Source organism: Leopardus geoffroyi, chromosome B2 (genome assembly GCF_018350155.1).
Source record: "Leopardus geoffroyi isolate Oge1 chromosome B2, O.geoffroyi_Oge1_pat1.0, whole genome shotgun sequence".
In the NCBI taxonomy this organism is placed as follows: domain Eukaryota; kingdom Metazoa; phylum Chordata; class Mammalia; order Carnivora; family Felidae; genus Leopardus; species Leopardus geoffroyi.
Window position 1 is genome coordinate 54,657,710 of NC_059332.1, and position 576,716 is coordinate 55,234,425.

At 37.8% G+C, this 576,716-nt stretch overlaps 2 protein-coding genes, 1 long non-coding RNA gene, 2 other non-coding genes and 3 pseudogenes across 7 annotated transcripts; 6 read left to right on the top strand and 2 right to left on the bottom strand.

The window, feature by feature from the left end:
* The first annotated feature begins 6,606 nt into the window (after positions 1-6,606).
* RAB23 (RAB23, member RAS oncogene family) lies at positions 6,607-45,433 on the top strand. The gene is made up of 7 exons (XM_045498643.1): positions 6,607-6,929; positions 16,438-16,653; positions 22,877-22,962; positions 34,226-34,382; positions 35,921-36,003; positions 38,424-38,516; positions 40,987-45,433. Exons 2-7 carry the CDS (start codon positions 16,499-16,501, stop codon positions 41,124-41,126), a joined length of 714 nt encoding a protein of 237 aa, XP_045354599.1. The 5' UTR covers positions 6,607-6,929; positions 16,438-16,498; the 3' UTR covers positions 41,127-45,433.
* TRNAR-CCU lies at positions 11,622-11,694 on the top strand. Its single transcript has one exon. It is a non-coding gene; the product is annotated as a tRNA-Arg (tRNA).
* A 26,658-nt stretch (positions 45,434-72,091) lies between the features above and the next one.
* Positions 72,092-105,885, top strand: LOC123608552. Of its 2 annotated transcripts, none has more exons than XR_006717292.1 (3): positions 72,092-72,201; positions 100,914-101,019; positions 104,536-105,885. It is a non-coding gene; the product is annotated as an uncharacterized LOC123608552 (long non-coding RNA). The 2 variants fall into 2 exon arrangements; XR_006717291.1 differs by lacking the exon at positions 104,536-105,885 and adding an exon at positions 104,038-104,488.
* Positions 105,886-129,021: 23,136 nt separating this feature from the next.
* On the top strand, positions 129,022-477,552 carry PRIM2 (DNA primase subunit 2). 2 transcript variants are annotated; one of them, XM_045498644.1, is made up of 14 exons: positions 129,022-129,117; positions 129,875-130,036; positions 132,751-132,854; positions 135,711-135,790; positions 137,607-137,727; positions 193,891-193,992; positions 196,094-196,231; positions 307,599-307,666; positions 332,683-332,755; positions 337,589-337,774; positions 402,459-402,585; positions 408,706-408,788; positions 466,503-466,571; positions 476,951-477,552. In XM_045498644.1, the coding sequence occupies exons 2-14, from the start codon at positions 129,883-129,885 to the stop codon at positions 477,173-477,175; spliced, it is 1,530 nt and encodes a 509-aa protein (XP_045354600.1). In that variant the 5' UTR covers positions 129,022-129,117; positions 129,875-129,882; the 3' UTR covers positions 477,176-477,552. The 2 variants fall into 2 exon arrangements, with proteins under 2 accessions (XP_045354600.1, XP_045354601.1); XM_045498645.1 differs by having other exon boundaries at positions 129,068-129,322.
* Positions 162,755-167,917, top strand: LOC123609361 (annotated as a pseudogene).
* Positions 356,130-356,236, bottom strand: LOC123609975. The gene has a single exon (XR_006718017.1). It is a non-coding gene; the product is annotated as a U6 spliceosomal RNA (small nuclear RNA).
* On the top strand, positions 446,700-447,301 carry LOC123609362 (annotated as a pseudogene).
* Positions 477,553-564,361: 86,809 nt separating the features above from the next.
* On the bottom strand, positions 564,362-564,825 carry LOC123609744 (annotated as a pseudogene).
* Positions 564,826-576,716: the final 11,891 nt, after the last annotated feature.

Consider the following 576,716-nt stretch of genomic DNA (forward strand, 5'->3'; position numbering starts at 1 on the left):
AAGTTTTTTCCAAATAAATAAATCTTAAATGTTTCTTTTTTAAAAATTATCTTTTAATGTTTATTTATTTTTGAGAGCGAGAGAGACAGAGCATGAGCAGGGGAATAGCAGAGAGAGAGAGAGAGAGACACAGAATCTGAATCAGGCTCCAGGCTCCTAGCTGACACACAAAGCCTGACCTGAAGTGGGGCTCAAACCATGAACTGTGAGATCCTGACCTGAGATGAAATCAAGAGATCCTGACCACGAAGTCAGACACTTGACCAACTGAGCCACCCAGGTGCCCCTAAATCAAATAAATTTTAAGAAATGAAATGAAGAGGAGCAGAGAGTATAAAAGAATCTAGGGACGTGTGGCCTGCTCAGTTGGAGGATCGTGCAACTGTTGATCTCAGGGTTGTGAGTTTGAGCCCCATGTTGTATAGGGAGATTACTTAAATAAAAATAAAACTTTAAAAAAAGGATCTAAAAGGTAATCCCAAGTCTCCCAATTGAGAAATAAAGAGTATTTCAGAGAGGACATCTCTCAGCACACTATTTCAACAAAATCAAATTTATGTAGGAGAAAGACCTGGGCAGTGAAGGAGAACAAATATATATTTTTTAATGTTTATTTATTTTGAGAGAGAGAGAGAGCGCACATGAGAGCAGGGGAGGTGCAGAGAAAAGGGGAGAGAATCCCAAAAGGCTCCATCCTGTCAGCACAGAGCCTGACACAGGGCTCAATTGTATGAACTGTGAGATCATGACCTGAAATCAAGAGTAAGAGGCTTAGGGGAGCCTGTGTGGCTCAGTTGGTTAAGCATCTGACTTTGGCTCAGGTCATGATCTCACAGTTTGTGAGTTCAAGACCCACATTGGGATTGCTGCTCTCAGTGCAGAGCCTGCCTTGGATCCTCTGCCCCCTCTCTCTCTGTCCCTCCCCCACTCAAGCTCTCTCTCTCAAAAATGAATACACATTAAGAAAAAGAGAGAGAGAAAAGAAAAGAGATGCTTAGCCAACTGAGTCACCCAGGCACTTCAACAAAGATTATTTTTTATGTTCTAACAGTTGGTGAGCACCCTAAATCCAGAAGTGTATGCGATGGTACAGACTAGCTAGACCATTGAGACAAGAACAATTGATGACAAACCAAAAAAGGAAATCTAGAGAGAACTGACTATTCCCTGACTCACACTGGCTAGGGATCATAATTAGTAGCATAGTGATCACTATCAGCAAGTTCATGTGATTTATAATAAGAAGTATATGCTTAGTCTTTGTCCCTCTTCCAGGCATAGGGCTCCTAAAACCCTTGGAATTTCCTAGGGTTGAGAGCAACAGAGGCCTCTTGTTATGTTAATAAGGTGAATTTTGCACACCACCTAAGGATAGGGGGATGGTTGCCAGGAGAACTAACCTTGTGATTAGAGAGTTGCCTCCCACCATCACCTCTGCAAGGGAAGGGGGCCTGGAGGTTGACTCAATTGCCAATGGCTAATGGTTTAATCAATCATGCTCATGTAATGAAGCCTCCATAAAAACCCATGAGGGCTGGGCCAGAGAGCTTTTGGATAGATGAACAGCGGAGATGTGGGGAGACTGGACATCTGCAGAGGGCATGAAGCTGCATGTTCTTTCCCCATTCTTCTCCCTATGCATCTCTACCATCTGGCTATTGCTGAGTTATATTCTTTTATAATACACTGGTAATCTAGAAAGTAAAACGTTTCTCTTGAGTTCTCTGAGCTGCTTTAGCAAATTAATCAAACCCACGGAAGAGATCATTGGAACCTCCCATCTATAATGAATTGGTCAGAAACACAGGTGATAACCTGGGCTTGTGACTGGTATCTGAAGTGTGTGTGTGGGGGGGGAGGGGGTGGTGGTGGAGAATGAACACAGTCTTGTAGGACTGAACCCTTAACTTGGGGAACCTGATGCTATCTCCAGACGGAAAATGTCAAAATTGAGTTGAATTGTAGGACACCCAGCTAGTGTCCTGGGGGGGTTGGGGTGGGGGTGGCTCCCACACATTGGAATTAGGTGCCAGAATCTCAGATGGTCATTCAAGAAACCTGTGAGTCATTCCTGATGTTACCTCTTTCCTGTTCCATAGCCAAGTCCTAGGCTTGGCCTAAGCCAAGACAGAGAAAGACAAAAATCATATGACTTCACTCATATGAGGACTTTAAGAGACAAAACAGATGAACATAGGAAAGGGAAACAAAAATAATATAGGCGGGAGGGGGACAAAACAGAAGAGACTCATAAATATGGAGAATAAACTGAGGGTTACTGGAGGGGTTATGGGAGGGGGAATGGGCTAAAGGGGTAAGGGGCACTAAGGAATCTACTCCTGAAATCATTGTTGCACTATATGCTAACTAATTTGGATGTAAATTTTAAAAAATAAAAAATAAAATAAAAAAAAAGAGTAAGTCATTTTTCTTTAATGTGTTTCTTTTCACCCATATACAATTCATGATCCCTGAAAACTATTTGGCACGTTAGTGTCAGACATGGTAAAACAACTAGCAAAGGACTTTTTGCTGGGTCAGTGAAGGTACTAGATTTGAAGAATCACTAAATTACTTAAAAATATAACTTTTCAGAGGCACCTGGATGGCTCAGTTAGTAGAACATGCCGCTCTTGATCTTGGTATTGTGAGTTCAAACCCCACATTGGGCATGGCAATCACTTAAAAATTAAAACAAAACAAAACAACAACAACAAAACACTTTTCATAATGTTTTCCCTAGGAGCGCCTGGGTGGCTCAGTTGGGTTGAGACTCTTGATTTTGGCTCAGGTCATGATCCCAAGGGCATGGGATCCAGCCCTGAGATAGACTCTCCACTGAGTTTGGAGCCTGCTTGGGATTCCCTCTCTCTGTCTCTCTCTCTCTCTCTCTCTCTCTTCCCCTTTGCCCCATTCCCCTCTTGAGTGCTGTCTCTCTCAAAAAAAGAATATTTTCCCTAAATAATTTTGCACAACTCATTTCTAGATAGAGCAGGCGAAATTTCTTTCAAAGGCCTTCAGACTAATTCTATTGCCATTTTTGCTACAGCACAACTGCAGGATTTAAAAGGCCAGATCTGGGGCGCCTGGGTGGCTCAATCTGTTAAGCATCAGACTTCAGCTCGGGTCATGATCTTGCAGGTCTAGGGTTCAAGACCTGCAACGGGCTCTGTGCTGACAGCTCAGGGCCTAGAGCCTGCTTTGGATTCTGGGTCTCCCTCTCTTTCTGCCCCTCCCCCACTGGCATGCACATGTGCACACTCTTTCTCTCTCTCTCAAAAATAAATAAATTTTTAAAAAATAAATAAAAGGCCAGGTTACCACTTCTTGGGTACAGTCTTGAATCAAATAAAAGGTAGACATAATTGCATTAGAATGTGCAAAAATCCCATGGAAATGGAAAAGGGCCTTCAAGAAGTTTTTCTCAAATTTGAATCCTCAGATTTATTTTTTGATACTCACTAGAATTTTCTCTTTTTTTTTTCTCCATTTAAAAAATTGTGGTGGGGTGCCTGGGTGGCTCAGTCAGTTAAGCATCTGACTTCGGCTCAGGTCATGATCTCACAGTTCGTGAGTTTGAGCCCTGTATCAGGCTCTGTGCTGACAGCTCAGAGCCTGGAGCTTGCTTTGGATTTTGTGTCTCCCTCTCTGTGCCCCTCCCTCCTCCCTGTCTCTCTCTCTCTCTCTCTCTCTCAAGAATAAACATTTAAAAAATTAAAAAATTGTGGTAAAATATACTTAACACAAAACTTACCATTTTGACCATTTAAAACAATTTTTTTAATGTTTATTTTTGAGAGAAAGAGACAGAGTGGGAGTGGGGGAGGGGCAGGGGGAGGGGGAGACACAGAATCTGAAGCAGGCTCCAGGCTCTGAGCTGTCAGCACAGAACCCGATGCAGAGCTTGAACTCACGAACCATGAGATCATGACCTGAGTCAAAGTCTGATGCTTGACTGACTGAGCCATGCAGGTGCCCCACCATTTTGACCATTTTCAAGGGTAGCGTTCAGGGGCATTAAGCACATTCATGTTGTCCAATCATTAATTACCACCATCCATCTCCAGAACATTTTTCATCTTGCAAAATGGAAACTGTACCCATTAAATACTAACTCCCCATTCTCCCCTCCACTCTCCCTCTGTCAACCATGATTCTACTGTGTGTATCTATGAATTTGACTACTTTAGATACCTTCTATAAGTGGAATCATACAGTATTTGTCCTATTGTGACTGGCTTCTTTTATTCAGCACGATGTCTTCAAGGTTCATCCATGGTATACCATGTATCAGAATTTCCTTCCTTTTTAAGGCTGAGTAATATAATAAATGTCATATTTATATGACACTTTGTTTATCAATTCATCTGTTGATACACATTTGGGCTGCTACCATTTTTTGGCTACTGTAAATAATGTTGATATGGACATGGTTGTACAAATATTGGTTTGATTCCTTGCTTTCAATTCTTTTGAGTATATACCCAGAAGTGGAATTCTATTTTTATTTTTGTGAGGGACTGCCATATTGTTTTCCATAATGGCTGTACCATTTTACATTCCTGCTGGCAGTGCACAGAGGTTGAAATTTCTCACGAACCTTGCCAACACTTGCTATTTTCTGTTTTGTTTTGTTTTATAATAGCCATTTATCTTTGATTTTTTTAATTAATTTTTTTTTTTTTAAAGAGAGAGCGGGGGAGAGGGGCAGAGAGAGAGAGAGAGAGAGAATCTTTTTTTTTTTTAATTTTTTTTTTTTAACATTTATTTATTTTTGAGACGGAGAGAGACAGAGCATGAATGGGGGAGGGTCAGAGAGAGGGAGACACAGAATCTGAAACAGGCTCCAGGCTCCGAGCTGTCAGCACAGAGCCCAACATGGGGCTCGAACTCACGGACCGCGAGATCGTGACCTGAGCTGAAGTCGGCTGCTTAACCGACTGAGCCACCCAGGCGCCCCGAGAGGGAGAGAATCTTAAGCAGGCTCTGTGCTCAGCACAGAGCCCAACTTTGGGCTTGATTCCAGGACCCCGGGATCATGACCTGAGTTGAAATCAAGAGTCAGACCCTCAATGGACTGAACCAGCTGGGCGCCCCTATAACAGTCATTCTAATGGGTGTGAAGTAGTATCTCATTGTGGTTTTGATTTGCATTTTACTAATGATAAGTGATATTGAGTCTGTTTTCATATACTTATTAGTCATTTGTACACCTTCTTTGAAGACATGTCTATTTAAGTCCTTTGCCCATTTCTTAATGAAGCTTTTCCTTTTCTTTTAAAGGGGGTGAGGGTGAGTACATTACTCAAGTTTAAGAGACTACTAACCAAATCCTAGAGATAAATCCATTGGCTACTTGGCATTAAATTTCCTATAAATAACCACTATGTTTACAAAACAATATTGCAATTATAGGTAAAACATTTGAAATTAAAAATTTTTAATTTTAAAAACTACTGCTTGTGAAATATAATTCACATACAGAAAACTGTGCATAGGATTACAGTTTGGTGAATTTTTACAAATAAACACATATGTGTAACTAGTGCCAAGATCAACAGAGAGAGCCTTACTAACACCTTGGAAATCCCTCACCCAGTCACTATCCCTTTCCTGCAACGGTAACCATTATCCTAAATTTTAGAGGTTTTTTTTTCCTGTTTTTGTGCTGAAAAAGTCTTACCCATTAAGTACTTTTTGTGCCTTACTTTTTGTTCAAATTTACATTTCTGCAGTTAAGCCATTTCATGTCGGTAGTTGTGGGTTATTCTTCTCATTGTTGCACAGTATTCCATTGCATGAACACTGTGTGAATTAGGTAATTTATTCTATAGTTTATGGTCTTTGGGGTTATTTCCATTTGGGGGCTATTAACACAAATGGAGTTGTGAACATTCTTTTGCCGTGTTGGTGCAAGGTAAGTACTCATTTCTCTTGGCTGGATTAGTAGAGGTGGAACTGCTGGGTCATAGGGTACGCTTCTTTAGGAAACAGTGGCCAATTGTTATTTAAAAGAGTTGTTCTAGTTTACTTTCCAGAAGCAGGGTAGATGCATTCAGTTACTCTACATCCTTGGAGTATTTTGCCAACAGTTGGTATTTTCCTTTATTCCCTCTATTCTATTGTATTTTGAAATATAAAAACAACTGAAGCAGTTTAGATTGCTTTCAGGGGGAACTTTTAATTTAATTCTCTCAACTGTTAACCATCTCAGACTTCTACTTTCTCCAGCTGCAACGGGTGGACTGTGAGTGCGTTTTCAGTTTTGCTCAACATTTTTTGCTCACTCTACCACTTGGATGTCATCCGGTGGAGAAAAAAAGGTGTGTGTCCAAGGCAGGGCAAGTCCTTTGAGTACTCTGGAAGTCTGATCACTTAGTAGGCGAAACCTATGCGGACCTTCCTCGGTCAGTGCTATACTAGGGTCCACGATCTAGGAGCTCCCGCCCGCCGCTGCGGTCCTCACTGCACACCGGGTTCCCCCAGACGCACCGGGAACGCAGAAGAGCCTCCGGGAACGCGGGAGAGCCGCCCTCCCCGAGAACCAGCCAGAACGCGGGTGGAGCAGGGCGGGGGGGACCGGTCCGCGCGGAGCATGCGCAGAACCAGCCCAGCGCATGCTCCGCAGAGCGGCGCGTCCACAGATGAGGGGAGTCGAGTCTCCCGCGCCCCACCATCCTTGCCGGAGTTGCTGCTGAGTCGCTCGTGCTGAGCCGCTCGTTCTGAGCCCTGGCTGGCAGTAAAGTTCGTTAAAAAAATCATAGTCATTTTTAAGAGAGTGAAAGAGGGAGCGAGCCAGCCGGGCGGCCCCGCCGGGGGGAGCTGGCGCGCTGGGAGGAGGAGGAGGAGGTGGCGGCGGCGGCAGCGGTTGCGCCGCGACCAGGAGGAGCCGGTCGCGCCGGGCGGCGGGTCCGTGGCCAGCGGGGACGGTGAGTAGCAGCCTGCACTCCGGGCAGCCGCGCGGCTCTCACTCGCCCTCTCCAGCGGTTCAGGACTCCCCCGGCTCTGCTGGGGAAGGACCAGCTTCTCCCCGGGGTCCCGGGATGTGCCGTACTCCGGGGACTGGAGAGGGGTGTCGGGGACAGGGGCCTCCAGGCCCGTGCTCCCATCCCCCGGCCCCTGAGCGCCCTCTCCCCCGCCTCGGAGCGCTGTGCCCAAGTTCCAGCTGGAGGAGGTGGGCGGCAGCTCCTGCCCGGCACCCGTTCTCCCCGCCCCGCGGCCGGGGCTCCCAGGGTGTGGGTCCCTGGAATTGCCCCTAGGGCGGGAAGGAGCGAGACGGCGCGGGGGAGAGGCGCTGGCCTCCAGCCTGGCTGAGCACCCAGCTTCTCGTCTTTCCCCAGCCCCCAGGTGGGGAAGGGGCGACCCCGGCCGGGAGACACAGCGGCAGGGGGCGTTAAGTGCCGGTTGAGGTGTGATGGGTAGGAGGGTCCCAGGCTCTACCCAGGCTTTTAGGCCCCCCTCCTCCTTGCGGAGGGGCCCCCTCCTTACCCGCGGCCCCACCCTTCCCTAGTTTCTCAGTGACTGCTAGAATATGAATGAGCCAGACTGCACTATTTCATTGACACTGGCTGCCGCAGAATTTCTTAACTCGGAGAACCGAGGAGCCTTCAGCAGCTCCCAGACGTAAGAACCTGAGGGTGTGTGAGAGTATTAACTTCACTATCAGGAGTGTCAGCAGAGTCTGAAAAGGGCCGGGTACTTCTTTAGGTTTTATATAACTCCTAACGTCTTCCGGGTAATTTCACTGAACCTAACAAGTTTTTTCAGTGTTATAAACATAATCGTACTGTACTTAAGTACAGGCTGAGATGAAAAAGACAACCCTTTTAATCAGTGACTTAGCTCATATTTTTCTTTTCTAGTTTATTAGATTGCATTTGGTTGGGTAAATCTTTAAAATTAAATTGGGGGAAAAGAGTATGTAAAGCATTCCTGTAAGCTTTTTAATTATCGTACCCAGATTTATGCTTATTTTCTAAGAACTTAATTGTTTTGATATAGTGCCTTAAGTCGAGACAGTAGTAGTAGCTGATAATCACAAGAGTCAGACTGCCTGCGTTAAAATCTGATTGCACTTTCCTTCTTTAAGTTAAAAAAAAAACATTATTTATTTTGAGACAGAGAGAATGAGCTGGGGAGAGGCAAAGAGAGAGAGGGAGAGATAATCCCAAGCAGGCTCCATGATGTCAGCTCAGAGCCTGATGCAGGGGCTGGATTCTACCAACCCTGAGATCATGACCTGAGCCAAACCAAGGTTGGAGGCTTAACTGACTGAGCCACCCAGGTGTCCCTTTAAATTTTGTTTTTAAAATTATATGATAAAGGGCACCTGGGTGACTCAGTTGCCTGAGCCTCTGACTCTTCGTTTCCACTCAGGTCATGATCCTAAGGTCGTGGGATCCAGCACGGCATTGGGCTCTGTGCTGTGCTTGGAGCCTGCTTGGGGTTCTCTCCTCTCTCTCCCTACCCGACTTCTGTGTTCGTGCTCACTCGCGCTCTCTCTCTCTCTCTCTCTCTCACAATAAATAAATAAACAAATATAAAATAAAATTAAATGGTAAAAGTGACTTTTTAGGGGATTTGTGGTTCTATGAATTTTAGATTAATGCAAACACCACTACAATCCGAATTATAGAACAGTTCTTACCACCGCCCCACCTCTGCCAAACTCATGCTGTCCTTTTATATCTTTTCCCTTACCCTAACCCCTGGTAATCACCAGTCCTTTGCAGATGTCATGTAAGTGGAATCATACAATATGTAACCTTTAATGCTGACTTCTTTTCACTCAGCTTAATGTCTTTGAGATTCCTCCAAATTGTTGTATGTATCAATAATTTTCTTTTTTTTTTTTTTTTTTTAATTTTTTTTTTTTTTAAATTTTTTTTTTTTTCAACGTTTATTTATTTTTGGGACAGAGAGAGACAGAGCATGAATGGGGGAGGTGCAGAGAGAGAGGGAGACACAGAATCGGAAACAGGCTCCAGGCTCTGAGCCATCAGCCCAGAGCCCGACGCGGGGCTCGAACTCACGGACCGCGAGATCGTGACCTGGCTGAAGTCGGACGCTTAACCGACTGCGCCACCCAGGCGCCCCAATAATTTTCTTTTTTTATTGCTAAGTAGTGTTCCATTAGGTAGATGTGCCATAGTTGTTTATACATCCACCCACTGAAGGACATTTGGAGTGTTTCCAGTTTTTCGTGATTATAAATGGAGCTGCTTATAAACATTCATGTACAGGTTTTTGTGTGAATATAAGTTTTCATTTTAGGGTATTGCTAAGAGTGGGTTGCAGGGTCATATAAAATATGTTTAACTTTATAAGAAACTGTCATGCTGATTTCCAGAGTGGTTGTATCATTTTGCATGCTTACCAGCAATGTGTGAGAGTACCAGTTGTTCTATATCCTCCTAAGCACTTGGTATTGTCAGTAATTTTAAATGTAAATGTAAAATGTAAAAGTAAATTTAAATTTTAAATTTAAATTAGCCATGCTAATAGACGTGTGGTATCACATGATTTTGATGTGTCTTTAACTAATGGTTAACGATGTTGAATATCTTTTCATGTGCTTATTTGGCATGTATAATCTTTGATGAGTATCTGGCCAAGGGTATTGCCCATTTTTCAAATGGGTTGTTTGCTTTCTTATGTTGAGCTTTGAGGGTTCTTGATATGTTCTGGAAACAAGTTATTTGGTAGATATGTGCTTTGCAAATACTTTCTTGTAGTTTGTAGCATGTCTTTTTGTTCTTTTGACAGCATCGTTTCCAGAGCAAATGTTTTTTGTTTTTATGAAGTCTAATTTATCGATTTTTCCTTTTAAGAACTCTGCCTAACCCCAGGTCAAGATTTACACCTTCTAAAATATTTCTTCCAAAAAATATGGTTTTATTTTTGTTTATTTTATTTTATTTCAGATTTTATTTTTAAGTAATCTCTACACCCAGCATGGGCCTCAAAATCACAACGCCAAGATCAAGAGTCACAGGTTCTACCAAACTGAGTCAGACAGGCACCCTTATAGTTTTATTTTATTTTTTAAAATGTTTTATTTATTTTTGAGAGAGAGAGAGTGAGAGTGCAGGGGAGTAGTAGGGAGAGAGGGTGACAGAGGATCTGAAGCAAGCAGGCTTGGCTCTGCACTGACAGCAGCTAGCCTGATTCAGGGCTGGAACTCACAAACTGTGAGATCATGACCTAAGCTGAAATCAAGAGTCTGATGCTCAACTGACTAAGTCACGCAGGTGCCCCTATATTTTTGTTTTTATTTTATTTGTTAAAAATGTTATTTTTGAGAGAGATAAGGAGAGAGAGCATGAGTGGGGGAAGGGCAGAGAGAAAGGGAGACACAGGATCTGAAGCAGGCTCTGAGCTGACAGCAGAGAGCCTGATGTGGGGCTTGAACTCATAAACCAGGAGATCATGACCTGAGCTGAAGTTGGATGCTTAACCTACTACCCAGGAGTCCCTTTTTTAAAAAAATTACTATTATTATTTTAATGTTTATTTATTATTATTATTTTTTTTTTTTTTTAATAATTTTTTTTTCAACATTTATTTATTTTTGGGACAAAGAGAGACAGAGTATGAACGGGGGAGGGGCAGAGAGAGAGGGAGACACAGAATCGGAAACAGGCTCCAGGCTCTGAGCCATCAGCCCAGAGCCTGACGCGGGGCTCGAACTCACGGACCGCGAGATCGTGACCTGGCTGAAGTCGGAGGCTTAACCGACTGCGCCACCCAGGTGCCCCTATTTATTATTTTTGAGAGAGCACCTTACTTTTACATCTTTGATCCATTTGAGGTTTAGGTAGATGTTTGCTTTTTTACATATGAATGTCCAATCATTCCATCACCATTTGCTAAAGACGTTGTCTATTTTCCATTGAATTGTTTTTGCGCCTTTGTTGAAAATCAATTGACTGAATTTGTATGGGTCTATTTTTGGGCTCTCTGTTCCATTGATTTATGTATCTTTGTCTTTGCCAGTATCATGCTGTCTTAATTAGTATAGCTCTTTCGTGTCTTAAAATTGGCTAGTATGATTTCCTCCAATTTTATTCTTTTTCAAAATTGTGTTACCTATTCTAGTTTATTTGCCTTTCCATATAATGTTTAGGATCAGCTTGTCTTGGAATACCTGGGTAGCTCAGTCTGTTAAGGGACCAACACTTTGCTCTCAGTTCAGGTCATGATTTCATGCTTTGTGAGTTTGAGCCTCGAATCAGGCTCTGCACCGTCAGTGTGGAACTTGCTTAGGATTCTCTCTCTCCCTCTTTCTCTGCCTCCCCTGCTTGTACTTTCTCCCTCAAAATAAAAAAAATAAAAATAAATGTAGAATCAGCTTGTCTCAAATACAGAAAAAATATCCTGCTGGTACTTTGGAATTGCATTCAACCATAGGTCAATTTGGGGAGAAGTGCTATTTTTACTTTGTTGAATCTTCCACTCTGTGAATATGGCATATCTTCTCATTTATTTAGGTGTTTATTTCATTAGTGTTTTATAGTTTTCAGCATATAAGTCCTGTACGTGTTTTGTTAGATTTATACCAAAGTATTTAATTTTTTTTGGAACTCTTGTAAATGCCACGTAAAAATTTTTGGTTTCAGGGTGCCTGGCTGGCTCAGTTGGAAGAGCATGTGACTCCTAATCTCAGGGTAGTGAGTTCAAGCCCCACGTTGGGTATAGAGATTACTTAAATAAATAAAACTTAAAAAAATATTGTTTCCTGCTTTCAAATTGTACATTGTTAGGGTATAGAAATACAATTCAGTGTTGTTTGTTGTTTTTGTATCTTGTGCCTTTGCTAACCTGATTTATTAGTTCCAGGATTTTTTTTTTTTTAATTCCTTTAAGTTTCTATAAAGACAGTCATGTAATTTGTGAGTAGGGTCACTTTTATTCATTTTTTTCCCTAATCTGTGTTTTATTTGTTTTTTTGTCACCTGTTTCTCTGGCTAGAACTTTGTGTATAATGTAGAACTTTGAGTGGTGAGAGTAGAGATCCTTTCCCTGTTCTTAGTCTAAGGGTTAAAGCAGTCACTTTCAGGTGTGTGGCTCAGTCAGTAGAGCTTGTGACTCTTGATTGCAGAGTCCTGAGTTTGAGCCCCATGTTGCGGGTAGAGTTTACTTAAAATAAAAAAACAACAGGTTTTTAGAGTTAAGTATATAATATTAGCTGGTTGGTTTTTTTTTTATATATGAAATTTATTGTCAAATTGGTTTCCATACAACACCCAGTGCTCATCCCAAAAGGCGCCCTCCTCAATACCCATCACCCACCGTCCCCTCCCTCCCACCCCCATCAACCCTCAGTTCTCAGTTTTTAAGAGTCTCTTATGCTTTGGCTCTCTCCCACTCTAACCTCTTTTTTTTTTTTTTTTCCTTCCCCTCCCCCATGGGTTTCTATTAAGTTTCTCAGGATCCACGTAAGAGTGAAACCATATGGTATCTGTCTTTCTCTGTATGGCTTATTTCACTTAGCATCACACTCTCCAGTTCCATCCACGTTGTTACGAAGGGCCATATTTCATTCTTTCTTATTGCCACATAGTACTCCATTGTGTATATAAACCACAGTTTCTTTATCCATTCATCAGTTGATGGACATTTAGGCTCTTTCCATAATTTGGCTATTGTTGAGAGTGCTGCTATAAACATTGGGGTACAAGTGCCCCTGTGCATCAGTACTCCTGTATCCCTTGGGTAAATTCCTAGCAGTGCTACTGCTGGGTCATAGGGTAGGTCTATTTTTAACTTTTTAGGAACCTCCACACTGTTTCCCAGAGCAGCTGCATAGCTGGATAGTTTTTTAATAGACACCATTAATCAGGTTAAAGGAGTCCTCTTGTGTTTCTATGCTGTTTTTCTGACAAATGGATGTTGAGTTTTATTATATATTTCCTGTGATATGTGTATCAGTTGATATGGTGATGAGGTTTTTCTTTGCTTTGTTAATATGGTTGATTACAGTGATTGGTTTTAGGTATTGAACCACCCTTGCATTCCCAGAACAAAGCCCACTTGGTCCTGGTGATTCTTTTTATATATTCCTGGATTTGACTTTCTAATACTTTGTTGAGGACTTTGGTGTGTCTGTGTTCATGAGGGGATATTTGTCCAGTTTTCTTTTTTGTACTGTCTTTGTGTGGTGTTGGTATCAAGGTAATGCTGGCTTTATAAAATAAGTTGGGAAGTGTTCCCCTCTTTTCAGTATTCTGGAAGAGATTGTGTATCGTTGGTGTCAATTCTTGAAAAGCTTGGTAGAATTCTCCCGTGAAATCACCTGAGCCTGGAGATTTTTCTTTGAGTTTTTAAGTTACAAATTCAATTTCCTTTATAGTTATAGGGCTATTCAAATTATCTATTTCATATTGAATGAGTTGTGGTAGTTAATCCTGTTTAAGGAATTGGTCCATTTCATCTATGTTGTCAAATTTATGTGTGTAGAGTTGTCTGTTGTATTATCCTTGGAGTCAGTCCACAGAGTCCATAGTGACATTCTTGATTTTATTCCTAATATTGGTAAATTGTGTATTCTCTTTTTTTTTTCTGTCAGTTATACTGATCTTTTTTTTTTTTTTTTAATTTTTTTTTTTTTTTCAACGTTTATTTTATTTTTGGGACAGAGAGAGACAGAGCATGAACGGGGGAGGGGCAGAGAGAGAGGGAGACACAGAATCGGAAACAGGCTCCAGGCTCTGAGCCATCAGCCCCAGAGCCCGACGCGGGGCTCGAACTCACGGACCGCGAGATCGTGACCTGGCTGAAGTCGGACGCTTAACCGACTGCGCCACCCAGGCGCCCCTCTCAGAGGTTATTTTAGAATATTCCCATATTCTACTTTACAATCCCTCTCAGTAATTTTTTTTATTTTTAAAAAAAAATTTTTTTTTTCAACGTTTATTTATTTTTGGGACAGAGAGAGACAGAGCATGAACGGGGGAGGGGCAGAGAGAGAGGGAGACACAGAATCGGAAACAGGCTCCAGGCTCTGAGCCATCAGCCCAGAGCCCGACGCGGGGCTCGAACTCACGGACCGCGAGATCGTGACCTGGCTGAAGTCGGACGCTTAACCGACTGCGCCACCCAGGCGCCCCTATACTGATCTTTAAAGGAACAGTTTTTTGTTTAATTTTCCCTGTTTTTCTGTTTCCAATTTCATTGATTTCTGTTCTTTATTATTTCCATCATTTGCTTTGGGTTTATTTTGCTCTTTTTCTAGTTTCTTGAGGTGGGAGTTTAAATGATTGAGACTTTTCTTCTTTTCTAAGGTAAGCATTTAGTGCTATAAATTTTCTCTTTCAGCACTACATTAGCTATGTCTCACAGATTTTCACATGTTGTATTTTCCTTTTCATTCAATTAATTATTTAAAAATGTAAAAATTATTTAAAAATTTAAAAATTAAAAAAAAATGTTTTTCTTGTGCACCTGGGTGGCTCAAGTCGGTTGAGCATCCAGACTCTTGATTTCGACTGAGGTCATGATCCCAGGGTTATGGGATCGAGCCCCATGTCAGGCTCCACACTGAACATGGAACCTGCTTAAGATATTCTCTCTCCCTCCCTCCCTGCCCCTCTTCCCACTCATGCTCGCTCTCTCTTAAAAAAAAAAAAATTATCTTCAGCTTCAGTCTTTGGCTCACACATTGTTTTTAGTTTGCAAGTGTTTGGAGATTTTCCTGTTATCTTTCTGTTTTCTGTTAATTATTTCTAGTTCGACTGCCTTGTGGTCCCATTATTTTAAGTTTGTTGAGGTTTTTTTTTTTAAATCACCTGGAATTTGTTTTATCTTGGTATATATTTAGTAGATAGATTTAATAGATACTTAAAAAGAAGTATATTCTGTTGTGTGGACAGTTCTATAAATGTCAGTTAGATTCTGATTGTTTTATTGTTATTAGACTTTAATTTTGTTTTAAGTATATCTCTTTGTAACTTCTTCAGTGGTTGCTCTGGATATTACACTATCTATCTATCTATCTATATATATATACACACACACACACTATGTACATACATATGTGTATGTATAAATATATGTACACACATATATGTATATATGTATACATACATATATATATGTATACATGTAATATACACATACATATGCACTTATATATATGCACACATATATATACACTTATATATATAATTTATCAGTCTTTTGGAGTCAACATTTTACCAGTTCAAGTGAAGCATAGAAACTTTACCTTCCTTTACATTCCTTTATCTTCTCCCATTTATAATTAGTTATCGTAAATATTTTCTCTATACATACTGAAAACCACACAATTGTGTTTGAGTCCAACATAATTTAGAACATTCAAGAGAAGTCTTGTATTTACCTGTATTTTTGCTCCTACCGTAGTCTTCTTTTCATTCTTATACTTTTTTTTTTTTTTTACATCATTTAATTATGTTTGAGGTGGAGACCTAGAACCTATACTTGAACAAATCCTTCTAGATGATTCTTATGATTGTGCAAATTTGCGAAGCGGTAGGGACAATTACTGAGGCTCCGTGGTGGGGGATGGGGGAAATGTTCTTCATGTTTCAGACTTGTTTTATGTAATGGTTGTATAGATGGATTTTCAGTTAAGGTAGTTGGAATATAATATTGTATAGTAGGAATTTAGTAATTTTAAGAAATAGAAGAAATTGACTTTCTGTTCTTTTCAATCTAAAATGCAGACAGTACACATTGTATTACTTTCATTATATGAGTAACTGTAACTAGTCTGAAACTAAAGAAAGAATGTGTGGTATAAGATTATTTATAAAGGATTCATTATAACCTGAACAGTGAAGCACTGTAAGAGTTCAGTGCTGACACACAGTTGTATATTATACAAAATCTTTCTTAGGGGTGCTTTTCTAGGGATAGTAATTATTACTTGTGAGGTTGAAAAAGCAGTTTTGTTAGATATTTTATTTGTTACCCATATGGTGGTGACTATGGAGGATTTATTATGTTGTATGAAACTACCATTTTTTGAGTGCTCGATTTTCATTATGCTTAGTGCTTTATATGTGCCATTGATCAACAATCTTGTGAGATAAATATCCTTAGTAAACTGAAGTTTAAAGAGGTCAAGCAGTAACTTCACTAAGAGCAACTTTAAATCAGACCTCAACTCTAACACTCACCATCTTAATCTTAGTCTCCGTGAAGGTAGAACTATGTAATCTAGGCCTTTATTAATACCTAGATATCATACATTTTGCTACTGATCAGGATTCAAAAATGAATGATATTATTGTTCCTCCTTTCAAATAATTTACATGATCTAAACAGGATGGTAAGGGGGCCTCCATCATGGAAACAAATTCTTGCAGTGCAATATAATTATTTCTCCATAAAACAATTACAGCTTATTTTGTACAATTTTTATGTTATGAAAAATAATTTCATTTTAAACCACAGATTTGAGAAGATCTGATCACCTGGAATTAAAGTTGGTTCAGAAACCTTTTCAACTGCAAAAATGTTGGAGGAAGATATGGAAGTGGCTATCAAGATGGTGGTTGTAGGGAATGGAGCAGTTGGAAAGTCAAGTATGATTCAGCGATATTGCAAAGGCATTTTTACAAAAGACTACAAGAAAACCATTGGAGTTGATTTTTTGGAGCGACAAATCCAGTATGTACTTGGCCATTTTATCCCCTGAGTTTTGATTTATGAAGTTTTGATTTGTGAACTATATCTAGGACTTTCACTGGAATAATACTAATTACAGTATAGTCCAAGGTTAGGAGTCTAGTGACTGTGGCTAATGAGACAGTCTGCGGTGGTTTTCAAATACTCATTACTGTGTGTATCTTTTTTTTTTCTTTTTAATATTTCAAGCTTTTATTTAGATTCCAGTTAGTTAACATATTCCTGTATATATCTTTATTCTTCTGCCTTTTTTCACCTTTCATCTGTTTTCCCTTTCTTATTTCCCCCCTTTTTTCATACTCCCCTCCCCACTTTCTGTATCTGATGTTATATTTATTGGTGGCACCTTGCGTACTTCTTCAAGTCAAACTGATGCTTGACTCTAATGAGATTTCTGTCCCTTATAGGCACAACTTGGAGATTTTGCAGGTTCTGTTCCAGACTACCACAATAAAGCAAGTCAAATGAATTTTTTGGTTGCACAGTGCATATAAAAGTTATGTTTATATTATACTGTAGTCTATTAAGTATGCAACAGCATTATGTCTAAAAAAATGTACATACCTTAATTTAAAAATACTGTATTGCTCAGGCACCTGGGTGGCTCAGTCGGTTTGGCATCCGACTTCGGCTCAGGTCATGATCTCGCGGTGTGTGAGTTCAAGTTCCGCGTCAGGCTCTGTGCTGACAGGTCAGAGCCTGGAGCCTGCTTCTGATTCTGTGTCTCCCACTCTCTCTGCCCCTCCCCCACTCCTGCTCTGTCTCTCTCACTCTCAGAAATGAATAAATGTTAAAAAAAATAAATATTAAAAGTTAAAAAAATACTGTATTGCTAAAAAATGCTAACCATCCTCTGATCTTTCACTGAGTCTTAATCTTTTTGCTGGTGAAGGTCTTGTCTTGATGTTGATGGCTGCTGACTGATCAGGGTGGTGGTTGAATGTTGGGGTGGCTGTGGTAGTTTCTTAATATAAGACAACAGTGAAGTTTGCTTCACTGATTTACTCTGCTTTTCAGGAATGATTTCCCTGTAGCATGTGATGCTGTTTGATGACATTTTACCCACAGTAGAACTCCATTCAAAATTGGAGTCAATTCTCTTAAACCCTATTGAATCACTATAGTGTACACCTGAAACTGATATAACGCTGTATGTTATACTATAATGGAGTTAAAATTAAAAACTTTAAAAAATTTTTCTCAAACTCTGCTGCTACCTTATCAGCTAAGTTTATTTAATATTCTAAATCCTTTCTTGTCATTTCAACAGTCTGCACAGCATCTTCACCAGGACTAGATTCCATACCAAGAAACCACTTTCTTTGCTCATTTATAATAAGCAACTCCTCATCTGCTCATGTTTTATCATGAGATTGCAGCAATTCAATCACATCTTCAGGCTCCATGTCCTGCTATTTCCACCACGTCTGCAGATACTTCCTCCATGGAAGTCGTTGAACCTTTCAGAGTCATCCGTGAGGGTTGGAATCAACTTCTTCCAAAGTCCTGTTGATGTTGATATTTGACCTCTTCCAGTGAATCACAGATGTTCTTATTGGCATCTACAGTGGTGAATCCTTTCTATAAAGTTTCAATTTACTTTGCCCAGATCTATCAGAGGAATTACTATCTGTAGCAGCCATAGCCTTACAGAATATATTTCTTAAACACTAAGACTTGAAAGTCAAATGGCCTGCAGAATGGATGTTGTGTTAGCAGTCATGACAACAACATTCTCTCATTGTACATCTCCATCAGACCTCTTGGGTGACCAGGTCCATTGTCAATGAGCAGTCATACTTTGAAGGAATTTTTTTCCTGAGCAGTAGGTCTCAACAGTGGGCTTAAAATATTTAGTAAACCATGATGTAAACAGATGTGCTGTCATCCAGGCCTTGTGGTTCCATTTATTAGAGCACAGGCAGGGTAGATTTAGTATAATTCTGAAGGGCCATAGAATTTTCAGAATAGTAAATAAGTATTGGCTTCAACTTAAAGTCACCAGCTGCATTAGCCCCTAACAAGGGAGTTAACTTGTCCTTTGAAGCTTTGAAGCCAGGTACTGACTTTCCTATAGTTATGAACGTCCTCCATAGAATCTCCTTTCAATAGAAGGCTGTTTCATCTACATTGAAAATTGGTGGCATAGTGTAGCCACCTTCATTAATTATCTCAGCTAGATCTTCTGGGTAACTTGCTGCAGCTTCTGCATCAGTACCTGCTGCTTCACCTTGCGCTTTGATGTCATAGAGGCAGCATCTTTCCTTAAACCTCATGAGCCAGTCTCTGCTAACTTCAGACTTTTCTTCTGCAGCTTCCTCACCTCTCTGCCTTCATAGAACTGAAGAGAGTTAGGGCCTTGCTCTGGATCATCGGGCTTTTGTTTGAGGGAATGTTGTGGCTGGTTATATCTTCTGTCCGGATCACAAAAGCTTTCTCCATATAAATAGTACAGCTGTTTCGCTTTCTTACGTTCTCTATGTGTTCACTGGAGTAGCTTGCTTGCTTATTTATTTATTTATTAGATAGTAAGTAAGTAAATATGTAAGTAATCTCTACACCCAGTGTGGGGCTTGAGATCAAGTTGTATGCTCTACTGACTGAGCCAGCCGGGCACCCCTGAGACAGCACTTTCATTTCCTTCAAGAATTTTTCCTTTCATTCATAGCTTGGCTTACTGGCACAAGAGGCCTAGCTTTCAGCCTCTCTCAGCTTTCAACATGCTTTCCTCACTGCTTAATCATTTCTAGCTTTTTAAAATTTTTTTAATGTTTATTTTTTAGAGAGAGCGCGCGCACATGTGTGTGCGAGTGGGGGAGGGGTAGAGAGAGAGGGAGACACAGAATCCGAAACAGGCTCCAGGCTCTAAGCTGTCAGCACAGAGCCCGACACGGGGCTCGAACCCAAAAACTGCAAGATCATGACCCAAACCAAAGTTGGACGTTTAACCGACTGAGCCACCTAGCTTTTGACTTAAAGTCAGAGATGTGTGGGTCTTCCTTTCACTTGAACACTTAGAGGCCCTTATAAGGTTATTAATTGGCCTAATTTCAGTATGGCTGTGTCTCGGAGTAGGCAGGCCCAAGGAGCGAGATGGGGGAATGACTGATGGTGGAACAGTGAGAACACACACAACATTGTTCCATTTAGTGTGATATCTTATATGGAAGTGGTTTGTGGCAGCCAAAACGATTATAGTAGTAATATTAAAGATCACTATTCACAGATCACCATAACAAATATGATAATAATGAAAAAATTTGGAATCTTCTAAGAATTATCACAATGTGGCACAGGGACTCAAAGTGAGCAGATGCTGTTGGAAAAATGGTGCTGATATGATTGCTAAATGCAGGGTTGCCAAAAACCTGCCATTTATAAAAAACACAGTATCTGTGAAGCCCAGTAAAGTGAAGTGCAATAAAATGAGGCATGCCTGCTTTATGTGGAAGGGAAAATACCTGTCTCTCAGTATAGTTTTCAACTCTTATATTATGGGATCCTAAGACTATCTAGAAGTTCGAGAATTAATCATTTGTTTTAAAGAAATAAGAGCAGATTTGGCAGGATTAAATACTCCTATGAAAAGGAAATCTTACTTTAGTAGATCCATTTGGATTCTAAAACATGTCAAGAGTGACACTTTTTGTCATTAGTCCTCAGAACTTTTAAGGAAATTTTATTTTAATTTTTTTTTATTTTGAGTATAGTCGACACATAATGTTACATTAGTTTTAAGTATACAACAAAATGATTCAACTCTCTGTAGGTTAAGCTATGTTCACCACAAGTGTAGCTACATCTGTTACCATACAATGCAATTACAATATTATTGACTACATTTTCTATGCTGTACCTTTTATTCCCATGACTTATTCATTCCATAACTAGGAGCCTATATCTCCCACTGCCCTTCATTCATTATGCCCATTCCCCCATACCCCAAGCATGCGTGTGTATATGTGTGTGTATATATGTATATGTGTATATATATATATATATGTATATATATATATATATTTTTTTTTTTTTTTAATTTTTAAAAATGTTTATTTATGTTTGAGAGACAGAGACAGAGTGTGAGCAGGGGACGGGCAGAGAGAGAGGGAGACACAGCATCCAAAGCAGGCTCCAGGCTCTGAGCTGTCAGCACAGAGCCCGACTTGGGGCTCAAACCCATGAACCACGAGATCATGACCTGAGCCGATGTCAGACGCTCAAATGACTGAGCCACCCAGGCGCCCATATCTATATGTATTTTTTAAGTATTTATTTTTGAGAGAGAGCCAGTTGGGGAGGGGCAGAGAGAGAGGGAGACAGAGGATCTGAAGCGGGCTGTGCACTGACAGCAGAGAACCCATTGCGGGCTCGAAGCCATGAACCGTGAGATAATGACCTAAGCCAAAATCAAGAGTCAGACGCTTAACTGACTGAGTTACCCAGGAGTCCCAGAAATAAGTAACATTAAACAAATCTGACTAGTGTAGACATTAGCATTAAAGATAATTGTGCTCATTGTTTTAAAGATTGTTCAATTTCTAATTTGCATTTTATTATCCTTATTTATTTATTTATTTATTTATTTATTTATTTATTTATTTATTTATTTATTTAAAGAGAGAGGGTGCAAGTGAGCTAAGGGGAGAGAGGGAGACGTGGAGCTCACCTGAAGCGGGACTCAAGCTCACCCTATGTGGGAATTGGCCTCATGAACTGAGATCATGACCTGAGCCAGAGTCAGATGTTTAACAACTGAGCCACCCAGGTGCCCCTATTTCCCTCTTTTAAAGATACTTCTGTGTTTACTTCCTTTCTCAGATATTTTAAGAGGATTCATTTTAAGTCTTAATAGTATTTATTTTTGTACTTGTTATCTGAACCAAATTAACATTTTAAGTATATAGTTGATCCTTGTTATTTGTAGAGTCCATATTTGTATTTTAAGTATACTGTTGATTCTTGTTATTTGTAATTCCATATTTGCAAATTCATCTACTTGCTAAAATTTATTTGTAATCCCAGAATCAGTATGCTCAGTGCTTTGGTGGTCATTCATTGATATGCACAGAGCAGCAAATATTTGGTACCTTACATGCACGTTCTCAGGTTAGACTGAACAAGGTGACTTCCTTTTTCATCTCTCATAAACAAGTGTTTTTGTGTGTGTCTGTTTTTGTCCCACATTTTTGTGCTTTTTGTTGAAGATGTTGCTGTTTAACATGGCCCCAAGCATAGTGCCATCTAGTTTCCCTAAGTACAAGAACGCTATGATGTGCCTTCTAGAGAAAATATGTATGTTAGGTATGCGTCATTCAGGCGTAAGTTACAGTGCTGTTGGCTTTGACTTCAGCGTTAATGAATAAACAATATGCATTAAATAAGCTATCTTTAAACAGAATCACGAAACACCAAGGTTATATATTTATTGGTTGGGGAGAATGTAACCAGGGCTTACAAGAACCTAACCCTGTATTTCCCTGGGAACAGTGTTTCAGTATTTGATAATGCCGCATTTGCAATAACTTTATAGAACAGGAATAAGACAATGGAGTGTATGACAAGTACATTTATAAGTTGAAGGGCAACCAAGCAGGTAAACTGCTTGCTTTTGCTCCTTCCTTCCTCTTGCTTCTTCCTTCCTCTTGCTTCTTCCTTCCTTTGTCACTCTTTTTTCTTTCTTTCTTTCTTTCTTTCTTTCTTTCTTTCTTTCTTTCTTTCTTTCTCTCTCTCTCTCTCTCTCTCTCTCTCTCTTTCTTTCTTTCTTTCTTTCTTTCTTTCTTTCTTTCTTTCACTTCTGTCTTTTGCTTCTTTCATTTCTTTCCTTCCTTATTCTTATGTATCACTTGTACACCAGAACCCATTAGAATTTTATAGCAAGAGGAGAGCAAGTATTAACCTAAGGGAATCCCCTTGCCAGTGCCAGTGTCTGAGAGCCACCACTGTCTGTGACTGGTGTTGAAGGAGAAAACAGGACAGGTAAGCTCAAATCATGTATAAAGTTATAGCTTTGAGGGACTGTCTTTCCCCCTTTAGTTTCACTATTGGTAATAGTATCAATATTTAAAAGCACTCAGATTTTTTCAGAGTGAACATCAATAATGTAGTTTTAAAACCTTCAAATCTTTGAAAAATAAAAATAGGTACAAAGTTATGTTGCTGAAGACATTTTCTTTTACATATGACATAAATTCATCTCTTGTTTCAGAGTTAATGATGAAGATGTCAGACTAATGTTATGGGATACAGCAGGTCAAGAGGAATTTGATGCAATAACAAAGGCCTACTATCGAGGTAAATTGTGGGGTATTTTGCAGGGGGCGTGTTCTTTTGGGTAAACAAAGAACTTCACTTTTTTTTATTCCACATAGAAGGGTTTCTTTTTAAGAATACTTAAATTAATTTCAAAGCATTTTTAAAAATCTCTTAGGTCACTATTCTCCTAATGATCTTGTTGAGTGGTAAACAATACTTTGTACTACAGATCATTTGTCTCTGCCTTGGAATTATATGACTCACATAGGCATTCCCAGTTCTAATCAGTTAGAAACTGTTAAATGCCTTTTTTTTTTTTTTTTTTAATGTTTATTTGTGAGAGAGAGACAGACAGAGCTTCTTGTGAGCACAGGAGGGGCAGAGAGAGGGAGACAGAGGATCTGAAGCAGGCTCTAGGCTGTAACCTGAGAGCAGCAAGCCCAAGGCAGGGCTGGAACCCATGAACTGCCAGATCATGACCTGAGCCGAAGTCAGACACTTAACTGACTAAGCCACCCAGGTGCCCCATAAATGCCTATTTCTGACCATATGGAGATGACTATATGGTCAGAGTGGGAACTAGCATGAAAGAAAGCAAAATCCCTGCAAATAAGATGACATTTTGTTATGACTCATGAAATTGCGTGGATAAAGCTGTCTCAGTGCTCTGAGTTCAGAAAGGTGTAAGATACATGTGAAAGGAAAGAACTACAACTATAGGATTTAAGAATAAAATGTGGGGTTAAATTCCTCAAGAAAAGCTGAAATTTCATTCATTCATTCGTTCATTTATAAATTTACACCCAAGTTAGTTAGCATACAGTGTAATAATGATTTCAGGAATAGGATCCAGTGATTCATCCCCTGTGTACAACACCCAGTGCTCATCCCAACAAATGTCCTCCTTAAGGCCCCTTGCCCATTTAGCCCATCCCCCCACCCATAACCACTCCAGCAACCCTCATAGTGTTCTCTATATTTCTTTTTTTTTTTTTTTTTTTTTTTTTCAACGTTTATTTATTTTTGGGACAGAGAGAGACAGAGCATGAACGGGGGAGGGGCAGAGAGAGGGAGACACAGAATCGGAAACAGGCTCCAGGCTCTGAGCCATCAGCCCAGAGCCCAACGCGGGGCTCGAACTCACGGACCGCGAGATCGTGACCTGGCTGAAGTCGGACGCTTAACCGACTGCGCCACCCAGGCGCCCCTAGTGTTCTGTATATTTCAGAGTCTCTTACGTTTTGTCCCTCTCCCTGTTTTTATTTTACTTTTGCTTCCCTTTTCTTATGTTCGTCTGTTTTGTATCTTGAATTCCACATATGAATGAAGTCATGATATTTGTCTTTCTCTAATACCGCTTTTAGCATAATACAATCTAGTTGTCGCAGATGGCAAGATTTCATTCTTTCTGATTGCTGAGTAATACTCCGTTATATACAATGGAGTATTCCACAGCTTCTTTATCCATTCATCTATTGATGGACATTTGGGCTCTTTTCATACTTGGCCCATTGTTGATAGTGCTGCTGTAAATACTGAAGTGCATGTGCCCCTTTGAAACAGCACACCTGTATCCTTTGAATAAATACCTACTAGTGCAATTGCTGGGTTGTAGGGGAAAAACTGAAATTTCTTTCTTTGTTTTTAATTTTTTTTTTTTTAACGTTTATTTATTTTTGAGACAGAGAGAGACAGAGCATGAGTGGGGATGGAGCAGAGAGAGAGAGAGACACAGAATCTGAAACAGGCTCCAGGCTCTGAGTGGTCAGCACAGAGCCCGACGCGGGGCTCGAACTCACGGACCATGAGATCATGACCTGAGCCAAAGTCGGACGCTTACCGACCAAGCCACCCAGGCGCCCCAAAAACTGAAATTTCTCAATGGAACTTAAAGTTTCCTATAAAATTTTGTCCTTTTGAAATTTATGACAAGCTTTTACAGTGTTTCTCCAACTGATTGCCAGTGGTAATTGCAATGAGAACAAAATAACTGGAGGTTTGATATAATACCATGTAGTCTTATAGTCTGTTGGCGCTTTTGAATGTATATCTTGTTTTTTCCCACTTTTGAAAATGTGGGATTCATAATAATAATGGCAGCTGAGGTATAATGAAAACACAATTGTGCTAAACATCTAAACCACCAAAGAAGTTGCTGTTCCAACTTGGGACCAGGGAAACTTGACTTCTACTGCCTAGTCTCAGAAGACATTTTGGTTCCTTGAGAAATTAAGAGAGGTACACCAGGTATTATTGTAATAATGTCACCACTACTTCTCACTCTATTTACTGTGTCCTTAAAAGCTTCCCACCTGCAGTAGTTTGGACTGTTGCTCTCCGATGTATGCCAGTTTGGATCTTGAGCACCTATAACACGGTATGAGGCAGGAATTGTGTCCTTAGTACCCAAAGCTCTTAGATTAGATGGGATTTTTATCAAATTATTAATTTCATAAGCACTGATGCTAAAGGTCCTAAAAATAAAGTTAATTCTTTTTTTTTTTTTTTTAATGTTTATTTTTGAGGTGGAGCAGAGAGCATGGGAGAGAGAGAAAATCCCAAGCAGGCTTCACGCTCTCAGCACAGAGCCCAACATGGGACTCGATCCCATGAACTGTGAGATCACATCCTGAGCCAAAACCAAGAGTCAGGTGCTTAAGCAACTGAGCCACCTAGATGCCCCAATTCTTTTTTTTTTTTTTTTTGACATTTTTAAGTTGTCTTATTTTATTTTATTTTATTTTATTTTATTTTATTTTATTTTATTTTATTTTATTTTATTTTTTTATTTATGAGAGAGAGAAAGTGTGTGTGCAGTGGAGAGGGGCACTGGGAGAAGGAGAGAGAATCTTAAGCAGGATTCACACTTAGTGCAGAGCCTGACATGGGGCTGGATCACGTGGGATCATGACCTGAGCCGAAATTGAGAGTTGAAAGCTCAACCGACTGAGCCACCCAGGGGCCCCAGTAAAGTTAATTCTTGAGTAAGATTATTTGTATTTTCTTAGGTTATTACCACCACATCCCCTCACCCCATTCACACAGGAAAAAACAAAACAAACAGCCTAGGTGTAAACTAGTAGGAGTATATGAGATTTTCATTGTTTTCATTTAGCTTTTTTCTCTAAATTCTCGGCATGAAACATATGTTCTTTTGTGAGGAAAAAAGATAGGTTGGGTTCTCTCATTTTAAGCTTTTGACAATTTTATATGGCAGTATTACTTTTTAACTGTTATGGATAATTGTGGAGAATGTATTTACCATATGTATCTCTAATTTATAAAGCAAAACTGTGTTAGTTTATAACTGACCCAAAATAAAGTTTAACTTGAAAAGAGGCAAAAATGATCAAATGTCAAAAATGATTTGATTTGCATATAAATAAAAAGGAGAAAATGTGGGAACTGTAGAGTTAAGTAGATCACTTGGGTCCCTGGTTTTAAAAAAAAAAAAGACCAGGTAGCTAAAAATATTTTTATATCCACTGTAGTTGAGGAATTAATGCTTTCTTCAGTTTTTCCCTTCAGACTGTGTTCAACATTATTATCTTTTAAATTTCAAAATTGTACTCGTCTGGCTTGTCATGTAATTCGTGTTTAGTGCTTTTTAGGTGTCCACAAATCAGTTTCTCTTTATTACCTCTACAAAAAAACACTCTTTGCCAGAAACTAAAAAGAGAACCCATAATTATTAGTATTTACATCTTAATTTACTGTGGGTGATGTTTAAATTTTTTTCCACTTGGTTTCATTTCGCCTAAAAGGCTTTAAACAGCTTTGATTTTCCTACATTTTACATTTTAACTTAAAGCGATCTTAAGCATATAAATAGACGTCTGTTAAAAGCTTTTCTTAAAATGTAAATTTTTAGTCAACCATGTTAAATGGCAAAGAGAGTGGGATACTGAGACAGGTCTTAAGTTTCAGCTTCTTTTTCTAAGTTGTAAGAATAAACATCCCATCCCAGTGGCAATTGTATGTGAATTTGAGAAATGGCATACTGAATATTTTCTATGCTTTTCTTTGGGGTTTCATCAGAATGCTTTTGGTTGCTGACAACAGAAAAGCAATTTCAAACTGACTTAAACTACAAAGAAAAGTGGAAGTATCATAGCTTTTAGTTATGGTTTGTTCTTACTGTAACCTCTCTGATTCTCCCGGCTCGCCTCTCTCCCTTTGTGGGGTTCCTTCTCATGCTGATTTTCCTCTTGGTTGCAAGATTGCTACCACCAACAATGGAAGCCACATTCTTTGTTCACATCCTTGGGAGAAAGGATCACTTCCCACAACAATGGATTATAAGTCCTGAGCTTTTATCTCAGATTAGATCACCCTTGACCAGATCACAGTAAGTAGTCAGAGGAATGTGATTACCCTAATTGGCTTGGTGCACTTAGGGCCTACTCCCTCAGAGCAGAGTGTAGGTTCAGCCTGCCTAAACCATGTGTCTACTATACAGTGAGGGAGAGGTGTTCTTGGGGAGGGAGGGGAATTGGATGCCAATTTTTGCCACTAACATAGATTCAAATAACGTAATTAAATAGAAGCAAAGACTAGGAAGAGAAGATAAAGGCTGGGAAGAATGCATTAAATAAGATAGTGATTTAGTGATAGTAACACCATGCCTCATAAAATTAGGACTTACTGATATATGTCCTAGAAATGTATCATCCAAAATATATAAAAATTTTAAAAGTTTATATTTAAAGAGGGAAAATGTTATTATAATTCATTTGAAAGACCTATGATATCAAAAACCTTTGCTTAAAGGATTAAGTATGTTCTTAGAATGCTGTGTTGATTGTATAGTGAGACATGTTGAAAAATAACCTTATAAAGAACAGAGCACAGATCATATTAGGACCATTTGGGATCCCAAATGATTCCTCTTAAAGTCTTAAGAAGTCCACCCTAGGCAGTAGAAATCATTCCTTGTATAGGAAGTTATATACAGTATAATACAGATTTTCATCATAGTTTTTACTATGATTTGGTTCTAAGAAATGTTCCTGACTAACAATATATAGAAAATGAGGTTACAGATTTGAGACCTATTATCTGAGATTATGTCCATAAATAGAAGGAAACTTTTTTAAAGTACCTTTTTTCACAAACCTACGTGAATATAAATTGTTGAAAATGAAATAGCTCTAGACAAGAAGCTATTTATGAATTTCAATTATTAATGCAAAAATTAAGGAACAACTGAATTAGACCATGCAAATCCTTTAGATTTGTTTCGAAATTGTATGAGCATGGAATCTGTAATAGATTGGTTCATTATGTAATCTGTGTGCTTTAGGGCACCTGGGTTACTCAGTGGCTGGAGTGTCAGACTTTGGCTTAGGTCATTATCTAGTGGTTCCTGTTGGGCTCTGTTATGACAGCTTGGAGCCTGGAACCTGCTTGGGATTCTGTGTCTCCCTGTCTCTTTGCCCCTCCCCTGCTCGTGCGCGCGCGCTCTCTCTCTCTCTCAAAAATAAATAAACAATTAAGAAAAATAAGAGAAATATTTGCTAATGGTGTTCTTATAATCGATACCACAACTTTATTCATATCTCTATGTTTCTGATGTGTGGATAAGTGGAGTAGTTTGTTAATTATCACAAGTGAATCTTTTGTGGGTGGCTTACTCTTAACTGTGATGACAGAGTAACTTCTAACCATGTGATTCTTAGGGTAGGTGGTATTGAAGTAAGATTGAATAGTGGGAAAATACAGATCTTTTAAAAATATATGGATAGAAAACAGTAGCTGCCTTTAAATATCAGGGGTGTAAGATATGTCCAGATGACTGCAACAGAGAAATTAAAACATTATTAACTTTTTTTTTAACATTATTTTCTTCTTCTTGTGTGTGTGTGTGTGTGTGTGTGTGTGTGTGGGAGTACACGCACATGTGGTAGGGGGAGGGGTAGAGGGAGAGAGAATCTGAAGCAGGCGTCACGCCCAGTGCGAAGCTCCATCTCACAACTATGAGATCATGTCCTGCACCAAAATCAGGAGTCCGAAGCTCAACCGACTGAGTGGGTGGCAGATGTTCAAAGATGATTCTTTCTCTAGGTGACTGTTCTGGATTCTTCCAAGGTTCCCAGTTTCAGGGATATTTCTTCTGAGCACTTGTACTTGATTCTTGCAGTTGCTTTGCTCCCTTGCTCCCCTTTGTGGGACTTACATTCCACCTCCACCTTCCTTATTTATTGTTGAGAGACAGAGTATGAGCAGGGAAGGGGCAGAGAGAGAGAGGAAGACACAGAATCTGAGGCAAGTTCCAGGCTCTGGGCTGTCAGCACAGAGCCCGATGTAGGGCTCAAACTCAGGAACTGTGAGATCATGACCTGAGCTGAAGTCAGTCACTTAACTGACTGAGCCACCTAGGCGCCCCCCACCTCCACCTTCCTTTATGCAAAGTTCCCATCACCTGATAAGCGGTACTGTTGGACATGAGTTAAAGATGACCCCTATGCTAGCTTGTCTCTTAGATGTGGTTCATCTCTATCCATATGAAATTTGTGTGCATTCTTTGTCTTGCCATTGGCAGGAGCGCAGTTACTCCCAAGTGTGGCTCTCTTCTTTCTGTCTGTTGGTCTTGCCCTTTTGCTCTCATTTCCAGCCTTGAATCGCAGCACCATCAATCCAGAGTGTCCTCCAGTTGCTGGGAACACGTATCATGCTACTTATGAGAGAGAAGGGTTGGAGTGGATAGCATTTTCTCTGAAAAAATCGTTTCCCCTTTGTCTCAATTCTTAAAAAAAATTTTCTTGAAGTGTTTGAGGGAGTTCCAAAGTTGTATAATGGATTTATGATCATTTCCTTTGTAAATTCTGCAAAGAATGGTCTTTCCACACATACTTGGAATCTGATATTTATCATCTGTTTTATTGGCACTTACGTAAAAATTTTCTATAAAGGGTCTTTAACTTTTTAAAGTATATACTGTAAAGGGCTTTTATGGTGAGGAGGTGTGCTGGTTTCCTAAGCAGAAAAGAACCATAATGCATCACAATTTCACAGAGTATTTATCTGTATGTATGGATGATAATGTTCAGTTAAGGGAAATTAAAATAAGTAGTTGTCTATCATTTGTCAGAATTATTGAATCTCCAGAAGTAATCCAGGTTGTCTGTCTTGTGTTTTTGGTTTTTCCTTTTGGTAATTGATTTAGGTTAAGTAAGCTAAGGTGGTGGCAGCGTCCAGTCTAAGGCTTCCTGTCAGTTGAACCATCCTGCTTCAGAGGAGCCATCTGAGATTGTAACTGCTCTTGTCATGACTTATTTCTGTCATCTTGGTTCAGGCTTTGTATTTTTTGTTTTGTTTGGGTTTTGTGTGTGTGTATTTTCTTTCCTCCGTCACTTTGGATACATCTTCTTTTGTCCTGTGGTTTAATAGTTATACTTTCCCTTTTTATTCTTCATTTAAAAAAATTTTAAAGTTTATTTATTTATTGTGTGTGAGAGAGAGAGTGGGGAAGGGGTAGAGAGAGAGGGAGACAGAGGATCCCATGCAGGCCCCCTGCTGTCAGCGCAGAGCCCCAATCCTTTTTATTCTTATGGTGATTGCCTTTAACTTAAGATTCTGTCTTAATTTGAATGCCACCCCCACAATCATGCGCCAAATAGTTCTTGGCACTACTAGCTGGGGCTGGTTTTTCTGGTAGGTGATCCCAGGAAGAAGTGAGAGACTGGGGAAGGAAGGGAAAAAAACCTATGCAGGTGCATTAATGAGCTAATTATTACTGTAGGCAATTGGGGACCAATCCCTGTGAGGAACCATGTAGACATGCCTCCAGATGGTCCCACCATAGTGAGGCTGAGGTTTTATCCTACCTCCCATGCATTCAAGTTTCTCCCCAGAGGTATCCGTTCCTTTAAAATAGGATAACCCAAGGGTCTTTCTGAAGTGTAGGAAAAAGCCATGAGGCAGAAAAGCCGAGTACCACCTGCAGCGCGTGCTTCAAGGTAGATACAACAGGCGGGACCTGTCCACAGCTGCAGTGAAACTCCCTTGATTGTTTTAACATACTCATATTACATGTTCCTCCTCTTTAGACTGGCACTTTAGCACTTTTCTTGTTCCTCTGTTGTCTCTTCACCAAGTTGCCCACTAAATAATTTTGGGTTGTTATGGACATACTTTTCTTTTATCTGTTGATCACTGATTTTTTTTTTTTTTTTAATTTTTAGAGAGCTTGCGAGCAGGGCAGAGGGGAGAGAGAATTTTTTTTTAATGTTTATTTTTGAGAGGGAGACAGAGCATGAGCAGGGGAGGGGCAGAGAGGGAGGGAGAAACAGAATCCAAAGCAGGCTCCAGGCTCTGTGCTGAAAGCTCAGCACAGAGCTTTAACTCATGAACCTGGCGCTTTAACTCTTGAACCAAGAGATCATGACCTGAGCCAGAGTCGTATGCCTAACCAACTGAGCCACCCAGGTCCCCTGGGAAAGAGAGAATCTTAAGCAGATTCCTCACTCAGCGCAGAGCCTGATGCAGGGCTCTATCCTATAACCCTTGGGATCAATGATCTGAGCCAAAATCAAGAGTCTGACACTCAACAAACCAAGCCACTCCGTTTCCCCAATCATTGATTTTTTTAAACAACGTTTTTCTTTTCTTAATTATTCTTACTACCCATATCTCTGGCACCATCTGCTTACTTTGTTGTGTTTTTTTTTTTTTTTTTACATTATTAAAATATATTTCTAAGAGTTTTTGTTTTTGTTTTTTTTTTTGAAACTGGACCATCCTTTTATTTAAACATTTTTAAGTTTTATTTATTTATTTTGAGAGAGGGGGGGGAGAGAGAATTGCAAGCAGGCTCTGAGCTATCAGTGCAAGTGCCCAACATGGGGCTCAAAATCAAAAACCATGAGATCATGACCTGAGCCGAAACCAAGAGTCAGATGCTTAACTTACTGAGCCACTCGTTGCCCCTTTGTTTTGTTTTTAAAGTGAGACTCTGTATCCCTGGAAATGCCCTTTTGTGCCCTCATTCAAATAACAATTGACTGGATATAAAATTCTAGGTTTAAAGCTAAATAGAGTTTTATAATAAACAGCAGTTCTTGGGGTGTCTGTCTGGCTCAGTCAGTAGAGCATGAGACTCTTAGTTTTTTCTTTTAGTGTAATTAGTATTTTTTGAGAGAGGCACGAGCGGGGCAGGGACAGAGGGGGAGAGAGAGAATCTCAATCAGGCTCCACACTCAGCATGGAGCCCAATGCAGGGCTTAATCCCACCATCCCAGAATCATGACCTTAGTTGAAATCAATAGTTGGATGCTCAGCTGACCGAGTCACCCAGGCACCCAGAGCATGAGAGTTTTTTTTTTTTTTTAAGTTTATTTTTGAGAGAGAGACAGAGTGTGAGTGGGGGAGAGGAAGAACGAGGGGGAGACACACAATCTGAAGGAGGCCAAAGCAGGAGACTCTTGATCTCAGGGTTGTGAGTTTGAGCGTCACGTTGGGTGTAGAGATAAGTTAAAAAATAAAATAAGTCTTAAAAAAAAGAATAGTTTCATAGTCGAAGTATAATTAAATGTTTTATTTATAGTTTAAGTAAATATTAAAGTTCGAGGAAATATAAATTTATTTACCAGTATCTAGTGTAATCTTATCAGTTTTATTTCTCCTTAAATTCCTGGAAGGTATCAGGGTACCTCTGTCTGTGTTGTACCCTGCCCCCTGCCCCAATTTTGTAGTAATTTGTACAGTTTTTGTAATTAATTTATTCTTTGATTTAAAACCTGTTTTAGAGTAGGGAAGATTTTCCCACGTGAAGCCTCTGCTTTTACAGTAGTAGTGAACTGTGGTTTTCTCTTTCATCCTCTTTTGCTTTGCTTTGGTGATTTGTAAACCCTTTTTTCCCTTCAGAGTGTCTTGGTAGCCCAGGTGTGTATGCTTTGAATCTTAGGAGATTTCTTATACCTGAGGAATCTGGAAGGAAAGAGTAACAGTAAGAAAACGTGCCTTGATTCCAGGAAATCCTTTTAACCCAAAGATGATTTTCTTTTGTTACTTATGTGTCTGCTTTTGTCACCATGCTGCCTGATTAATTCAACATCTAATCATTTATGAAAGAGCTTCTTTCAGGGGTGCCTGGCTGGCTCAGTCAGTAGAGAATATGACTCTTGATCTCAGGGTTGTGAGTTCAAGCCCCTAATTGGGTATAGAGCCTACTTAAAAATAAAATAAAATAAAAGGGCTTCTTTTAGAAAGTTGCTCCTTGTTTTCAATCTTAGATATTATCAACCTAATGTGATAATTGGAAGTTAAAATATTGTCAGTGAGAATGGGAATTATACAATTAAACAGGATAAAAAATGAAATTAAACCTTTTTCTCTATTTTATATATACATGTTATATATATATACACATATAATTTATATATACATGTTATATATATATATATATATATATACACCAGTGCCAAAGTTAAATATATATATATATATAATTTATATATACGTGTTATATATAATATATATATAACGTGTGTATATATATATATGTAACACGTATATATAAAATATATGTGTATATATATATATATTTAACTTTGGCACTGGTTTTTATTTTTTATTGTTTCAAAAAAATTTTTTAACGTTTACTTATTTTTGAGAGACACAGCATGAGCAGGGGAGGGACAGAGCAAGGGAGAGACACAGAATCTGAAGCAGGCTCCAGGCTCTGAGCTGTCAACACAGAACCTTTGCAGGGCTTGAACCCATGAACCGTGAGATCATGACCTGAGCCGGAGTCGGATGCTTAACTGACTGAACCACACCCAGGTGCCCCTTGGCGCTGGTCTTTAAATCGTGTTCCTTAACATCACTGGTATTCTACTGAAATAAAATAATACATATCTTTTAAAAAGTTAATACAATGAGAAAATTATGACTTTTTCCTCATAGATTTTTCTTAAATATGTGCTAAAAGAAATTAAGCAAATAATAGATATTAACAGGAAGAACTTGGCAACAGCCTATCATTCATACTTAGTTTACCATTCTCTCTAGAGAATTTTTTTTCTTCCAAGTTTTTATTTAAATTCCAGTTAACAAGAATAGTTTTGAGACTTGTACATAATTTTGAGAACCACTGGTTCTTTGAATTGGAAAATAGAGTTTAAATGTTAAAAATAAGCAGAACGCTACAAAGATGAGCTCAATATTTATTTACATAAAATTGTCTTGATACACCTAAAGCTAATATAACATTGTATCTTCATTATACTTCAATTAAAAAAATTGTTTAAATATAGGATTGTTTCATTAATGTAAATAATATTTTTATTTTGTGACCTTACAGGAGCCCAGGCTTGTGTGCTTGTATTTTCTACCACAGACAGGGAATCTTTTGAAGCAATTTCCAGTTGGAGAGAGAAAGTCGTAGCTGAAGTTGGAGATATACCAACTGTGCTTGTGCAAAACAAGATTGATCTTTTGGATGACTCTTGTATAAAGAAGTAAGGTGTCCACTTTTCAAGGGGAGGTGGTAATTCTGTACAGTTAAAACCTGTTCTAATTTATGCATACATTTAAAAAATTTAGGAGAGGTTTTATAGAGACCACCTAATACTTAAAATTTTCTGTGGGCTATTCTGCGTGATCAGTTTGGGTTTGTGCTAAGTCATAAGGAGAACAAATTAAAGGAATAAATTTTGAAGGCCCTTTTAGAATTCTAGTCTTATTCTTATACCACAATTCCAGCGCTTGATGTTAAGTCAAATCTAGATATAATAAGAATGTTAAGAAAAACATCCCTGTATATTTTAATATCTAAAGCATGGAGCTATCCTGTGTGGATGAATTTAAATGGGTAAGTAGTTCAGATTCACGTTGTTTTGTATATTCAGAAGTAGGCTCAAATTTGTGAACAAAGCATCTAGATAATTCTATGAGTATTTGTACATCACATTGTTAACTTTTTGCTAGCTTTGAAAATCTTTGCTTGGTTTTTACCTTATTTTTTTGTATGTTCTTATATTAGTTATCTGTTGCTGTGTAACAAATTAATCCAAAACTTATGGCTTAAAACAACAAAAATTTGTTATTTCACAGTTTCTTTGGGTCAGGAATTTGGGAGTGGCTTAACTAGGTGGTTTTGGTTCAGGTTTTTCATGAGGTTACAGTCAAGATGTTGCTGAGGACTGTAGTCATCTAAAGGCTTGACTGGGGCTTGGAGGACCTACTTCCATGTTGGCTCATCACTTGACCATTATCAGGAGGCCTTAGCTCTTTGCCATGTGGACCTCCCCAGGGCTGCTTGAGTGTTGTCACAACATAGCAATTGGCTTCCCCCAATCCCATGATTCAAGACAGAGCAAAGCAGAAGCCATCATGTCTCTTATGACCTAGTCTCAGAAGTCACCTGCTGTCACTTCTGTGTGTTATTGATCACACAGACACAGACCAACCTCGATTCCAGTGGGGGAGGAAACTATACAAGGATGTGAAGACCAGGAGGAGGGTGAGGCATGGGGTGGAATCCTTGAGAACCATTTTAGAGTAGAGCTACTACAGTCTTAATAAAACTAAGATCAGGAGTCATAATAAAACTACAGTTAGGAGTCCCCTCTTATAGACACAGTTGTTAATACAGTAACTTTGGCTTTGTCAGCAAAGTGGTTTCATAGTGAGCAAGAGTGAAGAAGGGAGTGCAGTGTAAGATTATCAGGGTGGAGTTAAATTCAAATGTTTTTAAAGACAAGGGAGAAAATTAAGTATTATATAAAAAAAAGTTATATTTAGCTATTTTAAGCCTAGAGTTTGAGACTATAGAAGTGACAGCATAATGGTATTTATTCTACAAGAGTACTGAAAACTAAAAATTCTGCTCAGGTACTGAGAACATAGCTTTGAACTGGTCTGGAAGGTCTCACACCGCCCCCCCCCCCCCGCCCCCCCAACCTCAAGCTGTATTCAGTAAATAAATATGATTTTTTAAAACAAGCTATCAGAAAGTACCTTTGTAAGCACTTTTTTTCTTTTAATTTATATATAGTGAGGAAGCTGAGGCACTGGCAAAAAAGTTAAAGCTAAGATTCTACAGAACATCAGTGAAAGAAGATCTAAATGTGACTGAAGGTAAACTGCCTTTTTAAAAAAATTTAATAACAGGAAGTTTGTTTTATTCTGCTTATGGTTTTTCGGTTGTATTGTTTGGAAGTCATTTTTAATGCGAACAGAATTTTCTTATCACCTATCATTAAGTAAAATTAAAAAAAAATTTTTTTTAATGTTATTTTTGAGACAGAGAGAGGCAGAGCATGAACGGGGGAGGGTTACAGAAAGGGAGACACAGAATCCGAAGCAGGCTCCAGGCTCCAGGCTCCGAGCTGTCAGCACAGAGCCGGATGCGAGGCTTAGAACTCATGGACTGTGAGATCATGACCTGAGTCGAAGTTGGATGCTTAACCGACTGAGCCACCCAGGCGCCCCTATCATTAAGTAAAATTTAAAGGCATGATGATGCTTCTTAGAATCCTTATTTACTAATGTCTTGGTTTTTTTTTTTAATTCTTTAAAGTTTGTTTATTTTGAGAGGGACAGAGACAGTGCAAGTGGGGGAGGGGCAGAGAGCGACAGAGACAGAGAATCCCAAGCAGACACTGCACTGTTAGTGTAGAGCTTGATGTGGGACTTGAGCTCATGAAACCATGAGATTGAAACCAAGAATTGAATGCTTAACTGACTGAGCCACCCAGGTGCCCCTTTACTGATGTCTTTGAATAGTTGTTGCTCTCTATAGCAAAACTCCATTGGGTTTTGTTTTGTTTTTTACCTTTAAAAATAGAACTGGGTGGTTCAGTTAAAAATATAACTGAGCCTGGGTGGCTCAGTCGGTTAAACATCAGGCTTTCCGTTTCAGCTCAGGTCATGATCCTCAGTTTCATGAGTTTCAGCCCCGTGCTGAGCTCTGCACCAACAGTGTGGAGGTTGCTTAGGATTCTCTCTCTCTCTCTCCCTCTCCCTCTCCCTCTCCCTCTCGCTCTCCCTCCCTCCCCCTCCCTCCCTCTCTCTCTCCCTCCCTCCCTCCCTCTCTCCCTGCCCCTCCCCTGCTCATGCTGTTTCTGTCTCTCTCAAAATAAATAAACTCTAAAAAAATTAAAAAAATAAATATGTAACTGCGTATATGTATGTATACATGTATGCGTTTTTCATGCATACCTCTTAAAGTTATTGAATTGAGAACTCCACAATAGTGCATATTCCATTAGGTAGTTGTAATGGCCTTAATTTGATGTGATGTTTTGTTTTTTAAGTAACCTCTACGCCCAGTGCGGGGCTCGAACTCATGACTCTAAGATCAAGAGTCTTGTGCTCTACCGACAGAGCCAGCCAGGCACCTCTGACCTTAATTTGTTTAATACTATTTCCCAGTTTAAGAAAGTGAGATTAGAGAAAGATGGCTGTTATTTTTCTCATTCCAGAATTGCTACTTACTTTATTAGATTGCAATTCGATTGTTGCATCGTTGATTATTGTTTTTTTCATCTAAAGAAAGGGGACATCTTTTCAAGACTGAGTTAGTGTAGTGCTGCTGAAGCTGATCCCTATTCAAGTACCAAAACTAATGACTACAAGTATTTCATTTCTTTACCAATAAAATGCCATATATATATTAGTATTACCATTTTCTTAGGTATTGTTCAAATAATTTTTTTTTTCAACGTTTATTTTTTTTGGGACAGAGAGAGACAGAGCATGAACGGGGGAGGGGCAGAGAGAGAGGGAGACACAGAATCGGAAAAAAGGCTCCAGGCTCTGAGCCATCAGCCCAGAGCCTGACGCAGGGCTCGAACTCACGGACCGCGAGATCGTGACCTGGCTGAAGTCGGACGCTTAACCGACTGCGCCACCCAGGCGCCCCGTTCAAATAATTTTTAAAAGTTGAAATTTTTGAACTAGATTGTATACTTTTTTTTAATGTTTATTTATTTATTTTGAGAGAGAGATAGCGTACCTGCAAGCAGGGGAGGGGCAAAGAGAGAGGAGAGAGAATCCCAACATGAGGCTTCATTCATCTCATGACCATGAAATCATGAACTGAGCTGAAATCAAGAGTTGGACGCTTGGGGCACCCGGGTGGCTGAGTGGGTTAAGCGTCTGATCCTTGATTTCGACTTGGGTCATGATCTTGGCAGTTGGTGAGTTTGGGCCCTGCATTGGGCTCTGTGCTGACAGCCTGGAGCCTGTTTGGGATTCTCTCTCTCTCCCTCTCTCAATGCCCCTCCCTCACTTGTTTTCTCTCCCCCTTTCTCTCTCAAAATAAGTAAAGCAAGAGTCGGTCGCTTAACCAACTGAGCCACCTGTGCCTCCCCCTAGATTGTATACTTTAATGTAATTTTAAATGTGTTTAGTAAGGATTAATAAAAGAATATAAATATTTCAAATATAAAATGTAGTATAGTATAAAGTATTATAGTGAGTGATATAAAATAATAGATTTTACATGCAGAAATTATATTGACCTGGTAAGATTATTGTTTTTGTTTTTATTTTAGTATTTAAATATTTGGCTGAAAAATATCTTCAGAAACTCAAACAGCAAATAGCTGAGGATCCAGAATTAATGCATTCAAGTAGTAACAAAATTGGTAAGTACTCAGAAAGTTTTAGTCCCATGTTTACCTGGTAAATTTATTTTCATTCGTTATCATATTTACTATTTTTTTAATTAAAAAAAATTTTTTTAGTGTTTATTTTTGAGAGAGAGAGACAGAGCGTGAGTGGGGGAGGGGCAGAGAGAGGGGGAGACAGAATCCAAAGCAGGCTCTAGGGTCTCTGAGCTGTCAGCACAGAGCTGGATACTGGGTTCGAACTCATGAGCTGAGAGATCATGACCTGAGCACAGCCCCAGTCAGACTCCTAACTGAGCCACCCAGGTGCCCCATATTTACTATTTTTTAATACAATATATTCCTTTCTTAAAAAAATGTGATTAGGAAGTATTAGATAAGCAATTAAAAAAAATTTTTTTAACGTTTATTTTTGAGAGAGAGAGAGAGATACAGATTGCAAGTGGGGGAGGGGCAGAGAGAGAAGGAGACAGAATCTGAAGCAGGCTCCAGGCTCCAAGCTGTCAGCACAGAGCCCAATGCGGGGCTCGAACTCACAAACTGCCAGATCATGACCTGAGCCGAAGTTAGTCACTTAACCAACTGAGCCACTCAGGTGCACCCCTCAGGTGCAATTTTTAAACTTAGTATCAGGTCTCATATTAAAAGGTATATTGAGTTAAAAGATTGTTTTTTAACTATTGAATTTTCTAAATTCATTTTATATTTTAGGAGAACAGATAAAGACTTTTTAAAATGGTCTGTTCTATAAGTAAAGAAGCTCTTAACACATGTTCTGTACTTGTACCGTCTCCATACACTTTACTGATTTTATTTTTAATGCTAAATGCCTGCAAAGTTTAGCATTTCCTGAAGAACAAGTGTATTGTCTTCTCTGTAACAATAACTGACTAACCATGTCTTCTTACTTGTTGCTTTGGCTTCCAAGAAGTTGAGAACCAAATTTTCTAAGGCCTTTTTTTTTTTTTTTTAATGTTTATTTAATTTGAGAGAGAGAGTGAGAGAGTGCACATGCATGTGAGTGTAAGCAGAGGAGGGGCTCTCAGCACAGAGCCCAACTTGGGGCTTGATCTCAAAAATTGCGAGACCATGACCTGAGCCCAAATCAAGAGTTGGACGCTTAACTGAATGAGTCACCCAAGCGCCCCTGTTTTGTTTTGTTTAAATTTTTTTCTTAATGTTTATTTATTCTTGAGACAGAGACAGAGTGTGAACAGGGAAGGGGCAGAGAGAGAGGGAGACACAGAATCTGAAATAGGTTCCAGGCTCTGAGCTGTCAGCACAGAGCCTGACGTGGGGCTTGAACCCATGAACTGTGAGATCATGACCTGAGCTGAAGTCGGACACTTAACCGATTGAGCCACCCAGGCGCCCTGTTTAGTTTTGTTTTTAATGTTTTATTTATTTTTGAGAGAGAGATCACAAGTTGGAGAGGGACAGAGAGCGCAGGGGACAGAAGATCTGAAGCAGGCTATGCACTGAGAGCAGCAAGCCTGATGAGGGGCTCGAACTCATGAACTGCAATATCATGACCTGACCTGAAGTCAGATGCTCTGCTGACTGAGCCATCTAGGTGCCCCAGGCGCCCTTGTTTCTTAAGTTTCTGTGTAGTCTCTTAAGGACTTCATATCTGTATTCTATCCAACCCCCCCCCCCCCCCCACTAAGTAGTTTAGAAATTGGAGATTACATTTTAAGACCAGCACAGTTCAAAATGGAAACTCTAATAGTTAAACATTTTCTTTTATTTCGTTCTTTTATCTACTCATCACTTTAATTATCTATAGACCATTTTGTTGTTGTTTTAGCCAAATAGGAAAATTTTACATTACTACCTGCTTTTATATATGCAGTGTTTTTATTAACATAAAATCTCACAAATACTGTTGTCACCTACAGATCTGGTATTCTTGAGGAAATTATACAATGTAAAAGATAATAAGTGAATTTATTAGAAGTATCATATTTACTGATTCCAAATTTCAGAAATGGATTGTTAGTGAAAAGATGCAGAGCAGTGTATATAGTTCATCACTATTTTGGTAGTCAAGGAAGGAAAGGAGAATATATATGTGCATTTTTGCTTACATATGCATAAAATATTTTTGGAAGGATACATAGGAAAAGTGATAAAACATGCATGCATTAGGGAAGGTAATCTGGTGATGTGAAAGGGAGACTTCATTGTAATCCTTTTTTTGTATCCTTTGAACTTTGAATGATGTATATTGGCTATTAAAAATAAATTGGATGGCTTAGTTGGTAGAGCAGATGACTCTTGATCTCAGGATTGTGAGTTCAAGCCCCATGTTTACTTAAAAAAAAGATCGTAGAGTTTAAAAAAATAATAAATGAAATGAAAACAAAAGCTTAAAATTATAAATACTGAACATATTACAGACTTACTAAGAAACTGGATGCACAGTTTACATTTGGTAACCCTGAGCTGCATCAGTGCCATTCTCTGTGCTTTCTCTCAATTTATACAGGTGTCTTTAATACATCTGGTGGAAGTCACTCAGGTCAAAATTCAAGTACCCTTAATGGTGGAGATGTCATCAATCTTAGACCCAACAAACAGAGGACCAAGAAAAACAGAAATCCTTTTAGCAGCTGTAGCATACCCTAAAATGTTTTAGGGAGGAAAAAAGTTGAATTGTATTGTGCAATTCCGTAAGAAACACATCCAGCTGTCGTGGTATGTTACAAGTTTTTTTTTTTAGCAGACTTTGCACCTAATGGCTCTCTGAAAGTTGACAGACTTAAATACTGTTCTGCAGTGCTTTTCAGATGGAGTGACATCTTTGGTGGAAAAATTACTGCCTTGTGGACTCGTTTTAATTTTTTTGCATCAGACGAAGCTTCTCCTGTTTTTGAAGGAATAGTCCATAAGAAGTGTCAAAAAACAGGTTTTGCTGAATTTGAATCGCTGGAAAACATAACTGAAATGCCTAAATGTGTTGGTACAGATTTTAATATTATGGATCAAGGAAAGATAGCAAGCGTTCTTTTTCTGAAGTTGGTCATATAGCTTTTTGGAAAGTAGTACTGAATCTGAATACTTACAAAAAAATAATATTGAAAGGTAAGCTCTAAATCTTGCCAGACTGCATTGGTGTGTATTTTGGCAATGTTACTTGTGCAATATCTGTATAATTTAGAATGTGGAGGTATGCATGCAGATATCTGGTACTGAAATATACTGACGGTATGTTCAGTATTTAAGGAAACATAGAATCTAATTCATTCATAAAATCATTTACACATTGTGTGTATGTTAAAAGTTTTTATTTTCAAATAAGAAATTCCAGACATATATTTTGCAAAATGAGCTCAGATTTTAAAAGTGCTTTGTGCCAAATATATCATACCTAATTTTTACAGTGCTTTACTATCAGAATTTATATTGTTTATAATGTCTTTTAAAAGCAGTTTCCCTCTCTGACAGAGTAGATACAAGTCGAGTATAAATGTTTTAATGCTAGAATATCTCCCAGGTGAGACCTGTTGCAAAATCTCTCTCCTACGTCCATCCATAAGTGCGGTGAGCTTGTGCTGGCCAGGTCACAGCGCACCTGCAGTTATCCCTTAGGTCCTGTGAAGTGCGGTGGTACTTCCAATACCTTTCGCTGCTGACTGAAACGCAATTTTGAACTTTTAAGATTGTGCTAATAATGTTTTTAAATGCAAAAGAAATGATCTTTGGTCTTAATCTGCATTATGGATTTTATAATGCTCTGCAACTCTAAAGCATCTTTTCGTTTACACATTTTGTATGGTATTTTAAGATTATCACTTAAAAATTTCTATAAACTTCAGTTTGTATAGCACTTTCTCAAGAGCTCTGTTAACACCAAATACAAAATAATTTCTTTTAAGAAACGATTTTCATACGTAATCATGTGACAGCATAAATTTTGTGACTTGGGACAGGAGCTTTCCAACTAAGATAACTGCATGAACTCTGTTAAACAGTGATTATCATTCATCAGTGACTTTGTTTTTAACCCTTGCTATCTACCTGGTTTTTACAGGATTTCAAGATATGTAAAAATAACTTTTTTTGGAAAATGTGTCAAAGTCATTTTTCATTATTTGTACTATATGCATAATGTTATATGTATTTCTTTTGTATGTTTTCTCTCTTTCTCTCTCCCTCTCTCTCTCTCTCTCTCTCTCTCTCTCTCTCTGTCTCTCTCTGTCTCAAAGTTTTCCATCCACACCGTCCTCCTCCCTCTGTCCAGATTACTATTAAGAAGATAATAGAAATTTCTGGGGCAAGTCCTTAGTAAGTGGTCAAGAGTGAATGTTTGCCTTTTCATAATACTGAAACAATCTGGCATTATCTATTTTAAAGTAATATAACAAGTTAATTTTTATGTCACCAGTTGTCTCCACACCCATTGCTGGCAGTGGGATAGGTGTTGGGGGAAACAAACTCAGTGCCTAACAATGGGTACCTGTTAATGATTCATCTTTCCTTTTATTCTCTCTTAAAATACAGTCTCTTTAATTTTTGCACAAAATATATTTTGTGGCGAATTGTTTTGTGGTCTTTAGTAGCCAAAGAAAATCATGTATGTAATATGTTCACATGTGTTCTATTTCAGATTAATTAAATGTGTGTGGGAAAGAGTTTGCTAGTTTTCTATATAATCTCTGATGATTGTTGAAGTTTCCTGATATTTGTAATATAATTTTACATACTTAGTTTTGTCCTTTTTTCTTTTCATAAGAACTGAAGAGAGATCTTTGTTACACATTTGAATTTTTATTTGCACTTGTGTATTTTAAACCTAACCATAATTTGTCATTTTAAATAACTAAGTATGTCTGAAAATCAGTCACAAATGATATGTTAAATACTTCCTCAGTTTAATTCTAAAGCCTTCAAAGTTGACATTAATTTTTTTCTTGAGACCCTTAATTCTCTTAAATAACCATTAATTTCTAACGAGCTATGGATGCTAAAGAAAAAACTGTGTAAGACTCCAGGATGTTGTTTGTGCATTTTTACATTATGGCTGGTTTTTAGTATACAGACACACAGCTGTGGGATAATTGCCATATTGCAGAGTTCCTCAAGTTTCCTTTTCTCTTTCAGTCAGTCTGCTGAATTAAATAGCACACAGAATAGCTCATGTAAGGCAATATACCATTGAACTTTGAACAACACCAGTTTGAGCTGTGTGGGTCCACTTACATGATTTTTTACAATACTGTAAAATACAACACTGTATTTTTCTTCCTTACGGTTTTCTTAATAACCTTTTCTTTTCTCTGGCTTGCTTATTGTAAGAATACAATATACAATATGTACAACATACAAAATATTTGTTAATAGTCTATTTTATTCGTAGGGCTTTCAGTCAATTGTAGGCTATTAACTTTTGGGGGCGTCATTATACTTGTATTTTCCACTGTGCAGGGGTCCGTGCCCCAATCCCTGTGTTGTTCAAGGATCAACTGTATTTCTGTTGTTATTAGTGCCATAAGATGATATTAGCTGCCATTAATTTAATACTTACTATCATGTAGGAACTATACAAAGTACCTTGCAAACAATAATCTTTGCAACTCTATGGAGGTATTATTATTCCCTCCCTGTTTTTGAGAAAAAGGAGAACGAAGATGTGAGAGAAGTTTGTCAGTCGCATACTAGTTAGCAGCAAAGCCATTTTCTATCCCATTTTATAACTATTAATTTTCATATAGTCCAGACATAAAAAGATGTGCTATCTTCTCATTATACTTTACTATCTAATATATATATATGTATATTTGTGGATTTGATACTGCTTTATATATGCAGTTATATTTTATGGAGGAATTACTGCTAAGAACATTTTCAGATTATAAATGTTCTAACATATTGATTTCTTATTTGATGCATTTATTTTAAAACGAAAACTAAAATAATAAAGAATAACTTTATTTTTCAATCAGAAGTCTAATTTCTCATCTGAAATTACGGGGAGGGAAGTATCTTAAAAGACTGATTTAATCATATTTTAGTGTATATTTATTTGATAGTTTTGTCTAAAAAAATTAAAGAATTAAAACATGACGAAAAGCTTTTGAATTGGGATTATGTACTTAGTAAGCAAAAAGAAATAAGTTAACCTTTTTCAAGTACATTATAAAAGGTTTATATAAAGGGAATTCTGACCAGCCATTTTTAATTAAAGTAGAAGATCATAGGTGAAGGATTAAGCTTGGTTATATTGATTATTAAATGCTGAAATCATTTAATGAAGTTAAGTAATCTTCATAAATGAAAATATTAAATAAAAAAAATAGAGGCACCTGCCTGGCTCAGTCAGTAGAGCAGAGTCAGTGACTCTTGATCTTGGGGTTATAAATTTGAGCCCCACATTGTGTAGAGATTACTTAAAAATAAAATCTTTAAAAAATATATTTTATCCATGCTGAATACCAATTTGGATGCAGAAGTTGTCATAAAAAGATTTTTATTTTCCCAATTGCTTATATCTCTTAGAATTCAGTTTTTCATATATTAAGTGACAGATTCACTTCAACATATTTCTATTATTTTTAATTGTTTAAGAGAAATCAAAGGCTAGATTTGCTTTCTCCTTGGTTGTTGTATTGTAGCATGTGTGATTCCTTTATATCTCTTATATTCTATCTTTGTGCTGTCATTAAATGTGTACATATTTCATCTCTTCTAATTCAAATGTTATTCAAATTTTTCTATTTTTAAAACTGTAATGAGGATAGTTTGCTCTCCTATTAGAGTATAAGAAAAAACACCATGTCATACCAATCTTGAAATTTCCTCATATGGCTTTACACAGATTTATAAGTTACACTAATCAGCAGATTATAAACAAACACCTAAGATTTAAATGTGTGATACTTATTGCTGAGAGAAATTAAAGGAGATTTAAATAAATGGATATATTATATACACGATTGGAATACTCAATATTGTTTTGTTGTCAGCTCTTTCTAAATTGATCTGTAGATTCAGTGCAGTCAAAATCCCAGTAGGCTTTTCACTAAAAATTTCAAGCTTATGTAAAAGCTATGTGATGAACCTACAATAGCTAAAACAGTTTTGGAAAAGAACAGAGTTGAGGGACTGAGTCTCTATGATTTTTAAGACCTTGGGTATGGATGGGTACTGTAAACAAGACACATAGATCATTGAAATACAAATACAGTCCAGAAAGACACCCACACAAATATGATCAAATGATTTTTTTTTTTATGTTTGGTTATTCTTGAGAGAGAGAGCGCGTGAGCATGAGTGGGGGAGGGGTAGAGAGCGAGGGAGAGAGAATCTGAAGCAGGCTCTGCGTTTGTCAGTGCAGAGCCTGACACAGGGCTCGAACCTGCAAACCGTGAGATCATGACCTGAGTTGAAGTCAGATGCTCAACCAACTGAGCCACCCAGGTGCCCCTATCAAGTGATTTTTTTAAAAATACTCCACAATAATTCCATGGGGAAAGGGAAAATGTGCTGGAATAACGATATTTTGAATCTCAGGCCTTATCTCATAGTACCCTTGAAAAGTAATTTGTAGTGTACTATTAACCTAAATGTAAATGAAAGCAAAAACTAAGGCTTTTAAAAGAGAACAGGAAATACCTTCATGACCTTGGGGTAAGCAAGTATTTCTTCGAACCCAGAAAACACTATAAAAGAAAATTGATAAGTTGTACATAATAAAAATTTTAAATTTCTCCTCATCAAGGGGCACCTGGGTGGCTCAGTCGGTTGAGTGTCTGACTTTGGTTTCTACTCAGGTCATGATCTCAGGGTTCTCAGGATCTAGCCCCATGTTGGGCTCCATGCTGACAGCCTGGAGCCTACTTGGGATTCTCTCCATTTCTGTCTCTCTCAAAATAAGTAAACTTTAAAAACAAAACAAAAAATTTCTCATCAAAAGACTTGGTTAAGAAAATGAATAGACAAGTATATTCGTAATGATCATGTCATTAGGGATTTAAATCCATAATATATTTTTGGGGAGCCTGGGTGGCTCAGTCGGTTAAGTGTCCGACTTCGGCTCAGGTCATGATCCCACGGTTCGTGGTTTTGAGCCCCGTGTCAGGCTCTGTGCTGACAGCTCAGAGCCTGGAGCCTGCTTCAGATTCTGTGTCTCCCTCTCTCTCTGCCCCTCCCCTGCCCTCTCTCTCCCTCTCAAAAATAAATATTTAAAAAAATAATAAAAAGCATAATATATTTTTTAAAAATCTTACAATTCATTTATAAAAGTAAAAATGAGCAAAATACGTTAACAGACACATTACAAGGAAAAGTATATGAATGGGCATTAAGTACATGGAAAAACGCTCAACATCATTAGTCATCGGATAAATGCAAGTTAATACAACAATACGATTATATCAGACACCTCTAAAATAGCTGAAATTAATGACTGACAAAATATTTGCATAGATGTGGAGAAACTGGAATTCTGGCTCAACCACTTCAGAAGCCTTGGCAGTTTCTACTAAAATTAAAGATATGTCATCTGTATGACCCAGAAATTTCATTTCTAGGTATTTACCCAAGAGAAATAAAATTTTAGGTATATGAAAATGAATGTTAATAGCAGTTTTAAAATAGCCCCAAACTGGAAACAACCTAAATATCCACCAACACATGAAGTTGTACAAATTGTAGTATATTCATTAAATGAAATGCTACTCATAATTAAAGAGAACAAATTATTAATATACAAAACAACATGAATCTCAAAAACTATGCCAAATGAAGTCTGAAACAAGAGTATGTGCATATAATTTTATTTATATGAAGTTCTAGAGTAGGCAAATTTAAGATTAAAAAAATAACAGTGGTTGCCTCTGGAAACATGCATTGACAAGAAAAAGGCACAGAATATTTTTGGGTGAGGGAGATATCTTGATATGGGTATGTGTTACACAGCTATGCACATGCGTATGTGTGTATGCATACACAGCTATATGCGTGTATCAAAACACATTGAATTCTACACTATGACCTGTATGTTTCACTAAATTATACCTAAAAAATTAGGAAAATAATGTGCTTCTTTTCTGGGAAATACTACCTTCATGATGAGTTATATTTAGATTAATAATTATTTGGGACTACTTCTAAGAAAGGTGGTGGCTTAAGCACTAGCCATTTGGATATCCTTTATGGAAACTGACCAAATGACCAATGGAATATAAAATAGAGGAACAACCTGAGTAGTAGATAGTCTCCAAAGATGTCCCCCAAATAATTCTGCCCCTTCTTGTACATACATGCCGCTACTTCCATCAGGAGGGAGAATTTATGTCTCCTCTTGAATCTGATGTGGGCTTGTAACTGCATTACCTAGTTGAATGCAGAGAAGAAACATTCTGGGATCTCTGAAACCAGGCATTAATAAGCCTTCTGCTTCCTTCCTCTGAAACCCAGTAGCCATGCTATGAGAAAACTTGAGTCAAGGGGAAAAGGATAAAGGGCTCCACCTAGTAGTACTAGCTGAGCTCACATATGATTGCCAGCACCAACCTGGAGCCATCTTGGAAATGGATCCCCTAGCCTGAGTCAAACCAACCTTACTAGTGCTATACAGAGCAGAGATGAGTGCCCCTTTGAGCCCTGCCCAAATTACAAAATCACAAGCAAAGAAATTGATTATTGCTTTAAGTTACTAAATTTTGGAGTTGTGTGTTACATAACAATTGGTAATGAAAACAACTTGCATTAATATGAGGATATGGAAAATAGCAACTACATGGCACAAATTTCAAGGAGTTTTTCCCAAGTGGTATATATGGAACCAGATCAAAGTAGGACATGTAGGGCTTGCTCATAATTCCTTTCCTGAGGAAGGAGTGCTGGGCTTCAGAGAGTATGTAGAGGAAATTCTGATGAAATGCTTAACACAAACCTTTTAGGATTCTGGTTGGGGTTGTATACATATTATAGATTAATTTGGGGTGAATTGTCATCTTCGTCGTGTTGAGTCTTCAGGAACATCATATTTATTTACTCATTTTACAACATTTATTTACTCAAGTCTATGTGTATGTGTGTATTTGCCAGTAAACTTTGAAATTTGTTAACTTTTCTGGTTGTTCATCCTAACAAAGTATCTATATTGGTCCAGTATTAGGATTTCAAATAAATTGTGTTGGAGATTATCTGGGTCCTTGGGCAAATCTTTTGGTTTCAAGAAGGGGTAAAAGTTGGGGTGCCTGGGTGGCTCAGTTGGTTGGGTGTCCGACTTTGGCTCAGGACATGATCTCATGGTTCATGGGTTTGAGCCCCACGTCGGGCTCTGTGCTGACAGCTCAGAGCCTGGAGCCTGCTTCAGATTCTGTGTACCCCTTCCCCACTTGTTCTCTCTCTCTCTCTCTCTCTCTCAAAAATAAATTTTTAAAAATTTTTTTTAAAAAGGGGTAAAAGTTTATATTTTCTTCAGTGATTTTGCAAGATTTATAGTATAAACAGTTTGTTTGAAGTAGGAAGGAAGCTATCTCAAACAATTTCTCTAAAAATTTTTTTTCACTGATGTGCTAATCTGTTGCCTCTCAAGGTTTGTTCTCAAGGTTTGTTCCTTGGCACTGCCCCCCCTTCCCACACTCACCCTGGCAACAGGCACTGATCCTCGTTTTAGAGGTTCACAGGCCTCTCTGTGCTCCACTTCACAAGGGCAGGCTTAAGGAGCTGCGGTTCTGGCAGGGCCTCCTGCTGACAGCCTGAAGCTCTACTGCCCTCTCTCTAGTATGGGGGTGTGGGTTCAGTCATGGACATCATCACTAATTACCCAAGCAGCCTCTTCCTTTTTCATTTATTGACTTGCAGATTGCTCATTTCCTCCTCGCCCCCACCTCCACCCTCTCTGGTTTTGTTTGCACTTTGTCTTATAGAAATTGCTCTGGCCTATACCATCTCTTTTTCCATCCCTGAAACAGAATTGTTCCTGTATTTATATTATACTGGCCATTTTTGAAAACATCCCTAAAATGGGAAGTTTCAGAATTATCTTTTTTTTCTTATATTTTTTCAAAAAATTTTTAAGTTTTATTTATTTATTTTGAGAGCGAGGCAGCATGAGTGAGGGAGGGGTAGAGAGAGAGGGAGAGAGAGAATCCCAAGCAGGCTCCACGCTACCCACACAGAGTCTGATGTGGGGCTCAAATTTACAAGTCAAATTAGGAGATCATGACCTGAGCCAAAATCAAGAGTTGGATGCTTAACGGACTGAGCCACCCAGCTGCTCCCCAGAATACCTTTCTTAAGCAGATAGCTGATTATAACCAAATTTTAATGGTTCTCTCTAAAATCCAAATATCTTAGCATTCAGGACTCCCCAAGGTTTTACTCCAGCTCACCTTCTTACTTTGCTTTTATGTATCTGATATTTTGACCATTACTGCTTTTAGAACATACCCTGAGTTTGCCATCTTGGGTCTTTTATTTTATTTCCTGACCCCAAATGTCCACTCATTTATCACATAGTTGTGGACTGCCTCATATACCAAACACTTTAAGTAGTAATGTTTTTTTTAAACCAATCATGCTTAAACTTCGGAAGAAAATGTTTTCTTTGATCAAAACTATATTTTGTGTGTCTAAATGTTTAAAAATATCGAGGTTTAAACTGTGACAATACACAGAGCCTATCTATTGACACGTGAGTTGTGTTATTGCCAGTGGTTCACATGTAAGGGAGTGAGTTAAACTGTCATCCTGAACCAGATCATGATGCAGTAGGATGTGAAGCCATGAGCAGTGTCAGCTAATGGTAAATTAAGAGGGGAATAACGCTGAAGGAGTCTGTAGGTTTGTGGTGAAGAATAATTCCATAAATAATAACAGAACAGACAGCATGGCGAAAGATATGGTGGATTCTATCTTTAATTATAGATGCCAGGTGCTATGACTGATTGTGTCCCCTCCCTGCTAACCCTCAAATTCATATGTTGAAATCCTCATCTCAAGTGTGATGGTATCAGGAGGTAAGGCCTTAGAGAGCAGGGCCTTCATGAATGAGATTAGTGCTCTTATAAATGGGACCCCATGGGGCTCATTTGCCCTTTCTGCCATGTGAAGACACTACAAAAGATGTCTACCCATGAACCAGGAAGTAGGTTCTTACTGGACACCAAATCTGCTGGTGCCTTGGTTTTGAACTTCCCAGCCTCCAGAACTGTAAGAATTAAATTTCTGTTGTTTATAAGCCATTCATTCTATGGATGCTGTGTATATATATATATATATATATATATATATATATATATACACACACACACACACATATATGTGTGTGTGTGTGTGTGTGTGTGTGTGTGTATGTATGTATATATTAATGTTTATTTTTGAGAGAGAGAGCAGGGAGGAACAGAGAGAAGGGGACAGAGGATCTGAACCAGGCTCTGTGCTGACAGCAGTGAACCCAATGTGGGGCTTGAACTCATGAATCGTGAGATCATGACCTGAGCCAAAGTCAGACACTCAACCAGCTGAGCCACCCAGATGCCCCTTGGATGCTATGGTTTTTTCTTTTTCTTTAAAAAAAAGTTTGTTTTTTTTTTTTTTACGTTTATTTATTTTTGAGAGACAGAGAGAGACAGAGCACAAGTAGGGGAGGGGCAGAGAATGAGACACAGAATCCGAAGCAGGCTCCAGGCTCTGAGCTGTCAGTACACAGCCTGATGCGGGACTTGAACTCATACACTGTGAGATCATGACCTTAGCCGAAGTTGGATGCCCAACCAACTGAGCCACCCAGGCGCCCCTATGGTGTTTTCTTAAAGCAGCCCAAAGGAACTAAGACAGAAAATGGGTACTGAGAAGTGGGGTGCTGCTATAATAAATACCTAAAAATGTGGAAGTAGCTTTGGAACTAAGTAATGGGCAGAGACTGGTAAAGTTTTGAGGTACATGCTAGAAAAACCCCATATGCCCGTGAATGGACTATTAAGTGTGATTCTTGTGAGAGCTCAGAAAGAAAAGAGGAGAGCTGTGGAGGAAGCTTCAGTCCTATTAGAGAATACTGAAGTAATTCGGAGCAGGATGTTGGAAGGAACATGAATGGTGAAGACCATTCTGGTGAGGTCTCAGACAGAAATGAAGAGCCTGTTAGGGAAACTGGAGGAAAGGCAATCTGTTATAAAGTGGCAAAGAACTTGGCTGAATTGTGTTCATGTTTTAGTGTTTTGTTCTACCTTCCACATTCCCAGTTGGTCTTGCTTCTACTTGCTACTTCTCATGCATCCTACACATTGCTGCCAGAATGATCTTAAGCAAAATTAATTTGTAAAATCTTTGGGGCACCTGGGTGGCTCAGTTGGTTAAGTGTCTAATTCTTGACTCAGCTCAGGTCTTCATCTCAGGGTTGTGAGGTCAGGCCCCGTGTTGGGCTCTGCACTGGGAATGAAGCCTACTTAAAAAAAAAATTAATAATAATAATAATAATAATAATAATAATAATAATAAATTGTAAGATATTCTGCTTCAGAGCCTTGAATCATATTCACTGCCATATTGTCAAATTCTTTAGTATGACCTTGCTCTTATATTGCTCTCTAGTCTTCACTCTAATCTGCTATAGTGAATACATTGTAGTTCACAGATTGCATCTGTTATTTAAAATTTCTGTGATGTTGATCAGTCTGTTTCTTCTCCTAGAATTTTCCTCTTCTCCTTCCTTGCCTTCCTAACTCCTGAATGTTCTTTAAGAATTCATGTCAGTACCTTCATCCCTCAGGAAGTCCTCCCTTATCATCGCGTGCTAAATTAAGTGTCTTCACTTAATTCTACTTCTTCTGGAATTCCCCTCTATGATTTCCCTCTATGATTATATTTATACCATACTACTTCTTAATCTGCTATTTAAATTTTGGTCTGCTTCAGAGCACCTACAATGTATCAGGCACCATACTAAATCTAAGAGGTAAAGTAATGATCAACAAAGACACAGTTCTTGCTCTTAGGGAGTTCAGAGACTAAAAAGAAGTCAGAAATTAAGCAAGGAATTGTAAATGCTCCAAAAGAAATATAAATTCTATGGTAAGTATAACAGAGAGACCTCAGGGATCAGGAATCTTTAGGCTGAGACATTTCTATCCCTCCATTAGACCATGAGCAACTTGAGATCGGTGAGAAATTATGTTGGTCTTAATGGGCACTTGATAGCTGTTCATGAGTGAATACCTATGTTCCATGATGGAAAGCTCTTTATTTCATGAGGCAGCAGATTAAATTTTTAGACTCCTCTAATATTTTTTCTTTAAAAAGTTTTAAAGTTTATTTATTCATTTTAATATTTACATTCAATTTAGTTAACATATAGTGTAATAAAGATTTCAGGAATAGAATTTAGTGATTCATCACTTACATATAACACCCAGTGCTCATCTCCAGTAAGTGTCCTCCTTAATGCCCTTTGCCCATTTAGTCCATCCCCCCACCCAAAACCCCTCCAGCAACCCTAGGTTTGTTCTCTGTTTAAGAGTCTCTTCTAGTTTATTCCTCTCCCTGTTTTTATATTATTTTTGCTCCCCTTCCTTTATGTTCATCTGTTTTGTATCATAAATTCCTCATATGAGTGAAGTCATATGATATTTGTCTTTCTCTGACTGACTTACTTCGCTTAGCATAGTACCTTCCAGTTCCATCCACATAGTTGCAAATGACAAGATTTCATTCTTTTTGACCTGGACCACTTTCTTACAACATACACAAAAATAAACTCAAAATGGATCAAAGACCTAAATGTAAGACAGGAAGCCATCAAAATCCTAAAGGAGAAAACAGACAACAACCTCTTTGACCTAGGCAAGGGGAACTTCTTACTTGACATGTCTCCGGAAGCAAGGGCAACAAAAGCAAAAATGAACTATTCGGACCTCATCAAGATAAAAATCTTCTGCACCACAAGGGAAACAATCAGCAAAACTGAAAGGCAACAGACAGAATGGGAGAAGATATTTGCAAATGAAGTATCAGATAAGGGGTTAGTATCCAAAATCTATAAAGAATTTATCAAACTCAACACCCCCAAAAAAATCCAGTGAAGGAATGGGCAAAAGACATGGGTAGACCCTTTTCCAAAGAAGACATCCAAATGGCTAACAGACATATGAAAAAATGCTCCACGTCACTCATCATCAGGGAAATACAAATCAAAACCACAATGAAATACCACCTTGCACTGTCAGAATGGCTAAAATGAGCAACTGAGGCAACAACAGATGTTGGTGAAGATGCAGAGAAAGGGGAACCCTTTTGCACTATTGGTAAGAATGCAAACTGGTGCAGCTGCTCTGGAAAACAATATGGAGCTTCCTCAAAAAATTAAAAATAGAACTACCCTACAACTCAGCAATTGAATTACTAGGTATTTATTCAAAGGATATAGGAGTGCTGTTTCGAAGGGGCACAGGCACCCAAATGTTTATAGGAGCACTATCAACAATAGCCGAAGTATGGAAAGAGCCCAAATGTCCATTGACTGATCAATGAATAAAGATGTAGTACATGTATATAATTAAGTTTATTTCTTTTGAGAGAGAGAGAGAGAGAACAAGCTGGGGAGGGTCAGAGAGAGAAGGAGAGACAGAATCCCAAGCAGGTTCATCAGTGCAGAACCTGTTGTGGGACTCAAACTCAGAACTGTAAGATCATGACTTGAGCTGAGATCAAGAGTCAGATGCTTAACCAACTCTCTCTCTAAAAGTTCTACTTATTGTTCTTAGTTATGGATTCTGGAGGAGCTCAGGGTAAGTTTACTCTTTCTTCTATATAGTAGCCCTTCGAATATTTTAAGATGGTTATATGGCCTTATTTGGAGCAGGAGTAGGGTAGGGTGGAGTACAATGGTTAAATATTCCCTTCTTTCAAAGTAAGAGGAAAAAGTATTTGTACTTATTTGTCACCACCTGTTAAAGATGGTAGACTGAATACGAGCATTCATCTTTGCCACCTCTCCAAATCCCATTAAAATGACCTTAAAGATGTTTAAAAAGCTATAAATATCTCATATTCAAAGAGAACAAGGGAGAGCAACAGCATACAATTTCGAAAGCTGGAGAGTGGATGGATTGGGGAGAAGTCCTTACCTGTCATAATCATATTATATCCAGGAAAGCAGAACCATAAACAGCGGTGGAGGAGCCCCAGAAGTGAGCCATCTTGCACCACAGTCCTCCCAGAGGCTCAAATTGGCAGGACTAAGTGTGTTAAATACACCTTTTTATTCTGATGTTTTGACCTCTGATGGTGGGGAGACTGAACCTCCCAGGGCTTCTCTCCCCACCTCTCCTATGAGGTTCTTCCATTCTGGGCTAGTATTCTGCTGCCCTAATCATCCTAGGCTGGGAGTCAACACCTAAGGACAACCCCTGTGTCCCAGAGCCTGCTGAGATTATTTAAACTAGCCAGTCCTTGGCCTGCTTACCCTGCCTCTCCCAGTCCTCTCAGGAAATTGCAGTAAAGCCTGTTTCTCCCTCACTCCCTGTTATTGAACCAACCCTGGGGCTTCCCCTGTGGTTCTTTGTGGGTTGGCATGCTTCCTTCCGGGAATGGTGAATAACAAAAGATTTTTTCAATGGCAAGTATCTCCTGACCTCAGTACTAATAAAACCTAAATGTTAAAAACCAGGAATCTCTGAAAAAGAAGGGTAAAATAGGATTGATTGATTTAAAAAAAAAATTTTTTTTTATGGCACAAAAACAGACACATAGACCAATGGAATAGAATAGAAACCCCAGAACTAGACCCACAAACGTATGGCCAACTAATCTTTGACAAAGCAGGAAAGAACATCCAATGGAAAAAAGACAGTCTCTTTAACAAATGGTGCTGGGAGAACTGGACAGCAACATGCAGAAGGTTGAAACTAGACCACTTTCTCACACCATTCACAAAAATAAACTCTAAATGGATAAAGGACCTGAATGTGAGACAGGAAACCATCAATACCCTAGAGGAGAAAGCAGGAAAAGACCTCTCTGACCTCAGCCGTAGCAATCTCTTACTCGACACATCCCCAAAGGCAAGGGAATTAAAAGCAAAAATGAATTACTGGGACCTTATGAAGATAAAAAGCTTCTGCACAGCAAAGGAAACAACCAACAAAACTAAAAGGCAACCAACGGAATGGGAAAAGATATTTGCAAATGACATAGCAGACAAAGGGCTAGTATCCAAAATCTATAAAGAGCTCACCAAACTCCACACCCGAAAAACAAATAACCCAGTGAAGAAATGGGCAGAAAACATGAATAGACACTTCTCTAAAGAAGACATCCGGATGGCCAACAGGCACATGAAAAGATGCTCAACGTTGCTCCTCATCAGGGAAATACAAATCAAAACCACACTCAGATATCACCTCACGCCAGTCAGAGTGGCCAAAATGAACAAATCAGGAGACTATAGATGCTGGAGATGATGTGGAGAAACGGGAACCCTCTTGCACTGTTGGTGGGGATGCAAACTGGTGCAGCCGCTCTGGAAAACAGTGTGGAGGTTCCTCAGAAAATTAGAAATAGACCTACCTTATGACCCAGCAGTAGCACTGCTAGGAATTTACCCAAGGGATACAGGAGTACTGATGCATAGGGGCACTTGAACCCCAATGTTCATAGCAGCACTCTCAACAATAGCCAAATTGTGGAAAGAGCCTAAATGTTGATCAACTGATGAATGGATAAAGAAATTGTGGTTTATATACACAATGGAGTACTACATGACAATGAGAAAGAACGAAATATAGCCCTTTGTAGCAACGTGGATGGAACTGGAGAGTGTGATGCTAAGTGAAATAAGCCATACAGAGAAAGACAGATACCATATGTTTTCACTCTTATGTGGATCCTGAAAAACTTAACAGAAACCCATGGGGAGGGGAAGGAAAAAAAAAAAAAAGAGGTTAGAGTGGGAGAGAGCCAAAGCATAAGAGACTCTTAAAAACTGAGAACAAACTGAGGGTTGATGGGGGGTGGGAGGGAGGGGAGGGTGGGTGATGGGTATTGAGGAGGGCACCTTTTAGGACGAGCACTGGGTGTTGTATGGAAACCAATTTGACAATAAATTTCATATACTGAAAAAAAAAATAAAAAAAATTAAAAATAAAAAAAATAAAAATAAATAAAAAATTTATGTTTATTTATTTTTGAGAGAGAAAGAGAGAGACAGAGCACAAATAGGGGAGGGGCAGAGAGACAGGGAGACACAGAATCCGAAACAGGTTCCAGGTTCCAAGCTGTCAGCACAGAGCCCAAGATGGGGCTTGAACTCATGAACCATGAGATCATGAGCTGAGCCAAAGTTGGACGCTCAACCGACTGAGCCACCCAGGCGCCCCTGAAAGCTTTTATAAGAAGCAGTTAGATACTCCAGATCTCCTTTGCTCTCTCCCTGCTACTCGCCTTGTCTACCACCATGTATAGCTTGTCAGTTGCCCTTCTCTCACTATAGCAGATTTTGTTTGCTTTCTGAATAAAAGTGAACCAGAGGGAGTACCAGGCCCAGCTGAAAGGAGAGTACCACACTGAAAACAAGAGTAGTAAGTGCAAGTCTACATGTTGAAGGGAGAAACTCTAAATCCACTCAGCTCCAGGATCAGTAGCAAGCAGGCTTAGAGCCTTCACATAGAACACTGGACATTTGGGGCACCTGGGTGGCTCAAGTCAGTTAAGCATTTGACTTTTTTTTTTTTTAATATAATTTTTTGTCAAATTGTCTTCCATACAACACCCAGTGCTCATCCCAAGTGCACTCCTCATTACCTATCACCCACTTTCCCCTCTCCTTCACCCCCCATCAACCCTCAGTTTGTTCTCAGTATGTAAGAGTCTTATGGTTTGCCTCCTTCCCTCTCTGTAACTTTTTTTTCCCTTCCCCTCCCCCATGGTCTTCTGTTATGTTTCTGAAGATCCACTTATGAGTGACAACATATGGTATCTGTCTTTCTCTGACTGACTTATTTCACTTAGCATAATACCCTCCAGCTCCATCCACGTTGCTGCAAATGGCAGGATTTCCTTCTTTCTCATTGCCAAGTAGTATTCCACTGTATATATATATACCAATTCTTCTTTATCCATTTATCAGTTGATGGAAATTTAGGCTCTTTCCATAATTTGGCTATTGTTGAAAGTGCTGCTATAAACATTGGGGTACATATGCCCCTATACATCAGCACTCCTGTATCCCTTGGATGAATCCCTAGCAGTGCTATTGCTGGGTCATAGGGTAGTTCTATTTTTAATTTTTTTGAGGAATCTCCACACTGTTTTCCAGAGCAGCTAAGCATCTGACTCTTGATTTTGGCTCAGGTCATGATCTCATGGTTTGTGGGTTCGAGCCCCATGTTGGGCTCCATGCTGACAGTGCAGAGCCTGCTTGGGATTCTCTCTCCCCTCTCTGCCCCTCTCCTGCTTGTGCTTTCTCTCTTTCAAAATACATTAAAAAAAAAAAACTTTAAAAAATAAAATAACATTAAAAAAATTTTTTTAAAGAACATTGGACATCTAAGAAAAGGCCTTTCTTTGGAAATCTAAGAGAAAGCCTAAAGATACTGATAATTGGGGATCTCCCCAGGAATCACCTCAATTAGCTCACTAGTTGACAAAGCCCTGCCCATGCACACACGGCTTCAATTCAGGTTTGAATGTTCCACTCTTAAATGTGAATGAATTGTCAAGGATCCCCATACATTTGAGCAAAGCCTCCAACCTCAAAGACAGAGACAAAATCCAAGGGTAAGCTAAAACTTAGAGAAAATAGAAACTAAGAGGGAGGAAAAAAAGCTAAAAAAAAATCCCAACACCACAGCTCATTAAAATCTACAGAGACATAATACAAAAATAACATATCCATGAAACAATAGATAACCTTCTCTCTGCCCCTCCCCCGTTCATGCTCTGTCTCTCTCTGTCTCAAAAATAAATAAACGTTAAAAAAAATTAATAAAAAAAAAGGGGCGCCTGGGTGGCGCAGTCGGTTAAGCGTCCGACTTCAGCTCAGATCACGATCTCGCGGTCCGTGAGTTCGAGCCCCGCGTCGGGCTCTGGGCTGATGGCTCAGAGCCTGGAGCCTGTTTCCGATTCTGTGTCTCCCTCTCTCTCTGCCCCTCCCCCGTTTATGCTCTGTCTCTCTCTGTCTCAAAAATAAATAAACGTTAAAAAAAAATTAAAAAAAAAACCAATAGATAACTAAAAGGAAAATTATAAGAGTAAAAAAATTATTGGAAACTTAAAATATGATAGTGGAAAATTAAAAGCAATTTTTTTGTGGAAAATTAAAATTTCAATGGAAGGATTGAAAGATAAAGCTGAGGAAATCTCCCATAAAGTAGAATAAAAATGGAAAGAGATAAAATGGGAGAGAACAGGTAAAAAAATTAAAGGACTGATCAAAGTTCAATCCAACATCTATAAAACAAGAATTCCAGGAAGGCTATAGAAAGAGACTAGAAGTGGGGCGCCTGGGTGGTGCAGTCGGTTAAGCGTCCGACTTCAGCCAGGTCACGATCTCGCGCTCCGTGAGTTCGAGCCCCACGTCGGGCTCTGGGCTGATGGCTCAGAGCCTGGAGCCTGTTTCCGATTCTGTGTCTCCCTCTCTCTCTGCCCCTTCCCCGTTCATCCTCTGTCTCTCTCTGTCCCAAAAATAAATAAACGTTGAAAAAAAAATTTAAAAAAAAAAAAAAGAAAGAGACTAGAAGTGAAAAAAATCAAAGAAATAACTCAAGAAAAATTTTCAGAATGGAAGGGCCTGATTCTATAGATTGAAAAGGTCCACCGTGTTCCCAGCACAGTGGAGGAGAAAAGACCCAAATCCAAGTACATCATTATGAAATTTCCAAACTCTTGGGACAGAGATGTTAAAGGCTTCTAGAAAGAAAAACAGTCACATACAAAGGATCAGGAGTGAGACCAGGGATCAGACTTCTCAGCAGAAACACAGAAAGGCTGATGACAGTGGAACAGGGGTTCAAAGTTCTGAGAGTGAATAATTCCTGACCCAGAATTCTTCGCCTACCCAAACTAACAAATGTGAAGGTATAATCAAAGCATTTTTAAATGTGAAAGGTTTAAAAAAACTTATGTTCTATATATACGTTTCAGGAAGTTACTTGACAAGATACGTTATTAAAACAAAAGAGTTAACAAGGAGAAATACACCTGATCCAGGAAATGGGAGGTCCACCACAGGTGAGGAGTAGGGGAGAGCGGGGACCAGCAGCTGTGAGAGATAGGGGAGAGCGGGGGCCAGCAGCTGTGAGAGATAGGGGAGCAGCAAGTCCTGGATGGTAGAAAAGGGAGAAGCTCCAGAATGGCTATCTCCAGGGGGGATAAAATTGATAGAATATATAAGGGTTTAAAAATGTTTTGAGAGAAGATTTACATTTCTAGGAAAGAGTTTGTGGTAAATTAATATAAGTTACATAGAAAACTAAGCAAATGAAAAAACAAGCACTAAGGAAAAGTACAAGAGAGGAAATATAATCACATTGTGCTACTTAGCTCAACAATGCAAATTATTTTATGGCCATAACAAAGTAAATACTGTTTGATCTAATCAAAATATGAGACAGTTATGTATTATGAGGAAGGAGAAGATTCGTAAGTGTGGATGTGTGGATGTGAGTGTGGGGGCAGTTAGTATGTGAGAGAATCATTTTCTCGTCTTCCATAATATAAAGTTGATGGATATAGAAGATTAAGACATGTTTAAAGTAACAAAACTAAGTATAGAAATATGGCTATAAATACTAAAAGAAACAGAAAAGGATTGAAAATTCGTCCTTTGGAAACAAAAATCAGAGGCATACGAAGCTATTGGATTACTGTTTTTCATAATAAATTTTGTGGAACTATTTAATTTTTTAAACTATGAATATGTAAACTGATAAAGATAAAATTATATTAAAATTTCTTTGTAAACTGTTAAGTGACAGATAAAGACTATCACTATTATTAATAATGATATTAACAATAATTGGTTCTTTACTTGGTTTGGTACAATGTTCAGCTAATTAAATGAGATCTGACATGTTAATGTCCAAAACACTGGTTGGCATATCATAAATGCTCAATAAATAATGATTTCTTTCTTCTAGTACCTCTAAATGAAAGTACCTCTAACTTCCTTCATGTCAAAATATAGTAAAAGCCTCTAATAAAGCATTAAAAATTCCCTGCCAATAAAATGTAATATGATATTGTGTTAACAGAAAAAGTGAAATGTTTTGATTTTTTTTTGTCTATCAATAAATATTCCTTAAGGGAATTATTATAATATAAATTAGATAACTTGTAATCACAACTTAATACTGAAAAGAATTATAGTCGTATAGCTACAACATGGAAATCAAGTAACTTACAACTGACTTAAATTGTTTCATGTTTTCCTAAACCAATATGACGGTTACCAAATCAAAAAGAAAAACCTGCTAGTTAATCATAGCATAAGCTTTTTTCCTAATATGGTATAAACAATTGTAAAGTTCTTACTGTATGACATCTTAGGGTGTGTATTTTCCTAACTCTCAGAGGAAGATTAGTAACATATGTGCTTGGTTTTTGGTTTGTGTGTGTGTGTGTGTGTGTGTGTGTGTAACCAAATTGCTGCCCAGACTTTATTTAGAGCCCTGAAAAGCCCAGGCTCCTTACATTATAATTAAGCAATGATGTAACCTGATCTGTATTTGTATCTGAACTGATTACAGGCAATCTCGCAGTGATGTTTGCCTTGAGTTTTTTTTTAGGAATGATTTCTTACGGAAAAGAGGAATTTTATAGAAATCCCCCCCTTTTTTTTTTTAATCAAGTAGGCTTTACACCCAACGTGGGACTTGAATTCATGACCCTGAGATCAAGAGTTATACACTCTACCAACTGAGCCAGGCAGGCAGCCCTCTAGAAATTGTTTTAAATACCTTTTATGAATTTTGTGGATATTCTCAAACAACATAGTATTATTTGTTCCAAAGACCATGTTTCCCAGTTTGGTACCAACGAAATACCATCTACCAAGGCCAGCCACCTATAAAATATAAGTTCTCAGAAGGTTCCTAGTGTTCAGTCAGCTCTCCTCTGCAGTCTGTAATTCATTGTTTCACCTTTTTACACTTTCCAGATGTCATTATTACATATACTCTGAAAATGCAAATGGTGAAAGAAATGCAAATGGTAATGGTCATTCACTACTGAATATTTCACCCTGATTAATTGCCTGAGAAGAGGGAAAGGAAGCTGTAGTGGGGAGACAACGAGGACAAGGTGTGGGTGTGTGACGGTGACGGTGGTGGCTGTGGAGAGCCTGAGTGTAGAATAGGCTGCTGTGTGCACGTGGGGACCAAGGGACAAAGGATGCAGAAAGGAATGGTGCTGGTCCCCTAAAATAAAGATTAAGAGGGGATGTCAATAGAATATTAGCACAGATAGGGATGCTTGGGTGGTTCATTCAGTTAAGTGTCCGACTGTTGATTTTGACTCAAGCTTTCTCTCAAAATAAATAAACATTTAAAGAAAAGACTATTAGCACAGATGAAGAGGTTAAATTCTATTTTATCTTATTTTTTAAAGTTTTAAAAATTTATTTATTTTGAGAGAGAGAGAGACTGAGCAGGGGAGGGGCAGAGAGAGAGAGAGAGAATCCCACGCAGGCTCTGCACTTACAGAGCCTGATGTGGGGCTCGAACTCATGAACCCATGAACCTTGACATCCCAATTTGAACTGAAGTTAAGAGTCAGACACTCAACCTATTGAGCCACCCAGGCACCCCAGTGAAATTCTATATTAAAACTGAGTGTTCAGAATGAGACACACAGTATTTGGCTTACTGTTCCTTCTATATCATTTGAATCTAGCTAATATAATGGGGAAACACAGATACTTCAATTGCCTGAGAAAACCTTTCCTGACTTCCCTGATCTCCCCAATTATATTCCTTTCTTCTAAGTATTTTTTGAGGTTGTATTTTACATGTATTTGTGTGATTCTTTTATTTTATTATTCTCACCCACTAGACTGTAAATGCCCTAAGGAGAAGCACTTTGTCTTTTGAGGTTCACCATTGTATCCCAGTATGGCAATGGGTCCAGCACATAGTAGGTTCTCCAAGAATATAGTTGACCCTTGAAAGCATGGAGGTTGGGGTACCAAGCCTCCATGCTGTTGAAAATCCACGTTTTGACTCCCCCAAAACTTAACTACTAATAGCCTACTGTTGACCAGAAGACTTAGCAATAACAAATAGTTAACACATATTTTGTATGCTGTATGTGTTATATACCGCATTCTTATAATAAAGTAAGCTGGAGAAAAGAAAATGTTATTAAAGGGGCACCTGGATGGCTCAGTTGGCTAAACATCCAACTCTTGATTTTGATTCAGGTCATGATCTCACAGTCCATGAGATCGAGCCCCGCATCAGGCTCTGTGCTGACAGCACAGACCTTGCTTGGGATTCTCTGTCTCCTCTCTCTCTGCCCCTTCCCCTTGTGTGCATGCACTCTCTCTCAAAATAAATAAATAAACATTAAAAAAAAAAAAAGCTGTGGAACCCCTTGTTCAAAGAGCGGGGAAAACGTGCCATTAAAGGAACTAAAATAGAGGCCCCTGGCTGGCTCAGCCTGAATAGCATGCCACTCTTGATCTAGGGGTCCTGAGTTTGAGGCCCACATTAGGTACTAGAAATTACTTAAATAAATCAATTTTAAAAAAAGGAACTAAAATTTAAAGGTTTTTCTTTTAAAAAATCCCTATGTTATTATTATTTTTAATGTTTTATTTTATTAAAAAAAACATTTTTTTTTCAACGTTTATTTATTTTTGGGACAGAGAGAGACAGAGCATGAACGGGGGAGGGGCAGAGAGAGAGGGAGACACAGAATCGGAAACAGGCTCCAGGCTCTGAGCCATCAGCCCAGAGCCTGACGCGGGGCTCGAACTCACGGACCGCGAGATCGTGACCTGGCTGAAGTCGGACGCTTAACCGACTGCGCCACCCAGGCGCCCCAATGTTTTATTTTATTTTTGAGACAGAGAGAGCATGAATGGGGGAGGGTCAGAGAGAGAAGGAGACATAGAATCTGAAACAGGCTCCGGGCTCTGAGCTGTCAGCACAGAGCCTGACACGGGGCTCTAACTCATGGAGTGTGAGATCATGACCTGAGCTGAAGTCAGATGCTCAACCAACTGAGCCACCCAGGCACCCCAAAAATCCCTATATTATTTATGAAAGGTAATTGGGAAAATATTGATAACTGAGTAACAACATAACTTACAGATTTTAAAATAATATTTCTGATATCATAATTTTGTGAATGCAATAAATAATAATACTTGATTAATGTGATATCTTGATTGATCATAAGACTTTTCTGGCTCATATTTCTGCAAATTTATTTATTATGTGATCAAAATTTACACTTTTAGCTTTATTTTCATTTGATATAATTGGAGTCTGCTGCGGGGCTTGATCCCAGGGCCTTGACCCTGGGGTCATGACCTGAGCTGAAGGCAAGATGCTCAATGGACTGAGCTGCCCAGGCACCCCACACACATATTTTTATAATTTAAAATTTGGGGATCGACTGATACAACTGTTCCTGAGCTCTTAAGAGTATTTGATAGGCTGTGACAACTTTGGGATACATTCAAAAAAATGTTTTTTAAGTTTTATTTTTATTTAAGTAATCTCTGCACCCAACTTGGGGCTTGAACTCACAACCATGTGATCAAGTGTCACATGCCTTCTGTCTGAGCCAGCCAGGTGCTCCTACATTAGGATAAATTTCTGATCAATTATTTTGAAATGTAAATTTTAGTACATCTAGACTTAATGATTCTCATGGCACAACTGTTCTAGAAAGATTTAACCCTTCATAAAAATCCATATGTGTATGTCTGAGTGTGAATTTAACTTTCCAGGAAAACTTATACATTGGCATTTTAATGTTTGTTCTGACATTTCCTGTAACTTGTGTACAACAGCCTGCCACTGCCTTCATCATTTGTATATAATTTGTATGTAATTCAATAGGCCCATTTATGCATTATAATGCTTTATCTTTTTAAAAAAATAATTAATTAATTAATTTTTAAATTTACATCCAAGTTAGTTAGCATATAGTGCAACAATGATTTCAGGAGTAGATTCCTTAATGCCCCTTACCCATTTAGCCCATCCCCCCCTACAACCCCTCCAGCAGCCCTCTGTTCTCTATATTTAAGAGTCTCTTATGTTTTGTCCCCCTCCTTGTTTTGTTTTTTTTTGAAAAATTTTTTTATGTTTATTTATTTTTTGAGAGGCATAGAGAGACAGAGCACAAGTTGGGGAGGGGCAGAGAGAGAAGGAGACACAGAATCCGAAACAGGCTCCAGGCTCCGAGCTGTCAGCACAGAGCCTGATGCGGGGATCAAACTCACAAACCGTGAGATCATGACCTGAGCCAAAGTCAGACGCTTAACCAACTGAACCACCCAGGCGCCCCTGTCCCCCTCCTTGTTTTAAAGTTATTTTTGCTTCCCTTCTCTTATGTTCATCTGTTTTTATCTTAAATTCCTCATATGAGTGAAGTCATATGATATTTGTCTTCCTCTGACTGACCAATTTCGCTTAGCATAATACCCTCCAGTTCCATCCATGTAGTTGCAAATGGCAAGATTTTATTCTTTTTGATTGCCAAGTAATACTCCATTTATTCTTTTTGATTTCCAAGTAATACTCCATTCTTTTTGATTGCCAAGTAATATATATATATATATATATATATATATATATATATACGCACACACATACCACATCTTCTGTATCCATTGAACCTTTGAAGGACATTTGGGCTCTTTCCATACTTTGGCTATTGTTGATAGCACTGCTATAAACATTGGGGTGTATATACCCCTTCAAAACAGCACACCTGTATCCCTTGGATTAATACCTAGTAGTGTAATTGCTGGGTCATGGGGTATTTCTATTTTTAATTTTTTTGGGAACCTCAATACTGTTCTCCAGAGTGGCTGCAACAGTTTGCATTCCCACCAGCAGTGCAAAAGAGATCCTCTTTCCCTGCATCCTTGCCAACATCTGTTGTTGCCTGAGTTGTTAATGTTTGCCATTCTGGCCAATGTGAGGTGGTATCTCATTGTGGTTTTAATTTGTATTTCCCTGATAATGAGCGATGTTGAGCATTTTTTCATGTGTCCCTTGGCCATCTGGATGTCTTCTTTGGAGAAGTGTCTATTCATATCTTTTGCCCATTTCTTCACTGGATTATTTGTTTTTTGGGTGTTGAGTTTGACAAGTTCTTTATAGATTTTGGATACTAACCCTTTAACTGATATTTCATTTGCAAATATCTTCTCTCATTCTGTCTGTTACCTTTTAGTTTTGCTGATTGTTTCCCTTGAGGTGCAGAAGATTTTTATCTTGATGAGGTCCCAATAGTTCATTTTTGCTTTTGTTTCCCTTGCCTCTGGAGATGTGTTGAGTAAGAAGTTGTTGCAACCAAGGTCAAAGAGGTTTTTGCCTGCTTTCTCCTCTAGGATTTTGATGGCTTCCTGTCTTACATTTAGGTCATTCATCCATTTTGAGTTTATTTTTGTGTATGGTGTAAGAAAATGGTCCAGGTTCATTTTTATGCATGTTGTTGTCCAGTTTTCCCAGCACCATTTGCTGAAGAGACTGTCTTTCTTCCATTGGATAGTCAATGATTAGTTGACCATACATTTATGGGTCCATTTCTGGGTTCTCCCTTCTGTTCCATTGATCTGAGTGTCTGTTGTTGTGGCAGTACCATACTGTCTTGATGATTACAGCTTTGTAATACATCTTGAAGTCTGGGATTGTGATGTCTCCAGCTTTGGTTTTCTTTTTCAAGATTGCTTTGGTTATCAAACAATTTTACAAACAGTTTTAGGATTGTTTGTTCTAGCTCTGTGAAGAATGCTGGTGTTATTTTGATAAGGATTGCACTTTATCTTTAATTACAAGGAAAAACTTTTTTTTTTAATTTGAGAGAGCGAGAGAGTTCGAGTATGGGAGAAGGGCAGAGAAAGAGAGAGCATCTCTTTCCATTTTTTTCCATTGAATATGACAATCTTGAAACTTAATTTCTAAGTCTGTGGATATTTGTTCTGCTACATTGCACGGTTTTCAAAAACAAAGACTCTAAACAAAAGAATTGCCGTAACTCCCTATGATGCCTTATTGCAATGTCTGTGTGTAACACTGTGATTTATAATAAGAAACAAATTTGGTCTTCCTCATTCCAGGCACAGAGCTACTAAAACCTTTGGCATTTCCTAACTGATGAGAGTAACAAAGTTGTTCCTTATTATATTAATGAGGTGAATTTTAAACCCCACTAAAAGGTGGGGGCTGAGTTGCCGGGGACACCAACCTGTGAATAGAGAGTTCGAACTTTTAGTTCCACCTCCTGACCTCTGGGCAGGGGAGGAGACTGGCGGTTCAATCAGTCAACAATGGTGAATGATTTAATCTGCTATGCCTGTGTGAAAAACCAAAACGGTGGGTTCCAAGAGCTTCCAGGTCGGTGAACACATGAAGGTGCTGGGAGAGTGGTACGCCTGGAGAGGGCATGGAAACTCTGTGCCCTAGTATGTCATCCTGTGTATCTCTTCCATATGGCGGTTCCTCGGTTATATCCTTTTTAATAAACCAGTGATCTAGTAAGTAAAATGTTTCTCTGGGTTCTGTGAGCCACTCTAGCAAATTAATCAAATCCAAGGTGGGGGTTGTAGGAACCTCTGATTTATAGCAAATTGGTCAGATATGCAGGTAACAACCTGGGCTCACTCTAGACGTCTCAAGTGTATATGTGTGTGTGCAGGGAGGCAATCTTGTGAGATCATACCCTGAACCTATGGAGGCTGATGCCATCTCCAAATGCATAGTGTCAGAATTGGGTTGAATTCTCAGGCGCCTGCTGCTCTCCAGAAATTGCTTGGTGGTATGTGGCAAGTACTACCTCCCACCCCGCGCAACATTGGAATTGTGTCCAGGACCCAGAAATTCTGTGTATATGCTTTTACTCTGTAATAATTACAGACAGGATTTGCTACCTGAGCACCAGCAGCGCCTGTTCCAGAGCTCAGGTGGGAGAGTTAATACTTGTGCAGACTCCCCAGGAAGAACTGGCTCAGGGGATGGACTGGCTGCTGCCCTCCCACCACAGGTGCCAGCACTGTTCCCTGGTGGGGCCAGTCCTCTGCTGCTTCTGCTACTACCTTTGCCACCGCCAATCTCTAATCACCTTGGAGCCCTGAGGCATGCAGGTGCTCACCAGATCCCCAGGACACCTGGTCTCTTGGCTTGACTTTTGTGCCACAGACCATGTTCATGGGCCCGAGTTTACTGTTGCCTACAGCCCGTATCTGCTCTGCTCACATGCATGCTCCATTACCCCATCACGCCTCATTGACAAAGTACAAGTGCAGGGGCACCTGCGTGGCTCAGTCAGTTAAGCCTCCAACCCATGATTTTGGCTCAGGTCATGATCTAGTGGTTCGTGAGATTGAGGCCCACGTAGGCTATGTGATTATCTCTCTCTCTATATATACCCCTCCCTCTCTCTCTCCCCAAATAAGTAAGTAAACATTCAAAGCACAAGCGTAAAGATTAAATTATTAATAATTTCAAGACATTGTCTTTCTGATAGCAGAACCCAGGTCACACACGCATGAAGCCCAGTTTGCCTACCTCTTAGGCTTTAAAGATGAATTATATCTGTCATCTTTGGAAGCAGGTACCAGTAAACTCACAGTGTTGACTTTGCCTTGGGCCTGGTAACCAAATAACCAAGGTTGCTCAAAGAATTGCATCAAGGCTCCATTTTTCACCTTCTTTGTCTTACTCTCTTCCCCCTCTGAGGTCTCAGTTTTGCAGATTTTGGTCTAGGTTAGTGACCACCTCACAGAGAACCGACTAATGCCGGGTTTTGGTTTAGCACAACTGCTGGGATCTCAGAGCTCAGAGGGTCAAAGAGTAGCTCAGCAAGAGAATAATTATGGGGTCCTGAGTCCTGAGTGCCCTGGCGTGGAGGTGGAGGGAATGGAGGCCCAGGCAGAGGACAGAGTGCCTGAAAAACTAGATTATAAATGGTAGGACACGAGTGTTCCTGTTTTATAGAATGTGGTGGAATAGATGATTGAATTTTTCATCCATAATTATAATTTTCAAATTGTTGAGAAAGACTAGACAATTATTTCTAGTGCCATGCCAGTCACTGAAACATAATAAATCTAGTCCTGGTTTTGTGTCAGAAGAGTTCTATTATTTTAGTGGTTGCTCACTTACAGCATCATATCTGTATATCATGTATCTCGATGCTGTAAAAAATTTAAAAGCTTAAAAAAATGTTCATTATTTTGAGAGAGAGAGAGAGGGAGGGAATGAGTGGGGGAGAGGCGGAGAGAGAGGGAGTCGCAGAATCTGAAGCAGGCTCCAGGCTGTGAGCTGTCAGCACAGATCCTGACGCAGGGCTTGAACTCACGAACCGTGAGATCATGGCCTGAGCCGAAGTCAGATGCTTAACTGACCGAGCCACCCAGGCGCCCCAATACTATAAAAACTTTTAATTTCTTTAGAAATAAATTTTTATTTTCTAAGATTCCCTCCCCCTGCCAGTAAACTCATTTAAATGTTAAATTGTGTTACAGAAACCTGTGTTATCTGTTCTACAGCCCATTTATGAGTGAAAGGGTGTTACAAGTGATCAAAAAAATGCCTAAAGAAGACAAATTATGTGATACAGACAAACTTTATTTAACACTTCATGGACAGTCTCCATTTGGAGAATTGCCAAATGGGGTAGAAGGCAAGAAGCTTTTATAGAATAAAGAATAGAGAACTAGTGGGGCACCTGGGTGGCTCAGTCGGTAAAGCGGCTGACTTCAGCTCAGGTCATGACCTTGCGGTCTGTGAGTTCGAGCCCCGCGTCGGGCTCTGTGCTGACAGCTCAGAGCCTGGAGCCTGTTTCAGATTCTGTGTCTCCCTCTCTCTCTGACCCTCCCCTGTTCATGCTTTGTCTCTCTCTGTCTCAAAAATAAATAAATGTTTAAAAAAAAAAAAGAATAGAGAACTAGAGAGAGACAAATAAAAATATCTGATTGGTTGGAGCCAATAGTCATCTTTGTTGGGGGTGAGAAGGCCCCAGAGTGGCTTTGGTTTGGGGACTGGCTGACTGGATATACTGTGTTTCTGGTCAAGAGGACCATTTACAGAGACATGAAAATTATTTAAGTTTTCTTTTACTGACTAGGCACCCTGGGCAGGAGTAGATCCATGTTGGACCTAGAAATTTATTTCAGTACAAGTTTTCTTGGTCTGTGTTTCAAAGGCATTAACTCTTTTTGTTCCTGTAACTTCTCACATCTTCAAGTAAAAAACTATAGGAGATCACTTGATTTCCTGTCTCCAGGAGGCCAATAGAAAATGGCTGCAATACTGGAGATGGTGCTATTCTACATTTGCCAGTTTCTAGGTTTCCTCAGATGTGAAGAAAAAGGAACTGGCTCAGTCCTTTTCTGGCTCAACTCTTACCTACAACTCCCCCCTTGCCAGTCTCCACTCACCCATCAATACTTTGTTCTGGCAATGGGGTAAAAGTAGGAGTTAAAGATAAGATGGTGTTATACCAGCTCAAAAACTAGGAGCACAGTTAACCCTAATGCACTAGCCCTATGATTTATTCAGTCTGTTTCAGAAATCCATACCTGTGCCCAGGTGGGTGGAGAATGGTGAGAACAGAGGAAGCCCTGGCCAGAACCATTAGGCTGGCACAGGGAGGGGCAACTCACCGGTGCAAGGAATGCTACCAAGGTAACCATTCCTGTTGATTCCCTTACCTGCTAGTTTCTGTACCTGCCTTTATAATCCTCATGTGCTGCTTCCTGTCTGGTTGACATCTCTGGACATGATTTCTTGACCACCTAGACCTAGGGTATTCATAATCTCTCCCATTTTGCTGGAAAAGTAGCTCTAGCCCCTTCAGGCCAGCCCTCTTTTACTGCCCTAACATCCAAGGGTGACATTGATTGAATTGTGTAAGAGTATCCATCACGTCTATGGCTTGGATAGATTATAATGAGTTTTAAGTCTCTGTTTCATACCACACATATTGTTAGGAATTTGAAAAGTGCTTAATTATCCATTAGTGAGTGGGCTTTGAAGGAAGGTAGAAAAGTATTATCAAATAAATGACAATATTAGAATTGAAGCTTATTCAGAACAAAATTATTTTTGGTATTTTTTGAGCATATAAATGTCAATGAAACTAATGAGAAATAGCAAGAACTGCTGAAATAGCATAAATTCACATTTTTAGCTACTGCAGATAAAATGAAAATGTTCTCTACGTGATTGGTCTATGTGAGAAAGTTTCACAGGACTATCAAAATTATATCTTAGGATGTCATTTTGGATACTAAAATCCAAAGTTGTAGATTTTAAGTTGTGATTTAAATAATCTTGGGGTTTTGTTTGGACATGGCCTACAAACCTTTGGCGAACTAATTTCTGTATGACTCAAAGGATTTTTCCTAGCAGTGGAAACATCTATTTTAGCTTTTTAAAATAAACTCTTGTCACTCTGGATGTATTTGTAGCCCTAGCCAGTGAGTGAGCATGAGATTATTTCTGAAATTTTTATAGAACAGGGAGATTAAAGAAAAATCAAGATACTGGGTGTAATAACACAAGTCAACATAGTATGTAATTCAAGTCATGCTTGGAGATTTTGAATTTAACCAAAAAATAATTGGATCCATCACAGGTGCCAATGGTCAGAACGAGACCAAGTGGAGAATTAAGGAATGTACTTAAAAATCTTGGACTATATAAATAATACATGTGAAGCGCCATATCCAAATCATGTATCATACCTAACATGGCATAAGCAAATGTATCCTAGTGTAGTTACACAGGACTTTGCATTGTAACTTCAGAGAGTTGGTCAGGAAAGAGTAGTACCCAAGGACTCTGCAAATCAACATTGGAAACAGATGGTAGGAGCAGTTTGAACTTGAGCCAAGCTCTTTGGGTTACAAAGCACTTTTCAAATTCATTTTGCTATCCATAGAGAGAGATAAATCACACCTATTAACTTACCTAATTGTCCTTGGCTTGCAATGTGAGGTTCAGTCTTGTACTCCTTTAACTTTCATTTCATAACCATTTGAGACAGAAGACAGTATTTCACAAGATGCCTTGCAGTGGGCTAGTGACTTCTGTTCAATATCCTTAAGTTATTACTTAGAAAATACCAGAATTCCCTTAATACCGTTTATGTCAATTTGCTCAGCACATTGTTCTTTGTAGAACTGATGGCTTCCACTCCCCCTCCCCTACTTTTTTGAAGCCACCGTTAATATACCGGGGAAACAGACTCCGTTTGAACAGTTATCAAAGGACAATTATGAAATGTAAATATGAAAGGCTGTAATATGATGCCACAAATTAAAAAAAAAATTGTCCTCCCAAAACACTTAGAGCTTGGGTGCGACATGCCTGTTTCAGGAAATATTTTATAGGAGTATTTTATAAGAAATATTCTTGGAAAATCTAAACTACCTTTTCCTTTCCTCTTCTGCTTTTCCAAAGAGAACATTTTCCTCATATTATTTGCTGAGCAACTCTCGATTACGAAAAAATGGATCACTTGTGGAAGAAAGAAGTCCTTTTCTAGTTGGACAACTTGTTTAGAAATTGAAGTAAGAATATCTTACTCTTTTTTTTTTTTTTTTAATTTTTTTTTTCAACGTTTATTTATTTTTGGGCCAGAGAGAGACAGAGCATGAACGGGGGAGGGGCAGAGAGAGAGGGAGACACAGAATCGGAAACAGGCTCCAGGCTCTGAGCCATCAGCCCAGAGACGCGGGGCTCGAACTCACGGACCGCGAGATCGTGACCTGGCTGAAGTCGGACGCTTAACCGACTGCGCCACCCAGGCGCCCCAAGAATATCTTACTCATAATTGAGAGCAAGAATAGCACAAGTGTGCGGCACCTGGGTGGCTCAGTTGGTTCAGCATCTGACTTGGGCTGGGGTCATGATCTCGTGGTCTATGACTTCAAGCCCTGCATCAGGCTCTGTGCTGACAGCTCCCAGCCTGGACCCTGCTTCGGATTCTGTGTCTCCCCTTCTCTCTGTCCTTCCCATGCTCATGCTCTGTCTTTCTCTCTCTCTCAATAATAAATAAACGTTAAAAAAAAAGAAAAAAAGAAAAAAAAAAGAATAGTACAAGTGTGTCCAGTACAGAGTAGGGTCATGTTTGCCAAGACAGGAGATAGGTTATCTAATGAGAGATAAGGACTACCCAGGTTAATGTGCTGGCCAAAGGCTTAGAACGAAAAGATTGGGCCAAGACAGGACCTGGCACACTAAGTTTGAGAACATAGGCCCGGGGGCTTTATAAATTTTTTTTAAGTTTTATTTATTTATTTTGAGAGAGAGAGAGAGAGAGCGCACAAGTTGGGGAGGGACAGAGAAAGAGGGAAAGAGAATCCTGAGCAGGCTCTGTACCATCGGCACAGAGCCTGATGCGAGGCCCGAACTCATGAACTGTGAGATCATGACCTGTGCCAAGATCAAGAGTTGGAAGCTTAACCAACTGCACCACCCAGGCACCCCTAGTCCAGGGGCTTTCAATGGAATATTGGTTACTGCCGAGGGGCACTGTTGCTCTAATATGGCCCTGATGCTCCTCAAGTAATGACATCCTGCCTGGACTAGTTCTTGGCCTTCCTGGTATTCAGAAGACCAGTATCTAAACGTCCATCTTTCTTGTTTCATTGCACGTTCCATTGTTGCAGACAGTTCATCTGGTGGTTTGGGGCATATGTCCTGAGAGTTGGAGGAATGGAACTCATATTTGTTGACTGACATACTCTGGAGTGCTGCACACTGCAGCAGACAGTTGATATTCCCTAAGTCGTTAGTTTTTTGATTGTACAAATATTGCCGTTTCTTCAATATGTGAATACTGACTCAGACAATGTGTAACATTTCTTCAGTGTTTCAGATTAGAAATCTGAGAATTACTTAATTAGCTCAGCAAATATTTTTTTGGCTATCTACTGTGTTGGGCATTGGGTATAAAAAAGTGAACTGAAAGAGATGGTCACTTTCTTCATGACACTTACAATCCAGGGAGACAGATTAACTTTAAATAAATAAACCCCTACAGATATATATAATTACAAATTAAATAGTAATTTATAGTAAATACTATTACAGAAAAAGTTTAGGGGAGTATGAAAGGCAATAAGAGTGAGAGGGACATAATTTATTGTTTATTTATTTTTAATTATTCATTTATTTATTAATTAATTTAGATTGAGGAGTGAAGGAAAGCCTCTCATGAAGGTGACTTTATTTATTTATTTATTTATTTATTTATTTATTTATTTATTGAAAATGTTTATTTATTTTTGAGACAATGCGAGAGACAGAGTGCAAGCAGCGGAGGGGCAGACAGAGGGAGACACAGAATCCGAAGGGGGCTCCAGGCCCTGAGCTGTCAGCCCAGAGCATGACGCGGGGCTCGAACTCACAAACTGTGAGATCATGACCTGAGCCTAGGTTGGATGCTTAACGGACTGAGCCACCCAGGCGCCCCAAAAGTGACATGATTTAGATTCTAAATTTCTGTGTTAGATTTATAACTAATCTCTTGCTTCCATTTTCTTTTGCCTTTGCTCCATCTTGCAGATCATCTATTTAGATTTTTTTTTTAATCTTACTTTAATTAAGGCATCTAAGAGTTTGAAGGGATATTTAGAGGTGATGTAGTATAAATTGCTGTTATTAGTCAAGGTGGATGAATCACTATTACAACCCCTAAATTTTAGTGGCCTAATACAATAAAGGCTTGTTTCTTGCAGGCTCACAGTGTAATGCAGTTTGGCAGGGGAGTGTCTCTATGTAGTCATTTAGTAGTTCAGGTCACTTCCATTTAGTGGGTCAGTTACCCCCTAGGTTTTCACCTCCTCCACTGGAACCATCTCAAATTTCCAAAAGGGAGAATTCGAATATCTAACTTGGATGAGATGCTTTCTTGGGTCCAAACAACTGAGCCATGAAGAGGGGCTGGTGAAGTACTTTAAACATGGGTACAGGGGTACCTGGGTGGCTCAGTCAGTTAAGCGTGTGACTTTGCTCAGGTCATGATCTTGCGGTTCATGAGTTCGAGCCCCAGCTTAGAGCTTGGAGCCTGCTTCAGATTCCGTGTCTTCCTCTCTGGCCCTCACCTGCTCACACTCTGTCTCTCTCTCTCTCTCAAAAGTAAACAAATATTTTAAAAAATGTGGCTGCAGTGGTCATTTTTTGAATTGGACCATTTACACAGAAGGGGAAATGAGCCGGGCAGATACCATCCAACCAGGTATTATTCATGCAGCCATTTTTACTTCATATGACAGATCTTCACATATTTGAAGAAAATAGCCAGTCATCTTCTTTCTCATGAGCTTCATTCTTTTCTTTTCAGGGTAAACATTGTCTGTTTTCTGCAGCTTGTGCAATTCAGGTTATTTAAACTAGCTCATCAACATCCCTCCTCACATTTCAATTGTGAACTTCCTTCAAATTTCCTCCAAGAAGACGTCCTTAATTAACTCCAGTCCTTAATAATTATTCTTTAGTTCTCTGGGACGCCTGGGTGGTTCAGTTGGTTAAGTGTCTGACTTTGATTTTAGCTCAGATTGTGATCTCATGGTCATGGGATCCAGCCCCAGGTGGGGCTCCATGCTGACAGCATGGAGCCTGCTTGGGATTCTCTCTCCCTCTCTCTCTGCTCCTCCCTTGGGTGCATGTGCATGCATGCATGCATGCATGGTCTCTCTAGCTCTTTCTCAAAGTAAACATTTAATAATTATTCCCTTGTGCTCAATTCCTACATGACTTGATCCACCCAACCAAGTGACCCTTAACCTTGCTTGTACTTTCGCATAGTGTTAACCTTTAGCTCTTAAAATTCTATGTCTTGCCTTGCACCCTTCACAAAAAATAACTCAAAATGAATAATAGGTCTAAATGTAAAATGCAAGAGTGCCTGGGTGGCTCATTTGGTTAAGCATCCAACATGTGATCTTAGCTCAGGTCTTGATCTCAGGGTCGTGAGTTCAAGACATGCCTAACTTAGAGCTCACTTAACGACAAAAACAAATAAAACAAAATATAAAATGCAAAATTATAAAACTCCTAGAAGATAACATAGGAGAATACCAAGCTGACTTTAGGTATAATGATGTTTTTAAAAATACAACACCAAAGGCATAAACCATGAAGTAAACAATTGAGAAAGTGGGTTGAATTAAAATTAAAAATTTCTCCTCTGTGAAAGACAATATCAAGAGAATTAGAAGACAAGCCACAGCCTGGGAGAAAATATTTGCAAAAGACACATCTGACACAAGACTGTTATCCAAAGTATACAAAGAACTCAATACTCAGCAGTGAAAAAGCAAACAACCCAAGTAAAAACATGGGTCAGTGGTTTTAATATACCCCTCACCACAGAAGATGTACAGATGGCAAATAAGCATATGGAAAGATGCTCCACATCATATGTCATTGGGGAAATGCAAATTAAAACAACAATGAGATATCACTACACACCTATGACAAGGCCCAAAATCCAGAACACTGATAACTCCAAATACTGGCAAAGATGTGGGGAGCAACAGGAAATCTCATACGTTGCTGATGGGAATGCAAAATGGCATAGCCAACACATTTTGGTGAATGTCTTGCGAAACTAAACATACTCTTATATAATACAGCAATTGTGCTCCTTGGTACTTACCCAGAGGAGTTGAAGACTTACGTCTGCACAAAAACCTGCACATGGATGTTTATAGAAGCTTTGTTTATAATTGCCAAAACTTGGAAGCAACCAAGATGTCCTTAAGTATGTGAATGGGTAAATAAACTATGGTACATCCACACAAGGGAAATGTTTAGTGCTAAGAAGAAATGAACTATCAAGCCATGAAAAAAACACGAAGAAAACTTAAATGCATATTACTAAGTGCAAGAAGCCACTGTGAAAAGGCTACATACTGTATAGTTCCAACTATAAGAAATTCCGAAAAAGGCAAAATATGGAGACAATAAAAAGATGAGTTGTTTCCAGGGGTAGGAGTAGGGAAACATGAATAGGCAGAGCACAGAAAATTTTTAGGACAGTGTAAATACTCTGTATGATATAATGATAGGTCATTATACTTGTGTCTCAATCCACAGGATGTAAAACACCAAGAGTGAAGTGTAAAGTAAACTATAGACGTTGAGTAATTATGATACACCAATGTAATTTCCCCCTTGGTAAAAAACATACCATTCTAGTGAGTGATATTGGTAATAGGCGAGGTTATGCAGTTGTAGAGACAGGAAGTATATTGGAAATCTCTATATCTACCTCTCAATTTTGTGTTTGTGTGAGAGAGAGAGCAGGGAAGGGGCAGAGAGAGCGGGAGAGAGAGAGAGATAGAGAGAGAGAGAGAGAGAGAGAGAATACCAACAGGTTCTGCACTGACAGTATGGAGCCCAACATGGGGCTGAAACTAATGGACTGCAAGATCATGACCTGAGTTAAAATCAGCGTCAGACACTTAACCGTTTGAACCATGCAGGCACCCTTCACTCTGAGTTATATTGATCAGAAAGGAAATCTGTTTTATTGAAGGGAAGAAATGTATTCACTTTAGTAGTTATTAGAAACAGAATATGTTAGATCAGTAAATTCAGGAGGGACATTGGAAGTAACAGACAAGATAAAGAGGATGAGGTTCTCTAATGTTTACATTACTGTGACTCCAGTGCAGAGAGCCAAGAACAAAGCTGAAGTTTAGCCAGGAGGAGAAGGTCCAACTGTAATTGAACTCTGCAGGTGCTGTTCCCAGTTTTTGAAATTTCAGGATCTCCTCCTCAATCTCCTAAAACAACAACAACATGCAAATGAAGTAAATAGTAATTAGGTGTGACATAACCTGTGTAATTAAGGCTGAAGCAACACGTGGTGTGGTTAGCTTCATTTGGAGAACCATCTCAGTGGTGATTTGGGAGGGGTATGTATCACAGCAAAGGAAGAAACCATGAGTATAAGTTTATACTAACTCCGTGAACTTAAGTGCTTTTTAGGTACTGTGGGCTTGTTAATATGCTACTGGACCTATTTGGTTAGTTTAAGGATAAACTGAAAAACATTAGTCCATGTGGCCATGTCTGTTCCATCTGAAAACTGTAAGTGTGGGAGTGAACATTTTCTCCACGTTCAGCCCTGGAACACCATGACACTTATCTTCTTGCTGGTTTTTATGAATGAAACAGGATTAATAGCTACCAATTATATGTAATTATTAATAGTATAATTATGGTTATTATAAAATATTGCTGTTACAGTTATTAATTCAGCTTGCCCTCTTGTATACTCCTGTCCCCAGTTTCTGTCAGGATGGCTGAGCCCATGCAAGGGCTTAGGATAGGAAGGAAGAGAGTCAACATTCAGGGCTGCCTCTGGAACCCTTCTTCCATTGCAAACAAACCCCTCTATTGCCCCGGCTTTTCTTCATAATGCTCCCTCTATTTTATGGCTTTAACTGAAATCTGAATCCCACAGATGACTAAAGAAAAGGCTGTGATGGTAAATGGGTGGATGCTGACCCGTTGTTCAGCTTTGTTTGTAGCTACTTCTAAACCGACGGTGGTCAAACCTTAGCAAGCCTCTGCACCACTTGGAGGGCTTCTTAAAACACAGATTTCTGAGCCCACTGCCAGCTTCTGATTCAGTAGATCTGGAGTGGAGGCTAGAGTTTGCATTTCTTTTTTTTTATTTAATATATTTTTTTTAACGTTTATTTATTTTTGAGACAGAGGCAGAGCATGAACGGGGGAGGGTCAGAGAGAGAGGGAGACACAGAATCGGAAGCAGGCTCCAGGCTCTGGGCCATCGTCAGCCCAGAGCCCGACGCGGGGCTCGAACTCAGACCGTGAGATCGTGACTTGAGCTGAAGTCGGACGCTTAACCGACTGAGCCACCCAGGTGCCCCTAGAGTTTGCATTTCTAACAAGTTCCTAGGTGGAGCTGGTGTAACTTATCTAGGAACTAGACTCTGAGAACCACCATTGGAAATCATTACTCCTTTATGCTGGTGAAAATGTTCCTCTTCCTTTGATACCTTTGACATAATGCCATGCACTCTCCAACTTGTAGTTGCTGTCTACTGACATTCCAGTCACCCCATACACACACTCTCAGAAGATCTTATGGCACTATGAAATAATAGAAAAAGTAAGGGTGCTTGGGTGTCTCAATCGGTTAAGTGTCTGACGCTTGATTTTGGCTCAGGTCATGATCTCATGGTTTGTGAGATTGAGCCCCGAGTCAGACTCCGTGCTGACAGCAAGGAGCCTGCTTGGGATTTTCTTTTTCTCTCTCTCTCTCTGCCTCTCTCCTGCTCTCTCTCTTTCTTTCAAAATAAATTTAAAAACTTTAAAAAAATGGAAAAAAATATATTGGTCTCTGCCCCTGGTTCCTGGCACAGGGCTCCTACAACCCTTGTGATTTCCTAAATGATAAGAACACAAGGAGCACCTCTTGCTCTAATATTTGTCTTTGACCTCCATCCCTGGCACAGGTCTCCTAAAACCCTTGTAAATTCCTAAAGAATAAGAGCACTGAGAACATTTTTTGTTCTATTGAGGTGACTCTGGGTGAGTTCCTGGATGGCTCCAAGATAGGCACTGGTCCCCAGAACAACCAATCCAAGATTAAAAGCTTAGAATTTTCAGGCCTACCCCACACTCTCCAGAGAGGGAAGAAGGGCTGGAAACAGTAAATAATTGATCATGCATACATGAGGAAGCATCCATAACATTCCAGTAGTGTTTGGGTTCAGGGAGCTTCTAGGTGGGGAACACATGAATACCAGGAGGATGACATACCTCAACTCCATGGGGACAGAGGCTTCTGCACCAGAAATGCTACCACACTTCACCCTATGTTTCTCTTCATCTGACTATTCATCTGTATCCTTTATCATATCCTTTAAGAAACTGACAAACCGAAGTGTTTCCCTGAGTTACGTGAGTTGCTCTAGCAAATGAACCAAACCCAAGTTGGGGGTCTTTGGAACCTCCAATCTATAGCCAGCTGGTCAGAAGTCCAGGTGATAACTTGGATTTACAACTTGCATTTGATGTGTGTTTTGCATCAGGGGAGGGGGGGGGGCAGTCTTGTGAGACTGAGGCCTTAACCGGTGGGATCTGACACTATATCTGGGTAGATAGTATCAGAACTGAGTTAAATTGTAAGATACCCAGCCTGTATCCCAGAGAATCGCTTGGTATGGGGAAAAGCCTCCACATAACTGGTAACCAGAAGTGACCAGAAGTGAAGTGTTCTGGGTAAAAGTAAAGCAGACTCCTAGGAAAGAAACACACAGGGAAGAACTGGATTTTCCCCACAGAAGGAGGAAAACGAGTTTTCCTGTTATAAATGCCCAGTTCACTGTCTTCCCTGCTACTCCAGCTCCCGAGGTTTTCTGAGGAGTTTCAGCATCCAGGGGACCTTTTAGCATCCTAGCTTTCAGAATGTATTTACCTCCTCAGGTCCATAGATTTTCCCTTCAACTCTTTTTTTTTTTTTTTTTTTTTTAAAGTAGGCTCCATACCCAGGGCAGAGCCCAATACGGGACTTGAACTCATGACCCTGAGATCAAGACTTGAGCTTAAGAGTCAGACACTTACGTAACTGAGCCACCCAGGCACCCCAATTTTCCCCTCAACTCCTTTTTTTAAGTTTATTTATTTTGAGAGAGAGAGTGAGAGAGCGCGAGACTGTGCGTGTGCAGGAGAGGGGCAGAGAGGGAGGGAGAAAGAATCCCAAGCAGGCTTTGCTCTGTCAGCTTGGAGCCCTACTGGAGCTTGATCTCACAAACTGTGAGATCATGACCTGGCCCAAAATCAAGAGTCGGACTCTTAACTGACTGAACCACCCAGGTGCCCCTTCCCCAACTCTTAAATCTCATTTCCATTACCCACTTGGAGAGTTACAGCTGAAGTTTATCATCACTCTGAGCTTCTCTACCACATACAATGTGAATTTTACTTTTTTTCTCTGTACCCCTAACATCTACTCTTAATTCTTGCATCTCTCTGCAACTCCACTGACTATTTGAGCACAAGGAGAGCTTGATCCCCTTGATCCCTCTATTTAATTCATCTTTTACTCCCTGCTTGGCTTCTCACCCTTCTCTATACAGCTTGGAAACCACAGTTGATCATTAGAATTGCTCTCAGTTTATTTGCAATCTTTCTACCACTCTTTCTAGTGACCAATGCTGTGTCATTGCCACAACCTGTCATTTCCATTTTTCAATGTGCTGGCAGAGGTGATAAGATATAAACACACATAGCTGCAATATGCAGCGGTATTCCATAACAATTATAAGCATAATACAGAAATCCATGACCTTGTAAAGGTGGGAAAGAGCACATCTAGTTAACAATGATCAGAAAAATCTTCAAGTCTATTATGGAAGATACAAATATGAGTAAAACACTACTAGAACCTAACACACTTTAAGCATAGGTATGGTAATTTATATTAATTTCAGTGATAGAACCTAGCAGTTCTTAGAAAGACAATTAATGAGTTGCATCTCCTCTAGTATGACTCTGTCCATTATGCAGTGCGGTGTGAAAAACCTTAAGGGTGCTCAAGTGAATAAATTTTAAAAAGCAATTTATCACCTCGTGTGTGGGTCAATACTCACATATATTTGTTGTATAAATATAGAAAAATCTGGGGAGGATAAATACTGTCTTGCTTTACCCCTCAGTATATTGTTTTCATTTGTGATTAGGTGAATGCTCCCCTTTACAATGTAAACTTTTCCAATAAAAACAAAAATATTATTTTGGAGAAGAAGGAAATTAACTTGCTTTTGGCAAAAAGTAGTAGAAATAATATGTCTTATATTTCCTGAGGACCTTCCATATGTCAGGCAAATGTTACTTTATTTATCTGTCACCGTCTCCCTGCAAGGCTGTAGTAGGTAGGTAATAGGGCGCCTGGGTGGCTGGCTCTTAGTTTTGGCTCAGGTCATGATCTCATGGTTCATGAGTTTGAGCCCTGCATTGGGCTCCGAGCTGGCAGTGCAGAGCCTGCTCGGGATTATTTCTCTCTCCCTCTCTCTGCCCCTCCCCTGCTTGCACTCCCTCTCAAAAATAAATAAATGAAACAAAACAAAAAGGGCTATAGTAGGTATTATCTTCATTTTTCAAATGGGACTGAAAGAAATTATTGTAGTTCATCAATTCTGAGATGACATTTTAAAAGAATACTTGAATGGGGGCACCTGGGTGGCTCAGTTGGTTGAGCATCTGACTCTTGATTTCTGCTCAGGTCATGATCCCAGGGTTGTGGGATGGAGCCCTGCTTCTGGCTCTGTCTGCAGTGTGCATGGAGCCTGCTTAGGATTCTCTCTCTCTTCCTCTGCCCCTCTCTTGCACTTGTGCTCTCTCTCTCTAAAATAAAAAAAAAATTAATTGCATTATTAATAATTAAATAATTATAATTATAATATTTAATATTATAAATAAATATTTATTTATTTATATAAATATAAATATATTTATATTTACTATAAAATAAATAATTAATAATTATAATTATTAATATTAAATAATTATTAATTAAAAATAAATTGCATTATTTCTTCTTTTTTTAAAGTTTTAATTTATTTTATTTAGTAATTTCTACCCCCAACATGGGCCTCAAACTCATGATCTTGAGATTAAGAGTTGCATGCTCTTCTGACGGAGCCAGCCAGGTGCCCAACCACATTCTTTTCTAATAAAAACAGACTTTTTGCTCCTTCTCCAAATTTTCTTTTTCTCTCCCTCTTATACACACACGCACACACATTCCTTCCCCCTTTCTCTCTCACATGTCCTTACATCTCAGTCCAAGCTAAAAATATCCTGCTCGTAAGATGCTCTGCCTTATGTCAAGCCTTACGCTTATTTTGAGTTTAGCCATGATGAACTTCATCTGTCTAACTGATGTGTTTGTCTCCTTTCTCCTGCTAAATTACTCAGTTAATCTGTTTGGTTCAATTCCATTTTACCCACAACCCTTTAGAATCAGGTGCCTTGGCAGTGGGGAAGAAGCTAATATCTCTTATAAATATGGTTAATTGGACAAATTAATTCTGGCTGATAAAATAAAGGTGTTTTTATTTTTCTTGGGCAAGGTAGCTGCCCTAGGCCAGTGCTTCTCAAACTGGGCACACCACCTTAAACACTTAGTCTACCATCTTGGAACATCAATTTTGGTTGAAGATTTGCTTGGAGGGGAAGTAGGACATTGAAAAATGTAAACCAAACTCTTTGAGGGCAGATTTTATCTTAAAGCAAATGTGAATTATCAAATAGAATGAAGTATCCATATGCATTTTTAAAATATATTTTTAAAATTTTTATTTAAATTCTAGTTACTAAACATATAGTGTAATATTTGTTTCAGGAGTAGAATTTTTTTTTTTTTTTTTTAGAGCCGTAAAGAGGGGTGGTTAAAAAAAAACACAACATTTGACATTAAAAATATCAGAAAAGTGGAGGGGTGAGGGGAGGAGGGAGGGAATACATAGGAACAAGGAAACTTTTGAGGGTGATGGCTATGTTCGCTGTCTTGATTGTGGAAGACAGGTTAAGATTTATTAAATTGCACATTGTGATTATGGATTTTATTTTATGTCAATTGTACCTCAACAAACACCTAGTGCTCATCACAACTAGTGCCCTCTTTAATACCTATCACCTATTTAGCCCATCTTCCCACCCATCTCCCCATCAAGCAACCCTCAGTTTGTTCTCTATAGTTAAGAGTCTCTTATGGTTTGCCTCTCTTTTTTTCCCCTTCCCCTATGTTTGTCTGTTTTGTTTCTTAAATTCCATGTATAATTGAAATCGTATGGTATTTGTCTTTTTCTGACTGACTTATTTCACTTAGCATGATACACTCTAGTTCCATCCACATTGTTGCAAATGGCAAGATTTAATTCTTTTTGATGGCTGACTAGTATTTCATTATATATATATATATATATATATATATATATATATATATATATATACAACATCTTCTTTAACCATTTGTCAGTCGATGAATATTTGGGCTCTGGCTATTGTTGATAATACTGCTATAAATATTGGGGGTGGATGTGCCCCTTTGAATCAGTATTTTTGTATCCTTTGGGTAGTGCAATTGCTGAGTCATAAGGTAATTCTATTTTTAACACGTTGAGGAAACTCCATACTGTTCTCCAGAGTGGCTACACCACTTTGCATTCCCACCAACAGTGTAAGAGGTTTCCCCTTTCTCTGCATCCTCACCAACATCTGTTTTTTCCTGAGTTGTTAATTATAGCCATTCTGACAGGTGTGAGGTGATATCTCATTGTGGTTTTGATTTGTATTTCCCTGATGATGAGTGATGTTGAGCATCTTTTCATATGTCTGTTAGCCATCTGGATGTCATCTTTGGAAAAATATCTGTTCATGTCTTCTGCCCATTTCTTCACTAGGTTATTTGTTTTTTGGGTGTTGAGTTTGTTAAGTTATTTACAGATTTTGGATGCTAACCCTTTATCAGATATGTCATTTGAAAATATCTTCTCCCATTTCATAGGGTGCCTTTTACTTTTGTTGATTGTTCTCTTCTCTGTGCAGTTTTTTTTTTTTTTTGTCTTGATGAAGTGCCAATAGTTCATTTTTGCTTTTGTTTTCCTTGTCTTTGGAGATGTATCTAGTAAGAAGTTGCTCTGGCCGAGGTCAAAGAGGTTGCTGCTTGTGTTCTTCTCTAGGATTTTGATGATTTCCTGTCTCACATTTAAGTCTTTCATACATTTTGAATTTATTTTAGTGTATGGTGTAAGAAAGTGGTCCAATTTCATTCTTCTGCCTGTCTCTGTCCAGGTTTCTCAATGCCATTTGTTGAAGAGAGTTTTTCCATTGAACATTCTTTCCTTCTTTGTCAAAGATTAGTTAGTCATATAGTTGTGAGTCCACAACGCACAACTTGTTGAAGAGAGTTGCAGAGAGTTTTTCCATTGGACATTCTTTCCTTCTTTGTCAGAGATTAGTTAGTCATACAGTTGTGAGTCCGTTTCTGAGTTTTCTATTCTGTTCCATTGATCTATATATGTGTTTTTGTGCCAGTGCCATACTGTCTTGATAATTACAGCTTTGTAATACAGCCTAAAGTCCAGAATTGTGATTCCTCTCACTTTGCTTTTCTTTTTCAAGATCGTTTTGGCTATCAGGGTCTTTTGTGGTTCCATAATGCTGGTGGTATTTTGATAGGGATTGCGTTAAATGTGTAGATTGCTTTGGGTAGCACAGACCCAAAGCATGGAGTGTGGAATTCCATGAGCATGGAATGCTTTTCCATTTCTTTGTGTCCTGTTCAATTTCTGTCATAAGTGTTTATAGTTTTCAGAGTACAGATCTTTTACCTCTTTGGTTAGGTTTAGTCTAGGTATCATGGTTTTGGTGCAATTGTAAATGAGGCTGATTCCTTGATTTCTCTTTCTACTGCTTCATTGTTGGTATACAGAAATGCAACAGATTGATGCACATTGATTTTATATCCTGCAACTGTACTGAATTTGTGTATCAGTTCTAGAAATTTTTTGGTGGAGTCTTTGAAGTTTTCTACAAAGAGTATAATGTCATCTGCGAATAGTGATAGTTTAACGTCTTCCTTGCTGATTTGGATGTCTTTTATTTCTTTGTGTTGTCTGATTGCTGAGGCTAGGACTTCCAGTACTATGTTAAATAAAAATGGTGAGAGTGGATATCCTTGTCTTATTCCTGACTGTAGAGGAAATGCTCTCAGTTTTTCCCCACTGAGGATAATATTTGCTGTAAATCTTTCATATATGACCTTTATGATATTGAGGAATGTTCCCTCTATCCCTACTTTGTTGAGGGTTTTTAATCAAGAATGGGGGCACCTGGATGACTCAGTCAGTTAAGTGTCTGACTTTGGCTCAGGTCATGATCTCACAGTTCATGGATTCCAGTCCCACATCGGGCTGTGTTGACATCTCAGAGCCTGGAGCCTGCTTTGGGTTCTGTCTCCCTCTCTCTCTGCCCCTCCCCTGCTCATGCTCTGTCTCTATCTTTGTTAAAAATAAATAAACATTAAAAAAAAACTTAAAAAAAAAAAAGAATGGATGCTGTATTTTGTCAAATGCTTTTTCTGCATCTGTTGAAAGGGTCCTATGGTTCTTATCCTTTCTTTTATTAATGTGGTGTATTACATTGATTGATTTGCGAATATTGAACCAAACCTGCAGCTCAGGAATAAATCCCACTTGATTGTGGTGAATGATTCTTTTAATGTACTATTGGATTTCATTTGCTAGTCTTAATGAGAATTTTTGCATCCGTATTCATCAGGGATATTGGCTGGTAATTCTCTTTTTTACTGTGATCTTTGTCTGGTTTTGGAATAGGTAATGCTGACCTTGTAGATGAGTTTGGGAGTATTCCTTCCATTTCTCTTTTTTGAAACAGTTTGAGAAAAATAGATATTAACTGTTATTTAAATGTCTGGTAGAATTCCCTGGGAAGCCTTCTGGTCCTGGACTTTTGTTTGTTGGGAGATTTTTGATTAAGGATTCAATTTCTTCACTGGTTATGGGTCTGCTCAAATTTTCTATTTCTTCCTGTTTCAGTTTTTGTAGTTTGTGAGTTTCTAGGAATTTATCCATTTCTTCCAGATTTCCCAGTTTGTTGGCATATAATTATTCATAATATTCTCTTATATTGCTGTATTTCTGTGGTGTTGTTTGTGATCTCTCCTCTTTCATTCATGATTTTATTTCTTTGGGTCCTTTCTTCTTTTTGATAAGTCTGGCTAGGGGGTTATCAACTTTATAAATTATTTCAAAGAAACAGCTCCTAGTTTCATTGACCTGTTCTCCTGTTTTTGTAATTTCTCTCTCTATATTTTTCCTGCTCTAATCTTTATTATTTCCCTTCTGCCGTTTTTTTTTTTTTTTTTTCTTTGCTGTTCCCTTTCTAGCTCCTTTTTAAGGTTAGTTTGTATATTTGAAATTTTTCTTGCTTTTTGATGTAGGCTTGTCTTGCTATGTACTTACCTCTTCTGACCACTTTTGCTGCATCCCAAGAGTTTTGGACTGTCACATTTTCATTTTCGTTTTTTTTTTTTTAATTGTTTATTTATTTTTGGGAGAGAGACAGAGCCCAAGTGGGGGAGGGGCAGAGAGGGGGACACAGAATCTGAAGCAGGCTCCAGGGTCCAAGCCATCAGCACCTGAGCCCCAACGTGGGGCTCAAACCCATGAATTGCAAGATCCATGACCTGAACCAAAGTCAGATGCTTAACACACTGAGCCACACAGGCCCCTCTCATTTTCATTTTCATTTGCTTCCATGTATTTTTTAATTTCTTCCTTAATTTCCTGGTTAACACATTCATTGCTTTGTAGCATGTTCTTTAACCTTCATGTATTTGTGGTCTTTCTAAATTTTTTCTTGTGATTGACTTCAAGTTTCATAGTGTTGTGGTGTGAAAATGTGAATGGTATGATTTCAATCTTTGTGTACTATTGAGGGCTGGCTTGTGACCCAGTATGTTATCTATTCTGGAGAATGTTCCATGTGCACTTGGGAAGAATGTGTATTCTACTGCTTTAGGATGGAATGTTCTGAATATAGCTGTTAAGTCCATCTCATCCAGTATGTCATTCAAAGCTATTGTTTCCTTGTTGATTTTCTGCTTAGATGATCTCATTTCTGTAAGTGGGGATTTTAAGTCCCCTACTTTTATTGTATTGTTATCAATAAGTTTCTTTATGTTTGTGATTAGTTGATTTATATATTTGGGTGTTTCACATTGGGGGCATAAATACAATTGTTAGATCTTTTTGGATAGACCCCTTTATTATGATATTATGCCCTTCTTCATCTCTTGTTACAGTCTTTAGTTTAAAATCTAGTTTTTCTGAGGATGCCTGGGTGGCTTAGTTGGTCGACCATCCATCCGACTTTTGATTTTGGCTTAGGTCATGATCCCATGGTTTGTGGATTGAGCTCCACATTGGGTTCTGTGCTGCCAATGGGTAGCCTGCTTGGGATTCTCTCTCTCCCACTCTGCCCCTCCCCTGCTCAAGTGCATGCTCTCTCTCTCTCTCTCTCTCTCTCTCTCTCAAAAATAAATATTTTAAAATAAAATCTAGATTGTCTGATATAAGTTTGGCTACTTTGGCTTTCTTTTGACATCCATTAACATGATAGATCCATCCCCTCACTTTTAGTCTGCTGGTGTCTTTAGGTCTAAAGTGAGTTTCTTGTAGGCAGCATATAGATGGATCTTGTTTTATTTTGTTTTTGTTTTTCTTAGGTTTATTTATTTATTTTGAGAAAGAGGGGGTGGGTAAGGGCAGAGAGACAGAGAGAGAGAGAGAGAAAGTATCTCAAGAAGGCTCCGCACTGTCAGCATGGAGCCCAATGTGGGGCTTAAATACACAAACCATGAGATAATGACCTGAGCTGAAGTCAAGAGTCAGACGCTTAACTGATTGAGTCACCCAGGCACCCTTGGATCCTGTTTTTTTAATCCATTCTTATACCCTATGTCATTTTATTCACATGCATTTTTAAGGTGAAACTTTAACGACACTTTGAGTGTTTAGTAGACTACTCATGGCAACGTGTGATTGAAACTACAGGCTTTAGAGCTGTAATTTAGCTTTTTATAGCTAAATTTGGCTATATTTAGCCTTTTTATTTATTTGTATTTAGCCTTTTTATAGCTGTGTATTTAGCTTGGACAAGTTGCTTAACCTCTTTGTGTCTCAGTTTTTCATTTTCCTTATCTATAAAGTGGGAATAATAATGTCATCTGCCATATAGAGTTATCATGAGAATAAATGACAAGCATATGTTAAATGTTAGAGCAGTGGCTGGTACACAGTGAACTCTCACTAACGTTAGCTATTTTCATTTTTGTGTATACTTCCATGTGCCCCTGGGCAATTTTTTTGTTCTCCTCTTTTGTTAAGGTGTCCTGGTGCAAAAGTTCAAGAAGCCCTTCCCCAGGAGTCTCTCCATGCTGCACTTGCTTCTCTTCTGTTGGTCTCTTGTAATATTTCAGGAATGTGCTGTTTTCTTTTCTCTCTCTCTCTCTCTCTCTCTTTTTTTTTTTTTTTTGTAGCACCATTAAAAACAAAGAGTAGCTGTTTTAGGAATTTGGGAAATGAAGGGGACTGAGTCTCAGTTTCACTCTATTTAAAATGAAATAACCTAATAGTTGGGAATAAGCAAGCCAAGATAAGATTTTGGAGATATAGATGGGAGGCGTTTCAGTCTCAACTCCCTTTGGAAACCATGGCTTGGACTTGCTGGTGATGAAACATGAAGTCTGTAATTAAAACTTTCTCTTGTAAGGCTTGGGATATGTTCAGTCTCATCTGGTTATGGCTCATTGGGGAATGAATTTTCTGACGCAAATGAGGTTTAAAAAAAATCAGTGTCTCTTTATTTGGTTAACAGTATTTCTGCACTTTATTTTTCCTTCTCAGCTTTAAAAGGAAGAGGAAAAAAATAAAGCACCGTGCCAAAACTTGGCAGTAGAATTTCAGCGGGCAAAAATTCTCCGCCTGCAGTACTGTTTGAAGTGGCTACACAGTGAGGGCTCCACAGACTATTCTTAATGCATCAGAACACCATGTTATGAATAGTTAAGAAAGCTCAAGAGCCTGGAAGCCACAAGAAAAGACCAGTGCAGGACTAGAAGGCACCTGTCCTCTGTTATTTCTTGCCCCTTCTAGCAAATATTATCTTTGGCTTAATAGTCCAGGAATTGAAGGGCAGATACACCAATTTACTGCTGACATTGCCGGACTCAGCTTTGCCACTTCTTCCATTGCCAGACCTAAACATTTGAAGGGTGGAGGGCAGGATAAGAGTAGCCAATGGGATTGGAGAGCAGTGGGAACTGACCCTTCCTTTGCTATCCCCCTTCACCCAGCAATATCTTCTAGGGTCATGATTTGACACCTAGAAATAAAAGCATACAAATATTGAGCATATCTTATAGTGATTAAGTGCTTCTAAGTTGCCATGTACCACGCTAAACTCACAACAACATTACAGAGCAGATACCGTTTCTATATCAAGGGTAAACTTGAGGCTTACAAGACAAGATTGGGCAAATTGTTCAAGATCACAAGTAGGTCACTGTATTGGTTAGGGTTTTCCAGAAAAACCTAACCAGTGGGAGATATGTATATCTTTCTTTCTCTGTCTTTTGATCTATTCAGGCCCTCCCTGGGTTGGGTGATGCCCACTCATATTGGGGAGGTCAATCTACTTTACAGAGTTTACCAGTTCAAATGCTAATCTCATCCAGAAATACCTGCATAGACACATCTAGAAATAATGTTTAATCTGTGTACCCTGTAGCCCGTTGACACATAAAGTTAATCATCAATGCCAGAAGTATTGGATTTTGAATCAGATTTGACCGTTGGGTCAGAGTCTGTTATATCGACTTGCTATTGATGCATAACAAATCACATCATACAAAAGCAAGCACTCAATTTCTATAGTGTCTACAGGTCATCTTGGGTGTTAGCTGATCTAAGCTGGGCTTGCCTGGGTGGGTGGCTGGCTGGGATGGTTCTGTTCTATGTGCCTCTAATCTTCCTCCTGAGACCAGCAGGTTAGCCTGGACGTGTATAAAAAGGAAATTGGAAATATGCAAGGTCTCTTAAGGCCTAAGCTTGAGACCAGTATACACACTTCTGCCTCATTCACTTAGTCAAGCTAAGTCACAAGGCTGAGCCCAATGTCAAGCAGCAAAGAGATACACTCTACCTCTATGGAATATAGCACATGCTGTGAAACAGCTGTTGATCCCCCTTCAGAATTATTCTCATTCCCTCAGCTGCTTTGAATATTTATTGCTGATGAAGACTCACAGATAGACCCCCCCAACCCTCCCGTCCTCCCACTACTACCCTTACCCCTGATCTCCCATCCCCACTGCCTGCCGGCAGCTGCTTTGCTCGAGGGTGCCCCCACAGGTCACCCACATGCAGTAACAGGTCAGGTGTGACAGTGCAAAGACCCAACCCCATGCCCCAATTCAAAACATTTCCGAAGGGCCATCCCAGTTCCAGAGCTTCCTGTGGGATTGGCTGAGACCTTGGGTGCAACAGACCAAGTCCTATTTTTTCTCCCTTGCCTAGTCTTGCTTCCCTTGCTCTGATGAAAGTGCTGTTCCCAAGAGCACTCCTCGATAATTGCCACATACAAATCTAATCTTCAACTGGGGAGGAATTCCGAAGACAATGGCAAAGGACATGGATGGAATATAGGAAAGTCAGGACCAACAATGCAATTTACCACACCTTTGCATTTAACAACTAGACTAAACTGCATCCAAGATTAGGACAAAAGTATGTATTGGAGAAACCATTGAGTCTCTGTCTGAAATATCCTAATGTATAGTTAAACCATTGGTATTAGAGCTTAAAATATGGTTGAGGTGGAACTGAATGTGCAAAATCTGGTGTTCTGGAGAAGTTGTGGGCAAATGGAAGCTTCATAAATTGAATTAAATTCCAAGTGTGTGGTGGCAGTTCAGTATTCCAAAGATAAAAATGCAGTGAACTGTTTTATAGATATAACTGACTTAATAATATTGATTCTTTTCCATGTCAGGATTTATATATCAGCAGTTTATTTCATTTTCTGAACAAACCCATTCTACTTTTTAAGAAATGTTTATTTATTTTGAGAGAGAGAGAGCAAGTGCAAGGAGGATGAGGGGCAGAGAGAGGGAGAGAGAGAAAATCCAAAGCCCCATGCTGGGCTCAATCTCACCATGAGATCATGACCTGGACTGAAATCAACAATCAGACACTCAACCAACTGAGCCCCCCAGTTGCCCCAACCTCTTCTGCTTTTAGGAAATCATTCCATGTATGAAATTATGGCATGTTGTCATAAATTTATTTTTGGTCTCTGATTTTTTTTTTAATGTTTATTTATTTTTGGGAGAGAGACAGAGTGTGAGCAGGGGAGGGGCAGAGAGAGAGAGAGAGAGAGACACACAGAATCTGAAGCAGTCTCCAGGCTCTGAGCTGTCAGCATAGAGCCCGATGCAAGGCTTGAACTCACGAACAGTGAGATCATGACCTGAGCCTAAGTCAAACACTTAGCTGACAGAGCTACCCAGGCACCCCGGTCTCTGATTCTTACTGGATTTCCTTTGCATCAATTTTAAACTGATGTGAAGCTTAGTGAATTCAAGAGACTCTGGGGGAAAGATATGTGTGCAGAATTGTTGGAAATGGACACTATGGATATAATGAACAGAGCACATGAACATCCTAGGAAAAGAAACACATAGTATTTCTCTGGCCACATAGTATTTCTCCAGAAAAAAAGCAGGAACTGTGAAAGTAGAGAATTTGTTCTACTCAGGGATGTGTCTTGATAAGATAGAAGGACCATTCGGCAAGGAAGCTAAGAGTTCTAACAGACTATTGCTTATGTGGCTATTTGTCATCTCCAGGGGTATGAAGGGCAAGAGGGGCCAGAGAGCATATCCGAACACTGGTGGCTAAGGGACAGGAGGCCCCAGTAAGACGGAGAAACAGGCTCACAACAGTGATAGATAAACAAAAATTTATTCAATACTTAGGATATACAAGTCATGTTTATATTAATTTTCCTCCTATTTTCTGTAGGAAGGTTGGGGGTTTGTTTGTTTGTTTTTGCTCTATTTATTTATTTTGCAGGGGGAGGGGCAGAAAGAGAGGGAGAGAGAGAATGCCCAGCAGGCCCCGTGCAGTCAGCACAGAGCCTGACATGAGGCTTGATCTCACAAACCATGAGATCATGACCTGACCTGAAATCAAGAGTCAGGCACTCAACCAACTGAGCCACCCAGGTGCCACAGGTTGAAGCTTTCTGGTGTGAGTTTCCTATATCAGCTAGGGTCTAGGAAATATTCTTGATATTTTAAAACAGAGAACTTAGTACAAAGAATTGGTCCCACTGGCACTGACAGAGCTGAGAAGCCTAAAGTGGGATCGTACAGCATCCCTGAGGTTAAGAGCAAGAAGCTACTATCACTGCCTAAGCTTAAGGGGCACCAAGCGGAAGCGGGCACCTCGGCAGGCCTTGCCACAAGAGCTGGGCTCACAGAAAAGACAGCCACTGCCACAGACAGTGCCTGAAGCAGAAGGAGAGGGGGAGAAATAGCCTGGATTCTCTGTTTCCTCCCCCTAGTCTTCCTTCAGAGCCTCCCACTGGCTGAATTGATGCAGAAACCAGAGGGCCAAGGAAGGTGGGGATGGAAATTCTCATGATACAGAATAGGACAGAGTAGGGCAGGGAATGGATCCAAGAGCAAAACAGGCCAGGATTAGCACATAGCCTCAATTCATCTTCTTTCCATGGAAATGTCTTCCTTCTCTTCCACTTGTGAGTCTCTGATCCCTGACACTGGCCTCATCCAGGCTTCCTTGGCAGCCAGTTTCCAGTTTGGCACCATCAGTAGGTGGTGCAGTCAGAAGGTTGGGAGTAAGAGGAAAGGTCAGATTATTCTCCAGCCCCCCACCTCCCTGTAGGTTTCCCTCCCTGGTTACCAATCCCTCTGGCAGCCTCTTCTGCATGGTTTCCAGTCTTACTAGGATTCACTAGGAGTGAATCCTCTGTTTCTGGTTTCTGGGTATCTTAACATCCCCTGTTGTTGATTCTCTTAATCCTGCCCATAGCGATGTCAACTATATCTTTTATTAGAGTCTCTTCAGGGGTGTCTGGGTGGCTCAGTTGGTTAAGTGTCTGACTCTCAGTCTCAGCTCAGGTCTTGATCTCAGGGTTGTGAGCTCTGTGCTGGGTGTGGAGCCTGTAAGTAAGTAAGTAAGTAAGTAAGTAAGTAAATAAATAAACAAATCTCTTCATTTAAACAACTCAGGTTGCATTCTGTTTCCTGCCAGAATTCTGGCTGATACCCTGACCTACTGTATTATTTTTTTTTTAAGTTTTATTTATTTATTTTTGAGAGAGACAGGGAGAGCATGAGTCAGGGAGGGAGAGACAGAGGGGAAGAGAGAGAGTCCCAAGCAGGGTCCATGCTGTCAGTGCAGTGCCTGATGTGGGACTTGAACTCATGAACTGTGAGACCATGACCTGAGCCAAAATCCAGAGTTGGACACGTAACTGACTGAGCCCCCCAAGTACCCCTGTATTCTTTTCCCAACTCTTTGCAAGTGTTCTTCTTTCCTCTGCCTAGATCCACAGTGTGTATAGTGGGAAACGCATTGGCCACTGACAGACATGGTTTTATTTTTGATCCAGAATTAAACTGTGTTACTGGCTGGGAAAGTTATTTAACTGAGTCTCAGTTTTTTTGCCTGTAGAGTGGGAATAATGATGGGGATTGGCTGGATTAAATAAAATCTGTGCCTGATTGGTATATTCCAGGCCTCATCAGCCTGCTGTCACAGAAAAAGTTCTCACATTCTTTTTTTTTTTTCAATATATGAAATTTATTGTCAAAATGGTTTCCATACAACACCCAGTGCTCATCCCAAAAGGTGCCCTCCCCAATACCCATCACCCACCCTCCCCTCCCTCCCACCCCCCATCAATCCTCAGTTCTCAGTTTTTAAGAGTCTCTCATGCTTTGGCTCTCTCCCACTCTAATCTCTCTCTCTCTTTTTTTTTTTTTCCTTCCCCTCCCTCATGGGTTTCTGTCAAGTTTCTCAGGATCCACATAAGAGTGAAAACATATGGCATCTGTCTTTCTCTGTATGGCTTGTTTCACTTAGCATCACACTCTCCAGTTTCATCCACGTTGCTACAAAGGGCCATATTTTGTTCTTTCTCATTGCCCTGTAGTACTCCATTGTCTCACATTCTTTTTATATTCCAATTTTTTTAAAGATTTATTTTCTTTTTTAGAGAGAGAGCACACAAGGAGGGGAGAGGGGCAGACTTCTAAGTAGGATCCAAGCTCAGAGCCCAATGTGGGACTTGATCCCATGGCCCTGGGATCATGACCTGAGCTGAAATCAAGAGTCAGATGGTCAATCGACTGAGCCACTCATGTGCCCTATATCCCAATTTTTATGGTGTGAATCCCCATCCTATTTGGCTGACGGAAGTTAATTCCCTTCAAAGTATCTCCAGTTATTTCTAGAAATTCTCAAAGAAACTCCCTTGCTAACCTTTCTTTTGCAGTTGCCATGGATTTCTGCCCTGTTAATTTTCTTCCATCCTAGCTCCCACATGTCCAGCATCTGCTTGCAAGGCCACTTGCTGAGGCTTTGCCAAGGCTGAAGCCTTTCCAGGGCCACTGTCCATCATAAGAACACTGCCTATGCCAAAGTTGTTGACTCTCCGTGCTCTCAGAGTCTAGTCCTTGGAATGCCTCCATGTGGAGAGGAGGGGAGAATGGCCTCCCCTTCCTCTGAGCCAGATTAGCCCCAAACATGCAGAGCCTCTTGAAGTTCCCTTGACTAGCTCCTCATCTAGTTTCACATGAAAACAAAAACAACTCACAGAGGTTCTGGACCTTGTTTCCACCCTCTCTTCTAGAAGGAGATCATGGCCAGGCTGGAAGGGGAACAGATGCTTTGCCATCTGCTCCCTGCTTCCTTCCCTCCCTTCCACATCTGTCCACAAACCCCAAGCCCTCCTTCCTTTTCCATTTATTAAACTGAAACTTCTTTCTTCCTTCCTTCCTTTCTTTCTTTCTTTTCTTTCTTTCGTTTTTGTTTTTTTTTGAGAGAGGGCGAAAGTGAGCGAGGGGCAGAGAGAGAGAGAATCCCATGAGGGGTGGAGAGAGAGAGAAGGAGAGAGGAAGAGAAAGAGAGAGAGAGAGAGAGAGAGAGAGAGAGAGAGAGAAGTGGGGCTCACTTAAAGCGGGGCTTGAGCTCTCCCCATATGGGACTTAAACTTATCAACTGAGATCATGACCTGAGCTGAAGTCAGATGCTTAATGACTGAGCCACCCAGGCACCCCTAAACGGAAACTTCTTTACATATCAGACATTGTGAAATGGAACAGCAAGCGTCGATTAGGGAGGTGAGGTCTGTATGCACTTCTTTATGAGCCAGAGACCACGCCAGTTACGTATGAATGATTCCTAGTACAATACCTGGTACAGAGTGGATTCTCAGTAAACGGTAGATGCTATTATCATATAAATAGGAAATCCCATTTCCCGCTCTTGGTATACTGCAACTTCTTCAAGGTTACATTCAGACGTCATTGCTTACAAGAAGACTTGCTGTAATCTGTTTAGTGTGAAGTAATCTTTCCCTCTGAATTAGTTTCCTAGGGCTGCGGTTGCAAAGTAACAAAAGCTGAAAGGTTTATAACAACAGAAATTTCTCTCTCATGGTTCTGAAATCCAGGCGTCAGCAGAGCCGCCCCGATTCTGCTGTCTCCAAGGAAGCATGCTTCCTAGGCCCTTTGCAGATTCTGGTGGTTCTCCCAGCTTCTAGTGGTTCTCGCAGCTTCTGGTGGATCTTGGCAATCCTTTGTCCTTGCAGCCTGTGTCTGCATCACTGCAGTCTGCTTCCACCGCCTCATTGTCACCTTCTTGGTTTGTCTCAGTTTTTATAAGCTCTTCTCCCTTCAAAGGACATCAGCCTAGTGGATCAGGGCCCACCCTTATGACCTCCTTTAACTTCATCATATTTGCAAAGACCCTATTTTCAAAAAAGGTTACATTCTGAAGTACTTGGAGGCTAGGATTTCAACACATCTTTTTGGGGAACACAATTCAATCCATAACACCCTCCAATAATCTAAATTCTAATAGCAACATTCATTTCTTTTCTTTTTTTTTAATGTCTATCACATTCTGGTTTGTTTTATAGTAATTGATCTTTTATCTCCCCTTACAACCCTGAACACTCCAAGGACAGAATGTATTTCTGGTTCACTTTTGTGTTCCTGATACTACCTGCCTGGCCATAACAGGTTTGATAGTTTAATAAATGACTGGGCTCTTTTCCTGACTCATGACCAATCTATGACACTCAAGCATGCTGCTGCCTGCTTGGTATATGTATTTCTGAGTTCCTTGTGTTTTTGGCCCTTTGGCTGATTTCTTTTCTTGGAAAATATAAATTGGGAGGATGGTTTTGGCTGGCTGAAAGCTAGTTACTGCCTGCTTCAGGTGGTGAAATATTTATGTTTTCTGGGGGTGAATAGTGGGCTTCACTCTGCCAGGGAAACAATCTTGTTTGTCCCCAGTTTATGCCTCTTTTTCTTCTTTTGCATTTTCAGCATCCTGATGATGTCCTTAGTTACAGTTGCTATGGAAATATTGTAGTGTTTCCTGCAGTGCTGGGTGGTGTGGTGCCTAGAGCCCTCTTTAATGCAGATTTATGATGATGCCCAAGCCGTGGGTTTCATTCGCTAGTTTTCTGACCTCGTAACTGGTTGTCAACAGGGGAGTGATGTGCCTTTATTTTTGTCCCCTGACTTGTTACATTGATTTGCTTTTTCATTGGTTCTGGAGTGCTCATCATCTTCTTAAATACTCAACCGATTATTTCACAGGATGTAATGACAGAGCCAGCCCGTCTTCTTATCATTGAATAAATCAGTAAACAGATGCAGTCTTTCTGATACTAATGCGGTGAGGGGGTGATCTAGGCTGGTTAAAACACTCAAAATCTTTTAAGGACGTAGATTTTAAGGATAGAGACTGAGTAATAGGTGGAGGAGAGAAAAATCCAAGTCTGGAGACTTGGACTCTGATGTCTTTTGTCATTGGGAAAGTAATAGTAATGCATGTCCCACCTACTTGATAGGATTGTTGTAAAGATAACTTGATTAATGTCTACAAAAGCAATTTGTAAGCTATACAATGTTGTAAATGCTCTCAAATGCCATTGTGAATAACATCAGCTGCAATCTTAATAGTCTTGGCTCTGTCTTTGACCTGGGTGACCATGGGAAGCAACTTAATCTCTGGTGAAGACCTGAGTTGGCCTCTTTACTAAGCCATCTGGGCAAATAAGTGTTTAGGCCACTTAGCAGCATTTTCAAGGTCATCAGCTTCTGTGTGTTAACCTCTTCTATTCTTTCATCATCTTTTACTTTGGGGAGGGAAGGGATACTATGATGTTAATTATCAGGCTATAAAGGAGCAAAAATCTTGATTTTTTTTGATGATCTTTCCCAAGTTCGTTAACATAATGCCTTCTGATGTATCTGTTGCTTGTTTGGTGTGTTGGCCTGTGCCATTATAATTTTGCTTCTCCAGAAAAATTTTTTGTAGGACTTTAGTTTAGGGTAGACACTCAGACACTTACTAGAACACATTTAGGCACGCAGACTTCGACAATTCCAGAGAACGTTTTGAATACATTTAGTGATTTATGTATTTCAGTTTTTGAAAATCTATTAATTTATTCTGGAGATGCTCCAAAAATTGATACAATTGTAATTAAACAGGATTCTTTATGAAGCATTTTGTGCCTGACCACTTCAGATATATATTCATCATGCAGCTTCTCTTGAAGCATTTTCAATTTGCTCATTTGGAGCAAATTTTGTGTGTTGAATGTAATTGGTTCCTAGACACTGACTCATTTTCCGAATACAAGTACACTTTTTTTTTTTTCCAATTGATTTTCTCCTGCCAGGATGTCGTCCAACTCTTCCTTAATGTCCTGTCAGAATATGGTCAGCTCATCATGAACAGGAAAGGGCTTCTTGCCCACTCTTACAAAAGTAGAATGAAGTCACGTATTTTGATTTTTAAATGATAATAAAAGGAGAATAAAAAAAGGAACAGTCAGAAACCTAACTAATTTTCAGGCTTAGGACTCTTATAAAGAGCTTAACCAGATGAGACACCCAAAAACAAAATCTGCAGTTTGCATGGTTTTGAGCAGAATGCATCAAAATTTCCATTTTGCTTTAAATATCAAATAGCTGTAATATGATTCAACATAAATAAACCAAGGAACCAAAATTTTCATGGAAGACAGTAGCAATTTCATGTGGGCAGACAAGCATCTCAACACAAAAACTTGGCCATATGCTCAGGACTATTCCTACGTATTTAGATTTTTGGTGCAAATTCCATCTTTGTCTCTAGAAAACAAACCCAGAAGGCCTACAGAGTCAATAATGAGGGACTCATTTCAGTAAAACGCCAATAATGTTGATCCTAAAAATATCAGAATTTTTAGTTCTACCTAATCTAATAATCACCTTGACAATTTTTGCAGTCATAGTTTCTGATGGGACTGAGCAAAGTGACCATTTGTTTAAGACGAAGTCCAGAGTTATTTAAGCATACAATAAATAGCAGAGATTTGATTCAACTTTATGGATAGTTCACCCAAAAAATGTTCCTCATGGGGCACCTGGCTGCCTCAGTCGGTGGAGCGTGCAACTCTTGATCTCGGGGTTGTAATTTTGAGCCCCACATTGGGTGTAGAGATTACTTAAAAATAAAATCTTAAAAAAAAATTCCTCATGAATTGCCAAGGAAAGGGATAATTTGTTGCTGTTGAGTTATTTGGTTATTTGCCCTGATCTTCCATTTCAGTTTGGGTGTATATGTAGCCTTTACTAAAATAATATTTTGTAGGATAAAAACAGTTTATTCTGCCATAGCTCCTCTTCATTGCTAGTTCAAAACTTTGTCTTTAGTTTTTTCTTTTCAAAATTTTATGTATTTATTTTGAGAGAAAGGGAGAGAAAGAGAGAATGCATGTGCATGTGTATGGGGGAGAGGCAGAGAGAGAGAATTTCCCTGATGTGGGGCTCGAACCTATGAACTATGAGGTCATGACCTGAGCCAAAACCGAGAGTCCAACACTTAACTGACTGAGCCACCCAGGTGCCCCACTTCTCTTTAATTTTTGATTGGTGCCAGTTTGGAGCCAATCTCTTTAATTTTTTTAATGTTTATTTTTATTTTTGAGAGAGAGACAGAGACAGAGACAGAGAGTGAGCAGCATAGGGGTGGAGAGAGAGAGAAACACAGAATCCAAAGCAGGCTGTAGCCTCTGAACTGTCAGCATAGGCCCCCATGTGGGGCTTGAACTCATGAGCCATAAGATCATGACCTGAGTTGAAGTCAGACTCTCAACTGACTGAGCCATCCAGGCACCCCTTGGAACCCATCTCTTTAAGCCTCAGTTTCTGCATTTGTGGAGTAGATATAATTAAAACCTCTAAAATAATATAAAGCTGTTGCAGTGATTAGTGAAATGGGGCAAAGTATTTAACACAGGGCCTCATATATAGTCAAAGCTCAAAAAATCTGAACTATTTTTTACTTTTACTGATAAAGATATGATCTTGGAAGTCATTAAACTTTTTGCGGTCTGGTTTCTTAGCTGTGAAAGAGGGTGTCTTGATATAAATCTGAAAATGCTGTTAGAATGAATATGGCGCTTTCACACACAAAGTGAATATAGAATTCAAGTAACCGGGATGCCTGGCTGTCTCAGTCAGTAGAGTGCGCAACTCTTGATCTCAGGGTCATGAGTTCAAGCCCCACGTTGGGTGTGGAGCCTACTTAAAAAGAAAAGAAAAAGAATTTAAGCAACTACCTTTATTAATTAAGACATGGTTTTACCTTATTGGTTGATGTATGCTTTGAAGGAGAACTTGATACACAAAGCTTTACTTTGCCTGGATATTATGGTTATTACCATTTTACCAGGGTTTTTTTTGGTGTTCATTATCTACTACAATGTGCTAAGAGTTTGGGTGCAAGTAGTTTATTTGGGATGTGACCCTAGCAAGCATGATTAGGGAGTGGGAAAGTAATATTGACAAGAAAGGAATGTTATTATGTGAAACTTGATAAACAGTTTGCTGTAGTGGTCAAGGGGGGCTCAATCCCACTGGTCCCCCTGAGAGACTTCAAAACCTGTTGGCTTTAACCAACCTCAGCCATTTAGCTCAACACTGTACATATCTTGTCACTTTCTATGAGTTTTACTACATGGAAGTTTGGGAAGCATTGCTACAAAGCTTGGTTGGTAGATATACAGAGACCAAGACTGGAGAAAGGAAAATTTAGTTAAGTAGTGGGGTTAGAAGATGTGAGGTCAGAAGTTGGAGGCTTATGGTCTTTGCATACCTGAAAACTGAAAGGGAGGTTATTTCATTTGATCCTTGTAAGAATCATGTGTATTGGGATCTTTAGTTTTTCCCACAGCCCCAACCAAACTATTTTACTGATGGGAAAAGGGAAGTTTCAGAGGTTTTGTTATTCACCACAAAGTAACTGCAAGTGCAAAGATTAGGACTTTGATGCATTTGGTGTTGGATCCCATTCCCTTTTCTCCACTTCACACTGAACTTGTTCTCTCTCCCCAGAAGTGTTCAAGCAGAGACTGGTTTACTACTTGCAAACTTTGGGAGGAATTCCTATACCATGGTATAAAACCAGATGACTTTCAAGGTTTCTGCCATTCATGAATCCGTAAGTGGTCATAATGTTAGTAACAGTTATAGTGTTAAAATAAAAAACAAGTGGAGACCAGTTTTGAAAATTCTCTGAGGAGACAAAACCAGTGTAGTCCTGTAGACAAAGCTTAATTTAGCTTATTTTGAAAGACTAACTTGACCTGAGTCATTTCTCGCTTACACCTCTGGAAATCACAAGCAAAACTTAAACTGTTTCCCCAAGTTGATATGAGGTATTCAGTGACCAATTCCCTGTCATTTAAGAAAATTCTCATATTATCACCAGTCACTGTAAAATATAAAGTCCCTCCTTTCTCACTGTATAAGCCGCTTTATAACAATACCCCTGAGCCTCATTCCGTGTTTGGTTTGAGTGCTCCTGATTTGCCAGCTGCCTTTTTGGTGCACGCACTATAAATTTTTACTAATTACTACTTTGGCAAATCACTGCTTTTACTTCTGTTATTTCTGAACTTTTAACGCATGCTAAGCCATCAATTCTTCCTATAATTTAAGAATTGTTTATTTCTTAAATTCAGAATTTAAGTTCTTGTTTATCTTAATGGACATTAACTGTTTTTGAATTACCTTTGACTTGATACTAATAAAAATGGCTTGTTAATTGTTCAAAGCACTGACCATTAGCTATTCTCTTTAATTAGACTGGAATGTGCTGTTTGAATCAAGAATAGCTTAGGCAACCAGAGGCGATTAAAATGATCAAGCGTGAGAAGGTTGTAAATTAAAGGCTAGAAATGGAAACGAAAATGAAGCCCAGATATTGAAAATGCAGAAGGGCAGATTATGTTGAACTGTATCACAGGAACGATCTAAGACTTCATGCAAAATGAAGGGGCTGTTGAGCTATATGAGGAGCATATGGAAGCAGGAGCAAAATCAGCTTTGTCTATGCAGTGTTGTCTGGGCTTTAAGAGAATAACAGCTCTTGTTTCTGGTTTTGCAATTTCAGTGAGATTTAGAATAGGCCTATGAACACTGTTAACATGTTGGGGGCAGAGAAAGATTCTATGAATTATGTAAATTGTCACTTCAGTCGAGAGGCCCCTGTTGGCTCACATTAACTCCTTGGTCTCAAAGAACTATTGGTTTCTTTCATATCAGGAATGTAGCCAGAATGCCCACTAGGTGGTGCTCAAATTACTGTATGGAATTACTTGACCTCTAGTGGGCTATAAGGACATTAAATGTTAGAACCAAAGAGCAGAACATATTCTATGCTTTGAGCCTCAGGACATGAGGTTTTCACATATTGAGAGATCATGGCTTTAAAAAATATATATAATGGGATATCAAAACATCTATGCACAAAAGGTGAAAAAAATGCTACCTCAGAGTCAAGGTTAACACTGTTGGTAGGAAAGTGGATTTTATTCAGTATTTTTTTTCTATTGAGCTGAGAATGATTGTAATACAGTAGGTTCTGGGAATTTATGAAGATTTCAATTTATGTTACCATGTCTTTTGCCTACCAACACTGTTAAGAACCCGTTTTTCCACATTTATACAGTTTTTCAATGTCATCTCCAAAATGGAAAGATGTGGATTGATAACTCTGAAAAGCAATGATTTGGGGGGAAGGCAGGGGTGGTGGTGGGGGGGGGAAGGCAAGCAGAATGAAATGCCAATTGCTGAGGTAAGGAAGCAAGGCTAGAGTTAATTTTTTTAATGCTCATTTATTTTTGACAGAGAGAAAGAGCACAATCAGGAGAGGGGCAGAGAGAGAGCGCTCCAGGCTCTGAGCTGTCAGCCCAGGGCACTATGTGGAGTTGAAACTCACAAACTGTGAGAGATCATGACCTGAGCCAGTTGAGCCACTCAGGTGCCTGGAAGCAAGGCTAGAGTTAAAAGTAGATGCTGTTACAATTGGATGGTTTCAGACTACCTAAGGCACAATTCTTTCTCTCTTCCTTCCTTCCTTCCTTCCTTCCTTCCTTCCTTCCTTCCTTCCTCCCTCCCTCCCTCCCTCCCTCCCTCCCCCCTCCCTCTTTCTTTCTTTCTTTCTTTCTTTCTTTCTTTCTTTCTTTCTTTCTTTCTTTCTTTCTTTCTTTCTTTCTATTTCTTTCATCTCTACCCCTAATGTGGGACTGGAACTCATGACCCTGAGATCAGGAGTCCCATGCTCTGCCAATGGAGCCACCCAGGTGCCCCACCCAGGCCACCTGGGTGGCTCAGTCAGTTAGGTGTCCAACTCTTGATCTCAACTCAGGTCTTGGTCTCAGGGTCATGAGTTCAAGTCCTGCGTTGGGCTCTATGCTGGGTGTGAAGCCTACTTAAAAAAAAAATAGTCCCCCCACCCCCACCCCCACCCCCATACCTTGTTCTGGATAAATCCAGATATTGTTTTCTGCAGTCTACTCTTGGGCTGCTGATAGCTAGAGGAATATCTTATAAGAGGACATCTTGGTGCTATTACAAAGTCAGATTTTGGACAGATGGTAATTTTAATTCACTGCCAACCCAACACAGCTCCTACTCCTGAGCTACTCAGTTCCTGGGTCTGAGGTGGCTACCTCTGCTGGAGTCCTCATGAAAAAGCAAATTGGACTTTGTCCCCAAAGGCCAAATGTACCCCCCCCCACTCTTGCCTAAAAGGTAACAAAAATGTCCAAAGAACAGTTGTCATAATAGCAAAAATTGAAAACCTCACATTAGTCGTAAAATGCATTAACCAACGGTGATGTATTTATACCATGGAATACTATATAACACAGCAGTGATAAAGAAGGAACTAGGGCTCCATGTTTCCAAGTGAAAACAAGCAAGTAGCAGTGGTGTACCTGAATATGGTATAATGAATAAAAAGTTAAAAACTGTCAAACCACACTGTATATATACATATATATAGACATATGTAGTAAAGCAAAGCATAGTAGTTACTTTTAAGAAGGGAAGAGCATGGGTGGGGACACATATATAGGGACTTCAATTTTAACTGTAATATCTTTTTGTGAGCTGAATGGCGGTAGAGGCACAATCATGATGACATTATACTTTTTTGCTTGTCTCAAATAAGAGAAGAACGGGAGGTGAAGAGGAGGATGAGGAGGAAGAGGGGAACCAAAAGAAAGGAAACAGGAGAGGAAGAGGAAGAAGGAGAAGACAACTCAAGGGATCAGGAATGGGAACTCGCAGGCCAGTGAGTTCCAGGAGGTATGTGATTTTAGTCAAGAGGTTATCACCACAGGGACACCTGGCTGGCTCAGTCAGAAGAGCATGTGACTCTTGAGCTCGAGGTTGTGAGTTCGAGCCCTATGTTGGGTGTAGAACTTAAAAAAACTTAAAACTTAAGTTTTAAGTAAAACTTAAAAAAGAAAAAAGAGGTCACCACCACAGAGACTTAGTGCAAAAAGAGGGAACACTGAGAGGATGAATCTGAGGTCAGTGTGTGTGACTACTAGGAAAATCAGATGATATAGAAAGGACAGAAAGGCACCCTTTCCAATGAAGCAGATCCATTAATTCATTTATTCAACATATATTTGTTAACTGTATGTGCTCTGCACTGTTCCAGGGCACAGCAGTAGACAAAACCGCAAAAAAATCTGTCTTCGTGGACCCAAGGTGTCTGGAAGGCAGATTCTTTCTGTGTCCAACCTGTTTGTGTGTGAATGTCCCAGCAAGGCACCCAGGGAAAGAGAGGGGTTTATTCATTCTACAAATATGTACTGAATGCTTCACAGATGGCAGACTCTGTGGGATGCTGGGGATACGGAATGAATCCTTGCCTTCAAGGAGCTCATGATCTCCTGGGGAGAGCTCTATATCCACTGAGACATTTGCAGCTCTGTGTGTGGGAGGAATACCCAAGCTACCTTGGCAACAAAGTAGTGGGGAGTGTTGGGAGTTTGCTTCTGCTTGGAAATAGATTTGGTGATCTTGGAGGACCGTGACGGGAATTCAAAGCCCGGTACAGGTCATTAGCATGAGTGAAAGATTCTGCCTGGGCAGTGGGTACCTAAGGTTCAGCTCTATGCTCTAGGACACTGGGAAGAGTCTGTTCTCCAAAACCTGTCCCCTTACCCTTTTGTCTGCTCTCTCAGCACCGGTATGTCATTGTTAGAAATTCATTTCATTGCCTCAATACACTTTTGTTATTTTGCATAGCAAGCTATTGTATGAAAAGATATTTTACAAATAAATTCTTTATCATTTAATTTGTAACTGTATAATGTTTTGGCAAGAACTACATCCCCCAAATGTCTTGTTGACAAAAACGTATAAATATCTGACATCCTGAGAGACATAATAGAATTCTACATATGGATGTAAGGTGTCTTTGTTATTGTTTTCTTCTTCATGCTTTTCCGAGTTGTGAAGAGGATTGTAGGGAAAAGAGCTGCGGATGAGGGAGCAGCTTCAGCTGGAAGGGACCCATGAAGGAGTTGGGAAAGGGTGTCCCGCAGGTGGGGAGGGGGCACCAAGATACAGATGAGGAGACCTCTTCCATCAACATTGCTCTGGAACTCTATGGAATATTTTCCTCCTTCTCGAGTGATCATTATATTGACACAATGAAGCAAATAAGAAACAAAAAACAAAAAACCAAAGACTCTGTATTCACTCAGTAATGGTGTTTTGTGCTTACTACTTGCCAGGCACTGTGCTGGGCACCAAGAGCATGGCCTGAAGCATCCATTAAAGACAGTAGGTTGTGACTGCTTAGAGTGTTTGTTCTACCCAGAGGGGTGAAATGGTGGTTTGTGAAACCTAAGCCCAACTCACTGAGGGCATGTTACTAGAGGTTTGGCTTCCAAGATGATTTAGAATCATGTTTCCAAGTCCTGTCTTAAGAGGCACTTGAGCTTGTAAAGATTTTAGATGGGGGAAGCCACACATTAAAGCTGGAAAATTTTACTGCTTACTTTACTGGTCTCTCTCTCTTTTTAAACTTCTGGAAACTGCATCCCCTAGGTCTGGGAGGAGAAGGAAATCCCTGGTTCACCCCTTTTCAATTCCCGCATGGGGTAGATTGCTTTTAAACTGTAGGGAAATAGTTTAAGAAGTTGCTGTCAGCATTTTGAACTCTTTTGGGTCAGTAACTGCAGTGCCCTGGGGGGAATTCAGGAATTCAGGGCTGCTGGATCAGTCCACGCCAGGCTGGTACAGCCACCCTCTTTGTGGAGAGCTGTATGACTAGATTGAGACAAGTTCCTCTTTGCGTATAGAGGTTTAGGGGAAGGTAGGTTGGGGTGGGCTAGAGGGAACATAAAGTAGTTCAGGATTAGTGTCATTCAAAACATGTTTGAGGCCCTACTCTGTGCCAGCACTGTGCTAGGCTCCGAAGTGGAACATAAGAGAGTTCTCACAGACAAGTGACTGAGAGGGATTAATGTATGGTACACGCTAAAAGTAGGCAAAATGTGATACTATGGCAGTATGGATTGAGTGGAGGCAAGCATGTCCTGAGCTGAATTCTGAGAGAGTAGCCCTTAAACAGGGGAAGATTTGGGGAAAGGGCCGTCCACATTGAGAACAGCCTACATGGACCAGGTAGGCTGGAGGCCTGTAAGTGGTTCAGAATGATTAGAAGGGAGGAGGGCAAGAGGTGAGGCTGCAGAGAAGGGCAGAGCCCAGATATCATGCCCCTCACCTACCATGCTGAGAAGTCTAGACAGCCCCCTCAACACTCCACAGAGACATTGAGGAATCTTAAGTAAGACGGTGAGTATTTGAAAGGGGGTTGGGGGGCACATGGGCAGCTCAGTCGGTTAAGCGTTCCATTTTGGCTCAGATCATGATCTCACAGTTTGTGAGTTCAAGCCCCACATTGGGCTCTCTGCTGTTGGCGTGGAGCCCACTTCAGATCCTCTCTCCACCTCTCTTTCTGCCCCTCCCCCACTTGTGTTTTTCTCTCTCTCTCAAAAAGATATAAACATTTCTTTATATTGTTTCTTTAATCTTTGTATTTTTTCTTATGAAATTGAAAAATTCTCTGGGGCGCCTGGGTGGCTCAGTCGGTTGGGCGTCTGACTTCGGCTCAGGTCATGATCTCGCGGTCCGTGAGTTTGAGCCCGGCGTCGGGCTCTGTGCTGACAGCTCAGAGCCTGGAGCCTGTTTCAGATTCTGTGTCTCCCTCTCTCTCTCTGACCTTCCCCTATTCATGCTCTGTCTCTCTCTGTCTCAAAAATGAATAAACGTTAAAAAAAGAAAAAAAAAGAAAAAAAAAAAGAAAAATTCTCACTGAAGAAAATTTGGAGGTTATAGAAGGGCATAAAGTGAAAACGTAAAATCAACCTTTAACTCCACCACACAGATAACCCTGGCCAATATATTGGTATATCTGGTATATAACTTTTTACATGTTTGTGACCATTTTATGTATAAGACTATATTTTGCTTCTTTCCACTAACATCACCTCCTAGACATTTCCCTACTCTATATTCTTTTTGTTAACAAATATTAAAATTTGCAATTATTTTAGATTTACAGAAGAGTTCCAAAGACACTGCAAGAAATAGTTCCTGGGTGTCTGCGACCTAGCTTTCCCTCATGTTAACAATTTACTTTCTCTGTCTCATCTCTGTCAGAATATACTTACTTCTATCCTATTTCCACTAACTAACCTGGAAAACTGACCCGTAGTGTTCTGAGTCAGTGGACATTCCCAGCCTGAAGCAGGGGCTACTGAGTTACAGTGCATTGACCTGGAGAAGTAGGAATTCTGGGTCAAAGAAAGCAGAGAATCTTGAGTCAGGATGTGCTCCTGGACAGATGGGACTCTCAGGACCTTACGGCTTAACTTACCTATGGCAGCAGCTTTGGGCACTACTTCCAGAGGAGTCCTCACTCCCTAAGATAGTTACAAGTGGTTGGCAGGTGCTTCTCCTTATGTTTTAAAAGAGTATTAAAGCTGAGTTTCTGCATGATCTAGACCAGTTTAAACCCCGAGTCTGATCCAATATTTACTGGCATTGCTCAAAGCCAATACTGAATGATTTGTGCTCGGTTCTAAAGTACTCAGTTAAGTCCCTTGGTCCTCATAGATCATCTGAGGGAAACATCAAGTACTGGCAAAAGCCACCACTAATGGTAGGAGAAACTACCCCAAGCCTCATTCCTAGACCCTCTGCTTGTTCCTTTTCATTATCGGAAGTGCTTTCTTCCTTTAAAAAGCACTCTTGAGGGGTGCCTGGGTGGCTCAGTCAGTTATGCGTCAGACTTCAGCTAAGGTTATGATCTCGTGGTGGGTGAGTTTGAGCCCCGTATTGGGCTCTCTGCTATCAGTGCAGAGCCTTGTTTGGATCCTCTGTCTCCCTCTCTGTCTCCCTCTTCCTCCTCAAAAATAAACATTAAAAAAATCACACTTGATACTTATTTGTCCTATCTTAGGACCATCTTCACGTTATGCCATTCGTGTGTGTGTGCGTGTGTGTATGTGTGCATGTGATCTGTGTGTTTCTCGTTTTCTGCACATTTTTGAGAGTAAGACAGCATCTTCTTCAGTTTTGCAGACTGCACAGTGCTCACCATGCTATCTTGCTATTACATGGTAAATACATTTTTTTCATTTAAACATTATTTCTATACTCTTTCCCTCAGAGAAGTCATAGAGTCTTTCAGTTTTGTCTGCTTTTAGTATGCACATTTTGGTGCTTATCTCCCAACTGTTTCCTACATAGTTCTACTCCAATAATCTAATTTCATTGCAAATTACAAAAGGCTAAAATTAAAATGCCCACTCCCCTCCGCACCCAGCCAGTCTCTTCCTGTGATGAGCTGAAATGTGTCCCTCCAAAATTCAAATATTGAAGTCCTAACTCCCATTGACTCAGAATGAGACTGTATTTGGAAATACGGTCTTTAAAGAAGTGATTAAGGTAAAATGAGGTCCAATGGGTGGGCCATAATCTCCTTTGCTCGTTGTCCTTATAAGAAGAGAAGATTGGGACGTGGACAGGGACAGAGGGAAGACTGTATGAAGACATAGGGAGAAGGTGGTCATCCACAAGCCAAGGAGAGGCCTCAGAAGAAACCAACACAGGCAACACCTTGATTTTGGACTATTTGCCTGCAGAACTGTGAGGATATAGATTTCTGTTGTTTATGCCCCCAGCCTGAGTCTGTGGTACTATGTTATGGCATCCCAAGTAACCTAATAGACTTTTTTTTTTTTTTTACTAATACATTTTCTTTATCTGAAGTATAAACTGGCTTTCCCAATGTTCCTCCATATTTCTGCACTTACCAGAATTCTCTCATGCATATATATTTGGAAGTCTCTTTTCTAATACTCTCAACCCATTTTATCATCACTAAATATTTGTTTTGCTTTCTTTCTTTCCCTCTACTGGCAGTGCTGTCATTCTAGTCCACTCATTGTTGATTCTTTTTGTTTTGTTCTATTTGGTTTTTAAGTAGGTTTTATGCCCAATGTGGGGCTTGAACTCATGACTCTGTGATTAAGAGTTGCATGCTCTTCTGAGTGGGCCAGCCAGGGGCCCCAAAGTTGATTCTTATTAAATAGTCTCAGCACATTTTTCTTTATATACAGATTTCAGTATCAGATTTTTCTTTTATGATATGCTCCTATATGTACTCTGAGTACCACTCATACTGAATGATTGACAATTTGACCATGTCTTTTTATTGTTACCTCTGTTGGAAATGCCCCTTCTCTTCTCCAAGGCCTAGTAATTTGTGGATCTAGACATAAAACTATATGCCTTCTTTTCTTTTTTTATTTTAAAGTTTATTTATTTTTTCTATTAGTCTCTACACCGAACATGGGGCTTGAACTCACAACCCTGAGATCAAGAGTCACATGCTCTACTGACTGAGCCATCCAGGCGTCCCCAGAAAACAAATCATGGGGTTGCCTTCCCCATGAATGGCCCTGCTTAAGAAGAACCATGGAATTTGTTTCATGAAGATAAGAGGGGCAAGGGGCAAACTTTCTCTGAAGGAAGATGTCTGAAGATGAAGAGAGTTGAATCCAAAAGTAAAAAGTTCTATTTAGGAGAATATTTCAGCTAATGGCCATTGAGAAGCCTGCGGGTAAATTTGTTTTCCTTAAATGTTCAGAGGTCAGATAAGATAAACCAGCTGCACTTCACTGCAAGCAATATTGCCAAGTTTAGTCTTCGACTTTAACTTTTGGCAGATATGTTTGGATGCTGTACAGCTCGAAAAGCTACTAATCAGATGGTTTAAGTGTGTGTTGTTAAAAGTCAAAGATGAGTCTATATTCTGATTTTAAATAGTTTTTGTCTGTTTTTCATTGCCCATGTAATATATGCACACAGTTTTGGTGTGCCTAGATGAAATGGTATCACATATAGAGAATAAAAATAAATCCCTCTGTCCATCACCACTCATCCACTCAATCTCCATCTTCCATAAGTAAACAGCACAAAACAAAGATTGAGTGCAAATAAGTTATCATTATTAAAACATTGCAGACTTGGGGTACTTGGGTGGCTCATTTGGTTGGGTGTTCAGACTCTTGATTTTGGCTCAGGTTATGATCCCAGTGTTGTGGAGTCGAGCCCCACGTCAGGATCTGCACTGAGTGTGGAGCCTGTTGGGATTCTCTCTCTTTCTCCCTCTGCCCCTCACCCTTGCTTGCACACTTTTTCTCTGTCTCTCTCCAAAAGAAAATTAAAAAAATTGCAAACTAGGGGTGCCTGAGAGGTTTAGTCGGTTAAGCATATCACTTCGGCTCAGGTCATGATCTCACGGTTCGTGAGTTCGAGCCTCACATCATTCTCTTGCTGGATAGCTCAGAACCTGGAGCCTGCTTCAGATTCTGTGTCTCCCTCTCTGTCTGCCCCTCCGCTGTTCAGGCTCTGTCTCCATCTCCCTCTCTCTCTTAAAAATAAGCATTAAAAAAAAAAGTTAAAAAAAATTGCAAACTCAAAAAGTTTATAGAGAATGATCACATTTATACATATATATATTTATATATAAGCATATATAAATGTATATAAACATGCATACACATAAAATAAACTTTAATTATTTATGTATATCCATTAAAAACACATGGAGGGGGGTGCCTGGCTTGTTCAGTTGGTAGAGCATGGAACTTTTGGTCTCAGGGTTGTAAATTTGAATCCCATGCTGGGTGTAGAGATTACTTGGAAAAAAAAAAAAAAGACAGTTAAAAATACATAGAGGGAAGGGCGCCTGGGTGGCTCAGTTTGGTTATCCGACTCTTGATCTCAACTCAGGTCATGATCTCGTGGTTTGTGAGATTGAGCCCCATGTTGGGCTCTGTGCTGTTGGCACAGAGCCTACTTGGGATTCTCTCTCTACCTCTCTCTTTGCCCCTCCCTGCCCTCAAAATAAATAAGTAAACTTAAAAAAAAATACATGGGGGGCGCCTGGGGGGCGCAGTCGGTTAAGCGTCCGACTTCAGCCAGGTCACGATCTCGCGGTCCGGGAGTTCGAGCCCCGCGTCAGGCTCTGGGCTGATGGCTCAGAGCCTGGAGCCTGTTTCCGATTCTGTGTCTCCCTCTCTCTGTGCCCCTCCCCCGCTCATGCTCTGTCTCTCTCTGTCCCAAAAATAAATAAACGTTGAAAAAAAAAATTAAAAAAAAAATACATGGAGGGAAATACAAAAAAATTAACAGTAATTATTTCTAAGTGGTAGAGTGTTAGAATTTTTTTTACTTTATTTGTCATATTTTATACTGATCTCCACAATAAAGATATATTTCATAATCAGAAAAAAGATATCTTCATTTTTTGTTTTAAAAAATTAGAATTCCAGTTTTACTTTACCCATAAGTCGTCTATTTAAGAGTTGTTTTTCTTCTCCGCCAGCTGGTGAGAGGAAATGCTGCCAACATTTTTGGTGCCAATAATTACTTCTACATATCAAATACATCTATATTCTGAAGCAAGATAATCTTTTATCAGCAAGAATTGGATTTTATAACAATAACAATTCAGATAGGGAATATCTGATCTGATGCCTAGAGGTTTAACCAGCACCAGACCACTATTTTATTTTGGAGTGAATTAGTCTGCACTAATTTTATTAAAAAAAAAAAAAAAGAATTCTAAATCTCTCTTCTGCCAAAGGAAATATTTGGCATGAGAAAAGGCCAGTTTTATACTTGATTGGTAGCATATTGTGATTTAATGAGTTAGAATTATAGTCTTTAGCTTTGTTCTTAACAAACTGACTGATTTTAGAGAAAGAAAAAGAAAGTGCAGGGAGGGGCTAGAAGAAAATACATTTCCAGGCACTGACAGAAGAACTGCTTAAAATATCTTCTGAGTGGCAAATCCTAATTGCCCAAGTCCTGATGTTTAGCTCCATGTGAACAGGTGCACAGGCACCTTAAGTCCTCATTTGCAAAACTGAGTGCATCATCTTCTCCCTACACATCTGTCCTCTATTCGTTGGTTCCCCGACATGAGAGTAAAACCTTCCTCCCCAAGACCAAGATTATGGAAACCAATTTGACAATAAATTTCATATAATAAAAAAAAAAAAATAATAATCTCTAAGTCTGGGTGGGAAGAATGGAGGAATGGGCACAACATCTTCCCCTGGAAAGACACACTCCTGCCAAAATTCCATAATTTGAATTTCATCATGAGGAAACATGGGCAGTCGACAGAATAACTGGCTAGCATTCTTCGACAGTATCAAGGACGTGAAGGACAAAGGAAGGCTCAGGAACTGTCCCATATAAAGGAGACTAAGGAAACATGGCAGCTAAATGTACTGTGGAATCCTGGATGACACAGAAAGGCATCAGTGGGACAATGTCTTTGGGGTCAGCTGATGAAGGGAAGGTCAATAGGTAATTTTTGGTGCTATTTTATACTGTTTTGTAAGCCAGTTATTTCAAAGTGAAAATTTTAAAAATTTAAACATCACAAAAAAAAAATACCAATTTGCAGAATGGTACCCCATGCTAACAGAATGACAACACTGAAGAAACGAGGAATGGACATGTACACCTGGTTTAGGAATGCTGGTTCATGCAGGGCACATGGGGAGTTGACCCTGGAAAGCGTGGCTAGAGTCAGATGTGAGAGGGGTTAAATGTCACCCCGGAGAGCAAAATTTTAACAGCTAGAAAATTGGGCTTTTGTGTAAAGGAGTGGATTCCCCTTCATTCTCTCCCTCCAGATTCTGAGAGGCATTTGATTTTTTTAAACAACAAAAATTGTGAATGCTATTGTTATTTTCAGTTGTGTAAGATGACAGTCAAGCCTAACATCACGTACAGAAAATGCATTTTGGAATAAAACATACGTGTAGTAAAAAAAAAAACAACACCAAAATCTGAATCATTTTGATTCTACATTCTCCTCCCTGCCTCCTCTCTCCTATTCTCCCATGCCCCATTTGTCACTTGCCAATTCTCTTTCTTTTTTTAAGTGTTTATTTAAATTCCAGTTAGTTAACATACAGTGTAGTATTAGTTTCAGGTGTAGAATTTAGTGATTCAACATTCTCAACACCCAGTGCTTATTACAACAAATGCATTCCTTAATCCCCATCACCTATTTAACCTATCCTGTCACCTACCTCCCCTCTGGGAACCATCAGTTCTCTGTAGTTAAGACTGTTTCTTGGTTTGCCTCTGTTTTTCCCCCCTTTATTCATTTGTTTTGTTTCTTAATTTCCATAAATGAGTAAAATCATATAGTATTTGTCTTTCTCTGACTTACTTCGCTTAGCATTATACTCTAAGCTCCGTCCATGTCATTGCAATTGACAAGATTTCATTCTTTTTGATGACTAAGTAATATTTCATTGTATATATTTACCACATCTTCTTTATCTATTAATCAGTCGATGGACATTTGGGCTCTTTCCATAATTTGGCTATTTGATAATGCCAGTATAAACATCGGGGTTCATGTATCCCTACGAATTAGTATTTTTGTGTCCTTTGGGTAAATACCTAGTAGTGCAATTGCTGGATTGTAGGGTAGTTCTATTTTTAACTTTTTGAGGAACCTCCATACTGTTTTCTACAGTGGCTGCATCAGTTTGCATTCCCATCAACAGTGTAAGAGGGTTCCCCTTTCTCTGCATCCTCGCTGACACTCATTGTTTCTTGTGTTGTTAATTTTAGCTATTCTGACTGAATGAGGTGATACCTCATTGAAGTTTTGGTTTGTACTTCCCTGATGATGAGTGATGTTGAGCATCTCTTCATGTGTCTGTTGGCCATCTGGATGTCTTCTTTAGAGAAGTGTCTATTCATGTCTTCTATATGTGAAATCTATATATGAAATCCTTTAGTGAAGGGTTAGGGTGATTTCAAAAGGACTGTAGAGGGGCACCTGGGTGGCTCAGTTAGTTAAATGTCCGACTCTTGATTTCAGCTCAGGTCACAATCTGACAAAGTGAAATTGAGCCTGGCAACGGGCTCTGGGCTGACAGTGCAGAACCTGCTTAGAATTCTCTGTGTGTCCCTCTCTCTCTCTCCATTTTCCCTGCTCATGCTCTCTCTCTACCTCTATGTCTCTCTCTCAAAATAAATATACATTTTTTGAAAAAGCACTTTACAGTAGAGGAGGGACAAGTGTTAAAGTTTTAGCCAACTTGCATTAGGAGGCAAGTCCTGCATATACTTCCTCCACTTTGGATGTGGCTTACATTTGCACCAGCACCCTGTGCTCCCCTTACTCCCACATGTACCTCAGGTATACTTCATGTATCTTGGTGCAGTAACCTCAGCTTCCCTGGGGAAATTTCAGTCCCTGTGCATAAGAGAAGATTTAGATCAGAATGACTCTCTGGGCTTCAGATCTAGGTGGATGAGGTGGGTGTGTTTAAACTGGCTGTACATTGCTGTTCTGTCATGTGTGTGTGTGTGTGTGTGTGTGTGTGTTGGGTCTGGTGACTGGGTAGTCCCTTGAGTGTGGGTTCATGTATATCTTCTACTTAAGAGTTCAATCTTCCCTCTGGTAAGACTAATGAGGTTGTTGGTTTCTTAATTGGTTGGCAATAAATGAGGACATTCCTCAAAGACATTAATTTTTCTGGATAAATCTTGATTTAAACATGTATTGCTATTTTCCCTACTAGCATAGTTCTGGTTCTGCCTTTAGACACAATAGTCCTATCATCATGCTGAGATGCAAAGTTTCTTTCTAAATTTGCTCTGGGGGAAACAGCTGCAACACAGATAAATTTTACTGGTTGATCTCTGCCTCAACTTGTGCAAGGTAGTAATATTTATTAAAGTATCTTGATTTAAAGGATGTCCCTCTTGGGGCACCTGGGTGGCTTGGTTGGTGAATTGTCTGACTCTTGGTTTCAACACAGGTCATGAGCCTGCTGTTCATGAGCTTGAGCCCTGTGTTGGACTCCATGCTGACAGCATGGAACCTGCTTGGGATTCTCTCTCTTCCTTTCTCTCTGTCCCTCCCCTGCTTGCTCTCTCTCTCAAAATAAATAAATAAATAAACTTAAAAAATAAAAAAAATAAATAAAGGATGTCCTTCTTATCAAAAGGTGAGGAGGAGGGTTACTGGTTATCTTTGCCATTTAACTATTAATGTTGGTGTGAGAGAAGCTGATTTCAGAAAAATAGGTAGTTTCAAACACCTGATATTTTAGGTCTTTTTTTGCAGAAAGGTCTTTGTAGCAAGGAAACAAAAGTAATATCTGACTACCCTAAGCACAGGATAGCCGTGGCTGCAGTTCCTGGTGTGGCTAAGATCCCTTTTCTAAGTTTTACTACCCTTCCTTCCTCTTCCATTAAAGGCTGCTGCCAGAAGTGAGATTCGTGTTGGCCCTGAATGCAGATTATTGTCAGGCATGGTAGTCTTAAGAATGGGAGAAGTAGCCCTAGAAACCTCATACCCGATGATGAAATGATTAATCTTAAGAATAAAGTGGAGAAAGCCTGCCAGTCAGAACCTGATTTTCTGCACATGGGCACTACCAAGAAGGAGTTCACAAAAAGATTTTGTGGATTGTTGATTATATGCGTGTTGAGGTCAGGAATGAGTTAAGACTGAATCCTGATGCAATTCTGGTTCTATTTTCCTTTGTCTTTTCCATTGTACCCACCTAAGTACAGATACTTCAGAACATAATCCCAGTTATGGCTAGAAGTTCAAAACTTAAGATAGGACTTTCAGTCCCAATCCTTAGGGGTCACAAGATTCTTGCTTCCAAATTTGAACTGATTTCATTTCCAAATTTGAAACATCAAATATGAAACATGGCCTTACCTGCACCTTTTATGATGAGAATACAAACTTCTTTAGGAAAAAAACTCACTTAAACATGAATATCTGCTAAACACTTTAGCTATTTAGTTTTTTTTTTTAAACAGAATTCCATTTGAATATATGTAAAAGTAGAATTTGTTTTTATTTAATATATTTTTATTTTATATAAATAATTTTCATTATTTTTTCTATATCTTATCTATCTATCTACCTATCTATCCATCTAGTTTCAATCCAGGTTATTTAACTCTTGAATCTTTAAGTGCTCCATTAAGTACATCATTGAATTGTAAGCAAATGTTTTTGGCTTTCAATTTTTTTTTCTAGCACTTTTCCATGTGTTTCATTGATTTTAAGGAAGCTGTTGAATTTTAAATAGTTCATTAAAAATTATGTGTCCAACAGAGATATGAAAATTGTTGCTTGGTTATGCACATACAACTAAGAGGTAAATATATAAAATATCTTAGCAATGAAAGTATTATCTTTATCTCTCAAAGACACAACTACTAAAACACATTTTTCTTCCTTAACAGTTTGTAACTCCCTTAGGGTTAATGGATGTTATAAATAACCATGAGGCATTTGGAAGAGTGCTTTTTAATAACAACACTGTTTATCTCCCACAAAATAAATACTCCAAAGGGCTAGTACTTCTATCCCTAAGCCAGTGCCTTCTGGAATTGATTCCATCATAAAAGTCCATTATTTTCAATTCAAATAAAATAATTATTGAGACAGAAAGTAATAATTGATTTTTTAAATTAAAAATTTTTTTAATTTAAATTGATTTTAAATTTCTAAATTTGTCAAAAACTGTTTTAAGTTACTGTGGGTAGCATTTATCCTGAGTAGCAGTATAAATCAAAAAGTTTACTGTTAATCTATTTCATGATTAGACTAGTATTTCTCAAATTTGAGTAATGTAAAGAAGCCTTTAAGGGGAAGAAAATTATCAAGGATTCCTAGAGTTGACACATATCATTTTGATGTCATTGTAATTGTCGTCATAATATTTATGTGTATGTAGCTAAGAAATCCACATGACACCTAAGTACATTTATATATTAAGCTCAGAATTGTAAAGCTGATACAATTCCTTTATTTTATTTTATTTTATTTTATTTTATTTTATTTTATTTTATTCTTGAGAGAGAGAGAGAGAGATTGTGAGTTGGGAAGGAGCAGAGAGAGGGAGATCGAGAACCTGAAGCAGACTCCAGGCTCTGAGCTGTCAGCACAGATCCTGATGCAGGGCTCAAACTTGTGAACCATGAGATCATGACCTGAGCCGAAGTCAGACGCTTAACTGACTGAGCCATGCAAGCTAATACAATTCCACTTGACAGTATTTAATTTGCTGGATGTTTGCTGAAATTAAAAAGCACATTTGAGGGTTAATAATGGAAAATTCAGTCACTGTTTTACTTGATATTTTTTATTTTGAACATAGTGACTCATCATCTGAATCACTGTCATTACCATAGTTGGTTATTTATTATTTTATTTTAAACAATGATTTTGTTTTTAACCACTACAATTGATTGGAGCAACAATCAAGTTAATTGTTCACTATAAAACACAAGAGAAAAAAAATTGAAAATGCCACTGACTGAACACCCTTAAATATATATTAACTTTTATATATAATGCTTGTACATTGTTGCAAGTTGGTACATTCAAAGGCAGAATCGGAGCAACATTTTTACTTGTAATACCAACTGAGCACTGGCTGAATGGGCTGAGCAGGCTCTTTGTAACCTCTAAATATCTTTTGAATTATAAACCCTCTGAAAATCCAGCTGTCCTACCGCAAATTCTATTCCAACTGCTGTGAAATCTTTGTTTAGTGAACAAAAGCATCATTTACCTTATTTGATTCCAATGAATCCTTTTCATGTTTAAGTTCACCTCTATTGTGTTTTCAATAGTACTTTATTTTCTACTCTGGTTTGTTTTCACAATATCAAATCAAACGTTGACTATTAAATATTTTAAGAAACCAAAGTCTTACTCTTGAGAATGTCTTGCAATTGAAAATTATGCAAATTATGACTGCAAGATAGAAGCTCCTTTTATCTGTATAACTGTTGAAAAAAATCTGAATTAAGAACAATGGCAATGCAGCATGATGATTGACATTTTGACTTTAGAACTTGTTAATCTAAAGGCAGATAGACATGTTTAGCAACGCACGGCAAATCAAACCATGTCATTTCAGACGATCGTATGACACCAGTGGGATTGGTGTCATATGCAGTGGCTGGCACTGAAGTCATATAGCACCATTTGGAAATAACATTGTCTTCCAGATGACACAGGATATGCTTTTTATTAAACTTTTCAAGCTTATCATAGAAGATTGAAGGAAAAAATGGAAATTATGTTGAATGAAGGAACCCCAGAGATTCAACCGGTTTGAGAAATCCTGGGTTAGATCATACAAATAAAAGTGCTTTGAAAACTATAATGTGTGGGGCACCTGCATGGCTCATTCAGTTGAGCGTCCGACTTCAGCTCAGGTCACGATCTCACAGCTCGTGAGTTTGAGCCCCGCATCAGGCTCTGTACCGACAGCTCAGAGCCTGGAGCCTGCTTCTGCTTCTGTGTCTCCCTCTCTCTCTGCCCCTAACCCACTCGCATTCTGTCTCTGTCTCTCTCAAAAATAAATAAACTTTAAAAAAATTAAAAAAAAATTAGAAAAAAAGGAAAATTATAATGTGCTCCACAAATGCCAATAGCATTATTATTAGGAAACAGATATAATTGGAAAAGTCTGGAGTTAATAATATTATGTTTTTATAATATAAAAATGCTTGGATTAACTCTACATAGCAAACTCTAAAAATGCTCACATTAACTCTACATAGAAAATTCCCACAATAAAGATCATTACACAGAGTTTCCAAGAAAACAGCTGTTCCTATCACTCCACTGGAAAAAGCACAAAACAACCTCATTCCTTCATAAATATACTCTGAGGAAGACTGACCTTGGTTCTAAGAGTTGCCTGTGTGGCGGGGTATTTGTGTGGGTTGGGGGGAGGGGGCGGTATTGAATTGGAAGGGAAGAAGACTGCCCTGTGAAAGAGACCGGACATTTGAGTTGGGAGCCCATTGCCTGGTGTCTCGTGGGGTAGAGGGGTCTGGACAGAGAGCAGCAGGTGTGAAGCCCACCTAGGGTGGAGTCCCAAGTGCATACTGCATTGCTTCTGGGCCACTGATCCTAAAATATTTAACTTCATAGGCAAAAAACATGTTCCTTCTAGACGGATGAGGTTTTTAACCACATGAGCCCTCGGCTGACAGATTATGTTTTACTATTCCAAGAGAAGAAAATGCAGATGATGGGATTCCACATGTGGTAGGAATGTCCTTTCTCTCCATGCTTTGGATAACCCTGAACATCGATGCTGGAGTGTTTAGATTAGTCAGAGTGGATTTATTTTTTTACTTTTTTATTTCCATTTTCTAGAATGTTAAAATCATTATCTAGCTGAGAATGTTAACTTTTGGATATGATGATCAGTCAGTTAGTCAAGTTGGAATGAAATCTTGGCATCATAATGGGATCGTATTTACACCTACTTCAGTTTCCAAAACTCAGCCAACTGAGAGAAAATATTTTCATCAGGAATTTTAGTGGGAAAGCCAAAATCTAGAGTGAAAACACATCTTCTGTGAAGGATTACATCATAAAGCGTAAGAGGACCCATCTGGAATTAAGGATAAATACAGAAGAGTTCAATTCAGTTCAGCAGACAGCTATGCCAGGAACTGTGGCAGAGGCAGGAGTGAATGAGATAGTTGGCTTGATCTACAGGAGCTCATGGTGTAAAGGAGCTCATACTGGTCTCATATTACAAATTCAAATATTTGGGGTGGTGTCACTGCAAAGAAAAACTGATGTTGCCAAGATCCAGTTAAATTCATGTGGACTCACTAATTTATTTTAGCAGGTTATATGGACAGTACATTATTGAAAAATGCCATCAATTAATTATAGAGCAAAAAGCAAATTTGTACTTGAAGATAGTTTTTTGATTACTTCAATTCTTATGTTCCCTTTCTCTAAATTCCTTTAAACACAAATAAGATGATTCTAAGTAGATGGGTCTAGTTCAGTGGATTCCAGTCAGCTGAAATTTAAATAGGGAAAGAACAATAAGGGACATTCTACTAAGTTGTTAGGGACCAAATGGGGTTGTGTGCTTACTTAAAATAGGTATTTCTTATACTCTTTGGATATCCTGAGCTGGCATAAATAATTAACACTGTAATAAAATAAATTCTGCCCCAAATGTAATCTGATGCAGAGTAATGAAATGCCTCAAGTTATTGTTAGGATAATTATCCAGAAATGGTAAGTAGTGCTTATAAATACTAGTATCTGAAATTATTTCCCCATGGCTAAACCAAGGTCAGACTTTTTCTGTATTCATTATTAGTCTTCTGTATTTATAAACAGCATTGAGTGGATAATTTACTGGATGTTTTCATGAAATTCATTTCACACCCTTCATTCATCCCTACACACGCTCACACACCATATGGATAAACTCAAAGCAGAGGTATTGGGTTAAACCCCACATAGTTCCTATCCCATGTCTCCTTCTTCAGCCCCAGTCTCAGATTCAGGATTCTGAGATGAGCTCCATACTGTGTTATCCCAAGTGAGAGGGCCAGCCTAGTGCATCCAACTTCCAGGTGTCTGGGCTGATGAAAAGCCCCAAGTGGGACAAACTTCATGGGAGGCTCAGGCGACTCCCTCCCTCTACCAGGTCATTACAGCAAGAGGTGAATGACACCGGCAAGTGGAGGTGAGAATTTAGGGGAAGGTGGTGACTCTCAAGAAAAAAGACATGGATCTTGACACCTGAGAGGTTCAGAGATGAGGAAGACAAGGAAGAGGACCTGTATCATAAGAATGAGCTCCTGGTCCCAGGAGAATGGATGGAAGTGGCTGGGGACTTCACACTGAGTCTCCATGAGTCCATGCTTGGAACTCTCCGTCCCTATTACAATGTCAGCTCTGTCTTGGGTCTAATAGGGAGAGAAAGGAGAAGGCATAAGAGTTTTGGAGGGATATGAAGTGGGGATGAGATGTGGGTTGGAGGGGGGAGGAAATAGGAGTAAAGAAGAATAATAAAAGGAACATTCATGTTCCCCTGATTGAGCATAATCACTAGAACAGGACCAGAACCTTCAAAGTCCATGTACCCACACAGTGCATCCTCCCCTTTCCCCCACTTAGTTAACCACTATCTTGAATTTTGTATGAATCACTCTCTTGGGTTTTTTCTTTTTTAGTTTTTAAAAAACTTATTTAAGTAATCTTTACATCTAAGGTGGGGCTCTGACTCATGACCCTGAGATCAAGAGTCTCATGCTCTTCCAACTGAACCAGCCAGGCGCCCCACTCTCTGCTTTCTTGATAATTTTCCACTTGCAGTATGTATCCCTGAACAATATATTATTCCATTTTTTTAGTTTTTATATAAAGGCTGAATTGTATTCAACAAGAGACAGATGGCACACTCAAAATAACCTAATTGAAAGACAGAATTTGCAGAGACTATTTACAAAGATGTGGGAGTAGGGAACCATAAGGGATAGCCTAACCAAGTAGGGCTTAATTGAAGTTGCTGTTTTAGTGTGTGTGGACCTGAAAAGTAGAGATGGGAGCTGTTCCAGACCCAGGGTGAGGGTCACCTTGAAAGAGCAAGGACAGGTTGAGAACACAGGCAGCTCTGCAGGGAAGCAGCTAGCAGAATCAATACTTTGATCTCACTTTCTTCTCTCCTTCCCATCTCCTGTTAGGGCTCCCAAAGTAACTTTTGAAGCTATGAAAGCAGGGGCACCTGGCTGGCTCAGTTGGTGAAGCATACAAGTCTTGATCTCAGAGTTCTGAGTTCGAGCCCCATGTTGGGCATAGAGATTACTTAAAGATAAATCTTAAAAAAAAAAAAAGTTCTGGAAGCAGAACGCAGAAGGCACAGGAAGATATATGGTCCATGCCAGTCAGGATCAGAGAGTATGGGAGAGGGCGGGAGTGTAGGGTGAAGGGTGGAATGGAAGAGATCTAGTACATAGATATATACTCCTTAGACTTGCTTTTTCTTCAACATATTTCTGAGATTCACCCATGTTGATGTATTTACTTTAATTGTAGTTCATTCATTTCTTTCAGTTGGTGTTAATGTTTCTTTCTTTAATTTTTAATTTTAATTCCAGTATATTTAGCATAAAGTGTTATATTAGTTTTAGGTATACAGTATAGTGATTCAACACTTCCATATATTACTCAGTACTCATCATGCTAAGTGTGCTCTTAATCTCCTTCACCTATTTCACCCATCCCCCAGCCTTCCCTCTGGGTAACCATCAGTTTGTTCTCCATAGTTAAGAGACTGTTTCTTGGTTTGCCTTTTTTTTTTTCTTCCTTTGTTTCGTTTCTTCAGTTTTGCATATGAGTGAAATCATGTGGTACTGTCTTTCTTTGACTGGCTTATTTCACTTAGCATTATACTCTCTAGCTCCATCCACGTTGTTGCAAACATGTAGTTCATTCATTTCTACTGTCTTTGTTTGTTTTATTCCATTCTGTGAATTGACTACAATTTATTCACCCGTTTTCCTGATGATGGATAGTTTTCAGTGTTTTAATATCTTAACGTTGTTATGAACATTCTTGTTAAGGGTTTTTGATGTCTATGCATGAAAATCTCTCTAGAGAATACACTTAGAGTAGAATTATTATATATACTGAGACAAAGGGTTAGATTTACCAGATGATGCCAAATTGTTTTTAAAAGTAGTTGCATTAGGGGCACCTGTGTGGCTTAGTCGGTTAAGCATCTGACTCTTGGTTTCACCTCAGGTCACGATCTCATGTTTGTGGGTTTGAGCCCTATGTCAGGCTCTGCCTTGGTGGTGCAGAGCCTGCATGGGATTCTCTCTCCCTCTTCCTCTCTCTCTCTCTGCCCCTCCCCCACTTGTGCTGTCTCTCAAATAATAAATAAATAAACTTAAAAAAAAATCTTAAAAAGGGGCCTCTGGGTGGCTCAGTTGGTTAAGCATCCGAATTTGGCTCAGGTCATGATCTCACCAATCCCAAGTTTGAGCCCCGTGTTGGGCTCTGTGCTGACAGCTCAGAGCCTGGAGTCTGTTTCAGATTCTGTGTGTCCATCTCTCTCTCTCTGCCCTTCCCCCACTTGCGCTCTCTCTCTCTCTCTCTCTCTCTCTCTCTCTCTCAAAAATAAATAAACATTAAAAAATTTTTTTTAAATCTTAAAGTAGTTGCACCAATTAATACTCCTACCTACAGTAGGAGTTCCTTGTTAATACTCGATATTTTCAGATTTAAAATGTTTTCCCATCTAGTGGATATAGATTATTACTTCACTGTGGTTTTAACTTGCACTTCCCCAATTGCTAATGTGGTTGAACATATTTTTGTATGTTTATTGATCATTTATGTTTCTTCTGTTGTGAAATACCTGTTCAGGGTTGTTCTTCCCCCTCTTTTCTATTGTGTTTTTATCTTTTTTCTATTGATTGTATTCTGATACTAATCCTGTGTTAATCATATCTAACAAGTTTCTTTTCCCAATTTGTGGGTGATTTAAAAAAATATATCTTTATGTGTTTCTTAAACCTAAGTTCTTAATTTTAATGTGGCTGAAATTACCAATATTCCCCTTTTAGGTTTGTGCTTTTTAGGAAAGTTGTGGTGCAAAACTTACCATTTTAACCAATTTTTAGTGTACAGTTCAGTGGCGTTAAGTTCATTCACATTGTTGTGCAACCATCACCGCTGTCCATCTCCAGAATGGCTTGTGCTTTTTCATAATATCTTATTTAAGAAATTCTTTGCCATATTAAGACCATCCATATATTTGCTCTAAATTCTTAAAGTTTTTCCTTTCACATGTAAGTCATTTAACCATCTGGAATTGATCTTTGTGTATAGCGAGAGGTAAGAAATATATTTCCCCCATATAGATAGCCAGTGGTCACAGGACCATTTAGAATCATCCATCTTTTCTCTGAGTCATAGAGTGGACGTGTCCTATACCAAGTTTCTTCATAAGTGTAGGTCCATTTCTGTTTTTTTTTTTTCTGTTGCTATTGTTGATTTATTACTGTCCCAATATCACATTGTCTTAAATACTATGGAATTATGATATGCCTTCCATCTGCCTGAAATGTTATTCTTCTAAAGATACACATAACTAAATCCATAATTTTCTTATGGTCATATCCTTAGCTAGTCTTTCCTGACTACCCTTTTCAAAATTTCAATGCCTCTTCCAAACGCTTTATATCCTCATACTCTGCTTTAATTTTTTTTCTGCTTAGCAGTTATTATTTAACATAGTAATGTGTATTCTTCTCTTCTTTGTTGTCTCTCTTTTCCACTAGAATATAAGGTTTGTGATGGCTGGGATTTTTGGCTGTGTCATCATTCTTGTATCCCTGACATAGAAAATATTGCCTGGCACTTAGTAGGTAATAAATTAGTATTTCTAAAACAAGTCACATAAGTTTGATACGTGGAAGGGTAATCTTTTCTCCCTGTACTTTCCTTTAAGAATATGCTTTTTCTTGGGGCACCTGGGTGGCTCAGTTGGTTAAGCGTCAGACTCTTGATCTTGGCTCAGGTAATGATCTTGAGGTTCGTGAGATTGAGCCCCATGTTGGGCTCTGTGCTGACAGCGTGGAGCCTGCTTGGGATTCTCTCTCTCTCTCTCTCTCTCTCTCTCTCTCTCTCTCTCCCCCCGCCCCTCCAGCGCTTGCACTTTTTCTCTCTCAAAATAAATAAACATTAAAAAAAAGGAATATGCTTTTTCTCTACTTCTCTTGCTACTTAATGCTCGACTAATAAAAGCAATCTGAAACAAAGGGATAAAAACAAAGTGCTCCTTCAGGTTTCTTTCTTTGCCATGTCCAGAGGTGGGCAGTGAAATGAAAAGGGTGGAGAGATCAGTATTGGCTAACTGTATTATTTTATGGGTCAGCTATCCTGCTGGAAATACCTCCTGTCTTTGCTTTCATTGGCAAGCAGAGCTGGCTGGACCTAGAGTTTATAGAGTCATCACTGGATAAAGAAATGTACCAGACCTTTGGTTTTTAGGGCAGCATACCCTGCATAGGGGAAGAATGAGCACTCATTTTGATTTGCTAAGCATGGTAACGAAAATCTTGGTTGTAAGTACGACACATTGCAGGACATAACTCTTGGAGCTGTGGAGTCATCTAAGAGTGAATGCCCCTCTGTGGGACAGTCTGCCTGTAGCTGGGTGATGTCCAGGGCAGGCACTGAATTTAGCAGTGATGATTATGGAATTTTCATCAGAGATGGTACTCTGTGCTTACTATAGGCTAAACTTGGGACCCAAGTTATTCTGGAAGGAATGTGTATGTAGTTTTCAGATGAGGACTTGAAGTTTTATATGTTGAGCCACCTTTGATTCAAACCATCTGTTGCATGGCAAGCTGAACCCATCAGTTTTTTCATGCATCTTTCATATTTTACATCAAATTCAAAATAATAGATATTTGTAGGGGTTACAAAGATGAATGATGCTCTGGTCCCTGTTTTTGAGATGCTTATGGTCTAATGGAAGTAAAAGTTATATGTTTATATGTGTTTTTCCTCCCATGGATTATGAGGTTAAGGTCTGTAATTTATGTGCATCTTGGTTGCCAGGGCTGAGCATTGTGTTAATTAATTTTTTTTGATGAAAATAAATACATGAAAGAGATTACAGTGATTTACCAAATATGGCTACTGAAATGTATGACACTGTTGTCCATTATTGGTGCTGTGATAGGTAGATGCATATTACAGTTGCCTCTGGATACAGAAAACACTCTTTACAGTGAGGTAGTGACCAAAGGAGTGTACTTTGAGGAGTGTGTTCATCAAATCATACAGTAGTTCACATTCTGAAAAGATTAAGAACTTCTGTGGTATAGGGATATAATATAAGAATTATACTGTATGGAATTTCAAAGAGCATGGTGGTTTACATGAGGAGCAACCCAGGTGGCAGAAGCAAAGGCTCAATAGGATGGAGGAGGGCAGCTTTTGATCCTTGAAGGAGAATTTTTTTTACATAGAATTTTTTAAAATTTTTTTACATTTATTCATTTTTGAGAGACAGAGAGAGACAGAGCACAAGTGGGGGAGGGGCATAGAGAGAGGGAGACACAGAATCTGAAACAGGTTCCAGGCTCCCAGCTATCAGCACAGAGCCCAACATGGGGCTCAAACTCACAAACCGGGAGATCATGACCTGAGCTGAAGTTGGATGCACAACCAACTGAGCCACCAAGGTGTCCCCAAGATGTGTTTGAATAATTAAAATAGAACTTTAAAAATACCAGAAAAATACTACTGCACTGCCAGTGGCTTAGTTGCTATCAATGTAAAGCATTTGTTATTTTTGCAGTAGACCAATTTTTTTAGACTGGACTGAAGATAAAGCTAAGAAAAGTTAAATAAAAACTATGTATAGCTCAGAGTGGCTGTCTTGCACCTAAAATTCTATTTGCGACGGATACCATCTGCCCGGATCGTAAGAGGAGGGGAGGTTGTGGATTGGTGTACATTTGGAGGGAGAAGGAGTTGCAGAGGGCAGCCTCCTTCTGGAAGTCAGAAGCATTGCAGAAAAATATACTGGTATGGTACCACTATCTTTTGTTCATTCTCACCAACCATGAAATTTTATTGCTTGAAACAAAATGTTAACAGTGCCTGTCCCTGGGTGATGGCATAAGTAGATAGCAACATCATAGGTGGGTTTTCTTTTTGACAGTTCCCAAAATTTCTACAGTTTTATTTACCAGGAAAAGTAACTTGAAAATGACTGTTGTCAGTTTTTTTTGTTTTGTTTTTTTTTTGTTTGTTTTTGCAAAATTGGGCTCATATGACATACGTGGTTTTATGTATTCTGCTGTGAGTAGTATCTTGAGCATTTTCCTGAGTCAATATTCTTCAAAAACATATATTTTGAATGGTTGTGTAATGTCCCATGACACAACTATATCATTGCTCATTTATTCTTTTTTCTGGGTTTTCACTCTTATAATGATGTAATGAAGTTACTTGGACACAGATTTTTGTGTCCATTTCTGCATAGATTCATATAATTGAAATTATTTGGTCAAACTGTATGAATTCTTTTAGGGCTCATAATACACATTACTATATTGTACTCCAGAATTTTAGCACCAAGATCAGTTCCTATGTGAGCTCATTGTACTGGACTTTGTTCAGCACTGGGTATTTCCATTGTAAAATCCTTGCCAATTTGGGGAAAATTTCTTTGTTCTCAATAACAAACATTTTTTCACATTTTATTGGCTATGAGTTATTTGCTGCTGTTCTTTTTCCAGTTTTCAATTTGTGTCAGGATTTTTTCTAATTAATTTACACAAGCTCTTTGCATCTTGATGGTATTAGTTACGGTAAACTTTCCCTCTAGTTTTGGTTTTTTTTAGATGCCCAATTTTACATTTTTACAGTGAAATCTTTAGATTTCTTTGTAATTTATTTACCTTGCTTTCCTATCCAGAGATCAGATGAACATTCAAATAAATGTTCTTATCGTCTGTGCTCCAGATTTTTTCAGGCAGCTCTCATGCTTTCAGATACCTTCTTTGTACCAGGTGATGTTAATTATGTTGTCTGATACAGACAGGAAAGCATTAAAGTGAGGCACTGTTGTCATAACACGTAATTAGTACAGTATGCTGGTTAGCACTGTGGTGTTTGGGGACATTCTCCCTCACTTTGAACGTGGCTCTGTCATCTTTGAGATAACTTCTTTCCCTGTTCTACGGTTTCCTTATCTGTAAAATGGGTTAATAATAAGCCTATGTCACAGGGTTATGAGAATAAAATGAATTGATATGGAAATCACTTAGAATGTGTCCTGATACAAAGTCAATGCTAGCCACATTTTAGTCCATGATAGGTATGTTCTTTGAAATCTGATACCGTTTCAATATATTTTGCATTTCTAGAAACTTGAACATTTCATTTCAAAGCGCTCTTCACCTGCAATAATTACCTTTACTAGATCTTTCCTCAGCTACTTTAGTGAGACACGCCTCCTACAGGCCACAGGTGAAGCTTATTTCCAGCTCTTGAAAACCATACAGACCTCAGTCGGAGAGCTGTTGTGGCTGACTCACCGCTTCTGTTCGACCCCTACTTCTTCCCTCTGAGTCGAATCTCTTCTAATTTCTGTAGGCTCGGAGCTATTTCTGCGTGTGTGCATTCATTCTAATTCCAGTTTTTTTCGGGGCGCTTACTATGCGCGAGGCGTGGAAGGGGAAGAAATGAAGGTACAATCTGTTTTTACTCGGCTTGACGTCCCATAGAAAAATCAAAATATGTACTATATATAGGCTAACTAAGGTTCATCTTTTAGCTTCTATTTTCTCATCTGTAAAATGGGGGTAATATCTCAAGGTCGCTGAAAGATTAAGGAAAAGAACAGAACCTCTAATACTGAGCAGTTCCGTAAACGCCCATTCCTCCCTTCCTCTGCTAGCTCCACAGTCCAGCCTGTGGATTAAAGCGCCACACTCTTGGGAGTCTGGAAATTCTGCCGATAGCCTTCCAGTTCCCCAATTGCAATCGTCAAAAAGCTACCGACTGCACATACAGGCCGTGCAGCTTTTAATTTGGAGACACAAACAGTCCTACTTAAAAAACTTTAAGCGGGCAACGTGGATTACACACCCCCAGGAACCGAGGGGCGCCACATTGAGCATGCGCAGGGCGCGCGCTAGGTGGGCGGGAGGTTTGAAGGGCGGGCTTTGTGGTCCAGTCACTTCCGTTTCCGGCCCTATATGAACTCTCCCGCCATCTGACAAAAGCGCTTATCGGCGTTTCTGCATATCGTGTTTGGTGTGGTTGCAGGTAAGAGGATCTCCTGTGGTTTTACCACGGACATTAGTTTTGGTGTTAAGGCTTGCAGGTCGAGAAAGAAGGGAGAGCACTTTGCGAGCTGTGGGAACAGAAGAATGACATCCTGGGGTGGGTGTATTGAGTATTGGTTGGTTGAGGCAGAGACGCAGGTGTCAGCGAGCTAAGGAGAGAACAGCTTCGTCGGAGGAGTCCTCAGGTAGGATTGAGGGGCTTAATTTTTATAGGAGTTTGAGGATGTTTTCTAAAAGGGGTTCGGAAGGACTGGATTAGAAAGACGTGTTCTATTTTCCGGGGTCATAATATAGGAAGTGATGAATTGGACCCGGACCATTAAGCCTCTTCTCTGGAAAGCCAGAATCTACCGCGCTTTCCTCCGAATTTACGATTGCAACGGGTTTAAAATCTCATCTTAACTCTTGGGACTGTAGAGATCTAAGGACGGTGGTACACAGACCTATAGTGAACTGGCAATATCGCTTGACTTTGACTTTGATGTTGCTGGAAGTTATGACCACCACCTGCGTTTCACCGTGCACACCCCCCCCCCCTTCCCTACAGAATTGTTACAGGTGTGTTGTAGAAAATCTGGAAAATCCAGAAAGACGTATTGCCTCGGGGTGACCACTTTAACCTTTTATGCATGCCCTTCAGTTTTTTGCTGTGTATGTGGAGTTGTTTTTTGCGCTTGTTGTTTGTTGTTTTCAACTCCATTTGCCATCCTTTTAACCCTTTTATGTTTCCTTCCAAGATGATGAGATGCAGTTTTCTGGAGGAAATCGGAGAAGACTGAGGTTGGGAGGTGACCAAAGGAATGCTTGCTATCCTCATAGCCTTCAGTTTTACTTGGAGCCACCTTCTGAAAACATATCTTTGATTGAGTTTGAAAGCTTGGCTATTGATAGAGTTAAATGTGAGTGATATTTGAATTAGAATTTATATATTCTTGAGAACTTCACTTACACTTTGTGGAAATGAATGAGGGTAATTTCCTTCATTCAGTTCATTCTCGAAATATTTATTGAGCGTTTGCTATTTACTGCTCAGTGTATGTTTATTGAGTGCCACTATATTCTGGGGTGGGGATTTCCAGATGAATAATGTAATTCTCATATTTGTTGAAGCTGTATTCTAGTACGCACATAAAGGCATCCAAAATAATAATCATAATTTAGTATTGTAAGTGCCTTACTAGAGGTAAATAGTAATGCTCTTATTTTTTTTTTTAAAGTTTTTTTTTATACATTTATTTATTTTTGATAGACACAGCACAAGTGGGGGAGGGGCAGAGAGAAGGAGACCCAGAAACCGAAGCAGGCTCCAGGCTCCGAGCTGTCAGCACAGAGCTGGATGAGGGGCTTGAACTCACAAACCATGAAATCATGACCTGAGCCAAAGGTGGATGCTTAACCGACTGAGCCACCTAGGTGCCCCAAATAGTAATGCTCTTAAAACAGAAGTAGGGGTGACTTAGTTTGATTAAGTAAGACTTCTTAGAGAAGTTGAAGTGTAATCTGGACCTTGAAGGAGGAGTAGAAATTTCTGAAAAGAGAAGTAGTTAAAGGTTTTTTTCAGTCCAAGATAACGAACTGTACTAAGGCTGGGAGGCAAAAGAGAGAATGTTATATCTGAGGCAACAGTGACAAGTTCAGAGCAAATGGAGAAGAATGGATAACCACGGGCATTTTTTTTTGCCAAGCTAACAGTGCAATATCAGGGTGTAGGCAGGATGTGGCCTACTTATCCTCTGTGTGCTAGTGGAAGAAAGAAATAAGCTAGGCATGAATTGAAACAGAAATAAAAGCAGTGTTTTCTGAGTTTATGTTCCAGAATATCCCTGTGGGAAAATCAGAAGGTAAGGTGAGAAACTGTTCATCATTTTTAGAAGAGCAGAGTGACAACTGCTAATACACAGAGGGGGCACTTAGTGTCTGTTGACAGAAAGAGTGAAGACAAGGGAGAAAAGGGTTTTAGGAACCTTAACAGTGTCAGATGCTTCATGGAGATTAAGAGGATGATTGAAGAGTGTCCCTTGGATTTGGCACTTAAGGGGTGAGCTAGTAAGTGCCTGAACTAAGGCAGTGACAAGTGGCAGTGTGTAGGCAGGGAGAGATTTAAGGGATACTGAGGAGGTATTCCTGACAGGATTTGGGAGTTGTTTGGATGTGAGGAGTGAGGGGGCCAGTGGGGGTGGCTGAAATTCCAGTCTGGATGGTCTGGTTAGAAACTGTGCTAGTGGAGGGGTGCCTGAGTGGCTCAGTTGGTTAAGCATCCAGCTTTGGCTCGGGTCATGATGTCATGGTTCATGAGTTCAAGCTCCACGTCAGGCTTTGTGCTGACAGCTCAGAGCCTGGAGCCTGCTTCAGATTCTGTGTCTCCCTCTCTCTCTGCCCCTTCCCTGCTTACGTTCTGTCTCTCCCTCTCTCAAAAATTAAAAACAAACAAACAAAAAAAAACTATGCTAGTTGAGATGGGGATAATAGGAAGAGGGGCAGGACTGAGGGGAAGATGATGAGTTTAGTTTGAGATACTGTAATAAGGAGGTACCTTGGGACATGGATTTATGTTCAGGATTCATTTTTAGTTTTTCATCCTTGAATTACAAAAATGCTTTTTATATCGATGGAAGTAGAATTAATCTGAGAAAGAATTGACAAGGAACCTTTGAACAATATGCATCTAATCAGGACAGTTCACTTGCATCATTGGAGGGCTATGCTTCTTCACTGTTGTGTCTTCTCCTCTACTTCATCAGGAAAGGAAGGGCTGTTTTTTCTGATGATTCTATGCTGAGTAAATGAAACAAACTAACAGTATCACAGAAGGGATGCAAACAAGGGTACTTAATTTTTTTTTTTCATACCAGCACACTTGCATTCCTCGACAATGGTGGCTCAGTACAACAATGATTATTCCCCACCCTTCACTCTCTGCGAATCCTGGTATTAACTTGTGTTATGGGACATGGATATTTTCTGCACATGGATGGACATTATCTTCTTATAAATTTATATAATTTATATAATGTACTTGCAGAAAATAAAACTATTACAACTTGTTATCTTTTATTTATTTTTTCAAGTTTGTTTACTTTGAGAGAGAGAGAACACAAGCAGGGGAGGAGCAGACAGAGAAGGAGAGAGAAAATCCCAAGCAAGCTTCTCCCTGTCAGTGCAGAGCCCTGATGCAGGGCTGGAGCTCCTGAACCGTGAGGTCATGACCTGAGCTGGAATTAAGAGTTGGATGCTTAACTGACTGAGCCACCCAGGTGCCCCTATAACTTATCTTTTAAAAACAAGTAATTATGGAATTGTTCATAGGCTTTGTCTTGGGATTTAGTTTTTAAAAACTATCTTGGGGCGCCTGGATAGCTCAGTCACTTGAGCACCCGACTCTTGATTTCACCTCAAGTCATGATCCCAGGATCGTGGGATTAAGCCCTGCGTTGGGCTCTGTGCTGAGCGCAGAGCCTGTTTAAGATTATCTCTCCCTGTCCCTCTCCTTGTCCCTCCCCCCTTCCCTTTCCCTCTCTGTCCCTCTTCTCCGCTTGTGTGCGTGCTGTCTTCTAAAAAAAAATTATCTTGCATTCATACCTTTTTCTTTCTTCTGTTTTTAAAAAATTTCTAGTGCTAAAAACAGTCGAAAATCTTGGTGTGAGCCATGTGAAAGGAACCGAGCAATACCAGAGTAAGTTGGAGGCTGAGATAAGAAGGCTCAAGTTTTCCTTCAGAGTAAGTAAAAGTGGGAAAGAAATGTTTTTCAGTTTGTATATATTTATATACTTGAGTCTTGGTTGTGGAAAATATTTTGTATTAAGCACAGGGCTTTTAAAAAGACTAAAATAGCATGGACTGTGCCTGAAGGTATATCTGCAGTCCACTAGGAATGATTGCCATATATAGTCAGACGATTATAATACAGCAGGGTTTCTCAGCCTCGGAACTACTGACATTTGGGCCTGATAATTTCTTGGTGTAGGGACTGTCCTGTGCATTGTAGGGTGCTCAGTAACATCTCTGGCTTCTACCTGGTATATATCTCCAGACATTGCCAGATGTACCCTGTGCACCACAGGATGAGTACTGTTACTAGATATGTGTTCCAGGAACTCCAAGAGCACATAGGATTACCCAGCCTAGCTTGGGGAGGTTTGGGAAGGTGTTAAAGTTCCAGGTAGTGCTGGAACTGAAACTCGATAGATGTGATCAGATCTTTATTTTGGGAAGATAGCAGATTGAGAGGGCCATGTCTGTGGGAGGAAAACCAAGTAGCTTGGACATAATGAGAGTGATTCGAATTGGAGAAAAGGATGAGAGTGATTTGAATTGGAGAAGAGGACTAGTATAATGATATTATGAAGGTAGAATCAAAAGGTTTTAGTGATATTACAGGGAGAAGGGAAAAGAGAGTTGTGAATGACACCTTAGGTTTCTGGTTAGGACAACTATGGATGGTAGTAGTATTTTGAGAGGTAATGTACAGGAAGAGAAGCAAGTCTTAGAAGGAACGTGTTGAGTTCTAGACAAGAATTTGAGGTTCTAGTGGAACTGTGTAGTAGATGATTGGATATGCATATAGCTTGGACTTAAGGCTGGAGTTGGGAGTATGGATTTAAGAAGAAAGTTGGAATCATCAGGAGGAGGGAAATATTTGAGTGAGAAGACGATGGAGGACAAGATGTGAAGAATACCAGTACTGAAGGTGAAGTAGCATTGAGGGAGTCTGGGAAGGAGATTGAGAAGGAGCTGCCTGAGAGGTGGGAGATCAGCAGGGATAATAGTGGCATGGTAGCCAAGGAAATTTGGAGTTTCCATAATGATGATTATGATGTAAATACTGATCCCATAGGAATAATAACAGCAAGCATTCATATTATGCTTAGTGTATCCCAGAGTTTGCCCTAAGCACATTACATATATTAATCCATGCAATATAGTTAATAGTCTTACGAAGCAGGTACAATTGTCATCCCTATTTTATAGATAAAGGTACAGAGTTATTGATAGGCTGAGTAACTGGCCCAGGCTTATGAGATGGTAAATGGTGGGACCAAGATTAGAACTGGACATTTTGTCTCCAGGTGATACTCTTAACCACATAATTTCAGAAGCTTAGGCTCATGTAAGATGAGTTGTACGGATAGATGAGTTGTAGATAGAGGCAGAAGCCAAAATGAGGACAGTGTTTGGAGGAGAGAGGTGGGTATAGAATATGTACTCTTTTAAGATGGCTAGCTGAAAAGACAGGGGAGAAATAGGTCTGAATATAGAAGAATTTGTAGGGAAAAAGAGAGGACACATAACAGGAGACACTTGAACATGCTTATAAGCTGAGTGAAAAAATCTAGAAGAGAAAGAAGAGGAGGGGAGCTTAAAGATACTTGGAGAGAGCATTTGATAAATCAAGATCCTTAGGAGCCAAGAGCAGATGGATTGCATGGTTCAGGTTTAGGGATGAGCTTATTCAGGAGGAGGGGGAGATCTTTTGTCCATAGAGATGGAAGGGAAAGTAATACAGTGGATGCACAAGCTTGGAGCTGAAGAAGTTGGCCTGGTGGCCTTTATTTTCTGTAAAGTAAGTGAAGTTCTCTGTTGAGAGAGAAGATGGTGTGGTAGGGAGCTTGGGTCAAGTAGTGAAGACTGAAGCAGCTTTTCTAACAGTGAGGAAGGAGATGATTATGTGTCAAATCTCTGTTCTATTGCTTAATAAGCTTTATGACTCGAAAAATTTCAGAACATCCCTGTGCCTCAGTTTCCTCCTTAAAAAATTTTTTTTTTTTATTAATTTTTATATATTTTTGAGAAAGAGACAGAGTGTGAGCAGGGGAGGGGCAGAAAGAGAGAGGGAGACACAGAATCCAAAGCAGGCTCCAGGCTCTGAGCTGTCAGAGCAGAGCCTGATGGGCGGCTAAAACTCATGAACCGTGAGATCATGATCTGAGCTGAAGTTGGATGCTTAACTGACTGAGCCACCTAGGCGGTTTCCTCATATTTAAAATAGGGATATAGTAGTGCTTGCCTCATGAGAGTTTTTTTTTAAAGATTAAATGAGTTGATAGATTAAACATGCTTACAACAGTGTTGTAAGTGTACCTCATAAGTGCTCAAGACATGTTTGCTCTTACTGTGTTGGACTTGAATAAGAATTTCTTGGTGCTTGTAAAAGTCCAGTTCAGGTTAGAGGTTGTGAATTTTTAATATTCCAAATTCTCAATAATTGTGTATTTTTTTCCCCCAGAGATTCTTAGTGTTTTGGGAATAGGAGTGCAGATATATTTAGAATCTAGGTTTGGCCAAATGGTTAAATGAAGGTGGTGGAAGAGGGGACAACCCTGGATATATGCTGGGTAAGAAAGAAAGTTAAGAGAGGAGTTGATAGGAAGAAAGTCCAAACCCAGGAGGTTTTGTTTGAGATCAGGTCAGATCTCAGTGTCACTTGTTTGCTAACGTAAGTAAAATGGTAATTACATATTATGAAATTTGTTTTTGAAACTTTTATTTTAGCATTGGCTTATATTGACTCCATTTTTCTTTATACCTCTTAACATTCTAATGTGTTTATGTTATTCATGTGTCATTATTTTTAAGGAAAATGTAGAAAATGAATATGAACGCCGAAGAAGAGATCATATTTCTCACTTTATTTTACGCCTTGCTTATTGCCAGTCGTGAGTATACATTTAGACTCTCATAGTTAAAGCTGCTATCTTGGGTTACAAATTGGTACGTGGGAAGCTGACATGTATTGTACTGCACATAGGAAAACTCAGAATAACATCAGAAGCTGGTGATTCATGGGTTGAACACTGTTGTTGCAAATTGTTTGAAGCCAGTTGTTTACTAAAAAAAATTGAAAAAAATTCTATTGTAAAACTTGCCTGTTGAAACACTTACTAGTTTTATGGGAGAGGCTCTTCATTTGGGATTTGCAATTGTGGGGGTGGGGGGATTTCGGTAAGAAAGGACTTTTTGATCCTGTTTTCTCAGAAAAAAAGTGGCACTATTTGTAAGAAATAATACCGGGGCGCCTGGGTGGCGCAGTCGGTTAAGCGTCCGACTTCAACCAGGTCACGATCTCGCGGTCCGTGAGTTCAAGCCCCGCGTCGGGCTCTGGGCTGATGGCTCAGAGCCTGGAGCCTGTTTCCGATTCTGTGTCTCCCTCTCTCTCTCTGCCCCTCCCCCGTTCATGCTCTGTCTCTCTCTGTCCCAAAAATAAATAAACGTTGAAAAAAAAAAAAAATTAAAAAAAAAAAAGAAATAATACCTCAAACATATACTTGAATTTAGTACAGGTGTAAGCTATTTTCCCTTTGCTAGTTGGTTTCTTGCAAGTCTACAGTGCCACCCAGAGGGAGAAGGAGTTAGTTGCCTTTTTCTTTTCTTTTTTTTTTAAACTGTTTTTTTTTTTTTTTCTGTACTAATTTTGGCTAAATAATATACTTATTGTAAGCTTCTTTTCTGTTTCTTTCTGTTAAGAGTCTTATCAAATGAGAATCTTGAATTGTTTACTATCCCACTTATCCCTGGACAGGTGATCCTATCCACGACCATCTTTGGTTCTGGAGGTTTTCTTTTGTAAAGATGAATGTGCAGTTTATGTAATTTATGCAGTCAATGAATTGCTGACAATCTGTGAAAGTCCCTTTGAGGGGGGAACTACATCATATTTTATCTATAGTAGTATAATTATTTTGTGACAATAGTAATAACCATTATGTATTTTATGAATTTATATTTGTGTGTTGCTTTTTCAAAAATCAAGATGTAGTTGTGCATATTAAATTTTGTGAAATTATTAACTATAAAGCTGTAAACAAAGTTTACTTTAAGAGTTTATCTGATCATAATCTATTCAGAGATAAAGTGACCTTTAAAAATTTTGGTGTTGGGGCGCCTGGGTGGCTCAGTCAGTTGAGCGTCTGACTTCGGCTCAGGTCATGATCTCCCTGTTTGTGAGTTCGAGCCCCGCGTCGGGCTCTGTGGTGACAGCTCAGAGCCTGGAGCCTGTTTCGGATTCTGTGTCTCCTTCTCTCTCTGACCCTCCACTGCTCATGCTCTGTCTCTCCCTCCCTGTCAAAAATAAATGTTAAAAAAAAAATTTTTGGTGTTGATTTGGCACTGATGAAACCACCTTAGACTGAAGGAATACCCCATTTTCTAATGTAAATGACCGTTTTGCAGTTAAATGCAATGAACTGTTTTCTTTTATATTGTTGGATAATCAGCTAGGCTCAAGGTATTCTGTATTTAATTCTATATTCATAATACCTCTCCCAGTGTTCACATCCTTGAAGATTGTGGTATGTGCTCTGTATAGTGTTTATCATAATAGACGACATGTGTGCTTTTAACTTCTGTCTGTTGGCATCTTGCTCATATTTGAGTTTTATTTCATAAAAATTTCTTGATTTAATAATCCATGGACTTTTAAAATAATCAGTGGACTTTTCATTTATACTTATCATTTCTCTGTTTTGATTTCAGTGAGGATCTTAGACGCTGGTTCATTCAACAAGAAATGGATCTCCTTCGATTTCGATTCAGTATTTTACCCAAAGACAAGATTCAAAGTTTCTTAAAGGATAGCCATTTGCATTTTGAGGCCGTGAGTATGGTTTTGTAGTCATTTTCAGTTGTTTTCACCATTCATCCCTTCCCATTCACCTTAAGTGCGAGTATTAATGTGAGGTGTTTTTCCTGTTTACGTTTTCTTAAGTACTTGCCTGAAAGAATAGCTATTGGTTTTGCACAGCAATGAAACTTTGCCTTTCCGTGACTAGAAGAAAAGGGATTCCTTAGTACCGAAGTTTCACATTTAGTTGCTTTATTAAATATGTGACTTGTGAAAGCACAAGAAGGTTTAATTTACAAGAGTTCATCTTTAATCTTCTAGGCTGAAAATTTAAAGCTAATAATATACATTAAAGAGAATAGAGAGGTGGTAGTATTTACTTCTAATGATGATGTTTAATTTAGACTTTATTTGAAAAGTTAGTTGTCAGTAGAATCTCTGAATAGTTATTCTGCAGATATATTTAATTTACATATCATAACTATATATTAAAGAAGAAATGTCTGGGATATATTTAGCAGGTATAAGTATTGTGGGTGGAAATAGGATTTATGTCTTTTAGGTGGATCTGTGTTGTAGTGGGAAGGCTGAAAAATTCTGTTCTGGAAGACTTAGACTCAGATGGTAGTAGCATTGGGTGAGTCTTGATTTTGATGTTAGAGTGAGTAACTTAAAGCCAAATAAAGTGGAAGTTGGAGTGAAATACATGGTCCTGTCTGAGAAGTGGAAAATGTACCTACTGTATACAGGAACACTGTTGGTTGTTGAAGTTGGTGGAAAGAAATAGCATGAAGGGAAGTAAACGTTTGATAGACGTTTAGTGTTTAGCATGTGCTAGGGAAGCACTTTCAAATTTCTCTCCCTTCTCATAAGAGGTCAGTGAGATTTCTAAATAACATCTATGTGGGCATAGAAGAGTGTCAAGCTCAGATCATCTGACCCAAGCCCCATGCTTTTTTCCCTTTGTTTTAACTTAAATCCTTAGTGAAGTCCATTATTGCTAATTCAATTACAGTTACTTTATCCTTTCATGATAAAAATAGTGTATATTTTCCTGTGGAAATGAATAGAAGAGTGTCTTTGAGAAGATCTATTTTTTATAGATGTGTCTACGGTGTCTCCATGTATTGTCACATGTAATTTTTTAAAGCAAAAACCATGGTTCTTTTAAAAAACTTTAAAATTTGGGGTGCTTGGCTGACTCAGGCAGTTGAGCATCCGACTCTTGGTTTTGGGTCAGGTCATGATTTCACAGTTCATGAGATTGAGCTCTGCATTGGGCTCTGTGCTGACAGTGTGGAGCCTGTTTGGGAAACTCACTCTCCCTTTCTCTCTGCGTCTCCTTTACACGTGTGCACGCGCGCGCTCTCTCTCTCTCCCCCTCTCTCAAAATATTTAAAAAAAAAAAAACAACTTTAAAATTTAAGTGTAACACACACAGAAAAGTGCACAGGTTGTAATTGTATAGCTCTGTGAAGTATCACAAAGTGAACATTATCAGAGTTAAGAAATAGAATGTTGCTCTCACCTGTGCACCTTATGCATCCTCCCATTCACTATCTCCTATCTTCCACCGAAAATTAGCCACTGTCTGACTCTTAATATCACAAGTTAATTCTGACTATTTTTTGGACTTTATATAAATGGTATTATATAGTATGTTTTTCTTTGCCAGCTTTATCGAGACCTAATTGACATATAACATTGTGTAAGTTTCAGGTGTCAGATGTGATGATTTGATACATGTATGCCTTGTGAAATGTTTTACCACAGTAAGGCTAGTTAACACATCCTTCACCTCACATAATTACCATTTTGTTGTGGTTATGGTGAGAACATGTAAAATTTACTCACATAGCAACTTTTCAGTTATATAATATAGTATTGTTAACTATATCCATCATTCTACTGGAAGTTTGCACTCTTTTTTTTTTTTTTTTTGATTTAACTTTATTTTTTATTTTTTAAAATTTACTTCCAAATTAGTATATAGTGAAGCAATGATTTCAGTAGATTCCTTAATGCCCCTTACCCATTTAGCCCATCCCCCCTCCCAGAACCCCTCTAGCAACCCTCAGTTCTCCATATTTATGAGTCTCTTCTGTTTTGTCTCCCTCCCTGTTTTTATATTATTTTTATTTCCCTTCCCTTATGTTCATCTGTTTTGTCTCTTAAAGTCCTCATATGAGTGAAGTAATATGATTTTTGTCTTTCTCTGACTAATTTCACTTAGCATAATACCCTCCAGTTCCATCCACGTAGTTGCAGTTGGCAAGATTTCATTCTTTTTGATTGCCGAGTAATACTCCACTGTATATATATACCACATCTTCTTTATCCATTCATCCATCGATGGACATTTGGGCTCTTTCCATACTTTGGCTATTGTTGATAGTGCTGCTATAAACATTGGGGTGCATGTGTCCCTTTCAAACAGCATACCTGTATCCCTTGGATAAATGCCTAGTAGTACAATTGCTGGGTTGTAGGGTAGTTCTATTTTTAGTTTTCTGAGGAACCTCCATACTGTTTTCCAGAGTGGCTGCACCAGCTTGCAATCCTACCAACAATGCAAAAGAGATCCTCTTTCTCCTCATCCTCACCAACATCTGTTGTTGCCTGAGTTGTTAATGTTAGCCATTCTGACAGGTGTAAGGTGATATCTTACTGTGGTTTTGATTTGTATTTCCCTGATGATGAGTGAGGTTGAGCATTTTTTCATGTGTCGGTTGACCATCTGGATGTCTTCTTTGGAGAAGTGTCTCTTCATGTCTTTTGCCCATTTCTTCACTGGATTATTTGTTTTTTGGGTGTTGAGTTTGATCAGTTCTTTATAGATGTTGGATAGTAACCCTTTATCTGATATGTCATTTGTAAATATCTTCTCCCATTCTCACGGTTGCCTTTTAGTTTTACTGATGGTTTCCTTTGCTGTGCAGAAGATTTTTATTTTGATGAGGTCCCAGTAAGTTCATTTTTGCTTTTGTTTCCCTTGCCTCCGGAGATGTGTTGAGTAAGAAGTTGCCGCGGCCAAGATCAAAGAGGTTTTGCCTGCTTTCTCCTCGAGGATTTTGATGGCTTCCTGTCTTACGTTGAGGTCTTTCATCCATTTTGAGTTTATTTTTATGTATGGTGTAAGAAAGTGGTCCAGGTTCATTCTTCTGCATGTTGCTGTCCAGTTTTCCCAGCACCATTTGCTGAAGAGACTGTCTTTATTCCATTGGATATTCTTTTCTGCTTTGTCAGAGATTAGTTGGCCATACGTTTGTGGGTCCATTTCTGGGTTCTCTGTTCCATTGATCTGAGTGTTCATATGCCAGTACCATGCTGTCTTGATGATTACAGCTTTGTAGTATAGCTTGAAGTCTGAGACTGTGATGCCTCCTGCTTTGGTTTTCTTTTTCGAGATTGTTTTTGCTATTCGGGGTCTTCTCTGGTTCCATACAAATTTTAGGATTATGTGTTCTAGCTCTCTTAAGAATGCTGGTAGGGATTGACTGGGATTGCATTGAATATGTAGATTGCCTTGGGTAGTATCGACATTTTAACAATATTTGTTCCTCCTATCCAGGAGCATGGAATCTTTTTCCATTTTTTTGTGTGTTCTTCAGTTTCTTTCATAAGCTTTCTATAGTTTTCAGCGTATCGGTTTTTCACCTCTTCAGTTAGATTTATTCCTAGGTATTTTATGGTTTTTTGTGTAACCGTAAATGGGATCGATTCCTTGATTTCTCTTTCTGTTGCTTCATTGTTGGTGTATAAGAATGCATTTTTTTTTTTTTTTAATGACTGAATACTTCATTGTATAATATACCACATCTTTTTATCTATTCATCTATGGGTGAACACTGGCATTGCTTTCATATCTTGGGTATTGTGAATAATGGTTTGTTTAGCACAATATTTTAAAGTTTCATCCGTGTTGTAGCCTATATCAGTATTTCATTCCTTTTTATTGTCAAATGATACTTCTCTGTTCAGCAGTTGATGGACATTTGGGTTTCTACATTTTGGCTAATAGGAATGATGCTGTAGTGAGTATTTGTGTACAAGTTTTTTTTTTTTTTTGTGGATGTCTTTTTTATTTTATGTATATATCTGGGAGTGGAATTACTAGGTTGTAGGGTGATTAATTCTGTGCTTAGGCTTTTGAGGAACTGACGAACTTTTTCAAAGTGGCTGCACTATTTTACATCTTAGCGGTATATGATGGTTTCACTTTCTCCACCATTGTCATCCACACTTGTTTTTGAATGTAGCCATCCTAGTGGATGTGAAATGATAACATAACACTGGTTTTGATTTGCATTTCTCTAATGACACATGATGTTGAGCATCTTTTCATGTGCTTATTGGTTATTTGTATATCCTTGGAATGTCTTTTCAAATCCTTTGTACATTTGTTTTTTTTCCTTTGTACATTTTTTAATTGAGTCCTCTTTTTATTGTTGAGTGTTAATTCTTTACATATTCTGGATACAAGTCCATTATAAGATCTATGATTTACAAATATTTTCTCCTATTCTTAGAATTGTCATTTCATTTTGATGGTTATCTTTTGCAACACAAAAGTTATTAATTTATGTGAAGTCTCGTCTGTTTTTTTCTTTTGTACTTTTGATGTCAGATCTAAGAAGTCTTTGTCTAAAGGAAGGTCATGAAGATTTACTCCTCTGGCTTTCTCTACGAGTTTTATAATTTTAGTTTTTATATTTGGGTCTGTGGTCCATTTTGAGTTAATTTTTGTATATGATATGAAGTAGGAGTCCCAACTTCATTTTTTTTGCATGTGGATATCCAGTTGTTCTAGCATCATTTGTTGAAACAGCTGTTGTTTCCTCACCAAATTATTACTCTTGACTATAAGTTGGTTTATTTCTGGACTCTTAATTTTATTTCTTGGAGCTGTATGCTTATCATTGTGGCCGTACTATTGTGGTCTTGAATGTTGACTACTGTAGCTTTGTAGTAAGATTTGAAATTGAGAAGTAGGAGAATAAAATGAATTTTATTCTTTTTTCAAGATTATTTTAGTTATTCTGGTTCCTTGTATTTTCTTAAGAATTTTAGGATTTACTTACCACTTTCTACAGATAAATCAGCTAGGATTCAGACTAGGATTGCAGAGAATATGTAGATCAATTTGGGGAGTATTGCCATCTTAATATTAAGTGTTATTCATGAACATGGGATGTTTTTTATTTTATTTTTAAATTATTTTTTAAAATTTTATTATAGAGAGATAGAGTGCAAGTGGGAGAGAGGGGCAGAAGGAGAGGGAGGGAGAATCCCAAGCAGGCACCATGCTCATCACGGAGCCTAATGTGGGGCTCGATTCCATGTCTCTGGGATCATGACCTGAGCTGAAATCAAGTTGGATGCTCAACTAACCGAACCCACCTAGGCACCCCCTGTCCTTTATTTCTTAAGGTTTTCTTTAATTTTTCTCAACAAGATTGAGTACTATATTTGTTAAATTTATACCTAAGTATTTTATTCTTTAATGTCATTGTAAGTGGAGTTATTTTCTTTATTTCATTTTTGGAATGTTTCTTGCTAGTGTATAGAAGTCCAGTTGACTTTTGCATGTTGATCTTATATCCTGCAACCTATGGAACTCTGTTAGTACTAATCGGTTTTAGTGGATTCCTTGGGAGGTTATGTCTCACAAATAGAGATAATCTTACTCCTTACTTTCCAGTCTGGAGGCTTTTTATTTCTCCATTTTTGATTAATTTCCCTAGCTAGAATCTCCAATGTAATGTTGAATAGAAGTGGCAGTAGTGGACACCCATCATGTTCCTCATTTTAGAGGGAAAGCATTCAGTCTTTTAGCATGACCTATGATATTAGATATATGATTTCTGTAGATCCCCTTTATCAGATTGAGAAAATTTCCTTCTAATTGTAATTGAGCATTCTCATCATGAAAGGGTATTGGATTTTGTCATGTGCTTTTTCTCCACCTGTTGAGATTATCTTAGGGATTTGTCCTTTATTAATATTGTGTGTTGCATTAATTGGTTTTTGGATGTTAAACCAATCTTGCTGGGATATTCGTGGGATAAATCCCCCTTGATTATCCTGTATGATTCTTTTTATATGTTGCTGGATTTGATTTGCTAGCATTTTGTGGAGGATTTTTGTGTTTATCGATAAAGGATGTGGGTTTGTAGTTTTCTTGTGATGTCATTGTCTTATTTTGGTATCACGGTAATATTGGTCTTATATAATGAGTTTGTAAAAGTATTTCCTGCTCTTGTGGTTTTTTTGGACGACGTTGTCAAGGATTGGTGTTAATTTTTCTTTAAACATTTGGTAGAATTTAACCAGTGAATCTTTCTGGCCTTATGCTTCTCTTTGTGGGGTGCTTTAAAATTACTAATTCACTCTTATTATAAATCTATTCAAATTTTCTGTTTCTTCTTGAGTCAGTTTTGGTAATTCGTGTTTTCTAGGAATTTGTCCATTTAAGTTATCTAACTGATGTGTACACTTGTTCATAGTATTTTCTTACAATCCTTTTTTAAAAAAAAAATAGAGATATAATTAACATCTGATGTTATATTAGTTTCAGGGATCCTTTTTATTTCTATACGGTTGGTAATGATCTCATTTTTTTATTTAAGTCGTTTTTTGTTTTTTTTTTTTTTGTCATTGAATTTGAGGTTTGTCAATTTTGTGGATCTTTTCAAATTACTATCTTTTGGTTTTGTTAATTTTTCTCTACTGTGTTTCTATTCTTGTGTGTTTAATTTTTGTTATTATAACTTATTAGTCTTTATTATTTCCTTCCTTCTGTTTGCTTTGGGTTTAGTTTGCTCTTCTAGTTTCATAAGGTCAAAGTTTAGGTTACTGATTTGAGTTTTTTTTTTCTTCTCATTTTTAATGTAGGCATTTATAGCTAAAACTTCCCTCTGAACACGGCCTTAGATGCATTCCGTGAGTTTTGGCTATGTCATGTTTTGTTTTCATTCATTTGAAAGTATTTCCTTGTTTGTTCTTTGACTTACTGGTTATTTTGAGTGTTAATTACTATGTATTTTTGAAGTTTCTAAACTTGCTGCTGTTACTGATTTTTAACTTAATTTCATTTTAGTCTGAGAACATATTTTGTATGACTTCAGTCCTTTTAAAATTATTGAGACTTTTTTTTTCTTTTGTTGTGGAGGTAATGGAAATAAATATGTTGTGTTTAGCCAGAGGCCTTAATGACCTCAATAATTATAGTTTTAAATTTAGGGAACAAAGTTGAAATCTTTGAATGTTTTATTAATAGTGGTCAATAGTCCAGACTCTGGTGTTGTATTTGTTTAGTTTGAGTTTTCTCTCTGGCACACATCAGTGTTGGGAAAACACCTCCAAGGGTCTCTTCTGATCCTACATATCTTGCTTGGTATGTCATGAAAACATGGTCATGATCACTCTTCACCAGGCCATTTCTCACAGCTGTGATTTTAGTAAGCAGCCTTGAGGGATGAAGAAATATCTTCCTGGTATATAGAGGAGGCTTGCTTACTGCCTGCTACAAAGTTGATTGTTTCTCCGTGTTCCCTCGTAGTGCAAACCTACTCTACTTGACCATTCATCTGGACTATGTCATGTTGCCCCCCAGGAACTTAAGGTTAAGGAGAATGACACATGTTGGCTCTCTTGCTGCTTCTTGTGATAGGAGTAATAAAGTTCTTTGTCTCTAATGCAGGAGTCTGTATCTTCTGTCAGCATCTATTAAACAGTAGTAGGCTAACTTTTGACTTACAGGTAGCATAAAATTCAATCCCAGACTTGACAATCAGCTATGTGATTTAGAGTAAATTTTCTTTTCTTTTTTTAAATGTTTTATATATTTTTGAGAGAGAGAGAGAGAGAGAGAGAGAGAGAGGGAGACAGAGCATGAGCAGGGGAGGGGCAGAGAGAGAGGAAGACACAGAAACTGAAGCAGGTTCCAGGCTCTGAGCTGTCAGCATGGAGCCTGACATGGGGCTCGAACCCATGAACCATGAGATCACGACCTCAGCTGAAGTCAGATGCTTAACCAACTGAGCCACCCAGGGGCCCCTTAGAGTAAATTTTCTAATCTGTATTTGTTTCCTCATTAAAAAAATTTTTTTTACGTTTGAGAGAGAGACAAAGCATGAGGGGGGAGGGACAGGGAGAGAGGAAGACACAGAATTTGAAGCAGTCTTCAGGCTCTGAGCTGTAAGCACAGAGTCCAACACAGGGCTTGAACTCATGAACCGCAAGATCATAACCTGAGCTGAAGTCAGACGCTTAACCGACTGAGCCACACAGGTGCCCAGAGTTTCCTCTTTTTTAAAATGAAGATAATCTGGAGCGCTTGGGTAGCTCAGTCATTTGAATGTTTGTTGATTACAGTTTAGGTCGTGATCCCAGGGTTCTGGGGTTGAGCCCCTCATGAGGCTCCATGCTGAATGTGGAGCCTACTTAAGATTCTCTCTCTCTTTCCCTCTCCCCCTCTCCCCTACTTTCTCAAAAATAAAAAATAAAATGAAGATAATCCTAATCCTCACCTCACAGATTTGTGAGTTTTAAATGGATTAGAATATGTAGAGTTCTTAGTACTGTGGCTGGCATATATGTTAACTAGTAATACTATGGCAGATACAGAGGCAGCAAATGCCTATATGTTGGAGAAGTTTGGGGTTAATTAGATTTAATATACTTTTGCTGCAATTTAAAACAAAATCTATTTTGGAGACTTGAAACCATAAAAATCCTAGCAGAGAACACAGGCAGTGAGTTCTTTGACTTTGATCATAGCAACTTTTTTCTAGATGTGTGTTCTGAGGCAAGGGAAACAAAAACTAAACTCCTGGGACTACATCAAAATAAAAAGCTAATGTACAGCAAAGAAGACAGTCAACAAAGCTAAAAGGCAACCTGCGGAATGGGAGAAGATATTGCAAATGACATGTCAGATAAAGGGTTAGTATCCAAAGTATATAAAGAACTTATAAAACTGAATACCCCCCAAAAATAATTCAGTTAAAAATGGGCAGAAGACATTGTTCTTCTCCAAAGAAGACCTACAAATGGCCAACAGATATACAAAAAGATGTTCTTCATCACTTATCAGGGAAATGCAAATCAAAACTACAATGAGATATCACCTCCCACCTGTCAGAATGGCTAAAATCAATAACAATAAGTGTTGGCGAGGATGTGGAGATAAAGGAATCCTTGTGCACTGTTGGTGGGAATGCAAATTGGTATAGCCACTGTGGAAAACAATATGGACGTTCTTCACAGAGTTGAAAATAGAACTACTGTATGATCCCGCAATCAAACTACTGGGTGTTTACCAAAAGAATACAAAAATACACTAATTCATGCATTCTTAGTTTATTACAGCGTTATTTACAACAGCCAAATTATAGAAGCAGTCCAGCTGTCCGTCAGTTGATGAATGGATAAAGAAGATGTGGTATTATTTACAATGGAATGTTACTCAGTTATAAAAAATGAAATCTTGGGGCGCCTGGGTGGCGCAGTCGGTTAAGCGGCCGACTTCAGCCAGGTCACGATCTCGCGGTCCGTGAGTTCGAGCTCCACGTCGGGCTCTGGGCTGATGGCTCAGAGCCTGGAGCCTGTTTCCGATTCTGTGTCTCCCTCTCTCTCTGCCCCTCCCCCGTTCATGCTCTGTCTCTCTCTGTCCCAAAAATAAATAAACGTTGAAAAAAAAAAAAAAATGAAATCTTGCCATTTGCAATGACGTGAATGGAGCTAGAGTACAATGCTAAGCAAAATGTCAGAGAAAGACAAATACCATATAATTTCACTCATCTGTGGAATTTAAGAAGCAAAACAAGTGAGCAAAGGGAAAAAAGACAAATCAATAAACAGACTCTTCACTATAGAGGACAAACTGATGGTTACCAGAAGGGAGGTGGGTCGGGGGATGGATTGAAAAAGGTGATTGGGATTAAGGAGTGCACTTGTGGTTATGAACAGTGGGTGATGTGTGGAATTTTGAAATCACTCTATTGTATCCCTGAAACTAATGTGTGTTGGTCATGATTGGTTTTTAATATTGTGGTTGCTTCCAGTGTGTTTGCTATAATCATATTTTATTTCATTCTGCAAGTCGTTTGAGGTGCATTATAATAAACATGCATTAAAGTAAGATGTAGAAATATGGATGATTGGGAAATTGATTGTAGGGAAAATTAATGTCTACATTTGTATGTCACAGGGGGTCCTGTGCAATTTCTAAAAGGAATAGTAACTTTTGGCTTACTAGTGTGACTTTTTTTAGTTCAGTGATTCTCACTTGGGGGATGGGATGTAGGTAGTCCTCCTGGGGGTTTATTAGAATGTTGGTTGAAGGTGTGTAGAGTGTGAAAAACACGTTTTTTGTTTCTGAAATAAACTGGAATGTAAAACTTGATCAAGTGTTTGTAGCTGGTGTTTGTAGCTCACCTTCATGGAAAAAGTGAGAAAGCATTGCAGGAGCTTGGCAGAAAACCCATTCCTGTGATACATTGTATCACTTTCCTGGCTGAGACTTTTTCCTTCTGGTATACTCTCATGGCAACTGGTACTGGTAATTAAGGCGCTTGAATTCAGGTGCTTTTGATTAGCTCACCCCTAGTTTCCTGTGGCTCTTCCCATTTACCAACTTTTACCATTTCGTTAATAGAAACATGCACAGTTTTCTTCACTTTGATTGGAATATTTGGTTTGCATTTGAAACTGTTGGGCTTAAACAGGTGCTTTTAGACTTAAGGCAAAGCAAGAGTTAGGGAAACGTTATTAGCATTTATTGCATAAGCTGGTCTCTGATGTATAATAGACCCTGCTGCCCAAGTTGAGTCAGAAGGAAACATCGGGGAGTGGAGAGCCACAAGGCTATCTTCGTTTCCATGCTACAGAAGCGGGGTTCCTGGCACACACATCTTAGAGTCTACCTGGACTCTGTTTGTATGTCTTTGTTTATCTTGACAGTTTCATTAAAGCTGCAATGACTTTTTTAAAAAAATATTTTATTTTTAAATTTTATTCATTCATTATTTTTTGAGAGAGAGAGAGGGTGCAAGTGAGGGAGGGGGAAGAGAGAGCAAGTGAGAGAGAGAGAGAGAGAGAGAGAGAGAGAGAGAATGCCATGAGAGGCAAGTAAAGAGAGAGAAGCGGGGCTCACCTGAAGTGGGGTTCATGCTTACCTGATACTGGGCTCGAACTAATGAACGATGAGATCATGACCTGGGCAGAAGTCTGATGCTTAACCTGCTGAGCCACCCAGTTGTCCCTAAGGCTGCAGTGACTTCTATGTGGATCTGTTTATGTAAAATAAATATATTTTTATGTTAGGAGATGCAGTGTTATAACTAAATTGCATTATGTTTGCATAATGGAGAAATACTTACAGAAAAAGGAAGAATTTTTTGCATAGTTTTTTTCTTAAATTTTTTTGTTCAGTTTGCCATAGCTGATGTAATTTTATTGGGTAAAAATTTGGGGGAGAGGAATGGGGCCAGTTATGAGATTCAGATTCTTGTGTTTCTCATTCTGGCTGTGTTTTGATAATTTGGCTTTTGTAGTCTGTGTTTGGGTTTCTAGTGCATAGTAGATTCTGATATATAACACAAAATGTTAATGTGAAGTATTCAGAAAGGAAAAACTTTTTTTTCATTCTTGGACTTACATGTAAATAATTTGGATTTTAAATCTGTAATTTCTAGGAAGGATTAGAAATGAGTAAATATTGTCTTTGGAGGCTATTTTGGGTCCCATTGCTGAGTTGATTGACTTAACCTTGTGTCACATTAAAGGTGAGTGGGTAAGGTCAAATATGCTCTTAGTGATTTTTCACTTGGCCAGTTAGGGAAAGGTCAGGTTTTGACACCTGTCAGCCTCGCAGACAAAGGTTCTCTGTGCTGTTGAAGTTCAGAGTCAGATACCTGTTTATAATTTGCCTTGATGTTTAAAAAAAAAAAAAAAAAAAAAAAAAACCTTCTTGGAACAGTCAGAAAATATTTTTTACCTGATTTGAAATACTAGTGGATTTAATGGTAGGAGGCATTTCATTTATATAGCCCAGAATGGCAGTGAAGATGAGCATCTTAAAAGATGGAGAGTATTCTGTGTGTCACAAATGAGAAGTCCACTGCATATTAAATAGAGTTAGTGTTATTCACTTGGCAAATCTTTTCAGGAAGTGAGGGTTTTTGAGTGAAGGCGATTGTGGATGGTAACATTATGCGTGGCTCACTGAAAACAAGTACATGTAAAACTTTGTATTGCTTATTTTTACCCATTTTAAAATAATTTTCCTTATCCTGAATCTGATATTTGAAATTTGTTTCTTATCCCTTATAGTTTGAAAACTTAATTTCTTCTGTCTTAGAAATTATTTCATGTCATTTTTGGCTGATAACTTTTCACTGCACATGAATTAATGTTTAATTTGTCACTTGTTATTGGAAATGTCAGTTGTGTGAATTTATTAGGAACTTGGGGATGCATTTCTCCAGTTAACATTGGAACATTGATTTTACATTTATTTGATAGTTTTATGTGTTGAGTTTTAAAATAGTTTTTGGTGTTCACTTGTGTATTATATTATTTCTTAGGTATTTGCAAGTTGGCCTTGAGGTAGTCAGGGTTTTCTGATCATTTTGGTCCTTATATTGTTTTCATTGTTAGTTGATCTAGTTTGGATTGTTGTAGCTCTTTCGGACTGTGCATTCATCATTGTGGTCAGCTCTTTCTGTTACATAAGGTAGGAAAATGCCATTCATCTGATGTATATGCCTCTGTTTGTAGCTACCCTCTGGGATGTGTTTACAAATTATAATAAGCCTCTTAGTAACTTGTGAACTGATTTTAATATGCCTGCAAAATGGAGAAACGTGTACCTTTAATTCCCTTTGATGCAGACTAAATTTCAGGCAACAACTAAATTTCAGAATCTGATGTTATATAGCTGAGACAGGACATGCAGATGTGAGAATGGAATGCACTAGACAACAAATGTGTTTGAGTATGGAAGCTTTTCATAGGGCTTCTGACAAGCCATTGACTATGATATGAGTGGAAAGGGGGCCTGGAGAAGAGTGAAATGGGGTGGTAAGACTCATGCTGTTAACTTTTGCTGGAAATTCCAGACTTAAAACGAACTAAGGGAAAAAGGATTAATAATCAGATGAAAGGTCAAGTTGATTTTTATAATGGAGAAGTAAGTTGTTTTATGTTTTATGCCTACTTCTAAGAATTGGAAGTAGGCAAGTTTTTTTTTTTTTTTTTTTAATTCTTTTAATCTTTATTTTTGAGAGAGAGAGAGAGAGAGACAGACAGACAGAGACAGAGTGCGAACGGAGGAGGAACAGAGAGAGAGGGAGACACAGAATTTGAAACAGGCTCCAGGCTCCGAGCTGTCAGCACAGAGCCTGACACAGGGCTTGAACTCATGAACCGTGAGATTATGACCTGAGCTGAAGTCAGACACTTAACCAACTGAGCCACCCAAGCGCCCCTGAAGTAGGCAAGTTTAAGTTGCACTGCTTAACGGATTCAAGCATGATGCTGAGTGTTGAGTAAATGAGTTAACTTCCAGAGAAAATATTAGTTCAATTTGTGTTTCATAAACTCGAGGTAATCTTTAAGATAAGTACAGTAACATGAGATACTTTTCGTTTCTCAGGGTTAAATATCAGGTGATATATGTTATAAATGAAATGACCTTTTTCTGTTGAACTGAATTTGAGGAATTATGCTGGTTAGCAGATTTCAATTTGTTTTGTATTCTGTACAGAACAATTTATGTTTTACACAGAGCCCTTTATGTGTTTCTGTTACAACTGCATACCCTTAACTTCTTTCCAAATGATTTAAGTGAAGGCATTACCAGGGCTTCCCCTCTGTAAGCACACTACACAAATACAATACTTATATCCTGACAGTGTTTTTTGTTTTTTTTTTGATGCCAGATAATTATGGAAGCTAACCTTGTATTAGTTTATATATATATTTTTGGCAGCTCTAGTATTATATTTGGAGAGTGAGGAAAAGATTCATTGAATTTTTTAGTTAATTGAGGCCTCACCATTTATGTATATGATTGTAAAAATACACCATAGCAGATGGTCTTTAGTGGCAATATTTTAGAAGTTCACAGAATTTGGATTTTCCTGATCAAGCTACAAAATTAGATTTTGCTCATTATAAGATAGTTTAAACCTAGAGATGCTATGACTAAATGTGAGACTTCAAGCTGAATTATCCTTGAAGGCTAAAATTAACATATGCAAAAATTTTCAAATTACTTATGAAAGTCATTTTTCTTTTTTAAAGTTTTTGTATAGGTTTTGAATACACAATTCATTGTGTTCTTATTGGTATTGACTTCATGCCTCTAACTTTGCCCTTGAAAAAGTATGACTGTGACCTAGCTGAAGTTTCTCACCTAATCGTTGTATAATGTTATATATATGTTACTATTTAGAACTCAAAAGAATGAAATTAATTTACTTAATAACATCTTTAGTGTTCTCATTCTCTGAGATGAAGCATATTTATTTATTTATTTATTTATTTATTTATTTATTTATTTGAGAGTGTGCTCATGCTTGTGAGTGTGTGCAGTAGAGGGGCAGAGGGAGAGGGAGAGGGAGAGGGAGAATAGCAAGCAGGCTCTAGGACTTGATCTCATGACTGTGAGTTCATGACCTGAGCTGAAGTCAAGAGTTGGATGCTTAACTGACTGAACCATCCAGGTGCCTCAGTGGTTAAACATTCACATTGTAAAGTGTTACTCATGTTTTCTGAAAGTGTTCCAAAAAAAGATACTGGATTTTTAAACATATACTTTATTTTTTCATTTTATAATCTTCCTCACTTTTTGTTGTTTCCTGTTCTCCCTCCACTCTATACCAACTCCCTGAAAATTTAATCCTTTTTTAGTTGAAGTTGTGTTATGGATTAGTTCTGAGCCTAGCTCAGAGTGCCTCTCCTAGATCTTTGGGATGAGAATAGGAACAAGGCTGATGGAGTTGCAGAAAAAAAATCATTTTGTGTTCTCAGTCATATTGAGTGGCTAAATCTCAGTTATAAAGGCAGGAGGAAGTAGTTGCATAACTACAGTTAGCCTAGGCTCAATCACTAGATCTATCCTGCTACTCCCCACCCTTCTGAAGGCATAGAGATAAAGCAGTTAAAATTCTTATTCTGTACTTCCTTTTCTCTGTTTACTTCCTAACAGATTGCTGTTTGATTGCCACTGATTGCTAATCTCCTTGGCTTTCAGATTCCTGGTGCCATATTCTCACTATTGATACCTGTCAGCTGTCTGGCTTTTTCACCTGTTCATATCTGGTTAAAGTGTTGTTCTCCCAAATCCAATGTCTCATGAAGGTTTTGGGCAAGAGAATCCTTCTGTTGACTATATTGGAGTCTAATAGCCAAATATATTTTAGTTTCTTTTAGTTGATCCAGGGAGTTGACACCCCTGTATGAATGCTGGAAAATGCAGAGGACTGTTTTGGAGCTTGTATGGAGTTCTTGTTCCCCAAGGAAGGAATACTTGTTGGTGAATAAATGAACAGTGGACTTATTAAGTTTTGGGTCTTTACAGTGATCTAAGGAGACAGAAGTTAGTCACTAAATAGCTAACATTTGTGATGTGCTTACTAACTGCCAGGCACTAAGCTAAATGCTTTCTATGGATTGTATAATTTACTCCTTATAGTAGTGCTTTGGGGAAAGCTTAGAGAGGTGAAGTAACCTCTCCAGAGTTAAATGATAGAACTGGAACTCAAAAGTCCAACCTCTAGATTTTTTGAAATGTGTAAATCACAAAGTATGTTACTAAAATTATGAGCACATTTCTTCCCAGCTAGTTCTTAACTAGCACTGAAATCAAGTGGAATAGATGCTGACATTTAAGGTGACAGTGCCCATCAAAAGGGATATGCAAACACAGGTGTGAGATTAGAGATTTACATTAATGTAGGAAATTAAAGCATTAACTGTAATTTTACTAAGGTGTTTTATTTTAGCTGACAGTTCTTGGCAGAAATGGAAACAAAGTATATTAAATATGCCATAAGTTTTCCCAGTGTACTATGTGTGCTACCTCTAGGGAAAACATAATATATTTTCACATCTTAGTTGTTGAAGGTCTCATTATCTAGCCCATGGCTTTTCTATACCCTATGTTGCTGTTCTTCTTTGGTGCCTTTTTTTTTTTTTTTTTTTTTGAAATTTTCTTTGGTCACATTGTATGTTTTAGTTCATGTTCAGCAATAGACTCGTGTAACAATAGACTCATGTAACATCATGGTCTCATTGGAGACCAAAATTCAAGAGATTTTATGCTTGAGATAAGAAGAACTTAACAGGCCAGTAATAAAAGGTTATAGGCTCAATTTGGTTTTGTTCTTGCCTTACAAGGAAGGAGGAGGACCTTTTTAGAGGGAGGTCCACTGGTTGTTACAGACTGGGCTTTCTATGGGTTCTGGACTCCAGGAGCTACTCCCCTACTGGATACTTTGGACATCTTTATGGTGTTTCTGGTGGCTGTTACAGTGACTGGTGGGTGCTACAAGCATTTCATAGAAGGGAGATGGGGATGCTGGAGTGTCTGCAAGGCACTGGATAATTCTCTACAGTGAATCTTCCCATGTCCTTGATTTTTTTTTTTTTTTTGAGAGAGAGAGAGCAGGGGAGAGGGGCAGAGGGAGGGAGGGAGAAAGAGAGAGAGAGAGAAAGAATCCCAAGCCAACTCCACGCTCAGTGTGGATCTCAACATGGGGCTTGATCTCACAACCCTGGGATCATGATCCAAGCTGAAATAGTCAGATGCTCAACCCACTGAGCTACCCAGGTGTTCCCCTTCTTGATTTTTAAGGTTCCTTTAAAAAACTTATGTGCAGGGGCACCTGGGTGGCTCAGTTGGTTAAGCGTCTGACTTCGGCTCATGTCATGATCTCCCAGTTCATGGGTTCGAGCCCTGCATTGGGCTCTGTGCTAACAGCTCAGAGCCTGGAGCCTGCTTCAGATTCTGTGTCTCTCTCTCTCTCTCTCTGCCCCTCCCCCTCTCACTCTTCTCTCTCTCTCTCTCTCTCTCTCAAAAAGAAACACTAAAAATAATTAAAAAAATAATAAACTTATGTGGAGTAAAAGAAAAAAACCTGTTTCTAATGATCTGAATCTAGAACCAAACACTATTCTATAAATATAAAATATTTCCCCTTGGTTTTTGTGTATCCTGATAATTCCTAGAATGCAACTACTGTGTGAATTGATGGGAGATTATACTTTGTTTTGTTCCATATGTTTCTGTAAGTTCACCTTCTTGGAAAAGCACTTCACTGATATGGCATTTGAGGCACCACACACTCACTGTACCAGTCTGCGTTGGTGGGTGTTGCATTCGCAGTGTTTCTAGGAGTGGGTACAGTACCTAACTACTTGATTATGGCATTTAATGCACTGTACATGATTATTTGTGTATGTCAAAATTATTTTATTCTGGATTGTTTTTATGTTTCTTTATATTTTAGTTATGGAGTTACCCCTATTTAAAAAACAGATTATGTCACTAACACTAAAGTAGCTGTCACCTCAGACACATTGTTTCCATAACTAAGGTTAGATCTGGATGTCTTCCGATTATTTGTGAAAAACTATCTTCTTGGGGTTCCTGGGTGGCTCAGTCAGTTGAGCATCTCATGGTTGTTTTTGGCTTAGGTCATGATCCAAGGGTCATGGGATCTAGCCCCGCAATGGGCTTTGCACTGAGCATGGAGCCTGCTTAAGATTCCTTCTCTTGGGCACCTGGGTGGCTCAGTGGGTTAAGCATCCGATTTCAGCTCAGGTCATGATCTCATGGTTTGTGAGTTCCAGTCCCACATGGGGTGAGCTTGAGCTGTGCTTCAGGTGAGCGTGAGTCCCACTTGGGGTGAGCTTGTGCCCCACGTAGGGTTAGCACGAGCCCTGCTTCGGGTCAACCCCGCTTTCTCTCTCTCTCTCTCTCTCTCTCTCTCTCCCTCCCTCCCTCCCTCCCTCTCCCCCTCCCCTTCTCTCTCTCTCTCTCTCTCTGTCACTGCCCCTCCTTGGATTCTCTCTCTCTCTGTCCCTTGCTCACTTGTGCCTGCTCTCTCGCACAAAAAAAAAAAAAAAAATCTTTCTCCCTCTGTCCCCTCCCGTGCTCATGCTCTCTCTAAAAACAAAACAAAACTTCTTAAACCCTCAGTATTGCCTACTTCTAGTATGCACAATAACCGTGAACATAGCAGATGAAGGAAACAGCCAAAAGTAGCATCAAAATAATACTTCTTTGTAGTCCCATTCATAAACAGTTCAAAAGTCTTCATGCATTGTGAATACAGAACTTCCCAGTATCCTAGTGGAATAGGGCAAGCAGACTTTAAAGATGGGGAGAATTAAGACTGGTTGTTTGGGGTGCCTGAGTGACTCAGTTGGTTAAGCCTCCGACTTCGGCTCAGGTCATGATCTTGCAATTCGTGAGTTAGAGCCCTGCATTGGGTTCTGTGCTGACAGCTCAGATTCTGTCTCCTTCTCTTTCTGCTCTTCCCCCACTCAAGCTTGCTCACTTGCTCTCTCTCTCTCTCAAAAATTAAATAAGCATTAAAAAATTAAAAAACAAAACAAAAAAAACTGGTTGTCTGCTCACAGATCACTTGGTGGGCCTGGGGTGGGACACTGAGTTCTTTCTGTTCTCCTTGGACATGTCTTTGTAGAACATAGAGTCAAGGTGCTTTTTTTCTTTAGATTGTGGTGTTCATATAGTGTGGTGTCTGGTCTTTGGGTCACTTTTGTATAGAAGTAATTCCTAAAAATTATATGTTTATGACAATGACTTAAAATAGTCTTGAGTATTAATCACAAAAACTCTAATTTTTAAAAAAATTATTTATATTTTAATGCATGATGATGATGTGTATAAACAATTGAGGAATTCAAAGCATCAAACCATTGAGATAACTTTGCCTTTGGACATAGGGACCTCTGAAATTTCTTTAACTTGTAACATGTAACAGCTTACAGGTCCTGAACATAAACTTGAGGGATGGAATTGGATGGGTTAAGGTGATCTCTTTCTTGTGCTTCTTTGTGGGGGCTTAGTGGCTGATGGAGCTCTGTTCTGAGGACTGGTTGGTGATAGAGGGCTTTGGACCCTTCTTTTCTCTTTTTCCTAGCAACAGCAGCCTGTTCTTCCTTAATGTAGTGTGTTACTCTTTCTTCTTTCCAGCTTGAACATGTATAGTTCCATAATCGTATTTTTCCTAACCACAGCATCATCCCTACTGTGAGATCTCCTAGATATCATATACTCTGTTCATTTAGTGTTATTTTAATGATTTCTTCCCCTTTTTTATTTCAAGGAAGTACATTCCTTGGTTTTGGTTGTACGTTAATCTTGGTTTTGGTTGTACATTTTTATGACACATTAATCTTGGTTTTGGTTGTACGTTTTTATGACAACGAAGTTTGTTGTTAGATTATGGGGGAGAGTGGAAGATGAGGCTAGTGAGATAGAATAAAGACAGGAGGGAATTGTTGAACCTTTTTGAGGAGTGGACTGACATGTTTGAATCTAGTATGATAAAAGATAATGGCAGTAGCTGAATGAATAAGGAAGTGCAGAGTTGAGGCCCAAATCGAGATTCAGGATTGTCAGGTAATATTAGACATCATTTCGTGTATCTTTTAGTGGACCTGTCTACTAGCTGAATGTGAGAATGCGTCTACTAAAGCCTCAATGAGATTAATTAGCCCTAAGAACCTCGGAGTAAAAATAATTCCTTTCAATTGTAGTTGTTGTGTCTGTCTACAGATGTGAGGAAATGGCATGGAACTGTCCACATGCACTGTACCAACATCATTCGTCCTGATTTAGATATTGTACTGTAGTTTTATGTAAGATGTAACCATGGAGGAACCCTTGGTGAAGGGTACACAGGAACTCTCTAGTATTTTTGCAGTGTAACTTCTTGTGAGTCTATAATTATTTTAAACTTAAAAGCTCAAAGAAAAAAGATCTCAAGTGAAAGAATGTTGAGACTTAGGGCAGATTTCTGTTAGGAATTTTCCAATTTCTGTTTTAACAAGGAGAAATTTGTTGAGTAAATGTCCAAATGAAGGACTGAATGAGGGTCTGAATTATAGCAATGGCTGTGGCAGTGGAAAGAAGGAGGCAGATATGGTCGACATGGAAGTAGCCTGAAGATTTGATGACTAATGGAATGTGAAATGAAGATGACTCCAAGCTATTTGGTATATAGGGTACAAAATAGTGTGTTAGTGATGGTAGGGAATATAAAAATAGGAGTATGGTTTTGGGATAAGATGGTACATTTGCTTGTGAACATCCTGCTTGTGAGTGCTGGTGGGCCAGTGGAGATAGGCAGTGGGTAATTCAGAGTATTAGGCTGTGTTCAAGAAGTTATGTTTGAAAATATGTAATAAAAATGCTATGTAACATTAGTGTTTGAAACTGTGGGATAGATCATTGCTAGGGAGAGTGTATGAGTGAGAACTGGGAAAATTAATCTCATAATGGATTATTTATGACCCTGGGTAAGTTACCTAACCTTTTGATGCCTCATTTTCTTCTACAATAAGATAGAGAACATCATAGTATATTCCTCATAGAATTATTGTGAAATTGAATGAAATTATCTATGTATATTGCATAGTACTTGGCATATTATAAACTTACAAAGGTTGGCTATTTTATTATTTAGTAATAAACACTTTGATAATGCATACGAAAACAACTGACTAACTCTAGAAGTTGTAATGTATGTTTAAAATTAAACAAGTGAACTTATTAGCAGTGGTATTTTTTTATTTTTCAAATCAGAACTTTTTGGTTTTTGAAAGTCTGGTCAGTTGTGATCTCGGAACTAATCTTTGTGGTTAATTACTTTAAGGAATTTTATAGAAAGCTGTCACTTTTCTTGACTATTAATACTTCAGTGATGCAAACTTTGGCACAGTACCTTTTCTCTTCTCTTCTCTTCTCTTCTCTTCTCTTCTCTTCTCTTCTCTTCTCTTCTCTTCTCTTCTCTTCTCTTCTCTTCTCTTCAGCAATCTCTACACCTAGCGTGGGGCTCTATCTCACAACCTGAGATCAGGAGTCTCAAGATTTTTCTGACTGAGCCAGCCAGGAGCCCTTGGTACAATACTTTGACTTTCACTTTTCTCCTCTTTTCTTAATTATATAATCCATTCTCCTTTTGGCACTTGGAGACAAACTCTTGATTGAATATATAATATTTTTCTTTGATTAGGTTGAGAGTGGAGTAAACCAGTGATGATATTAAAACTGAATTTAGTACTGGCCAGGTTTCTTCTGATGAAAATGATACAAGGAACCCAGCTGTATTTGGCTTGTTTCATTTCTCTGTGACAGGGTTATTATGCTCTAGACGTGTCATTTGGGGGAGCCAAAGCACTGTACTTAAACTTCCAATCGTCCATTCAGTGTGGAAGGGAAGAGTAGTGAAATGAATTGAAGTTCATGGTTTGCAGGTGTTTATATGTTTCTTCCTTCTGCTTTAATAGTAAATGGCTGCTGGGGTTTGTTAAATAGCAAATGAATAAGGCTAAAGGTTGGGCATTTGTATTCCTAAAGTTTAACTTTTCAGTTTTGCATGTTAGGTGTCCTGTTGATATTTCAGTGGTTAAGAGAAGTAAGTATTTTCAGCTGGATATGTGTCCTATCACTTCAGAGCTGTAGTTGTTCCAAATTAGGCTGCCGATTCTTCCTTTGAGACCTACTATGAAATACCAGAATACTGCGTTTGGAGTGTAGACTTGATTTTTCCAGTCATTGAACCGACTAATATTTTCTGAGTGCCTGTAGATGCAAAACACTGAATTATATTACAAATATTGCCACTTGATTAAGTCTTTAAAGAAAAAATTTGGTACTGTTGATTAGTGTCTATCAGAGCTATTGTTTGTTGATTAGTGTATATCAGAGGTATTGTTTGTGCTGTCTCTAGATCCAGGTTGTTCCGGGATGCAGTAGAATCTGCATACAGATAGATTGAAATTTGGATTTGGGAAAAGATAGCTTCTTGCTTATTCTGTGTCAGTTTTCATTTGGTTTGTTGTATATCCTTTCAAATGAATTAGAATTCATTTTAGTTCCCTTTTTATTTTTTAATAAAAAAATTTTTTTAATGTTTATTTATTTTTGAGAGAGAGTGAGTGAGCGTGCACACACACACACACAGGCCCGCACAAGTGGGGGAGGGGCAGAGAGAGAGGGAGATACAGAATCTGAAGCTCCCAGCTGTCAACACAGAGCCCACAAAGGGGCTCAAACTCACCAGCTGTGGTATCATGACCTGAGCCGAAGTTGGACACTTAATCGACTGAGCCACCCAGGAGCCCCTTAGTGTCCCTTTTTAACATAAGCTTAATATGATTATTTTTCTTATTATTTACCACTCCCTTTGACACACAGGCACATAGGCACATGCACACACCATGAAGAGTTACATTTTGGGTAGTATTTATAGAAGGATAAAGATAATTTGTTTGAAAGTTTTTAGTAGGTTGATGTCTGTAGTCATGAGAAAAGTCTACTTTTGAATTTCACGGCCTCTTTTTGGTAAGAGGATTAATTCTAAAACAGAGGGGCTATTTCCAAGACCACATCTTTATCAGAAGCTGGGGTTTAATATATGTTAGAAATGATATATGCTTCCCCTACCATCTCTTAAGCTTTTGTTATTTATTACTTGTTTATCAAATCCTGGAAATTGGTACTTTTGTTAGTTAATAGGGTGTTTTGGTCCTTTAAGAGAGGAGATAATTGAAAAAAAAAAAAACATCACTCTGTGTGTGAGAGAATGTAGTGCCTGTGGATAAAAGTAATGGCTTATCTTAGTTTCTTGTGATGAGCTTTGCTACTTTATATTGTCCTATGGTCTCTTGTCTAACAAAGAAAATTGACAGGTTACTTACCTTTTTATGAATGCATTTCTTTAAAACTGTATGATTGAATGCTTAGTGAAATTAGCCTTGGCTCCTGTGGTACTGAATGGCAGAAGTGGAGAGAAGCGTGCTCCTTCCTTCCTTTTTTCCTTAAAAAATGCTGTTTGAATCAAGTTTGAATAAAGTTGACCTCCTGGGTAGTTGATGGAGGATAATTGAAATGAAATATTTTTCTTTTCTTCTGAGTATTGTGTTACTTTGCTCCAAATGACATAATTAGCTTAAATGTTGTGAAGTGTTAGATTTTAGCAAACTGAGTTTAATTTGTGTTTCTTTATTTTTACTGTATATATGTAAAATTTGATAATTAATAAAGATTTAAAGGAATATCTAACTGATAAATTCACCCTGTTTCACCTTCTTAAACCTAAGAAGCATAATTTGGCTAAATTATGCAAAATGCTAATTAAAGGGTTTAATTTGCTAATCATCTCAGTTTGATTAGAGGCAGATGCTGATTATCTGCACAAGTCTAAATGGACCTTTCAGAGATGGCTTTCATTATTTAAAATCAACTTGTCAAACTAATTAAGATATAAATTTAAGGAATAACAAATACCAGTAGTTATCTATAGACTTTCAGTGTAATGCAAGGCGAGATAATTCACAAATGCTTTACACCAAAGGCTTGGTGTATGCAGTGTCATTATGAATTTCAGTACTCTCAAAGTTTAAGAGCTGAACTTGGGCTTTTTTACTGAGCTCATTAGATTGTCTAGTCATACCTTTGTTGGTCCTTTGTGTCTCTGACATTTTTTCTGCCTCTTTTTTCCCTTTCCTATAAAGGAAAACAACGTTGCGGGGGAGCCAAGACAATCCTGTGCGTGTACATTTAAACCATACATAGGTATATAGGCAGGTGTATCTCAAATAGGTATACTAAATTCCTCGGAGGAAAGACAGAAAACTGTTTACAGGTCAGTCAAGTGTCTGTGGCTGATTTAGGGTTAAGAGTAGAGAAACCAAGGCAGAGACTGCATAATTCCTAATCTGAGTTAGATACAAACAGCCCAGTAACAGAAAATGTTTGGGGTTTTTCATTGCAGACTTAGGGTGTTAGGATACAAGATTTGAGGTATATAAATATGGTCCTACTTTGATCTGCACCAAGGTCGAGGGTAGTAGGATGAGGCAGCATGATGTCTAAGTGGGGATAATCTGTATGTCATATGGCCTAGGGGTGGAGAGCACAGGTTCTGGTGCCTTACTACCCGGGGTTGAATACTGGAGCTGCCTCTTAATGGTGGTTATATTTTTTTCCCCAATTTGGTTTTCTCATCTGAAAAATAGAAAATATAATAATACTGTCTCATAAGGTTAGGAAGCTTTAATAAAGTTAATACATGTAAAGTACTTAGAGCAGTGTTTGGCAGATAGTAAGCACATAATAAAAGGTAACTATAACTTATTTGTTACTTTCTAGTTTCTTTGTGAGATTTGCAAAAGATGGTGTACATAGAGAACATTGGGTTCTTTCCCCAAATATCCCTTTGAGTGATTTAAAAATGATTGCTACAAATATGTGTATAATAACAAAAAAATACGTAAGAACTTGAGTTGTATGAGATAAGCTAATAGAATTTGGAATACTAGAATTTTATTACAATGAACAAGTGCAGATTTTAATTTTAGTCCAGTTCTTTTTATGTCAGTTTAGCAGTATGTATAGATAGTTGCTAGACTGACAACTGGATGGTTCCTGATCATGAGTAGTTTTTACATCTGGATTCAAAGGGTGGAATGGGAGGTGCTTTTGAAATTCAGTTATTTTCTAGCTCTCAGAAGACTAAAAGGTTACTATGTAATAGGATGAAGAGCATAAAGGGTAAAGAATGCCATGGTTTTGTAAATACTTAGACCAGTAGAATTTGGTGGAAGTGACACTGTACCAGTTTTTGAGTGCAGACCTTAAGAAACTGGCAGCTTCTACTTCCTGTATCTGGCATACTTTCTTTGGGAATCCTGAGATGTCATGTAAGAAGTCTAGCTAGACTTGCTCAGATCTGCTTGGTGGAGGGGTCTGTTCTGAAGCCTGGCATAAACTAGCAACTGCCATACTGGAGAGGCCATGTCTTGGCATTTCTCGACAGTCCCAGCGGAGCTCAGCCTTTTAGCCATCTCTGCCAAGGTGCCAGACGTGAGTGAAGCCATCTTGGGCTCTTCAGTCTATTTATTCATCATTTCAAGACCTCAGGTGACCTCATTTGATGCCATATGGAGCAGATGAATTGCTGACTGTATCCTTTCTGAATTTCTGACCAACAAAATTGGGAGAAAACAAAACTGTTGTTGCTTTAAGCTGCTAAGTTTTAGGGGTAATTTATTATGCGGTAACATGTAACTGGAATCCATAGGTAAGCTAGAGCTTCTGGCTTCTTAAATTTAAGCAGAAACCAAAGCAGTGTACCCTAGATACCCTCAACTCTACCATGATTTAGAAAGACTTTGAAACATAGTGAAAATTTTATAACTCAGAACTATAGTTAATAGTATGGAAAATGAAATTCTGGTAATTAGATGAGTAGAGAAGATAATCTGAGCTCCCTCAGATTACTCAGAAGGGACAGAAATAGGAACATTCTTGATGAATGCTTTCCACTTTTCACAAGTTTGATTGGTGAGGCTGCTTAAAAAGAGTTAGCTGAGAAGTTGATGCCTTTTTAATTTTGAAGAACAGAAGCTTGCTACATTTCTGAGATCTGCCAGGAGTTGGAAAATCTTTTGAGGTCTTCTTTATTTTCAGAGATACCTTTTTATGTTTCAGGACCTGAGGAAGAGAGGTAATAAGGTATAAGGTAGTTGATGTTTTCAGTGTTCTTACCCTCTCAGAGTTTGCCAAAATTTAGAGTAGACCAAAAATCAGCTAAGAGATGGTGAACTAAGAGATACGGTTAGGGCCTTATGTAGGTGCTGTGGGGGATTTAAAACACTTAAAAAAAAAAAACATTTTTTTTTAAACTTTATTTTAGAGAGAAAGAGACTGTGAGCTGGGGAGAGGGCAGAGTGAGAGAGAAAGAGAGAGAGAGGGGCTCTCAAGCAGTCTCCAAGCTCAGCATAGAGACTGACGCAGGGCTTGATCCCACGACTGCCAAGATCATGACCGGAACAGAAATCAAGAGTCAGACACTTAACCAAGTGAGCTACCCAGGCGCCCCCTAAAGCACTTTATTACATAGAAAGGTTATAAATAAGTGAGTAAAAGCACTCATAAGTTACTATAGACACCATTACCATATAGGCTCCTTGAGTTTTGTGTGCTGTTTTGAAATGGTTGTAGATTTTTCTTTTTAAATTAACATGTTTTTGTTTTATTCTTTTAAATATTTATTTTGAGAGAGTGAGAGGTACCTAAATTAACACACAGTTTATAAAAAGTGTGCTTGCTGGGGTGCCTGGGTGGCTCAGTTGGTTAAACATCTGACTTCTGCTCAGGTCATAATCTCATAGTTTGTGAGTTCGAACCCCACATCAGGCTGTATGATGTCAGCATAGAGCCTACTTTGGATCATCTGTCCCTTCTCACACTTCTCCTCTCCCATTTACATGTGTGTTCTCTTTCTCTCTCAAAAATAAATGAACATTAAAAAAATGAAACGTGTGCTTGCTGTTCTGATATATCTTTAAGTCCCTAACTGCCAAAATTCTCTGAAGCACATGCTACATAGAAAATCTCAAGCTACTGGGGTCCTTCATAGTACTTCATAGCTAATACTTAATAAATGCTGTATGTATATCCAGCATTATGTTTGGTGTTACAGAGGATTTATATTTTTTTAGTTTGAGAGAGTAGAGACTGTTTTCATGAAACAAAGTGCAAAATAATAACCTGCCAGAATGTTTGATACAGTCTCTAAGAGTTCTGAAAAAGTAAGGGGGATATTGCTACAGACTGGATTCATCTAGGAAGGCATCATTGAGCTGACAGTGTTCGAACTGAATTTCAAAAGATAACAGATAAAGGAGGTACAGGTATTCTGATGGGTGGGATATTGTGCCAACTGCACCCTCAAATATTTGAATAATTTTCTGAGGAACTAAAAATATTGAATTGGGTCAACAAAATGGGAAACCTTTGTCCAAGCCATAAAACTGCTTTCTAATATTTTCATTTGCAAATGTATTTGAGCATCTCTTGGAATAAGTACCTCCTTTCCCTTTACCCCAGACACAAAAAAATAGCTAGTGTTCTATCCGCTTGAATTTCAGATAATAATGATGAAAATGTAAATTTAATAATAAATAAGATTTGATTTCCCATGGCTTGTACGAAAAAATTGTAACAAGTCAATTTCTTTTTCGTACCTTATTTTTCCCTGCTTTTATTTCATTCTCCATGTGTTTGAATAAACATAGCTGCACCATTGGTCCATATTGACTCTTAAGTTTCAACCTTTCCTCCCCAGCTAAGTAAAGCCATATTTTGATAATCTGCTGTAGGCTCCTTAACTTCAAAAGCTTCAGTCCTTAATCATATCTTTCATGAATCAGTTTGGCTCCCCTTCTTCCATTCATCTTGAAAATGTCCACAGTGCTATATAGTTTAAAAACTTAGAACCAAGTAAAGTTGAACAATTTTCTACTGGGCTACATTGTAAAAATGGGAAAGGAAAATTACTTTTGTTTTGTTTTGTTTTTTATTTGGAGGACATTTGCCAGTTGGAACCTCAACAAAGATTGAGTTTGGGAGGCCTTTAATTGTGCACCAAAAGGTTATTGCAGAAGAAAACATAAGGGAGATGTCATAAAGAAGAAAATTTGAAGCTCAGTAATAGAAAGCTGTGTGAAGAAATAGGCATTCTGCCAATTAGCTGGGTGCTTGAAATAAATAGTTTGGAATTAAAGAAACAGATGCAAATTTCAAAGACTGGATTAACTTAGTTCATAAAGAAACTGGGGAGTGGAGAACAAACTTCAGGTTATGGGAGTTGTAAAGCATATTTACTATTCTTTATAGTTTTGCTCCAAAATACTTGGTTTTTATAATGTTAAATGTAAAATTAGAATTGTTAATTTAGTATTTTATGTTAAACCATTGAAATAAAATTCTAGGTATATTTAGGTGAAATGAATTATGATCATAGGAGTTCAGTCTTGAACTGTTGACTGTCCTAGCAGTCAGTAAATAATTCCCAAACTGGGCGTAGTGTGGTTATGAGTTTGTAGGAAGGCTATCCAACAAAGCATATAAATGGTGTCTAACCCTTGGTCTCCTTATCTGTTGAATAGTTGTGACACAAGTGTATAAATAACCAATTAATAAAAGAAAACATTTGTATGTATTAAGGAGATGTGCAGGAAAACATTAAATGTTCTTCTTTCCATAAATGTCTGGCTATTCTTATGTTGCATTAGTTTGAAGTGAAGTAGGGTTCTTTAAGGTTTATTACTATACTTCTTTTATCTTTTAGGCATTGTCACCCAAACCAAAAAAAGCAAGAAAGGAGATTGCATTCTTTATTGAAAGATATTTTTGCTGGATGTAGAATTTTAGGTTGGCAGGTACTTTTTTTTTTAAGATTTTATTTTTAAATAATCTCTACACCCAATATGGGGCTCAAACTTAAAACTCCAAAATCAAGAGTCTAATGTTCTACTGACAGCCAGCCAGGCCTCCCCTACGTTTTTTTTATTTATTTTATTTATTTTTAAAGAGATTTTTAGACAGGTACTTTCTTTTAACACATTTAAGATACATAATTCTCCTGTGTTTTGGCTCCCATTTTTGCTATTGAGAAGTCAACTGATAGTCTAACTGTAGCTCCTTTGAGGGTAAGATAGCCACTGTGCTATTGTGATGGCCCTCATGTCAGGATATAGATCGATATGGGGGTCGAGATTGCTATGAGGACTGAAGCAGTAGAGACTATGATAACAGGATAGGCAGTAGTAGGAGAGCATTTGGTAGTGGGTACTGTAGGGATGATGACTATAGAGGAGGCTGGGACTGCTATGAAGACAGGTATGACACGAGATGATGGGTCATGGAGCTCCAGAGATGTTTACTCTTGGGATAATCATAAGCATGATGGTAGAGTTTCCCTACCCCACCCCCAAGAGCCAAACTGAATCTAAATCCTCGCAGTACTCCTAACGAAGAAGATTCCTCTGCTAGCAGAGGTTCTGGTTCATTGAGCAGCCTCTGTCTTTGGAGGGTCAAAGCTTGTTAACACAGCGGCTAGAGACCAAGAAGTAGAATAGCAGCTATGGAAGGAATGGGAGAAACTGCGACACCAGCTGCATGAGCCAAAACTAGAACAACAGCCTCAGGAGAGACACGCAAGCTGGCGAAGCGAAGAAACTCAAGAACAGAACAGTCCAGGACAGGAATTGAGTCATCACAGACTGGGACCTCGGCCCCATCTGGCAGAAATGCACGAAGGAGAGTGAAAGTTTCTAGAAAGTGAAACACTCAATAAAGAGGAAGACTGTCACTCTCCAACTTCTAAGCCTCCCAAACCTGAACAGCTTTTAAAAGTAATGCCAGCCCCTCCACCAAAGGAGAATGCTCAAATGAAGCCAAGTTCTAACCCTCCTGCTCCATCTTAGACCTCAGATACAGAGCAGCAATCCCCTACCAGTGGGGGGAAAATAGTTCAGGCTTAACCATCTGGGGAAGGACCAGCAAGGAAAGATGAAAATAAAGTAAATGAGGTGAGTGTCCCAAAGGGCCAAAGTGGGAACTCCAGCCGTGGTCCGGAAGATGGAGGGAACAAAGACCACCTAAAGGAGACAGATAGGAAAGATGGCAAAAAGGATCAAGACTCCCGATATGCACCTGAGTCAAAGAAACCTAAAGAAAATCCAACTTCCAAGTTGGGTTCGGCAAGCAAGTATTCTGCATGCTCTGTTGGTGAAGATGGGAATGAGGGAGAAGATTATACTAAATGGACCTCTGCATCTTGTGCTTTCTTCTAGTCTCACTAGGAACATTCGAGAGCAAATCAAACCTCTATCCAGACAGGACTGTAAAACCCACCATCTCCTGGGGACCTTTCTTTAAAAACAGAAATAAAAACTTCTTTTGCATGCTGCTGCAGCCTTTACAGTATTGAATTAACTGGAGAATCACCAGTGTAGTCCGAGAAAGAGACGTACAACTTTGAAGGGAAAAGTTGTACAGTTTTACGACATATGCAGTTGGCCCGTGTGATTAGTGCCTGGGGGTCTCCACTTAGCAAAATGGCAAGTGATAGTGATGCTGTGTTTGGATCTGGTTGGGCAGTTGGGCAGGTATAAGGAAGAGTGTGAGATTTCTACCTTTTCATTCTTATCCTATTGTGGCATGTATGAATTCTCAAACATTATCTGAATAAATTTTCTGTCCTTGGAAAAGTAGGTTTAGTCTCTGAAGTTGTTTTAGTCTCTAGGAGGCTGCTAGCCCCTCCTCTTACTTAATTCTGAGTTACTGGGGCCAGCCTAAGGGGAATTTCTTCATTTTTATACCTCTTCACCTCCAGGGGAATAGTTAAGGAGTGAATCTATTGGTCACTAAAGAATGAGAATAGGATTGCCTGGTGACCAAAATAAGTGAGAAAATTGTGGTTTGAAAGGAAGCTGTGGCGAGGCAACGAATTACTTTGCACCATTAATAGGGGGAAATGGTATGACCTCCAGTAAACACTGGAGCAGGAAGCACTTAGGGGTTGTGGGAATTCCCAACTCTTTTATATATCCTGCTTTTTCTTTTTCTTAAACAGTGAGTGTCCTTTCTGAAAGTTCTGAAACCCTGAACTGTTGAAATCTTGAAGCTTTAAAAATTTAGGCTCTTGTCCTGGTCTTAGTTCCTCATGCTACTTTTTTTTTCTTTCATCTAAATTTTATTTTTTATTTTATTTTTAACGAAATTTATTGTCAAATTGGTTTCCATATAACACCCAGTGCTCATCCCAACAGGTGTCCTCCTCAGTGCCCATCACCCACTATCCCCTCCCCTCACCCCCCCATCAACCCTCAGTTTGTTCTCAGTATTTAAGAGTCTCTTATGGTTTGCCTCCTTCCCTGTCTGTAACATTTTTCCCCCAATTCCCCTCCCTGCCCCGGTCTTCTGTTGAATTTCTCAGGATCCACATATGAGTGAAAACATATGGTGTCTGTCTTTCTCTGCCCGACTTATTTCACTTAGCATAACACTCTCCAGTTCCATCCACGTTGCTACAAATGGCCAGATTTCATTCTTAACCATTGCCAAGTAGTATTCCATTGTTATAAACCACATCTTCTTTATCTGTTTGTCAGTTGATGGACATTTAGCCTCTTTCCATAATTTGGCTGTGTTGAAAGTGCTGCTATAAACATTGGGGTACAAGTGCCCCTATGCATCAGCACTCCTGTATCCCTTGAGGAAATTCCTAGCAGTGCTATTGCTGGGTCATAGGGTAGATATATTTTTAGTTTTTTGAGGAACTTCCACACTGTTTTCCAGAGTGGCTGTACCAGTTTGCATTCCCACCAACAGCGCAAGAGGGTTCCTGTTTCTCCATATCCTCGCCAGCATCTATAGTCTCCTCATTTGTTCATTTTAGCCACTCTGACTGCCATGAGGTGGTATCTCAGTGTGGTTTTGATTTGTATTTCCCTGATGAGGAGTGACGGTAAGCATCTTTTCATGTGCCTGTTGGCCACATGGATGTCTTCTTTAGAAAAGTGTCTATTCATGTCTTCTGCCCATTTTGTCACTGGATTATTTGTTTTTCGGGTGTGGAGTTTGGTGAGTTCTTTATGGATTTTGGGTACTAGCCCTTATCTGATAGGTCATTTGCAAATATCTTTTCCCATTCATTTGGTTGCCATTTAGTTTTGTTGATTGTTTCCTTTTTTATCTCTGAGGTCAGAGAGGTTTTTTCCTATTTTCTCCTCTAGAGTTTGATGGTTTCCTGTCTCACATTGAGGTCCTTCATCCATTTTGAGTTTATTTTTGTGAATGGTGTAAGAAAGTGGTCTAGTTTCGTTCTTCTGCGTGTTGCTGTCCAGTTCTCCCAGCACCATTTGTTAAAGAGACTGTCTTTTTTTAATTGGATATTCTTTCCTGCTTTGTCAAAGATTAGTTGGCCATACTTTTGTGGGTCCAATTCTGGAGTCTCTATTCCATTGGTCTATGTGTCTGTTTTTGTGCCAATACCATGCTGTCTTGATGATTACAGTTTTGTAGTAGAGGCTAAAGTCTGAGATTGTGATTCCTCCCGCTTTGGTTTTCTTCTTCACTATTACTTTGGCTATTCGTGGTCTTTTGTGGGCCCACACAAATTTTAGGATTGCTTATTCTAGCTTCGAGAAGAATGCTGGTGCAATTTTGATTGGGATTGCATTGAATGTGTAGATAGTTTCGGGTAGTATTGACATTTTAACAATATTTATTATTCTAATCCATGAGCACAGAATGTTTTTTTCCATTTCTTTGTATCTTCTTCAATTTCCTTCATAAGCTTTCTGTGGTTTTCAGCATATAGATCTTTTACATCTTTGGTTAGGTTTATTCCTAGGTATTTTATGCTTCTTGGTGCAATTGTGAATGGGATCAGTTTCTTTATTTGTGTTTCTGTTGCTTCATTATTAGTGTATAAGAATGCAACTGATTTCTGTACATTGATTTTGTATCCTGCAACTTTGCTGAATTCATGTATCAGTTCTAGCAGACTTGTGGTGGAGTCTGTCAGGTTTTCCATGTATAGTATCATGTCGTCTGCATAAAGTGAAAGCTTGAGTTCATCTTTGCCAATTTTGATGCCTTTGATTTCCTTTTGTTGTCTGATTGCTGATGCTAGCACTTCCAACACTATGTTAAACAACAGCGGTGAGAGTGGACATCCCTGTTGTATTCCTGATCTCAGGGGGAAGCTCTCAGTTTTTCCCCATTGAGGATGATATTAGCTGTGGGCTTTTCATAAATGGCTTTTATGATGTTTAAGTTTGTTCCTTCCATCCCGACTTTCTCAAGAGTTTTTATTAAGGATGCTGAATTTTGTCAAATGTTTTTTCTGCATCGACTGACAGGATCATATGGTTCTTATCTTTTCTTTTATTAATGTGATGTATCATGTTGATTGATTTGCGAATATTGAACCAGCCCTGCAGCCCAGGAATGAATCCCACTTGATCGTGCTGTTGATTGATTTGCTAGTTATCTTGTGGAGAATTTTTGCATCCATATTCATCAGGTATCTTGGCCTGTAGTTCTCTTTTTTTGTTGGGTCTCTGTCTGGTTTGGGAATCAAAGTAATTCTGGCTTCATAGAATGAGTCTGGAAGTTTTCCTTCCCTTTCTATTTTTTAGAACAGCTTGGGAAGGATAGGTATTATCTCTGCTTTAAATGTCTGGTAGAATTCCCCAGGGAAGCCATCTGGTCCTGGACTCTTCTTTGTTGGGAGATTTTTGATAACCGATTCAATTTTTTCACTAGTTATGGGTCGGTTCAAATTTTCTATTTCTTCCTGTTTGAGTTTTGGAAGTGTGTGGGTGCTTAGGAATTTGTCCATTTCTTCCTGGTTGTCCATTTTGTTGGCATATAATTTTTCACAGTATTCCCTGATAATTGCTTGTATTTCTGAGGGATTGGTTGTAATAATTTCATTTTCATTCATGATTTTATCTATTTGGGTCATCTCCCTTTTCTTTTTGAGAAGCCTGGCTAGAGGTTTGTCAATTTTGTTTATTTTTTCAAAAAACCAACTCTTGGTTTCATTGATCTGCTCTACTGTTTGTTTATATTCTATATTGTTTATTTCTGCTCTGATCTTTATTATTTCTCTTCTGCTGGGTTTGGGGTGTCTTTGCTGTTCTGCTTCTATTTCCTGTGCTGTTAGCTTTTGTATTTGGGATTTTTCTTGTTTCTTGAGATAGGCCTGGATTGCAATGTATTTTCCTCTCAGGACTGCCTTTGCTGCATCCCAAAGCATTTGGATTGTTGTATTTTCATTTTCGTTTGTTTCCATATATTTTTTAATTTTTTCTCTAATTGCCTGGTTGACCCATTCATTCTTTAGTAGGGTGTTCTTTAACCTCCATGCTTTTGGAGTGTTTCCAGACGTTTTCCTGTGGTTGATTTCAAGTTTCACAGCATTGTGGTCTGAAAGTGTGCATGGTATGATTTCAATTCTTGTATACTTATGAAGGGCTGTTTTGTGACCCAGTATGTGATCTATCTTGGAGAATGTTCCATGTGCACTCGAGAAGAAAGTATATTCTGTTGCTTTGGGATGCAGTGTTCTAAATATATCTGTCAGGTCCATCTGATCCAATGTATCATTCAGGGCCCTTGTTTCTTTATTGACCATGTGTCTAGATGATCTATCCATTGTTGTGAGTGGGGTGTTAAAGTCCCCTGCAGTTACCACATTCTTATCAATAAGGTTGCTTATATTTGTGATTAATTGTTTTATATATTTGGGGGCGTCTGTATTCGGTGCGTAGACATTTGTAATTGTTAGCTCTTCCTGATAGATAGACCCTGTAATCATTATATAACACCCTTCTTCATTTCTTGTTACAGCCTTTAATTTAAAGTCTAGTTTGTCTGATATTAGTATGGCTACTCCAGCTTTCTTTTGACTTCCAGTGGCATGATAGATAGTTCTCCATCCCCTCACTTTCAATCTGAAGATATCATCAGGTCTAAAATGAGTCTCTTGTAGACAGCAAATAGATGGGTCTTTTTTTTTTTTATCCATTCTGATACCCTGTGTCTTTGGGTTGGAGCATTTAGTCCATTTACATTCAGTATTATTATTGAGAGATATGGGTTCAGAGTCATTGTAATGTCTGTTACAGTTTCATGCTTGTAGTGGTGTCTCTGGTACTTTGTGGTCCTTGCAACATTTCACTCACAGAGTCCCCCTTAGGATCTGTTGTAGGGCTGGTTTAGTGGTGATGAATTCCTTCAGTTTTTGTTTGTTTGGGAAAACCTTTATCTCTTCTTCTATTCTGAATGACAGACTTGCTGGGTAAAGGATTCTTGGCTGCATATTTTTTCTGTTCATTACATTGAAGAGAAATGACAGGAGTGGGGTGGGGGGAGAAAAAGTAAACATTGATTAGGCAGAGAAACTAAAAGGCTTAATCCAGAGAGAGAGAGAGAGAAAGGAAAATAAAGAAGGAGGTGGGGAAAACGAAACGAAGATAATGTTACCCAGACAGAGAAACTATATGGCTTGATTATTCCAGAGAGAGAAAGGAGTGTAAAGACGGAGGTGTAGAACATGTATCAAGACAATGGATTCAATATGCCTGTTTAGACAGACCAATAACCAGAGTAACCAGCCTAGGGGAGGGAAGAGATAAGAAGGAGAAAAGGGGGGAGGGAGAATATATCTATTTATGCAGAATTGACCTAGAGTTAATCCAGGCAATGCTGCATCGCTTGTCTGCAGGAGCTGTCTGCCGGGTCTGTGCCACTCTGGTGGATATGCAGTTACCAAGTGCAAAAGTGTGTGGTTTGGCATTTTCTGGACCGTCCTCCACTATGGGCCCCAGGAGTGATCCCTGAGGCCCTGCCTTGGTGGTTGGGTGGTGGGGGTGCGGTGGGAATGGTGATTTCCCAGTCTCCTCTCCATGGAACTGGACCCAGTGGACTCAGTTGGAGTCGGCCTCACTGTGCCACGGGTGCAGACGGGGCGGACCCTTCTCTCTCCGCCAATTCCCCTGACCCTGCGCTTGGCTGGGATTCAAAGTCCCGCTCCGTGTGCTCTGGCACTGGGGAAGCGCCTCTCCATGCCACGGGATATGTGGTCCCGGCTGGCTTTGTGCTGCCGCATTTCAGGGAGGACAGCCTTCTACTGTGGACTGAGAGCTGCTGCCCTAGCCACCTCGAGCCCCCGGGGTGGCGGATGCAGGCAGGCTTTGTCTTTTCCCACAGTACTTCAGGGAAAGGGCAGGCTTTTCCTCTTGCAGACTGAGCCCTCAGCCCAGCCACTGTGCCGGGGGTGGCAGACGCAGGCAGGTTCCGTGCTATCGCGCAGCCCTCCAGGGAGGGAATCACTTTATCCAGCTGTGGAATGAGCCCCTGACCTACCACTGCACCCAAGGCTGGCTCCTCTCCTCCCCAAATGCGCGAACAGGGAGCCGGCTCCAGTCCGAAGAAAGCCCCACAGTTAGAGATCAGATCCCTCTCAGTCTCAGTCTGAGGTCTTTCTCCTGTCCAGCTATGGTCCTGCACTCCCCTAGCCTTTCTTTCTCTGCCCTTTGTCTCTCCGCAGAAAGGGTTTCCTCCCCTCCATGCCCGCGAGGCCTTTTTTTTTTTTTTTTTTTTTTAATCTCCCCCAGTTCGCAGTTACCCACTCATCTTTTTTCCAACTTTCCCATTTTCTTCGTAGTAGATTCAGTCTCTTTTCCTCCCAGGCTTTGGTGTTCAAAGTCCTTTGGCTTCTACAGTTAAGTAAGGATTCCCCCTACTTCTCAGCCATGTTGGCTGAAATATCTCCCTCATGCTACTCTTTACTGTTACCTACCACAAAGCAGCGTCTGTCTTTCTTTCTTTCTTTTTCTTCCTTCCTTCCTTCCTTCCTTCCTTCCTTCCTTCCTTTCTATCTATCTATCTATCTATCTATCTATCTATCTATCTATCTAGATATGAGAGAGCATGAGAGGGGAAGAGGCTGAGAGAGAGGGAAAGAGAGAATCCCAAGCAGGCTCCACACTGTCAGCACCGAGCCTGATGGGGGGCTTGATTTCACAAACTGTGAGATAATGACCTGAGCTGAAATGAAGAGTTGGACTCTTAACTGATTGAGCCATCCAGGCACCTTGAGGAGCTTCTATTTAAATCACATATCTGATCTGGGCATTCTCTATCAGCCCCAGGGAGCAGAAGCAAATGAGGAATCACTGTTTCTCTCAAGCAAATCTTGGTGTTTTTCATGTCTTTTGACTCTCATTCCTTCCCTCCGTTTTCGACCCCTTTTATACCTTGAAAACTCTAGAATTAATGGTCTTAGGTGGTGAGTGAGGGTGGATAAAGAGGGACAGTTACAATGCCAGCCATTCTTGGGATGCCTGGGTAGCTGAGTCGCTTGAGCGTCCTATTCCTGATTTCAGCTCAGGTCATGATCCCAGGGTCACGGGATTGGAACTGGCTCTGCACTGAGCATGGGAGCCTGTTTGAAATTCTCTGTCTCCCTCCCTCTGCCCCTCTCCCCTGCTTGTTCTCTCTCTCTCTGTCTCTCTCTCAAAATTAAAAAAAATAAGTAAATAAAAAATTTTGTGAGCCAATTTTACGACCACGATTGGGTCTTTTGTTTATGTTTTTACAAGATTTCTTCTTGCTACTGAAATCCTACACCAATGTTTGGATTTATAATGGGGCCTCAACCAGTGTGTGTGTGTGTGTGTTTTAGCTTTTTTTTAATTCTTATTTTAAGCTTTTTAAAGCTTTTTTTTTTTTTAACTTTAGAGAATAAATGATAATGGAGAGAGCAGTTTAACAAGGTGTTGGTTTCTCCTGCAACACAGTAGCTTAGGTTGCCTGCTTTTATGTGCACCTTTGTATTGTCAGCCCAGTAGATGTATCCTTATGGGTGATAGTGGTACCAGCAGAGAAGTGACACCTTGGTCTCTTATTTGCAAGCCCTTCTTTCATCAGTTCTAGGTTAGACCCTGTGTGGCCATGTAGACATGTTGGTTTATGAATGCTGCAGTGGTGGGAATAATGAATCGTGTACTAGTGAATTACCTTTAAATAATTGGCTTGGGTTGGCCAGTAGCCAGGAAGTGAGTTTTAGACAGAGATACCCAAGGCTGAAAGGGATTAAAACAGTTTTTTATTTCTTTATTTTTTAAAGTTAAAAAATGCTTTTTATTTATTTTTGAGAGAGAGAAAGGGACAGAAAGTGGGGAAGGGGCAGAGAGAGAGGGAGACAGAGGATCTGAAGCGGGCTCTGCACTGACAGCAACAATCCCTATTTGGGGCTTGAACTCATGAACCATGAGATTATAACCTAAGCCCAAGTAGACGCTCAACTGACTGAGCCATCCAGGTGCCTCTGAAAGGCTTTTTTTTTTTTTTTTTTCTCTTAAAAAAAACTTTTGCTGTAGATGATAAAAAGGTAGGGTCCTCTTTAGGTCTATTCCTTCCAAATAGTTACATCCAATAAAAGCTATTTTTTTTTCCTACTCCCCTCTCCTATTCCCCTGTTAAAACAGAAACAAGGATTATGTCCTTCCTGCTCCTTAATAGTTATAAAATCTATACTAATTATCTTTTATGAAAATGATTTATAATATGTAGATTTAATACATGAGAGATTGTCTTGAAATGTAAAATCCCATGCTTTGAGTTGTGGGTTTTTTTGGTTCATTTTCTCCAAATCCAATCTTTGAAGTTAAAAAAAAAAAAAAAAAAAAAAAAAAAAGCCATACTGCTAGTTGTCTCCTTTTAAAATACTTTGGTTCCCAGGGAGCCTGGATGGCTCAGTTGGTTAGGTGTCCGATTCTTGGTTTCTCCTCAGGTCATGATTTCACAGTTTCATGAGTTTGAGCCCCTCATTGGGCACTGTGCTGGTAACTTGGAGCCTGCTGTGGATTCTCTTTCCCTGTCTCTCTGCCCCTCCCCACTGACACGGTCTCTGTCTCTCCCAAAAATAAAAAGATACTTTGGATCACTTCTCTTTTATTTTTAATGTTTATTTTTGAGAGAGAGTAGGGGAGGGGCAGCGAGTAGGGGAGGGGACAGAGGATCTGAAGCGGACTCTGTGCCGACAGCAGAGACTCGCTAACTGTGAGATCATGACCTGAGCCAAAGTTGGATGCTTAGCCTACTGAGCCACCCAGTAGCCCCAGCTTCTGCTTGATCTAAACATTGTTTGTCTCGTAGTGGGATTATTTAAAAAAAATTTTTTTTAAGTTTATTTTGAGAGAGAGAGAAAGAGAGAGAGAGAGAGATTGAGAAGACGAACAAGCCGGGGAGGGGCAGAGAGAAGGAGAGACAGAATCCCAAGCAGGTTCCACACTATCAGCACAGAGCTGGATGCGAACTCACGAACTGTGAGGTGATGACCTGAGCTGAGATCAAGAGTCTGATGCTTAACTGCACCAGTTGGGCACCCCCCACACACAGTGGGATTCTTTTTATATGTTGTCTTGAGTTTCATGAGGCTTCTTGAATCTGTACATTGGTTGTCTTGTCCTAATTCTTTCTCCTCTCCTGGAATTCCAAATGTATCTTAGATCTTTTTAGTCCTTCACATCTTATTCTCAAATTTGTGTTTTCCTTTTTTATTCTTTATCTGTTGATTTATGGTTTGTTCCTCTTGAACCATTTCCCAGTTTTTTTTTTTTTCTGTCTTCTGTTTTGTCAGTTCTGCTACCATTGGGTTTTAAATTTTGTCTACTATAATTTCTAGAAGTTCTGTTTGGTTCTGTTAGAGATCTGCTATGTTATGGATTTTTGTTATTTGCACTCAATTTATCTACAGTTGTTTGAGCAAACAGTCTTGGAGGTGGGTTCTGAAATTAGGTTCCTGGGATGGATCATGTTGTCGCGTCTTTTCCACTTTAATGAGTGTGCTTGCTTTCACTCTGACCATTTCTAACTCCTGTAGTAAGCAAGGCTAAGTATCAGACCTTGTGGACATTCAGGCCCTTACAGACCTTTTGCTCTTCTTCCATTGCATCCTGGAAGCCAAGCTTTTTTCCTCTTGTGAGTGGCTTCTGCTTTCAGATTTAATTGTTAGCAGAGTCAACTTCTTTTATAAGGTCATGCTATGGTTAAATAATACAGTTAATATATAAGGTAGCATCTTTTATTTGTGTTATCTCTTGGCACTGTGCCTGGCTCACAGAAGAGGCTGAAGAAATGTTTGTGGGATAGGATAGAATGTGTATCTGATGCATCCTGGCAGGTTGTAAGGTTCTGGTCCTGTCATGCCCAGCTTAGAAATTACTGCTGTTTTGATTTACTTAGGAGACTTTTAAGAACTCTTGTATAAATTACCCAGTTTTTTGGAGGAAAAAAAAACAAAGATTTGTTTTCTTGTAGAAGAGAAGAAATGGGCTTAAGTATAAGTAATTAATCTTTTCTCTCTAGTATAAATTTTAGTATATTCAAATGTGCCTATGCCATCCAAAAAAAAAAAAAAAAAAACAGTAATAAAGTAACCAGACGATTGATTTTTCCATTGATCAGCTTGGCAGAATTACTGAGACATCAACATACTAATTCGAATCTCAGGATATTAAACTATTGTTTGTTTTCTAACTGAATGTTTTGAATGATTATAAATGGCAAAGAATTTGTAAGTGATATACTATGCTATCAATTTTAGTTAATTAACACAGCAGCACAGTGATAATTATTTCCTTTATTTGCTGTTTTTCCTCTTTCCTAAAAACTTACTAATTATTAGTGATTTATTTTTCATTTTTTCCTATTATATGGCTCTCTTTTGTACATTTAAATGTAGAAAATATATTTTAAGAATTGGATTATAGGGTCTCCTGGCTGGCTCAGTCGGAAGAGTGTGTGACTCTTGATTTTGGGGTCTTGAGTTCGAGCCTCACATTGGCTGTAGAGATTCCTAAAAAATAACGCATTAAAAAAAGAATTGGATTGTAAATAGAAAAAAAATGTTTTTAACTATTATTTTAGGTTGAAAATGTTCTGGTTATTTATTACTATGTAACAACTTAAGCCCAAATCTAAGTAACAATTCTAAAATCTGATATCAAAACTGAAAACTAAAACCAAATCTTAAAACTTAAACCATATCTCACAATTCTGATCGTTAGGGATTCATACTGGGCTCTCAACAGGGTGATTTTCCTGCTCCCCATGGTCTCGTTTGAGGTTACTCAGTTGGCAACTAGTCTGGTGTAGGATGTCCAAGATGGCTTCACTTACATGCTCTCACTGAGTTGAGGACTTCTAGTATGCTGAACTCTGCTGGGATCCTCTCCATGTGATCCTGAAAGCGAGGAGGTTAGACTGCTTTGGTGACCTAGGGCAGAAGCTCTGAGTCTTCTCAAGATCAGGCGTGAGAGACTGGCATCACTTGTGCCGTACTGTGTTGGTCAAAGCAGTCACAGTCCAGTCCAGATTAAAAGGAAGACAAATAGATCTCAGCTCTTAATGGGTGAAGTGTCAAAAAATTTGCAGCCATTAATCCCCACAGTAATATTAATTAATAGGTCACAGTGCATTTGAGAAACAAAGTGCCCTTTATAGATCACAATACTTAGTACCAATATAGAACTGCATTTATTAGAAACAGTGATAGCAGTATTAAAAATCAGGATATTTGCCTTTGGTATTTGTTTCATCCACAGATTTTTTATTTCCTTGTATAAGAAATGATTTGTAATTGTTTCATTAAGCATTGTATATATTTTTTTTTTTAATTTTTTTTTTTAATGTTTTATTCATTTTTGAGACAGAGACAGAGCATGAACGGGGGAGGGGCAGAGAGAGAGGGAGACACAGAATTGGAATCAGGCTCCAGGCTCTGAGCCATCAGCCCAGAGCCCGACGCGGGGCTCGAACTCACGGACCGCGAGATCGTGACCTGGCTGAAGTCGGACGCTTAACCGACTGCGCCACCCAGGCGCCCCAAGCATTGTATATTTTAAACCGTCTTTTCATTAATAATTGTAGTTTTTAATTTTAGATGTTTAAAAATTTTTTTAATGTTTTCTTTATTTTTGAGAGACAGAGTGCAAGCAAGGGAGGGGCAGAGAGACAGGGAGACACAGAATCGGAAGCAGGCTCCAGGCTCTGAGCTATCAGCATTAGATAGCTGATGTGGGGCTGAAGCTCATAAACTGTGAGATCATGACCTGAGCCGAAGTCGGACGCTTAACCAGCTGAACCACCCAGGCATCCTGAATTGTAGTTTTAATATTGGAATTTTTGACATGGCTTTTTACCTGCTAGTACAGGTATGTTTCATTTTAAGAAAAACTAATACTTTAAATCATTTATTTACATTTATTTATTTATTTATTTTTTCAACGTTTATTTATTTTTGGGACAGAGAGAGACAGAGCATGAACGGGGGAGGGGCAGCGAGAGAGGGAGACACAGAATCGGAAACAGGCTCCAGGCTCTGAGCCATCAGCCCAGAGCCCGACGCGGGGCTCGAACTCACGGACCGCGAGATCGTGACCTGGCTGAAGTCGGATGCTTAACCGACTGCGCCACCCAGGCGCCCCTTTTTTACATTTATTGATGTCCTGCTCCTTTCCACAAAGGATTTGAGGTGACCTGCAACAAGACACATATGACACATCTGTATTGGAGTAAAATATAAGTAAGTAACAGTGGATAATGAGGGTCAAGAAAAACCATCAGTAAATGGCATCACCGTCTGCCCAATGGCTAAAGCTCCAAACCTAGGAGGCTTTTTCTTCATCCCCTTCTCTTACAATCCATCCATCTGTGCTACTCCAAAATATATTCCAAATCTATTTGTTTTTTTCTACCTTTCTTCCAGTTCAATCCCTCTTACCTTACCTTCTCTTTTCAGCACAATAATGGCCTTTTCAAAACCACAGTGTAAACAATCAGATCTTAACTTTCCTCTCCCTAAAACCTCAGTTTAATATACCATTCATACTATAAAACTCTATCTCAACCAGGTCTGAGGGTTAGCTGTCTGCCTCTCAACACCCCTGCCTGCCACTGCTCTCCATCAGCCTCTTTCTCTTGCTTCAACCTGCTAGCCCTGTCCCCCCCTGAAAAAAAGGACCTTTTAGGACCTTTGCACCAGCTCTTTTCTTTGGTTGAGATGCTCTTGCCATAGGTTTTGCGTGACTGCTTTACATTCAGATTTCCCTTTAAATGTCACTTCTTTAGAGAGACCACACAACACAGAGTATAAATCCATTCATAGCACTTTTCTTTTGTTTTATTTTCATCCTAGATTGCTGCCTGATAGTTTGTTTATTATGTATTGTCTGTCTCATTAAAATATAAGCTTCATGAGTGCAGTTCTGTTTTGTTTTGCTGTTTACAGCTGGATCTCATCTTCTGTAAATAGTGCTTGGTACATAGTAGGTCGTTAATGTTTTTAGAAAGAATTATATGTAAAAAATCAAATTTAGAATTGATGGTGATATTTCCAGAATGTGATAAATTTATCACATTAGAAAAGAGGATTCTTGGGGCGCCTGGCTGGCTCAGTCTGTGGAGCATGTAATTCTTGATCTTGGGGTTGAAAATTTGATCCCCACATTGGTTGTAGAGATGACTTAAAAATAAAATCTTAGGGGCACCTGGGTGGCTCAGTCAGTTGAGCACCTGACTTTGGCTGGTGTCATGATCTCATGGCTTGTGAGTTTGAGTCCCGCTTTGGGCTCTGTGCTGACAGCTCAGAGTCTGGAGCCTCCTTTGGATTCCGTGTCTTCCTCTCTCTCTGACCCTTCCCCAGCTCACACTGTGTCTCTCAAAAATAAAAAAAAAAATAAAAAAGTAAAGTAAAATCTTAAAGAGAATTCTTTCTCTGGGATTTACTCTTTAGACTGGTGATATGTATCAAAATCACTAATGGACCTTTAAAAAAATATATACTTCTGTAGGTCTGGGAGCCACCAGGAATCTGTAATTTTGAAAAGCTCTGCCTCAGATCTAATATACAGCCTTATTTAAGGACCAGGGTCTGAGAGAGAGAAAGCTGTGTGGATTCAAGTAGAAGTCTTCTGACCAAAATTATTTATAAATCAGAATTGAATATTGTTGATGTGAAGTTTATAGATGAAATCTCTGGGAAGCCTTATTTATATCTTTACTTAAGAGGCCTTTGTAATAGACTAGTGATTCCAAAGTGATGTGCTAAAGTTGATCATTTGGGAGTGTGGGAAGGAAATAAATAATATGCCTTATATAGTTTGAATTTCCCTTTACAGTTTTGAGGGGATGGAGGCATGTTTTAAGTACATAATACATAGTAATACATGTATATAATTTGTAAAAATACATGTAGTGGAAGAAAGTGTGTGCTCAAGATATTTTGTTTGTGAAAATGTGGGATCCAAAGAGCATGGAGATCACTCTGCCAGTCTGGATAGGTTATGCAGTGTTAACAATTGAGCCCTAAATTTCAGTTGACTATCAAAAAGGTTTGTTTCTCATTCATGTTGTATATATTGTGTGGTCCATCTTTAGCCCTGCTCTGTGTCATACAGATGCTGGCACTCAAACTGGTTGAGCAGGCGTTATCTGAAATTTCACCAGTTGCTGTGGCAGAGGGAGGAGAGAATTGGGTAAACAATGTGCTTATGAAGTTTTTGCTGGAGTGTGACACATGTCACTTAGATTTCACTGGCCAAAGCAAGTCACATGGCATTGTAGGAGTCCAGCAGGTAGGGGACATACAACCCTCTCTTAGTGCGGGACTCTGCACAGGGTGAATAGCAATACAGTCTACACAGATAGCTTCTAACTTGTTACTCTGTGGAACGTTTGCCTCACCAGAGCTCACTTTTAATCTCTTTTTAGGAGAGCTGGCAGAGTGAAGCTGCTCTCCCAGTTCCTGGTTTGATGGAGAACATCAAAAAGAAAAAGAACATAAAGCCCAAGTACTTAATATTGTTAGTAAAGCAGCACGTAAAGCAATGTAATTGTAACAGTTTAATTATAAAATGTAGAAATACAGCTTTATCAAAACTGTTAAAGCCCAGTAATTTCTGTTTGACAAAAAGATTTATACCATTATACCATATGCCATTTGAAACATTGAGGTGCTATCTGGTGGGTGTGTCTGGATAACAGGGATTGAGATGTGGGGAATTGTGAGTCGTGGTGGAAACAAAAGAACTTCAGAGCTCTAATGTTTAGGGTCTATGCTAATTGAAAATTAATCAGAGTAAAGGTTGAGCATCTGTAGAATAGTAATGTCAGTTACTATGGAAATGTGATTTCATTTAGAGCAATTTGTTTATATACTTCTTTTCAGGAAGATGTTTATTTTGTGAAGTGTGATAGACCTTGATTGTAAGATGTTGCAGTGATCTTTATTAGTTATTTTGAGTACCCCCCAGAGATCAGTCCTATGTTTAATAAAATGACAAGTGTATAGAAACTAGGTTAGTTGCCCCAAACATTTCAATTTATGCCTGGAAAACAGAAACTAATCAAAATGTAATCTGTAAACATTAGTGATATTAATAATAAATATTTACCATGTATTAAGGTCATGCTATTGGCGATGCCTATTTGAGGCACTTTCCATACTTTATTTTACTTAAAAGCTATGTAAAATACGTATTACTTTCTTAATTTTACTGATGAAGAAACTGAGGTGCAAAGAGGTTAATTAACTTAAGATGCGAACTCAGGGTTCTGCATTTAAAAACTATATACTTCCACTCTGTTATTCTGCTTTTATAATTGTTCCACTGTGTCTGTTTTTATTTTGTTACGTGAGATTCTTTGTAGAAGCAGGAAGCCATTTAATCTTGTCTTGATGTTTTAGAGGGTATTTTCTAGGCATGTAGTAGGTAACTTCATTGAGGGAGTCTGAGAATATGAAATATGCTCATATTTACCTGTAGTTTTTACACAGAAAACAGAAGAGAATACTCAAAGTTATTTTAGATATTTGAAATAATCAAGTCTGTAGCAGTTTATACTAATTAATAAAGTTTTGTAAAAGCATCCTGTGTTTTCCGATGAGAATTTTCTTACTTTGGCCATTTATATTTTGGTTATAACTAAATTGATAAATGAAAATATAGAATGTGTGTGACAAATGGATGAACTTTTTAATTCACCAAGGAAAAATAGTATTTACCGAAAGGCTATAAACACAAGCAATGACATGAATTTTAGATAGAACGTGTTATTTAGAATGCACCTGGTTTCTTTGGGTGAATGATTTAGAAACATATTGAATTCCTTAGAATTTTTTCATTATTTCTAATCTAAGCAAGAGTAGGCATTTTTTCCCCTATCTTTTGGGGGAGGGTAACATTTCAATGAAAGAAAATCTTACTACATTCTTTTTTTTTTTTTTTTTTGATAAGCTTTATACCCAATGTGGGGCTTGAACTCATGACCCCAGGATCAAAAGTAGCATGTTCTACTGACAGAGTCAGCCAGGCGTCCCTTTAATTACATTCTTTAATACTCTAGTTTTGGGGCGCCTGGGTGGCACAGTCGGTTAAGCGTCCGACTTCAGCCAGGTCACCATCTCGCGGTCCGTGAGTTCGAGCCCCGCGTCAGGCTCTGGGCTGATGGCTCAGAGCCTGGAGCCTGTTTCCGATTCTGTGTCTCCCTCTCTCTCTGCCCCTCCCCTGTTCATGCTCTGTCTCTCTCTGTCCCAAAAATAAATAAACGTTGAAAAAAAAAATTTAAAAAAAAATACTCTAGTTTTTATTCAGAAATTTTTGAATTAAAAGAATAATTTAGTCTTGACTCTGTTTCTAAGGCAAAAGACTATAGGGGCACCTGGGTGGCTCAGTCAGTTAAGCATCCGACTTTAGCTCAGGTCATGATCTCACAGTCTGTGAGTTCGAGCCCTGCGTCGGGCTCTGTGCTGACAGCTCAGAGCCTGGAGCCTGCTTTAGATTCTGTGTCTCCCTCTCTCTCTGCCCCTCCCCTACTCATGCTCTGTCTCTCTCTGTCTCAAAAGTAAATAAAAACATTAAAAAAAATAAAAAAAAAGACTATTTGCACAAGTAAAGTCTTGTAACTTATTATGTTGCATAAGTGATGTGTGCTTTCACTGCTTCCCTGATATTTACTAGGTAAGCAATTAATTGCTTACAAACACCTGTGGTATTGTTAATGCAAATATTTGAGCTGAGTTTAGGGGAAAGGGAGATACTGTATTATCCTGGAGAAGTATTAGCATTATGTATTGCTGTCGGATTTGTTTCGTTAGAACCCAAAATATTAGGAGAAACATCTATACGTTCAAAGATACCTATTTCTTTGTAAGTGATCATAAAAGAGCCATTGTGGATTAACATACTTGAACTTCAGTTTTTTAGGCTGATTCATCACACTTTTTGGGGCAAAAAACAGTATACACAGTCAGTTATGATTATCTTCATCAATAGTGGGCAGAACAGACATGTATATTAGAATTTTATTTAAATTCAAGTAAGTGTTCATTGAGCAAATTCAAAATACATTTTTATTTTATCTTTTTATATTTCCAGTTGGAAATTCACTTAAAAATAATGAAAACTTTCATAAAGACATTAAGATTTCTTCTCCTTTCATTTTATCTCCCTAATCAGTTTCTTACTTTATTAGTTGCTGTGTGAGAATTACAGTTTGACTCTAAAATTGGCCTAAAATATACCTGCCTTTGTCCAAGTACTCTCTGTAGTTTGTATCTGGTAGCACATTTGAGTTTTGAAGGATTTCCTGTATGGAATGCAAAGGAAAGGTAAATAGTCCATTAAGTTGAGAAGATACTGTCAACAGAGACATAAATAAAACAAATGCTGAAGCAGAATAATTTGGGGTTAGCTCTTAGGAAAATACTTGCTATTGCTAAACCTCAACTTAAAACACTGTAGATGGAGCCTGTTTCCGATTCTGTGTCTTCCTCTCTCGCTGCCCCTCCCCCATTCATGCTCTGTCTCTCTCTGTCCCAAAAATAAATAAACGTTGAAAAAAAAAAATTAAAAAAAAAAAACACTGTAGAATGAGTACTGATTATATACAATTTGTGCTATTAACACCCTTTAAAATTTTTACCTGTAACACTTACCATGACATCTAGTTATATTACATTTTTAGTTTCTGTATTAAAAAAAATTTTTTTTAACGTTTGTTTATTTTTGAGAGAGCATGAATGGGGGAGAGGGAGAGGGAAACAGAGAATCTGAAGTGGGCTCCATGTTAACAGCAGAGAGCCCGATGCGGTGCTCGAACCCACGAACTGTGAAATCATGACCCGGTCTGAAGTCGGATGCTTAACCAATTTAACTTAACACTTAACTGAGCCACTCAGGCGCCCCTTGTGTTGGTATTTTTATCCTGTTCATTACCAAAAAGGAATTAAGGTGAAGATTTTAATCAATGACTTTTTCTTGATGTTACATGTTTGTTCAACTCTCTTGCAGAGGATCATCTTGTTTATTTGGAGACTGCATGCGTGGCCTTGTGAACTTCAGTGTCAAGTTTTAGTTGAAGATCCAATTTCATTTCTATTTCTATTAATTAAATTAAGATAATATCAACCTTGTAGGGTTGTTGATATGATTAAATGAAATAGTATAAATTAGTGTAACTAGCAGATGGTATGCATGGGCCTCACCCTCCATTGGCTTTTTAATAATCTATGGGTGGACACACCTAAACTGCCTCCTTTATTTCAGCTTTCATATAACAGCTGGTGAGTAAGCCATTACACGGTGGTGAGATAGTTGTCTACCAGCCAGTGATTCTGTTTCAGTTGTAGTGCCAGCATTCTCTTCATGGTATGGTTTGTGCTATTACTTAACTATTTTGTAGATCTTTTTCTGCCTGTGCTCTATAGAAATGGGCAACGGAAGGGCAGGAATGGAGTGATGGTGGGTTGAATGGGTATGGTTTGGGCCCAGCCTCACTTCAGCTAGAGTGTGTTCTTTTCCTAATTTCTGTAACATAACATTGTTCCAGGTTAAGATTTCCTTTTAAGGTAGCTTTCAGAATATGCTTGATTCTTACCTTTCAGGGAACACAGAGAAAGAAAAGCTTAACTAATATTAGTAGTTAAGCAACATTAGTCTTAGACTCAACAGATTTGGATAAATATGGAAATCATTAGCCATGGCAAAGTGGTGATTCTGTAGTGTCACTCTCATACTTCTAGGACTTAAGCTAGTCAACAATTTCTTCCAAAGTAAAAGGATATGTAAGAAAGCATTCAACATTTAGAAATTGAATTAAAAAACACCATTATAATAACATTCATGAAATGGGTAAGGAATAAATTTACTAAAATATGTGCAAGCTTAAGGAGGAAGATAAAAATAATATGTAATCCCTTTATCTAGAGTTAGACAGTTTTACTTTGGTCTAAACTTTCTCCCAACACATAAATTTAGGCACAAATACTGGCATGGAATCTCTTAAAGGTTTGTTTTAATTTGTCCTCACCTAACTGTATTAATTTACTTTCAGCTAACAGTATTTCATGGATATTTTTCTATAACAATAATCATAAGTTGTCATAATTTTAAGAAAAATTTTACCAAGTGTAGAATATTTCATTATGGTATAGTTCTGTTTTCCTTTTTAGTATTTTAAAGAGTAGGAAGTTTAACACATATCCAGAAAAATATATATAGAACAAAAAGATACAGTTCAGTAGAGTATTATGAAGTGAACACTAGTCTGTCATCCAGGTGAGGAATAAAGCGTTACTCTTACTCTTCATACTTATCCTTGTGTTCCTCCTGTGTTTTCCTTCAACTAGTTGTCTTCTCTCTCTTAGAGGAAACCACTGAAGTCTGACTTTATGGTAATCATTTCCTTACCTTTTTTTCTCTTGAGTTGACCACCTGAGTGTTCATCCCTAAACAGTATAATTTTTCTTACTAAAACAAAACTTTATGTAAATGGGGCAATGGGCTATGTTTTATATTGTATCTGGGTTATTTTGCTTAATATGTTTTTAAGATTTATGCATAGTGTGTGAAGTTTATTTTTGCTATTGCATAGTCTATACTACAAATATATTACATTTATTCTGCTTTTGATGCATTTTGGGGTTTAAATTTTTGGCTGTTGTGAATAATGTTGCTTTATGATTATATGATAAGTGCTTGTTCATGTTTCTTTCTATGTATGCTTCTCTAAAGGGCTGTGGTCTGAGAACTGGAACATTCTCATCACTTGGGAACTTGTTAGAGAATTTTTGGGACCTGCCCTAGAGATTATGAATCAAACTGTAGGAGCGGGGTGCAGCAGTTTCTATTTTAAGAAACCTTTTAGGTGTTTCTCATGAATAGTACTGCTTGAAATCCATTGCTCTAGGGTAGGGCTCAGCAAAATGTGGCCTGTGGGGCAAATCCTGTCTGCTGTTTCTGCGTGGCCTGTGAGTGAAGGTTGGTTTTTACATGTTTAATGAGTTGAAAAAGTAAAAGAGGATTTCTTATTAAAGAAAAATTATTATATGAAATATAAGTTTCAGAGTACATAAATACAGTGTTATTGTAACACAACTGTATCCATTTATTTATACATGGCTGTTTCCTTTCCATAAGGACAAACAGTGTACTTGTGAAAGAGACCTTGTGGCTTACAAAGCCTAAAATTTTAACTATTGGGCCTTTTCTAGAAAAAGTTTGCTTATCTCTGCTCTAGTATATATAGTTAGGAGAAAAATTGCTAGGTTATGGGATATGTTTACCTTCAACTTAGGAGATAATGCCAGATTTTCTAAAATGTTTATACAAATTTGTACTGCTGTCAGTGGGTTTTGAAGAATTTCATTGCTGTACACATTCATCTGTATTGTCCAACTTAATTTTAGTTCTGGTGAGTAGTAATACCTTCATTGTGTTATTTTGCCCCCCAAATTGTAATGTGAGAAGATTCAAAAATGCAGAAAAGTTGAAAGAATCTTATAGTGAATACCCATATGTACTCACCATCTAGATTCTACAATTTACATTTTACTGTACTTGTTTATCACTTATTTTCCATTCCTGTATCTATCCATTTCAGAGTAAGTCCATTTCTAAGTAAGTTACAGAAATGGTTACAATTCCCACCTGCATATCCTGAAATTCAGTGTTTGTTAACAGTTCTCTTTTTATTTAAGGCAAAGCTTACATACAATGAAATGCACAAATTTTAAGTGCACCATTCATGAGTTCTGACAGATGCATAAACGTGTGCAACTCAAACTTCCCAAGATAACAGAACATAACTGTCAGCCCTACAAGTTTCTGCATGCAGCCTCCCAGAAAATCCCTGTTCCTGCCCTCCAAAAGGCAAACCACTGTTCACATCTTTTTCTACCACATGAAGTTTTGCCTGTTCTAGGACTTTATATAAATGGGATTAAATAAGTCTTTTTGTGGTCATATGTTTTCACTTTTCCTGGGTAGATACCTGGGAGTCAGATTTTTGAGTCACAGTGGCAGCTGTCATTAGTTTTATAACCAAGTGGTGGATCTTTTTCCAAGGTGGCTGCACCATTTGTATTTCCATCAACAATCTATGAGAGTTCCGATTCCTCCATACCTTCACCAACATTTTTTTTTTTTTTTTTATGTTAACTATTCTAATGGTTGTATAGTGTTAGGTCATGGAGTTTTTCACTGTAGTTTTAATTTGTGCTTACCTGATGACCAAGGAGATCGGGCAACTTTTCATAGAACTATTGACCCTTTAAATTTTCTCATTTGTTAAATGCCTATTCATGTTTTTTGCTTATTTTTCCATTGGAGTGGTTATCTTTTTTCGTTTTTTCTGTCTTGGCTATTTTTGGGCCTTTGTGTGTCCATATACATTTCATAATTTTTTTTAATGTTTATTTATTTATTAGCGAAAGAGAGCATGGTGTACACATGTGCTGGGGAGGGACAGAGAGAGAGGGAGGGAGAGAGGGAATCCTAAACAGGCTTGACACTTAGCACGGAGCCCTGTGTGGGGTTTGATCTCACGACTGTGTGGTCATGACCTAAGCTGATACCAAGAGTTGGATGCTCAACTAGCTGAGTCACCCAGGGTGCCCCTCCATATACACTTTAGAACCAACTTGTAAATGTTCACACATAGAGATGCAGAAACTGTTCTAATTTTGAGAGTGTTTTGAATTTATAGGTCAATTTGAGGAGAAGTGGTACTTTTGCAATATTTGGTCTTCTGGCACAAATGGGATATCTCTCTGTTATTTTTAGTTTTCTCCAATTTCCCTAAGTAAGATCATAGTTTTTTTTTGTTTTTTTGTTTTTGTTTTTTTTGTGGGGGCCTTGTACGTCTTTGGTTAGATTTATTTCTAGGTACTTGATAGTTTTAATCCTTTTGTAAATAGTAACCTTAAAAAGTTCCATTATTGAATTTGGCTGCTGACATACAGAAATACAACTGGTTTTTCTGTATTTGACCTTGTCTCCAGAAATCTTGTTTAATTAGTTCAGTAGGTCTAATTATTTGTGGCTTTTTCTGCATTTTCTAAGGATACTAATCATACAATCTGTGAATAATGACTATTTTATTCTTTTTCAGTCCTTACCCTTTTTTGGTCTTACCTATCTGGTTCCTGTTCATGGAGCCTTACTTCCTTGTGTACTTTGTTATTTTTGTGTGCTAGAGACTATTTGGGAAGTTATTTGGAGGACCATATTTATTGAGTCCGAGGAGGATTGTCTTTCTTCCAAAGGATTTTCATTTGTTTCTTTCATGGGCTTGTAGGAAGTGCTAGTTCAGGATGATTTTAATTTAAATCCCAAATCTGAAGTCCCTGTCCCACTAGATAATTGGATACTTGGCTGTAACTCCATATGAAGGCTGATAAACTTCTGGTTCATACCCACTTAAGTCCTTCAGTGTGCTAGAGAGTAGGGCATAGTTACCACTTTTGGCAGGGTCTCCATGAAGCTGCTTTCCCAGAATTTAGCAAATATTAAAGCGGGCTTTACATGACTAGGCGTACCTGTTAGTCTGACATTTCCCAAGTAACCTGTGAGAACTTTGATGCAGATGGATTGGTCTGAATCACCTACCTAGTCCACAGTCACTACAACTTGAAGAGGTTTTTTTTATGATTCCACCGAATTTATATTTCTGTTCCTGAGTTTTTTTTCTGTTTGTAGAATCTCTCTTTTTTGCAAATCACTTTTTATAGTTACCCATTCATATAGCTATCATCATATTTGTCTTTTCTTTACACATATTAACATAGTTATTATCTATATACTTTGAGTCTTTTTCTCTTTGCTCATGAAGAGATGTTTTATTGTCAACCTTGTTATAAAAGACAGTATGATTGACATTGTATTTGAAGCTGTATTTGCAGGAATCGTTTCAGGCATGCTGGAAAGTATTTCCCTTCAGAGAGGATTTGAGTCTGTTTCTGCCAGGTGTCTGGAGTATTTGAACCAAGGACCACCTTAAAACCTATTCAAGGCTTGGGATTTCATTAATGGCATTTAAGTAGGGGGATCTTTTGTTAGATACTCCACTTTCATTTGAATCTGACTTTATATATGAATATTAATCTGTGCTTTAAAGAAGATGCTGTTAAAATTTTTATCAGTATTCTTTCTTTGATTTTTGTGAGAGATTGACCTGAATTATAAAGCCTGCTTTACTGAAACATCATGTTCTACCTCTTTAACCAAATACCTGTTGTTGAACACTGAGATTTTTTTCCTTACTTTATAAATAATACTGTGATGAAAAGAAATTATTCCTTTATTTGTATTTGTCCTGTTAATTTACTTCATACTAATTCTGGAAGTAAAATTGTTAGGGTCTGCTTGTTTTAAGGCTTTTTGATATGTATTGTCAAAGTGCGCTACACAAAGATTGTCCTGACATTGTGTTTCCTAAGTCTTTTGAATTTTTGCCTTTTTAATAGGTATAAATTAATATGGCATTATTATTTTAATTGACTCCCCTCCCCATTCTTCCCTGTCCTAAATAGGAATGTTTACCATGGTTTTTCTGTCCCTGTTCTAGTACTGTTTATTAAGTGTGTGTGTGTGTGTGTGTGTGTGTGTGTGTGCATGCACGTGCAGAGGATAGATACCTTATCTTTGAAATGAGAAGCTTTATCATTTTCTAATACAGAGACCACCGAGCATCATCCACAGATGCTGAACTTTGAGACTAATGCCATTACTGAATAGAACTTTTAGATTATTTCACTTGTGATAGGATTGAATGTGTTTTGTAGCATAAGTTGTGTGAACTGTAAATTAGTGACTGGACGAATGGATTGCAATAATCATTGGTGCTGTTCACCAGTAAATTTGGTTTCCTTCTTTCTGGGCAAGTAGTAGAATTATACTTCCTGCTCCTTTGGACATTGCACACCTGTAAGATTTGCTGTTGTCAATGAAATGTGAGTGGAGTTGACCTGTATAACTTTTAGAAAGAACCAGTTTGCCATTATGCAGGAGATTGGAGCATCCAAAAGCTATCTGATTGCGTGGTGAGAACCACTGGTAGTGAAGTGTTCCTGCTTCCCACTGCCACCTTCCCACCACCCCTTCACGAACATGCAGAAAAGCAGGAAATACCATTTTTTGTTAATCCATTAAAAATTTCAAATTCTTTAACTGTAGTATAACCTAACCAATCTTAACCAATGTAGATCACTGTAAAAGTGATCAGGAAAGGTACAAAGGCTGATCATCTGGACAATTATAAATGAATGGAATTTTAATTTACTTTTATTTTTGTCATTTATATGATTATTGTTTGTGTTTTGCTTTTAGATTACTGTACTTATGTCCTTACAACCTAGGGGTTTATTGAGAGTAACTTGGATGTTAAATGATATAAATATTCCCTTCAGTTTGTTGTTTATATTTTATCTTCATTTTCAGATCTTTTCTTTTTCTCGAAGTTTGAAATTCTTATCCAGTAAGATCAATGTTTTCCTTTTTGAAGACATAATGATCTGAGCTAGTAGATCTATAGTTGTTCCTAGGAAAGCTGGTAGTTTAAGTTTGAAGTTGTTGTGTATGGCTAGAAAATTGAGAAATAGGGGCACCTGGCTGACTCCGTCCGTAGAGCACATGGTTCTTTTTTTTTTTTTTTTTTTGAAGTTTATTTATTTTGAGAGAAAGAGTTAACGAGTAGGGGAGGGGCAGAGAGAGGGGGACAGAGGTTCTGAAGTGGGCTCTGTCCTGATAGCAGAGAGCCTGACATGGGGCTCCAACCTGTGAACGGTGATATCATGACCTGAGCCGAAGTTGGATGCTTAGCTGACTGAGCCACCCAGGCATCCTGAGCACATAATTCTTGATCTTGGGATTGTGAGTTTGAGCCCCATGTTGGGTGTGGAGATTACTTAAGAATAAAATCTTTTGGGGGTGCCTGGGTGGCTCAGTTGGGTAAGCATCCTCTTGATTTCAGCTCAGGTCATGAGATCCCCAGCATTGGGCTCTACAGTGTGGAGCCTGCTTGGGATTCTCTATCTCTGTCTTTACCACTCCGCTGCTTGCATGCATGCTCTGTCGCTCTCAAAATAAATAAACATTAAAAAAACTTAAATTGGTAAAAAAGAAAATTGAGAAATAGTTAAACTGGTGCACCTGGGTGTTTCAGTTGGTTAAGTGTCCAACTTTGGCTCAGGTCATGATCTCATGGTTTATGAGTTTGAGCCTCACATCAGGCTCTGTGTGCACAGCTCAGAGCCTGGAGCTTAGTTCAGATTCTTTGTCTCCCTCTCTCTCTGCCCTTCCTCCCTGGCACTGTCTGTCTGTCTGTCTGTCTCTCTCTCAAAAATAAACTAAAAAAAAAAAAAAAAGAAATAGTTAAACCACTCTTAAATGCAAATACGCATTTTTTTTAAATGTATGTTTATTTTGAGAGAGAGTATGTATGTGAACACGAACGGGGAAGCAGAGAGAGAGAGAGAGGAGAGAGAGAATCCCAAGCAGGTTCTGTGCTGTTAACACAGAGCCCTACCCAGGGCTCTATCTTCTCATGAACTGTGAGATCATGACCTGAGCCAGAATTAAGAATCTGATGCTTAATCAGCTGAGTGACCCAGGCGCCCCTGCAAATACATAGTTTAAGAAATTAATATAACTCTTGAATTAAGATTATGGTTCTTTTTGGTCTGTATTAGCCTGTGTTTTTATTATAATTTCTTTCCTAGTATATTACTTTTTCTTTTTGCTGTTGTTCCTTTGTGGTATATGTCCTCAGAAGTTGGCATATTAGAGGTGCCTGGGTGGCTCAGTTGATTAAGATCTGACTGTTGGTTTTGGCTCAGGTCATGATCTCACTGGTCATGGATTCAAGCCACATGTCAGGCTCCTCCCTGGCAGGGTGGCGCCTGCTTGGGATTCTTTTTCTCTGCCCCTCCCCCTCTCGCATGCACTCTTGGTCTCTCTTTCAAAATAGACTTAAAAAAAAAAAAAAGAAATTGGACAGTAGGAATTTGAAAGTATGTTGAATTTAAAATTTCTTTCATATTTTGACTTTCTTAATGGTTTAGTACTCATATTAGGAATTATTTGAGATATCAGGATTTTTAAAAAAAAATTTGTGAAAGTACAGTATCTTTACTAGAATAGGAAAGTGTTTTATTGAATGAAGGCTTAATTTCTTTTAAAAATTTTAATTTCTTAAACCACATAAAATGTATTTCCTTTTAGATAAGTGATGAAGAGAGGAGTCTCCGAGAACATGAGATTATTGCTTCATCAACCTCTTCGAGTGCGCCTAAGTTGGAGTTGGAGTTGGAGTCAGTTTATAAGGTATATAAACTTTTAAAATACTTCCTGGGTTTTGTTAAATATATCACATTGAGCTTTATATACGTATTTAATTAATACAGTTGTATAGTCTTTGGTCACTGTAGCTTCTCTCTCTCCTGTGCAGAATTCATTTTCACCCCACTGAGGGTGTGCCAACCTTCTGTGCTGGGCTGTCCTCCTGCATAGCCTACACACCCTGGTAACGTTGTTTGAACTCTGACCCTGCCAAGGCAGACCATTCTCTTCAAGAAATACTCTGCTCACAATGCTTAGGCTTTTACACTTCATGCTGAGCTGCACTGGCAGGAGTATTCTCCCCTCCTTGAAGTCTACTTGACTTCAACTCTTCATTCTGGATCACTGCTGTGTGATAGCCTTTTACATCACTCTTGGGCTCTGATGCCATGCTTGGACTGTCTTCCCCACCTGTACTCTTTCTTATTCTGTTTGGGCTATGATGCCATCTGCCTACTTGCTCTCTCATGGCAAGAACTTCTTTAACCTACTCAGGTTCTGACATCTTGAACCAGGCCACTTCTGCTGCCTTCTGTTCCTCAGCACAGGTAACTACTTTGCTTGAACCCATTGAACAGCTTTTGGACTGAATAATTCAGAAGGGGAAGGGGGAGAGCTGAAAGTGATTTTAAAATCTGACAGTTGTAACACTACAATTTCCTTTGAAAAGGATGTACTGATTATTGTTGGTGAGTGCCAGTAATTTAAAATCCTGCTTCCACATTAGCTCCCTATTCAGGCTTCTGTCTTCTACTCGTTAGGCCACCATTCAGTAAGCTTCCCAAACTTAGAGTATGGGAATCAACATTTATTCCTCCCATACCACACATTTCCCATAACTCTGCCTTCACATCATTTTCTGCTTCTCCTTGGGCATTTTTATTTCCACTGTGACTACCTTAATAAGCTAGAATCATGGAATATTGGAGCTAAAGAACCCCTAAGGGTCATTTATACCATCCCTTTCTCCCCTTCCCCCGTTTTGTAGATTTGGCCACCATGGTTTAGAAGCATTCATTAAATGTGTAGAAATCATAAGTCTGGTCAGTCACAGAACTTGGACTAGAGCTCATGTTTCCAAACTATCCCCATCTCTTCCCTGAATCATTGAAATAAACCCTCTAACCTCTTCCTCTAATATGCTCTGTGTAACTGTTGTTTGGTGCTGTGTCAGACACCTACCACCCTGTAGAGCTGTTTGACTTCCCATATGTGTCTGTCTTGTTTGCTCAACTATGTGATGAACTTTAGTAACAGATCTGTTAAAAAAAAAATACGTGATTTGCTTACTGGGTGGTGGTATTGGATATATGGAAGAATCTTAGGCATATTGATTTAATTCCTCTAAAACTTGGGTGACTAGGCAATTTGGGGATTATTTCTTTCACCTGATTTTTTAACCTCATTTTTAAAAAGAAAAACTATATTGGAGAGAGAGGATGATTTTCAGTTTACTAATACCATATTCTGCTCATATCATAAAATTTTAGGGTAGGTCTTAGAATTTTAAAAAATCCAAGTGGAGTGGTATGTTTTTTTTTTTAAATGGTATTTACTGGCAAATACTTCAGTAGCAGAACTGAACACTTACTATTTCCATTTCTTGGTATTGAGATTAGCTTTTCCAATATATTTTGCTGGAGAAAGAATGGAAACAGATGAAGATATTTGGAATTACTTTAGTAATTTTCAGCACTGAACATATTGTATATAGATAATAGATGCAGAATAAAGTTGTGGAAAATGTCATATGAGGGGAATGCAATGTGCTTAGAGGGCTTGAGTTGAGAGTTTAAAATTCTGAGGATTTTAATTTGTAAATTTATGAGTTAAGAGTAAAATAATGCATACTAAGTTATTATTTTTCAAATCATCTACTCTGAAATGAGCACATTTTTGACTGTCATCTCTTCCTAATGTTTATTGTTTAGCTTTAAAGAATATAAATAGATTTTTTTTTTTTTTAATCTGCTGGGACAAATGAATTTCTCGCAGGAAGTATTTTGTTTAGACTTAGTATGTATGAAGATTTAGGAGGATTTCATGACAGGTACCGACTTACTTTCCCTGTTTCACATGAATTCAGATCCCTTTTGCTGATGCTCTGGATTTGTTCCGAGGAAGGAAAGTCTATTTGGAAGATGGCTTTGCTTATGTACCACTTAAAGATATTGTGGCAATTGTCCTGAATGAATTTAGAGCCAAGCTGTCCAAGGCTTTGGCAGTAAGTATTTCACTTTATTTCTGTTTTTACTTTATGTCCACATACACATGTTTTAATTATATACCCTTGGTAGTTTTGTTCTACACTTCTTAAGAAATAAGTTAATTTTTATAACAACATTCAAATTACTTATGATGTACTGGTAATTCTGGAAGCACTAGGTTTTTATTTGTTACTGCCCATAATTAGTTTTCTTACTTATCTTTCTCATAGTAATACTAATAGTGAGCTGATGAATTTTGTGAGAAGCTTCTGTGGGTCATGTCTGCAAGGTCATGCCTTTTTCCCTTGGAGATGCATTTCATATAAGGCTCTTCACATTTGTTGTGGCCTGTGGTGTATATAACCCCTAGATTTCTGTCCTGAATTGGTATTTTGTGTCAGTAGAGGGTAATGTAGAAGAAAATCTTTATATTAAGTAATAAAAACAGCGATATGCTAGTGCTGCAGTAAACAACCTGCTGAATGCAATTGGTGGTAGCTGTTTGAGTAAATAACATGATCAGCGCTTTTCAATGGATTTGTTGCAAGTGTTACACTTAAGTGATAACATCTTAAAAAATATACATGTTTTGGTAGGGGCTCTGAACACCCCACTTAAATCACTGAGTTGCTCATCCAGACAGAAAATCAGTAAGAAACAGTGGCTTTGAATGACACATTGAACCAGATGGATATAACAGATTTGTTCAGAATATTCTATCCCCAAATAGCAGAATGCACATTCTTTTCAAGTGCACATGGAACAGTCTTCAGAATGGATCACATTAGGCCACAAAGCAAGTTTCAACAAATTCCAGAAGATTGAAATCATGTCATACATTTTTTGGAGTCACAGTAATATAGAACTAGAAATCATCACAGATAAACCTCGGAAAGAACACAAATACTTGGAGGTTACATACATGCTGCTAAATAATGAATGGGTCGACAAAGAAATAGGAAATCAAAAGATAACATGGAAACAAATGAAAATACAGTGCCCAAACTTAGGGGATGCAGCAAAAGCAGGTCTAAGAGGGAGGATAATAACAGTAGTGGTGAAGTCAAGAAGAACAAACAAAGCTGAAAGCCAGTAGAAGAAAGGAAATAATGAAGATTAGAGTGGAAATAAGTGAAATAGAGACTAAAGAAACAATAGAACAGAACCAGAGCTGGTTCTTTGAAAAGATCAACAAAATTGATAAACTTTTAGCAAGACTCAAGAAAAAAAGAGCAAGGACTCCTATAAAATCAGAAAGGAAAGAAGTAACAACCAACACCACAGAAATATAAAGGATTGTAAGAGAATATTATGAAAAATTATATGCCACCAAATTGGACAACCTAGAAGGAACAGAAGAATTCCTAGAAGCATTTAACTTTCCAAAACTGAAACATGAAGAAATAGAAAATTTGAGCAGACTCATTACTAGCAATTACATTGAGTTGGTAATCAAAAAACTCGCAAAAAACAAAAGTCCAGGGACAGATGGCTTCACAGGCAAATTCTACCAAACATTTAAAGAAGAGTTAATACGTATTCTTCTCAAACTATTTCAAAACATAGAGGAGGAAGGAAAGCTTCGTTCATTCTATGAGGTCAGCATTACCCTCATACCAAAAGATGCTACAAAAAAGTACTATAGGCCAATATCTCTGATGAACATAGATTCAAAAATCTTCAACAAAATATTAGCAAACTGAATCCAACAATCCATTAAAAAAATCATTCACCAGGATCAAGTTGGATTTCTTCCAGGTATGCAAGGGTGGTTTGATATTCACAAATCAATGTGATAAATCACATCAAAAAGAGGTAAAAACCATATGATTGTTTCAGTAGATGTCGAAAAAGCATTTGAGAAGTACAACATCTATTCATCATTAAAACTCAGTAATACAGGTTTAGAGGGAACTTACCTCAACATAATAAAAGCCATATAACAACATCATACTCCATGGTGAAAAACTGAGAACTTTTCCCTTAAGATCAGGAATGAGACCAGGATGTCCACTGTCCCTCTTGTATTCAGCGTAGTTTTGGAAGTCCTAGCCAGAGCAGTCAGACAAGAAAAAGAAATAAAAGATATCCAAAGTGGTAAGGAAGAAGTAAAAATTTTACTGTTTGCAGATGACGTGATACTGTATGTAGAAAATCGGAAAGATTCCACTAAAAAACTACTAGAGCTGATGAATGAAATCAGTAAGGTCATAGGATACACAACTCATATACAGAGATATTGGCTTTCTATACACTAATAATAAGTAGCTGAAAGAGAAATTAAGAAAACATTTTGTTTTAATTTTTTTTAACGTTTATTATTTTTTAACATTTTATTATTTTTAACGTTTTATTATTTTTTAACGTTTTACATTTTTGAGAGAGACAGAGCGTGAGTGGGGAAGGGGCAGAGAGAGAGGGAGACACAGAATCCGAAGTAGGCTCCAGGCTCTGAGCTGTCAGCACAGAGTCTGATGCAGGGCTCGAACTCATGAACTGCAAGATCCTGACCTAAGCTGAAGTTGGATGCTCAACCATCTGAGCCACCCAGGCGCCCCAAGGAAGCATTTCTGTTTATAATCACGCCCACATGCTGATATAGCTGTATTATATACATTTAGGTAATCTCAGTCAGTGACAAAAATGATTTATACCAGAAAATATACTTTTTTTTTTTTTTTTTAATTTTTTTTTTTCAACGTTTATTTATTTTTGGGACAGAGAGAGACAGAGCATGAACGGGGGAGGGGCAGAGAGAGAGGGAGACACAGAATCGGAAACAGGCTCCAGGCTCTGAGCCATCAGCCCAGAGCCCGACGCGGGGCTCGAACTCACGGACCGCGAGATCGTGACCTGGCTGAAGTCGGACGCTTAACCGACTGTGCCACCCAGGCGCCCCGAAAATATACTTTTTAACTCCAAAGGAAAGGTTGGCCTATACTTCTAAGTGTAATTAGTATAGCTTAAAAAGAGCCACATCACGTAACCTTGAAGTTCTGAATCAAGTACCAAAAAAGGTATTTGAAAAAACAAATCAGATAAAGTGCTTAGGAATAAACTGAACAACAGAAGTGAAAGACCTGTACTCTGAAAACTGTAAAACACTGATGAAAGAAACTGAGGATGACATCTGCAAAGGGAAAGATATTCCATGTTCATGGATTGGGAGAACTAATACTGTTTAAATGTCCATTCTACCCAAAGAAATCTACAGAACTAATGCAATCGCTATCAAAATGCCAATAGCATTTTCCGTAGAACTAGAACAAATAACCCTAAAATTTGTATGGAACTATAAAAGTCCCCGGATAGCCAATCTGAAGAAAGAGCAAAAAAAGAGGTGTCACAATCTCAGATTTCAAGGTAGACTACAAAGCTATAGTAAGCAAAACAGTAATATCCTGGCACAAAAATATAAATACTGATCAATGGAACAGAATAGAGAGTCAGAAATAAACTCATGCTTTGCTGATCAATTAATCTATGACAAAGGAGGCAAGAATATACAAGAGGAAAGTCTTTTCAGCAAATGTGAAAACTGGATAGCTACATGCAAAAGAATGAAACTGGACCACTTTCTTACATGATATATAAAAATCAATTCAAAATGGATGAAGGACCTAAATGTGAGACCTGAAACCATAAAAGTACTGGAAGAAAACGGGCAGTAATGTCTTGGACGTCAGCTGTAGGAACATTTCTCTAGGTAGTTTCCTTTGGCAAAGGAAAGAAAAGCAAAATTAAACTATTGGGACTACACCAAAATAAAAAGCTTTTGCAAAGCAAAGGAAACATTAACAAAACTAAAAGCCTTCCAAATGAGAGAGATTTGCAAATTATGTGTCTGATAAGGAGTTAATGTCCAGATGTATTAAGAACTTAATCCAACTCAACACCAAAAAAATCTGATAAAAAATGGGCAAAGAATCTCAATAGACACTTTTCCAAAGAAGACATATAGATGGCCAAGAGATACATGAAAAGATGCCCAGCATCACTCATTATCAGGAAAATGCAAATTAAAACCACAATGAGATATCACCTCATGCCTGAGAGAATGGCTAAAACCCAAAACACAAGAAACAAGTATTGGCAAGGATGCAGAATAAAAGGAACCCTTGTGCACTGTTGATAAGAATTCAAAGTTGTGCAGTCACTGTGGAAAACACTATAGTTTCCTCAAAAAATTAAAAATAGGATTACCATATGATCCAGCAATTCCACTACTGTTTGCCCAAAGAATATGAAAACACTAATTCAAAAAGATATATGCACCCTTACATTTTGCTACATTATTTATAATAGCCAAAACATGGAAGTAACCTAACTGTCCATTGATAGATGAATGGGTAAAGAAGATGTACACATACACGAATATTATTCAGCCATGAAGAATGGAATCTTGCCTTTTGCAACAACATGGATGGATATAAAGGGTATAATGCTAAGTGAAATAAGTCAGAGAAAGACAAATACCATATGATTCCACTTAATGTGGACTTTAAGAAATCAAACAAGGGAAAATAGAGACAAGAAGCAGGCTCTGAGACTATTAAAAACTGAGAACAAACTGAGGGTTGATGGGGGGTGGGAGGGAGGGGAGGGTGGGTGATGGGTATTGAGGAGGGCACCTTTTGGGATGAGCACTGGGTGTAGTATGGAAACCAATTTGACAATAAATTTCATATATTAAAAAAAAAAAAAAAAAGCAGGCTCTGAAATACAGAGAACTAATTGATGGTTACCAGAGGGAGGGTGGGTGGGGGTTATGTGAAATAGGCGAAGGGGATTAAGAGTATACACTAATGAAGATGAACATTGAGCAATATATAGAATTGTTATATCATTATATTGTACACCTGAAATAATATAACACTGTATGTTTATTATACTTGAATAAAAATACACATTTTGCAGTATTGTTGCCTTTTAATAGGAATCTAGTTTTTAAAAATACTATTTTTGGTACTTGGTGCAGAAGAGAACTTTAAAGTTGTGATGTTACTCTTTTTACCTATACACACAGTAGAATGATAGGCCATCCTTTTCTTTTGAATTAAAAATTGTTATATTTTCTGGCATAAATAATTTTTATTACTGACCGGGGTTATCTAAACATGTATAATTCAGCTATTTCAGCATTTGCAAAGACTAAAATATTACCTCTGGTTTGACTGATAAGGCAGTTAATGAAACCACCTAGTATGATAGGTGTTTACTAACTTAAATCTTCTTTCTCTCTCCCTAATTCTGTATTTTTCATATTTAAAAAATCCTCAGTATAGTTGATGTTTTTAAGTAGTTTCTTTGGTTGTCTGTGACTTATGTTGGACCATCATCTATTTACAGATGAAAATAGTGTCTTTCACTGCTATGAATCTCTGTGGCAAACACTGATGTTTGCCTCCTGGTTGCCCATTCCCCTTGTGTTATTATTACTGGTTTTGTTCACCCATTTTTCTCTCTGCTGACGTTTTGGACAGCACTTCTTTGTGTGAAACAGCTGTATACTTTTCAGGATGTTGGGCATCTCTAGCTCTAATTTACTAAATGCTAATAGTGGCCCTCCCCAGTTCCCATGACAACCAAAAATATCATCGTACATTTGCAGAAAGCTTCTAGAGTATTGGTAACATCCCTGTGTTGATTTTGAAAAGTTTTGAAAAGATTTTGAAAAGGAAAGTTTTCTTTTTTTTTCTTCCAAATTGTTAGTCTGTGTACATAGTATAATGTAATTTGGCTGAAAATTTGAATTGTTTGGGTGCTTCTGAAAGAAAGTTTTTCTTACTAATAAAAAATGGGCACATGCATATTTGCTATTCAGTTTTTTTCAGTTTATTTTTCTAATAATTTAATGTAGAAAGGATATGTGCAGGTTTTTGCAAAGTTTATTTTTTTGTTTTGTGCAGAGGATGCAACCTCTAAATATACTGAGGTTAAGGACAAACTTTTTTTTTTAAGTTTATTTATTTTGAGAGAGAGAGGGAGAGGGGCAGAGAGAGAGGGAGAAAGAAATCCTAAGCAGGCTCCACACTGACAGCACAGAGCCTGCTATGGGGGCTTTGAACCCAAGAACCATTAGATCGTGACCTGAGCCAAAACCAAGAGTGGGATGCTTAATTCACTTAGCCACCCATGTGTCCCAAGGGCAAACTCTTTAAGTTCTTAAGTTAGTAATATCTTTATTTTTTTCAGCAAATTGCATTTAAGTTTTGTATCTTGTTGGTAAAAAATACAGCATATGGGGGTACCTGTGTGGCTCAGTTGGTTAAGCTTCTGACTCTCGATCTCACGGTTCATGAGTTTGAGCCCTGCATCAGACTTTGCAATGACAGCTCAGACTCTCTCTGCTTGGGATTGTTTCTATCTCCCTGTCACTCTGCCCCTCCCTTGATTGCACTCTCTTTTTCTCGCTCTCAAAATAAATAAATACACATTAAAAGTATACATAACATATGAACTTTGAATTCCTTTCTGTTGCTTCCCTCCTGCTTATTCTTTTCTCCCCCCAGAATAACTTTTAAACAAAATTGATGATCTTTTACAATTTTGAAATTGCAATTCAAAAACAGTTGCAAGTAAAAAGCTAGCTTTTTGCCACAACCATTTGAGAATAAGTTCCCAACCTGATGTCTCATTACCCCCCAGTACTTTAGGGTGTAATTCTTATAAACAAAGATGTTCTCTTATATAACCACAGTTCACCTTGCAAAATAAGCACATTAGCACCAATACATGACTACCAGCTAATCCTCAGACCCCATTCAAGTTTCACAGTTGTCTCTATCATGTCCTTTATTTCAGAAGGATCCAATCTTCTATTACATGTATTATTTAGTTATGTCTTTTTAGTCTGTCTGGAACAGGTTCTTAGTTTCGACTTTTATGACTTTGTTGCTTTTGAAGAAAATAGGCTAGTTATTTTGTAGAATATTTCTGTTGGGATTTGTTTGATGTTTCTGCATGTGAAGATTCAAGTTATACATCTTGAGCAGGAATATTATAAAACTGGTGATATGCTGTTTTTATTGGATACTGTTAGGTAATCCACGATTTTGATTCATCTCAATTCTGATTGACTTAGTGTATTTTCTCATTCTGTTGTTGAGAGACATTTGGTTTTGTTTTCTTTTCGTTATTACTAATACTGCTGCTCTGAACATTCTAGGACATTTTTGGAAAACACATTTCTGTTGTTATATGCCTAGGATTGGAAATGTAGGGTAAATAGGGTATGTCCATGTTCCACTTTAGTGGATTCTGACTTAATTTTAATGAATTTGTCCTATAGATAGTTACTGTAGTCCCATCTTGTACCACCTTCTTGCTCATGACACTCCAGCCATACTGGTCTTTTTTATTCTGCAAAAGTGCCATGATTGTCTCCTGCCTAAAACACATTTTCCTCTGTATTTGTTCAGCTGGCTCCTTCATGTTAGATATAATATTGTTATTGTTTATTTCTTTGGTAATTGTCTACCTCCACTACAAAATAAGCTTTATAAAAAAAAATTTCATCTATCTATCTTGTTAAGTACTGTGTCCCTAGTACCCAAAACAATATGTGGGTAAACAGAAAGTTATTAAAAAAAAAAATAAACTATTAACTGAAAGAACTGGCCAAAGCTTCTAAAATTGTTATGTGAGGCAAAGAAATATATCTTTCCTTCATTCTTTTTCCCCTAACTAGTTATCAATTCATTGTATCTCAGCTCCTAATTCAACCTTTATGCCTCCTCTGTAACCGGACCCTAATATAATTTTTAATATTTGCTCAGTTTAAAAAAAATATAAATCCCTTGATAATACAACTGCTTAAAAAGATACAGTTAGGAACGCCTGGGTGGCTCAGTCAATTAAGCATCCAACTCTTGATTCAGCTCAGGTCATGATCTCATGGTTGTGAGATTGAGCCCCGTGTCAGGCTCCACACTAAGCTCTCTCCCTCTCTCTCTGCCCTTCTCCCCCACTTGTGCTCTCTCTCTAAAATTTAAAAAAAAAAAAATGGTATTAATTTATTAATATATACTGTTATTCAGCGTTATATAATGTCCAGCTTACAATTTTGTCCATTCAACAAGCATTTTTTAAACATACGTCAGGTTTACTATATAAGTGCCTTGGTAGTAAGGGAGATGGGGAATTCATGAGACAGGGCTTTCACTCTTAAGAACTATCTTATCTAGTAGGGAGAGCTAAAGTGTGTACATTAAAGACTCAGTGACTAGGTTGATAATGGGGATTGTCCTGATAGTTTTGTCACCTCAACTCAGGGAATTTTGAGAAAGGATGGAATTGACGTTGGCTTTAGGTGATTTGCTATAGGGAGATGAACAGTTTGCAGAGAGCAGTAAAGCTAAATGATTGGGTTGCTGAAATGTCTGGGCTGTGTTTGGGGACTGGTTAGTGGTTTGTTTGCTTAGATTTAATGCCTGTGATGAATAGTAGAAGATAAACTGTAGCAATGCATATCACTCGGCTAAGGAGTTTGAGTTTTAGTCTGTATGCTAACGGTTTCCAGACATTTTTGGTATACTCCCTGTTAAAATATCACACATCTTTAATGTACAGATGTAGATATTAGAAAAGGGTGCTTTTAAAAAAGAATTAGAAGAAAATAGGAATAGATATTTAATAATTTCTTTCCCTATCTCAGTAGGTCATCTTTCATTATCCATTTTGGAAACAATACTGATAAATTGCTGGTGTTACCATTGGAGATGTGTTTTAGCAATAGGAATATAAGAGCTGTTTGAGAGAGAAAATGATTTTCGTATTGGGCGTGTTGAATTTCTTGGACTAATAGGACATTCTAGTAAATCTGGGTTGAAACTTAGAAGAGTGCTTGGAGACGAAGACATTTATTTGGGAGTCACACATGGTTGTGAAGTTTTTGAACACAAAATAGTGGGTTCAATTTCTAAGGAGTAAAGAATAAAGAGAGAAGAGGATCAAATACCAAACGATTTCAAGGTTGGTGTGGGGATCAGTCAGGTGCTATGAGTTGGATACCACAAATGAACAAATCAGTCTTGGCTTTTTTCACCAATTGTATTTTACTTTACAAAATGAGACTTTTGGCACCATTCACAGAATAAGATTCAGTAAGAGTTATTTTCTTGTCTTAGTGAAATATTCTAGATTTTTGATAGAAAGGTTTTACTCATTGAGGAAAATCAGTAATGTATATGAAAGTGCTTTTTTTAAAAGTTGCAAAGTGCTGTATATTTTTTAGATACTCATTTGAAGGGTTTAGTTCTTGGGAAGAATAATATTTTAAGAGGTTTTGATTTTTCTTTTTATTTCCCCCAATAGTGCTTAGTGCAGTTTTGTATTTTGTGTTTATGGAAATTACTGGTGGCAAGAATTTTAATAAACCACTTATTTCACGTTTTCTTTGCTTTTTGCCAGGAAATGTTAGCGGTACATATACACAGATTTCTTTAGAGCAGGAAAGGATTTTAGAGCCGTGTGGTAATAATTTGTGCTTTCTTGCCCTGATTCTTGGTGACTAGAAGGCAAACTCCAAGTTTATAGATATCAGTGGGCATGCTTTCTTGTCCTATTATGTATGGTAGTACTTTAGTGCAATGCTTTCTTATTATGAGAGGCTCTCAGTAAATACCAGCAATGTCTCTTCATTTTGCCCGTGAAAGGTTAGCCTCACAAAGGTTGAATGGTTTATCAGAATTCATTCAGCTAATTAGTAAAGGACCCAGGTCTCCCCAAGCTCGTTAAGTCCAGTAGCCTTCCTTTTTGCTACACTTTTTTGCCTCTCCCCGGCCCAGTCAAATACCTCTGCCCTTCTGCTTTCTCTCATTTGCCCTCAATAAATATTTTCATTACATGTTTTAAATGTAGAATTCACCGGGGTAGAGATCGAGCCATACTCTACTTCTCCATTGTAGGCATTGTGCTGTCTTCAGCTTAATTATCTCTGAAGCCTGTCACAGTGCCTTGTGCAGAAAAGGTCCTCAGGATCTGATGAAGTACCTTGTGAGAACTGCCTGTTTATATTTTCTCTGGCTATATCGAGGAAGCTAAAGTTAAATGGAGGTTGCACTTTAGTGTACGGTTTATAAAAGAGTGAAATCTTGATAATGTGTTAAGTGCAACTGTTGATAACCTCAAAACACTTCTGAAGAACTCCTTCAGTTGGCTGCAGTAGTTAACTCTTTTGACAGTTTTCCTCTAGAGTAAGTAAGATAGGAATTTAATATTTTGTTTAGAAACTCTCATGATGCAGCATAAACCAGGCTTAAACTCTAGCCACCTTGAGAATAGCAGCTTCATTCTTCATAGTTGGACTAACTCTCTAGAGTAATTATTAGGTTACTATTTTTGTGGTCACCTCTTGTCCCCTGTGCACCCTACCTACCCCCAGTCACAGAAAAGATCCCTCCTACACTCTTTCATAAATACTCCTGTTTCTCAGGTCATTTATCATATTTAAGAATTATAGTTACCCATTTTAAGGCTGTAGCCTAGATTGGTTAGAAAATGCCATAAATTTATGCCATTATTTATGGTTTACTTATTATTTTTTTGCTCAGCTGCATTGCTTTAACTGATATCTGAGTATACTGAAATACAGATTTTTATCCCTATTACTTATTGTAATGAGAAAATATCAGCAGATTCAGTTGCTAGGAAACAGCTGAATACTGAAATAGGTTTTTTTTTGGGGGGGTACTTGTAAATTCAAATCTTTGACAGTTTTACTCTCTTAGAGCAAAAATTTATTCAGTCACTTGAAGGAAAGACGCATCACCTGTTTTCCAATTTTTAAAAATATGAAGTAGTTTTATATTTTATTTATTTTTTAATTTTAATTCCAGTTAGCTGACATACAGCATACAGTGTTATATTTAGTTTTCTAGTTTAAAAAATTTGCACAAGGGAGCTTGGAATATGAAAAATGTTTGAGGATTGATTAGATGGTTAGAGTGTAATTTGTAACAGTGACTGGGCATTGAAAAGTACTGATTAGACAATTTTGAATTTTAGTGTTTTTTTTTAAATGCTTGCTTTATTTATTTATTTATTTATTTATTTTTATTTTTGAGAGACGGAGAGAGATAGAGGACAAGCAGAGGAGGGGCAGAGAGAGGAGACACAGAATCTGACACAGGTTCCAGGCTCTGTGCTGACAGCCCCAATGTGGGGCTCGAACTCACGGACCGTGAGATTATCACCTGAGCCGAAGTCAGATGCTTAACCAACTGAGCCACCCAGGCGCCCCAATGTTTTATTTATTTTTGAGAGAGAGAGAGCATAAACAGGGGAGGTGCAGAGAGAGAGGAGAACAGAGGATCTGAAGCGGGCTCTGTGCTGACAGCAGAGAGCCTGATGTGGGGCTTGAACTCATGAACCATGAGATCATGACCTGAGCCGAAGTCGGATGCTCGATGGACTGAACCACCAAGTTGCTCCTGAATTTTAGTTTTCTTAAAGGTTTGAGTCATCATTAATGAAAGAATGAGAATGGGAGGGAGATATATATAAAACATACACAGGACACAGGATTTAACCAGAGTAAAATATTATATTAATTAAACCAACTTTGTCTGGTAGAAGTAGGATTGGCTGCATCCTGTATTTACTCTTTTACCTATAATACTTAACATATGTGCCAGAGAAAGTAAATATTAAAAAGAAGTATTTATTTATAATCAGGTTGGCTTTCTTTTATAACTAGGTGTCATTTAATTTTGTGATAGTTATGTAATGTTTACAAAAAGATTTTTATTCACATTCAGTACGTTTTCTTGAGTGTTCATCTTTGGCCAGGCAAAAACACAGGTATGATTAAGCTTTAGGGTGCTCAGAAAGTGTGAGAGGGAGCAGCAGTGGGAGAGGGATATAAATGGCCATGCTACACTGGTCAGTAAAAGCAAAAGTACAGAGGTTGCATAGAAAAGAGAGGGATGAATTAGTGTGGAGATCTCGGAGAGAGTTTCAAAGAAAATGTCAACTCTGGTCTGGATTTTGCAGAGCTCTTTCTTAGATATGAACAATTCCTTGACCTTGTCTTTTTTGGGGAGTAGAAGTAGGGGATGGTAAATGAGGCTGCTGTTATTTTTCTTCATTTTTTAAGTTCCCTCTTTGTCCATACCCATGGCTGACAACAAACCCTGGCATTTCTCATCCTGCCCACTCCATTCAGGCAGACGAGTACTGTCCATATACAGTTTCTAATTCTGTACCTTCAAATTTCACTGCTTGTCTATTTAGTTGCACACATATATTTGAGGAACTTGTCAGGGAGTGCAGAATCCATCTTCTGATTTACGTGAATTGTGAATCTTCTGCCTGAGAAATAAAAATCTTATTAAGGCTCTACATCTTTAGCTAAGTGACACAGAACCCTGTGAACTCAGGCAGCATATACACTAAAATTGGGGTGGTGTGGAGAATGTTATCTAGAATGTTCTAGGAAGCATTGTGTAAGTTCAGAGCACTTCAGATAAAACATCATTTTCATGTTTGATGTTCAAATAAAAACATCAAATGAAAATTGTTCTAGACTCGTTGATACTAGAAATAATCAAGGAATGATAGAATTGAGAATAACTAAATGCACAGGTTTGGTTTCCCCTACATTTTTAAGGAGGCATTAACGGTAGGAATAAATGTTTTATGAGCCTCTTGCTATTTGTATAAAATCCTTTTTGTTTTTATCATTTTATACTTTTAGGGTACATTTTAAACCATGATTATTAGGTGACTTTGTGTCTTTATACCTACATTTTAAATTATAAACTTAGCAGAATTATGAAACTGGAGTAGTATGGAAAGCATTGAAGCTGTGGTTTAAGAGCAGTTATGGCTCTTCTTTATGAAACTATGATTTTGTCCACATACAATATTTGTTGAGTTGCAAAACAGGTGAGCAGTGTCAGTGAGCTTACTAAATTGAGCTATGAATGAGGTAATGATCTAGAAAATACAGAACTGAAACTGGAAGAAGGTACAGAAGACGGATTTCTTTGTCATAAATCTGAAAACAGAAGAATAGCAAGCAAGATTGCTAACCAGAATGTTATCTTCTATAGCCATTCTATAAAAAATCTAACAGTTATCACATTGACTATGAAAGGCTAAAATAATGAAAGAAGATGAAATAGTATTCAATCTTTGAGGAAAAAAACAAACTAATACAGTTTTGGATTTTGGTAGGACAAAATCCCCTGTAATCCCAAAGAAAGAGAATAACAATTTGCATTTATAGTCTATTCTTCCAAGTAGCTTAAAGCTTTGTAAGTACATTTTCATTAGTCCTTCAGACTACTTTTGAGTTTTGTTTAAAATATTAAGAAGGAAATCATCTCTACTTCTTGAGGATGGCTCAAAAAATTGTGTACTGAAGGTCCTAGAAATTACTTCTTTATCTTGATAATTTCAGTGTTTTATGTGTTTCCAATTTGATTTCTTAACACTTTGACTAAGGGATTTATTCTTCAGCAAATATTTATCAATTGCACGCTGTGGGTTGGGCCTACGGCAGGGTACAATATTTTCAAACTGTATTTTCCCCTTGTATGATGTAGTGTGGAATCGTTTTTCTTTTCAGAGGTCAAGAGCCTCTGAACTTTACTTACTTCAGCTGGAGAACTGGCTTGGTGGGTTATGTGATTGTCATAGTGGTGATGGAGGCAGGTTTCTAAGTTTTTTAAGCACTTACTCTATACCAGACACTGTTTAATTTGTTATATGTACTACGATTTAATCCTGTCAGTAACATTATGAGGTGGTTATTAATAGCATGGTTTTTGCAGATGAGGAGACTGAGGCTTTAAAAGGTCGAATAACTTCTCCAGGACCCCAGTGCTGGTTAGTTGCTGAGCCAGAATTACAGGCCAGTGCACCTGAATCCATAATTTCTCTGCTCGTGATCTTTAATGATATCTTTCTCTGTGGGAAGTTACACTAGTAGGATTCTTTTTTTCCTTTTCCTTTTGGATGAGTTTAGATGAGCATAAAGGTGTCAGTCAGCCCATGACTACAGAGTAATGGCAGAGTTGGGAATTTACCGGTTAGAAATACCTTAAACCAGTAAATATCTTAAACTCCTCACGTAGGAGTTATTTTTCTTACTCACCTTGAGATAGGTGTTTGCTCACTACACTGCAATGGCTTAACAGTGTCAGGGTGTGCTTTTTAAATCCTCTTAATACTTTTCCTCACGATTATTGTCTTTCAGTTGCAGGATTCATGGCTGCTTAGCTTCGGTTTTCTTGTGCTAGGAAGATCGGCTACTTCTGCTCCTCTTCATCAGAGGAGCAAGAGGATCAAATGTTTTCTTAGAATTGTTATCCTTTGCTATTCTTCTCTAGCAAATTCTATTTATTTCTCTAGCCAGAACTCTGTTTCATGGCCTCTTTTGTTTTGGAGGGCACATGCTTTATTTCTTCAGCCCCTTTTGGTAGAAGCAGGCCAGGGAGTAAGGGATTGATTGAATTAGCCTGCCTACGTGTTTGCCACAAGATTGATCAGTTCTGCTGAATTTAGGTGAGATGAAACAAATTAATATTGGTAAAATGGCAAAATGATCATCACAATAAGTCTAGTTACTATATATAATTACAAGGTTTTTTTCTTTTAGGATGAGAACTTTAAGCTCTCTAGTCTCTTAGGGAAGAGGACCTCATAAATGTGTACCTGGTGGGCATGAACTGTATTCTGCACTGCATGGTGGGTAGTACCAGGAGTTGGTACTGTTGCTGATGAGTAACTGGAACATACCTTTAGGTTTGGGTGAAAGGGCTGGTCATCTTCAGCAAGTTGTGAAGAAAGGACAAGGCTTTGGAGGAAGAGGAACTTGGGCTTTATTTATTTTTTTTTTAATTTATTTATTTTTTTTTTTCTCAGCGTTTATTTATTTTTGGGACAGAGAGAGACAGAGCATGAACGGGGGAGGGGCAGAGAGAGAGGGAGACACAGAATCTGAAACAGGCTCCAGGCTCTGAGCCATCAGCCCAGAGCCCGACGCGGGGCTCGAACTCACGGACCGCGAGATCGTGACCTGGCTGAAGTTGGACGCTTAACCGACTGCGCCACCCAGGCGCCCCTATTTTTTTTTTTTTTAAAACCTCACCTGAACTGTTGTGAAGCTATTTTTTTTTTTTTTAATGTTTTATTTTTTATTTTTGACAGAGAGAGAGAGACACAGAGCATGAGCAGGGGAGGGGCAGAGAAAGAGGGAGACACAGAATCCGAAGCAGGCTCCAGGCTCCGAGCTGTCAGCACAGAGCCCGACGCGGGGCTCGAACTCACAGACTGCGAGATCATGACCTGAGCCGAAGTCGGACGCTCAACCAACAGAGCCACCCAGGTGCCCCTTACTTGGACTTTATTTTTGAGAAAAACTGGATTGAGAGAGAGAAACTAAAATCAAGAATGTGTTGAATTCTTGGGGCGCCTGGGTGGCTCTGTTGGTTAAGTGTTGGACTTCCGCTCATTTCATGATCTCACGGTTGGTGAGTTCAAGCCCCGCATCCGGCTCTGTGCTGACAGCTCAGACCCTGGAGCCTGCTTCAGATTCTGTGCCTCTCTCTCTGCCCCTCCCCCACTCATGTGCTGTCTCTCTCTCTCTCTCTCAAAAATAAATAAACATTAAAAAAATAATCTTTTTTAAAAAAAGAATGTGTTGAATTCTTGGGTAGCTTGTGTGTTTCTGGGGCTCACTAATAAATTACTAGCCAGTCCTTCCCCCCCTCCCCCCGTTTTTAGCAGGTGTTTTTGAAATGAACATGTAGGCCTTATTCTTATCGTTTGAATCACTAAATTCAGACTGATTAGTCTCTTGAGTGATGGAGTGAGGGTAAGTCACACTATCCATTTACTCTTGGGAATGGCTGTAGAAGGTGGACTGGGAAGGAAGAAAAGTGCCCTCTTCGCTCGCCAGTGCAAAGGGAAAGTCTGCGGACAGTGAAAGATGTTGCAGCAAATGCAAGATTATTGTCATTCACTTTGTTGGGTCTCGGTGCCTGGCAGGTGACAAGGTAGCCCTTACCTGTATAAATTTCCCCTCACTTTAAAAAATAAGTTCTTTTCTTTATGGTTCTTTTATGTTAGATTGTTCTGTTGAATGAGGTCCCTTAATTCATTGCTGTTTTAGATTTTAGAACAGGCATTTTGTAGTGTCTTTGTTGTGTGTCTGTGTGAGAGAGAAAGAGATGGAGGGAGGGGGAGAGGGGAAGGAGAAGGAGAGAGAAAATACGTATTTTTTATCAGCTTAATCTTGGATGCAAAAACTTAAGTAGATTTTCCTAATTGTTCAAACCTTCTATCTGAGTTACACTGAGATTCTGACTCCCACTTTCCCTACTCATCCTTTGGCGTATCCATCCCATGTCTTACATGCCCTATACTCATTTTTTTATTATCACTTACATACTCCATGAACTTTGAACCTGATATCTTGTGTCTCTCATTTATATTTTTCCTAGTTTTTTTAATTGTAAAATACACATGACATAAAATTTACTGTAAAATACACATGACATAATCTCATTTATATTTTTCCTAGTTTTTTTATTGTAAAATACACATTACATAAAATTTACTGTCTTAACCATTTTTAAGCATACAGTGTAGTGGTATTAAGTGCATACATGCTGTTGTACAGCCATCACCATGGTCCATCTCTAGAACTTTCTTTATCTTGCAAAACTGAAACTGTACCCATTAAACAGTAACTTCCTATTGCCCCTAGTTCCCAATGCCTGGCAACCACCATTCTACTTCCTTCCCCACCCCCCCCTCCCCCCCCGCCGCCCCCCGCCTTTTCTCCCCATCCTCAGCCTCTGGTAAGCATTATTCTACTCACTGTCACTTGAATTTTGCTTAATTTTTTTTTAAAAAAGGTTTCACATATAAGTGAGATTATTCAATATTTGCCTCTCTTTTCCTGGCTTATTCATTTAGCATAATGCCTCAGGAGTCATTCATGTTGTTACCAATGGCAGGATTCACTTCTTTCTTTAAGGCAGAAAAATATTCCATTTTGTGTGTGTGTGTGTGTGTGTGTGTGTGTGTGTGTGTGTGTACATATATACATACATACACAGAACATTTTCTCTTTCCATTCATCTGTTAACAGACATTTACATTGTTTCCATAATTTTGCTATTGTGAATAATGCTGCAGTGAACATGGGAGTGCAGATATATTTTCAAGATAGTGAGTTTATTTCCTTTTTTGATTTGAATGTGTTTTTTTTTTTGTTGTTTTTGTTTTTGTTTTACTTCCAAGTTATTTAAATTCCAGTTAGTTAAGATATAATGTAATATTGTTTTCAGGTATAGAGTTTAGTGATTCATTACTTACATATGACACTTGGAGCTTACCACAAGGGTCTTCCTTAATGCCCATCACCTATTTAACCCATCTGCCTGCTCCCCTCCCCTCCAAGTAACCATCAGTTTGTTCTCTGTAGTTAAGAGTCTGTGTGTTGGTTTGCCTCTCTTCTCCCCCTCCCACTCCTACGTTCATCTGTTTTGTTTTTTGAATTCCACATATGAATGAAATCATATGGTATTTGTCTTTCTCTGACTGACTCATTTTGCTTAGCTTAATACTCTCTAGCTCCATCCATGCCATTGCAAATGGCAAGATTTCAGTCTTCTTGTTGGCGGAGTAATATTCCATATCTGTACACACCATATCTTCTTTATCCATTCATTAGTTGACGGACATTTGAGTTCTAATTTGGATATTGTTGACTATGCTCCTGTAAACATTGGGGTGCATGTATCCCTTTGAATTAACATTTTTGTATCCTTTGGGTCAATACTTAGTGCAATTGCTGGATCATAGGGCAGTTCTGTTTTTTGAGGAACTTCTATACTGTTTTCCAGAATGGCTGCACCAATTTGCGTTCCAACCAACAGTGTAAGAGGGTTCCCCTTTCGGAATGTGTCTTTGACAGTAGACTACCTGTCATCTTTATAAGATTTTTTAAGAAAACTTATTCTTTTCCCATAATGTGAGTTTAATATATTCTTTGAAAATGCACTTTTCTTTTTTGGTCCCTCTTAACTCTTTAGTCATATTTCTAGTTGTGTGTTTCTTTCCTTTTTCTTGTATCTTAATTGTTTTACTTTCTCTCAGTGATAAATAAAGCAAGGCAAGGTAGAAAGTGAGGTGGGGAAGAATTTATTAGTAATAACACTTAGTCTTTAGTTGAGTAAAATGAAGTATTTATGTTAATATTATTTAAGGAAAATGTGAGAAATACAGGAAAAAGTTGTTTAGTGTATTTAGTTTAAGGAATTACTGTAGGGCTTTGTATCTACCATATTTTATTTTGGGATTCTGTTGCATTAATTTGTTTAAATGTTTCCCCTGTATCACACTTTTCCATACTTTATGTCCTTATTGTTTCCTAGTTAGTATTTGGTGTATAGGTTGTACTTGAAACATGTTGACCTGAATATTGTCAATGTTTTCCTCAACTGTTTCTTAAATTTGCCTTGAAAGAAATATTAATATTTATAATATATTATATATTAACTATCAGTAAGGGGTATATTAATATATAATATAATATAAATATATATAAATAAATATAATATAAATTATATAACAATTTATCTCAATAAATATATTGTTAATATTTCTTAAAAGAAATATCAGGGACACCTGGCTGGCCTGATCACTAGAGCATGCAACCCTTGATCTTGAGGTTGTGACTTTCAGCCCCAAGTTGGGTGTAGAGATTATTACTTAAAATCTAAAAAAAAAGAAATATCAATATAATAAGACCTGCACTGGCAGGAGGAAAGTTACCAGTATGGCACAGTAAAGTATGCTGTTCAGGTAAGATGGTAAATAAGATGCAACTTTGCAGACGAAATTGCATAATAAGTTATATGAGAGAATAAGGATATGGAGTCAGCTGAGAAGTAGATTTTATTGCACTTTGTAAAGTATAAAGGAAGAAGAAAGTCATAGTTTATAATCTACAATATATTTTAAATTATTGAAGCTGTAATTGACTTTTGAAGATACTGCAGTTTCATCATTGGGGAAATTGTACCTGGTTCTGATTTGTATGGCAGGTAAATGTCCAGTGAGGAAAGCACCTATGTACTGATCTTGCAACTGTGGAAACCCGTGTGGGTTCTTTTTCTGTTTCCAGTGGTGAACCGTAGTTGTGTTTCTTATTGCTTGGTCACAACTTTTCTTTTTTTATTGTGATTTTGTGGCCCAATATAATTTATGATTCTCCACTTCATGTTGTAATTCCTGCATGTACCATTGCTAAAAGTACATAATGCATGAGTGCTGTTTAAAAAAAAAAATGACAACCTATGAATCGTGCTTGTTATTGGACTAGCCAACAATTTGACATTTATTTTGGCGCCAGTACGTTCTCAGCTTCTGAGAATACCATATATTTGAACTCATCATTTTATTTAGAAAGAAGAAATCAGTATTAAATAGAATATTTTTAGTGTCTTTAAAAAAATATGATTATGGGACTTTTAAGGTTTCATATAGTGTCAGACGATTCAGCTACACTCTTGGCTGGTTGTTTATTATGTTATTAGAATACTTCAGCACATTTTAGATTTAATTCATAATTCAGTGTTGGACATTAATATATGGTTCAGTGTGTAAACACGCATGCATTTACATACACTCTCCAATTTTACTTTTTAAACTTTTTCACTCATGACTCTGCTATTATTGTCATAATATTATGGTAAGCAAGATTAACAACTTCTGGGAAAATTCAACCAAGAAGGCAGTAATAGGTAGTTTGCTTTAAAGTACCTTAGGTCTGTTGGGCAGAACACCTTCAGTTAAGATATAATAATGTCTTTTGGGGCATCTGGGTGACTCAGTAGGTTAAGTGTCCTACTTCGGCTCAGGTCATGATCTCGCAGTTTGTGGGTTTGAACCCTGCCTCAGCCTTTGTGCTGACAGCTCAGAGCCTGGAGCGTGCTTTGGATTCTGTCTCCCTTGCTCTCTGCTCCTCCGCCGTGCTCTCTCTCTCTCTCTCTCTCTCTGTCTCTTTCTCTCTCTCAAAAATAAATAAATAAATAAATAAAACATTAAAAAAGAGATAACGTCTATTATGTAAATATGTAATTCTTTATTAAAGAAACATCCAAATGTTGATTATATTTTACTTTTGGTAGAGAAGACTTAATTTAAGAATTAGGAGAAAATAGGGAAGCCTGGGTGACTCAGTGTTAAGTATTTGACCCTTGATTTAGGCTCAGGTCATGATCTCATGGTTTGTGGGTTTGGGCCCCGCTTCAGGCTCTGTGCTGCCAGTATGGGGCCTACTTGGGATTCTCTCTCTGTCTCTCTCTCTCTCTCTGCTCCTCACTTGCTCTCTTTCTCTTTCTCTCAAAATGGGTAAATGAACTTAAAAAAAAATTAGGAGAAAGTTAAGTGTCATAGTTTAAGTTCTACACCTTTTTTCCTTCTACTGTAAGCTTTGTTAATAGAAAAGTGTTCTGTCCTTTATATGTATTGCAGGCTATTTTCTCTTTCTGGGTCATCCTCTGGAAATTGTTAAAACTCCTATTCCCAGGTGTGTGTGTGTGTGTGTGTCCCTAAGGGGACAATGTCAGTTATCCTCTTTGCTCTTATTAGTCTGTTTGCTTTAACTGTGCTTAGTAGTTCTCTTTAAGGCCATCCTTGGCCTCTGAGGCATTGAAACTGACATTTTGTTAAGAAATGTCTCACAATGGGGCCTCCTTTTCAGCAGCTGGGCCCCAATTCACTTAAGAATCCCTCACTCTTGGTTTTGTAATCTTGTTCTTTAAGGATCAGATCTACTTTTCCCATGACTATCAAACAGAATAGAAGCTATTTGAAATAAGAGTATAGGTTTTTTGACTTGTTAAAGATTCGTAGTGTACTATAGCAAAGACTAGAATTACATATGACCACATTATACCTTAGGTTAGTAATATATGCAGGTTATTTTTTAAATGTTTATGACCCTATTTTTTCTTTTTTAATAATTGTTTCTCGTTTTCTTATTATGATTGGGACGGTGCTTTTTGTTTGTATTATGTTTGCATTTTTAAACCAACTTTATCGGGGTATACATTATATACATGAAATTTAACTTTAAGTGTACTGTTGGATGACATATTTATGTGGTTGTGTAACCATCATCACAATCAAGATATATAGCATTTTCATCACCCCCCTAAAATTCGTTATTCCCTTTAGCAGTGAATCCCCTTCTTGTACCACTGGCTCTGGGCAAACATTCATCTGTTTTCTATAATGATAATTTTGTCTGGTTAGAATTTCATATAAATTGAATCATACAGAATGTATATTTTTGTGTTTGGCTTTTGTTTGATCTTGATTATGTTTTTAATAATCATCTGTGTCATTTCATGTATTAGCAATTTATTTTTTTATTGTTGCATAATCCAATTTATGAATGCTCCACAGTTTATCTCATTCCCACTTGATGGACACTTAGATTATTTCTAGTTTTTGGTTATTATGAATAAAACTGCTGTGAACATTTGAATAAATACCTATGAGTGGTATTGCTGGGATGGATGGTAAGTTTAAGGTTTGTTCAATTTTATGAGAAACTTCTAAACTATTTCCAAAGTGCTTAGACTCTTTTTGCATTCCCACATGTAGTATATGAGTTCCAGTTACTTTAAAACCTTGCCAAAAGTTGGTATTGTAAGAGTTGTAAATTTCAAACATTCTAGAGGGTGCATGATGATATCTTACTGTTCTTTTAATTTATCTAATGATGAATGATGTTGAATATATTTTCAGTCCTTATTTGTGATTCATCAATTTCCTTTGGTAAAATGTCTTATTCGTATTTTTTCCCATTTTATTTATTTAGTTATATATATATATATATATATATTTTTTTTTTTTTTTTTTTTTTTTTGAGAGAGAGACAGAGAATGAGTGGGGGAAGGGCAGAGAGAGAGGGAGACAGAATTTGAAGCAGGCTCCAGGCTCTGAGCTGTCAGCACAGAGCCCGACACGGGGCTCGAACTCATGAAGTGTGAGATCATGACCTGAGCTGAAGTCAGATGCTCAACTGACTGAGCCACCCAGCCACCCCTGTTTTCCCATTTTAGAGATTGGGTTGTTTGTTTTGTTATTGGGTTTTTATGATTTCTTTATATATTCTTTAGATGTTATATGTATATGTGTGTATATATACAATTCTATGTATATAGAATTGTGTGTGTATACATAATTATATGTATATATACATACACATCTATGTATAAATGTATGCATATATATGTGTGTGTGTTTTGGAAATATTTCCTCCTTGTGTGGACTTACCTTTTTATTGCTTTAACAATATCTTCTGAAGAGCAAGTTACAAGTTCTGATAAAGTCCCATTTTTTCAGTTTTTTCTTTTATGGTTCATTTTCCATCCAAGAAATATTTGCCTAACCCAAGGGCACAGAATTTGTCCTATATTTTAGGACTTTTATAGTTTTAGCTTTTATTTAGCTCTTTGATGCATTTTGAGTTGATTTTAAAGTATGGTGTAAGGTAAAGGTTAGCATTCACCTTTTTCCATATTGATTTCCAGTTGTTTCAACAGCACTTGTAATCTTTTCTAGATTTAATTACCTAATCTGGTTAGATGACCTTGACACCTTGTTGAAAATCATTAGATCATATAAGCATGAGTGTATTTCTGTTCTTTATTCTACTCCATTGGTGCATATGTCTGTCTTTATAACAGTACCACTCTGTGTTGATTACCATATCTTTATAACAGTTTTGAAATCAGGTGGTACATTTCAACTTTGGTCTTTTTTTCAAAATTAATCTATGATGAAGGAGGCAAGAATATAGTGGGGAAAAGATAGTCTCTTCAATAAATTGTGTTGGGAAAACAGGACAGCTACATGCAAAGTAATGAAACTGGACCACTTTCTAACACCACACACAAAGATAAAATCAAAATGGATTAAAGACCTAAACTTGAGACTTTGAAACCACAAAAATTCCTAGAAGAGAACACAGGCGGTAATTTCTCTGACATCAACCATAGCAAACGTTTTGGTAGATATGTCTCCTGAGGCAAGGGAAACAAAATTACAAATAAACCATTGGGACTACACCAAAATAAAAAGCTTTTGCACAGCAAAGGAAGCTGTCAACAGAACAAAAAGGCAACTTACCGAATGGGAGGAAATATTTGTAAATGATATATCTAGTAAAGGGTTAATATCCAAAATACATCAAGAATTTACACAACTCAACACCATAAAACAATCCGATTAAAAAATGGGTAGAGGACCTGAACAGACATGTTTTCCAAGGAAGACATGCAGATGGCCAAGAGACACATGAAAAGATGCTCAGCATACTCATCAGGGAAATGCAAATCGGAATCACAGTAAGATACCACCTCACATCCATCAGAATGGATAGTAACAAAAAGACAAAATAAATGTTGGTGAAAATGTGGAGAAAAGAGAACCCTCATGCACTGTTGGGAATGTAAGTTGGTGCAGTCACTGTAGAAAACACTATGGAGGTTCCTCAAAAAATTAGAAATAGAAGTACCATATGATCCAGCAATTCCACTATTGGATATTTATTCAAAGAAAACAAAACTGCTAATTCGAAAGGATACATGCACCCATGTGTTCATTACAGTATTATTTACAGAAGCCCCAATTATGGAAGCAAGTGAAGTGTCCATTGTTAGGTGAATAGGTAAAGAAGGTGTGTGTGTGTGTGTGTGTGTGTGTGTGTGTGTGTGTGTGTGTACATGCACACACAATGGAATATTATTCCGTTTTAAGAAAGGATGAGATTTTGTCATTTGGAACTATGTGGGTGGACCTAGAAGGTATTATTCTAAGTGAAATAAATCCGAGGGCAAATACCATATAATTTCATGTCCATGTGGAATCTAAAAAACAAACGATTCTTTTTTTTTTTTTAAGTTTATTTATTTATTTGAAAGAGCGAGTGTGAGTGAGGAAGGGGCAGAGAGAGGGAGAGAGAGAGAATTCCAAGCAGGCTCCATACTGTCAGCACAGGGCCCAATGTGGGGATTGAACCCACAAGCCATGAGATCGTGACCTGAGCTGAAACCAAGAGGTGGATGCTTGACCGACTGAGCTACCTAGGCACCCCAAAACAAGCTAGATTCTTAAATACAGAGAACAAACTTAGTGGTTGTCAGAGGAAAAGGAGAGTGGGTAAAATAAGGGGATCAAGAGGCAGAAACTTTCTGTTAAAAATAAGTCACAGAGATGAGAAGCCCAGCATAGGGAATGTAGTCAGTATCATTGTAGTAATGTTGTATAGTGACTGATGGTGACTGTACTTACTGTGGTGAGGAAAAAAAAAAAAACAAAACTGTCTTGGCTCATCTAGGGTTTTGAATTTTCCATATACATTTTAGAATTGCTTGTTGATCTCTACAAAGAAGTCTGCCAGAATTTTGATTGGGATTGCATCAAATCTGAGATCAATTTAGAGAGAATTGATATCTTAATGGTATTGAGTCTTTTAATCCACAAACATGGTATGTATCTAATTTGCTAAGGTCTTTGAAATTTTCTCTCAGCAATGTTTTATAGTTTTTAGTGTAGAAGTTTTTACATAAATTATTTCTAAGTATTTTGTTTTTGATGCTTTAATAAATAGTATTTTCATTTTCATTTTTTGTTGCTAGTATAGAAATAGAATTGATTTTTATTTTTATATATTTTATTTTATTTAAAACATTTTTTTTAATGTTTATTTTTGAGAGAGAGAGCGAGACAGCGCACATGCAGGGGAATGGCAGAGACAGAGGTTGACACAGAATCTGAAGCAGGCTCTAGGCTCTGAACTGTCAGCACATAGCCCGATGCAGGGCTTGAATCCATTAACCATGAGATCATGACCTGAGCTGGAGTTGGACGCTGCACCGACCCAGCCACCCAGGTGTCCCCAGAATTGTTTTTTAAATATTTGTTTTGCATCTTAGAATTTTGCTAAACTCACCTATTACTTTTAGTAGCTTCTTGGTAGGTTCTTTAGTATTTGCTATATGGACACCCATATAGTCTGTGCATAAGGACAGTTTCATTTTTTGCTTCCAATTTGTTTGCCTTGTATTTATTTTTCTTGCCTATTATACTGGTTAGGACTTCTAGTACAGTGTTAAATAGAAGTGGTGAGAGTGGGCATCCTTGTCTTGTTCCGGATCTTAGGGGGAACACATTTGGTCTTACAGTATTAAGTATGAGTTTAGCTGTAGGTTTTTCATAGATGTCCTTTTATCAGGTTAAGAAAACTTCCTTCTCTTCCCGCTTTGCTGATTTTGGGGGATAGGGATGGTTATGAATGGTTGTTGAACATTGTCTTATGGTGTGAGCATTTATTCATTTATTGAGATGATCATGTGGTTTTAAAATGTGTCTAGTCTCTTAATGTGGTTGATTCTTTTTTAAAATATTAAATCAGTCTTGCATTCCTGGACTAAACCTTCTGTGTCCAGGTGTCTTATCTTTTTTATGTATTGCTGAATTTTGCATCATTGCTCCTAAGAGATACTAGTCTAGCTTTTTTTTTTTTTTTTCTAATTTAATATCTGTCTGACTTTGGTATCAGGTTAGTGGTGGCCTTATAAAATGAGTTGGGAAATGTTTCCTTAAGTTTATGTAACAGTTTATGTAACAGTATAGTATAAAACATACAATTTAATTATTTTATATGTGGAATTATATAAATTATCTTTAACTTCTCTCTTCTTTTCCCTTAAAATAGACCTTAACTAAGTTTGTGTTATAAGCTGGTTTAATGTTTTATAATTAAAAATTAATATTTTCATAAGTTTTTTAAGAGCATATGGAAAAAGCTCTGTGATTTAAAAAGTAGGTATGCTAATAATCTTAGGACAGTAGGCCTTTTCATAGGAAATTTGGAAAAATTTGGGAAATATAGGAATGTATGACCACAAAAGATTTATATAGTTATATTCTGGGCAATATGGTATTTAACATTTAGGATCCATTGTCTTAACATTATTTCATAAGCATTTTCTAAAAATACTATGTTTATTAACAGCATTTTTAATGACTAGATTATCATGTGAACTTAAGATAATTCTGTTGATAATTGGAATTTTATCCTGTTTCTAATATTTTATGTAGTTTTAATTTTTGATGTTAGCCTTTGTTTATCTTGTATCCTCTTTATTTTTTTTCTTGTATCTTTTTAAAGATTGACTTAGAAAATAAACTATTGGGTCAAAAAATCTATTTTAAAGTTCTTGATACATGTTATGGAACTGTTTTTCTCTATGTTACTTCAGTTTGTTCTTCCCCAAGCAATGTATAAGGATATCTGGTTTCACTCTTCAGTGATATGGGATTTTACAGTTAGAAGTCTTAGCTAATATGATAGGTAAAATGAGAATCTTTTTAATTTTAAATTTTTAAAATTTTTTATTTTCTTTTGAGAGAGAGAGTGAGCACGTGAGCACAAATTGGGGAGGGGCAGAGAGAGAGGGAGACAGAGAATCCCAAGCATGCTCCATGCTGTCAGTGGAGAGCCTCACATGGGGCTCAATCTCACAAATCATGAGATCATGACCTGAGTTGGATGCCTAACTGACTGAGTGACACAGGTGCCCCGTATATCTTAAATTGTGCTTTATTCCATTTCTTTAATTACTTGGGAAATATTTTTAAAAATTTCTTGAAGACTTTTAGACTAGTTCAGAAGAGTTATGCAACAGAAGAATGAAGGGGATATGAATATATGGGAAGTAAGTTCTTGAAGTAAAAGAAACAAATAGAAAAACAAATGCATAAGGTTATAGACTTTCTTTAACGTAAAGAAAGGGAAAGAGAATTTAGTTTTTATTAAATGACCTTACTAGTTTACTGGGAAATGGGTAGAATATGACATAAGATCCATGAATCTCCTATTCTGATTTCTTTATATTATGCCAACACTTCATAAACTTACAGCATCTCAATACTTAGAAAGTTGACTTTTATACGTTGTGTCACTGATGAAAGTTTTTGCAGAATAGCTACCCATTATCTAAAAATAGGTGTCAAAAGCACAGAGAAGGTGACCACATTCAGCCTTGCAACTATGCTATTGGTCCACTCAAAAGTAGTAATTTGAAAAAAGTGAACGAAAATAGCAGTGAAACTCAAACTGTGTGAAGATATAAGCAGAAAATTTGTTCTTTATAGTAAATTTGATAGACGATACAATTGAAGAACATGGACGACTAACAAAAACTTAGAGGAGAAAGAAAAATGGAGAGGAATAAGTTTGAATTAAAATATGCTTTGGTGGATAAAAGAAAATAGGGACTTTTAAGTAAAAATCTGTATCTTTTTCATGGTAGGTAAATTAAGTTATAACTTGTTTCAAACATCTGAGGCAGCTTGGAGTAGTAAAAAAAAGAAGAAATTAAGAGTTATGATCTGTTCATAAATACTAAGTGTCAATGTGGATGCTGTGGTTGGGCTTCATGTTTAGTTATAACTTCTTGAGAATAAAGGCAAAAAAGAAAACTATCATTTACATAAAAAGGGAGGGGCCTTTTATGTAACTTAAGGACTGTGCTGTGTCAGTTAAATAAAAATTTTTACTGGAGCATATATGTTTTGTTAGAAAAAAGAATCATCAAAATGGTAAAATTCTTTGGTATATTTCAGACTCTGGTTAAACACTATAAGTAGGCATATTTGATTTGAACTTTTACGTATCTAACTTGATATTTAGGTATTTATCCCATCTCTCTAGTGTTCATTGAGAAGCTCCTATACACTGAGCATTGTTCCCAGGGCTTTGAAAGGAAACAGATACACTCTGGATGGTCCCTGTATCATGAAAGCTTAAGTTCTAGACAGGAAGGCAAATTAACAACAGGAAACATTTTCGAAAATAATTAAATACAAGCTTAAAGGTACCAGCTATCAATATATTGCTTGTACTATGCAAATTACTTGATTTGGATCTAGAAATATTTGGTTAAGTGGGAAATAAGTTGGGGATAGGAAGAAGTTCTTTTGGAGATGGTGAAGTGCAGCTTGGTTTCATCCTTCTGAATTCAGTTCAGAGCCCACATAACTTTGAAGTGGAGAAGATGAGACCACTTTTCAGATCTTCTGCAAAGGATGGTCACAAATGGTACCCATTTGAAGGACATGAATTTTTATGACAATTGAGATTGGAAAGAATATGGGGCGCCTGGCTGGCTCAGTCAGTAGAGCATCCAACTCTTGATCTCAGGATTGTGAATTCAAGCCCCATGTTGGGTATGGAGCCTACTTTAAAAAAAAAAAAAAAAAAGAAGAAGAAAAGAATAGATAGTTCTTTTTCATCTTTGAATCCTCAGTGCTTACCACACTGCTTTGGATATTATAAAGGTTTATTTTATTTTTTAAGTTTATTTTGAGAGGGACGAGAGCAAGTGGGGGAGGGGCAGAGAGAGAGAGTGAATGAATGAATGAATGAATGAATGAATTCCAAGCAGGCTCCATGCTGTTAGCTCGGAGGCTGATGCGGGGTTCGATCTCACAAACCCTGACATTGGTGACCTGAGCTGAAACCAAGAGTTGGATGCTTAACCGACTGAGCTGCCCAGGCTCCCCTATAAAGGTTTAATAAATGTTTATTGAATGAATGAAAGGAAGAATGGAAGAGAGGTGCTCTATAACAATTTGTAAGAGAAATAAAATATTTATCAAGTAAAATTAGAAACTTTTTAAAGAAAGGATTAGGTAATGAGAGCCATTTATTTTTCTAATTACAGTTACGGGGCAATTTGTCATTTTTTTAAGCATCTAGTTTGTCTTCAGTATTTAAATGAAATAGTACTACTTTATAGGAAGTTGTATGTATGTACTTACAAGATAATCCCATGTATGAAATCATTGGTCACTCAGCTGGTAAAGAAATGACAGATTTTAATAGCTGAATGTAGTAGGTTAGGAAAAATTGCTTTTTAATTATCAAAGTTCTTTGATTGCTAGACTTTATATTTTATATTTCTGACACCTATTTTAGTATTTAACACAGTACTTATGGAATGTGTGAACAAATGTTTCTAAGTGCTTTCTGCATATGAAATGTGGAATACATGTGGTTTAAGACAGAGTAGTTTATGTGCTCTTTTTACTTGACACAAACAAATAAACATAACAATACAGCAAAATAAAAGCATTATTCAACCAGCTTGCCAATTTGGAAAAGGAAAGGAGTCTCAAATTTGTTAAAGACTATGAAAGCAGCACTGATTAATCTTTATTTATTTTTTTGATCACTTTTTTTTTTACATTTATTTATTTTTGAAAGAGACAGAGCACAAGTGGGGGAGGGGCAGAGAGAGAAGGAGACAGAATCCAAAGCAGGCTCCAGGCTCTGAGCTGTTAGCACAGAGGCCAATGCGGGGCTCGAACCCACAAACCGTGAGATCATGACCTGAGCTGAAGTCGGACACTTAAACAACTGAGCCACCCAGGCGCCCCTACACTGATTGATCTTTAAAAGGAAGATAGAAGTTCATTAATTTATTCAACCACTTTTTACTGGCTAAAGAAAGAAAGAAAAGGAACTAGGTCTTCTTTTTCAAGTATGTGTGCAGCCATCTAGATCTTGCTAATCTGTTAGAACACAAAGATTGTAAATCATTATTTTAACAGGAACTTAGCCTCATTGCAAATATGTGAGTATTTATGGCCGGAAGGTTTCTACAATGCAGCTCTGAGGAAAATTGTAGTGTAAAATAAGTGCAAAAAAATGCTTCACCACAGAGGAGAGAGTAGGAGGTATTTACAAATAAGAAGTCTTAAAAATGGCCATATACAAATGCTATAATAACAAGATTGGAGAAAAGAGCTAGGCAGAAGACTACATTTACATTAGACAAAATGTAGTGGAAATTTTAGGGAGGAAACTCAAGTAGGAAAAGTTTCTATTTGTTGGAAGGGGTTTTTAGAAAAGTTTAAACCTAAATTAAAAAAGGTAACAGATGAGTTTAGAGTGTGGCTAAGAACTAAACTTAAAGGTAGTAATGGGATAAGGTCGTGTTGCCTTACTGTTCGTTTTATTCTTATTCATTAAATATTGCATGCTCCCAACTCCACAGTCTGCAAAGAGGAACTTAGGAAGTGTTTTTCATATTTTACTTTTGCCTGAGCAGTCAGAAAAGACTGGGGTTATTTGCTTGTTGAATGGGATTTTCTTTCATATCTCTACTCATACTCATGTGTGAAAGTGACAAGGGTGATGACATAGTTGTAGATCTCTTGGTTTCTAGGAATGTACTTTAGGACATTGAGATTCAATTGTTTTGGAGCACATTTTCCACAGTGCTTTCTGTGTTTATACACAGTTTGCCTTTCTAAGATGTTTATTTTCCCAAAGAATTAAATACTTGACCTGAATTTTATATGCATGTGTAGAGGTGGTGCAAAGGGAACTTTGGCATAGCAGGATTTGTTAGGACATTGTTGCAGTATTTAGATAAGAAGTTATGACAACCTGGAGTGAAATGGTGACTGTGGGGATAGAAGGGGAGGGGTGAATGGGAGATGTGCCCTGGGATCTTGGTGGTCAGTTGATGGGGAAGGGCTAACCCAGGAGGATGGTTTATTTTAAGTGAAACAGAGTGTGCACACTTGCAAGCAGGGTGGGGCAGAGAGAGAGGGAGGGACGGAATCCCAAGCAGGCTCTGTGCTCTGAGCATAGCGCCTCATGCTGGGCTTGATCTCATGAATCATGAGATCATGACCTGAGCTGAAATCAAGATGTTCAACCAGCTGAGCCACCCAGGTGCCCTGGAAATGCATTGTTAACATTCAGAAAAGGGATTGGAGGTAGAAGTGAGTTACTCAGCTGACAGTTATTTCAAGGCTTTGTTGAAATTGGATGAGAGTGCTAAGGGTAGCAACATGGAATGAAGAGGGAAGAAGGTTGAGGACAGACCCTTGGGGACAGTTAGTAATTGTAAGGAAGCTAGGGGAAGGAGAGAGTGAAGATGCCTGAAAAACAGTGTTCTGGAAGGATGGAAGAGAGCTGAGGGGTGTGCTATTTGGGAAGCTCAAAGAAGGTAGAGTTCCAAGGAGCAGATAAGCAGGAGTATCAAATCATACAGAGGAGACCAAAGCCTGAGAAGAGGCCATTTATATTTTAACTTTGAAGAAAGTCATGGAAAATAGAACTAAACCGTAGCAGAATAAAGGGCTGAGGTTATATTTGGAACAAACGAGGTTAAGAGGACATTCTGGTCAAATTTTGTTAGATTTGGAATCTAAATCATAAAATAAATTCCGAAACCAGAAAACAACCCATATCTTTTTCTTTAACGGATTTTTATCAGTCTAGTTGTTTAGTTTGTCTTTTTGAGTATCTGCCCTGATGTGTCAAATTCTGTTTTAATGAAGCAGCAACTCTAGTGTGGAAAACTTGGGGAAATATTTTGCTTTACAATTACAGTGTTCATTAAGCATTATTATGTAAGCTGTAAATAAATGTTAGAGAATTTAAATGTTTGTGACATCTGTGTTTTTATGTGAATGTAAGAAGTTCTCTCTTGTATTACAATGATTATTGTTAACAGTTTGACCTTGCTTTACATTTTTGCCAGACTACAAAGTGATACCTACTGCATTCTTTTATTCCAGCTCCCCCCCCCACCCCGCCCCCGTCTTCATAAAACAGTGACTTCGTTATTGCTGAATGAGAAAAGCTTGACTACTGTTGGTAATGCAACATTACCAACAGTAGTTAGAGCTGTGCCACACAAGATTTTAATTTTTTTTTTTTTATTTGGAAGTGCCATCTTTTCACATTTTCGTTTTCTATATTGTAAAGAACTCTCTCTTTATGTTTGATATTCTGGTAGAATTATCTGCTCAAAATGAAAGTCTAATGCTCTTTGAATTCTGGCTTCGAAATAATTACCTAGAATAGACAGAAGATACTAGAGTAAGATGAAAGATGCAAAGATGCCATTCTTAATTTGCAAAGGTTTATTATCAACAAGGCTGGATCTTGTGCCAGTTTTAAAAATGTATCTTGCATTATAATTTGAGTTATGGTATTTCATCAAGTATAAAGTTTAAATTCTAGAATCCTGTTTTTTTAACCTTAATTTATATAGTCAAACAGAAAACATAAAATTCAAAACGTTTCTTAAAATAAATGTTTATATCTTTTGTCATTATTTTTATTTTTTGTTAGCATGTGAGCAGGGGAAAGGGGCAGAGGGAGAGAAAGAGAGAGAATCGTAAGCAGGTTCTACGTTCAGCGTGGAGCCTGATGCGGGGCTCTATCCCAGGACCATGGGATCATGACCTGAGCTGTTAGGATGCTCAACCAACTGAACCACCCAGGTGCCCCTCTTCTGTCATTATTTTTGTGCACAGTGTTTTAAAATTAATTTCAGTTCACTTTCAATTTATAGAAGATGATATGGATGTTATGACATATCATAGAACTTTAAGGGTGTTTCAGTGGTCATCTAGTTTAGAATCTATAAATTACTCCTTTATGCATACGAAAGCTTAAAGTATCATTTAGATATTAAGTTTATGACCTAATCCCCAACAGCATACACAGTAAATTAAATCTTATTTAATCCTAGTGGTAGAGAGTTACTTCTGTCCCCATTCCCAAAATGAAGAAAATGAGGTTCAGTGGAGTTGACTTCTACCTGGTGGAGGTCTGTTGAAGAATGGATATTTACTAGAGACTTTGAATTCCTTACTTGATATTTATTTATTAATAAGCTGTTTTGATGGAAGTATTTTTAAGATATTCAGGTAGTCCAAAAAATGAATCTTTTTTCTTTTGTTTTGTTTTTTTTTTTTGCCTGTGGCTATGTTGATTATGTTGATTACTGAAATTTAGAATTTAGAGACCGAATTGCTATAGAAAAAAAACTTTACTTAACTTTATTTGAACTCCTGTCAGAATTTCAATGGCAGTGATACCATTTACATTTTTTTCTTGATGGAATTTTTTTTCCCTATGGTGTATTAATAGTATACAAATAACTGTTTTACACTAAACAGGTTTTCTTCCTAGATATAGCAGAACTCTGTTTACACTGTGACCTTTCAGAATAAATTGTCAAGCATGTCAGATGCTGAGAGTTAAGAATGGTTGAAAAACATAGTATTTTGCAAGTGAATCTTTGGGATGCTCCATTTACTTGAAATTTTAAACAATGAGCTTAAAAGACCATGTTGAAGCATGAATGTTTCAAAATGATGATTAATGAGGAGCTTGTCACTTAGAATTCACTTCAGGTACTGTGTTGGCAGTGTTAGACCAAAGTAATTCCTTGTAGCACAAATGGATGATTTTTATAATATGCACACGCCAGGTTAGTAAAGTAAGCTAATAATTTAGCAGCACAATAAAATCCTGGTGTCATTTGCCTTCCTTCACTTTGAAGTTGACTTGTTAGCCTATTAGAAAAGTTGTTTTCCTTTATTCATTAGTATTATACCATGGTATTTTTCTGACAATTTATGGTCTTTTTTTTTGTTTGTTTGGTCTGAGAAGGTCTAGTTTTTAGGAACATATTTAATATACTTTTATGTGCTTTCACATAGTTTAGTTTTTCTGTTATTATTCAAGTAACCATGTATGTAAACTTCATTATGGGCCTGTGAGCTGAGAAGTCAACAATATATAGAATTAATAAGGTTCAGTTGATTGTTAATACAAAAGAAATCTGGGGGGGGGCAGTGCAAAATATGAGAGAACACAAACTTTACCTTAGATCCTGTTCCCCTGAATGGGTTTGAGGGATGGGAACCTTGATAGCTGGGGTGACACAAGTGCAGTGGATGAGGCTGGGGCAAAGCCAAGAAGCTTGGGGGCAGCAAAATTAGGGTCTAGTAAGATGTCAGTAGTTACTAGGCAGTAGGATTTAAAGGTTTAGGGCCTAAGCTGTAGTCACTCTCAAGTCCTCTGGAGATGATTATGGCAAAGTAGCAAATTAAGAATGGTATGTGCAAAACCAGGGGAAACTTCATGCTGTCCTAATAAATATCTCTGACCAATATAATTCTGAAGGACCCAACATTTTCTGCTGAGTACAGCCCCTGGAGTAATACTCACTGTGGTTATGGATATATATATTAATTCAGTAACTCACCCCCATGAGCCAGTGATTTATCCAGTTAGCGCAGAAGCTGAAGGACTCATATTTGAAGATGGAGTTACACCTTTCAGCTATATTTGGAACTCCTTCTTCTTTACCTGCATGTATGGTAGTATGCATGCCTGTGGGTGCACTGTGTGTGTGTGTGTGTGTGTGTGCGCACGCGCGCGTGCGTGCGCATGTCCACACATCATACACAATTTCAGCTTGATGGAAGCTTCGTCAATATCTGTTCAAGTTATGTTCTGAACACTTTGTTTTTAACACTTTATTTCTTAGGAGTGGCATTCTTGCTCTTTGACTCTGGGCTGACCAGAAATCTTTGTTTGCGAGGCTAGTGGTGGTCGGATTGGTACAGAGGTAGAGATGGAGTGCATTTTAGACAACACGGATTGTGAAAAAGTGCATTTATTTCAGTAAATTATAAGAAAAACACAACAAAAAAACTGTGGATTTAAGTATCAGCTTCCAGAAAGTAGAGAAATTTTCTCCATTTATTTCTTCTTTGTTAACTCTCTGGGGTTTAACTAAAAGACCAAGATGAATTAAATTCTTGTTTGTCATCAGCACATCCTACAGTGCTTGAAGTAGTGTTAATGTAAAAGTAGTAAAAGTTTAGCCAAAGTGAAGAAAAAGTTCTTAAAGTTGCATTGAGATTAAACGAAAGTGAAGGTCTGGGCAAAGAGAAACAACCACATTTAAAATATTTAGTTAATTGTGTGAGTACAGATGCCAAAGATAAGAGCAAGTGCCTGACTTCTGAAGATAAGGTAAGAGCTACAAGAAAATAAAATATTTCAACTTGCTGGGTAGTTGGTAAACAGCATATCAAGGATACTGATCTTTGCAATAGCCTTATTAAGAGTCTGTCAAATTTGGGAAATTCTTATATTCAGGAGATTAAATTATCATTAAATCCAAGAAACACTTAAACAATAATACTGGTCTGTAATTTAAGGGTATTGTATTTATATAGAATAATACATTTAAAAACATCAAGTTGGATATTACAAATGGAAGAGATTGGAATGCACATTTCTGATTTCAGTTATTGCACCTGATGCTGGAAATACCTTTTTTGATCAGCAAAGTGTTTACTAAAAAGTAATTATTATTGTTGATGCAATCAGCATAATTTGAGACACCTAAAATTTATTACTAATTATTAAATGAACTAACAAGAATTGCTTTAGATTTTTTAAACATATGCAAATATATATGTATTAAATGCTATTCAAATAAAATAACTAACCCCCCTGCCCCCTTGATAGGATTCCCTCACATATAAAGTAGAATATTGAATGAAAGAACAGATACACATCAAACATTTTTTTTTTCTTGGTTAAGTAGGTGATTATAGAGTTATACTTAGGAATGGCTTTGACTTTTCTAGCTTTTCTCACACTGTGCTATGTGTGTCCAGTTTCTTTGATTGTGTATTTAATTCTTTTTATTTCCTCTCCTTTTGGAGTTAATATTTGATTTGGATTCTAAACACTCTTTTATGGAATTTTATATTATTCATAATGTGGTCTAATTTATAATAACATTAGATATTTGAAATCTTGAAGATTAGAAATCTTCATGCATGTGAAACATTTGGTCAGCGTAAGTTTAATGGTCTTTTTATTTTTTTAAACTGTGTTCTTTATTCCTTCTCATAGATCTGCATTTCCATTTGGTATCATTTTTTAGCCTGAACACCTCCTTTAGCATTTCTTGTGGTGTGGGTCCTAATGGTCTTTTTAAAGACCAGGTAAGTAATTCTCAGAAGCTGGAAGTCATTAATAGTTTGAGTAACGATGACAGCATTTAGGAATACAACTCCAAGCTACTCTCAGGAGGCTGGGGTTCTGAGGGACAGAGAGTGGCAGACACAGTAGTAAATCATGTTTCTCAAAAATAGTGTACCTTTTTTTTAACTCATTTTCTTCCCAATGTTAGTTGAAGTGTTGTAAAGTAGATGGAAATTCAGAATGACAGGGTCTTTTAGTCAGCTAAAACCTGCCTGTGTTCAGAAGGGACCTGAACATAGACCTCAGAGTCAGATGTCAGTTTCCTGTTATGAAGGAGTTTTAAAACTTAAATGTATATGGATAGTTAATGAGTCAGCATTTCTTTTCACACAAGAAACATTGTAATTCAGTTATGATGTTTGAAGATATGTAAAGTAGTTCATGTGGTGTTTACTCAGATATAATTTACATATAATGAACTTCATAGATTTTAAATACATATCTCTAAATTTTCACATAAGTATACACTTATGTAACCACTATCCCATTATATATATATATATATATATATATATATATATATATATATATATTAGAACATTTCCATCTTCCCAGAAAGTATCCTTGTATATTCTTATGCCCTTATATTCTTCTCTAACTTTCTGCTCCAGCAACCACTGAATGCTTTTGCATATTATATATTAGTTTTGCCTATTTTAGAATTTTATATAAGTGGGATTATGCAGTATGCACCCTTGTATCTGGCCTTTTTTGCTCAGCAAGATGCTTCTGTGGTTTATCATTTGTTGTACTTCTTTTTATTGTTGAGTAATATTTCATTGTGTGACTATCCCAGATTATATATATATAAATGACCTGTAAGTCTGTGAAAATGATGCTCAGCATCATTTGTTATCCAAGGAAATGCAAATTAAAGCCAAAGTGAGATAGAACTATATATCTCCCAGAATGACTAAATTCAAAAAAACTGGTAAAACCAAGTGTTGGTGACTAAATTGTACTCTCATGCATTGCTATTGGAGTTATAAAATAGTACAACCACTTTGCAAAATAACTTGGCAGGTTCTTATAAACATACACTTACCATATGATACAACAGTCCTATTCCTAGGTATTTACCCAAAAGAAAGCAAACATACTTGTACATAGACTTGTTCATGAATATTCATAGCAGCTCTATAAAGAATAGTTCTAAATTAGAAACAACCCAAATGTCAACCAACAAGAGAATAAACACATTGTAATACAGGTTTTATTTTATTTATTTATTTATTTTTAAAGGGAGAGTGCGAGTGGCGGTAGGGAGAAAGAGAATCTTAAGCAAGCTTCACACTCAGTGCAGAGCCTGATACAGGGCTTGATCCCAGGGCTCTGGGATCATGACCTCAGCTGACATGAAGAGTCAGATGGACACTCAACTGACTGAGCCACCCAGGTGTTGTGGTAACAGGTATTACTAACCCATTGAAAGGCTTGAATTTCTGCATTGTTTATGTGACCTAGAATAAGCCTGTAGAATCTGATTAATTATGTGGCTTAGCCATGTTCCTGCCTGACTGAAAATAGCTGCCCACTGAAAACTCTCTTCTCCTGGGTTAGAACTGAATTATCTAGAAAATGAGATGGACTTCTGTATTACCCTGGTACAAATTGACTAAAATAATAGTTTGTTTTGACTCCTTTTAGATTCTTTCAGACTTAGTTTTTGTGTTGCAAGTCTTACTAATTTCCAAATTTCATAGGTATTTAAGATTTTGAGAATGGGTGTGTCAAGAACTGTTAGATTGTCCTTTAAACCAAAAACTTGCAGAATTGTATTTTAACTGTAACATTCAATTCTCAGCCTCATTGAATAGTGAATTTATATCAATGTTGTCTGTGTTGTAGTCATAGTCTCTTTTGGGTATGTGGTTTATTTATAAATGATATTAAGCTGTACTGTATGAATTCATTAAGGATAAAGGATTAAGGGCCTTATCAGGAATACTTACTGAGAAGGTAGAAAAATCATAAGATCAGAAGTCAGAAATTCTGAATCCTTAACATATGGTTTGTGCATTGTAATGCTGCTTTCTTTTGAAGTAAGAATACTATAAATTTAAACCTTATTCTTACAAGTAAAATGTTGCAGATTAACTGCAAATTTCAAGCTGTTACAAATTAATTTAAATTTGTATGGAATACTCAGTTAGTGATTGTTTCCCTAGGGTACTGTGTGAATCCTGTGGCTACATCTAGACAGGAGAGAAGCTAGATTAAAAATTAACTTGAAAAGGAATGTATTAGGCCTGTGACTTAATTTTAGATAATTAGAATTGATAAATATATTTTATTTTTAAAGTTTATTTTGGGGGGGGGGAGGGAGGAAGGGGCAGGCAGGCAGAGAGAGGGGGAGAGAAAGAATCCCCAGCAGACTGAACAGTCAGAGCCTGATGTGGGGGTTCATCTCACAAACCTGTGAGATTACTACCTGACCCAACTGACTGAGCCACACAGGCACCCCAGAATTGATATATATCTTAAAGTCAGGGTTGATTTATACCCTGGAAAGTGGTTTTCTTAAAAAAAAAATTATATACACAAGAAATGTATGCAACCTATCATTGTCTTATTGCTGAAATGTAATCATTTTTGAGGCAACTCTTTAGTAATTGAATATGACTCAATACTAAGACATAAAGTTGTTTACTTTTCCTTTCTATCTTACTTCATTGTTTCCAAAATTGAATCTGGGGGAAAAATCAATGAACAGAAATTGGTATGAAATTGTTCCTGAAATTCTATAATATGTTTTAAGGTAAATTATTCAAATCCTTACATAAAGATACTTTGAAGAAAGAAATAATACAACCATTGATAATCTCTGCCTAAAACATTGATTCTCAAATATTTTCCACTAGGGCTTTCTATTGAGGTTTTCTTAGCCTTTTGAAAACATACCCATAGTATTGTGGTGGAACTTGGGTGTTTGGGATAAGGGAGTAGCCTGATACCATAATTGTTTCTCTTGGGGTTGGGTGGAGGAAAGACTTCTGTGCCTGGCATTATAGCCATTAGGTATGATTCTCCAGGCTTCCGCAGAGATTCTATGAACTATAAATATATATTTTTAACTTTTTATTTGGAAATTATTTGTCTCACATAGAAATTGCAAAAATAGTGGAGAGTTTCTACTACACTCCTTACTCACCGTTCCCCAAAGATAACATCTTACATACCACAGTAGTACTGTCAACTAAACTATAGACCTTTTCCACATTTCACCAGTTTTTATATGTATTCTCCATGTGAGTGTTTTATGAAATTTTACCACACGCATTAACACTTGTAACATCACTACAAACAGGATACAGAACTTCTTCATTATGCCCAAGAGATTTTCTCATGCTGCCCCCAACACTTTCCCTTCAGCTCTGGCAAACACTGACCTATTCTTCATCACTATACTTTTGTCATACTGAGCATGTTATATAAATGGAACCATACTGTTACGGGCTTTATTGAGTTGTATTCATATGGTGAAACGCCAGCACCCAGTATTGGAGTGACTGTGTTTGGAGATACTTCAGATGTAGCGTGTTGCAAGCCTAGAGCAAGGACAGGAAATTGGAATCGAGGATGGCAATAAAGCTCTTTTGGCAGTAGGGGAAGTGGGATACTTTTAAGGGACTGGTGTATTGTTAGCTCAGCCCCAGTGAAATAGCTCTTTGAAGTGTGCTGTTCTGGGTTGTGTTGTATTAAGGAAAATCAGTGCTTGAATGAGAAATCCATTTTGCTGGAGACTGTTAAAATACATGAATGTTACTCACGAAGGGTAATAGGTGAACTAATTACTACCCCTCTATACATTTGCTCATAGTGTTCTATGGGGTTAGTTACTAACTAGTAAAAACTATGATACTGAGGGTATTGGGTTAAAGGCTGAGTCTATAAATAAGTAATGGAAAACAGAAAGCAATTTTATATGAAATGTCCTCTTCTAACACAAATTTCCCAAACCCTGGAAAGCTACTATTGAAAGAAGCAAGCTAGACTAATGGAGTAAGTAATACATATAATTAAATCCCTTAATGTAGGTTTTGAAGATTATTTGTATAATGAATAATTTTTAAATGTATCCTCGATGACTCCAGTCATTTCCTTCAGCTAGCTTTTCCTAGTTTTAATGGCAGTAGTTCTCCCAAAACAGAAAAGCTTTTACATGTTTTTGAAGTTACATTATTATTTCAAATCAGACCACTTTCTCACATAGCATTCATAACTGTTGTGGATTTATAGATGGCAATTTTAGGGACGGTTGTAAGAGTGAATGCTCCTACACACACACACACGTGTGTGTGTGTGTGTGTGTGTGTGTGTGCGGGTTCACAGTACTCCAGTCCCTTTTATTTTTCCTTTCCTTTGGATTGTATATTTCTCCTTATCTCTTCCATCTTTCCTTTTTTAATGTGTCCATGCAGAAAATAGCAAACAACTGTTCTTAGGTCTTTGTAATCTATAGTACAGTGGAGAGCATACTCAGAGAAGCATTGCCTTTTCTCAGGTGGTCATATAACCAAACCATATTTCTCTACTTTGTTTAACAACTGTGAACTACCTCATTTCTGTTAAATATACTTCCTAGAGATCAGGTAAGATTTGCCTGTTTCACTCTCCATTGACTAGACCATCTTGATACACTTTTGGAAAAAATTGAACTGTTCTTTTTTGAAATATAAACCTAGATATGTAGTCATCATGTACCTAATGATATTTTCATACAGAAGCTGCCACATGTTTGCTGGTAATGTGTCCCAGATCTAGCTTTGGTTAGCTTCATTGTACTTATCTCATTATCTCTCTTCCTCTACTTCTATGTAGAATACTGTCTCACTCTTCTAAGATTTCCTAAAATATATGTACTTATGTGTGTGTGTGTGTGTGTGTGTGTGTGTGTGTGTGTGTGTGTGTCTGTGTGTCTGTGTGTCTGTGTGTGTTTTAATTATATATTTTGGACCTGAAGAGAGTTTTCTGACCAGTTGTGGCTGAAATGCAGTAAGGCTTAAGCAGTCTTTTTAGATTTGAGTTTTCTGTAGCACTTGGTTTTACCACAGGAATTGTAAGATAATTGTAACACTTATTTTATTCTGTAATATAGTCTATTCTGAGTAATATATTATCACCAACTTAGCTTTTATAGAAGTAAGATGAATGGAGTACTGGTATTTAAGATTTCCTTTTGTGTGTGTGTGAAAAGGAGAGGAAATAAGATTTTTAAAGTTTTTTTTTTTTTAATGGAAATAAGATTTTTAAATTTGCCAGCTCTTGAACTGACTGAACTTGTAAGTATGAGAAATGAGAAAAGCTTCCATTTTTTAGGGGGTACAGTCGTTTTCATAAAAGAAATTTGTTTAGGTTCTAGTGAAAGAGACAAAGTTTGAGAATATTTTTTGGCGTGTTAAGATACCAGAAATTGTATTCGTGTTTTTTTGTGAATCAGGAAGACTGAAAGGTATTGAATGAGGAATCTGGGAGGCCAGAATTCTGTTCCATGTGTTCTGTGATGGGGACTGTTAAAGCTGAAGAGAGCAGACACTTAATACCTTTTAGAGAATGAACAAAAGAAAACCTATTTGCCTTGATTATAGGCAATTCTCAAGTAAAATATTTGCATTAAGAAAACCTCCATATATAGATTTCTAATGGTACTAAAGTAAAAATTTCATTTTTTGCATTTTACTTTTAAGAGTATGACAGTTAAAAAATAAACTACTGGAAAAAATTATAAGTCACAGACCTATAGCCATATTTTCAGTCTTTTTTTTTTCTTCATTTTAAGAGCCTTATATTGTATGGCTCACATGACATTAAGCTTTTATAAAATTGCTGTAGAACTTTGAGGAACTGACTAGTTTTTGGTCATCTACATAGTAGGCAATCGAATGTTTGTTATCTGATTAAAAAAAAATAAATTTCTCTGTGGCTTAGCAGTGTTAGCAGAATGCCAAAGGATAGTCCACACCATAACTTAAACTGGAACATTTACTGAAAGGAGTTAGGAATTTTTTTCTTTTTTAGGAGTTAGGAATTTTAATTGACAAAACAAGCAATCCAGCTTTTCCTAAATTCTTTTACCAATAGTAGTGTCTCCCAAATCAGATGGTGACACACTAAGGCCCCTCAGCTATGAAATAGAATTATGAAATGAGCTTTACCTTTAACCTAGCAGTTACAGAAACCTTAAACAGCCAGAAGTTTTAGCAATAAACCAGTGTCTTTTGAGAAGTTAACAGTTAAGTTATAGAAGACACTTTAAGCAGATGTTTAGATCTATTTTCGTATTTTATTTTTATTTTTTTAATGTTTTTTTCTTTATTTTGACAGAGAGATAGTGAGTGAGCAGGGGAGGGGCAAAAAGAGAGGGAGGCAGAGAGTTCCAAGCAGGCTCTGTGCTGTCAGTGCACAGCCCGACGTGGTGCTTGAACTCACAAACTGTGAGATTATGACCTGAGCCAAAATCAGGAGTTGGACACTTAACCAACTGAGCCACCCAGGTGCCCCATATCTTATTTTGTTGCACCACATTTGTTCGCAAGTTATTTATATTTTGATGTGAAAAATCAATTTTTTAATTTTTTCCCTATAGCCTGAATTGAGTCTTTTATGTGGCATATCTAGAGAGACTTGGGTTTGGATTCTGTTTTCTCCATTTACTAGTTGTGGAAGCAAGTAACTTCTCTGTGCCCTGATTTTCATATCTGTAAATGGGGATAACAATAAGGCCTATCTCATAGGGTTGTTGGGTTAATACATGTAAAGCACTTAGTACAGTGCCTTGCATACTGTAAAGGCTTAATATAATTATTATGGCTTGCTTTTATAATACTTTATTGAAGCTCCTCCAGTCACAAGGTAGTAGCCTCTGTTATTGAAAGCAACTGTGCTCAGATGAAGGCTGAAAAAATTTCATGAGAATTTGCCCTGAAACCCCACCTCTTTCTGTAATTAGCAATAGCTTTCAAGTGATGCTGTTCATATGAGATACGAGGGTTGAACCCCAGCCAAGGAGGTACATTTTTCAAGTAACATGCAGGTTACCCATATAGTACAATTAATTTTAGTTATTGAGTAATAAGTTAATTGAGGCAAATATTCATTTATTTATTTATTTATTTATTGATATTTATTTATTTATTTGTTTTAATATATGAAATTTATTGTCAAATTGGTTTCCATACATCACCCAGTGCTCATCCCAACAGGTGCCCTCCTCAATACCCATCACCCACCCACCCCTCCCTCCCACCCCCCATCAGCCCTCAGTTTGTTCTCAGTTTTTTTTTTTTTAAATTTTTTTTTTCAACATTTATTTATTTTTGGGACAGAGAGAGACAGAGCATGAACGGGGGAGGGTCAGAGAGAGAGGGAGACACAGAATCGGAAACCGGCTCCAGGCCCTGAGCCATCAGCCCAGAGCCTGATGCGGGGCTCGAACTCACGGACCGCGAGATCGTGACCTGGCTGAAGTCGGACGCTTAACCGACTGCGCCACCCAGGCGCCCCTGTTCTCAGTTTTTAAGAGTCTCTTATGCTTTGGCTCTCTCCCACTCTAACCTCTTTAAGGCAAATATTCTTTTAATCCTTTGATTTAATTTTTCTTTTCATTGCTTACCTTCAGCCATTTAAATACTTTTCTCCATCAGCTTGAATTTCTGCAAGTGTGGTGTACTTTTTAAAATGCTAGATTCCTGAGTCTCTGCTCTGACCTCACAGAATCAAAACTTCAATGGACAGACCCTTGGTGATTCATAAGCACACTGAAATCTGAGAACCAGATATGGGGAACAAAATAATTTGAAAACCATTGAGTTCTCTGACTTTTTCAATATTTTTGGTAAGAGGCTGGACTGTGGAGGAGATGAAAACTGTTGACAGAGACTGGGTTTCTGTCAGTGTCACAGAATTTGCTGAGGCTTGAATAGGGACTGTGGAGGAAGGACATGATTTCAAAGGTGTGACCATTTGTGCCCTTTTCTTGCTGTCCTTGTTCTGGGACTCCCTTCTGTCACTCGAATTACTCTCTTCCCTTTTAACCTCCAGCCTAAACTGTGCTTACACTGAACTAGCCCTGTTAAGACAGCCTGATAGTTCCAACAGAACTTTGGAAAGTAAGGAGAAAACAAATACTTAAGGGACAAACATTGTAAAAATACGCTTCTGAAGTATGGGCTTCTGCTTCCAAGAATCCTATTGAAGAGACTGAAGAACTTTATTGAGCTTCAGATCGTTTTTTTCTAGCACTTAATGAGCTGGTCTGACTTGCTTGGCTGAACTTTTCCTCCAGTTGTTGTCTTTGTCTACCTATTCTTATTTATTGCTACATTGAGGCCATCTACCTGCTCATTTTTCTTCACTTCAAGACAGTGCCTACTCCCAACTTCCTTTGAAAATTTCCAGACTCTATCTATCCTCCCAAGTTCAGTATTTTTTGTAAATAAGGGTGATTAATGCTTAACGAATCTTAATGCTAGATATACTACTCCTTTACTTTGCATCCCATTGACACAACTCCTACAAAATGAGTTTTCCTTTTCCTTTCCTTTATTAAGTCCTCTGTGTAGGAGAGTATAACAATATAACAGTGCTTTATCTCCATGTTAATTTGTTGTGTTATTGTCTTCAGAATTAGATACAACAGAGGAAGGGCAAAGTTCTTTTGACGTGAAACTTCTGGTCCCCATTATTGTGGATCATTGAGAGTTACTCAGTGACTATCACTGTAAACTGTGTGTCTTTAGTAAATGATGTTATAGGGGTTACGGGGGAATCTGAATGCCAACAGGGGCCCTTTTTTATGTCTTCTGACTATGGAGAGGCCTGCATTTAAACTGTTCTGTTCTTATTTTCAAAAGTGTTTAAGAAAGACAGTTTCACAACCTGTCATGATAATCTGTTCCAATATTTAGTGAACATCATGGATTGTAATGCATTTCTTCTGTACCACTATCAAGGTGTATTTCACATAAAGTTTCTTTTAAACATTCTTTTAATGCTGATTGATTAAACTTGTGGTGCATTCTGACTCTGAGATCTTTAATTGCTTCCACCTTTGTGTGACTAGACATTGCTTCTATTGTTTCTTGTTTTTTTTTTTTTTTTTCTTTTAATTCATCAGCAGGCTTTATTTTTCTTGAGTGTAGTGACTGATCATTTTTAATTTAGAATTCTCTGGAGCTGCTGATTGATTCTTCTTGTCAGCAGTTGGCGATTACATTCAGAGTCTAGGAAAACTATGCCATCCTCTTTTTATTAATAAAATTAGTTCTAAGTTCAGCTTGTTAGTTTTCAGTACTTCTCCCATCTCATTCTTTTGTTCTGTCCCTATCTTCTCTTTACATGTCTTTTCCTTGGATTCACCCCCTCCGTTTTCATGTATTACAATGAGGAGGCTAATATTTGATCTCAGAGCCTTTGCTGTGTTTGCCAACAGTGGTATTGACTGGGTTGTAATTTTTAAGAGCTGTGGGGACAGCTTTATTTTGGACAAAGAGGATTTGAATGAGTAAAGGTATGAAAAAACTACATCATATCTTATAAATCCTTATAAGGTCCCTAGGTCTCTTCCAGAGCATAATGTGATTTGTCAGTTGTTGCCCTTTGTGAGCTGCAGATGTCGTTAATCATGAGAGAAAAACTCCTATTTAAATGTTTGATCATTTGTCTTGAGAAAATGTGATTTTCAACTTTTTTAGAATCACAAAACTTATAAGCAATAATGAGTTGGATTCCCGTTGGCAGTGCTGACCGCTGGGGAGTGTTCATGAGTGAAATACAGACTGACTTGTCTTAGATTGGATGCTGCTTACCCAGCCCTTAGGGCCTTTGAGTTGTGCATTAGGCCTGAATGTTGATGTGCAAAGGACCTGTAATGAAATATATTTCTGTGCAGTACATTTCATGTACAGGTTTAGCTCTTATTTTTTGTTATGATGAACAGATTTACTTTACTATTGGCCAAGAATTTGAGTGAAAGAATAAAATTAGGACATTTTCCCCAGAGATTTTTTTCTTATATTTAATTGAATTTCACAAGTCCTGGGAATCTTGTGGCTGTGTACATTCCTAACAAAAGTTATGGTGTGCACTGGTTTTGAAATTGAAAGTGCTACCAGTTGTTTGCTTTGCTTTTTTCTTTTTTCTTCTTCTCTTCTCGCCAAGTTTTGGGATGCTATCATTATATTCCCCCACCTTTATTCACTCTTTGTCTTCAGTTACTCTCTTTTCATCTGGTTGACTCTAATGTACCGTTGCTCAAGCTTTCTTTCATACCCTTTGCCTAGCAGAGGTAGAGTGGCATAGGTGATAAAATTTTATGGAGGGGAGGATTAAGACCCAGATTCTGTTTTTATTATAGAATTCTATGAGATAAAGTGATTGAAAGAGAGACGATCTATACATTAGCAACTAACAGATCTTGGGAAGAATTTTTAAATATACTCCCTATTTAAGTGGTATTTGTCACTAGAAGAATTCGTTAAATATTTTCCTAATAGCATTTTTAAAATTGATTTTTAAAAGTCTATTTTCAGTTTTAGAATTTTTAAAATGTAGTCTTTTGCCTAAATTGATAAAAGTCCATTAGTTATTTTTCTCAAATATATGATTTACTCTTTAAGATTTTTTCTAAAACCTCAAAAAATGCAAGATTCCCCTTTTAGTAGTGTATTAGTAACTAAAGTTTTTCCCTTTGAAAAGTTAAACTTTACAAGCTTACTGCTTTGAAACAAAATACCCTTCAAGGAAGGGTTATTGTTTGGGCCTGGGTTGCAATACTCTTGAATTATAGGGACTGTTTGAAGGGAAACCAAGAGAAGGAAAATTGTAGTTAAAAATAATATGGGAAGTGTTTTACTGGCTCTTACAACTCCAGTGAAGAGGTGATGGCCTCTAGAATTACCAGGCAAGACTTGCCTGCTGTTGTAGCTCTCTTTGAGCTTGATGAGTGTGAGCATATGTTAAAATTAAGATATTCAGAAATCATACTAATTCCGGGTGTTGGTGCATAGAAGTTGTATTACCTCAAGCATGAAGGAATATGAAATACATTTAAAAGTTCCTTGAGAGATTAGGATGATCATTTCTGAAACTTGGAGAATTTTATGGGGTCTTTTTAAAGGCAGTGCTTGTTTATATGAGCAGAAAGCTATACTATTTCCAAGGTAGGGTGGTCCCTGGCTCTTTTAGGTTTATTCCCCATGTTAATGAACTCTGTATCTTGCTTTAGAGCTTTTTAAGGAGATGTTGCATCTTAGGATAGCAATCACTTAGTTGGGGCTCCTGGCTGGCTCAGTCATTGGAACGTGAGACTCTTGATCTTGGGGTTGTGTGTTCGAGTCTTATGTTGGATGTGGAGATTACTTAAAAACATAAAAAAAGAATCACTTAGGTTGTATTTTTTTTTTTTTTTAAAGGGAGTTCAGCAGCCATAACTCGAATTTGTGATATGGTTTACATCAAAGTCTTTTTGTTTTTTAAAAAAAAATTAGCTCTGATTACTTTGACTTTAGAGAGATAGGTGTTGAAGGCTTTAGGTACTTTGTCTTTTTTTTAATATTTAGTATTTTGTCTTTTTAAAAAATATTTATTTTTGAGAGAGAGAGAGAGAGAGAGTGAGCAAGAGAGCATGTGCAGGAGTGATGGAGGGGCAAAGAGACAGGGAGACAGAGAGTCCAAAACAGGCTCTGCACTGACAGTGCAGAGCCCATTGCGGGCTTGAACTCGCGAACTGTGAGATCATGACCTGAGCAGAAACCAAGAGTCAGACGCTTAACCGACTGAGCTACCCAGGCGCCCCTAGTATTTTTCCTTCTGAGCACAGTTGACAGTATTGTATGGAAAAAATTACATTTTTGTTTTAACTTTTTTTTTTTTTTTTTTGTATCTAAACTGGGCAGACTTTTTTTCAGAGAGTCTCCCTATCCTGGTCAGTAGTCTGAACTATTTTATTGCCTTTCTCTTATGTTGACAGGGTTAGTTAGACTGCCATGACCGTTGAGGACAGAGGCTTTGTTATTTTTGTGAAAATATATAAATTATGTTACTTCATTTGCTTTATTTAGGATTATGTAAAATATGTTTTAAAATAAAAATTTTTAATGCTTTTCTTTTGAGAGAGAGAGAGAGAGAGAGAGAGAGAGAGAATGAACATGTAAGCAGAAGAGGGGAAGAGAGAGAGGGAGGGAGACACAAAATCCGAAGCTGGCTCCAGGCTCTGAGCTGTCAGCACAGAGCCTGACATGTGGGGCTCAAGATCATGATATGACCAAAGCCAGTCGCTCAACCTACTGTGTCACCCAAGCGCCCTGGATTATGTAAAATATGTTTAATGCAGATGTCAACAATTTAGTTTTCATGTATCAGACAAGGTAGTTGAAATTTTTTGAAGTGTTGTTTTGAAACTAATAATTCGATTATTTTTTTAAAATTCAAGATTATTTTCTAAATTATTTTAAAGCAGAAGACTTTTGAATGATCATGGTTCATTTAAAAATATTTGAAATTACATATATATATGCATATGTTTATGTATTTGCCTGTATGCTTTTTCTTACGGCTCGAGTAATACATGTTCCCTTTGGAAATTTAAGAAAATACAGAACAGTGCCAGTAAGAAAATTAAGTAACGTAGAAGTCATCACATAGAAGTAGCCACAATTTACATTCTGGTAAATAGCTTTCCATTACTTTTTCTTGTTTAAATTGTGTTTTATCTTTAGGAGAACCTTCTAAGTCAGACTCCTACAAGGATTGTGTAAAGAGTATTGATTATTTTTTGACAGCAAGAGAGAAATGTAAGGAAAGGCGTTAGAGATTAGTACTTGGTTGGGATCATATTCCCCTTTAATTTTCTCTTTTGAAAAAGCAATTGTAGTTGTTTGTTGGCTGATTTACTTTGAAGCATATGCATACAGTCCTGCTTGCCCTTGACTTAAGAGCTTTCTCTGGTTGCAGGAAATCCAGTATTCTGACTAATCCACTCTTCATGAAGTCACCTGTCATTCAGAGAATAACTGACTTTTGACAGGCAGCACCTTGAATGATTCCATCAACTAACAAGGTTTTACAGTAACTGTATTTCTTGACCAAATTAAATTGCTTCCCAGTAGCCTTATTTGTTCATTCTCTATAAAGCTCCCTCTGTCTAAATCTTTTCCTTCTAGAAATTCCCACAGAAAAATCTTCAAGTAAGACCTTTGTACTTGCCGTTTAACAGCAAAATTCAAATAATACCCTTGTGCAAAATAAATGTAGCAGAACAGAAATCGTGCTGGTTTGGCATAAACAGCATCACAGCCTCTCATTGAGCCTAACTCCAAGAAATGTCTACATCCCAGACTTAGCATCTCTGTGAAAGTGACTGAAATTATAGGCTGCTGTTTATATTGTTTGCTGACGTCAAATGTGTTTTGTCATTTAATAAGAGTCAGTGATATTGTACTGATTGTAGCTGCATAGGTCCCACTGCTCATTAACCCATGTGCTTGTAAGGAGTTTTCACATTTCTATGTGCTCTTTCATTCCCAAGCATAATTTGAAGAGAAGCCCAATCCAGAAGAGAACCCCTTGCCAGCTGCCAGAGCTCTGAGGTTTTGATTTTGCCAAACTTAATGGTCAACATCTTTTTTTTCCCCTTAGCTTTTCTGAGCTTACCAGAGAAATTGTAATGAACCCAACAGGAGAAAATCAACCAGTATATTAATTCTTTTTTTCATACTGAAAATAGTGATTCTTATAAGGGACACAATAATATCTGATAACATGTAAATCATTTTGATTTTCATCAGTATTTTGTTTAATTTAAGCAGTCACTAACAAATGGTGGTTGCGTAAACAGACCCATCATAATTCTGTACAGACTTGGTTTCTGTTTTTATTCGTGTTGAAGGATAATTTTCAAAAAAGTAAAATCATCACTCAGGTAAATATGAAATGAACCTGTGACAAAAATTTAATGTTATTTAACTCCTGAAATTAATAAGGAAATCACTACAATGTTATGTCTGGTTCAAAGAGCATTTGATAAGTTAGGCACATATGAGCAGTTTAACAAAGAAGTGTTTCTGGGTTAGATAGAAAATTGGTTAATGCCTAACCGAGCCATCAATCCAGAGATTTTGCATCTCAGTTGAATAAAAATCTACAAGTTAACAAGTGACATCACTCAGTCTGGGACTTTAATCAAGAGTACACAGTGAGTTGCATTAGGTACCTTTGCCCTCCCCATTTAATGTTAAAAAGATGGGTCTAGATGTTTTCCATGTTTTAGATACTTTTTATGACATGTGGAAAAGGAAAAAACAGAAGGGACATGATGATTGCTTTTACAAAGAGGAAAATGAAGGGAAACAGATTAGGAAAAAAAAAAAAAAAAAGAACTTTGATAGTGGTTGATGTAAAAAACCAAATACATTTCATGTTATAGGGAACATCTTCTTGTCTCCTCCTGGGCTGTAATGCAGGTGCTTCTCTACAGACTGGTGGAAAAGCTTAGGTATTGTTGAATCATTCATGTCCTAGGGCTTTACATTTGTTTCACAGTTGAGTAGAATGAATCTCTTAGTAGAGCCATGATTCAATTAACATTTGAACAGTTGACTTATTGAGTCATTTTATATTTTGATTCATTTGTGAGATGCAGCTCTGTCATGAGAAATAAAAATTGTTTAGGGGTGCCTGGGTGGCTCAGTTGGTTAAGTGTTCGACTCTTGATTTCGATTTAGGTCATGATCTCCTGATTTGTGAGATTGAGCCCCATGTTAGGCTCTGCGCTGACAGCGTGGAGCCTTCTTGGGATTCTCTCTCTCTCTTTCTCTCTCTCTCTGCCCCTCCCCTGCTCACTCGCTCACACTCTCTCTCAAAATACATAAATATTTTTAAAAAATTGTTTTAAAAAGTCTTAAAAATGTAGATTACAGCCATGTAATTCCACTGATAATACTAAGTAAACTTTGTTTTAACTGAATAGAGTCTTAGATGCTTGGACCTGAGGACTTTAGAGGTCATCTCTTTATATGGATGAGGAACCTGAGTCCCAGTGAGGTTAAGTGACTCATTGGCTATTGTGGACAGAATGAGAACTAAAATCCATGTTTACTTTTTTTTGATACAGTGCTGTCATCCATGCATAATTGTGGAACATTAGCACTTAGAAAACTAAAATTCTTGTTTAATATTTATTGTGTGACCATTATTTTGCTAACTCTGTGCAGGATATTCAAACTACAAAAATTATGGTCCTTACTCTTGAAGGGCTTAAGCTCTAGCTGAAAAGACTGAATATTATTTTTAATTTTTAAAATTAATTTTTAAATTTATAGTTGACACACAGTTTTACATTAGTTTCAGGTGTACAACTTAGTAATTTGACAAGTTTATACATTACTCTGTGTTCACCACAAGTATATCTACTCTATCCCATTTCATCACTGTCATAATATTACTATATTCCTTATGCTCTTTTTATTCCCGTGATGTGCTTATTCCATAACTAGAGGCCTGTATCTCCCTCTTCCCCTGTTCCTCCCTCCCATTTTGCCCAATTCCCCACTCCTCTTTCCTCTGGCAGCCATCAGTTTTCTGTATTTATAGGTCTGATTCTGCTTTTTGTATATTCATCTTTTTAGATTTCTTTTATGAGCAGGAACCTATAGTATTTGTCTTTCTCAATCTGACTTATTTCACTTAGGAAAATACCCTCTAGGTCCATCCACATTGTCTCAAATGGTGTGAATTCATCCTCTTTTATGGCTGTGTAATACTCTATTGTATAAATATACCACATCTTCTTTATCCATTCGTCTTTTGATGGACACTTAGGTTGCTTCCATGTCTTGACTATTGTAAATAATGCTGCAATAAACATAGAGGTGCCTATATTTTTTTGAGTTCGTGTTTTCATTTTCCCTAGTAAATACCCAGTAATGGGATTATTAGATTCTGTGGTTTTTTTATATTTAATTTTTTAAGGAACCCCCATACTGTTTTCTACAGTGGCTGTGCTATTATTTTTTAAAGAACTCATAACACAGAGAATGTTATACAGAGTATTAAATGAGTGTTTAATAGAGTAAATGCTGTAGGAGTTTAGATGAGAATATGGTCAGAATTGAAGACATTAAGAAGGTAAAAAACTACGAAAAGTAGCACATGTAAATTCCCAGAGAGCCAGAGAATTATGATCAGGAAGCATTGTTTTTCTCTAGGGGGGCAAACTTGGTGTAGTACCTTGCTGATTTTTGTTACCTCTTTTAATTTAAGTGGTATCGTATTGATTCTGCCGTCAGTGTAATGATTTCACTTGCTGGCACTGTTGAAGGTTAATTTAAATTGAATTTGGGTTAATTCATTCATGTATTTAAAAAGTTATTGATATTGTTTGGGAGTAGTGACTATATGTAATCCCATCTAATTATATGGTAGGCAAGGACTTAAATGTGTATTTCCTAGAATAATCTAATCACTAAGCAGAGTAAGAATTCTGGTGTTATGGGTGTTGAATGTTAAACTTCTTTCTATTACTTGTGGGAGTGGCAACGTTGTAAAAAAAGAGTAGAAGACTTAATAGATACATGCTCATTTTGCAAGGGCATTTTGCACTTTAGTTTTAACAGAAAAGTTAACAATTTGATTGATGCATTTATCAAGGTTATAAGAAGCAAAAGCTAAAATGAGTATTTCACAGTTCTAATTGCTTTTGCTTGCCTCCTCTCTGCATGCTACGCAGTTTGGTTTTTAAATATTTAAAATTTCATCTCTAGTGTAAAGTGGAAGTGAAATAGAGTGGTAGCCTCTTGTCAGTGATAGTCCTCCCTGCCCCCTTTTTAAAGCAGGGTAATGTTTGTATTGTGTGTCTTTCTAGCAATGAGAGAAATCATTTGCTGAGGTGACAGTTTCTGTGAGTGCTAACTAACAGCATCTAGAGAGTGATCATTTATGATGTGTGACTTCTTATTGTGTTGTGTGGTAGATGTAATTGAGAATTCTGCTTTCTCCTGTTAGATATATAATTTCTAACTGTCATGACGCATGTCTTTTTGAAGTGGTATTTTTGTTTTGCAGATTGCAGAAAAGTGGGTGTCTTTGTGTTTGCCAACATTTAATGCTGGAAGGGATTCAGGATGACTCTAGGGTATTCCTTTATTTTCGTAACTGAAGAAAATGAGATGTTATCTGGGGACAGAATTAGAAGATACATGCATATATACACACTCCCCTCAGATGCACATATACACACATTATAAATATTTTTATCTCTATCTGTGTGGGTGTGTATAATAAAATCATGGCTACATAATGATACCTTTAATTCACACCCAGCGTCTTGGAGTTCTTTTTAAAAACTTTCTCTGGCAGTGAGAAACACAGCACCTATTATTCTTGATATATTTTTTTATGTGCTCAATCAAAAATAATTTGCTGTACGTAGATCTCCCAATTGCCTTGCTGTGTTTGTGGCTTACCACCTCTCGGCCACCTCTGCCAGTGCCCTGACTGGTCTGGGCCTCTGCATAGACTCCAACCCCTTCCTCACTGCTGCGTCCTTACTCACGTCAGCCACTGTGCTGACTCCTCCATGCTGGAAACAAAAAGGAGAGCAAGATGGAAAGGAAAGGGCAGGTTGGTCTTGGTGACTATTTTCATAGAACGGAAGCATGAAGAAGATTACCAAGAGGCTTGTGTTCCCTGCAGCCGGGTGCAATCTTCCTTCAGTAGAGAGAACGTTGTTCTGGCAGCAGCCTAATCCCCAACAGTATTGGGTATATGTACTGTCACTGATGGTCTAGAATTTATTTCTAAGGGTGGAGGGTGGCTCAGCCAGTGTCTTTCCTGCTCTTTAGTTCCAGCTTCTTCAGCACGTGCTGACACACAAAGCCATTTCTTGGTATTCACCACCTTAGACCCAGGCACTGGGTCAGAAATTGTAGCTCTAGCCAGCATTGTATCTGAAAATGCCTCTCATAAAACTTCAGCATCCTAATGAGGATAGAAGCCTCCTTTCTGTTCCTAAACCTGTGGTCTTACTCTTTTTCGTGCCTCAGAATGATGAGTGACATTTCTTTTTAGCTGCAGGTGAATGTGTCTGTTCATACAACTAACAAAATTCAGAATCAGGGTGGACTTTAGGCCTGGCAGGTTCTGGCTCCATTTCTTTGTGATTCTCTTGGCTCTATTCTCTCTGTATCAGCTTTGACTTTGGGTAGCTTCCTTTGTGGCAACAAAATGGCTGCAGTCGTTTCAGGCTTTGCATCCGTATATACCACATGGGCCAGAGGGAAAGAGTATTAACATTTTGGTTTTTTGCTGATTGGAGCAATTCAGGTCATGTATTTATCCCTGAATCAAAGACTGTAGCAAGGGAATGAAATTATGCTGATTGGCTGAGGTTAATTCAGACATACCCTTACAGATGGGGCTGAGATGAATTTCATCTAGAACAGCACAGGCACGACAAGGTAAAGTAATTCTCATGGAATAGTGATTGTAACTTTGGCTTTCATAACATTTAGGGTAATGTGTTTAAAAATGTCTTTAAGAAAAGAATTTTGTGAGCAGGGAGGGGCAGTGGTGGGGGTATTTAAAAAAGATTTTTCATTCTATTTTTTTTAAATGTTTATTATTTATTTTTGAGAGAGAGAGAGAGAGACGACAGACAGACAGACAGACAGAGACAGTGCAGGAGGGGCAGAAAGAGAGGGAGACAGGGAATCCCAAGCAGGCTCTGCAGCTGTCAAGGCAGAGCCTGACACGGGGCTCGAACTCAGGAACCGTGAGATCATGACCTGAGCCCAAACCAAGAGTTGGATGCTTAACCGACTGAGCCACCCAGGTGCCCCCAGAGTTTTGTTTTTTAAATGCAAGTATTTAAAAAAAAAAATTTTTTTTTTTTTAACGTTTATTTATTTTTGAGACAGAGAGAGACAAAGCATGAACGGGGGAGGGTCAGAGAGAGGGAGACACAGAATCTGAAACAGGCTCCAGGCTCTGAGCTGTCAGCACAGAACCCGATGCGGGGTTCGAACTCACGGACCGCAAGATCATGACCTGGGCCGAAGTCGGCTGCTTAACCGACTGAGCCACCCAGGCGCCCCTAAATGCAAGTATTAAAAAATGTTGAATTATTTATATTGTCTTTCTTTGCCAGTGCTCTTAAGTTTTAAGTTGCAGTGCCAATCTTAATTTTGTAGAGTAGCTCTAACTCATATAAAATGGATAGCAACTATTTAAGCTAGAGAGACGAAATGGAGTTTAAGATAGAGGAAATTTCACTCTTTACTTTCACTTATAATACTTTCATGAAAATGTTTGAAAGTACAATGTCTGAAAGGTAAGTAATAGAACATTGTTAAGTGAATGGTGAAATGTCTCAGTTCCTAGAAACAGAAGAAATAGAATACAGTTTCTTGTTTGGGTTTATAAGGAGGCTGCTTTGTTAGGCACAGGCAATGAAGTGGGCAGGTGAGAACCATCAAGAATATCTATTCAGGATTAATTAATATCCAGTCCATTATCCTGGACTGGGTCCAGGGTTGTTGATTAAACAGCCCTTGAACTTTAAATTTCTGCATAGGACTTTGCTAGTTTCCTGGAATAGATATTGGGAATGGGATCTGTTTACCTTCCCCTTAAGAGGAGTCCAGACTCAGCTGGCCATCTCCATTTCTGTATGTTATCCTGGTTTACCCACCAGTCTACCAATTGCTTGTTCACTAGGCTGCACCTGCTACTGGCTTTACCTACTACAGGTACAGAATGGTTGTTAAGTGTATTGGTTGTTCATTCTCTTGATCATGTGGCTGACTGGAAGCTGCAGCTCGCTGCCACTGCCCAGCATATGAAAGTATCATATCACGTATCACTAGCCCAGGAAAAGATAAAATTTCAAAATTCTAAGTATGGTTTCTACTGAATGCTTATCCCTTTTCACAGTAAAGTAAAAAAAAATTTAAGTCAAGCCATCATAAGTTTGGGACCATCTATATTAATCACTGAAGAAAAATATTTGGAATGCATAACTTTTGGTTTTTGACGTTATCCTAATTGACAGCAAAAATATTCCCAGGCTTCCAAGGCTAACTTTGGAGATAGTTCATCTTGAAGTGTTTATTTACTATTTGTTTCTGGAAGGTGCAATAACCAAATCATCATTCAGTTTTCTGAAAGAAATTTGAAAGAATGAAAAAATTCTGTCTTTGTATAGCAACCACTTTTTTTTTTTTAATGTTTGTTTTTCTGAGAGAGAGGACAGAGGGTAAGCGGGGGAGGGACAGAGAGAGAGAGAGAGAGAGAGGGAGAATCTGAAGCAAGCTCCAGGCTCTGAGCTGAGAGAGACAGAGAGAGAGAGAGAGAGAGAGAGAGAGAGAGAGAGAATCTGAAGCAAGCTCCAGGCTCTGAGCTGTCAGCACAGAGCCTGATGCGGGGCTCGAACCCCTGAACCGCAAGATCATGACCTGAGCTGAAGTCAGGTGACTGAGCCACCCAGGCACCCCCCCCCCTTTTTTAAATGTATTTTTTTTAATGTGTAGCAAGCACTTTCTAAGGTGCATACTTCCAAAACTATTTTATTAAGATAATGCTATATAGAAATTTCTATAGAAAAATTTAACACTAACTAAAATGTGTTTCTGGCAATATATTTGAATCAAAATAGATTAACTGGAAATCCGATCACTTTTAAGAGATATGTATATTTTCATATCAACAAGAGTTTCATAATACCATGTAATGATAATAGAATGTTCATTTATAATTTATGGTTTCTTTCAGGCATTAGCATAGTTTTTGAGAGTAAATTCTGATATAGGCTGGGAATTGGATGGGAAGAGGAAGAGTTCAAATGAATACATTTTTGTCTGACAGTTAACACTTTTGAGGATGTGTTTTATACTTGGGATGATATGAAAAAAATTTAAACCATCTTTAAATCAAATTGAGGTTTATGTTTTCATTTTGATCAACAGGGATTAATTTGGAAAGTAAAAAATAATCGGCTGATATACATGTAAATTTCTATCCAAAGTTGACATTTTAGTTTTAGGTGCTGAGTTAGTATCGAAAAACTATGATCAAGAAACACCTGGGTGGCTCAGTTGGTTGGGTGTCCAACTCTTGATTTCGGCTCAGATCATGATCCCAGGGTCATGGGATCAAGCCCTGAGTGGGGCTCCGCACTGAGTGTAGAGCCTGCTTGATTCTCTCTCTCTCTCTCTCTCTCTCTCTCTCTCTCTCTCCCTCCCTCCCTCCCTCCCTCCCCCTCTCTTTCCCTCCCTCCCCCCCATTCAAGCATGTGTGCTCTCTCTTTAAAATTAAAAAAAAAAAAAGAATTATGATCAAATAATTTCTCATTAAATTGTCAAGCGTTCACATTAAAAAGTCCTCTTGAACAATTAAAGTTACCTTGTTGTTGTTCTTGTGTTTGACTTTAAACTTCAGAAACTAAATCTTCTAATTGCAAGGAGAATAAAATGACAAAATGTGTCAGTTAGGATTATTCAATTATTTTATGTAAATACAAACCCATTTACTTAGGAGAACCATCACACCTTTTAAAATGTGATCAATCAACACCTTTCTTAGAATTGCTTTCATTGAGCTAATGAATAGATATTTTTATTCTTGAAATACTGCATTTTTTATTCTCCTTATTAATGGTCCTCCCTACAAAGCAGTAAATAAATCATGGGGCTGCTAGTGGTTCTAAGTGCTTTTCAGAGAGCATTTAAGTGCTTGTAATCGCTAAGCAAAGGAGTACTATAGATTAAATGTGTTGTAAACCACACATGAAAGCAATGTCTTTTTTTATTATCTGTAACTTTAATGAAAAGAAAATGTTAATTTAGGGTAATGAAATAGACCTCCAAGTATGATCGGTGAATAGACCATTAGGTTAATTAAAATGAGGATATGTATCACTGCTGTGCTGGAACTATCATTGTGAAAGAGACAGATTCATTTAGTGCTTGAATAGTAAAATTCAGAATGTGTCACTCCCAAACTAGATTTACTACACAAAGGAACAAGATTGATGACAAGGGTAATTCGGTTTTGTTTCATTTACTTTTACCTGCCACATTACTTGTCATTTTAGAGAGCCTGTCACTTAAAGGTGAAAATTTATCCAATCTTTTAAAAACCAATTAAGTATAAATTTTGTTGCTTTCCTATCTGTCCATCATCCTAGCTGAATTAAACACAAAAACAAGATTTAAGTAATAGGCAAGCGTACAGATTATAATAGCACTTTCAAAAAGTTAGCAACTTTAAATTTATTGATTTGCAAAATGCAGCTGAAACTACCACTACAACTTTTTGGTTATTAGCTCTTTTCATTGTCTAGTTCCCAAACCTGTCGGAAACTTATTTCATGTACTTTGTTGTCCACTTGGCCAATTAACTATTTGAACTTACTAATAACTTTAGTGCTTCAGTAGATACTATACCATAGTTTATAAAAGATTTTTGAATGATTTTTACTTCTTCCCTTTGAAAAATCTTAGCATTGTGCCACCTGTAAAGTAGGTTTTTAGTAAGTACTTCCTATTTTGATTTAAGAGGCTTGGCTTGTGTTTAAACAAAAATAAAGTTCTGTATACTCTTGAGTTATTCCGTTTCACCCATCATATGCCTAATTTAATATACTAATTTCTATTTGGAGTTTAGATCTAAATTACAGCATCTGGCCTGATAGTGTGATTATCACCAATAGCTCTGTGTCTGGGATCTGAAGTATGAATGCATGTATTAAGTGATTTATAAAGCAATTGCTTTCCCTAATGATTTATGTGATAGTCAACCAAGTATTTATTGAATTCTAGTTCTGAGCCCAGTATTATAGTAGTACTTTCATGTGCTTTAAGGCTTTCCTTGGGAAACCTCCTTGGGAGGTTGTACATGATCAACATGTGTGTATAAAACAATCTGTTTCTCTTCTTAACCTGACACATAAAAACAGTTTTTAGGAAGACGAGATCTTCTTTCTGTTTTGTTTTTTAGCCTCTTGATTCTGGGAAAATATTTTCTTATTTTTGCCTTAATTATCTATTTTTCTGAAATTTATCTGGATGATATTTAGTAGGAGATATTTGATGAGTTTATGTAAGTGTTATATATTTAATATCTTTGATTATATGTGAACATTACCTTAAGTAAAATTGATACAGGAAGAAAAAATAATGTTTATATTAGAAAGTGAATCTTTATTCTGTAATTGGACTTACCATAATTGCATTAGAGCACCTAATAGGTCTTACTTTGTCCCACCCTCTTTTTTTCCCCCACTGAAGACTTACTTGGGCTCTTTAAGAAAACAGGGGATTGTAATGATTCCTTCATCCTGAATAGGGTCAGAAAGCTATAGTGTTTAAGTGAGCTCTAGAGTTTGGAAACTCTCATCAATATACTAATGAGCCACATGATCTCTTTTTTGTATGACTTTCTTTTTCTTTCTTTCTTTCTTTCTTTCTTTCTTTCTTTCTTTCTTTCTTTCTTTGTGTCTGCTCCATGTTTAGAATTCTAACTGCATACTACCTTCATCATTTATTTGGTTTCTCTTTTTTTGTCTCCCAGCTTCTGCTTACTCATAATTAGTTTTGGCTTGTTATAAAGTATATTAGATTCAACCTTGGCATTTGTTTATTGCTCATCACCTAGGTCTTTCTCTTTCTTATTTTACATTCCTGGAAGAAATAATCTACTTGACTTGTATTCCAGCCAAAATAGGCTAATTTATGTTGAGGTAACAGAAATGATTCACATAATTCCTTATTCATGCTATATGTTCATCATGGATTGGTTGGCAGCTCCCATATTGTCTTCATTCCAGGACCCAAGCCGCAGCTGTTATTTGAAGCACTGTCAGAAAAGAGAGGCCAATCATGCACCAGCTTATACCGCTTTCACCCGGAAGTGACGTATCACTTTGGCTTATACTTCATTGACCAAGTTACCTCGCCACCCATGACATTAATGGGATGAGAAAGTATAATCCTTCATTTTGCCCTGGAAGAGAACTGCAGTTATCTTAGTGGACGACAACAGTAATGACTATTGCAGTTGGCCCCTTTAGCTATGAGCTATTCACTTTACTTTTCTTCCTACGTGAAATACATTCTCTCTTTTCTTAGGATACAGTTTAAAAATCTTACAGGCATTCATATCCATATCCTTAGCCATGTGACTTGCAATAACTCTGGTAGCCAAAGTGTACTCTCCCATGTAACTTTTTGGTCAATGGAACATGGGTAGATATGATGTATCCAACTCTGAGCAGAAGCTTTAAATGTGGTTTGTGTGGTCTGACTTGAATTCTTTCCAGATAGGAAATAGCTCCTTCTGCTGGAATCCCTGTATGAGAAGACATGTAGAGTAGACCTGCAACATGGAGCAGAGCTTGACCCAGTCTTTATCTTTCATTTAACAGGAACAAAAAAATGAATGTTTGATGTGGTAGGTCACTGAGATTTTGGATTTGTTGCTACCACAAAAGTTGACTTTACATAATGGAATTTGGAGTTAAGACAAACTGGGCTTGAGTGTTAACTCTTCTGGTTGTGTGATTTGGGGTAGGTTATTTAAGTTCCCTGAGACTGGGTTTCTTCTCTGTATGATGGAGGTAATAATAAGGCCTACCTTACAGTTCTGATGTGAGGATTAAATTGGATAACTTGTAAAATATTTAATATAGCACTCAACATATGAGAGAAGGGTTCAGTAAGTGTCATTTCTTTTCCTTTTACCTTCCACCTTGCTTCCCCAGTTAGTAGAGTTGTTTGAATACAGGATTATCTAAAAGAAATTAAGTAATTGGAGTTAATTGTGAGATTAGGGATTGAATACAATGCTTGCCTTCATTGGACCTTTTTAGCCCAAATTTAAGAGTTTCCTTCTGAGGAGAGTCCAGGGTACTCTTAGAACTAATCTTTTTTGGGGTGCCTGGGTGGCTCAGTTGGTTAGGTGTCTGACTTCGGCTCAGGTCATGATCTCACGATCTGTGGGTTTGAGCCCCACGTCGGGCTCTGTGCTGACAACTCAAGTGTCTGGAGCCTGCTTCTAATTCTCTGTCTCTCTCTGCCCCTTGCTGCTTGTGCTCTGTCTTTATCTCTCAAGGATAAATAAACATTAAAAAAATTAAAAAATAAAAAGAACTAATCTTTTTTGCAAATGATGGGTTTCTATACAGTGATAAGTCAACTAGGTTTTTAACTGAGCTGAATCAGCCCCGCTATAGCATGCCTCCCAAACCTCCAACCCTTCAAAGAAAAACTCTTCTGCCTGTTGAATAGTCAGGTTGCATAAAGGAGCCCCACTATTACCACCACCCACCTTGTCCATGGAGGTTTACCTGTTACACAGGCACTAAGAAGAGTTAATTTAATAGCTTGTCAGTGACCCATGATTTGCCATAGCTCAAGAAGAAGAGAAATCTGTGAGTAGGTATATATACAATGAACTTGTACCCATGGGGGAAGAGATAAGATGATGCTAATAGTGTGTGTGTTGGCTGCTATTAAAAATGAGATGAAGCATCCAGGTCACAAGTAGTAATGAAAAAGTATGTAGTCTACACATTTAGAGATGTGTAGGATAAAAACCAACAAACTAATTCTCAATCTTGACAATAAGGATAAAACTGAGAGAAGAGACTAAGACCAGTTAAAGCTTAACCTTGTGGCAAGGATCAAATCAAGAATATGGTTTCATGCCTTATGGTGGTTCTAAAATAGGGCTAAAAACTCTTTGATATTGTTCCCTTCAAAAGGTGGAAAGTGGCTGTTTACTGGATGGAATGTGGCAGAAGTGATGCATGTGACTTACAAGACTAGTTCATAATAGGAATTGTGGTATCCTTCACATTCTTGCTCTTGGGTTGCTCATGTGACCATGAGAGAAACGAGCTGCCATGTTAGGAGGGCACTCACGCAGCCCTGTGGAAAGGTACATATATGAAAGAATGCACGCTTTCTGTGACTAGCTGGGAGGATTTGGGGCCACTAGTCAATGTGAATGAACCGTTTTGGACACAGATCTCTAGCCCCTTCAGCTCTAGTCAAGTCTTCAGGTGATTGCAGCACTTGCTACCAACTTGACCATCTAGCTAGGGCACATCTGAATTTCTAACTCTCAGAAACTATGTGAGACAATATATTTTAGAATTATTTATTACACAGCAATGGGTAATTAATGCTTAGTGAAATCTCTGAGTAAAGTATCTTTTCAGTGACATCTAATATATTCTTTCAATATACAGTATGTTCTTTCAGTTGGACAGAATGACTTAGAAAAAGAGTTGTCACATTTATAATTTACATTTCGTTTTTTCTCCATTAGAAATGCTTTTTTTTTAGTTTATTTATTTTGAGAGAGAGAGAGAGACAGCGTGAGTGGGGGAGGGGCAGAGAATCCCAAGCAGGCTCCACGCTCCCAGTGTAGAGCCCACCATGGGACTTCAACTCATGAAATCGTGAGATCACGACCTGAGCCAAAACCAAGAGTCCAACACTTAACTGACTGAGCCACCCAGGCGCCCTTCAGTTAAAAATGTTTTTAAGGGGCACCTGGGTGGCTTAGTTGGTTAAGCGTCTGACTTTGGCTCAGGTCATGATCTCGCGGCTCTTAGGTTCAAGCCCTGCATCAGGCTTTGGGCTGACAGCACAGAGCCTGCTTTGGATTCTGTGTCTCCCTCTTTCTGCCCCTCCCTGCTCATGTTCTGCCTCAAAAACAAACAATCACTTAAAAAAAGCTTTAAAAAATGTTTTTAATAACACACTTAAAAGGGGTACAGAGATGGAAAAAGTTTAGCCTGTTTTGGAAAAGTATAAAGTATTCTGTTTTATTTTTATCTGACTTTTTTTTTTTTTTTTTTTTTTAAGTTTGAGAAAGAGTGTGTGTGTGAGCACTCAAGTAAGGGGTAGCAGAGAGAGAGAGGGAGAGAGAGAATCCCAAGCAGACTCTGTACTGTCAGCATGGAGCCTGATGAGGGGCTTGAATTCATGAACTGTGAGATCATGACCTGAGCTGAAACCAAGAGTTGGAGCTTAGCTGACTGATCTGCCCAGGCACCCCTCTGAAGACTTTTTCATTGGTGTTTATTTTTTGTTTGATTTTCTACCCCAGTGATTTTCCAAATATTTCCTGAGCCTAATACTTCAAACAGTTTGTACCAGTCTGGGTTCTCTAGAGAAACAGACCCAATAGGAGAGAATATGGAGAGAGACAGAGATTCTCCAGGAAACTTATTTTTGGTCTTAAGGCCTTCAACTGATTGAATGAGGCTCACCCACGTTTTCAAGGGTAATCTCCTTTTCATAAAGTCTGCTGATAGTAAATATTAATTTCATCTACAACATACCTTCATTACAATACCTAGATTAGTGTTTGATCTTACTGGGCACCATAGCCTAGCCAAGGTGACATGTGAAATTAATCATCCCGCAGATGAAAAGGGCAGAAGATGAGCATTCCAGACACTCAGAAACCCTCCTTTCTCACCTACTTGTATTGAAGGTTGTTGCAGCCTTGTTCTCCATGCTTTTCTTAGTACCTTTGATGCCATGTGGTGAGGACAGTAATATATAAACCAGTTTGAACAGCTTTGTTTTGGCCTCCAAACTGGGAGCTCTGTTCCTCAAACTTATTTTTAAAGAAAAAGTATATTTTGTTCATTATTAGATCTAAAAGTAGCTTGTTAGATATCAGAGAGAGGATGGGTCCAGAAAAATTGTTTTTGCTGCTGGTCACTTGCTACCAATAGAAAAGTTAGGAGCATGTTAAATGTGTTGGAATGTTGAATTTAGTGATAGTTTTTGATGGGCTTTTGTGGTGCTTTCTAAGGTATTCAGGAATACACCCAAGTCTCAGTAAGCTTCTCCTTTGAGAATTGAACAGTCTGTGCAATTTCACAAATGACAATACTTCTGAAAACCATCAGGAGGATATTATTCTGTAATGCTTGTCAAGTTCTGTCTTCTTTAGCAGGTTAAATATATCTACTGGATTTTAAACTTCTGTCATTTTAAAGAGTGCCTTTTAAGAGTTTACTGATTTAAGTCTTTTGATAGGCCTTGCTTATACGTGTCAGCTTGATTTTACTTTTTAAAAATGCCTTTAAATTGAACTTTAAGGTTGACTTCTAGGTATAACTTCTGAATCTATAGGTTTGATTTACCGCAAAAGTAATATTATTAATTTTATATTACTGCTTCTAAGCTGTGTTTTCCTTGCTTTTGGATTTTTCCTGTGAAAAATGAAGAAGGACTCCTTAACCAAGTTTTGTTGGGGTAAGATCAATTTTATGAAGCCTGACGACTTCTTATTCTGAATTTTACCTGAGCAATGTTCCAGCTCAACTGAATGGCTCATAATGTTGAGTGACTCTCTCGTCAGCTACTTTATTGATTAATGACACAGATAAGAAAAACGTACCTTGTTGCAGTGGGATTAGAATCAAGGAAACTAGAAATCTCTCATTTCATTGTGAGACCATTGAAAGTCTGTATTTAAGGATGATATGATCCATGAAAGAGAAGGAAAAGTCAAGTTTTAGTTAAGCCATGTGGATCAGAGAGAGGAGGAACAGAGAAGGCTCATGCAGCAGTATAGTTTTGAAAATTACTTGTGGGAAGGGGAGGGGGGTCATCTGGGAAGCCAGCAAAACATTACACAAAACCTTGGTAAGTAAGTGGCTTTGCTGACATAGTAGAAAGATGAGCACTGTTACTGATTGTCTTGTTGTTTAGCTGTCAGAGAAGATTGTGCTGCTTCCTACATCTGCCCTCACATGCTACCTCACCTGCTCCATCTTACTGAGACGGATAAACCTTGTAGTTCAAGACTGTCAAGGGCACTGCAATTAGTACTAAATCATTCTCGCTCTGACAACTTCTGGCAACAGAAGCTCTGGCAGATGTGCAAGTGCATTTTCAGTGTGTCTGAATGTCTGAGTGGTATAGAAGAGCTTTTAGCATGCTTGGTATCTTAATCCGATGGTGAATTCAGTGTAAGTCAACTTTTAGAAGAGGAGAAATATTAGAAATCATGGTGTGCTGTTGAGTTTTCTCTTTCTTTTCTTTCTTTTCTCTCTTTCTTTCTCTCTCTCTCTCTCTCTCTCTCTCCCTTCCTTCCTTCCTTCCTTCCTTCCTTCCTTCCTTCCTCCCTCCCTCCCTCCCTTTCTCTCTCTCTCTCTCTCTCTCTCTCTCTCTCTCTCTCTCTTTCAGGTTTATTTTGAGACGGGCAGAGAGAGGGAGAGAGAATCCTAAGCAGGCTCTGTACTGACAGTGTGTGCGGAGTCCTATGAGGGGCTGAAACCCACAAACCGTGAGATCATGACCTGAGCTGAAATTGAGACGCTTAACTGACTGAGCCATTGAGGGGGCCCCTTAAAATTTAAAGACAAAAAATGAGATTAACTAGCGTCTTAGTTACCAGTCTTCAAAACTATAAATTATCTTTTCATATGTCTGGCCCAACACTTGGGTAGGATTTTGTCAGGCAGTGTGCTGGAGTTTACTCTCCTAGTTTTTTCATCTGTGACCTGCTGTGGCCCAGACTTTGGCCTCTGCCGGATGCTGTACCTGAAGAGCTCAGTGTTGGAAGGAGTGTGTCCTTTTTCACTTAAAAGAGCCCTACATCCCTGGAGCTGCTATTGTGACCATGACTTTTTCCCTAGGATTGAGTTAATGTCAGAGTGTCACCCAGCATGCTGTAGAAGTTTGTATTCCCTTTCATAATTATTTTTAACAACAAAAAAACCTCTGATGTTCTTTGCTTATAATTTGATTTCTCTTGAAAGTGGAGTCTTTAACAAAAAAAGGTGGAAGTTTCCAGTTAATCAGGATTTAACTGCTTTGGAGGAAAGCTGACAGCTGTTAAACCAATACAGCCTGACATCCCCAGCTATTTGCTACTCTTCAGTTTCTGGTTCATTATGTTGCATGTTAGTATTGTTTCTGTAAGGGCAAACTTGTGCTCAGTAGTGAGAAATGAGCCAGCTTTTGCAGCATGTTGAGACCGTTCTGGCTTTTGTACAGATTAAAGAGATGGGATTTTCTGAGTGGCAGTCGACTAGCGGGAAGAGCATTGGATTGTAAATCTAGGACTGCATTTTGGACCTAGTTTTCTTACGACCAGCATGATTTCTTCAATTTAGCAAATGAGGGAGATTAGGTCAGACGATGTCCTTCGCATCGTTAACTTATTCCTTCTTTGAGTCTTTGATTCAAAACACTTTGTGGTTTGTTTGTTTTTTTTGGAGATGGAGCACAGAAGTGCTAACAAATATCTTTCAAAGCATCTTCATAGATTTCAGACTGTTCAGGTCTTCACAATGTCATGAAGCATTGGATGTTAACAGTATCTTAAACCCATGTACACCATCTTCCTCACACAGAGGTTCCCACCTTCAGGTGGTGGTGATATTCCAGCAGTCACAGGGTGGGTTAGTTGGCTGATTAAAGAAGAGAAATGTGATGGCTGTTGTCTTAACTCATTGGCCTTGTGATTGGATCAGCATTCATTATGTGATTTGTATGTCTCTTGTAATATGGTTCCTGCTTCTTCCTAGTCACAGTGGCCTTCTTTTAGTTCCTGAAATGCCACGTGCTTCCACCTGACACTGGGTCCACTTTATATTTGCTCTTCTCTCGGCCAGGAATGCTGTAGGACAGCTGACAATACTGACTCCATCTTTAGCCTTCTATCTTGTTCAGGTCGCTTGCTGACCCCCCTGGAGCTGTGTGTTCCAGGTCCCCTGGAGATTAACAGACAGATGTCCACCAAGGCTGGGATGGGGGGAGCTTGCTTTGGCCCTTTGTAGACTGGTAAAGATAACATAGTCTCTCCCCTTCCCGAAGCATAGGTGGTGCCACAAAATCTAATTAAATGTTAGATGTCAGTCAGGTGCATGCAGACCCTTTGATCTTACTGAAGTGCCCTCCCATGTATCTTCTTGTTCTATAAAATCTGTAGGCTAAGGTCCGACTTCTGCGGAGAATGGCCGTGCAGCATCGATCGTTACCTGATCGATCCCCGCTGTCAGTAAGTTACTCTCAATAAAACTGTAAACTGGATGGAGCTGCCTGCTTCACTTTTTGGTTTCAAAGTACCTTCTTATTTTGGAGGATACTTTACCGTCCCTCCTCCACCTTCTAACAAATGCTCTTTGCTCTTCTGCCTTCCTCAGGGGAATGTTCTTAGTCTTCTCAACCTCTTTTCAGTTAGCCAGCTGCTACTCACTTCCAGGTCTTCCCCTCAAGCATCGCTTAAAAAGAACCATTCTTCTGACCCAGGTGACAAGGTCACTTCTGCTTATACACAGTTACAGTACCATATACCTTTCTTTTGTAGCATTTGCCATTATTAAAATGTCATTTATTTGTGTGGTTGATTAGTTCGTTCTCCTATGTATTGTAAGCTCCACGAGAATGCAGATCATGCCCATTTTTGCTCTCTTTATATTTATTGCTTTCTTTCCCCCAAGTTTTCATTTAAATTCCAGTTCGTTAAGATACTGCAATATTAGTTTCAGGTTTAGAATTTCGTGATTCATCACTTACGTATATCACCCAGTGCTCATCACAAGTGTCCTCCTTAATGCCCATCACCCATCACCCTTAGCCCATCCCCCCAACCACCTCCCCTCCAGTAATCCTCAGTGTGTTCTCTGTAGTTTAAAGAGTCTGTTTTCTGGTTTGCCTCTGTTTTTTTCTCCCTATATTCATCTGTTTTGCTTTTTAAATTCACATATGAGTGAAATCACGGTATTTGTCTTGCTCTGAGGCAGCCTAGAGAGTGGACTCTGGTACGAGATTGGCTGTGTTCACATCTCAGCTCTGCCACTAACTATAACTTTGCTTGGGCAAGTTAATCTCTTGTGGCTCAGTTTCCTCAAATGTAAAGAGGAGAAATAATAGATACATGTCACAGGGTTGTTGTGACGATTAGGTGAGTTGAACTCTTAGAACAGTATCTGGTATATTTATTGTAATGTTTATTAGTATTTTCTATCATTATTTTCTGACCCTCTGGGTATTCTCTGGAAGTATATATGTGTGTGTGTGTGTGTGTGTGTGTGTGTGTGTGTGTATATATATATATATATATATGTATATATGTATTTATTTTTATTTTTATTTTTATTTTTTATTTTTTTGCTTAAATTATCCTTTGGACTATATTGCTTACAACTTAGTGCCCTGACTGATATTTACAACACACACTTGTTGAATGATAACTGTGGGTAGGGTATAGCCATAGTCACAGGTTTCTTTTTCAGAAGGGGTTTATAGAACCATTTCTACATGCATGTCGGGGCCAAAGCTTGTATTATTTTTATTAAAATACTTAACTTTCTCTCTAATTTGTTTTGGATTGACTTAGTTCATTCAATATCTCATACTTTGACTTCAGGCTTATTGCAATATTTGTTTGAGTAAAATCTGAAACAGAAATTCTCCCTGAGGGTGAAATGCATCACATGTTAGGATATCTGGCTCGTGTCAGGTAGTGATTTCATTATCTTTACCACTTCAGTTATCTTGGCATACATTTATTGCTGATAATCTGTGAAAAGCCTATTTAACTCACTTCTCATCCTGAGTGAAGGGCCATCCAGAGCCCGAGTTTCCCTCTGGAACCCTTTTTATGTTGCTGAGGAGTACAATGTCTCCTGGCAGATTAGCTTTCAGCCTGTGAAAGCAGATACTTTCAAATGGGAAAATGTCATGCAAGGTGAACTATTGGTATTTTCACAGCAGGCAAATTCTCACCACCCTCAGTATAAAAACACTACTGAATCACATTTATGGTTTTGTCATCATTACAATGAGAACAGATAGTGGCATTTAAACCTAGGAAAATTCAACCCCTGATATTGACTGTTAATGTGAAAAACTTGAAAAAGTAGGTGGAACACTGTGACCTTAGTGATGTGAATTCTCTAATCAGAGCATACAGAGCAGTCAAATCTTTGACTTATTGATTTTTTAGAGAACCAAGCTGTTTTGTATGCAAGGTATGAAAATCGTATGAGTTTTGTCCTTGGTTCAGAATAAGCAATGAGAGCCAGGGTTCTATGCAGTAGATTTGAATTTATGTTGAGTAGTATACACTTTTAATATTTTAACATATATTACCAGAAGAGATATTCAATTTTCTCATGTATTTATATTTGTGTGTTTAAAACACAGTCATTAGTATTTACATATTAATTTTTGGTTTGAAAATGGTATTAAGGGGCACTTGGGTGGCTCAGTCAGTTAAGTGTCCAGCTGTTGATTTCGGCTCAGGTCATGATCTCACAGTTATGAGAGCCAGCTCTGTGTTGGGCTGTGCACGAAGTATGGAGCCTGCTTAAGATATGCTCGTGCGTGCTTACCTGCTCTCTCTGTCCCCTCCCCTGTTTGTGCTTTCTTTCTAAAATTAAAATGGTATTAATTTATTAATATATACTGTTTTTAAGAACCTAGTGTAAAAAAAAAAAACAAAACCTAGTGTAGTATCTTCAGTTTTAAAAAGACCCAGCCATACAGGGTTATAAACTTCCTCTGCCCACATTTGAACATACTCCTTTTCTACGTTCTCAGCCTTCTAAAATTTGTTTTTCTGTAAAACTACCCATCTAGAGGTTTATCTTTCAATTTCTAGTCCATTGAAAGCGAAAAATATAGTAAGTTGAGTTACCCTGACTTCTTAAAGAAGCCTTTCCATTTTAATTTAAGTTCACCTTAAGAAACATAGGTTATCTTTTGGACAAACAGTATTCAAAAAATTCTGCTCCCTAAAACAGTAATGCAGGTAGATTTTTATTTGAATGATGCGGCATTTTTATCAGAAATGTTTTTCATTTTCTCTTAATCTTTTCAATCACATCTTACAAATATTTTTATTTCTCTGGATAACTCTCTTGTCCATGCCGCCATCTTCTCTTCTTGATGCCCTGTTCTGCTACTGCCTTTTTATTTAAATTCCATCACAAATCAGTTGGCTTGGGTTTTTAGTGTGCTAGTTTCTTTAAGATGAGGGGGCAAAGTTCTCTTTGGGTAATATCTAGCAAAGCTTAAGACTGGAAGGAGCATTGCTGTTTGGTAGAAGAACGTGTAGAGAATAAATAGGAACTGTCATATCTCACAATGACTTTTAGAAACCTTAAATTCCAGAATTCTGCTTTAATTTTTAACTGCCATTGAGAATTTATTCCAGAAAAGGTATTTATTAAGTAATTACACATAACTTTGCTGTTAGCAGATATTAATTCTAGTTTGCTAGGATTAATATACGTTGTTGTTTAAAATCTTACCGGATTTCAGTTACAGCTAAGTTTAGTTATAGCCTATTATCTTGTGCTTTCATTTTAAAGGTACAAATAGTACATGGATTCTAGATTGTCATGAATACCGTGCTTTCTTCTTAGAGTTTGGCACTGTGGTTGTTCCACCCCACTAACTATTCTTTCCTCTTAAGAACCTCAGAGATTGAGTGAGGGGAAGCCAGGATGAGTCCCTGTAGCAGCTTCTAGGGTACAGTTACGAAGATGAATAAAACCACCTCTTTAAATTCTGTGAGATCGGAATCTGATTCTCTCTGTTCAATTTTTGAAAAAGCATTTGTGGAAAATCACAATGATAGCAATTGAATTGGCCCCATATGACACAGATTTATAGAGATATTAGAGTTTTGTTTTATTAAATCCAGAGTCTACTTTTTCTTGTCCTTTGGCATTTTAGATCTTGCCTTTCTCTAGGGGGCATCTCATTAGGGAAAAGTACTTGGACAGTGAAATGAGATGTGAGCTTGTGGAAAGAAGACCAGGACAGGGCCCTAAACAAATAGTAGAGATAGAGAAATGGCCAAGGCAGAAGTGAGAGCAGGAGAGGCAAGGGGAGGGAACTAACAGAACAAGAAGATAGACTGTAAGAATGGTGTCTTTCAAATACTTTGTTGTTTTTTTAAGTAGGCTTCACCCCCAGCGCAGAGCCCAACATGGAGCTTGAACTCACAACTCAGAGATCAAGACCTGAGCTGAGATCAAGAGTTGGACACATAACTGACTGAGCCACCCAGGCGCCCCTTTAAAATTCTTCTTGATTTGTGTTTTTATGTTGGGGCAGTTTTACTTAGTATATCATTCTGTTGGTGGAATAGAGGAATTTAGTCAGTGCCAAATCTAGGAATGTTCAAGTCTCAGAATAACTTAATTAAATATATAATAGGCAAATGAGAAAATTTACTATTCTGTTAGATTGAATGTAAAAAGGGCTAGTTACAGAAAAATTATTTTGCTTAAAATAAAAGCATATTTTTTAAAGTTTGCTTTAGCAGAAAGCAGTTGTATTGTAAGAGTGTGTGTAATTATCTGCATTCCTTTCCAGCCTCTTTGGGATCAAATTGGTTTTCTCCCCAAGAAAGGCAATTATATGCAGGAGGCCACTTTTTGTTGAATTACTGTGTGTTGCACGCAGCGCATCCCGCAAACCTGAAATCACAGATGCGCTCCTATGATTTATAATACCCATTAATTACAGCTTTGTATTAAAGGCTTTTCGTTTTCTGCTTCAGTAAACCTAAATTCTCCTTTTGAAGAAGAATTGCTTACATTAGGTGTTATGCTAAATAGTGAGTCCTGTCTTTTAGAATCTCATCAAAAGTACTTGGTGCAGTGAGATCTTCTCAGTTGACATTAAGTGCAGCCCAGTCAAGCTGTTTAACTTTGTAGGGTGATGAGCTAACTAGAAGAGCTACTGGTCTTATAATGAGGAGGCCTCCCACAACACGGTTCAAAGGGGAAGACTGCAAAGCATTAATCAGAAAGTATTCATCCACCAGCTGTTGATCATCTTTGTAGTACTGTGCCAGGCTCTGTACCCAGTACACGCTCTTCCTGGACAGCTCAGTGCTTCTCAGCCCCAGCTGTTCTTTAGATCCACCTGGGGGCTTGAATCCCCCCCTGCCTCCACTAAATACCAGGTGTGGATGTTTTTTAAAGGGCTCCTTATTGAATATAATGTGTAGCCAAGAATGAAAACACAAGTCTATTCAGTCCTATTTGGTGGCTTTTCACCTGAAAAGTTATATTTCCTCTTTGTTTTTTTGGCTTTGTATTTCCATATTCCTTCTAGAAGTTGAAAATATGATCAAGCAAAACAAATGAACAAAACCAGATTGCATTGTTTTCTCTTGGGCTTCTGCCATGGTCTAATTCTATTCAGGGACAAACATTTCCCTGGCACCTCCCTTAAATTTTGTAACTTCACTTTCCCCCCACCCCCTATGTGACGAGTGTCTAATCTGAGGTTTCTTTGCTAAACTTGGCCATTTTATAGTCTGATCAGGGACCTGCTTTTTAGTGATGTTTTGTCATTTTTTTCTCTGTGAATATTTAAAACTACATTTTAACTTAGAAACATTTTAAAATAAGGATTTATAGTGTTTTACATTACATCTTTCTTACATGTTGTTACTCATTAAAGTTCACATACCTGAAGTATGTATGTATGTATGTATGTATGTTTGTTTGTATTTATTATTTCTGGTTATATATATATTTTTTATTTACTTATTTATATACATACCTGAAGAATTTTTTTAATGAGAGGAGACAAAGTAAGTACAGATTTATTTTGTGAGGCACCAGGTTGTCCATTTGAAAATGGGGTTAGTGTTCATTGTCTACAAATGCTACTATGCTCTCTTTTGTTTGAATATATTTGGAAGTAGTAATTTAGTTGTGGCAGGTGGTCCTAAATGATGTAAGAAGTTCTGAAGGAAAAATATTAATAAATCTAATAATGGTAGTAGCAGCTTCAGTTTTTGTGAAAGCTCAGTTGATGTTAAACAGCACCAAGTGCTCCCCATGCATGGCCAGTTGAAGCCTCACCTCATCTTATGAGATGTACATACTGTTGTTGTTCCTATTTTATAGCGAAGAAAATGGAAGCCAGTGGGTGGAAGAGCCCAGATTTGCCTGAATCAGCGCCTGACTCTTAACCCATGGTGTTCTGCCTTTTTTCCTACCTATGTGTATCTCAGTGCTGACACATTCTAGCAGAGAGCTCTTGCTTGCATCCCCTTTCCTTCCAGAGGAACTCATTGACTTAATTTGCGTCAGCCTTTTGCTTTCTTCCCTACTTGAATATAGGCAACCATCTGCTTTTGGCATCCTTCTTGCACTTGTAGTAGACTAGGCCTTAATGAATGTAGGCATGCTTTGGGGCTTGGCAGAGTGAAGGGGGCACCAGAAAGCCCTGTGGAGAGTGTTGAATACATTTCCCTTACAGAAGTAAATACAATTTGATTGGTAACTGTATTCTTTTTTTTCTTGTTAACAGCTTTATTGAGGTATAATTTACATAACATACAATTCAGTCATTTAAAGTGTACAATTCAGTGGTTTGGGTTGTGTAACCAGCACTGCAATCAATTTCAGAACATTTTTATCATCCACAAAAGAAACCCTATAATGTTTGGCTTCCTGCCTCAATCTACCCATCTCCTTACTCTATAGATTTGCCTATTTTATGTAAATGGAATCATATGATATGTGGTCTTTGTGATTGGCTTCTTTCACTTAGCATGATATTTCCATCCATGTGGTAGCATGTATCAACTTAATTTCTCTTTATTACCTAATAATATGTCTTTATATGGACGTAGTTGCTTGGTGTCTGTGTTCTGGCTTTTACATCTTACACCCCTGGCTCCCAGCATTGTTTTGACTATTACAGCTTAATAACACACAAGAAAACAGACCCAGCTGCACAGCTTAAGTGGGAGTAAAATGGAACCATCCATTTTTTTGTGTGCATTTATTACCTTTTTATTGAGTACCTAGTATATGTACAGCACTCTGCTAGATTTTATAGTATATAAAAGATCTGATGGGGTGCCTGAGTGGCTCAGTCAGTTAAGCATATGGTTTTGGCTCTGGTCATGATCTCACGGTTCATGAGTTCGAGCCCTGCATTGGGGCTCTCTGCTGTCAGCACAGAGCCTGCTTCAGATCCTCTGTCTCACTCTCTCTGCCCCTCCCCTGCACACGTGTATGTGCTCTCTCTCTGTCTCTCTGTCTCTCTCTGTCTCTCTCTCTCTCAAGAATAAATAAATAAACTAACAACAACAACAAAAAAAGATATGATGTAATATGTGACCTATGCTGTACGTGTGTTAGAAGCAAAGCCAGGTTCAGAGTAAGGAAAGAATTCTCTTTGAGATTTGTGGGTGCCAGTTCTTGTGCCCAGCTTGTTGTTGTTTTATTATTGTTTGCTTGTTTGTTGTTAAATCATTACCTCTCACTGAAGTGCTTTTAGGTCTCCTAGATACAAGCTAATATTCAGTAAGTTCATCCCTAACCCACCCTCCCATGAATTTAAATGTTAAAATGTGAGTCTGAATCATTCTGGAATTTTTCCAGTTTAAAACTAATAAATATTAAAATTTTATTAGAAACTTGAAGGTCGTGAGTCCTAATGAATCTAAAAACTTAGAATATTAGTCCAACTTACAGAAATGTTCAGAAATGGTAAAGTATATTCAGCCACCAAAATTGCACATTGATAATATCATACTTAATTCAGTTGGAACTCAAGTTAAAGGCAGGTTTAATGGATGGAAAACCTTATAGCTTCTGCGCACCCTGATAAGCATTGCATCAGTACCAGTTTAGCCACTTGAGTAAACTGCGGATCCACAAGAGAAATTCTCTTTAGGATATTTTGAAGTGTCAGCCGTGTGCTTCAGTTAGATTTTGTAGACAGCATGTCGCCCTTCCCTGTTGCTTAATGTTACTTAATATTATACCACATGAAAATACTCAGTGTCACCGTCATTGTAATATGGCACAATTAGGAATGTTTCACTGTGTACTTATTTTGCTCTTTGCTAAAAACTCTGTAGACTGTCTTGATTCATTGATTTAAATATCCTATAGTGTAAGTAATATGATTATGTGATTTAAAAGTTTGTAATAAACTGAGAAAAGATTCCACTTCCTGATTTGTGAATTATTTAGATTTTAAGAATTTTGTAAAATTTAAAAAAAAAAAAATTTTTTTTTCAACGTTTATTTATTTTTGGGACAGAGAGAGACAGAGCATGAACGGGGGAGGGGCAGAGAGAGAGGGAGACACAGAATCAGAAACAGGCTCCAGGCTCTGAGCCATCAGCCCAGAGCCCGACGCGGGGCTCGAACTCACGGACCGCAAGATCGTGACCTGGCTGAAGTCGGACGCTTAACCGACTGCGCCACCCAGGCGCCCCAGAATTTTGTAAAATTTAATTGCTGGTTTTTGAAGATGATATATTAGATATTACTTACAAATAGTGTTGAATAGTTATAGTTTGAAGTGTATATGTTTAAAAGTAGAATAATGACATCTTGAAAATTAATACCATTTAGTATCAAAAATGTTTCTTTAAGACTTGATATCCAGGGGCACCTTGGTGGCTCAGTTGGTTAAGCATCTGACTTGGGCTCAGGTCGTGATCTCGTGGTTCGTGAGTTTGAGCCCTACATTGGGCCTTGTGCTAACAGCTCAGAGCCTGGACCCTGCTTTGGATTCTGTGTCTCCCTCTCTCTGTGCCCCTCCCCTGCTTGCACTGTGTCTCTATCTCACTCTCTCAAAAATAAACATTTAAAAAATTAAAAAACAAAACAAAAAAAGGACTTGATATCCAGAGAAAATTGTTCCACTCTTCAAAGGAAACCAAAATGCCTTTTATTTGTATAAAAATTTTCTGATGAGTGTTTATTTTTATACTGTGTTCACAGGTAATTTTTTCATATTCATATGGCTCCAAGCTGTATATTGCTACTACTGCTACTAATAACAAAATAACAATAGGTATTTTAATTAAGTAGTGAATAGTAAAGACTAGATTTTTAAGGGTAGAATAATAGGAAATTATAGTAGTAAGAGAGAAGGGTAATAGGGGATTGGAGACTTGAGTGAGGAAAGACATACTTGGAAGAAGTCAGCATAAAGCAAGTAGTATCTATGGGTGATTATAGAAGGTATTAAAGTAGTATAAACCCTACTTGTGTTGTAAGCTGTTCGTGTCTGAGGTAGCATATTATTCCTTGTTCACAGACATACTAGATATTCAGTGTGTCTGAGAATTCAGAATCATGCACTGTACTAAAACAAAGATAATAGTAACAGTACTAATGTCTAGAGCGTATTGTTTACTGTAGGCCAGGTAATTGTGTATGGTTAACACTCATAATCTTGTCAGGTGTAGTGATTTCTTACAGATAAGGAAACTGAGACTCAGAGGTAAAATTACTGGCTAAAGGTCACTTAATTTTGACTAATCCTGTTATCTGTGTTCTTTACCACTGTTCCACTACCTTGTTTTGTTATTTTCTGTTGGATTCTTTTTCTTAAGTGAAAAATACTGTGTAATCTTTGTAACAGGTTGAACAAATAAGAGGTATATCATTTCTTGATGTATACAAAACACATATAAGATATATAGAGATTAACACACTCTAATATTGTTTAAGCTTTGCCTTTGTAAGAATGTATCTTCGATGGAAATTTGCAAGTGAGCTTTCTTTGGTGAGAGTACTAGAATTTGTATCTACTTGGTGTTTATACAGACCTGTGTTTGAAGTTGAGCAATGCCAGTCTCCTAACTGATCCCTTGGGCAAGTTTTTTTTAACATCTCTAAGGCTGGATTTCCTCTTCTATGAAGTGATTATCATTATTTCTGTGGCTCTGTTAACTGATTGTCCTGGAGAGTGGGGATAATTGCTTAAACTATATTCTAGGTTAAAAACTTACTATAGTCATTGCATATAAATTTTAGAAGCTGGCCAAAAATATAAAGAAATCCTCTGAATTAAGAATAGATCATTGGGGGCACCTGGGTGGCTCATTTGGTGAAGCATCTGACTCTTGATTTAGGTTCAGGTCATGATCTCATGGTTTGTGAGATCAAGCCCCCCGTGTGTCAGGCTCCATACTGGCAACGTGGTGCCTGTTTGGAATTTTCTTTCTCCCTCTCTCTCTGCCCCTCCCCTGCTGTTTCTCTGTCAAAATAAATAAAACAAACTTAAAAAAATGGATCATTGGAACAGATTTGAGTGTTAGTTGATAATTCTGAGCATTAAGTGATGGTCTTTTTTATACAGTAAAATATTTGAAATTGCTTGATTGCCTATGGTTATTTGGTTGATGTGTTTGTGGGTTGCTCAAAAACAAAAGCATCAAAACTTAAAATAATTCTTGCAAAAAGAACAGGAGTAGGAAAAGTTATGTGAGTGCTTTTATTCATACCCTTTTCATGATATTCATCTTGTTTCTTGGGTCTTAAGCAGAGAGAAATAACGATTTTTCTTGTCTGAGTAAAGGATAATTTGAAGCTATTCCTTGGAGAATTCTAAAAGATACACATTTGAGCAAAGTCTGAAATGTTGTTTCTCCTGTCTTACAGGGGGCAAAAACGTTCTCTCTCTTGTTTCTGCCTCTCAGCTGGATGGATATATTGTCCCATATATATATGGCCTTTGAAGAGTACTCAGGTGCACCACTGTCCACCTTGTGCTTAGATGGCTAAGAAAATAGCAGATAAAAAGATCTGGCAGCATATATAAGGATGTGTGTATTGGGAGGGGGGGGGAGGGTGTTTAGATTTGTAAAACACTTTGCCTGTTGAAAATTCAGCCAATATATATTGCCTACCATATGCAAGGTCACTAGCTAGTTGCTAGGCAAGATAAAAAGATGAGCGATAATAGCCACGAATATGGAGAGCCAGTAGTCTGAAGGGAAGCCAAAACAAGTAATGATAATATTAGGCAGGATATGGCAGTTTGCATTATAGAATAAATAGTTGTGGCATTCAGAGGAAGGAGAGATAGTATCTAGTTGAAGGAAACAGAAGTGTTCAGAAAGAAGGTGCAATTTGAAATGGATATTAAGGGATAAGAAGGATTTCCCCAGATGGGATGGAGTTGAAAGAGTTAGTTAGGCAGATGATCCAGAGAGACTCTTGTAGGGTAAAAGTTAGAATTATAAATGCATGACTTACGTTTAGGATATAGTAGATGTTCACTTGGAAGTGAGGTAAGGTGAAGAGTAGGGGACAGTGAGAGGACCTTGAAATTTGAGTGCATTTGTACTTAAGTAGGCGGTGGAAACCCATCTATGACTTTTAAAATTTTTTATTTTTTAGGTTGTTTATTTTGAAATAACTGTAGATACATAGGATGTTGCAAAAAAATGTATATCCTTTACCCATTTTCCTCCAGTGGAAACATCTTGCATAATAAGTTGTAGGACTACATGAAAACTAAGAAATTGGTTTTGGTATAGCCCACAGAATTATTCAGATTTCACCAGTTTTATGTGTGTATTATGTGTGTGTTTATGTAATTTTATCACATGTATAGATTTAGTGTAACTATCACCACAGGGCTTTCCTTAATAGCTACACCCATTCTCTCCTCTCTACCTCCACCCTATTGCTGGAAAACACTATAATCTGTTCTTCATTTCTATATTTTTATTATTTCAAGAATATTATATAAATGGAATCACACAGTATGTAATTTTTAAAAATAAAAACCTTTTATTTTCAAATAATAATAGATATATAGAAGTTACAAATACAGTGCAGTTTCCTCCGTTTGCTTAGTTTGCCTAGTGTTCATATCCTGCAGAACTATATTAATTATCAAAACCAGGAAATTGGTAGTGGTGTAATGTACGTGTATAGTTCTGTGCTATCTTATCACATGGTAGGTTTATGTAACCATCATGGAAGTCAAGACACAGAACTAATCAGTCATCATGAACCTTTCCCTCATTCTACCCTTGACAGTCACACCCATATCCCTCCCGCCTCTACTCCATCCCTAATCCCTGATAGTCACTAATCTGCTTTCCGTATAATTATATCATTTCAAGACTGTTATGTAAATGGACTCATACAGTATGTGACCTTTAAGATTGACTTTTTTTTTTTTCCCTCAGCATTATGCCCTTGAGATCCATCCAAGTTGTGTCATGTGTCAGTAGTTTGTTCTTTTTATCACTGCATGGTATTTGTTTAACCATTCATCTGTTGAAGGGCATTTGGATTGTTTCTACTTTTGAGCTATTATGAATAAAGCTGCCGTCAATATTTGTGTGCAGGTTTTTGTATGAACATAGATTCTGATTTTCTTTCTGGTAAACACCCAAGGGTGCAATTACTGAATCATATGGTAATTATTCGTTAGTATTTGGTGTTATTGCTATATTTTATTGTTTCTGTTCTTACAGATGTGTAGTGATAACTGTGGTTTTAATTTGCTTTTTCTTAATGGCTAGTGATGTTGAGGTGATTTTTTTTTCCATTAAAGAATTTGAATTAAAAACTGATATATTTAGCTGATACATTTTTCTGGTGTGGATAGGTGAGGAGTGAAATAAGAGAAAGATTAATTTAGAAGCTGTTGAACTAATTTAGGTGGGAAATTCGGAAAGCTTCTTGGGTGGCCAAGGTCAGTGGAGAAGGAATGGTGGGAATGTCTGGACAGGTATGGATGAGGGACAGAAAAAGTAAAATGAAAATTTGGGCATTGATGTTTAGAGTGCTTTTGACAATAAATAAATAATTCAGAATTTTATTTTTAGTTTTAGAAAAATGAAGAATTTGGTTTCAGTTTGAGTGCAGATAGATTATTTGGGTGGAGATGTCCAGAAAGTTATACATTGGAGTCTGTAGCTTAGAAAGGTTAGGGCCAGAAGTATTGGAAAAAAATCAAATATGGAGAGATGATAGTTCACATTTTGCTTGCAAAGGGGCGATAGTAAGGAAAAGAAATTTATAAATCAGAGATTTAGAAGAAAACCTGAGGAAATCCATTTAATACATAATGGTGGCCAATATCTATTGACAAGAGTGCCAAATCTGAAGGCATTGTAGTGTGAATGTGAGCATTAACTATGGAGATTTTTCTTTTTAAGTTTATTTATTTTTGAGAGAAAGAGAGCATAAGTGAGGGAGGGGCAGAGAGAGAGAGGGAGGCACAGAATCCGAAGCAGGCTCCAGGCTCTGAGCTGTCAAAACAGAGCCTGACACGGGGCTCGAACTCACGGACCGTGAGATCATGACCTGGGCCACCCAGACGCCCCTGGAGATTTCTTTTTTTTTTTTTTTTTTTTTTAAACACAGGAGAAAGAAGCACGTTTATATGAAGAGGAAAGAGGAACCAATAGGACCATGAAACATATAAGATGTATGTGAGGGCAAATCATCTCAAAGCTGCAGGGCAGATGTACTTGGTCAAAGCAAAATGTGATGATAATGTTAGGGAGAGCATCAAGAGACAGGAGCAAACATCATCTTTGTCAAGGAAATTAAATATATCTTGCATGGTACCCGAGAAGGAAGAAAGAGGTGGATATGCCATACAGAGATTTTTTTTTTTCCAGGAGGTAGACTGAGGAACAGCATCACATTGCCTCCTTGACCCTTTTAGGAACATAGATGGTTTTTTAAATAAGCATTTTAGATGATTCCAGATTATTTATTTTTAAAACTATGGCTTTGATTAAAGCCTTAGGATATGAGCACAATACAATCTTTCATTAAAATGTTTAAACAGCAGCAGCAAGAAGAAATGCCAGCAGCATAAACAATATATCTTATTCTATCAGTGGGCTTGTGTTAAAAGGGATGCACTGCTGTCTTACTGATATATCTGACCAGAAAGAAATTGTCGGGGTTTTTTAATTATTATTTTAACATTTATTTATTTTTTTTTTTAATTTTTTTTTTTCAACGTTTATTTATTTTTGGGACAGCGAGAGACAGAGCATGAACGGGGGAGGGGCAGAGAGAGAGGGAGACACAGAATCGGAAACAGGCTCCAGGCTCTGAGCCATCAGCCCAGAGCCTGACGCGGGGCTCGAACTCACGGACCGCGAGATTGTGACCTGGCTGAAGTCGGACGCTTAACCGACTGCGCCACCCAGGCGCCCCAACATTTATTTATTTTTGAGAGACAGAGACAGAGTGTGAGTGGGGCAGAATCAGAGAGAGAGAGGGAGACACAGAATCCGAAGCAGGCTCTAGGCTCTTGAGTTGTCAGCACAGAGCCCAAGTGGGGGCTCAAACCCATGAACCGCAAGATCATGACCTGAGCCAAAGTTGGATGCTTAACTGAGCCCCCCAGGTACCCCTAAGAAATTGTCTTTTCAAACATTTTATGGCTGGGGCATCTGACTTTGGCTCAGATCATGATCTCCTGGTTCATGGGTTTGAGGCCCCCCCACCGCCCTGTCCCTTGGGCTCCATGCTTGACAGCTCAGAGCCTAGAGCCTGCTTAGGATTCTGCGTGTGCCTCTCCCCCATTCACACTCTGTCTCTGTCTCTGTTTCTCTCTCTCAAAAATAAATAAATGTTAAAAAAAATTAAAACAGTTTATGGCTAACTGAAAATACACTAATCACCTATGATTTATAGCTTAAAACATCCAAAGCAAAATTTATAACTCTCCGTCAGAAGCTAGGTTAAAAAAATTTTTTTTTAATCTTTATTTTTGAGAGAGAGACAGAGTGCAAGCGGGGGAAGAACAGAGAGAGAGGGAGAGAGGTAGACAGACACAGAATCCAAAGTAGGCTCCAAGCTGTCAGCATAGAGCCCGACGCAGAGTTTGAACTTTGGGACCGTGAGATCATGACCTGAGCTGAAGTCAGACGCTTAAATGACAGCCACCTAGGCACCCCATAAACTAATGATTTTTTTTAGTGATACAGGATAGATGAGAGGATTACTGGGCAAGGCATTGTTACTATTGACTCAATGTCGATGATGGCGTTCTGTAGGTCTAGGAAGCAAAGGCAGGAGAAGACTCATTCAGTAGGAGAGTGGGAATATTGAAGGCAAAGCCATTGTTGTGTCGCATCTAGGGTTTTTGATTGGGAGAGGTGGTGTTGGCATTACACCATCATTAATCACTGAGACTTGGTATTTCACCTAACAGAATTACCTTTGTTGTAAGGTGAAATATTTATTTTCTTTGAAATGCAGTTACATAACTTGGAGTGAAATGTGAGCCAGTATTGGTCTGAACTAAAGAAAGGCACCAGAAGATAAATTGTGATGCAGAAGTAGTAAACAAGTAAATGAAGTGGCCTGAGTTTGGTGCTAAAGTGAAAGGTATTTTAGTAGTTCTTTTTTTTTTTTTTTTAATGTTTATTTATTTTTGAGAGGGTGAGAGGGAGGGACAAAGAGTGAGAGAGAGGGAGAGAGAGAGAATCCCAGCAGGCTCCACACTGTCAGCGCAGAGCCCAATGTGGGGCTCAAACCCATGAACCGTGAGATCATGACCTGAGCCAAAATCAAGAGTCAGATGCTTAACCGACTGAGCTACCCAGGTGCCCCAAAATATTAAGTAGTTATGATGTCATTAAAATAGTAGTTATGATGTACATTAAAATAGTAAAATGGGCTTTGTATCATTTTATTTTATTTTATTTTATTTTATTTTATTTTATTTTATTTTATTTTATTTTATTTACAGTACCTTATGCTATCTCAAATATTTGATTCTATGATCGTTGTTAAAATTGTTAAAATCTACTTCATTTTGCTTGTTCACAAATATTATTTTGACTGCTTGAGCTTTATAGATTTAAAAGCTTTACAACATGGAAAATTAAAATCATGTTCTTCACTTGGATGATTGCACCAAATCTTTTTGTAGCAGATTCTAAAACCTGATGCATGATAGTATTTACACAGATGTTGAGAAAGTGAATAATAGAGGTAGGGATTGTTACCGGGTTATGCTGTCACTAGCTGTTGAACTTGCCGTCTGCTCACCGCCACCCCCCTACCCCCCACAAGAAAGTATAGACATTAGTGTCAACTGGAAACTATTTGGAATGAGAAAAAACTCACCTGGTTTCTTGTCACACTCAGAATAAAAAAAAAAATCCCAACTCATAACCTGTCTGTTCAGATCAATTTTGTAAAACTGCTATTGCCTTTCTTCCCTGGCTGTACCATTTTTTTTTTCTTGTTTCAGGGACTTTGTATTTGTTCTCCTTCACCATGGACCACTCTTTTTCCAGTTTTTTTGTTTGTTTTGTTTTTGTTTTTGTTTTTGTTTTTGTTTTTTTTTTTGTGGTCCCTTGAACACTTGAACTTTAGGCCCTTAGCATTTATTTTTCCCTTTTCCTAGAATGTTCCCCCCCCCCCCCCCCGATATTTATGTGGTTTGTGTTCTCACTTTATTCAGGTCTCTCTCTTCAAATGTCATCTTGTAAGACTTTCTAATAGAAAATTTTCCTTAGAAGAGTCTTACCCCCCCAAGTCTTCCTCAGTACTCCCTCTCCCCTTAGATGTCATCTTCAGTCTAGCACTCGTACCTGACGTGGAATTTTGTGTTTGTTTATTGTTCCCATCACTACCGGGCAGGGATTTCCCCTTGCTCATTTTTCCATCTTTAGCATCTTGAGCAGTGACTGTCAGGGAGGAGGGACTAAAGTATTGATGAATGGATGAATACTTGCCTAATTAAGTTGAAAAGACCAGTTACTATGAAGTTGGTATTTTGGAGATAGTATTTGACTGTTAGGTTAGCTATATGGGGTGATTAGTAGAGGGATAAATATCCACAGTGGAAGTTCAGATTCTGTGACCATGTGACATAAGCTGGGAGATCATAGTTTCACAGACTTCTGGACACAGGGGTTAGTTTAGTGCATCTTACCCTAAACTGAGCTGGTGGGCAGAGTACTTGGCTCTATTCTCTGAGGCCCTGCCATTCCTCTGTTTACTGAAGCTCTTTCTTAGACTCTGTGAGCTACTTTACTTCAACCTGGGCTCCTTTTAACAATTGCTATTTTCCTCCTTGGGTGGTTAAAATTTTGTATCTGTTCTTTGCCCCTAAGAGTGCTGCCTAATAAGGGTGGGCAGAGACATGTCATGTGAGTTAGTTCAGATGTGTGTAACTGTTACCATTAGATCTGAGTGGGTATTGGTCTGTGGAAAGGGCTGATGAGTGTAGTCCTGTGGGTTTTTTTTGTTTGTTTTGTCTCTACAAGACAGTAGAAGATACAAAAAGAATTAACATCTGTAGTTTGAAAACTCTTAGATTATAGGAAATATGAGTGTTGGTAGTAGTCCACACATTATGGCTAGAGAATTTTTCATTCCTTCATTTATTCAGTGGGTATTTAATGAATACTTAAAGTGTTTGTAGGACATTTTCTTTTTTTTTTCAATATATGAAATTTATTGTCAAATTGGTTTCCATACAACGCCCAGTGCTCATCCCAAAAGGTGCCCTCCTCAATACCCAACACGCACCCTCCCCTCTCTCCCACCCCCCATCAACCCTCAGTTTGTTCTCAGTTTTTTTTTAATTTTTTTTTAACGTTTATTTATTTTTGAGACAGAGAGAGACAGAGCATGAATGGGGGAGGGTCAGAGAGAGAGGGAGACACAGAATCCAAAACAGGCTCCAGGCTCTGAGCAGTCAGCACAGAGCCCGACGCGGGGCTCGAACACCCAGGTGCCCCTGTTCTCAGTTTTTAAGAGTCTCTTATGGTTTGCCTCCCTCCCTCTCTAACCTCTTTTTTTTTTTTTTTTCCTTCCCCTCCCCCATGGGTTTCTGTTAAGTTTCTCAGGATCCACATAAGAGTGAAAACATATGGTATCTGTCTTTCTCTGTATGGCTTATTTCACTTAGCATCACACTCTCCAGTTCCATCCACGTTGCTACAAAGGGCCATATTTCATTCTTTCTCATTGCCACGTAGTACTCCATTGTGTATATAAACCACAATTTCTTTATCCATTCATCAGTTGATGGACATTGAGGCTCTTTCCACAATTTGGCTATTGTTGAGAGTGCTGCTATAAACATTGGGGTACAAGTGCCCCTATGCATCAGTACTCCTGTATCCCTTGGGTAAATTCCTAGCAGTGCTATTGCTGGGTCATAGGGTAGGTCTATTTTTAACTTTTTTGAGGAACCTCCACAGTTTTCCAGAGTGAGTGCACCAGTTTGCATTCCCATCAACAATGCAAGAGGGTTCCCATTTCTCCACATCCTCTCCAGCATCTATAGTCTCCTGATTTGTTCATTTTGGCCACTCTGACTGGCGTGAGGTGATATCTGAGTGTGGTTTTGATTTGTATTTCCCTGGTGAGGAGCGACGTTGAGCATCTTTTCATGTGCCTGTTGGCCATCCGGATGTCTTCTTTAGAGAAGTGTCTATTCATGTTTTCTGCCCATTTCTTGACTGGGTTATTTGTTTTTCGGGTGTGGAGTTTGGTGAGCTCTTTATAGATTTTGGATACTAGCCCTTTGTGTAGGACATTTTCCTTACATGCAGAGTTTAACTCATTTGACAGAGTCGTTTATTGAGTGAAAACTATGCTGCCTGTTTTGGGGGCAGAGATGAATAAACCCTGGCCTCTGCCCTAAAGGAGCTTGCAGTCCAGGAGAGGGAGGGCAGTAAGCAAACAGATGTGTGCATAGCAGTGTAGAGGTGCATGCTGTGGGGACACCAAAGAGGAAGTCGTTAGCTTTAAGGTTAAGGTATGAGACAGATAGCAGAAGTTTCCCAGAAGGTTCTTAAGGAGTGGAGAAGATGAATAGATATTTGCCAGAGAGGGACATGGGTGTGTATAAGGAGAACTGGAATTCCAAAGAGCAGAGGTATGTAGCTACTGGACCAATGGGAAAAGCTGCATTCTAGAATGACTGGAGCACATAGCCCAAGTGGAGGGAGGGTTAGATGAGAGACGGGGCTGAAGAGGAGGCAGAAAGAAGTCGAACAGTCTAAGTGGATGGGACTATATTTCGAGGGCAATGAGGAGTCACTTAAAAGATTTATTTCAGGGAATAATAGCAGAGCAGATTTGTGCTTTAGCAGGAACAAAGTAGAGTGAATACAGGCTGGAAGACAAGACAGGAAGACCACAGAAAGCAGATATGTGAATTCTCATGTTCTTAGACACAGAATCATCCTTAGCAAAAGAAGATAATGCAGAGAATTTACCTAGCAGAGGCTTTAGATTCAGCTTCAAGGGGGCCCTGGAGGGGTGCCTAGGTGGCTCAGTTGGTTAAGCGTCCAACTCTTGACTTTGGCTTAAGTCATGATCTCACGGTTTGTGGGATCGAGCCCCATGTTGGGCTCTGGCTGAAGCTTGCTGAGTCTGCTTGGCATTCTCTCTCTCTCCCCCCTCTATCTCTCTGCCCTTCCCCGCTTGCACATGCATGCGCTTTCTCTCTCTCTGTCTCTTTCAAAAGTAAATAAACATTAAAAAATACAAGAGGGCACTGGGCACATGGACAGATTCCTGATATGTTTAGTATACATGACAGGCTCAACTTCCCTAACAGTTGCACTATCTTCATAACTCAACCAGTCATATTTCACATTAAATGAGAAATGTAGGAGTCAGAAATGAGGTCTTGGAAAACTGCTAGATGACCAGCATTGACCAATATTTATTGTGAAGCAGCTTGGTCTTGTGACATGGATAGCTGGGGAAAGTGAAGCAAAATTGAGTAGACATTCAATAAATATTTATTTGGTTAATTATTTATATAAAAGTTACTGGAGCCACAGTTCCCCCCCCCCCGCCCCCATGTATATTCCATAGAATAAACATTTGATTTCTTCTAGTGTGAAGCATAAGGATTTTATTCATATTATAAAAATAAAGCAGTTCAGAAAAACTTGTATGCTGCTTGGCAAATACATTTAATGTTTATTTTTGGTGCCTTTTATTTAGCCCTTGAATCTTTACAGTCACTGTTGCATCAGAAAAACAATTTAAAAGATGACAAGTCAAGTTCTGACAATTCCCCTAGAAAGTTACAGCAAAGAAATGTCTTCTAATAAGCTTGTTTAATATTAAATTTTAATTGAAACAAGCACTCAACTTGGTTTTGAATCAGTGTTTTCAAGTCTACCCTCTTCTATGAAATATTCATGTAGTGAAGATGGACAAGAAGGTGTAAGCTAGCATAAAAGAGACCTATATCTAATGTGTGTGTCGGGTGTCTGTATGTGTATTTGTATATATGAATGTATATGTGTTGCTTTATAAAGAATTGTCCACTTTTGGGATAATATTGTGGTAAAAACGTAGCAATCTATATCATGTTGGGGGCTGAATTTATTTGATCTTTAAAAATATAAAGTCATTTTATTCTTATGGTACTAATAATGTATTTAGAGATAATGAGAAACATGTTTACCGACTTGTGGAGGTAACATTTTACTAAAAACTATTTGGTAATAGGTTTTTGTCTTGTTTTGTTTTTTTAAAGAAGCAGGTTTGGATCCATTGGAAATTGAAATAATTTGAGAACTCAGTCAGTAAATGTACTCTTAGGGTAATTGCCTCAAGGGTTAACGTATTAATTCTGAGTGAAGCTCAGTCAATTTTTTTTTTTTTCCCCAACGTTTATTTATTTTTGGGACAGAGAGAGACAGAGCATGAACGGGGGAGGGGCAGAGAGAGGGAGACACAGAATCGGAAACAGGCTCCAGGCTCTGAGCCATCAGCCCAGAGCCCGACGCGGTGCTCGAACTCACGGACCGCGAGATCGTGACCTGGCTGAAGTCGGACGCTTAACCGACTGCACCACCCAGGCGCCCCAAAGCTCAGTCAATTTATGTAAAATCATGGAAGTAGTAGTAATGGTGATGGTGGTAATTTTAGTAGTGGTGAGTTAGCGGCAGCCAGGAGCTCTTAGCGGACAGCCGCATGTATTGCACAGTACATATTTGCTGAATAAATAATTGAAGGCATATTAGGTCTGGAAGTGTCTTTCATTTACTCTGTGTAGTTCTTACAGTAGCCATAAGAACCAGTCCCATCAGTTCACAGATGAAGAAATTGAGGCACTGAGGAACTGAATACTTCAAGGCCATATAACTTACATGGGCTAGGTATTCGAATCTGGGCCTGACTTTAAGCTCCAGTTGACATCATTCATTACTGTGTTCTTTATACCAGATTTCTCACCCTGGCTACAGTCAGAGCATACACAGTATTGATTTTATATTTTAGGTGGTTGGAAAGGAGAATCCCAGTAAAGTGAATGGCCAGTAATGATGTGATGTTTCTTGGTGATGTTGGTTGGAATCCCCAGTAGATCAGATTTTCCAGGATCATTGTTTCAGCAGCATTTCCTGTGCCCCTCATCATCTGCAATATAACGTGGGCCAGGAGCAGTAGTCCTGGGAAAACTCCAGAGTTGATACAGTGAGGTTTCGAAGCTGTGCCTTTTTAACATTAGGAACTATGATTAGTTTCAAAGTAGAATGTAATTTAAGTCACTAGGAATTTCATTGAAAAATCTGAGATTCTGAAAATGTTTTTATACTTGTTAAGCAAGTGACACCTGTTACCATCTCCAGGGGAGAAGTCCCACTTTGTGGAGTCTAGCAAAGGGCAAGACCATGCCTGTCACCAGGGACAGCAATCCCAGGATATCAACCCATTGTGTGGTTTGCAGGTATTGAGGTCACCAAAAAAGCCATGACTCACGCAAACATTGGATAGAGGAACGCTTTATTCACATAGAGAAGAGGCAGAACAAGATCAGCTTCTGTAGTGAACCTTGGCTCTCTCTGGCCAGGAGTTCTTGCTCCACAGCCTGTCTGATGTAGGGAGATGGTCTTTACTCACCTCTCTGTGCTGCACGTAAAGGACACCATTCTCTTGCTGCCGGGAACAGAGATAACAGTGGAGTTGGCCACATGCCACATGATACACAGGTTTAAGCAGAACAAACCTGTGTCTGCACATCAGACCCAAAACAGGGAAAGATATTCCCAAACTGAGAAATGTGACCAGCACAGGCTGTGGGAGCTCTTTATCTCTCTGTAAGGAAGTGTTCCGAGCCCAAGACATTTCTTCTGTAGCTACTCAAGGGCAGCAACCTGCAAGTGACTGCTTTCCTAACGATACTTAGATTGTATCACAAGCACTGTTTAAGAATTATCCTTAGTTGTTGGTGTTAGTCCAACATTTGGATTTGAGGTGTGTTGAAGTGTGTATTTTTATTTTAATTTTTAATTTTTATTTTTTTTAATTTAATTTTTTATTTTTTAAAATTTACATCCAAATTAGCTACCATATAGTGCAACAATGATTTCAGGAGTAGATTCCTTACTGCCCCTTACCCACTAAGCCTATCCCCCCTCCCACAACCCCTCCAGTAGCCCTCAGTTTGTTCTCCATATTTATGAGTCTCTTCTGTTTTGCCCCCCTCCCTGTTTTTATATTATTTTTGTTTCCCTTCCCTTATGTTCATCTGTTTTGTCTCTTAACATCCTCAGATGAGTGAGGTCATATGATTTTTGTCCTTCTCTGACTAATTTCACTTAGCCTAAAACCCTCCAGTTCCATCTATGTAGTTGCAAATGGCAAGTTTTCATTCCTTTTGATTGCCGAGTATACTCCGGTGTGTGTGTGTGTGTGTGTGTGTGTGTGTGTACACGTTGGGACAGAGAGAGACAGAGCACGAACGGGGGAGGGGCAGAGAGAGAGGGAGACACAGAATCGGAAATAGGCTCCAGGCTCTGAGCCATCAGCCCAGAGCCCAACGCGGGGCTCGAACTCATGGACCGCGAGATCGTGACCTGGCTGAAGTCAGACGCTTAACCGACTGCGCCACCCAGGCGCCCCACACCACATCTACTTTATCCATTCATCCATCGATGGACATTTGGGCTCTTTCCATACTTTGGCTATTGTTGATATTGCTGCTGTAAACATGGGGGTACATGTGTCCCTTCAAAACAGCACACCTGTATCCCTTGGAAAAATGCCTGGTAGTACAATTGTTCAGTCGTAGGGTAGTTGTATTTTTAGTTTTTGAGGAACCTCCATACTGTTTTCCAGAGTGGCTGCACCAGCTTGCATTCCCATTTACTTTTACTTTTATGTATGGTGATTTAAAAGTGTTACATTATTCAGAAAACAAAAAAACCCATTGGGCTGTTTATATTCAGTTACCAATTCATTAATAATCAGTTACTTAAAGTAATCCTATTTTCTAATATTTTATCAGTTTACTGAATCATAGCTTACTCCTTTGCTGAGTTATTTGGGATTCTGTCATGATGGAGTGAATGTGGGCATTTGTCTCCTTTCCCCAAAACTAACCATGGAGAGATGACAGAAGTAAGAGGAAACCATGGATCTGAGGAAATAACTAAAATCATCAAGAAAACCTAAATCTGTTAGCTTGGGATACAGGCTAGCTTGAGGAATTGAGAGAAAATACATTGTTTTAAGGTTTTTTCCTTTTAAAAAGTTTTGTTTTTGACTTGACTTCCTCCACATGCCTTAAGGTGTTAATTGCTTACCCCTCTGCTACAGAAATCCTTATCAGTAGGATCCTGTCAGGGGAGGGCATAAGCCTTGCTGGGGTGAGGAGCCAATGAAAACAGGTATCAAATAACCAGCAAACCCAGAGACAGCACTCCTTCCTCCTAGGACTTGCAGATTGTCCCTCCCGAGATTGCCTTCTCCCAGTTTTGCTGCTTTTAAGAGTTTAAAGGCTAATCCCTTCCAAAGGAATTGCCTTGTTGTAAGTAGCAGAAAGAAGTGGTCAAGAGTGATTATTTGGTGCCTATGGCTCATCTTCTTCATCTTTTTCAAATTTACCAAGAGGAATAATAGTAGGAATTGGTTTTTTGGCCATTTTTCACACGTGTTTCTAGATCTTCTAACTCCTATCCTTTGGTGAATATGACCTTGTAGGCCAAAATGATTAGATATATGAAGAGTATAGCCACTGCTGGAAACACAAATATAATAATGAAAATGATAGCAATAAATAGAAATAGATATACTCAGCAATAAAAGAGGACAGTACTAGTATTAAGTATAAAAAGAATAAAGTAGAAATATTAGATATGACAAATATAGTAGTCGAAGTAAAGAACTTAATGAATTAGATAAAGAGCATGAATACGAGTGAAAAATGCTCTGATGAACTTCAAGATCCTGTTGAGGAATTCCTCTGAAGGCAGAGGAAAGCAGAAATTGAAAATATTGAGAAAGCTAAGAAATATGGAGGACAGAAATAGTAATGCCAACATTAAGATCATAGTATTCTACGAAGGGAGAAAAGATATTGGCAGAGAGAAAAATATTCAAAGAAATGATGATGGTAAATAACTCAGAATTAAGAAAGAACAGAGGCTTTCAAGGGTTAATAGGATACCAAAGATGAAAGGTAAGAAAAACCTAAAGATAAAAAAAATCCAGCACATCTTGATAGACTAGTGAAATTTAGGAATATCATAGCCAAAGAAATCTAAACTTTTGGAGCAAAAGAATTGACTATCCACACATTAACATGAATCAGACTAAATTACCTGTTTAGCCCTGAGGTTCTCTGTTATTCTGCATATTTGAGGTTAGGGAAATTATTTGTGTAATATATAATTCAAAACTTGAAAAGTAAATTCATTAATTCATATTGCATTTGATAAACTGTTTCCCAATGTAATAAGGGACATATTTTCTTTAGAACCTTACTTCTTGAAAACAGATTTAGGGTGGGTGATCAAAATATATAATTTTGTGATTTTGTATAAATATTTGAGAAAAGTTATTTTCATTAAAGAATTCTATCTCTCCTTTTTTTTGGGGGGGGGGTATAGTTCTATTTGACCTCATATTGGGGCAAGAAATGTGTTTTTGTAGCCATAGATGTAAAAGGGATGATTTTCTGTTTCTAGTAATTGAATATGACACAAGTAATTTTCAGTTGCTCTTCTTTGTGCTCTTAGATTTTAATTATTTACATTGTCTGTTATCACTGCTTATATACCCAAAAGAAGTCATACTCATTTTTGGCTCAGAAATCCTCTGTCCGGTAGAAATATAATGTAAACCACATATGTAATTTAAAAATTTCTGGTATCCACATTAAAAAAGTTTTAAAAGGATGAAAGTAATTATACTGTATTACATACATACAAAATATTATGTCAATATGTAATCAATATACAAACATTTTTTTTTAAGTTTACTTATTTATTTGCGGGGGAAGGGCAGAGAGGGTGGGGAGAGAGAATCCCAAGCAGGCTCCATGCTCAGTGTGGAGCCCAGCGTGGGGCTCGATCTCATGACCGTGGGATCATGACCTGAGCTGAAATCAAGAGTCAATCACTTAACCAACTGACACACCCAGGCTCCCCTTAATGAGATACTGTACCTTCTCTTCTCCATAGTAGGTCTTTGAAATTTGGTGTGTATTTTACAGCATATCTCAATTAAACCACATTTTAAGAACTCAATACCACATAGAGCTAGTAGCTACCATACTGTCAGTGCATCCGTGAAACAAATGATGGTTCAGTGTTCTAATTGTTGGGTGGCGTAAGAGCTTTTTGTAAGACTTCAGTTGCTGTAAGGGATCTTAGAACTGAATGCTCTTGGAGCAAGTGATATTTATATCCATTAATTGTAGCTAGTCATGAAAAGGAACACCAAGACTGCAAGACACTATTTGGTTGCTATAGTTTTCAGGGTAGAAATTATGTTAAAACACAGAAATGTGAAGAATGTTCTGAGTCTGACTGACTGGTTTTATAGTTTTACTTCTTAAGTCCAGATAGTTCTGATTGTCCAACAGGCACTTCAGATTTAACATGGGCAAAACTGAACCTTGACCTTTCCTTCCAGATTCCTGCTCATATTAGTGAATGGTATTTCTGTTCTTTCCTGGCACAGGGGCCAAAAATTCTTTCTTTGACTTCCAGCTAGAACATTGATGAAAAGTCACAGTCTGCTGTTGCAAATGTCCACTTGGCTTAAATCCTTAGTTCTCCATACTTTTACTATGACGTGTCTACAATAAAAAAAAAAAAAAGTCTGCTGAGCACTTTTATGTAATGTTAATGTCACTTAAAAAAAACTCAGTGGAGATTTAGGACAAATATATGTATTTTTCAGTAGTTGACTTTAAAATTCTGTCAGCTCTCTGATAGTTCACATGCCAACACTGTTGAAGCCTCTTGGTAGGACTGATTTAGTTCATGCTGGCATTCATTTACATTTGATTAAAATGAACAAGCTGAGAGGGCAATATAAGTCAGGCACAGACAGCAGAACAGGAAAAACCAAGCTTTGCATTTGGTATACTGTGCTTTGTACAGGGGATCTTGCGGCCGTTTGTTTAAAGCACTTTATTAGAGAAAGTAAACTTGAAGAAGTGTAAGATGCAGATCTCTATTCCTCTCAATTTTAGAACTGTTGATGATTCTTTAGTTGCAACAAAATGGATTTTTATGTCAAGATTGGCTGCTTTAAAAGCATACTGATTTGGGCCTTTTTGTGTGTAGTAAGATCTTTTGGAACTAGTGTTGCCTAGGGGTTTTTGTTCCCTTTCTCTTTCCCTAAGATATGTAATAAAACATGAAGATGTCAGATATAAAGGATGGCTTTTGCTCAGACTTGTCCTTTGCTTGTCTGGTTATCCATCAAACACTATCAGCCTGATTGTGCCAAAAAGTATGAAATAATGTCATTTGAAAGCAATCAGTCAAACGATGTCAAGGTCTTTTAAAAGTCTCAACTAGCTGTTCTGATATCACAGGATGTTTTACAAATATGATATACTGAAATGATTACTCTTAGGAAATGTATCTTTAAACATGCTTTCTTTAGCCCTTTCTTGATTTCATACCTTGTGCTTTGATTCAGATGGGATAGGTGCACTTAATAGTATGTCATAGTGGTCTAGAATCCAAACCCTGTATACTATAACTTGCAAGAAATATTAGCTAGGGTCCATTCCATCACTAAAATGTCAGCTTATAGTTTGGGGCAGTCAGAACAATAGGCAATTTTTATAGCCACATTATTAAAAACCAAAAAAAGAAAACCTTCTCTAGCTAAGCCAGCAGGTAAGGATTCTTTCAGTTTTGAGACCAGCATTTCTTCTTTACCATAGAATCTAGTAATTATCTCGAACCTTAAAAATAATAGAAAAGGTCATAACCTGAAAGGAAATAAGGAATAAGAAAAATACCTGTTTTTCTTAGGAAAATAGAATTTTGCATGCAGTTTAAATTTACTACGTGATTTAAATTAATAATGAAATGGTTCTTTTTTATATACTAAGTAAATTAAATTCAGGAGCTTGGGTCTGTGTTCTTAAAGGGATTGTATATTATTTGAAATGAGAAATGAGAAGGCATCAGTGATTCAGGTTGTTACTTGTGATGATGCCTAATTTTGAAAAAAATAAAAGGAAGAAAGAAAAGAATAGCATTTGGGGTACCCTGCTGTGTTTGTTGAAGCATTTCAAAATACATTTATTTCATATTCCTACTTACTTCCTTAATCATATTGATGAATTTTGTCTCTAAGTTTATGATAAACCCTTTTGAAAATGCATCTTATCTGATAGAATACTGAGGTGAGAAGTCCAGTTGGCATTGTTTAAATAAATGTCTTTACCACAGTAAAGAGATTATACTTTTCTATTTCCTTTTCATAAGGAATTTGTCACTGATTTTTATGTCCTAGCAATGGAAATTATTTTTCCTATTCTGATTTGTTTTCAATATAATCAGAAGTTCTATAATTAATCACAAGACTCTAATTTTGTGTAATTGGAAGCTAGTCACATATGTCAAGAAGCTCATGTCAGAAGGGCCTAAATATACAAATTCTTTATTAGAGGATAGAAATTATATAATAGTTTTATTTTTTTTAAGTTTATTTGAGAGAGAGAGAGAGAGAGAAAGCATGAGTCAGAGAGGAGCAGAGAGAGAAAGCGGGGGAGGGGGGGAGAGAAAGAGAGAATCCCAAGAAGGGCCCATGCGGTCAGCACAGAGCCCTATGGGGGCTTGGACCCCTGAACCATGTGATCATGACCTGAGCCAAAGTCGGACACCTAACTGACTGAAGCGCCTTTTAGAGGAAAACTGTAGGACTACTTAATGAATCCAAAAATAGTGCAGTATCTCGCTTCAGGTTAGAGAAAGAAGCTATGAATGAGATGTGAAGGAGCACTGGGCTTTTTTACATTTAATTAAAAACACTTGCTATATCTACAAAGAGTCTCTATCAAGGAAGAAATCAAGGTGTTTTAAGACAGCAAGAAAATTAGGTCATAAAGGCAAGAAAAAGTAGCTGAAGTACTAAACAAATGAATACATTTTGCAGCATCTGTTAACATAAATGTTAGAAATATGTTGTTAGCCATCTGGGGCTACCATGCTTGAACTATACATTTGGATCAGTGATTTGAAGTTCAGCTGTGGAAGGAAATGGAACTCTTAAGTATCCTTGTTGATCAGTTGTTTTTAACAACCCAAGACCCTCCATTTCTTCAAGTGCCTTCCCAAGGACAGTGTTTTGTCACATAATACATCGCTGTTACTGATGCTTTAATAAAAATCCTATCCACTCCCTCTTTTCAAAATTTATTTTATTTTTATTTTTTTATCAATTTAATTTATTTTTTAAATTTACATTCAAGTTAGCATATAGTGGAACGAAGATTTCAGGAGTAGATTCCTTAATGCCCCCTACCCATTTAGGCCACCCCCCTCCCCCACAACTCCTCTAGTAATCCTCTGTTTGTTCTCCATATTTAAGAATCTCTTCTGTTTTGTCTCCCTCCCTGTTTTTATATTATTTTTGTTTCCCTTCCCTTATGTTCATCTGTTTTGTCTGTTAATGTCGTCATATGAGTGAAGTCATATATTTGTCTTTCTCTGATTGATTTCACATAGCATAATACCCTCTAGTTCCATCCATGTAGTTCTGAATGGCAAGATTTCATTCTTTTTGATTGCCGAGTATACTCCATTGTATGTATATATATGTATGTATGTATATATATATATATATATATATATATATGCATGCTACATCTTCTTTATCCATTCATCCATTGATGGACATTTGAGCTCTTTCCATACTTTGGCTATTGTTGATAGTGCTGCTATAAACATGGGGGGTGCATGTGTCCCTTCAAAACAGCATACCTGTATCCCTTGGATAAATACCTAATAGTGCAATTGCTGGGTTGTAAGGTAGTTCTATTTCTAGTTTTTTTTTTTTTTTTTTAATTTTTTTTTTCAACGTTTATTTATTTTTGGGACAGAGAGAGACAGAGCATGAACGGGGGAGGGGCAGAGAGAGAGGGAGACACAGAATAGGAAACAGGCTTCAGGCTCTGAGCCATCAGCCCAGAGCCTGACGCGGGGCTCGAACTCACGGACCGCGAGATCGTGACCTGGCTGAAGTCGGACGCTTAACCGACTGCGCCACCCAGGCGCCCCTATTTCTAGTTTTTTTGAGGAACCTCCATACTGTTTTCCAGAGTGGCTGCACCAGTTTGCATTCCCACCAGCAGTGCAAAAGAGATCCTCTTTCTCTGCATCCTTGCCAACATCTGTTGTTGCCTGAGTTGTTAATGTTAGCCATTCTGACAGGTGTGAGGTGGTATCTCATTGTGGTTTTGATTTGTATTTCCCTGATGATGAGAGATATTGAGCATTTTTTCGTGTGTTAGTTGGCCATCTGATGTCTTCTTTGGAGAAGTGTCTATAAATTCTTCATAGATTTTGGATACTAACCCTTTAACTGATATGTCATTTGCAAATATCTTCTCCCATTCTGTAGGCTACCTGTGTTTTTTATTTTGATGAGGTCCCAGTAGTTCATTTTTACTTTTGTTTCCCTTGCCTCCGGAGACATGTTGAGTAAGAAGTTGCTGCGGCCAAGATCAAAGAGGTTTTTGCCTGCTTTCTCCTCGAGGATTTTGATGGCTTCCTGTCTTACATTGGTGTCTTTCATCCATTTTGATTTTATTTTTGTGTATGGTGTAAGAAAGTGGTCCAGGTTCTTTTTCTGCATGTCGCTGTCCAGTTTTCCCAGCACCACTTGCTGAAGAGACTGTCTTTATTCCATTGGATAGTCTTTTCCTGCTTTGTTAAAGATTAGTTGGCCATATGTTTGTGGGTCCATTTCTGGGTTCTCTATTCTGTTCCATTGATCTGAGTGTCTGTTCTTGTGCCAGTACCATACTGTCTTGATGAATACAGCTTTGTAATACAGTTTGAAGTCCGGGATTGTGATGCCTCCTGCTTTGGTTTTCTTTTTCAAGATTAATTTGGCTATTCGGGGTCTTTTCTGGTTCCATACTAATTTTAGGATTGTTTGTTCCAGCTCTGTGAAGAATGCTGGTGCTGTTTTGATAGATACTATCCACCCCCTTTGCTGCACTCCCTATTGCTCTATCTCTACTTCCAAGTGTTAGTAAAAGTCCATGTCAACGGAAAAAGAATTCTTGTAGAAAATTAAAATATGTACTTAGACCTACATATCTTTTGTGTGTGTCTTCACTTTACTAATGAACATAATTGTAGACCCTTTGACATTAGTTTTAGATTATTTAATAAATTTAAGTATGTAAGTGTAGTGCAGAATAGATTATGTTTAATTAAAATTTCCAGTATCAGCAGTGGTACATTGTTTAGTAATATTTAGAATGGAGATAAGATTGCCAATGTAATGTGTAGCTTATGTCTGCCATTTATACCAGGAAACAGACTCAGCAGGAAGTTAAAGAATTGTGGACTGTACTACTTAAAGAAGATAAATAGCATGCACTATGAAAGCCACTCTTCTGTCTGGGCAGTCTTTTAAACATTTACTAGAAGCCTATAGATGCAGTTGGCAATTTCAGTGCACATAGTACAATTTATGTGCATATTTAGGAAGCTTTATGAAAAACTTCCACATAATATTTGCCCAAGATTCATGGTTACAAATAACAAACAGAAAAGGAACAGTTTGGTTGTGGAAAACCCAGATAAGTATATTTCTTACCTTAAATGGGAAATTGAGAGATGTAAATTTAACTAAATATGGTATAGATGTTTTGGGAGACAGAAATGATGAATGAAAATGTAATGAATAAGGAACTTTAGAACTTCTGTTACTGCCTCACAAATTTATTAAATGAATGAAAAACCTAGGAATTTAAGTGATTTTTAGAGTCTTTGCATATAAAGATTTATGGCTGAACAAATGTCAGTTCTGTCTCTGTGTAATTGTGGTAGTTATACAAAATGAGAGAGAATGTGGCCAGTGAAATCCAGCAGGGGCCAGAATCCTCTCAGCTGACTTCCCTATAGCAAATGTAGCACTGGAGATTTCTTTCAGGGAAGCTGTAAAGAGTATAGATGTGGTATATTATGTTTTCTAAAGCTTTAGGATGGCCAAATATTTATGACTAGATATATTAGGGAATGTAAAAAGTATAGATAGGACAGTAATGGTACTGTTTTACTCAATGGTAAAGTAAACATCTCTATAGTAAAACCAAGAAGGACAGGTTCTAGAATCAAATGCAAATTTTGGATAAGTATGTAAGACAAATACATGAGGCTAAAAAAAATTTGGTGCTTAGGACACAGAGGTCACCTGTTGCCTTTACTTGGGTGTTCCAGGTGTCTTTGGCTGAACAGTTTATGAAGCCCTCATGTGCCTTGGGGATAATATCACTTTTAGGGATATTGTGAGGATAACAGTCTGTATAGAACTTCTAATAAAATGCCCTGCATGTAGTAAAAACATGAGGAGTGCTGGCTGTGTTGCTGTTGCCTCCACAAGAGCAGTTCTTTAAGAAGACAAACAGAAATTTGACAATGCATTATCTCTTGGGTGCCAACATGAAAAACAAAATGTGTCAAATTCCACTTGCCAGATCTTTGTTTGGCTTGTGAGAAGCCTAATTGTGAAACTGCTTGCTATAGTAGCTTGAGAATTTTGAACCAAAATTATTGGAGTATTTTAGAAGTAAAATGATTTTATGGGTGTTTTACTTTATGGAAGAAAATCCAGTGATCCATGTACATTTATCACTGCATATCTCTTAATACCTTTTTTTCCTTGCTCAAGCAATTGTTTTACATTTCTAAGTGATGTAGAGCATCAGTAAGGTGCTTAGGTTAGCCTCTGAATAACAAGCTTCTTTTCACACCATAGGTTTCATGATCAAAAATCAGCACTGGGATGTCTGCTTGTGTTATTCCCAGGTTTACTCTCTCAGTTCTTCATATCATCCAGACCCCTGAACTGGAAATATCTTGTTAACTCTGCACTGTTTAATATTCTTTGGCAATTAAACTACTTGGGCATGTTTAGAGCTCAAATGAAATCTATGCGTTTTGCTTGATAAGGTTGTTGGTTGGTTTTTAGAGCCTACATATTGAAAATCATGTTTGAGGCTACCTGATAGGGAAATTTTCATGTACTGAAGCATTGTACTGATGAAACCAAGTCTGTTTTGAAGATCAAGTAAGATAATGTGTGTGTGAGCCCAGTGAAAACCAGAAAGTACTGTGGGCATCTGAGCACTAGAGTGTTAGGATTAGTGATGAACAGCATCTCAGGCAGCCAAAGGGGAACATGAAACTGGGCAACAAACTTGGTTCCAGGAGGAAGGGGGAATATAATGTGGGTTCTCACAGTTTGGGATTTGTAATTGGGATCCATTGCTATTATAAGAAAATGGAGTTCAAAAAGAACAGGATTTTCCATTGGTTAACATCAATGAAGTTAAAAGAGCAGCTGCTTCTAAAAGTTAATTTTACTTGGCATCTGCCTTGGTCCCAGTAATAAAAGTGATAGTTCTGTTCAGCAACCTGTGCTCTCTAGAGCTATATCTTTTGTTGCTGTAAGGCCTCCATTTAAATAAATTGTTGCCTTTAGATTTCAAAAATTTTTTTTCAACCTATAAATTTTTATCTCTTAGAATTGAGGCATAAGCATAATATATGCATCTTCAATTTAGAAAAGTGTTAGTATTCTAGATTTTGAGTTGGTATTCTTGGGTGAAGTAAGGTGCAGTGGAAGCCATCTCAAATCTTGTATGAAATGAGACTATAAAGGCATTTTGAAAAGCATTCACACTTGTTCTTAATTTAAAAACACACCCGTTTAAAGCTTGTGTCCACACAAAACCTGCACATGGATGTTTATAGCAGCTGTATTCATAATGGCCAAAAGTTGGAAGCAACCAAGACATCCTTCAGGTGGTGAATAGATAAGTAAACCATGGTACATCCAGATGATGGATTGCTAAAAAGAAGTGAGCTATCAAACCATGAAAAGACATGGAAGAATCTTAAAATCATATTGCTAAGTGAAAGAATCCAATCTGAAAAGGCTACATACTTTCTGATTCCAACTATGTGATATTGTTGGGGAGGAAGGATTTCTTTCCCTCTGGGTCCTTCTGATATGAGACAGATTAATGGGGGGGGGGGGAAATTCAAGTTAATAGCATATGTATGGGGAATCGATATGGACATGGAAATTCTGAAGACAGCGTGACAACGCACTGCTTGTATGACCAAAGGAGATGGATATGGTCTGAGGACACATAGGGGAGAAAACCATTCGCAGGAAGGTGAGGAGATGTTTGCAAAACCAAGGTTGCCCTGTTAGGTAGGGAAGTTTCTTAGGTAAAGAGGAATCACTGTTAATAGCTCTCTTTCTAGTATACGCAGGCAGTTGAAGGGGAAGTAAAGAGCTTTTCCTGAATCTGCTGGGTTTTGATTGTTTTGAACTCAACATAATGTTTATGCCCAAGTGGTCCATCTTGGGGTGGTCTGCCTGTGGCCCCTACAGTGTTCTAGCAAAGGCAAAAGTAAGGAGACAGCAGAGTAGAAAGATAAGTGATTGCTAGGCATTGGGGAGGAGAGGGGAGAGGAAAGGAAGGGATGAATGGGTGGAACACAGAATTTTTAGGGCATTGAAACTGTTCTGTATGACACTAAAGTGGTGATACATGTATTATATATTTGTCCAAAAGCATAGAATGTATAGCACGAAGAGTGAACCGTAGTGTAAACTATGGACTTTGGGTTTGTCAACATAGATTCGTCAGTTGTAGTAACTGTGCCACTTTCATGGGGGATATTGGTAATGGGGGAGGTTATACAGATGAGTACATGGTAAATCTCTATATCTTCCTCTCGGTGTTGCTGTGTACCTAAAATTGCTGTGAAAATAAAGTCTATTAAAAGTAAAAAAGTAAAAAACCAAACCAGAACAAAAAACACTAAATTTGGTGTCTTTGTCATTTGTAGATATATATAAATGCCATTGCCCTAATATCACTGGAAGAGAGAGTAAGTACTATTCTGCCTCTTTGAGCAGAACAAGATTGTATGAAAGGAAAGGTCTAACTCGTGCTGATTACCTATCTTGGAGTTCTTTTAAGGTACAACTTTGATATTAGTGCATATTGTCATTCCTCTTGAGTTTTGTAAGGAAGGTGAAATCAGTGGTAGAGGGTAAAACCCCAGAGAACAAAATTGAGCAATATTTTCCAAGTGAGCATTGTTTTCTTGTCATTTTTATGTGTTTTAATTTAGCCAGTGTTGGGCGAGTCATTCAGAAAGAAGGGATTTATTATTTTAAAATGAAGCCACCCTTTTGTTCTTCATTTTCAACTGATTGAGTCACCTTTGTTTTTGAAATGTCTATTGACTCTTAAAGAATCATGTACCGTATTTACCTATGTAGTTTAGCTCCTTGTGTATTTTTGCTCCTTCCCTTCATGCCCATCATTTGAAGAAGAAAATCATGATTTCTTTTTCCCCTTTCTACAGGGCCCTTTAAAAATTCTGCTTCAAAATAACAACTGGCTGATAGCACAGTCTCCTTTAACATGTTAAGAGCAGCAGCTTCACAGCTGGAGGCAGAATGCTTTCCTTAGCGAACATTTTCTTTTACAAACTGTAATTCATTTATTCCAGGTGTTTATTGAAAGAGTTAAAGGAGCTGTTGGTTGTATTGTCTTTCTTTCTCTCCCTCTCTCTAGTAAATCTGTAATTTCTTAGAATCAGTGTTATAAACTTTTAAGTCTATTGGCAAAATTCCTTATTTTTCTGATTACTCCTACTAGGGATAGCCCACACCAGGCAGATAACCTCTAATCTCCCATTCCATATCCAGAGCAGATATTGGCAATCAGTCCTCTTTCCTGGATGTAGCTTGGAATGAACCCTCCACACTGGGCTCTATAACCTACTCGTGAATAACAGTTGGACATCACTGCTTTATGTGTAACCCCTGGCCTTTTTTGCCAGTCCATTATTTTACCTGTGACTTACCTGCTGATAACACCTAAATTTATATCTTTAACACCATATCCTCTCCTGGGCTCTAGCTCCACATATTCAGCCACTTGGGTATTCAGAAGCACCTCGAATTCAGCATGCCAAAACACTTGATAGCCTTTCTTCTTCCCAACCTCCTCTTCCTATAGCTGCTATGTTGCAGTTAATAGAATAATCTACCTGCCTAGATGTCCTCTATAGCATATGCTTCTGTTTTAGGCATAAAATTATGCGGAGTATACCTCCTTCATACTTCTCACATTCATGTCTTCCTTTCCACTTCCTTGCCACTGTTTCTATAATAGTTTGATTCTTTATCTTAGATACCTGTATCACTCACCTACAAACAGTTCCTCATACTGCTAGAAAATCACTCAGCCTTACTTTCCTCTCTTGAACTGTTTCAAACACAAATGTATGCAGAATAAATGTATGCATGTACTTACCTCCAGGATCATAATTCTAAAAATTACTCTTTCCATGCTGATCTGATTTGAGTGGAAAGTCTCAGAAGGAAATATTTGTGTGTTTGCCTTACTCTTGAAAAGATAGGAGAGCCAAGCATGCTTTATATCTATGGTTTCCATCCTTGAGTAGATTAATCTTCTAATTGCTATTTGAATTTAAATTTTCTTGCAACTTTGTGTCCTTTTGAGCTGGAAGTGTTTTAAGACTCCTTTCAAAATAACTTCTCTACCAGGAAGTGCATCCCATTTAGTTAACAATAGTATCTTGAAAATTGTTTAACATAGCTCCTTCATTATGTAACAATTTACATAAATGACAAAGGACTTTTTTCATTTTTTTACATCTAAGTGAGCTGTATTTGAATAGAATCACTTGTACACTGTTCCTGACTCATTTTCTGTAAATTTTTGATGCGGATGTGTCTTGCCAGGTTATGGTTTTTTTGTTTTTTTTTTATTTAAAAAAAAAATTTTTTTTTTCAACGTTTATTTATTTTTGGGACAGAGAGAGACAGAGCATGAACGGGGGAGGGGCAGAGAGAGAGGGAGACACAGAATCGGAAACAGGCTCCAGGCTCTGAGCCATCAGCCCAGATCCTGACACGGGGCTCGAACTCACGGACCGCGAGATCGTGACCTGGCTGAAGTCGGACGCTTAACCGACTGCGCCACCCAGGCGCCCCTAGGTTATGGTTTTTTAATGGGTGTTCACTGTAGAAGACTTTTAACTTTGATGTATGTTTTAAACTTTCAGTATTGTTGGGAAAATTATATTTTAGTAGACATTTTTGTTTTATTTGTAGCTATTATTGAATGACCAAAACAAAACAAAACAAAAATAACCCACATCAAAAGACATAGATTAGAAGGAAGGAACTATGTCGTGATTACTTTTTAGTATTTAGATTTAGATTACTGTTATAGTATATCCATAATTTGAGTTTTGGACTGGTTTTTTTTTTTTTTTTTGGACCGGTTTATGTTGTTGTTGTTGTTTTTTTTTAATTTTTTAATGTTATTTTTGAGAGAGAAAGAGACACAGAGTGCAAGCAGGGGAGGAGCAGGGAGAGGGAGACACAGAATCTGAAGCAGGCTCCAGGCTCTGAGCTGTCAGCACAGAGTCCGATGCGGGGCTGGAACTCACTGACCGCGAAAATATGACCTGAGTGAAGTCGAACGCTTAACCAACTGAGCCACCCAGGTGCCCCTGGACTAGTGTTTTTGGGCTACTTGTTTCCTTTGAACTAGGGAGCTATAGTTTGAACTGCATTGAGTGCTTCCCCTTGTTGTAAAAGGAGGACTTAAGATACTCCAGTCAGCTAGAAATGAAAAGAGAAATGTGTGTGGTCCCTCTAGTTGATAGGTCATATTTACTTACGAAAACTTGAGAAATGCAACACCAAAAAGGCCAGTGTCTAGGGGAGACTTTTCTAAGCTCATGGTTCCATTGGAAATGTTTGAGCGAGGTGAATCTTTCATCTTCTCTACAGTATTTATTGAGTGCCTATTGTATGCCACACCATATGCCGTTTTAAGCAGTGGGGGAAAAGTGGGGGGCAAGACAGAATAGACAGAGTTTATATTCTTTTGGGAAGAGAAAGACACAAGTAAGCAGAGTAATAAGGTAATTTCAGATAGTGATGAATGTTGTGAGATGACTGAATAACAATACCTGCAGAGAGGGTGCTGCTTTACCACGAGTGATTAGGGAAGGCCTGTGGGCAGAAGTTACATTTGAGCCAAGTTGCAAATAATGCTAAGGAACCTTCAGTGCAAAATTTGGGAATCTTCAAGACTGAAAGTTTATGGGTTGGTGGTTCTTGAAGAGCACTGCCCTGTTCTGAAAAGTGAAGGAAATAAGAGGAGACAGAATCACACTGGGATCAGGCAAGGGCCTTTGACTGCTTTACAGGTGTAGTGTGATTTGCTGGGAATAGTGGAGAGTGCTGTCTACCGTGGGGATGCTGATTTCAGGAGCTAGCACAGGTTCTACGCGAGTGCGGTAGCTAGCTGCTTATGGTCTAAAGAACCCAGTTTCTGGGTCACCTGGGTGGCTCAGTTGGTTAAGCATCCGACTTTGGCTCAGGTCATGATCTCACAGTGTGTGGGTTTGAGCCCCATGCTGGGCTTTGTGCTGATAGCTCAGAACCTGCGGCCTGCTTCGGATTCTGTGCGTCCCTCTCTCTCTGCTCCTCCCCCACTAGTGCTCTCTGTCTGTCTCTCTCTCTCTGTCAAAAATAAATAAACATTAAAAAAACAAAAAAGAGATCCTGGTTTCCTCAGAAGTATAGTGACAAAGTTGGACCACATGCCTGCAGACTTTCTCTTGTGTTTTGTACCTTTGAATCTGTGTGGTATTTATTGGCATTAAAAGGAGAATTGTTAGGGGCACCTGAATGGCTCTGTTGTTTAAACATCTGACTCTGGATTTTGGTTCAAGTCATGATCTCACAGTTTGTTGTATCAAGCCCTGCATTGGGCTCTGTGCTGACAGCACTGAGCCTGCTTGGGATTCTCTCTCTCCCTGCCTCTCACCCCTCCCCCTCCCCCCACTTGCGTGCATGCATGCACACATGCTGTCACTCTCTCTTAAAATAAATAAAACATTTAAAAAATTTTTAAAAGGAGAGTTATTAGATGGCAGAATCCCTTATTTTTTGTACTTACATATAGTGCAAAATGCTAGATATACTCAGTGATACTGACCGTTAAAATGACATTTTTTTAAGAATCCGTAATCTTGGGGCACCTGGATGGCTCAGGCAGTTAAGCATCTGACTTTGGCTCAGGTCATGAACTCATGGTTTGTGGGTTCGGCCAGCGTTGGGGTCTGCACTGGCCGTGCAGAGCTTTCTTGGGATTCTCTCTCTGCCCCTCCCCTGCTCCAGTGCTCTCCCTCTTTCAAAATAAATAAATGTTGAAAAAAAAAAAAAGAATCAGTAATCTGTTATACTTGTCTAAAAACCACACAAGCCTTGCATTAGTTAATTCAGTTTACTAGATGCATTCTTAATAATGAAAGGACATTCTGACAGCTCACCCCAACCTCTCAATAGTAATAAGAAATAAAGTATATGTTATGCCAACTTTTTTTTATGGTTCCCATGAAACATCCCCACCTCAAACATCCCATTTAGCCATCACAGATATAAACTGTGATAGATCTTCCTTCTCTTTCATTGTTACATGTCAAGGACATTGCTGTATTTTTTTTAATTAAAAACAACGAACAAAATGTGCAAACCAAAGCCTATTTAAACTAGACAATTATTCATTTCATGTATAGAGAAAAGTTTTTAATGTTGAAAATCTTATGATAGTGTATTGCTTTTTTGTAAGGCTGACAGTTGTGATTCAGTTTTGATTTAGCTTTAGTTTTGCTCAAAGCATGAATTTGAAAAGCTTCAACCATGAGATGTAGATATGGATATATTTGCATGGAGTTATACACTTGGAAGTTTTTGGATTTGTGACACATTAATATTTATTAAATATCTGTTATGCCAGTGCTGGGGATGCAGTGCCCCTCATAGTCCAGGTAATGAACTCATAGCTACTTGGGCTCAGAAAGAAATTTCAGAAGAAATGACGGAGCCAGCAGTCCCTAAAATGAGGTTTATGTTCTGTCAGCAAAAGGTCAGCAGATGGCTTTAAAGAGCTTTGGAAAGAGCTTTATAACCTCATCTGCTTACCATGAAGAGATACATGCTCTTTTTGAAAATGCTAATTGTTTTAAAAGTTGAAAGCAAAAACCTTTGGAAGATTCAAAATCTTCCTTGAAATAATTTTACTCAGAGCATTGACCAGTGATTGAGGAATTATTCTTGTCAGTGACTAAGACGTTTGAAAATAAGTTGTAGGGAATGGGAAGGGGTGAGATGGGAGTCAAATCATTAAGTATATGTGTTCCAGAAACTGGAGCTATGGCAGATTTCTACCTGATATGCTCCCGTTGTGTCTTGTGCAATTGGCAGAAACTGTATACAGGCATATCTTGTTTTATTGTGCTTTGCAGATACTGCGTGTTTTTTTTTTTTTTTATAAATTGAAGGTTTGTGGCAACCTTGCATTGAGCCAGTCTATCGGTGCCATTTTTCAAATTACATTAGCTCACTTTGTCTCTATGTTACTTTTTGGTAATTCTGCCAATATTTCAAACATTTTCGTTATCATTATATTTGTTACGATGATGTATGATTGGTGATATTTGATGGTACCATTGTAATTGTTTTGGGGCACCACAAGTTGTGCCCACAGAAGATAGTAAACTTAATTGATAAACGTTTTCTGTGTTGTGTTTGACCAACCACCCATTCCCCTCTCTCTCTCTCCCCTTGGACCTTCCTGTTCCCTGAGATGTGTAACAATCTTGAACTTAGGCCAGTTAATAATTCTAAAATGGTCTCTAAGTGTTCAGATGAGACAAGTGTTCACTTGTCTCTCACTTTAAAGAAATAAGCTTTGTGAGGAGGGCATGTTAAAAACTGAGATGGGCCTAAAGCTAGGCCTCTTGTACCAGTCAAGTTGTGAATACAAAGGAAAAGTTCTCAAAGGAAATTAAAGGTGCTACTCCAGTGAACACATGAATGATAAAAGCAAAACAGCCTATTGCTGTATGGAGAAAGTTATTATGATCTGGATAGAAGACTGAATCAGCCATAACATTCCCTTAAGCCAAAGCTAATCCAGAGCAAAGCTCTAACTCTCTTTAATTCTGTGAAGGCTGACAGAGGTGAGGAAGCTGCAGAAGAAAAGTTTGAAGCTCCCAGAGGTTGTTTCATGGGGTTCAAGGAACTATGCTGTCTCTATAGAATCAAAATGCAAAATGAAACAGCAGGTGCTGATGTAGAAGCTGCAGCAAGTTATCCAGAAGATCTAGCCAAGATAACTAATGAAGGTGGCTCCACTAAACAACAGATTTCCGATGTAGATGAAACAGCCTTATATTGGAAAAAGATGCCATCTAGGACTTTCATAGCTAGAGAGGAGAAGTCAGTGTCAGGCTTCAAAGCTTCTAAGGACAGGCTAACTCTTTTATTAGGCCTTAAGGCAACTGGTGGCTTTAAGGTGAAGCCAATGCTCTTTCTTTATCATTTCGAAAATTCTAGGACTCTTTAGAATTATGCTACATCTACTCTCCTTGTGCTCTGTAAATGGAACAACAAAGCCTGAATGATGGCTCATTTGTATACAGCATGGTTTACTGAATATTTTAAGTCCACTGTTGAGACCTCCTGCTCAGAAAAAAAGATTCCTTTCAAAATATTGCTGCTCATTGACAATGCTCACCCAAGAGCTCTGACGGAGATATAGAACAAGATTAATGTTTTCATGCCTGCCAATACAATATATAAGGAGTAACTTCAACATTCAAGTCTTATTAATTAAGAAATGTATTTTGTGACATTGTAGCTGCCATACATAGTGATTCCTCTGATGGTTCTGGGAAAGTAAATTGAAAACCCAGACAGGATTCAACATTCTAGATGCCATTAAGAACATTTGTGATTCATGGGAAGAGGTCAAAATATCAACATTAATAGGAATTTGGGAGGAGTTGATTCCAACCCTCATGGATGACTTCAGGGGTTCAAGACTTCAGTGGAGGAAGTAGCTGCAGATGTGTTGGAAATAGCAGGAGAACTAGACTTAGAAGTGGAGCCTGAAGATGTGCTTGAATTGCTGCAAGCTCATGATCAAACTTGAACAAGCGAGGAGCTACTTCTTATGGATGAGCACAGAAAGTGGTTTCTTGAAATGGAATGTACTGGTAAAGATGCTGTGAAGATGGTTGAAATGACAACATAGGATTTAGAACATGACATAAACTTAGTTGAGGAAGCAGCGGCAGGGTTTTAGACGATTGACCCTAGAACTTCTGTGGGTATAATGCTATCACACAGCATTGTGTGCTACAGAGAAATCATTCCTGAAAGGAAGAGTTAATGGATGTGGCAGACTTCTCTTTTATTTTAAGAAATTGCCACAGCCACCTCATCCTTCAGCAGACACTACCCTGGATCAGGCAGCTGCCATCTACATTAAGGCGAGACCCTCTACCAGCAAAAAGATTATGTCTTGCTGAAAGTTCAGAGGACGGATAGTATTTTTTAGCAGTAAAGTACTTCTCAAGTAAGTACATTTTTTTAGATGTAATGCCATGCATACTTAATAGGCTACAATATAGTGTAAATATAACTTTTATGTGCACTGGGAAACCAAACAATCTACTTGATTCACTTTTTTTGCAATATTTGCTTTTTTGTTGGTCTGGAACGGAACCTGCAGTATCTCTGAAGTGTGCTTGTCGTCAGTCACACTCATCCTGTGCCCAGTGTTTCAGCAGTGTGGCTCAACAGGACATTGTAGAATGTCTAATGAAAGAGCAGGTGTAATAACTTCAGCCTAATGAGGGGAATGGTTAACTTTCATTTTGAAAATTTCAATTTGGCCTTTGTGTGGAGAATAAATTAGGGAAGAGGCAAGAGTGGAAGCAGAAACAACAGTGAGTGGAGATGTATTAATAGTTTAGGAAAAAGTAAATGAAGGCTAAGATTATGATAGCATTGAGTTGAGAAATATTCTCTGTATGGAATGAACAATATATTTTGAAATATATTGCAGTTACTGGAGTGTTTTTGTTTGCTTTCATTTAGAAAAGACAGTTTGATTAGAAAGCATGCTATGTAGATTGATAGAAGTAACTGAAAAAGCCCAGTCTGTCTTCTCCATCTGTTTTCAGAAAATTCACTTTTGAAATATCTAGATAAATTTTCTTTTTTGAGCATAACTCTGGTTCTGAGCCATGCAATCTCTTAGATGACATTTTATTAAGGGATTTGACACTAGCAGATATTGTGTGTATTAAAGTGTTGTGTTTATAAAATTTTGGCTCTTTTTAAGTTAATTTATTTTGAGAGAGAGCGAGTCCACACTTGGAGAGGAGCAGAAAAAGAGAATCTCAAGCAGGCTCCACACTCTCAGTGCAGAACCCAATGTGGGGCTTGAACTCACAAACCGTGAGATCATGACCTGAGCTGAAGTCAAGAATGGGATGCGGGGTGCCTGGGTGGCTTAGTCGGTTAAGCGTTTGATTTCGGCTCTGGTCATAATCTCGTGGTTCATGAGTTTGAGCCTTGCCATCAGGCTCTCTACTGTGTTTTTTTAAATGAAAAAACAAAAAAAAAAGAGTTGGATGCTTAGCTGACTGAGCCATTCAGGTGCCCCAAAAGTGTTTTGTTTATAAAACCTTATAAAACATACAACATTTTATGTCATGAAGTATAGATTTAACATTTCTTAGAGGTACTGAGAGTCTTTTGGCTATGCTAAATTTGCAGCAGACTGTCTCACTTTATTTTAAATTAGTTGATGACTGTTGACTTGTGTTAACTCTTGTCCCAAAGTGGGAATGTCTCTCCATTTTATTAATTAGATGGTTTAATTAGAATGACTTCACATGTGGCATTTTGGTCAACATTTTTTCCCCACGAGCATAGTATATATTAGATGTTTTAAAAGTGATTTTATTTTACTTGTATAATACTAAAAATTAGGTGTTATGAGTTAAATGTGTTTTGTTATTAGAACATTTTAATTAATGTATGAAATAATTAGAAAGGATACCCTGTATAAAAGCAAAGGCTATCTTTCAGTTTGTCGTTTGCCTTAAGGAAGGTTCTGTTTTGTGAACTGTCAAATAATTCACTGGTACATTTCAAGATCTATATTGACATAATAGGATCTAGAAGAAATCTTTTACATTTGTTTTGGTGTTTTAATAAGGTTACTTCAGGCTCTCTGGTTGCTTTGGATGAATGTTTTTACTTTGGGGGAGTTAAATTCTTATAGTATAAGAGGGCTTTCTTTTAAGAACAGAAAAGAATGAGAGATACATAGAGATATAATTAATATTGCAATAAAGTATAGCAGAGGCTCACATTTTCATGATAAACTTTCAACCTGAGGTATAATATTTAACAATAAGGCTTTGAATCTTACATTTTCTTTTCTAGATAGTTTGGTGTCAGTTGTCAATATTAAATACTTTTGAGTTGCTTTTGTGTGTTTAAAAGATATTCTTGGTTTCTTATAGTAATGTGGTTCTCAGAATGAAGGAGTACATGGTAGAGAGAGAGAAAAAGTGTGTGTGTGTGTGTGTGTGTGTGTGTGTGTGTGTAACCAATTCTGCATGTAACCAATTTCACAGTGGCTTAGCTATAAATGAAAGTTCCTCTCCCCAGTTTCTTCATCATCCCACGATTCAGTGCTACAAAGTTGGTTGCTACAAATTTAGAAGTTTTTCCATTTTTATTTACAAAGATAATGTATGTATATTTTTTAATTTTTTAATGTTTGTTTAATTTTGAGAGAGAGATAGAGCGCAAGTGGGGCAGGGGCAGAGAGAGAGGGAGACACAGAATCCGAAGCAGCCTGCAGGCTCTGAGCTGTCAGTGCAGAGCCCAATGCAGGGCTCATACTCATGAACCACAAGATCACAACCCGAGCCAAAGTCAGACGCTTAACTGACTGAGCCACCCAGGTGCATCTACAAAGATAATATTTTTATAACTAGAAGTTTTCTCATGAACTCATGAAAAGATGTTCTCAAGATATTCTTCTCTTATTCTTTGCTTTACCTCCTTTTTCTTTACTTCTAAACCCAGTGACCTACCCTGCAAAACTTAGGGCCATGTAGTTAGCTTTACTCACATGTGTCAGCTTTCTGTGCAATTCTTTAATTTAAAAAAGAAAAAAAATGTGCTTACATTTTAAGTACCCCCTCTCCCCGTTTTGCATTTAGTGTTCAGATGTGTTCAGTAATTGATCTTTGCTGTTTTTACTAACCCTGTTCTCTGCTTTTAGTTAACAGCCAGGTCCTTGCCTGCTGTGCAGTCAGATGAGAGACTTCAGCCTCTGCTTAACCATCTCAGGTAATAAGATGACATAACCCTTCTTATGCTTATGATTGCAAGTGCATCAAAGTGGGCAAAGTGTATTAAAGTGATTAAAACCCCTTCAGTTACTAAAAACTTAACAGTTTTTGTTCCTAGCTTTAATCCTGTGATGCAAGTTGAAGTTCTTAATATATTACACTTGCTACCCTTGACTTTGGGGTCTGTTCGAAGCTTTTTAATTCCATGAAAGTATGTAGAACTAGTTGATAAGTTGAAGTTAAAACAAGCAGAGGTGACTAACTACAGAAAGATCTCAAAGGAATGAGCTATTTACATGCAAAGTGAAAGCATACTTCTGGGACCTGCACAATTTTATTGGGGATAGATGAAATAGGTAGGATTTGTTTTCTAAATACAAGAATAATATATTCTCATTATTTTTTAAAAAATTAGCAAGTATAGGAAAGGGAAAGGAAAAACCCATCATTACCACTCAGAAGTAATACTTCCTTCTGTGCTGTTTTGGAACCTAGTGTTGAAATTATACTTTAAATTTGCTGGGTTTTTTTCATTTTAAAATAAATGCAAGACTTTTCTGTTATTAGCCTCTCTTCAAAAACATTATTTTTAGTGATTGCATGGTATTTTATTGTATCACTGTATTGTAGTTTATTCATCCTTTTGGGGGCATTTAGATCATTTCCAGTTCTTTTCACTAGTGTAAAAAATGCCATATGTTAATCTTTGTCTGTATTTTTTATCATTTTCTTAGCATAGGTTCTCAGAAGTGCAATTACTTTGTCAAGGCATATGAACCATTTTAAAGATTTAAGTATATGTATTTTTCAAAAACCTTATTCTGCTTATATTTTTATATTATACAAGATCGCCCATTTTACTGTACCCTGAAGAAGAGAGGACAACTAAAACCATTGCTAATTTAATAGTTAATCACAGAGGATACTATTGTGACCAAGTACATTTCATTGATTCTTAGTAAGAATGATCCTAAAACATTGTATTATCCATTTTCATTTTGGAGTGGAATTAACTATTTGTATATTTGTTCATGTGGTTAGAATCTCCTGATTTTATTTGATCTTACATATTTTAGATGTAAAGGATAGTAATTCTGAGGTGTATTTGTTATTACATTTTTTTCTTGAAAGTTTTTGAAAATGGTGCATTATCCATCATACCTATGTTTTCAAGTTTCATGTAGGCAAACATCTTATAGTTTTTTTTTATTCTTTTTTTTTTTTCTTTTTGAGTGTGTCCAAGGGACCTAAATATAGAGGGACAAAGTTTTTATTAAATGGCTATATATCACTGTGCTATCTTAGATTGTGTGGAATTCACATGTTGACAACACATGCTTCCCCTTCCCTTCCAACGATAGAAACAAAACATGTCATGAATTACAAAGTAAGTTTGAGGGCCAATTTCCTGTTGCTTGCACTGGTTACCAGAATTGCCAGTTCTCTTCAATTACCTGTTTTGAGAGAGTTTGGTTCTTGAATTTAATGCCAATAACATATCAACTATGGCTCAGCCCGCTTCTGTTCTAAACAACCTGTTTGTATGTGACTTCTTTCCTCCCTGCCTCCCACACTTCCCAAGTTCATTCAGCAACCCTGAATCACCCTAATTTATTCCATTTTGATCTCTGTTTGTCTCTTCACAACCTATTTCTCTTTCAAGATTTTACTCCTCTTTCTGTTGCTTCTAACAAACAAAAGGCAAAATGTTCACATCAGAAGTAAAGCTTAAGAAGTAAAAGAAAAATAGGAAATGCTTTCAGTAAATCCAAGTAGTACATATTGGTGAATTAAACACTTGTCCTAATTGACATATTTGTCTTATGTATAAATGTGTATATTAATGTCTTTGGGATTTACCTTTGCACAGAGCTCAGTTAGACAGAATTCATTGAGAATGAAAGGAGATCAGGATCCTGCTGTTGTATCAAACAGCACAAAGTATGGCTTTACAAGATTTCTTTCTCAATTTTTATGTGTTTTGAATCTCAGTTGCTTATTTGTCAGGGTTTGAAAACTGATATGGTATCCATTAATCACACAACATTCTGGAAAATATGTTTCAAGAAGTCTGTCTGATTGTTGTTTTAAAAAATACAATTCTATAATTATTTAGTTAGAATTACATTGTTTTCTGCCAAAGGCCAGGGCAAGAGTAGATAAAATGTCATCATAAAAGTAGATGAGAAATGTCAAAAACAGTGGATTTCTGAGCTAAAGAATGAGTAACAATTTGAAAATGATACTGATCCAAGCATTTGCTAATTGTGCCTTTGAATTGTAACATGTAAAGTAGATTTGGCTTTAATATTTTAAGGAGTCAGATCAAATAGAGAGATTAATAGTGACCAGAGCAATGTTAATCTGGGCCCCACTTCATATTTTGACTTACCTGATCCTAGGATGGATGTTATTGAGAGTGGGCAACTCAGTAGACAGGATGTAAATAAACTTTGGGCACATGCTTGAAGTGTGAGAATGGATAAAAAGGTAGTTATAGAAAATTGGCCCTACCTCCCATCTAATCCCCCCTCCCCACCTTTTTAATCGAAGTATAGTTGACGCATAATGTTGCCTTAGTTTTAGGTGTACAACATTATGCTTCAACAAGTTTATCTGTTACTCTGTGCTCACTACAAGTGTAGCTACCAACTTTTTATTCTTTTAAAACTTAGAATGTTACTTCTCATTCAGAAACTTAGATGGATATTAATTTCTAGTATCTGTTAGTGCTCTTTATTTTTCTTCACTCCTTTTCACTTCTTTCTCTTTCCCACCTCTCTTACTCTTCTCTCTGGTAACTTTTCCTTCCCAGAGACACGTTTTTTAACCTCTGTATAATTGTTTTGTTGTTGAGGATGGTTCAGACTAACATTTCATTGGATTGACTAGCATGAATACTATACACAGTTTTTGCATTTCTTAGAGCACTGTTACTGAATCATGTTTGAGTTGCTTCCCCAACCTCCCTCTTCTGCCCATCCAAATCTCTTGATTTTGTCTCCTGAGTATCTCTATTGTTGTAATAACTTCTTCTATATTTTCCTTGTTGCCCTGTTTGCCCTCTAAAATATTTCACACGATTGCCAGAATTATATTATTCCTTGGCTTAAAATCATTCTCTGTCTCCCCAATTTCACTGCAAAGGAAGTCTGAACTTCTTAAGTGGCATGTGAGGTCCTTCTAGAAGGGCCTGCTGTGTCTCTTTGGATGCTTTTAGTACTGGTCCCCTAACTTCTAGTGCCACCAAATGCCTGAAGTTCCTCTAATACAGCTTGCTGTTGTCGACCTCTCTGCCCTTGAGAATATCTTTCCATCTGCCTGGAATGTTCTCCCCTTCCTTCATTTCAGTAACTTAACTGATTTTTGCTTGTCCTTTAAGACTTAGCCCATGTTACCTCATCTGATAAGTTTTCCCTGACTATTTAGTTCCCAGGCCACTCCCCCCAGTTTGAATCTGATGTTTTTTATATGTGTTTTCATAATATCCCCATGGCTACTTGTGTATTACAGAACTTAAAATGTGGTAATCATTTGTTTACTTTCTGATGACTCCATTATAGTATGGGCTGCTTGAGAGCTTGTAAGGTGACTTTCAAATTTGTATTTCCAGTGCTGGGACAGTATATGACACATGATAGGTGTTCATTATGTGTTTCATTGAATGAATGAATGCATATTATAACAGCAATATTCTGTTTGTTTCCTGCATGATGTTTTTGTAATTTGTAAGTCATATTGCCACATTTTTTCGGGTATAAAACCTGGTTCAGAAGATATAAACCTAAACGTCTGAATCTCACCTTTAGTTAATGCTTGATTCTATGCAATAATGATGGGTTCTTCTTCCTCCACCTCAGTATGGTAATTGTCAACTAGAATTTAGATTAACTACTGACACATCTCTTCAAGTCCTTGAAACTTGCACAAACTGTACATTCGTTTAGGCCTTTCATTCTCAGCAGAGTTCATTCAGGACTGGTTGCTAGGCAACGAGGGCTAGATGCTACATGTAATATGCACCAACTGATGTTTCTTTTTTATCGTTATTAAATGAAATGGCTTCTCATTTTATTACCATGTCAGAGACGTCTGTATGTAGGGTGGCAGCTGATGTGCATAGTTTGACACTTTCTCTTGTACAAAGAAAGTAACCTTGTGATATGCATTTCAAGCATATTGAATTGTCTTTTTTGGGTGTCTAAATGTAATGTTTTTCTTTTTACCTTTCTTTTGCTTAGTTAAAAATAGGAAATAATGCTATTTGATTTGAAAGGTTCTAATGATAATCTTGTTACAAAATAGTAATCATCATTGATTTGCATGACCTATATAGTTTAGATGTTACCTAGGGGGGATAGACGTTAGGAGGTTGAGATAGAGATCATTATTAGGTCTAATTTTGTTTAGTGCCTCTAATGATCAAAGAAGAATGATGAATTGCATTTTAATTAAATTTGTCAATAAAACTAATTTGGGATATGATACAAATACCTGTAAAAATTAAAGTAGCACTACAGAGAAATTCTCAAATCCTTTTTACAGGACTTAGACACTCAAAGAGAATTAGTTTAACACTTTGCCAACCTACTAATCTAGGATATTGCTTAACAATATATATTATTCTGAGGATGTTGAAGTGATGTGTCCATTTTTTTTAGTTTAACCTAGTTCTCTAGTTAAAAGTTAAATTAAGCATAGAGAAACATTTTGCTTCAATGTCTTATAGAAATACAAGCTTATTTTTATTCATTTGTAGTGTCCATCCATTCATCAGCAACTGAGTACCTGTTATAAGCTTGGAATAAAAACATAAGACCCATTTTCTGTTCGCAAGGAGTTTAAAGTTTTGACTTCATTTGAGAGGCACCTAAACATGGCACAAAATTTGTAAACATCTCTAATAGAATTAAACACAAAATACATAATTTTATTATTTTAACTGTGTTTCTCATGGAATTATTTCCTTAAATAGTAGAGTCGTGACTTGTTTTGGATTCTGTACTTCCTGCACAGTAGTGGCTCCCAGTGGGTACTCACACTGGACTGAACTTTACTCTCACTTGAGAGCTGATGTTGTCACTAATGAAGAAGGAGCATAGAGGAGGACAAGGGGATTAGGGAATGAATATGGTTGCTGAGATTATAGGTTTGGTAGTTTAAGACATTTTAAACTTCAGGTGCCTGTGGAGCTCTGGGGCAAATGTTTCGTAAGTGGCTAAATACAGACCACAGTTTAAGAGTGAGGTTTACACCACAGAGAGACTCATTTGCTAATCATCACTGTTTAGGTGGTGGGTAAAATCAGGGCAATGGTTGATATCACTCAGGGAGAGAGTATAAAGTGACAAGGGGACATGGCCCTGGATAAAACTCATATGTAGAACATCAGTGTTTAAGTGACTTGCAATGGGCAGTGATGAAGGTAGGAGGTGAATTAAAAAAGAAACCAGTGAGAAGTAATGAGGAATCTTGAATGAAACAGGAACACAAGGGATAACGGGATCAAAGATGCTAAGGGAATGGTAAACATTGTCAGATGCCATAGAAAAGTCAGTTGAGAATTATATAATGTCAGTTGGATTAGGCATGTGGGAGTCACTGGTGGCTTAGCTACAACACTGTAGTGGTGCAGATGTCATTCTGATTCCTGTGAAGAGTCCAGAAGTAAATGAGAAATTATGCTGTGGAAGTACAAGGGAGTGTAGCCTACTCTTGGCAGAGCAAGGAAAAAAGTAGACAATATCCATGAGTTTCATAGTTGGAGAAAGTTGTATTTTTCCTTAAGATTGGAAAGGTGAATATATACAGGTTAAGGGGGAAATGAAGTCTGTGAAACTAAGAGAAAATAATTGAAGGGGCGAGTTTTTAGAAGAGGTAGGAGGAGATGGGACCAAGAAATCACACTGGCTGGAGTTCACAAAGTACTTTTTATAGTTCTTATTCAGACCATCTCATCCCAGAAGACCAATTCATGACAGATGGTCCTTTATAATTATCCTTTTTTTTTTAATTTTTAAGATTTTATTTTTAAGTAATCTCTACACCCAATATAGGGCTCAAACTCACAACCCTGAGATCGAGAGTTGTACACTCCACCAACTGATTCAGCCAGGCGCCCCTCATTATTCCTGTTTTAAAGTTTGGTTGGTGATAGAACCTCAAGATGTTCACTATTAAGGAAAGAAACCTGATTTTTCTAATGAAAAGTACTACATTTGCCTTCTTAAAAGAAATGAATGAATGAATGGATTTCATAAGACTTTACTATTTTTTCAAAAGTGATACCAAGAACTCCTCAATTGGAAGAAATAAAATTGCTTAGACTTAAAAAAAAGTTAAATTTCCAAATGCCAGAGAGAATTTGTGTAAATCTTTATCTCTGCTATCTGTAAAGAACCTATCATTAGATGTGTCATCTAATGGGTCTCATCTCATCATGACTTTGCTATCATCCTCACATCACTGCATTTTCTAGGGTGAATTGTATAATGTACTGATTTTTAAATTTGGAGATATATAAAGGTCTTGGACTATGTTCTTGTGAATGTAGAAGTTTATTGTAAATAAATATCTTTGCTAACCTAATTATATTACCCATGGAATTATACTTATAAAATGGTATTAGATTATCAAGAGCGTATATTAAAGATGATTTTTATTATGTCACTTAAAAACAAGTAAGTATGAACAGGTGAGACTGGAGAGGAAAACTTTCAACTCACGTGAGAACTTCAGTTGTGTGAATTTTTTTTTCCTTAGAAATAATGCCTTTCCCCACAGTGTATGTATCCTCTTTTACCCTTCCACCTCAAGACTTGAAATGAATGGGGGCAGATTATAATTATTTTTTTTAACATTTTATTTATTTTTAAATTTTTTAATGTTTATTTTTGAGAGAGAGAGAGACAGAGCATGATCAGGGAAGGGGCAGAGAGAGAGAGGGAGTCATAGAATCTGAAGCAGGCTCCAGGCTCTGAGCTGTCAGCACAGAGCCAGGTGTGGGGCTCAAACTCACAAGCAGTGATATCATGACCTGAGCTGAAGTCGGACACTTAACTGACTGAGCCCCCCAGGTGCCCCAATAATCTAGGTGCCCTAGATTATTAATTAGTAATCTAATTAATAGATTAATAGCTGCTCTTAAGTAATGCTTTGCCTTTCATTAAAGAACAACTAATTTAAAAACATGTATTTATTATACTGTTTCTCCTAAATTTGTTAGCATATTTGAGCTCAACAATGAAATAGAAATCAAATAAGGATAAAATAAACCAGCAAAGCAGCATATAGCCTATAGTAAATATTTGGACTGCATCACATGGATTAACTTGTAATGCATCCTGAATTTGTAAACACATGCTTATATTAACCCTTTATTTTAAAATCATTTAAAATAATGAACATCTTCCTTCAGTTGGTATTATTACAGACTGCTCTTGTAAATTTTTTTTCTAATGCAGTACATTTGGTTAATATGTACACTTTTGTTTTTTTGAGAGAATGCATGTTTGTGCTCATGGGGGGAGGGGCAGAGAAGGATAGAGAGAGAATCCCAAGCAGGCTCCACACCCAGCGCAGAACCTGACATGGGGCTCGTCTGTCGACCTTGAGATCATGACTTGAGCTGAAATCAAGAGTCAGACACTTAACTCACTGAGACACCCAGGTGCCCCAGTATGTACACATTTTTATTTATTTCTCTAAAGCTCTTGCTGTCATAGATTTTATATCAGAAATGCAATCTCTGTAAGAGACTTTTCCCAGTGTACATCATGGTGCAGTTCTTGGTGTTTTCTTTTTGAGTTCATTCTCATTTTGAAATCAGAAAATTGTGTGGGCATTCATGTGCTAGAAAAAGGTTTAGTGGATAGGGACTTCCACCAATTGAGGACTGAAATGAAAGCCTCATTAATGTGGTCCACATGCTTCAGTTGTTTGTCAACCCTCTCTTATCCCCAGTTCTAGCCTCCAGCAGTCCTTTGAACTATGTATTTCCTTTCCTGCATTCAACAACACAAGCTTTTACAGCTCAGTGACTATTGTGAGGGTGTTCTAGGTGCCTTGTAAGATACTAATAAATTAAAAACAATATATTCTTTTCTATTATTTATTGTCCTTGGAATATTTTCATTTCTGTATGGAACATGTTCATGCCTTCTTAGAAATGCACAAAAAGTGTTTATTAAAATCAGCTTGTTGTGTTAAAGGCACTATAAAGGATATTCTGACTATATACAAAGGAACTAATAGATGTGGTCCCTTAAAAATGTATATTCTAACAAGGAAAGAAGACCATTTTATGCCCACACACACACCCCTATACAGTGTCTCTCCCCCACCCCCCACCCCCCCACCAAAGCTGTACTAGAATAATTGCTACAGCTTAATCAAGTAGAGTAAATAGAGATAGGAAATCTTATTTGTGAGAGGTGATATCTTATGTGGATTATGTTACAAGTTTAATGCCGTTTAAATTGTTTCTGATAAAATATAGGGGCCACTGAGGGGCTCAGTCAGTTAAGCATCTGGCTCTTGATTTCGGCTCGCATCATGATCTCTGGGTTCGTGAGATCGAGCCCCACATTGGGCTCTGCGCTGACAGCGTGGAGCCTGCTTGGGATTTTCTCTCTCCCTCTCTCACTGCTCCTCTCCAGTACACACCTGTGTGCTTTCTCTCTCTTTGTCAAAACAAATAAACATTCAAAAAAATTTGTAGGCACAATATATAAAATTTGGCCAAATACAAGAAACGAACCCTGTGTTACTAATAAAACCACTGCCAAGCCTTTGTTGTAATCTCTATGTATAATTTTATGTAATTATAATTAAAGTGGTTAAAGTTAAACATTCTTTCTTATAATATGTCATAACTAAGTATAAAATTTATTTCCATGAGTCTAATTTTAAGTGAGTCTGTAATGCTCAGTTGAAGATAGATCTATTTTTACTTAATTGTTCCCATTTTATTGGGTATTTACTTTTTTTGTTTTGGTTGAATAAATCTGTGAAAAAAAAACTTTTTTAATGTTAGCAGTTTAGGAGCACTTGGGTCGCTCAGTCACTTAAGTGTCTGACTTCAGCTCAGGTCAAGATCTCATGGTTTGATTTTGAACCCCGTATCAGGCTCTATGTTGACAGTGCGGAGCCTGCTTGGGATTCTCTTTCTCTCCCTTTCCCTCTCTTTACCCCTCCCCTACTCACGTACTCTCTCAAAATAAATAAACTTAAAAAAAATGTTAGCAGTTTCTTTATGGCCAGGTGAAGTAAACTGGGGAGAAGAAATGCCACGATGATTTTATGACGAATGAATTGTAATGTAGATGTTTTCTAGCAGATGGAGCTAAGAACAAAGAGCAGCAGCAAACTAGGTGGTGTATAGGTTTGAAGATACAAGGAATTCATTATTCTAAAAGTGTTGTGTTGTCCAGATGAGAAAGTGGCAGAGTTCTTAAGTTAACCACTGACTTGAAAAAGTTCACGAAGCTGAATTTTAAACCTTATGCATCTAGATTGGAACCTTCTGTTGTAGCCATGTCAAATTACCACAAATTTAGTAGATTAAAACAATACTCATTTACTGTCATACAGTTGTATAGATTGGAAATCCTACATGTGTCTCATTGAACTAAAATCAAGATATCAGCAAGGCTCTGGTCCTTACTGGAGGCTCTGGGGAAGAATATGCTTCCTTCCGAGGTTCCCGTTTCTTTGTGGGCTGTCACCCAGGGTCCTGTCTTTGCCCCTAGAGGCTGCCCACATTCCTTAGGCTGTCTAGGAGCTCCTGGAGGTCTCTTTCTGGTGCTTGCATGTGGATTTTAATGCAGAGCCAGCAACCACTCATCAAGCCCTTCTTAGGCCTTCAGACCTCTCTAATGTCTTCTGCATCTTTCTGCTTCTATCCTGAGAAAGTTTTCTGCTTTTACCACCTCATGGGATTAGATTGGCCTACATAAATATGCAGGGTCGTCTCCCCATCTCAAGGTCCTTAACGTAAATTTCATCTGTACGGTCTCTTTTGCCATGTAACCTAACATATTCATGGGTTCCCAGGATTAGAGTGTGAACATCTTTGGAAGGGCATTGATTTGCCTGTTACAATGAGGAAGTTGTTTAGGGGGTTGAAAACAGCTTTTGCATCACCTTTCATCAGTTGTACAAGTAAGCCACCACTCTTAATATATATAGAATACTAAATTTCCCTGGGGTTTTTTTAGATAGGTTAATTCACTTTGCTAGCTTAACATGTTTTAAAGTTGAAAAAAGTTAACAAATGATTTACAGAAACATGAATATATGTAAAATAAAAATATATTTATGGAAACGTAAATTAGTTACTGATTTTCTTTTTAAGGATATAGAAAGAAGATAGGAAAATCTTTCCTGTCTTTTTGACTGGCTATGTAGTCATGCCAAATATGTACCTTTGTAAATATTAGACTTTGTAATCAGGTTGTGCATAGTGGCTGTGACTTGCAGAGGAACTTTGGTGTGAGAGCTGTTTGGTAATAAATGGTTATAAGCCTTTTAGCATTCTAGGAGTTTTATTATTTATTTAACATATTTTAAGGGAAATTCTACTCAGTGCAAGACATGGTGCTCAGTTCTAGGGATACATATTTGCATCTGCTCTTATAGGGAGGGCTTAATCTTGATCAGAAAATAAAGAATTTTAACTAAAGTAATTACACTAAATCATAATGATTGTTAGCATTGTAGAGGTACATGATTCCATGGGAGTACACAGTGTCATGGAAACACTGAAGCCTTGCGTAGTATTCTTGTAGCTTATCTGTAACTAGAGGTTTAAGTTTCTGTTAGCCTTCTTACTCCAAAGTTTTCTTAGGGATTTCTGGATTGTGGAAGCTGGTAGTCTTCCTGAGAAGCAAAATTTATGATTGCTTATGCTTTTCAAGTAGTTTTATTATCTACATTGATTAAGTTTCCTATTCACTTAGTGGGTGATTATTTATTTAAATTTAAAGATTATTTATTTTTGTTTTCAGAGAGAGCTCACCTGTGCAAGTGGGGAGGGGCAGAGAGAGAGAGGGAGAGAGAATCCCAAGCAGTCTCCATGCTGTCAATGTGAAGCCCGACATGGGGCTCCACAGGAACCATGAGATCAGGACCTGAGCCCAAATCAAGAGTTGGACACTTAAGCTACTGAGCCACCTAGGCACCCCTTGCTTAGTGGGTTTCTTTAAAACATTGATTGTCCTCTAGTTAAGTAATAAAGAAAATTAGTTATTTTATACTGTGTTAGGCATAGAGTGCTAACAAAGTATAAAATGATGATGATGCTATATGAAATAGCTTTCTTAAAAAGTCTGAAAAAGCATTGTGGTCGTACCTGTAATACATTAGCAGCTAACAACTAATTTGTTTGGTGCTGTACTTTCTATAATGATGGAAGTGTTCTGTGCTATTCCATCCAGTTTTGTTTATAAAACAAAATTTGATAAACTGAGCTGAGGGCAGACAGACTACTGATACTGAGACTCACCAAAGGTTTAATACCCTTTCAGTTGTTTACAACTACTACTGAGAAAGTAATTATATAAAAGATAATACAAAGTGAATTTAAAAAGCCTATTTTTAATTGAGCTACCTTGGTCCTTGACATATTGCACACAGACAACCTAAAGGAGGCTACTAAGGACATCCACCAAAGGAGTCTAACGGTGTGTCTTCTCAGATCTTGAGAGGTCTGCCCCTAACCACCCGAATTAAAGCACACCCCTCCATTGCTTTATGATATACCTTATTCCTTTTTCTTCACAGAAATATCACTAGCTGGTGTTTTGTTTGTTTGTTTGTTCATTTGTTTGTTCATTTTGTTTTGTTCATTTGTCTGCAGCATAAGCTCCATGAGAACAAGAAATAATGTTCACCTTGTTTACTGCTATCCTTCTATTACTTTCAACAGTGGCTGGCAAAATAAGACCTCAGTAAACCCTTGAATGAGTGAATGAATGGGAAAAAACACTTTCAGGTTTTAAAATTTTACCTCTCATTTAGTTTTTTAAAGCTACTGTTAAAAAATTCAATGAAATAAATTTTAAAGAACTTACTGGCTTTGTTCAATGATTCGTGATTCATGAATCAGGCAGCATCCAATCTAACAGATACAAATGAGCTCCCAGGAACTGTACAGAATGAAAGACCTTTATAGGCAGAAGGGAGTAGGAACAAGGAAATTATACTAGATAAATGAGGCTTGGTTGTTGCAAAGTCACTTTTCTTTAGGGCTTGGCAGGGGTCTGTTGGGTAGATTACCTAACTAGTGCTGATTAGGTGATTCTTGATTGACTGGTTTAAGATTCCATTTCTGGGAGAACTGAAACTGTAATTAAGTCTTAGTGTAAGTGACTCCATTTTGGGCCACTTGTTTTTAACACTACTAAGTGTTGAGACTGAATGAGATGGTAGTTTGGATAGAAAGCTGGTGGCTTTTCTCTCATTTCTAAGTAAAAATTCTGATACTCTACCTTTGCAGAAATTCAGTCCTGGTTTTGTTGTTTGGGAATTTGGGATTCTTTCATAAATCAGGAACTAATCATGGAGGACTGAGAGTGCTTTCTGTTCCTCAATGTGACCTCAGAAGAGAGATCCCTTTTTTTCTCCCCATTGAATTCGGATTTTGAAAACGCTCATTTAAAAAGCGAAACAAAAAAGCCTGTTATGTTCCTTGCTGTTTTTATCTATGAAATGAAAGCTTTAAACATTATGACCATCATTAATGGCTGTTCAAAGCCAAAGGAGTGTATAGGGAAAGTGTGTGACTTCTGGACTGTCACTTTAAGTCCTCGTTAGCTGTTCCCTTTATCTTGTCTTTGTCCACTTTCCCCCAGAAACCCCAAAACATTGTGTCCCTGATTCTCTGCTGTTATTAGGGAAAGATGTGAGAGGTAAACCTAGAGTTACATAAACTTGTGATAGCCAATCTCAGAAGCATTCTGCACTCTGTAATTATTTGTGGGGGAATGGGAAGATATCCATCAATTTAATGTATTAATTCTGCTGGATGTTTGATCTTTAGTCCATGGTCCCCCCATCCCTCTATATTTCATTATCACTCTCTCAGGCAGCTTTTCTTTATTGTAATCATTTGACTACTCTAAGTCAGATCCAATTCAGTACAGCCTCTCTTTAGGGGGTTATTATACTACCAGAATATACACTAAGAATGTAAAGGAATATGAAAAATTTACTTAGGAAAATAGAGATATTTGTTTGGGGCTTTATTTTTTTTTAACATTTTTATTTATTTTTGAGAGAAAGAGCACATGAGCCAGGTAGGGGCAGAGAGAGAGAGAGAGAGAGAGAGAGAGAGAGAGAGAGAGATAGAGATAGAGATAGAGAAAGAAAGAAAGAAAGAAAGAAAGAAAGAAAGAAAGAAAGAAAGAAAGAAAGAAAGAAAGAAAGAGACAGACAGAGGACCCAAAGCAGGCTCCCCACTGACAGCAGTGAGCCCCATGCAGGGCTTGAATTCATGATTGTGAGATCATGACCTGAGCTGAAGTTGGACACTCGACCGACTGAGCCACCCAGGTGTCCCTGTTGGGGGCTTTAAGTGTGTATATTGAAAATACCTATGTAAGGCTATAGTTTGTATCTTATAAGGATGTATGTGTTTTGCTTTTTAAATCAGTTTTATTGAGGTATAATTTATACACAATGAAATGCACTCATTTTAATGGAATAGTTTAATGACTTTTGACTTTTGTAAAGTAGAGGTGTTTTTGATAGAGAAATGAGATGCAGCTTTCATCTCTCTTACAGTTCATTGGATTATTGCAGATTAGAAATTGGAATAAATAGGAAAATATGGAAAGATGCGGCCAACCTAATTAAAGTAGAAGTTGTGCCATTTATGGTTCTTACCTGATGTGACAACCCATATGGTCCTGATATTTATTGGATATGTGAGTCTCCTAGAATCATACAATTTCTCTCAGTTGTAGAGAAATATAGATCATTCCACTGTGTATTATCTGCTGGTAGTTTTTTGGGGAGTTTTTTAAGTGCAAAATTTGAGTAAACCTCATGCTTGTGGAAAAATCATTTACATTCAATTTATAACAGAATGTTATTGATTGTGTTCTTATTTGGAATAACTGCAGGGAAAATCACCTGGGCTAACAGGAGTTGGATACCATTTACTAGGGACCTAGCTTGTAAAAAGAAACTCATTTCAATTTCTATGGTGACAGCTGTTGAGTGAATTTTCCTGTGATACCCTTCACAGCAGGAAATGATATATTGTAATTTCATCTTCCTTGATATCTTACCCACCCAACAAATCCAAACTGCAGGGACTGTGCTCTCTAAATGTCTGAATAGCCTGGCTTATGTGGGTAGACTATTTTTTTTCAACGTCCAAAGTGGGTAAAATTGTGATTGCAAAAGTGGATATATGGGTGATGCACAAAACCTTTGTTTCCTCTTCCTGAAATTGTTTTTCCATTTGTGCCATGATGGCACCTGGCTTTATGTGAAAAGGTTGTATTGGAACTTGGTATATTTTTATAGAATGATGTAGAAGAATATAGTTCATTTTGAAAGATGTATTAGATTACTTTTTAATGGTTCAAATCAATATGTTTCCTTGATATAGACATCAGTTTTGATTACTTGTGGTACTTTCTTCACTGCTTTTTTATTTTATACCAGTTTTTAAGATATGATAAACTGTAGGCTGCCGGATAGAAGTAAATAGTGTTAACCTCTTCAGGTTCAAGAGGACTGGGAAATGCTTAACAAAGAAAGGAAATATTTTTTATATGCTGCTATTTTATGACCCTCAGAATCTGTTGACAGGGAGGGAGGGCAGAGAGACATTTCCGAGGATGGGAGAGGAATTCTCTCCAGTCTGGCCCAGGGTTTTCCTGTCATCCTATTCATATCCCACCTAGCATGCATGTCTTCTTACAAATGAGAGAAGAATGGACAGTTGTCATTAGGTGTTGAAGTGAGCCAGGCAGCCCCCAAACTCCCAGATAGAAATGTGTCACAGCTTTGTTTTTTCCCAAGGAAACCTTTCATGCTCCTTCCAAGCTAATCAGGATTCGAGATTGCTTTCCTAATACTGTGGGTGGCAATCTGTGGCTAAAATTTAAAAACTTGATTCCCAAGTAAAATGTGAAAGCAAGCATATTTGCAGTAGACTTGAGGCACTTCCTTTAGTGGACCCAATTGCAGTTTATATTTTGCTAATGACCTGCAGAGATGAGTCTTAACTTGATGTCAGGGTGAGTCAGTTGGCTATTACATAGGTGTGCCTAGTCCTCAAGAGAATCATTTGATTGCCTAATGTCATTATGTCCTCCTCACTCTGTAACAGTCCTGCCCAGTGAAAACATGATTGCCCCAGGAAACAAATGTGAGCTTCATAGGTAATTTTAAATTACTTAAGTGAAATTAACTTTAATAATACCTTGTTTAACTCATACCCAAAATATCATTTCAACATGTAATTATATGAAAAAAGTTGAGTGAAATGTTTTACAGTAATTTTTTCATACTAAGTCTTTGAAACCCAGTGTATACTTTACATGTATTGAACATCTTAATTTAGACTAAGCTGCATTTCAAGTGCTCAGTAGTCACATTTGGTAAATGGCTACTATACTGGACAATGTTTGTAGCTCTATAAGACTGGATTCCATTGAAATCTCCAGTGTTTGACATTGAATTTTTACACTTTGTAAACTTCCTAAGAGTGTTAGTTTAGACAAAACTTTCCAGATCATGAGATTATTCAAAGACGTCTAAGTTATTCCACTTGCAAACTAAATATGTGATAGTATAAAGAAGGTAAGAAAGAAATATATTTACTAATATTTAAGAGATGAAGCTGGTGAATTTTAGGAATAGAGAAAATCAATAACCAAAATGTTTAAATGCAATAAATTTAAGCCTGGATGTTCGTGATGATAATGATAACAATTTGAGTGAAAAATACGATAAACTCTTTGACAGATATCTCATTTGATCCTCACAACAGCCCTTTGAGGAAGGTACTTTTGTGATCCCTTTTATGATCTCTGTTTCCCAGTGAGGAAGCAAAGAATAAATAAAAGGTGTTTACAAAGTCACACAGATAGTGAGTGTATGCAAACCCATGACTAGTGGATTCTGAAATCTGTCATCTTCATCACTCTACTTACTCCCTTATTATTCTGTTCTGCCCACGTGTTTGCCTTGGGCAAACTGGACTTGGAAAATGTATGCAAATGCAGGGGGGCTGCAGAGAATTCCTGAAGTGTTATAACTATTCCATGACTCCTTGTTTATTCCATCACGTTTTCATATAGTCAGAAAGGGAGAAAATGATTGGAGAAGTAATCACCTGTGAAAAGCTGACTTTTGACCTCTCATTTTGTCCATTTTGCCCTGTGGCATTTCTGTCACAGTAGCAGAGCTCTTGAATCCACTCTTGGAGCCAAGGTGCAATGATCCCTCTTCTGCTAACGATAAGCACCACAGCATGAAAAGACTATTTTTTTTTTTTCCTTAACCAGCTAATCTTGCAGTGGAGACTCAGAGATGCACTTTCATATAATTTCTTCATTTTGTTTCCAGTGCTCAGTTTCAACACTCAAAAACAGTTCCCTGTTGAGTACCTAAGTGCTCATATTGATATTTGTGGTGTATTGAACAGGACTTAAATTTCTCGTTTTTACAAAGACTCGGAGTAGATCTGCCTTTCACCTGTGATTCACAGATCAAATGTGTGCAGATTTATCTTTATGTATATCCACTGTATTTTTTATTCTGTAAAGTAGATGTTGTGTGGTAGTGTTTGGGGGAAAACTCCAGTTCTGTGTTGATATAATTAAATATACCTGCCTCATTTGTCCCTCCACCACCCCACCCTTGAATGGTTCAGTTTGAGTTCAGTTAGGATCATTTTAAGTTTGGTTACATAGGTATGTATTCTGGATATTTTGAAAGTCTTTTCAACCTTTCAGGTTTTAATTCACTTGAAACTGTTAGCTTTATAATTTTCTATTTACTGTGATTTTTAGCTATATTGGAAAACTAACTGTGCTTACCTCTTACTGTTTAATGAGCAAGGAAATAGGGGAGGAAAAAGTTCCTCAAATGTGACTGAGTTTTAATTAAGTTGTGTGTAAGTTTATTGAACAAATGATACAGTAATAAAATGCTTTTTTATTTTGTATGCTATTCTCTTATTGTAGAGACTAGATAATTTAGCACCATCGCCTCAAAACAAAACAAAAAAATACGGACAGTCACTGAATTACTTCTGTGTAATCAAAGGATTTCTTGTATACAATCATAAAATTCTCTTTTCTTAGAAAATACTTAATTTGCATATATTTAGTTCTTTTTCTTTTTTTAAGCTGATTAATTTATTTTGAGAGAGAGTGAGCGCGCACAGGACAGGGACAGAGAGAGAGAAGAGAGTGAGAGAATCCCAAGCAGGCCCCCTTCCGACATTGTGGAGCCTGACTTGAGGGCTTGACTTCATAAACCAGGAGGTCATGACCTGAACTGAAATCAAGAGTCAGACACTTAACCTACTGAGCCACTCAGGCATCCTGACTCTTTAAGTATGTTTAGGTGTTTAAAGGTTTAAACTTGACAAAACCTCAAATTTTCATTAACATGGTGACTTACCACTATGTAATTGGAAAAGGAGATAGGATTTAAAGTTTGCTTTTAATTTTAATGGTTTTTGTTTAGAGACCTGCACTATAGGACCTATCTACCCAATTTCAGTTTGTTTTTTTCTCCCCCCTCCTTTGCCTCTCCTTGTCTTTTCCACTACATAACCCAACTTCTTCATCTGTAAAGAAATTGATTTAGAAATTTCCATGGTGGGGCGGGCACCTGGGTGGCTCAGTCGGTTAGGCATCCGACTTTGGCTCAGGTCATGGTCTCCTGGTTGGTGAGTTCGAGCCCCTCATCAGGCTCTATGCTGACCTCTCAGAACCTGGAGCCTGCTTCAGATTCTGTGCCTCCACCTCTCTCCGCCCCTCCCATGCTCATGCTCTGTCTCTTTCTGTCTTTCAATAATAAATAAATGCTTAAAAAAAATTTTTTTTTTTTTAAAGAAATTTCAATGGCTTGGGGCCCCTGGGTGGCTCAGTTGGTTGAATGACCAACTTCGGCTCAGGTCATGATCTCACGGTTCGAGAGTTCGAGCCCAGAGTCAGGTTCTCTGCTAACAGCTCAGCGCCTGGAGCCTGCTTCAGATTCAGTGTCTCCCTCACTCCCTGCCCCTCCCCCGCTTGCACTTCTCTCTCTCTCTCTCTCTCTCTCTCTCTCTCTCTCTTTCTCTCTCTCTCTCTCTCTCTCAAAAATAAACATTAAAAAAAAGATTTCCGTGGCTTTGCTTATCTCTTTCTGCTTGTCCCTCTAATAACGTGCCCACCCTCCAGATCCTGAGAAAGACTTTCTTATTAGCCCAGAATCCCACCTCCTTATCACATAGTTACTTTTAAACCCCTCCAATAACCTTGTTAAATTCCTATGACATCACATACTTTTATGAACCTGGTCAAAATTTAAGAATGTTTTAATGCATATGCATGCAGTTGGTAAACTGCATGCAAATGATAAGAGTACTAAAATAACCAGGACTTTGCCTTTTCTGTGGTCATGACATCCTAGTTCTAAACCTCTGAGCTCAGATTATTTTCTGACTATAATCTCCTGCTCTTCTGCTTACTCTGCAATCCCTGATTCTCGCTGATCGTCCTCCTCTTATCTCATCCTCTGTACTAGGCCTCAGGTCTGTGTTTCCAACACATATCACTCTGTTCAGTGCCATTTCTTTGCTCAAGAAGCTTTAATGCTGCACATTGGTTATTTCTCCTCACACCGTTCTTTTAAAGAGACCTGTTTTCTGTGGACTCCAGGAGCGTTTATTTTGAGCATTGTTGTGGCACTCCTCACACTGTGCTTTCTGAATTGTCTCTGGATCCTTCATTAGTTTTTGACTCTTCCATGGTCACAGAGATGCTTAGTGAGTGATTGAGTGGCTAAAGGGACTCTTGAAAGTTTTGGGGGATTTTGTTTGTTTTGTGTTTTTGTTTTGTTTTGTTTTCGGTAATTAGAATCTGTTATATCCTGATGAGGACAACAGCTGGGATGTGGGAGAAGTTTGTTAGAGAGTCTGACAGTCTAATGACATTAAAAAAATTAAGCTTTGTCCTTGGGCTTTATGCATTTACATGGTTCTGCTGGGGAGTGAAATTATTTATGATTCAGGTACATTGTAGTTAACTGTTACATTTTCGCAACTGTGCTATATCCTTATACAATTGGATGTGTTCAGATACTATTCTAATGTAATTGAATGCTCACTGAATCACATCTTTATGTTTTCACTACTTTTCTGGCTCTTTGGCAACTTGAGAAAACTGTAACATTTCACCCTTTGTGTCTTTCATTTGCTACTATAGCAAGTAAGAGATAACTTATGCATGGAAGATGCACCGAAATAAATCACTGTAATTCCTAATCCCTTACCACCAAACATTAAGTCAAACCTTGATTTTTCAAGATTCTGTGATCAAAAGTTCCTCTTCATATTTCACAAAATAGTTATTGGTGACATAATTTGAATTTTGTGGCCCATTAACATGCTTTGGTTTGCTCTATTGAAAAAAGGGTATTTGTGGTACATCTTAATTTATTCTCTAATGAAAGCTTAGAAGCTGGAAAGCTTAGAAGCTGCCTACTTAATCTCCTTTGTTGAAAATTGTACATAAGTGACAGTGAGTGTTTCTCAAAATAAAAGTGATTATTTAAAATAGAAAACAGTATTTTCTGGTGAGTTTGCGTGCACACATGTGTGTATGTGTGTGTGTATCTTGAACCAATTTTTTGTTGTTAAAATTTACTATTTCTGTGTTTCCCCAATACAGCGATTTAAAAAAATGTTCATAAAATTGATCTGTTTTTTTAAATCGTGAAAATAAGAATGTATCTTGACAGTCCATTTTTTATATTTTTGTTTGTTAGTGTAGCAGCTGCTTTCACTTGGAACCAGGATGATACAAAGCTGACATGGGCTTTGAATGTGGTACAGAGTGCCTCACCTTTCCTGGGTCCCTGCTATGAATCTCAGTTAGTAACATCCCTTGGCACTTCCAAGGAAAAGCCAAAGAGCCAGTTTCATGTGAATTGTTTCTTAAGGATTTTTATCCATTTATGGTGGCATTATTTGTTTCTTTTTCTTCTTTCATTGTCTTCCTTTTTCCATCGAGTGCCACCACTTTTCTTCAGCCTCTCACCTTTCTGCCTGTAATATTTCAGTGTTCTTCCAACTGATTTTCTGTTGCCCAGGCACTGCCCTTTTTAGTTCTTTTTCCACATTGCTTTCTTTCTCAAGTATAAACATTTATGTGAATTCTTGCCTAAAATCTTTTCGTAGTTTTTTATTGCCTACATAGCGTTGGGTGCAACACTTCTTGTGATTTGCCTTTTTTGTACTGTACCTGAAAATTCCCGCCACCTCCGTTTCATCCATCCATTACTGGTTCAAACATGTATTAAATAGCCATATGTACCAACTCCCTAACCAAGATATAAGTTACCCCTTCTGATCATGAATGAGTAGAGGAGAAATCTCATTCCTAATTCTGGTGCTTAACATCTTCATTTGTGTCATTTTTCCTCCCATGGGTTTCATGCTTGCCCTTATGGGGTTGGCTGGTGGCCATCTTTCTGTCTGTTGATAATATTTTTAGAAGTATGATGTCTCTATACAGTTTCCTTATATTCTGTCTGTAGTTATTTATACTCATTAGTCTTTACATTAATCATTGCTACCGGTCTCTTTTGTTTCCCCCTTGAAATTTAGCTCTTTTGCATAGCCCATTAAACTGTGGAGGAACAAGTATTTTATAGTGCCATTCAGGCAAGTGTGTGTCCTCTTAAATATCTTCTCTTTGTATTTAGTATACTGCAATAATCTGGGCTGAGAAAAACTTCTTTGTGGGATAGTATATCATTTGGTTCTGTATAGTCAATAAGTAGTCATGTTTGTGCATCATTTTACCATTTATGGAGGACATTTGTATTTGTTAATCTTTTAAATCTAAATAGTCCTTTTTAAAAAATGTTTATTTTGAGAGAGAGAGAGTGCAAGCAAGGGAGGGGCAGAGAGGGAGAGAGAATCCTAAGCAAGCTCTATGCTCAGCATGGAGCCCAACATAGGGCTCAATCTCACAACGGTGAAATCATGACCTGAGCCGAAATCAAGAGTCAGACACTTAATCGATTACGCCACCCAGGAACCCTAAACAGTATTTGTAGACTGAAAAGCTGAAGCTTGTAAAGGTCAACAGTGTCCCAGTACCTCCTAGCAGGTTGATGGCTCCTCTGTAGGATCATGCTGCCTCCTTTCCCATCCTGTCTTTTTGTGCTTCGTGGTCAAGACTGCAGTTTCTTTGTGTACTAAAATACAGTTTACCGATTTTAATTAGCACTTTGAATATATCATTTCATTTCTCCAGTATTTCTGTTAGACAAGCCTGGCATTATTAATTCTGTTTACAAATGAGGATAGTGCAAATCAGGGCAGTTAAATGACTTGCCCCAGTTTGCCAAACTAATGATTAAAAAACAAGAACATATCTCTAGATTCTAGCCTACTGCTATTTCCATTGCCTCATGCTGCCTCTTTGCTCTACTGTAATATAAGTTGGAAAGTGAAATAGGTTTTTATTTGGGGGATTTCACTGAAACAACTCTCCGTTATACTGTATATTAAAATGTGAAATATTAAAATTAAATGACGACTACTATTGGCTTAATTTAGCATGAGTTTTGTATGCCATGCTACTACTATGATAAACAGAATGGTTAGAATCCAGTGATACATTAATTGTCCAAAATATGTTACTGAAAGGAGAAATAATACCACAGGCAAGAAAATGTGTTTTAGAGATTGGGATCATCCTGTACTACTCATTGGCATTCTGCTCCTCCTGCTCTCAGATTAATTCTGAGGCCATTCTTAGCCTATGGAGGCAGAACTCTCGGGATGGGAAATCTACATTTGGAACAGTCTCCCAGGCAGTGGCTGCAGCATCCCAAGATATACTCTGGTTTTGCTTCATAATTCATACCCATTGTTTAATCAGCAGATGGATTGATTGCAAGAATAATAGCCTTTCTACAGAGCATCTCGAGTATGTGTGTTGTTTAGCAGCAAGAGTCTATACTGAGCAGCTATTAGGTAGAGAGTCTGGAATTCTTTAGGATTGTAGTGCTACTTTACTCCAGAATTTTTCTTTAGTTGTGGAGTCTGCATAAACCTTGGTTTGACTGTGGCTTTCTGTGTAATCTCGCAGCTGTTGTTTGTTGTGTAATTCCTGAATGTCTGCATCTGAATCAGTGTTGGAGTTGGGCATTGTGTCAAGAAGCTGAAAATTTACGAAGTTAGATGGCTTTAGATGATATATACCATGTTGTTTCTTAATTTGTAAATAATACAACAGGAAAATGAGAATACAGCAATGAAGAGGATGGTGTGGTATAGTCAAGAAACAGGGAATTGAGAAATAAAAGGTTGAATTCCCACTGCACTGTAAACTTGCTTCTGATCTTACGAGTCTCTAACTCCTCTGGCCCCCCATTCGTTAAATGTAAAGTTAAAACACTCTCAGGGTTGTGAGGATGTAATTAGAGGATATTGGGGTCCCTCGGTGGCTCAGTCGGTTGAGCGTTGGACTCTTGATTTCCGCTCACATCATGATCTCACAAAATAAATAAATAAAGTTAAAAAGAAAGTAAGGATGAAGGCACCTGGGTACCTCAGTTGGTTGAGGTCTGACTTTGGTTCAGGGCATGATCTTAGGGTTTGTGAGTTCAAGCCCCATATCGGGCTCTGTGCTGTGAGCTGAGAGCCTGCTTCAGATCCTCCGTCCTCCTCTCTCTGCCCCTCCCCTGCTTGTGCTCACTCAAAAATAAATAAAACATTAAAAAAAACCAAGGGTGTAATTAGAAGATATAGATAAAGACTCTTTGCACATGTGCAAAGTGCTGTTCAGATGTTACTTGTTTTAATAAACAGTGGTTACCATATGTCAGGTCCTTAAAGAGAAGTTACTTCAGTTCAGACCTTCTATCAACCCTGCAAAGCAGGCATTACTATCTCCATTTGACAGATAAGGAACCTGGGGTATAGAGAGTCTGAGTAACTTGCTGAAGGACCCACACTAGTAAGTGATGGTTCCTTATTTAAGCTCCAGTGTATCCCTTGCTCTGCTGCCTTGCTGTTAATAAGGGATCAATAGTAGAGACTTGAACTTCAACAATAAATTGCTTTATGCTTCTAAGAAATGGAAATGACACTTTAGAAGTCAGGAGATCCAGATGGTCACTATATTTTTGTATTATTTTTGAGTCAGTTACTTAAATGTATTCTGTTAAATACCTTTAAAATACTTGGCTATGGCACAAAAACAGACACATAGACCAATGGAATAGAATAGAAACCCCAGAACTAGACCCACAAACGTATGGCCAACTCATCTTTGACAAAGCAGGAAAGAACATCCAATGGAAAAAAGACAGCCTCTTTAACAAATGGTGCTGGGAGAACTGGACAGCAACATGCAGAAGGTTGAAACTAGACCACTTTCTCACACCATTCACAAAAATAAACTCAAAATGGATAAAGGACCTGAATGTGAGACAGGAAACCATCAAAACCTTAGAGGAGAAAGCAGGAAAAGACCTCTCTGACCTCAGCCGTAGCAATCTCTTACTCGACACATCCCCAAAGACAAGGGAATTAAAAGCAAAAGTGAATTACTGGGACCTTATGAAGATAAAAAGCTTCTGCACAGCAAAGGAAACAACCAACAAAACTAAAAGGCAACCAACGGAATGGAAAAAGATATTTGCAAATGACATATTGGACAAAGGGCTAGTATCCAAAATCTATAAAGAGCTCACCAAACTCCACACCCGAAAAACAAATAACCCAGTGAAGAAATGGGCAGAAAACATGAATAGACACTTCTCTAAAGAAGACATCCGGATGGCCAACAGACACATGAAAAGATGTTCAGCGTCTCTCCTAATCAGGGAAATACAAATCAAAACCACACTCAGGTATCACCTCACGCCAGTCAGAGTGGCCAAAATGAACAAATCAGGAGACTATAGATGCTGGAGAGGATGTGGAGAAACGGGAACCCTCTTGCACTGTTGGTGGGAATGCAAATTGGTGCAGCCACTCTGGAAAGCAGTGTGGAGGTTCCTCAGAAAATTAAAAATAGACCTACCTTATGACCCAGCAATAGCACTGCTAGGAATTTATCCAAAGGATACAGGAGTACTGATGCATAGGGGCACTTGTACCCCAATGTTCATAGCAGCACTCTCAACAATAGCCAAATTATGGATAGAGCCTAAATGTCCATCAATTGATGAATGGATAAAGAAATTGTGGTTTATATACACAATGGAATACTACGTGGCAATGAGAAAAAAGGAAATATGGCCTTTTGTAGCAACATGGATGGAACTGGAGAGTGTGATGCTAAGTGAAATAAGCCATGCAGAGAAAGACAGATACCATATGGTTTCACTCTTATGTGGATCCTGAGAAACTTAACAGGAACCCATGGGGGAGGGGGAGGAAAAAAAAAAAAAAAAAAAGAAAGAAAGAAAAAAAAAAGAGGTTAGAGTGGGAGAGAGCCAAAGCATGGGAGACTGTTAAAAACTGAGAACAAACTGAGGGTTGATGGGGGGTGGGAGGGAGGAGAGGGTGGGTGATGGGTATTGAGGAGGGCACCTTTTGGGATGAGCACTGGGTGTTGTATGGAAACCAATTTGACAATAAATTTCATATAATAAAAAATAAAATAAAATAAAATAAAATACTTGGCTATGTTTCTGCCAACGTTTATATGTAAAATGTCTTATTGTGATTTTAATCTGTATCAGAATAAATTTCCTTTGAAATGATTAAAATATGTTGTAAAAATTCTATTTTAATATTTTCTTCTTTTTTAATTTTAGTCATTCTTACACTGGTCAAGATTACAGTACACAGGGAAATGCTGGGAAGATTTCTTTGGATCAGATTGATTCGGTAAGCATTGCATCCTTCTAAACTTGAATCTTTGTCAACGAGGAAGCACAGATTTTCTTCAAAGATTATTTTGGGGTTAGGAGATGGGAGAGAATTTCATTTTATTGCTTGCCAATCATTTTTAAAGGAAGTCCCATGTGCTATACAGGTGAATTTTTGTAATCATAGGAAAATCAAACTTAATCAGGAAATTATTTGCATTCTGATGAACAGAATTTAATCAGTTTTTCCAAAGGGGTATTCTTTTAGGTGATGATAGCTAAATGGTATTTGTATGTTTATATTTAAATACCTTATACCTAAAAGGGCGCCTGCTGGCTTAGTCAGAAGAACATGTGACTCTTGATCTTGGAATCGTGAGTTCAAGCCCCATGTGGGGTGTAGAGATTACTTAAATATATAAACTTTAAAATAGGGACATCTTGGTGGCTCAGTCGGTTGAGCGCCTCTTGATTTCGGCTCAGGTCATGGTATCCTGGTTCGTGAATTAGAGCCTGTGTGACACTCTGCACTGACAGTGCGGAACCTGCTCGGATTCTCGCTCTCTGCCCTTCCCCCGCTCTCTCTCTCTCTAAATAAATAAATAAATAAACAAACAAATAAACAAACATTAAAAAAACAAGGATGTAATTAGAGGATATAGGTAAGGACTCTTTGCACATGCAAAGTGCTATTCAGACATTCAGATGTTACTTGTTATAAATAGTGATTACTTCCCATATGTCAGATTTTGGAACAGAAGTTACTTTAGTTCAAATCTCCTATCAACCCTGAAAAGCAAGCATTATTATCTCCACTTGAAAGATCGGAAACCTGGGGGATAGAGAGTCTGAGTAACTTGCTAAAGCACACGCTATCTCTCTCTCTCTCTCTTCTCTCTCTCTCAATAAAGAAATAAACAAACTTAAAAAAGTTTAAAATACATTGAGTGAATGAATGAATGAGTAAATGAATGCCCCACCCACCCACCTACCTACACACCAACCTTATACATTGAGAAAAAGAGAAATGGAAAATGCTAAGTTTGCTAGGGCTGCCATAACAAAATAGACTGATGATGCTTTAAACAACAGAAATTTATCTTCTCACAGTTCTGGAGGCTAAAATTCTGAGATGAAGGTGTTGGCAAATTTGAGGCCTCTTTCCATGACTTTTAGGTGGCCACTTTCTCCCTGTGTTCTCACGTGGTCTTTCCAGTGTGCTTGTGCATCCCTGGTGTCTCTTCCTCTTCTTAGGGCACCAGTCACATTGGATCAGGGTCCCACACGCGTGACTTCATTTATATTCCCTCTTTAAAGACCCCAGCTCCAAATACAATCACATTCTGAGGTCTTGGTGGTTAGGACTTCAACATATGAATTTTGGTAGGTTACAGTTGATTTCATTAACACTTAGTATAGGCTCCCATGCTTGTGTTGCTACTAGATTAATGGACAGTTCATTTCAACTTCACTTTGTGGTTCTGTTGTAGAATGAAAGAGTAGTATGCTTTACTATAATTTATAGAGTTTTTCTTTTTAATGCATTGTAGAATTTCTGCTCTACCCCAAAAAGGGAAACTAAACCAGCCATAAATAATCTTTATTTAGACAGTTACCAAATTATTTACAATAAATTAAAAATACATTGACATTTTAATGCTTGGAAATAAGAATAAGGTGAGTAGGGAGAGACCAGGAGTTTTTAGAGACCAGAATGAATAGGTTGTCTTCCTGTTTGGAAAAATTATAATCAAGTACTTGCAGTTAATATGTCTAGAAATAACATAAGGGTTGCTCACTTTGTACGGTTGAATTGAAATTTGTTCTCAAGGATGCCCCATCCTTTACTTTCCTCAAACAGTTATTATCTCTAACACTTCCTCTGTGCCATATGATTTGTGTTTATACTATGTGAATGGTTAGAAGTTAATTTTATTCCTGATTCAATCAAGATGTTCTGCCGTTCACAAGCAACTGTGAACTTCACTGGATACTGTGGGAAGACATAGAAATATAATCATTAATTTACTGAATATATATTGAACCCATCAATTATGTACCAGCCACTGTGCTGTGGATACAGAGGTGAATAAAACAGAAAATTCCTCTACCTTCATGGACCTTACATGAGGGAGGTAGACAGCATGTAAATAATAAATAATCAATATAATGATAAATTATCTTAAGTGCTATGATGATCATATCTGTGGGTCTATGCTTGAGACCCTGTGCTAAATTGATTAAGTGTATCTTTATCTGTACTTCTTCCTAACTATCTGTACTGCCTCGTCCTTATAACAGCATGTCATTATCACATCCCTTGATATTCTCAGTTTCTTCTTCAAATGTTTTCTTTAGATTTTTCTTCTCATTGAAATCTGGCTCTCTCAATGATGTTGTTTCTCCTGTGCCTCTTGGTCGGTTGGTCTGTCTGTCTGTCTGTCTGTCTCTCTCTCTCTGTCACACACACACACACACACACACACCTTAATTTGGTATGAGATGTGTCTTCCTTGGTCCATGTTACCATTTCCAAACCATTTCTCTGCCTTCCTGCCTTCCATCAGCAGAGCTATAACTCCTTTAAAGCCCTGTAATCCCATTACAGTTATCCTTGTTGCCTGCGTCCCTGTCTCCTGCTCTTGTTCACGGGTGACTGTAGCATGCTGTCATGGTCTCTTGCACTAGCATTACTCTTGTTACTATTCTTGGCCTCTGCAACATCCATGTTGATAATTCATCCATGCTCTGGTCTTACAATTCCTTTGTCTGCTCATTATCCATAAGCATTTTTCTGTTCCATTGCTGCCAACCTAGACCATATGTTTTCCATTTCCATTATTTGGATTACTTCCAGAGTATCTTCCTTGCTTCCGTATATAATCTGTTCACTACACAGCAGCCAGAGTTCTCTTTGTTTATCACATCATGTCAGTCTTCTGATCTGAACCCTCTATTGAGTTTCTATCACGTCTAGACTAAAATCCAAACTTATAACTATGGCCTATAATGCCATGTGTACTCATGATTCCAATTTCATCTTCTCCATTCTGTCCCATTCACACGTTTAGCCACTTGGACCTTATTGCTGTCTCTGGAGCACACCATGTTCATTCCTTCTCAAGATCTTTGCTTTTGTTTCCTTTACTTGAAGCAGTATTCCTGGATCTCATTTGACTGGAATCCTGCTTAAAATAGGATCATAGCTACAATGCCAACTCCTCAGAGAGGCTTTACTGGCCACCTAAAGTATTCCTTTCCTATTCACACTTGATCCCATTAATCTGTTTTATTTTCAAGGCTTTTGGAATTAGATGTTACCTTTATGTCTGCATTCATGTCTGTTCTCCCATTTGAATGTAAATTCTTTGAGGACAGGGTATTTGACTTCTTTGTTCACTGCTAGTTCCCCAAGGCTGCACACAGAGTTGTGTTCAGTAGATATTTAGTGATTGAATGAGTAAACAGTGTTCAAGGAATTGTGCCAAAGGAAGCTGAGGTTGAACTGGGTCTTGACCAATGGCTTGGCTTTGGCTAGATGGCATGGGAAGTAGGAAGGGTTTTACCCCAGGCAGGGCCAGTGGAGTGACAAAAGTGAGAAGGAACATACAAAACATGACCATGTGATCATGGAATAACCCAACTGACTGGAGCAAAGGATTCATATTGGTATGGTAACACACTGGGCTTTTTTACCCCAGTTCCATGGCACTTGATTTATGCCCTTGTTAGAGCACCCATATATCAGCACCATATATATGACTGATTTATGTGAGTTTTAGTTGTATAATAGTGACTGTTTCTTTTTATTTTGTGTAAGTGACTTAAAGGGGAAAATTACATTGTATTCATCTTCTTGTTTCCCAAGCCACCTAATACCTATTTGTTCTGTTGCACGTAATTGAAAAGTAGCTAGTTACAGACTTCGACAGAACCTTGAATGTTCATACTAAGGAGGTTAAATATTCATTGGTGTTTTTGGATTAGAAAAATGTTTAAGAAAAATAATTTGGTAATAGTATGAAGATACAAGAAGGAACACATGAAAACAGTAGACCTGACAAGGGAGAATAGAGGCCTGGCTGGACTAGGTTGGGGATGGAAGAATTTCAAAGTTGTTAAGATGAGAGGATAAAGAAACTGGATGGTCCCTAGAGGGAGCAGCAAAGGCAAACAAAGTGATACCTGCTCCTGCTTTGGGAGAGTTGAACTTGCGAAAAAATATGTGAGGGCATGAGAATTGTCTTGGGAGAAGGATATTGAGGAAGTCAAAGAGAATGCAATTGAAACCATAAATGAAAAAGGTTTTCTTTTTGTTAAAGTTTATTTATTAATTTTGAGAGAGAGAAAGAGACAGAGCGCAGAAGAGGCAGAGACAGAGGGAGAGAGAATCCCAATCAGGCTCCTCACTGTCAGCACAGAGCCTGATAAGGGGCTCAAACCTATGAACCCTGAGATCATGACCCAGGCTGAAACCAGGAGTCAGATGGGTAACTGACTGAGCTACCCAGGTGCCTCTGTATTATTTTCTTGCAACTGCATGTGAATCTATAATTACCTCAGAAGAAAAATTTAATTAAAAATGAAAAATAAATAAGTGAAATAAATTTTAATAATATATTTTACTCAATCCAGTATATCCAAAATTTTATCATCTCAACATGTAATCAGTCAGTATAAAAATGTTAAGAAAATAGTTCATCTGTAACTGCATTAAAAATACTTTCTTATAGTTTTTGTTTTTATTCTAATTAGACTAAATTTACAGTTTGCAAATTAGATTGAGTTTGCAACAGCTATTGTGAGGAACCTGGTAAACCTTCCACATAACAAAAAACTCTTTTTCTCGTAGCTTTCTACCAAATCCTTCCCACCTTGCATGCGACAGTTACATAAAGCTTTGCGGGAAAATCACCATCTTCGTCATGGGGGCCGAATGCAGTATGGCCTCTTCCTGAAGGGCATTGGTTTAACACTGGAACAGGCATTGCAATTCTGGAAGCAGGAATTTATCAGAGGAAAGATGGATCCAGACAAGGTAATTTTGAAAACTCACAACAGTAGCTGAAATTTTAATTTGGTTTGAAAACTTAAGGTCTGTTGGTCTATTTTTTAAATATACCTCTGAAATATAGTTGAACATTCTAAAAGATAAATGTGTCTACAATTTCATTTTGGTAAAAAACTCCCATATTAATCTAATAGATTCTAAACAAAAGATTGGGAAAGTTTAATTCAAAGGATGAGATTGAAACAGCATTGTAAGTGGTAAAGTCATGCTTAAGAGTCATTGTCTTTGAAGGTATACTGCCAATAGCCATTATAAGACTGAACTAGGAGATACTGAGAACAAAAACAATTTTAGATGCTTTTAAATTTTTTTCTGCAGAATCTTTCATTGAGCATTTTTAGTTAGACATTAATCACTAGAAACCTGAGGACTGCTTTTCAATCTATTCATAGTACCCAGATCCCCACTCCTATTCCTTATTTCTCTTCAGTAGTACTAGCTAATAACATTTTATTTTGGAAATACAGTTTTTTGTCCCTTGTGTGCCATGAATTAAGTTCTTTAATGCTTATTTGTTGGTTTGTTTTTTCTTAGAAAAGATAAATTATATAGAACAAAGAATATTTACCAAGTAAATTTCATAATGACACTTTATTAAGTCTTCCGTTAGTTGGCTAGAGCTGCCATAATAAAATCCCACAGCTTGGGTGCCTTAAACAACAAAAAATTATTTTTTCACAGTTCTGGAAGCTGGAAGTCTAAGATCAAGGTGTTGGCAGATTTGGTTTCTCCTGAAGCCTCTTTCCTTGGCTTCCAGATAGCTCCCTTATTGCTCTGTCCTCACGTGACCCTTTCTCTCTCTCTGTTCACTTCTCTGATGTTTATTCTTCCTCTCATAAGGACATCAATCATATTGGGGTAGAGTCCCACCATTATGACCTTATTTAACTTTAATTAACTTCTTATTTTTATTTTTTTAAGTTTTTATTGAAATTCCAGCTAACATACAATGTGATATTAATTTCAGGTATGCAATATAGTGATTCAGCACTCCATACAGTACCTGGTGCTCATCACAACAAGTGCACTCCTTAATCCCCATCACCTGTTTAACCCATTCCCCTACCCACCTCCCCTATGGTAACCATCAGTTTGTTCTACATAGTTAAGAGTCTGCTTTTTTAGTTTGCCTGTGTCTCATAATTATCTTTTTAAATGCCTTATCTCCAAATATAGTCACATTGGGAGTTAAGACTTCGACACATGAATCTTAGGAAGATACACCTCAGCTTATAACACATCTCTAGCTTTATCTTTTTTAAAAAGTTCAGATCATTTTATAATATTACAGATTTGTTTTTAAAACTGGCTTTATTGTAAATTTTTCAAAGAATCTTAAACTTATCATTTAATAGTTTTCTTTAAACACAATTTTGGATAATGTTTTTTAGACCTTTATTATATATTTTTTTATTTTAAGGTAACATGTTTTGATTATAGGAAATGTGAAAAATACAGAAAAATTTACCTGCCGTTCCTTCATTCAGAAATAACTATTATCACCTTTAGCCTTTCTCTCTAGGGTGTAGATAACTAGGTAGAATATTGTGTTTTAAAAGTTGACATTTTTTTAACGTTAATTACCACAGGTTGTTGAATGCTTTTTGAAAATATCATTTGGATGAATTGCATGACAGTTCATCCTTTGAACATGTTAGAATTTGTTTAATCATTCCCCTATTACTGGGCATTTCGTTGTGTCTTTTTGACTCTGTCATAAATGTTATTGCAACTAATATCCTCAGCACATAAATCTTTGATTATAGCTCTGATTATGTCCTCTGTATATATTCACCAGGGAATAAATTTACCTGGTAAAAAAACTATACACAGCTTTAAAGTTTTGATGCATGTTACACAAAATGACTATTTAAAAGGTTTTAAATTAGACTCTCATCAAGCTTTATGAGAATCTTGCTCTGTCACTGGCATCATTATATATTATTACTTTAAAATATTTTTTGATCTTTTTATTAGGAATTTGATGTATTAAGTGGGCAAGGGTATTAGGGTTCTCCAGAGAAACAGAATCAAAAGAGAAACAGAGGGAGGGAGGGAAGGAGAAAAGATACTTATTATATTGAATGGCTTAGGCGATTTTGCATCCTGACAAGTCCCAAGATCTGCAGTTGGCATCCTGGAGACCCAGGAGAGCTGATAGTATAGTTCCAGTTGGAAGACTGGCAGGTTTGAGACCCAGGCAGAGCCAGTGTTTTAGTTTGAGTCTGAAGGCAGTAAAAACCCATGTCCTAGCTCAAAGCAGTCAGGCAGGAGGAAATTCTGTCTTACTCACTGGAGGGTCGGTCAGCTTTTTTGTTTTATTCAGGACTTCAGAGGATTGGAGGAGACCCACTGACACTGGGGAGGGCAGTCTGCTTTACTCAGTGTACCAGTTCAAAGGTTAATCTAATCCAGAAACACCCTCACAGACACATCCAGGATAATGTTTGACCAGATGTCTGGGCACCCCGTGGCCCAGTTAAATTGATACATAAAATTAACTGTCATAGTAGATAAGTGCTTATGAGCCTTGATTTTGAAAAGAGAGAGAAGTTGAGCTAGCATTTTAGCTTGGTTTGTGCTGTAAACTGAGAGGGGAAAGAAGAAAGGGAGAGAAAGGGAAACTTGCTGCAAGTGCTAGGCCTTTGTCTTGTGCACCTGTTCACTGACCACCTTCTTTTATGTGTGTCTGGGATGGTCTATGTATCCATGTCGTCAGTATTTAATTATTTTAAATCAAAATTGTTTTTGAAAAACAATTTTAAATGCGACTTTTATTTTGCAGTGTAAAAGTAGTTTCCTCAAAAATTATTGTAAAAGAAAATCAAATAATTTTTACCTTTCTAGATAATATATTGCAGTCTGTATTTTCATTTGCTTATTATTGATTACAGAAAATAAATTATTTTGACTGAAGATTTTAAGTTACACTTATAATTTACTGTGTCTGTCTAGTGTTCTGTTGTTAGTCTGTACCTGTAAATAAATGTTCATGCTTTTCTCAATTATATCTTCTCACATATTTTTGCAACGGAATGTCATTTAGTATCCCTGAGTTTATTAAAATATTCTCTTCAGTTTGATTACCTATTTATTGTGACATAAAATTAAAAATACTCCTTTTAAGAAGTATAGAAAATTGATGGCTTAAAATACTGTTAAAGAGAATGATTTTGAATGAAGTATATTAGGCTTTTTTTTTTTTTTTTTTGTAGTGCTCCAATTAAAGGACCTTGGTGTTAAAGCTAGGAATGATTTGGAACGTTCAATCCTTCTGTTGTATGTTGTGGTGATAGAGTCAGTTTCAACTGAAATTCTTCTATACTATTGCTTCCCAAAATACCACATATCTGATTTCTTTCTCTTTATGCATATGTCCTCATTGTACATTATTTGAGATACATTGCTTTGGACATCTGAGCAAAAATTATGGGGACTTAGCCATTGCTTCTGAGGCAACAGAGAAGTCATTTGTACCTCCAGCACTTTTGAGCCACAGTGCTGTTACCACTGCTTCCTTCCCTCATTGCACTGCCTAGTTCTAAATATTGCTTCTCCCTAATTCCTTTCTAAAAATGAAGTTCTCTTAGTGAATTGACTGCCCAATTCGTATCTGTTTCTTTCTCTCATCTTCCCTTGCTTGTGTTTGTTGCAGACATATATTTAGTTGTTGTTTAATACTTTGAATACTTTTCAATCTAAAGTTATAGTTCATGTTGGAGGGGAATTTGCTGACTGTAAAATAACCTAAAGCTGCATGTATTAGTTTTTGTAACTGTCATCTGGAATATAAATACTAAAGTAGCAAATCCCGAGATATCTTTTATTAAGGTTTAGCAGTTTTTGTATTACAGTCTACAGTTTCTTGTTTTATCTTATAAACATTTTTAAATAGTACTAATGCAGTTGTGGAAGCAAGTTAAGGTTCTGATGCTCACTGTTATTTTTTATTGGGAATTCAGTGTATTAAGTCAGTGCTTCTATGTATGCAAAACGTAGCCATCTGTTTATAAAATGTTTATTCAGAGTTGTTAGTTTGGATTGGTTATTTCCTGTTTATTTAAAAATTTTTTTCAGACTAGCATACACTCTCCAGCAGATGATGTTAGTAATGTAGAGGTACCACCTTATATAGCTACCAGTTACTTGCTACCAGATTATACTCTTTAGTTTTGGGCACTTATCACTACTTTATATTTATTGTTTCTTAATTTATTATCTATATCCTACAGTTAGAAGAAAAACTATATAAAAGCAGGTATCTTGTCAGTCTTATTCACTGTTACATATCCAAGCACCTAGAACAGTGCCTGACTTATAATAGGCACTCAATAAATGTTTATTGAATGAACTGAAGAATAAGTCTCCATACAAATAAATCCATGGAAAAATAGAAAATTGCATGTTTTCCCTAAATTCCTTCATATAACTCAGGACACAGTACTTACACAATTGTTTGTTAATGTGCTTTTATTCCATTTATAGTGAACTTGAAGCTGAATTAAACCAAGAATTTTAATAGAACCTGAAATTTGCTATACAAGCTATTTATTTTATAAACTAGAAGAGATTTCTCATCATGGGCTTGCCAAAAGTCGTCCATGGTATAAAAAAGGTTAAGAACTTTTAAAGGTTATCATAGCAGAGGATAGGGCTTTTAGTTTATTGTCCTATACTTTATTTATTTAGTAATTGCAGTTTTCATTTTTCTCCTGCTATATAGAATATCAGTATTGATCTGTCTTCATTGAACTTTGAACATACCATCTTTAGAACTGTTAACAAATTGTAATATCTTTGTTTGCATTTATGTCTTATGACCAGGTTTTGAGCTACTTGAATAGAGGGACTATGACTTTTCCACTTTTGGTCTCAAGGGCTTAGCACAAGACCTGGAAGCTGTTAGATGTTAGATGTTAGCTGTTGAGCCACAGTGCTGTTATCACTGCACTGGGAATACATGGTAGATTCTGCCTAAGCTTTAAAAAGTGGCTTTGTGTATGAGAAAATACTTTTTTTGTTTCTTTTTTAGGTAGCAGTATATTTCTAACAAGTTATGAAATATTAACAGTTATTTTAGTAGCTAACCAGATTTGTTGTCTGACATGTATTTTTCTAAATCAAAATTATAGGTTGGAAGAATATATAACTACAAAGGAAGTGGTAACCAGTTATCATCACTATTATTTAATGTCCAGAAATATAGTTTCAGTTACAGTTATATACAAAATATAGTAGTCAAATTCTGATTCTCATTAAAAGTACAAAGAAATATGCATATGTGTGTGTGTGTGTATACACATACATACTTAATCCATTTACTTTGCATTGATTACTCAACAGATTTTATTTCATCATGGGTAAGTGTTCTGGAGATACTGCAAAAAAAGACCTAGCCCTTGTTTATGAGGACTTTATAGCCTCCTGGAAAAAACATAAGTGCAAATATACAAATTCAGTATGATAATTGCCATGGTTGAGATGGTCATAGTATTCTGTAGTAAAACATAGGAAGGGGCTGCCAGGAAGGAGAATAGTAACTGAATGTGTTATGCAGTGGAGATGTCATATTTGCCAGGTCAAGTTGCAAGGGAATTCCATGTTGAGTGGATTGTGTTTCAAGAGAAATGTTAGATAAGAGAGTGTAGCCTCTAGGTGGTAGAAATCTGAACTGTAAAAGTAGAATTGTGGCTAGAGATGAAGTCTGTAGATACAGGCTTTTATTTTAACATAATTACTAAAGATGGATGGATTAGTAGGCCAGTAAGAGGTGGTATTGCTAGATAGGTAATTTCTGACTGGTGTTAGGTCATCTTTGTATAGTCACTTGATAACTGTAGTTTAGTTAGATATACATAATTTCATAAGCTTGAATATTTACTAAAATTGCATAATGAATCTGGGATGTTGTGAAGGTTTACTGACAAAGAGAAATAGTTTGAACGAAATTTCCACCTGCATTTCCACTTGGTTCAAATGAATTTGGCTTCTTTAAATAAGGATTTCTGATTATGGGCCAACATTAATTTTTTAAAAATGTTTTTGCTTTAGGATTTCCATTTGCTTGGTAATAAGGTGAGTTGAAAGGTAGAAATAACAAGAAAGCAATTACAAAACATGATTGGTGAAAGGAAAGTATTGCTAGAGGAAGTTATTAAAGTGGATTGTGTTAGTGTTTCTTGGACATCAGTCTTGAATTAGGATTTGAAAGAAATGAATGACATGGATGAATACAGAGGTAGGGAAGGAAAATAATGTACACTGAACAGGAAATGAGGGAAAGGTAGTCAAAGCATTGTTCATGCTTCTATTATTTGTTTTTATTATTTGATAATTATTTCATTATTTACTATTTATTCACTGAGGGCTTTTTTCTCTGGCCAGCTAATTTGGGAATTGCTGAGATTTGGGGATGTTGTCATTTTTAAATTGCTTTTTTCAGGCTTCTTTTTGGATTTTACCTTGTCAGTATATTTGAATACCATTTTTATTTGGGTGCATATTGTACTACAGGATAAGGGATTTTTGTATTAAAATATCAACCATTTCCAAGAGGAATATTCTGTTGTTATGAATTATCTTGCAGAGTAATTATTTTAGGGCATACCTGACTCCCAAAATATTAGTTTCATAAGGTAGGGTTTTTATTCTTGGACTTAATTGTATTGAGTATGAATATTTATGATATATTAAAAATTTAAAAATAAAGCCTTTTTTTGAGTATAGTTGACACGTGATGTTACCTTAATTTCAGGTATACAACATAGCAATTCAGCAAACTTAAGCTTATGCCATGCTCACCACAAGTATACTTATAATCTATTATGATATTACTGGCTATATTCCTTGTGCTCTACCTTTTGTTCCCATGATGTATTTCTTCCATAGCTGGAAACCTGTATCTCCCACTCCCATTCACTCATTTTGCTCATTCCAACTCCCCTCTCTTCTGGCAAGCAGCAAATTGTTTTCTCTATTTATAGGTCTGTCTGCTTTTCATTTGTTTGTTTATTTGTTTTGATTTTAGATTACACACATAAGTTAAATCATGTGGTATTTGTCTCTGTTTTATTTCACTTAGCATAGTAACCTCTACGTCCATCCATGCTGTCACAAATGGCAGGATCTCATCCTTTATTATGGCTGAGTAATTTTCTATAATGTATGTATATGCGTGCGCACACACACGCACACACACACACCACTTTATCTGTTCATCTATCGATGGACACTTGGGCTGCTTCCGTATCTTGGCTATTGTAAATAATATTGCAATAAACATAGGGATATATACATTAAAAAAAATTATTGTTGGCATTTCTTTGGATAAATACCCAGAAGTGAAGTAACTGGGTCATAGGGTAATTCTGTTTTTGATTTTTTTTTGGAAACTCCATACTCTTTTCCACACTGGCTGTACCAGTTTAGATTTCCACCAGCAGGGCACGAGGGATTATTTTTCTTCACATTTTTGTTAACATTTGTTATTTGTCATCATTTTGATACTAGCCATTCTTACAGGTGTGAGGTGATATCTCATTGTTTTTGATTTGTATCTTTCTGATGATTAGTGATGTTGAACATCTTCCCATGTGTCTGTTGGCCATCAGTATGTCATCTTTGGAAAAATGTTGATAAGGTTCTCTGCCCTATTTTTAATCGAATTACTTGTTTTGGGGATGTGGGGTTGTAGAAGTTCTTTCTATATTTTGGATATTAACCCCTTGTTGGATACATCATTTGCAGTAGGTTCAATGGGTTGACTTTTTGTTTTGTTGATGGTTTCCTTTGCTGTGCAGAGCTTTTTATTTTAATGTAGTCCCAGTAGTTTATTTTTGCTTTTGTTTCCCTTGCCTTAGGAGATCTTCTAGAAAGATGTTGCCAAGGCCAATGTCAAATTCCTGCTTGTGTTCTCTTCTAGAATTTTTATGGTTTCAGGTTTCACATTTAAGGTTGTTACTCCTTTATGAGTTTATTTTTGTGCACGGTGTAAGAAAGTGATCCAGTTTCATTCTTTTGCACGTAGATCTCCAGATTTCCCCACACCATTTATTACAGAGACTATCTTTTTCCCATTGTATATTCTTGCCTCCTTTGTCATAGATTAATTGATCATATAAGTCATAGATCAATTGATCAATTGATCTATGACTTATATTGATAATTGATCATTGGGCTCTATGATGTTCCACTCATCTATGTATCTGTTTTTGTGCCAGGGCCATATTGTTTTGATTACTACAGCTTTGTAGTATATCTTAAAATCTGGGATTGTGATACCTCTAGCTTTGTTGTTTTTCTAAAGATTACTTTGGTGGTGCAGGGTCTTTTGTGGTTCCATACAAATATTAGGAAAATTTGTTCCACTTCTGTGAAAAATGTTATTGGTATTTTGATAGGGATTTCACTGAATCTGTAGATTGCTTTGGGTAGAATGGGTATATTAACAATATTAATTATTCCAGTCCATGAGCATGAAATATCTTTCCATTTGTTGTGTTGGTTTTCATTTCTTTCATCAGTGTTTTACAATTTTCAGAGTATAAGTCTTTCACCTTGTTGGCTATATTTATTCCTAGGTATTTTATTCTGTTTGGTGCATTTGTAAATGCAATTGTTTTCTTAATTTCTCTTTTTGCCACTTGGCTGTTAGTGAATAGAAATGCAACTGGTTTCTGTGTATTAATTTTGTGTCTTGCAATTTTACTGAATTCATTTATTTTTTAAAAATTTTATTTATTTTTGAGAGAGAGGAAGACAAGAGAATCCCAAGCAGCTCTAAACCATCAACAGGGAGCCTGATGCAGGGCTCGAACTCATGAACTCTGAGATCATGACCTGAGCTGAAACCGAGAGTTAGACACTCAACCGACTGGACCACACGGGTGCCCCTACTGAATTCATATATTACCTCCAGTGGTTCTTTGGTGGTGTGTTTAGGGTTTTCTATGTCTAGTATCATGTCATCTGCCAATAGTGATAGTTTAATTTCTTCCTTACATATATGGATGCCTTTTATTTCTTTTTTCTTGTCTGTTTTCTGTGGGTACAACTTCCAGTACTTTGCTGAATAAGAGTGATGAGGGTAGACATCCTTGTCTTGTTTCTGATCCTAGAGGAAAAGCTTTTTTTCACCATTGAGTATGATGTTAGCTGTGGGTTTTTCACATATAGCCTTTGTTATGTTGCGGTAGCCCCTCCAAACTTACTTTGTTGAGAAAGTTTTTATCATGATTGGATATTGAATTTAGTCAAATGCATTTTCTGCATTTATTGAGTTGATCATAGCATTTTTATTCTTCATTAATAAGATGTATCACATTGATTTGTATATGTTGAGACATTTTTGCATCACTGCAATAAATCCCACTTGATCATGGTGAATGATTGCTCTAATGTATTATTAAGTGCAGCTTGGTAATATTTTGAGGATATTTGTATCTGTGTTTGTCAGAGATATTAGCCTGTAGGTTTATTTTTTTCTAATGGTGTGTTTGGTTTTGGTATCAGGGTAATCCTGGCCTCCTAGACTGCATTTGAAAGCTTTCCTTCCTCTTCTATTTTTTTGGATTAGTTTGAGACTAGGTATTAACTCTAATTTAAATGTTTGATAGAATTCATCTGTGAATCCATCTAGTCCTGGACTTTTACTTATTTATTTTTTTTTGTAGTTTTTTGAGTATTGATTAAGTTTCATTACTAGTAATTGGTCTGTTCATATTTTTTATTTCCTCCGGATTCATTTTTGGAAGAATGTATGTTTGTAGGAATTTTTCTACTTCTTCTAGGTTGTCCAATTTCTTGGCATATAACTTTTTATAGTAGTCTCTTACAATCCTTTGTATTTCTGTGCTGTTGGTTAGTTGGTTATTATTTCTCTTCTTTTGTTTCTGATTATTTGGGTCCTTTCTCTCTCTCTCTCTTTCCCTTTTTTGGTAAGACTAGGTCAAGGTTTATTAATTTTGTATTTCTTTTCAAAGAATCAGTTCTTGGTTTCATTGATCTTTTGTATGTTTTTTTTCCTTTTTTTAAGTCTCTGTGTCTTTTATTTGTGCTCATATCTTTATGATTTCCTTCTTTCTACCTTAGACTTTGTTCTTTTTTTAGATCCTTTAGGTGTAAGTTTAGATTGTTTGAGCTTTTTCTTATTTCTTGAGGTAGGCTTGTATAGTTATATATTTTCCTCTTAGAACTGCGTTAGCTGCATCCCAAAGATTTTGGATCATTGTGATTTTACGTTCATCTGTCTCCATGTATTTTATTATTTCTACTTTCATTTCTTTGTTAACCCATTGGATATTTAGTGCCATGTTTAGTTCCATGTATTTGTGTTTCTTCCAGTTTTTTTCTTGTGATTTCCATTGTCATGTTGTGGTTGTGGTTGGAAAAGATGCATGTTATGCTTTCAGTCTTCTTAGATTTATTGAGATTTGTTATGTGGACTAACATATCCTGGAGAATGTTCCATGTGCCCTTGAAAAGAATGTGTATTCTGTTGTTTTTGGATCTGTATATGTTATATCCATCTGGTCTAATATGTCATTCAAAGACACTATTTCCGTATTGATTTTCTGCCAGAAAGATTTACACAGTGATATAAATGAGGTTTTAAAGTTCCTTACTATTATTGCATTACTGTCTATTACTCCCTTTATTTCTGTTAATATTTGTTGTGTATATTTAGGTGCCTAAGGTTGAGTGCATAGATATGTACAATTGTTATGTCCTCTTGTTGGATTGATCCCTTTATCATTATGTAATGCCCCTGCTTATATCCTATTATAGTCTTTGTTTTAATACCTATTTTGTCTGATGTAAGTAATGCTACCCTGGTTTTATTTTCTCTTTCATTTTCAAGAACTGTGTCTTTCAATCCCATCACTTTCAGTCTGTTTGTGTCTTTAGCTCTGAAGTGAATCTCTTGTAGGTACATTATAGATAGGTCTTGTGGGGTTTTTTTGTTTTGTTTTGTTTTTTAATCCCGCCACCTGTATCTTTTGATTAGAGTGTTCAGTCCATTTACATTTAAAGTAATGATTGATAGGTATGTATTTATAGTCATTTTGTTCATTGTTTTCTAGTTGTTTCTGTAGTTCTTCTCTTTCCTTTTTTCTTCTCTTGTTCCCTTTCATTGTGGTTGCTGACCACAAGCTACATTTGGCTTTCTCTTTATTTATTAATGTTTATTTGTTATTGTGAGAGGGAGAATGCACACAAGCAGGGGAGGGACAGAGAGCTGGAGATGGAGCATCTTATGCAGACTCTACGCTGACAGCAGAGATCCCAGTGCTGGACTCAGTCTCATGAACCACGAGATCATGACCAGAGCCGAAGCCAGATGCTTACCTGACTGAGCCACCCGGGCGCCCCATGGCTTTCTCTTTATTTTTTGTGTATCTATTGTAGGTTTTGGTTTTGTGATTACCATGAAGTTCTGTATAACATCCTAAGTATATAGCAGTCTATATTAAGTTGATGGTCACTTAAGTTTGAACACATTCAAAAAAATTTTTTTTAAACTCCCTTTTCTTTTTTTTTTTTTTTTAATGAAGTTTATTGTCAAATTGGTTTTCATACAACACCCAGTGCTCATCCCAAAAGGTGCCCTCCTCAATACCCATCACCCACCCTCCCCTCCCTCCCACCCCCCATCAACCCTTAGTTTGTTCTCAGTTTTTAAGAGTCTCTTATGCTTTGGCTCTCTTCTATTCTAACCTCTTTTTTTTTTTTTTTCCTTCACCTCCCCCATGGGTTTCTGTTAAGTTTCTCAGGATCCACATAAGAGTGAAACCATATGGTATCTGTCTTTCTCTGTATGGCTTATTTCACTTAGCATCACACTCTCCAGTTCCATCCACGTTGCTACAAAGGGCCATATTTCATTCTTTGTCATTGCCATGTAGTACTCCATTGTGTATATAAAACACAATTTTTTAATCCATTCATCAGTGGATGGACTTTTAGGCTCTTTCCATAATTTGGCTATTGTTGAGAGTGCTGCTGTAAACATTGGGGTACAAGTGCCCCTATGCATCAGTACTCCTGTATCCCTTGGGTAAATTCCTAGCAGTGCTATTGCTGGGTCATAGGGTAGGTCTATTTTTAATTTAATTTTTTTTTTTTCAACGTTTATTTATTTTTGGGACAGAGAGAGACAGAGCATGAACAGGGGAGGGGCAGAGAGAGAGAGACACAGAATCGGAAGCAGGCTCCAGGCTCTGAGCCATCAGCCCAGAGCCTGACGCGGGGCTCGAACTCACAGACCGCGAGATCGGGACCTGGCTGAAGTCGGACGCTTAACCGACTGCGCCACCCAGGCGCCCCTATTTTTAATTTTTTGAGGAACCTCCACACTGTTTTCCAGAGTGGCTGCACCAGTTTGCATTCCCACCAACAGTGCAAGAGGGTTCCCGCTTCTCCACATCCTCTCCAGCACCTGTAGTCTCCTGATTTGTTCATTTTGGCCACTCTGACTGGCGTGAGGTGATATCTGAGTGTGGTTTTGATTTGTATTTCCCTGGTGAGGAGTGACATTGAGCATCTTTTCACGTGCCTGTTGGCCATCAGGATGTCTTCTTTTGAGAATTGTCTATTCATGTTTTCTGCCCATTTCTTCACTGGATTATTTGTTTTTCAGGTGTGGAGTTTGGTGAGCTCTTTATAAATTTTGGATACTAGCCCTTTGTCCAATATGTCATTTGCAAATATCTTTTCCCATTTCGTTGGTTGCCTTTTAGTTTTGTTGGTTGTTTCCTTTGCTGTGCAGAAGCTTTTTATCTTCATAAGGTCCCAATAGTTCATTTTTGCTTTTAATTCCCTTGCCTTTGGGGATGTGTCAAGGAAGAAATTGCTGCAGCTGAGGTCAGAGGTCTTTTCCTGCTTTTCCTCTAGGGTTTTGATGGTTTCCTGTCTCACCTTCAGGTCCTTTATCCATTTTGAGTTTATTTTTGTGAATGGTGTGAGAAAGTGGTCTAGTTTCAATCTTCTGCATGTTGCTGTCCAGTTCTCCCAGCACCATTTGTTAAAGAGACTGTCTTTTTTCCATTGGATGTTCTTTCCTGCTTTGTCAAAGATTAGTTGGCCATATGTTTGTGGGTCTAGTTCTGGGGTTTCTATTCTATTCCATTGGTCTATGTGTCTGTTTTTGTGCCAATACCATGCTGTCTTGATGATTACAGCTTTGCAGTAGAGGCTAAAGTCTGGGATTGTGATGCCTCCTGCTTTGGTCGTCTTCTTCAAAATTACTTTGGCTGTTCGGGGCCTTTTGTGGTTCCATATGAATTTTAGAACTGCTTGTTCTAGTTTCAAGAAGAATGCTGGTGCAATTTTGATTGGGATTGCATTGAATGTGTAGATAGCTTTGGGTAGTATTGACATTTTGACAATATTTATTCTTCCAATCCATGAGCACAGAATGTTTTTCCATTTCTTTATATCTTCTTCAATTTCCTTCATAAGCTTTCTATAGTTTTCAGCATACAGACCTTTTTACATCTTTGGTTAGATTTATTCCTAGGTATTTTATGCTGCTTGGTTCAGTTGTGAATGGGATCAGTTTCTTTGTCTTTCAGTTCCTTCATTATTAGTGTATAAGAATGCAGCTGATTTCTGTACATTGATTTTGTATCCTGCAACTTTGTTAAATTCATGTATCAGTTCTAGCAGACTTCTGGTGGAGTCTATCGGATTATCCATGTATAATATCATGTCATCTGCAAAAAGTGAAAACTTAACTTCATCTTTGCCAATTTTGATGCCTTTGATTTCCTTTTGTTGTCTGATTGCTGATGCTAGAACTTCCAACACTATGTTAAACAACAGCGGTGAGAGAGGACATCCCTGTCGTGTTCCTGATCTCAGGGAAAAAGCTCTCAGTTTTTCCCCATTGAGGATGATGTTAGCTGTGGGCTTTTCATCAATGGCTTTTATGATGTTTAAGTATGTTCCTTCTATCCCGACTTTCTCGAGGGTTTTTATTAAGAAAAGTTGCTGAATTTTGTCAAATGCTTTTTCTGCATCAATTGACAGGATCATATGGTTCTTATCTTTTCTTTTATTAATGTGATGTATCACGTTGATTGATTTGCGAATGTTGAACCAGCCCTGCAGAGCAGGAATGAATCCCACTTGATCATGGTGAATAATTCTTTTTATAAGCTGTTGAATTTGACTTGCTAGTCTCTTATTGAGAATTCTTGCATCCATATTCATCAGGGATATTGGCCTATAGTTCTCTTTTTTTACTGGGTCTCTGTCTGGTTTAGGAATCAAAGTAATACTAGCTTCATAGAATGAGTCTGGAAGTTTTCATTCCCTTTCTATTTTTTGGAATGACTTGAGAAGGATAGGTAATATCTCTGCTTTAAACGTCTGGTAGAACTCCCCCTGGGAAGCCATCTGGTCCTGGACTCTTATTTGTTGGGAGATTTTTGATGACTGATTCAATTTTTTCACTGGTTATGGGTCTGTTCAAGCTTTCTATTTCCTCCTGATTGAGTTTTGGAAGCGTGTGGGTGTTTAGGAACTTGTCTATTTCTTCCAGGTTGTCCAATTTGTTGGCATATAATTTTTCATAGTATTCCCTGATAATTGCTTGTATCTCTGAGGGATTGGTTGTAATAATTCCATTTTCATTCATGATTTTATCTATTTGGGTCATCTCCCTTTTCTTTTTGAGAAGCCTGGCTAGAGGTTTGTCAATTTTGTTTATTTTTTCAAAAAACCAACTCTTGGTTTCGTTGATCTGCTCTACAGTTTTTTTAGATTCTATATTGTTTATTTCTGCTCTGATCTTTATTATTTCTCTTCTTCTGCTGGGTTTGTGGTGTCTTTGCTGCTCTGCTTCTATTTCCTTTAGGTGTGCTGTTAGATTTTGTATTTGGGATTTTTCTTGTTTCTTGAGATAGGCCAGGATTGCAATGTATTTTCCTCTCAGGACTGCCTTCGCTGCATCCCAAAGCGTTTGGATTGTTGTATTTTCATTTTCGTTTGTTTCCATATATTTTTTAATTTCTTCTCTAATTGCCTGGTTGACCCACTCATTCGTTAGTAGGGTGTTCTTTAACCTCCATGCTTTTGGAGGTTTTCCAGACTTTTTCCTGTGGTTGATTTCAAGCTTCATCGCATTGTGGTCTGAAAGTATGCATGGTATGATTTCAATTCTTGTATACTTAGGAAGGGCTGTTTTGTGACCCAGTACGTGATCTATCTTGGAGAATGTTCCATGTGCACTCGAGAAGAAAGTATATTCTGTTGCTTTGGGATGCAGAGTTCTGAATATATCTGTCAAGTCCATCTGATCCAATGTATCATTCAGGGCCCTTGTTTCTTTATTGACCGTGTGTCTAGATGCTCTATCCATTGTTGTAAGTGGAGTGTTAAAGTCCCCTGTGATTACCACATTCTTATCAATAAGGTTGCTTATGTTTGTGAGTAATTGTTTTATATATTTGGGGGCTCCCGTATTCGGCGTATAGACATTTATAATTGTTAGCTGTTCCTGATGGATAGACCCTGTGATTATGATATAATGCCCTTCTTCATCTCTTGTTACAGCCTTTAATTTAAAGTCTAGGGGCGCCTGGGTGGTGCAGTCGGTTAAGCGTCCGACTTCAGCCAGGTCACGATCTCGCGGTCCGTGAGTTCGAGCCCCGCGTCAGGCTCTGGGCTGATGGCTCAGAACCTGGAGCCTGTTTCCGATTCTGTGTCTCCCTCTCTCTCTGCCCCTCCCCCGTTCATGCTCTGTCTCTCTCTGTCCCAAAAATAAATAAACGTTGAAAAAAAAAATAAAAATAAAGTCTAGTTTGTCTGATATAAGTATGGCTACTCCAAGCTTTCTTTTGACTTCCAGTGGCATGATAAATAGTTCTCCATCCCCTCACTCTCAATCTGAAGGTGTCCTCAGGTCTAAAATGAGTCTCTTGTAGACAGCAAATAGATGGGTCTTGTTTTTTTTTTATCCATTCTGATACCCTATGTCTTTTGGTTGGCACATTTAGCCCGTTTATATTCAGTGTTATTATAGAAAGATATGGGTTTAGAGTCATTGTGATGTCCATAGGATTCATGCTTGTAGCGATGTCTCTGTTACTTTGTCTCACAGGATCCCCCTTGGGATCTCTTGTAGGGCTGGTTTAGTGAAGACGAATTCCTTCAGTTTTTGTTTGTTTGGGAAGACCTTTATCTGTCCTTCTCTTCTAAATGACAGACTTGCTAGATAAAGGATTCTTGGCTGCATATTTTTTCTATTCATCACATTGAAGATCTCTTGCCATTCCTTTCTGGCCTGCCAAGTTTCAGAAGAGAGATCAGTCACAGGTCTTATAGGTTTCCCTTTATATGTTAGAGCACGTTTATCTCTAGCTGCTTTCAGAATTTTCTCTTTATCCTTGTATTTTGCCAGTTTCACTATGATATGTCGTGCAGAAGATCGATTCAAGTTACGTCTGAAGGGAGTTCTCTGTGCCTCTTGGATTTCAATGCCTTTTTCCTTCCCCAGTTCAGGGAAGTTCTCAGCTATTATTTCTTCAAGTACCCCTTCAGCACCTTTCCCTCTCTCTTCCTCCTCTGGGATACCAATTATGCGTAGATTATTTCTCTTTAGTGCATCACTTAGTTGTCTAATTTTCCCCTCATACTCCTGGATTTTTTTAATCTTTTTCTCAGCTTCTTCTTTTTCCATAATTTTCTCTTCTAGTTCACCTATTCTCTCCTCTGCCTCTTCAATCCGAGCCGTAGTTGTCTCTATTTTATTTTGCAGCTCATTGATAGTATTTTTTAGCTCCTCCTGGCTGTTCCTTAGTCCCTTGATCTCTGTAGCAAGAGATTCTCTGCTGTCCTTTATACTGTTTTCAAGCCCAGCGATTAATTTTATGACTATTATTCTAAATTCACTTTCTGTTATATTGTTTAAATCATTTTTGATCAGTTCGTTAACTGTTGTTATTTCCTGGACGTTTTTCTGAGGCGAATTCGTCCGTTTCATCATTTTGGATAGTCCCTGGAGTGTTGCGGAACTGCGGGGCACTTCCCCTGTGCTGTCTTGAATAACTTTCATGGGTGGGGCCGCAGTCAGACCTGATGTCTGCCCCAGCCCACTGCTGGGGCCACAGTGAGACTGGTGTGTGCCTTCTCTTCCCCTCTCCTAGGGGCAGGATTCACTGTGGGGTGGCTTGGCCCGTCTGGGCTACTTGCACACTGCCAGGCTTGTGGTGCTGGGGATGGCGTATTAGCTGGGATGGGTAGGCAAGGTGCACAGGGGCAGGAGGGGCAGGCTTAGCTCGCTTCTCTTTAGGTAATCCAGTTCAGGAGGGGCCCTGTGGCAGCGGGAGGGAGTCAGACCCGCTGCCGGAGGGGTGGCTCCACAGAAGCACAGCGTTGGGTGTTTGCGCTGAGCGAGCAAGTTCCCTGATAGGAACTGGTTCCCTTTGGGATTTTGGCTGGGGGATGGGTGAGGGAGATGCTGCTGGCGAGCGCCTTTTCTCCCCCGCCAAGCTGAGCTCTGTTGTCCGGGGCTCAACAACTCTCCCTCCCCTTGTCCTCCAGCCTTCCCGTTCTCTGAGCAGACCTGTTAGCTTATAACCTTCCAGATGTCAAGTCCTGCTTGCTGTCAGAACACACTCCGTCTGGCCCCTCCGCTTTTGCAAGCCAGACTCCGGGGCTCTGCTTGGCCCGCGGGCCGCTCCTCCCCCCCGCCCGGCTCCCTCCCGCCAGTCCGTGTAGCGAGCACCGCCTCGCCACCCTTCCTACCCTCTTCCGTGGGCCTCTCATCTGCGCTTGGCTCGAGAGACTCCGTTCTGCTAGTCTTCTGGCGGTTTTCTGGGTTATTTAGGCAGGTGTAGGTGGAATCTAAGTGATCAGCAGGACGCACGGTGAGCCCAGCATCCTCCTACGCCGCCATCTTCCAAACTCCCTTTTCTACCATATATATATATATAGAGAGAGAGAGAGAGAGAGAGAGAATCATATTTTACATCTTTTTATTCACCTATTTTCTATTTATTCATATGTCTAATTATGGTCTCTTCTAAAGTGGTCTCTGTAACATTTCTTTCTTTTTTTTTTTTTTATTAGAGCAACCTTACATTTAGGACATTTTATTTTATTTTTTTCAATATGAAATTTATTGTCAAATTGGTTTCCATACAACACCCAGTGCTCATCCCAACAGGTACCCTCCTCAGTGCCCATCACCCACTTGCCCCTCCCTCCCACCCCCTATCAACCCTAGTTTATTCTCAGTTTTTTTAGAGTCTCTTAAGGTTTGCCTCCCTCCCTCTCTAACTTTTTTTCCCCTTCCCCTCCCCCATGGTCTTCTGTTAAAAAAAATATGGAATACTTCACAAATTTGTGTGGCATCCTTGCATAGGGGCCATGCTAATCTTCTCTGTATCATTCCAATTTTAGTATTTGTGTTGCCAACGTGAGCACTCTATAACATTTCTTGTAAGGCCAGTTTGGTGGTGATAAACTCCTTTAACTTTCATTTGGGAAACTTTTTTTTTTTTTTAACTATTTCTTTTTCATTGCTAAATGATAATCTTGCTGGATAGAGTATTCTTGATCACAGGTTTTTTTTACTTTTAGCACTTTGAATAATACATCATGCCATTCCTTTCTGGCCTGCAAAATTTCTGCTGAAAAATCAGCTGATTGCTTTATGTGATTTCTCTTGTATGTAACTTATTGTTTCTCTCACTGCTTTTAAAATTCTCTCTTTATCTTTAACCTTTAATATTTTAATTATTATATTTCATGGCTTGGGCCTCCATGTGTTCAACTTGTTTGAAACTCTCTGTGGTTCTTGAACCTGGAGGTCTATTTTTTCTTATAGTTTAGGGATGTTTTCAGCTATTATTTTTTCATATACGTTTTCTGCCCCCCTTCTCTGTCTTCTCCATTGGAGCCCTCTATAATGTGAATGATCACTTAATTTTGTCCAAGATATCCCTTAACCTATCCTCATTTTATAAAACTCTTTTTTCTTTTTGCTTTTCAGCCTTGGTACTTTCCATTATCTTGTCTTTCAGATAACTGATCTATTCTTCTACATCCAGTAATCTACTCTGGCCTCCCTCTAGTATATTTTTTTTGTTTCAGTTATTGTATTCTTCAAGTCTGATTGGTTCTTTCTTATATTTTCTCTCTTATTGTTGTAGGTCTTACTGAGCTATTCCATACTCCTCTCCATTCCAGTGAATATCATTATGATCATTACTTTAAACTATTTATCAGGAATATTCTTTTTCATTTATTTTTCTGAGGTTTTGTTTTATGTTTTGGGGGAAGCATATTCCTTCGTCCCTCCGTTTTGCTTTACTCTCTATGTTTGTTTCTATGAATTAGGTGGGACAGCTGCTTCTAAACTTGAAGAAACGATTTTGTGTATGGTCATTGTTTGTGTGGTCCATGTGTGCCTAGGCTGGGGTTCGTCCTAAGGCTCTCTATGCAAAGGATGCCCTGGCAGGACAGCTGCGGCTGAAGTGGGCACAAGCTGGGGTAGTCCTGGGGCGCTCTGCACAGAGGAAACCCTGCCATTATAGCCAAAGTTGAAGTAGTTATGGGTCACTGTGGTCCCTGGGCCCTCCATGCAAAGGGTACCCTGGCAGGACAGCCAATGCTGGGGTGGGTGCAACCCGGGGATTCTGGGTTTCTCCACACTGAGGGTACCCTGGCAGGATAGCTGAAACTGAAGTGGGTATAAGTCATGGTAACCCAGGCTGCTAAGTGCAGGGAGGGCCCTGCAGGGTAGCTGGAACAGAGGATGGGTTGAGTGTCCTTTAAAAAAAATAATAATAATAAGAGAAGTTGTTTTTTTTTAAGATTTTTTTTTTAAGTGATCTCTATACCCAGCATGGGGTTCAAGACCACAACCCTGAGATCAAGTCATGTGCTCCACTGACAGAGCCAGCCAGGTGCCCCTGGGTTGGGTGTCCTGGGTGTTCTGCACAGGGTGCGCCCTGTCACATGGCTGGAACTGAGGCAGGTGTTGGCTGGGAGGCCCCAGAGTGCTCTGCACTGGATGTGTCCCAGCAAGCTGCCTGAATCTGATGTGGCATGAACCTGGAGTGTTTAGGGGTGTCCATGTGTGCACTGCCCTGGGGCCACCTTGGTGGAATGGCTAGGACTGGTGTAGGCCAGGGTACCAGGACTCGCTGAGGTGGCAGGTCAGTTAGGATGCGCGGACCCTGCCCCCTTTCACATCATCTGGATGAAGGGGGAATATAAACCAAGGCTCTTGCCAGCCACTCTAACCTGGAGAGAGTTATTTCCCACCATTTGGCCAAGTTCTAGAGCTGGCTTTTTTGTATGCTAGTTGCCCTTTGAAACCACGGTTTCTTTTCTTTTCCCTGGTCCTTCAGGGGCTGATGTGGGCTAGGGACATGGTGCTGGATAAGGCAGCAAGCTGTCTGTGGGGACCAGACTCTGCCCCACTCTGCCCTCTCAAGGTAGAGGGAAAGTGTAAATCATGGTCTTCACCAGTCCCTTAGAGCCACAGAGAGTTCCAGCAGCACCCCTGCCCTTTGGCAGTGTTATAGGGATGGCTCTTTTATATGCTCATTGTTCTTTTAAATTAGGCCTTTTTTTTTCTTTTTTTTGTGTTCCAGGGCAGGTGACCTGCTTCTGGTCCCTCAATGCTTTCCCTCCCCACGGCAGCATTCCAGTTGGGGATTCCCTTTGTTAGTTACCTTGTATCTGCCTCTCTTGCTGTTCTTGCCATTCTCTCCTTTGTTGTGCAGAAGCTGTTTAGTCAGCCCTCCATTCTTCTTTAAGAAGAAGTGTTCTATGAAGAGCTGTGGATTTGTGTGTCCATGGAAAAAGTGAGTGTAGGTTCTTCCTATGTCACTCTCTTAGATCAGAACTTGAAAAACAAAAGCCTTTTCAGTTACCCTTGTCACTGGGGCGTGAGGACATTTTAAAATTGCATTTAGAGGGGTGCCTGGATGGCTCAATTGGTTAAGCATTCGACTTCAGCTGAGGTCATAATCTTATAGTTCGTGGGTTTGAGCCCCGCATCGGGCTCTGTGCTGACAGCTCAGAGCCTGGAGCCTGCTTCATATTCTGTGTCTCCCTCTCTCTCTGCCCCTTCCCCACTCGGGTTCTGTCTCTCTCTGTCTCTCAAAAACTAAATAAACATTAAAAAAAATTTTAATTGCCTTTAGGTTGCCAAATTGGATTCTTTGGATTTGTGAATGATTCTATAAGAGGTATTTGAAGTTTTAAATGCCTTATTCCATAAACAATTTCTTAAATTCATAAAGTAAATGCACCTATGCTTTATGGAAGTAAAATAGATATAATTAATTACAGGATAGTTTTATGTGAGTTGTTCTTACTTGTAATTTTAATTTACATGCCAGTCTACCTGAGAAAAAGCCTCACCCTGTGTGTAAGAGATAAAATTAATCAAACCTCTATTTAAAGCCTGAAAAGAACATACCCCTAAAATACTCTTTCACTTGGAACTTAAGTATTAAATTGTATCAGCCACTAGCTTTAAGAATTAAATTGGACTAGATAATTCTTCTAATAAATTCAAAGCAATGTGTCCTCTTAATCAGATTGCTTATAGTATTGTTGTTCTGAATTGCTTTGACCGGGCTCTATTGGATATTAAGCACAATATGTATCTCATGAACATTTTATGTTGCTGAAATTCCTGTCCCTGATGATTGCATACGTAGGGTCTGCTACATGTTGTTATAATTGGGTCAAGGAACATTTAGCACTGTTTAAAAACCTTATCTTTTGTTCTAGAATCCAGCTTGCATCATGACTTAAAACAGACTTATGTCATCAAAATTTGACTACCAAAGGATTAAATAGTTGGCTGAGGGTGGTGGTGTAAGTATGGGTCATATTTATTGCTTAGGTTTTTGTTTTTAAGACCATTTGGTTCTCCCAAGACCTATCCCAGCAGCATCAGCTTTTTCATCATCTGGGAATTTGTTAGAAATGCACGCTCTCTGAATCAGACTCTGGGGTGGGTCCCACCATTTGTGATTTAACAAGAATTCCAGGAGAGATTGATGCACACTAAAGATTATGAACCAGCGTTATATAAATTGGTTATAAAAATATAGACATTGAACTCTTCAGCTCTCATTTTTCTCCTGTAGGCAGTTTGAACATAACAATGTTGTCCTTTATCAGTAAGCCACACACGTATATATATTTGAGTCCCTGTTATATGGCAGGTCCTAGTATATACCAAATGAATGAATGTGTACAGCAGAGTTTCTTATCTGGTGTACAGCTAGTGAATTTCCAGTATCCTCCAATGTTGATCCCTTGAACCCTTGATGAAGCTGGACTAGACCTGGGTTGCTCAAAGCTAATTGCCTTCAACTGTGAGCAGTTTCTGCCATTACTGTAGAGTGCTTTACAAATATCATTTTATGTGTGCTTAGTGACATGAAAAATGTTGGAAAGAACTAATATAGGGTACAGATACAGAGGCGGACTGAGTTCAGATTTGGTTCTATTATATACATACCTTTGGAAATCATATGAATGTGGATGGTAATTTCACATATGTATGTAGATGTATAGTTACATCTCTGTACTTTATTGATTGAGGATTCAGTCAAGGTTTGGTATAGATTCTTACATATTGTAAGTGTGAATCATTCATAGGAAAGAGAGGTTAGATTGACATGGAGTACTCAGTAAAGTTTCTACAGGTAGAATAAAATTTGTGCTGGCTTATTAAAAGGTGTCATGGAGAGGGAATTTAAAGGGAAAGAAGGGAATTAGGGACCAAATTCCAGCAGAGATCATTTTTTTTTAGGAAATTTTCAAGGGATATAGATTAATGGAATGTATTTCAGGCTGTGTTCGTGGGAGCTCTTGATTTTAATTAGCAAAAGGGGGCAAAAATTCATAAGGAGGCTGAGTTCTCTGATTTGTGCCTTGCCCCCCACCTTTAACATATATTTGTATCTTCCTGTACTTTTATGTGTTAGAATTCTGTGTAAGATTTCACTTAAGTGGAGGATTTTGCTACTTAAAAATGTTTTCAAAATACTATTCTGGTTTAATTTAGGAAAATAGTAGGGTGTGAGGAGAGAAAAAGAGGAGAAAGAGATAAGTGCTAGAATGCACTTATCATTTAAAGCAATAAGTTGCTTTAAATGAACTTTGGTTTTAGTCAAGAGAAAGTCGATAGTGAATAAAAAAAATTTTTTTTAATGTTTATTTATTTTTGCGAGATAGAGCATGAGTGAGGGAGGGGCAGAGAGAAAGGGAGACACAGAATCCAAAGCAGGCTCTAGGCTCTGAGCTATCAGCACAGAGCTTGACTTGGGGCTCGAACTCATGAACCCTGAGATCATGACCTAAGCCGAAGTCGGATACTTAACAGACTGAGCCACCCAGGCACCCCAGTAGTTAGTGAATTTTAAATAGGGAGGGGAATTATTTTTTTCAGAAGGTTAATCTGGAGAAAGTGTACACAGTTAATTAAAGTGGGTAGAGAGTAGAAATGGGATAGTTGACCAGATTAGGTCTTATTGTGATAATGATAAGAACAAAGTGGAAAAAGTGGATTTAAGAAACATTTTGAGGAACAGTTTATAGAGAAACATGAGGAAAGAATTAAATTTAACATGGGTGATGGGCATGGAGCTGAATTGTCTGGAATTGGAGTGGATGAGAAATTGATCATGAGTTTCGTTTTAGGTGTAAATTTGAAATGATGTCCAAGTAGAAATTCTTATTGGTTGACTCGTTGGCTTGTTTGTTCCTGATTTCATTCTGTGATTATTTATTCAGTACTTGTATTGTGAAAGGCCTTGTTCTTTGAGAAGAAAAATGGATATGTGGATTTGAGAGTCATTGAAATAAAAATAAGAGAAAAATCCTTTGAGGGTAAATAAGCTATCAGATGGAGAGTATAGAGAGAAGTTTAGAGAACAGGGGACTCAACTTTGAAGGAATAATCACTATTTGGAATGGAAATGGAAAAACCTAAAGTGAAAGCAGAATTATCAGTCTGGGATCCTAGGCACTAAGAAAGAGAAGAATCTCAAAAGTAGGGTGTACTTGATACTTTCAGCATGGATGATATTTTTAGGAAGTTACACAGGTTTCTTAGTCTTTATTGACCTTATGTGGAAAGGGAGGCAATGGAAATAGAGTATTTGTTCTAGAAGTTTGAGAAGTTAGGAAGAAGGGCAATAGAACATATTAGCTATAGAGGATTACTGGGCCAAACAAAGATTGTTTTCATGTTGGCGAGGGCAGAATCAGTGAAACTCTTGGAAGTGGAGGATGTGCTGGAATAATTGAGGAAACAAGGCTTGAGGAAAGAGAAAGGGAATTTGTAAACATCTATCTATAGTGTCAATCTCCCCTCCCATATGATGCTCCCTGAGAGTAGGGACCATTTCTGCCTTTTTTTTTTTTTTTAACCACCATACTCAGCACTTGGCACAACACCTGAAAAGTGTTCATAGATGTTCAGTAAAATTTGTTGAATGAATGAATGAATTGCATGAAGAGTTCAGTGAGGATCCCTATTTGTCTGAGACCTGAAGAATGTATGAGAGATTTTAAGTTGGTAAAGGAGTGTTTGAAGGAAGAAAAGAGCTGGGGAAGGTCATGCTGACTGCCCATATTTTCAATAAAGTAGGCAGGCAAATTATTTACCAGAAAGATCTGATGCATTTAGGGCTTAAGGAATGTTGAAGAGAGTGTAGAGTAACACTTCCTGGAAGTACGCTAAGGAGTTCACCTAAAATAAATAAAAAAGATTGCTAAGCTATAGAATGATTACAATTTGGTCATTTACCAAGTGCCTAGCATATGCCAAGCACTATAATTAATATTTTACATGCACCATCTTACGGAATCCTTAAAACAGTCCTAGGAAATAGGTATTTATTTACGTCTTAGTTTACTAATGAGAAAACTGTACTAGGCCATAAATTTGTGATTGGCTAAGTGAGCACTGTTATATTGCTTTCTCTAGCAATGTCTTGTGGCCTTAGAGCAGGAGCAGAAAGGGCAGAAGGTAAAATTTATTCAGGCTTACTAACTGGCAAAACAGGCATGCTGTTATTAAGTCCTTCCTATGTTCCTTATTTCATTTAATCTCACAACAACACTGCAAAGTAAATATTACCCTCCTTTTATGGAGAATTTAATGATTTTTCCCCAGGTGGCAGAGGTAGTCAATGATCAGACCCCAGTTAGAACCCAGGTCTATTTTATTCTACAACCTGTTCTTTTACCCAGCACTCTCAAGAAAAACAGACATGTTGTTTACGTTGACGTTGGTGTGATCAACCATATAGACTTAAGAGGACACAATTAAGAACACAGTTTTTGGGGCACCTGGGTAGCTCAGTCAGTTAAGCGTCTGACTCTTGATTTTGGCTCAGGTCATGATCTCATGGTTTGTGAGTTCAAGCCTTGTGTCAGGCTCTTTGCTGACAGTGCAGGGCCTGTTTGGGATTCTTGATCTTCCTCTCTCTTTGCCCCTCCCCTGCTCATGTTCACACACTTTCTCAAAATGAGTAAACCTAAAAAAAATAATCTTAAAAAAAAAAACAGGTTTTCAGTTTTGTTTAATCATCTGAGCTTCAATTATATCGTAAGTTAAAATGGGGACAATAGTAATGCCTGCTAAAATGTTGCAAGGAAATATGTATATACATGGAATACTATGTAATTAGTAAAGCATTAAGCCAATATTAGTTAATAGTAATTTAGAAATAATAAATGTATTATTCTACGATCATTCACATGTTTTCTCAATATATTTATAAGTCTTTTAACTTGTAGTCTGAAACCTTAATTAGTTTACTAAGTGGTTATGTTAATTATGATAGTTGATTATGTTTTTGTTTTTTCTTTCAAAGCAAACTTTGTTTTGCTTGAATATTCACATTAGTGACATCCTGGGAAAGTAATTTGAATATAATAAAAAGTAGTTTCTTGCGAAAGTAGTCTAATCTTTGTCACTGTTGTTCTTGGGTACAAATTTTACAGGTAACTTTAGCAGTTACCAAGTCATCTGGAATATACTTTTTAAAGTTTTATGGTATAAGATTTGTTACATTCTCTCTTCTAAACATTTTAATATATGATAAAGATATGTGCATGTTAAGGGTTTATGTCTTATCTCCATGCCTTTCATTGCATTTGGAATACAAATTTTAGATAACACAGTTATTTAAACATTGACTTGAGCAGTTTGGACTTGATTTCATGAATTGTCATAGCTAGTTAGATCTCAAATTATGTATTGTGTTAAGTCTATCTTTGGAATAAAACAGGTGTTATTATCCCTCCCTCCCAAAACTATTCTGGAAAAATTAGCATTAGTAAATCTAAATGCTTTTGGTGTTCTACTCCAAATGCTTTTTAATTCTTAATTATGAAAATGAGATAAAAAGTGGAAGACTTAAACTTTAATCATTTATTTATAACTGTCTTATCAGTGATACCTTATGGTTTAGGTTGTATTAAAATGATATTTAACATTTTAAAAGGTAGGTTAAAATTTTATTGCTAATATATACGTTGCTTTTAGGAGAGAATGACAATAAGAAGGTACCAGTTTAAGGTTTCACCGACCATGTCTTGGTGGCACATTGTCTCTAGATAAATTGGGGATGAAGAAGTTCTAAAAATGGGTCAGACTTTGGGGTGCCTGGGTGGCTCTGTCAGTTAGGCATCTGAGTTTGGCTCAGGTCATGATCTCACAGTCCATGAGTTCCAGCCCCTTGCCGGGCTCTGTGCTGACACCTCAGATCCTGGAGCCTGCTTCAGATTCTGTGTCTCCTCCCTGTCTCTCTGCCCCTCCCTCGCTCATTCTCTCTTGCTCTCTCTCAAAAATAAACATTAAAAAATTTTTAAAAATAATAAAATGGGTCACACTTTGATACTAAAGGATTTTCCCCCTCTTTGGAAGATTTGGAGCCGTTAGGAACTCTTAAGGGCTTGGTGTGTGGAGAGGGTACCGTCTTGGTTTTTTAACCCTTTATGTCTTTATCATTCGTCATGTTCCTATAATCTTCCTTGATTTACGTTTTTTCTTGTTTTGCTTTAAAAAAAGAAATACGGGCCGCCTAGGTGGCTCAGTCAGTTGACTTTGGCTCAGGTCATGATCTCATGGTGAGTTTGAGCCCCGCATTGGGCTCTGTGCTGACAGCTCAGAGCCCGGAGCCTGCTTCGAATTCTGTGTCTCCCTCTCTTTCTGAACCTCCCCTGCTCGCACTCTGTCTCTCTCTCTCAAAAATAAAAAAGCATTAAAAAAAATTTTTTTTTAAAAAAACAAAAAATACTTGGCATCATCTTTCCAATTAGTTTACTTCTATGTAAAGTAGGATTTCATTTTATTTAAAAAATAACCAAATATCTATTTTGTATCTGTCAACTTGCATTTCTTCTTATAGTAAGAGATTATAAGTTTGCGTGGCTCTGGGGACTCTGAGAATGATTGTGCCTTAATGGTGTGCTTATGGTGGTATGTGACTTAGTCAGAAAAGTAGGAACCCTAACCAGGTAAGGCATTAGAGGGGTGTTTGCTAAAGAGGAGGTCTAGACGATTCATGTTTTGGACTGGCAAGAATGCCAGCTTTTAAGTGAGAATATAGGTCCACCAAAGGATGAGGCATAGATACTCGGGTTAAAAAATTTGAATGGTTGGGATGATATTGGTGAGGCAGCCTAACAAGTAGATTGCTTTTTGACCTAGGGTCTTCAGAATAAGCTTGTTGTTTTCTTTTGTATTATCTCAAGTATGTCCAGGCTAACCTGTCTTTTCCTAGGTGGCTATGTTAAGACTGGATTTTAGTCATCTATCTAACAAATATTTGTTGAGTGTCTCTTAGTTCCAGACACTCTCCTAGATACTAGAGATATACTAGTAAACAGAATAGACAAAAATTTCAGCCCTCTGGAGTTGATATTCTGATGTGAGAGATACAGTAAAGAAAAAAGTAAATTACATATTTTGGAGAAAAATTTGCAGAGAAGATAGGGAATGTACTTTGAATAGGATAGTCAGGGAAAACTTAAAAGATGCCATTTTAACCACAACTTGAGTTTTGCATAAGATCTCCGGGCCTGGCATTCTCAATTATCATATCTAGTAGAATTGGAATGAGCAAATGTCAGTGTTCATCATTTTACAATGAAGAAAACTTGTGGTGAGAAAACTGTCCAAATGTGCCGAGAAACACCAGACACTGGATTTTAGAGCTCTTGGATATTGTGATTTGGGTTTCTGGAAGTTGACCTGCCCTGAAGCCAGATTTAGCCAAAAAGCTAGGGATTTGGGAAAGGCCAGCAGGAGACAGTGGAGCACCTTTATAGGTTGAGGCTAACTCCCAATCCTATATAAGACTTTGTAGAAATCAGGTGGGAAGCCATGCCTTGGTGGACCTGCGCATATACTGAGACCTGTACTGAGCTCACTGCATCTCAGCTTTCAGACCCTTCATTTTGGAAAGGTTATGGTTTAAATGTACCAGGCTTTGTGATCTCTCTAGGACTGATTGGGGCTTTCTCAGGCCTTTGCTCCCTATAGCTTAGTAGGGTGATTAAAGTAACACTCTGTTAATTATACCTGGACCTGAGAATGCTGTGAATTAGTCAAGATCCTAAAGTTTGAGAAAGGGAAATCTCAATTAAAATCTCAAAAGAGCTCCTGGCTTTTTATCCCCACTGGAAAGATACCCCAAAGAGAGATGATTGATGTCTACAATATTGTTCATGAATTTTGAGCTCAATTAGTCCTCTTTAAGCTACTATGTCCTTTAATTTTCCTCCACATCTTGTACCTAAAAACTTTTTATTTCCACCTTTCTTTCTCTTTTTCCTTTGCATTGGTTCAGCCTGTCTCACACTTCCTCAACTGTCCAAATAGATTCTATATCTCATCCTCATTGTCTAAATTTTCACATGGATCTCAAAAAAGTATTCCTTATACACTGAAGTCCTAGCCTTGCCTCTGGCAGATCAGCTTTGTCATCACCATGCAAAAACTCCAGCTTTCTCTTCATCTAGCTGTCTTTTCTTCCCCTTCCTTGGACAGTTTTTAGTGAGAACTTCTTTTTATAAATAAACACTTATTTCCCAAATCCTTTTAAAATAAACTTCATGATGGAAATTCATTTCAGATACGCTGCATAGTAATATTAAAAACACTGGAAATAAATTATATTTTATCCTATTAGATTTATTCAGACAGTGCAGTGGAAAACAAAGCATTTGTCAGAATGAGTAAGTATTTATGAAACAATACATCACTGTCATTAGCTTAGGTAGTGAGTACGTAATATTGTTGAGTTAATGCATATGTAATAGTAAAAACTGACATTTCACTGGAACTGTTCATTAAAGACATTTTTTTTTGGTATAACTATGGTAATTTAGATCTAATTATATACTTTTAAACCTACTTAAAGGTGATGTGTACATTTCCCTTTGATGGTTTTAAATTTTATCATAGATGTGATGTTTCTTTACCCACATAGGAAAAAAAATGTATATTGATAAATTCTCTTGGATATGAATTTATCATTTTCACTTTTATTTCTACCTTCAGTTTTTAAAGCCATTTGAAAATTCCCTTTGAAAATATTTAGGAAAACAAAAATTTAAGACAGTCATTTTTTATCAGTTTATTTGACTATCATATTCACTAACAAAAATGATTTCACTCAAGATAATTCAGAAAAAGATTAAAGGGGCACCTGGGTGGCTCAGTCAGTTGAGCATCTGAATCTTCATTTCACCTCAGGTCATGGTCCCAGGTTATTGAGATTGAGTCCCACACCAGACTTTGCACTGAGAGCCTGGAGTCTGCTTAAGATTCTCTCTCTCTTCCCCTCTTCCCCTTTTCCCCCGCTCATGCTGACTCACTCTCTCTCTCTCTCAAATTAAAAAAAAGAGAGATTATAAAGTATTTTTCCTCATTTTCCAGGAAATGTCCCATTCTTTCTGTCTTTAGTTAGACGTGTTACTTCTTTTTTGCTAATGTTATATGCACTTTGATTACCCTTTCTTCTTGCTTCCTGGTACATCCGTATTAACTTACCATGAAAGCCTTGAGTCTCCTACTTCTTTGATGTTGGTATACTCATTCTTTAGTGATACTGTGACTACAGAAACACTCTAGCCTAATCCTTGGAGTTGCAAGGATGTCATAACACTTAAGCCTACTTTCTGTCCCCTGTTATTGTTTCCTTATCCCTTGCAAAGCATTGCCTTGGCCACACATGAATTCATCCAGTATGTTTCTGCAGTTTCTAAATTCTTACTGAAAAGAACTAGAGTCAGGATGATTTCCAAAATGTACCTTATGTAAGACATTCTTCATCTGTTACCATTGTTTTTCAATGTATGAACCTTCTAAGAATAGTGAAAAAAAAAATCTGTCTTTAGTAATGGGCTCTTTCTCATAACTCAACACTTAAAGATTATTTTAACATAGTTTTATGTATTTAATTATTAATTTTGTTGGTTGCACCTTGAGGCCTTTTACACAAAGGACTTAATTTCGGTAATACTGTGGCAATCCCATTTAGTCTTTGTTTACAGTTGTATTATGTTTCATTTCAGCCAATAATAATTCCTTTCTTTATAAAAATTTTTTTAATGTTTATTTCTTCCTGAGAGAGAGAGACAGAGACAGAGCATGAGTGGGGGAAGCGTAGAGCGAGAAAGGGTTGCAGAATCTGAAGCAGGCTCCAGGCTCCGAGCTGTCAGCACAGAGCCTGACACAGGGCTGGAACTCATGGACTATGAGATCATCACCTGAGCCAAAGTCAGATGCTTAACCGCCTGAGCCACCCAGGTGCCCCAATAATATAATAATTCCTTTCTTAGGGACTCCATAGCATGTATGGTTTATATGGTTTACGTGTAATGTTATTTTATAAGCTATATTTTGTTAGATTTAGATGTTGACACTCAGGGTTACTCAAAATTTTATGTGATTTTTTTAAAAGATAATTTTAGTCTTCCCATCACATGAATAAATTTATTATCTAGAAAAAAAAGGAGAGTTTGTACTTTCTGATGGAGGAGGGAATTCTGAATAACCAAGCATTAGCTAGATGAATTAATTTCTGTACTACTGGGAATGACTTAGATTTAAACAAGATCCAAAAAACCCTTCCCGTTTATCATCTAAGGCCCATCCCCTGTGTTGATCTTTTCCTGAATATCTGCACCAGCATTGACTACTCCCTGAATATCCCTTTTAATCCCAACTGCATATTAAGTGTCTAAGTAGCAGAGACTCCATCTATCTCATTGCACTGCATAGAATGCTGTGCACCTAGCCTTTCTGTAACATGTATTTGGTTAAAAATGGTCTTCAGTATGTCAGGCTGTTAGTTTTCCTCATTAAAAGTTCCAGAGTGTGTGGGGCACCTGGGTAGCTCAGTTGGTTAAGCATCTGACTTTGGCTCAGGGCATGATTTCACAGTTCGTGGGCTCGAGCCTCATGTCGGGCTCTCTGATGACAGCTCAGAGCCTGGAGCCTGCTTCAGATTCTGTGTCTCCCTCTCTCTTTGCCCCACCCCTGCTTATGTACGTGCATGCGCTCTCTCTCTCTGTCTCTCTGTCTCTCTGTCTCTCTGTCTCTCTCTCTCTCAAAATTAAATAAGCATTTAAAAAATTTTTTTAAGTTCCAGGTGTGCGACTTTCTTTTTCTTTTCCCTTCACATTTGAATTTAACTGTAGTAATAAGACATACTTCTCAATTTAAAAGTATAAGGAACATGAAAGATAAAAGATCAGGAACGTGTTGTCATTCTTTCAGGGAACCCCTCCAGCAAGATAATTTGCTCTTCTGACTGTTGCTTATAAGGTGGCTCATCCTTAAAGCATGTGGACCCTGAGTGCCAGGGTGAAATGGCTTGTGGTGTTTTCTTTTTATAAAAAATAAGCCAAAATCCAAAAAGAGAATATTTTTAAAATGTTTGTAGGGTTTATCTACAGTGAAGGAAAGAACAGCCATTAATAGGAGATATAATATTTAAGGTTGTTTATAGAGGCAAATGAAGTAAGAAAATGTCATTCTTGGAAACATTTACTATTTTATTTTATTTTATTTTTAAGTTTTATTTTATTTATTTTTTTTTTGGGGGGGGGAGGGCAGAGAGAGAGAGAGAGAGGGGGAAAGAGAGAGAATCCCAGGCAGGCTCTGCAATGTTAGCTCAGAACCTGATGCAGAACTTGAACTCAACAAACCTTGAGATCATGACCTGAACCAAAATCAAGAGTCAGATGCTTAACTGGCTGAACCACCCAGCATTCCCATTATTTAAGTGACTCTTAGAAAGATGACTGATTTAGGGTAAGCTTGCTATTCTCTGGCATAGTTAAGCCATTTGGAGTAATTTGTTAGAATGGGCAATGCTAGCAATTACTGAGTCCTGTAGTGTGACTGACACTTTATGTAAATAATTATTTAATCTTCAAGAATTCATCATATGCGAGTAGGTAGTATCATTATTTGAGTTTTACAAAGATACACCTTGAAGTTCAGTGAATTTCCTAGTAAGTGGAAGCTCCAAGGTTCACATAATCTTTCTATTTAGAGTAGGAGAAGTTATATATTCATATTAATTAAACTCTATACAAATACTAATGTTTTAAGAGGTGAATGAAAAAATATGCATAAGACATGACTCATAGCCTCTAGGAATATAGTCTATACTAGACTGATATCTTAGTATAATCCAACTATTGAATTACCCAACTATTGAATCCAACTATTGAATTACCCTTTTTGAGGAGTGAAGACCATGTTTTTTTCAGGTTTAAATTCAGGTAACATTTATTGGATACTTGGAAATCTTTCTCATAACATAATAAATAAAACACTAGCCCCCTGAGCTAGTTCAGTAGTTCTGGAAGGCAATGTGGTCTGAAGGGAGAATGTATACTTTGGAATGAGATTGGAGCTCAGACCTCATCTGCTAACTTTTAACTGTGTGACTGATATTTCTCAACTTCAATTTTCTCATCCCTCAGATAAAGATACTGATGGCATTGGTATAGGGATTGCATATAATACTCTTAGTATACTGCTTATTAACACACTGTCTAATGTATAGTAGATAATTAATAAAATTTTCCCTTGGTTCTCATTTAATTTGAGATAGAAAGTGATAAGTACACTATGAAGGCAGCTCAAGAGTGAGATATTACATCCACCCAGGGTACTCAGAGAGGGCTTCATGAGGAAATTGATGCTTGAATTGAACCTTGAAAGATGACAGGGTTTGGATATACAGAATTGAGACAAAGGAATATTTCGTGATCTATGAAGTATTTATAGGAAGGCTATTGGTAACATAATGGAGGACCTTTTTTAAAAAAAAATTTTTTACCTGGGGTGCCTGGGTGGCTCAGTTGGTTAAGTGTCCGACTTCAGCTCAGGTCACTATCTCGCGGTCTGTGAGTTCGAGCCCCGCGTTGGGCTCCGGGCTGGTGGCTCAGAGCCTGGATCCTGCTTCCGATTCTGTGTCTCCCTCTCTCTCTGCCCCTCCCCCGTTCATGCTCTGTCTCTCTCTGTCTCAAAAATAAATAAACGTTAAAAAAAAATTAAAAAAAATTTTTTTTACCTTATATTTATTTATTTTTGAGAGACATAGACAGAGCACAAGATCTTTTTAAAATGTATACTGATTCGATAGATGAACTCCCCTCCTTTTAAGGCTTCTGAGGTATATCTTCAGCTGAGCCTTCTCCCTGAGCTCTGGGCCTTGATTCCTAAGTGCACTAGATCATACACACGCAGTAATGTTTGAAGCATCTGAAACTTTGAAGTTTCCGAAACTGAGCTCCTGGTCTACCAACCTGCCCCATCCAAGTCCACCTGCAGCCTTTTCTGTCTCAGGTAATGGCAGTTCCATTCTCTCCGTTGCTCAGTGCAAAAACCTTCATGTACACAATCTTTGACTCCTTTCTTTTTCTCATACCTCTGCTGTCATCAAATCCTTTAGGCTCAACCTTGAAAGTTTATCATCTCTGACTATCCCTACTGTCACAACACTGGGCCACACCATCACCATCTCTCATTTGGATTATTAGCAGTAGCTTTCTAATTGCTTCTTAGCTTCTTTCTCAGAAGATTTAATCAGTGTCAATAGAAGCGGGGGGGGGGGGGGGGCAGGGAAGGGTCACTGTTTAGGCCAGTATTTTCCCTAAAAGGAATTTAAAATTCTTTGAAGCCCTTGGACAAAATTTCTGTTAATACCTCCTGTAGTTTCATGCCCTAGATTTGGAGAGAAGTGATTTTTTTCCTCCCTGTGTATTGTTGCCTGTAATGTAAGAGCTTCTCAGTAGGGCCCCTGTGAATGTCTGACTTGAACAGTCTCTTGATGGACAGTTACCCTATGTATCTTAAATATATTACTAGTCTTAAAATAATGAGAATATTATGAAGTGCACTCACTGCTGAAAGTATCTGAACATAATTTCATCTTCTTTTTAATGATTTAGAATGAACTTCAGAATTTGGAACTGCTGCAGGCTGATCATTAGAAACATCAGTTATCATTGCATAGTAAAGGAAGTGGTGGTTAGTAGACATTTCCAGAAAAAGCAGCTTTCTCTCTCCTAAAATTAAAAGTAGTTATTAAACATTTCTGGTTATTTCCCCTCTGAAATTTGGGGCGTAAGGTAATCTGTGGATATTAAGGTAGTAGATTTTGTTGTGGACTCACTAGCAGTGATTGTTGACTGGCAGATTTTATAATTATTTAAGAAAGGAAAGGTCATTGAATTTTGCAGGTATTTTATTTGACTTGAATATTCCTTAACTTTTTATTTTATATTTATTTCCCAACCCTATAGACCTGAGGCTGTTTCTGGTTTAGTGGCAAAGTAAAAGATACTAATGAGAATGTCTTTGGGACATAATTATGTAGATTTAAAGGACTGATGTAGTTTTAATTATGCCCTTTAGCTAGTGTACTTGCATATTAAACTTATTCGTGTCTTAGTGTATTTCCCTCTGAAACTTTGCTTTTCTCAGGCCTTAAATTACTAATCAGCTCATGGGTGTACCCGAAGGTTATGTAAGCTAAGTTGAAGACTGCCAAAGAAATGTGTTTAAACTATTAATCCAAAATATACAGAAGTTTATAGTTAGAAACAATGGCCCATGGGTTTATAGTGTTCTTTGCTGGATTCTTAAGAAAGAAATTCCCAGCACTGTGTGTGTATGTGTTTCCTCCCTGTCTCCCTGCCTTCTTCCCTAAACAAAAACACCCTTTGGTTGTAATGTGTTGAAACATGTAATATATTGTTTCCCTCAGGCTCTTTTAGTAAACTGAGGGAACTTGAGGTAAAATAATAATAGATTTTTTATTTGTATTTTTTTTTTACCTCTGCTTTTTGACTTGTTTACTTTCATTATAAGTTTCTAGATTTAGCAGACTACTCAATCTAATAAGGGTAGCAACTACCCTAAAGCTATGGAATGATTTTATTCACTTATAGGAAAAAGGCATGGGGCTACTTAAACCCTGCTTTGTGGGTGGTTTTGTTTTTATTTGTAAGAAGCTAGAATAGGAAATCCTTGGTAAATTCTAAGGAGAAAGGCTCAGAAAATCTTTGGAGGCCAACTTTACTCCCAAAGAGACAATGAAAATACAGAATTTAGAATGGGAGTAAGTGACCTGTCTTTGAAGGGGGACAAAGTAAATATTTTTGGCTTTGTGGACTAAGCCAAAAAAAACCATATTTTGGTTTCAGTTGTACTTACTCTGTTGCTGTAGCATGAAAGCAAACATAAGTAATATCTAACTGAATGGATGAGAGTGTGTTATTATTGACAAAAACAGGCAGCTTTCTGAATTTTTCCTATAGGCTGGACCTAGTTTCCAGACTCCTAATTTAGAACTTGGATTCCTTAATTTTTCTTTGTTTTCCAGACTGACATTCATCACATGCCTGATGTATATTTTGGTCTTTTTATATACTTTTGATCAATGATCATCATAATGGCTTATGAGACAGATGGGGAAAATACTTCTTAAAATGTTTACATTATGAAAAATTTCAAACATATACAAAAACAAATCCCCATATATCCATCATCATGTCAAACAGTAGGTAGTGTTTTCCCTATTTCATTTATTTATCCCTTTTTATTCTTCATTTTCTTTCTTTATTATTTTTTTGTTCTTTGTATTTTAGCTGAAGTATTTTAAAGTAAGTGTTTAAACTTTAAATGTCCTGTGATGCCTATATACCTTACTATGTGTCTCTAGAAAACGTGAGCATTTTCTTATGTAATTGTAATACCACTATATCTTACCACTTGGCAGAATCAACAATACTTTTTTTTTAAATTTTTAATGTTTATTTATTTTTGAGACTGGGGAGGGGAGGGTGCAGAGAGGGAGACACAGAATCCAAAGCAGGCTCCAGGCTCTGAACTGTAAGCACAGAGCCCGATTCGTGGCTTGAACTCACTCACGAACTGCGAGATCATGACCTGAGCCGAAGTCAGGCACTTAACCGACTGAGCCACCCAAGTGCCCCAACAGTACTTTTTTGATAACATCTGTTATCCAGGCCAGGTTCACATTTACCCAATTGCCTTAAAACATATATATTTTTTTAACATCTAATTTGTTTGAACCAGGACCTACATCAAGTCATATATTACATTTGGCTGTTGCCTCATAAGTCTCTTCTAGTAATCTTAATCTCCCCTTTTCTTACTTTTCCTTTTTTGTTTGTTTTCAGTCTCTAGCTCCTTGAAGGAATTAGCCAGTTGTTCCTGTTCTGTAGAATGTTTCACATTCTAGATTTGTTTGCTTCCTCTGTTGTATGTTACCATATTTCCCATTTTTTCCTATAAATGAAGTTAGCTGTAAAGACTTATATAAATTTAGGTTCAGCCTTTTTGGCAGTAGTCCTTCCTAAGTGGTACTTTGTTTTTCATATTTTGTCATATCAGGAGTCGTATCAGTAGCCTGAACCTTCCCTTGTAAAGTTCCCCTTCAACTTTTCATCTAATGTTTTTATTCATTGAATCATCCTTCCCAAATCAATGATCTTATTTTCATTTCTACATTTACTGGCTGGAATTCTTCTGAAAGAATGTTCCCTAATCATCTTGAGTATTTTGTTATCCCGAAATGCAGTTCATAAGGAAGGCAATATTTTTGAATTTCATGTTATAGATTGGGATTGATTCTCAAAGGTTAAATGAATTGCCTGAAGTTACAAACTTAGTAACCTAACTAGCTCAGAATTAAAACCAAAGTTTTTGATACCAATTCTGGTTATCCCAGATAACCAGTGGGAGCCAATGGACTAGCATAACAAATTCTTCTTGGTTCAGAAGTTAAAGTCGGAGAAGTAGCATGATTTAGGATGATTCCTCTTTCCTTTCTGTCTCTTCCCGGCTAAGTTAAGGAGAGTAGGTAGTTTTATCTGATAGTTTTCTAGAGCAATTGAATGCTTAGAAGTCAAATTGCTTGGATTCACATTCCTGTTCTTACCACTTAGCAGCTATAATCCGACTTTTGGCACGTTGCTTAACCTTTCCGTGATCTAGTTTCCTTGTCTGTAAAATGAGGATCCTAATAGAATCTGTCTTAAAGGGTTGTTGTAACAATTAAATGAAGTCGATACAAGTAAAGGGCTTAGAATAGTGCCTTGCATATAGGAAGCACTCAGTATCATTTAGCTTTTCAGAAATAAAACTGTTCCATAGGTATACTTTTAATTCTACCAGCCATCCAAACAAACACTCAAAATAATACAGTAATTTTTAGGAAAACAGTATTATGTTGTTTGTTGATGCTAAAAGTGGTAAGTCAATATTTGGGTTCTCTTACTTGGCAGCCTAAGAAATGGCATGAATCTAAAGAATGAAAGCTGTAGATGCTACATTTCTGTAACAGTTGTAGCTGCAGAGAAACTTGTTTTAAATGTTTAGTTATATACATAGGATTAGTTATCTAGTGAATTGGTGAAATGATGCATGTAACCTGAATGTTCTGCATTTTAGATTTTTTATGTTTGATATCTTAAAGTGAACAATACTTCTTTTTGGAGTCTTAAAGCTTTTCTCTGAGCACAGTAGGAAAAGCTGTCAAATGTATTGTCATATTTTCAACAGAACATAAAATACTTTATTGTGTAGTATGTGGGAAAGGCAAAATGCACTCTGCCTTTTCCCCCTTTTCCATTACCTACGTGTTAGTGTGATAGATGGTATCACTATATTTAAGTTGTGTTTATAATCATATCTTTGTCCTATTTGCAGGTTTTTAAAGACTGTAAAGGACCATTTCAGCAGAGTATTTTTCATCATTTTATAAAGTAGTGGAATTCATAATTGTAATTTTTCAGATGTGAAATCTGCTTATAACCTTATCATTTTGCATTATTTTCTTATGGTTGGCATTTTAAGACTGGGTGAAAGTATGTATATATATTTGGTTTGATCATAGACTGTTCCTATTTGTTCCTAGCCATTTCTTCTCCAGTTTGTTACACAGTGTTATGAAAGGTTTTTCACTATTTATTGCCTGAGTTGTCAAGTATCTTTTGAGCTGTATGCAAAAGGACAGTTTGCTCTAGGTATGTGTTATACTTCATTTAAGATTTTTCTATTTGAAAATGCTTTGTATTTGGCCATGTGAATCAGAATGGATGCAGCTAGACCAGTCTTTTAGGTGTATATATATAGGTGGACATGTGTGTCCATGACCGATAATAATGTGATTCGTTATATGACCCAAATGCAGTGAGTAACTTGGCTTTATTACTGTAAGGATTTAACTGTTTTTGTCAGTCTTCTCCCTCATTATTTATGTGAGATTGCATCACCTAGCCAGAAGTAGGAAGCAATACCATGTGCACAACTGCAGGTTTGGAGGCTTGTATTAATATTTTATGAACGAAAGCACTGTTTATCCACTGAACCACCTTTTCAGTATTACTTGTTTACCGCCTGCTGTAGAATATCTGTATTTGCAAATGAAACACTATTGTAGAAAGTTCTGATTGAATAGAATAAAATTAGTAGTAATTGTAGCTTTCTAATTATAGCAGTTTTGATTTCTAAATAAAGAAAAGTGTGTATACATTTCTATTCTTACAAAGACATTAAGGGAATAATAAAAATGGTGAACAACTATGTGGTTAAATTGTGAAGATCAGGGAGCTATCAGAGTCTTCAAGGGGTGTGCCTATCCATGTACTTTGATGCAGATACATGTCTTTTTTTTAAATTTTTTAACGTTTTTATTTTAACGTTATTAACGTTTAACGTATTTTATTCATTCATTCATTCATTTATTTGAGAGGCAGAGAGAGACAGAGCGTGAGTGGGGGAGGGGCAGAGAGAGAGGGAGACACAGAATCCGAAGCACGCTCCAGGCTCTGAGCTGTCAGCTCAGAGCCCTACGTGGGGCTTGAACTCATGAACTGTGAGATCATGACCTGAGCTGAAGTCAGACACTTAACCGACTGAGCCACCCAGGCGCGCCTAACGTTTTTTTATTATTGAGAAACAGACACAGAGTGTGAGCAACATAGGGGTAGAGAGAGGCGAGACACAGAATCTGAAGTAGGCTCCAGGCTCTGAGCTGTCAGCACAGAGCCCAAAACAGGGCTTGAAGTCATGAACCGTGAGATCATGACCTGAGCCGAAGTCGGTTGCCTAACCAACTGAGCCACCCAAGCACCCCCCCCCACTTTTATTAATGTTTGTTTATTTTTGAGAGAAAGAGACAGAGCATGAGTGGGGGGAGGGGCAGAGAGAGAGAGGGAGACACAGAACCCGAAGCAGTCTCCAGGCTCTGAGCTTCAGCACAGAGCCCAAGGCGGGGCTTGAACTCACAAATCGTGAGATCATGACCTAGGCCAAAGTCACACACTTAACCAACTGAGCCACCCAGGCACCCCGCAGATATATGTCTTTTTAACTTCTGGTAAGGCCTGAGTGTTGAAAAGAATACTGGACCTGAAGGTTAACAGTCACAGACAAGGCCCTTGTCTCTGCCTTGGGAGCTCTGTAAAACTATTTACCATTTTTGGGCTTCTGAATTATACCTGCTTTTTCTGTGAGGATCAAAGGTTAAGTAAGTTTTCTGGGTGTGAAAATTCTTTCTCAAGTACAAATTACTAGTGCATCAAAGTTACGATAAGCCATATTGGTTATGAGAGAGAGTACAGTAATAGTTGTTTGGGCCTGTTAAGATTTGCCTAGGTTCATTTTATGATCTTGGTCAAGATCCTACCTTCCCTCTGGTGTGTCTATGCCTTCATCTGTATGTGGGGATAATAATCACTGTTTTGCATTAGTTCTTAAAATGTCTGTCAAGTGCCCAGCACACTGCCAGGCACATGTAGGTGCTCTGTGCCTGGTAGCTGCTGTTGTCACTTGGCTTTTAAAAAAATTATTGATGATTAATGAATACTCATTTCAGGCATATTAACATGTAAGAAAGTAACACCCCTTTTGGAGCAAGTTTTGAATATTAATACCATATGCCATTTGTGGAGAGTGTCAATTTCTAATAATTTTCTTTTTTAATGTACTAGGATTAATTAAAAACCAATGTTGCAAAATTATGCAAACAATATCAATTTTTCTTGAAACCAAAACATTGATAATTAAAATAAGTAAGGAAATTTCTAAGCTTGGATTTAATTTATACTTAAGAGCTTTCCTTTTCCCTGAATGCTATCATCTATGTTCATTACTCAGCCTTTTTTTTTTTTTTAAAGAATTTGAACATAAAGTTGAAAAAGTAAAAGTATAATTAAATGAGAAATTTATATATTGAAGTTCAGTATCTGCCTATGAATTCTAAGGTGAATTCAAAAGCCTTCAGCTTTCATTTCAGTTCTCAATCTTTGGTTAACTCTATCAGTTATTCTTGCCCATTATTTCCTTGTGGATGTGGAAATGAATCGTGTGTGCATGAGAAACCATCTTTTAGTTCGTTAACTCATCATGGCAGCTGCTGAGCCATGGCGACATCTTTAAGAAAGGTAATAGAAACACTTGTCTGGGAAAATGTTAGGAATCAAAGTTAACTGATGTGAAAGAGCTGTGTATAAGACTTTTTTTTTTTTTAATTCTGTTTTATATGGGTTTATAGTAAAGCCAGATGCCTTTGTTTCACCTTTTTGGTTTGATCCCTTGTCTGTATCATAGGGTGGGAAACAGTTCCTTGCCATTTCTTTTGTTGTCATCTAATTAACAAATGTCTTTAATTTCCTTTTAGAATTGATGAACTGGATTGAGTTTTCCCACTCACTATCTGTAATCTTGGTCATCACAGTTCTCTATCCTTTGAGGCTTTTTCTTGGTGCCTATAAACAGCATTGTTATTCTAACATTAAGATAATTTTTCTGATTGTTAAGTACCCAAATACTTAATGAAAGAGTTATTCTTTTCTAGCAATTCTAGTGAAAAGGTTTTGAGTGGCTTTCTGGCATGTCCTAGATAAACTGTAGAGCTTCTTACCAGCCTTCTGCCTATAAAAACTGCAGTTAATTTAGGAGAAAAATAAATGATGCTCTCATGATATTTTCTGTAATTGAATTAATTGCATGATTGGAATTAAAGCATTGAGATTTTTGTTTGAAAAATTAAGTATCTTCTCCTATGAGATAATTAGGAGCTAGGGTGTACCGCTATGACTGTAGTTTCATATTCTGTAATTCACAGTAGCCACTTCTTGTTCTCAGAATGTCACATTTCATGACGGTTTTTGAAGACTGTTGTAAAAATGTTGTAGATGTTTTCATTAGCAAAAGTGATTCAACCTTTAACTCACATAAAGTAGATCTAATCTTTAAACATAACTTTTGGTATAGTTATTTGTTTTATAGACAGTATATATTTCAAATTGAATAGTATGTTGTAGAAAAAAATAAGTGACTGTGATGTCTACTTTTCAGTGTGGGGAAAATAGGAATAACTGTAGTTTAAAAATATTACTATTCCCTTGTTAAATTTTATATTTCAGATTTATAGCACATTAATCTGATTAAAAAAAACCATTTTCGTAGGAGGTGCTTTAGAGTTACCCAGACCTGAGTTCTGATCTCAGTTCCACCACTGACTAGATAACAGCCTTCTTTAAGCAGGTGACTTCATTTCTCTGAGCCTCTATTCTCTTATCTGTAAAATGACACTGAACCCATTTTGTTAGGACTTAAGGAAAATAAAAAATATGAAGCTATATTAATGTATGTAAAACAGTACCTAGAACAGGGTAAGTTCTCAATAAAAGATAACTGTTATTGTGGTTAGAAAAATCACTTTTCTTTGCCAGAAAGCAGACCACAAATATTAGGATATGAATTCAGGATATTGTTTGAGTTTTGGAATTACTGTTGCATGAGCCATGAGAAGATATAGTTCATTCATATCGGCCATTAGATTTTAGTGAGAGACTTCAGGAAAATGTGTAAGTTTCTTGATCTCCAGGTTATAAAGCTGAGGAGCTTTTTTTTGTTTTTTAATTGAGGTTACTCTCAAACTCGCATCATTCCTATATTTTTTTTGCCCCCAAAATACTCACACTGGCAGTTTACACAATAGAATTTTATTGGAAAAGAAAATCTATTTGATTTACATAATGATAAAATAATAAAGAATGTCATTGTTCCTCTAGTTCTCTTGTATTACGGTATCAAAAACCCAATAAGAAATACAGGAAAAGCATTTTCTCTCTTTTTTTTTTTTTTTTACTTTTCAATCATCCTTTTTTAGAACCTGTCATTTCTGTCAAAAGATTTTTCATAAGCTTAGTTATTATATTATTACTCTGACTTTTAAGATGGCAAAACCAGAAATGACCTATCTTCTTTAAATTATTATGAAAGCTAAAGTTCCTACGTATAAATAAGGCCATGAATATAAATTGTAGGTTATTTTTCCTCTATGATCTCCCTATGCTGACTATTATTATTAGAGCAAATTGCAGTGAATGCATTCTCTTCTTAAGAAGCACAATGAAAGTCAGGTTCACAAAACCAAAAATTGTTTTTGGAGATTCCAGCAAATTTGGCAAATTACAGTTACTATTAGCTGGGTTGATAGTTTCTAAAGACTTAAGTTTATGGCCCCCATCTCTTGAGGGGATGAGCAGAAATGGGCAATGCACATGAATGAAAGAATGGAGCCATCTTGATTTATGTGTAATCTGTAAAAGGAACCCACAGCCACCCCGGTCCTGCCTCTGTGTCACTCCTGTATGTGTTAAATTCTTAACATCTTTCTTTGTATTTGTTGCAATGTTTCTTTGTATTGATCTTATCATTTATGAATATTTTACATCTGTAACTAGAGTCTTTAAAACCTAGATTTTCTTTAAACCATGCCTTTTATTTTTTGCCTTCTTGCTCCATTGTCCAGTATACTACTCTAAAGTCTATTTTTTTAAGGTGAAAAAGCTTAATTAATGAACAAGATGCTGTCAGTGTAGTATAGCAAAAAGAAGAAAAGGCAGATTAAAGCTCCTTTTTATTTTCTTTTGTTCAATCCCCTGTTGAATGGAATAGTGTTGAGCAGCAGCCCAAACCATGGAATTTGAGATTACTTGTTTCAATATTGAATGAAGGCTCAGCTGAGAGTGATGGGTTTTAGTACATTTTTTTTTTCCCTTAGTGGAATTAAGGTGACTTTCCTCTTTGCACATTGTGTCACCTCAATTTAGGAGCTAAACAGCTTGTGCTTGTTGGTCGGGTAGCTTAATTTTGCAGGTTTATGGGACATGATGTTTTCATAACAGAAGGGAAGAGTAGATAATAATCCTCTGAACCTTTAAGGAATGGAGATTTAACAGTTCATTATACATTTATATGCAATTTTTGTGCATACCTATAGAATTTAATTTATAAGTTTTGAGGATCCTCACTATCAGGGATAGTGGGCAAAAAGCAGAGAGCTTTAAGGAAACAGAAGTCCCTGCTATGACAATTCACTGTCTGGATTGGATTTAATACAGCTAAGAAAGAGAAATCTAAACCACATGATGGGGTGCTCTCATTCATGGCTTAACACAAGTCAGAGCAGCCTGTTCTGTGAAATTTTAGTGTTCTAAAATAAAGCACATTCTTTAGCATTTATATAAATCATCTAATGTAGCTGTTTGGTGAAAGGGTTCTCATTATCTGCTACTACTTAAGTTTCAAAAGTAATATTGTGCTTTGCTTTCTTTAAAAATAAATTAGGTGTATCAACTTGATTTGGGGACTATTAGTATTCAACAAATTACTCTTTAAAACCGCATATCAAAATATTATTATTCCTGTAATTTTATGTGTGTTATGTTTCTCATTATTGTTCTCCTCATTTGTATGCTATATGGGGCTCCAGAGGCAGCTTTTGAATTTTAAAGAAAATTAATCTACATATTAAGTGGCTAGTAGACTTGTGATCCGAGAAGTTGTCATATCAGAGCACCATGCCTGGATTTTCACAGCAATCCCAGTTTTAGTTTTTGTTATTACCTTGTCACTTAAGTCATTAATTTTGAATTAATGTACACTGAGACTTCTTACTTCAGAAACAGCTTTTCTTTGTAAAACAGAATGGACAATGATAGTTTCTAGTAAATGCGTAATTTATGACATGATGAAATGAAAGAGAGCTACTTAAATTTTTTGTAGCAGTATGATAATTTTTGAAGCATTATTCATACATCTTTTGAAGATTATATATGGGTATGTGTGGGTGTTTCACATGATAATTTATCTAGGTAACTACCCAGGTAAATTATCAGCAATGGATTTTTCTTGAAAAGTTTTAAAATGTGACACAGTACAGAAAAAAGTTAAGGGGTGCCTGAGTGGCTCAGTCAGTTGAGCATCCAACTCTTGATTTCGGCTCAGGTCCTGATGATCCCAGTGTCATGGGATCGAGCCCCATGCTGAGCATGGAGCCTGCTTGAGATTCTCTCTCCTTCCCTGTGCCCCTCTCCCCTGCTCCCTCTCTTTCTCTCTCTCTCAAAGACGACAACAACAACAACAACAAAATTTGAAAAAAGTTAAATGAAGGGGGAAAATCCCTTAATGTAACTAAATACCATAGGAACATACCTACATATACACATGTATATTTCTGGGTAGTTGGTAATAGGAATAGGTTATAATGATTTTAGTAGGAAAGTGAACTTGGGGACTTTGATTTTATTTCTCTATCCTGCTATGACATTAGAGAAATAATGCTCATTACTTTGTTATTTTAGCTATAAAATGGTGATTATAGTACTGAAAAGGATATTGCAAATATATTCAGTCAACTGCTTATATAATTTACAAGTGGCTATCTTTAATTTTCTAACAATTACTTATAGGAAATAGTAGTTACAGATATCATCACCACCAACAGTAAAGGTTTATTCAGTGCCTGTAATGCACTAGACTGGAAGCAGAAACCTGAGAACCTAGACAACTCAAAATGAGCAAGCACCAACCTTGGTTTCCTCCAGTTATTATACTCTTTCTAAACGACAGTAATTTTTCTAGTCCAGGTCCAGAGGAGAGATTGTGAAATGAAAAATTATGGTGTATCATTCATTCAGTAAGTGTTAGGTGGAACCATATGAAATTACCATTTATGTAGACTAGCAATATGTAGTCATGGCAGTTGCATTTAGTCCCACTTAATATTTACAGAGGCACTGGCAGGTGTCAGGCATTGTTGTAGGAGCTAAAGGCATAGAAGTAAACAAAATAGACATAATCCCTGTCTGCGTGGGGTTTGTGTTCTCATGGGTTCTCCAGCCAGACCTCTCTTGATCCACTAGTATATCCACTGCCTACTCTACACCTCCACCTGGCTGCCATAAAGGCATCCAGACATCTTCCAAACCAAGTTCCTAGTGAATGAACAATTCCCCCAGATTTTGCTTGCTTTGTAGATAGAAATCACAGCCAGTAGGATCATGAATGTATGGCCTAGCCCTACATCTCTCTTTTTCTGTCTCTATCAAGGTAATAGAGCCAATAAATAAGGCAGTAATTTTTGTAGCACCAAATGGTGATTTTTATCTATTGAATTTTAAAATGTACTCAGACATGAAAATGGAGCCTGGTAGACTGCTAAACACAACTATGATGTATTTGCTCTTCCTAATACATTGCGACAAGCTATTCTGTATCCTTCACTACACATGGTAAATAGCTGAGACGTGTTATGACTCAGTGAATGTGCTCTGGATAGGGAATCTGTGGAGCTAGATTGGAGTTTCAGATTTGCTATTGAGGAGCTCCGTTACTCAAGTATCCATCAGGAAATATAAGTTAACTTTTTACATACTTCAGTGATGTGAAAATAAATGAGGATAAAATTACCAAGTGGCTTGAAAATTCACTTTTGAGGGATGAGAATTGTTATAAAAATACAGATAGTCATAGTTTCATATTCATAGTTTAATCTGTGAGGCTTTTGTTTGTGTTGTTTTGTTTTTCTTGATTAAGGTACTACAAAATTTTGTTTTCAACAAAAACCCAAAAAAACCTTGTTTTGAAATGTATCAAACTATGTGATTTAGTCTTTGCTCAACAGGCAGCTCGAGTCTCAGCAGGGAAGCCAGCTGTTCTTTTGACCGTGCTCATCATAATATAGCATCGATATATTTTTAAATTAAATTCCCATGAATGAATATAAAAGAGGTTTGTTAGGCTATTGAAAGCATCTTTTACCATTTAAAAATATATGCTTTAAATTTTTTAAGGTGATAAAATTGGGAAAAAAAGCATTTTCCTGGTTTGTTTTCTCATCCTTTTTTGTTAACACACCCCTGATGTTTAGTTCATTCAGAAGACTAGCATGGCAAAATAAATTCGTTTCTTAATGAGATACCACATCAAAGTTGAGAAGTAGACCGATAACCTGAAGCTATACAATAAGTTTACATAGCCTTCCCTTGGTAGAGCCATCTTCCTGCATTGCTCAGAACATAATCCATCAATAATTCAGTTTAGTTACATTAGGTTATAAGAAAGTAGCTGCTTTGCTTTGAGACTTTAATTCTGATTCTTTATCATAATTCACGAGGTAAAGTAACCTATCCTTACAGTGGTGCCTGTGAGTAACATATCAATAAAAGGGGAAAGGGAAAAGTGTTTCTCCTCTGTCATGAATATATTATTATTTCTCAAGTATTTCCCTGGAGTTTGGTATGTTGCTCCTTTGTATTAAATAATATTATTTATATGTTGATTATGTTTAGGTAAGTGGTATAAATGTTGCAAGGGGAAAAACCTACTAAGATAAATTCACTTAAGTTTTCTAGATATCTTTGGAAGTTCTTTTTTAAGATTTTATTTTTAAGTAATCTTTACACCCAACACGGGGCTCGAACCTACAACCCTGAGATCAAGAGTTGCATGTCCTACCGACTGAGCCAGCAGAAGCTGCTATAGTAGAATCTTTGAATTATATAGGAAAAAGCTATGCCTGTTGATGTCAAATGACCCTTGTAACAAATCAACCTTTTTTATACTTCATGTTGGGAAGCCTAGAAGTGTGCTGTTATTTGTAGAGTTTGGCATGACTTGCTAAATGCTACAGTAAGTTTAAATGGCTTCACTTAAACAGGGAGTAATTTGCCTTTTGTTATTATGATAAAAAACCTTTTTTGTTTCCCTGATACCTCATATTTTAAGTGAATTGAAAATTACCACTAAGTTCTGAAAATAGCCTTTGCTATTTTTACATGTGTTTATCATAACATGGTAGAGAGAACATGGACTCTGAGCAAGTCATAAAAAAGTTTTCAGTCCTAACACCCTTCACTGTGTACATTTGAACATTTCACTTAATCATTCCAAGTCTCAGTTTTCCAGGCTGTAAAATAGGGATAACCATACTAATTTTTTAGGGTCATTAGGACAATCAAAATCCGTGGTAGGGCTTCCAGGTGGCTCAGTTGGTGAAGTGTCCAACTCTTGATACTGGCTCAGGTCATGATCTTGTGTCTTGAGGTCGAGCATTGTGTTGGGCTCGCACCGAGCGCGGAGCCTGCTTGGGATTTGCTTGCTCTGTCTTTCTCAAATAACTAAACCTTTAAAAAAATGAGATTGTTGGTGTTATGCCTAGTCCATTGCCTGGTATATAAATACTTCATTTTGAAAAAATTTCAGAGTTACAGAAAATTGCAAAAATCATACCCAGAGTTTCATAAACACTTCACCCATCTTCCCCTAATCTTCAGGTCTTAACTAACTGTTACATAGTTACCACCATTAATAAGTTAATACTGGTACAATATGAACTAGAGTCTTTATTCAGATTTTACCAGTTTTCTCGCAAATGTCCTTTTGCTGCTCCAAGACTCAATCCAGGATTGCACATTGCGTTTACTTATCATGTCTGTTTAGTATCTTCTAGTGGCTTTTCCCATCTGTCTTGGTCTTTTATGAATTTGATATTTTTGAAGGATAGTGGTCAATTTTTGGTAGACGGTCTCTCACTTTGGGTTTATTTATCGTTTTCTTAGGACTAGATTGAGGTTATGCATTTTTGGCAAGGATACCATAGGAGATACCTGGGGCATATGATGTCAGCATATCTCCTTACTGGTGATATTAACCTTGATCATTTGGTTAAGCTGGTATCTGCTGGTTTCTCCACTATAAAGTTAAGTGTTTTCTCCTCAAAATGTCTTGGTGGAAATACTTTTAGACTGTGTAAATAACCTGTTTCCCCGCTGAATTTAGCATCACTCAGTACATTGTGCCTGCAACTCTTAGTAGTATGGTGTTCTAATGGTTATTTTCTCTTTCCCTATCCTTCTACATTTATTAATTGCAGTTCTTCTGTAAGGAAAAGCTGTCTCTTCTCCCCCATCTATTTATTTTTTTGCTTATTTTTATCAGTATGTACTCATGCATATCCTTTGAATTATATATTTCATTTTAGGGGTTATAACTTCATGCTATTATTGTTTACTTTGTTGCTCAGATTGTTCCAGCTTTGGCCACCTTTCAGGTTGGTTCCGGTGCCTGTTGCACATGCCCCTATCCTCTTTCTGAGCACATCTCAGGTACACAAGATGCCCTAGGCTCATGTTGTAATTTCCCTGCCCCAGTCCTAGAGTCAATCAGTTCTCCAGAAAGCCTTGTAAATCCCTTAAAGAATAATTTTGCCGTTGTCACCCAACATACATTTTTCTAATTCTTGATATATTTTGTATATTTCTCTTTGTCATCTCCTTAAGATGCAGCCTTAGAGAATTTAGTGGGAACTATTGGTTCCTAATCTTTAGAAAAGAGACAAAACACTTCCTACAACAGGAGGCAAGAGATTTTCTCTCGTCCCTGAAGTTGTAGAGGAGCAATCTGGCTTGTCACTACTATGCATTAAAACTTTATCTCATGCCATTTGTCATTTCTATCAGTTATTGCTGACTTTTTAAATCTAATAAATTTTGGGGCACCTGGGTGGCTCACTTGGTTAAGCATCTGATTTCAGCCCAGGTCATGATCTCACCATCTGTGAGTTCGAGCCCCACGTTGGGCTCTGTGCTGACAGCTTAGAGCCTGGAGTCTGCTTCAGAGTCTGTGTCTCCCTCTCAGTCCCTCCCCCACAAAAATAAATAAATGTCTCTGTCTCACAAAAATAAATAAATGTTAAAAAAGTTTTTTTTAATCTAATAAATTTTTTGTTTTGAGCGGGGGAGGGAGAGGGAGGGGGGGAGGGGAGGGGCAGAGAGAGAGGGAGAGGAGGGAGAGGGAGAGGAGGGAGAGGGGAGAGGAGGAGAGAGGGGAGAAGGGAGAGGAGGAGAGAGGGGAGAGGAGGGGAGAGGGGAGAGGAGGGGAGAGGGGAGAGGAGGAGAGAGGGGAGAGGAGGGGAGAGGGGAGAGGAGGAGAGAGGGGAGAGGGGGAGAGGGAATCCCAAGCAGGCTCTTCACTGTCAGCATGGAGTCTGACACCGGGTACAGTCTCACAAACCATGATATCATGACTTTAGCTGAAATCAAGAGTTGGATGCTCAACCAATTGAGCCACCCAGGCACCCCTAAAATTTTTTATTTTGGTCACTGGTTATGTAGCCAAACTTAGATGACTAGAAGATGACATGTAATCTAATCAGTGAAATATCTCCTGTATTGTTGTGAATTTGAGAAAATCATTTAATCCTTTTAGCAGTTCATTTTTAAAGTTATTTTGGAGCTGATTTTGTAATTAATGATGTCAGTAAAAGTGTGCTAAAGTCTATTTTGTAGAGAGTGATTCATTTTTGACGTTGGTAGAATACATATTTTAATATGCTATGAGTAACCACTAGAGGGTGGTCATAGGTAACCAGTTACCCATTTGCTCTTTATTTGCAACGTTCCGATACTGAAAGATTGACAATAAAGAGGGGGAAGGGAATACCAGCAAGCAGAATCAAAAAACTGAGTGACGGTATTAAAATGTAGTCCAAGGAGAAAAGTATGAAACAGGACACATACATGTTGACAAGAGGCATACACCATCAAGACTATGTGACAATTCTGAACCTTTATCCAGATATATTGAAATATGTCAATATATATAAATATTTAAATGTTTATATAAAATACATATTTCTAAACATTTGTAGCATTTGGAAACTATATTTTAGTGATTATCTTGGTAGCTCTTTAAAAACTTAGACTTGCTGGGGACCTGGGTGGGTCAGTCAGTTAAGTGCATGACTCTTGGTTTAGGCTCCAGTCATGATCCTCACCATTTGGTTCGTGAGTTTGAGCCCCACATCGGGCTCTGTGCTGACAGCATGGAGCCTCCTTGGGATTCTGTTTCTCTCTCTCTCTCTGCCCCTCCCCTGCTTGTGCAAGCTCTCTCTCTCTCAAAAATAAATAAAAATTAAAAAAAAAAAAACAACACTCTTAGACTTGTTATATATAACATATATACTAGGCTATGAATAATACTTAAAATGTCTTTTTTAAATTTTATTTATTATTTTAATTTTTTTAATGCTTATTCATTTTTGATAGAGGGAGACAGAGCACGAGTTGGGGAGGGCAGAGAGAGAGAGAGGGAGACACAGAATCTGAAGCAGGCTGCAGGCTCTGAGCTGTCAGCACAGAGCCCGATGCGGGGCTTGAACTCACAAGCTGTGAGATCATGACCTAGGCCGAAGTTGAACCCTTAACCAACTGAGCTACCCAGGCACCCCTAAATTCTTTTTAATGTTCATTCTTGAGAGAGAGAGAGAGAGACAGAGAAACAGCACGAGCGGGGGAGGGGCAGAGTGAGAGGGAGACACAGAATCTGAATCCGGCTCCAGGTTCCAACTGTCAGCACAGAGCCCAGTACAGGGCTCCAACCCACAAACTGAGATAATGACCTGAGCGGAAGTCGGACACTTAACCAACTGAGCCACCAGGCACCCCATAAAATGTGTTTTTAATGATCAGACTAGATCTTTAAAATTCTCTCATAATAGAAATTTAGTTCCAGAAATTACTTGCTTTGGTTTGAAGTTGCCAGATAAAAAAATCTAGAAAAGCAAACTATTCAAAAAAAATTGAGAGAACATCTGAGAAATGAGTAAATAGGATGAAACTAATCTGGTAGAAGTTAAGTAAATTTACATTTAATTTTTACTTCAAAATGTTTGTAAAAATAAATTCCTGCATCTGTGAAGAAGAGGGAGCCTTTCCCTTGGAGATTAGAAGCTCTCATCTGCTAACTTTTGTGTAGTCTTTGATTGCAGGCTTGGATGATGTTTTCAGTTTGCTTCTCTTGTTTTCAGCGAATGAAAAGACCAATTTATTCAAGCTGAGCCAACTCATCTTGGACTAGAGCATTCTACATCAGTCAGCCTGCTCCTGTGGTTTTCTGGTGATAATTTGTTTTATGTTAGCTCTTCCCCTACCAGTGAGATAGAAACTAAATTGATCACCTCTTAACGGTTACTAAATTTAGTTTTTTTAGGCTGTAAGAATGTGATTGAGTAAATGCTTTTACTTCAGTGAATGAAGGATTGTCAATGGTTTCTGTCTTCAAATTTTGGAAAATTATATTTGGAATCAATAATTTTCATTCACTTATGTTATTGGTATTCATACCAGTGAATAAAGTAGACTTTTCTAAAGTAAGCATTCCAAGTGAAATGCTGAAACTTCCATCATTAATCTGCCCCTTTGTTAATATCAGCACACTTGGCTGAACAAATAGCCAGGTGAAATTACTACACAACTTCCCCAGACCATCTCCTCCACGTGGAATTGTTCAGGCCTCTATTGAAATAACATGTTAAGTTACAATGTTTACTGATAGGAATTTGCTAAATCTCTTTTGTCACTGAAAGTTAACATGGTGATAAGTACAAAATTAGGTTTAAGTCCTCTTGTACCCAGGACCCAGAGAACATTCAGTGCAGGAAAGACTCTTAACTCCAGAGCAGTAAACATTTAGTGAGCAACTGCAATTTGCTGGGCCTTGTGCTAGGCATGAGGCTGACAGGAGTGAATGAGAGGTGCCTGGGATGGGGAATGCAGGGACTAAGGTGCTTTCCCTAACTCCCCTGCAAGTTAGACTGTCATTACTTGCTTCTCTATGTCTAGTAATGCCTGCACTAGATGATGGTTAAAGCCTGTTTCTAGCTCTTCCATTTTGATTCTGGTAAGGAAGCTAAATTTGCCAAAGCTCCAAATGAAGTTAAATAAGTTGCCAGTTAAATAAGCAGTGGTGTTGTTCTGCATGCTTTTATGTCCGTTTTCATGCTTTCTTCTCACGGATTTTGTGTTCCAGTTCGTTATTACATCCCCACTTAGATTATAGAAGGAGGAATATCAAGTGTGCCTGGTATTTGAAAGCATGTGGAATATTACCTAGTGTTCTTTCATTTTGTTAATGTTTAACTCTCAGTTTACCATTTTTTTTTTAAATTCTAAAATCATGGTAGATTAGAAACCAAGTAAATGATATGTGAGTGGCTCATTGGAGTTAGTATTTCTTTTGAGAGTAGGTACTTTGCTCTGGTTTTCAGTAGAATCAGAAGCATTTTGTTTAACTCTGGTTCAGTGTGACTTTCAGATGGTCCCGAAACAGTTGAGAGCAGGGAAGCAGCCTGCAGCTGAATGTTTGCTGTAGATAACTGAAGTTATACATAATACACATAAATTAATATTTATTTATTAATTGTCTCTGTTTATAATTTTGTCATTTTTTTCTAGAAAGTAGAAGACTAGGATTTTAATTCCAATTTGTCCACTAAGTAATTGAAATAACTATTCACGTGACCTCTTAAAACCTTAGTTGACTCATGTATAGAGCTACCTAACTTCCATACCTTACAGGTAGTAAAAGGTCTAAGAAGTATCATTGTGTCACTGCTGAAGATTTATAGAAATGTAAACTATTATTATTGAGATATCACTAAGTATTACTTTATTTTTCTGTTGCTGATAACAGCAGTGCATATGTACTGAATTGCACATTAGAAATTTAGAAGTGATGTTCTTTCCTTCTGTCTGAATGAACAGTTAGAGTGATGTAGATTACAGTCACAGGTGACCCTCAAATCTTGTTTTCTGAGTCACTTGGGTACAGTGAATATGAAGAAGACAAACCCCCTAGCCCACACCCCATCTGCATTCCTGAACAGATAGCTTTCCATTTTCCTCTGATGATTATGGCAGGTTTTGTTTTTTTTTTTTTAAATATACACAGGTAATCTTTTGATATACTGGCTTTACTGAAAGTGATCTGCTTAATCAATTACTTTATCAGATTATATAGATGTGAAAAGTGAGAGGATTCATTTTCAGAAATACCAAATGAAAGCTGTGCTGTCTATTTAACAATAGGTTTACAACCTATTGGAAATATGTACGAACCCCTCCCCTGCCCCCACAATGGACTCCCAAAACCTTAGACACTTCACTTCCTGGTTCTTCTAACCCCTCGCGGTTTCTCAGGCTTGTTTTTCATGGGCTTTGCAATGAGTATGCACTAAAGAACTGCAGTCTCTGCGTCACCTCAAGGAATGTACATTTGTTGTCTTGCATGAGCTTTGGTGACTTCAGGGTAAGGCTGTAGCCTCTCTACTACTCAGCCAATGAGGAATCAGGGGTGGACTTCCTGCTAGGAGATAAATTGCCTGCTGTAACGCCCAGAGTGTGCCTATCCACCACACTCTTGCAAGAATGTTGATTAAAACCTCACATCACTGTGCTCAGAGTCTCCGCGCCCCTTCATTGATGGGGTTAGTGGGCTTATTTCTCACAATAGGATCATTCCATTTCATACTTTTTCTGTGGGTTTGGCATTTCACTTTTTTAAAAAAAAATTTTTCTAATAAAATAGCCCATCAAAATTTTAAGATTTTAGCTTGATCATGCCTCAGGGAAATTTGAAGGAAAGACAATCAGCATGCCCTGGGGTCTAGAACTGCAAGTGTTCTCCATAAATTCAGGGAAGGGGATTAGGGTGTTAAGATGGAAAATGTGGCCCACTTTTTCAGATGAAACTGTAGAGGAGGAAAAAAATCTTTTCTCTTTACCTTTCTTAAGTTCCCCAGCTGGGGCTCATAAATCAGATTGGCATAGAACAGATTTACAAGAAAAAACAAGTTTATTAACGTATACATAGCGCATACACATGGGAACACCCAGAAATGAGTAACTCAAAGGGGCGTTTTCAACTTGGGCTTTTATGCTGTTTTAGGCTAAACAAAAGAAAGAGGATTGGGGCTTCTGGGCTTTGTGAGGTGGGGGGCAAGTTCTGGGGAGTTGATTGGGAAAATAATGCTAAACAAGGGTTATTCAGTAAGCTTTGTTATGTGGTTTTAAGTCAGTGTGTTCTCTAATGTGATTTTCTCACTGGTAGGGAGTGGGAGACCTATTTACTCTTGGAAATTTCCTTTACAAAAAGAAAACTTAGTACCTGTTTTTAGAGCTTGTCCTTCATCTGCTGGTTCTCAGTGGCTGTTCAAAATAATCCATATGCCAAGGTGGCATATTTTGAGTGGCATATTCTGGCACCCTTCAAAATATATATAATGTATGTTCACACTTTTTCATGTGAACTCCCAGGAGTATTCAGTGATATACTTGCATATAAAATGGAACTGATTTTTAACATTTCACTTTTCAAACACGGTAAAACAAGTTTATACAAATTTATGCAAATAATTGTAGCTAATAATTATAGTATATACTTGGCATTTTACAGTTTACAGATTTCTTTTGCATAGAGTGAAGTATAGGTCTCATTACTACAATATTAAAAATGAAAAAACAGACTGAGGTAATTTATAATTGCCTAACATTATTCAGCTAGGAGTGGCAGAGTTAGAACCAAAATCTGTGTTATCTCTCTAACACCTTGCTGCCTCATAAGCTTGTGAAAAGTTCTCACCCATGAGAAATGAATTAACTGTTGCAGAGCAGCAGACGAAATATTTAGTACACCATAGGAGGTATTTTACTGAATTATATTAATAGCAGCAATGCCTTCCAGCTGTAGTACAGATTTGAAATTGCTTAACTGATTTTTTTTTTTTTAAGTTTCTATAAAGAGTTAGAGGGAGGAACTAGATTCCAGGTTGTTCTGATGAGGAAGCTGGAGGCAAAACATGTAAGTAATTTAAGTAATATTAAGTAACACACCAGATCTGACCCACTTAAGATAGCCTTTTCTGGTTAATAATAAAACTGATTACCTTGGTAATGATAACAGCTCTAAAGTATTGACTCTGTGCTAGATACTATACCAATTGCTTTATGAAAATGAGCTAATTAATCCCCACATCACCCTATCTGTTAAATACTACTCCTTCTGATGAGGGAGCATAAGGCAAGCTGAGGGCAAAGCACAAACTAACAGTCCCTCCCCCAGCCCCAAGTGGGATATGTGTAACATTCCTCAGGCACTCCTGCTGCCCAGGAACAAAGGAAAGAAAACAAATGGTTAACTGATAGAGATCACAGTCTTGCAAGACATGAGTCTCCATTAGTTTACAAATATCCTAGTAAATTACAAGAAAAAGGCAATCTTATCAATAGTTTAATCTCCAGAAACCTATAACCCCAACATCACCCTCCCGTCCATAGTGATGTGGGGAACAAAGGCAAGAATGAAATGGCAGGTAAAATTAAACTTCCTTATACCCTGCAGCCCATTGACAAATTCTTGAGGCAAATACGGAGTATAACATTTCTCCAGGAACTCCCTACTGTCTTAATGTTAATGCTTTGCTAGAGGGAAAAACAACCTTAGCTTGATAATAACTAGGCCTCCAATATCCTGTGAGTCTTCCCTAGCATATGAAAATCCCTTTGGAAACTTCTCCTTGACTTTACCTTCCCCACCTCCCAAGTTTTTTACACCAAAAAACGTCTCAAGAATTCTTTCTTGGCCATCAGCTCCAAACCCCCATCACTTCACAACCCTATCACTTCGTGTGAGTGTGTGTGTGTGTGTGTGTGTGTGTGTGTGTGTGTGTGTATGTGTGTATACGAACTGTATATATGGGATCTTTACAGATTGGTTAGTAACAGCATGTGGTAAGACAGGATTTAAACTTCGGTATTTGACTTAAAGCCCTGCCTTAGTAGCCTTTTCTTCTTCCCATACTCTGTGGGGCCTCCTAGTCTCCTTCAGTGTGTTTTTGGTTAGGGTATGTGTGATTTTTCAGTGACCTTGAGAGTGAAACTGTGGTTGAAGTTAAGGGCTAAAGAGAAGTATTTAGAATCTGCAGGTAACTGATGACAAAATTAGTTTTATAGGTAATAATTGAGTAGTTTAGTAAGTAGGCATTTAAAAGGGGGTCACAATACATTAAATGCCTGTAGTGTGCATTCTGGTTATTAACATTATAAGTGAAGCTTTAGGGAAATGACACAAGAAGAAGTTATCAACAGGTTAGAAATTGTAGAAGATCGAACAAGAACATGCTGAGAAGAGGCATTGGGATGATTTCATGTTCTTTCCTAGTTGTAGGTCCACTTGTATAACCCTGCTGCCAAGCTGTGAATTCCTGTTGTTACTTATAGCTAAACTTCCTGGGACCAAAGTAATGATCCTTGATATGCTGAATTGTGGGTATTGAATTAATTCTCTTTGTAGTTTAGCAGACCCTCCCTTAGTGTTTTTTAAATATGTAAATTAGAGCTCCAAATTCTTGTGGGTTGGAAACAAATGTCACTAAGGAAGGATCGAAAATATCCTGTTAAGAAATACTATATCATTACCCTCTTCTCTGCCTTCATATATGTGGCTGTTTTGCCTCACTTAGGTCAAGAAGATTTTCCTTTTCAAATATAAATGTGTCTCTGAGGGTACTTGCTGTTTACCCAGTCTCACTTCATTGTGCAAGCTGAGCTTGACCGTAATGAATGGCAGTTGTTGCTTTGCCAATGGGAATAATAATTGGGCTTGGGGCTTTTCTTGGTAGGAAAGACATTCTTCCAGGGAAACCACACATTGTTCTTCTAGGCAATTGAATGTTTACGCCATGGCCTCTGAATATATATACTCATAGCTTCTGAGTAGATTCTGGTGTAAACACTTTTTAAACCATAACAAGATAAGGTCACTAGATGAGGTGCCTGGTTAGCTCAGTTGGTTAAGTGTCTGACTCTTGATTTTCGCTCGGGTCATAATCTCACAGAGAGTTCAAGCCACACATAGGGCTCCGTGCTGACAATGTGAAGCCTGCTTGGGATTCTCTCTCTCTCTCTCTCTCCCTCTCTGTTTATCCTTTTTTCTGCTCATGCGTGCAAGTGCACACTCTCTCAAAATAAATAAATAAACATTTAAAAAAAGGGAAACGCAACTTTGAGAGAGACTTTGAAAGAGACAGGGTAGGAGCAGGATAAAGAAGTGCCTATTGTATAATTTTTCTTGTGTTCCATTGGTAACATAGTACCCCTGAAAATAATTTACTGTTGTTTTTGGCAGAAATTGGTGTGTTGCCAGTGCCATGGCTTGCATGTCAGGACTAATTTGGAAGGTTGAAAACTACCACTTACCGCCAAAAGACCAGTGTTGATTTTTTGGCATTTCCCATCACTGGACAGAATTGTCTGTCTCCCTCTTTCTGTGCCCCTTGCCTGCTCATGTTCACACACCTTCTCTTTCTGTCTCTCAAAATAAATAAATAAAATTTTTTTAAAAAAAGGGAGGGGCGCCTGGGTGGCTCAGTCGGTTGGGCGTCCGACTTCAGCTCAGGTCATGATCTCCTAGTTTGTGAGTTTGAGCACCGGGTCAGGCTCTGTGCTGACAGCTAAAAGCCTGGAGCCTGCTTTGGATTCTGTGTCTCCTCCTGTCTCTGCCCCTCCCCCTCCCATGCTCATGCTCTGTCTCTCTCTCTGTCTCTCAATAATAAATAAACATTAAAAAAGTTTAAAAAAAGAAATATTTCTTTGACTTGTAGAGGTGGATACCTAGAAAGTGTTCTCTAAGAAAATGTCAGCAAGCCTTCTTGCTCAACTATAGACCCCAACAGTTATTTCTTACTGCATTTTCTTGAGGCGTTGGCAGTGTTGGAACATTCTAAGTACCAGACCAGAAACAGGAGCAGAATGCCTAGAAGACCACACCTTACTTGTCCCCTTCCCTGCCCGTGATCCCATACTGAACACATACCGCCCCCCACCTGTGGTCATGTGCTCTCTCTTTCTGCTCTTTTGCCTGTACCTTCCTGACCCTCCCTTTAGAAAACACTAGGTCTCCTTCTTATCAGTGGAGAGGTTGGTTGTTAAAGCTTGAGCTTGCCACCTCCCCCAGCTGCCGGCATCCGAAATAAATCTCTCCCTTTCTCTTTTCCAAACCCACGTCTCCAGTTATTGGCTTTTCTTGCGACAAGTTTTTCTGGAGTTTGTTCGGCTACGGTATTGGCAAACAGAGCCAAGCAGCTATGCTTTTGATTTGCCTAGCCCCCTGGAGATTCCCTAGGATGGAGCAGTTGGCTGCTGTGGTACACCAGGGGTTACCCATTTATTTCCTGAGTTAGCAGCTGTGATAGATCATTTGGTAACGAAAACATCTCCCAATCAGTGTACCTTCTGTACAATATTTCAAGAGTTTGCTAGTCTGAAAACTAGAGAAGACACTTTGTGTGATAAATACATGAATGGTCTGAAAACTTAATTATAAGGTCCAAATTTTAGACATACATACATACATGGAGGCAGTAAATAAGTTGGAAAGAAAAGGGAGGTGAAAGATACTAGTTTTAGCTTTTCTTCCTTTAGACAGAGTACCTTGCCATTGTGAGAAGGGAGGTGTTTCATTTTCAGAAATACCAAATGAAAGCTGTGCTGTCTAATTAACAATAGGTTTACAACCTATTGGAAATATGTGGGGCTCCCCCCTCAATGGAGCCCCAAACCCTTAGATATTTCACTTCCTGGTTCTTCCCCTCTCCGTTTCATGGGCTTATTTTGGGGGGCTTTGCAATGAGCATGGACCAAAGAACAAAGGGAGGAGGGGCTCAAAGTCTCTCGTAATCTCAGGGAATGTACATTTGTTCCAGTCAGACTACCTTTTGCCTTACCTGGGCATAGGCGACTTCAGGGCAAGGCTGTAACCTCTGTACTGCTCAGCCAGTGAGGAATCAGGGGAGGGACTTGAATGCTCGGAGATAAGTTGTCTGCTGTAACCGCCCTGAGTGTGCCTGTCCAACAGACACCTGCTCTTGGAAGAATATTGATTAAAGCCTTATTTCACTGTGCTCCATGTTTCCCGGTCCCTCCTTCGATTGGGTCGATGGGCTTATTTCTAACACCATTACTTGCATAGAATAGCTGACCCAAAGTTTTCTGAAGAACATACAGAAATCTTGTATCTAATTAAATTCACTCCGTACCTAAAAGTTTTCACAGAGATTGATTATAGTTAATGTTTATGACTGATGAAACAAACAGAAGGTATTCATTAAAGATGTTAGCTGGAACTTTTTTTTTTTTTTTTGCTGGAACTTTCAACATTCTGGTTTTCACCAATGAAATATACTGATTTGAAAGTTTTTCTTCTTTTTTGAAAGTTTTCTTTTAGTTGAAATGCCATTTGTTCTCCTGGTTGTAGTTTTGTAGTGGGCAGATAGGTAGTTATGAAGCCATAAGCTACCAGTTGTTGAAAACTCCAGCAGGCATTTTTTAAATAAAACTTGGTAAGCTGATTCTAAAACTTATATGGAAATTCAAGGACATAGAATAGCCAAGATAATATTGAAAAAGAACACAGCAGCAGGACTTACATTATCTGAATTTGAGACTTGCTCTAAAGATTACGTAATTAAAACAATGTGGCATTGACAAAAGGACAAACATACAGATCAGCGGAATAATAGACCCGCACATTTATGGTCAAATTTGACCAGGGTACCAAAGCAATTTTTATTTTTATTTTTAATTGAGGTGTAGGTGACATACAATGTTATATTAGATTCAGGTATACAACATAGTTATTCAACAATTCTATACATTACAAAACTCTCACCATAGTAAGTGTAGTCTGTCTCCTTACAATGTTATTACAGTATTATTGACTGTATTCCCTATGCTGTACTTTCTATCCTGGTAACTTGTTTATTTATTTGTAAATTTTTATTTGAGGGAGGGGGAGAGAGAGAAAAAGAGGGAGCGAGCCAGAGAGAATGAGAGTCCCAAGCAGGCTGCACAGAGCTCGACACAGGGTTCCATCCCATAAACTCTGATATTATGACCTGAGCCTAAATCAAAAGCTGGACACTTAACCAACTGAGGCACTCAGGTGCCACCCCTCCCCCATGACTTATTTATTTTATAAGTGGAAGTTTGTACCTCTTAATCTCCTTCATTTATTTCACCTACACCATCACTTCCCTTCCCTCTGGCATCCACTAGTTTTTTCTTTGTATTTATGAGTCTCTTTCTATTCAAAGAAATTTAGTAAGGAAAGAAAAATATTTTCAGCAAATAGTATTGAAGGGTACTAGAATATGCCACCCCAAAATATGTCACTTTGACATAAAAATTATTTTGAGCTAAAGGCAACTGAAAACCAGCGGAAGCCAGAAGAACTTTTTACCTCCTCCTAACTGCCTGAAAATAAAATATAAATTTCCCCTTTTAAAGGAAATTTACATTTGTTAAGATGTCTCTGTATGGGGAAGAGAGCTACTCCAGGCAACTCTTATCACCCAAGAGACTCATCTGCAAAACAGTACAACCTTTATTTGCTGTATATTTCCTCCATTCACCTTCTCAGAACTTGCCTCTCCCACCAAGAATCCCTTTTTCTTGGTTTAGCCTAAAATGGTATATAAGCCTCAATCATCTGGCTACCTCCTTGAGTCCTGTTTCTTTAAGACTGCCATCAGCACACTTTATGTACATATGTAATTAAATGGGTTTTTTTCTTGTGAATGTCTTTGATCAGTTTGATTCATGAGCCCCAGCCATGAACCATGAACCAGCCATGAAGATCCTTCCTCCCCTAGAGGGGTAGAAAACAACCTGGACTTGTACTTTACCTTACACACAAAAGTTGAGATGAAAAGGACCTGACTTTAGAGATTAAACATCATGGCTTCTAAAGGACAGCATGGGAGAATATCTTTGTAAGCTAACTGAGGGCACAGGGAGCATTACCATAAAAAAAAATTGATAACTTAGGGTTCATGAAAAATAAACACATTTACTTACCAGAAGACAACAACGTTAAGAAAATATATAGACAAACCACAGATTGTAAGAAAGTATTTCTAACACCTATATCTGACACCAGGGCTATATCCAGAGCTTATCAAGAATTCCTACAAGAAGACGATCTGTTTTTTTAAATGGGAGAAAGATTTGAACAGACACTTCACAAAATGAGGCATGATGAATGGATAAAGAAGAGTTGGGGTGTGTGTGTGTGTGCGCGCGCGCGTGCGTGTATACACACACCCACACGCATACATATACATACATACAATGGAATATTACTCAGCCATCATGGACACCTGGGTGGCTCAGTTGGTTAAGTGTCCAACTTAGGCTCAGGTCATGCATGATCCCGCAGTTCATGAGTTCGAGCCCTGAATTGTGCTCTGTGCTGACAGTGCAGAGCCTGCTTCAGATCCTGTCTCCTTCTGTCCCTGCCCTGCTCATGCTCTTATTTCAAAAATAAATAACAAAAACAAAAACAAAAAAACCCAGAAACCCACAGAATGAAATCTTGCTATTTGCAATGATGTGGATGGAGCTAGAGGGTATTATGCGAAGCAAAATAAGTCAGTCAGAGTAAGACAAATACTATATGATAAGAGGGAACCAAACCAAAACAGACTCTTAACTGGAGAAAAAATTGAGGGTAGATGGAGGGGGGTGAGCAGCAGGATAGGCTAAATGGGATGAGTATTAAGGAGGACACTTGTTGGGATGAGCACTGGGTGTTGTATGTTAAGTGATGAATCACTAAATTCTACTCCTGAAACCAGTACTACACTATATGTTAAGTAACTTGAATTTAAATAAAATCTTGGGAAAAAATATATATGCATATGCACATATACATATATGTATCTATATATGGTCAGTGATGCAGGAAGTCAATAATGCAAACATGCACATGTTTGAATAAAGGTAAAGATTCAAAGAAACAGACAAAAAACCCAAAGTAAGGCATATGAAAAGAAAGGATATGAAAAAGTGCTCACAAGAATTACTCATCAGGGAAATGCAAAGTGAGATATCACTACCTACCCTTTAGACTGGCTAAAATGAACATAATTGAGTCAGCACCAAACTTTGGGGACAGTGTGGAACTCTCATGCATTGTTGGTAGGCTATAAAATAGTATGGTCGGTCACCTTGGAAAACTATTGGCAGCAATTCTGGCAGCATTTGAGAGAAATGAAAACATAGGCCCACAAAAGTCATCTACAAGAATGTTCATGGTAGCTTTATTGGTAATAGCCCCAAACTGGAAAAATGGCCCAGGTGTCCATCACCAGAGAACTAGATAAACTATCTGGTATATTCATACAATGAAACACTACTTAGCAATAAAAGGAACAAACTGCTGATAGTGTTACCAATCAGTCTATCACAGCTGCTAACTCAGGAAGTGAACGGGTAAGCCCCGGCATGCTGCCATGGCCAACTGCCCCATCCTGGGGAATACTGAGAGGGATGGACAAATCGAAAGCATAGTTCCTGGCTGAGTTTGCCTACACTGTTGCCGAACAAACTTGGATAAACTCATCGTGAGAGAAGCTAATAACCCAATAGATGAAGGTTTAGAAAAGAGGGAGAAATTTATTTTGGGTGCCAGCAGCCAGGGTATTGGCAGGCTCAAGTTTTAATATCCAACCTCTTTCCTGGCAAGATGGATGCCTAGAGTTTTATAGACATTCAGGGAGGAACGGGCAAGAAAGCATGCAGAGAACATGTGATCGTGGTTGGGCGTTGGTATGTGTTCAGCACAGGATCATGGGCACAAAATGGGACAGGTGGGGTATGGTCTTCTAGGCATTCTTTGTTATCAAGGCCTTTGTGTCTGGGTGGTTGGAACATTCCAATTATTGCCAAAACATCTTTGTCAATGCCTCAAGGAAGCGTGGTAAGAAATAAGTGCAGCAGGTTTTAGTTAGAGCATGAATTAGCAATCTTGTCTTTTTTTGGTTTTAACTGTTGGGGTCTATAGTTGAGTAATAGGGCTTGTTGACAGTATGTGTAATGAATGGCATAAATCTCAAAACATATAAAGTCATGAAACAAGTGAGTTATAAAACACTTTATACTGTGTGATTCCATTTATATAAAGTTGTAGAATAGTTAAAACTATGGTGATGAAAATCACATTGGTAGTTTCTTGTGCGTTTGGAGGGGAGGGAAGAATGTTGACTGGGAAGGGGCACCAGAGAACTCTGGGTGATGGAAACGTTCTGTCTCTTGATAGGAGTATGGATTACATAGGTACAGTGATTTGTCAAAACCAATAAAACAGTAGACTTGAGATCTGTGTATTTCAGGTTGTAACTTGAAATTTAAAAATCTCACCCCCAAAAATAATACAATATATTACTCTCTTAATCTAGTTCTTTCTTACTTTCCTTGAAGTATTAGCTAAGTCCTACTATTCTGAGCTTTTCAATCAATGTTAATTCCTGTTTTCTTTCTTTCCCACCCACTTCAAACTCCTTTTTATACTGTTAGCTTGCTTTGTAAACATGGAGTCAGGAATTCCAGGTGGGAGGCAATTGCAGTAGTTCATTAATCAAGCATTTGCTTGCATTTCTTCTTGCTTTGCTTCTCTTTTACACATTGCTTCTCTCCTGTAGTGAGAATACAGAAGAAGGGATTAATTGTGTTATGCATTTCAGAAGTAGCATAGGTAGGATATAGGAATTCAGGGAGTACTAAGATAAGGGGGTTGAGACTAAACTGATATACATTCATTATAAGCTCTGGAATCAACCCAAGAAATGGGTGATTTGATTACTCTCAGGAAAGGATTATCCTCATTGTTAAACATGTATACATGTAAACATTTGCTGTCTTTACCTGAATAATTTGTTTCCTGTAAGTTTTGCACTTTTAAAAAAATGTATTTGTAAATGAAGGGCTCGAATGATGTATAGGATATGTACATCTACCTATGAATGCTGAATTTATTTTAGAAAATACCATTTTGTACTCTGATTATAGCTGTCTGTCACTGCTGACACCACTAGATGATATTGACTTACTTTGCCTCTTCTTTTTCCTCCAGTTTGATAAAGGCTACTCTTACAATATCCGTCATAGCTTTGGAAAGGAAGGCAAGAGAACTGACTATACACCTTTCAGTTGCATGAAGATTATTCTAACCAATCCACCAGGCCAAGGGGATTATCATGGTAAGTGCTTCCACTGGATACATGTCTGTGAAGTGTAGAAACCCCACTAGCTCTATAGGAAACAGTGAAGCAGTGTGATTGATGGCTTTTTGTATCACCATATCCCTTGTAGCTTGTGTCAGTCACCACTGTGTTCCTGCACTGTTCTAGAGATCTGTCGTATTACTGAACTAGGTCAGCAAGAGAGTTTATTCAGCTATGCTAAAGATTGTGCTGGACCAGGCTCTTTAGTTCTCAGTGTCCCCCTTCACCTGCTATTTTCTGTTTCTCTCATGATTAGACTAATACAGGTTCTTCACAGGTTTTTGAAATTGAGTACCTTGAATTATAGAATAGTTGATCCATTAATTTTCAAAAGACTACTGAGGAAAGCTGTGTTTTAGTATCATTAATGAATGAGATTGAGTGAGGAATTTAGCGGGTCATGGTATCAAACATCTGTCAATTCACCTGAGTTACTGTAGGTTGAAAAAAAAAAGGCTAAACTTTTTATTGTAGATTTCTTAGTTCAACAATTTTTTTTTCTAAAATAGTTCTCTGCACATACCTTGAAAAGTTCCTCATTTGTCTGGTATGTCAGAGAATGATTTTAATAATCCACATTAGTAAATACTTTAGATAACTAAAGCTTACTGCAGATGTGTCAGAACTTTTTTTCTTTTAACACTTTTTTTTTTAATGTTTACTTATTTATTTTGAGAGACAAAGAGAGCATGCACATGAGCAGGGGAGGGGCAGAGACAGAGGGAGAAGCAGAATCCTAAGCAAGGTCTGTGCTGTCAGCGCAGAGCCTAATGTGTGCTTGATCCCATGACTTGTGAGATCATGACCTGAGCTGAAATCAAGAGTAAAACACTCAATGAGCTGAGCCACCCATGCGCCCTTGGCATTTTTTTAATGTGTAGAAGGATGTTTGTTAATTATTGTTTCAGCATCTTGAATGTAATTCTTTATTAAAAGATTATGCATTTATAGGCTGTTATGGATCAAGATACAAATAATCACAAACAGAATTTTGAGGAAGATGCTTGACATGTCCAGAGCATTAAAAAAATGCCTTTACTTTCATATTTAATAGATAAAAGGTGGCCGATACTGGTATTCACAGTGAGTGGTTCTCATCACTTGTGTCAGTTACTTTAAGGTACCTTTTAGAAATGCATATTATCAGGCTCCACCCTCAGACTTATAAAATCAGATTTATTTGCACGTGCCCTGAATAATTGCTTATGTCTTCTACACTTTGATTGACCACATACTTCTATTGAGAAAATATATTACTTTTCTTAGACCATTTAGTTTGGCCTAGTAAAACTCCCAGGGATTCTTTTATCACTTACCAGATCCTAGAACTCCCACTTATGTAGTTGATTTTTATTAGCTCAAATGCAGGATTTTATATTGCTTATTCCTGTTAAACTGAATCTTATTCCAGTCCATTGTTTGTTTTATTTTATTTTTAATTTAAACTCTATCAGTTAAAAAATAATCTACTTAGCAGACACTCAGTAAGTTCGTATTATTTGTTAGAAACATTGATCTGTCCTTGTTTTAATGATTAAACTTAATTTTTTTAGAGCACTTAGGTTCACAGCAAAATTGAGCAGAAAATACAAAGAGTTCTCACATACTCTCTGCCGCACACTTGCACAACCTGCCACTATCAGCAGCATCCTTCACTAGAGTGGTTTGTTACTTGTGAACTGAGAAGAATGTGTAATCTGCTATTATTGGATATAGCCATTTTATAGATATCAATTATATTAATTGATGGTGCTTTTGAATTCTGATTATTGTTGCTGATTTACTGCCTGCTGGATCTGTCCATTTCCTTTTTTTTTTTTTTTTTAATGTTTATTTATTTTTGTGAGAGCACAAGCAGGGGAGGGGCAGAGAGAGAGGGAGACACAGAATCCGAAGCAGGCTCCAGGCTCTGAGCTGTCAGCACAGAGCCCAACCTGGGGCTCAAACTCACAAACCAGGAGACCGTGACCTGAGCCAAAGTCAGACTCTAAACCGACTGAGCCACCTAGGCGCCCCAGGATCAGTCCATTTCTGATGAAGAAGTATTGGAGTCTGTAATAGGGGATACATCAATTTCTCCTTGCAGTTCTACCAGTTTTGCCTCTTGTATTTTGATGATCTATTGCTAGATGGATACACATTAAGGATTGTTATGTCTTCCTGGAGTATACACTGCTTTATCATTATGTAATATCCTCGATATATTTTCCCACTCTGAAGTTTTTATATTACCTTTACTTACTCTCTGATGGTCTTTTCTTTAGGTAGACCCAAGTTCTGGCCTTTATCATTTTCCTTCTCTTTGAAGAGCTTTTTTTTTTTTCAACGTTTATTTATTTTTAGGACAGAGAGAGACAGAGCATGAACGGGGGAGGGGCAGAGAGAGAGGGAGACACAGAATCGGAAACAGGCTCCAGGCTCTGAGCCATCAGCCCAGAGCCTGACGCGGGGCTCGAACTCACAGACCACAAGATCGTGACCTGGCTGAAGTCGGACGCTTAACCGACTGCGCCACCCAGGCGCCCCTGAAGAGCTTTTTTAACATTTCTTGTCTTGCTGGTCTACTGGTAACAAATTATGTCAGTTTTTGTTTGTCCAAAAAAGTATTTCTTCTTGTCTTTTGAAGGATAATTTCACAGGGTACAGAATTCTAGGTGTTGTGGAGGTTTTTTTCCCCCTCTAAATGCTTTACATATTTCAGTCCAAAAAATAAATAAGTAAATAAATAAATATTTCACTTCACTCTTTTGCTTGCATGGTTTCTGAGGATAAGTTAGATATAATTGTTATATTTGCTTCTCTGTAGGTAAGGTGTCCCCCCGCCAGCTTCTTTCAAGATTTTTTCTTTATTTTTTATTTTCTCAAGTATGAATGTGATATATCTAAGCTATATTTTGGGGGGCATTAATACTGTTTGGTGTTTTTCAGACTTCTCATATCTGTAGTTTGGTGTCTGACGTTTATTTGGGGAATATTCTCCATTGCCTCAAATATTGCTTCTATTCCTTCCTTTCTCTCTTCTGGTATTCTCATTACGACCCTTCATAATGCCCCACAGGTGTTACATATTCTGTTCTTATTGTCTTTCTTTAGTCGTTTTGTCTTTGTTTTTCAGTTTTGGAAGTTTCAATTGGCATAACCTCAAACTTCGAGATTCCTCCCTCAGCCGTGTCTATAATAAGCCCATAAAAGACGTTGTTCATTTCCATTAGAGTGTTTAGTTCTCTGGCATTTCTTTTTGATTCTTTCTTGGGATTTCCATCTCTCTGCCTCCATTATTTGTTTTTGCACATTGTCTACTTTTTCCATTAGTGCTCTTAGCATTAACCATAGTTATTTTAAATTCTTGGTCTGATAATTCCACTGTCCCTGTCATATCTGACTCTAGTTCTGATGTTTGTTCAGTCTCTTCAAAGTTGTATTGTTTGCCTTTTGATAAGTCTTGTACTTTTTTGTTAAAAAGTAGACATGACATACTGGATGAAAAGAATTCCAATAAATAGACCTTTAGTAATATGATGGTAAGCAGGGAGGTGGAGAGGTTGGTGTTCTGTAGTCCCCTGCTTAGTCTTTTAGTGAGTCTGTGGCCCTCGGCTATTAACTTCAACAGTGACTCAGTTTTTCTCCCTTAGGTGGGACAGGATGCCTAGAGGAGGCTGGAGTTGGGTATTTCCCTACCCCTGATAGGTTAGCCTCGGATAAAACCCCAGAAGTTTAGGCTCCAGTAAAACAGTTTGTTCTGAGGGCAGGCCTTATTAAGAGTAGATTGCTCTGTAGTATTAAAATGGTTACTTTTCCCCTCCCCATGCCAGAAGCTTGAGAGAATTTCTCTCTATTATTCACCGTGAGCACTTGCTAGAGCTCCTGGAAGTTAGGCTTACGAAGTATGGGGCCTCCCTATGACTGGGTCTCCTTGGAGTTTTTGATGCTCAGACTTGTCCAGACTTCAAAAATTTCTCAGTTATAGGTAAGGTTTTTCCTACCCCAGCACTGGTTCCTGCAGAGATTTCTGCTCTGGTATGTTGTGATTTTCTGTATCTGCCACTCTCTCCAATTTTAGGGGACAGTGGTGTGCCCTGTGACCTCATTTCTTTGATGAGTCTAAGCAGAGTTGTTGATTTTTCAGTTCAACTTTTTCCTGGTTAGGATGGAGCAGTGTATAAGCTCTTCAGAGGCCAGACCAGAAATGAGATGTCCCTGTCCTTTTAGTTTTACGTTGTTCATAAAACTGTTTAGTCCCCTGTGTTGATGTCATTTTGTTAACCAGCACTGTTATGAATCTATACATAACTACATTCCAGACTAAGTTTATCCGTCTCTTCTGCAAATGGATGTTGGAAAGCTTTGTCAGATACTTAACTGGGTGTGCATTCACTTCATTTTTGGTTACCTGGTTCAACCCTGTCCAGTTTTGAAGATAATTTTCTTTGATGTGGAAGAAGAAAAAAAATAAACAGGAGTTACTGAGCTTTATTTTCTGTCTGTTATCTGTTAAAATAACACCAGCTTCTCTAAGTAGTAATCGTTTTTTTCTGTTTTTTGCTTATTGTCAGCATAGCTTAATAACACTTTTTTGTGACCTTTAGTACCTTGGCAATCTTCATTTTCTTCTTGGCTTTGCCCTTTATAACTTTTTCCATACAGATACAGTCATTATTTCAAATGTAATTTGGATAATTCAGTTAATCTCCTTTTTTTGTGCCCTTTAATAATTCTGGGCTTACCTAAGAATTCCTTGTGCAGCCTCATTTCTTTCTTACTGGTATCTTTTGCAATTTCCTTATCAGATTTTTATTTATTTTTATTTTTGAGAATAATAACGACAGCATATACATGTTGAGTGTTTACTATATGCCAGAAGCATATAAAAGGTTTATAAGGTGTTTTCACAAGAGTTCTGTGAGTGATTATTTCCTTCACTGGACAGAAAGTGAAGCTCAGTCAGCGACAAGATAAGAATTTGCCTGTGGTCTCCCACCTGCTAAGCGGGAAACTGAGATTCAGACCTAGTGTTACAGCTCCAGACTCTTAGCCACATGTTACACAGCTGCTCGTATGTTTCCTTGTACTACAGGCTTACAGTTTTAATCTGAATGAAGTATAAACTATGAATTTTGTGAATTTTCATTATTTGTAGGAGTCCATAGGGTTAGTGGATGTTTTTTATAGTTAAGATTTTTGGTAAACATATTTGTTTGGCATCTAGGCCCTTTCCTGTTTTTGCTATAACCCATTTCCCATTGCTTTCGTTAAAAATGCATAATTGTTTCTAATTAACTTATAGATCCATCATCTGTATACTTAAAAAAATAATCTGCCTTCCAAAATTAAATTTTAAAATAAGTATTTTCATTTATATCGCTGTTTCTTATTAAAATATATGAAATTTTCTAGATTTTGTCCTTATAATACAGTTTTTACATTTCATTTCTTCTGCGTTCTTATTTATGCAAATACTTTAGTAGTTCATCATTATTATTGAGTTACTCGTGAAATAATACAGACATGACGTGTATCTACAAAGGTTATTTTTCTGTGAAACACTTTCTCATTTGTCCGTCTCATTCCCATCTGTGGTTCCTATTAAATTTGTATGGATTTTACTTTGTGGGAAATAGACATAAAATTTACATCTGAAAATGATGTGAGATTTTTATATTTTTTGGAGCTTGTACATTTTTCTTTTTGTTTACATTATCTTCTCATAGTCTTTTAATGTAATTTTTAAAAATAAGAATAAAATGAGATTGTATAAAGTTTCTAGATAAACTGTTTTATAGCTACCTTGTGGTTATCTCTACTTGTTAGCAAGTAGCATAATTAAAACTGTTTCCTCTTCCTAGCGAATGGGCAACTTTGCCTGAGAATGCTGTAATGTTTTATGTAACTCTTGAGCCTGTAGTGTCCTGATAACTGTACAACTAAATCGTCATTTAGATAAAGAGAGGAAAGCAGTTGCACCCATGGGCAATTAAGTTTTTTATTAATAAGCTGTTAGACAATTAAGGGGAGCTTAGACAGTCTCTCGAGTGTGGTATTGTACTAAGTCCCGGGTAAATAACCTTGTTGGTGTGCTGGCTTGTTTTTCGTTGTCAGGGTGCCCATTCCGTCACAGTGATCCAGAGCTGCTGAAGCAGAAGTTGCAGTCATACAAGATCTCTCCCGACGGGATAAGCCAGGTAGGTCAGACGCTGCCGCACATCCTCAGTAATGAGGAGTCAGTTGCTGAGTTTCACTTACTGTTCTTGCAGTGGCGCTTTGTACTGCTTGTCAGGGCTCACACCACACATCCTGTCTTCTGCATGAAGTAAGCTAAAGCTTTGACTTGCCTGGCTTAGATTCCTTGGAAATTCTTGTTCTCCTATCTGCCAGGCTGCAGTCTTATTTTTCTTGGTAAGAAAGGAAGCTGGAAACCTTTTTTCTCTCAATTTGTTTTATTATCTCAGTTAGTAATATTTAAAAAAATAAATTTTTAGAGGAATACATTGAAGGTGATTAACGAAGCTGAAAAGTAATGGCATCATATTTTATTTTGGGAAATTTTCTGTGCTGCTTATAGGTTAAAGCAGATATAATATAGTGGCTAATGTTCTGATTGGCATCAACTCTTACCATGTTAAAGCTATACTTCTAAGGGCATCTGGGTGACTAAGTCAGTTAAGCTTGACTTCAGCTCAGGTCATGATCTCCTGGTTCGTGAGTTCGAGCCCCACTTCGGGCTCTCTGCTTTCAGCACAGAGCCTGCTTCGGATTCTCTGTTCCCTTCTCTCTCCCTGCCCCTTCCCTGCTCATGTTCTCTGTCTCTCTCTCAAAATTAAGTAAACATTAGAAAAAAAAAATTTACACTTCTAATGGTAGTTCATAGGGTTGAATAATCTGTCAAAAATACTTTGGTAAATAATTGAGATAAAGAAAGAAATGTTCAAATGTAAAACCAAATATTTAAGAGTAATTTAGTAAATGTGCTTTTAAAAATATTGTGACATTGCAAAGGTTGCTGTCTCTATGTGCTTTTGAATTGACTTGGGATTTGAAGTTCAAGAGGAGATCTGCTTCCTTAGTTTAAGAAGAACAATACATGTTTTAGAGCTGTGACATTCAAATCATTACATGTCCTTAATTATTTTTTCTTAAAGTAATTACTGTACAAAACTCTACTTTTTTACTATGTCCAAACTTTGAATTTAACTTATATCAGATCTTGAGAGTTTTGTGGTTCTCTGGCTAAGGCAGTGGTCAAAATGCTGTTTTGAAATGCAAAGAATCGTATAAATCCTGCTCCTACAGAACCAGAGTCTGAAAGAAAACATGCCAAGTGTTATGAGAGATGTACACATAGAATGTCTTAGATCTTCTGAAGAGGGTGGCCTATATATAACCAAATAGGGGAGGCCAAGGAACACTATCTGGAAGAGATACTCCATTGTTTTTTTGTTTTGTTTTATTTTTTCCAGTTCTTATTTTAATTCCAGTTAGTTAACATAGAGTGTAGTACTAGCTTCAGGTGTACAATATAGTGATTCAGCACTTCCGTACATCACCCTGTGCTCATCAGAACAAGTACACCCCTTAATTCTGATCACTTATTTAATAAACCATTCATCCACCCCTCCCCTCTGGTAACCATGAATTTTTTCTTTGTAATTAAGAGTCTGTTTCTTGCTTTGTCTCTCTTTTTTCTCTGTTCATTTGTTTTGTTTCTTAAATTCCACATATGAATGAAATCATATGGGATTTGTCTTTCTCTGACTGGCTTATTTCATGTAGCATTATACTCTCTAGCTCCATCCATGTTGTTGCAAATGGCAAGATTTCATTTTTTTTTTATGGTTCAGTAATATTCCATTGTATATGTGTATATACCACATCTTCTTTATCCATTCATCCATCCATTGATGGACACTTTGGCTGCTTCCATATCTTGGCTCTTGTAAATAATGCTCCTATAAACATGGGGGTCCAATTATGCTTTTGACTTCATAGTTTGTATTCTTTGGGTAAATACCCGGTAGTGTGATTACTGGATCATAAGGTAGATCTTTTTTTTTTTAACATTTTGAGGAACCTCCATACTATTTTCCACAGAGGCTGCACCAGCTTGCATTCCCAACAGCAGTGCACAAGAGTTCCTTTTTCTCCATATCCTTACCAACACGTTGTTTCTTTTGTTGTTGATTTTTGCCGTTCTGATGGGTGTGAGGTGATATTGTAGTTTTGATTTGCATTTCCGTGATGGTAAGTGATGAGGTAAACATCTTTTCATGTGTCTGTTGGCCATCTGTATGTCTTTTTTGGAGCTGTGTCTCTTCAAGTCTTCTGCCCTTTTTTTTTTTCCATTGTTTAATTTATTTTTGAGAGAGACAGGGCATGAGCAGGGGAGGGGCAGAGAGAGAGGGAGACACAGAATCTGAAACAGGCTCTGAGCTGTCCACACAGAGCCCGACACAGGGCTCAAACTCAGGAATGGTGAGATCATGACCTAGGCCAAAGTCAGACACTTAACCGAGTCACCCAGGCACCCCTGCCCATTTTTAATTGGATTATATGTTCTTTGGGTGTTGAGTTTTATAAGTTCTTCATATATTTTAGATACTAACCCTTTATTGGATATGTTATTGCAAATATCTATTCCCATTCCATAGTTTGCCTTTTAATTTTATTATTTCCTTCATCATATAGAAACTTTTCATTTTGTTATTTATTTTGAGAGAGTGCACATGTGAGTGTGCATGCAAGTGGGGGAAGGGCAGAGAGAGGGGGAAAGAGAATCCTAAACAGGCTTCATGCCCAGCGCTGAGCCTGATGTAGGGCTTGGTCTCACAACCCTGAGATCATGACTTGAACTAAAATCAAGAGTCGGATGCTTAATTGAGAAACTTTTCATTTTGATTTGGTCCTAGTAGTTATTTTTACTTTTGTTCCCCTTGCCTCAGGAGACATCTAGAAAGAAGTTGCTACAACTGATGTCAAAGAGGTTATTGCCTATGTTCTCTTCTAGGATTTTTATGGTTTCAGGTCTTACATTTAGGTTTTTACTCCACTTTGATTTTTTGTGTGTGTGTGTGTGTGTTTGGTGTAAGGAAATGGTCTAGTTTCATTTTTTGCATGTTGCTGTCCGATTTTCCCCAGCACCATTTGTTGAAGAGATTTTCTTTTTCCCTTTGGATATTCTTTCCTGCTTTATCAAAAATTAACTGACCATGTAATTGTAGGTTTTTTTTTTTTTTTCCTGGGCTTCCTATTCTGTTCCATTGATCTATGTGTCTATTTTTATGTGAGTACCATACTGTTTTGATTATTACAGCTCTGTAATATAACTTGAAGTGTGAAATTGTAATGCTGTCAGCTTTGCTTTTTCAAGATTGCTTTGGCTATTCAGGGACTTTCGTGGTTCCATACAAATTTTAGGATTGTTCCAGTTCTATGAGAAATGCTGATGGTATTTAGATAGGGATTGTATTAAATGTGTAGATTGCAGTAAAGATATTTTAACAGTATTTGCTATTCCAGTCCATGAGCATGGCTTGTCTTTCCATGTTTTTGTGTCATTTTCACTTTCTTTCATCAGTGTCTTAGAGCTTTCAGAGTACAGATCTTTCACTTCTTTGGTTCGGTTTATTCCTAAATATCTCATTACTTTTGGTACAATTGTAAAAGATAATTGTTTTCTTAATTTCTGTTCTGCTGCTTCGTTATTGGTGTGTAGAAATGCAGTAGATTTCTGTACATTGATTTTTTTTTTTTATCCTGTGATCTTACTTAATACTTTTATCAATTCTAGGGGTTTTTTGGTGGAGTCTCAAAATTTCTATATTCAGTATCATGTAATCTGCCAGTAGTGAAAGTTTTACTCTTTACTCTTCTCCTCCCCACTGTTGTTATATTTTATATTCTATTATTTTGCGAGTTCCTTGACTGATTTTTTATAGAAATACTCATTTGTACTGCTTTTGGGTTTCCTACCTTTATATTGTCACTTCTGGTCTCTCCTTTCCAAAATGTCCCCTTAATATTTCTTGAAGGACTGGTTTAGCGGCCATGAACTACTTTAGGTTTTATTTGTCGGGGAAACTCTTTATCTCTCTTTCTATTCTGAATGATAGCTTTGCTGGATAGAGTATTTTGGCTGTGGTTTTTCCCTTTCATCACTTTGAATATATCATGCCACTCCCCTCTGGCTTGGAAAGGTTCTGTTAAAAATAATCTGCTAGCCTTATGGATTTTCCCTTGGAAGTTCTTATCTTCTTTTGTCTTACTGCTTTTAATTTTTTTTTCTTTATCAGTACATTTTGCTATTTCATTACAATATATCTTGGTGTCAGTCTGCTTTTGTTGATTTTGATGAGAGTACTCTTTGACTCTTAGATCTGGATATCTGTTTCCTTCCCCACTTTAGGAAAGTTTTCAGCTATTATCTCTTGAAATAAAGTTTCTGCCCCCTTTCTCTTTCTTCTTCTGGGACTCCTATAATACAAATGTTACTTTGTTTGATGGAGTCACTGACTTCCCTACGTCTATTCTTGTTTTGCAGAATTCTTTTTTTTCCTCTTGTTCATTTTGATTACTTTCCATCACTGTCTTCTAGGTCATTAATTCATTTCTCTGCTTCTAGCCTGGTGTTCATTAAGCATGTTTCTCATTTTGTGTATCATACCCTTTTTCTCTGCTATGTTATTTCTTATCTTTGTGTGAAGGGTCTCATTCATGTCTTCCACTGAGTATCCTTATTACCATTATTTTAAATTCTCTATGAGTTATGTTACTTATATCTGTTTCACTTAGGTATTTGGGTGTGGCTTTGTCCTTTTACTTCATTTGGGATACATTTCTTTGTCTCCTCATTTTGACTAAGTCTCTGTACCTCTTTCTCTGTGTTTGGAAAGTCAGCTATGTCTCCTGTTCTTGAGGGTAATGCCGTTATGAAAAAGTGGTCCTGTACTTCCTTGCCTTGTAGTGATCCCTGTTCCCCCCAGCCTGACGCTTCTGGGAGTGTCTCCAGTGTGTACTGCGAGCAATCTGCTGTTTTGTCCTGGCCTAATCTTTCTGGCAAGTTATCTGCAAAGGCTCTCTTTGCCTTTTGTGAGTAGCATTTCATCCCTTTCCTGAAGGTGACATATTTTAGCTAGATGTGTTGTGGTCTGTGTATGAAATGAGACCTACTTCCAATGTCACCAGAACCAAGGCTCTGCAAAACTCCCAAGTGAGGAGACGTGGTGTGAGCAGGTGTTTGGGCTAGTCTTCTGGGAAAGGGGATCTGAGCTCTGAGACTGAGGCAAGGTGAGTGGGAAGGGTGATTCCACCATTGTGTGTGTGTGTGGTGGGGGGCAGGGCTTGATATAAGCAAGTTAGGTAGCAAATGTTGGTGCTGCATGGCTTCCCGTAGGTGGCTCTGTGCTTATGCTGAGGGACAGGGGAGGGAAATGGCACCCGCATTTTCTTTTGTTCCCAGAGGGATCTCTCTGTGAACACTGTCTCTCTGGGCTATGCTCTGAAATAAGTAAATAACCTCCCCACTATGTGCTTAGGCACCCTTCAGATCGTTGTTTCCAGGCTGTATGTTCCTAGGCTGTTTTCCCTGCCTTTTTTCCGAGAGCAGTGCCAGTGCCCTCCAAGTTCTCCCAGAGCCAGGCCTGCTGACCTTTAAAACTCTAGGCTTTAAGCCCTACTGGTTGCAAGAATTTATGAAATTCATTCCCTCTCACTTTCCAAGCCAATTGCTTTGGTGATTCCTTTTCCCCTGAGCTGCCCTGTGAGGTAGTCTGTCTCTTGCCCTTCTATGGCAACTGCAGATTCCTCTCCACTGAAGTGGCCACTGTTTCTCTACGTTTAGTTGTAGAGTTTGTTCTTTCCATCTTCAGGTCAATTTCTGGGGTATTTAAGATGATTTGATAGTTATCTAGTTATAGTCATGGGACAAGGTGAGCCTAGGGTCCTCCTACTCCGCTGCCACCTTCCAACCTCTGGAAGATCTGCTCTTTGAATTATGCCTGGGTCAGGAGTGGAGGATGGGGAGTGGGAATTAAAAGAAGAGAATGCAGGGGCGCTTGGGTGGCTCATTTGGTTAAGAGTCCGACTTCAGCTCAGGTCGTGATCTCACGGTATGTGGGTTCAAGCCCCACATCGGGCTCTGTGCTGACAGCTCAGAGCCTGGATCCTGCTTCAGATTCTGTGTCTCCCTCTCTTTGCCCCTCCCCCACTCGTGCTCTGTCTCTCTCTCAAAAATAAATAAACGTTAAAAAAATTTTAAAAAAAGAATGCAAGAATAAAAAGCAGTAAGTATATAGATTATTAGAGTTTGAAGCTTAAGATAATGGAAGTGCTAGTACATAAACATTAATAGACGAGAGAAGTAAATTGGTTTGTGAGATTAGGTTTAGAGGTGGGATATTTAAATGGCAGACAGAATGTACATTTGTGCTTCATTAGAGAAGTTAAAAGTGGAAATTTGAGGTTCTTCCCAGTTAGAAATGTAGAACTGTAGGGTTTGAGGAGACAATAGGAAGCTATTCACTTTTATAGAGCCACATAGGATGTGACATGCCATAGGTATGCAGCTAATAGGTCAGTGATAGAACCAGAATTAAATCCAGGCCTTCTGAATCCACAGGTTTTGATTTGTTTTGTTTTTTCCTCTCTCTCAGCGCCAGTTTACTTGAGGGTGATTATCATGAGTTTTGTGTGTTGTGTGTGTGTGTGGTGGGGGGGGGGTGGGTTGGAGGGGAAAGGGAGAACAAAGTAATGGAGAGAGGGGGTAGAGAGTCAAAAACCATGTCTTAAAATGGAGGCTTGGCTAACACTTCCCTTTTGCCAGCAGAGGGAAGCAGAATCGGAAAGACTGAACAAAAAAGGGAGAGGAGGGGGAATACATTAGGGAAAAGAAGTATCATACAAGTCACAGAGAATTTTAGGAGAGGGTCCACAGGTGTCCTTCATAGCAGAGAGAGGGGGACTGAGAAAAGGTGGTGACTGGGTGTGTTGAGTGGGTTACCCAATTTCGATTTGGTGAAAGGTATCATTGTAGTGATAGAAATCAAAAGCCAGAACACATTTGCTTAGAAGATAAGTGAATGAAAGACACACATTGGATTTGTAGATAGTGATATAAGTAGCCTTTTCAAGAAATGTGCTGGCGAAAGGGATGACAGGGTGATACTAGTTTAAACATCTTGTGATGGTTTAGAGGAGATCTGAACCTGTTTGTATCTTGAGGGTAATCTTGATAAAAATACTTTTAAAAAGATAATCCCTCTTGAATTAAGCAAAATTAACTTTTCTTTCTTTTATGACTATATTGTACATGCCTTTGCTCTTAAACTTATTACACAAGATTATAATTATTTAACCGTTCATCTTCCCCTCTAACTTGTAAGTTTCCTGAAACGAGGATTAGATTTTTTTTTAACTTTATCTCTCATAGTAATTCAGTGAGTTTGCACTTGGTAGCTGCTTTAAAAAAAATGTTGGAGAAGTAAGTGGGCATAGCTTTTGTATGAGTTGGATGCTAGGTTGTGCTTGGAGGGGTGCAGAAAGAGCCACATGGGAATTCAATGACACAAGTGAATATCTTATTGAAGAAAGGAGTCTGTATACTTGCACAAAAGGATAGTGACAGAAAAAGGCATATCTTTCTGCCCATTTGGGAATATAGAGAAAAATGTAGAGGTGTAGAACAAAGGGAAATTGGTGGAGTAGATTAAGAGGCCTTAACTCTAACTTGCAAAGGAAAAGGTCTGGTTATTAGCTTAGAGTAGAGGTTAAGAATGGTGTTCTGGATGTAGGAAAGGTTGGGAACTGTTGACAGTAAATTTGATAGGGAATCTAGAAAAAGAATTAACTAAAGGCTTTTTTAGCCATCATAAAGAATCACTTTTATAAAAATACAGGCAATTACTGTGTCTATTGAGAATATCACTATTTTTATTTAATAGTAATAACTATGTGTTGGAAGGAGGAGGAAGGACAGTAAAATATCCCCCAAACTGAGAAGGCAGTTTGAGACCGAGAAACTAAAGAGGCAACTCCATTCAGTCTACAGAGTTTTATTCAGGGTAACTTACTGACAGGATTGAACAGGCAGTGATCTGGATAGCTGAACAGCTATTTTCCTTACAGTCCAGACTTCAGTCCATGATTTTATAGAGTAAGGGGACACTGGAGGGCTCTGTTGTGCAGTCAGAGGATCTACGAACACTTACCTAATTGATAGCTAACATTTAACAGAACTCGTGTGGCCATCTGTGAGTCAGGAAGGGGGAGAAACTATGTTATTTCTAATTGTTACCTAATCAGATTTAGGAAAGACCAGAACAATCCTTCCTGTGTTCTGGTCAGGGAATGAATACTTTAACCTCCAAGGGGCCTGGAACATGTAGCACTTAGCGAGGTCATCATGTGGACATGGACAAGGTGGTGGGCCAAAGATGGAGTCACTATGATCTGCACTCCTACACTATGTACATGTTTTGCTTTTGACTCCATTGCGTTCCTCCATTTACCCTCAGTCTCTAAGCAGATCCTTTACTGAGTTGAAGCTGACTAGTAATTTCCACATCAGCCTTTGGACTTGCATGGTAACCTTTTATCTGAGATGAACACAGATGTATAGTGCATGTGGGCAAGCTGTAAATAATATTTTGCTTTCAATTGATGTCTTTTTTGAGTGGATCTCAGTAGAATGAAGCAGCTGGGAGACTGTGTTCTAAAGGGCAAAAAGTTGATGAATGAAAAATCCATGTAAAACATTTTGATGAATGCTCAGTTGCAGGTTGGCATGAGTGCAAATTAGATCTTAAAAACTCCAAGTGCACTTTAAAATACTGGAAAAAAAGTAAAGATAAACATTAAAATGCATGTAAGGTAAAACTCAATGTAGCTACTTTTATTTCAGAGAACTACTTGAGAAAGATACCTTCCACTATAAAAAATACTTAGATGCTAATAATCAGAACCTTGATGATCAGAAAAGAGATCATTGTGAGTTACATGGCATCACCTACTTTTTTTTTTTTTTAATACAATTTATTGTCAAGTTAGCTAACATACAATGTATACAGTGTGCTCTTAGCTTCGGGAGTAGATTCCCATGATTCATCGCTTACATATGACACCCAGTGCTCATCCCAACAAGTGCCTTCCTCAATGCCCATCATGCCTTTCCCCCTCTCCCCTACCCCCCTCATCAACCCTCAGTTTGTTCTCTGGTTTTAAGAGTCTCTTATGGTTTGCCTCCCTCTCTGTCTGAAACTATTTTTTTCCCCTTCCTTCCCCCATGGTCCTTAGGTTTCTCAAATTCCACATATGAGTGAAAACATATGATATCTGTCCTTCTTTGCCTGACTTATTTCACTTAGCATAATACTCTCCAGTTCCATCCACATTGTTGCAAATGGCAAGATTTCATTCTTTCTCATTGCCAAGTAGTATTCCATTGTATATATAAACCACATCTTCTTTATTCATTCATCAGTTCATGGACATTTGGACTATTTGCATAATTTAGCTTTTGTTGATAGTGCTGCTGTAAACATTGGGGTATGTGTGCCCCTATGAATCAGCACTCCTGTCTCCTTTGGGTAAATTCCTATTAGTGCTATTTATTGCTGGGGCATCACCTACTTTTTAAAAAAAGTACATTCATAGGATCACATTTCTCCCTTTTTGAATGAGCTTGATACTCAAGCTTCAGAAAACAGCAGTTGAACAACAGAATAAAGCCAAAGAGAATGGGCAGCCTGCATTTATCTCTCAACTGTCCCCCTACTACATGATTTCAAGATTTATTTGAAAACTGCTATAATCAAAACAATGTGATATTAGAGAAATGATAAACATAGAGATAAACTGGGAAAAATTAAAATCCAGAAATAGGCCCACATATTTAAAAATGGGCAATTGACTTTTTTAAAGTTTGTTTATTATTTGAGAGAGAGAGACAGAGAGAGACAGAGAGCGTGCATGCAACTGGGAGAGAGAGAATTCCAAGCAGGCTCTGCGCTTTGAGCGTGGAGCCTGATACAGCACTCAAACTCATGAACACTGAGATAATGACCTGAGCCAAGGTCGGAAGCTTAACAGGCTGAACCTCCCAGGTGCCCTGTAAATGGCAACCAGATTTTTTTTAAGTTCAGTTTTATTTATTTTGAGAAAGAGAGTGAGTGGGGGAGGGACAGAAAGAGGGAGAGAGAGAATCTTAAGCAGGCTCCATAGTGTCAGTGCAGAGCCTGATGTGGAACTCAAACCCATGAACTGTGAGATCATGACCTGAGCCGAAATCAAGAGTCAGCAGCTTAACACACTGAGCCAATGGGCAACCAATTCAATAGGAAAAGGATAGTCTTTTCAATAAGTTGTTGTAGAACAATTGAATGTCCATATGCAAAAAATAGAAAGAACCTAGACACATACCTCAAATCTTATATAAAAATTAAATTGAAGTGGATTATAGTCCTAAATGTAAAATGTAAACTCTCAACCTTGGGTTTGGTATGTTCAATGAAAGAAAAATATTGATAAATCATACTTTGTCAAAGTTAAAACTTTTATTCTGTAAAGACATTGAGAATAAAATAAGCCATAGACTGGAAGAAAATATTTGTAAGTCACACATTTCAAAAAATAATTTGTATCCAGAACGTATAAAGATATAAAGAACTCTTGGGGCACCTGGGTGGTTCAGTCAGTTGAGGATCCAACTCTTGATTTCGACTTGGGTCATGATCTGAGGGTTATGGGATTGGGTCCCACATTGGGCTCCACACTGAGCTCCCTCTCTTTCCCTTGCCCATCTCCCCTGCTCGTGCTCTCTGTCTCTAAATTAAAATTTGAAAAAAGATATAAAGAACTCTCAAAACTCAGTGATCAGAAACGCAATTTTTATTTTTATTTTTTTAACATTTATTCATTTTTGAGAGGCAGAAACAGAGTATGAGTGGGGGAGGGGCAGAGAGAGAGGGAGAACAGAATCTGAAGCAGGCTCCAGGCTCTGAGCTGTCAGCACAGAGCCCGACACAGGGCTTGAACCCATGAACCATGAGATCATGACCTGAGCTGAAGTAGGATGCCTAACCGACTGAGCCACCCAGGTACCCCCAGAAAATCATTTTTAATGAATAAAAAGTTTGAACAGATATTGTATCAAATCCGTGGAAGATGAGCACATGAAAAAAACCTCACTATCGGGTATTAGGGAAATGCAGTTTAAAATTACAGTGAACACTATATGTCAAGTAAATTTAAAAAATGGATAATTCCAAATGCTAATGAGGATATACAGTGACTGAAAGTTTGATACACTGCTGGAGGAAATCCAGTGGTAGAGCCATTGTGAAAAGCAGCTTGATAGTTTCTTATACTGTATGACCTAGTTATTACCACTGCTGTTTATACCTTTGAGATAATAGTGTAAGTCCACACAAAAACTTGTATATAAATGTTTGTAGTTGCTTATTCTACTTGCCAAAACTAGTAACAACCCAGTTGTTCTTCAGTGTGTGGCTGAATAAACAGATTGTGGTATAGTCATACAATGGAATATTACTCAGCAGTAAAAAGAGAACAAACTACTGGTAGACCCACTTCATGCTAAGTGAAAGAAGCCATACTATGTGATTCCTTTTATGTTATATTCTGAAAAAGAAATCTATAGGTACAGAAAACAGAGATTGCTGGGAGCAGGGCCCAGGTATTAGTTAGAAACAGATAAGGAAATACTTTTGGGTGATGGAAATGTTTTGTCTTGATTGTAGTGGGATAGCATGACTGAGTTTGTCCAGTTTTACAAAACTATGCACTGAAAGGGGTATATTTAATTGCATGAAAATTAGACATTAAATTTTTTTGATTGAAAAAGACGGAAATAGCATAAGTAAGCCAAATATTCATCTTTTAAATAACTCAAAGTGTCAGCATGTAATTTAGAATTATGTAGGTAACATCTTCTCCAAAGATGTTACTATAGCTCCAAATGGAAATGGTTAGAAATTGCCTCTTGGGGGCAGACCAAGCAGGAAAGAAATGTGATGTGGAAGCTGTTGACATTAATTATTAGCCATACTATGTACTTAAATTTTTTTCTTCAGTTCCACATGTGTTACTTGATTCAAGGTTAAAAAAAAAAGTTTCATGTTAAATATGAAGTTTAAGTTAAGTGATAATGTGCCTCATGGATAGATGACAAAAGAAGTGGTAATAGATGACTGTGACATCTTTGGGTGTGAGATTTTAACATTTATCCCTCTGTCCTTACAGACCTCCCACAGTATCTCGTCCATGGTTAAAAACTGTGAAACGTCTAGGGGTGCCTGGGTGGCTCAGTCGGTTAACCGTCTAATTTCAGCTCAAGTCATGATCTCACGGTTTGTGGGTTCAAGCCCCGTGTTGGGCTCTGTGCTGACAGCTCAGAGGCTCGTGCTCTGTGTCTCTCTGTCTCTCAAAAATAAATAAACGTTGGGGGGAAAAAGAAAAGAATTGTGAAAGGTCTAAGATTTTGCCCCACTTAGTTACTTAGTTCATGGGTGATGGCAGAAGGCATGAAAGTTGTAGCAGTAGTTGTAGTATATCAGCATTTTCTTGCACCATTCCCAGAGAGCGACATGAAGGCGGCCAGGTACCACTGGCATTTACCATGGGTTTGTTGGAAGAGAAAAATCCTGAGTGTAGGGAAACTGAATCTTTTATAGTGGACAGTAGTAGCATGTCTCCTCTTTCATTCAGTGGAAGGCACTGTATCTTCTAAAGATGTTCGTTTTATGCACATCCTTGAAAAGTGATCTGGAGCAAAACCCATTGTTTTCTCTGCTTGCAAAATGCCCAGAAATTTGAGACCCCTGGAAAATTATCTCTCAGTAGTACATAGCAGGTGATCAAGTGAATAAGTAATATATAAGTCTACAGGCTGTGCCGGCCATTTTTCTATTGGCACTTTCCCTCTTTCTCCTTAAAGTATCGGTATGCGTTTTATTGTCAATTTCCTTCCATAATGTTTCTTTTAAAAATTTCCAGCAAGGTAATAATCCTTTCAATTCTTCGTTAGTTTGTTCAGTTAACCATATCTATCCATAGTTATTGCCTAATTTAGATAACTTACTGAGTTTTTGGCATTTTAGTTTTCATTTTGCTTAAAAAGAAACTACAGTTTCATGATGAAACACTAATATTTCGAAATAGAGAAATTTTAAGAATATGCATTCAAACTATTGAGAATAAAGTCTTTGATCTTAAATGCTTTTATTTTCCTGAAAATATTCTTTTTCTATTGTGATAAGGTACACATGAAATGTTCATATTTTTTTACTGGTGTCCATAATAGTGTGCTATATCCTATTTTAATGGGGAAAGTGTCTTTTTACTATACTAAAACACATATGGCATATCTTTAATTCTCACAGAGCTGAATCAATAAACAATAATTGCTGCCTACAGGCTAACCTAAAGGTAATAGTTCATTGTAATACATGCCACAATTGAGTTAACACCTTTTGTTATAATCTAGGAGTTCTTTTACTACTTAGTGGTTTTTTTCTTATTATATAGTAATGACTTCTGTGCCTGATTTGTCACTGGCCACAGTACAATTTGTAGCTACAGTACTTTATTTTTATATTTTGGCCTTCTTTGTGTCTAACATTATGATAGGGGCTTTACACAAGTAAACTGTATCTTGTTTGATTTTGCCAGAGTAGTAGCCTTTCCTAGAAAAGAAAGCTGAGGTTTGGAAAAGATAAAAAGCTGCTCAAAACCGTAGAGCTAATATACAAGAAGAGCAGGATTTATACCTCACCTGGCCCTGAAGCTCATCCTGCCTCCACTGCATTGTTCTGTTTCTGTATAGTATTTTTCTTTTCTTATTTATTTATTTATTCTTTTTTTTTTTTTTTTTTTTTTTACTTTAAATTCAGTTGAGATTCTCTTTGGTTTCTTTCAGGGAAGGTCATTAATGTGAAGTGAATTTTTATGTACCTAAATTTGTGTATGTGGTTAACGCATTATTTAAACACTGGCAAATAATAAGAAACAGAGATGAGAATAAAGAATAACTCTTGAAGTATAAATTGTAGAAAGTAACAGCGTTTCAAAAGTCCTGGTTACTTTTTTTATTGAGGTGAAATCCACATAATATAAATATATTAATAATTTTAAAGTATACAATTCAGCGCACTTAGTATATTCACAATGTTGTGCAACTACCACTTCTGTCACGTTCCAAACATTTTATCGTCCCCAAAGTACACTCTATTCATTAATCACTCCCCAGCACCTGGCAACCAGTGGTCTCTGTGGATTTGCCTATTCTGGATTTTTCATGTAAATGGAATCACATAATATGTGACTTTTGTATCTGGCTTCTTTCATATAGTGTATTTTTGAGGTTCATGTTGTGGCATGTATCAATACTTTCCTCCTTTTATGGCTAAGTAATATTCCAGTGCACGTCTATACCATATTTATCCATTCATCCATTGATAGACATTAAGTTGTTTCTGCCTTTTGGTTGTATAGTATAATAAAGCTGCTATGAACGTTTATATACGTTCATAGGTATTTGAGTACCTACTTTGAGTTCTTTGGGAGATAAACCTAAAAGTAGAACTGCTGGGTCATAAGGTAATTCTGTGTAACTTGAAGAGATATTGTTAAGAGGTTTTCCACGGAGACTGGATCGTTTTACATTCCCACCAGCAATGTTATGAAGGTTCTGATTTCTCTACTTCCTTGCCAACAGTTACTTTCCCTTTTAAAAAATAATTATAGCTATGTTAGTTTTCTGGGACTGCTTAACAAAGTACCATAAATTGGGTGGTAAATTGGGTGGATTAAAAAAAAAAAAAATCATCGTCTCACAGTCCTAGAGGCCAGAAGGCCAACATCCAGGCATTGGCAGGTTTGGTTCCTTCTGAGAGCCTTGAGGGAGTATCTATTCCAGGCCTCTCTGCTCGTCTCTGGTGGTTTGTTGGCAGTCTCTGGCTTAAAGACACATCTCGCCAGTCACTGCCTGCATTTTCACATGATGTTCTTACTATATGTTTTCACATCATCTTCCCTCTGTGAGTTCTTTGTTTCCTCTTTTTATAGGGATACCTCATAATGGATTAGGACTCACCCTCATGACTTCATTTTAATCTGATTACATCTGTAAAGACCCTTTCTCTGTTGGTCACATTCTGAGGTGGTGGGGATTGGGATTTCAGCATATCTTTTGTGGAGGAGACACACAGTTCAGTCCATAACCCAGTCCTAATAGGTGAGAAGTGGTACCTCATCGTGTTTTTATTTAACATTTTCCTGATGACTAATAAATTAGAGTATTTTTCATGTGCTTGTTGGCCATTTGTATATGTTTTTTAGAGAAATGTCTATTCAAGTCTTTTGCCTATTTTTAAATTCAGTTATCTTTTTATTATTGAGTTTAAGAGTTCTTTATATATCTTGGATTCTAGACCCTTATCAGATATATGATTCCTGCCTTAGTCCATTTGGGCTGCGGTTAAAACAAATCACTGTAGGCTAGATGGCTTATAAACAACAGAAATTGATTTCTCACTGTTCTGGAGCCTGGGAATTCCAAGATCAAGGTGCCAACAGATTCAGTGTCTGGTGAGGCCCTGCTTTCCTGGTTCATAGATGGTCGTCTTCTCATGGTGTCCTCACACAGCAGAAGTGGGAAGGAGCTCTCTGGGGTATCTTTTATAAGGGCAGTAATCACCTACCAAAGGCTCCATCTCCTAATACCATCACATTGGAGGTTAATATTTAAACATATGCATTTGGGAGGGGGGCACAAACATTCACTCTATAACAGTGTTCAAATACTTACTCCTGTCTTTTAGGTTGTTTGATCAACACTTTTTTAATAATGTCTTTTGATGGACAAGACTTTATGATTTTAATGAAAATCCGGTATGGTTTTGTTGCTTCTGTTGTTGTTGCATGTAGTTTGGTGTTTTTGGTTTTGTTTTTTGTTTTTTTTATGTTTATTTGTTTATTTTGAGAGAGAGTGTGGAGGAGAATCCCAAGCTGACAGCACAGAGCCTGATGAGGGGCTCAATCCCATAAACTGTGAGATGATGACCTGAGCCGAAATCAAGAGTCAGATGCTTAGCTGACAAGCCACCAAGACACCCCCATTACTTGTAGATTTGATGTCATGTCTGAAAGTCCATTGCCAAATTGAGTGTTACATTGACACCTATATTTTCTGGTTACAAATCTTATAGTTTTAGCTCTTACATCTAGGCCATTAATCCATTTGATTTAATTTTTGCATATGATAATAGCCTAAGGGTCCAACTTTATTTTTCATGTGGATAGCCAGTTGTCCCTGCACTATTTATGGAAAAGACTCTTCCCCCATTATAATGGTCTTACACCCTTGTCAGAACTCAATTGGACATGGATTGGGTTTATATGGATTTATTTCTGGGCTCTCAATTTTGTAGCATTGGTCTGTATGTCTGTCTCTTTGCCAGTATGACACGTTTTTGATTAATGTAGCTTTGTAGTAAGTTTTGAAATCAGAAACTTTGAATCCTCTGGCGTTTTTGTTCTTATTCAATATTATTTTGGCTATTTAGAGTCCCTTGCAATTCCATATGAATTTGAAGATTGTCTTCTCCATTTGTGCCTTGGGAACTTTCATAGAGATTGCTTTCAATCTATAGATAGCTTTGGATAATATTGATATGTTAACAATATTATTTTTCAATCCATGAATGAGGGATTTCTTTCCATTTATTTAGGTCTTTAATGACTTTGAGCAGTGTTTTGTAGTTTTCAGTACACATGTCTTTCACTTCCTTGGCTAAGTTTATTGCTAGATATTTCATTCTTGTGAATGCTATTGTAAGTGGAATTTCCATTTTCTGATTGTTCATTGCTTGTACTAAAAATACAACTGATTTCTTTATGTTGTATCCTGCAGCTCTGCTGAATTCACTTATTAGTTCTAGTAGGTTTTTTTTCAATTTTAATTTGATTCTTTAAGGATTTTTCTGCATATAGAATCATGGCATCTGTGAAGAGGTTATAGTTTTACCTTTTTGTTTCCATTTGGATGCCATTTATTTCTTGCCTAATTACTCTGACTAGAACTTCCAGTACCATGTCGAATAGCAGCAGTGAAAGTGGGCATCCTTGTCTTTTCTTGATCTGGGGAAGGCTTTCAAAATTTTACCATGATTATGAGGTTACCTATAGGTTTTTCATAAGTGTCCTTTTATGTTAAGGAAGTTTTATTATATTCCTAGTTGATACATATATATATGTGTATTTAATCATGAAAAGGTGTTGGATGTTGTTAGAAGCTCTTTCAGCATCATTTGAAATGATCATGGGGTTTTGGTCCTTCATTTTGTTAATGTGATTTATTACATTGATGGGTATTCATATGTTGAACCACCTTGGCATTACTGGGATAAATCCGATTTGAACATGGTTTATAATACTTTCAGTGTGCTGCTGGATTTACTTTGCTGGTATTCTGTTGAAATTTTTGCATCTGTATTCATTATGGATATTGTTTGCAGTTTTCTTATGATGTCTTTGGCCTCGCTATCAGGGTAAAGCTGATCTCAGAGAATGAGTTAGAAAATGTTGACTCCTCTTCTGTTTTTGGAAGAGTTTGAAAAGGATTGGTGTAAATTCTTTCCTAAATGTTTAGTGGAATTGACCAGTGAAGCCTTCTGGTACTGGGCTTTTCTTTGTTGAGAGGTTTTTTTAAATACTGATCCAATCTCTTTGTCATAGGTTTCTTCAGATTTCCTACATGTTCTTGACTCAGTTTTGGACATTTATGTGTTTCTAGGAATTTATCCTTTTCATATAGGTTATTTAATTGGTTGACGTACAGTTGTACCTAGAATTCCTTTAAAATCCTTTTCATTTTAGGGAAGTCAGTAGTAATGTCCCTACTTTCATTTCTGATTTTAGTAATTTCAGTCTTTGATTTTCTTTTTTTTTTTTTTTTTTTTTTTTTTGAGAGAGAGAGAGAGAGAGAGAGAGAGAGAGAGAGAGAGAATGAATCTTAAGCAGGCTCCACACCCAGCACGGAGCCTAACAGAGGCTTGATCGCATAAACCATGAGATCATGAAATGAGCCAAAATCAAGAGTTGGACATTTAACCGACTAAGGAGCCACCCAGGCATCCCTGATTGTTTTTACTTAATCTAGCTAAAGCGTTACCAATTTTATTGATCCTTCCAAAGAACCAACTTTTTAAAAAAATTTTCTCTTTTCCATTTCTGTTCTCTATTGTTTATCTTCACTCATCATTTTTTTTAAAGATTTTTTTTCAATGTTTATTTTTGAGAGAGAGACAGAGTGTGAGCGGGAAGGGGCAGAGAGCGAGGGAGACACAGAATCCAAAGCAGGCTCCAGACTCTGAGCTGTCATGACCTCAGCCAAAGTTGGACACTTAACCAACTGAGCCACCTAGGCACCCTCAATCTGATCTTTATTTCCTTCCTTCTCTTGGTTTTGGGTTTAGTTTGCTCTTCTTTTTCCAGTTACTAAAAGCATAAAATTAGGTTATTGATTGAGATCTTTCTTCTTTTTTAAGTGTTCACAGCTAGAAATTTTTCTTTGAGAACTGCTTTTCTGATATTCTACATGGCTTGGTGGTGGTGTATTTTTGTTTTCATTTGTCTCAAAGTATTTTACAGTTTTCCTTGTGATTTTTTTTCTGCCTTGGTCCATTGATTGTTTACAAATGTGTTGTTTAATTTCCTTTCCTTTGATTTCCTGTTCCAGTTTTCCTTTGGTTATAAGTTTCTCATTTCATCTCATTGTGGTAGAGAAGGTATTTTATATAATTCCAGTATTGTAAAATTTATTATTAGTACTTGTTTTGTCACATAACATATGGTCTATTCTGGAGAGTGTTCCTTCCATATGCATTTGAGAAGAAATGTATTCTGTTTTGGATAGAGTGTTCTGTATGTGCTTATTATGTCTACTTGGTTATAGAGTTAAATTTCATTTCCTTGCAGATTTTCTGTGTAGTTGTTCTACCCATCACTCAAGGTGGGATAATAACGTTTACAACTATTATTTTAGAACTATTTCTACCTTCAAGTCTTTTAGTTTTTGCTTCATGTATGTTTTGTGTCTCTTTTTTGATGTGTATATGTTTGTAATTATTACATCTTTTTAAAGGCTTGACCCTTGTATCAGTATATAATATGCCCTTTTTGGCCTCTTGTAACAATTTTTGACCTAAAATCTATTTGGCCTGAAGTTGGTAAAACCATTCCAGGTCTTTTTTGGTTACTATTTACATGGATTATCTTTTCCTATCCTTTCACTTTCAATCTATCTTTGTCTTCAGATGTAAACTGAGTCTCTCCTAGAGAGCATCTAGTTTTACTTATTTTTTCCAATTTCTGAGATTGGAGACTTTAATTTACATTTAAAATAATTACTGAGGGGGGCTTACAGCTTGAAGATGGTGGCGTAGGAGGATGCTGGGCTCACCGTCCTGATCACTTAGATTCCACCCACACCTGCCTGAATAACCCAGAAAACCACCAGAAGGCTAGCAGAATGGATTCTCTGGAGCCAAGTGTAGACGAGAGGCCCACGGAAGAGGGTAGGAAGGGCAGAGAGGCGGTGCACGCTACACGGACTGGCGGGAGGGAGCCGGGAGGGAGCCGGGGCGGAGGGGCGGCCCGCCAGCCAAGCAGAGCCCCCGAGTCTGGCTTGCAAAAGCGGAGGGGCTGGACGGAGGGTGTTCTGACAGCAAGCAGGACTTGACATCTGGGAGGTTATAAGCTAACAGCTCTGCTCGGAGAACGGGAGGGCTGAAGGACAATGGGAGGGAGAGTTGTTGAGCCCCAGACAACAGAACTCAGCTTGGCGGGGAACAAAGACGCTCGCCAGCACCATTTCCTTCACCCATCCCCCAGCCAAAATCCCAAAGGGGACCAGTTCCTGCCAGAGAACTTGCTTGCTCCGCACAAACACCCAATGCTGTGCTTCTGTGGATCCATCCCTCCGGCAGGTCTGCCTCCCTCCTGCTGCCACAGGGCCCCTCCCGAAAAGGACCACTGAAGGCAAAGCGAGCTGATCTGCCCCTCCCGCCCCTGTGCACCTTGCCGATCCACCCCAGCTAATATGCCATTTCCTCAGCACCATAAGCCTGGCAGTGTGCAAGTAGCCCAGACGGGCCACACCACCCCACAGTGAATCCTGCCCCTAGGAGAGGGGAAGAGAATGTACACACCAGTCTGACTGTGGCCCCAGCAGTGGGCTGGGGGCAGACATCAGGTCTGACTGCGGCCCCGCCCACCAACGCAAGTTATTCAAGAAAGCATAGGGGAAGTGCCCTGCAGTTCCCCACCACTCCAGGGATATCCAAAATGACAAAATGGAAGAATTCCCCTCAAAAAAACCTCCAGGAAATAACGACACCTAATGAACTGATCAAAAACGATTTAAACAATATAACAGAAAGTGAATTTAGAATAATAGTCATAAAATTAATCGCTGGGCTTGAAAACAGTATAAAGGACAGCAGAGAATCTCTTGCTACAGAGATCAAGGGACTAAGGAACAGCCAGGAGGAGCTAAAAAATGCTATTAATGAGCTGCAAAATAAAATGGAGACGACCACAGCTCAGATTGAAGAGGCAGAGGAGAGAATAGGTGAACTAGAAGATAAAATTATGGGAAAAGAAGAAGATGAGAAAAAGAGAGGTAAAAAATATCCAGGAGTATGAGTGGAAAATTAGAGAACTAAGTGATGCACTAAAGAGAAATAATCTACACATAATTGGTATTCCAGAGGAAGAGGAGAGAGGGAAAGGTGCTGAAGGTGTACTTGAAGAAATAATAGCTGAGACTTCCCTGATCTGGGGAAGGAAAAAGGCATTGAAATCCAAGAGGCACAGAGAACTCCCTTCAGACGTAACTTGAATCGATCTTCTGCACAACATATCATAGTGAAACTAGCAACATAAAAGGATAAAGAGAAAATTCTGAAAGCAGCTAGGGATAAATGTGCGCTAACATATAAAGGGACACCAATAAGACTCGTGACGGATCTCTACTGAAACTTGGCAGGCCAGAAAGGAATGGCAGGAGATCTTCAATGTGATGAACAGAAAAAAATGCAGCCAAGAGTCCTTTATCCAGCAAATCTGTCATTTAGAATAGAAGGAGAGATAAAGGTCTTCCCAAACAAAAACCGAAGGAATTCGTCACCACTAAACCAGCCCTACAAGAGATCCCAAGGGGGATCCTGTGAGATGAAGTACCAGAGACATCGCTACAAGCATGAAACCTACGGACATCACAATGCCTCTAAACCCTATCTTTCTATAAGAACATTGAATGTAAACGGGCTAAATGCACCAACCAAAAGACATAGGGTATCAGAATGGATAAAAAAACAAGACCCATCTATTTGCTGTCTACAAGAGACTCATTTTAGACCTGAGGACGCTTTCAGATTGAAAGTGAGGGGATGGAGAACTATTTATCATGCCACTGGAAGCCAAAAGAAAGCTGGAGTAGCCATACTTATTTCAGACAAACTAGACTTTAAATTAAAGGCTGTAACAAGAGATGAAGAAGGGCATTATATAATAATTACAGGGTCTATCCATCAAGAAGAACTAACAATTATAAATGTCTATGCGCCAAATACGGGAGCCCCCAAATATATAAAACAATTACTCATAAACATAAGCAACCTTATTGACAAGAATGTGGTAATTGCAGGGGACTTTAGTACCCCACTTACAACAATGGATAGATCATCCAGACACACGGTCAATAAAGAAACAAGGGCCCTGAATGATATATTGGATCAGATGGACTCGACAGATATATTTAGAACTCTGCATCCCGAAGCAACAGAATATACTTTCTTCTCGAGTGCACATGGAACATTCTCCAAGATAGATCACATACTGGGTCACAAAACAGCCCTTCATAACTATACAAGAATTGAAATCATACCATGCATACTTTCAGACCACAATGCGATGAAGCTTGAAATCAACCACAGGAAAAAGTCTGGAAAACCTCCAAAAGCATGGAGGTTAAAGAACACCCTACTAACGAATGAGTGGGTCAACCAGGCAATTAGAGAAGAAATTTAAAAATATATGGAAACAAACGAAAATGAAAATACAACAATCCAAACGCTTTGGGATGCAGCGAAGGCAGTCCTGAGAGGAAAATACATTGCAATCCAGGCCTATCTCCAGAAACAAGAAAAATCCCAAATACAAAATCTAACAGCACACCTAAAGGAAATAGAAGCAGAGCAGCAAAGACACCCCAAACCCAGCAGAAGAAGAGAAATAATAATAATCAGAGCAGAAATAAACAATATAGAATCTAAAAAAACTGTAGAGCAGATCAATGAAATCAAGAGTTGGTTTTTTGCAAAAATAAACAAAATTAACAAACCTCTAGCCAGGCTTCTCAAAAAGAAAAGGGAGATGACCCAAATAGATAAAATCATGAATGAAAATGGAATTATTACAACCAATCCCTCAGAGATACAAGCAATTATCAGGGAATACTATGAAAAATTATATGCCAACAAACTGGACAACCTGGAAGAAATGGACAGATTCCTAAACACCAAACACTTCCAAAACTCAATCAGGAGGAAATAGAAAGCTTGAACAGACCCATAACCAGCGAAGAAATTGAATCGGTTATCAAAAATCTCCCAACAAATAAGAGTCCAGGACCAGATGGCTTCCCTGGGGGAATTCTACCACACATTTAAAGCAGAGATAATACCTATCCTTCTCAAGCTATTCCAAAAAATAGAAAGGTGGGGCGCCTGGGTGGCGCAGTCGGTTGAGCGTCCGACTTCAGCCAGGTCACGATCTCGCGGTCCGTGAGTTCGAGCCCCGCGTCGGGCTCTGGGCTGATGGCTCAGAGCCTGGAGCCTGTTTCCGATTCTGTGTCTCCCTCTCTCTCTGCCCCTCCCCCGTTCATGCTGTGTCTCTCTCTGTCCCCAAAATAAATAAACGTTGAAAAAAAAAAAATAGAAAGGGAAGGAAAACTTCCAGACTCATTCTATGAAGCCAGTATTACTTTCTATTACATTCTATGAAGCCGGTATTCCTAAACCAGACAGAGATCCAACAAAAAAAGAGAACTACAGACCAATATCCCTGATGAATATGGGTGCAAAAATTCTCAAAAGATATTAGCAAGTCAAATTCAACAGCTTATAAAAAGAATTATTCACCATGATCAAGTGGGATTCATTCCTTGGATGCAGGGCTGGTTCAACATTCGCAAATCAATAAACGTGATACATCACATTAATGAAAGAAAAGATAAGAACCATATGATCCTGTCAATCAATGCAGAAAAAGCATTTTACAAAATTCAGCATCCTTTCTTAATAAAAACCCTCGAGAAAGTCAGGATAGAAGGAACATACTTAAACATCATAAAAGCCATTTATGAAAAGCCCACAGCTAACATCATCCTCAATGGGGAAAAACTGAGAGCTTTCCCCCTGAGATCAAGAACTCGACAGGGATGTCCACTCTCACCGCTGTTGTTTAACATAGTGTTGGAAGTGCTATCATCAGCAATCAGACAACAAAAGGAAATCAAAGGCATCAACATTGGCAAAGATGAAGTCAAGCTTTCACTTTTTGCAGATGACATGATATTATACATGGAGAACCCTATAGACTCCACCAAAAGTCTGCTAGAACTGATACATGAATTCAGCAAAGTTGCAGGATACAAAATCAATGTACAGAAATCAGTTGCATTCTTATACACTAATAATGAAGCAACAGAAAGACAAATAAAGAAACTGATCCCATTCACAATTTGACCAAGCAGCATAAAATACCTAGGAATAAATCTAACCAAAGATGTAAAAGATCTGTATGCTGAAAACTGTAGAAAGCTTATGAAGGAAATTGAAGAAGATATAAAGAAATTGAAAAACATACCGTTCTCATGGGTTGGAAGAATAAATATTGTTAGAATGTCAATACTACCCAAAGCTATCTACACATTCATTGCAGTCCCAATCAAAATTGCACCAGCATTCTTCTCGAAACTAGAACAAGCAATCCTAAAATTCATATGGAACCGCAAAAGGCCCCGAATAGCCAAAGTAATTTTGAAGAAGAAGACCAAAGCAGGAGGCATCACAATCCCAGACTTTAGCCTCTTACTGCAAAGCTGTCATCATCAAGACAGCATGGTATTGGCACAAAAACAGACACATAGACCAATGGAATAGAATAGTAACCCCAGAACCAGACCCACGAACGTATGGCCAACTAATCTTTGACAAAGCAGGAAAGAATATCCAATGGAAAAAAGACAGTCTCTTTAACAAATGGTGCTGGGAGAACTGGACAGCAACATGCAGAAGAATGAAACTAGACCACTTTCTTACACCATTCACAAAAATAAACTCAAAATGGATAAAGGACCTGAATGTGAGACAGGAAACCATCAAAACCCTAGAGGAGAAAGCAGGAAAAAACCTCTCTGACCTCAGCCGCAGCAATTTCTTAGTTGACACATCCCCAAAGGCAAGGGAATAAAAGCAAAAATGAACTATTGGGACCTCATGAAGATAAAAAGCTTCTGCACAGCAAAGGAAACAATCAACAAAACTAAAAGGCAACCAACGAAATGGGAAAAGATATTTGCAAATGACATATCAGACAAAGAACTAGTATCCAAAATCTATAAAGAGGTCACCAAACTCCACACCCGAAAAACAAATAATCCAGTGAAGAAATGGGCACAAAACGTGAATAGACACTTCTCCAAAGAAGACATCCGGATGGCCAACAGGCACATGAAAAGATGCTCAACGTCGCTCCTTATCAGGGAAATACAAATCAAAACCACACTCAGATATCACCTCACGCCAGTCAGAGTGGCCAAAATGAACAAATCAGGAGACTATAGATGCTGGAGAGGATGTGGAGAAATGGGAACCCTCTTGCACTGTTGATGGGAATGCAAACTGGTGCACCCACTCTGGAAAACTGTGGAGGTTCCTCAAAAAATTAAAAATAGACCTACCCTATGACCCAGCAGTAGCACTGCTAGGAGTTTATCCAGGGGATACAGAAGTACTGATGCATAGGGGCCCTTGTACCCCAATGTTTATAGCAGCACTCTCAACAATAGCCAAATTATGGAAAGAGCCTCAATATCCATCAACTGATGAATGGATAAAGAAATTGTGGTTTATATACACAATGGAGTACTACGTGGCAATGGGAAAGAATGAAATATGGCCCTTTGTAGCAACGTGGATGGAACTGGAGAGTGTGATGCTAAGTGAAATAAGTCAGACAGAGAAAGACAGATGCCATATGTTTTCACTCTTATGTGGATCCTGAGAAACTTAACAGAAGACCATGGGGGAGGGGAAGAAAAAAAAAAAAAGAGGTTAGAGTGGGAGAGAGCCAAAGCATAAGAGACTCTTAAAAACTGAGAACAAACTGAGGGTTGATGGGGGTGGGAGGGAGGGGAGGGTAGGTGATGGGCATTGAAGAGGGCATCTTTTGGGATGAGCACTGGGTGTTGTATGGAAACCAATTTGACAATAATTTTCACATATTAAATAAAAAAATAATAAAGTGATTACTGGTAGGAAAGGATTCACTTTCATAATTTTTCTCTCTTCCCTGTATATCTCATACTTTTTATGCCTCAGTACCTCCATTACTGCCTTCTTTTGCAATTAATGTTTTTCTAGTGTACTATTTCAATTTTCTCTTTGTATATCTGTTTTTAGTTATTTTCTTGGTGGTTCTTCTAGGTATTACAATTAACCTTTTAATTTTTTTTTCAACGTTTTTATTTATTTTTGGGACAGAGACAGAGCATGAACGGGGGAGGGGCAGAGAGAGAGGGAGACACAGAATCGGAAACAGGCTCCAGGCTCTGAGCCATCAGCCCAGAGCCTGACTCGGGGCTCGAACTCACGGACCGCGAGATCGTGACCTGGCTGAAGTCGGACGCTTAACCGACTGCGCCACCCAGGTGCCCCAACAATTAACCTCTTAAACTTATAACAGTACCAATTTAACCTTTGTAATATATAAAAATTCCTTCTCTGTAGCTCTGTCCCTTTCCCTTTATGATGTTGTTAGAAATTACATCTTTTTATATTGTATCCCCACTAACATTGATTTATAATTAGTGTTTTATGCATTGGTCTTTTAAATCATATTATAAGGAAAAGAGTTATATGCCAAAAATACAATAATACTGGCTTTTTTATGCCTGTGTAGTTACCTCTACTAGTGTTCTTTATTTTAGTATTTTTTTTCTTATTTGAGTTACAGTCTAGTGACCTCTCATTTCTGCCTGAAGGACCCCATCTCCTATTTCTTACAAATCTACTCGCAACACACTCCATCAGCTTTTGTTTATCTGGGATTGTGTGTGTTTTTGTTGTTGTTTTTTAGAGAGAGAGGGTGCACATGAGTAAGGAGCAGGGTGGGGGATGCGCGTGAGTAAGGGGCAGAGAGAGAGAGAGAGAGAGAGAGAGAAGCAGAACTCACCCATAATGGAGCTTGTGCTCACCAGAAGGAGGGCTCAAACTTGAAGTGGAGCTCACAAACCGTGAGATCATGACCTGAACCAAAGTGAGATGCTTTAAATGCTTAATGACTCAATGACCCAGGCACCCCGGAATACATGCTTTTTGTTTGGTTGGTTTTTTTTTGGAGGATCATGTTGTTAGACCTATGAATCATGGTTGACAGTTTTATTCTTTCAACAAAATGTTATCCCACTGCCTTCTAGCCTCTATGGTTGAGCTGAGAAATTAGTTGTTAATTTTTTTGAGTATCTTTTATGTGACAAGTGGTTTATCTTTCAATATTCTCCCTTTGTCTTTTTTTTTTAGATGTTTATTTAATTTGGGGTGGGGGGAGGCAGAGAGAAGGGGACAAGGGATCCAAAACGGTCTCTGTGCCCTGACAGAAGGAAGCCAGGTGCAGGGTGCAAAATCACAAACCATGAGATCATTCATTCCTTGAGCCGAAGTTGGACACTCAACTGACTGAGCCACCCAGGCGCTCCTGTTTTTGTCTTTCACTAATTTGTTTATAATGTGTTTCTGTGTGGATTTTGTGTTTATTCTTCTTAGAGTTTGTTGAGCTACTTGGACATGTACCTGTGTGTCTTGGGAGACTTTTGGCTATTATTCTTCAAACATCCTTTCTACCTCTTACCTATGAGTCTTGGTACACTTGGTGATGTTTCACATGTCTTTTTAGTTCTGTGTTTCTCCTATTGTTACTCCATTCTTTATTCTCTTTGCTCTTTAGACCAGATAATCCCAACTGACTTCTCTTCATGTTTAGTGATTCTTTTTTCTGTCTGCTGAAATCAGCTGTTTTATTTTTCATTTTTCATTTTAGTTACAGTCTTTTTTTTTTTTTTAATTTTTTTTTTCAACGTTTATTTATTTTTGGGACAGAGAGAGACAGAGCATGAACGGGGGAGGGTCAGAGAGAGAGGGAGACACAGAATCGGAAACAGGCTCCAGCTCTGAGCCATCAGCCCAGAGCCTGACGCGGGGCTCGAACTCACGGACCGCGAGATCGTGACCTGGCTGAAGTCGGACGCTTAACCAACTGCGCCACCCAGGCGCCCCTTAGTTACAGTCTTTATCTCCACAGTTACCATCTGCTTCCATTTATAGTTTCATTCTTATTATTACTATTTTTGATATGTTAAGACAGCATTCTTATGGTTTCCTTTAGCTTTTTGTCTATAGTTTCTTTCCGCTCTTTCAGCATATTTAATTTAAGACCGTTAATTTTAAAAAGTCTTTGTCTAGTAAGTCCAAGGTCTCTGCTCCCTTGGGGGTACTTTGTATTAATTTTTCCTGAGGATGGGTCCTACTTTCTGGGTGGTTTCTATGCTTTATTTAGAAAACTGGAGGTGCCTGGGTCGCTCAGTCGGCTAAGCGTCTGACTTCAGCTCAGGTCATGATCTTGCGGTCCGTGATTTCGAGCCCCACATCAGGTTCTGTGCTGCCAGCTGAGAGCCCGGAGCCTGCTTCGGATTCTGTGTCTCCGTCTCTCTGCCCCTCCCCTGTTCTCACTCTGTCTCTGTTTCTATCTCTGTCTCTCTCTTTCTCTCTCTCTCTAAAAAATAAATGTTAAAAAAAATTTTTTTTAGAAACCTGAACATTTTGAATATTACACACTGCTCATTCTGGAAGTCTAATTATTTTTGTATGTCTGGTCTGTGCTGTCCAGTGTATCACTAGGTATATGTGATGACTATTAATTTTTTTCTACCACGAGGATTTTTTTAATTGAATTATACTTGACATACAATATTATATTAGTTTCAGGTATACAACATAGTGATTCATCATTTATATATACATTATGAAATGGTCGCCATGATAAGTCTAGTGACCATCTGTCACCATACAAAGTTATTACATTATTATTGACAATATTCCCTATACTGTACTTTATGTCCTCATAATTTACTTATTTGATGAATGGAAATATGTATCTCTTAATTCCTTCCCCTATTCCTCCTGGTCCCACAACCTCCTTCTCTCTGGCAACTACTAGTTTGTGCTCTGTATTTATGAGTATGTTTTTGTTTTTGTTTTTTATTTTACTTATGGTATTTGTCTTTCTCCCAACTTATTTTACGTAGCATAATACCCTCTAGGACTGTCCATATTGTCACAAAGGGCAGGATTTCATTTTATTTATGACAGAGTAATATTCCATTGTGCGTATATACCAAATCTTCCTTACCCATTCTGTTGAGGGACACTTGGGTTGCTTCTGTATCTTGGCTATTGTAAATGATGCTGTAATAAACAGGGGTGCATATATCTTTTTGAATTAGTGTTTTCATTTTCTTTGGGTAAATAGTAGTGGAGTTACTGGATCATATGCTATTTCTATATTTAATTTTTTGATGAACTTTCATACTCATTTACACAGTGACTGTGCCAATTTACATTTCCACTAAGAGCATACAAGGGTTTTCTTCACATCTTTACCAACACTTATATCTTGGCCTTTTTTTTTTTAAGGCATTCTAACAGGTATAAGGTGATATTGTGGTTTTGATTTGCATTTCCCTAATGATAAGTGATGCATCTTTTCATGTGTTTGGCCATCTCTATGTCTTCCTTGGAAAAATACCTATTCATGTCCTCTGCCCATTTTTTAATCAGATTATTTAGGTGGGTTTTTGATGTTGAGTTGTATAAGTTCTGTATATATTTTTCATATTAACTGCTTATTGAAATGTCATTAACAAATATGTTTCCCCTTTCAGTAGGATGCCTTTTCATTTTGTTGGTGGTTTCCTTTGCTATGCAAGACTTTTCTTTTGATGTAATCCCAGTTGTTCATTTTTGTTTTTTGTTTTCGTTGTGTGAGGAGACAAATTCAGAAAAAATATTGCTGAGATCGATGTCCATGGAATTATGGCATGTTCTTTAGAACTTTTATGGTTTCAGGTCCTACATTTAGGTCTTAATTTATTGTGGGAAGCAAGAATTCTATAACTGAACCACCAGTGCTTAAGCCATTTTGAATTTGAATGTTTTCCTGATTTTTCTGGTAATTTGTTATTAGTGTGTAAAAATGCATCCAATTTCTGTATATTAATTTTGTATCCTACAACTTAACTAAAATCATTTATTACCTCTAACAGCCTTGTGGTGGTTTTTAGTGTTTTCTACCTTAAGATCATGTCGTCTGCGAATAATGACAGTTTTACTATTTCCTTTTAATATGGATGCCTTATACTGCCTTTTCTTGTCTGATTGCTGTGGCTAAAATTACAGTACCATGTTGAGTAAAAGTAGCAAGAGTGGGCATCATTTTCTTGTTCTTAATCTTAAAGGAAAAAGTTTTTACCTTTTTACTGTTCAGTAAAATGTTAGCTGGGCATTGTTATACATGGCCAGCATTATGTTGAGGTATGTTCCTTGGTACTCAGTTTGTTAAGAGTTTTTATCATGAACAGATGTTTAATTTTATCCAGTGCTTTTTGCATCTATTGAGATGATCATACGATTTTTATCCTTCATTTTGTTAATTTGTTTTATCAAGTTAATTGATATGCAAATGTTGAACCATCCTTGGGTCCCTGGGATAAATCACACTTGATCACACTTGATCACAATAAATCACACTTGACCTTTTCGATGTATTGTTGAATGTAATATTTGGATTTTTGCAACATCTATGTTCATTACAGATAATTGGCTTGTAATTTTTTTTTTAATGTCTTCATATACATTTGGTTTCAGGGTGATGCTTAATTCATAGAGTGAATTTGAGGCATTCTTTTTCTTAATTTTTTGGAACAGTTTGAAAAGGAAAGGTATTAACTCTTCTTAAAATTGTTGGTAGAGGAAGATAGTGGTGTGGGAAGACTCTAATATGATCACCTTGTCCCATGGATACAATGAGATAACACCCCTGTCAGTGTAAATGACCTGAAGATTGGTAAAACAAACTCTCCCTGATAAACATAGAGAAGAGGCCACATTGAAGAGGAGAGGAAGGGCAGAGACACATCAGGGAGGGACACCTCAGTCATGGACAGCCAAGAGGAGCAGATCCCCAAGCCAGGTACCCCAAGCGTGGGGGACCCACTTGGGAAAGAAAAATCTTTATAAAATTTGGCTTTGAAAAACCAGAAGGACCTAATTTTGCAAGTTCTTGTAATCATCAGGAATTAACACCTGGAAGTTTAAAGATTAGGCTCGGCTCTGGGAGACCCGAAAGGACAGAGTCCCCACCCTTAGAGACTGCACAACAAACAGCCCCGTAGATATACTGCATAGAAGCAACAGTTTGAAAAATGCCAGGGGTATACAGAAGGGATATTTCTTTACTAATCTCAGAACGTGTGCTGGCGGGGCAGAGATCATTGGGAGACTTCTAAAAGAGTGGGTGCCCTTTCCTTTTCCACCCTCCAACCTAAACACAGGGACACCTGTGGGAACCAGCACAGCATCACACACACTACCTACCTTGCTAACAGCATGCTTCACCCTTCATTCTCCTGTGGACACCAATACGCCCTTGGCCAGAACCCATTCAAAGCAGTGCCACAAGCCTGGCAGTGAGCAAGCAGCCCCAAAAGGAATACCACTCCAAACTGACTCCTACCCCAGGGCGAGGAGAAGATAACACATACCAGTCCAGTTGCAGCCCCACCAGTGAGCTGGAGGAATACATCTAGTCTGACTGTAGCCTCCGCCCACCAACAAAAGCCATCTCAGAGGACAACACAGAGAAACCCACCAGCTGTGGTGCTACCTCATCTCTGGCAAATGCCTTGTCTGCCTCAATTCAAGTCCAAGGCAGTCCCAGACTGGCCCACCAATAATACAGGGGCCAAACCCTGCCCACAACACTCAGAGAGCCATTGCAGATGACTGGACAGATAGTAAATGCAGCTCAGCCACACAACACCCGTGAAGTGACAAGGTCTGGTGCACAAGGAACATTTCACTGCAGAGCACTCAAAAAATCTTCTTCATAAGACCACTACTTTCAAGAGCAAAAGATGTGGCTGACTTTTCTCACACACGGAAATAGGGTGTTAGACAAAATGAGGAGACAGAGGAATATGTCCCAAGTGAAAGAACAGAACAAAATCACAGCAAGTGACCAAAATCCAACAGATAAGGAATATGCCTGAGAGAGAATTTAAAGTAATGGTTATAGCAATACTCACTGGATATGTGAAAAGGGTGAAGGACCTCAGTGAGACCCTTAACAAAGAGATATAAAACATCGAAAAGAACCAATCAGAGATAAAGAACTCAATAACAGAAATTAAAAATTCACTAGAGGGAATAAATAGTATGCTAGGGGAAGAAGAAAAGCAGATGAGCTACCTTTGGGGCAGAGTAATGGAGAGCAGTCAAGCTGAGCAGGAGAGAGAGAAAATAATAAAAAATGAAAATAAACTTAAGGGAGTTCACAAAAGCAAAAATGAACTATTGGGACTTCATCAAGATGAAAAGTTTCTGCACAGTGAAGGAACAGTCGACAAAATTTAAAGGCAGCCTGCAGAATGGGAAAAGATATTTACAAATGGCATATCTAGGAGTTTTATTTATTGGGAATTTTTGATTCCAGATTCAATTTTATTGTCAGTAATTGTGTGCTCACATTTTCTATTTCTTTTTATTCAGTGTTTGTAAACTTGTATGTTTCTAGGAATTTATCCATTTTTTCCAGTTTGTCCCAATTTTTGGCATGTAATTTTTCATAGTAGTCTCATAATCTTTTGTAATTCTGTAGTGTTGGTTATAACTTTTCCATCATTACTGGTTTTATTAATGAGTCCTCTCTTTGTGTTGATGAATCTTGCTAAAAGTTTATTGATTTTATCTTTTAAAAGAATCTGCTCTTAGTTTCATTGATCTTTGCTATTGTTTTCTAGTCCCTATTTCCGTTATCATTGCTCTTACCTTTATTATTTTCCTTCCGTCTACCAATGTTAGGCATTTCCCCCCACCCTCATTCCCTTAGGTGTAAAGTTAATTTGAAATTTTGTTTGTTTTCTGAGGTAGACTTTTATCATTAAAAACTTCCCTTTTGAACAGCTTTGTTTGCATCCTATTTTTTTTGGAAATTTGTGTTAGCATTTTCCCTTGTCTCCAGGTATTTTTAGATTTCCCATTTGTTTTCCTTATTGGCTCATTAGCTGTTTAGTATCATGTTGTTTAGCCTCTACTAGTTTTTTTTTTTTTTCCATTTTTTTTCTTGTAAATGATTTCTAGTTTCAAAGCATTAGCAATAAAGGTGCTTGATATGATTTCAGTCTTTGTGATTTTACTGAGACTTGTTTTTTATGGCCTTTCATGTGATCTGTCCTGGAGAATGTTTATGTATACCTGAAAACAATATGTGTTTTGCTATTTTTTAAAAAAAACTTTCACATGTCAGGTCCCTCTGATCTCATGTGTTATAGCCATTGTTTATTGATTTTCTGTCTGGATGATTGATCCAGTGACATAAGTGGGGTGTTAAGGTTCTCTACTATTATTATGCTGCTGTCTATTTTTCTCTTTGTATCTGTTAATATTTTGCTTTATGGTTTAGGTACACCTATGTTGGGTGCATAAGTATTTAGAATTGTTATATCCTCTTGTTGGATTGATCCCTTTATCATTATGTAATTCCCATCCTCGTCTCTTGTTACATTCCTTGTTTTAAAGTCTATTTTGTCTGAGAGATATTTCTGTATAGGTTTCTTTTTGTTTCCATTTGCATGGAATACCTTTTTCCATCCTTTCATTTTCAGACTGCATGGGTCTTTAGGTCTGATTTGAATCTCTTGTAGTTTGCAAAAAATGTGTTTGGTTTTTTATCCATTCAGTCACCCTATGCCTTTTGGTTGAACATTTTTTCCATTTATATTTAAATTATTTATAGGTATGTACTTATTGCCATTTTCTTGATTGTTTCCTGGTATTTTTTGTAGTTCTTTTTTGTTCCTTTTCTTACTCTGTTTTTTGTGATTTGTTGAATTTCTTTACAGTTTTGTTTGCACTTTTTCTTTGTTTTTCATGTATCATAATTTGTGGTTACCGTGAAGCTCTTATATAATACTCTTTGTTATATAGCAGTCTGTTTTAAATTGATGGTCACTTAAGTTTGAATACATTCTAAAATCACTACATTTTTACTAACCCCCACCACATTTTTATATAGATGTGTATAAAGATATTTTACATATTTTTATTTTGTGTATTTGTTAACTAATCGTTGAAGGTATAGTTGATTTTACTACTTTGGTCTTTTATCCTTCATACTAGCTTTATATATGGCTTCAACTACTGCAGTAATGCAGGTGGTCAGGGCTGGACTCTAATTTGCTGGGCACCAAGGTCTGGCCACAGCTATTTCAGGTATGCTGGTGGGTGGTGCTGAACACTCTCTCCCCTTTGCAGAAGCCACTTTGTAGGGATGGCAGTTCTAGTTGAGGCTGCCTACTGGATGGTTTCAGTCAGCAACCACTTCAGGGGACACCCCAAGTACTTTATGATAGCACCTTATTCTGTTTTCTTCACATCAACATCATTTGGTGAATGTTCATTTTTATTTGTTTTTTGTCTGAAGCATAAACTCCCAAGAGAGCAGTATTATGTTCATCTTGTTTATCTCTCCATTACTTATAACAATGACTAGTAAAATAGTACTTCAGTAAAACTTGAATGAGTGAATGTATGGGAGAAGACACTTTTCAGGTTCTAAAGCTTTACATCTCACTTAGCTTTTTGAGCTATTGTTATAAAAATGCATCTGAATATATTTTAAAGTTAATGTCTTTTTTTTTAATGTTTATTTTTGAGAGTGAGAGAGAGAGCACAAATGGGGGAGGGGCAGAAAGAGAGGGAGATACCGAATCTGAAGTAGACTCCAGGCTCTGAGCTACCAGCACAGAGTCAGACGTGGGGCTTGTACTCACAAACCCTGAGATCATGACCTGACCTGAAGTCAGACGCTTAAACAACTGAACCACCCAGGCGCCCCTTAATGTCTTTATTCAATGATTCACAAATTACTCAGCATGCAATCTAGGAAATAGAAATGAGTTCCTCGGCACTGTACAAATTAAAGACATTTATAGCCAGAAAGGAGTGGAACAGGGAAGTTACAGTTGGCCAAAAAAGTGGATATCTTATTGTAAGGTCACTTTCCTTTAGAGGATGGCAGGTGTCTTTCAGGCAGATTAGGTGCCAACTAGGTGATTCCTGATTAGCTAGTTTAAGATTCTATTTCTGTGAGAGCTGAAACTATAATTAAGTCAAGTTTCAATTTGGTTAGATGGGGCTTAGCAAAAGTGACTTCCTTATGGTCCTAGTGTCTTGTTTATAATTCACTCTTTTGATCAGACTCTGAGCCTGAGAGATGTGATAAAAATTGAAGGTACTACCACTACTCTCAGCTCCCACTCTGCAGTTCTGAGGACTTTTTTGCTGAATCTCTGTGTTATTCATCAATCATGTTGTCTTTTTGCTGAATCTCTTAGTGGAACTCTTGGGTCATGATGTTGCATTTATGTTTTTTAAGTTGGTCACTCTCTTCATTCCTTTTCTGACATGCTTATCTAAAGAGGATCATTTGCTTGCTGGTTAGCAGCTGTAAACATGCGTTTAAAGCTTTTGAGAGAACAGTGTGCACCAGGGAGAGTACTAGATTATTAAAATCAACATAATTCCCAGTGTTTGGGGTTCATATCAGAACCATGGTCCCCAGAACCCAAAGCAATTCGAATCAAGTAAGTCAAAGAAAAACTGCATTGAAGGAGTTACTTTCTTAAGCCATCGGGCTTTTTCATTGAACTACTGTGGCAGAATCCCAACTGTCCCAGAAGTGTCAATCCAAGTAAAGTGAGGGGTGTAGGCCATAGCACAAACATCTCCTTGCTGTGCTAAAAGATAATCAAGAGCAACTTTAGCCAGAGAGTCTAGGTATTTTTGTTAGGCTTTATTGCTATATATATTGCTTTAGCAGTAGATTCTTCAATATCTTTAAGAGTAAAAAAGATGTTCCTAATTAAGATACTAATTTGATCTTACTTATAGCCAGAAAATTCAGGAAAAGGATGGTCAGAGGAAAGAAGGAAGCAAAGAAACATCCTTTTTTTTTTTTTAATTTTTTAAAATGTTTGTTCATTTTTGAGAAGGAGAGTATGCACACACGTGCTGGGGAGGGACAGAGAGAGAGGGGGACAGAGGATTCGAAGCAGGCTCTGCACTAACTGCAGAGAGCCCAGTGCAGTGCTCAAACTCACTAACCATAAGATCATGACTAGAGCCAAAGTCAAACACTCAACCAACTGAGCCACCCAGGTGTCCCTGCAAAGAAACATTCTTGATCCGATGTCTTAGGTGGAAGCAGTCTACCTCAATCTAGGCTACGTCTTTCCCTAGTCAATTTGATTTAGAGGGCCATTATTTTCAAAGAACAGGATGTCATGTGAGGACTTTTTTCAGCTGTGAAATATGCAGCCAAGATTCAATACCTTGTAAAAGCACCTTTGTAGGGTCCTTTTTCTGGAATCTCACTTTTGCAAAAGCATCAGAGTAAAAGAATAACTGTCTACATATGACAAAAGACTTAAAAAGCCTGTGGCTAAAGATATGATGAGAGGCGCCTGGGTGGCGCAGTCGGTTAAGTGTCCGACTTCAGCCAGGTCACGATCTTGCGGTCTGTGAGTTCGAGCCCCGCGTTGGGCTCTGGGCTGATGGCTCAGAGCCTGGAGCCTGTTTCCGATTCTGTGTCTCCCTCTCTCTCTGCCCCTCCCCCGTTCATGCTCTGTCTCTCTCTGTCCCAAAAATAAATAAACGTTGAAAAAAAAAAAAAAGATGTGATGAGAGTTTATTTTCATGTAATTTACCAGGAAATTTGCTTATTTCTGTGATACACAACATTTTAAGAAAATGACTGGAATTATGACTGATAACATTATACCAGGACATATCAGATTTCTAGGAATTTCATACAGTTTCTAGAATACATAATGAATAACTCATATCCATACAAATATTGCCTAATAACTTTTAACATCACTTCTTATTTGATAATGCTTTCCACTTAATTGAACATATCAAATAAACCAAATTAGTTTAACATTTTACCAGGTGAGAGACAAATCCTCTGATATTTTTCAGGGGCCTTCTGGTAAATCACAAAGCTTCTTTCATGTAAAAAAAGACTGTTTAGAATTTAATTTGGGGAAGTCATCAAACCTTCAAAAGTTGTGCACATTTGACCAAATATGATCACAGATCATTATGGAATAATACCTAATTACCAATTTAAGCAAAGTAGATGTTAAAGACATATACAGAAGGTTACATAGTTGTGCACAAAACTTAGCTCTCTTAATATTGAGAATATTGGGTTTTCTTAAGCAATCACAGAGCTAGTAAAGACAACAGGTAACACAGTAAATTGTTTTCATAAGACACAAAATCTTTGCCGACCATTCAGATTACTTAAAAGGTAAAGAAACTTTCATAGTTGCTTAAAGCAGACCAAAAGTCCAAGAAACTATTCTAACTGTGCAACAGTGTACTTTTGAATTTAAAGTTCCTTTTAAAAATTAAATCCATTCTAATTATAGCCAGCTGGATCACACATAAAATTTATTTCCCCAGTTTTTTAATACAAACTTTCTATTACTTTTCTATCCTGATTTTATATGTGATTTTGTCATATACTTGTAGTTACTTTACAACAACTATTTTACTTTCCTTGCCTGTTAGACATAATCATTGCTAAAAAGTTTATCTGTAAACTCTCATCCAACTTATCTCTCTTTAAATCATTTTTTATGTATTTAGATTACTCTTAAAAATTTCACAATATGTTAATCAAAATTAGACATCCTGCTAAGTTGTTGTTTTTTTGTTGTTGCTGACATATTTTTTTTTTTTAATTTTTTTTTTTTTCAACATTTATTTATTTTTGGGACAGAGAGACAGATCATGAACGGGGGAGGGGCAGAGAGAGAGGGAGACACAGAATCGGAAACAGGCTCCAGGCTCTGAGCCATCAGCCCAGAGCCTGACGCGGGGCTCGAACTCCCGGACCGCGAGATCGTGACCTGGCTGAAGTCGGACGCTTAACCGACTGCGCCACCCAGGCGCCCCACTGACATATTTTTTGTGACATATCACATGAACTTATTTGACTAGTAAACCAAGTAGAATGAGAGTCATTTGTATGCACTATTATTTGATGCTGATGACTGTAAAGACATACCTATTTTAATTAGAGTAACAAACTTAAGCTAGCTTTTGTTTACTGAAGATGACCCAGATGAATTTGAAAGTATTTGGTTTGGTTTCAGTATTTCTGAGTCTAGAAATTCTTAATTTTATAGGCACTTATTTTTCTTTAAGCCAATTGAATAGAGCTGTTATACAAATTAATTCTGGCAGTACCATCCAGAGGTAGAAAAATGTGACATAACTACAACATTTATACATAAACACCCATGAACATATAGAAAGATGCAAACAAATACCTTATTGTTCTAAAATTTTAGCCATAGGAATGTTCTCAGCAGAGGTGAGAGCTGGTGGAGGCTAGGCATGAGCTCCCCCCACACCTACTTGGTGCTAAGGCTCCCAGCCACAAAAACGCCATCTTAAATGGAACATGCCATGGAAACCATGATGATCATGTTTCACAAAGTTTGCTGAGGATAAAGGCTGCTTAACAAAGGAGGACCTGAGAGTACTCATGAAAAAGGAGTTCCCTGGATTTTTGGAAAATCAAAAAGATCCTCTGGCTGTGGACAAAATAATGAAGGACCCAAACCAGTCCCAAGATGGCAAAGTGGGCTTCCAGAACTTCTTTTTGCTAATGGCTGGGCTCACCATTGCATAAAATGACTATTTTGTAGTACACATGAAGGACAAGGGAAAGAAGTAGGCAACATTGAGCAATACTCCCACCCAATGAGAGTTCTCCCACGGGGTCTCTTAAGGAATCTGCCCCACAGCTCCCTCCCCTGTGTAAAGGATTCCATGAGCAAATTGAGACTCTCAGAAAATGTACAAATAAAATCTAACCCCCATTTGAGAAACAGAGAAAGAAAAGTCAGTGAAAACCAGATAAAACTTTTGATTATTATATTGCTTGCATCCTCTTGCCCTCAATAAACAAATTCCTTTTCTATTTCCTCAAAAAAGTAATAATAGTAAAATAAAAATAAAATTTTAGCCATGAGTCAGGTGTGATGATGCAAAACTTACTAGTTTATAAAAAAGCAGTTGAATCCAAATCATATTTCTGACAGATGGTATAAGTTAAGGTTACCTGCTCAGATGCCTAAAGCTTTTATTCATTTGTAAAGAAGACTTTTAAGATTTTCATAGACTTTGTTTTCAAATAGTCCTCCCCCACCCTTTTTTATCTTATGATAAAAATTCCTCCCTGAAGTTTGCATTTTGAAGAGATAGCCTACATAGGAGTTACTGAGAAGATAGTAGTAGAACATCTGCATTTCAAGGACCCAGGGAAAGAATGAATGTCCTTCTAAGCAGGGCTTTTGTTTCCTGAATTCACAATTTTACAGTACTTAACCAGCCTTCTGAGATGAATAAGGGTTTTGGTATTGACAGAAAGGATAAGTGGCTTTGAATTGCTTCTAGAGCTGCATTTTCTGTCCTGGTAAAGACCCAGTTCATATGAAAGGAACAGTTCTTAATTCTTCAGTGAGTCAGTAGCAACCTGAATTCAAAGGCTTTACACACTCATGCAACTACATTATCTTCAATTTGCTTGTTTTTACCAAGGAGAATATCTTCAATGAAGATGGAAATTAGAAGAATTCTATATTCCAGATATAGAGCTCTGTTTTTGGGATATTTGTCTTTACCTCTGGGTAGCTTAGGTGACAAGGCCTAGAAGTTCCTGTCAGGCTTTAAATATCAGCTTTTAGTTTGCCTATCTCTGTCAGTAGAGCTACTTTAAAAAATCCTTTCAAAATCTTGTCAGCTTTTAGCCAGACAGACAGGAAATACTTCTGGCAAAATCAAACAACTCTGTGGATACAAGACATGTCCCCAAAGAGGGTACAAAGGACACAACCCTCCCAAGATCCAGAGCCATTCCCAAAGATAGTCGAAAGAAAACAAAGACTTTCACAATTCCCCTCAGGGTCTGCATGTGGTGAGGCCCAAACTGCAAATGGAGTGGTACCATCATTTCTGTCTTACCATATTTGGGGGGCCCCTAACCTGACATGCCAAGCCAAGTCATCAGAACACAAAATGAAGGAAATAGTTGTCTGTGAGAGAGAAAGGATCAATAACCAGTGGATCTGGATTTGGAAAGGAAGGGACAATGTGAAATTTTACCTTCTCTCAGCTGAGTACTACAGATAGAGATCCAGGAGAGCTGACTTTGTTAAGATTTTTCCTTTCACTGGCTTTTGCCAGTTTTCCCAGGATCCCATCTGTAGGTTCCAGAGTGAGTGGGTTTCAGAGTGTAGGTCCAATATTGGCATGATTTTCCCTTAATTTTCATTTATTCTTGGCTATTTAATGTAATAACTTGTAGCAATTTGCAAGAGAATTCCTAGAGTCGAATCGACTCTGAGAGGGGCCTATATGAGGACACTCCAAGAGTAAATATGGTGACATCTGTAGAGTCACTAACTTGGTGGACTTTCTCTTATGGTTGTATGACAGTCTTTTCAGAATGGAAAGGCAGTTCAGATAGAAGATTAGTAGTAGACTCTGAGTACTCAGGTAAAGGAGGATCGAGGGGAGTAGTAGAAGTCACATCAGCCTTAGTCTTGTAAGTGCGTCTTAAGTCTTTTCATTAGCCTTTTATAATGAATCATTCAATGAAGCTGTTTTTGAATCTTACAGCCTTTTGGAGGCTTCTGCATACCAGTTCAAATAGGTATCCTATTTGTTTGATTTGGGAACTCTTGCTTTCAAGTGCACTTCTTGTTCCCTGTAAAGGCGTTTTAATTCTAGGTTGTCTTAATAAGATTTTGCCATTTTTATAGATATGTGCAGCTTCTAGGACCACAGTTTTTAGATATAAAATAAGCAGTTGTGCCAGATGGTAGTATACTCATTTTTTTTTGAAATATGAGGATTCCATTTCTTTAATTAGGCCTTCGGTTTCTTGGAGCCAAGTTAATGCCTGAAAAGGGGTATGCCGCTAGGTTGGGGATTTGGGGTGTTTTACAATGTACCTCGTTGCATAGAATTTTTTTTGAGGTTGGCAGGTGACCTAGTGTCAATCTAACCCATTCCATGATCAGTTTATCCTAGTATGGGGGTCTTAGAGTTAGGTGGCAAGGACTCTGATACAGCTTTTAAGTGCTTGATCCATGCCTACCAATTTTGCAACTTTGGCTTCTGTGACTTCCATTAACAGCAGATCTGTTAATCATTTTACCTCATGTGCACATTAACAGAAACCAGTAGTAACCAAGGAAATGGACTGTGCATATCAGCAGTAACCAAAGAGAGAGTACTGTGGACTGGCCAAGAAAAGGCCTTAGGTATGTACCACTAGCAGTTTCCAAAGTGGAACTAGAGACTGAACCATCATACTGCAGCAAATGGGGACCATGGACTGAACCAAGGGCAAGGAACTCTGATTTTAGATGTAATCGTCTGCCAGCTCAAGCCTACCTGCTAAATAAACCCTTGACTGGGACTGTGGACTAATCATGGACTAAGGACTGGCTCTCTGTTAGAGCCTCCTGTCAGTCTAGATTGACCCATTAATCCTGGACTGGAAAGCCATTTAGATCAGGAGCATGCAACACAAAGAGAGTGGAGCTCAGAACCAAGAGGAACTTACCCATGTCCCTCAGAAACAGTGAGAAAGACCTAGAACCCAAAGGTTCATGGGCCTCAACTCTCGTGTTTCTTATTCCCGAAGCCATCAGAAGTTTCTGGGTTCCACTCCTGCCATCAGCCTGTTGAACAAATATCAACTAAGTACATTTTTAAAGATCTTACTGGCTTTATTCAATGATTGATGAATTGGGCAGCACCCAATCTAGTAGATAGAAGATCCAAGAAACTGTTCTATTATAGGTTTTTTGTTTGTGGTTGCCATGAGGTTCATATATAACAATCAGCAGTTTTAAGTTGATGGTTACTTATGTTCAAATGCATTTTAAAAACATTACACCCCCCCCCATGTTGTATGTTTTTTGAAGTCCTACTTTACAACTTTTTATTTTGTGTTTTCCTTAAGTAATAATTATAGATATAGTTGATTTGCTATTTTTGGTTTTTGACTTTCATCCTAGCTTTATAAAGTGGTTAATCAACTACCTTTTCTATACGTTAGCTTTTACCAATGAGATTCTTTCTTTCTGTCTTTCTCTTTCTTTCTTTAAAAGGTGAAAGATTTATTCGATCTGAAGAGAAACCAGAGTATTGAGATTTTTTTTTTTCTTTCATAAGTTTCTTCTAGTTACAGCCTTTTGTTTTCTGTCTAAAGGAGTCTTTTTAACATTGTAAGGCTGGTTTTGTGATGATGAACTTTAACTTTTGTTTGTCTGGGAAACTATCTCTCCTTCAATTATGAAACATAACCTTGCTGAATAGAGTATTCTTTGTTTAGGTTTTTTCCTTTTAGCACTTTGAATATATCATGCCACCTCCTTCTGGCTTGCTCATTTTTTGCTGAAAAATTAGTGGATAGTCATATGGGGGTTTTCTGGTATAAAACTAGTTGCTTTCCTCTTGCTGCTTTCAAGATTCTCTCTTTATCTTTAATTTTTGACACTTTAACAATTATGTGTCTTGATGCAGACCTCTGGGTTCTTCATCTTGTTTGGGGCTCTCCATGATTCCTGAACCTGGATGTCTTTCCTTCTCCAGATTAGGGAAGTTTTCAGCTATTATTTCTTCAAATAAATATTCTGCTCCTTTCTTTCTTTTCCTTTTTGTACATAAGTGAATTAGTACACTTGATGTTCCAGAGGTCCCTGAAATTATCCTCATTTTTTTTAATGTTTTTTCTCTTTGCTGTTGAGTTTAGATAATTTCCTCTACTCTCTTTAAGGTTGCTGATCTACTATGCATCCTGTAATCTTCTTTTGATTCCCTCTACTTTTCATTTGTTTTTATATTCTTTAGCTCTGGTTTTTTTTTTTCTTTCTTTGTTGAAATTGTCACTTTGTTCATCCATTCTTGGGTTCAGTGAGCATCCTTACGACCATTACTTTGCACTCTATCAGGTAGATTGCTTATCTCCCCATCATTGTCAGTGTTGTTCTTTTTTAAGGCTTTATCTTGTTTTTTTTATTTGGAACATATTCTTCTGTCTCTTCATTTTGCCTGATTCTCTGTCTTGTTACTGTGTATAATGTAGAACAGCTGAGTCTCCCATTCTTAAAGGAGTAGCCTTATGTAGAAAGTGTCTTTTGGGACCCATAAGCACAGTCCCCTCAATCAGCAGAAGCATGCACACCAGGGGTATACTCTGTGTGGGCTGCATGTACCCTCTTGTCGTAGGATGGGTCATGGCTGCTGCAGGCACACTGATGGGTAGGGCTGCCACTAGGGGCAGGAGTTGTTTCCAGGCTGACACCACCCACTGGGAGGTGTGACGGGAATGGGGGCCACTTTGGCGGTGCATCTGTTGGGGTGGGCAGGTTTGTAGGGGAATGCTGGGGCAAGGTGAGCGGTGCTATGTTGATCAGAGTACCAAAAGTGGTGCCTGTCAGCACTTCCAATCCAGATAAAATTCCTATAGATTCCTTCACCTCTGGCACATGCCTAAAATTAGCCAGTAAATCTCCTTCATGTATGGCCAAAGTGCTTGCTTTTCAGATTGCTGCCTCTGTGTGGGTTTGTGGAGCAAGCGATTTTGTGTGCACACTTTTATTTTCCTGTAACCCCCTGACTCTCCCAAAGTTAAGCCCCACTGATTTTCAGAGCCCTAAGTTATGTGGATGTGTCTTTTCAGTGCAGGTCCCCAGATCCGGAGTAGCCAAAGTGGGGCTTGAACCCCTCACTCCTCAGAGACCGTTGCATTGGTGATATCCCTCCCACGTGTGGGCCCTGACCAAACCGTGCCTCTGCCTCCCCTAACCATCTCGATGTGACTTTTTCTTATATCATTAGTTGTGGAAAGCTGTTCTGCTATTCATCAGGTTGTTTTCAGAGAGAGCTGTTCTATATGTAGTTGCAGTTTTGGTGTGTTTGTGGGATGAGGTGAGACAGTATCCTCCTGCTCCACCATCTTGATCAAGAATCTCTGTGATTGGGGCACCTGGGTGGCTCGGTCGGTTAAACGTCCAACTTCAGCCCAGGTCACAATCTCACAGCTTGTGAGTTCAAGCCCTACATTGGGCTCTGTGTTAACAGCTCAGAGGCTGGAGCCTGCTTCATATTCTGTCTCCATCTCTCTCTGCCACTCCCACTCTCACGCTATTGTCTCTGTCTCTCAAAAATAAATAAATATTTTTTAAAATTAAAAACAAGAATCTCTGTGATTGATTTTTTTAGCACTTGAAATGTGGCTGGTCCAAATGAAGATGTACCACTGAAGGCAGTGGTGTATTGGTAAACCAGCTAGTGGAGGGGTAGGGTAGGAGAGCCTTGATTTATGTCATTTGCTGATTTCTGTTAATGTAAGTACTTCTGTTGTGGCCAATTTTAAACTACCAAAGTGATGTCAAAACCCTGACTTGGAAAGTCATAATGCACAATTGATTCCCAGAAGCCAATGTGAGTCAGCTCTAGTATAACACTTAAAGGATAAAATATATACCAGGTTTCAAAAATTTAAGTGAAAAAGTATTATAAAATATCTCAGAAATATTTTTATATTAATTACATGTTGAAATGACAATAAACTATTAATTCAAATAAGTTAAAATTAATGTCATTTGTTTCTACCTTTATTTTTATTTTTTTAATGTTTATTTGTGAGAGAGAAAGAAAGAGAGAGAAAGAATCTGAAGCAGGATCCAGGCTCTGAGCTCTCAATACAGAGCCTCATGTGGGCCTCGAACTCACGGACCATGAAATCATGACCTGAGCTGAAGTCAGATGCTCAACCAACTGAGCCACCCAGGCAACGCTTATTTTTATTTTTTTAATGTTTATTTATTTGGGGGGGACAGAGAGACAGAGTGCAGGCCGGGGAGGGGCAGAGAGAGAGGGAGACACAGAATCTGAAGCAGGCTCCAGGCTCCAAGCTGTCAGCACAGAGCCCTATGTGGGGCTTAAATCCATGAAGCGCGGGATCATGACCTGGGCCGAAGTAGGATGCCTAAGCAACTGAGCGACCCAGGCACCCCTGTTGCTACCTTTTTAATTATAGTTAGAAAGTTTAAAATTATAGATGTCATTCATTATATTTCTGTTGGAGAACAATGCTCTAAATAGTTACTTGGGACTACTGAGCCCTTGGGACTAAGTATTAGAGTGATTAGTTTCTATTTCCCTATCATATTTTAATATTCGCTTCTAGCATACAATTGTATTTGACCAATTAAAACTGATGTTTACTTTTACATGTTGACTCATAAATTAGTATAAATATTTTTCAAATTTTTTAGTTGAAATGATGCATTATTTACAAATATACTTATGTATTAATATTTTTGAAACTTTTTTCTCATTTTAGTTTTTAGGTTTTTTTAAGAGAAGAAGGAAATGTGTTTTAGGAGTTTTACTGGGCATAACCATTAATAATATATTTTTAAGTTTATTTATCTGTTTTGAGAGAGAGCACACATGTGTAAGTGGAAGAGGAGCAGAGAGAGAGGGAGAGAGAGAAAATCCCAAGCAGGTTCTGTACCACCAGTACAGAGCCCAATGCGGGGCTCAAACTCATGAACTATGAAATCGATTAGTTCATATGCTCGAATAGAGCGAAGTCAAATGCTCAACCCAGGTGTTTCAATAATTATTTTAAAAGCAAATCTAATTGGTGCTTTCAAGAAACTTAATAGTGACACTAAAATTATGAAATATGTAAAGATGTATGCTCTTTTTACTTTTTGAGAGGTAGGTTAACCTTTCGTTTTCCTAGTACAAGAGTTCTCAAGAAGTTAGTGACCATCTTAAATCTAAAACTGACAAATGCCTTTTAATGAAGAAATCTTTCAAAATGGACAGCTTAAGAAACAGAAGTAACACTATGTCAAGAAGATTTTATGGCAAAGATAAACTTCAGTGACTCCTTACTCAATGTTCATATAAATCTGAACTACCTAAAACTCCAATGATTTTCTTAGGTAAGGAGTACTTGTCAATAGATAGTATTCAGTCTGTCCATTACTTTATGAACAGTAACTGCTTCGAAGAGCAGCTTTTCTGTCTATTTCATCTCTAGGAGCATCTCTTGATTTATGAGAACAGTACTTAGATTGCTGCACTTAGCTTTGCTTTTCTTATAGTTGTAGTTGAAGATGTGTACATTGTTCTTGGTATATCTTAGAACTACATTAAGGAAAAGTTTGGAAGTTGAGCATTAGAATTGGGATGAGGAGGATGTGATTGCATTTTTGGCTTTATCACAAAAATCATTGAATATCTAAAATATATTTCTGTATATATCCTTCCTTTTTTTTATAGATTGAAAATAAATGGTCATTTGTGCGTTTTTTTTTTTTTTTAATGTTTATATATTTTGAGAGAGTGTGTGAGCTGGGGAGGGACAGAGAGAGAGGGAGAGAGAGAGTTCCAAGGGGGGATTGGAACACTGGACTTGAGCTCACAAACTGTGAGATCATGCTGAGCTGAAATCAAGAGTCAGATGCTTAACTGATTGAGCCACCCAGGCACCCTGAAAATAAATGGTCATTTGAAGATTATTTAATATTGTTCAGTATGTTTCAAAGGAAAAATCACTTCAAAAGTCAAATAACATTTGCCACTGTTAGCCAAACCTATTGAAGTTTACTTTTATTAAAATTGCATTAAAATAGAAGATATAGTTTTTCTTTAAAGGAAATTTAGTACCCTGTTTATAATTATTTCTATTTCTAGAATCATTTTATTTGTTCATTACATGAAAATTATATCTATAGAGGAATTTCAGTAGCATATGATGCTGTCACTTATGATATTTATAATAAAATCTAGTCTGTCTACCTATAGACATAACTGTTCACCTAGCTTAATTCTATTTCATGATCCATTTTATAGAGTATTCTCCCAGAGCCTTCCTCCCCTTTTTTAAGAGAAGCAAACTTAAAGAATACAAAAAATTAAATAACTAACCTTACTTTATATAGCAAGTGTTAGAAAGTCTTAGTCTGCTTAGCTTTAAGCCATTTCAGACTTCTTGGTATTGTTTCCCATCAGCTTACAGTGTATTTCATGTTGTTTTCTGTTTCTGGTCTTTATATATACGCATATGGATGTATGTAAACCTGTATGCATATGTGTATGTAAAATATTATATATATGCAAATTTACATATATTTTTCTCTTAATCCTGTAGTCCTTGGACAGACCTTTAAGTGACAGATTTTACTTTCTGTTTCAATATCATGTCTGATATGATACATTTCTTTTTATAAGTAAGATATTTGAAAATAACTACTAAATTAGTGTAAATATTTTCATCATTTCCATAAAGATCATAGGACATAGGGATTCTGGACTGACTTGCGTTTATATTAGGCACAAAAATAGAATACTTAAGCACAGTTTTAATTAGTGAGTCGTGGGATTGATTTTGGCAGTACTTTTGTCCATATTGCTGAGTAGTAGACTTTACATATATGTTCTCATTTGTCCTCCCTTCTCCCCTTTTCTCTTTCTTCTCATTCCCTTCCTCCCCTTATTCCAAGTTCAGTTAGTCGTTGATGTTCCCTTAAAGCTTAAATCCTTTAACCCAAATGTTAGTATTAAACTGCACTAAGGAATTCAGTATTTTGGGTGGCAGTTTAATAGCTTCTCAAGAATGCTTTTTGGGTACCTATTATTAATGATTCAAATCTTTATTCAAATATAGTAAGTTAAAAGACAATGAGAAATTTTCAATATTAGCATTTTTATATTGTACAAAAAAACATAATAGGGAGTAATATGATTACCAAATTTGAGTGTCATACACCTTCCAGAAAGCCTCACTTCTATTTAGTAGTTGGCTGATTTGTGAGAATATTTCAGGATTTATGAATTGTGGCATAGTACATTTTCCAATTGAGGAGGTTCACACTTTTAATAAGATTCTCATGGCTTCTCAAAGATCTAAGAAATAGCTATCATCATTCTTTTTCTAATGTGTTTGCATATATATGCACACATGAAGAGATTTAGAGAGCTGATAAGTACAATAACTAGAACAGTATACATAGTAGCTTATTATCATCATTGTTATTATTATTATTCACATTTTTCCATCCCTCTTCCTGCAAAAACTAACAAGCAAAAAATAATTGGACTGTGTTACAGATTGGTTCACTGTGCTGATTGGTGTGCAGGAGGTTCATTGGGAAGTTCTCTCAGGATCCATATCTGTCAGGGAGTGAAGACAGGATTGAACAGAAGGAGAAGGTGGTCTTTAGTTGATCCTTCAGGGAACTCTGAGGCTGGGATGACCCTGCAGAGGTGTCCCTAGTTGGAGCAAGGGCTGTTGGCCTTTCTATCACTGCACCAACCAGTCACTGGATCTGGCTGCTCTCCGGAATGGAACAGCACCTTGAGCAAAATGGTTTTTCTCAGCCTCACCTGAGAGGGACTTCTGCCGCAGGCTGGCAGTCATCAACACTCTCTGACCCTGGAGAAATGTGTGTCCTTGTTCTGAGGAGAGGGGATGTAGACAGCATACCACAGAGTCCACTACATAATCTCCACGGAATGTGAATGAAACACTGGATGTTCAAGCCAGAAATCAGGAAAATATTCAAGGCTTCTTTCTGTTGTTAAGTGTTATTGAATCTGTTCGCTCTTTCGTCTCTCTGTCTTCTGTAACCTAGGATGTCATGTCACTTTAATTCCTAATTTTCAGTCTCTCTTTCCCCCAAAAGCCCTACACATGATGCCAAAGTAATCTTTCTAATATACTTTAATTTCTGCCCATCATTAAACACTTTGCTGTCCAGTTTCTCTGCCTCCTTTGCATGTTATTCCCTGTGTCTGGGTTGTCCTTGCCCTTTTCTTTATCTTGGTAACTATTACTCATTTATTATAATTTCACTCAGTAGGGCCCTCCTCTGGAAGTTTCAATCACTTTTCCTCCCTTTCCTCCTCTGTAACATCCTGCTTATTGTTTGCCCTCCCCTCTAGACTCATTGTGACTTTATCCTCCCTGGGAGCAGAAATGGTGTCTGTCTTCTGAATAAAACCAGTCTCTAACTACAGTGCCTGGAATTCATTATAGGAGCTTAATGAATGTGGGCTGAATGAATGGAGTAAGCAAATGAATGACTCACTCAATCAGTTCATAGTCTGAAAGCTTATTTGAAAGGCGTTGGCAGAGGCCTGTCTGTGTTTGCATATATTAGCGTTTGCCTGCATGTGTAAAACTATATATAGCAATGGCAGATTTCTACATTTGGATTCAAGTTAATGTGATAGATTATTTTCATTCTCTTCTCCAGAGTGTCTTCAGATGTGACTAGAGAAACCTCTCAAGCTCTGTTAACACCTTGTGGAAGAACTAAATTAGTAATTTTTTTGCTGTGGTCTACACGCACCGCCCCCCCCCCCACTCCTGCCCCAGACAAAGTTAGAAAGAAATGTAATGCAACTAATTGAAACAGTTCTAATAACAGTGCTCTAAGACTGATTTAAATAGAAGTAAGTTGCCTTGGTGAGGAAAGACATTTTATTACTCAATAAACATTTACTGAGCACTTGACATGTCACTGAGTTTTCAGTGTGTTCAAATCTGGAAATAGAATGATTAAGAAACTATTTTAGAGCTCTTAGTCTAATGGTGCCAAAAGGCATAATTCACTATAATAAAGTGTGATAAGTGCTTTAATAAAAATACATTTAAAGTGCCAACTGGAGAATCAGAGGGCAGGATCTGCTGAGAGAGAGGTGTGAACTCAGGGAATGCTTCCTGTAGGAAGTGATCATTGCATTGCTTTTGAAAATTGAGTAGGAGTTTCCCCAGTGGAGGGAAGTGAGGCTTATGAGGCAAAAGGAACAGCATTCGTTCAACATGAATAAATAATAACAAGGTGATGACTATATTCCAGTTACTGTTCAAGGCACAAGACCTCTGCCTTTATGGAGCTGCTGTTCTAGTAGGGGAGACAGTGAACAAATTAAGTGTGGTAAGAGGAACCTAGCCAAGACCAGGAAATAGCATAAGACTTGGGGAGGTGAGCCTGTGTAGACAAGGTTGTCAGGGTGTGTTTTGAGGAGCCCTAGTCCTGGGAGAGCTATGGAACAAGTTCTGGAGACAAATTACTCTGAAGAACACTATCCTGTTAAGTCCTGCTATAAAGAAACTTAGATAATTCTCATTGGAACCAAACCAAAAAAGGCATTAGGTGAAAAAACCCTCTGAGTCATTAGGATTTTGTGAGCTAAAATTCCAAAGAATACGCTGTGGGAGGACCTGGACTAGAGCGTAAGGACCCCAGTGACCAGGCAGAGCAGGAGAGGGGCACAAAGAAGGAGACTTGGGGCCTGATGAACAAGGCCTTTTGGACCATAATGAATTTGTGACCCGTTTTCGGCTGGAAGCCAGCAATGCCAGGGTTAGATTTGATTTTAGAAAAGTTACTATGGTGGCAGTTTGGAAGCTGTCTTGAGTGAGGAAAGAATAAGTCAAGAAGCTTTTCAATAAAAAAGAGAATGATTACAGCCTGAACAATGGGGAGGAAAGGGTATGTTTTTAGAGACATTTGGAGGTGGAATTGATTCAGTCAGATAACTATGTTTATAGAAAATGAAGAGTGAGTCAGAAAAATTCTTGGCATGTAATGTTTTAAATGAGTGAAAGTACATCTTCAAGAGAGGGAAACTTGCCCCTGATCTGCCAATAAATGAAGGTCATAGCAGAGATGTAAGGTGGCGGCTGCCTAAGCTATGCTGAGTGTGTAAGAAATAGGAGCAAAGTAATATGTTCAAAAGTGTTCCAGACTCTGCATCTGTACCACATTTTCTTTCACCTTTGAAATAAAGGATGGTTAGAGATGAAGTGGAAAAATATCAGCAGGTCTACTTTCAAAAGGTTGAGCTTTTTACAAAGAAACAAGCTTGTTATCACTTTTAAATTAGACAGAATATGACCTTGAATTAGAGACAGATTAACTGCATGTCTAATTGGTGAGCTCAGCACACCTAGCTGTGCAGCACCTGACTCACCAAAGCCAAGGACAGGCAGGTGGCTATGTTCTGCTGCCAGGAAATCATCTGGACCTCACTGGCAGGCTCTGAAGTAAAGGGCATAGAGGAAGCTACAGATGGCAGGGAATAGTAGAGAGCATTAGGAAGAAAGAAGGAAGTGTGGCTCAAAGTGATAAAATGTTATGTACATTTCTGTTTTAAATTTTTTTCTACATTTCTAGTGTGTGTGTGCATATGTAAATAGAAAGGTTTCCCATCAGTATTTTGTATATCCTATGTTTGTCAACTAGCTGTGATATATTACCAATGAAATAAGAAAAACATCACCTAATATGCTCCTTCCTCCTCTACTGGAAGGGTATCGTGGGTAACCACTGTATTAGAATTCAAAACAAATAAACAAAAAATTCAAAACCAAAATAGTTATTTGCCCTGAGGATGAAGAGGTAGATGAAGTGTTATTCTTCATGGTGGGCTTTGGTCAGCTGTTAAAAAATAATTAAAAATAAAAAGCAAAGTTAAAGAATATTAATTACCAAAATCTAGTTTGATGTCACTACTCTTATTTTTTTCTGAGCCTTTTGGTCACTGATGAATTAGAACAATAAATGGATTGTTATGCTTGACATTTTGTACTTTATTCTGGAAATATTGGCATTAAAAACCAAAAGTAAAATTTCCATTTGATCAATAGTCTTAAATCCTCACAGAAATTTTTCTTTAAACAATTTTGTATTTTTGGGATACCTGGGTGGCTCAGTGGGTTAAGTGTCTGACTCTTGATATCTGCTCAGGTTGTGATCTTGCAGTCATGAGATCGAGCCCCGTGTTGGGCTCCACATTGAGCATGGAGCCTACTTGGGATTCTCTCCTCCCCTCTCCTCCTCTCCCCCTCTCCCTTCTGCCCCCTCTCCCCCTCCTGCTCACTTGCATGCACACTCACATGTGCACACACACTTTCTATCTCTCAAATAAATAACTTAAAAAAAGTTTGTATTTTCAGAGGAGACTTATTTGATATGATTATTCAAATTCTTTGGTTACATTTTTCTAAAGCAGACTTAGAAAAACTTCTAGCCAGGGTGCCTGGATGGCTCAGTTGGTTGAGCTTCTGACTTTGGCTCAGGTCATCTCACAGTTCATGAGTTCAAGCCCCATGTCGGGCTCTGTGCTGAGAGCTGAGACCCTGGAGCCTTCTTTGAATTCTGTGTGTGTGTCTCTGTCTCTGCTACCCTCTGCTTGCACTCTGTCTCTCAAAAATGAATAAACGTTAAAAAAAGAAAAAGAAAAACTTCTAGCTTCGTCATCAGAATTGACACTTATTTTGGTATATACCAGAGGAAATCATGGTGTGCTCTTGCTCTTCCAAAATGGAATTTGAAACACCTTTTGTGAGCTATGGGTTATACTTTGGTGTTTACAGGCCACGTAAATAGTAAGCTGTGATCTCCATTTCATTTACCCCATTCCTCTGGCTTTCTACATTTTTCTTCTACCTGGTTCTTTCATTTTCCTGTTTGTTTCTTTTTGTCTCCTCCTCACATTTCTTCATCTCATTTAGTTTCCCTCACCTGTTTTATTTCTGACCCTCTTCTCTGGCCAGTCCCTGCCTGCTGAACTGGAACCTTATGGAGCTATCCCTCTAAGAAGAGCAAAGCCCAATTTAGGGGGATGGAGGTTTGACCCTTCAGAAGCTATCTGGCTGAATGAACATTGCCAAAAAAGTACTGTTGCCTAACTACATCTTCATTCTGGCTTCTTTACAGAATTTCATTTTCCTTTTTATTTTTTATTTTTTTAAGTTTGTTTATTTTTGAGAGAGAGCAAGCCTGCGTGTACAAGTGGGGGAGGGGCAGAGAGAGAGGGAGGCACAGAATCCAAAGCAGGCCCCAGGCTCCAAACTGTCTGCACAGAGCCCAACGTAGGTCTTGAACTCAACAAACCGTGAGATCATGACCTGAACCAAAGTCAATTGCTTAACCAAGCCAGCCTCCCACAGAATTTCATTTTCTTTAAAAAAATTTAATGTCATATTATATATGATTCCAACACACAAAATATGTATAAACAAGCACAATATGAAATAACTCCCCATATGCCTCCCCTACCCCCAAAACATATTAAAAAAAAAAAAGGACAAGATTAGGTAGGTAAGTTCAAAATTAACACTATAAAAATATTACCACAGCCAATATTTCTTCATTCTTGAAAGCATCAAAGAAAAAATTTTTAGTTTCAAAGAAAAGCACACCACTTTTGGTTAAACCCTAGGTCTTTTTCAGGTTCACAGTAGTCTGGCTATCAATCAAGCATATATGTCCATTGGCCTGGGACATGGGCTCTTCTGTTAGAACTCAGCATTTTTTAAAAAGTGATTACTTGAGGGGCGCCTGGGTGGCGCAGTCGGTTAAGCGTCCGACTTCAGCCAGGTCACGATCTCGCGGTCCGTGAGTTCGAGCCCCACGTCGGGCTCTGGGCTGATGGCTCAGAGCCTGGAGCCTGTTTCCGATTCTGTGTCTCCCTCTCTCTCTGCCCCTCCCCCGTTCATGCTCTGTCTCTCTCTGTCCCAAAAATAAATAAACGCTGAGCTGAGTTACTTCTTTAAAAAAAAAAAAAAAAAAAGTGATTACTTGAATTATACACACAAAATTTAAACTCTAAATGAGCCCAACCATTGCTGAGACCCTGAATTTTAAAGAATAAAGAAGGGTCAGTAACCACTGTCATCGTGCATGCCAACCATCACTGCTTAACCATCCCTGTCCAGTCTTTGTGACTTAGCAGTGAGCATTTTCAGCATCTGTACATTAACATATAAGTGGCCCACCTTCAGAAAAGCGAAGAGTCTTTCCAAGGACATGTAAAACAAATTGTGAGAACTTAGCTTCTGACCTATAATTCTTTTCTACAGTCTATCTCAGGCATCTGTCCTTAGTTTTTGGTGTTTTTTTGGTCAAGTATCTGTCTTTGCTTCTATTTCACAAACTGATTTTAGTATATTGCTGATACCTCAGTTTTCTTTTCTTTTGATTTTTAGCTTTGTATTTCCTGCCTTGGAGTCATCCAACCCATTGACAAATTATACCGGTACCATCCTCAACATACCTGTAGACTATCTTGGTATACCATTTGCTAGTGAGGTTTGTATCAGAAAAATTAAAGAAAATTAGGTGCAGAAAAAGCCCCAAGTTGCATTCCATATAGAAATGTTAGAACACTCTTAAATATAGAGAACAAACTGAGAGTTGCTGGAGGGGGTTGGGGGGGGGCGGGAATGGGCTAAATGGGCAAGGGGCATTAAGGAGGACACTTGTTGGGATGACCACTGAGTGTTATATGTAGGGGATGAATCACTGGATTCTACTCCTGAAATCGTTATTGCACTATATGCTAACTAACTTGGATGTAAGTTAAAAAAAAATAATAAATATATTATTTTTAAAAAATGGTAGAACATCATAATCACTTGTGAATATTTTGAAGTCCACAGAGTGGGTATGCATCTAAGATGTTGCCTGACATAGAGATTTCAGGTATCCTACTCATTGGCTGTTGTATGAGAAGTATCTATTTGTTAACTCATATTGTTTAGTGGCTAGTAAGTGGCATTTTTGGTATTCTACATATATTTTACATGATATTTTGTTACTTACATATTGCATTTTACTGAGTTTTAATTTTTTAATTTTTTTTTAATGTTTATTTTTGAGAGAGAGAGAGTGCGAGCACGTGAGGGGCAGAGAGAGAGAGAGACAGACAGACAGACAGAGACAGAACCCTAAACAGGTTCTAGGCTTTGAGCTGTCGGCACAGAACCTGATGCAGGGCTCAAACCCAACAGACCACAAGATCATGACCTGAGCCAATGTCAGCCACTCAACTGACTGAGCCACCCAGGTATCCCTGCATTTTACTGAGTTTTTAGACTACTTAGTTTTATTTAGGAAATCAGAGTGGGAAAGTGTTGAGTGATAGGTAATGAATTACTCTAAAACATCAGGGAATAGGTTCCTATTGAGCATTTTTGTGCAGAACAGCTGTTTTTCAAAAATGGTTATGGCCAGTAAGTGGGAAATGTGACCACTTGTAACCACTACTCTTACCAGCCTGGCCAAAGCCTGTACCATCTGTTCCCTGGATTCTTGTAATGAGCTCCCTATTTCTGTCCCTACTCCCTCTATCATATCATGCAGAATAATCCTGTTAACAGTGTCAGGTCATGCCACTCCTGTGCCAAGAAAATTGCAGTAGCTCCCCATTTTACTCAGAGAAAAAAACCAAACTTCATTCATTGGTCCATAACATCCTTCTCTTTCTTTTTTCTCCTCCTGTATATCTATAATCTAGATCATAATGTGAAATTAAAGTATATATGTTTATTAGTTACTGGGTTTTTTGAGTTAATGTTTCACTTATTCCCCTTAAAGAAAAGAAAATCATAAATTGCATTGGATTTTTTAATTCTTCCCACAGTAAACGGCACTCACTAGATAGACACCCCTATTTTAAGGGGATATATTTCTTCATCTCTGAAATGAAGGTAATACCTATAAATAATATCTAATTGTCTCAAAGCAGTCTTTCTCTTGGTTTTCTTCTAGTAGTTCATATATTGTCCTCACATCTCCATTACTGTGGAGGGTTTTCTTTCTTCTTCTCTAGAACCTCTCTTTAGGTCTTTCTTTGAATAGCTTTTTTGGGCAATGAAAAGCACTCTATTGTCTTTTTTTCCCCCTATTACACCTTTACATATGTGTAGAAACCTTCATTCACCCTAAATAGGCTGTGACATGATCAGTAAAGTTACTTAAGGATTGATGATGGTTGAATGATTTATTTCTGGATTTGCAAGAAATTTTCAAGTAACAAATTCATTCTAGAAAAATAAAAAGTGAAAGGAAAACTAAATGATTTTTGTTAAGAGCCTTCTTTCGGAGTGGAGCAGGGTGGAGGGGAAGGGTTGATCTGCGATTAATCCAAATTTAATTTTAATGGAACCTAAAATTTCAAAATACATAAGCTTTTCTCCTTCTGTAGCTTATGTGTCCATTTTCTTTAACATACATCACCCAACTATTTTTTTATTTTTAATTTTTTATATTTATTTATTTTTTAAAGTAGGCTCCCTGCCCATCATGGGGCTTGAACTCACAACCCTGAACTTACAATCAAGAGTCACATGCCCTACTGACTGAGCCAGCTAAGCTTCCCCAACTAGATATTTTTTAAATCTTGGGGCACCTGATTGGTTCAGTCGGTAAAGTGTCCGACTCTTGGTTTTGGCTCGGGTCATAATCTCACGGTTCATGAGTTCGAGCCCCATGTCAGGCTTTGCACTGACAGTGCAGAGCCTGCTTGAGATTGTCTCCCTCTCTCTGTGCCACTCCCTCTAAATAAATAAACTTAATTAAAAAAAATTTTTTTAATTAAAAAAAATGTTTCCCAAATATACATATTAGAATGTTTGTATATAATGTTACATATTTACTTTCCAAGGAAGATATTTAAATATATGTATATAAGCTCATATATATTTAAATATATATATCTTAAGAATATGTATATACATAGAATATGATGTTGGATTTATTGTTGTGTTTTTACATAAAAGAGCTTTGTTATATACCACACAATTGAGCTTTTTGTTTATTTCTGTGAATTCATTTCTCTTCAGGTAATTTACGGTATCATTTAAACTTAACTAAAGTTTGAAGGCTTTGCTTCTCCAAAATTGCAGTTCACAGATATTCCTTCATGGTATCATTGATGTTTGCAAATAATCAGTTATAAGTTCATCTCAACACAATTTGAATATCTGTATGTAAAAACATTGGAGAATACGAACTCAGAGTGTTAAAATTACTTTGAAAACTTTGTTGCTTGCTTCAGTTTTAAAACTTTATAGCCATTGATTTTAAATTGATTTATTTTTCATTTCTGCTCTAATGAATTGGAGAAAAATGGACAGGTCAAATAGGATCCTGGGTGCTGTGGTTGGTTGGCATTTATATAGGTCTTTCATAAAGGATTTAATAAAAGGTGACCTGAAATGCAGAAATGTAATCTATAAGACAATCAAAGAAAAACAGTTCTTTTAAGCACACTGTCAGTATTGTATGATTCCTGCTCTGTAACTGTAATAATTTTGTGTGTTTGTCAAAAGATGTAAGCTATATTCAATAATGAGAATAGCAGGAATTTGAGACTTCATGTACATTTCTGTTGTCACAGGAAGGTCAGCCTTTTGAAAAGGGATAGAAATGAACATTTCTCCAGAATTACATTTCCCTTCATTTTAGGCTATCTCTTAATTCCAGCATTTTTACTGTGTTTGATAAATAGGCCAAATATATATTTTTTTTATTTGGCAGGGGAGGTGGTGAAACTTTACAAATTTCAACTGGCATTGCACTTGGCTGATAAGAATGGGAGTTTGTACCGCTCTGAAGAGATTACATGAAGTAGAATTGGAAAGCAAATTGTATTTACAAAAGATAGGATGATGTTCCTAATAGGTGTTCAGAATAGACTATTCACTCTCATATTCTGCTGAGCTTTACTAGAAATAACTTCATTTCAAAAAAAGAACAAATCTGATTGAAGGTAAAAGCATTCCCTCTCCACAGACACTCTTCCAAAGGACTTACATTAAATTTTCCTGATGGGCACACAGCTGTATTTTGAGCTGTATCTGTATAAACTGTAATGTGGAAAATAAAAATCTAAATAGTACACCTGATTGCTTCATGCACCAATCATTTAGATTACTAGATTTATATCTATAATTTTGGAAGAGAAGTTGCAAGGTGATGTTCTGACAATAACTGTCAAAGTCATAATACTAGGATCTGTTTTCATCTTGTTGTCAAGGTAAAGTTATTGAAATTCACAGTTGGTGGGTCACAAAGATCACTTCCTATCTCTTGTCATCTGTAGCTTAATGCTGACCTAAGCGGCTGGTGTATAATGTCAAAATTATCACGGTGCCCAGGCTGCAGAAGTACAACATGCTACATGATTTAATGCATTTCCTGTCTGGAATAAAGATTATGAAAAGGCCAACAACCATGAGCTACAGTGGTTTAGAGAGACTTAGTTTCTAATTTTGCTTTCTCCTTTTCCCATTCATTTTAGATTTTGGATTTAGTAAAAGGGACACATTACCAAGTAGCCTGTCAGAAGTACTTCGAGATGACACATAATGTAAGTACATTTTTAAACTTTATGGCCTAATCCTTTGTTTTGTTGTTATTCTGTGTTTCATTCAGGGTTTTTAGTTGCAGCTCCAGCTATTTTCACCAGAAAGGGATTTATCACATGGTACTAGGTAACTTATAAAATTGATAGAGGGGCCAGAGAATTAATCTAGGAATCTACAGACCCAGAAATACTGTAACAAGGAGAAGCTACACAATGAGAAAACCTTATTCTACGACAGCTGCCACCCACCATTTCACGTCTAGGGATGAGACCGAGGGCCAGTAAACTTTTTTAGGAAAGTGCCAGATTGTAAAAATTTTAGGCCGTATTGTCCATATGGTCTCTGTCGAACTGCTCATCTCTGCTTTTGTAGTCCAGAGCAGCCATAGATCATATATAAAGGAACGAGCATGACTGTGTTCTCGTAGAACTTTATTTACCAAAACAGATAGTGGGCTGGATTTGACCAATGGCCTTAGGTAGCCAAATCTTGGAGTAGCTGTAGAACAGTTGCCCTAGGTGCCTAGGAAAACCAGAGGCTTTTGCCATCTTTCCTGTAGAAAATCTGTTTTACTTCTGGCTGCCACCTCATGTTACTCTTATTTCCCATATCTCATATTTACCTGCATGGCTGAACTTTAGTTACATGTAAGACCCCTGACTGCAAGGGACTCAAGGAAATGTGTTTGGTTTTTATCTTGTTAGCCTCTTTTGCCATGCTTCTATAGTACAGGCATACGTTGGAGATATTACGGGTTCGGTTCCAGACCATCATGATAAAGTGAGCTGAATGCATTTTTTGGTTTCCCAGTATAGATACCAGTTATGTTTCCATTATACTGTAGTCTATTAAGTGTGTAGTAGCATTATTACAGGTATTAATAGGTATTTTTGCATACCTTAATTAAAAAATACTTTATGGCTAAAAAATACTAACCACGATCTGAGCTTTCAACAAGTTATAACTTTTTACTGGTGGAGGTTCCTCCTTCCATGTCGATGGCTGCTGACTGTTCAGGGTGGTAGTTGCTGAAGGTTGGGGTGGCTGTGATTGGTTTTAAAAATAAGACAACAGAGAAGTTTGCCGTATCAACTTAACTTCCTTTCATGGATGATTTCTCTATAGCATGTGATGCTGTTTGGTAGCATTTTGCCCACAGTAGAACGTCTTTCAAAACTGGAGTTTGTCCTCTCAAACCCTGCTGCTGCCTCCTCAACTAAATTTATGTCATGTTCTCTTTTGTTGCCATTTCAACAATCTTCCCAACATCTTCACCAGGAGTACATTCCATATCATGAAACCACTTTCTGTGCTCATCCATAAGAAGACTCTTTTGTCTACGTTGAAAATCTGTTGGTTTAGTGTAGCTCCTTCATTTGTAACCTTATCTAGATCTTCTGAATAACCTGCAGCAGGTTCTGTATTAACACTTGGCTGCTTCACCTTGCATTTTGAGGTTACAGAGACTGCTGCTTTCCTTAAACTTCATGAACCAACCGACCTCTGCTAGCTGCACATTTTTCCTCTATAGCTTCCTCACTTCTCTCAGCCTTCATGAAATTGAAGAGAGTTAGGGCCTGGCTCTGGATTAGCTTTGGCTTAAGGGAATCTTGTGGCTGGTGTGTCTTCTGTCCAAACCACGAAAACTTCCTCCATTATCAGCAATAGGGCTGTTTTGCTGTCTTATCATTTGTGTGATCACTGGGGTAGTACTTTTAATTTCCTACAAGAACTTTTCCTTTTATTCACAACTTGGCTAACTGGCACAAGAAGCCTAGCTTTTGGCCTGTCTCGGCTTTCAACATGCCTTCCTCAATAAGCTTAATCATTTCTGGCTTTTGATTTAAAGTAAGAGATTTGTGGCTCTTCCTTTCACTTGAATACTGAGAGGCCATTGTAGGGTTCTTAATTGGCTTAATTTCAGTATTGCTGTGTCTCAGGGAATAGGCAGGCTGGAGAAAAGAGAGACAGGAAAATGGCCAGTCAGTGGAGGAGTCAGAACACATACAACATTTATCAGTTTAAGTTTGGCATCTTATATCAGCATGGTTTCTGATGCCACAACACGATTACAGTAGTAACATCAAAGATCACCATAACAAAAATAACGAAGTTTGAAATACTGTGAGAATTACCAAAATGTGACAGAGACATACAGTGAGCAAGTACTGCTGGAAAAATGCCAATAGACTCCCTCAACTGCAGGGTTGCCACAAACCTTCAATTTGTAGAAAACACAGTATCTGGGAAATGCAATAAAACAAAATATGCCTCTATAAGAAGACCAACTAGTAGGTTCTGAAACGTGTAAAGCAAGGGTCACAACTCAGAGGCCTACAGAGGTTAGGCAAATAACACAAAAAAGTGAAGGTAGAGGTATCGGGGTGACTCAGTCATTTAAGTGTCTGACTCTTGATTTCAGCTCAGGTCATGACCTCAGAGTTGTAAGATCAGGCCCTTCATCAGGCTCTGTGCTGGGTATAGAGTCTGCTTAAGATTCTCTCTCTCTCTCTCTCTCTCTCTCTCTCTCTCTCTCTCACTTTAAAAACAAAAAACTGTGGGCGCCTGGGTGGCTCAGTCGGTTAAGCGTCCGACTTCAGCTCAGGTCACGATCTCGCGGTTCGTGAGTTCGAGACCCGCGTCGGGCTCTGGGCTGATGGCTCAGAGCCTGGAGCCTGCTTCCGATTCTGTGTCTCCCTCTCTCTCTGCCCCTCCCCTGTTCATGCTCTGTCTCTCTCTATCTCAAAAATAAATAAATGTTAAAAAAAAAAAATTTTTTTTAATAAAAAAAAATAAAATAAAATAAAAACAAAAAACTGTGAAGGTGGCTGAGATTAACACCAGAGAGTATGGGAGGCACCATGGTGTGCTGATGAATTCACATCCTGTTAGGGGCATTCACATTGACAAGTTTGAAGACTGTATACAAGTCAGTAGAACACATCTGCAGGTGAAATTCAGCTCACTGACCCCCTGTTTGCAACTGCTGGTCTTGATCATGGCTCCCTAACCTAGGACAGACATCCAACATCCTGAGATATTTTTTTCTGTGAGTGTATATGTGCATTTTTTCGGAGTCTGTTGTTTATCAGGTTTCAAAGGGATTCATCCGTGACCCTCCCCCAAAAGATGTTGCATTCATTGAATTCATCATCAGCTACCATGCTATGCTGTTTTATAATCATTTTTATTTTTCCTATTTAGTTTTTATGGAATATTTTTTATATTTTGGTTATATAATAACAAAATCTCTTATAGTATAAAATATTTCATAGGAAAAGTATATCCTATAATATTACCAATAATGAATACAGTACTGTAACCGACATCTGTAGAACCCTTAACACATGCCCAGTACAGCACTAAGTACTTTGACCACATTAGCTCTTTTGATGCACACTACAGTACTACAGTGAGGTACTATTTTTATTCCCGTTTATGAATAAAGTTTAGAGAAGGTGAGCAACCTGTGTAAGGTCCTACTGCTTATAAGAGATGGACTAAGTAAGTCATTAAAGCTTATGAGCCCGACCATGACTGTGTACTTCTATAGAATCTGATACTGTACCTGTAATAATGACTGTGGAGGTCACTAGCATTTTCTTGTCTACATTTATGATCCAACTATCATAGTTTATGTTAAAAAAAACAAAACAAAACCTGAAAACCAACAATTCTACATGACTTGCCCAAGGTACCATAATTTGTAAATAGGAGATCCGGAGCCAGAACCATCCCCACCACTGTCTGCTGTGGGTCTTCCCCTTCTTTCTATTACACCTAACTGTTGAAAATATTACTGTTATTTACCACCATAAAGACTTTGTTTTCACAAAATTTAAAAGACAAAATAAACCTCACTTAAATAGAAACAAGCACAAATTCTCATTAGTTTTAGCAGTCTAGGAATCTCACCCGATAAGCCACATTTGTTTGATATTTTCCGCACCAGTTTTGAATTAACCTTTTTCTTAGAGACCATATTCCTTAATTTGCCTACTCAGCTTGAGAGTTCTTAATTATTTGTGGATTCTCTTTAATAAGACGCCTCAGAACTTCCACAAATTAAGGTCTGTCATTCAACTTCTTTCCTTTTTTTAAAATAAGATGTGACAATTAGATTTAAACATTGAGTTTGTGACATAATCACAAAAAATAAGAAGAAAATTTCTAGTTCCCAGATGTGCTTTTGTAGTATCTACTGAGTATTCTTTTCTTGCAGGAATATTACTGCTATGGGCAATTTAAAAACTTGCCTTAGATTAGTGAAGATATTGAAAAGATGTATGTCTAAATCCTCCCACATATAACTTAAGCCACATAAAAATCAATGGAATAAAAAGGCTGTTTGAATTCGCTAGATGTCTCATTATAGATTTTTAGTTGTGAATATCTATTATTTTTTCTCATTAAATTAAAACTAGAATCCATTTTTATTGTCAGTTTTCTGCCATCCTGCCTGCCTCCCCACTTAACAAAAATTTTAAAGCTACATTTATTTTCCTGAGGATTTTGTGATCAAGCTCATTTTAACGAAAGTTTTGAAAATGAACCAGTTAATTGATACCATTTACAGCCGCACTATGATAGTTCCATATGGCTTTTTTGGTAATACCAGCTGCCTCATTATAAGCTGTCATTGCAAAATCTCTTGATTAAAACCCAAACATCCCATAGGTAAAACAATATTGCTTCCATTCCTTCAAAATCTACATTTGCTGTGGCAGAAATATGAGACCTATGTTTGTGTGAAGGTCATCGTGTGCAGAACATGTTGATTCCAAGCAAATGTTTGAGAGAGATTCTGTAAGTAGATGTCAAAATCTGGGCTGCTTGAAATCTGTTTTCCTCAGTGTTTTTTAGGGAGCAATGTTTTATACTGTGGTCTGTTTTTTGCTTTTGGTATGCTCCATGTGTAAATGAAAACACTTGGCTTTGTGTGGATTAATCTCTGAATTGTAATTGAAAATCATTTCTTTAGCAAACTGAGTCATTCTTGATACTTTCCAAATAGCTGAGCATTTTTTTCCCACCGTATAAATCTTTGCAGAAATCTTACTAAATTCTATCACATTTGCCTGCAATCTTGAACAGGATATATATACCAAATAAAATTAAGCTCTTTTATAATAATTCAGGGTCATTATTATGGATATCAATTAGAGTACTGGGCTAGAAGCCATCATCTTGTCTCTTGCTTGGATCACTGTAGTAGCTTCCTAACTCATTTCCCACTATCTACAACACATGCACCATTCCAGGTCTTTACCCTCCACACAGCTGTTGGGATGATCTTTAAAATAGAGGAACATGATTATTTTAGTAAACTGCTTAAAAAAAAAAAAAAACCCTAAAGGGCTTCCAAATTGCTCTGAAGATGAAATCCAAAATTTATAATGTAGCCTATAAAGGCGTCCAACCCATTTCCTTCTTTCTGGATGCCAACTACACTGATCTTATTTCATATCCCTTACAGTACTTTGAGACTACTAAGCTAGTATGGCAGAATGAAAATGCATCACAGAATTTCCCTTTCTCACTAGTGAACACAATGTACAAAACATAAAAAATGACCCACCAAAAGGAAAACATCACCAATAGCAGCCAATTAAGAAAAACGGCAAGGAAAGAAACAAAAATTCTGTTTCCAAATCTAGAATGTTCCTACTTTTTTAAAAATAAGGAGTAAAGGAAATAGCTGCTGACCTTTAAGCAGAAATAAATTAAAATTGAGGGTTTCTATGGGGATAATTTGCTTTCTCTATTCTAAATTCATTTTGAAGTAAAATCTGTTTTCATTGCGGGGGGGGCATAAACCAAAGTTAATTTTTCTGGACAAGCTGAAAGGAAACCGAATGGCAGCCATTACACTTCCTTTAGCCAGAAATAAAACTGAAAGAAAGAAAACATTTAAAAGACAACCTATTTTACAAAAAAGTACAATCCACCATACAGAAGGAACTTCATAATTTCATCATGCTATCAAGCAACTGAATTAGACCGTAAGTTCAGTAAAATGAACTTATTAGCAAAATGAGTTACAAAAATGCAATCCCAAACCTAAGAGAGTTGAAAACCCAGATGTCACATAGTAACATGGTACATGCCCTTGATTCAAGACCCTTGTCACTGTTTTAGTTGGTTAATAAGAAAATTAAAGTGGAATAAAAAATATGTGCATTTTTTAAACAATATATTTTAAAGTTAAAAACATTTAAAGGTCTTTTATTCATCTTTCGATGTACGGGCAAGGTCTCATTTGAGTATAGTTTTGAGATTGGAGTTCAATTTTTTTTTTTAAGTTTATTTTGAGAGAGAGAGAGAGTAAGGGAGAGGCAGAGAGAAGTGGGGAGAGAGAATCCCAGGCAGGCTCCACGCTGTCAGTGCAGAACTCCACACTGGACTTGATCTCATAAACTGTAAGATCATGATCTGAGCTGAAATCAAGAGAGTCAGATGCTTAACCAACTGAGCCACCCAGGTACCCTGGAATTCAACTTTTTTTTTTTTAATTAACTACACCTATAATATGCCATCAATAATTTCCAGTTTAGGTTTCTTTCAAGTAGAAGAGGGAGCTAAGGACACATTTAAAGCAATATGATCTTTTTCTCTTAACTTTTGGGAATTCAACTTTTTTTTTTTTAATGTTTCTTTATTTTTGAGAGAGAGAGAGGGAGATACAGAATCCGAAGTAGGCTCCATCCAGCTTTTGAGCTGTCAGCACAGAGCCTGATGCAGCACTCAAGCTTATGAACCATGAGATCATGACCTGAGCCGAAGTCTGAGTCTCCACTGACTGAGCCACCCAGGATCCCCTCAACTTGTTTCTTTTTTAAGTGACTTGCTTTTCTTGAGTCTTTGCAAAGCCAGTAGATAGCATAGAACCAACAACTTTCTTTCTACACTCCTGTTTTCTTGGTTTTCCCCATAGCAACCATATTAATATCTTTACCTCATTGATGAGGAAACCGAGGCTTATAAAGATTTCATTTTGTCCAAATTGCAATTTAATTTATTTTGATCCAAAGAGTCCTCTCCGTGATCATAGATGTATTGAGAATTTTAACACGTTGAAACTTTAGGTGTAGTAGAAAATCTCCAATGTAATTATAGCCAAAGCAGTAGATTCTTTTTTTACATGAAATAATACCACTATGTTTTTTATAATCTTGGGGCGCCTGGGTGGCTCAGTTGAGCATCCAACTCTGGCTCAGGTTATGATCTCACAGTTCATGAGCTCAAGCCCCGTGTCAGGCTCTGTGCTGACAGCTTGGAGCTTGCTTCAGATTCTGTGTCTCCCTCTCTCTCTCTGCCCCTCTCCTGCTCACACCATCTCTCTCTCTCAAAAATAAATAAACATTTTTAAAATTTTTAAAAATATTATGTTATGATTGTAAGTTTATTTGACTTTGCATAAAACCTCTTAAAACAGATTTCAGAGCAACTAAGTGATCTGGTCAAAGGCCTTAATTATAATTCAGACAAAACCAGTTACTTGTTCAATGATTTTGCATAAACTAGGTAATCTCTTTAGGCTTCATGTTCCTAGTTTTACATGTAGAAGGTTCAATTGAAAGGATCTTCAAGGTCTTTCCAATCTCTAATGTTCTCTATAAAATGTAAAGCCTTCTGATTGATATGTTACATAATAAACTTTTCATGAAATACTTGGTAAAATGCAAACTTAATATTGGATCTCCTACTTTTTAATGAATTGGGTGAAAAATGAATATAATGAAGTTCACAAATGACTCCATTGTTAATAAAAATTATAGATTTATCATAAAACATTCAGGAAACATTTTAAAATTAAGCAGCAAGGTAGCAGATAAAAATTTGTTCTAGTGACCTGAGTAATAACTCTTAAAATGAATTAGTCTAAATGCTATCAATCTACTATACACTGACTTTACTATAAAATTATTGGCCCAACATATATCAACAGCTGACTAAAGAGAATCAGAGAATCCTGGGGTATTCAAGTATTACCAAAAAACACCTTGTTTCTGTTTATTGGTTCACCTGTTAAAAGGGTTAATTCTGAACCATCTGAACCATGACAGCAATTCTTTTAACCCCCTGCTAATTCATTTGAATCCACCATACGATTATGCATTGCTTTAAGCACATCACCTCCCCTCTCAAGGATTTTTAGTGACTCCCTGATGCCTGCAAAATTAGGTCTAGACTACTTACCCTGGGTTTCAAGGCTCTCTGAGGTCGGGCCCCAGTCTGTCTTTCCAACTTCATTTCCTATTATTCCCTTTTATATGCATTTTACACCAGGCCATCTGATCTACTTGCTTTCCAGGGACATTGCTTCTTACCTTGCTCATGTGGCTCTGCTGTTTGTATTAACCTTGACCTCATTATCCCAGCTTTTCACTCTCTCCATCTTCCCAAATTCAACTCATATAGCACTTCTCTCACAAAGCCTTCCTTGATCTCCCCAGCCAGAATGTGTCTCTAATATGGAGATAATAAACCTTTATCTGTGACCCTTAAAAACCTCTATCAAGAATAAAAGAGTGTTAAGTATATGACTGACTTCACTAGGCTGGAAATTTCTTTAGACTTAGTTAAATGCATTTTTGTGTGCTGAAAAACTACCAGCTCATAATGTGGCACATATGACTGGTATACACTGTTGGTTCTGGGCTCAACTCACCAAATATTTAGATACCTACTATATATATACAAGTCACTTCAGTACAAAGAGAGACATAAAAAGGTTAATATAAGACAAATGAACAAAAAAGTGTAATAGCTTCTCAGTTTGTAAAAAAAAAAAAAAAAAATTAAATGAAAATACCCCCTAACAAAAAACAACAACAAATAACTGCAGTAAAATGGTATCCTTTGGTTGTCAGCTTCAACTGCAGAAGGCAGGGAGGGCAGAGATTCGACATGTGATCAATTCAATCTGACCCACTGGTTGAGTGTGTAGAAAGTGACTCATGTAGAAGGTTTACACTTTAGGAGCTATCTTGCTCTTAGGTCACAGCCCAAGAGTTAGTAAAGGTTTATACAACTTAAGAAATGAATACATTAAAAATCATTGACCTTGGCACAAGGACATGACAGCAGAACATACTGGTTATGAGCATGGACTGTGCTAATTCATATCCCATCTCCAGCCCTGCAGTGCGTGATCTTGGGTAAGTTATTTAACCTCTCTCTAAAGTGGGAAATACTGATAATTTACCTTCACAGGGCTCTTAATGAAAGTTAACTAAATATATGCATGTTTGTGAATGAGTATATATGTGTGTTTTATGCCACTTAGAATAATGTCTGGCACACAGTAGTCATTAAATAAGTGCTTGCTAATATTAAGGAATATATTTTTCTTTATTAATAAATTTTAGAATCAAAGTTTAAAAAAGTAGTATTTGCTAAATGTTCAAATACCATCTGAACACCTTGTAAAGCATCATTGAATAGTAAAGGCACAGGGTAATGGGTAATTGGAAATGATATTCAAGATTTAATTTAAAGTTTAGTGATAGTATTTGTGAAAAGAAATAATGCAAACATGAGCAGGTTCATAGTTTTATGTTAAGTCCCACTGAAAATTACCAAAAGAAAAAAATTTTATATAAAAAGTAAGAGTAGGGAAAACTCAAGATTGGAATGAAGAAATTACATTAGGTTGCTTTTTCAGTGTTTATGATACTAAGTGGCATTACATAGGCCAGATTTATAAATATACTCTAAAACATGAGTGGTATCAGGGACCAATATCAAAACAGTGTCTGTTTAGGTCCACTTCCTGTGGTCCTGGAATGTTTATTTTTTAATGTTTTGTTTATTTTTGAGAAACCGAGTGCAAGCAGGGGAGGGGCAGAGAGAGAGAGGGAGACACAGAATCAGAAGCAGAATCCAGGCTCTGAGCTGTCAGCACAGAGCCTGATGTGGGGCTCAAACCCACAAACCACGAGATCATGACCTGAGCCGAAGGCAGATGCTTAACAAACTGAGCCATCCAGGTGCCCCAATTCTGGAATGTTTATATCCTTCTTCTTTTTTTTTTTAAACAACAAAATATTTATTGACGGACAATATGGCAGCCACTTTGCTTAGCCATCTGAGATGTTAAGAGGTAGATCTGGAAGTAGAATTGGATAGGGAACGGGAACTAAGAGCAGAGGTTTGGGTTGGAAATACAAATGCAAGAAGCCATTAATGTTTGGGTAGTAGTTGAAGCACCCTCTGAATGAAATCATGTAAGTACTGGATTGAGTGTTATGACCGAGAACTACTAAGATCCATGTTCTGGGCATTAAATAGTTTTTGAACAAGGTCTAAACTGGTTTATGAAGTCCCTCTATTTATACCTTTGCTTTGTGTTAATATATACATTTGCTTTCTTACACAGGTGGATGATTGTGGCTTTTCTTTGAGCCATCCTAACCAGTTCTTTTTTGAGAGCCAACGGATTCTAACTGGTAGTAAAGACATCAGAAAGGAATCCATCCAAGCAGAAGCTCCTCAACCCAAACCAAGTGTCCAGAAAAACAAGGATGCATCATCTGCTCTGGCCTCTCTGAATTCCTCTCTGGAAGTGGATATGGAAGGACTAGAGGATTACTTCAATGAATGATTCTTAAGCGCTTAAGAACTCTTTTTCCTCTCTAGTTTTCATTTCTTTCAAGATTTTGCCTGTTTCTTTTTTAACCTCTTTGTCTACTCCCTCCACCCCACCCCAGTTCATCCTCTGGAAAGCAGGCTTACGGGTAAAAACAAAGACCTCCATTCTATTTTGCTTTGACAAAAGGGAAAAAAGGAAGAATTTCTCTTGAAATCTAACACTTGAGTGGTGTGATCGAAGTCCTGTTTTAGGAGACATAACAGCTTTCTAGACTGCTTACAGTTTCCTAGAGACAGTAGAACTAAAAACAACTATTAACCCTTACCACTGTAATTTTTACTTAATCCTTTTCTGGACCATTTTTGTCAATAAATACAAAAATGTGTATTAATGTGTGTGTAGTTGAAGGAGTTATATTATGAGGAGGGATCCAAGACGGTGCCATGGGAAAATCCTGAATTCTACGCGGGACACACCCAACCTACACCTACAGCAGTTCTTTCTGAAGAACTAAAGGCTGACGAATAGCTTCTGCACAACAAAGGATAGAGAGGGGCCACACAAAGAAGGGTAGGAGAGCTGGATACACAGTAATGGGAATCCTACTCCCAGTGCTACAAGCTGCAGTAGGGAGGGATAGTACTGAAGGGCTTGGATGCAGATTCGCCTAGTAAAACAGTAACATAAAGAGCAACTAGACTGTATATAAGTGAAGGCAATGCACTATTAAACCTAGAGCATCTGCCAAGCAGTAGAGAACGGCTGGAAATTTTCTCCAGGATTGAAGGCACTGGTGACCAGCATTATTTATGTTCCCCCTCCACCTTGGCAGTATAGACAGGAGCAGCATCCTGACACTCTAGTCAATCTGCTGCCTCAGTGAGCCTTGGGCCTTTAGCACACACCAGCTCCAGCTGTCTTACCAAACTGTCCCAGTGTGGTACACACCAGGACATCCCTGGGCTGTGCCCATTATATGTCAACCATCTTGCCAAGGTGGCCCAGGTGCTAAGCATGGCAGGACACCCCTAGCCAGCACTGGCTTCCACTCCAGCCATCTCACCACGGCCGCCCCGGTGTGGAGAAAGCCCCAGCCCATGCCTGCCCTATTCTAGCTGTTCTCCTAGTGTGGCATCAAGGCAGGCACCCCAGGATCCATTCCAGCTCCAGCTGTCCAGGCCAGTGCAGCCCTGACACCAAGTGTGTCAGGACCTCCGGCCCGCAAGCCCTCCAGCTCTAGCCAGCCAACCAGAGCCACCGAACACGCAGTCCATGCCACCACCCAGGGCCACTCCTTCAACACTCAGGTAGTTATTTCACCTAATTCATAGCAACAGAGAAAGTCAAACAGAGAGATGCTGTCCAAAAGAAAGAACATGACAAAAGCAGGGCAAGAACTAAACAAAATGGAGATAAGCAATTTACCTTTTGGTAAAAGAGTACCAAAGTGAGTTCTGGCCTAAGATAGTGAGGTAGGAAGACCCTGAAGTCATATCCTCTGTGGACACACCAAATCAACACCTATTTATAGAGCAATTCCTCCTGAAGAACTAAGGGCCAATTGGACAGCTTATGTACAACAAAAGATAGACCACACAGAGAATGACAAGAGAGAGACACGGTAACAAGGGAACCCCATCCCTGATGCAAAGTGCAGTAGGGAGAGAAGTACTGAAGGAATAGAACACAAGAAAAAAAAGCCAGTTTAAAAGAGCAACTAGTATATAAAAGATCCAGCCCTAGAACTCCACCAAACAGGGAGTTGGTGGGACTCTATCCAGGCCAGATGAGATGTTAAGCAGCATGGTTTATGCGCCCTACCCCTTGATAACTGAAGATGGTAGCAGAGTTCTGGATGCCACAGCCAGCTTGCTGTCTCAGTGAGCCCCTAGACTCTTAGCCTATGCCAGCCCAGCCCATTCTACCCAGGAGGCCACAGCATGGTGCACACGGATGCCCCTGGTTGGCACTCCCTACAGCTCCAGTCATTGCACCCAAGTGACACAGGTGCAAAGCATACCAGAATACTCCAGGGCCACAGCACTTTGGTTACAGACAGCTTGCTAGAGCACCCCTAGAGCAGAGCACTGTGGGACCTCCTAGCTCATGCCTGCTCATCTCTAACCACCCAGCCAGATAACCCCCTGCATAGAGCATCCTGGAAACCCCTAGTCCATAGCCTGCCTCTCAGCTCTAGCCTCCACACCAGAGCATCCCCTGTGTAGACTGCCCTGGAACCCCCAGTCCCCCACCTGCCTCTCTACTGGTCACCCTACCAGGGCATCTGCTGTGTGAAGTGTCTCAGAACACCCCTGGGCACACCGGCCTTGGCTTTAGTTACCCCAACAGGGCACCCCCTGTGCTGAGTACACCCAATACACTGGCTTGCACTCACTTCAGCTCCCAGAGTGCTCCCAGCACAGAGTGGCCCAGGACCCATCCTGCTGTGCACCCACTTCAGCTTCAGGCTCCATACCAGGGTGCCCTATGAGCAGAGTCCAGAACTGCCCATGCCCATCTCAGTTTCAGCCATCCCACCAAGATAGGCCAGCACAAAGTGCTTCAGACCCGCAGCCCATGCCAGCCGCAGCTCCAGCCAGCCAGCCAATGTCACCAGGTACACAGCAAAGACATGGGATGACCACACACAAGATCACTCCTTCAAGTTTTGGAGAAGTAGCTGTTCCAACTAATTCACAGAAACACAAAAAGCCAAACTCCCACCTAAAAAGAATAAGACAAACCCTCAAAAAAAAGAGCTAAATGAAACAGAGGTAAACAATATGCCTGATAAAGAGTTTAAAGTAATGATCACAAATATGCTCACTAGACTGGAGAGAAGAGTGGAAAAACTGAGGGGGCACCTGGGTGGCTTGGCAAGTTAAGCACCCTACTTGGCTCGGGTTATGATCTCACAGTTCATGGGTTCGAACCCTGCATTGGGCTCTCTGCTGTCAGTGCAGAATCTGCTTTGGATCCTCTGTCTCCCTCTCTGCCCCTTCCCCATTCGTGCTCTCTCTCTTAAAAATAAATGAACATATAAAAAACAAAACAAAACAAAACAAAACAGAACAAAGATATGGAAAATATAAAAAAGAACCAATTGGAGTTGAAGAATACAATAAATGAAATGAAAAATACACTAGAAGGAATCAACAGAATAGCAGATGCAGAAGGGCTTCATGATCTGGAAGATAGTGTACTGGAAAATGCTTAGCTGACAGTAAAAAGAAAAAAGAATTTATTTAAAAATGAGGATTGGGGCGCCTGGGTGGCGCAGTCGGTTAAGCGTCCGACTTCAGCCCAGGTCACGATCTCACGGTTCGTGAGATCGAGCCCCGCCTCGGGCTCTGGGCTGATGGCTCAGAGCCTGGATCCTGCTTCCGATTCTGTGTCTCCCTCTCTCTCTGTCCCTCCCCTGTTCATGCTTTGTCTCTGTCTCAAAAGTAAAATAAATGTTAAAAAAAAAAAATTAAAAAAAGAATGAGGATAGGTTAAGGAATCTCTTCAATACCAAGTGAATAGATATTCACAGTATAGTGGTCCCATAAGGAGAAGAGATGAAGAAGAGTGAAAACTTACTTGAAAAAAAAAATTGCTCAAAACTTTACTAACCTGAGGAAGGAAACAAACATCCAGGAAGGAACAAAAAGTTCCAAATAAGATGAATCCCAGGAGGTCTTCACCACAACACATAATAATTAAAATGTCAAAGTTTAAACATAAAGAGAACATTTTAAAAGCAACAAGAGAGAAAAAACTAGTTGCATACAAGGGAAACCCCATAAGTATATCAGTTGATGTTTCAGCAGAATCTTTGTAGGTCAGAGAGGAATGGCAAGATATATTAAATCAGCTAGGAGGAAAAAAAATTACCTATAAGAAAGAATACTGTACTTGACAAAGTTATTATTCAGACTTAAAGGAGAGATAAAGTGTTTCCCAAACAAAAATTAAGGAGTTTCATCTCCACTAAACTGACCTTATAAGAAACGTTAAGAGGTAGCAGGCTAGAGGAAGCAGAGGAACAAATTAATGACCTGGGAGACAGAGTAATGGAAAGTGATCAAGCTGAGCAAATGAAAGAAAAAAGAATTATGTAAGATGAGAACAGACTTAGGGAACTCAGTAACTTCATTAAGCGTATTAATATTTGCATTAAAGGGATCCCATGAGAAGGAGAGATACAAGGGCAGAAAATTTATTTGAAGAAATAATAGCTGAAAACTTCCCAAATCTGTTCAAAGAAACAGATATCAACATCCAGGAGAGACAGAGATTCTCCCTGCCAAAATCAACCCAAAGGGTCTGTGCCAAGACATATAATATTCAAAATGGCAAAAGAAGTGATAAAAAATTTTTAAATCAGCAAGAGAAAAGAACACAGTTACATACAAGGGAAATCCCATAAGGCTATCAGATTTTCAGCAGAAACTGCAGGCTGGAAGGGAGTGATATGATATATTCAAAGTGTTGAAAAGGAAAAGCCTGCAGCCAAGAATACTCTATCCAACAAAGCTATCAATCTGAACAGAAGGAGAGATAGCCTCTACTACAAAGCTGTAATCATCAAGACAGCATGGTATTGGCACAAAAACAGACACAGAGACCAATGGAATAGAATAGAGACTCCAGGATTGGATCCACAAAAGTATGGCCAACTAATCTTTGACAAAGCAAGAAAGAATATCCAATGGAAAAAAAGACAGTCTCTTTAACAAATGGTGCTGGGAGAACTGGACAGCAACATGCAGAAGATTGAAACTAGACCACTTTCTTACACCATTCAGAAAAATAAATTCAACATGGATGAAGGACCTGAATGTGAGAGAGGCAACCATCAAGACCCTAGAGGAGAAAGCAGGAAAAAACCTCTCTGACCTCAGCCGCAGCAATTTCTTAATTGACACATCCCCAAAGGCAAGGGAATTAAAAGCAAAATGAACTATTGGGACCTCATGAAGATAAAAAGCTTCTGCGCTGCAAAGGAAACAATCAACAAAACTAAAAGGCAACGATGGAATGGGAAAAGATATTTGCAAATGACATATCAGACAAAGGGCTAGTATCCAAAATCTATAAAGAACTCACCCAACTCCACACCCAAAAAACAAATAATCCAGTGAAGAAATGGGCAGAAAACATGAATAGACACGTCTCTAAAGAAGACATCCAGATGGCCAACAAGCACATGAAAAGATGCTCAATGTCACTCCTCATCAGGGAAATACAAATCAAAACCACGCTCAGATATCACCTCATGCCAGTCAGAGTAGCTAAAATGAACAAATCAGGAGACTATAGATCTATAGATTATAGATGTGGAGAAATGGGAACCCTCTTGCACTGTTGATGGGAATGCAAACTGGTGCAGCCACTCTGGAAAAAAGTGTGGAGGTTCCTCAAAAAATTAAAAATAGATCTACCCTATGACCCAGCAATAGCGCTGCTAGGAATCTACCCAAGGGATACAGGAGTACTGATGCATAGGGGCACTTGTACCCCAATGTTTATAGCAGCACTTTCAACAATAGCCAAATTATGGAAAGAGCCTAAATGTCCATCAACTGACGAACGGATAAAGAAGTTGTGGTTTATATATACAATGGAATACTACTTGTCAATGAGAAAGAAGGAAATATGGCCTTTTGTAGCAATGTGGATGGAACTGGAGAGTGTTACGCTAAGTGAAATAAGTCAGGCAGAGAAAGACAGATACCATATGTTTTCACTCTTGTGTGCATCCTGAGAAACTTAACAGAAGACCATGGGGTAGGGGAAGGGGGAAAAAAGTTACAGAGAGGGGAGGAGGCAAACCATAAGAGACTCTTAAAAACTGAGAATAAACTGAGGGTTGATGGGGGGGGGTGGGAGGGAGGGGAAAGTGGGTGATGGGCACTGAGAAGGGCACCTGTTGGGATGAGCACTGGGTGTTGCATGGAAACCAATTTGACAGTAAATTTCATATTAAAAAAAAGAATAGGTTCAAACTTAAGCAATCATTAACTTAATATAGACCGCTATATGCAGAAGATGCAAATTAAAAAACAGCAATAGATCTGGAAAGAATAAAGTAAAAGGAATTCAAGTGTATCACTAAAGAAAGCCAACAAACCATGAAAGAGAGGAAAAGGATTTTAAAAAACCTACAAAACAACCACTAAACAAGTAACAAAATAACCATACACACCTATCAATAATTACTTTGAATGTAAATGGACTAAATGCTCCTATCAAAACACATAGGGTGATACAGTGGATTAAAAAAACAAGACCCATGTAAATGCTGCCTACAAGAGACTTATTTCATTCTGAAAGACACTTGCAGATTGAAAGTGAAAGGGTTGAGAAACACTCAATATGCAAATGGATGTCAAAAGAAACCCAGAGTAGCAATGCTTATATCAAAAAAAAAAAATTGACTTTAAGGGGCGCCTGGGTGGCGCAGTCGGTTAAGCGACCGACTTCAGCCAGGTCACAATCTCTCGGTCCGTGAGTTCGAGCCCCGCGTCAGGCTCTGGGCTGATGGCTCAGAGCCTGGAGCCTGTTTCCGATTCTGTGTCTCCCTCTCTCTCTGCCCCTCCCCTGTTCATGCTCTGTCTCTCTCTGTCCCCCAAAAAAAATAAATAAACGTTGAAAAAAAAAATTGACTTTAAAACAAAGAATGTAACAAAAGAAAATGAAGGACATTATATAATCATTCAGGGGACAATCCAACAAGAAGATATAGCAACTGTAAATATTTATGCACCTAACATGGGAATACCCATATATAACAGTTAATAACAAACATAAAGGAACTAATTTATAGTAATACAATAAAAGTAGAGGACTTTAACACCCCACACATCAATGAACATATCATCCAAAATGAATGAACTATTTCCATCCAAAAAAGGAAACAGTGGCTCTGAATGACACACTGGACAAGATGAACTTAACAGATACAGTGGGAACATTCCTTCCTAACACAGCAAATACACATTCTTTTCAAGTGCAGATGAAACATTATCCAGAATAGACCAACTATTAGCCCATAAAACAAGTGTCAACAAATTCAAAAACATCAAAGCCATACCATACATCTTTTCTGACCACAATGCTGTGAAATTAGAAATCAGCCACAAGAAAAAATCTGAAAAGTCCACAAATACATGGAAGGTAAATAACATTTTACTAAATAATGAATGTGTCAACCAAGAAATCAAAGAAGAAATAAAACATTAATTAGAAACAAATGACAATGGAAACATAATGATCCAAAATTTGGGGGACGCAGAAAGAGTGATTCTAAGAAGGAAGTTTATAGCAATACAGGCCTACCTGAAGACGTAAAAATAATCTCAAATAAGCAATGTAACTTTACACTGAAAATAGCTAGAAAAACAAGAACTGACAAAATCCAAAACCAGCAGAAGGAAGGAAATAATAAAGATTAGAGATGAAAAAAATAATAAAAACTAAAATTTAAAAAAAAACAAAAAACCAAAACAAACAAACAAACAATAGAATACATCAATGAAACCAGGAGCTGGTTCTTTGAAAAGATCAAAAAAATTGATGAGCCTCTAGCCAGACCCATAAAAGAGAGAAAGAGAGATAGGACTCAAATAAATGAAATTGTAAAGAAAAAGAAGAAATAACAACCAACACCACAGATTTACACACAATTTTACAGAATATTGTAAATCCTATATGCCAACAAATTGGACAACCTAGAAAAAATGGATAAATTCCTAGAAACATATAACCTACCAAAATGAAAGCAGGAAGAAATAGAAAATATGAACAGGCTTATTACCAGCAATGAAATTGAATCAGTAAAAAACAAAAACAAAAACAAACAAACAAACAAACTCTGGAGGTGGCTGCGAGGCAGTATGGGCAGCTCTTCCCCAGAACTGGGGCACATAGAGCAGAACTCTTTAAGACATCGGGGTTTAAATCCCAGCCAAGTGCCAGGGAGGCACAGGAGTCGGTGGAGTGGGACAAACCACCTTGTTTGCGCCCATGGCACAGTGAGGACGGCTTGAACAGAGTGGTTTGGGACACCCGGTCTGTGGAGGAGAGACTGGTGTCACCACCTTTCTCCCCATCCCCTTCAGGAAACCGACAGTGGACCCACAATGGGACCTGCTTACACCAAACTACGCCCCTCTGTGCCTGGCAACTGTGTATCTGCAGGAATGGGATTGACGCTGACCAACCAAATAGCCCTCCTCTGGCGTCCCAGAATGAATGAATGAATGAATGAATGAATAAATAAATAAATTCTTCCTTCCTTTTCTCCTTCTTATCTCTTCCTTCCTCTAGTTTGGTTACTCTGGCTGTTGGTTTGTTTAAGCAAACATATTTAATCTATTCTCTTTATACATGTTCTATACCTCCTTCTTTATTTTCCTTCCTCTCTTCCTAGATTAAGTGGTATAGTTTCTATATCTGGTCAATTTTATTTTATTTTATTTTTCCCCGCCTCCTTCTTTATTTTCCTTTCTTTCTCTCTGGATTAAGCCATACAGTTTCTCTGTCTGGTCAATTTTATTTTACTTTATTTTTCCTCATCCCTGTCATTTCACACTTTGTAAGGGATAAGACCTATTCCATCAGCACTGCTTCTACCCTGTTGTTTACCTGTAGCTGATGTCTGGTATTTTGTTTTGATTTTTTTTGTGTGTGTTTGTTTTTGTTTTTTGTTTGTTTGTTTTCCTTTCCAGGGCTACTTCAATCAACCACACCTGGTGGAGGGTCTAAAACATCACTATAAGTAGGGAGATATAGTAACCAAAGTCACAACAACAGAGAGCAAGTAACACACTCCAAAAAACACCTCCTGAAGGGCCAGGCCCTTGACAGTGTATGACCTCTTGTTAATAGTAGTACTCGCAGGTGCAGGACACATAACAAGCTTTTAAAACACATAAGAGACAGAAAACTAGCCAAAATGATGAAACAGAAGAATCCTCCTCAAAAGAAATTCCAGGAAGAAGTGACAGCTAAAGAATTGATCAAAACACATATAAACAGTATAACTGAACAAGAATTTAGAATAATAGTCATAAGATTTATCACTGGGCTTGAAAAAAGCATAGAGAACAGCAGAGAATATATTGCTACAGAGATCAAGGAACTAAAAAATAGTCATGATGAATTAAAAAATGTTGTAAAGGAGGTGCAAAATAAACTAGAGGTGGTGACAACGAGGATTGAAAGGGCAGAGGGGAAAATAAGTGAAATAGGAGATAAAATTATGGAAAAAGATGAAACTGAAAAAAAAGGATAAAAAAAATTCTGGACCACAAGGAGAGAGAACTAATGATTCAATGAAATGGAATACTAGAGGACTACGTGATTCAATGAAATGGAATAATATTATCATAGGAGTTCCTGAAGAAGAAGAGAGAGAAAGGGGTGGAAGGTGTACTTGAATAAATCATAGCTGAGAACTTCCCCAATCTGGGGAAGGAAACAGACACTGAAATCCAGGTGGCACAGAGAACTCCCTTCAGATGTAACTTGAGTCCATCTTCTGCATGACATATCATAGTGAAACTGATAAAATACAAAGATAAAGAGAGAATTCTGAAAGCAACTAGGGGTAAACGGGCCTTAACCTACAACGGTAGACACATAAGGGCAGTAGCAGACCTATCTACTGAAACCAGGCAGGCCAGAAAGGAGTGGCAGGCAATTTTTAATGTGCTGAATAGGAAAAATATGTAGCCAAAAATCCTTTATCCGGCACACCTGTCTGTCATTCAGAATGGGAAAGATAAAGGTTTTCCCAGACGAACAAAAACTGAAGGAATTCATCATCACTAAATCAGCCCTACAAGAAATCCTAAGGGGGACCATGTGAGTGGAATGTTGCAAAGACTACAAAGGACCAGATACATCACTACAAGCATGAAACCTACAGATAACACGACGGACCTAAATCCATATCTTTCAATAATAACACTGAATGTAAATGGACTAAATGTTCCAATCAAAAGACATAGGGTATCAGAATAGATACAAAAACAAGACCCAATTATTTTCTGTCTACAAAAGATCCATTTTAGACCTGAGGACACCTTCAGATTGAAAGTGAGGGGATGGAGAACTATCTATCATGCTACTGGAAATCAAAAGAAATCTGGAGTAGCCATACTTATATCAGAAAAACTTGATTTTAAACTAAAGGTTGTAACAAGAGATGAAGAAGGACATTGTATCATAGTTATGAGTCTATCCATCAAGAAGAGCTAACAATTATAAATGTTTATGTACCAAATTCTAAAGCACCCAAATATATAAAACACTTAATCACAAACATAAGCAATCTTATTTGTAAGAATGTGGTAATTTCAGGGGACCTTAATACTTCACTTAAAGCAATGGACAGATCATCTAGACAGAAAATCAATAAATAAACAATGGGCCTGGATGATATACTGGACCAAATGAACTTGACAGATATATTCAGAACTATTTATCCTAAAGCAGCAGAATACACATTCTTCTCAAGTGCACATGGAATATTCTCCAAGATAAATCACATACTGGGTCACAAAACAGCCCTCAATGAATAAAAAAGAATTGAGATCATACCATGCACACTTTGAGATCACAATGCTATGAAACTTGAAATCAACCACAGGAAAAAGTTTGGAAAACCTCCAAATGTATGGAGGTTAAAGAACATCCTACTAAAGAATGAATGGGTCAAGCATGCAACTAAAGAAGAAATTTAAAAATATATGCAAACAAGTGAAAATGAAAACACAACAGTCCAAACCCTTTGGGATGCAGCAAAGGCAGTCCTAAGAGGAAAATACATTGCAATCCAGGCCTATCTCAAGAAACAAGAAAATCCCAAGTACAAAATCAAACAGCACACCTAAAGGAAATAGAAGCAGAACAACAAAGAAACCCCAAGGCTGGCAGAAGAAGAGAAATAATAAATATCTGAGAAATAAACAATATAGACAAAAAAACCCAGTAGAACAGATCAGTGAAACTAAGAGTTGGTTGTTTGAAAAAATAAACAAAATTGATAAGCCCCTAGCCAGACTTCTCAAAAAGAAAAGAGAATCCAAATAGATAAAATTACGAATGAAAATGGATATATCACAACCAATCCCTCAGAAATACAAGCAATTATCAGAGAATACTATGAAAAATTATATACCAACAAACTAGACAACGTAGAAGAAATGGACAAATTCCTAGACATCTGCGCACTACCAAAACTCAAATGGTAAGAAACAGAAAATTTGAATGGACCCATAGCTAGTGAAGAAATTGACTCAGTTAACAAAAATCTCCCAACAAATAAGAGTCTTGGGCCAGATCACTTCCCAGGGGAATTATACCAGACATTTAAAGAATAGTTAATACCCGTCCTTCTCAAGCTATTCCAAAAGATAGAAATGGTAGGAAAACTTCTGGACTTATTCTATGAAGCCAGCATTACCTTGATTCCCAAACCAGACAGAGACCCCACAAAAAAGGAGAATTACAGGCCAATATTCCTAATGAACATAGATACAGACATTCTCAACAAGATACTAGCAAATTGAATTCAATAGCATATAAAAAGAATTATTCACCATGATCAAGCGGGATGCAGGTGTGGTTCAATATCCAAAAATCAATCAATGTGATACATCACATTAATAAAAGAAAGGATGAGAACCATATGATCCTGTCAATAAATGCAGAAAAAGCATTTGGCAAAATACAGCATCCTTTCTTAGTAAAGACCCTCAAGAAAGTCAGGATAGAAGGAACATACTTAAACATCATAAAAGCCATATATGAAAAGCCCATAGCTAATATCATCCTCAGTGGGGAAAACCAAGAGCTTTCCCCCTGAGATCAGGAACATGACAGGGATGTCCACTCTAACCACTGTTGTTTAACATATGTTGCAAGTCTTAGCATCAGCAATCAGATAACAAAATGAAATAAAATGCATCAATATTGGCAAAGAAGTAGTCAAACTTTCACTTTCGCAGACGACATGATGGAAAACCCAAAAGACTCCACCAAAAGACTGCTAGAACTGATACATGAATTCAGCAAAGTCACAGGGTACAAAATCAATGTACAGAAATCGGTTGAATTTTTATATACCAATAATGAAGCAGCAGAAAGAGAAATCAAGAAACGAATCCCATTTACAATTGCACCAAGAACTATAAAATACCTAGGAATAAACGTAATCAAAGATGTAAAAGGTCTGTATGCTATATAAATTTATGAAGGAAATTGAAGAAGACACAAAGAAATGGAAAAACATTCCGTGCTCATGGATTAGAAGAATAAATATTGTTAAAATGTCAATACTACCCAAAACAATCTACACATTCAATGCAATCCCTTTCAAAATTGCACCAGCATTCTTCCCAAAGCTAGAACAAACAATCCTAAAATTTGTATGGAACCACAAAAGACCCTGAATAGCCAAAGTAATGTTGAAAAAGAAAATCAAAGCAGGAGGTATCACAATCCCAGACTTTAACCTCTACTACAAAGCTGTAATCATCAAGAGAGTATGGTATTGGCACAAAAATAGACACATAGACCAATGGAATAGAATAGAGAACTCAGAACTGGACCCACAAATGTATGGCCAATTAATCTTTGACAAAGCAGGAAAGAGTATCCAATGGAAAAAAGACAGTTTCTTTAGCAAACGGTGCTGGGAAAACTGGACAGAAACATGCAGAAGAATAAAACTATACCACTTTCTTACAATAAACTCAAAATGGATGAAAGAACTAAATGTGAGACAGGAAACCATAAAAACCCTAGAGGAGAAAGCAGGCAACAACCTCTTTGACCTCAGCTTCAGGAATTTCTTGCTTGACAGGTCTCCAAAGACAAGGGAATTAAGAGCAAAAATAAACTATTGGGACCTCATCAAGATAAAAAAAAACTTCTGCACTGCAATGGAAACAATCAACAAAACTAAAAGGCAACCTTTGGAATGGGAGAAGATATTTGCAAATGACATATCGGATAAAGGGTAAGTATCCAAAATCTGTAAAGAACTTACCAAAGTCACATCCAAAAAACAAATAATCCAATGAAGAAATGGGCAGAAGACATGAATAGACACTTCTCTAAAGAAAACATCTATATGGCCAACAGACACATGAAAAGATGCTCAACGTCACTCCTCATCAGGGAAATACAAATCAAAACCACAATGAGATACCACCTCACACTGGTCAGTTTGGCTAAAATGAACAACTTGGGAAACAACAGATGCTGGCGAGGATGTGGAGAAACGGGAACCCTCTCGCACTGTTGGTGGGAATGCAAGCTGGTGCAGCCACTCTGGAAAACAGTGTGGAGGTTCCTCAAAAAATTAAAAATAGAACTACCCTATGACCCAGCAATAGCCCTACTAGGAATTTATTCAAAGGATACAGGAGTGCTAATTCATAGGGGCATGTGTACCCCAATGTCTACAGGAGTGGTTTCAACAATAGCCAAATTATGGAAAGAGCCTAAATGTCCATCAACTGATGAATGGATAAAGAAGATGTGGTTTACATACACAATGGAATTCTACTTGGCAATAAGAAAGAATGAAATCATGCCATTTGCAGCAAGGTGGATGGAACTGGAAGGTATTATGCTGACTGAAATAAGTCAGGCAGAGAAAGACAGATGTCATACGTTTTCACTCATATGTGGAACTTGAGAAACTTAACAGAAGACCAAGGGGAAGGAAAGGGGAAAAAAATAGTTACAAACAGAGAGGGAGGGAGGCAAACCATAAGAGACTCTTAAATACAGAGAACAGACTGAGGGTGTATGGGGGCTGGGGGAGAGAGGAAAATGGGAGGCATTGAGGAGGGCACTTGCTTGAATGAGCACTGGGTGTTGTATGTAAGCGATGAACCATGGGAATCTATCCCGAAAATTAAGAGCACGCTTTACATACTGTATGTTAGCCACTTGACAATAAATTATGTTAAAAAAAAACAAACAAACCTCTCAACAAACAAAATCTAGGACCAGATGGCTTTACTGGCAAATTCTACCAAACATTTAAAGAAGACTTAATACCTAGTCTGTTCAAGTATTCTAAAAAAAAAATGAAAACTTCCAAACTCATTCTATGAGCTTAGTATTATGCTGATACCAAATCCAGATAAAGACACGACAAAATCAAAACAAACAAACAAACAAAACCCCCAGAACTATCGGCCAGTATCTCTGATGAACATAGATGCAAAAATCCTTAACAAAATATTATCATGCCAAATTCAACGATACATTAAAAAATCTTTCACTCGGATCAAGTGGGATGTATTCATGAGTTGCAAGGGTGGTTCAATACTTGCAAATCAATCAGTGTGTTTCATCACATTAATAAAAGAAAGGATAAAAACCATATGATCATTTCAATAATGCAGAAAATGCATTTGACAAAGTAAATCTTTCATTCCTGATTTAAAAAAACCCTCAGCAATGTAGTTCTAGAGGAACGTAACTCAAACAAAGGCTTTATATGAAAATCCCACAGAGAACATCATACTCAATAGTGAAAAATGAGAGCTTTTCCCTATGGTAGGTGCAAGACAAGGATATCCACTCTCAACACTTTTATTCACCATAGTAATGGAAGTCCTAGCCACAGCAATCAGACAACAACGACGACAACAATAGCAACAACAACAAAAAGGCATCCAAATTGGTAAGGAAAAAGTAAAACTCCCTATTTGTATATGACATGCTATTTTATATAGAAAACCCTAAAGACCCTATATTTTATATAAAAACCCTAAGCACCAAAAAACATTAGAACTAATAAACAAGTTCAGTAAATTCACAGGATACAAAATCAATGTATAGAAATCTATTGCATTTCTATACACTAATGAAGAAACAGAAGGAGAAATTAAGAAAGCAATCCCTTTTATAATTGCTCAAAAAATAATAAGGTTTATAGGAATAACCAAAGAGGTGAAAAACCTGCACTCTGAAAACTATAAAATACTAATGAAAGAAGTTGAAGATGACACAAATAAATGGAAAGAAATTCCATGCTTATGGATTGGAAGAACAAATACTGTGAAAATAGCCATACTACCCAAAGCAATCCACAGACAAAATGTAATCCCTATCAAAATACCAAGAGCATTATTCACAGAACTAGAACAAACATCCCTAAAATGTGTATGGAACCACAAATCCCCTGGTAGCCAAAGCAATCTTGAAAAACGAAAACAAAACTGGAGATATCACAATTTCAGACTTCAAGGTATATACAAAGCTGTAGTAATCAAAATAGTATGGTACTGACAAAAAAAATAGACACATAGATCAATGGAACAGAATAGAAAACCCAGAAATGAAGCCACACTTCGACAAAGGAGGAACGAATATACAATGGGAAAAAGACTGACTCTTCAATAAATGGTAGTGGAAAATTGGACAGTTACATGCAAAAGCATGAAACTAGATCATTTTTTAAACATACACAAAAATAAACCCAAAATGGCTTAAAAACCTAAATGTGGAGACCTGGGGAAGATGGTGGCGTAGGAGGATGCTGGGCTCACCTTGTCCTGCTGATCACTTAGATTCCACCTACACCTGCCTAAATAACCCAGAAAACTGCCAGAAGACTAGCAGATGGAGTCTCCGGAGCCAAGCGCAGACGAGAGGCCCAGAAAGAGGGTAGGAAGGACGGCGAGGCGATGAGTGGTACACGGACTGGCGGGAGGGAGCCAGGGCGGAGGGGCGGCCAGCCGGCCAAGCAGAGCCCCAGAGTCTGCTTGCAAAAGCGGAGGGGCGGGACAGAGTATGTTCTGACAGCAAGCGGGACTTAACATCTGGAATGTTATAAGCTAACAGCTCTGCTCGGAGAACAGGAGGGCTGGAAGACAATGGGAGGGAGAGTTGTTGAGCCCCAGACGACAGGGCTCAGCTTGATGGGGGACAAAGGCGCTCGCCAGCACCATCTCCCTCGCCCATCCCCCAGCCAAAATCCCAAAGGGGACCAGTTCCTGCCAGGGAACTTGCTTGCACTGAGCAAACACCCAACGCTGTGCTTCTGCGGATCCATCTCTTCAGCGGGTCTGACTCCCTCCTGGTGCTGCAGGGTCCCTCCTGAAGTGGATCTCTGAAGGACAAGCAAGCTGAGCCTACCCCTCCCACCCCTGTCCACCTTGCCGATCCACCCCAGCTAATACCAAGCCTGGCAGTGTGCAAGTAGCCCAGATGGGCCACGCCACCCCACAGTGATTCCCGTCCCTAGGAGAGGAAAAGAGAAGGCACACACCAGTCTGACTGTGGCCCCCGCAGTGGGCTGGGGGCAGACATCGGGTCTGACTGCGGCCCTGCCCACCAACACAAGTTATTCAAGACAGCACAGGGGAAGTGCCCCGCAGTTCCGCAACACTCCAGGGACTATCCCAAATGACAAAACTGAAGAATTCCCCTCAAAAAAAGTCCAGGAAATAATGACAGCTAACGAACTGATCAAAAATGATTTAAACAATATAACAGAAAGTGAATTTAGAATAATAGTCATAAAATTAATCTCTGGGCTTGAAAACAGTATAAAGGACAGCAGAGAATCTATTGCTACAGAGATCAAGGGACTAAGGAACAGCCAGGAGGAGCTAAAAAATGCTATTAATGAGTTGCAAAATAAAATGGAGATGACCACGGCTCAGACTGAAGAGACAGAGGAGAGAATAGGTGAACTAGAAGACAAAATTATAGAAAAAGAAGAAGTTGAGAAAAAGAAAGATAAAAAAAATCAAGGAGTATTAGGGGAAAATTAGAGAACTAAGTGATGCACTAAAGAGAAATAATCTACACAAAATTGGTATTCCAGAGAAGGAAGAGAGAGGGAAAGGTGCTGAAGGTGTATTTGAAGACATAATAGCTGAGAACTTCCCTGATCTGGGGAAGGAAAAAGGCATTCAAATCCAAGAGGCACTGAGAACTCCCTTCAGACGTAACTTGAATCAATCTTCTGCATGACATATCATAGTGAAACTGGCAAAATACAAGGATAAAGAGAAAATTCTGAAAGCAGCTAGGGATAAATGTGCTCTAACATACAAAGGGAGACCTATAAGACTCGTGACTGATCTCTCTACTGAAACTTGGCAGGCCAGAAAGGAATGGCAGGAGATCTTCAATGTGATGAACAGAAAAAATAGGCAGCCAAGAATCCTTTATCCAGCAAGTCTGTCATTTAGAAGAGAAGGACATATAAAGGTCTTCCCAAACAAAAACTGAAGGAATTCGTCTCCACTAAACCAGCCCTACAAGAGATCCTAAGGGGGATCCTGTGAGACAAAATACCAGACATCACTACAAGCATGAAACCTACGGACATCACAATGACTCTAAACCCATATCTTTCTATAATAACACTGAATGTAAATGGACTAAATGTGCCAACCAAAAGACATAGGGTATCAGAATGGATAAAAAAAACAAGACCCATCTATTTGCTGTCTACAAGAGACTCATTTTAGACCCAAGGACACCTTCAGATTGAGAGTGAGGGGATGGAGAACTATTTATCATGCCACTGGAAGTCAAAAGAAAGCTGGAGTAGCCATACTTATATCAGACAAACTAGACTTTTAATTAAAGGCTGTAACAAGAGATGAAGAAGGACATTATATCATAATCACAGGGTCTATCCGTCAGGAAGAGCTAACAATTATAATGTCTATGCGCTGAATACAGGAGCCCCCAAATATATAACAATTACACACATAAGCAACCTTATTGATGAGAATGTGGTAATTGCAGGGGACTTTAACACTCCACTTACAACAATGGATAGATCATGTAGACACACGGTCAATAAAGAAACAAGGGCCCTGAATGATACATTGGATCAGATGGACTTGACAGATATATTCAGAACTCTGCATCCCAAAGCAACAGAATATACTTTCTTCTCGAGTGCACATGGAACATTCTCCAAGATAGATCACATACTGGGTCACAAAACAGCCCTTCCTAAGTATACGAGAATTGAGATCATACCATGCATACTTTCAGACCACAATGCGATGAAGCTTGAAATCAACCACAGGAAAAAGTCTGGAAAACCTCCAAAAGCATGGAGGGTAAAGAACACCCTACTAACGAATGAGTGGGTCAACCAGACAATTAGAGAAGAAATTAAAAAATATATGGAAACAAACGAAAATGAAAATACAACAATCCAAACGCTTTGGGATGAAGCAAAGGCAGTCCTGAGAGGAAAATACATTGCAATCCAAGCCTATCTCAAGAAACAAGAAAAATCCCAAATACAAAATCTAACAGCACACCTGAAGGAAATAGAAGCAGAGCAGCAAAGACACCCCAAACCCAGCAGAAGAAGAGAAATAATAAAGATCAGAGTAGAAATAAACAATATAGAATCTAAAAAAACTGTAGAGCAGATCAACGAAACCAAGAGTTGGTTTTTTGCAAAAATAAACAAAATTGACAAACCTCTAGCCATGCTTCTCAAAAAGAAAAGGGAGATGACCCAAACAGATAAAATCATGAATGAAAATGGAATTATTACAACCAATCCCTCAGAGATACAAGCAATTATCAGGGAATACTATGAAAAATTATATGCCAACAAACTGGACAACCTGGAAGAAATGACAAAGTCCTAAACACCCACACTCTTCCAAAACTCAATCAGGAGGAAATAGAAAGCTTGAACAGACCCATAACCAGCGAAGAAATTGAATCAGTCATCAAAAATCTCCCAACAAATAAGAGTCCAGGACCAGATGGCTTCCCAGAGGAATTCTACCAGATGTTTAAAGCAGAGATAATACCTATTCTTCTCAAGCTATTCCAAGAAATAGAAAGGGAAGGAAAACTTCCAGACTCATTCTATGAAGCCAGTATTACTTTGATCCCTAAATCAGACAGAGACCCAGTAAAAAAAGAGAACTACCGGCCAATATCCCTGATGAATATGGATGCAAAAATTCTTAATAAGATACTAGCAAATCGAATTCAACGGCATATAAAAAGAATTATTCACCATGATCAAGTGGGATTCATTCCTTGGATGCAGGGCTGGTTCAACATTCGCAAATCAATCAATGTGATACATCACATTAATAAAAGAAAAGATAAGAACCATATGATCCTGTCAATTGATGCAGAAAAGGCCTTTGACAAAATTCAGCATCCTTTCTTGAAAAAGACCCTTGAGAAAGTCGGGATAGAAGGAACATACTTAAACATCATAAAAGCCATTGATGAAAAGCCCACAGCTAGCATCATCCTCAACGGGGAAAAACTGAGAGCTTTCCCCCTGAGATCAGGAACACGACAGGGATGTCCACTCTCACCGCTGTTGTTTAACATAGTGCTGGAAGTGCTAGCATCAGCAATCAGACAACAAAAGGAAATCAAAGGCATCAAAATTGGCAAAGATGAAGTCAAGCTTTCCCTTTTTGCAGATGACATGATATTATACATGGAAAGTCCGATAGACTCCACCAAAAGTCTGCTAGAACTGATAAATGAATTCAGCAAAGTTACAGGATACAAAATCAATGTACAGAAATCAGTTGCATTCTTATACACTAATAATGAAGCAACAGAAAGACAAATAAAGAAACTGATCCCATTCACAATTGCACCAAGAAGCATAAAATAGCTAGGGATAAATCTAACCAAAGATGTAAAAGATCTGTATGCTGAAAACTATAGAAAGCTTATGAAGGAAATTGAAGAAGATATAAAGAAATGGAAAAACATTCTGTGCTCATGGATTGGAAGAATAAATATTGTCAAAATGTCAACACTACCCAAAACTATCTACACATTCAATGCAATCCCAATCAAAATTGCACCAGCATTCTTCTCGAAGCTAGAACAAGCAATCCTAAAATCTATATGGAACCACAAAAGGCCCCGAATAGCCAAAGTAATTTTGAAGAAGACCAAAGCAGGAGGCATCACAATCCCAGACTTTAGCCTCTTACTGCAAAGCTGTAATCATCAAGACAGCATGGTATTGGCACAAAAACAGACACATAGACCAATGGAATAGAATAGAAACCGCAGAACCAGACCCACAAACGTATGGCCAACTCATCTTTGACAAAGCAGGAAAGAATATCCAATGGAAAAAAAGATAGTCTCTTTAACAAATGGTGCTGGGAGAACTGGACAGCAACCTGCAGAAGATTGAAACTAGACCACTTTATCACACCATTCACAAAAAAATAAACTCAAAATGGATAAACGACCTGAATGTGAGACAGGAAACCATCAAAACCTTAGAGGAGAAAGCAGGAAAAGATCTCTCTGGCCTCAGCTGCAGCAATTTCTTCCTTGACACATCCCCAAAGGCAAGGGAATTAAAAGCAAAAATGAACTACTGGGACCTTATGAAGATAGAAAGCTTCTGCACTGCAAAGGAAACAATCAACAAAACTAAAAGGCAACCAACGGAATGGGAAAAGATATTTGCAAATGACATATCGGACAAAGGGCTAGTATCCAGAATCTATAAAGAGCTCACCAAACTCCACACCCGAAAAACAAATAACCCAGTGAAGAAATGGGCAGAAAACACGAATAGACACTTCTCTAAAGAAGACATCGGATGGCCAACAGGCACATGAAAAGATGCTCAACGTCGCTCCTTATCAGGGGAATACAAATCAAAACCACACTCAGATATCACCTCATGCCAGTCAGAGTGGCCAAAATGAACATATCAGGAGACTATAGATGCTTGTGAGGATGTGGAGAAACGGGAACCCTCTTGCACTGTTGGTGGGAATGCAAATTGGTGCAGCCGCTCTGGAAAGCAGTGTGGAGGTTCCTCAGAAAATTAAAAATAGACCTACCCTATGACCCAGCAATAGCACTGCTAGGAATTTACCCAAGGGATACAGGAGTACTGATGCATAGGGGCACTTGTACCCCAATGTTTATAGCAGCACTCTCAACAATAGCCAAATTATGGAAAGAGCCTAAATGTCCATCAACTGATGAATGGATAAAGAAATTGTGGTTTATATACACAATGGAGTACTACATGGCAATGAGAAAGAAGGAAATTTGTAGCAACGTGGATGGAACTGGAGAGTGTGATGCTAAGTGAAATAAGCCATACAGAGAAAGACAGATACCATATGTTTTCACTCTTATGTGGATCCTGAGAAACTTAACAGAAACCCATGGAGGAGGGGAAGGAAAAAACAAAAAGAGGTTAGAGTGGGAGAGAGCCAAAGCATAAGAGACTCTTAAAAACTGAGAACAAAGAGAGGGTTGATGGGGGGTGGGAGGGGGGAGGGTGGGTGATGGGTATTGAGGAGGGCACCTTTTGGGATGAGCACTGGGTGTTGTATGGAAACCAATTTGACAATAAATTTCATATATTGAAAAAAACCAAAAAAACAAACAACACAAAAAAATCTAAATGTGAGACCTGAAAGCATAAAACTCCTAAAAGAGAGTATAGGCCAGAATTTCTCTGATATCATTCATAGCAACATTTTTTTAGATAATTCTCCTGGGGGAAGGGAAGTAAAAGGAAAAATGAACTATTGGAACTTCATCAAAATGAAAAGCTTCTGCGCAGCAAAGGAAATAATCAATAGAACTAAAAGGCAGTGTACTGAATGCGAGGTGATATTTGCAAATAATATATACAATAAAGGGTTAGTGTCTCAAATATATAAAAAACTGATACAAGTCAACACCCCCAAATAAGTAATCTTATTAAAAATGGTCAGAAGACGTGAATAGACATTTCTCCAAAGAAGACATACAGGTGACCAACAGACACATGATAAGACGCTCAACATCACTTATCATCAGGAAATGCAAATAAAAAACTACATGAGATATCACCTCACACCTGCCATAATGGCTAAAATCAAAAACACAGGAAATAACATGTGTTGGTGAGGATGTGGAAAAAAATGAACCCTTGTGCACTGTTGGTGGGAATGCAAACTGGTGCAGCCAGTGTGGAAAACAGTATGGAAGTTCCTCAAAAATTATAAATAAGGCTATTTTATTATCCACAAATCACACAACTAGATATATACCCACAAAACACAAAAGCACTAATTCAAAGGGATACATACACCCCTATGTTTATTGCAGCATTGTTTATAATAGTCAAATTATGGAAGCAGCCCAAGTGTCCATCAATAGATGAATGGATAAAGATGTGGTAGATATATACAATGGAATATTATTCAGCAATTAAAAGGAATGAAATCTTGCCATTTGCAATGACATGGATAGAACTAGGGAATATAATCTAAGTCAGAGAAAGACAAATACAATATAATGTCACTCATATGTGGTATTTAAGAAACAAAACAAATGAACAAAGAAAAAAAAAAAGAGAAGGAGAGAGAGACAAACCAAGAAAAAGACTCCTAACTCTAGGGAACAAACTGATGGTTGTCAGAGCAGAGGTGGGTGGGCAGATGGGTGAAATAGGTGATGTTGGTGATGAAGTTTAAAGAGTACAGTTACTATGATGAGCACTGAATAATGTATAGAATTGTAGAATCACTGTATGGTACACCTGAATCTAATATAACACTGAATATTAACTATACTGGAATTAAAATTTAAAACTTAATTTAAAACATTCATGAAACAGAAATATAAATAAATATGCATGAGTTAAACTTTTAAAATAAATCTAAAGATAATTTTAAAAAATACCTGTCTGTACAAAACTTATGGGTGAAGAAGGTCAAAGGTACAAACTTCCAGTTATAGAATGAATAAGTCACAAGGCAGTAATGTATGGTATGGTGACTATAGTTAATATAATAACAGTGTACTGCATATTTAAAAGTTGATAAGAGAGTAAAACTTGAAAGTTCTCACCACAAGAAAAAAACATAACAATATATGGTGAAGGATGTTAGTGGGACACATTGTGGTGATTGTTTTGCAATATATACAAATATCAACTTATAGGATTGAAAACCAAAAACTAAATGATTGTACTTGGCTTGGTCATCTTGCTCAGGGTAACTCACAAGTCTGAAATTAAGGTCTCAGCTGGGGAAGTGGGTCACCAGGTCTAGAATACACTCAAAGGGAGGGGATTATACAATAGCCAGAATCGCAGGAGGGGAGTCCCTGGAGGCCATGCCAGAGGCTTTGTTCTACAGCAAAATGTTTAGAAATATGGCCCATCATAATATGACATAAAATTAGGAGCAATGTTTAGTTGAACATATCCTGCATGGCAGAGTAAGAAAGTAAATTAGCAAAATTTTCAGAATGTCAATCTTAATATAAATGTATGAAACGTTTTATTTTAATCTGACCTAACACTTCTACTATATAAAAGAAAAACAGAATGCATTTGTACAAATATGTAATAATAATAATGACCATTACCTTGGTGAAATTCATAGCACAATATACTAGGTGAATTTCATTTTGTGAATTTGTTATGTGTACGCTTCAATAAAGGCAGTGACTTGGATGTATTCACTACCATACTCTCATTTTCTATTACTGAGACAGCAAAAAAAAAAAAAAAAAAAAGTTTAAAGGAATTCCTTTAAGTGAAAAAGAAAAGACCATATAGAAGAAAATTATGAATAAAAAGATGAAAAATATGACAACATGTACATAAAGCATAAGACTGGGGAGTAAAAAGTTTCTTTTAGAATGTATTTAAATTTAAGTGAACATCAATCAATACAGATTGCTATATACTTAGGATATTACATATGAACCTCATGTTAACCACAAACTGAAAATCTAAAACACAGACACAAAAATTTAAAATAAAAAAAAAACCCTCAAGCATAACATTACAGAAATTCATCAATTATAAGGAAAGGGAGCAAATGATGAAAGGGACAGAAAACTACAAAAACAACCAGAAAACAATGAACAAAATGAAAATATCTATCAGTAACACCTATCATACCTATCAATAATACTTTAAATGTAAAACATCTAAATGCTCCTTTTGAAATACATAAAGTGACAGAATGGATTAAAAAAAATCTAAAGATTGTAAGTAAAATGATAGAAAAAGATATTCCATGAAAATGGAAGCAAACAAACAAACAACTTGGGGTAGTAATACTTATATTAGACAAAATAGACTTTAAAACAAAGACTGTAACTAGAGACAAAGAAGGGCATTACATAATGACACAGGGATCAATCCAACAAGAGGATATAACAATTATATATAAATAAGTAAAATATATATAACATATATATACAAATATATATAACATATATACAAATAAAATATATATAACAATTATAAATATCCATGCACCCAGCATTAGAGTACCTAAAGTAAATATTAACAGACATAAAAGGAGAAATTAACAGTAATGCAATAAAAGTAGAGGACTTTACAACCCACTTACATCAATGGATAGATCATCTAGGCAGAATATCAATCATCAAAGTCTTTACATGGCACATTAAACCAGAGGGATTTAACAGATCTATACAGACTACCTATCCAAACCCAGCAGAACACGTATTCTTTTCAAGTACACATGAAACATTCTCCAGGATAGATCACATGTTAGACCACAAAACAAGTCTCAAGAAGTCTAAGAAGACTGAAATCACATCATGTATCTTTTCTCAAATGGTATGAAGCTAGAAATCAATCACAAGAAAAATTTGGGGTGGGGAGGGGGAAGAACCCAAACACGTGGAGGCTAAACAACATGCTACTATACAACCTCTGGGTCAGGGAAGAAATCAAAGAGGAAGTAAAAAAAATACATTGAGACACATGAAAATGAAAACACGATAGTCCAAAATAATTGGGACACAGCAAAAGCAGTTCTATGAGGGAAATTTATAGTGATATAGGCCTACCTCAAGAAACAAGAAAAATCTCAAATAAATAATCTAAACTTACCCTTAAAGAAACTAGCAAAAGAAGGATAAACAAAGCCCAAGTTTATCTTGGGGTTATGAGTTTGAGCCCCACATTGGGTAAAGAGATTACTTAAAAATAATATCTTTAGTGGTGCCTGGCTAGCTTAGTCAGAGAAACATGAGACTCTTGATCTCAGGGTTGTGGATTCAAGGCCCACAATGGGTACAGAAATTACTTAAATAAACTTTTTAAAAAAGCCCCTGTTTATTAGAAGGAAGGAAATAATAAAGATCAGAACATAAATAAATGACATAAGAACTAAAAATTTCCAGATTCATTCTATGAAGCCAGCAGTAAATGACACCAAAACCAGACATGGAAAAGATCAATAAAACCAAGAGCTAGATTTTTGAAAAGAAAAACTAAATTGAAATACATTTAGCCAGACTCATCAAGAAAAAAAGAGAAAGGATTCAAATGAAAGAGAAGAAGTAAAATTAAGCAACGGACACCATGGAAATACAAAGGATAATAAGAGAATACTTCAAACATATTAAAAAAAAAAAAGAAAGAAAAAACTATATGCCAACAAATTGGACAACCTAGAAGAAATGGATAAATTCCTAGAAACCATACAACCTTCTAAAGCTGAATCAGGAAGAAGTAGAAAATACGAACAAACCAGTAATGAAACTGAATCAGTATCATAAAACTCCCAATAAATAAAAATCCACGACCAGATGGTATCACAAGTGAATTTTATCAAACATTTAAAGAGGAGTTAAAAGCTATTATTCTTAAGCTATGCCAAAAAATCAGAAGAGGAAGGAAAACGTCTACGTTGATTCTACTAGGCCAGTATTACTGTCACTAAAAACAGAATAAGACGCTCCCCCCCAAAACCAAAAAAAAAAACAAAGCAAAAAACAAAACAAAACAAAAACCAACCAAACCAAATCAAACAAACAAAAAACCAAAACACTGTAAGCCAATATCCTTGATGAACACAGATGTAAAACTTTTCAAAAAAATATTAGCAAACTGCATTCAACAATATATTAAAAAGATTATTCATCACAATTAAGTGAAATTTATTCAAGGGATAAAAGAATGCTTCAATATTTACAAATCAATTAATGTGGTACATCACGTTGACAAAAGAAGGATAAAAATCATATGATCATCTAAATAGATGCAGAAAAATCATTTGACTAAATTCAACATCTATTTATAATAAAAATTCTTAGCGAAGTGGGTTTAGAAGGAGTATACCTTGAAATAATAAAGGCCATATGAAAAACCCACAGCTAATGGGGTTCAATGGGGAAAAGCTGAGAGCTTTTCCTCTAAGATCACAAACAAGACAAGGAAGTCTGTTTTCACCACTTTTATTCAATATGGTACTTGAAGTTCTACCCAAGGCAATCAGACAAGAAAAAGAAAAAAAAGCATCCAAATTGGTAAGGAAAAAGTTAAACGGTCACAATTTGCAGATGACATGATTGTATACATAGAAAACCCTAAAACTCCACCAAAAAACTATCAGAAGTAATAAATAAATTCAGTAAGTTTGCAGGATACAAATTAATACACCTAAATTAGTTACATTACTATACACTAATAACAAAAAGTAGAAGAAAAAGTAAGACAATCCCATTTATAATTGAATCAAAAAGAATAAAATGTTTGAAAATAAATTTAATCAAGAAGGTGAAAGGCCTGTACTCTTAAAATTTTAAGACACTGATGAAAAACACTGAAGACCACACAAATGGAAAAAATATTCCATGCTTACGTTTTGGAAGAATTAATATTCTTAAAATGACCATACTACTCAAAGCAATCTGTGGATTCAATGTAATCCCTACCAAAATACCAACATCATTTTTCACATAACTAGAACAAATAATGCTAAAATTTACATGGAACTACAAGAGACTCCAAATAGCCAAAGCAATCTTGAGGGAACAAAACAAAACAAAACAAAACAAAAACAAAGCTGGAAATATCACAATTTCAGTTTTTAAGAAGCTGAATCATACAAAGCTATGATTATCAAAACTGTATGGTAGTGGCACAAAAATAGACACACAGATCAATGGAACAGAATAGAGAGCTCAGAAATAAACACATAAAAATATAAAATGAATTATAAAATTAATAAATCTATGACAAAGGCAAGAATATACAATGAAGCAAAGACACTTTAATAAATGGTGCTGGGACAACTGTACAGCTACATACAAAATAATGAAACAGGACTGCTTTCTTACACCATACTCAAAAAAATCTTAAGATGGATTAAAGACCTAAATATGAGACATGAAACCATGTGAGCCCTAGAAAAACACAAAGACAGTAATTTTTAAGACATTGACCTTAGCATCATTTTTTTAGTTATGTTTCCTTAGGCAAAGGAATCAAAAGCAAAAATAAACTATTGGGACTACATCAAAATAAAAGGCTTTGCATGGCAAATAAAACATCAATAAAACAAAAGGTCAATCTACTGAATAAGGGATTCATATCCAAAATATATAAAGCACTTAATATAACTCAACACCCAAAGCCCCCGCCCCAAATAATCCAATTTAAAAATCAGCAGAGGACCTGAATAAACATTGTCCCAAAGAAGGTATACTGAGAGGCAATAGACACATGAAAAGATGTTCAACACCAGTAATCATCAAGGAAATGCAAATCAAAACCACAATGAGATATCACTTTACACCTGTCAGAATGGCTGGAATCAAAACCACAAGAAATAAATATGGGCAAGGATGTGGAGAAAAAGGAACCCATGTATATACTCTTGGTGAGAATGTAAATTGGTGCATCTACTGTGGAAAACAGAATGAAGTTTCCTCAAAAAAAAAAAGGGGGGGGGGAAGAAAAGAAAAGAAACAGGAATACCATATGATCCAGTAATTCCACTGGTGGGTATTTACCAAAAGAATACAAAACACTAATTTGAAAAGTGATTTGCAACCCTATGTTTATTGTAGCATCATTTATAATAGCCACAGTATGGAAGAAACCCAAGTATCCACTGATGGATGAATGGATAAAGAAGAGGTAGTGTACACACACACACAGACACACACACACACAGACACACACACACACACACACACACACAACACACACAATGGTATCTCACTCAGTCATAAAAAAAGAATAAGATCTTGCCATTTGAAACAACATGGATGGGCCTAGAGAGAATTATGCTAAGTAGAATAAGTCAGACAGAGAAAGACAACAAATGAATTCATTCATATGTGGAATCTAAAAAACAAAACAAATAAACAAACAAACAACAAAAACAGATCCATAAAGACAGAGAACAAACCGATGGTTGCCAGAGAAGAGGGTGCTGGTGCGAAGGGAAAATGAATGAAAGGGAGTGGGAGATAATAGGCTTCCAGGTATGGAATGAATAAATCAGGGGGATAAAATGTACATCATAGAGAATAGTCAATGATATTGTAGTAGCATTGTCTAGAGACAGGGTGGTTACGTTTGTGGTGAACATAGCACAATATTTAGAGATATTGAATCACTATGTTACACAACTGCAACTAATGTTGTTACGTTAGTAACATTGCATGTCAAGTATACTTCAATTAAAAAAAGATTTCGAAAGAATGGTCATATAGATACTCCCCAGACTTGACAGAAGGTGAACTCAGTGAGAACATCAACAAAGAGATAGAAAATATAAAAGAGAACCAATCAGAGTGGAAGAATACAATAACTGAAATGAAAAGTACTAGAAGAAATCAACAACAGATTAGAGGATTCAGAATGGGTTAGTGATCTGAATTACAGGGTATTGGAAAGCACTCAAGCTCAACAGGAAATAGAGAAAAGAAAAAAGATTGAGGTTAGAGCAAAGGACCTCTGGGACAACATCAAGTATACTAAAAATTGCATGTTGTAGAGTTACCAGGAAAAGAGAGAGAGAGAGAGAAAGGGCCAGAAAACTTGAAGAAATAATAGCTGAAGAAGAACTCATAGTTGAAAACTTCCTTAATCTAAGGAAGGACACAGTAACCAGGTCCAGGAATCACAAAAGCCCCTAACAACATGAACCTAAGGAGGTCCACACTAAGTTTCATAATAATTAAATGTTGAAATTAGAGAATTTTAAAAGAAGCAAGAGAGAAGCAACTAGTTATGTTCAAAGGAAACCATAAGGCTATTAGCTGATTTTTTTTTAGCAGAAACTTTGCAGGCCGGAAGGGAGTGGAATGATATATTCAAAGTGCTAAGAGGAAAAAAAAAACCCTGCAACCAAGAATACTCTACCCAGCAAGTATATCATTTATACTTGAAGGAAAAATAAAGAATCTCCCAGACAGAAGTTAAAGGAATTCATCATCACTAAATCAGCCTTACAAATAATGTTAAAGGGACTTCTTTTTAAAACAAATTTTTTTTTAATGTTTATTTTTGAGAGAGAGACAGAGATACAGAGTGTGAATGGAGGAGAGGCAGAGAGAGAGAGAGAGGGAGACACAGAATCTGAAGCAGGCTCCAGCCTCTGAGCTGTCAGCACAGAGCCCGACGCAGGACTCAAACCCACAAACTGCGAGATCATGACCTGAGCTGAAGGTGGATGCCTAACTGACTGAGCCATCCAGGCATCCCTCTTTTTTTTTATGTTTATTTTTGAGAGATAGAGTGCGAGGTGGGGAGAGGCAGAGAGAGAGGGAGACACAGAGTCTGATGCAGGCTCCAGGTTCTGAACTATCAACACAGAGCCTGACGTGGGGCTCAAACTCACCAACTGCAAGATCATGACCCTGAGCCAAAGTCAGATGCTTAAGTGACTGAGCCACCCAGATGCCCCAAAAGGACTTCTTTAAGCAAAAAGAGCATAACTAGAAGAAAATTATGAAAGCACTAAATTTTACTGGTAAAATCAAACATGCAGTAAAGGTAGTAGATCAATCACTTATAAAGCTAATAAGAAGGTTAAAAGACAAAATACTAAAATCAATCATATCAAAAAATAGTTGAGGTATTAACAAAATGGAAGATGTAAATATGATATCATATACTTAAAGCATGAAGGTGGGGAGTAAAAATGTTGTGCTTTTTAAATATGTTCAAACGTAAGTGACCATCAACTTAATGTAGACTGCTATCTACTTAAAATGCTATATATGAACCTCATGGTAACCACAAATCAAACCCTATAATAGATACACAGTAAAGAGAAAAGAATCCAAGCATAAGCCCAATAAAGTCATTAATCACAAGGGGGAAGCTAAGAAAAGTAGAAAGGAATAAGAGAAGACTATAAAAACAAGCAGAAAGTACTTAACAAAATGGCAATAAGTACATATCTATTAATATTTACTTTAGTGTAAATTATCTAAATGTTTCAATCCAAAGATTAAGGGCAACTGTATGGACAAAAAAAAAAAAAAAAAAAAAAAGAAAGAAGAAAAAAAAACAAGACCCATCTATGTACTGCCTACAAAAGACTTACTTCAGACTTAAAGACAAATAAAGACTGCAAGTAAAGTGATAGAAAAAGATATTTCATGCAAATGAAAAACGAAAAATAGCTGGAGTAACTATATATATATATAATATGTAGTAATACTTATATATATAATATTTATGGCTTATACACTTATATCAGACAAAATAGACTTTAAAACAAAGACTATAACCAGAGACAGAGAGAAATATTACATAATGATACAGGTATCAATCCAACAAGAGGATGTAACAATTTTAAATATCTATGCACCCAACATTGGAGCACCTAAACACATAAAGTGCATATTAACAGACATAAAGGGAGGAACTGGACAGTAATACAATAATAGTAAGAGACTTTAACATGTACTTCCATCAATGGATGGATCCTCCAGACGGAAAATCAAGATGGAAATAGTGTCTCTGAATAACCAGATAGAATAACATTAGACCAGATAACAGATGTGTACAGAACATTCTATCCCTAAACAGTAAACCACACATTTTTGTTCACATACACACAGAATGTTCTTTAGGATAGATCACATATTAGGCCATGAAACCAGTCTCAATAAATTTAAGAAGATCAAAATCATATCATTTTTGACCACAATAGTTTGAAAGTAGAAATAAATTATAAGGAAAAATAAAATTGTAAGGAAAAATCAATTACAAGGGAAAAAAAACTGGAAAAATGACAACACCGGAAGGGTAAGCAACGTGCTTATGCTACTGAACACCCAATGGGTCAACAAAAAAATCAAAGAGGAAATTTAAAAATACCTGGAGACAAATGAAAATGAAAACACAATGGTACAAAATCTTTGGGACACAGGAAAAGCAGGTCTAAGAGGGAAGTTTATAACAATATAGGCCTCTTCAAGAAACAAGAAAAATCTCAAACAATCTAATCTTACACCTAAAAAAACTGGAAAAAGAACAAAGCCCAAAGTTAGTAGAAGGAAGGTAATAATAAAGGTCAATGTGGAAATAAATGAAATAGAGACTAAAAACCAATAGAAAAGATCAATGAAACTAAGAGTTCTTTAAGAGAAAAACAAAATTGATAAATCTTGATCCAGACTCAGCAAGAAAAAAAAAGAAGACTCAAAAGAATAAAATCTGAAATGAATGAGAAGATACAACAGACACCACAAAAATACAAAGGATTTTAAAACACTACTACAAAAAGTTATATGCCAAGAAGTTGAACAACCTAGAAGAAATGGATAAATTCCTGGAAACATACAATCTTCCAATACTGAATTAGAAAAATAAAAAATATGAACAGACCAAATATTAGTAAAGAAATTAAATTAGTAATTTAAAAAGTCCCAACAGAGTCCAGGGCCAGATAGCTTCACACGTAAACCCCACCAAACATTTAAAGAAGAGTTAATATCTATTCTTCTCAAACTATTCCAAATAACAGAAGAGGAAAAGGAAGGCTTCCAAATTCATTCTATGAGGCCAGCATTACTCTGATCCCCAAACCAGATGAAGACACAACAAAATAAGAAAACTACAGGTCAGGGGCGCCTGGGTGGCTCAGTTGGTTGAGCATCCAACTTCAGCTCAGGTCATGATGTCGCAGTTCGTGAGTTCGAGCCCTGCGTCAGGTCCTGTGCTGACAGCTCAAAGCCTGGAGCCTGCCTCAGATTCTGTGTCTCCCTCTCTCTCTGCCCTCCCCTGCTTGTGTGCTCATGCTGTCTCTCAAAAATAAATACACATTTAAAAAAAAAGAAAAAGAGAAAACAAGAAAACTACAGGTCAATACCTTTGATGAATGTAAATACAAAAATCTTCAACAAAATATCAGCATGCTAAATTCAACAATACATTAAGGATCATTTACCACAATCAAGTGGGATTTTCTCCAAGAATACAAGGATGGTTTATTATTTGGAACTCAACCAGTGTGATACATCACATTAACAAAATGAAGAATAATTATCATATGATCATCTCAATAGAAGCAGAAAAGCACCTGACAAAATTCAACATCCATTCACGATAAAGACTCTCAACTAAGTGGGTTTAGAGGGAACACACTTCAACATAATAAAGGCCATGTATGAAAAAGCCACAAGTAACATTATACTCAACGTTGCAAGTCTTAAAGTCTTACCTCTAAGAGTAGGAAAAAGACATGGATGTCCACTCTCACCACTTTCATTCAACATAATACTGGGAAGTTCTACCCACAGCCACCAGACAAGGAAAAGAAATAAAAGCATCCAAATTAGTAAGGAAGAATTAAAGCTGTCACTATTTGTAGATGACACGATACCAATATAGAAAGCCCTAAAGATTCAATGAAAATGATTAGAAGTAATAAATAAATTCAGTAAAGATGGACACAAAATCTTTTTTTTTTAATTTTTTTTTTCAACGTTTATTTATTTTTTTTGGGACAGAGAGAGACAGAGCATGAACAGGGGAGGGGCAGAGAGAGAGGGAGACACAGAATCGGAAACAGGCTCCAGGCTCTGAGCCATCAGCCCAGAGCCTGACGCGGGGCTCGAACTCACGGACCGCGAGATCGTGACCTGGCTCAAGTCGGACGTTTAACCGACTGCGCCACCCAGGCGCCTCAAGATGGACACAAAATCAATACACAGAAATTGGTTCCATTTTTATACACTAATAATGAAGTAGCAGAAAGAAAATCTTTTTTTAAAGTTGATTTTTATTTATTTTGAGTAAAAGAAAGAGAGCAAGCAGGGGAGTGGCAGAGAGAGAGGGACACAGAATCCCAAGCAGGGTCTGCACTGTCAGCACAGAGCCCAATGAGGGGTTCAAACTCACCAACTGTGAGATCATGACTTGAGCCAAAGTCAAGAGTCGTACACTTAACCAACCCTGGCACCCCCAGAAAGAAAACTTAAGAAAATAATTCCATTTGCAATTGTATCAAGCTGTACAAAATACCTACACATCAATTTAACCAAGAAGGTGGAAAACCTATACTCTGAAAACTATAAGACAATGGTGAATTAAATTGAAAATGGCACAGATAAATGGACAGATATCCTTTGTTCATGGATGGGAAGAATTCGTATTGTTAAAATGTCCATAGTACCCAAAGCAATCTACGAATCTGATGCAGATACCAATTGTATTTTCCTACAGAACTAGAATAATACCAAAATTTGTATGGAAGCACAAAAGACCCCGAGTAGCCAAAGTAATCTTAAGAAAGAAAAACAAAGCTGCATGTGTATCATATCCCAGATTTCAAACTATACTATAAAGCTATAGTAATCAAAACGGCATGGTACTGGCACAAAAACAGACCCTATAACTGGACCCTATAGATCAATAGAACAGAGAGCCCAGAAATAAACCCACATTTATATCATTAATTAATTGATGACAAAGGAGGCAAGAATATACAATGGTGAAGATACTGTCTTCACTAAATGGTGTTGGGAAAACTGGACAGCTACATGAAAAAGAATGAAACTGGACCACTTTTATACCTTACACAAAAATAAACTCAAAATAGTTTAAAGAACTAAATGTAAGATATGATACCATAAAAATATGCTGTAATCTCTTGGATGTTGGCCTCAGCAATATTTTTCTGGACCTGTCTCCTCAGGCAGGGTAAACAAAAGCAAAAATAAATAATTGGGACTACACCAAACTAAAAAGGTTTTGCATGATAAAGGAAACCATTAACAAAATAAAAAAGTAACCTACTAAATGGGAGAAGATATTTGCTGATGACATATCCAATAAGAGGTTAATATACAAACTATAAAGAAGCCAGACAAACACCAACAAAAATAATGTTAATACTAGTATCTGATTTAAAAATTGGCAGAGGACCACAATAGGTATTTTTCCAAAGAAGACATAGAGAAGGCCAAGAGACATATGACAGGATGCTCAACATCAGTACTCACTGGAGAAAAGCAGATCAAAACCACAATGAGATATGACCTCACACCAGTCAGAATGGCTAATATTTTAAAAAGACAAGAAATAACACGTGTTGTTGAGGATGTGGAGAAAAAAGAACCCTCATGTACTGTTGGTGGAAATGCAAATTGGCGTAGCCACTATGGCAAGCGGTATGGAGTTTCCTCAAAAAATTAAAAATAGAAATATCCTATGACCCAGTAATTTCATTCTGGGTATTTGCCCAAAGAATACAAAAACATGAATTCAAAAGGATATATACACACTTATGTTCATTGCAGAATTATTTACAATAGCCAAGATATGGAGGCAGCCCAAGTGTCCGATAGTTAAATAAAGAGGATGTAGTGTTTAGCCATAAAAAAGAATGAAATCTTGCCATTTGCAACAACAAGGGTGGTCCTAGAGGGTATTATGCTAAGTGAAATAACTGAGACAGAAACAAATACCATATATCACTTATATGTGGAGTCTAAAAACAAAACAAATAAACAAACAACAAACAGAAATAGACTCATAAACACAAAAAACAAACTGGTTATTCCTGGAGGGAAGGAGGGTGGTGGGTGGTGGGTGGAGGGAAGGAGGGTGGTGGGTGGTGGGTGGAGGGATGGGTGAAGTAGATGAAGGGGTTTATGAGGTATAAACTTCCAGTTATAGGAATAAAAGTCATAGGATGAAAAAGTACAGCATAGGAAATATAGTCAATAATATTGTAATAAATTGTATGGTGACAGGTGGCAATCACACTTCTTGTGGTGAGCTTTGAGTAATATACAGAATTTTTGAATTGCTATGTTGTACACCTGAAAATAATATTTTATATCAGCTATACTTCAATTAAAAGGTAAATAAATAAAAAGTGTCATCTTATCACAAGAAATTAGACATTACTGCAGGGTTTTTAAAAATTATTTATTTGTTTATTTTTGAGAGACAGAGAGAAACAGAGCATGAGCAGGAGAGGGGCAGAGAGGGAGACACAGAATCCGAAGCAGGCTCCAGGCTCTGAGCTGTCAGCACAGAGTCTGACATAGGACTCGGACTCATGGACTGCGAGATCATGACCTGAGCCAAAGTTAATGCTCAACCGACTGAGCCACCCAGGAGCCCCAGATACTACCTAAATTAAAAAGAGGATACTGTATTCAGAAGATGGGACTGTTAGAAGCACCACGTTTTAAATACTGTAAAAAGCTATGGCAATATGAAAAGGTTTTAAACAGCAACAGATCACCAGAACCTAAAAATGTTGGCTGAGTTTTTATTTTAAGCTGCTGAGAGATTTCTTGGAATATTAGTAACATATCATTAGATGAGATACTATCTGAATCTTTACTTGTCTTTGTGAATTATGATTACCTAGTTCAGAAAATAGTATTATTCCACTGCAAATTACCGCTATAAATCTTTCCCTTCTGAAACCATCTGCTATTCCTTTTACCATTTATAGTTCTCAACAGGAATCTGATGACTGACTACCACTTTATCCATGAACTGCAAAACCGCGTCTTTTTTTTTTTTTTTTTTTTTAGTGTTAAGAACAAATGCTACATGGGGCTGTTTTAACCACAGAATTAGGTTACTTTTTAGAAAGCCAAGCGTAGAATGTAGGCCTCTGTTGTATTTTTTTTTTAATGAAAATATTAGAAGCAGTCTCACTGCTGTAGTTCAATGAGAAATATTATGACAAGATATTTCATATCTGGCAACATTTTGCAAGAATCTTTTTCTACAGCTGCAAGTTCTCTTTCTTTTATGAAGCCTGTGCTCCCACCAGCTAAAAGCATAGAGCCATTAACAGCACAGTAGATGTATCTTAGTTTACTATTTATTTTATACTGGCAGCCTCAAGAATTTGTCATCCTACTTGAATGTTTTATATATGTCTAGTCAAACCCCAAAATAACACTAGTTTAAATATTAGTTGTATTACAAGTTCAATTTCTTTGTAATAAGGTTTGATCTCCTGTCATGTGTTATACAGAAGAATATATAAATATTTTGTCAAGTCTATAGATTAGAGGATAGAGGTTAGAGGTTTATATAAGAAGATAGAAATTAATGTCTTTCTGGTGCTTTTTGGAGTTGGAAAAAGCAATTTATTTTTCATGCTTCACAGGTCTTGACAATTTTGATTTGTTTTCTTTGAAAGTAGACCTGTTTGAATTGGATGATGCAGGAAGAACCCAAAAGAAAAATCAAAGCCAGCAGGCTATTTCAAAACAGTAGCCAATGAAAAAGAATATGAGTCTTCCAGATCTTTTAACTTCTAGTCTTTTTTTTATTACCTCTTCAAGGAGGAAAGAGAAGAGGCTGTATGATTATCAGAGAGGAAAAAAGAAACAGAAGAATGACACAGGCTGGAAATTTGTAGCTGGTTGAAACAATGACATTGTTAGTGGAGATTCTATCATATTTCTTTCATGTTGTTTCTCCATAATGTTTCTCACTGTGCCCATACAGTATAAAACTCTTAATTGCAATGTGCATAAAAGAACACTAGGAAGATTTTAAATAAACTTTTTAGGACTGCTTTATAATATTATAGAGTCATAAAAGTGAATAGTTATAGATTCTGAATGAGAGGGAGCAAAATGAAGCAATGGGAAAAATCTTTAATTCATATAGAATTTTAATAAGCCAAGGGATTTTTTCTCTCTCTAAAAGCATTTGGAGTTGTTTTGTTTGTTACACTTTGCTGTCTTACTGATACTCAATGTCTTTGCGAGCAAACTTCTGTAATTCTTTGCAAAGAAAAGAAAACTTCTGGGATTTAAGCTTGAAAGGCAAAATGAGACAGCTCTAAAGTTCTGGCTTGGTTAGAGTCTACTGTTTGCAAATTTAATCAAGGTCTTCCACAGGCATCAGCTTGACATTAAATTTAAGTGCCCATTAAAGTGAGAGTTTGACAGCAGTTCTGAATGTGAAGTTCAGTCTGAGGACATCTTTACAGCTGGAAGGGAAAAAAAAGTTGAGAAGCCTCAAACCACTGTGGTAATTAGATCCATTTGTTAACTTCTTTTCCACTGTTGGCAAAGGGAGGGAGAGAGAAGGTTGATGGAGAGGCAGGAGGGGCTGAAACTGGAAAGGCAGTGCTCCCTCTAGAAATCGGGCAATCAGGGTCCTATGTTCCAAAGAAAAATAGCAACTATCTCCTCTAACAAGCGAGTAAGATGGGGAAGTGATTTCAAGAACTTCATTTGGTTTGTCTCCCTTTCAACACACAGAACTGCAGTGTGTCCAAGTTTCATTTTGAACAGGTGTGCCAGTTTGGTCATCAGGCCCTCAGAAAGACGCACATTACTTGGGAGCGGGTCTCCCTAACACACCGTTGGCTCAAAGAGTTAGTGTTTTTCACAAGGGTATCTAAACTCACATTCAGGTAACCACTTGTTTACCCAAAGCACCTGGCCTTTTTTCAACATTGAGTTCCTGACAAGTAGCTATTGCCCCAGACTAAGGCTTTTCACCATAATTGGCATTGTAGGCAATTAGCTTTGTGACTCTATGGAAATCTTGTCACCTGCAGGAAATTATCTTCCCACTTCATCTGACCTTCCTGCCAAAAGTGATGCTATTTCCTGTTATTGGATTTGCTTTCTATCCCATAAGCTCTTTTTGTCCGTAGCTCCATGACATTTTATTTTCTCCGAGAATTATCACTGTAGAACCTTATCAAAAGCTAAAGAATATGTCTGTGTATAAAGCTTCTGTATTTCCCCTGAGCCTTCAGTTGCAGTGCTGTTTTTGAACACTGATGACAAGGTAGTGAAACAACCCCGCTAATAAATGCATGATGGATTTTTCAATTCAGTCCCGCATTTCTAAGTATTCATTCACTGTAATAGAACTATGAGGCTCTTTAAGGGTCTTTGGGTTTTGTCTTAGTTTTGCACTGCAAGCACAGAGACAAAATAAATTCAGCAAATGATGCATTTAAGACTGTGTAGCAGGAAAACTAACCATCTCATGCAAATCATGAAAATTTTCCTGATTCCCCCTCCATTTTTTTTTTTAAATTTTAACTTCCACTTTGGTCATAGAGTATACCAAGATCTTCGTTACTGATTAAAAAGGACACAGTGCTATATGCTTCTCTTTTATCTTCCCTTTCACTGAAGAGAATTGGAATGGCAATTTAATAATCCTCTACCGCCGTTAACTCTTCTTGGTTCTCTCCAAAGTTCCTGCCTCATGCTTTTCTCACTCCATAAGTCTCCGTAGGTGATCTCATCTGCTCCTATCTCTATGCAAATAATTCTCAAATCTGCATCTTAGACCAAGATCTCTCCTCTGAGCACAGACCCACCCATCCAATTACCTCTTGGGCCTCTCCATTAGGAGTCCCACAAGTATCTCGGTGTGTCCAAACCAAACCTATTCTTTTCCTAAGTTTGTCATTGTGGGTACCCTGAAGTTAACCTTGACTATCCTTTCCCTCACTTTGTCCATACATCCAAGTCCAGTTGATTTTGTTTTAATACCAGCATATCTAAACCAGTGGATCTCAACTGGGGGATAGTTTTGACCACAGGAGACATCTGGTAATGTCTGGAGACATTTTTGATTGTCACAGCTAGAGAGGATGCTGCTACCTGGCATTTAGTGGGTAGAGGCCAAGATGCTGCTACACAGCCTATAATGCACAGGACAGCCCCTCAAAACAAACAAATATCTGACTCAACATGTTGGTAGTGTCAAGGTTGAGAAATCCAAAACAATTTCTTCTCCTCCCATTCATTCTCCTCCCAGTGCACCTGTACTGCACTGGATTTCTCTCTCATCACTTCTAACTTGTATTGCCACAGTGATCTTTGAACTTACTATCTAGTCTCCATTTGCCTACCCTGCATCTATTCCCACAACCCTCCTTAAACATGTCACTTCCTTACCTACATGATGATGTCCAGCTGCCCATGATTCCATGGATGAGGCCCTCCACGACCTGACCTCTGCCTACCTCTCTAGTTCATTGACTGCCATTCACCCTCTATTCTCTGATCCAACTCTGCGATTTGCCATTCCAAATACTCTTGCCCTGCACACTCACTATGCTCTCTCATCTCTTGCTTCCTGTTACTCTTCTTGCTGGGAACACCCATCCATTCCTTGCCCTGCCAATTACTCTTTCTCCTCTAAGGCTCAGATTAGGTACACATTCTTTCAGCCTTCTCTGATGACCCAATATATGTTCATTGTCCCTTTTAAGCCATCTGGTATTTCTACCACAGTACTTACAGTATTTATAATCATCCATTTACTTATGTTCCCCTTCAATGGACTGTAAAGTCCTTGAGGGAAGGAACTATATTACTTTCATATTTGAGCCCTTAATATTTAGCATTATCTCTAGTTCTTAGAATGCTGCATGACAATCTTGGGTACTCAGTAAATGTGTGTGGAAGGAATGAATGGTTATTTATTTATCCCATGCAATATCAACCTCAGTGTTTCTAAAACCTACAAGTAAAGGGGTAGAATGGACACAGGGCCGCAGACTAACCTTGGGCAACTTCTTTAATTCTCACATGCTTAATTTGCTTCACATATGAAATGGGGATAATAATTACATCCACTTGAAGGGTTGTTCTATCAGAATAGAAAATTCTGTTAGAATAGTGTTATTTTATCTACAGCACTTAGAATACTGCTTGGCTCATGGTAACACTTAGTAAATGTTAGAAGTTGCTATTTAATAATCAACCCTTCCAACAAATGTTACATATGGGTCCTCCCTCTTTGAGGGGCATCCACTCTGGAAAACCATGCTTACCTAGAGTGATCCTGTTAAATGCACTATACTGTGGTAGGTAGGGGAAAAAATCACGAGTCAAACAAGGTTTTAGTAAAAGGAATTAATGTCAGTGGATTCGCCCTTTGCCTCACCTTTGACACTGTTGTGTCCAGGCAGGGTAAACGGAGATTTAAAAACCCTGTAACTGTGGGATCTCTATATATGGCATATACTGTAGTGTAAAGAGTTGCTGAAATGATGCACAGAGTACTGCTTGTGCTTTTAAAGGGAAGAACTGAGGTAACCTGAACTTTAACATATAGAAGGCATCATATAATGTCCTTGCTTAGGGTTGTAGTATTTTGATGGCCACATATAATTCCCAATGACAACAATGCCTGTATGCTATAGTCTCCATGCACTTCAAAAGTACTTTCTGGTGTATCAGATCAGGTGCTACCATGGCACCTCCAGAAGTAGATAAGAATAGAAATCATCTGCATTTTCCCTAAAAAGGAAAATGGCACATGGAGAGGTTAAATCCCCTGAGCTGGGTCACAAACTCCCTGATGAAATCAGGCACCGTGATTCTCTGGATGGACTTTCTTCTTCATCATTGGTTTTCACCCAAAGGCCTTAGGTCCACCCTCTATAGCTGAGCAGCCCAAATTGCAGGCCCCAGGTAGACCATAACTTTTCTATTGTCTTTGGCAAGTTAATTAGCCTTCACGCTTCAATTTCCTCATCTTTAAAATTGGGACAATAATATTAACCACATCCTAGGATTGGTGTGAGATTAAATGAGATGCCTTGTTGTCAAATGCTTTGTACATTTGCTGTAAATAATTGCTAGCTATTATACAGTGGTTCTATTCAAATTTTTTGGAAACTACAATAGAATATTTATTTTATTAAAGAATAAGAGTTATATTTTAATTGTACTCTACAAAATGAAAATTCCAGAATCCTTAGCTCTTCAGATAAAAACAAACTACAGACTCAAAATCATGAGGAGTTTCAACTACTAGAATTTCTCCTAACTGTGGTTTCTTTGGTATCATGGGACAATATAGAAAAAGTAGAGCCAGAACTGCCATAAAAAATCATGTGAAAATTTATATGCCTCGTGTTGTCCATCAGCTTCTCAAGAATAGTTAACATATCATGTCAGGTCTTGGTTGGAGGACTACAATTTTATTCTCTTTTCTACACCATGGCATTTTCCCTGTCATCTTAATTCAATTCACCTCCCTAAACCACAACAATGTATCTTCCATAGGAAGTAATCTGAGTTGTTAGTCACAGAAATCAAAGGGAGAAGCTCTGGGTTTTTCTCTTAATGACCCATCCAGGCCACTGTGCTATATGGCAGATGTCCCCTGTCAGTAGGTTCCAAGAGAAGCTAGAAGCCTTGGGGCACACCCAACCTCTTAAAGCATAACACTTAAATCCATATGCAACTGGATCTCTGCATTAAACTAAGACAAGCACCAGAGTTACGTACAACTTCTATCCATACTCAAATTGAAGGCTATAAAAAGCACCAAGGCAGAATGGGATACTGCCTCTGGGTGACTTTATCCTCACATTAGGAAAAACAGCCTATTTGTGATGGTGTTATTCATTGTATAGGACAAAATTAATGAGAAAGGATATCTGTAATTCCTGCCATTTAAACTGGGAAAATACAATCCACCACTAATCCACTTGTATATTTCTTCCTTTGGAGCCTATCTAACAGCAGGACACTTTAGAAGTGCCCTGGTTAAATCTCTAACCCAGTATAATACACATTTTCTGCTTTTGGCCCTATAATCTCTATTGTAATTATGCAACCCTGTTATTACAAAAACAAACATAGATAACACATGAATAAATGGGTATGGCTAGATTGGCCCTAAATGGGCCAGATTTGATACATGAACCACAGTTTAGCAAAATTTCATGTAGATGAAAGAGGCAAAAATTTGCCCCTTTGAAGAATAAAAATTATGAAAACTGACTCAAAAAGAAATAGATCACCTGAATAGTCCTTTATAAATAAAAAATAGGGGCACATCGGTGGCTTAGTTGGTTGAGTGTCTGACTGTTGATTTCAGCTCAGGTCATAATCTCAAGGTTCATGAGATCAAGCCTAGCATTGGGCTCTGTGCTGACAGTGTGGAGCTTGCTTGGGATCCTCTCTCTCTCTCTCTCTGTCTCTCTCTGTACCTCCCCTGTTCTCTCTATCTCTCTATTTCTCTCTCAAAATAAATAAATAAACATTTAAAAAATAAATAGCGGTGGCTGGGTGGCTCAGTTGGTTAAGTGTCTGACTTTGGCTCAGGTCATAATCTTGAGGTTCATGGGTTTGAGCCCCACATCAGGCTCTATGCTGACAGCTCAGAGCCTGGAGCCTGCTTCAGATTCTCCCTCTCTCTCTCTGTCCCTCCCCTGCTTGTGCTCTGTCTCTCTCAACAATAAATAAATGTCAAAAAAAAAATTAAATAAATAAATAAATAAATAATAGAATTTATAACTTAAAAATTTCCCACAAAAACTAGACTTGATGGCTTCACTGATACATTCTATTCAATACTGAAAAAAATTACAATCCTTTGGAAAAATTTTCAAAATCAAATGGAGGACAGAGCATTTCCCAATGCATGTTATAAGATTAGCACTGCCCTAATTCCAAAACCAATCACATTATAAGAAAATAAAATCACAGGCCAATGTCCCTCATATATAGAAGAAGCAAAAATCTGTAACACAATGCTTGCAACTAAAATCAAGCAATATATCAAAAGGACAATATATCATGACCAAATGAGGTTTATCCCCAAATTACAAAGTTAGGTTTTCAATAATTAATTAATGTAATTGAACATGTTAGCAAAATACAAGAGAACCCTCCCCCATAATCATTTCAGTAGATCTAGACAAAATTCAACGTCTATCTGTTCATGATAAAAACAAAACAAAACCTCTCAGTAAACAAGCACCAAAAGGGAACTTCCTTAACCTGATAAAAGACAACTAAGAAAATCTTAGAGGTAACATCATAGTTAATTGAAAAAGACTGAATGCTTTCCTTTTAACATCTGGAAAAAGACAAGGACATCCCTTTTCATCATTTCTCTTTCAGCATTATACTGGGGGGCCTAGCTAATGCAATAAGGCAAGAAAAAGAAATGGAAGCCACATAATTTGGAAAAGTAGAAAGAAAACTGTCTTTATTCACTGGGATGGTTGTGCATAAAGAAAATTCTATGGAAGCTTCAGAAATGTTACTGGAATGGATAAATGACTTTAGTAAGGCCAGGGGATACAAAGTCAATATACTAAAATTACTTATAGTTCTACATACTAGCAGCAAACAATTAGAAAAGGAAAATTTAGGGGCTCTAGTTCGATATGACAATGTAGGAAGATACTGAACCTACCTCTTCCCATGGACACACAAAATCTATAGCTACATATGGAACAATTTTCTCTGAAACCACCTCCCCCCCACCAAACTAGCTGAGCAACTCCTACACATCAGACAAATGAGAAAAAAAAGAAAACCTATTGAAGCAGGTGGAAGAGGCTGAGACACAATTTTGCCATAAACCATTATCCCCAATATAGCAACCCACAAAAGGGGGGAACTCAAAACCCCAAACTTCATCCTGAAGAGCAAACATATTTGAAGCCCATATCACACACCCTTACACTTAAGACCTGTACCCTTAAAATAAGGATCCCTAAAGATTATAAAATAAAATTAAATTAAACCAGTTAAAATACTAGTTTATAACTAATATTAAAAGGTCAAAAAGAATCAACCCATCTTATCAATTAAATGTATATTTGCTTAATTTAAAATGAAATCATCGTGCCAAAATTATAATTGACACTTTTAATCTGTCTGGATTCCATTCAAAGAGATTGGGAAAGTTCATTCAAAACTTTTTATAGGAACAGGGCTTCCCAACAGAGCTTTTTACATCTTGAATTATTTTATTTCTGTAAAGGAGCAGCTCCAGTAAGAATGAGTGAGATAAACAGATTTACATGTGGGTGACTATCTGGGAACCAATGACCCAACATTATGAGATGAAAGGCTTTAATCATGAGGGAAGATATTTGGGAGAAATGAGGCTCCAAAACATCTATCTTTGAAAGCCAACAGAACTACATTGAACTGAGAAACAGTTTTTTAAAAGTTCACACATGAAGATTCACCTATTCCAGGGCTTAGTGAACGGGCAGCTATCTGGAAAGCACCCAGACTTTCTGTGAAGGAGTCTTATTTGCTTGTCTTAAAGGATCAACCTGAATGGCAGGCATCTAATTTAACACATATCTAGGGACCTGCTGAAATACTCTCTGGAGTCAAATGCTGGCAGATACCATCTTTGCACTCTCCTTAAGCCTCCTTAAGCCATGCTTAAGCTTACCAGTATCTCCCAGAAGGAAGCTTGTACACACATCTGGTACCTGATGTTTGTGGCTCCACTCAGAGGACCCTCTAGATTGCCTGGGTCTAGTGCCCAGCAGGGCTTATGCTCAATGATCCACAGGATTGTAACAAATGAAGAAAAAGTTCTTAACTAGCTACCCCCCCCCAACCAAGGGCACGCCTAGAAGCAACTGACTGAGTCACCCAGTCATTCTGTGAAAAAAATCTCAAAGTTCATCTTCATGCTGTGGTCTGAGGGGTAGAACTTTAGAAGTCATTGAAAGGTAAGTTCTTATCAACTTAAAATAGACTTATAAAATAAGTTGTTTTATATAAGCCTCATTGTAACCCCAGAGCAAAAAAAACAAATAAACCTCCCCCAAAACAAAAAAACTCCAAAAACCTATATACAAAAGAGAAAGAGAAAGGAATCTAAGCATATAAGTACATAAAATTATCAAATCACTAAGGAATCAGTAGCAAGAGAAGAAGAAAGGAATAGAGAAAAAAATTAACAAAATGACAAGAAATAGGGGCACCTGGGTGGCTCATTTGGTTAACCATCTGACTCTTGATTTTGGCTCAAGTCATGATCTCATAGTTCGTGAGACTGAGCCCCATATTGGGCTCTGCACTGACAGTGTGGAGCTTGCTTGGGATTCTCTTTCTCCCTCTCTTTCTGCCCCTCCTCATTCATGTGTGCACCCTCTCTCTCTCAAAAGAAATAAATAAACTTAAAAAATGGCAATAAATACATACCTACCAATAATTATTTAAATATAAATGGGCTAAACTCTATAATCAAAAGATGTAGGGCAGCTGAATGGATTAAAAAATCAAGATACATCTATATGCTGCCTCTAAGAGACTCACCTCAGATGTAAGGACAAACACAGACAAAAAAATAAAGAGATGGAAAAAGATATTCCATGCATTTTAAACCAAACGAAAGCTGGAGTAGTTATATTTATATCAGAAAAATTAGATTTTAAGCCAAAGACTAAAATAAGAAACAAAGGTCTGTTTGTTAATATTTGCATACCTAAGAGGAGAAACAGACCACAATACAATAATAATAGGGGACTTTAATACTCACATCCACAGACAGAAAACGAATAAGGAAACATTGGACTTAAATGACACATTAAGAAGGACTTAACAGATGTTCACAGAACATTTGAACCACAACAGTAAAAATTAGAATTCAAGTATAAGAACAAAAATGAAAATTCACAAATAGGTGGAGATTAAACGACATGCTACTGAACAACGAATGGGTCAAAGAAGAAACCAAAAGAGAAATCAATAAATACTTTGACACAAGTGAAAATGGAAATAAAATGTACAAAAGCTTACAGGATGCAACAAGAGCAGTTCTAAGAAGAAATTGCATAGCAGTAAAAAGCCTACATTATAGGGGCGCCTGATTGGCTCAGTTGGTTAGGTGTTCAACTTCGGCTCAGGTCATGATCTCATGGCTCATGAATTCGAGCCACACATCAGGCTCTGTGCTGAGAGCTCAGAGCTTGGAGTCTGCTTCAGATTCTCTGTCCCTTCCCCACTCATGCTCTTTCTTTGTCTCTGTCTCTTTTTCTCTTTCAAAAATAAATAAATATTACAAAAAGTTTAAAGCCTATATTATAAAACAAGAAAAATGTCCAACAACCTAACTTTGCACCTCAGGGAGCTAGAAAAAGAACAAAGCACACAGTTGGTAGAAAGAAGGAAATTATAAAAGAGCAGAAATAAATAAAACAAAGACTAGAAAGACAATATAAAAGATTAATGAAACTAAGAGGTGGTTCTTTGAAAAGATAAATATTCTCAAAACTTCAGCTAGACTCACAAAGAAGAGAAAAGACTCAAATGAATAAAGCCAGAAATGAAAGAAATAAAGCCAGAAATTCCAAGTGAAATCACATAAATGGAAAGAAGTATAAACAACTATACACCAACAAATTTCACAACATAAAAAAATAAATAAATTTCTAGAAATTTACAACCTCACAAGAATGAATCAGGAACAAGTAGAAAATCTGAATAGACTGATTATTTGTAAGGAGATTAAATTGGTATCAAAAACCTCCCCAACAAACAAAAGTCCGGGACCAGATGGTTTCGCTGGTACATTTTACCAAACATTTAAAGAATACTACCTCCTCTCAAACTGGTCCAAAAAGTAGAAGAGATGAATACACTTCCAAATTCATTTTATAAAGCCAGCATTATCCTGATACCAAGACCAGACAAGGACACTATAAGAAAATAAAATTATAGACCAATATCCTTGATGAACACAGATGCAATTATCCTCAATAAATTATTAGCTGACAAACTTTCACAATATATTAAAAGGATCATGTACCATGATCAAATGGTATTTATTTCAGGGAACAAGTGCCATGCCACTCCCATGCAGGATACATCTGCAAGTCAATAAATGTGATGCACCATATTAACAAAATGAAGATAAGAAAAATCATATGGGCATTTCAATAAGTGCAGAAAAATCATCATCTGACAAAATTCAACATTCATTTATGATAAAGATTTTCAACAAAGTGAATCTAGAGGGAACATACTTCAACATAATAAAGGCCATGATGGCAGGCCCATAGTTAACATCATGCTCAATGGTGAAAAGCTAAAAGCTTTTCCTCTAGGATCAGGGACAAGACAAGGATGCTGACGCTCACCACTTTTATTCCCCACAGTTTTAGAAGTCCTAGCCAGAGCAATTAGTCAAGAAAAAGATATAAAAGATATCCAAATCAGAAAGGAAGATATAAAACTGCCGTTATTTGTGCATGATATGATATTTTATATACAACTCCTTACAGATCTCACCAAAAACCTATTAGAACTAATAAACAAATTCAGAAAAGTTGCAGGATACAAAATCAATATACAAAAATATGTTGTGCCTCTGTACAGTAATAATGAAGCGGTCCAAAGAAATTAAGATAACAATTCCATTTATAATTGCATCAAAAAGGATAAAATATGTAGGAATCAATTTAACCAAGGAAGTGAATGACCCATACTTGAAAAATTATGACACTGGTGAAATAAATTAAGCAGACACAAATAAATGCAAAGATATTCAATACTCATGGATTGGAAGAATCCATATTTTAAAGTTGTCCATGACTACTCAAATGGATTTATACATTCAATGGAATCTCTATCAAAATTCCAATGGCATTTTTAAAGAAATAAACAACCATAAAATTTTTATGGAATGACAAAAGACTCCAATTAGCTAAAGTAATCTTGAGAAAGAACAAAGCTGGATGCATCATGCTTTTTTGTTTTAAACTATATCACAAAGCTATGGTAATCAAAACAGTATGGTTCTGCCATAAAAACAGGCACACAGATCAAAAGAAGATAATAGGGAGCCCAGAAGTAAACCCATGCTTATGTGGTCAATTAACTTATGACCAAAAGAAGCCAAGTATATAACGGGTAATAACAGTCTTTTCAATAGATGGAGTTGGGAAAACTGGACAGTCACACACAAAGGAATGAAACTGGGCCACTATATAACACCATACATAAAACTCAAAATAGATTAAAGACTTGAATATAAGACTGGAAACCATAAAACTCATAGAAGAAAACATAGGTGATAAGGACATTGGTCCTGGTGATAATTTTTGGATTTGACACTAAAAACCAAGACAACAAAAGCAAAAGTAAACAAATGGAATTCTATCAAACTAAAAAGCTTTTGCAAAAAAAAAATCAACAAAATGAAAAGGCAACCTACTAAATGGGAGAAAATATTTGCAAATCGTTCAAATGATATGTGGTTATATATACATTCTATCAGTATTCAAGACATTATCGTATTGGTATAAGGATAGACATTATACACACACACACACACACACACACACACACATATATATAAATTTTATAAAGCCAGCATTATCACCATAGCTGTGTGATATTATATATATATTATATATATATATATTATATATATATATATATATTATATATATATATATATATAATATATATATATATATATATATATATATAAAACGAGCTCATAAAACTAAGTAACAATCCAATTAAAAAATGGGCAGAAGATCTGAATGGACATTTTCCAAAGACATACAGATGACCAACAGGTATATGAAAAGGTGTTCAACATCACCAATCATGGAAATGCAAATTATAAACACAATGAGATATCACTTTATGCCTGTTATAATGCTAATATCAAAAAGATAAGAAATAAGTGTTGGCAAGGATGTGGGGAAAAGGGAAAATTTGTGTATTATTGTTGGGAATGTAAATTGTTGCAGCTGCAATGGAAAACATCATGTTGGTTCCTTAAAAAATTTAAAATGGGGGTGCCTGGGTGGCTCAGGTGGTTAAGTGTTCAACTTTGGCTCAGGTCATGATCTCACAGTTAGTTGGGTCAAGCTCTATGTTGGGCTCTGTGCTGACAGCTCAGAGCCTGGAGCCTGCTTCATATTCTTTCTCCCTCTCTCTCTGCCCCTCCCTTACTCAAGCTCTGTTTCTCTCTCTCTCAAAAATAAATAGTAAAAAAATTTAAAGAAATTAAAAATAGAACTACAATTATGATTCAGCAATTTCACTTCTATTTATCTAAAGAAAATAACACAACTCAAAAAGATATATGTTCCATCATGTTCCTTGCAACATTATTATAATAGCCAAGATATGGAAACAATTTAAGTGTCCATTGACAGATGAATGGGAAAAAAATGGGATATTTTTCATCCCTAAAAAAGAATAAAACCTTGCCATTTGTAACATTGATGAATATTGAGGGAATTATGCTAAGTTAAATAAGTCAGACACAGAGAGACAAATACTATATGATCTTACTCATATGTAGAATCTAAACAAAAACAAAAACAACTAACCAAAGAATCAATCATAGATACAGAGAACAGATGGGTGATAGACAGAAGTGGGGGAAAAGGAGTGTACAAAAAGGATGAAAGAGATCAAAAGGCACAAACTTGACATAAAAATAAATGTCATGAGGATATAATGTACATGGTGACTGTAGTTAATCATACTGTATTATATATTTGAAAATTGTTGAAAAGGTAGATCTTAAAAGTTCTCATCACAAGAAAAAATTTATAACTATATATGGTGATGGATTTAACTATACTTGTGGTGATTATTTCACATTATATATAAATATTGAATCATTATGTTGTGTTCCTGAAACTAATGTTACATGTCAGTTATATCTCAATAAAAAAAGAAAAATTGAAAATTTAAAAAATATCATTTACCCTAAGTGCTCAAAATATGAAATACCTAGAAATAAATTTAATATGTGTGAGACTTATACACTGATACAAAACATAGCTGAAAGCAATCTTAAAAAAACCTAATAAATGGAGAGATATACTATTTTCATGAATTAGACGTCTTAATATTGTTTAGATTTCAATTCTCCCCAAATCAATCTATGGTTTCCATGTAATCCCAATCTAAATACTTGCAAGTGTTTTGTTTCGTTTTTGTATAAATTAACAAGGTGATACTAAATCTATATGAAAAAACAAAAGACCCAGAAGAGCCAAAATAATTTTGAATGAATTTAGAAGGCTTCCTTAACTGATTTCAAGACTCACTATAAAAACTACAGTAATCAAGACACTGTGGTGTTGGTGTAAGGACAAACATATAGATAAAAGAAACAGAGAGTTTAGAAATAGACCTGCATATTTATAATCAAATAATTCTGGACAAAGAAGACAATGTTATTTAGTGGTGGAAGGAAATAATAGTTTTCTAATCTATTGCTGCTGGAACAACTAGATTATTTCATAATGAAAACAGCAGAAAGTGTATTCATATATATGAATTTAAATATGTTATTTTAATATAAGAATTATTTAAACGAACAAAACGTAAGAACAAATATTTTGCAATGACTCTTATCTTTTCTTTTTCAGAAGGAGGTATTTCTATTCTTTAAGTTTTGAAGGAAGTTTACTAGTTCTTCCTATGTGTTCTCTAATATCTCCACCAGCTCTCTCTTAAACAAGTTTGTTAGAAATAAATAACAGTACTTGGACAAGACCTCATGGTATGGTTGTTCACCTTCGGTCTTTCATTTAGAGAAGAAAGATGTAATGGAGAAAATATCCCAAAATAAAACACATAAGAGAACAGACATCATTTTACAGATCATACTTAAATCTACAATCTAGCTGGAATTGATTTTTGAATATGATATGAAGTAGAGGTCAACATTTATATTTTTTCCATTTGGATATACATTTGGCCCAATTCCTTTCCTTCAAATCTTCTTCAGTGTCACTTTTGTCCTAAGTGTTCATTTACATGTAGGTATGATTACAGACACTCTATTCTAACCCATTGGTCTATTTATTTGTTTAGCTATTTGTCAGTATCAAGCTCTCTTAATTTCTATAATTTTATAGTAAGTCATGGCAACCAGTTAATTTCCAGCAGCATAATTTCTAATCACTTGTTTTTTTCAAGACTATCTTAGCTATTTTTGTCTCTTTGAATTTTTATTTCAATTTAAAAGTTAATTTGTTAATTTTGTACACACACACACACACACACACGCAAAACCTAGGAGATTTATTGAATTTGTATTGAATCTATAGATCAGTTTTAGAAGAATTGATATCTTTATACTATTGAGTCTTCATTTATCTATGTCATTTTAAATTTCTCTTAATATTTTGTGGCTTTTCGTGTAGAAGTCTCATTCATCTTTAGTTAGATTTCTATCTGGGAATTTAATATTTTCCTTGATGTTATTATAAATGCTATAATTTTTAAAATTAATTTTCTTTTTTTAATTTTTAATTTATTATTTTTTTAGTGTCCCACTCTTAAACTTAATTTTCTTTTTTTTGTTTTTTAATTTTTTTTTTTCCGTTTATTTATTTTTGGGACAGAGAGAGACAGAGCATGAACGGGGGAGGGGCAGAGAGAGAGGGAGACACAGAATCGGAAACAGGCTCCAGGCTCTGAGCCATCAGCCCAGAGCCTGACGCTGGGCTCGAACTCCCGGACCACGAGATCGTGACCTGGCTGAAGTCGGACGCTTAACCGACTGCGCCACCCAGGCGCCCCTTAAACTTAATTTTCTAAATATTGCTAGTATATGGAAATATAAGGTATTTTTTGATATATTAGTTTTGTATTCAACACTGATTTATTTCATGTTAAATTAACCTTTTATTAGGTTCATGATGTTATTAGGTTCATGTTGTTTTATTTATATACTGCTGGGTCAGTTACCTAATATTTGCCTTATGGGGTTTCCCTGGTATGTAATTGTATTTTTTTTTCTCTTGTGCCTTTTAAAATTCTCTTTATCACTATTTTTTGCCTTTTTAATTACTATGTGTCTTGCTGTAGATTCCATGAGTTGATTTTGTTAGGGGTTCATTGTGCCTCCTGGATCTGGATTTCCCAAGTTTAGGGAAGTTTTCAGCTATTATTTCTTCTAATAAATTTTCTGCCTTCTTTATTCTCTCTTCTCCTTCTTGGATCCCTATAATGTGAATATTATGCTTGATGATGTCTCTGATTTTCCTTAACCTATTCTTATTTTTTATTCTTTTGTTTTTGGTCTTTTGGCTGTTAAGCTTGGTTGCTTTCTATTTCTCTGTCTTCCAGCTCACTGATCTGTTTTTCTGCTTTCTCTTTTCTACTATTTATTCCTTATAATGTATTTTTAATTGCAGTTATTGAGGTTAGCTGAAATGAACCATCCATGATTGGTTCTTTTTTACAGTTTTCTCTTTGTTGAAGTTCTCACTGAGATCCTCCACTGTTTTCTCAAATCCAGCAAGTATCTTTGTGACAATTACTTTGAATCCTCTATCAGGCATTTGTTTATCTCCATTCCATTTAGCCTTTTTGCTGTGATTTCATCATGTTCTTTCATTTGGGAAATATTCCTCTGCCTCTTAATTCTGTCTCTGTTTGTTTCTATGTATTAGGAAAGCCACTTATATACTTCTGATCTTGAAAGTAGTGGTCTTATGAAGAAGTCCTGTAAAGACCTGTAATTTAATGTCCCCTGTTCAACAGGACCATGCACTTCAGAGGTGTACCTGTTTGTGTGCACTGTACTACTGTGGTTGCGTGCATTTGCCTTCAGTTCATTTGGCTGCAATGGCTCCCTTTGCGTTTTGTGGGTAAGTTTGGTCCCCATGCTGTTACATGTCCATTCTGGGGTTGCCAGTTGGGTCAGACCAGATGTCTGCCCTCAGCTCATTTGCCAGGGATGAAGTTACACCAAACTCCAGGGTACTGTCCTTGCCTTGTCCCCTGAGAGCTTTTAGTTGGTGGACAGAGCCTGAAGTCAGAGCAGGTATTATTTTCCTAGTTTGTCTGTTGGGATTGCAGTGATCGTGAAATGCAGGGCTGTCTCCTTGTGCTGCCCCTGTGAGTTTTTGTTGGTGGGCAAGGCCAGCAGTCAGATCAGATTTCAGTTCCCAGACCACTGTTGGGGCTGCAGTTGAACTGGTATGTGTGGTTATGTTTCCCTCTCCCTAGGACAAGACTCACTTTGGAGTGGTGCTGGTCACTTTCAGGGCTGCTTGTAAAATGAGATGCACCATGCACCAATATGAAGGGACTCTTGCCGGGTGGAGCCGGTTGGATGAGGCAAGTCCACAGGAGAACATGGGGGCAGGGCATATGATGTTAGCAAGCTATGTGGTAAGTGTTTGTACTGGTTCCTGCAGTTGTCCAGATATTTAGGCTGTATTGGGGTGGGGGTGGGAGATAAATGGTACCCAGCAGTTCCTTTTCCTTGGAGAATTCTCCTAAACATTCCTGCCCCTCCAGCACCATGCTGAGATTAGTAAATAAATCTTCATATATATACTGCAGGGCTTTTCAGACTGCTGCTTCTATGCTGTATGTAGGCAGGTTGTTTGTTAGGCTATCACTTTAAGAGTGGGAACTCTTAAAGTTTTCTATCACTCTCTGGCTCTCCCAGAGCTGAGTCCTCTGATTTTTGAGTTAAGCACTGCTGGTTGTAAAAACTTGTGAACTAAAGCCCTGCTGAATTCAAAGCCAAGTGCCGTGGAGAATCATCTTCTGAGTGCAGGTCCCCTGTGTCTGGGATGCCTGGAGTGGGGTCTGTTCCTCTCTTCTCTGTACGCTGGTGGTGTTCCTCCTATTTGTGGTTATTCTCATTGGGAGTTTGGTCCCAACTGGGTCTCCAACCTTCCTACCATTTTTTTATGTTTATTTTTCAGAGAAAGAGTGCAAATGGGGGAGGGGGAAGAGAGAGAGGGAGACACAGAATCCCAAGCAGGCCCCAGGCTCTGAGCTGTCAGCACAGAGCCCTATGTGGGGCTCAAACCCACAAACCATGAGATCATCACCTGAGCTGAAGTCAGATGCTTAACTGACTGAGCCACACAGGTGCCCCCCATTTTTGATGTGGCTTCCTCTGTGTGATTGAAGAGTCTGGTCTGCCAGGTTTCAGGTCATTTTCTGGGTTCGTTGCAGTGATGTGATTATTATCTAGGTTCATGGATTGAAGTGAGCTTGAGATACTCTTACTTCGCCATCTTCCGAGGGAGGTATCTTTTGTTTCCTCCTGCATTTAAGCTTTTATCTTTTTCTTTAATTTCCAACAGTTTGATCATTTTATACATAGAGTAGTTTTCTTTTGTAATTCTGTTGCAGGTGTGTGGAGCTTCTGGAATATGAAACACATCATCTTTTCTCTCTTCTACTTCTGAGATTATCTTTTTTACTCTCCGTTTTTTAGTGTGGATATTTTTGTCAGGGAACGATTCTCAATGACATTTCTACAAATTTATAAGATCTATATTTTCAAGGGTGTTCATATAAGAAATAGTCTTGGAAGACATAAACATGAATTCAAGTTCTCTATTAAGATTTTCCATCTAATTACCAATTTAAAAACTTATCTTTCAAAAAAAAAACCCTTTCGTAGTTATTTTAAAGCCTCTGTTTAATTCCAATATCTGTCATTGCCTGTGGTCTATAGCTATTGTTTGATTTTTCCTTGGTTTTTGATGGTTTTCAAGTTTGTGTCATACTTTTTATTCAATGTCAGAATAGTACAGGAAAAATTGTAGAGATAATTGATCTTCCTTCAGAAATGATTTACATTTGGTTCTGTCAGGTAACTCAGTAGGGGTATATCCAGTATATCCCAATCCAGGAATTGAGGTGATTGAAGGCATGATTTTGGTCTTTGTAACAGCTTTTCTATTTTTTACTTTACACATCCTCCTATAGCCTTTCAGGATTCCCAGCTGAAATCCTTGGGTATTTACAGCTATTAAGACTTCCACTTGAGGGATAGGCCCTCCAAACACCCAGTCCTAAAAGTCAATGGGACTAGGTCCACAATGATATGAAATGTTAGGGTTCAGTAGCAAACAGTCAAGATAGAATTCTTGAGACGATTTGGGTGCAAAAGGGTGGTTTTATTAAAGCACAAGGACAGGACCAATGGGCAGAAAGAGCTTCACTGAGATTGTGAGAAGCAGCTGATTATGTACTTTCAAGGAGGGGGTTAGGGACAGCGAAAGTCTCTAAGGAATTTGGAAGCAAGGTTTCCAGGACCTTGAGGCACTAGCTGTTGTTAGGAAAATGTCATTTAACACTGTCTTAGTAAAACCTTAGTCATGAGACCCTTCAGATGTGTATCAGTGGGCCATATGTTTGGAGGATGATTGCAAACATACATCTTGGAGGCTGGTAGAGATAAAGAAGTTTCCAAAGGGATTTTCATACATTCAAGGAGACTTACAGGATTCTGGAGGTTGGACTAATGTCAAGGTAGGGTTGCCTTTTGCCTTTAGCAAAGTATTAACATTGAGGCAGTTGAGTTCTTGGAGGAAGGTCACTCTGCCTGTCACAAGTGCTTGTCATTGGGCTGTAAGTTATAAGGAAGTTTAATTTTTTTCTTTTGCCTTTATTCATCATATATTTTCCCCCAAACAATTTTGACCCTTAAATCTTTAAGGCTGCTGATGGTGGAAGGTCCTGACTTCTGCAACTTCTTCCTGCTGAATCAGAGCATAGAGATATCCCAAACTATGGGTCAATATTGTTCAGTTGAGGACTTATGTATATAGGAGTTATGAAAGGCAGAGACAGCTGAATCCAAGGAAAACCACATGTATGGATCTCCCTGAGTAGAAAGGATTATCTGTCGGCTTGAAGTTATGGTAGTGAAGGAGTCTCAGCACCAGGTGAAGAGATATGGGAGAAAATAGCAAAACAAAATCAAAATAACAACAAAAAAAGAAGCCCGAATAAGGGTCCTTTGATAGTTGACAAAAATCCTCCTCTAGTCCAGAAGTTTAACCAATCATTAAAGGAAATAGAGGGATCAGTTAAAGCACCAATTTGAGTGTTTATGTCCATTAGAAATCCAGAAATATGGTAATCTGGAAAGTATACACAACATTCTGCTTTTTTAAAAAAAAATGTTTCTGTTTATTTTTGAGAGAGAGAGAGAGAGAGAACGAGCACAAGTGGGGACAGGGCAGAGACAGGGGACAGAGGATCCAAAGCAGGCTGTGTGCTGAAAGCAGAAAGCCTGGTGTGGGGCTTGAACTCAAGAACTGCAAGATCATGACCTGAGCCGAAGTCAGATACTCAACCAATTGAGCCACCCAGGTGCCCTCACAGCATTCTGCATTTATGAAAGCACAAGGGCTACCTTGTGCAGCAGCTAAAACATCTAATGCTATTCTATTTTGTAAAACTGAAGTAAAACACATTTGTGTTACTTCAGTATTTGATAGTGAAATGCTATTTTCAGTGTCACTTAGGGCTTTGTGTACTTACTAAGAGTTTCATGTGCCAAACCAAATCCTCCAGTCCTAAAGAGGGAATAAAATAGATGCGAGGTGGTCATACCAATGAAAAACAGAATGTGTCCACTATTGTTTTAAATTTGGAAGGTTGGCTGTGTTAGTAATGGTTTTAATGATGTATCCATGCATCCAGGCAGAATCCAGAGTACAGAGGAGCATACAGCCTGGAGAAAACCATGGCCACAAGTTAGAGCCACATAGCCATTGGGTTCCATTAGGAACCAGCCATCTAAGTGTAGGCCTTCTTGTTCAGTCAGTAGCAAATCAATCAGTGGCCTGGAGAGCAATGATTTGTAAGCATACTTCTTTTTTTTTTTTTTTTTTTTAATTTTTTTTTCAAAGTTTATTTATTTTTGGGACAGAGAGAGACAGAGCATGAACGGGGGAGGGGCAGAGAGGGAGACACAGAATCGGAAACAGGCTCCAGGCTCTGAGCCATCAGCCCAGTGCCTGACGCGGGGCTCGAACTCCCGGACTGCGAGATCGTGACCTGGCTGAAGTCGGACGCTTAACCGACTGCGCCACCCAGGCGCCCCTGTAAGCATACTTCTAATGATAGCTATCCTAACTGCCACGTGAGGTTTGTCCATGTATTGTAAGTATGGTTTTTTTGTTTCTAGCATAGAATTGCTTTCTGACTTAAGTGTCCAGTTGTGGGGGTAAGCCATAAATATCTATCCCAGATTTGATATATTCCATCCAGTATATACTGAGAAGTTGGGTTTACTTAAAAAGGCTGCTGTATGCTTGGCTAAAGCTTCTATTTGCAATTTGATAGCAATCGAAGCAGCTCCTAGGACAAATATGGCTAAGTGATAAAACTATTAAGAAGCCCTCTTTTTTTTTGATGGTTAGCCTTACCAACATCTTAATTATGAGGAATCACTGTCAAATGGGAGAAGACTTGTCTGGGAATATGGGCATCCCTAAGTTCATTATCTGGTCCAATCACAAGGAAATTGGGGTTATCCATCATTCTACAAGTTCATAGTTAATCCCATGGAGTGGGGTGCACTCTAGCTTTTAAGGAGTGATTTTGTCATTCCAGCCACACAGAATTGGTCAAGGTGATAGTTGATAGTTGAATTATACAACTGTTGGGGAATCAATCTCATTTTTCCAGCTGTTCAAATAAAAAATATATATCTATGGGATCCTGTTATCCTCCCAGAATAACAAACATGAAGATTGTCTATACATGAGCTATTGTGGCTATTTCTCTGAAGTTTGGCTCAAGTTGCCTAGCTTAGGCAAATAACATTCAAAGACAATCAGAACTAGAAATTAATATTCACAAAGGTGTGTTATTGAAACATAAGTTTCTCTCTATAATTAGTCTCATTTCTGGAGATAACCAAATCAAGGCTAATTCATTTGCAAAACAAGTCCAATTTAAAAAAACTTGGCCTAGTTATTTACATAAACTCAGCAAGAATAGTGATTGACCATATAGATTTTTTAATGTCTGCTTTGCTGCAACTTTTCAATAGGAATCTGGATTGAACTTTTAGTAGCCTTTCTAGGCCAGAAGCCAGCCCAAGTACTTGCCATCAGACATGCCTGCAACACCTGTAGATTTGGGCAAATTCCGCTTCTCGAGGTACCCAAAATATCTTGATGTACCTGCACCTGCCAGGTAGTGACATTCTTTACTGGTAAGGCTTATGGGAACTCTGTAAGCAAGGTATCAGGTTAACATTTCCAAGGGGCTTTATTGACTCTCTGTTTCTAAAGTCAATCTCAGTTCCGTAAAGTTGCCTAATCATATGTGACTCTATCCATGTCTCTCAAATATGATATTCCAGTCAAAGTCTTGGTAAAATAACCAATATTTCCAATGGTGTCCTGTTACAAGGAGAACAGATTCTTATTGAACCTATGTAAATAACTATGATTACCATGAATGAAAGAATACTCACTGAGACTTTTCTGAATTTTAGAGGGTCAGGTAGAGAAAAAAGTTAAATGCTTCAATTTGTTCACAAATGAATACTTGATCATATTTTTATAAATCATTGGATGTCTTTTTTATTATTTTAATTAAAAAAATTGTTTACATATTTAGAGAGAGCATGCACACAGGGGAGGGGCAGAAAGAGAGAGGAAGAAAGAGAATTTTAAGCAGGCTCCACTCAGCATGGATCCCAACACGGGGCTCAATTTCACTACCCTGAGATCATGACCTGAGCTGAAATCAAGATTTGGATGCTCAGCTGACTGAGCCACCAGGGGCCCCAGTCATAGATATCTTAAGAGAAAGTTTTCTTAATATGGAAGAGCAAACATTAGAGAACCAGCAATGTTTTAAACAAGAGTCCCAAAAACTATAATCATCTTTTTCAGTTCATTTAGTCCCGTGTTACTAATTCTTACTTAGTTTGAATGTAGATTTTTCAGTTCTGGAAATTCTTTCCCATTTCAGTTCTATGATCTTAAAGATATTGAATACCTATATTTGTCAAAAGCCCTTTTTGAATCTCCTTGAAAATGAGACATGTTTCATAAAAGAATAAGAACAATTACAAATGACAAAAAACTCAGAAATGGACACTGTTAATGATCTGAGAATCTGACAAGGAGATCCAGTTATTTCTGTGACACAGAAAATGTCAATAATCAGAATATTGAGTGATGACCTTGTACCAGAACATAACATACCAAATTAACAAGTCTAATTAGTTGGAGACTTCAGTCATAATTTTAAATCTTAGAGAAGTTTGTTGAAACCTTAGAAAGTTTTAAAGCACATGCCTAGATAGTATTACAGCTCATCAAAGACCTGATAAAGACAAAACATAGAAACTGGTTTTTCTGCAGAGGCAAAGGAAAGAGAAAACAACTTTGTTTACATTTTCTTATCAAGAGCAGACCAACAAGCCAAGAAAACTTTGTCTTTTTAACAGAGAGAAAGCAGAATTTCAATTTTATACCAGTGTACTTTTAAAATCCACTTATTTCAACCTAAATTTATCCTGACCATGCATGAAATTCCTTTTTCAAAGATTCCTCTTCACAAACTTTCTACAACGTTCCTTTGCATTTACATTTTGTCCTAAGCATTTTCTTTTGAAATAACCAGTATAATTCTAGGACAAATTACTTTCTTTTTCCTTCGACAAAAATGTATTCCCATTCCTTACATCTTTCTTACACATCTCCTGCCTTCCTACATACAGAGTTTCTTCCCTAATTTCCATTAATCTTAATTACATTTAACAGAATGTTAACTCTCAGAAATCTTAGCCTCCAGTGAAAACTAAGTAGTAACTAATTGTAATCTGTTGCATCAGAATTCTTTAGATGGCAAGTTTATGAATACATTTAAGCACAAAACACATTTTCCAACAAAATCAAATATTCTTAGTTTCTCTGCAATGAGAAGTCAAATGAACAAACCTATGTTCAGTAATCAGTGCTTCAGCACTGATTTAAAATTTCAGGTTACCGAAGAAAGACTATCTTAACAATTATCCATGAAAACTTTGAGACAGACAAAATTAACTATCATTTTAAGTCATCTTTTTGCTAACAAATTGCAACACAAATAACACGAGCTTATTTGACCTGCAGTACACTTCGCTAGAATAAAATTTCATATTTAATGTGGATAAGTCTAGATATGTCAATATTAATTAAACCAAAAAACTTGAATTAGTTTAAATACTGAATTTTGTTCCATCTGGGTCTGCTTCAAAGTCAGTCAATTTGTTTCCCATTGTCAGTTTCTACCTGTGGGCACTGGTGGGGAAATCTGAAGTGGGTGATATAAGTCCAAGAGGGTGCTCTTTGGTCCTTGACAGCAAGGGTAGAAGGAGGAACCAATGGTGCTGGAGGTACTGAGGGTGGAATAGGAGCCAGTTATGCAGGCCACACCCAAGGTGGTACAGAAATAGAAGTGGGGGGGGGAGGAAAAATAAGGGAAAGTGCTGTTAGAGGGCAGAGAAAGAGGACTCCTCATTCTAAAATTCATCAGTTTGGACAGATGAACAGATGCCATGTTTTTCTCCTGCCAACAAGTGAAAATATAGGCAGTCCATGTCAGATACAGAAGTCAGGGAATATCCCTGAAACAAAGGAAGTTTTGGCAATTGCTTGGGAATTTTCCTTAAAGTCCTCATCCCAAGATAAACTAACCATAGACAGTTGGCTCCAATTATCAGAGACATTAACCTGGGAAATGAATGGGGGAGAAGCCCCTACATCTATTAGGAGGAATAACAGTGAGAGATGGTCAATGCTCCCTTCATTAGGGATGGCTTGTGTTTCCTCCAGCAACCTGGATTTAGGAAGCCTATTTAGACAATTATCATCCAAATTATCAGGAGGGAGTTTATCAGTCTGGTTACTGACCAAACTCATTCTGTAAGAGGACTTTAGGTTTGGGTCCTGATTTAGAGCCATGAAGGTCTGGACCTACGTACCTCTGTCAATTTGCCATGTTTCCTACAAAAGAGATCAAACTGATAGATCAAATTGAGGTCATGCACTGTTACAGAAGAGATCAGTCTTTTCTTAAACGTTTTAATCCATATTGTTTCCAGTGGGTTAAAAGGAATCCCAAGGGAGAGTCCTTGGAAACTGAAGAAGATGGCTAGAGAAGGTCCTTTACCAAGAAAATCCACCCTCCCCACCTCTGGGTGGCTTCCCACATTAAGGATATATCAGAGGCTCTGGTGTCAAAGTGACCCAAGGTGTCCCTTCAAAGAAATCGCTATTGATCATCACTCTGCTTGCTGTCAAGGTCCTGTAGGAGGGAGTGCCAGCATCCCCAAACTTCTGCAATGCATCCTAGGCTACAAATGGGTGTCAGTGAATGGACCAAAATACTATGCTGTGCCATGAAGAATCTGCCATTTTTAATCCATAGAAAATACTAGAAAAGTTTTACAAGGGAAAATTACCTGATTTTGTAATTTAAGTAGTTAGCAGGGGAAATTGATGGAAAACAGTAAAGATAAAACTCCATCACAATCTAAGTAACATTCCAAGACATGTAGTCTTTAAAGCCAACTTCCCTAGGAAATGGTGCCTGGTTGGGTTTTAATTCAATCAGGTGCTGGTTTTGGCTGACTCTGAGTGGAGATCTCATGACCAGAAATGGCTGGACCAGAGATGTGGAGGGGGTCACATTAGACCAATGAAGAGGAAACCTCACAAGAGAGTCTTAAGATTGATAGCCGTCCTGGGGTGCCTGGGTGGCTCAGTCGGTTGAGTGTCTGACTTTGGCTCAGGTCATGATCTCACAGCTTGTGAGTCTGAGCCCTGTGTCGGGCTCTGTGCTGACAGCTCAGAGCCTGGAGCCTGCTTCGGATTCTGTGTCTCCCTCTGTCTCTGCTCCTGATCCACTCGAATTCTGTCTTTCTCTCAAAAATAAATAGACATTAAAAAAATGAAAAAAAAAAAAAAAAAGATTAGCAGCCATCCTAGTGACTTAGGTGACTGTCCCATGCCCAAGACAAACATCTTTGTATAAGGACAGGAATAAAGAGAGGACATCATGTTTCTAGATCTTATTACCATTCCAGCCATGGTACTAACTTTCAGCCAAAAGGCAGGCATTTTCCGTCCGGTGGAGTAGCCATGGGAAGAGTGTGGCCTGAACAATTGACATGAAAGTGTTCCAATAAGACCATAGTCCTTAAAAAGCCCCTGAAATAATAGTAGAGAAGACAAAGTACTCACCAAGTTTGAATGAGTCTCAGTGTCCAGATGAAAAGACTCAGGTCCCACATTGGGCATCAAAATGATGTGAAATGTTGGGGTTCAGAAGCAAACAGTCAAGAAAGAATTCTTGAATTTCTAATTATTGTATTAATATGTATTCCTCTAGTTAGTAATGAGCTTAGACATCACTTATATGTTTGTTAGCCATTTTAATGATTTCTTTTGTGAATTGCCTGTCAAATTATGTTAATTTGCATAGATTTAAAAACCACATGTCGAATTTACTCTTATGTTATTATCCTATATTGTAACTATCTCCCCCAAATCTGTATTTACTGTGGTGTCCTGTATAGAAAATAAACCATTAATGTCCATGTGAAAAAAAAAAAAAAAAAAAAAAAAAAAAAGAAAGAATTCTTGAGATGTCTTAGGTGCAAAAAGCGTGATTTTATTTAAACACAGGGACAGGATCCATGGGCAGAAAGAGCTGCATGGGGATTGTGAGGAGTGGCTGATTACATATTTTCAAGCTGGGGGAGGGGGTCAGGGATATCAAAAGTCTCTAAGGAATTTGGAAGGAAGGTTTCCAGGACCTTGAGGGGCTAGTTGTTGTTAGGAAAATGTCATTTAACACTGTCTTAGTAAAACCTTAGTCATGAGACCCTTCAGATATTTATCAGTGGGCCATATGCTTGAAGGATGATTGAAAACATATATCTTGGGGTGGGTAGAGATCAAGGAAGTTTCCAAAGGGATTTTCATACATTCAAGGGAGACTTACAGGATTCTGGAGGTAGGACTAATGTCAAGCTAATATTGCCTTTTGCCTTTAGCAAAATATATGGAAGCAAATGAAAATTTGTCAAGGAATATACAATATAAAAAGATGTGGATCTAGAGGGAACATACTTCAATATAATAAAGGCTGTGATGGCAGGCCTATAGTTACCATCATACTCAATGGTGAAAAGTTAAAAGCTTTTCCTCTAGGATCAGGGACAAGACAAGGATGCTGACTTTCACCATTTTTATTCTCCACATAAGATGTTTGTGACACGAGAAACAAAACTTAGGGGAGGAGTAAGATGTAAAGCTTTAGAATACATTCAAACTTAAGTTGTTATCAACTTAAAACAGACTGGGATAAATATAAATTGCTTGATTGAAGGCTCATGATAGACACAAAATGAAACCCTATCAAGATACACGAAAAGTATCCAAAATCTATAAAGAACTTACCAAACTCAACACCCAAAAAACCAAATAATCCAGTGAAGAAATGGGTAGAAGACACGAATAGATACTTTTCCAAAGAAGACATCCAGATGGCCAACAGGCACATGAAAAGATGCTCAACATCACTCATCATCAGGGAAATACAAATCAAAATCACAATGAGATACCACCTCACACCAGTCAGAGTTGCTAAAATTAACAGCTCAGGAACAACAGATGTTGGCAAGGATGTGGAAAAACAGGAAACCTCCTGCACTGTTAGTGGGAATGCAAACTCGTGCAGCTGCTCTAGAAAACAGTGTGGAGGTTCCTCAAAAAATTAAAAATAGAACTACCCTACAACCCAGCAATAGCACTACTAGGAATTTACCCAAAGGATACAGAAGTGCTGATTCATAGGGGCACATGTACCCCAATGTTTATAGCCATGCTTTCAACAATAGCCAAATTATAGAAAGAGCCCAAATGTCCATCAACTGATGAATGGATAAAGAAGATGTGGTTCATATCTACAATGGAATACTACTTGGCGATGAGAAAGAATGAAATCTGGCCATTTGTAGCAACGTGGATAGAACTGGAGAGTATTATGCTAAGTGAAATAAGTCAGTCAGAGAAAGACAGATATATGTTTTCGCTCATATGTGGAACTTGAGAAACTTAACAGAAGACCATGGGGAAAGGGAAAGGGAAAAAATAGTTTCAAATAGAGGGGGAGGTAAACCATAAGAGACTCTTAAATACAGAGAACAAACCGAGGGTTGATGGGGGTGGGGGTCGGCAAGGGGAGAAATGGGTGATGGGCACTGAGAAGGGCACTTGTTGGGATGAGCATTGGGTGTTGTATGTAAGTGATGAATCATGGGAATCAACCTCCCAAACCAAGAGCACACTATATACACTGTATGTTATGTAACTTGACAATAAATTATATACAAAAAGATAAAAATAAAAAAGATACACAAAAGGTAAAAGAAAGGATCTAGGCATACCACTATAGAAAATCATCAAATCACAAAGGAAGAAATCAAGAGAATAAAGGAACAGAAGAACTACAAAACAGCCAGAAAAAAATTAACAAAATGGTGATAATTCCATATTTCCCAATAGTGTCTTAAAATTTTTTTTAAATGTTTATTTATTTTTGAGAGAGAGTAAGTGCATGAGTGGGGGAGGGGTAGAGAGAGGGAGACACAGGATCTGAAGCAGGCTCCACACTGACAGCAGAGAACCCAATGTGGGGCTTGAACTCACGAACCAGGAGATCATGACCTGAGCTGAATTCTGGCGCTTCACAAACAGAGTAACCCAGGCTCCCCTGTCAAAAATTTCTGTAAATGTAAATGCAAATGTAAACAGACAAAGACTGTAGAAAGAGACAAAGAAAATAAATATATGAAGGGGTCAATCCAAAAAGAGTTTCACAGTTTTAAATATTTTTGCAGCCAAAATAGAATCTAAATGTATAAAGCAAATATTAACAGACCTAAAAGGAGCAATAGAGAGCAACACAATAACAATAGATGACTTTAATACCCACTTTCATCAATGGATAGTCTAGATAGAAAATAAATAAGAAAACATTGGCCTTACATGATATTAGAGCAGATGGACTTAACAGATATTTATAGAACATTCTATTTTAAACAACAGAATACAGTTCTTATCAAGCACGCATGAAACATTTTCCAGGATAGATCATATGTTAGGCCACAAAACAAGTCTAAATACATTTAGAAAACTCAAATCATATTAACCATCTTTTCTGATCACAATGGCATGGAACTAGAGATCAATTACAATACGTTAACTGGAAAATTCACAAATATATGGAGATTAAATGTGTTACTGAACAACCAGTGAGTCAAAGAAGAAATCATTAGAGAAATTAAAAAAAATCTTGAGACTAATGGAACATAGAAATACAACATACCAACACTTATGAGATGTAATGAAAGCAGTTCTAAGAGGGAAGATCACAGAGATACATGCCACACTAAGAAACAGGAAAAACTCAAAAAAATACCTACATTTATACCTCAATGAACTAGAAGAAACCAAAGTAAGTAGAAGGAAGGAAATAACAAATATCAGAGCAAAAATAAATGAAATAGAGACTAAAATGGCAATATAAATGATGTAATAAACTAAGAGCTAGCTTCTGAAAAAACAAACAAAACAAAATTGACAAACCTTAAAGTAGACTTACAAAAAAAAAAAACAAGAGAAGTCTCAAATAAATAAAATCAGGAAAAAAGGGAGATGTTACAAATGGTATCAGAGAAATAACAAGGATCATAAGAGACTACTGTGAACAGTTATTCACCAAAAAGTTGAACAACTTAAAAGAAATAGATAAATCCATTGAAATTTACAACCTATCTAGACTGGATCAGGAAGAAATAGAAAATCTGAACAGACCAATTAATAGTAAGGAAATCGAATCAGTAACCAAAACCTCCCAATGAACAGAAGTCCAGCATCAGATGGCTTCACTGGGAATTTCACCAAATATTTAAAGATGAATTACTACTTTTTTTTTCAAATATTCTAAAAATAAGACAGAACACTTCCAAACTCATTTTATAAAGTGAGCATTACCCTGATACCAAGCCAGACAAGGATGCCACAAGAAAAGAAAATTATAGGCCAATATCTATGATGAACATAGATGCAAAAATCCTCAAGAAAAGATTAGCAAACCGAATTCAACATTATATTAAAAGGATCATGCATGATGATCAAGGGATTTATTCCAGGGATGGAAGGATGGTTCAACATCTGCTAATCAATTATTTGATATACCACCACAACAAAATCAAGGATAAAAAATCTTATGATCACCTCAATAGATTCAGAAAAAGCAGATGACAAAATTCAACACTCATTTGTGATAAAGACTCTCAACAAAGTGGGCAAAGAAGGAACATATTTCAACACAATAAAGGCCATATATGACAAGCCCACATCTAATATCACATTTAATGGTGAAAAGCTGAAAGCTTTTTTCCTAAAAATCAGGAAGTAGACAAAGATGCTCACTCTCACCACTTTTATTCAACATAGTTCTAGAAGTTCTAGCCAAAAAAATTAGGCAAGAAAAACATATCAGACATTCAAACCAGAAAAAAGTAATAAAACTGCCACTGTTTTCAGACAATATGGTATTATATATAGAAAACCCTAAAGACTCCATCAAAAACTGATAGAACTAAAACATTCAGTAAAGTTGCAGAACACAAAATCAATACACAGAACCTTCTGTGCTTCCACACACTAATAATGAACTATCAGAAAGAAATATTAAAAAACAATCCCAGTTACAATTGCATCAAAAAGAATAAAATACATGGGAATCAATTTAACTAAGGAGGTACAAGTCCTATATACTGAAAGCTGTAAGACATTGATGAGAGAAACTGAAGATGACTCAAATAAATGGAAAGATAATCTGTGCTCATGGATTAGAAAAATCAATATTGTTAAAGTGTCAAAGTGATCTACATATTCGGTGCAATCTCTATTAAAATTGCAAAGACATTTTCATAGAACTAGAACAAATAATCTCCAAACTTGTATGGAACCACAAAGGACCCCAAAGAACAAAGATGATGGTATGACTCTCCTGGATTGGCTTTTATGGGTCTTTGGAACTGGCTCTAATGTTGCCCACAGTGGCTGAGATATGCCAGCTGACCAATTTGGCCTAAGACTCAAAATTTATAGTTTGTTAAAAACTCCAAGATACTGATGGCCCATTTTATTAGATTCCTGAGAGGAGCCCCTGAACTTATTGCTACAGTGAGGGTGCTCCTGAATGCATGGAGCCACCAGAACAGGAGATACAGACAAAATAAAAAAGGAAATGGACTCTGAGAAAGAGATCCCTACAAACCTCCAAAGCCAACAGGAATAAGGAGGAAGAAGGTCTGGCTTTCCTGACCTGAGCTTTTTTTTTTTTTAATTTTTAATGTTTATTTGTTTTTGAGAGAGAGAGAGAGAGAGACAGAACACAAGCAGGAGAGGGGCAGAGAAAGAAGGAAACACAGAATCTGAAGCAGGCTCCAGGCTCCGAGGTGCCAGCACAGAGCCTGATGCGGGGCTTGAACCCACAAACCATAGGATCATGACCTGAGCTGAAGTCAGCTGTTTAACCAACTGAGCCATCCAGGTGCCCCTGACCTGGGCTTTTATGGTTTGGCACCAAACCCATCCATCCATTATGGTGATTAGAGCTAAGGCTCACAGTGAGTTCAAAATCCTAGATGAAGCATATCTACTCTTATATTAAAAAGAGATGGTTCAGTGGCTATATATTTTTGTTGAGCATCATGCTCTCACAGACCCCCTGACCTTTTTAACTCAGAGTAGGTGCCCTTGGGGCCAGAATCTAAGGAGTTCCTTTTAATGGGCATTCTCCATAATTATAAGGCCATTATAATTCATTGGAATGTCAGATATATACAAGAGACATTAGATTACATCAATGCTGTAGTTAGACATGAAAAAGAGAATTTTCTTACAGCCCAATCTTGTTTGCTGATGAAAGCAAATAAGCCATGCTGTCCCTCAGCCAAGAATCAATGGAGGGACTCTACGACATATGAGAGCTCATCAATGGAGGGACTCTAGGACATATGGGAGCTCATCAATGGAGGGACTCTAGGACATATGGGAGCTCATCAATGGAGGGACTCTAGGATATATAGGAGCTCTCAGGCCCCTTATTGGTCCTCACCAAGGGATGGCACCTTGAACAAGCCCTTTCTCTCATGAGATGACCAATAGGCTTCCCTGTACTGGCAGCTCTGGAGAACAGGGGTTTCTAGTGACTTAATTTCTGAAAGCCCAAACATAAGTTAGAAACCTTTGCTTGGGTACCTCAGGCTCTTTAAAAGACCTCCTGTCCCACTCTGCAGGCATATGCCATCACCTTTCAAATGCCCCAGTCCCAAGCCCCTGCAGTGGGATCCAGGATTCAATACCCTGATCTTTCAGAGTAGCAGCCATCAAGGCCCCTGCTTTTGGGACCAGCAGTTCCCCAGAGCATGTCCCTCCTGTAGGGGATAACTGCTCATATGCTTCTTTAATTATCTATTCAGACACACATAACAAAGATTTTACAGCTCTCATTGACATGGAAGCCCAAATTACAGTGCTTCCCAGGACCTCCTCCAAACATAAGTGAGTGGTGCCCTTTAAATTACAAGGCATAACAGGTAAGGTAATAAAAGGCACTCAACTTTCATTGGATGTCACTATTTGGACAATCTTTTCTTTTTTCTTTAATTTTTATTAGAGATAGAGATAGAGGAGAGAGAGAGAGAGAGAGAGAGAGAAAACCTCAAGCAGGCTCCATGCTCAATGCAGAGCCTAACTCAAGGCTTGATCTCACAACCCTGGGATCATGATCTGAGCCAAAATCAAGAGTCAGCTACTCAATCAATTAAGCCACCCATGTATGTGCCCCTGAACGATTTTTTATATAAAATCTTTTAGTGGTGGTAGCCTTTTTGACCCTACCCTTTCCTTTTTTTTTTTATGTATTGATGCTTTGACTCAAAGCCATGCCATTTAGAACAAATCCAAATTCCTGAACTTTCTGGTGGGAGCTGCACATTAGGAGCCCATTAGACTGTTGCCTTCAATTAAGATGGTAAATACCATCCCATAGCACTTACATTGGGGACTGAGAGATTGACACTCAAAATTCAAGATTTATTAAATGGAGTCATTAAATACATCATTTCTTTCATCTTCCCCATATGTCTAGTATTAAAGTCCACTACTCATGAGTGGTGCCTTAGAGTTCACTATGGAAATGTAAATGCTCTGGTGCCCCCTATTAAGAATCCCATTCCCAATACTGTCCAGTTAATTGAGGACATCCAAAGGGCTCCACGGGACTATTTTGCTGTGATTATTCTAGCTAAAACATTCTATTCAGTTTCAGTCACCCGACAGGTCCCAGCCACAGTTTGCTTTCACTTTTGAAGGCATCGCATATACCCTTACCTGGCTGGTTCTGGGTTAACTCAACGGCTGGACTCTTGCCCACAATCTTTTCTGGCAAGGCCTGGATGCTCTTACAGTGTCCCCTTGTGCTCTTTGACACTATATTGATGACATTCTAATCCAGGGCCCCTTGGAGGATATGGTGTGTGAGGCCCTAATACAGCTGGTGACCCATCTGCAATATAGAGGTTGGGCTACTGCCCCCATAAAATTTAAGGGTCATCCACAACTGTTAAATTTTTGGGTATTAATTAGTCCTCTAAAGGCGGAGAAATTCTGCTTGCTTTTACATCAATTGTTAACCATTCAGTTTCCTACCATGCTATTGCAAGTTCAACATGTCTTAAAGCCTCTTCACATTTTGGCAGGGACACACATCATACTGACCCATCATTCCTAAACCTATTTATGTAGTCATGCACAAACTCTCCACACTTTGTGTGTGTGTGTGTGTGGGGGGGAAGAATTTCAACAACAAGCTTTGTAGTTGACACAAAGATCAATTCATCAAGTCCTCCTCCTGGTTTTCCTGGCTCCTTCTTCTGGGATGAGGCACTGACCACCATGGACAATTTGGGAGCCTATGGACTAAACATGGCTTCTTTTGGTTGTTTATGGGCATCTGGGCAGATGGCTTCTCTCCGTAACCTCTGTTACACCCCCTTAAAACGTCAAATTCTAGCCATTTATTGGGCTTGGTTAGAAACAGAAATCCCCGTGGGAACGGAGCTTGTTCTCCTGTGTACGCATATTCCTATTATGTCATGGATAAGGAATGCCTCTTAACAGTGACTTGGCACAGCCATGACCTTGTTAAAATGGAAATGGTATCTTCAGGAATGGGCTAAACCTGATGTGGTAGGTTTTTCCAAATTACAGGAAGATGTGGTTTCCATACTCCTCCAGTCTCTGCCCAGAGGCCTCAAGGAATTGCCTAAGTGTCTAGCAACCTGGGGTAGCCCTTGGGATGATTTGATGGAGTGAGGAAAGGAGTCTGTCTACTTTACGGATAGTAGTGCCACCATCTGGTGGAGGGGCAGTGTACCATCCTGCCAGCAGCAGTGCCAGGCTTATCAAAGACAGCAAGTCAGGGTAAGCGCAGTTTGCTGAGCTTATGGTGGTGCAAATGATTGTGCATACCATTGTCCATGGCAAGCCTCTTGTCCATATTTTTATGATTCAGGAGTGGTTGCTAATAGGTTAGAAGTTTGGTTGGGACAACGGCAGCAGGACAACTTTCACATTCAAGGCCATCTCATTTGGGGTGCCTCAATTTGGACACACATTGCCCAGGCACCAGTCACAATTAAGGTTATCCCTCTTTCACCACATAAAAACACTGCTTACACCAGAGTCTGTCTTTAACTGCAAGGTGGATGCCCTTATCCAAATCCATGTCATCACCCATTTGGCACTTTCAATCACCAATTACATCAGCTCCACCCAGTACCACAAAATCACAGCCTCTCCCTTCTCAATCAATCCTTGATTCCACCATTCTGGCCTTTCTTACTCATCACTTCCATACTCCTTATCCCCAGGCCAAATACTCCCATTTCTCTTCGGGTTATGGAAAAGTTGTTACCACACTGGCCTGGGCCTACCACAGGGACAGTCTGCTTACACACCCTTGCAAAATGCATGGTTTTAAAATGCAACTTATGCTCCCAAACCAAACATTGGAAACTGCCCCATCATGCCTCAGTTCTGTGAGGGGACCACCTTTGTCCTTTTAGCTGTTGGTAGGCTAACTTCATATGGCCACTTCCTCCTTCCATGGGCACTGTCTGCTTTGCCATTACATATATGGATTCTTTTACTGACCTACTACACCCAAAAGAACACCTCTGTGGAACAGGTAATCTTTTCTTTTCTAAAAATATCCTGCCCCCATTTGGCCCTCTTGGCAATGACTCAGATCAAGATCTCATTTTATTACCAATATAGCACGTTACCAGGTTCTCCTCCAGGAATTCAAAGGTACTTTTATCTCCCATACCAGAAACAGGCCTCTGGCATTATTGAAAGCCATGGTAGTTTAAAATTCTTCTTCTTCTTTTTTTCCAAAGTTTATTTTGAGAGACAGAGTAAGAGGGGGTGCTTCTGAGCTAGGGAGGGGCAAAGAGGGAGTGAAAGAATCCCAAGCAGGTTCTGTGCTGTCAGCACAGGCCCTGACGTGGGACTCAATTCCATGAACTGTGAGATCATGACCTGAGTCAAAATCGAGAGTCAGTGCTTAACAGACTGAGCCACCCAGGTGCCCCTAAGATTCTTGCTCCTTAAGTTACAGAGTGGTAAATGGAATCCTAAATGGACTTCCTTGCTGCCATAGGCACTTACCACTTTAAACTCTAGACCATATTGCTACAACTACAACTCACCAATCATACTGCTTATAATTGTTATCATGGGGGAATTTGATGTCTTCATTTTGTGGGACAATATTTACATTTTTCCAAACAATTTTGAGTCCCCTTACAGATTGAAAATGTCACTCATCTTGCCTTCCAATATTCCTTGGCAACTTGATTAGGGACTTGTGGTTAAACATGACCTCCTGGTCATAGATAGTCCTGGCCTGCTAGAGAAATACAGACCCACTATGCTGTTGGTGGACCACACTTGCCCACTTGATATGAAAATTCCAGTTGAATTCTAATGTATAGTGGCTTTAGTGGATGGCTCATTTATCCTAATTATACTTCTCCACAAGAAGTGGAAAAGAGGCACTTGGGTGGCTCAGTCAGTTAAGCATTTGACTTCAGCTCAGGTCATGATCTGTGCTGGTGTCCGGTTCTGTGCTGACAGCTCAGAATCTGGAGCCTGCTTTGGATTCTGTGTCTCCCTCTTTCTCTGCCCCTCCTCTGCTCTCTCTCTCTCTCTCTCTCTCTCTCAAAATAATAAATAAACATTAAAAAATAAAAGAAGTGGAAATAATTGCACCCAGACCCATCAAAGGAACAGGATGGATCTCTAAAAGGTGTGGGGACACAACCAGGTTGGTTGACACCTGAAACATTAGAAGATGACATCATGGAAATACGATTACAATACTTGGCCCTGCCCAACTTTGGAGGAGGCCACCAGTGAGCTGCTGAGTCATGGTGGCCCTATAATAAATATTCACATGGGGCAGTCCACAGGTCGATGCAAAACTGCAAAATGCAAATGCTTTCTACTGTTGGTTTTACTCTGTAACTTCTGTGCTATGTGGGTCATGGGCCTTCTCCTTGACCCTTGAAAGGTAATACAAGAAACTTGCTGGAACCACATAGCACTCATCCACAATCGTATCCCAGAATCAGGGGGTGGTATGTGTTGGAAGTCAGCCTTAGGAGGGCTGAGCCTGAAATGCCATCAGGTATGGATACTAGCTGGGTAATTCAAACCTTCTATCTTAAATAAGATCAGTGGCACAAATGCTTACAGGCCATCCTCCCTGCCCAAACACCAACATTCTGACCTCTGGGCATTGGCCATCACTGCCCTAATTTTGACCCTAATGACTGACAGGCTTGTGCAGTTCAGACCCATCTCTGGTAATATAAGGCTAAACATAAGATTTTCAGGAGCATATAACCAAATTTCTTTAAACCGAGGCTATCCATATGCCCCCAACCTTTTCTATTTATGGATGGAGATCACCTATGCCCTGGAGGAGAGCACTGCCCAATCATTTATGAGCTGTACCCCTGAAGACCTCCCAAATTTACTGAGAATTTGTGACATCAGTACATTCTTCCAGTGGTGCAAACAAATCTTAATCAGGGCATCCCAAATCTATGTGACTCTGGCAGACATCTTGGGCCCTCAATTCCCCTCTTGGGTGGCTCCCTGGGAAGCCAACAAGCTCATCTGGGATGCCTCCTTTACAGGCAACAGCACTGGAGATGATTGTACCCCAACTCATGATGGTGCAGGACATGACAATTCAAGAAATGACAATGCCAGCACTGTGGGATATAATTCGAGATGATGATGCCTCACTTCATGACAACATGGGATACAACTTTATTTTGAATACTGCCTCCATAGCCTTCCACTATATCAAGTGATAATGCTGAGGAAGACATGGTGGCTGATGATGGTGAGCACTCCCTAGCACTTGGTTGCTGAATTGAACACTTGTTTACTGAAATGCCCTACTGATGACCCCCTTGAATGGTGTTTTGCAGATTTGCAGAGTTAACCATGCATCTACCCCAAGGCACCCTTGCTAACTACAATGCTTGCTGCTTGAGAGTAAGATAATAGTACAATGATTGCCAGGTTGCTCTTTGCAGGGCCTTTAAGCTTTGGAAGGCCAAGGTATGTGTTGAGTTTCATAATCGTACAGAGGCATCCTCAAACACTTTATTCAATTGCTTGCCTTCATCACATCCATTAGATTGGTCCATATTATGTGCCCTACTGCGGGTGAGTGAATTTAATTTGTTACGAGAACCCTTCTCTGGTGGCAGATACTGCTACCACCACACAGTGTCACTACCCTATACCATCCTGAGGGGACCCTTTCCCACCATCACCATACAGCACTCTAAAATCCTCCCATTTGAACCCTCTAACCTCTAATAGTCTTAATATTTTTATACAAAGGCCAGAAACTGGAAATCCAAAGTAAGTTGGAATTTTGGGTGACTGGGCCTCAAGGCCCAAGACCATGTGGATTGTGCTCCTTGGGATGAGGTGTAGGTCATGTTCATCCATGTGGTGTTGGTACCGGTGCAGATATGGATGATTACAAAGAACATGGGAGGGGGAAGGAGGCTCCTCCTGCCAGGCACCACTTACTATATTGCAAAGCAGTTGAGTACCATAGAGAGCAGTCAGGCAAGCTGCTGGGCTTTAAAATCCTCCCATTTGAACCCTCTAGCAGTCTTAATATTTTTATACAATGGCCAGAAACTGAAGCTCATTTTTTTGGTCATTGTAATGGCCGGACATGTTACTGGGCTCAACAAAGACTTTTCCCCCAGTTAGTGGCCTATCTGGATGATTTATTCACCCTGCCCCTGTTTTCCCAACAGAAGGCACTCACATGTCCTGCACCTTGCCTGACTGCTCTCTATGGTACTCAACTGCTCTCACATAGGATACTTTGCAATATAGTAAAGTAAGTATACTTTACTATAGTATACTTAGTATAGTATACTATACTATAAATATAAGTATAGTAAGTGGTGCCTGGCAGGAGCCTCCTTCCCCCTCCCATGCTCTTTATAATTATCCATATCTGTACAGGTACCAACATCACATGGATGAATATGACCTACACCTCATCCCAAGGAGCACAATCCACATGGTCTTGGACCTTGAGGCCGAGGCACCCAGAATTCCAACTTACTTTGGATTTCCTAATCAAACAGTTGGTGTCCACTATGAGTCTAGTGTCCTAGGGCCTTCACACCTACGTAGTTCTCTATATGTGTACTTCTTCCTTTAATCTCCAATGCATTGCCTCCTTGATGGCCCCTGAAGATTCCTGTCTGTTCATACCAACCACATTTTATTCTCCCTGGGACTACCTTTACACATCACCAACTCCCAATCCATCTGTCTTTCTGCTCCCTCCTGTCAAAAGTATGCAATATTCATCTCCATTATGTTGGGAGTAAGTCTGCAACTATTTCTCATGGGAACTGTGTGAGGTGCCCCCACCACACACATGTAACAACAGTATAAGGTCTATACTTACTGTGGTAAGCACTGAGTAATGTATAGAATTGTCCAATCGCTATGTTGTACACCTGAAACTAATATAATATTGTATTTGTATACTTTAATTAAAAAGAAAAACACTAGGGCCACCTGGTTGTTTCAGTTGGTAGAACATATGACTCTTGATCTTGGGGTCATGAGTTCAAGCCCCACATTGGGCATAGAGCCTACTTTAAAAAAAAAGATAAAACCAAATTAAGGCAAATGCCAACTTGTCAGCCATCCTGACTGAACACATTGGGCTGTTATACCCAATGTGTTACATTATCTATAGTTACAGACAATATTTCAGACTACCATTAGTCTATTGCTATTATTGATTGGCATTTTTATTTTGCTCAAATGTTTCATGTGCTGGGTGCCTAAAGCCCTGCCAGTGGCTTTTAATATCTCTACCATCCAGACAGTACTTGTGATTTTCCCTAAAGACTAATGCCTATGTATTATGAGGTCAATTGTGATGAGGAAACAGAGTTATTTTGAGTGGCTATTTAGGCATTTACAGTGTGAAAGCCCTATTCATACCCAGTGTCTAGACATTTAGATAAGAACTCAAGCTTAGGATTCCCACCACAAATCCCTACTTTGCTTTTCCTAGGGCACATTTCAAAATAACCACTTAAAGCTGAACCTGCAAAAATTTAGTGACTACCACCCCACCATGTTATAAGTAGTAGCTACTTGCTATTCTGCCCCCTAGCTCTTGCTTGCTCGTGGCCTGGGATGGAGGCCTTCTCCCAGCTCATCATACCCCTATTCCACTTCTGGGATTTGTAAATAATAAGTATCGTGAATTTACTTCCTTTGTGAGAGTGTATTGAAACTATGCCTTCAATCAAAACAGTCCTGGGGTTTTCAGTTCTTTAAAGTGGGAGCTAAGAGAATTTTTAGAATATGGTGGCAGAGTAGGAGGACCCTAGGTTTGTCTCCTCCCATGAACAAAACTAGATAACTATCAAGTCATCCTAATTACCCCAGAAATTGGCTTGAGGACTGACAGAACAAACTCCACAACTAGAGGGAGAGAAAAGGCTATAGGTAGGAAGCATGAAGATATGGTTTAGGGGAGAAACGAATTGTGGGTGCTGCAGAGGGGAAGGAGTCATAGTTGAGGAGAAGGTCAAGAAAGTGAGAGGAGCACACAGGGAAATACAAAGGAGAATGTTTTCCCAAAGCCATTGGCTTGGAAAATGAGAGGGGCTGAATACTGTGAGTTCTTGCAACCAGTGGAGCTTAAAGCCTTGAGGTTTAAAGGTCAGTAGACTTGGCTGGGATAAAGCCCGAAGGGCACTTCCCTGCTCCTGGAGAGAAGGCAGGCAAAAAATCCAGGGGCAGACAATGTGGAAACAGCAATCTGAAAAATGCCTGGGGCACACAGAAAGGAGATTATTCACTATTATAGGAGTGCTTTCCTGAGAGGCAGTATTCACAGAGATATCTCTCTGGGAATAAAGAAGCTGGCTGGTGCCATTTTCCTCTTCCACCCCTTAGCATAAACAGCATAAACCTGTGGGAAGCAGTGCAGTGCCTACAATGGCTGCCCAACTTAATTACACCAAGTCCCACACCCCACCCAGTGCTCTGGTGGCACTGCCCTTCTCAGTCAAGCTTGCCTCAGTACCAGTACGGTCAGCCCCTCCACCAGAATATCAGCACAACCCCCTGCTCACACCATATCTCATCATCAGAGAGTTCTGCAGGATCTCAGTTCTGGTGGAGTTGGTGTCAAGTCTCATTTCACAATCAGACCAAAGCATACCTAGTTAAAACACCACGTTCAGGCCAGGGACCAACATGGCCCACAACAGGGAAGGAAAGCCTCTTCAGACAACTGGCCTGAAGGATAGAGCAGCCAAAACACAATAGTAGAGAGCAGGCAGCACACAACAGAGACACTCACTGAAGCACTAGGCTTTGGGCAATACAAGACTTCTTTATAAGGCTATTGCTTTCAAGAGCAGGGAACATGACTGGCTTTTAGAACACAGAGAAGTAGGCATAGACTTAGACAAAATGCCAAGATGGAGGAACTTATCTCCAATGAAAGAACAAGATAAGGCCATGGCCAGAGATCTAGTGAAACAGATATAAGTAACATGGCTGGTGGAGAATTTAAAGCAGCAATAATAAGGAAACTCACTGGGCTTGAGAAAAGAAGACATCAGTGAGACCCTTACAAGAGCAATAGTTTTTTTTAAAAAAGAATCAATCAGAGATGAAGAATGTAATAAATAAGATTGGAAACAGGCTTGATGCAATGAACAACAGGCTGGAAAAAGCAGAAAAAGGAATTAGTAACCTAGAAGACATAATAATGGAAAATAATGAAGCTGAACAAAAGAGAAAAAGAATTATGCAACATGAGAATAGACTTAGGGAACTCAGTGACTCCAACAATTGTAATAACATTTGTAATTATAGGAGTCCCAGAAGAAGAAGACAGAAAAGGGGGCAGAAAATTTATTTCAAGAAACCGTAGCAGAAAACTTCCCTAATCTGGGGAAGGAAACATATCCAGATCCAGGAGGCACAAAGAACTCCCATAAAAATAAACAAAAACAAGACAACACCAAGACATATTGTCATTAATTTTGCAAAATATAGTAATAAAGAAACAGCCTTAAAAGCATCAAGACAAAAGAAGTTCTTAAAATATAAGGAAACACCCATAAGCCTAGATGGAAATTTCTCAACAGAAACTTGGCAAGCCAGAAGGGAGTAGCATGATATATTAAAAATGCTGAATGGGAAAGATCTGCAGCCAAGAACACTTTATCCAGCAAGGTTATCATTCAGAATAGGAGAGGTAAAGAGTTTCCCAGACAAACAAAAACTAAATGAGTTTGTGACCATTAAACCATCCCTGTAAGAAATATTAAAGATTTTTTGAATGCAAAGGAAAGAGTGAAAGTGACAAAGACAAGAAAGGAGTAGAGAAAACCTCCAGAAACAATGACAAAACAAGTAATAAAATGGCAATAAATACATATCTATCAATAATTACATTGAGTATAAATGGACTAAACATTCCAATCAAAATACATAGCATATCAGAATGGATAAAAAAAATGACTCATCTATATGCTGCCTGCATAAGACTCGTTTTGACCTAAAAATACCTGTATATCGAAAGTGAAGGGGTGGAGAAACATCTATTATTTAAATTGATGTCAAAACAAAGTCGGTATAGCAATACTTATATCAGACTAACTAGACTTTAAAAGAAAGACTGTAAAGAGACAAAGAAGGGCATTATATAATCATTCAGGGGACAATCCAACAAGGAGATATAACAATTGTAAATATTTATTCATTCAACATAAGAGCATCCAAATATATAAAACAATGAATAGCAATCATAAAGGAACTAATCAATAATAATACAATAACAGTAGGGGACTTTAATGTCCCACTTATATAAGTGGGCAGATCATTTAAATAGAAAATCAACAGAGACGATGGCTTTGAATGACACACTGGACCAGATGGACTTAAAAGATACATTCAGAACATTCCATCCTATAACAGCAGAACACACATTTTTAAAAAATGTTTATTTACTTTTGAGAGAGAGGGAGAGAGTGAGGGAGGAGCAGACAGAAAGGGGGACAGAGGATATGAAGCAGGCTCGGGGCTAACATCACAGAGCCTGATGTGGGGCTCAAACTCAGGAACTGTGAGATCATGACCTGAACCCAAGTTGGGTACTTAACTGACTGAGCCACCCAGGTACTCCAAGAATACATATTGTTTTCAAGTGCACATGGGACATTCTTTAGAATAGATCACATAGTAGGTCACAAAACAGCCCTCAACAAATACAAAATGATTGAAATCATACCATGCAACTTTTCTGGTCACAATGCCATGAAAGTGGAAATCAACCAGAAGAAAAATTTGGAAAGACCACAAATACGTGGAAGTTAAACAACACGCTACTAAACAATGAATGGTTCTACCAGGAAATCAAAGAGGAAATTAAAAAATATACGGCATCAAAGGAAAATGAAAATACAATGGTCTAAACTTTTGGGATACAGCAAAAGCAGTCCTAAGAGGGAAGTATATAGCAATATAGACCTACATCAAGAAGCAAGAAAAATCTCAACTAAACAACAACATAACCTTACATCTAATAGAAAAAGAAAAACAAAGCCTAAAGTCAGCAGAAGGAAGGAAATAATAAAGACTAGAGCAGAAATAAATGATACAGAAACTAAAACAAAACAAAACAAAAACCAAAAAACAATAGAACAGATCAATGAAACCAGGAGCTGGTTCTTTGAAGAATTTGAAAAATTAATAAAATTAATAAGCCTCCAGCCAGTCTTATCAAAAATAAAAGAGAAAGGACCCAAATAAATGAAACCAAGAATGAGAGGAGAAATAAAAACAACACCACAGAAACACAAACAATTATGAGAATTATGAGAAACTATATGCCAATAAGTTGGACAACCTGGAAGAAATGGATAAATGCCTAGAAGCATATAAACTACCAAAACTGATCAATACCCACAAAGAAACTGAGTCAATAATCAAAAAACTGAACAAACAAAAGTCCAAGACCAGATGGCTTCAGAGGTGATTTCTACCAAATGTTTAAAGAAGAGTTAATACCTATTCTTCTCAAACTATTCCAAAAAATAGAAAAAGAAGGAAAACTTTCAAACTCATTCTTTGAGGAGAATTACCCTGATCCCAAAACCAGATAAAGTCTCCACTAAAAACGGGAACTATAGCCTGATATCTCTGATTAACATGGATGCAAAAATTTTCAATAAAATACTAGCAAACTGAATTCATTAATACATTAAAAAATCATTCACTGCAGTCAAGTGGGATTTATTCTTGGGTTGCAAGTGTTGTTCAATATTCACAAATGAATCAGTGAATTATTATCAATTATACCACATTAATAAAAGAAATAATAAGAACCATATGATCATTTCAACATATGCAGAAAAAGCATTTGAGAAAGCACAACACTCATGATATAAAACAACAAAGTAGGGTTAGGGTGAACATACCTCAACATAACAAAGGCCATATATGAAAAACCCACAGCTAATATTATACTCAATGGGGAAAAACTGAGAACTTTTCCTCCACAGTCAGGAACAAGACAAGGATGTTCACTCTCACCCCTGTTATTTAACAAAGTACTTGGAGTCCTAGCCACGGCAATCAGACAACAAAAAGAAAGAAAAAGCATCCAAATTAGCAAGGAAGAAGTCAAACTTTCACTATTTTCAGATGACATGATACTCTATATAGAAAACCCAAAAGACTCCACCAAAAACCTGCTGGAACTGATAAACAAATTCGGTACAGTTGTAAGATACAAAACCAATGTACACAAATCTGTTGCATTTCTATACACCAATAATGAAGCAGCAGAAAGAGAAATCATGGAAACAATCACATTTACAATTGCATCAAAAACCATAAGATACCTAGGAATAAACCTAACCAAAGAGGTGAAAGATCTTTACTATGAAAACTATAAAACCCCGAGGAAAGAAATTGAAGATGACACAAAGAAATGGAAAGACATTCCATGCTCAAGGATGGAAGAACAAATATTGTTAAAATGTCTATACTACCCAAAGCAATCTACACGTTTAATGCAATCCCTATCAAAATACTGCCAGCATTTTTCATAGAGCTAGAAGAATCCTAAAATTTGCACAGAACAACAAAATATCCCAAATAGGCAAAGCAATCTTGAAAAAGAAAAGCAAAGCTGGAGGCATCACAATTCCAGACTTCAAGTTATGTTAGAAGCTGTAGTGATTGAACCAATATGGTACTGGCACAAAAATAGTAAATGGAACAGAATAGAAAACCCAGAAATGAACCCACAACTATATGGTTGCTTAATCTTCAACAGAGCAGGAAAGAATATGCAATGGGAAAAAGACAGTCTTTTCAATAAATGGTGTTGCAAAAACTGGACAGCAATATGCGAAAGAATGAAACTGGACCACTTTTTTACACCAAACACAAAAATAAATTCAGAATGGATTAAAGACCTAAATGTGAGACAGGAAACCATAAAAATCCTAGAAAAGAACACAGGCAGTAACTTCTTTGATATCAACTGTAGCAATTTCTTTCTAGATAGCCTCCTTAGGCAAGGAAACAAAAGCAAAAATGAACTATTGGTACTACATCAAAAGAAAAAGCTTCTGCGTAGCAAAGGAAACAATGTATAAAACTAAAAGGTAACCTATGGAATGGGGGTAGATGTTTGCAAATGATACCTCTGGTAAAGGGTTAGTGTCCAAAATATATAAAGAATTTATAAAACCCAACATCCCAAAAATGAATAATTCAATTAAAAAACGGGCAAAAGACGTTAATAGACATTTTTTAAAAGAAGACAGATGACCAACAGATGCATGAAAACATGCTCAACATCACTGATCATTAAGGGAATAAAAATCAAAACTACAGTGAGATACCACTTCATACCTGACAAAATGGCTAAAATCAACAACACAAGAAACAACAAGTATTGACAAGGATGTGGAGAAAGAGGAACTCTCTTGCACTGTGGGTGGGAATGCAAACTGGTGTGGAAAACAGTATGGAGGTTCCTCAAAAAGTTAAAAATAGAACTACTCTATTATCTAGCAATGGCACTACTAGGGGTTTACCCAAAGAATAAAAAATACTAATTCAAAGGGATATATGCACCCCCAATGTTTATAGTAGCATTATCAACAATAGCCAAATTAGGGAAACAGTCCAAATGTCCAATGACTGATGAATGGATAAAGAAAAGGTGGTATATGTATACAGTGGAATACTACTCAGCCATAAAAAAGAATGGAATCTTGCCATTTGCAACAATATGGATGGAACAAGAGAGTATAATGCTAAGGGAAATAAGTCAGTCAGAGAAAGACAAATACCATATGATTTCACTCATCTGTGGAATTTAAGAAATAAAACAAATGAGCAAACAGAAAAAAAAAGAGGAAAACCAAGAAACAAACTTTTAACTATAGAGAGCAAACTGATAGTTACCAGAGAGGAGGTAGGTGGGAAGATGGGTTAAATAGGTGTTGGGGATTAACACCAACACATTGTAAGGATCATACATCATGCTCAAGTGGAATTTATCCTTGGTTTGCAAGGATGGTTCAATATACACAAATCAGTAAATGAGATACACCACATTAATAGAGTGAACCAAAAATCATATAATCATATAAATAGATGCAGCAGAAAAGACACTTGACAAAATTCAGTATCCTTTCATGATTAAAAACCCTCAACAAATTGTGTATAGAAAGAACATACCTCAACCAATAAAGGCCATATATGACAAGCCACAACCATTATCATACTCAGTGGTGAAAATTATAAATGTTTCCTCTAAGATCAGGTAGAGACAGGGATGCCCTCTGCCATCACTTTTATTAAACATAGTACTGAAAGTGCTGGCTAGAGCAATCAGGGAAGATAAATAAATGAAAGGCATCCAAATCAGAAAGAAGTAAAATTGTCACTATGTACAGATGATATGATCTTATAGAATATTCTATTTACTCAACCAAAACACTGTTCAACGAATTCAGTAAAGTTGCAGGATATAAAATCAACATAATAAATCAGTGGTGTTTTTATACACAAACAAAACATCAGAAAATTAAATAGAAAACTATCCCATTCACAATAGCATAAAAAATAATAAAATACTTAGGAATAAATTTGTCCAAGTGAAATATCTGCACAATGAAACCACAAGACTTTGATAAACTCCTGCATGGTATGTTTGGAAAATGATTATCAAAAAAATCCAGTTGCAAACTACAATGGGTATCTTTATTATTATGTATTCTTGTTTTATTTTTTTCTTTTATGGAGCTTTGATGTTATATTTCCTTAATTATTATGATTTTATGTTATTATTATTTTAAAGCTTATTTATTTATTTTGAGAGGGGAGAGAGAGAGAGAGATAGAGAGAGAGAGAGAGAGAGAGAGATTGATTGAGAGAATCCCAAGCAGGCTCCGCACCACCAGTGCAGAGACCTATGCAGGGCTCGAACCAATGAACCACAAGATCGTAACCTGAACTGAGGTCAGAGCCACTTAGGAGCCCCTGATTTTATTTTTAACTGAAGTATACTTGACATACACTATTATATTAGCTTTAGATGTACAACATGGTGATTCAAAATTTATATAATTTATGAAACGATCACCATGAAAAATTTAGTTGCCATTTGTTACCAAAGTTATTACATTATTGACTATATTCCCTATGCTGTACTTTACATGCCAGGACTTATTTTATACTAGAAGATTGTACCTTTTAATTCCCTTCACTTATTTTGTCCATTCCCCTCAATCCCTCTCCTCTGGCAACCAGCAGTTTGCTCTCTATTGTTGTGAATCTGTTTCTGTTTTATATTGTTTGTATATATATATGTTTTTAGATTATACATATAATCATATGTATGTATCATGCAAAATCATGTGGTATTTGTCTTTCTCTGATTTATTTCACTTAGCATAATACCCTCTAGGTCCATCCATGTTGTCATGATGGCAAGATTTCATTCTTTTTTATGGTTGAGTAATATTCCATTGTACATATACACCACATCTTTATCCAACTATCAATGCAAAGCAAACTATCTAAGCAAAATTAGTTTGCTTCTATATCCTGGCTATTATAAATAATACTACAATGAACACAGGGGTGCATATAGCTTCATATTTATGTTTTTGTATTCTTTGGGTAATTACCCAGAAGTGAGATTGCTGGACCATATGGTAGCTTTATTTTTGCTTAAAAAAATTTTTTTTAAGTTTATTTATTTTTGAGAGAGAGACAGAGAAAGTGAGTGGGGGAGGGGCAGAGAGAAAGGGAGAGAGAGAATCCTAAGCAGGCTTTGCACTGTCGGCATAGAGCCTAATATGGGGCTTGAGATCATTACCTGAGATCATGAAACCAAGTGTCAGACCCTTAACCAACTGAGCCACCCAGGCGCCCCTATTTTTAATTTTTTGAAGAAACTCCATACTTTTTCCATGGTGGTTACACCAATTTACATTCCCACCAGTAGAGCACAATGGTTCCTTTTTCTTCACATCTTTGCCAATACTTGTTATTTCTTGTCTTTTTGACAATAGCCATTTGACTTGTGTGAAGTGATATCTAACTGTGTTTTTTAAAATTTGCATTTCCCTGATAATTAGTGATAGTGCCCATCTGCTCTCTTTGGAAAAAATATTCATTCAGGTCTCCTGCTCATTTTTAACTGGATTACTTGTTTTTTGGTGTTGACTTGTATGAATGCTTTATATATTTTGGATATTAACACCTTACAGATATATCATTTGTAAATTTCTTTTCTCATTCAGTAGGTTGACTTTTTGTTTTGTTGATGGTTTCCTTTACTGTACAAAAACTTCTTAGTTTGATGTAATCCCATTTGTTATTTTTACTTTTGTTTCCCTTCCGTGAGGAGAGAGAGCCAAACAAATGCTGCTAAGACTAATGTCTAAGAGTTTAATGCCTATGTTTTCTTTCAGGTGTTTTATGGTTTCAGGTCTTACATTTAGGTCTTCAATGCATTTTGAGTTTATTTTTGTATATGGTGTAAGAAACTGGTTCAGTTTTATTCTTTTTCCTCTAGCTGTCCAGTTTCCCCAGCACCATTTTTTGAAGACTGCCCTTTTCCCATTGTATATCTTGCCTCCTTTGTCTTAGATTAATTGACCACATAAATGTGGGTTTATTTCTGAACTCTCTGTTTTGTTTCATTGGTCTATGTATCTGTTTTTGTTCTCTACCCTACTGTTTTGATTACTATAGCTTTATAGTATAGCTTGAGGTCATGGAGAATGATACGTTCAACTTTATTTGTTCTAATTCTGTAAAAAATGCCTTTGGTATTTTGATAGGGATTGTATTGAATTTATAGATTGCTTTGGGTACTAATTACATTTTAGCAATATGGATTTTTTCAACTTATGAGCATAAAATATCTTTCCATTTATTTGTGTCATCTTCAATTTCTTTCATCAATGTCTTACAGTTTTCAGAGTACTGGTCTTTCGCCTCCTTGGTTAAATTGATTCCTAGGTATTTTATTCTTTATGATGCAATTTTAAGTAGGAATGTTTTCTTAATTTCTTTTTCTGGTAGTTTGTTATTACTGTGTAGAAATTTATCTGATTTCTGTATATTAATTTTTATCCTGCAACTTTCTTAAATTCATTTATTACTTCTAGTCTTGTGGTGGTTTTTAGGTTTTTTTTTAAATCTACAGTATCATGTCATCTGCATACAGTGACAGTTTTACTTGTTGCCAATGGATGACTTTATTTCTATTTCTTGTCTCATTGTTGTGGCTACAATTTCAATATTATGTTGAATAAATGCGATGAGAGCCAACATTCTTGTTTTGTTTTAGATCTTAGATGAAAAGCCAAAAGCTTTTGAGAAAAGCTTTTCATTGAGTATTCTGTTAGCTGTTGCTTTACCACACTGTTTAATATGTTGAGGTATGTTGTCTCCAAACCCACTTTGTTGAGAGTTTTTAATGTTTATCACTTTTTAGAGAAAGAGAGCGCGAACAGGGAGGGGCAGAGTGGGAGGGGGATGGGGATCCGAAGTGGGCTCTGTGCTGAAAACAGAGAACCCAATGCAGGGCTCAAACTCACAAACTGTGAGATCATGACCTGAGCTGAAGTCAGACCCTTAACCGACTGAACCACCCAGGTGCCCCGAGAATTTTTATCATAAATGTATGTTGAATTTTATCAAATGTTTTTACTATGTCTATTGAGATTATTATATAATTTTTATCCCTCATTTTGTTAATGTGGTGTATCACTTTGATTTGTGTAAAGCAAACCATTATTCCATCCCTGGGATAAATTACATTTGATCAGAGTGTATGATCATTTTAATGTATTGTTGAATTTAGTTTGCTACAATATTTTAAGGATCTTTGCATTTCTGTTCATCACGGATATTGGCCTATAGTTCTGTTTTTTGGTAGTAACTTTGGTTTTGTTACCAGGGTAATGTTGGCCTCAGAATGAATTTGGAAATGTTCTTTTCTCATCAATTTTTGGGAACAGTTTGAAAAGGACAGGTATTAACTACTCATTAAATGGTGGAATTTACATGTGAAGCTGTGTGAACTGGACTTTTGTTTATTGGCAGTTTTTTGATTACCAATACAATTTCATTACTAGATATCAGTCTATTCAGATTTTGCTTTCTAATTCAAGACTTGAAAGATTATGTTTCTAGGAATTTACCCATTGCTTCTAGGTCATTCAAATTGTTGGCCTATAAATGTTTGTAGCAATCTCTTCTAATCTCTGTATTTCTGTGGTTTTGGTGTAACTTCTGTTTCATTTTTTATTTTATATATTTGGGCCTAGTATCCTTTTTTCTTGATGAGTCTGGCTGAAGGCTTATTAATTTTATTTATCGTTTCAAGGAACCAGCCCTTAGTGTCATTGAACTGTTCTATTATTTTGTTTTTTCTTATTTATTTCTACTGTGATTTTTATTACTTCCTTCCTTCTACTAATGTTTGGATTCGTTTGTTCTTTTTTTCCAGTTCCTTTAGCTGTAAGTTTAGATTGTTTATTTGAGATATTGTTTCTTGAAGTAAAGTTTTGTCACCAGAAACTTCCTTCTTAGAACTGCTTTTGCTGCATCCCATAGATTTTTGAATGTTGTGTTTCTATTTTCAATTTTCTCCAGGTATTTTTTGATTGCCTCTTTGATTTTCGTGTTGACTCATTAGCTGCTGAGTAGCATTCTATTTAGCCTCTATGTGTTTGTTTTTCCCAGTTTTTTCTTGAAATTGATTTCTAGTTTCATACTTTGTGGTTGGAAAAGATACTTGATATGATTCAACCTTTTTAAATTTATTGAGACTTTCTTTGTGATGTAACATGTGATCTATCCTGGAGTTGATCCATGTGCAATTGACAAAAAAAAGTATATTCTGTTGCTTTGGCTGCAAAGTTTTGTACCATCTATGAAGTCAATCTGGTATAATGTATCATTTAAGGCCACTGTTTCTTTACTGATTTTCTGAGAAATATATTCATTGATGTAAGTGGAGGGCTAACGATCCCTACTATTATTGCCTTACTGTCAATTTTTTCTCTACATATCTGTTACTATTTGCTTTATATATTTAAGCATACCTATTTTGGAAGCTTATTTATTTATTTATTTATTTATTTATTTATTTATTTATAAACAAGCTCTAGCCAATTTTATTAACAAAAAATTTTACGTGATTCACTTTTCACCAGTCTGTTCTGGCATGCTTCGAATGATATCAGAATCACCTGGATCAATAATAGCCAGTGTGCACACTCTGTAGTATTTCCCACACGCTGTGCCCAATTCAATATTATTGCCGCTGTAGTGATGGACACCAGTTTTGGCCAACATGGCATAGTATTCTATTTCAGATTTCCTCAAGGCTGGGCAGTTGTTGGCGAGGATGACCAGTTTCGCTTTGCAATGTCTGATCATTTTCAGAGTCTGCTTTTACCCCAACACGTACTTCCCACTTTTCATAACGAATTGGAGCCTAGAGTTGATGGACTCCAGAGACTTTTTCGTCTTCTTTGCGGCCACCATCTTCCTGCCTTAGGTGCGGGGCGGACCCAACCAGAAGCAACCGCCAAAATGGCCGGGAGAGAGAAAGGGAAGCATAGATATTTATATCTGTCTCTTGATAAAATCTCTAAAGTGTAACCCCGCTTTCTTTTTGTTTTCATTTTCTGGAATATCTTTTTTCATCTCTTCTCTCCATCTGTATGTATCTTTAAGTCAGAAGTGAGTCTCTTTAGGTAGCATATAGTTACGTCTTTTTATTTTTTTATTTTTTTATCCATTCACAACCTTGTGTCCTTTGATTGGGGTATTTAGTCCATTTATATTTAAAGTAATCACTGGTACTTTATGTAATTTTCCCACTGTTAATTGTTTTCTGGTTGCTTTTGTTGTTCTTCTCTGTTCTTTCTTATTCTCTTGCTTTCTTTTTGTATGATTTGATGGATTTCTTTAGTGTTATGTTTGGATTCCTTTCTTTTGATTTTTTGTGTATCTATTATAGGTTTTGTTTTATGGTTACCATGAGGCTCATATATAACATCCTATGTACCTAGAAGCCCATTTCAACTTCTGGTTGCTTATATTTGAACACATGCTAAAATCTCTATATTTTTAGTCTCCCCTCTCCCATATTTTAGGTTTTTATTGTCATATTTTTGTTTCTTTTTATGTTGTGTATGCCTTAACTAACTATTGTAGATATAGTTTATTTTGCTAATTTTGTCATTCAACCTTCATACTAGCTGTATCAGTGATTGATCCACTACATTTACTGTATGTTTGCTTTTGCCACCTTTCTTCTTTCATACTTTTCTTAGTTCTAGTTATGACCTTTTCTTTTTTGCTTAAAGAAGTCCCTGCAATATTTCCTGTAAGCCCACTTCAGTGGCAATAAAATCTTTTAACTTTTGTTAAAACTTTTTGTCTAGAAAATTCTTAATCTCTTTTTGAATTCTTTTTTTTTTTCAACGTTTATTTATTTTTGGGACAGAGAGAGACAGAGCATGAACGGGGGAGGGGCAGAGAGAGAGGGAGACACAGAATTGGAAACAGGCTCCAGGCTCTGAGCCATCAGCCCAGAGCCTGACGCAGGGCTCGAACTCACGGACCGCGAGATCGTGACCTGGCTGAAGTCGGACGCTTAACCGACTGCGCCACCCAGGCGCCCCTCTTTTTGAATTCTTAATATTAACCTTGCCAGATATAATATTCTTGGTTGTAGGGTTTTTCCTTTTAGCATCTTAAGTATATCATACCACTTCATTGTGGCCTGCAAAAATTCATCTAAATAGTCATTCATCAGCTATTCATCAGTTAATAGTCTTATGGGTATTACCTTGTACATAGCTATTTTCATTTATCTTGCTGCTTTTTAAAAATTAAAAAAAAAATTAAAAAATTTTAATGTTTATTTATTTTTGAGAGAGATAGAGCACCAGCAGGGGATGGACAGAGAGAGGGAGGGAGACAGAATCTGAAGCAGGCTCCAGGCTCTGAACTGTCAGCACAGAGCCCAACATGAGTGGGCTCTGTTAGATCATAGAGTTAGATCTCTCTAACTCACAGACTGAGAGATCATGACCTGGAACAAAGTCAGACACTCAACTGACTGAGCCGCACCATATCTTGATGCTTTTAAGAGTCTCTATCTTTAATTTTGGGCATTTAAATTATTATGTGTCTTGGCATAGATCTGTTTGGATTCATCCCATTTGGGGCTCTCTGTGCTTTCTAGACCTAGGTATTTGTTTCCTTCTTCAGGTTAGGGAAGTTTTCAGCTGTTATTCAGAGAAGTTTTCTGTCTGTCTTGCTTTTCCTGGGCCCCCTAAAATGCAAATGTTAATATGCTCAATATTGTTCCTGAAGTCCCCTAAAATTTTTAAAAATTCTGTTTGCTGTTGTTGTTTGTTGTTGTTTAACTTGGTTAATTTCCACTATCCTGTCTTCCAGATCACTGGTCTATGTTTCTGCATCATCTAATCAGCCACAGCTTCCTTCTGCTACCTTCTTCATTTCAGTTATTGTATTCTTTAGCTCTGATTATTTATTTTTTATGTCTTCTATCTCTTTGTTCAAGTTCTGTTTTTCTTCATTCTTCCCTTGATTTGGGTGAACATCTTTATGAGCATTACTTTGAACTCCTTTTTTTTTTTAATGCTTATTTTTGAGAGAGAGAGAGAGAGAGAGACAGAGAAAGAGAGAAAGAAAGCAGGGGAGGGGCAGAAAGAGAGAGACAGAATCTGAAGAAGGCTCCAGACTCTGAGCTGTCATCACAGAGCCTGAGTTGGGGCTCAAACTCATGAACTGTGAGATCATGATCTGAGCTGAAATAGGTCGCTTAACTGACTGAGCCACCCAGGTACCCTCATTACTTTGAATTCCTTACAGGTAGATTACTTATCTCCATTTTTAAAAAGAACTTTTTTATGATTTTTTAAACATATTTCTCTGTTTTCTCATTTTGCCTGACTCTCTGTTTTCATATATTAAACTGATAGCTTTGTCTCCCAGGCTTGAAAGAGTGGCCATATGTAGAAAGTGTCCTGTGTGTTCCACAAGTGTACTCCTACCTAGTCACCAGAGCCAGGGACTCCAGGGATGTCCTTTGTATGTCTTGTGTGAACCATTCTATTATGACTGTGATTTAAGTGTTGCTCATGGTGGGGCTGGAACCAGCTAAGCTGGTGGCAATTGCTGGCCACAACTGGCCACTGGTGGTCAGGTGGTCCCACTAGGGCAAAGATTCCAGGGAGACACTGGTGACATTCAAGGCCACCTGTTGGGTATTGTGGAACAGGAGTTGCTTTGGTGGGGCATTGATCCCAGCTGAGTCTATCTGCTGAGTGTGACAGTATGGAAGTCACTTTGGGGAAAAGCTGGTTCTAGCCAAGCGATTCACTATAAGAGCCACTTTGGAGAGGCTCCTGCTGGGGCAGGTCCATAGGGGAAAACCAAGTCTAGGTAAGCAGTACTAGAAAGATGGATGGAGAGTTTCAGAAATGGCACTTGCTGGCACTGGGCCAGCAAGGTAGAGGAGGGTAAGAATAATGATGCCTGCAAGTGCTCCATTCCTGGAGAAAGTTTCTCCAGATCCATGCCCCTATGTTGTATACTCTAAAATTCATCAATAAATCTTTACATAAGGCCCAAGAACTTCTAAACTGCTTTCCCTCTGCTAGGTCTTGGAGCAAGTGAGTTTGTGCATGGGCCCTTTAAGAGTGGAGTCCTTGGTTTCCTTGGTTTCCTGTTGATTTTCAAAGGCAGATAGTATATAGGCTTGTTTCCCTAGTACTAGTTCCCTGGGTGTGTATGCCCAGTGTGGGGCTTGAACTCTCACTCCTCAGGAAGGACCTCTGTGTTTGTGATATTGCTCCCACTGTTGGTCTCTGTGCTGGGACTGTGTATCCTGAGGTCATATCTTTACCCCTTCTGCATACTTGAGGTGGCTTTTTCTTATATTTTTAGTTAATGGAAGAGGTGTTCTGCTGGTCTTTAGGTCATTCTCAGAGTTGCTCTATATGCAGTTGTAGTTTTGGTGTGTTGTGGGAGGAGGTGAGCTCAGGGCTTTCCTACTCTGTCGTCTTGGTCCTGAGTTATGGTTGATTTTTATTCCTTCAGTCTGTATCAGCAATAGATATCAATTGGCATTCAAGCTAAGCTATAGTTTTAACTAGCTCTAGATTCGTTGATTGCATCAGTGTAGTCCCCCCCCCCCCCACTGGCTTTTCCTCTAAATCTAATTACTGATTTTATGGTTTTCAACATTGCTGCTGATGAAAGCTTTTTTTTAATTTTCTTTTTTCCCACATATTGTGCCTCGCTTTACCAAAACCATCATAATATGTTGGTGACTTTTGCAACATAATATGTTGGTGACTTTTGCAAACCAATAATGTTATTTTTTTTAACAAAACCTTTGGGAACTTCATTTAAAATTTTTTATTTATTTCTGAGAGAGAAAGACAGAGTGCAAGTAGGTGAGAGACAGAGAGAGATAGGGAGACAAAGAATCCGAAACAGGGTTCAGGTTCTGAGCTATCAGCACAGAGCCTGATGTGGGGCTCAAACCCCACAAACTGTGAGATCATGACCTGAACTGAAGTTGGATGCCCAACCAACTGAGCCACCCAAGTGCCCCACCAATAATGCTATTTGTAGTGTTTACCAACAATTTTCCTGAGACAACTTATTCAGATCTCAGTACCAGAGTTCTCATTTGAAACAGATATTGAATTCTTTAAATATAAAGGCTCCCAATATTTAAAAATAACCAGTATTGGAAAAAGTAAAAGAAAATGGACTGAGGAACTAAATAAATATTTTTCCAAGGAAGACATTCATATGGCCAAAAGGTACATGAGAAGGTGCTCAACATCACTAATAACCAGAAAAATATTAATAAAACCACAATGAGATATCACTTCCCACATATTAGAATGGCTACCATCAAAAATAAAGATGATCCAAGGATGTGGAGAATAGGGAATCCTTGTGCAATGTTGGTGGAAATGTAAATTGGTGCACTGACTATGAAAAACGTATGGAGGTTCCTCAGAAATATAAATGGAACTACCATATGATCCAGCAATACCGCTTTTGTGTATATATAGAAGGAAGTAAGAACAAGATATTGAAGAGATCTGTACTCCCATGCTCATTCCAACATTACTCACAATAGCCAAAATATAGAAGCAATCGAAGTGTCCATCAACAGATGAATGGATAAAGAAGATATATACATCTACAATGACATATTAGGACATTAGAATTATAAAGAAAAAAAAGTCATTGAAACAGAGTAGAAAAGTGGTTGCCTGGGGCTGGGGGAAATGAGAAGAGGTTGGTAAAAGCCTATACTTTCAGTTATAAGATGAATAAGGTTTGGGGATGTAATGTAAAACATGGTGACTGTAGTTGATAACACTGTATTATATAAATGAAATCTACTAAGAGAGTGGAACTTAAAAGTTTTCACATTACACAGACGTGTGTGCTGTATAGTAATGGATGTTAATTAACTAGATGGGGGGATATAAACATATATCAAATTACCACAATGTACATTTAAATATATCACACTTCTATTTGTCAATTATACCTCAATCAATTTGAAAAAATATGTAGTAACACATAAGAGAAACTAGGGTGAAAAAAAGGGCTAGGTTTTAGGCTTTGTGAGGAATGGCCTTATCCTGGCTTATTTTACTCAAAGGTATAGCTTTTAAGGAGTCTTTCAAAATGAAAGTACGGGGTGTTTAATAGGGCCCTTTTATCTTGCTGGGCCTTGAAAGGTTGACTAACTTCTAGTCTGGGACAATTGTCTGGGACTTTCCCAGTTTTATTATTAGATGCCTTGCTTGCATCCTGGGAAACCCCTCAGTCCCAGGAAAACTGGGCAAGTAGTCACTTTAGCTTTGAGCTCCAATTTCTGTATCATGAGATAGCCAAAAAATATACCCAACCTCTCTTTTGACTTGTTGTTTTGAATCACCAAATGCCTAAGGGTTAAAAGGATGCTTAATGTCCTCACATACGTGAAGATCAATTCCACAGTCAGAATTTTGAATTTTCTCTTCTTTTGCCTGCCATACTCTTCCACTCAATCTTCCTGCAACTAGCATCATTTAGGACTCATCTCAAGTATCATTTCCCAAAAAATGACTTATGTACAATGCCCTTGTTCTTAGGGCATTCTCTCTCCCACTGCTCTATGTTATGTTCTTCATAGCACTTATCTATATCTCAAATTATTTGATTACATGCTTATTGTCTGGTTACTCTCACCTAAAATATTCATGGATATGAGTTTTTTAATGGCAGGAATTTAGTCCACCTTGTTTATTTCCATGTGCACAGCATTTAGAATATTTCCTGCAATTGGTAGGTCCTAAAGGAATACTTGCTGAATGAATAAGTAAATGAATGAATGACTCCTATTCGGTTGCATTTTCAAAGTTTCCCAAGACCTTAAGGATGCCTTACTGCAAGTTACACCATAGTTAATAACTCCCTATCTGACTCTTTGGGCCCCCTTCTCCAGTAGACTGAAATGGAGCTCTTTAAAGGGGCTCACTTGTCCAGTTGTTTTTCATAGTTAAACCAAGAAGCACAAGACCCCAAAGTTTAACTTTTAATAATTTAAATTCTTTATGAAATTTACAGCTCAACTATCCATGAACATCTTCATATGTCCTTAGGAAAGTCATGCAAGAGTAGGCTTATGTTAATGATCAGTATGTCAAAGCAAAATGCAAATGATTATGAGTCACTTTGCCGAGTGAATGTACTAGTGCTGTGGACTGTTGATGAACTCACAGGAAGTGGTTGTACACAAGGGAACTCATACTGTGGCAAAGATTCTCATCAGGGCTGTATCTCTGACAGCCAGTGAGCCTCTATAGGATAAATAAAGAAAATCTGAACTGGAAGCTGGCTTTGGGATAATGATTATGCTGCTATTGTATGATCCTTATGAAGTATATCCTTGATAAATAATATAATAAGATTCCTAAAATACAATTTTCTTGGAATATTCTTTTTTCAGTAAGATGGCAAGTATCTCATATACATAGAACACATTTTTAATTTTGTGCTTACAGAAGCCAGGTTAAGGAAGTAAGATATAGACTATAATTATATAAACATAATAATAATAGCTGCCATATTGGGTGAACCAAAATCCATGAAGCCATATTCAACTCCTTTCTTCCTCTCACATTCTACATCCAATCATTCTGCACATCCTGTTGCTTCTATCATCAAATATATTCAGAATGTGACCATTTTCTGTCACCTCTACTGTTCCTACCCAGTTCCAAGGTCTTATGAAGTATTGTCTGAATTGTTGCAAAAATATTTAACTGGTATAACTTATTTCTAAATTTGTTAAACATTTAATGACAGCTTGAGAAAAGACAATATATTTTTATTTGTTTATGAACGGGAAGCTGAGCAAAATGTATATAGCTGTTTTTCCAAGCTTTTGCAGGGTGTGGGGATGGGGAGAAGCAGACTATGGGCACCTGGCCAAATTCTTACTGCATATTTTTATAAATAAAGTTTTATTGGAACACAACCATGCTCATTCATTTGCATATTGTGTATGGCTGCTTACACTAGAACTGCAGGGTTGAGTAGTGTAAACAGAGACCATTTGATCTGCAAGGCTTAAAATATTTACTCTTTGAAAAACACTCCCCCAAACTCATAGAAAAAGAGATCGTATTTGTGGTTACCAGAGGTACAGAGTGTAGGGAGGGGGAACTGGAGGAAAGTAGTCAAAATGTACAAACTTCCAGTTACAAGTACAGTATTAGGAATGTAATATATAACATTAGGTATAGGTAGTACTGCTGTGTGATATACAGGATGGTTGTTAAGAAAGTAGATCCTAAGAGTTCTCATCACAAAGACCCAATTTTAAAAAACAAGAAAAAAAGTATCTACATGATAGATGTTAATTAAACCTATTGTAGTAACCGCTTCACAATATATGTAAATTAAAGTATCATCTCATACACCTTAAACATATACAGTGATGTATGTCTATTACTTGTCAATAAAACTGGAAAAAATATTTACTATTTGGCCTTTAATGAAAAAGCTTGCTTGTCTCTGAGCTCTAAGATAATATTTCAAGTTCTTGTAAAATCATTGTAAAACAGCATGTTATGTTTGCTTTCCTTAAGTCTAGCCAGTAAATTTCTAGAGGCATTATTATTAAACTTTCAGAATACTTATGTAAAGAAATTTTGTCAAAAGTCTAACCCAGAAAAGTTGCCTTCCTAACACAACCCTGGTGTTTTTAAGATACATAAACTCAGTTCCAGTGATCTGGAAACCAATATCCTATCAATTGAAGTAATTAAAGTCCTCAGGCCACCACAATTTAAAATTAATGCTCTGGCCAAATTTCAACAAATGGTTTATGTGGCTCCATTTTCTGTTGCATTTACAAGTTGAATTAGATTCTTTCTTTCTTTCACAAAAGGGACCAAGAACATCATTCTACTCTGGAAACTTCCTGTAAGGCATATGTTTATTTATTGCAAGACACTGGGTGCTCTTATTTTTTTTTTTTTTTTAATTTTCTTTTTCAACGTTTATTTATTTTTGGGACAGAGAGAGACAGAGCATGAACGGGGGAGGGGCAGAGAGAGAGGGAGACACAGAATCGGAAACAGGCTCCAGGCTCTGAGCCATCAGCCCAGAGCCCGACGCGGGGCTCGAACTCACGGACTGCGAGATCGTGACCTGGCTGAAGTCGGACGCTTAACCGACTGCGCCACCCAGGCGCCCCTGGGTGCTCTTATTAATGGACTATCTGTATCATTAAAGTGGTTGTATCATCTAGTTCCAAAGCTCTAACTATCATATATAAACTATATATTCTTGTGGGACTCAACTTATACTACTCACTTCAGCTCTCTTAACACCTCTCCACATCTTATGTTTGCCTAAAACTGAGCTCTCAATTGTAACCACTACCCTCCAAATCTGTTTCACTTCAACAGTCCCCAGCTAGTTATGGCAACTGCCTCCTTCTAGTCACTCAGGCTAAATGACTTAGACTCATTCTTATGCTTCTTTTTCTCATATTCTGTATCCGAACTAACAATCTCAACGGCTTCAAAATATATCCAGAATCTTGTCACTTCTCACCATCTCCATGGCTACTGCCCTAGTACCATCATTTCTTATGTAGATCATTGCAATAGCCTTTCCGCTGGTATCCCAGTTTCTGCTCTTCCCTTCTTCAGTCTATTCTGAACAGAACAGCCAGAGCAATGCCGTCTGATCATGTCTGTCTGCTCAGAACCCATAGATGGCTGCTTGACTTGCACAGAGTCAAATTGGAAGTCCCTACAGTAGTCTATCAGGTCTAGGTCTCTGTCACCTCTCTGGTCTCATCTCTGTACTCCCCTCTTTGCTCAGTTTGCTGTGGTTGCAAGGTTTCTTCAGTATTTCTGGACTATAATAAGCACATCCCCTCTTTGCATTTGCTCTTCTCTCTGCCTCAAATAGGCTTTCCATAGTTTATTCCTTCAGATCAGTTATCTGCTCAAATTTATCAAAATGGCCTGACCACCCTGTAAAATATCTCTGCTCTACCATCATTCTCTATCTAGAATATCTTCATCCTTTATTCTAACACCTACTACCACCTGATATATATAATTTTTTCATTTTTAGGATCTAAGAATAGGGAATGTTCACTGCTGTAAACCCAGCATCTAGTTTGGTACTTAGTATATGAAAGTTTAAAAAAATTTTAATTCCAGTACAGTTCACATACAGTGTTAGTTTCACACTAGTAAAACATAGTGATTCAACAATTTTATGTATTACTCAGTATTCATCAAGATAAGTGTACTCTTAACCCCTTCACCTATTTCATCCATTCATCCACCCAGCCATCTCCATTCTGGTAACCATCTTTTCTCTATAGTTTAGAGTCTGTTTCTTGGTTTGTCTCTCTTTCCCCCACCCTTTGTTTGTCTTGTTTATTAAGTTGCACATATGAGTGAAATCATATGATATTCGTCTTATTTCATTTAGCACTACATTCTCTAGATCCATCCATGGTGCTGCAAATGGCAAGATTTCATTCTTTTTTATGGCTGAGTAATATTCCATTGTATATATTTACCACCACTTCTTTATCCATTCATCTATCGATGGACACTTGGGCTGCTTCCATAATTTGGCTATTGTAAATAATGCTGCAATAAACATAAGGGTGCATATATCTTTTTCATTTAGTGTTTTCACTTTCTTTGGGTAAATGCCCAGTAATGGAATTACTGGATTATATGGTAGTTCTATTTTTAACTTTGGAGGAAATTCCATACTCTTTTGGCCACTCTGATGGGTGTGAGGTGATAGCTCATGTGGTTTTGATTTGCATTTCCCTGATGAGTGATGTTGAGTATCTTTTAATGTGTTTGTTAACAATCTATATGTCTTCTTTGGAGAAATGTCTGTTTATGTTTTCTGACCATTTATAAATTGGATTATTTCTGTTTTTGGTGTATTGAGCTGTATAAGTACATGGAATATTTTTAATATGTATTTTTTGAATGACTGAATAGGAACTTAACCAGGTTCCAGATTATGTGTGAATTCCTTTACACACATCATCGTACTGAATTCTCACAGCAAAAAATGAATCCACGTTTTTTGGGAGAACATCATCAAAAAGTTGACCTGTGAGCTGGACCCAGGCACTCAGAAGCTCCTCATGTTCTCCCCTGTTCTTGGAATCTGAGTCCCACTTGTCTTTTCCCCTCCCAGAGGCTGTTTCAAGGACATAGCCTTGAGATAATAATGTGGCGTTGAGAACACCTGCATGTTATACATGACTAAACCCAGTTAAGGGCTCTTTATAAACTTTTAAGTTTTGGTGGGTGGGTGCAAAGATCCATTTGTCTTGCTGCTGCCTAAGACACACCTTGTATATAAATTCTCTTTGTTTTTATTAAAATTGCCACCTATTGGGGCACCTGGGTGGCTTAGTCAGTTGGGGGACCAACTTTGGCTCAGATCACGATCTCACAGCTCGTGAGTTTGAGCCCCACCTCGGGCTCTGTGTTGACAGCTCGGAGCCTGGAGCCTGCTTCAGATTCTGTGTCTCCCTCTCTCTGTCCCTCCCCTGCTCATATACTGTCTCTGTTGCCCTCAAAAATAAACATTAAAAATTAAAAAAAAATTGCCACCTACCAACCTAATAAATACAATATTTATTAGTTTCAGGTTTACAACATTATTTTAAAATGATCACAACCATATGACTAGTTATCATATAAAGTTATTACAATATTACTGACTATATTCCCTATACTGTCCACCTCTTGCCAACCATCAGTTTCTTCTCTGTATTTATGAGACTGTTTCTGTTTTGTTTATTAGATTACACATGTGGATACAATCATGTATTTGTTTTTCTTTGATTTATTTAACTTAGCATTATATTCTCTGAGTCCATTCATGTTGTTACAAATGGCAAGATCTCATTCCTTTTTTGGGGCTGAGTAATATTCCATTGTGTATATATAGCACATCCTCTTTCTCCATTCACTGTCAATGGACAATTAGGTTGTTTCCATATCTTGGCTATTGCAAACAATGCTGCACTAAACATAAGGGTGTATGTGTCTTCTCAAATTAGCATTTCATTTACCACTGATAAATATTCAGAAGTGCAATTGCTAAATTGTATGGCAGTTCCAATTTTTAAGTTTTTAATTCCAGTATAGTAACATTTAGTGTTATATTAGTTTCAGATGTATAATATAGTGATTCAGCAATTCCATTTATCATCTGGTGCTCATCAAGACAAGTGTACTTTTTAATCACCATCATCTATTTAACCCATCCACCCATCCACCTCCCCTCTGGTAACCATTAGCTTGTCCTCTCTAGTTAAGAGTCTGTTCCTTGGTTTGCCTTTTTTCCTTTGCTCATTTGTTTCATTTCTAAGTATCATATGACTTAATTTGCTTAGCATTATACTCTCTAGCTCCAACCATGTTGTTGCATATGGCAAGATTTTATTTTCAATGGCTAAATAATATTATTGTATGTATATTTCATATCTTTATCCATTCATCTATTGATGGGAACTTGAGCTGCTTCCATATCATGGCTATTGTAAATAATGCTGCTATAAACATTGGGGTATATATGTTCCTTTGGATTAGTGTTTTTGTATTTGTAGTGTCATTCCTAGATTGTAGGGTAATTCTATTTGTAACTTTTTGAGGAACCTCCATACTGTTTTCCACAGTGGGTGCACCAGTTTGCATTCCCACCAGTGCAAGAGGGTTTCTTTGTCTCTACATCCTCACCAACAAGTGTTGTTTCTTGTGTTGTTGATTTTAGCCATTCTGACAGATGTGAGGTGATATCTCATTGTGGTTTTGATTTGTGATGAGTGATGATAAACATCTTTTCATGTGTCTGTTGGCCATCTGGATGTCTTCTTTGGA

Coding starts and splice junctions, on each gene's coding strand:
- RAB23 (XM_045498643.1), top strand. CDS start 16,499: ATGTTGGAGGAAGATATGGAAGTGGCTATCAAGATGGTGGTTGTAGGG. Junction 16,654..22,876: donor TTTTTGGAGCGACAAATCCA/GTATGTACTTGG, acceptor CTCTTGTTTCAG/AGTTAATGATGAAGATGTCA. Junction 22,963..34,225: donor AACAAAGGCCTACTATCGAG/GTAAATTGTGGG, acceptor GTGACCTTACAG/GAGCCCAGGCTTGTGTGCTT.
- PRIM2 (XM_045498644.1), top strand. CDS start 129,883: ATGCAGTTTTCTGGAGGAAATCGGAGAAGACTGAGGTTGGGAGGTGAC. Junction 193,993..196,093: donor AGTTGGAGTCAGTTTATAAG/GTATATAAACTT, acceptor ACATGAATTCAG/ATCCCTTTTGCTGATGCTCT. Junction 402,586..408,705: donor AGGCCAAGGGGATTATCATG/GTAAGTGCTTCC, acceptor TTTCGTTGTCAG/GGTGCCCATTCCGTCACAGT.